The following is a 576,716-nucleotide window of genomic DNA, read 5'->3' as shown; positions in this document are numbered from 1 at the left end:
TGTACATCCTAACACACACACACACACACACACACACACACACACAGTATTAGCATCAATCCAGAAAATATTAATACCAGTGACATGTAAGAATTTATTCAATGTGAACCTAACTTGACCTGTTAGTAAAGCTGTACTAATGAACTCAGATACATATAGACACTGAAAATTATCTTAAAATTATATAGCAAATTATCTTAAAATAGGATGAAACACTTCATATGGAAACCATTCCTAATCACTTTTACATCTTTCAGGCAAAAGGGCATTTTAGTTTCTATCTTATTAAAGGAATGAGAGGAAACATTAGCAGTCCTTCAACTAAATGTAGCTGTGATTCTTTATGATTGGATCTAAGGTTTATTCCAAAATTTATAATATTAAATACCTTTTAAAAGGTATTTAATATTAAAATCATGCAAAACGTTAATAGACATTGCTCAGATTTTTTTAAAAAATAATGATTCACTCTAATATAAATCTACCATTAGAGAAAATATGCCAGGTAATCAAAGATGTTTTTAAATTTTTCTTTTATATTATCCAAAAATATGCCTCCAGGAAAATCATTATAAAATGATTTTTAAGCTTGTCAAACAGCATCTATTATTTTTTACTACTATTATCTAGAAATGGTTTAGAATATTTAAACATTTGCACTGCAGTCAGTGTTAACTAAGTATTTTGGAGGCACTTGACAAAAGACTATGTCTTAATAGAGCACATTACCTAGTGGGCAAGGGAAAGAAAAAGAACATTCAAAAATAAGTGCTATTTAGTGCTGTAATATCTTCAATAAGAGGTCATCAAATTTTACAGTCTTAATAGCCAACTCTGTAATCATTCACCTACCTTATCCTAAAATCCCATGTGTATTTTTGAATAGTGTCAGCTTGTAATTAAGATTTCTATATGGAAACTTTTTAAGAAAGATAGACATTTGTTTGTATACTGAGAAAATTTGCTCTGATAAAGAGGCAAAATTTTTATTAAAAGTTTTTATATCAAGGCCTTTGTTTTTTGTTTTTATTGTTTTCACTTATTGTCTACAGTTCTTGGCCTACACTTTTTTCCTTTTAACAAACAATTATCTTTTCTTAATATTTCTATTTGCAGTCCCTGTTATAGATTTATATTCATTAAAAAGAATAACCATATCACCTATCATATGGAGTATATATTCAAATATGATTTTTAAAAGTCTGTATTTTAAGAACAATGCTAATTTGGGATTTTTAAATAGGAGGAGGCCTTTTTATATTCAGCTGTGATCCTGTACATATTTCAGAGGCAAGATGGAACCTAGGTACCTCTGATGTATTTATTTTCTGTAATTTGTTTTGTTTTGTTACTATTTCAAGTTTCTATCTTTTGATTATCTATTAGAATAATAAAGAATTAGAATATGGAAGTCTTTTGTGAGTTGTTACCCATTTTATTAATCTTTTGTTTTTCTTGCTACTGCATCTGAAATAAATTCAATTCACACCTCTATTGAGCCACTGGGATGTGTCAGACTGGGGTCCAGCTTCAGGGGTCACAAAAATGAAGGAGATAAGCCCTGTTTTCATGGGCCTCAAGTTAACAAGAAAGACGATACATAAGAGATGCATAAGTTGTATTGAAATACAATAATTGTCAGAAAAAAAGGATCACCCTGTTAACACTTGGTAGGTGTAGAGGTAGCAAGATTCTGATTCTTGTTTGTTTATTGGTAGACTCTTTTTTATAATTATTATTTTAAAGTATAATAACTATTTTATAGACTAGCCATGATTAATTAGCTATTTAATTGTTGTTATATTTAGGGAACAAAGTAAAGTGACAAAAAATGATCCTATTAAAAAAAAAAGATGAACATCATCACCATTATGGTGCACATGCTCTAGTGGCTATCATTTACATAAGTAATCTTTGCTATGACAATGAACATTCAAAGTTCATAAAATAGTCCAAATATATGTAGATTTAAACTATATTTTTATGTAAACTACATAAGTTTTAAAACAAAATTGTTTTAGATTTTTATAAAATGTACTTTATAATATGCACTATTTGCTTCAGAGAGTTTTGAAGAAATAAAACATTTTAGATGGATTTCCAACTCCATGGGTTCTTTCCATTACAATTCTTCTTTGTTAACACACTCCAAAGATGGTAACCACTTTCTGAAATATAGTGTGGATTTCTCATGTTTTTATCTATCTACATACCCACAGGGAATAAAATATTGTTTGCCATGTTTCTTGTTAACACATTTTGTAAAAAATATAGTGCATTTTAATTTTGCTCCTATATTTTATTTTGTTCTTACTCTTTAATGTTATATCTATTCATGTAAGAACTCTATATAATCCATTATATGTGAGGTACCACTATTTATATATTGATTCTCTTTTTGAGATAATTCGGTTAAGATTTATGTGATAAACATTTTTTTTTTGATAAATGTTTCTTTATGGCAGTGGTTCACACATGGTAATAATTTTATATTGCTATAGTTCCCACATGGTCCATTAGATACCTAAAACCTCAGATAGCACCAAATCCTATATTAATTGATTTTTCCCTATACATGTTTAATTTATAAATTAGTTACAGAAATAATTGATTAAATAAAAAATTATAACAATATATTATAATAAAAGTTATTTAAACTAATGAATTGTATATTTCTGGAATTTTCTAGTTAATAGTTTTTAATCATAGTTGACTATTTATAACTGAAACAGCAGAAAGTAAAATAACAGACAAGGGGTGGGGCATTCATGATTTATTTTGAGGCTCCTACTCAGAAGGGTCTGGAACAATTGTTTTTTAATTGAACCCCCTAGATGACATATATAACCAAGGAAATATGAAACATGCAATTCTTATTCTTGTAAGTGGAAACGTTGAAACTTTGACAAAATGCTAATTTTCATCTTTATTAGCTAGATTTGTCTCCAGAGGTTGTGCTAAATACTATGTCCATGAGTAGTGTGTGTTCATATTTCTCCAAATTTTTATGACATCATACTCTGTGTGTGTGGGGGGGTGGGTGTGGGTATAAAATAAATGGCCACAAAATTGTTGGAATTTGTATGATATTTATTTCTGTCTTATTTCTATTGAGATTAGCCATCTTCATATGAACTTCTTAAGTTGAATGCTTAAATAATTTTTTAAAATTTCTTGTATTTTAAGATATTCAGACTTTTGTAAAATCTCAATTATTTTCTCCATGAAGTTTTAAGTTCTGAAATACTGTCCCACTTTCCAACATTACTTTATCATAAATTTTTGTTATTTCAATATCACATAAATGATTTTTCCCATGTCCATGCTTTTTTTTAACCTCTCTTCAACTGATATTCCCTACTTACCATCTCAACTAACCTGTATTACCGCTGTTTACCAATGATGAGTCCTTGCTTCCCTGAATGCTGAAGTATAACACCAGAGAAGCACTCCAAGGCGAGTGTAGAGTGGAAAGTAGAAGCTTTATTAAAGGATGGCAGAAAAGACTTCTCCCCGGAGGAAGAAGGGAACCCAAAAGGCGGAATCCATGGAAGGGGGAGGTCTTCCCTCTTTTATAGCTAAGGTCTTCTTTCAGCTTTCCCACACACATGTCTTTTGTTTTCCCTTTATCTTTCAGTGATAGAATGCAGGTGGGAAGGCCCAAAAAGTTTGTGATAGGTGGGCTGGAGGAGTAATCTGGGCAGGAAGGGCCTAGGGCAGCTTTTGATTAGCACTTCCCTGTTTGCTGGGAGCTGTTTCATTAATGTTCCTTAGGATGGGTTCCAGACCTTGGAAACATTAACATTTCCTTTTTTTTATTATTATTAGTTGCTCAAGACAATACAATGATCTTGACATATCATACATTTGATTCATATAGGGTATGAACATTAACATTTCAATTTCCCCAAGTGCTACTCTGCTTTCCTGGACTTCATTCCATACCTTATTTATCTTACTCCATACCTAACTACACTAACTACCTATCTGTAAATCTGGCTTCACCTGCAGTTATTTCTCAAAACTTCACATTTCCAAAAACTGTTCTATGTACATTACCATGTCAAGTATTTTATTCTTTGTTTTGGGGGGTGAGGGCATCAAGGATTGAACTCAGGAGCACTCGGCCACTAAGTCACATCCTCAGACCTATTTTGTATTTTATTTAGAGGTAAGTTCTCATTGAGTTGCTTAGCACCTCGTTTCTTGCTTAATCTGACTTTGAACTCTCAGTCCTCCTGTTTTAGCCTCCTGAGCTGGAATTACAGGCATGTGCCACCACACCCAGTAAGCATTTCATTCTTAAACTCTGCTTTCCAAACTTTCCAGAATATTTCTTCAATGCAACAAGGTTCTAGTATCCATATTCCTCTCTATTAACATATCCGAATTTCATATTTTACCCATGTCCAGTGAGGATAATCTTTCTTAAATCCCTCAATTCCTTTGATCTTCTCTTCTCCCACCCTACTCAAAAAAAATATAAACTACTGTTAAATTTATTTCTACAGCAACTACAAGTTTGTACTTATTGAGCTCCCAACATTATTGGTAATCTACAGTTATGTTTACTAGTCTTTCCTTGAATCCATGATCACTAAAATTGAGTGAGTTCTTAGCATTCTATTCTTATTCCATTTGCTTGTCTTCTTTCCTAGATTTTCATAAGTATTCTACTGTCTTTCCAAGTGTCTATCATGTGTGCCTCATGTACCACTCTCATCTACCATCTGCATCTGTATCTATTTTGCCATGTTAGTATGAAACATAATTGTTCTTAGATAAAATGAATTAATCTACTTGTGAACCATGTCCTAATATCTTATACCTACTCAAGGAATTAACTCCAGTAAATACTTATAATTTACCTGAAGCATTGGTTTTCCCTCAGTTCTGGATTTTTCCCAAGAATTTACATACATAGACTAATATAAATCTTTTTTTTAAATAAACATAGATAGTTACTTAAAATTTCCAAAAACAAACTCCGATTTTTTCTTCCAACTCTGCTACCTTGCAGCATCTCCTCTTTCTGAATACAAACTCCTCTCTTCAGTTGCTGTGGGCAAATGTTCTGGCTTAACACTTGACCCATTCTTAATCTTGTAGTTCACATTTAACCCATTTGCACATCTTTTCAAAAGAACATTCAAAATAGATCTCAGGGATAAACATCCTCCATGATCTCACTTTCACTATCTCATTCCAAACTCCCATCATCCTCTACCTGGAGTTTTGTACTATTTTTCTAAATGAATGGTTGCTTCCATTCCCACTTCTCCCCATTTTAAGTCCATGTTTTACCAAGAAATCAGAGTGGTCTTTTAAAACAAATCAGAACATTTCATGCCTATGCTATCATATGCATAATACTCCACTCACTGTACATGAACTATAATTTATTTACTCATTTTATTAACACTGTGTATTTAGGTTATTTTCTTTGTTTTTGTTTGTTTGTTTGTTTTCACAAGTGCCAAAACAGAGAATGTTATCATGTGACTGATTTTATTCTAATAAAATTTATTTTATTGGGAAATATCTCTAGAATCTATAACACTGAGGTCAATCACTATGTTTTATTACCTGCAAATAAGTAAAACCTCTTTAAAATAAACAAGCATTTTTACAAACAACAGTTTTAATATTTTTTTGTTAATTCAGAGCCTTGTAATTTCTGTTTTGGCTCAACTAAGGTCAAAATGTAATAAAGGCCAATGCGGTGGCACATGCCTGTAATCCCAGCAGTTTAGGAGGCTGAGACAGGATGATCACAAGTTCAAAGTTAACCTCAGCAAAATCAAGGTGCTAAGCAATTCAATGAGACCCTGAGTCTAAATAAAATACAAAATAGGGCTGGGGATGTGGCTCAATGGTTGAGTGCCCAATTTCAATTCACGGTACCCCCCCCAAAAAAAATGTATTCAAACTTTTTCATGATATTTTTGTATTTATCATTGAGATTTTGCTTCATTTTTGTACACTGAAATAATTTCTCTTTTATGAATACTGTGATGTAAATCTATGACAGATAAATCTGATGATGATAATGATAATGAATGTCTCATACTGACATTTTAAGAGAAAAAAATTTTATCAAATTGAATTCCCATTCTACTTTATAAATAAATGTCTTATTGCAGAACACTTTTAGATACATAAAGGAAACTAAAGTTAGTACAGAATCCCCATAATTCCCTTCCACAATGTCCCTATTTTTAAATCTTGCAGCAATATTTTACATTTGTTACAAACAATAAGTCAATATTGGTACATTATTATTAACTGAAGTCCAATATTTATTCAGATTTTCTTGGTTTTTACCTAATGTCCTTTTTTTCTTTCAGGCTCATCCGAGACATCACACTACATTTAATTATCACTTCCCTAGACTCCTCCTGTGACATTTCCTCAGGCTTTCTTTGTTTTGATGAACTTAAAAGTTTTGAGGAATATTGAGGAGTATTAGGTAGAAGGTTCCATTGTTGGGATTAAACTCATATTTTCATTTTACTAAGCACACTGGACATACATATTTCAGGGAGGTATTTCAAAGACATAAAGTGCCATTTTCATCATATCAAAGGTGCTTGGAAGCAACTGGCCTTTTCACTATTGATGTTGCCCTTACTCCCCCTGCTACTGTCCTGTGGTTCTGTTTACCAGATTTCTCCACAATAAAGTTACTCTAACCCACCCACCTCCATACTACATTCTGGAAGAAAGTAATTTGAAGTAGTCTACATTTAAATAGCATGAGGATTTATGAGAGTATCTACATTAATGGTTTGGAATTATTCTGCAAAAAAAAATTTTTTTTTCCTATTTCTCCCCACTTATTTATATGTACTTTAAAAAATATACTTGTTGATTTTTAATTATAATCCTATACTGTTTATTTGTTATGTCTTTGAATATTGAAAGCTCTTTCATTGTATTCCCTTGTTCCCTTCATATACATTCATCATTGCATGCATGTTTATTTTTTTTAACCAATTTTTTTTTTGTTATTGGTTGGTTGGTTGGTAACAGGGATTGAATCCAAGCGCTCTTAAGCACTGAGGTTACACCCCCAGCCTCTTTTATTTATTTATTTATTTATTTAGAGATAGGGTCTCACTAAGTTGCTTAGGCTTAGGTCTTGCTAATTTGCTGAGGCTGGTTTTGAACTTGTGATTCTCCTGTCTCAGCCTCTCTGGCCCCTGGAATTATAAGTGTGCAACACCACTCTCAACATTTCCTTTTTCTTTCTTTTTTTTTCTTAAAGAGTGTATACTTACAGTATCTTACCTTGCCTGAAAATCACTGCATCATGATTTGTGAGTTTATTTCTTCCAACCAATACATATAATGAAGAAAAGAAAAAGACAGAAGCCAAGAGCTATAGATCCATCGATGGATGAGAGTGCTGTTACTCTGCATCCTCACCAGCAATCAGGATTTCAGGTATAATAGGTGAGATATTCTAATAGGTATATGGTAGCCTCTGTGATGCTTTCTCAAAGGAAAAATGATGTAGCATAGCATTCCCTATGCTTACGTCATCTGTAATCTTGTTTGGTGAAGTATTTATTAAGGACATTTCCCCATTCGTTTTTTTTTTTTTTTAATTCAGTCATTTGTTTTCTTTTTTTTAATATTTTTAGTTTTTTATTGTGGGTTGTTCAAAACATTACAAATTTCTTGACATATCATATTCCACACTTTGATTCAAGTGGGTTATGAACTCCCACCTTCACCCCATACACAGATTGCAGAATCACATCAGTTACACATCCATTGATTTACATATTGCCATACTAGTGTCTGTTGTGCTCCGCTGCCTTTCCCATCCTCCACCCTCCCCCCTCCCCACCCCTCCCCTCCTCTCTCTCTCTACCCCCTCCACTGTATAACCCTGAGGGTCTCCTTCCATTACCATGCAATTTCCCTTCTCTCTCCCTTTCCCTCCCACCTCTCATCCCTTTTAAATGTTAATCTTCTTCTCCTGCTCCTCCTCCCTACTCTGATCTTAGTTACTCTCCTTATATCAAAGAAGACATTTGGCATTTGTTTTTTAGGGATTGGCTAGCTTCACTTAGCATAATCTGCTCTAATGCCATCCATTTCCCTGTAAATTCTATGATTTTGTCATTTTTTAATGCAGAGTAATACTCCATTGTGTATAAATGCCACATTTTTTTTATCCATTCGTCTATTGAAGGGCATCTAGGTTGGTTCCACAGTCTTGCTATTGTGAACTGTGCTGCTATGAACATCGATGTAGCAGTGTCCCTGTAGCATGCTCTTTTTAGGTCTTTAGGGAATAGACCAAGAAGGGGAATAGCTGGGTCAAATGGTGGCTCCATTCCCAGCTTTCCAAGAAATCTCCATACTGCTTTCCAAATTGGCTGCACCAATTTGCAGTCCCACCAGCAATGAACAAGTGTACCCTTTTCCCCACATGCTCGCCAGCACTTGTTGTTGTTTGACTTCATAATGGCTGCCAATCTTACTGGAGTGAGATGGTATCTTAGGGTGGTTTTGATTTGCATTTCTCTGACAGCTAGAGATGGTGAGCATTTTTTCATGTACTTGTTGATTGACTGTATGTCCTCCTCTGAGAAGTGTCTGTTCAGGTCCTTGGCCCATTTGTTGATTGGGTTGTTTGTTCTCTTATTGTCTAATTTTTTGAGTTCTTTGTATACTCTGGATATTAGGGCTCTATCTGAAGTGTGAGGAGTAAAGATTTGTTCCCAGGGTGTAGGCTCCCTATTTACCTCTCTTATTGTTTCTTTTGCTGAGAAAAAACTTTTTAGTTTGAGTAAGTCCCATTTGTTGATTCTAGTTATTAACTTTTGTGCTATGGGTGTCCTATTGAGGAATTTGGAGCCCGACCCCACCGACTGTAGATCGTAGCCAACTTTTTCTTCTATCAGTCGGCGCGTCTCTGATTTGATATCAAGCTCCTTGATCCATTTTGAATTCACTTTTGTGCATGGCGAGAGAAAGGGATTCAGTTTCATTTTGTTGCATATGGATTTCCAGTTTTCCCAGCACCATTTGTTGAAGATGCTATCCTTCCTCCATTGCATGCTTTTAGCCCCTTTATCAAATATAAGATAGTTGTAGTTTTGTGGATTGGTTTCTGTGTCCTCTATTCTGTACCATTGGTCCACCCGCCTGTTTTGGTACCAGTACCATGCTGTTTTTGTTACTATTGTTCTGTAGTATAGTTTGAAGTCTGGTATCGCTATACCGCCTGATTCACACTTCCTGCTTAGCATTGTTTTTGCTATTCTGGGTCTTTTATTTTTCCATATGAATTTCATGATTGCTTTCTCTATTTCTACAAGAAATGCCGTTGGGATTTTGATTGGCATTGCATTAAACCTATAGAGAACTTTGGGTACTATCGCCATTTTGATGATGTTAGTTCTGCCTATCCATGAACAGGGTATATTTTTCCATCTTCTAAGATCTTCTTCTATTTCTCTCTTTAGGGTTCTGTAGTTTTCATTGTATAAGTCTTTCACCTCTTTTGTTAGGTTGATTCCCAAGTATTTTATTTTTTTTGAAGATATTTTGAATGGAGTGGTTGTCCTCACTTCCATTTCAGAGGATTTGTCGCTAATATACAGGAATGCCTTTGATTTATGCGTGTTGATTTTATATCCTGCCACTTTGCTGAATTCATTTATTAGCTCTAATAGTTTCTTTGTAGAGCCTTTTGGGTCTGCTAGGTATAGAATCATATCATCTGCAAATAGTGATAATTTAAGTTCTTCTTTTCCTATTTTTATGCCTTTAATTTCTTTCGTCTGTCTAATTGCTCTGGCCAGTGTTTCGAGAACTATGTTGAACAGAAGTGGAGAGAGAGGGCATCCCTGTCTTGTTCCAGATTTTAGAGGGAATGCCTTCAGTTTTTCTCCATTCAGAATGATGCTAGCCTGAGGCTTAGCATAGATTGCTTTTACAATATTGAGGTATGTTCCTGTTATCCCTAGTTTTTCTAGAGTTTTGAATATAAAGGGATGCTGTACTTTGTCGAATGCTTTTTCCGCATCTATCGAGATGATCATATGGTTCTTATTTTTAACTCTATTGATGTGGTGAATAACATTTATTGATTTCCGTATATTGAACCAGCCTTGCATCTCAGGGATGAATCCTACTTGATCATGGTGTACAATTTTTTTGATATGTTTTTGTATCCGATTCACCAGAATTTTATTGAGGATTTTTGCATCTAGGTTCATTAGAGATATTGGTCTGTAGTTTTCTTTCTTTGAAGTGTCTTTGTCTGGTTTAGGTATCAGGGTGATGTTGGCCTCATAGAATGAATTTGGAAGTTCTCCCTCCTTTTCTATTTCCTGTAGTAGCTTGAAAAGTATTGGTATTAGTTCTTTAAATTGGGGTCACGTGACCACCACACCGGCAGTGCCTGATCCGGGCGTGGGAGAAGGATCTGCTCTGCCCCTACTCAAGTTGGGGTGACTTGTGTACCACACTGGCAGGCCACTGGGCCTGACCCGCCAGTCTGTCACAGGTCTGTTTACCTTGCAAGCGCGAAAGGCGGCTCTGCCCTGCCCCTCCTACCACGCCCATGTACCACTGGGTCGCGGGTCTGCCCACCTTGTGGGTGCGGGTGGCGGCTCCGTTCCACCCCCTCTCCAATTGGGGTCAAGCGGTCACCACGCTGGCGAGCCGCTGGGCCTGCTCCGGGTGCTGGCGGTGGCCCGTCTCCTCCCCTCTGGCTCAACGACAAATTGAGGAGACTCGGGTGTCTCTGCCTCACCCCCCCTACCAGGAGACCAACTGTTTCTGTCGCCGCTGGTATTGATGAAGTTCTCTCCTCCGCCGCTTTCTGATGACATCAGATCTCTGCCATGTTGGTATCCTATGCGAATGGCAGCATTTCGTTCCCCTTGCCGGGCAACCAAAGCAACGGGTGAGTCCTGACCGGCCCTCAGCAGGACCCGGACCGAGAAGCAGTTTCCGTGGGCTCCTAGCCCCGGACCACGGAAGTTCCAGGAGCCGGCCGCTCAGTGCTCGGTGTAAGCTCCTATAAGTGTAGGCTCCAAGAAGCAGTCCCCGCGGGCTCAGTTCCGGGAGCCGGAATTCAGCCGCTTAGTGCTTGGTGTATGCTCTGATAGTAGCAGGGTCCAAGAAGCAGCCTCCGCAGGCTCCGCAGCCCTGAGCCAGGGCAGTTCCAGGATGGTTCCGGGAGCCAGAACTCGGCTGCCCTGCGCTCAGTGTTCGCTCCGATAAGATCAGGTTCTAAGAAGCACCCAGGCACTGAACCCTAGCAATCTGTCTGCAAGCCGCAGGCGAATTGCAGCCTGAAATTACCTGTTCTATGGCTGAATGAGCTGCGGTCAGTCGAAAACAGGTATGGTGACGTCAGCTTTCCAACATGGTGGCTGCTGGCCTCCTCTGTGGTCTGACCGGTGTGGAGAACCGAGATGGACCGCTTCCTTCCCCCGTCTCGAACCCAGAATTCAGCCCTGAGTACGGTGCTTGCACGACTGGCAGAAACTGCAGCGCTGTATCCCTGCGTCGCTATCTCCTCGTTTCCCAGAGCGTGCTGCAGACTCTAGCCGTGGGGCGATTTGCTGATTAAGCAGTGTTACCCTCCGTGCGACAAACCTCTCGCGTTTGAGTCCCCGTAGCGGATCCTCGTGCTATGGAAATCCTTCCTCCAGGTTCCGGAGCACCCGACTATTGCTAGAAATTCCTAACAAGATATCCTTTAGCCGTCCTGACTTGTCATACTCCCACACAGTGAAGCAGCACACGGGGGCAATGCACTCCCCTCGCCGCCATCTTCCTTCTCCCAGTCATTTGTTTTCTTGTGGTTGAGTCTTAAGGGGTTTTGAACATTTGGGATAACAGTTTCTAATCATGTATGTGCTTCACAAATATTTTCTCCCAGTCTAAAGATTTTATCTTCTTTCTCTTGATAAAGACTTTCATAATGCAAACTTTTTTGTTATTAAAAAAGTCAAACTTACCAGCTTTATTTTCGCAAATCATGCTTCTTGGTGGTTCATCTAAAAACCCATGACTCAACTTTTCCATAGTTTCTATTTTTTCACTAATATTCAGCTGCCTTGATTATTGCAGCTTAATAGTAAGTCTTAAAAATGCCCTTTGTCTATTAAAATCATTCCCCCTGGAGAATGGGCCTTTTTAAAACAATGTAGAATGCATTGGGTATATTGCCCTAAAATTATTCTCCCTTCCCACACACAAGAACCCTGAGATCTTTCTTGGATCTTTGGGAGCATTTTGGTAGTCCTGGGATTAAGAGCTATGACTAGGGCTCCCCAGTAATCTTGATGTTCCCAGGAGTTTTGCACCCTTCTTCTGTATAACTCATCCACCAGAATTTTACCAAAATTATTGTCTAAGTGTTGTAGTTTTGGCTCCAGTGCTTCTGCTGCATATAAGATCTCAGCCATGACTGGGGTTCCACTTCTTTTCCACATGCTGGCTGATGTCTGGTCCTGAAACCTTGCTTCTGTGACAGGTCTAAGCAATGACTGTTTTCATTTTGTTAATCATTTCCTTTTCATAAGAACAAAGGGTTTTCAAGCTCTTTACATGTCAGACCAAACACCAGAATATTTCTACAATATCTGGATGGATGATACAGATAATCTAACTTCACATCCCGACTTCTTTTTGTACCTTAAGTAAATCTCACTCTCTTTGTCTCTCTGCCTCTGTATCTTTCTTCCACATACATACCAAGTCTCTCTTTTATCATCTGAAAAGGAGAGATCAAAATCACAGGTAGGATTACATTTTTCAAGGAACCAAATATAATAAATATGTTAGTTAATCACAGCACTTTGTAAAACAACTACTAAAGATATTGTAGCCATTTTTATTTATTAAGCACCTCGTATACTCAAGCAATGTAATCACTGGTTTAAAATCATTATTTCCTTTAATTCTCATAAAATCCTTTTATATTGGTAAGTTTTGAAGACTCAGTTTCCATATATACTTATCCTACACTAAAACTTTATGCTTGACATCCTAAAACCCTGGTTGCTGTAAAACTTTGTATACATGCATTGGTATTTGACTCTGCTAAACAGTTTTAATTATTTATCTAAGGATATATTGAGAAAAATTTTTAGCAAAAATGACACACAAAAAGATATTCTAGGGCTGGGATTGAGACTGAGTGGTAGAGCGCTAGCCTAGCACGTGTGGGGCCCTGGGTTTGATTCTCAGCACCATATAAAAATAGATAAATGGAATAAAGGTATTGTGTCCAACTACAACTAAAAAAAAATAAATACTAAAAAATGATATTCTATATCCCTGTAATTTCTAGACTGAACACTGAATTTACACTAAATATATGATTCATTATCTTCTTTATTTTTTTTCCTTCATTATTTTGACAATATTGTAATTTGGGACTAACCTTTCAAAATTAAAACAGTTCACTTTAGTATTTGGATTAGGATCCAAATGTTCCATTTTCTTAAAAAACTAAATCTGTCAAATCTTTAGCCACATTCTTTTTTAGTGTCGATTCATGAAAAGTATTTGTACTTGTTCACTCAGACTTTATGCTTTCCAGTTCATCACAACCCTTACCATTTCTCCATTTAATACCAAAACATGCTTCAGTTATGGGTTTAGTTTCCTGTTCCAGGTAAATACAGGAGTTTTTGTACCAACTTTCTACTCTTTTAAATTGAAATTTTAATCTAAATCTATTTGAGTTGTCAATCATTATAACAATGGAAACTGTACACTGATGCATGAAATAGGGCCACTAGCTGACTTCTTTGCCCTTTCCTTGCTTAGTAGCAATTGAAGCATCAATCATATAATATATTTAACCTGACAAATGAGCAATTGGTCATTTTGACTGGCAGCTTTCCAATTCTTTGGGAACTGGCAGAAACAGAAACCAACTAAAATTCAAGGAGTCATTCAGATTAGGGACTATAGATGCATCTTCTGTCATTTCATCTTCAGCCTCTTAACTCCTGGTTTCTATTGTTCCGGACACAAAAAGTCACATCATCAAGGAGTAGATAATGTTTACAGAGGAATGTGAATGACAAGAACCCTGTGTTCTACCATAAAATGGTGGTCTCCCTACTTGGTGTCTGTTGCATGACTTTAGCTTTATGAGAATACCCTTAGCTAAATATAATAATAAATACTTAACTTTTTAAGTGACACATGTTGAGATTTTTACTTTTTTAATGTCCCAAACATACAAAAATAAGGATAATAGGAAATTGCTTAAGATTGGGACATAATTTCTTATTAGGTTGTCAATAGTTATGGGACAAAGTTACATCTGAACAAAGAATTCTAATGCCCAAACCTTATCCAAGAATAGATAAGAATAATATGAATGATGCATAGTATCAATGCATATCCTTAAAGCTAAACACTTCTTCCAGGATATTCTGGCTCTATCATTTATTACTTTTATTAATATATAAAGTTACCTAAATTCTTTTAGATTCATTTACATCACCTATGAAATAAGAAGAATTATACCCACTTATGATTGTTCCCATGGTCAAATGAAATAAAGTTTGTAACATTTAACCTTTAGTTCCTAACAATTTTTTTTAAATCAAATAGAAAACTAGTAGTAATTTGGTTTAATATATTTCACTTATTTTGATTAAATAATTTTATGGGTGCATCTGTAGTGTGAGTGTTAGGGAAGCATACGTACAGTACCACATTTCACTATATCACTGGCAAAAATTAGTCAGTGGGAAACAGACCAATTTTAAATTAGCCATATCAATACTTGAAAAAAATGCAGTGTAGAAAAGATAAATACATGTAAAACTGTCCTGAGGGGACATCAGATGGAGAACATAGTTTTGCAAGGTTCTAATTCAATTAAAGCCTGAATCAATAATCAGGGAGTTTTTAGAGTGATGTGTTATGGATTATTAAAATGATATATAACTCCTGCCTTTATAAAATAAATGTCAAAAAAGAAAGAAAACCTATATAAAATGCAAAGAAAGCATGACTGCTAAGTCTTTTTTTCTATCATGTATCATTTATTTATCTAGATATTCATTGATCTATTTCTTCAATATTAAGTTTTGTGAATCTATTATTTGCCTCTTTTATGCTCTCTGGACAAATTAGTGAAAGCAGAGTATCTGCTCAAATGGATCCTACACACTGTTAGAATCCTTCAGAAAATGACTAATTACTTAAATATATAAAATTCTTCAGAGAGATTAGATAAAGATTGAAAGGCAGGTTTATTTTGATGGGGTAGTAGTGAAAGAGATGGTATCCAAGTACAGGTAAATAATGTGAGGAGAAAACAATGTAAATATCCGGGGGGTGGGGGGGAATATCCCAGGTAGTGAGAAAGAAGTTGAAGGAGATTGGTGCACTTGAGCCCCATCTAGCTGCCTTAGCCATGAGAGCTGAGAGGGCCATGGAGAGAATACAATGGCTCTAGGGCAGGATAGCATGCAATATCTAGATAAAGGTGAGTTTATATTTCCTGCTAACATATTAGGAAGTAATGGAAGTATTTAAGCATGGAAGTAGTAAGAAATAATTTACTTTTAAAATATATTCAACAATTTTATGGCAAATATAGAAGGCAGCACTGGAAACCAGAATACTGATCAAGAAGCATATGTCATCAATGATGACTGGAGGCAGTGTAATTCTAGTGCTGTTCTTCATGATGTGATCTAGCTTGCACTGTTAATGATCACTATGCTTTGGTAGAGTGCATTTCATTTTTTAGTATTTCATCTCATTTGAAGTTAGTAAGAGTGGCATTGCTGTTTAATTTTATAAATTAAGAACTCATAATATGACTATAAGTGCCCTATTTAAAACTAATTATAATGTGAAGTCTGTAGCACAGAATATCTCCTTGCTTGCTAATACTAAATATACACATACATATGTCAAGTTCTGCAATAATGAGCTTAATCCTCCCTTAAACGAAAACCCTATTGTATTGGAATATTTAACACATTTGTTTAATTCTGTTTAAATCGAACTAGTTAACACTACCTAATCCTGTACCTTTACAGTTTTTGCAGAAATTATGTGTGAAAAAAATTCAAAAATATAATAACAAGACCAAACTAGAAAGCCAACAGATTACAAAAAATGAATCAATATATTCTTTTTTTATTGGTTGCTCAAGAAAATACAATGATCTTGACATATCATACATTTGATTCAGATGGGGTATGAATTCTTATTTATCTACAAAAGAACTAAGAATTACAACTGGTAACTGATGCTTCTCTGTCATTCTTATTCCTGTTCTCCTTGGGTCCCTTAACTTTTACCAACTTCCTCCTCACCACATAACACTTAGATTACCAGCATGGCAATAACCCAAAGAAAAATTGAACAGCAGTGTTTTAATACAAGTACTACCATCTTAATTTTCCTTTATTTTATTCTTCTTCATATTGTCAAGTGCAGTTCACAACTTAAAAGTATTAAAATCTTATTATTAAATAAATACACACATTTAAACAGTACTAAGATATGGAAAATGAAAAGTACAATTACTCTTTCCCAGCCTACCAAATAATGCTGTGCAGGTTTATATTTTCTTACATCTTTTTTCCAGGAATTGCTCTGTGTGTATGTACTCTTCTTGTTCAAGAAAGTAAAATACCAACATATATACAGTCAGGACTTCATTATTCATCTAGAGCTTAAGTTTATATTACATTCGTTTTAAGAATTTCATTGTATTTTAAAATTTAAGAATGTATTATAATCTCACCAATATTGATGTACGCGAGGTTACACTAGAATTTTAGTTTTTTAAATGGTGCAATGAATATCACAGTGCATATGTACTCGTGTTTTATTAAGTGGATGTGAAGAAAACACATTTTACAAGTTAATTAATATGACAAAATGGTTTTTCATTTTATATTTTATTAGGTACTTGAATGTTGTTATATTTTTAAAAATTTTAGCACTTCCCAAAAAGAGAATATGATCATTTCTATTAAGATTGATGACTTGATTGAGATTGATGAATGAAACGCATTAAGAAAAATAAATGGACGATAAAACCTAGGGGATCAATCTGTGACCTGAATAGTCAGACCTTTACATTGTTGCTATGACAAGTTTAAATAGTGGCAAGTTTATTGCTTTCATTTTCATATCTTTGTCCTTCCATGTTTAGTAGTCATTTTTTTATGAAATAGTTTTTCCGAAACTTTAAGTTTTCTATTAAGCATGTTTACCTTTTGCTCTTTGATTCGTGAGTGATTTTTTTTATATTCATAGAATAAAGTGTTTTTTTTTCTATGATGCACAATGAGTTGTATCACCTGAGACAGCAGACAAAGAACTGTCTCCTTTTTCCACTTGTCTTATTGACCCATTCAGACTTTGAAATATCTAGTAAAATTAGGAAAAAAAAAAAAAAAGCTTGAAGTGACACTTCATTTTATTTATTTTATTTTTATTTATTTTTTAATTTTTTTTATTGGTTGTTCAAAACATTATAAAGCTCTTGACATATCATATTTCATACATTAGATTCAAGTTGGTTATGAACTCCCAATTTCACCCCAAATACAGATTGCAGAATCACATCGGTTACACATCCACATTTTTACATAATGCCCTATTAGTAACTGTTGTATTCTGCTACCTTTCCTATCCTCTACCATCCCCCCTCCCTCCCCTCCCATCTTCTCTCTCTACCCCATCCACTGTAATTCATATCTCTCCTTGTTTATTTTCCCATTCCCCTCACAACCTCTTATATGTAATTTTGTATAACAATGAGGGTCTCCCTCCATTACCATGCAATTTCCCTTTTCTCTCCCTTTCCATCCCACCTCATGTATCTGTTTAATGTTAATCTTTTCTTCCTGCTCTTCCTCCCTGCTCTGTTCTTAGTTGCTCTCATTATATCAAAGAAGACATTTGGTATTTGTTTTTTAGGGATTGGCTAGCTTCACTAAGCATAATCTGCTCTAGTGCCATCCATTTCCCTGCAAATTCTATGATTTTGTCATTTTTTAGTGCTGCGTAATACTCCATGGTGTATAAATGCCACATTTTTTTTTATCCATTCATCTATTGGAGGGCATCTGGGTTGGTTCCACAGTCTAGCAATTGTGAATTGTGCTGCTATGAACATCGATGTAGCAGTATCCCTGTAGTACGCTCTTTTAAGGTCTTCAGGGAAAAGTCCAAGAAGGGCAATAGCTGGGTCAAATGGTGGTTCCATTCCCAGCTTTCCCAGGAATCTCCATACTGCTTTCCAGATTGGCCGCACCAGTTTGCAGTCCCACCAGCAATGTACAAGAGTACCCTTTTCCCCACATCCTCTCCAGCACTTGTTGTTGTTTGACTTCATAATGGCTGCCAATCTTACTGGAGTGAGATGGTATCTTAGGGTGGTTTTGATTTGCATTTCTCTGACTGCTAGAGATGGTGAGCATTTTTTCATGTACTTGTTGATTGATTGTATGTCCTCCTCTGAGAAGTGTCTGTTCAGGTCTTTGGCCCATTTGTTGATTGGGTTATTTGTTTTCTTATTGTTTAATTTTTTGAGTTCTTTGTATACTCTGGATATTAGGGCTCTATCTGAAGTGTGAGGAGTAAAAATTTGTTCCCATGATGTAGGCTCCCTATTTACCTCTTTTATTGTTTCTCTTGCTGAGAGAAAACTTTTCAGTTTAAGTAAGTCCCATTTGTTGATTTTGTTATCAACTTTTGTGCTATGGGTGTCCTATTAAGGAATTTGGAGCCCGACCCTACAATATGTAGATCGGAGCCAACTTTTTCTTCTATCAGACGCAGAGTCTCTGATTTGATATCTAGCTCCTTGATCCACTTTGAGTTAACTTTTGTGCATGGCGAGAGGAGGGGATTCAGTTTCATTTTGTTGCATATGAATTTCCAGTTTTCCCAGCACCATTTGTTGAAGATGCTATCCTCCCTCCATTGCATGCTTTTAGCTCCTTTATCAAATATAAGATAGTTGTAGCTTTGTGGATTAGTTTCTGTGTCCTCTATTCTGTACCATTGGTCCACCCTCCTGTTTTGGTACCAGTACCATGCTGTTTTTGTTACTATTGCTCTGTAATATAGTTTTAAGTCTGGTATCGCTATACCGCCTGATTTGCACTTCCTGCTTAGAATTGCTTTTGCTATTCTGGGTCTTTTATTTTTCCATATGAATTTCATGATTGCTTTATCCATTTCTACAAGAAATGCCGTTGGGATTTTGATTGGCATTGCATTAAACCTATAGAGAACTTTTGGTAATATCGCCATTTTGATGATGTTAGTTCTGCCTATCCATGAACAGGGTATATTTTTCCATCTTCTAAGATCTTCTTCTACTTCTCTTTTTAGGGTTTTGTAGTTTTCATTATATAAATCTTTCACCTCTTTTGTTAGGTTGATTCCCAAGTATTTTATTTTTTTTGAGGATATTGTGAATGGAGTGTTTTTCCTCATTTCCGTTTCAGAAGTTTTGTCGCTGATATACAGAAATGCCTTTGATTTATGCGTGTTGATTTTATATCCTGCCACTTTGCTGAATTCATTTATTAGTTCTAGTAGTTTTTTTCATCTCAATAGACGCAGAAAAAGCATTCGACAAAGTACAGCATCCCTTTATGTTCAAAACATTAGAAAAACTAGGGATAACAGGAACTTACCTCGACATTGTAAAAGCTATCTATGCTAAGCCTCAGGCTAGCATCATTCTCAATGGAGAAAAATTGAAGGCATTCCCCCTAAAATCTGGAACAAGACAGGGATGCCCTCTATCACCACTTCTATTCAATATAGTTCTCGAAACACTGGCCAGAGCAATTAGACAGACGAAAGAAATTAAAGGCATAAAAATAGGAAAGGAAGAACTTAAATTATCACTATTTGCAGACACTTCATTTTAGATTGACAGATTTGCAAAAATAAAATTCTCTTGAAAAGAGAAACATCAGGAAAAACCTTTGTAGCATTCTGGACAATGTAGAATTTTTTAATTTGAACAGAGCTTTAGAAAGAGATATCAGTGTGATAGATATTTCTGTATCAGGCATTTACTTGATAAATATCCTCTGGACATGGAAATTAGACTATGAATTTTTTGTCTCACTGGAAGACTCCAAAATAATCAAGAAGAAGAACACAGGACACACAAATGAGACTGCAAACAAATTCTGTATGTGTAGGTATCTTTCTGCATTAAGCAAAGAAAACGTAACTAAAGACATCTATTATTTTGTTCACAAATTTTTTTAATGAATATATACTAAATATACAAGACTATTTTTCTTGATGGACATCTAACTACAAAGTGAACTAAATCCTGCATTCATGGAATTTATTTAAGAGTAACAATGACCAAATTGTCACAAAAATAAAAACTAAATTAGAACACTAATTAGCAAGTGCTACATAACTATATGTGTATAAAAGATTAAATATTTCCCTGAGAAAGCATCAATTGAGGTAGGAAAACACCTAACATAAGATGAAGATTAACTAGGTAAAAATTAAGAAGAGAAATGGCATGTATGAGACACTATTATAAGATTTGCATGACCCATTTAAGAAACTAAAGTAAGGTTGGTGAGATAAATACAGAGAACTGTGGTACAATGAGAGGGTCCTCTGTGAGATGGATGTGAAGAAGTAGTTAAGGCTCCATTTCCAGATATTAAAATAATAATAATAATATAATTTTTCCATGAGTGATAGGAAGTACAGGGATGATATACTGAGACATATTTTTTGAAAATGATCACTTCCTAGTAAGAACAGATGAGGAAGGATGGAGGGGTGAGGAACTACAGTGAATGCAGGGCTACCAGAAAGGAAGTCATTTCAAGAAATGAAATTTGGCAGGGAAGCTGGGAAGAAACAGAAGAATAAGGCCTGATCAGAAGGTCCAGTCAACCAGAATTCATGTTGTTAACAGCAGAGGGATAGAGTGCCTTGTAGGGGATCCTGGAGAAGAAGACACTAAATGGCTACATGTGGAGAAGTACTGATAATTTGTGTTTGTTTGCTAATGGATAAAAACTGTGATAAGACACAGAGTTACTGTGTCTCATAGAAGGGGACAGCATTGGTCCTAATGCCAGAGAGGCCTTCTTCCTTGGCAGGGATGATAGAGCTATAGATTTTGGGAGAGCTACAGCAGACTTTTCACAAAATAGGATATAAGGAAGGCCAAAGACTTTAGATTTTTTTTCAAATTTTAGTGTATAGAATATGTCAAAATTACAGCAAACACAATGTCTTCAATTAGTTATACATTTTTACAATATTGAAAAATGATTCCAAGTTCAAAAGCACATAAGAATGACTCTACCTTACTATTTGTAACAGTAATCCTAAAATACAGCAGAAGACCCAGTGCTATTTAAACACAGCACAGAAAATTACAAAATCAAAATGATTCTAATTTTTCTTAAACTGTTAAGAACTGTATGGATTACATACACACAAGAAGAGAATATGTGTAAAACAAAAATATCTCAATCAAGGGAAATGATGATATTTGCATATATTATTTACATTTTTCTGTTTTGCCTTGAGATCTTTTAGTCTAATGAAAAGAGTTCAAATTTTTAAAAATGTGTAATTGTAAGTGTAGATGTATATGTAAGGGTAAAGAGAGAAATTTTATCGAATTTTGTCATATATATAAATTCCCCAAATACTCATTTTAATGAGCTGTTATGACCAGGGGAAAACTAATCCATTTAAGAAGATATAACAGGTTGCAAGTGGCTGTCAGAATATTTCCTGAACAATATATTTCCCTGAGAAAATTTATCAATACATATATTCATTTATGTGTTTTTTCCATGCAGAATATAGTGACACCAAACCTACTCATCAGTGTCATTAACACAACTTCCAGAATCTACATCCCCATCCCAGATTTTGGTAATTCCTAGTTAGCCAGGTCACTCAAGGCTTGCACAAGTAACAGATGGTGTCTCAAATGTTTGCTCCATTAATGTGTTGAAAAAAGAAACTAAGAAAAGAAAATGAAAATAATTATAACAGGTGTTATGCCACTCTAAATTAATTAACAATCTTGGAAAAGGGTCTACAAATTCTGTTTCAAGTATGTTGAAAGTCTATATATGTAAATGTATATGTATACACACACACACACACACACACACACATATATATATATATCTCAGATATGAATATGTATATATACATATACAAATGCACATGTGTATAAATATTATATGTATATACAAACATGCACACATATACAGAGACACTAATGTGTGCATGAATGTGTGTGAATGTATATAGGTTATATATACCTAAAAAAAGTCTTAAAAGTATGTACACATCTATTAACAGGTTTTATCTCTGTATAGGGCATTTGGCACTGGAAATTAACTTTCAGTTTATTTCTTATGTTTAATTTATTCTTTAATTGGAATTTTCCACTATAGAACCCTGACACAGTTGATATGAAATTCCAAAGCCGGGTGTCAGAATGCCACAATTCAAAGCAATTGTCAGGCTGAGGGTCATTTTTCAAAGGTGCAGTGGCGAGATTCTATATGGATTGAACTGCTGAAAACCAGCAGCAGCCTCTGGAAGGTGACAATTGAGGGATTCCAGCAGGGAGCCTATAAAGAACCCAGAAAAATACCCACAGAATTCTCTGCCTCAAATACCTACCAGGTTCAGGGTACAAAGCAAGTTCTGCACAAAGAAACACACTATTCAAGGAAGAGTTTTATTAAGACTCTTCTCCCTCTTGGTTTTGGAAAACTAAGTCAAAAGTATAAGAGATGATTAAATTGAGAGAAGCAAACACAGCCTTATCACCAATGCAAAGGCATAGCTAGAAACCAGTGTGCCTTAAAGTTCAGGAGAAGAGAAAAGTTTCCTTGGAATTAAAATATATTGAGAAAGATACTCAGAAGTCTAAATAGAGACTATGCTGTAGCACTTTAAGAGTTGATTTAACTTTCTGTTACCTAAGAGTAACCAGAGAAAGCATATTTTTCTGAGTTTTCTTATCAAAAGAAAGTGGGAAAATTTATCCTACTAAGCATTTGAAATGAAAAGTGGTAAACAAAAACTAAGTTGTGTTGTAATTACATTTAAATTAAAACACATATACGTTTGTTCAACATTCTGGATTCATTTTTTTTCTGTGTTTCTCAAAAATATTTTACCCTAAGTTCAAAGCTTAATTATTCTAATTCTAAAACAATCACTTTAAAATGAGATCCATACAAATAAATTAAACATATGCATCTATAACATATACAATATGTGTTTCTTCCCATAAGAAAGTAGAAAGAATGGAATTGTTAAGTTTAAAAAATCTTGCCTGGGAAAGTGGAAAGCATCAGAGAAGATCTTTTTGAACTGGGCATTCACAAATGAGCCGCTGATGCCAAGAGGTGGATAAAAGCATTTTTGGCTGTATTACGATATACACCAAGATGAAGAGATATGGTATGTTCAAGAAAGAAAAACTAGAATAGCCATATTAATGTATGAGGCATATGAAGAGGGAACAAATGAAGGAACTCATGCGCTATGATGCTTACCCTGCCTGATTGAGGAAAGACTGGGGAGTCATTGAAAGTCAAGCTAAAGATTACAGACATTCTTGAATAACTAGTATAGAAATCAAGTACCCTTTTAATATGGAATCACAGGATTCAGTTAATATGAATTTCGAGTTTTTCCTCAGTACATTTATTGTAGATTTTAAATTTATCTTTATCTTCACTTCTTATAGCATATATATAAAATTATACAGTAATTATCATGTTTCTATCTTTCCCAATGAGCTGAGAAGTTCCCAGTATCAGAGACTCTGTCCTCTGAAATAAGAACAGCAAGTTTTGGAGAATGGAGGAAAATAAAAAAAAAAATAGGATTGGGATATTATTTGGAAATAGAAGTGGGGCTATAAAGGAGAAAGTTTTGAAATTTAGAGACTTTGGGGGCAGTAATCATCATAGAATTGATCTTGATACAGAATTTGAAGATTTTAAAGAAGATTTCTAAAAAGCAAACAAATAAATAATGGGACTATGGGACACATTCTTTAACTATGTTAATAAAAATATTATTTCATTTTTAAAGGATCTAGTCATCCATATTTATTCCTAGATTTTTGAGAAAGTTAGGTAAACAGGGGATCTCATAAAACTTAAATTTGCCAGTTCATTTAACATATCTATGTCATTTCATGTCAGACCAGAATTATTACATAGTGACTAAGTCTACATGGATTAAATGTCTGAGTATGAAGATAGATAAGAATTCACTTGAGCAAAGAATTGTTTTGCTCTCTTGGTTCAACATGTATGAATCACATATTTACAAATAACAAGCTTCAATCTCAAATGTGTTCTACATTTGGAAACATGTGGCACACCCATTTAGAGAGGGATAGTTTTCTGACTTGAAATTCACATCTTGTCTCTGTAGCTGAAGCTAGAAGACACCAGTCTGTATAACAAAGGGAATAAAAGTGTGGAACAATTATTTTTGTACAGGTTGCAATGTTTATCTTCTCTAAAGATAAAGGATGGAATTTACTGAGCTAAGACAGAATTTTTTGGAGCCATCTATAGTGTTTGCAAGGTGAGACAGAGGGTGGGCTACCTCAGCAAGACAGTACTAGCTGCCCAGGAAGGTGTTAATAGAACTAGTTTAGAATTCCCAAAGGAGACTGTACTGTTCTCCTTGGCAATTCCAAATTTAGTATAGAATCTAGTTTTGTTGCAACACATAAACAAGTTCTCAAACTATTAAGCACTCTTATTTATTTTCATATTCTTCTCATTGGTTTTCCCTTATTTGTTTTCTCTTTCCAGACTTTATTTGTCCCTTTGATTTATGCATATAGTAGCAACAGTGTTTATTTGCATCTAAGACAGAGAAAAAGTGCCTATTTTCAAACTAATCTGTTTTGTAAATGGCACATTAACATGACTTTGTAATTATGCACAAAGAAGGCAGTGATATTTTTTCACATCAAAATAAAAGTTATATTAATTTCTAGGAAAATTTAATTCTATTTCTCTTTCAGAAATTCTTTAATCTTATCCTAAAAATGATTTATTCTACCTTTACTCACAACATAATAAAGATAGACCATTGCACCCTACAGAGTAAAGGTACTATTAAAAATAAAGTAGATAAAATAAATAGCATTTTTGCTTTTATCATCAAATATTTGGATCAAAAGCTTTTAAAGATTATTTAAAACTGCTACATAAAAAATGCATTTTGTAACCTAATGTGAAATTTAATGTATTTTATTAAATAGCCTTAGAAGTGATTTTACATTCAAATTTAAGACTTAGACTAACTTTCACTCATTTAAGTAAGATTTCCCAAATTCCTATCAAATGTAAAGAAAAAGTTCAAATTAAAAAAAATGTGTCTGATTATTAACCTAAAAATAAATTAAGACCAAAAAGTTATTCATAATTTGGAAGTGAAATGTCATATCTGCAGCCAAAGTGGAACATATTGTATTCAAATACTGATTTATAGGTGTTGAAAATGTAAGTCATAATAAGCCTTTGCAAAGGAAGAAGGAAAATTTACTGCATAAAACAGATTTAACTTAAGGATTTTATCTCTACTCAATTTTTTTTAAATTAGTAATAAATTAGAAGAAAATAATGTGAATATGAAAAAAAAATGTTCACTTAATTTTTCTGGTTTTCAGCATTGCTTAATTAGCCACTCTTTAGAAAATATATGTTTTTGGGATTGTGTTTTTGTGCAGTGACAGGTAACTGATTGAAAATTCTGCTAAGTATTGGTTTATGTGACCCCACCTTTCCCACTTGTTTGTCCACTGCTCCTAGTGAAGAAAACATCGAGATTAGGGGCCAATGGTGATGGAACTGTTGACATATGAACACTTTTACACATGTTGATTGAAGCTGTGGCAGTGACAGGCCCATGTTAGAGAAGAGAATGGAGATGGCTCAAAGCCACCTCTTCCTTTCATCTCCTCTTCTTTTGTGGGTCTTTTCTAGATGTCAGAAATAAAGTGGGGTGGGGTGGAATTAAAAACAGACATGACATTTTCTCTTGTACTGTTGACATTTTAAAAAAAAATATCCAAATGTTTCCTTAGTCAAAAAGATCTCTAAAATTAAAGCAAAAATGCCATTTCTGAGTGACTATACAAAAAATATTGGGTCTGTTTTTCTACATATGCAAAATATCATTGAATGTTTGATATAATTTGCTGCAGTATAAGATTTTCACATTTTTTTCCTAAAGCCACCTCCTCAGAAAAGGTTAAATTTTCCATAGTGAGATGCCTGGGTAAGTGCTTTGACTATTCTGAAATTTTGGTATGAAGTATGATTTCCTTTAGTTCATATTGAGTACTTTCATCTGCCAGGCATTGTGCTAATTGGGTATACTTAATACATAACATATAATTCATTTGCTAAAAAAAAAAAAGCTCATTATTAATGTTGGAGAGAGAAAAGAAAATGAAAAAAAACAATTTCAGTAAAATAAGATAAGAATTAATAGATTAGTTGGTGATTCCATAGAGAAAGATGAAAAGTTGAAGATTATTGCACTTTGCTTACTAAACTGGTGCTATTTCAGTGAGCATGGAAGGCAGAGTCTAAGATGTCCCTTCGAAAATTCTCAGCTTCTCATTGTTGGGCACACACTTTCTCAGTTTTTCAATCAAATGCTAAGGATTTAGGTCCTGTCTAAGGGATTTTGCAGCAATACCCCCAAACAGCAGACCATAAAATAAAGAAATTGAGTTGATACATCAAGAGTTGCAGGAACTGTTCAAAATCAGGGATTTCTCTCCATATGGTCACAGAACTGTGGTCTGGCTGGCCTGGGAGAAAACAGACATCCATGTTGTAAACTACCTATACCAGGGAATTGAAGGTGACTGGTAGCTTCTGAGAGTGTTCCCTGGTTAACAATAGCAGAAAACTCCAGGCCTACAACCACAAGAAATTATTATTCTATCAATGAGAACAAGAATTACTTATAATCCTCAAGTCCTTGGATGATAACTACAGTGTAGTTCAGGAGTTTGATTTCAGCATGATGATACCCCAAGCAGAGAAACTAGCCACACTGTACCTAGCTTTGAAACCCACAACAACTATGAGGCAATATATTGATACTGTTTTAAGAAGCCATTTCCTGCACTTTCTTACTCAACAATAGAAAACGAATGCAATTAATTGTAAAGGGATAATACTTGTAGCTGACAGTAATTCTAATTTTCTTGAGGTAAAACAGTGAATCATCCTTCAAATGAAACTAATTGGAATTTTGCATTTTTCAGTGTAAGCAATAGAAATTTGTATTACCTATAAAGTGTCAGTAACCAAAAAATACCTTCATATAATGTCATTGTAATATAATAGACAGCATTTTAAAATGACAAGAACCAGCTACAATGAATCTAGTTTTAACACTGTCCAATTTGATCCTGTTTTCAAAACTATGCAATTTATTATAAATTTAAGTGATCATGCAAATTCAATTCCTTTTCTTCCTACCATATACCTCTGTCATCAGTTTTCTAATACTCTTTGAATAGAAAAATTATGTGGATTAATTGAGCACCAAATAGATAAGACAAGCTTTTAGGCAATGGAGTTTCAGAGGAGAGCTCATGAGTTTTGTTGCTGGAGTGATTTAAATTGTATATTTAATGTATATGAGATCCAGATAACGTGTTTAAAAGAAATCTGCAAAAATTATTTATCAGTTAATTAAATAAGTTAAATGATTTCTAAACTATTTCTAAGTTAATTAAATAAGTTGTGATTCTTAAAATTTTGAATCCAGCACATTATTAAATTTAACTGACATTTTATTTAGATATACCCTATTATTATATAGTATCAGTAATTTCCTCTAAATTTTTAGAGCACGTATACGTATATGTATATATTCAGATCATATATACATTTATATATGTATATGTATATATACACACACATACATATATATATATATGTTTATACACACACATTTATGTATATGTATCTGTCTTACATAATAATGCATAAACTTGCAGGGTGTGGTGGCACATGCCTGTAATCCCAGCAGCTCAGGAGGCTGAAGCAGGAGGATTTCCAGTTCAAAGCCAGCCTTCGTAAAAGCGAGGCTCTAAGCATCTCAGTGAGACCCTGTCTCTAAATAAAATACAAAATAGGGCTGGGATGTGGCTCAGTGATTGAGTGCCTCTGAGTTAAATCCTCAATATTGGAAAAGAAGGAAAGAAACAAAGAAAAAACAAATAACACATAAACTAAGTTGAAGTTGGATCCTGTGTAATCAGCACAGTTTTCTACACATAAGAGGTACCTGGTATTTGTAGAAATAAAAAAAAAAATGGATATCCTTCCTGTTTAATCATTGCATTTGTTCAGACATGGTTTTTTATCATAAAATAAATCTTCAAGGCACACTGCTCATCATTTCTTCTACTCTTTCAGTGCTCAGATATCATTAAAGTCTCTTTCTCCTATTTCTGCACATTAAAATAATCAGTGGGGAACCTGTCTGGCTAAACTTAATGATAAGTTCCCATTCCTGTAGAGACATGAATTATAAAGGCATCTTTTGAGAAGTGGTTATCTGCGCAAGCTTTGGAAGGTATAGACAGACAGACTGACATTGAATTCTGTCTCTTCTGGTTTGTAGTTTGGTGAGCTCAAGCATGTTTTTTTTAACAAGCACATGATTTAGTTCGCTTATCCATGGACTTAGGGGAAAAAAATCCCACTGTATGATTTAAAGATAATGTTTGTGATGTAGACTTTATAAGCAGTAACTATTCCCCGTTATTATTCATCACACTACATATGGATATGGAATGTTTTGAGGGAGCTCAGTTTTGTTTGTTTGTGAAGAGCCTCCTCTCAAACAACACTTGTATATCAAAGTACATTTTCTTCAACAGAAATAGCTTTTCTGATTGCTTTCCAAATCCAGGGAGCTGAGAATTCTGACAGATAACTTTCATTATTACAGCATGAAGTGTTCTCATTTTAGTTATTACCACATTTGAAAGATATTGTTTGATACCTCATAATCCATCTGCATTTATCAGTTCTGTTTATTAGTTTTGGAATATATTCAAGATTGTAGTCAGCTTGGCTTAAGTTTAAAGAAGATCTTGCAAACCAAATAGAGCATAGCTATTTTGCTTTAATGAAATCTCTCTGACAGATTGTACTTCCACTAGCCTTACAGACACTTTTTTTTACTCTGTTTTCACATAAATGTGTAAAAATCTATTCTTGTAAAGAAAAAAATATAAGAGCCACCTGAAATGACACTGAAATTTATTTTATAAAATACTTATCTCTACATTAACATGAACACACTTATTATTAAATATTTAATAAACTATAAGAATAAAGCACTATTTAGAAAAGTGATGCTGTTGGAATAGATCACCATGTAATAATTTTTTTTCATGTTTTGATTATTCCCAGCATGAGAAATAACTAAAAGCAAGTTAGTATGATAATTACCAAATTTGATCATACCATGTTCTATACATATATTGAAATACCACAATATATCTATAAATATGTATAATATGCATTATTAAAAACTTTAAAAGAATTTATTTTAGATTAAGTTTTGCTTCTAAATAAATATTAATATCATTTTAATTTTTGTTATTTAGAAATATTGAATAATTTTAAACTGTCGGTCACAGGATTCAGTTGTGTCACTATATTAGATAATACCTTGCACTAAGCAGGCAGAATTTGAGTAAAAAGGGATTAAATGGGCCAGGGGCAGTGGTGCATACATGTAATCACAATGACTTTGGAGTCTGGAGCAGGAAGATCACAAGTTCAAGGACAACCTCAACAATTTAGCAACTTGTCATACCCTGTCTCAATTTTAAAAAATAGATTAAATATTAACTAAATTTTTACAGTTTTTTTTAATCCTATAACATGTTACTTTCTTTAATATTCTAATGGTGTGAAGAAATATTGATATTATTTTACATAGTTTCCAAAATTTAAGGAGCCTAAACCACATGGTCAAAGCAACATATAATGCATGTGGTACAACATATAATGAAATCTGAAGTCAGAATATTTAACTTAATGTCCTTCCGTTAGACCGTATTGAACATTAGATAGATTTCTCTCTGGCTGGGAATTGCTTTAATTTCTATTTTATTACATTGAATCAATGATGACCTAAAATACACTATTCAGGCAAAGCCTTAAAAACATGCTATACATGCAATATATAGGCAAATGCATTATATTTAGAGTTGGAATTTAAGCTCATTATAGCACTAAATCAGACATTTGTCCAAATAACTCCACAGAGACCAAAGTGATCTTATATTTTATCACCATCACATTGTAAAATATGAACATATATATGTTCAGAGTTTTGAAAACAAATTTAAGGAGTCAAATGAAGCTTTATTTATCTTAGGATTCAAATTGAAGGCCCTCAGAACAACACTGATCAACTAGTTCTTCCTGAGTACCATTGTGATCTGTTCACTTCTTATTCTGTGTGTTTTCATTCATTCATAATCTTTAACATGAGTCTTTGAAAGAATAATTCAAAGTGATGAAATTATATCTAATTTAGATGCATTTCCCCTTTTCAAACCTCAACTAGATGATCTTTTTCTGGCCTATACTTCTGCAAGTGCTCAACCTTTGCCAGCATTTGAAGTTGCCTTAATTGAAACCCAGAAGATACTTGGTTATAAATGCTTAATATCTTTTGCATTGTGGTTGGTTAGTCTCCTATGTGTATCTTCTGATTCTCACAGGAGAGTTTGGGGTGCAGAAAAAGTTGAAAAAACTATTTGATACCCATGAAACTTCATGGACTTTCAATCCTTTAAAATTCAGTGCTTAAGAAACAAATAAAATCAATGGCTTCTGACATACTTTTCAAAGTGTACATTTCCCTGAAAAGAATGTTTTTAAAAAAATCTACCAATGCTTATGGAAATAAATTTAAAACTCTAAAACACAGCTTGATGTCATCTTCCAAGATTTGATGTCAGTAAAAAGCTTTTTGCCTACTGATTCATCAAAAGAAATAAAATACATGCTACTGTTGTTGTGTGATTGTTAAAAGAGAAAATGCAATATCACTATCATTAGACATGGAGAGAAACAAAAACATTAGAGATTTGGTGTTAATTACTGATGATATTATTCCTATTACATTCTAGCAATATTATGTAATATAAAAGAAGTTGATTTTTGATGGTTTAATTGTGTCATTGAGTGATGGCTCGACATTTTTATCTAAAATAAAAGAGAAAGGAAAAAAACTTATTTAGCTTCCAAAAAGAGGTAGAGGTCATTTAATGTTCTTCAATGGAATTATACTAAGTGACAAGCATGTGTGCTAACAGACTGAAAGACAAATAAAATATTAAAGCTTATTTTATCCCTTTTTTATTATTAGAGCTTTATAGTTATACATAGTAGTTGGGTTCATCCTGATAAACATGTATGGAATTCAAGTTCAATTCATGATCATTCTTTTCCTCCCTATCCTCCCCTCTCTCATTATTCTTCCTCTACTCTACTTGATTCTTTGGTAGACATATAAGAAGACAAATTGGATTATGTGCCAATACAATATCCATCAGAGTTTATACATGTTTCAATGTAGCTTTAAGTAGCTTTCCACTAACTTAAAGGGAGTGCTGGCATCTTAAATAACTGTGAGAAACTAGTAGAAGAAAATGTTCTATTATGACTTCTAGAATGAAGTTGGGAGGGAGGTAGTGGATACTCTTGAGACAGACAAGCTTCTTAGACCTCCTTTGTAATGAGATTTACTATGCATCTTCATAATGAGGGAGATGACTGAAATAAACTGAAAGTTCAAACACTTCTCTATTCACGTTCCTCTTTTTTTGTTCCCCAGAGAACTTGTTTGCAATGCAAAATTTTTCCCCCATAGTATACAGAAGCATTGGTTTTGGATTAGAAAAACTTATAAAATCACGGACCCAAAACAGAAGGCACTTTGCATGCTCGTATTGGAAGGGCTGTGAAGTCAAACTGGAGACTTAACAGTCTTAGCACCAGCAGAAGTCACTGCAAATTCTAAGTGTATAAGGTAAGGCATCTAGAGAATCTTGAGTCATAGGCCACTGGGACTACTTGGGCCTATTTAGTCAGTGTTGGAGCAAAGGGGGGATAATGTGAGCTGCCACAGAAAGGAAGAATGCTGTGCTATACTCTGAGTTTCACCCTCTTATTTCCCAGTACTTCTTCCTATTGGTTCAGCCCTGTTACTAAATCTGTTGCCACAGAAGGTGAAAATATATCTTACAGACTCATCCCTCTTCTACAGAGCCCAGCACTAGAGAGACATCAAATGGACCCAAGAAAAACACACAGAAGACTGACTCATTGTTCACATAATATGTGCTTGTTATGTAATGCATCTCTGTTATCCATTATATAATATAACCTCAATCACCTTTGAAATATGATATAGTTCTATATTTTCCAAATGTTAATTCCATTGGTAATTAATTGCATAAAATGTAAATATATTTTTATTATAAAAATCATATATGTTAACAGAGACAAATGGACTTAACAAAGTTAAACAGGATCCTTTATATTTTACATATTAGAAAAACTAATTCTGAATGGTGATTTTTTAAAAATATTTTATTTTAGTTGTAGATGGACACAACATCTTTATTTTATTTATTTATTTTTATGTGGTGTTGAGGATCAAACCCAGTGCCTCAAGCACGCAAGGCAAGTGCTCTACCACTGAGTTACAACCCAGCCCTGAATAGTGATTCTTAATATAGGAAATTCATACTTAGTCTTACAAACTTATTTGATCTTGGAATACTGTCATTGGCCAAACATTTTGGGACTAGGATCTCTATCTGTTCTCCTATAAACCCTATTAAATTTAAGTGATTTTGGTCTTTATTATACTGATATCCCTCTTGGGAAAGATCACAACTACTAATGTAGAGAGGAAATATAAGAATCAAAAACTCATTTAAACTATATTCTGTTTCTAAATTCTCAACGAATTCATTGATACTCAATTACAGTTGTTTCAAAACAATGAACCAAAACACATAAATTGTTTCTGGAATCATCATGGATCTCAGGTTGTCAGAAACTTATATGAGTATTTCTGAGTAGGCATATTTTAAGTAGAAACTGATTTGGACATCATCTTTTCCTAGCCCCAGTTATTGACATTTCCCAGCACTCACCAGTCTTTCTTCTTTATCTTCATCTCCCTCTTTACCAAAGTATTATCCCCAACATAGTGGTTTTGCCTACTGTGATCCCTCTGTCAGAATGTTCTAATATCCTTTGCACTAGCAACAAGCCAACTAGAGCTTCCATTTTCAGTTCAAATGCCGCATGCTTCATAAAATCTGTCCAGATGTCCCTCTATGCAAAATTAATTACTACTTCCATTTAGTTATGATTGTACTTGTTTATGGGCCTGCTTTTATGCCAGTAATCACATTGTATCATAGTTTGCTAGATACTTGTCTGTTTAATCTGATATGATATAAATCCTAAAGTTGGTGTTTACATTGTATGCTTGCTGTATCCCCAGTTTTTTGCATAGTAACTGAAGCTTTTTTGTCATTCAATGGATATTTATTAAAATTTAGTTAAAGTTTGGTTTCTATATGTGTACAAAAAAAAACAAAGAAAAACATTTTGGAAATTACTATTTTTCTCTTTTATCTGGAAAAGTACCTGGATTATTTAAATTATATGGTATGTAAAGGCATAACCTTGATGTGTACAACCTATTAAAATATTAGTCCATAGCCGAATTCATCTAGCCCTCAATCTCCACTAAGCAAATTTGTTATGCACCCCAATACTTCTATTTTGGTATTCATCTAAGTACTTTCCTTCCTGTGTACAAATGGATAACCCTCTATTTTACCCCTAAGGCATATTCAAGCTTGAAAAGGACTGTAGTCATCCAAAAAGAGAAGTGTACACTGTTCATTCCAGCAAACCATGACTATCAAAGAGAATGCCAAAGGGCGTTATTCATTAAAAAATGAATTAACAAGGCTTTCTACAATTTTGCTGAAGATTTTTCTTTTACAAAAGACTAAAAGAATGCATGATGCAGTGGATTCAAAAGCAAAAAATACATTCTGGCATCTATTCAAATGCAAATTTGCCTATGCTGAGTGTTCAGGTGACAGCCCCGTGTTTATATATTGTCTATCATTGTAACAGTAAAGCACTCAGACAATCTAATTAGGTTATTAAAATTACCTGTTTGAGAGAGACTAGATTTCCCTGAAAAGATTCTATATAAAGCTCTTTTTGAATGGCAGAGAAAGGTGTATCAGGATCTTTTATGTAAAGGCAGTGCTCATGAAAACAAACACAGAAACAAACCAAAACAAATTGAAATAGAAAAAAAATAAAATACAAGGAGTCATTTGATGAAGAATTACTCATATTTTGAATATAATTATTTAATCTTGAGTTCAGATTATTTTACCTTAGCCCATGCACAGTAACACATTTCAAATTTCTGAGTCCCTCACAACACAATAACAATTTGAACTACTCTTGCATTGCCAATCTGCTTGGTCTATCATGTGTATCTTTTCTGTGTCTGTGTCATTACCCTTTGGTGATTCATGCCTTTGCCATTACCTGTAATCCTCTGTGGAAAACATCTCTAGAAATTTTAACAGAGTCAACAGAAGAAAAAGCACTTCTATGGGTTCTGACAGAAGTATTTCTATGGACCCTAAAATGCTCATCAGTGAACCTTAAGTATTTCTGTTTTTAGTAGAGTGGGCCACTAATTTAACCATTCTTAAAGATGCTTATCTCTCATCTATGAAAATTGCACAAACCATACAAATGACAACATTGATCCGCTGATATTTCCTATATAAATATTACAGCTAAAACAGCCCAGACTAAGCAATATGAAAATAAGTACTTGTTCCAGCCATTCAGGTTTAAGAAGTTGGCAATAGGTGGGAAATAATGGTACATTTTGAGTTTAATGGATTTTTGAACAACAAAAACAATGACATTCCATGTTTCTTTTTTGTCCTTTGTGGGAATGGAAATGTTGTGACATCATTTGAGTGAAAAAATTCAAGCTTCAGGCTGTTGTTTTTCAACAGGAATTTGGTGGCATTACCTTGGTTTAATTCTATTTAGAATGATAGGAACATTTGAAATTTAACATGAAAACAAGTGGAGAAAAATCTTGTGGGTATAATGCACATATTATAGTAAAATAATTTTGAGCATTCTTTCTTTATTTTTTGGAATATAAAAATGTTTATTGACCATTGTTCATTTTTCATAAAAAATTCATAATTTCACAAATGCACACTGGTAAGGCTGACATCTACTTCTTCATTATTTGCACAGAAATAGTATCTATCAATTTATAAAGTGAATGAAGCTTACATAATATTGAGTGATAGACATGTTTAACCTCCTGATGTGGTTTAGTTATGGGATGTCACCCAAAAGTTCATGTGTGAGACAATGTAAGAACATTTAGAGGTGAAATGGTTGGGTTTGAGAGCTTTAACCTAATCAGTGCTTTAATCCACTTTAATGGATTAGCTATAGGCAGGTATGGTACTGCTGGGAGGCATAGGTCACTGGTGTGCCTTTGCTTCCCTGTGGCCCTGTCCTAAGCTGATTTCCTACTCCATACGCTTCCTCCATGGTGTTCTGCCTGTCTGTGGACTGTCTATGAGACCTCTGAAACTGTGATTCAAATAAACTTTTCCTTCTCTACATTGTTCTCATCAGGTCTTTTGGTCACAGTCATGAAAAAAACAAACTAAAACACCTATTTAAAAGGAAGAATGACCTTAACCATTAGACAGTCTCCAGACTGATCATCCACACTACACTCTACAAATGAGCCAATATGTCCAGGCTTATCCCTAGTAGAACCCTGCACACATGTCCTATACTTCATCCAACCTGGGGCACTTAGATTACATCACAGGCATCTAAGCACTTTAGCCATTTTGACTTTGACAATTTTTTAACCTAAAGGTCCTTTTTGCTCTACCCTGGACATCACTGGAAAGTTTTATGTTTTAAAGCATTTAAAAACTGAATGCTTTCACTTTAAAGAAAAAATAAAGCTTCAATACTTCTTAAAATATAAAAATGTTTTATTTTATACTTACTATTGAAGGTGTCAAGGAAAAACATATGGATTTGCAGGGCTCAGAATCCTAAGAGGAGTTGAAACTACTAATTTAAATTTAGGATTTATCCAGGTATGGAGGGATTTTTGTATTTTTGACTGAAATATGCTTTAACATACTCAAAGTCTGCAATCCCCCAATATTCATAGGTTGAAATCCTACCCCAGTGTGACAGTATTTGGAGGTGAGTTTTGACACGCAATTAGGTCCTGAGAATGGAGCTGTTGCGAACAGGATTAGTGCCCTTATAACAGGGACTGCAGAAATATCTATTGCTCTTGCTGTCATTGAGGATACAATAAAAAGTAGCAGTCTCCAACCTACCAGAGAGCTTTCACCACTACTGAACATGCTTATACCCTGAACTTAGACTTCTAGCCTCCAGAACTATGAGCGATTATTTTTAAGTCACCCGCTCTGTAGTAACTTGTTATACCAGACTAATATAACAGACATATCTTGAGTTCCCAAGATTACTGCACCAAATACGATTGGTTCTCAAATAGTTATGAAATGAAAAAAAAATTTTATTGAATGATCATGTGAGTGTGTGCATATGTGTATACATGTGTGTTTGGGTGCATGTATATACATATATTTTGTTTTATATCTCAGGAGACTTTTTTATTCTTTTTTTAATTTGTTCAGATTAGCTATACATGACAGTAGAATGCATTAAGATACATCATACATAAATGAAGCATGACTTCTTATTCTTCTGGTTATATATGATGTAGAATCACACTGGTTATGCAATCATACATGGACATAGGGTTATAATGTCCAATTCATTCTACTATCCTTCCTACCTCCATATTCCCTACCCTCCACTCACTCCCTTCTAAGTCAAAATACCTCTATTCCTCCCAAGCCTCACCACATACTATGGATCAGCATCCACTTATCACAGAAAACATTTGGTTCTTTGGAATTGACTTATTTTGATGAGATGATATTCTTCAGTTCCATCCATTTACCAGCAAATTCCATAATTTCTTTGTTCTTTAAAGCTGAGGAATATTCTTTTGTGTATATATACCACATTTTCTTTATCAATTCATCTGTTGAACCTAAGTTGGTTCCAGATTTTAACTATTGTGAATTGAGCTGCTATAAACACTGATGTGGCTGCATGTCACTATAGTATGCTGATTTTATGTCCTTTAGGTATAAACGAGGAGTGGGATAACTTGGTCAAATGGTGGTTCCTTTCCAAGTTTTCTTAAGAATCTTCATACTGCTTTCCATAATGGTTGTACCATTTTGCAGTCCCACCAGCAATGTATGAGTGTAACTATTTCCCCATATCTTCACCAACATTTGTTGTTGCTTATATTTTTGATAATTGCCATTCTGACTAAAGTGAGATGAAATCTCAGTGTAGTTTTGATTCATGTTTCTCTAATTGGTAGAGATAATTAACATTTTTTTATATATTTGTTGATCAATTGTATTTCTTCTTCCGTTGTCTATTCAGTTCCTTCGCCCATTTATTGATTAGGTTGTTTTTTAAATTATTGTGTTAAATTTGTTGAGTTCTTTCTATATTCTTGAGATTAATACTCTATCTGAGGTGCAAGTGGTAAAGATTTTCTCCAATTCTATACACTCTGTCTTCATGATCTTGAATGTTTCCTTAGCTATGAAGAAGCTTTTTAGTTTGTTTCCATCCCATTTTTTAATTCTTGATTTTTACTTCTTGTGCTTTAGGAGTCTTGTTAAGTAAGTCGATTTTTAAACTTACAAGGTTGGGATTTGGGTCTACGTTTTCTTCTATCAGGCACTGGGTCTCTGTTGTAGTGCCCAAGTCCTTGATCCACATTGAGATGAGTTTTGTGCAGGGTGGGAGATCAATTTAATTTCATTTTTCTACATATGGATTTCCAGTTTTCCCAGCACCATTTGTTGAAGAGGCTATCTTTTTTGCTTGTATGTTTTTGGTACATTTGTTTAGTATAAGATAACTGTATTTATGTGGGTTTGTCTCTGTGTCTTCTATTCTATATCATTGGTCTATGTGTCTGTTTGGGTGCTAATACAATGCCATTTTTGTTACTATGGCTCTGTAATATAGTTTAAGTTCTGATATTGTGATGCCTCCTCTTCATTCTTCTTGCTAAGGATTGCTTTGGCTATTCTGGGTCTCTTATTTTTCCAAATGAATTTCATGATTGCTTTTTTTGAGTTCTATGAAGAATGCAATTGGGATTCTAATAGGAATTGCATTGAATCTCTATAATGTTTTTGGTAGTATGGCCATTTTTACAATGTTAATTCTGCCTATCCAAGAGCATGAGAGATCTTTCCATCTTCTAAGTCTTCTTGAGTTTCTTTCTTTATTGTTTATTATAGATGTATTTCACCTCTTTTGTTAGATTGATTCATATATATATATATATATATATCCTCAAAAAATGATATATATATATATATATATTATTTTTTGAGACTATTATGAATTATTATGAAAGTTTTCCTAGTTTCTCTTTCAGTACACTTGTCACTGATGTGTAGAAATACATATGATGGTGTTAATTTTATATTCTGCTATTTTGCTGAATTCACTTACTACTTCTAGAAGTTTTCTGGTAGGAATTTTTTTTGGGGGGGTCTTCTAAATGTATAATCATGTACTCAGCAAATAGTGATAATTTGAGTTCTTCTTTTCCTATTCATATCCCTTTAATTTCTGCCTTCTAATTGCTCTGATTAGAGTTTCAGGACTATGTTGAATAAAAGTAGTGAAAAAAGGCATCTTTGTTTTGTCCCAGTTTTAGAGGGAACACTTCCAATTTTAATCCATTGGGAATGGTATTGGCCTTCGGTTTGGTATATATAGATTTTACAATATTGAAGTATTTTTCTACTATCCCTAGTTTTTCTAGTGTTTTGAACATGAAGGGATGCTGTATTTTGTCAAAGCTTTTTTTTTTTTGCATCTATTTAGATGATCATATGATTATTGTCTTTAAGTCTATTGATGTGATGAATTATGTTTATTATTTCCATATGTTGAACCACCTTGCATCACTGGGATGAACCCACTTGATCAGGGTGCACTAATTTATTAATATATTTTTGCATGTGATTTGACAGAATTTTACTAAGAATTTTTGCATCTATTTTTATGAAGGATAATTGTTCTGAAGTTTGCTTTCTTTGATATGTCTTTGTCTGGTTTTTGTATCACAGTACTACTAGCCTCATATAATGAGTTTTGAAGGGTTCCTTACTTTTCTATTTCATGGAGTGGTTTGAGAAATATTGATGTTAATTCTTTTTGAAGTTCTTGTAGAACTTGGCTATGAATCCCTCTGGTCATGAGCCTTTCTTTTCATGGGTAGGGTTTTGATAGTTTCTTCTATTTAATTACTTGAGATTGATAAAATTATGTATGTCCTCCTGATTTAGTTTGGGTATGTCATATGTCTCTAGACATTTGTCAGTGTCTTCAAGATTTTCTGTTTTATTGGTGTATAAATATTCAAAATAGTTTCTGATTATCTTGTGCATTTCAGTGGTGTCCATTGTGATATTTCCTTTTTCATCATAGATTTTAGTAATTTGAATTTAGTAATTTGAATTTAGTAATTTAAATTGAATTTTCTCTCTTTTTCTCTTCATTAGCATGGCTGAGGGTTTATCAATTTTATTTATTTTTTCAAAAAAATAACTTTTGTTAATTTTTGAATTGTTTCTTTTGTTTCAATTTCATTGGTTTCAGCTCTGATCTTAATTATTGCCTGTCTTCTGATTTTGGTATTGCTTTGTTTGTCATTTCCTAGGACTTGGAGATGTAATATTAAGTTATTTATTTGTTGACTTTTTATTTTTTTAATAATAAAGCTTAATGCAATGAACTTTCCTCTTATCACTACCCTCATAGTGTCCTAGAGATTTTGATATGCTGTATCACTATTCTCATTTACCTCTAAGTATTTTTTATTTCATCCCTAATGTCTTCTGCTATCCATTAATCATTCAATAGCATATTATTTAGTCTCCAAGTGTTATAGTAGCTTCTAGTTTTTATTCTATCATTGATTTCTAATCTCATTCAACTCTGATCTGATAGAATGTGCATGGTATTCTTTATATTTGTTTGTATTCACTAAAAGTAGTTATGTGGCATAAGATATAGTCTATTTTAGAGAAAAATTCATGTGCTGCTGAGAAGAAAATGTATTCACTCATTTATGGATGAAATATTCTAAATATATTGGTAAGTCTAAATTATTGATTATATTATTTAGTTCTATAGTTCCTTTGTTTAGCTTTTGTATGGAGGATCTATCTAGCAGTGAGAGAGGTGTGCTAAAGTCACCCAATATTATTGTGTGTGGTCTATTTTATTCTTGAAATAGAGAAGGGTTTGTTTGATATACTTAGATGTTACATTGCTTAGAGCATAAATATTTATGATTATTATGTCTTGTTGATGTATAAATCCCTTTAAGAAGTATGAAATATTCTTCTTTTTCCTTTTTTTATTAATTTTGGCTTGAAGTCCACTTTTTCTGATATGAGGATAGAAACCACTGCTTGTTTATACAATCCACATGACTGATAAATTTTTCCTCACCCTTTCATCTTCAGTCTGTGGATGTCTTTTCCTATGAGATGAGTGTCTTGAAGACAGCATATTGTTGGATCTTGGTTTTTTGATGCAATATGCCAGTCTATGTCTTTTGATTGATGAGCTTAGGCCATTAGTGTTCAAGGTTATTATTGACATCTTATTAGTATTCCTCATCATTTTGGTGAATTTCTGGTTATTAATTTGAATTAGTTTCTCTTTTGATTTACTGTTTTTTAGTGTAGTTCCTCTCTTCACTTGCTTTCACTTTCTTTTTTATTTCATCCTCATGAGATATTTTGTTAAGAATGTTCTTTAGTGCAGGCTTTCTAGTTGTGAATTTTTTTAACATATTTTTATCATGGAAAGTTTTTATTTCATCTTCAAATCTGAAGCTTAATTTTGCTGGATATAGAATTCCTGGTTGGCATCCATTTTCTTTCAGAGCTTAGTATATGTTATTCCAGGAGTTTTCAGCTTTGAGGGTCTTGGTTGACAAATCATCTAAGATGTGAATTGGTTTTCTTCTACACATATTTTGATATTTTTCTCTCATTGCCTTTAAAATTTTATTCTTATTCTGTATGCTAGGCATTTTCATTATAATATACCTTGGTGTAGGTCTTTTGTAATTTTGTACATCTGGGGTTCTGTAAACCTCTATTATTTTATTTTCCATTTCATTCTTTTGGTTTGGAAAACTTTCCAATATTATTTTATTGAAAAGAATGTACATTTCTTTGGTTTGTATCTCTGTACCTTCATCTATCCCAATAAATCTTAAATTTGGTCTTTTCATGTTATCCCATAATTCTTGGAAGTTCTGTTCATTGTTTTTTAATGTCTTCTCCCTTTGGTCAACTCTATTTTCAAGATTATATTTTTTATTTTCATTTCCTGAGGTTCTGTCTTCCAAGTAGTATAGTCTGTTTGTGATGCTGTCCATTAATTTTTAATTTGGTTTATTGCTTCCTTAATTTCAACAATTTCTGCTTGATTTCTTTTCAGAAGCTCTATGTCTTTATTGAAGTGACCTTTCATCTCCTGAATTTTATCTCTGATTTCACTTGTTACTTCATTCTTTACATTGTAAATCAGTTTAACTATATATATTCTAAACTTCTTTCCTGACAAATCTTCTGTGGTGTCAATGGATTCTAATACTGGAGCATCTTGGTTTGTTTGTGGCATTTTCCCTTATTTTTTTCACATTTTTTGTTTCTACCAATCTATCATTGTGGATCTGAGGTAGTACAACTGTTGCTCTCTAGATGTCCTATAAACTTATAGTGTCCCTGAAGGTTTTTTCAGTACCTTGCCTTTAAGGGAGAGAAAAATAATAATAGCACCAATGCAAACAATATACAGCCTTAGATCAGATACTTCTATTAAGATATCTAGGGGCTGAGGTTGTGGCTCAGTGGTAGAGTGCTCATGTAGCATGTGTAAGACACTGGGATTCAATCCTCAGCATCCCATAAAAATAAATAAATAAAAATAAAGGCATTGTGTCCACCTACAAATGTCTATATATATATATATATAAAGACATCCTTAGTTTTGTCACAATAAACACAAATGATGTATTCAATTCTTGTCTACAATATAAATAGTACGTTTGCAAAAGGGTCGAAATTTCAAATGGTGGACAAAGAGAGAACAGAAGTGGTATAGGATGTTATGTTTATGGAGGAAGGAGGAGAGAGGATAGAAGTAAAAAAAATATAGGAAAGAGTGAAAAAAGGAATTAATAGAGGTTGGCTGTTAGCAGGAGAAAAGAGAGGAAAAAGAACCCAGGGAAACAGATAAGTGAGAGGAAAATATATATATGTAAAGTAAAAATTTTAAAAAAGGAAAAATAGAAAAAAAAGTAAAATAAAATAATATACAATAAAACTGTAATATACTATTCATAGATCACAGTCCTCAATAAACTAATGTATGAAAAATACTTGCTTTCAAAAATGGTAGAAAAATGGGGGGGGGGGAAGGCATCTCAATGAAAAATTGAACAATTATTTCCATTGGGGTACAAACATTTCTCACTTTCCTTCTCAGCAGTTAGGTGGGGTTCTCTGGAGTTTTATGCTAGCTCCACCCTCAGGATGGTTTATATTGCTAAGGTAAGAAGATTAGTCCTGGAGGCAGAGCTCTTGGAAACAGGGTGTAGGCTTAAGTATGCTCTGGTCTTTTCACTGGGTGCCAATTGGTCTGGATATTTTAAGTCAGCAAACATCCAAGGCCCAGCAATTGCAGGTCCATTTTGGAAGACTGCACACCAGGAATCACCTTTCAGTTCTACTCATGTGGTATAGGAGCCTGTTCTTAGTCAACTTCTTTGCCTGCAGGCCCCATAGTCTCTGGTAGCTGACTCAGTCTCTGAGCTCAATTTCTCCTGCCCCCACCCTTTCCAATTCTGGAGTGGTGCTTCTCTCCCAGCCAGGCCTGCAAGCAGCCAGATTATAGGGGGAGTAGGAAACCACATGGGTTTCCTCAAGCAATATTCCCCTGTGTAAACCTCTCTCCACACTTAATTTTTTCCTGGTCAGTTAGGCACTTTCTCTGTCACACAGTATGAATTTGCTTGGCTTATTTTTTGGGCCTGACTCAGTTCTTCCAGTAATCAGTTGCTGGTCCTCACACCACAGCTGCAGAATGGTTCCTTCCACTGTCTTCTGTGCATATTGCTGAGAAAGATGGTGGCTTTCCTCCTATACATAGCTACTGTGTAGCACAGCTCACTGATTTTTTTGAGCAATGATTCTGATCTCCAAGCTCTCCATACCCTGACATACCTCAGTCTTCCTAAGAATGGGGTTTCCTTTAATTTCTTTACTGCTTTCCTGTGTTAAAGTAGGGACTATTCTGGTTTATGCCTCTAGCTGCTGTTGTGGCTATGGGGCTGGTGATCTTTCCCTCTTATTTTAGCATACAAGATCTCCTGAGTCCCCCAAACTGTTTTGAGTCTCCAGTATTAAATTCCAGTAAAGTGCCCCCTAATTTGTGATCATTCACCAAACTTGTTGAAAATCTGCCTGTCTGCTTTTCTTGGTTCACACCACAGACCATCATGGAAGTGACCTCTCTATTCTTCCATCTTCAGATTTGTTATTCTTATTGGCATTTTGTCACACATCTATTCCTTTGTGTTCTAAGACATGATCCTATATCCCCCACTTACAATGTAAACTGCTAAGAAAAAAATATTAAAATTGTTAATTTCAGTAAAATCTGTAGTTTTCTGAAAAGGGGAAAAATTGATGATTTTCAGAATAGAAAATGATAAAATATGACTTAATCATAAAATGGAATTTTACATATACAGAATTATATTGAATAGACAAGATTATCAGAACCAGTGTTGCTAAATCTAAAATTTATGTTTAGCAACTATGAAAGTTATTAATTTATGCACCATATAATACCATATATCTAAATTTCAAAAAAAAACTATGTATAACAATATAATATTTAATTTTATTTATTTATTTGTTTGTTTGTTTATTTGGATACATAAGACAGAAGCCTGAAGAATTCATTTAAATTCAGGATAATAGTTACTTTGAGTATGAAGGCTCTTGGAATTGACAGAATCTGGGACATTAATTGTATTTTATGTCATGAAACACATATACACATGGAGCATAAAATCATGGAAAATTGTTAATAATTTAATCGATGTAAGGGTTTATTCTGTTATTTCGTTTTCTACTACTCTTTTGAGGTTTAACCAAAATGACAAAATGAATAATATCAGTCTCATAAATAATATCAGTCTCTTTATATCTTTCTATTATGAGAAGATAATAACTGTGTCATTTTCCAGGTGCTAAGACTTCTGATAGTCAAGAATTGAGTAAGACAATAGAAAGAGTCTAATCTCAGATAAAATCCATTCCTATGCTCCTAAAATATCCAGGGAAAGATAATGTCCCACCAAATCTGATATTCGAGTCACCTAAATTTTTCAGGTTCCTGTTTCAATGAATAACAAATCATCAAGGATGGTATGTTTGATGCAAGTTTTATATCCCTTTCAAATTATGATGAGTAAAGAATAAAACTTCTTTTTTGTTTTTAGGGTTATTTTAATATATAAATTCTGAATTTACTTGCCTACAGAATCCATTCAAAGAAAATAGTTGTCAACTATGAATTTGACCTACATATGATGTTTAGCTTCATTTCTTCTTTTTCTCATTTATGTAATTGGCTTAATAATGTTAACTTCCTCCAAGATTTTTTCTTGTTTATTTATATATATATATATATATATATATATATATATATATATATATATATATATATATATATATTTATTTGTAAAGAGATGGGGAAAACACTTGGCATATAGTCCAGTCTAAATTAGAATTTGTCCAATTTAAAAGTGGGAGGAATGGTAGGTATGTTATCTACTGTGCCTGCAAATGGTGTTTGCCATCTGAACATTTTAAGTAATTCATGAGAAAACTTAAGCACAGCAGCACTTTCAAGGTTACACTTAATAATCACTTTGGGCAGTTTGTGGATTGTGTTAGTCCATTTTCTGCTGCTATGACTTAATACCTCAGACTGCAATATGTATTTAAATATAACAAATATATTTCTCATGGTTCAGAGGCTGGAAAACCCAAGTTCAAAAGCCTGTTGTTTTAGTTAGCTTTTTTCACTGCTGTGACTAAAAGACCAGACTAGAACAATTGTAGAGGAAGAAAAATTTATTTGGGTGCTCCCTGTTTCAGAGATCTCAGTCCAAGGACAGAAGGCCATTCCTAAGGGCTCAATGTGGGGCTGAATATCATGGTGGAATAGTATGGCAAAGGGAAGTAGCTCACATTATGATCAGCAAGCAGAGAGAGAAAGAGGAACTATACTCTCTAGAATTAAAATATATAATCCATAGCCATGCCCACAATGAACCACTTCCTCTAGCCACACCCCACCTGTCAGCTCCCACTAGTTAATCCCATCAGGGATAAGTTCTCTGATTAGTTTAAGGATGTGGTTCAATCATTTATCCTCCAAACTTTCTTGCATTGTCTTACAACTGAGATTTTGGGGGATACCATATCTAATCCATAAAACCTATACCTGCTAAGGACCTTCTTGTTGTGCCATACCATAGCAAAAGAACATGCAAGAAAAGATTTTGAAAGGGAAGAAGAAAGAGAGAGGGGATAATAGAAGGCTGAGTTTGTAACCAACACTTCCTAATTAGAAACTCATAAAGGCAGAGCCCTCAGCACCCAATACCTCATATGAGACCCTACCACCCTTCACTTTAACTTTAGGGACTAAATTTCCAACACAAGAACTTTGAAAGACATATTCCAACCATCAAAATGATTATCTAGTAGCAAGGAGAAGCAAAAATGCAACCCTCAGCCTCATGACTCTAGATTATATAAATAGCCTAACCAGCAACCTGCAGAATTAACAGCTAAAGTTTTGCCATATAGATAAAAGTTTCTCCATCTAAATTTCCTTCTAAATACAAATATGCATAAGACTACTGTTATTACTTATTAGTTTTTAATGTAAAAAATTGTATTCTTCTATAAAATAGAGAAACCCATTATCTGTAAAATATGGATGACAGAGAAAATTATTTCAATCAAAAAGCTTCAAGTTACGTGCACACACACACACACACCACAAAGATTTCATATTCATAATTTTTTCTTTCAAAGACCCATGTGGACAAGGTCATAAGAGCGAGAGACAGTATTCCAAAGTTAGTATTCCATTGTTTATTTTCCCTGGAAAAGTTCCATGACAAACACTGTGAGAGCAATGGTTGAGTAGGAGTCAATGTGGGGACAAGAGTGCCAGACTCAGCTTCATCCCCAACACAGACCAAATTGAACTAGTGGCAGCCACAAGTTGGATAGCCTGTTTTTCTAACACTATTTTAAAACAATCTTTCAATTATAATTTTTTTGGTAATGAACAATGCACACAAAACTGATTTATGCTGAGAAAAAAGAATATCAACAAAAGTGATGTATTCATTAATTCATTGGAAAGTGAAGAATAAAAATTCTGGAAATAAATTGTGTGTGTGCCTTTAAGCCAATTAAAATTTCTTATAGACTTGGTTTCTTTATATGTAAAATAATTAGATTGGAATAAAATCTCAGGATACATGTCTGCTGTGAAATTCCTTGATTGTATGAGTCATCTCCTTATTTGCTTTCGAAGCAGGGCCCATAGTGGCCTTAGAATGGTCTAAAGGGTCAAGCCTCTCTTTCAAGAACAAGAGGTCACTACCATTGACATCAATGGAAATTGCCTGTGTCCTTTAAGCCTGCATTGCTTAAAGATCATGTCTTCTGAATAATTCCAAGAACAGAAGGAACAGTTTGATGTGAACAAGAGGGTAAATGCTAGTGCCATAATTCTCCAATGCTTGTCACAAAAATTGGAGAAAGAGCTCATTGCAATCAGGGATGATTTCTGAAAAGGAATAATAAAGAGAAAAGCTGTCACCAAAAGTGGTTTTGAATAAAGGAGAAATCCAGAATAAAGAAAGAATTATTATTTTGAAATCTGACATCTTTTCTTCCCACTTGAAATTCCAGTTTATATCGACTGGCTTTGTAGTTTGCTTTGTTACATGTAGGCAGAATAATGAAAGCTATAATGTCAAGGACTAAAGAGAAGTACACATAAGACTGTCACATCATCATCACCATCAATTATATTGTTGAAAGCCTACAGAGTGTATGACATGTTGCTATGAAAAATGACTTCTCTTCTCCCAGTGTAGCTTAAAATGTATTTCCCTGACTGTCTCAGAAGGAAGAAAACTCTCAGTCTACCTCCATTCTTCAGACTTTATCTCCTCATATAATGAGGAGTATTGTAAGAAACCTATCTCCCTTCTTGAGAAATGTAAATACAGAGAAACAGATTTTTTTCCTCCTCCTAGATGGCTCTTAATTTTTGCAGTATGTAATTTTCACCCTATGATGTGTTGTGAATACAAAATTACGACCAAAATACAGAACAAAGTTAAATATCTTCCTTTTACTTATATGTGTATAGCCCTAAAACTAACTGGTAATATAAAAAATTACAGTCACAAATCACAACTAAAGTAATAGTCAAAAATATAGTATATTGATTTGCAGAATTGGTGAAAGGAATTTTTTAAAATATATTCAGAACTTAATACAAAGTTGGATAAATACAAAGGGATATATATTTAGATATATAGTAGTTAATATGCAAGGAAAAGCAAGGAAACTACTTAAAGAGTCAAAATAAATAAATTATCTAAAAATAAAATCATTTATACTAACATCCAACTTCTTATAATACAATAAGGGAAGTCAGAAATAAGTGAAGTAATTCCTTAAAAGTATTCATGGAAAATAACTGTAAACCTTCAATTGTGTATTACTGAAACTCTATTTCAAAAATGATGGTTGTTAAATTTTAAACAAACACAATCCGAATTTACCACCTACAAACTCATGGAAAATACTGTGGTCCCTAAAGGTGCCTTAATGAAATTAAAAGGATGGTTAGATATGTTAAAAAGAAAAAAAAAAGAGTAGAAAAAAAGTGATGAATGTTTCTTTTCAAGAGTCTAAACACATGTTATATAAAAATAAATAAATAAGACATTTAACTCTGAACTCCAGAAAAACTAGACATAACAAACTGGAAAATAACAGCACATAAACTAGGAAGAAGGCAAAGCATTCAGAGGTTACAAAAACAAAAACAAAACAAAACAAAAACCTCTAAGATCTTTGTATTGTTCATGAGTAATAAGATATTGATTGAGAGAGATGCCTTCTGCCTAGGATATAGACTACTGGAAATAACATCACTCCAAATCTAGCAGGAAGAAAAAACTCTGTAGCCATCTGAAGGTGGCTATTATGGGAGAATCAAGTAGATTGAAACTATGTTCCTCCAAGAAGAGATAGCCAGAGCCCTGGCTGACCTATATCAACCCACAGGGGAAAAAATGTGCCAGAAACAATACAAGCATAAGAAGAATCCAACTTTTTCTTTTCTTTTTGCATAATTACTAGAAGGTAATTATGAGATAGAACGAGACTAGAGAAAGTATGGGAGCCATTATGTGCATTTCAAGCCAGCATAAATGGAGCAGATGTTCATTTGTAAGACCTTCACCACAGATCTCCACATTGGCCATAAGAGATTCTGGATACAGAGAAGGAGGTTGGAGAAAGCTTCCTTGGAGATAAAAGCCAGCAGGGTGAACATAGAAAATAAAAATCTGAATCAAGAATGGAACAAACTCCTACCCAAATTATCACTTGAGCAGAAAAAACAAAATGTCTTCTGCTGTTGCAGCAGGGCAGCAAACCATATTGTCCCCAAGGGAACGTGAAGACAGAAGATAACAGTACTGTGAAAAAATTAGAAACTGTGAGAAAAAAATCTTTCCAAAATTAAAATGAAATAAATATGTTTTTTTAAAGAAAGCTCAACCAATCCATTTCTGGTAGACATGCACTGCAATAAATGTTAATGTTCTTCCAGCAAAAGAAACATAATACTAAACAGAAACCTGATATTTCCTACTAAAAGAAATTTTAAAAATCTGGAAATGATAAAAACAAGTAAATCTTTTTTAATTGCCCCAAAATTAGTGTATAAAGCAAAAGTCATAAAAATTTATTGCACTATTTATAGTATATATAACAGAAAATGGATGATAATAATTACACAAAACATAGAAGGGAAGAACTAAGAGTATTAAGTGGTAAGTTTCTATATTATGCTCTATGAGGTATATATTTGAAGGTGTATTGTGTGTAATTAAAGTTCACCATTTAGCTGGGCTCAGTGCATACCTGTAATCTGAGCTACTAGAGGGGCTAAGACAATAGGATCATAATAACTTCAGGCCAACCTGGGCAAAAGACTCAGAAAGACCCTGTCTCAAAATAAAATTAAAAAGGGCTGGGAAATGTAGCTCAGCTGGGGACCTCTGTTGAGTTTAATCTCCAGTATTGAAAAATGATAAATAAATAAGTAAAATTAAATTAAATAAATTAAATTAAACATAAATTAAACACTAGATAACATAAGCTAACATATACTTTAAAAACAAGTTTAATAATAAGGCAAAAACAGGGGTAAAATGAAATAATACATGGTTAAAAGTAATGTAGATTATTCTGAATTTTTATATCTGGAATGGAAGTCATTCAGATTTGTTCTTCTCCCAAGATTTCCTTAGCTAGTCATTATCTCTGTATTTTCAAATGAATTTAAGAATAACCTTTTTATTTTTGCACACTTAAAATTTATTAGGATTATGAGTTGCAGTACATATTTGGATAATTTGAACAAAATGACAAGTTATAATGTTAAGCCTTTCAATTCAAAAACATGACATTATCTCCAAATATTTGGATTGATTATAAAATTTTCTCCATATTGATCTATATTTGTATATACAAAAATACAAAGCTTTTTATTATTCTCATTTTTAGGTAGTTCTGGTTTTAATAATATTTTGTTACATATTTTTGTGACTTTTATTTTCTCTTCGTTTATATGTGTTAGTCAGTTTTTCATCAATTTCACAAAATACCTGAACAAATCAAACTGCAGTAGAAAGGCTCATTTTGGTTCATGATTCCATAGGTTATATCTTGTGTTATTCCTATATTTGGCAATCTCAAAAGTGAGTTGAGAATTATTCTTCCAATAAGGAATATGTCCAGGACAAGCAGAAAAGGGGAAAAAAATAAGGAAAATATGTTTATATTAAACTTAGGAGTTTCATTGTCCTAAACAACCAAGTTGTGTTGATATCATTAAAATTTAAGATATTTTAAGCTCATTTTACATATTTTATATTACAAGAACTACATAATATAAACTGCCAGAAGATGCATATTGTAACATCTGGAAAATATAGCTAAAACCATGAATAATTTGAGATGTGAATTGGAGCACTGTGCACAATTTTGGCCCAATGTTTAATGCGTCCTTGGTGCATACTTAATTTTAGTAATGTTCTGATAAATTTCAGATGTCTTCAGGGCCACATCTAAAAGACAATGAGATACATTCTTGAAATCCTGAGGTACCCATCCTATTAATCCTATGTGTAACATAGGAACAGTGCCAATGATAAGAAATGTGCTATTTTGAAGGTGTGGGCCTAGTATTTCTCAAGATGCAATCTCCTCTACCAAAGGGAAACCTATGCTTCCATCCTCATTCAGCCATTGGAGTGCAGCAGGAAAAATTCCATATAGAAGAAGAGTTTGAGTGAAATACTCTACCCATGAAGAAGGGTTCAAGTCATTCTCTCCTTTCTCACCACCATCCCCAGAATTCATTCTAACTTCCACCAAGATCTGAATATGCTCTGAATATGCTTCTTCAGAATTAGGCTTGGAAGTCATATTTACTGAGAGAAGTATGTTTCTGGCTTGGGTGGTTGGCTTTGGGAATGGGATGATACTTTGGAATGCTTTTTGTAGATTTTCTTTCAGATTCTTTCTCCATTGAAGCTGTGCAGTTAGATAATCAGGGACACCCTTTGCTCCTTTCTTTAATATTAGCTGAATAATGGAAAATGAAATTGTGAATTACAGAAAAGATAAGTCAAAGAAAATTCTCTTTATGTTCCGTTTTAAACTAGTCTCTGACTTTTAGGGACAAGAATGTTTGTCACAGCTTAATAGCAATTTATCCAAGTTCATTCCAGAATGGAATTAAATATGTGGGGCTCAAAATTCAGAAAATAACAAACAACTCATTTAACCGAAACATTTTCAATGCCAGTTATATACTAAGATGGCTGATAGTATCTTAGATTCCCAAGTCCAAGATATGTTATGCAGATCTTTCTATTAAGCCCATAGCTGATAATTTATATTTAATTATAAAGTACTGTCATGTATTTAATATCATAAGAGAGTCAGAAAAAAAATATCCAAGGAACTCAAGGAAGAACACAACAAATAACAAAAATGTTAAAAGAAAAGTCTACTTAAAAAGATTGCTTATCAATATTGTATTAACTGCATTGAAAATTCACTAATGGATCCCTCATAGAATCCAGCTTCACATGAAAGATAACTATGTTAAAATACATTATTTATTTGTCACGATATATACACTATCACTCATTTATACTTTTGGAGCAAGTTAGAATATGCCCAACTCCTCTCCACGCCAAGAAAATAGGAGGAATGAGAGACTTGGAGGCAAGGTCAATGTCAGTACTAAAGTTATAATTTGTATCAAGTGCCTCTAGATCTCTATATTGATTAGAACTGAACTTTTCATACTGAGAACATGCATTTATAGCTCCCAATTAATTGGTACACTTTTATCCTTGTATCTGAGAAGATATTGGAAAGAAAGGATTTAGAAAAATGGTAGAAAAGGATCCTATTCGAAATGTTCAATGAAAAAAAAATCTTTCCTTTGTTTATAAGACAGAACTCTATTACCATTTATATTTCTCCAAAGTGGAACTTCTTCTAAATAGCATTGTATCATTTATTAGTAATTGTACATCTCATAGTATGAAAAAAGTACTTACAAGCACTAGGCACTCATGAAATATTTTTGAATTATGCATTGGCAAAAAGAAATAAAATGAATTAATATCATAAGAAATTATGCATTATCTGTGAAGACAATGCAATTTTTGTAGATTTTCCAGTAATTGGAATAGCTTTGCTATCCTTTTTGTTCATTTGCAGCCTTTCTCTGGTGCTTTAATTGACGAATTCAATATTCTTTTTACAGTCTGATAATGTTTACTGCTAGTTAAAACAGATAAAAATAATACATTGAAATCTGTTACTGCTCAGAAAGGTAAAGGTATTGCTTTCTCCTAATAATTACATTGTCTTATAATTCACATTCACAGAATTGTGGCCACAAAATTTTTATTGATTTATTCTGTTTAACAAAAGGCAGATGGTCACTGGAACTTTTAGTCAAATCAGTTGCCTTCCTAAATAAATGAGTCATTTCCACTAAAATGGCCATTCCATTACACAGTTAGGTATTCATAGATCTATATTTCTAACTGTACCATATCTTACAGGCAAAAAATTATAAATTTCAGGAATGAGTGGCAAACAAATACAAAAATGATGAGTAAACACATAATTTTGATATAAGGTCCATTTTCTGGGTTTTGTTTGTTGGTGTTTTTTTTTTTTTTTGGAGGGGGGATACCAATATTGAACTCAGGGTCACTTGGCCACTGAGCCACACATCCCCATTCCTATTAGAGACAGGGTCTCATTGAGTTACTTAGTTCCTCATTTTTGCTGAGGCTGGCTTTGACCTCTCAATTCTCCTTCCTCAGCCTCCCGAGCCACTGGGAGGCCTGCACCACCAGGCCATTTTATTAAAATAAAATGCTATACAGAAGAAAGCTTAGTTAAGTACCTCAAAAAATAAAAGGAATTCAGTAATTATTTAATGCATAATGTACACATAAATCATAAGAATTTAATGAAATTTTAAAAAATTAAGTAAAATCCCCTTTCAGAAGACTGGAAGCACCCAAGAGAAAATTAATTATAAGGACAAATGATAGATGATACATAGGTAATCAAGGTAATCAGGCAGATAGAAGATAAATAGGTAGTCAGGTAGATAGAAGATAGATATATAGGTGATAGATAGATAGATAGATAGATAAATGTTGTAAAAATATAAGATGTGTATTTCCAAGGGTATATAGTCAGGAGTTCACTGGTTGGTTACTCATGGAGTGATTTTTATTTACTCAAAATCTATGTACTTTTTTCTGAGACTTTGATTCCTGTTTTTAAATGTCTTCTTGATGGAGATATAATAGAAAAAGAAGGCATAATATTGGACAAAAAGGGCTCATATCAGGTAAATAATTTGTACTTTTAAAATTAGAAGCTATTAGTTACATTTATGTAATACAATTACAATTTTTTTTTGGATTACTGTAAACGTGTAGGATAATGGAAAAGGAATCAAAACTAGTGAGAATGATGATGATGACAACCAGAGCTTAAGAACTGTTGCCCTTACAGAAAGCATATCATAAATTTTAGTGACTTTTCAGAGTTCCAGTTGAAAAGATTTAGATATCTGTTGAATGTGGTATGATCAGGCAACAAAAAACAACAGTCCCTTGTATTTACATACTCTCTTTTATTTTCTTAGAAGCCCTTAACATCCAAGTTGTAGCTCTTCTGTAAAAATATTGATGATCACTTAGTCCAAACAACAAATAATTTGGCATTTCTACCTCAAAGAAATATTTTTCCTCTCCAGCATTTTCCCCACTACTGTTTTGACTACTTAAGGGAAGTTACCTTTGTGTTTTTCTATTCCAGTCTCATACATAAAACTTTCAATGATTTCATTTTAAAATGAATGTATATTACATAAGATTAGGAGGAGAAACAGTTTATGAGAGATAAAAGTATTTAATTCATAAGTGATGAATTTTTTGGAAAACTAAAATAAAGATTTCAAATAATCAGTTTGAAATAACACTGTGGATATTTGAAGAGTTTTTAGAATAAAGCTATGGATGTAGAAACTTCCAATCCAAAGATAATGACTAAATCATGAGAATTAAATGGGATAACCAAAGAAGAACACAAAAATCAACATAATAAGAGATCTTTGGTCAGAAAAACCAATACAATAAGAAGAATACATAGTAAGTTCTAGGTTCTTTTTTTTTCTTTTCTTTTTTTTTCCCTTCCTATCCTCCCTTCCTAAGTTCTTAATATGATAAATAACAATATATAAAGACTCCCCCAAAAAGAGTTGGGGGCAGGAAATCAGAACACATTAGAAGGAATAATTATCACAGATTAAGTTTTTAAAGCAATTTAAAATTGTACATTTTCGTGTACTAAATCTTAGGGACAAAGAATAAACACATTTCCTGTTTTCAAAAAGCAGTAGATTGGTGGAAGACATAAAAAAGAATGAAACAGAGTAAAATGTCACAAGTTTTACTATAGTATTGTTAAATAATTAGAGTAAAAAATTAATCTGAGTATATGGATCATGGAAATCATAACCAAAAATATGTGATCAAAATGTTTGTGTTCTATGACAAATAGCAGTCCAGGTCAAGATTCAAGTGCAAGCAGCAGAGAACTCCATGTGGGAACCACAGGAGTAAGAGAAAGAATATTTGATTAGGGACCCACAAGTGGGTCAGATTGAATGGAACATATAGTCTAAGAGTGGGAGCTGGGTAGAGGTGAGAAAGAAAAAAAATACGTGAAGCCATACTATAAACAACTCTCTATTCCCTACTAAGGAGTTTGGGCTTTGACATAACAGTATGAAGTATGAAGAAACTTTGGTAGATGTTATGCAGACAATTTACATAGTATGATCCTGACTACTATGTCATCATGAGAGTTGAAAATATTGGAGACAGAAAGCATCTTTAGGAGGCTAGACATTCCCTCAAGGTATGAAATTCCAAGATGCTGAATTACAATTGTCAGCAAGTGGAAATGGTGCTTGACTGTGTAGTTGCGGAAGAGAGGGCAAATTGAAAGATTTTTGAGGATTTGTATAGCATCTCTGGCAAGTGTTAATATATCAGAACTCTAGAGCTTTGAGCAAAGATGTGATTCTTCTGCAAATAACTATTATACTTTTTTTTCAATTATTTTATTTTAATTTTTTAAATTTTTTATTGTTGGTTGTTCAAAACATTACATAGTTCTTGATATATCATATTTCACACTTTGATTCAGTGGGTTATGAACTCCAATTTTTACCCCGTATACAGATTGCAGAATCACATCAGTTACACATCCATTGATTTACATATTGCCATACTAGTGTCTGTTGTGCTCCGCTGCCTTTCCTATCCTCTACTATCATTCATTTCTCCCCCTTGTATTATTTTTCCCTTTCCCCTCACTTCCTCTTGTATGTAATTTTGTATAACCCTGAGGGTCTCCTTCCATTTCCATGCAATTTCCCTTCTCTCTCCCTTTCCCTCCCACCTCTCATCCCAGTTTAATGTTAATCTTCTTCTCATGCTCTTCGTCCCTACTCTGTTCTTAGTTACTCTCCTTATATCAAAGAAGACATTTGGCATTTGTTTTTTAGGGATTGGCTAGCTTCACTTAGCATAATCTGCTCTAATGCCATCCATTTCCCTGCAAATTCTATGATTTTGTCATTTTTTAATGCAGAGTAATACACCATTGTGTATAAATGCCACATTTTTTTTATCCATTCCTCTATTGAAGGGCATCTAGGTTGGTTCCACAGTCTTGCTATTGTGAATTGTGCTGCTATGAACATCGATGTAGCAGTGTCCCTGTAGCATGCTCTTTTTAGGTCTTTAGGGAATAGACCGAGAAGGGGAATAGCTGGGTCAAATGGTGGCTCCATTCCCAGCTTTCCAAGAAATCTCCATACTGCTTTCCAAATTGGCTGCACCAATTTGCAGTCCCACCAGCAATGTACAAGTGTACCCTTTTCCCCACATCCTCGCCAGCACTTGTTGTTTGACTTCCTAATGACTGCCAATCTTACTGGAATGAGATGGTATCTTAGGGTGGTTTTGATTTGCATTTCTCTGACTGCTAGAGATGGTAAGCATTTTTTCATGTACTTGTTGATTGATTGTATGTCCTCCTCTGAGAAGTGTCTGTTCAGGTCCTTGGCCCATTTGTTGATTGGGTTATTTGTTATCTTATTGTCTCATTTTTTGAGTTCTTTGTATACTCTGGATATTAGGGCTCTATCTGAAGTGTGAGGAGTAAAGATTTGTTCCCAGGATGTAGCTTCCCTGTTTACCTCTCTTATTGTTTCTTTTGCTGAGAAAAAACTTTTTAGTTTGAGTAAGTCCCATTTGTTGATTCTAGTTATTAACTCTTGTGCTATGGGTGTCCTATTGAGGAATTTGGGGCCCGACCCCACAGTATGTAGGTCGTAGCCAAGTTTTTCTTCTATCAGATGCCGTGTCTCTGGTTTGATATCAAGCTCCTTGATTCATTTTGAGTTAATGTTTGTGCATGGCGAGAGAAAGGGATTCATTTTCATTTTGTTGCATATGGATTTCCAGTTTTCCCAGCACCATTTATTGAAGATGCTATCCTTCCTCCATTGCATGCTTTTAGCCCCTTTATCAAATATAAGATAGTTGTAGTATTGAGGACTGGTTTCTGTGTCCTCTATTCTGTACCATTGGTCCACCCGCCTGTTTTGGTACCAGTACCATGCTGTTTTTGTTACTATTGCTCTGTAGTATAGTTTGAAGTCTGGTACCGCCTGATTCACACTTCCTGCTTAGCATTGTTTTTGCTATTCTGGGTCTTTTATTTTTCCATATGAATTTCATGATTGTTTCTCTATTTCTACAAGAAATGCCGTTGGGATTTTGATTGGCATTGCATTAAACCTATAGAGAACTTTTGGTAATATCGCCATTTTGATGATGTTAGTTCTGCCTATCCATGAACAGGGTATATTTTTCCATCTTCTAAGATCTTCTATTTCTCTCTTTAGGGTTCTGTAGTTTTCATTGTATAAGTCTTTCACCTCTTTTGTTAGGTTAATTCCCAAGTATTTTATTTTTTTGAGGATATTGTGAATGGAGTGGTTGTCCTCATTTCCATTTCAGAGGATTTGTCGCTGATATACAGGAATGCCTTTGATTTATGCGTGTTGATTTTATATCCTGCCACTTTGCTGAATTCATTTATTAGCTCCAATAGTTTCTTTGTTCTCTAATAGTTTCCCCTTTTGGGTCTACTAGGTATAGAATCATGTCACCTGCAAATAGTGATAATTTAAGTTATTCTTTTCCTATTTTTATGCCTTTAATTTCTTTCGTCTCTCTAATTGCTCTGGCCAGTGTTTCGAGAAGTATGTTGAACAGAAGTGGTGAGAGAGGGAATCCCTGTCTTGTTCCAGATTTTAGAGGGAATGCCTTCAATTTTTCTCCATTCAGAATGATGCTAGCCTGAGGCTTAACATAGATTGCTTTTACAATATTGAGGTATGTTCCTGTTATCCCTAGTTTTTCTAGAGTTTTGAACATAAAGGGATGCTGTACTTTGTTGAATGCTTTTTCTGCATCTATCGAGATGATCATATGGTTTTTATTTTTAAGTCTATTGATGTGGTGAATAACATTTATTGATTTCCGTATATTGAACCAGCCTTGCATCCCAGGGATGAATCCTACTTGATCATGGTGCACAATTTTTTTGATATGTTTTTGTATCCGATTCGCCAGAATTTTATTGAGGATTTTTGCATCTAGGTTCATTAGAGATATTGGTCTGTAGTTTTCTTTCTTTGAAGTGTCTTTTTCTGGTTTAGGAATCAGGATGATGTTGGCCTCGTAGAATGAATTTGGAAGTTCTCCCTATTTTTCTATTTTCTGAAGTAGCTTGAAAAGTATTGGTATTAGTTCCTCTTTAAAGGTTTTGTAAAACTCTGCTGTATACCCATCCGGTTCTGGGCTTTTCTTAGTTGGTAGTCTTTTGATGGTTTTTTTCTATTTCCTCAATTGATATTGCTTTGTTTAGGTTGTCTATATCCTCCTGACTCAATCTGGGCAGTTCATATGACTTAAGAAATTTATCGATGCCTTCACTATCTTCTAATTTATTGGAGTATAAGGATTCAAAATAATTTCTGATTATCTTCTGTATTTCTGAAGTGTCTGTTGTGATATTGCGTTTTTCATCCCGTATGCTAGTAATTTGAGTTCTCTCTCTTCTTCTCTTCGTTAGCATGGCTAAGGGTCTGTCGATTTTATTTATTTTTTCAAAGAACCAACTTTTAGTTTTGTCAATTTTTCCAATTGTTTCTTTTGTTTCGATTTCATTAATTTCAGCTCTGATTTTAATTATTTCTTGACTTCTACCATTTTTGCTGTTGTTTTGCTCTTCTTTTTCTAGGATTTTGAGATGAAGTATGAGATCATTTATTTGTTGGTTTTTTCTTTTTTTAAGGAATGAACTCCAAGCAATGAATTTTTCTCTTAGAACTGCTTTCAATGTGTGCCATAGATTCCGATATGTTGTGTCTGTGTTTTCATTTATCTCTAAGAATTTTTTAATTTCCTCATTGATATCTTCTATAACCCATTGATCATTCAGTAACCTATTGTTCATTCTCCAAGTGATGCATGATTTTTCCTTCCTTCTTTGATCATTGGTTTTCAGTTTCATTCCATTATGATCAGATAAGATGCATGGTATTATCTCTACTCCTTTATATTGTCTAAGAGTTGCCCTGTGACATAATATATGATCTATTTTTGAGAAGGATCCATGTGCTGCTGAGAAAAAAGTGTAACTGCTTGATTTTGGGTGGTATATTCTATATATGTCAATTAAGTCTAGGTTATTAATTGTGTTATTGAGTTTTATAGTTTCCTTATTCAACTTTTGTTTGGAAGATCTGTCCAGTGGTGAGAGAGGTGTGTTGAAGTCTCCCATGATTATTGTATGGTGATCTATTAGACTCTTGAACTTGAGAAGAGTTTGTTTGATGAACATAGTTGTATCATTGTTTGGGGCATATATATTTATGATTATTATGTCTTGTTGGTGTATGGTTCCCTTGAGCAGTATGTAGTGTCCCTCTTTATCCCTTTTGATTAACTTTGGCTTGAAACCTATTTTATTTGATATGAGTATGGACACTCCTGCTTGTTTCCGAAGTCCATAGGAGTGATATGATTTTTCCCAACCTTTCACCTTCAGCCTATGTATATCTTTTCCTATCAAATGGGTCTCCTGTAGGTAGCATATTGTTGGGTCTTGTTTTGTGATCCATTCTACTAGCCTGTGTCTCTTAATTGATGAGTTTAAGCCATTAACATTTAGAGTTTTTATTGAGATATGGGATGTTCTTCCAGACATATTTGTTTATTTATGTTACTAAACATGGTTTGTTTTCCTCTTTGATTATTTTCCCCCCTTTACTGTCCTACCTCCCACTGTTGGTTTTCAGTGTTATTTTCCATTTCCTCTTCCTGTAATGTTTTGCTGAGGATGTTTTGAAGAGATGGTTTTCTAGCTGCAAATTCTTTAAACATTTGTTTATCGTGGAAGGTTTTAATTTCATCTTCCATCCTGAAGCTTAATTTCGCTGGATACACAATTCTTGGTTGGAACCCATTTTCTTTCAGTGTTTGAAATACGTTATTCCAGGATCTTCTAGCTTTCAGAGTCTGTGTTGAAAGATCAGCTGTTATCCTGATTGGCTTACCCCTAAATGTAACCTGCTTTCTTTCTCTTGTAGCTTTTAAAATTCTCTCCTTATTCTGTATGTTGGGCATCTTCATTATAATGTGTCTAGGTGTGGATCTCTTATGATTTTGCACATTCGGCGTCCTGTAGGCTTCTAGGATTTGGGATTCTGTCTCATTCTTCAAGTCTGGGAAGTTTTCTCGTATTATTTCATTGAATAGATTGCTCATTCCTTTGGTTTGGAGTTCTGTACCTTCCTGTATCCCAATGACTCTTAAGTTTGGTCTCTTTATGTTATCCCATATTTCTTGGATGTTCTGCTCATGGTTTCTTAACAGTCTTGCTGAGCTGTCTATGTTCTTTTCAAGTTGAAATACTTTGTCTTCATTGTCTGATGTTCTATCTTCTAAGTGTTCTACTCTGCTGGTAGTATTCTCAATTGATTTTTTAAGTTGGTTTATTGCTTCCTGCATTTCTAGGATTTCCATTTGTTTGTTTTTTATAACCTCTATCTCCCTGTATAGTTTATCTTCTGCTTCCTGGATTTGTTTGTGTAATTCATTGTCGAAGTGATCTTTCATTGTCTGATTTTGCTGTCTAATGTCTTCCTTGAGACTCCAGATCATCTGAAGCATGTATATCCTGAATTCTTTATCTGACATTCCATCTGCTGCAGCTGTTACCTCTTCTAAAGTTGCGTTGACCTGCATTGCTTGTGGTCCTTTCTTTCCTTGTCTTTTCATACTGCTTGCGTTTCTTTCTGCTTGGTGAAACTATTGTGTTTTTGAAAATTTTTCCCCCTATATATTTATATTGCTCTTGTATAGTTGAAAAGTCTCTCTTGCAGGGTCGGGCAGCGGTCTGCCTACCTTGCAGAAGTGGGCGGCTGCTCTGCTCTGCCCTTACTCCTTTGGGGTGATGTGTCTACCACGCCGGCAGGTCACTGGGTTATTCCATGCGCGCGAGGTGGCTCTGCTCTGCCCCTACTCCAATTGGGGTGACGTGACTACCGCGCCGGCCGGCTGCTGGGCCTGTTCCGCTGGTCGGTCGCAGGTCTGCCTACCTTTCGGGCGCTGGCGGCGGCTCTGCTCTGCCCCTGCTCCAATTGGGGTGATGTGTGTACCATGCCGGCAGGCCGCTGGGCCTGATCTGCCAGTCTGTCGCAGGTCTGCCTACCTTGCAGGTGCGGGCGGCAGCTCTGCCCTGCCCCTCCTACCAAGCCTGTGGACCTCTGGGCCTGATCTGCAGGTCGGTCGCAGGTCTGCCTACCTTGCGGGTGCGGGTGGCGGCTCTGCTCTGCCCCTACTCCAAATGGGGTTACGTGACTACCACGCTGGCGGGCCGCTGGGCCTGATCCGGGCGCGGGCGAAGGCTCTGCTCTGCCCCTATTGGAGTAGGGGCAGAACTATTATACTTTTAAGAAACAGTTTTTGACTTGCCATTGGACCCTGACAAGAATCTAAAATTCTGCAAACTGGACTATTAATGAGCTGGGTATTATCTGTTGTAGAAAGCCATAAATATGTGATATGTAAGCAGCATACCATCATTAAAAGCAACGATGTGTACAGACAGTCCCTACTTTGCATCACTCCAATGTACACCAAGTAACAGTTAAGTTAAACACCAGTTGGTCTCCCCAGAGCACAGTTTAAGTCTAAAGTACCACAGTATATTGAATTTGAGTAATTGTGTAAAGTACAAACTTTACTGCTAACTCTTCAATCTACAAATAATTATGTAAATAATAGATGTGCATCATGATCAGTAACCAATTATGCCACTTTATTCAAAGTCTGTGGATGATTAGTTACTGTGAATATGTTATTCAGTTCATGTTTGACAGGAAATTAAAAACATAAGTTGCCTCCTCGTCTGCAGTGATAAACCTATGCAAACTATTGACAATAACTGATAATTAAAAGGAAACTAGCCTTCAAAGAAGAAAATTTAACAAAATAATTAAATTATATTTATTGATATGAAATTTGAATCAAACAGAATTTCAGAAAAAATAGCTGAATGTCAGACTGCTCTCATTGGATAGTCCCTGACATGTGGTCAGTGAAATTTTGCAGATTGAAGTCATAGAAAGAGGAAAGTGGGGGAAACAATGATGATATCTGTGGGGAAATTCCACATTAAACAATCTCTTGGAGATGCTCCACTGCATTGAACATGAAACATAGAGTTTTGATAGCTGAGACAAACTCAGAAGTAAAGTATGACAATTTACCAAGAAAAGATGCTTATTCCATATTGTGAGTTATATGGCATATGGCATGGTGAAGAATATTTAAGGTACTGCTCAGACTTTTTAGGTGACTTTTAACAATAAATAAATATTTTCAATATTTTAATCTATTAGAGTAAAAAATATTCTAATACTCTTTAAATACTACTGCAGTGAAAGGAGTAGTATTATTAATCTAATACTCTTCAAGTACTATTTACAGTGTAACAAATACATATAATTTTCACTATCTTCTTTAGTTTCCAGCACATTTATAACCAACAATAAGAGTTTTTAATATTCTGACACAAATTTAAAGACTAAAATATAATCGATATTTTTCAAACTGAAAGAATCAGGTTTTAGAGACTTTTCAGTTCTGTATTGCTGTGAAAATATCACCAAGGACCCAAAGCCTTCAGGAATGAAAATTTTATTTTCTACCTGCTCAATTACCCAAACAGCTGAAGTGTCAGCTAAGGGCAGAGGCAACATGTTAAAAGCCATCGAAAAACAAAGAGCAACCACGGCCGATGTCAGTTCACAGAAAACACATGTATACCTTAAAAAATCACTTTTTGTACCTCCTTCCTTAATTTTATTTTCATGAATTAAATATTGCTGTTGACTGTCTTTTCCAATTTGAGTTTCAAGTTACTAAGTTTGGATTCTGACTAAACTTAAGAAGGACTTCACATCAGGGCTAAATAAGTAGCCTGGAGAGTCTTTCTTTTCTCTTTGGAAGAGAGGAAGAGTTGTGTCATTTTGAATGGGAACATAGTATGATATAGTTGTTGCGTGCAATCTAAAATATGAAGAAAACAAATGTTACAATTAGAAATGAAATGAATAGATTTTGAATTATTGTGGTATTTTGTGCATCATAAACCCCTTTGCTCTCAGGTCTGTGACCTTGGGCATTCTATAGAACTATCTTCCTCCCTTCTTCCAGATGTTCATTCTCATCTTGGACCCAGAGTAAGGGAGTTGGCCTACCATGTCTCTGAAATCATGAGCCAAAATAAACATTTCCCCCTCTAAAAAAAAAAAAAAGAAAGAAAGAAAGAAAAGAAAGAAAAAACTATCTTCCTGGAGTTGGAAGTAGGGTGGAGAGTAGTATTTTGCTACAAATGACTTCATTGTCCTTTATTTTTCTCCCCACACATTTTCAATCTGGGATCTACTTCCCCAACTTCTCTCAACCACTTGGATTCTTTTCTTCATGGGAAGTAGTGGGGATCACACAAACTGCATTTTTCAAGGCACAATTAGACATCTGAAGATGTAAAACTCAAAAGACAAGTGTGTAATTTTTCTGTTTTCTGTATTTTAGAGCAGGCTATGACATCTTCCAAATTTCTATTAAGGCAGCATAGCCCTGGTGCATCATTAGAACAAACTTAGAGCAAAAGCTCAACTGGGTTCCTTGGTTCAGTAAAACTATTTCTCTTTGTGCTCTTACATTATCAATCCAACTGACATTTCTTTCTCTTTTTTTTACTTCCCCAAACTTTTGAATAATTATTATTTTAAATTTTCAATAGCAAAAATGGCAATGGCTTGTTTCCTGATCAAACAGAACTGCTGATTGCTTGAATACTGGGCCTTGAGAATAACGAGAAATCAATGATTGTGATAATCTCAGTTTAACAATTGTCTAGATGGTGAATAATAGGTTTATAAGTGGTGCTGATATGTAATCAATAATCTCAATTTGTGCCAATATTTCAAGCAGAGTGAATACTTTAGTGAAAACATGGAATTTATATTTAGGTGCTCACTTTCTCAGCTTTTATTTAAACCACACTTACAGTTATTTCAGATTCTCATTATATTAAGAGAAAACTGAAAATGAATTTGAATGCTCATTATTGTAAAACAAATCTCAGTAATATATTTTTTAAAAACATGAACAAATGGTAATAGAAACATACGATATGGGCCACTGTTTCAAAATCATATGATGAAGATAAGAGATTTATAGAATTATATCAAAATGTGATATCATTTTTGATGATGGAAGATATAGGCAAATGTCATGATTAGAAACAGAGGAAAGAGAATATACAAGAGGATGAGAATTAAAATGTCAACAAAAGGGAAAAGGAAATTAATAGTAGGTTCCTAAAGGAAAAATGGATCATATGCAAAATGGATCTACCAATGGGGACAAATAAGTGTATTTAACTCAAGGAGAATTCATGAACAAAGGGACACAGAGGGAGGATGCTCTTGGAAAATAGAGATAAACTAAACAATTTACACTTAATGAATCTAATGTCCTCACAACCAACAGTTTCTACACAAAACATACTTCAATCCAATAATTATTGAAAAGCAAGGACAGAATAAATTGAGATCACAAAAACAAGAAATTATAATATTAGAGCCTATAATCCCAGCACTGAGGAGGATGATGCAGGAGAATCACAATCTCAAACCCAGCCTGGGCAATTCATTGAGGTACTACCTTAAAATAAAATAAAAAATAATGGGAAAGTAAATTTTTTAAAAGCTTGGGATATAGCTCAGTACTAAAGCACTTGTCTAATATGCACAAGACACAAAACAGATTGGTTCCAAACCCCGACACCACTAGCATACCCACACAACATAGCAACTGGGATTAAAATCAAATTCAACAATGATGAGGGAATAGGTTTCTATGCCCATTCAGTCAATCAGATTATATAACCAGTCATATGTTGATAAAGAACAGGACTTATATTAACTGGAGTGTGTGTACTTATGTGGACCTATACGCAGTATTATGTGATTATATGTAATCTCTAATATCATTTAATTATTTTTCCTTAGGTTATTAATGTTTTCAAATAGATAAGATATAAACAATTAAGCTTAACTATTGCATATATAATTTTTCAGAAGATATTTTTAACTGATTTTTTCATATTATAAATGCACAATATTTAAAGCTATTGCATTGTGGTATGAGAGCATTAGCTTGGTAATCCACAGATCTGAAGTGTTGAGCAGGCTTATACTTATAAAGCTTTAGGTAAATCATTTTCTGTTTTAAGTTCGTATTGCTTCTACAACAACTTATTACAAACTTAATTCTTTAAACCAACACAAACTTATCACTAAACATTTCTAGAGATAAGAAGTCTGAAATGGATTTACCTGGACTAAAATCAAGATATAAACAGTCTGAATCTCTTATATGCTCCAGTGGTAAAGCTGTTCCCTCCTATTCTCAGCTTCTCTAGCTGGCATGCATTTCTTGGCTCATAACCCCTTTCTCCATCTTCCAAGCCAGCAAAGGCCAGCAGAGCCTTTCCCACATTCTAATATTCTAATGCCTACTCTTCTGTTTCTTGTTTTCACTTCATATGTTTGGCTCAATTTACTAATCAAAAATAATCTTCCCGTCTCAAGTCTTTAACTTAATCACTTCAGCAAAATTGTTTTGCCATGTGAAATAACATTTTTAGAGGTTTCAGGGGTTAGCTTTTGAACTGTGTGTGTGTGTGTGTGTACACACACGCAGCCTTGGTGGTGAGAACTTTTCTATCACAATCTTTTTTACTCAGATGTAAAATAGTGTATGCCCATAAAAAGCCATTGAGAGTAAAATAATACCAAAAATAAGTATAAGAATACTTGCCTAACTCTAAATCACTTTAAATTCCTAAGTTCTTACCATTGAACCTGTGTGTGTTTGTGCACACATGCATATGTGAGTGTGAAACAGAAAGGTAGCGGAGAGAGAGAGACTGGGAAATGGGATTGAATCCAGGGGTGCTCTACCATTGATCTACATCCCCAAGCCATTTTATTTATTTGGATGCAGGGTCTTTCCGAGTTGCCCAGACTGGCCTTGAACTTGTGGTCATCATGTCTCGGCCTCATGAGTGTGATTACAAGTGTGTACCACCATACCTGACTCATTTAACTTTTCTTGCCTTTAATTTTTGGTGAACCAAATTATTACTTCTATCAATAACAAAATGAATCTGGGTGATGGTTTTCAAGATGACATAGATCATAGGCAATAGAAGCAAAAATTAAAAAGTTGAATCAATCTAAAAAGCATCTCAACAGTAATGAAACAATTAACAATTGTGAAGAGACAATCCACAAAGCAGGAAAAATATTCAAAAATTACAAATCTGATAAGGAGCTGCTATCCAAAATTTATAAAAAACACAATTCAATAGCAAGAAAACAGCCCAAGTTAAAATTAGAGAAAGGAAATAAATAGACATTTCTCAAAACACAACATAAAAATGGCCAAAAACTACATGAAAAAAATACTCAATATCACTAATCACTAGGAAAATTGAAACCATAGCAAGATATCATCTCACATCTGGTTAAGATTTCTCATAAGATGAATCTACTGATGGCCTGACTCCCTTAGTTTTTGTTTTTTTGAGAAAGTCTTTATCTCCTCTTTATTTTTTATAGGACAGGTTTCCTAGGGATAGTATTCTTTGTTTGGCACCTTTCTTTTTTCTTTCTTTCTTTCTTTCTTTCTTTCTTTCTTTCTTTTTTCTTTCTTTCTTTCAGTACTTTGAATATAGTCCACTCCCTTCTGGCCTACAATATATCAGCTGAAAAATCTCCTGGCAGTTTCACAGTGCCTTCTTTGTATGTAATAAATCACTTTTCCTATGCTTCTTTGTAAATACTCATTTATAATTTTGAAAATTTTATTATAACATGTTTTAGTATGAGTTTTTTTTAGATTTTTCCTATTTGGTATCCTTTGGACATTGTAGAGATGAATTTTCGTTTTCTTTCCAAGGCTTGGTAACTTTTCAACTATTATTTCTTTCAACAAGTTTGTGTGCCTTTTTCTCATTCTTCTACTTTTGTTGTTTTGATAATTCCTTCTTCCTTGGATGGTATAGTATAAATATCTTATACTGTTTCAGTAGTTTTCATTTGTTTTATCCTAAATTGGATTATTTTGCAGTGTCTTGGCTTGAGTTCACTGATTCTTCCTAATGTTTGATCTACTTTGTTTTTGAACCACTCTATTGACTTTTTCAGTTCAATTATTATATTCTTTGGCTCTGTGATTTCTGTTTGGTTCATATTTTTAAATATTTCTCTTTGTTGAAATTTTCAGAGTATTCACTCATTGCTTCTAATAGCGAGTACCTTCCTGACTGTTGTTTTCAATTTCTTCCTTGGTAAATCTCATTTCTCCTTTTCATTAGAGCCAGTTTCTAGAGACTTATTTATCTGTTCTTTCATTGTAACTTATTTCTGTTTCTTTGATTCCCTTGATTCTCTGTGTTTGTTTTTGCAAATTAGATGAGAAAACCACCTCTCCCAGTGTTGTCAGACTGGCCTCATTAAGGACATATAACTCTTATGTGTGCTAGTCCAAATAGCTGCCCTTGTTCTTAGTAGCCTCAGGAGATTAGAATATGCCAAGTTCTCAAGGCAGGAAAGATGGAAACCAACTCCTGGAGATATAGCTGGAAAAGTAATGTCTATATTATATATAATAAACATATATATGTGTATTATGTATATCTGTACATATATGTTATATACCTAATACATATATAATATAAATATATATTATATATGTATTTCAGTTGCTTCTATCCTTAGAGAAAAGCTAAGAGACACAGTTTATCTCCCATTCATTTTCTACTAAATCAGGAAGAGGATTTGTGGAAAATTTTACAAGCTTATTCAGGTTGCACACTCTGAGCTTGGGTGTGGAAGGGAAAAATAGGTGCTGAAAGTACACCCATTTAAGAACAATGCCTTTGTCTCTGTGGTCTAGAGACACTCAGTAATATAGAGCCTAATCAAATCTCAGAGCTAAATGATGTAGGAGCAATGCCCTTAAATGGGAGCTTCAAAAGTTGAGGTGCTCAATGTATGTACAATTTCTGGGGAAAATCAACAGACCTGGATTTATTGCTTGAACAAACTTGGGAATGTCTGAGAAGTAACCACACTACCATTCATGTTCATGGAGGTCAGTTGTTTCTCTGCCTACTCAGCTAGCTCTCAGATGCAGATAATCCATAAGTCCAAACCTCAGGTAACAGTTGAAAAGTGTACAAACATAAATGTTCCTAGAAGGAACTTTGTAGGTGCAAAGTCAGAATTAGACTGGCTTCATAGGTTTCATGGCCTTATTCTTAAGAGCCTTCTTATTGTTACATGAATAGTAGGGTTAAAGAAGACCACACAATATCCAATCTTAATTTTGATTTATGATTCTTATAAGAGAGCTCTATTACTTTGTCTTGACAGCTAAGTGAAGAGGGAATAGAATTTAAGCATTGCTTTTTTGCACACTATTAGTAGACCAAAGAATAGAATTTGACTGTGAAACCTCTGATCTTCCTCAATTGTCTAAATGACTTCAGAATAAACTAAGCATTTATTGACTCACTGGAAGAGATCGATAGCAACTGTACAGTGGAGATTAAACCATTCAACAACCCATGCTACATCAATATCTACAGAAAGAGTTAGACAATGCTGTACACTGTCTCAGAACTGTTTTGTCCTGATCCCAGGACTGTTCTTTAACCAGATCAGTTGGGAATATACAGTCAGAAGACGTACACCATCTCTATCAGCAGAGAACCTCATGCCATTTGTATGATTAGAAAAATAAGTAGCAGTGCTAAAATATAAATCTCATAAAATTGGATCAAAAATATAATTCAAATAGATGTTTTTACTGGGTAGATTTATATAATTGAACATGTGTGCTTAACATATTGTAGAAATATAATTAAGAAAAAAATTATTTAAATCCACAGGTTTAAGAAAAATACAAAATGAGATGTCAATGGATGAATACTACCAATAACATTTTTAAAAGTAAAGCAGCAAATCATCAGTGAAAGACTCAGTAAAGCAGAAAGTTTTATCCAATGTGTGAGTTTGGGAGTGGTGGGAATCTTGAAAAGGTTCAAGCTACTGAATCCCAGGTGCTCAAAGCAATTACAGTCACCATCTTCTTAAAATGGGATGGAGAGATTGGGCCTAGGAAGACATTAGGTTAAATGTCTTAACAATAAGAGGTTGGACACTACCATCGTCTTTCCTCCATACATCAAGAGGTAATCACTTCATCTTTACCCTAACTTAAAACAGACAAATTAGAAGGTTTGTCAGATAAATCAGTAAACATAAGTTAAGCACTAAAATAACAATAGAGAAAAATGAAAATGTGTATAGTTAAAATAAGACCTTTTAATTTTTTTGTTCACCAGGCTCCATGAGTATTATTAATATGCTGATATACCTACAGGCAGAAAGTAGAAAAATTATTTTATTAGGGAAACCAATTAGCTTAGAAAAAATATCTACAAACAAGTTAAAAGGAGAAGAGACCTCAATGAAATGGTAAGAGTCCTAGCCATTAGGTGTTGAGAGCCACAGCCGAAGGGGCCCCAGCAAACTTCCAGCTGCCAGCTGATGATTGGCTCACAGCGGCCCCAGCAAACTTCTAGCTGCCAACTGATTGGCTCCTCTGCTGTGATGCTCATTGGGCTGTTTCCCTGCCCTTTCAGACCACAGAGCTGCTCATTGGGGGACTTTTTTGGCTCCGCCCATGCGACCCAGCCAATCGGCCTCAAGAGCAGGAGGAGTGGGGGAGGTTGAGAGGCTTGTGGGAAGCCAGTGGTGGCAGTTGGGCTCTGAGGGAATTCCTGAAGAGCTCATGTGGTCTGGCGTGTGTGCTGTAAAAATAAAATTCGTTTCTGCTTGGCAAGTGGCGCGTGAATTGTGCCCAGCCAGACTGCGGCAATTAGGTATGGTGTAAATATTGGAAATTTATTGTGTCTATATTGTATGCAAAACTTATAAAGAAAATTCCCCAATAAGAAAGTGAAAGAACAGAATTTATTTTTTAAGTAAAAACAAGACTACACAGGTAACAAAAATATAGTTTAATATTTGTGTGTACATTCAAACATATTCTTAAGCAGATCACCAGTATATATTTGTATATAATCACATTAATATGTCATATTTACAATATAAACTCTATATCAGAGCATGTACAGTTCTATGCATATAGGTGGCCTTCCAGATTCTAAGGAATGAATCAGCATTTGTCAAAACATTTTGTAACTATATTATTCTAGATTTTACTTTTCAAACCTTTGTAGGTATCTTGTTCCAGATTTTACTTTTCATCTTTTAGTTTTGACTATTGTCTGTGCCAAGTATTAGAAACAACCTTAGGCACTTGAAGTAAACAGCCTTTTTTTTTTTTTTTTTTGTCATATATTCCTGGGTAAAACATGTTTGTTCTGGAGGAGTTCGAAATCAAGGCAGATAAGGACATCTTTGTGAATGGGGTTTTCCAGTGAACCACCAGACACATTCTCTATGAATGTGTTTTTAAAGGACCTCTGACTTCATTCTGCTTCGCTGGTTACCAGGCTGTTGATTTCACCTTGATTGTGGGATGTTGGTTTTCAAGGCTTTCAAGGAAGAAAAAGAAGTAGGACAAGTCACAATGCTGTAAAAGTCACTGTTCTTACTGAGATTCAACTGTTTTTGTTTAATGTTTGCATTAATGTTTCCCAGATTGCTGGAAAAAAAGATAATTTAGGTTCCTGAAAATTTTGATTGTATTGATTTTTTAATGGGATTTTGTTGCTTTAATGAAGGGTAAAGTTTTGGAGGCCCTTATTATTACACTATATGTTCACAACATTGATGACCTCTCTCTCTCTCTCATTCTCTCGCTCTCTCTATATATATAAAGTTATATATGAAAGTTAATTATTATATATGTTATATATGAAAGTTAATGATTATATATGAAAGTTAATGATTATATCAATCATCACTATGTGTTTTAATATTAATGATTTTCAAAAGCACCAAGATAAGACTGGCATATATTATATCATCTCAACATAGAAAACATATACTTCGAAATCTAAAGATCTTTGGAAGAGACAGTACAGATCTAGAGTTGTGCTATTTCACAATGATATAGCATACAAATGAAAAAAAAGATGAAATATTAAATTGTTTAAATGTTAAAACTCTTTAGCAACTGAAAAGTTGTGTAACTGAAAGAATTAAATACAGTTGAATTTCAAATAATCAAAACAAATTTGTTCACTTTTATGAGTGTGAAGAGTCAATGTTTGAAAGACAATGGAATAAAACAAAGCTGTTATATAACTGTGGTCTTGGCAAGTAAGTTAGTTTGTGGGCAGTAATTGATTATCACATAAATTAAGAAGATAAACCAAAGGACAAGGATATATATATATATATATATATATATATATATATATATATATATCTCAACTATTAATGAGGAGAACAGTTTCTTGATTAGAATTGAATATTTTCCAGAGGGAAGATGGACTGAATGAATAGATTCTACAGATTATTTTAGTCAGTTTTAATAAATCACATATAACAAAAGTACTTGTTGAGAATTGACTATGCATTAATACTATAGTGTGATTTTATAAATATGGCCCATGTGATCCTGGGAAAAAACACAAGTATTTATGTACGCATGTATTTGTGATATATATGTTATATGCATTTATCTTACCTTTTTCCCTGTATTTATTATGATTAGTACAAATTAGTTACACAAAATAATGGATTTCATTGTAACAATATCATATATACACATCATATACATTGCTAGTACCCATACTCCATTTTATGGTGCTTCAGTTTCTTTGGACTTTTTATAAATGTGCCCTCCATATACAAACCAACTAATCCAGAGCCTTTCCTCTGTTCTCCCACCTCCTGGAATATTGTTCCCTTACCCTAATCCTTCTAGGGTCATGTATTAGACAAATATTAAGAGAAACTGTGTGTCAGAGACTATTAAACTTATTCTGACTAGCCAGTCCTGACCTGTTGATGGCTAATTCCTCCCTACAGAAACCCTGATAAAGATTCTTGCAGCCTCTTCTTCATTCTGCCAAATGACTGGCCACCAGGTTTCCCTATAAGGTACCGTGTAGGGTGAAATGTCTACTGTCTCTAGAGAACTGTCCATATCTTTCTGAATTCACAACTGTAATTTCTGTGTCTGCATATTTTGCCATACTGATTTTAAAAAATTCTGGATATTCTTAAAATAAATTATATACATTTATATGTATGTATGTTTCTTACACATAATTATTAATATATACATTAGATTATATGATATTATATACATAATTAGTCATGTGAATGATCTGTATATAATACTACAGGTCAATAAATAAGAAATCAAAGTTGATTTCTTTAGCTTAAGGTACATCATCTGTTCATTTGGAATATCCAGATTGCTTTGCAGCTGTCCTAGTGTTTGCATCAGGTATGTTTGTCCAATGAAAAACTCATGAATGTGCTTTCTCAAAAATATTGTTTAAATTTAATGCTACTGATCTGCTCTTCCTTATGCAAAAGCTTAAAGTAGGATGGTGGATAATACACAACTTTTCTTATATAATTCACTTATTTATATTTTAAAAGAAAGTATGTGAAATCACCTTGCTATAAGATCCGAGAAATGAAAGAGATGACTGTGACATAATCCCTGCCCCTGAGGATGTCATCAGAATTCGAGGCAAGAATGTAACTTATCAAGTACAACATGGTAATTACTACAAGGGAGATATGATATGCTGGGAAGAATCAGATCATTTGTAACTGGGAGGAATCAGGAGAGGTGACAAGTAGAAAACAAGATTTGAACTCAACATTGAGTAGAGAGTTAAACCTTGACAGACAGACCAATAGAAATAAGAGCATTCTAACAGAGGCAGTAATATGGCCAAAAATAAGGAGAAAATGTGGACACAGGTTAGTTATGGTACTGGCTGACAAGTACATGAGTCAATTTTAAAAGAGTTTTATTTTGAAGATAATTTTTTAAGCATTTGTGAGGGGCAAATGAAAGAAGTATTTGAATGCCACAGCAAGCAGTTTAAAAATTTTTAAATTATTTTGATGTTACTACTGTTTAAAAGATGATCAAATTCACCCTACTTAATTGTTGGGCTAGAAATTTGTCACAGCTTGACAGCAGTTCTTCAGTTCTTTACCTTGTCCTTGAACCCTCATGACCTTTGCTGTGTCATTTTACAGTGTGTTACATGTTGGATTCCTTGGGAAAGAATCTTTGAGGTAGAGGTTAGGGCAGGAAGTGAATTAGGGAATGTTCAACCTTTGTGGAATGTAATGAAAGGAAGGAGAATTAGCAAAATTAGCCGAGTAACAATGTGATAGGTAACTTATCCTTCACTCCTAAAGAGGAATTTAAATAGTACTTAACAGCATGAACCACACAGTGCTCTCTATTCTGATTCTGGACACAGCCATGTGATATGATTTGAACAAATAATGTTATCTGCATGTACAAATATGGCATAATGGATCCTACTATTATGCATAATTATGCACCCCAAAAATCTATAAAACAATAAATAAATACATGTGACAAAAAATAGAATTTTGAAAACTTCTTGAGTGATTATTCTTGTCCTCTTCTTTCTCCTTTTCTGTGATTAATGTGAGAACACCCCTGGGGTTGCTTGTTAAAGACAAGTGCAGCAGATTTAAGTGTCTCAAGCCATCCAGATGACAGCATCTAATATCAGAATGAGGAAAATGCAGAAGGGCTTAGGCAGCCAGGATAAGATGTTGAGTGGGGTGGTCCGGGACAAGGCAAGCCCAAAGGAAAGAGTCTTCTAATGAGGTCAGCCTCCTGCTTGAGGAAAGTTCTTGTGGACACAAGAGGGGGACCCAATCCGACAGATACTTCTGTACTCGTGCTCCTATGTGGGGTATCCAATAGAAAAAACAAATAAAAGAGACGAATGGAGAGAAGGGGCACCAATTATTAACAGTGAGAAGAACGTAGACAGGGCAGGAGATAGGGAAATGAGAAAATACCAGAGATTATAAAAAGAACACACTAAAACTCCTCCACTGGATTTCCAGCTCTGGGCCCTCTTCTTTTTGGAAAAGACTGTCTCTGTAGCTTTTGCAATGAATCTGCTTCTTGCTTGCTATGTCTGTGTTCTGTCCTTCAATTCTTTGCTGAACTGAGACAAATAACCCAGCACCCCTAGACAGTAACATTGAGAGAATCCTATACCCAATGTCCAGCCCTCAGGCATGGATGAGCCAAGATTTTCACAGTACCTGCATGACCCTGTAGATAACTGCATGTGTATTATTGTGTGTCCTTGAGACTTTATGGTTTGTTCTTATTGTATTATGTGATAAGTAAAGTAGAAAATATTATGGCAAAAATTTCACACTTCAAAACATATTTTGTTAAGATTTCTCTACAGGATAATTTTCTGCATTGCATGCCATTTCAAAGGGTCTCCTTAAGAAATAATATAACTCAATAATGGTTCTGTGTATTTTGGCAATTGTAGATGGAGACAAAAAGTATTATACTTATTCAACCAGGAGGGGTGCACCACTGCATGGCTGTTCTTTATTTCTAATGCTCTAGGAATATGTAAAATCATCAGGCAGCCAAATATAAAGGATAGCATGTAGGTAAAGTGAAAGAAAATAATACCATAAAGAAAAATCTAAAATTGTACAAAAGTTATTCCCCCTTTTTAGTATATCCTCAGCCCTACTGATTGATTTCTGAGACAGTATCTCATAAATTTGCTTAGGGTCTCTCTAAGTTGTTGAAACTGGCCTAGATCTTGTGCTCCTCCTGCCCCGGGCTCCTGAGTTGCTGGGATTACAGGCATGCACCATTGTGCCTGGCTTAAATATTATTTCTTATGACTCTTACATCTTGTCTTGATGAGGAAATAGTAAGTTTATTCCATTAGTTCTGAGGTCGACAGTTTATACTTCACTTTAGATATCCCTGAATTTTCTTAAACAACTAGATTTAGAATTGCTTGTTAACTATTAAGTAGAAAAAGTAGTATTATTTCAGTGTTTACTCTTTTAATTATGTTTATTTATTCTAGTTTGGTAAACTACATAAGACAACTTGGAAAAGTATCATAATTTGTAAAGAAATCAGTATCAGTAAGTTGGTTTCAAGCACCATGTTTCACCATTAAATATATACTAAATTAAAGAAAACTAAATCAAGACTAAAGTGTTTATTATCCTTTTTCTTTGTATAGTGAATAATTTTTTATTATAGCTATATTACCTGTTTTCTTTTTAATGTTCATTAAAAGAAGGATGATTTAAATTTTCTTATTAATTTCAATGCAGCAGTCGAGGGGATACAGTGATCATGTGACTTGTTTACCTATGAGTTCTTTTACAGAAATTGAAATTACATAACAATAATCTTGTTAATGCTTCATTTTAATGATTTTGACAATCTAAAGTTAAATCAGCCTACAGGTGCATAAATAAGATATTATTATTTAATATTTCAAGATATTATTTCTAAAATAGAAAGCAACTTATTATAGAAATATCATTCCCAAATAGAATGATGAAGACTCCTTTACAGAGTTCTCCTAGAGCTATCTTATTTAGAACTAGCTCCTTCAACTTTACATTAGTGGATACAATTTCCTAAAAATAACCATATGCATGTAAACCTCAGGCATCAGTATTAAGATACAGCAGAAAGCCAAATTTTTTTTAACCAAAAGATTCCATCTAACTTAAATTCTTTTAAGTTTAAAACGGTCTAAAATTTAAACTATTTTTTTGGAAACTTTTGATGCTAATGATGTTGGTAATGATGATGACAGTCATGATCTTTTAGCATACTTCTTAATATAATTGACAATTAGACCAAATGAGAAGCTCTCATTGCCCCATGCAAGAAAAAGAAATAGGCTGGTGCTGTAATTTCTTTAAAAAAAAAAAAGGACAATTGATCAGTCACATAATAGTGTCAAAGGTACTACTTTTTAAAATCCATTTATTTAAAAAAGCTGAATACTCTAGTATTTCCTAAAAAGTAGTGTTTGTAGTGTTTATAAATTGTTTATAGTGTAAAACCAGCTAAAATATTGGTTTTGTGGCCTGATTTTGACATTTACTAAGCACATTTATATTTGATAAGCAATTTTTCTCTCTTTGCAAAATAAAAAAGCCTATTCTCAATAATTACAGTCAAAATTAATGACTTGTAAAGTATTTTTGAAATAGAAAAATATAATAAATACATATGAACATACAGGACTGTGTGTGTGTGTGTGTGTGTGTGTATAACTTTTCCTTTGGTAATATTAAGGATATTATGAAAATAACCATGCTTTTGTGATCTGAAAACCTTCATCTCATGGTTAAGTATTGATTATATACAGCTCTATGTTTAGGTAATTCCTAAAATAAGTAGGCAATTAAAGAGATTCACACTTTGTGACATAATGTTCCATGTTATCAGCACCTTCTTTCCTCTCTAGCCTTGTGTTTAAGCCAATCTAAGCTCCAGTCAGGTCCTTGAGCCCATTATGCCAATTGCAATCCCTAGCCTTTCACATGCTATGCATATAAGGGTATTTTCAACCCTTGGGTCCTAGTTTGAGATATTATTTTGCAGACACTCCTTCTTATACCTTGTTCTAAATAATATCTTCTACTGCTGCATATTGTTCTAATTCACAGAATCATTGTTCTTCCCTGATTGCACTTTTCATAATTCACATTTCTTTACTATATTTTTTTATGACTTGTCTCTTACATTGGATTCATAAATTTATTGCTGTAAAACCAGTCACAAATATATTACAAAGTGCATAATAGATGCTCATTAAATATTTGAACAAAGAATGAAAACAGGAAGAGTATAGAGAATGAATAAATGAAGGGAATGAACAAAGATAAAAATTAGACAGAAATTTTTCCAAATTCAACATTAAATCAAACAACTGCTGTATTTTCAAATCTTTTCTTTTCCAGAAAGTAATTCATTGAAATTTGAAGAAAATGATGCATGCCAATATAAGGCATTTTTTTTCCGCAAGGAAGACGCAACTCAAGAATCTTCTTTCAGCAGTTTATTCAGGCCCTTGATATTTCTTCTTCTCTCTCTCGGATGCCCCTCCCAGCCTTAATAAAGCATCTCAAGCCCCAATGCGAAGCTGCCACGTGGAGCTTTCTCATAGGGTGGTGAAAAACCATGTGCCAACTCTCCCAAATAAGGAGTTGTTTGTCACAGACCACAGCGGAGCCAGCGCCATCTTGTAATGGCGACCATAGTCTGCAGAAATGGCAGAAGCGGCTCACCACAGTTCCCCCTTTCTGTTTTCTTAAAACAATACAGGCGAGAGTAGAGGTCCTATCCCACTGTGCAGAAATGGCTGCATAGTATGGCTCAGTCCTAAGGAGGGCCCTTCCCCAGATCTGAGGCCATATCAGCCGACGCCTTTTTTCGTGGGGCGGGGCGTGGACGCGTCTAACCCGCATGCAATAGGACATGCTCTCCTTGAGGTCCACGTCAAGGATCACTCAAGTGCAGTGCCTTGCCTCGCATCCTGTATCGTGACGATGGTGGACGAAGGGGGATAGCTGAGGCTGAACTGTGGCTGTTTATAACGACAAACAAGTTGACAGCACCCTGAAAGAAAGGCACGGACCCCAAGGTGATAGAAAAGCACTAGTGTGGAAACCCATCTGCGTGCAATGGCAGTAAGACCGGCAGAGTGCAAGGGCTTTCCAACACTAAGAGAATAACAAGGAAAGTCATGTCGATCCCAGTGCAATGTTATAATAACTTGGGGTGTAACGACCATGTCAAAGGTTTACTGTTTAAGATGCGCAAGCCAGACTTGAGGTGAGTTGCCATTTTCTAAAGCTGCAAGAGCTTGTATGATCATAGCCTTATCGTGAGCACTGCGGGCCTTAAGGCGACAGAGAAACCACAAACAGAGGAACATACCGAAGCAACACATTGCACCAAAAATGCCCACTCCCACCCATTCCTTAAAGAAGGAAAAGGCAGAGGATAGCCAACTGGTGAATTGACCCAAAGTCACTGGTTCGACACGGCTACTATTCAAAACAGCAATCTGAGTTAGTTGAGACTGGATCAAGTTTTCTGCTTCCATGGACCAGGTTCCGGATAGATACTCTCTGATGATGCGGGAGGCATTTCTGGAATCATAAAATCTGACAGAGGTTATGCATAAATGTGCACGTTGATCAATACAACCCAAATGTACTAGGTCAGACAATTCCTCAACTTGAGCTTGAAGCAGATCTATCCTTTGATTAGCAGCCAAAATCCCAGATAGAATGTGTTGATTAATTCTACTTTGAGATTCAAGTATGGTGGATGTTTGTTGAATAACCTGATTAATAGTGGCAGCAGTTTGTACCTGGCTGGCCATGGCTACTCCAGCTGTAACTGCTGCAGCAGCAGATACCGCCACAGCTGTCACTATAGCTACCGTAATTCCAAAATCTCTACGGGCTCTAATCAGTTCAACAATAGGAAAAGATTCTGGATCCGCAGTAACCGGGATCGGGACAAAAGTTGGAATTTTCATAACCACTGCCATAGGCCAGGAGCCATTCCAACACTCAGACAAATAACAGGTAATATTAGAACAATTAAGCATCCCCTGTAATGTAACATTAGCCAAAAGAAACAGGAACGGAGATTGGAGACAGACTGCTGCGGAGGGTAATGTAGCATTAGATAATTGTGAATTATTTGCAGAAATTTTAAGCCTCCTACCTCGCTCCGAGTCTTGGGTACTGCCAGAAACATTAAACAGCCAACTTTGGACTCCTAATATTTCCCTGGGGAAACACAAGCGCGGACTAGACTAGCCCAATCTGAGGGAGTCATGCAAAATCTAGTAAGTCCCTCCACCTGAGTGAGAGTGAAAGCGGCATCTATGCCATAAGTGCGGACAGATTCTGCCAAGGTTTTAATTATCTTAAAGTCTAAAGGCTCATGATATCTTCCCCTGTTATTGTCCTGAAATACAGGGTATGCAAGTCCCATATCTGTATTAACTGTCCTCCAAACTTGTGCATGAAAAGATCTCCCGGAACCTTGGCTCCCCCCCACATACGGAGGTGGGGCAATCGGCACCATATCTTCTTCTAGATATTCTACCTCCTCCTCCTCAGAGTTTTGTTGACCGATGTTAACTCCCTTCCCCTTCTTACAGTAGGCCTGTGTGCCCTGTGTCTCCTTTTTCTTCTTTTTCATTTTTATCTTATGTAGTTGTTGTAACAATATATCAAGGTCCTCAGAACTCTCTGAGTCGCTTGTGTTTTCAGGCGTTTTTAATTCGGTCAAGTCTGGGTAGAGCCTTCTCCTATTTTTATCTTCAGGCTCTTTTGCCTTCTCACTACTGTTACTTTTAATACTCTCTGCCACTTCACTACATGATCCTTCAGATTTTTCCTCATGCAGTTGCTCAAGAATAGCTTGACCCTCACTCACAGCTTCCTGGCATTTACCATCTGTTATACATCCTCTAACTAACTTCCAAAGTGGTATAACGCCACCCTGCAAGGTACCTTGCTCATGAGCAAAATCTAGATCTTTCCCTAATTTGTCCCAGCTGGGAACCGTAAGACTCCCTGAAAAAGCAAACCAAGGAGCCGCTATATCAGCTTCTCTTAAAAACATCTGCAAAGTACCTGCTTTATCTTAAGTCCTTTTGAATGTAACAACCCATCTAGGGCCAACAAAATTGGGCTTGAAGAAGCAACGCCCATAATGTTTTTAGAGCTATAAAGAAAGTGAAAGTACAAAAGTCCCCGCTCTCTTCCTTTTACAGGGGAGCGTTCCTTTTTATGAATTTCCCGCTCTCTTCCTTTTACAGGGGAGCGTCCCTGTCATCACAACAACAAAAGAAGCACAAAAAACAAAAGCGAAATGACACAACAAAAGAAACACAGAAAACAAAAGCGAAAGTAGAAGCGAAAGTACACAGTGCAGCTGCAATAAAATGTAATGCTCTCTCTTTCTTTACAGAGGAGCTGCCCCGCTTTGGTCGCGGAACCCACTTACCTGGGACTAACCGGTGCACCACCCCTGACTGCTGAAAGTTCTGGTTCCCGGGTTTCGGCACCACTTGTCGCGACCCCTTGCCCGCAAGGAAGACGCAACTCAGGAATCTTCTTTCAGCAGTTTATTCAGGCCCTTGATATTTCTTCTTCTCTCTCTCGGATGCCCCTCCCAGCCTTAATAAAGCATCTCAAGCCCCAATGCGAAGCTGCCACGTGGAGCTTTCTCATAGGGTGGTGAAAAACCATGCGCCAACTCTCCCAAATAAGGAGTTGTTTGTCACAGACCACAGCGGAGCCAGCGCCATCTTGTAATGGCGACCATAGTCTGCAGAAACAGCAGAAGCGGCTCACCACAAAGAGATATAAATAACAAACTGATCTCAGAACCATGGTGCTTTGACAATCATCCTTTTGGAAAGCCTGTTATAAAATCCCCTAATAGTGTAGTTTTCACCTAGTCAAGCTCATCTATTTGAATATATCTACTCAATTATTTAACTACATGGAAATCACCAATTTACTCCCAACTCATTAATGCTGACATTTTGTGATGGTAAGTCATTCTACTCATGTCCTTCTATATCTGTTTGATCAGTTTGAATTCATTGATCCATAATTATAAACACTTTTTTCACTGCATACAACTCTATTTACTTGGTGCTTATCCTCTGTAGCTGAATGCTGTTGGTGAAGGACCCACAACTCTATTGATAATTCTCTTTCTAACGGATGCATGGAATTTGTAGCCATGCATCTTCAAATAGTGCTCAGTAATACTCCAATACTTTCCCAGTCTGATTGCTTTCCCTTAAGACAAAACTCATAAGCATGAGGTATAAATGCACAAAGACACACTGGAGTCAATGTGGTTTCTTATTTTCTCTGTCTTTGGTGACAAAGATAAACTGCAGAACCTGGAATTTCTTGTCACAGATCTAAGTATATACATCTGGCCAGATACACAGAAGAAGAATCTGGAGAAAAGTAGAGCAGTTGCAGGCCCAGCTGCTGTTTCACACCAAGCAGGTGAGCAAGCAGAAACTAACATGTGTGAACTACAAAATGACAGCTGAGTCTCTTCTGCCTTTCAAATCTTTCAAGAATCTCTCTTGATGTTAACTCTAATAGAAACATCCAATAAAGAAAATCCTGGGGGAAAAAAATCATTTCCCAGAAATTCTGGAAAGTTAGGTTGACAAACTGTAAAGTCATCACAATTCCAATCCAAATTCCACACTCAACAATAATATGCCAACTAAGCTATTTGCCAGCACTACTGTGAAGCCAGTTTCTGTTCTGATTTCACAAGATCTCTTGTAAGGTTTTTTATATGGTTATTGATTTAAGTAATTAATTACAATTGGAAAGTGGGAAGAAGTCTGGTAGTTATATTTCTGCACAATACAAACAAAATCCCTTCTTACGGAAGGAGAAATGACTTCCAGAAAGAACTTTTTACCAAACAGATCCAGAAATCATAATTATAAGAGAAGATGAATCAAGAAGCAATAAAGACCTTATATCATCTTCCCAGAAATACCCCAGGATGATGCATAAGCAGATTCTAGAAACCCAAGACAATTAATATATCATACTTCTTTGCTGAAATTTAAATACTTGTATAGTCCTGAGAACAATTCCTCATACACATGCTTGTTTCTAAAGCCAGAGTCACATGACTTTCTTAAAGTCAGTACTGAAAGAAATTGAGACTGAAATTGCTATTCAGATGTTGCTGGACGTTGGCATAAAGTTATTTGTCAAAAGTCTCTTAGATAATATTTCAAAATGATCAAAAAAACAAAGAGAGGAAGAAAGTTAATTTGTTCAAAAGGTCTAGGCAATGAAATTATTATTCCAAAGAGTTAGGTTTTAAATGAAGGCAATGAAAAGCTAACAACTTGTCAATCAAATAATTCTTAATTAAGAGTATACCACCCTCATTATTTTTTGTATCTCTTTACTCCATATTCTTGTATATTATTTAAATTGTAGAAGCACATATTATTTGGACATTTAAAAATGCTAATTCATTTTATTCCTAGAACCACAAGGAAGTAACAAAAATAAAAGTGTGTGTGTGTGTGTGTGTGTGTGTGTGTGTGTGTGTGAAGGCTTCTCTAGCTTGTATCTCCAAACTTTTCCAAATTCTTCCTACAAGTTTCAAAGACTTTTGAAGCACATGATCAGGTTTTATCAGAACAAAGACTACACTCTCAGTGCCAATTTCTATGTTAGCTTTTCACTGCTAAGACCCAAATACCTGACAGGAAAAACTTTAAGGAGAAAGTATTTATGTTACATCATGGTTTCAGAATTCTCCTTTTTCTTGGCTGAGTCCATTGCTCTGAGCCTGAGGTGAGGCAGAAAATTATAATAAAAGTGTGTGCTGGCTCATAGCATTGAGGAATCAAAAAAAAAAAAAAAGAACAGAATCAAGGACATGATATAATCCTGAAAGGCCCCTCCCTTCTCAGTGACCTTCTTCCTCCAGTTATGTATTTGCCTGTAGCTACCAGTAAGTAGTCCATTTAAGTCATTATTCTATTAAATGTATTGATTAGATGGAGTAAGCCCCTTATGTAGTTATAGCTGCAACCGCTACCTAAAATCCCCACCACGAAAACTGGATGCATTAGAGACCATATTTTCAAAACAAGAGATTTGTGGGGACATTTCTATGTTGAAACCTAACACACAATTCTTTGAGAAAGATCTTGATCTGTGTTTTCCAGTTTGGTAAGATTTCTTTGGTATTTACCGAATAATATTCTAACTAACCAAAAGTGCATCCATCTGTGACTCTGAGAAAAAAAAAATCAGCCCCCTTAAATGTGTTTGTTGGGACTGAACTCCCAGAGCCAAATTAACTCCAAGTCTAATAGGTAGCCAACTGGAACTTTCTCTCAGTTACTCCCAACTTTCTCACTATCACATGTAAGCCCCTTCATGAAAAAGACAGGAAAAATACCACTATGACGTGGAGTGCATATCTGAATGAGCTGGTGCTGAAAAATAATTGTGTCTATATATCTAGAGGGCACCTGTAGTCAGCAGTTTGAGGTCATCCTTAGAATTCACACCACAGCAGCTTTCAGTAACACACATTTATTATCTCACAGTTTTCTTGGGCTGGATTCCAGGTGCAGCTTAGATGAGTCCTTTGCTTAGGATCTCTGAGGGCTGCAATCAATCAAGATACTGGCCAGGCGCCATTCCTTTCTGAATTTCAAGTTCTTCTTTCCAGTTTATGTGTTTATTTGCAAAATTCAGCTTCTTTTGACTTTTGGCCCAAAGTCTCTGTTTTCTGCTGGATGTTAGGCATAGGTCACTTCAGCTTCTGAAAGGCTCCTAACCCTCTGACAGACCTGTGCACAGCGTTGTAACTTAATCTCTCACTGTAATAAGCACTTACATAACTTGTATAATCTTCACAAAACTTAATAATGTATTATCACAGTGTTTCATAAAATATCCTGCATTACTGAGCCCACATTCAAATATAGACCTTTCTTACTTTTGGGTCCAATTCTAAAAATTTTCTCTGATTTGCTGTGACATAATAGAAAACACATACTTGGTTTCTGAACCCAGTTCCTGACATATAGTTCTGAAACCCTTGTAATTTTCCAGGAAGTTGGAGCATTTGTTGTTGTTTTTGTTGTTCCAGTCAAGCAATGGCTTGATAACTTCAGAATGGGAATTTGCCACCAGAAAGATCAAGATATGATAAAAAGTTTGGGTCTTTCAGCCCATTCCTCAATTCTCTGGAAAAGAGATTGAGTTAAAAATTAATCATGCCTACATTATAAAACCTCCATAAACATCTTTTTTTTAAAGAGAGAGAGAGAGAATTTTAATATTTATTTTTCAGTTTTCGGCGGACACAACAACTTTGTATGTGGTGCTGAGGATCGAACCAGGACCGCACACATTCAAGGCGGACGCGTTACTGCTTGAGCCACATCCTCAGCCCCATAAACATCTCTTAACATGGGTTTCAGAGAGTTTCTAAGTTGTTGAACACTTCCATGTGCCAGAAGGGTCAAGTAACTCAACTCCACAGGGACAGAGTTTCTGCATTAGGGACCCCTCTGGAACTTGCCTACGTATAATTTCATCTGGCTATTTATCTATATCTTTATAATATCCTATGTAATATACTAATAAATATAAATATTCTCCTGAGTTCTGTGAGCTATCATTGCTCACAAATTACCAAACCTGTGAAGGGGATCATAGGAAACATCAATTTGTAACCAAGTCAGACAAAAATGTGGGTAACTCCATGACCTACTATTTGCTATTGACATCTAAGGGAAAGGTCAGTTTTGTAGAGCTGGATCCTTTACCTGTGGTGTCTGTAAACTCCACAGTATCATAACTAAATGGTAGGACACCCAGTTGATGTTCCAAGAGTTGGAGAATTAGTTGGTTTTGGAAAAATTACACACATTTGTCATCAGAAGTGAGGTTTCATGTGGGAATAAATAAAAAGCAGTGTGTTTCTCCTTTTGATTCACATAAATATGCATGAGAAAATATAGAGACATTTCTTTAGCTAAGAACTCATAAATACTGTTTGATCCATGAATCCCTTATATCCTCTGATATCATATGACAACTACAGAAAGTCAATATAATTAAAGAACAGGCTTCAGTGAGATTTAGACTTCATAATATCTATGTTATTTCATTAATAAGAAGGTATGCTCATAGCATATGTGATAAATAATCACATAAAAGCAGGTAAAACTCACAAAGAACACATTACCCAGATTGCAATATGTACATTTCCACTGAAATAAAGGTATTACTCATTTAAATTTTCCTCCCTGAATATCTCCTTAGAAATCCAAGTCATACCAAGAACTAATTATTGTTTTTGTGTTCCCTTAATATGTTGTATATTTTACCTTCAATTATGTAGCCATTTTACTATGCTGTAATGCCAAATAAATAATTGGAGCCCATTACAATCAGTCTCAGAATGGAATGAATTGTAGGAATCATCTCATCTAAGTCTTTCATCTAATAAAAGAGAGGGAGAGTGTGAATGATAGAGTAACTTGATAAATATTGCTAATAGTGAAAAGGAAATAGGTAGTACACTGTGTGAGGGAGCAGTAGTCCTTGGTTAAATGCAATGACTTTGGGATTGGAAAGATATAAGTTCAAATTGCAGGTCCAACCTTGTTCATTTGTGCAACTTTGAACAGATAACTTCTCATTTCCCTCAGATTCCTGTCTCACTGGGTGAGTGTTTTTTTTTTTTTTTTTTTCACTAGCTTCCTCTCTACTAAACTCCAAGAACCCACATTCAGGCCACTTCTCCCTTTGGGTATTCTTGCACTCTTGTGCACGGTGACAGAACTCACTGTGCTTTTCCATCCATATTGATTTCCTTTAAACATGCTCACCCATTTGATTTGGTCACTTACCTAACCTATCTGAGGGTTCCATCTGTTTTTCCACTTAAACTCTGTTGTACACACTTCAAATCTGAAAGGTATTATCTTAGATACCATGAGATCATTTTTTATCAGGATACTCTAGGATCCTACATTTTAGTGGGTCAGATAAAATGAAACTATAACTAGGAACAGCTATTTTTATTACTTCTCCACAGTTAACAACATATATGGAGCACCAGGTGACTAAATGGGAAATACTGGGAACAAGAATATGGGTTATTTACCTTTATCTCTACACAATGCTTTGTACTTCTAAAAAAAGTTCTGAAGAAACATTAATTGTGTTGACATACACCACTACAAACTAGGCATGCCACGTCTATCCCTTCTCAGGACCTGCCATTATATGTCTTCAATGCCATTAAATCCTCATGCCAAGAGGATATGTTGTAGCCGCCTTTAATAATATTCTCTTTTTTATTACAATAATCATTTACTAGTTTTAAAATGATTAATAAACAATTCCTATGTGCTAGGAAACACTCTTTTGTTGGATATAAGTAAAGACAAAACATAGGAGCAATATCATCATAGAAAAGGAAGCAACATGAGCAAGAAGATTTTTTATTGCTATATTTCTAAAAAGGGAAAAATAGTGATGAAAAAGAGAAAATTGTAATGATTACCATAAAGGACTTTTTCTAACATTGCTTTGATAGAGAACAAGGTGGTGATGCTGTGAAACTAATGTTTGTGCCCTGCCAAATATCATATGTTAAAATCTTAACACCTAATACAATGACACTAGGAGGTGGGGGCTTGTGGAGTTAATTACATTTAGATGAGCTTAGGAGGGTGAAGCCAATGCCTTTACTAAGAAGAGGAAGAGAGAGAACTTTCTGTCTCTACTAGGTGCACACAATGAGGAAAGGCCACTCGAGCATGCAGCAAGAATGTAGCTGTCGGGGTGGGCTGTAGCTCAGTGCACTGGGTTTGATCCTTAGCACAACATAAAAATAAAAAATATAAAATAAAGGCATGCTTTCCATCTACAACTACAAAAAAAAATGGCTATCTGCAAGCCAGCAAGCAGGCCCTCTTCAAGAACCACTTCTGTGGGCACCTTGATCTTGGAGTAAAAACCCAGCAGCATACAGCATAAGAAATAAGTATGTATTGTTTAAGCTGCCCAGTCTAGATTCTGGTTTGCTTTTGTTTTCATTTTTGTTTTGTATCATAGCAGGCCACACTGACCAAGGTACTTAAGTAAAATCATCAGGGAAGACGACTCTAAAGAGGTTAACATTTGAACTAAAAACTAAAGGTTGAGCTGGAGCCTACCATGCAACAAAGCAACAAATGACTGCATTTATCCAAAGAGAGGGGCAAATGGGAAATCAGAGAAGTAGGAAAAAGATTTTGGAATTTCCAGAACAGAAAAAAAAATGGCAGTATGGCCAGAACACAATGAGAGAGTGCATAGAAGGAATTAAAAAATTATGTGAATTAGATCATGTTGGGCTTTGTATCACATTGTAAGAAAGATAATTTAATTGTTAATATAATGGCAAGTCACCGTTATATTTTCCCTGGAAAATTATATGATTTCAGTTAAGTTTTTAAAACTAGTAAGGATGAAGAGTGAAATCAGAGAAAAGAACTAAAAAGCTTTTATGTCCGGGTGAGATGTGCAAGTGGTACTGTCAAAGATGGAAAGCAGTAGAGAGTCCATGGGTCTATTTCATGGATTCAGAATATGGGATATAAAGGAACAGGTACTATATAAAATGATTCACCTTCAAAAATTTTGAGAGGGTTGGAGGCATTGACTGAGATAGGGAAAATGCAGTGGCTTTGTCTTGTTCTATACATTCTATTTCTAAAATATTTCTGACATGTGACCACACCACAATTCATTTCTTCAGCAGTACCCCTAAGTGTGTTCTTTAAGGGCATTAGCAGTGATTTCTCAACATTTTTATGCAAAATGTTCGACACAGTTAAAGTAGTAATTTTTTTTTTTTTTTTTTTTTTTTTGCTGAAATAGAGATCCAGAAGCTTCCCCAGCCCCCAGCTAACACTAAAACAAACTTTAAAGAAATATTCTTTGCCAGAGACTGAGCTTCTAGGACTGACAATCATGATTTCTGAAACTGGATCATTCCTCATCTTATACTCTATTCGCTTATTTCTCTTCTTCAGGCAGTACAATATATAAGAACTCAATGTTCTACATACTTATATTTTCTTATATGCCTTCTCTCTTTTTTTAATCTTTGTTTATTTATTTTTATGTGATGCTGAGGATCAAACTCAGTACCTCACATGTATGAGACAAGTGCTGAGCCACAATCCCAGCCCCTATGCCTGCTCTTTTACCTCCTTACTCTGTATAAAATGAATTTCCTGTAATCCCTATATTCCCTTGTGCTCAAATTCTTCCTATTATCTGAGATCTAACACAAATCAGTATCTCCTGGAAATCATTTCCCTCTCCTCTAAATATCAACAACATTTTATTTGTCCCTTTTGAGCTCCATCTATTTATGTTTGTGATCTGATTGTGGAACAGTCTCACCATAATGTATCTTCATTGTCTGAAAAGTTTTGATCAAATTACCCATTCTCCATAGCATTTATCCTTAGTATCCTTTCAAAAAATGTTGAATGCCTAAAAAGACCAAAGATTCAAAGATATTTTAAAAATCAGAATATCTGTTAAGGGCTGGGGCTGTAGCTCAGTGGCAGAGCGCTTGCCTACCTAGTATGTATGAGGCACTGGGTTCGATCCTCAGCACCATATAAAAATAAACAAATAAAGTAAAGGCATTCTGTCCACCTACAACTAGAATTTTTTTAAATCCATTAAATTGAAAGAAATGAACAAATTAATTCATTAGTCAAATTAATTCATGGTATCTATTACATCAGTCCATGAATAATGACCCAGATGTTAGTCAAAATTGCTATGTTCTCTGAAATTTAAACAAAATTGAATGTATCCCCTATCTACCTTCCATGGAAAGTTTAATGACATCAGCATTTCTGTGAATTTCTAAAGGCCGTTTGTTCATAGGGAAATTTTGACTCTGTGTTCCTCCTGCTGCCAAAGACTCAATTCCTTCTTCTCATGCTCTTTCTACAGCTAACTTTCTTCTGTTTCCCAAGTTAAGATGTGGAACTTGAGTTCTATTTCCGTGACTAAAATTAAACACATGAACAAACACAGGAATAAAAGGAAGAAAAAAAAAACAGTAACTTCAGGCATCTGTCCGACTCCCTATTTATTTGAGGGAGAATTTCTTTATCCAGGTTCCTGATCCCTGCATTCAGACCCATACTTCTTTCCAGCTTCCAATCCCTTTTTGTTCAGGACCCAGCACCCTCCATCCTTGGACTTCTTGCTTCCTGCATTCCCCACCTAGAGCAAAGAAAACAAAAACTCAGTTTCACTCTTCCACTTTGCACAGCTCTTCATCTTCAGCTCAGCCCTAGGCCTCATTCTTCCCAGTCAATGACTATTTAATGCTGCTCGTTAAACAAAATTGACACTCTTTACGAATTGGCAGGATTTTAGGGGGACTGTAAGGAGATTATTTGGGATTGAATTCAGGGGCACTTGACCACTGAGCCACATCCCCAGCCCTATTTTGTATTTTATTTAGAGACAGGGTCTCACTGAATTGCTTAGTATCTCACTTTTGCTGAAGCTGACTTTGAACTCATGATTCTCCTGCCTCAGCCTCCTGAGCTGCTGGGATTACAGGTGTTCATACTTTCTATTAATTTCTCTCTCATCAGTCTCTGTAAATGGACAATAAAAACAAAAAGGATTATTTTATCCAGTATGTTAGGTAAAAGAAGTAAACATGCAGTTGTGTATCTAATGAACATTTTATAAAAGCATAACTGGTAGTTCAAATTTTGAATTTAATAATATATTTTTTTTAATTTTATTTTATTTTTTAAGAGAGAGAGAGAGAATTTTTTAATATTTATTTTTTAGTTTTCGGTGGACACAACGTATTTGTATGTGATGCTGAGGATCGAACCCGGGTCGCACACATGCCAGGCGAGTGCACTACCGCTTGAGCCACATCCCCAGCCCTATAATATACACATTTTTAAATTTTGAAGTTTAGTTCTTCCAAAAATAGGAGGCTATATTATTGCTGACTCTAATACAATAAAACATTTATGAGTTAATGTAGATTAAACCTACAACAGTCCTATAATAAATTAATTTGGGAAGCATTTCATGAACATATTCATAATTTAATCATTTATTCCAACTAATGTGTAAGTGTTTACTATATAGTGGCCTTGTTGCAAAGGAGACCTACCAAAAGAGCAAAAGTGGCCAATAGGGTCCATAACCTCTGGTTCTTATAATTCATCAGAAAGAATGTCAAGAGAGTTACACAGAGTAACAAGCAGGATTTTGTTATAAAAAGCAAAATTAGGATAAAATAAAACATAGGAATTGCACAGACTTTCTCTGTAGAGAACAGCATGGTTCTTAATGAGTTTGGGATTTTTATGGTTTTGGGTTCCTTTGTTCTTGCCTTAGTTTCCCATTTCCCCCACCCCTCTTATGTGGTTTATCACCCTTTGCATAGCCCTCAGCAAATTTCCCTTGTGAGGGTGCTGAAGACCTAGTCAGGGTGGGTGTGACAGGATCTTGAAAAAATAGTTCCCTTCAGGGGTAGAAAATAAGGGTAGTTGGAGAGGTTTGGCACACCAGTTCCCATTTTCCAGATGTTGGCATGTTTTGAGAAGTTTCCCTGTGGTTGTCCTGTGACTCATGGACTATCTTTGATGTAAAAGTCCCGTGTCCTCCATATAATTTACTGCTCCAACTCACAAGTTCATAGCTGACCAGATACATAACAGCCTCAGAGACTGTGTACTGGGAAAGGACAGTGACACAAAGACATGATACTACTTTCTGAAACTTGTAGTCTAGATGACAAACAGGAATAAATTTCCTTTGCTACAAAGGTTCTGGATGATAAAATGGTAGAATGATATTGAAACATAAAAAAAAAAGATGTTCACCTGGAGAACTATAAAATGATTAACAATTAATGAGACTAGTATTAACCCAAATATGTTACATGCATGGGTCACTAGAAAACTTCAGGGGTTCTAAACAAGTTAATTTTATTTTCTGAATTTTATTTTGCCCATTTTACAGGCATGCTTTACACATATGTGGGTTCAGTTCCAAACCACCATAAGAAACCAAATATTCCTATAAAATTAATCACACAAAACTTTTGGTTTACCAGTGCATATAAAATCTATGTTTATACTATCCTTACCCTATGAGCTAAACTACTAAGGGTACAATAGCATTATGTCTAAAACATATACATGGCTTAGTTAAAAGATTCTTTATTGCCAAATAATGCTAAAAATGATCTGAACTTTCCAGGAGTCTTCTTATTTCTGCTGGTGTAGAGTTTTGCCTCAATATTGATAGCTGGTAATGAATGACCTAAGCAACATCATTCTACTTGGGACCTCATTTTGCTCTAAAACTTAACCTCTGACCTACTGCAGTCCTAAAATTAGGAAAATACCACAGGAAAGCTCTGTGGAAACAGTTCTCAGAAAAGCCGCAGATGGTGATCACCTAATATAGGCCAAGATATTGAAATATCTGAAATTCCAGATGGCCCCCACCTAGGTGTGGTGACCAGTAGCTAAACTAGAAGCCCTGCAGCTTGGCACTACCCCCCTTGCAACACCCTCACGGTTTAAACCAATCAATTTTAAGTGCAGTCAACCACTTGAACTAACCAATAATCCTTTCCAGATTCTTTCCCGCCACTTGATATGCTAATCATGTTTTAGAGTTGTTATTTGATTTTCCCCCAGTGTGTGATGATTTGCTAAGAGATGCTATGATGTATGTGGGGGTCCCTGCCTTCTCCAAAGAATGTATAAAACTGCTGCAAACCCTGGGCTCGGGGCCTCTCAGTGTCACCAGTTGCTGTGTGCGCGCGGAGGACCAAGCTAGCTCACAATAAACACCTCTTTGCTGCTTATATCGATCTTGGTCTCCGGTGGTCTTTTGGGGGTCTTGAATTCGAGCATACCAGTAACTCGACAGGATGTTGTTTGCTAAAGTTTAGGGTGGTTGTGAGCAATATAATTAAAATAAGACAATTAAGTTTGCAGTGTCAATCAACTCCTCCTTTTATGAAAAAAGTATCTATACCATGTAATGCAACTTTAACTAACATAACATCTTCTTTAAAATTGAAGTTAATTCTTTCAATCTCTGATTCTGCTTTATCAATTAAGTTTATGTCATACTCAAAATCCTTCATTGTCATTTCATCAATGTTTGCAGCATTTTGACCAGGATTAATTTCCATCTCAAGAGACCATTTCCTTTGCCCACTCATAAGGAACCAACAACTCTTCACCCACTGAATTTTGATTGTGAGATTGCAGGCTCCAATTTTAATTCTACTTCTTTTAATTCCACTGTGTCTGGAGTTACTTCCTCTTCTGAAGTCTTGAACTCTTCAAAGTCATCCATGAGGACTGGAATCAACATCTTCCAAACTCCCTATTAATTTTGGCATGAATCAAAAATATTCTTAATGGCCTCCAGAATGTTTAATACATTTTAGAAAATTTGCAATGTACTTTGCCAAGATACATCAGAGGAATCAGTAGCTATGGCAGCCATAGCCCTATAAAACGAATTTCTTGAATAATAAAACTTGAAAGACAAAATTAATCCTTGATTCATAGGCTGCTGAATGGATATTTTGTTAGTAGGCATGAAAACAACATTAATCTTGTACATCTCCTTCAAAGCTCTTGGAGAACTAGGTAAATTGTCAGTGAGCAGTAATATTTTGAAAGAAACTTTTTTTTTTTTCCTGAGCAGTAGGTTCAACAGTGGGTTTAAAACATTCAAGTAAGCCATGTGGTAAACAGATATGCTGTCACTGAGGCTTTGTTGTTCCATTCCTAGGCAGAATAGAGACAGTGTCATTCCTAAGGTCCCTAGTCTATCTCCCAAATTAACAAGTGAATCACAGCCCCCCACAGGGAAAACCTGGATTGAATCACTTCTTTAAAAACCCTCTGTTTTCCTGGATGAAGAGAATCACACTCTGTCTTGCCATAAACTTCTTTTCCTTTACATTCACAAGTCCTATAAGTGTTTGGGGCAAGAACCTAGCTTCCCGCCTATCTTAGGTTTCAACATGCCTTCTTTAATCAATTCTAGATTTTTATTTAAAATAGAGATTTGAGACTTTTCCTTTAACTAATATGCTTGGAGGTCATTGTACTAAATGACCTAATTTCAATATTGTCCTGTCTCTGGGAGGCCTGAGGAGAAATAGAGAGAGAAGGAAATGTCAGATTGGTAGAGCAGTCAGAACACATGCATAATTTATTGTTTTTTTTTTTTTTTTTTTGGTGTGTGTGTGTGTGTGTTGGAGATTGAACCCAGGGCCTTGTGTATGCGAGGCAAGCACTCTACCACCTGAGCTATATCCCCAGCCCCTTAGTTCTTTATTTTATATAAGAATAGTTCATACATCGCCAAATAAGCACAATAGCACAATCAAATATGACTGATCACAAATTCACAATAACAGATATAATAATAATAATAATAATAATAATAATAATATTTGAAATATTTTGAGATTTACCAAAATGTGAAATATAGACTTCTAGTGAACACATGCCAACAAAAAATAGTGCTAATTGACTTTACTTGATGCAATGTTGTCACAACACTTCAATTTGTAAAAAATGAGATAACTGTAAAGACCAATAAAGAGAAGCACAAGAAAATGGGATATGTCTGTACTTTTTAATGATTTTTAGTTATGGTCTTTTTAATTCTTATTTTTTAGTCATAGGTAATACCAACTTAATGTGTATTTTAATGATGTAAAATATACTTTAAAATACAATCAAGTGCATTCTTTAATTCAAGTAAAGTCCAATGCAATTTGAAAGTAAACACAGTTATGGGTAGTATGTAGTTATCATAAAAATATAAATCTAAATATGTAGTTTGGAATACACTGATGAGAAACATTCTAAGAATATATACATGTGGATGGACAAAATTCAGAACTTCGGCATTAACAGAAGATTTAAAACTGAGAGCATATATATCAATATTTTAATGATATATAATTCAGAATATTGTATAACTGGGTGTAGTAGTACACACCAGTAATCCCTGAAGCTTGAGAGGCTTATCACATGTTCAAAATCAGCCTCGGCAATTTTGTAAAAATTTGTCTCAAATTAAAAAGTGTTGAAATTTATTCATTCCTTTCCAATAGCCCCAATGACTGAAAAGTGGTCTAATCACCCACCAGTACCAAAGAAGGAGGGGGGAGTATAGTAGAATAGTGGGATTATTAGTTTAATTTGCGTGTTTTAAAAAAGTTTTATCTGTATTTTCAGTGGAGTTGTTTCTATTTCCCTTGAGTGATAAAAATAGCTTTAGGAAATACAAAGTTAATTGACTCAGGTTGCTATGACTAAATACCATAAAATGGGTGCCTTGAACAGTACAAATTTACTTTTTTTAAGTGCTGGGAGCTGGGAAGTCCAAGTGCCACCTCTTCCTGGTGAAGACTCTCTTTCTAGCTTGCAGACAGTCACTGTCTTCCTTGTAAGATGGGAGGAGAAAAAGAAATATAAGCTCTGGATTCTTGTCCTCTTCATATAAGGGCACTAATTCATCAGGGCCACCCTACCTTCGTGACCTTATTCTTATTCCATTCATGCTGTTATAACCAATTCCAAGTGCTGCAAACATCATTCATTTTCTCTTCCCCTCCCCACAGACATTTCTGAGTGCTGGGAAATTCAAGGTCAAGATCTCTCAAGCCACTGGGATTACAGGCATGCTCCCAGCTGGCTCCTTCAGCTCTTTTATAAGGCACAATTCATTCAAACTCTCTTGAATTTCCAAAAGTCTCACCTCTTAATACCACCACAATGAAGACTAAATTTCAACACCTGATTTTGGAGGCCCTTCAAACCACAGTATTTCACCCTTGGCCCTCCAAATTTATGTCCTTCTACATGTAAAATTTATTCATTCCTTTCCAGTAGACCCAGAGTCCAATACCAACTCAAAAGTCTAAAGTCCAGAATCTCCTCTAAATCAAATACAGGGAGATTCAAAGGCTGATTCATCCCAGGCAAATTACTCTCTAGCTGCGAACCTGTGAAATTAAGGATGTCATGAACTTCTGAAATACAGTCATACCATAGGCACAATGTAAATATTCCCTTTTTCAAAAGGAGAGATAGACTAGAAGTGCTAATGGATCCCAAGTAAGTAAAAAAACCAACAAGCCAAGTGATAGCAGATCTTTGGAACTGAGAATAATCTTTGTTTGCATGTCTCACCTTCTGGGCCTACACTGGAGAGAATTGTGTACCCAAAGCTCTGGGTGACCCTACCCTGGGAGCTTGCTGTGCACAGCCCAGGCCTCAGCTCTCACACAGTGTGAAGTCAGCTCTCCAAGGCTGCTTGTTGCATGCTGGTGTCTACAATTTTAAGATCCCAGGGGCATGTCCATTCCCATGGCTCCACTAAGCAATGCTGTAGTTGGGGGCTTTCTGCAATAACCCTTCTCCCATGACTCTGCTTGGACCTAGGAACTCTGTGAGGCATTTTTCACTACCTAGGTGGAAGTAGTCCTGCCTCCATTACCCTAGCACCCTGCTTCTGCAGAGGTAACACCATTAGGGTGCTGCCCACTTTTACCACTTGTGCTTTCCAGAATAGTTTTTTAGTTACTCTCTTTACTTCACTTGTGTTCAGTGGTTGCTCCAATGATTACAATATTCATATTTTATTATTCACAGTGTACATTGACTGATATTATCAATCCACATAAAATGTGAGAAATTGCAACAATATGCTTCCCTTTATCTTTTTTCAGTTCTTTGTGTTAAGGTACATTTAACTTTATAAACTATAAAAGTCTATAGTGCAATGTTACTGTATTCAATCCAATCAATAAATTGTATCTCAAACAAACAGGGGAAATCACTGTTGCATTCACCAATGTATTTACTTCACCAAGATCTCACCATTCAAACACATCCAGAGTCCCTTATGATAACATTTCCCTTTATAGTGATTAACTTTTCTGAAAAATATTTGATTTCACCTTCTTTTTTAGGGAAATACATTTATTGGACACAAGATTATAGACCAGTTGTTGGTAGTGATTTTGGGGTTTTGTGTGTCTGTGTGTGTATATATATGCATGTTTTAACATTTTTAAATTCATTAATTTTTCTTGTTTACCTTTCTCTGAAATCAACAATCTTTAATTTTGTTATCCATCAGTATACAATCTTTTTCCAGTCCCCCATTTTGTAAAAACTTTTATTTAGAGATGGGTCTCACTAAATTGCTTAGGGCCTTGCTAAATTGTTGAGGATGGCTTTGAACTCACAGTCCTCTTGCCTCAGCCTCCTGAGGCACTGGGATTACAGGCATATACCACTGTATCTAGGTCCTTTAGCTGCTTTTAAATTTTGTCTTTATTTTTGTTTTGAAAATCATTTTGTGATAACATTAACCTGTGGTTATCTGTATGTATTTTGTGCTTATTGTTTTATAAAATTTTATTGTTTTTATAAATTTCTTAAAATATGGCCATTATTTATTCAAATTGTTTCAGCTCCCATTTCTCTTGTCTCCCTTGAATCTCAAATTACATTTATTGCATTTTTCTAAGTTGTCTGTTCATAAGACAGCAAGGCACTATTCATGATTTTTAAGGTGATTTTTAGTTTGTAGTTTGTATAATTTTCTGTTTTCTATTGCAAGTATTGAATTCATTTCTGGACAGCAGTTAACATGGTGTTTCACCTGCATTTTTTTTTTTTTTTTGGAACTGGGGTTTGAATTCAGGGGTACTCGACCACTGAGCCACATCCCCAGCCCTATTTTGTATTTTATTAGAGACGGGGTCTCACTGAGTTGCTCAGCACCTAGCCCGTTGCTGAGGCTAGCTTTGAACTTGCGATTCTCCTGCCTCAGCCTCCAGAGCTGCTGGGATTACAGACATGCACCATCCTCATCTACATTTTTCACAGAGCACTTTTTAAAGTTTGACTAAAAGGGTCTACAGTAGTTTCTTCTCTCGGAACAAAACAGCTCTATTCCTTAGGAATACATTTCCTAAGGTTTTGAATGAATTCAGAGTTTTCATTCCATTGCACAGGAAGAAAGATTTCTTTCCTCACTTATAACAGGTTCATAGCAGAGACACTTGAAAAGAGAGACATTAATAAGAGGAAAGCATACCACTAAATTGATTTAATCAAACTTCTATGTGACACAGGACTGTTCAGAAGTGAAGACCCAATGAAACAGAGCAACCTGTGTATCTTTTTGTCAACATTGATGAAGAGTGGACAGGTGTGGTGAAGAATGATTGGGAAGGGTTATGATCTAATGATAATAAATTAGGGAAATTTAGCAAGACCTATTGGTACAGACTCTCCTCATGCACATTCCCCCCAGGAACAGGGAAGAGTTATATAACATAATAGAGAAATGGCAGGAGAAAGGTGACAATAATCATTTTGTTTCTTCTGTTTTCTCAAATGTGAGGCACTATGTTTTGGAATCTCTTCAGTTTATAGTTTGCAAATAACCTGCTTTTGGTCAAGATTAGCATAATATGGTGCTGGGAACATAAAGCTTGATAATTTAGCCAAAGATTCAAAGGAAACTCAAAAAAAAAAAAAAAAAAAAAACTTTATGTAGTCCATTCTTGTGCATCTTTCTCCTGTCCACTACGCTTTTTGGCAAATTCTGTCAATTTCATGAGCCATGAACTTTGTTTCTTTTGGCCAGCCAGACTGCTACTCTTTGAGCTCAACTACCATGTGCTGAAGTTTCAAATGTGCCTCCTGCAAAAAGGCACAATAAAGATGGAGTTTACTTAATATGGGCTCCTTTTCTTAAGGACCATAGTCCTATGTTGTCATCTAATGCCATAATATAAATATGTGTGTTTATGTGTGTGTGTGTGTATTTACATATATATAATCACACACACACATGCACATATACATATACAATGTTCAAATATTGTTCAGAGCAGGGAGTTAAGTTTGATGTCCATGATGATCAGAACCAAAAACCAAATGCTTGATAGTTTTGAAATATCTGGGATAAAATTATAAAAGGTTTATGTTATAAAGGACAGAATTTTGAATGTGAAAACATTTTTGCTCATTAGGATAAACATTTTTACATTCAAAATTTTGTCTTTATATAAAACGCTTTCATAAATTGTTAATTTTGTGTAATGTAAAAAATCCGTGAAATATATATATATATATATATATATATATACATATATATATATCTTTATATTCTAATGCAAATGTATTATGATTATTTAGTGATATCTTTGTTACTTTAACTTGCAGTAATTTTGTGCAAATAGGTATTACAATATAAATGTCATATTGATCAACACTGTCACTGCTCCCAATACACTTATAATTATGTTTTACATATTCTTATTGATTCTTGGAAAGCCACAGGGAGAATTTTAGTCAATTATAATCTCTCTTACTATTTGGGCACAATCAAGATTTTTTTTTCTGTTGAATAATATTGACCTCAGTTTTATAGAGCATATCTCCTTACTTTGATTCCCCGCTCCCATTTTATGTTCACTTTACATAAAATCTATATAGCTGAAAAACAAAGGAAAAGAAGCTAGTCTAGAAAAAGTCAAACATTTGATAAACATGATATGCAAGGTTAATTCTAACATTTGTTCTAATATAGTTAAGAATTTATATATCACTGTTTTTAAATCTAAGCTAAAAATCTGAGCACACTTGCAAACAATTTTCCTTTATTTTTAAAATGTAATTTCCCATTCATTCACTTTCATTCCTTTTTATATGATAAAAATGGATTTTTAATTATAGAATTAATCAAACAAAGCAATTATATGACTTTAGGTAATAAATGGGTTTTTATTAGTACATAGCTAGCATAAGATTTTTTTTTTATTTTAAATTAATTCTCTAGAACAAGCCTTGAGTTAATTGAGATGTACTTTTAAGGAGAATTAAATACTTTTTATAGTGCCCAAGTACTTATGAATGTATAGTAAGCACATGAAGCTAAAATATCTGTTATTGGTTTGCTTCCATGTATATTAGCATTGTTTTTCTGAGTAAATTATCTATTAATTCTGCAAACATTTATTGAATACTCAATTTATAACAAGCATGCTAGGCAAAAGATATTTCCCTTAACTTTATGGAACTCAGTGCAGTAAAGAAGTCAGACATAAGTAGTCTTCCATAATAGTGCTACAGTTACAGAAATAGATCAGTACACAGAACATTTTGGAGAACAATAAGAGACATACATAGATATATCTTACTTTTTAACTCAGCAGTTTTAATAAAACTCACTAAATTTTAGGCATTTCTCTAGGGATCACATCATAATAAAGAGAATGTTGAAATTAGACTTTAGCACTAAATTTGATGCCTGGCATGACTCTTTTCTGAGTAATAGAGAAATAATTTTCCCTTTCTGAAAGTATTTTTCATCACATATGCAATGGAAACTATAACAGCTAATTTCAAGTTAATTGTGAAGATAAACTTTGATTAGTAGATTAAAATCTGTGAAAGCTATCAAACCTTAGGCAAGCATATGATTACTGTATTCTGTGGCTGGTGATATAGCTCTTGGTCAAGAGCTTGCCTAACATGGGCAAGGACCTAAATTTAATCCCCAGTACAACAAAACAGAAAAAAAAAAAGATTACTATGTTTCTAAGGTAACCATTCTGCAGTCATATCATCTTTATTGTTCATACCAAATATAACATACATAAAAAGAGTATATGAAACAAAAATTGCACAGCTCAATAACTTACCAGAATACATACATGTGTCTTATACCCTTTGGAATTGGATTTATTGGCAATTGGATATTTCCTTTATCCCAATCATTTTCCCATCCTGCTGAAGTTAGCTACTATTCTGACCTTTATATTTTTATTTTTAGTATTTTTTAATAATTAGTAGAATAGCATCTTTTAATATTTAGTTGAGTATGTTGTTTAAATAGTTAATTTCAAATAGTTAATTTGAGATATACAATGTGATTGTGTAATATACACATATATTGAGTAATGATTACTACAATATCAACTCATTCATTACCTTATACCACCAGAAGATCTTCATACACCACCAGAATTTGTCCATGTTATAATTGAAAGTTTGTGCCCTTTGACAAACTTTTGCTTTAATCTTTACTATGTTTTTAAAATATTTTTATTAATGGAACATGCATCCCTAAACATTATTTTGCCTAACTTAATTTCAAAGAAATGGAATCCTCCTCTGTATTCTTTGTGTTTAGCATATTTTTTAAAAAGATGTAGTCAAGAGATTCATTTATATTGTCACAAGTAGCAACAATTAGTTGTTCTATTGAAAGTATGTATTTCATTTTATGAGTGTAACATAATTTATTTACTCACTGGACATTTGAAGGGGGTTTGAGTTCTTTCCAGACAGGAAAACCAGGAGTTCACATGGATATATCCACTTCTAATCTGGTACCATGAGGTTTAGACTAGTCTCCCTTTCTGTATTTTTAACCCTCTTCTTGGACAGTAAGAAATCTTGCTCCCATAATATTTAATAACTTAGATTTTATAATCAAAGCCTTTTTATATAACTAACCTATTGCCACTGGTAACACTCTCTACTCCTATCTGGAGTTCCTTCCTACCCTACGTGGATTCCAGCACTCCATACTGGTTCATGCCCTGAGATGAAAGCCTTTTCTTTACAGTGCTTAGGCTTTAACACCTCATGACTATGCACCCTGAGTCGCAGGTGATCTCCTTCACCTGGCATGGGCTCTCAGGCCCCTTTTTAATCATAGTATAACAATGGTCCACTCTATGTTTTCAATATTGCTGCTCTGCCTCTGAGACTTATTTTTATAAGGATATGTTGATTCTTTCTCTTCTTCTTTCTCACTCTTCCTTAATCTCCTCTCAATCTTCTCTGGGACAAGAGTCCCCTGGGCTTCTTCTTTGTTAGCAAAGCAATAAAAACTTCCTTTTCCCTTTTCCCAAAACTGTCCCTATAATTGGATTGGCTTTTTGACAAGGACCAAGCTTTCAGTAACAAAAAGACTCCTCTTATTAGCAGCCACCCACCTTAGTTGGCCTCATTTAATAACAAAATTTCAAGAAGAAAAGGTAAAGGAAGTGGAAAAAAAGGAACAAAAAGAGTAAGCATTAATGGATAATGTAACTATTTAAAAGTGACTGTACCAATGTTTACATCACAATGTTTTTCAGCCTTTCAGCACTATGACCAAAATGCCTGATCAGAACAACTTAAAGCAGAAGTTTATTTTAGCTCAGGATTTGGAAGATTCATTCTACAGTGGGTCAACTCCATTGTTTCGGATTTAATGTGGGGCAAAATGCCAGGGTGGCTGGGCTGTGACAGAGGGGGGGCTGCTACATTCAGCCATGAAACAGAGGAGAGGGAGAAGCCTCAGGGAAGGTGAACTCTCCCAGGACACATTCCCAGTGGCCTCTAGTCATGTCCCACCTGCCTACATTTACCACCCAATTATAACTCTCATAATCTACTTATGATAAGGTTATAGTTCACATAATATAATTATTTTACCTCTGAATATTCTTGCATTAACATGGTAACTTTGGGAGGATATCTTATACTTAAACCATAACATTTTACTCATGGCCCTCAAAAGCCGATGCCCATCTAACAATGAAAAATGCATATAGCTCATTGCCTAGTCTCCCTAAGCTCTTGACTATGAGCCCCTATAAAAAATTAAAAGCAAGATACATTTATCCAATATAAGGTCTGTATAACTTATAGTAAATCAGGACACTTTTGAAACTGAAAAGGGGGATCTTTAAAAAATTATTCTGGGAGACTGGGACGATGGCCTATGCCTGTAATCCTAGCCACTCAGGAGGCTGAGGCAGAAGGATCACAAGTGTCTCCTGGCAACTTGGTGAACTCTGTATCAAAAAACAAAGGTTTTGTTGGGGATATAACTGGAATATAGTTCACTGGTAGACCATCCCAGAAAATCAAAAAGAAAAAAGTATTCTGTGATAATTGGATCTAGCCAGGATTTGGCAGGGGGCGGGGGGGGGGGGGGTAAATCAGGATATTTTTGACAACCTATGCTTTAAACTTTGAATTTCTATACATCTTCAGCAAAATCTGAAAATGAGATTGATTTTAGTGATAATCTTTAATGTCGGTGTAGTAGTTATTCCTCATTATAATTTTTACTTTGCATTCTGCAACTTACCAATGAATATGTTTATGGGGTCACTTGGATATTTTCTTTGCAAATATCATATACAAAATCCAAATTATATACAAATTATACAACTATATGCAAATTCCAAAGCATATACAAATTTACTTTTGTAGTTGTCTTTTAATCATGATTTTAAAGAATTATTTGATATTCTGAATCATAAATATTCTATCTTTTTTTTTCAAGTAAAAATAAACTAACTTTCTGTAAATGTATGAAAGATAAGTCTCTTAATCACCTTTGGGTTTCTCATTCATCCATAATTGTTAAACATGCCAGGGCTGTGGTGCCAAACATTCATTCAACCATCATACACAAGCAGAGAGAACACACTTCATGGCTCATCAATCCACTACTGATATATCATGATACCATTGAGAGCTGCCATTCTGCTTTCATAAAAATACTACATCCATTATGCAGTAATTTCTCATTGTTTTGATTCCATACATGGGCCAGAAAGGTTTTTCCTTTTATTCCCATTCTGAGGTATCAAGTGGATACAGAACAGCTTTCAGAATTAATAAAGATACACTGAAGCATTTCTTGTTTTGAGCTAGGTCATTACCCTGTGCTGCATCATCCCATATTACATGCACATAATTTAATCAAAGAAGATTTAATTGTCTATCCTTTCCATTGTCATTTGTTTACAGTATCTATAGATCATCCCAGTTGGTAGCCCTAAAGTAATGAAAGCTGGAATATACCTACTTCATATGTTTATTTCCATTTTAGACACATTTTTGTGTCTGAGGACATTTGTTTCACAGGAGAAGGAGAGAAGATCTATCTGCCATCATAGCACACAAGAAGTACTGGAGAATTAAAATACTCTTTTCCTTGAGGTAGCTCTCAAGACTTGACCACTAGAAGCAAGTCTATGAATAAATATCACAGAAATCATATCCCTTGAGATGAAAAGAGAAAAATAAAACTCGATTCAATCAAGTGACAGTATGATTTTATATGATAAAGAGGTTTATAATGTCAAAATGTCTGATGTGGATTAATAATGTCAACATAAATTAGTTATACATGTAAGGTATATGTAGCTCACTTTGTCATTTGAATATTAAAACTGAAAAATTATTCCCATGACTGGTGCCAGGCTTATTATAATATAATCCACAATTATCCTTCAGCTGTCACTCATTATGGGATTTTAATTTAATTTTAATATTATGTTTTATAGACTTTTATTGTCCTCTGTTTACTTAGTGAATCCAGCAATCATTTTTAACAATAAAACTGTAGGTTTAAAAAATAGCTCATTGAATAACATTTAGTTAATGAATGCGAGAGTGTTGGCCATACATTATTCTTGGGTCTAGGATAGAGGATCTGGATTAGGAGAAGAATATGCCCTACATTAGAAATAATGTTAAAATTAATGAAGCATGCTGAGATTATGATTAACTTGCCAACACCTGGCTGGAATGATGTACAACATAAGTTATAAATGATGAGGAAACATAAATTATAATTTGGTGGGCATTTTTCTTTTTGAGAAAAATGAAAATATAACCTAATGAATATCTGAAATAGGATTTAGCAAGCAATATATCTCATATTTTGATTCTGCATGCACTGATTGGTGTGGGTTTGTGCATATACACACATACCTGCATGCATGCAAACATAACAAGATTAAATTCTGGACCTAGAGCAGGTGAGACAAAATAAAACAGAATTATAGACGCTTTTTTTCCCCAATACTCAATGAAATAAATATATTAAAATAAAAATTCCCTATATGTGCCAACATTAAATAAACAAGAAGAATAAAATATCAGTGGAAAAAATAACATAGCTATCAATGAAAGACACAAAAGATTTTGAGTCAGGACCCCTGTATCTTCTCCAGCCAAAGAGCAGAGAGAAGGCAAATGAATGGAATCAATTCTGAAATTCTTACCAGTGCATTCCCAATCTCACAGCTGATTGGGAAGTAGGTGAGTTAGAGTCTGAGCTGCTGTGGGAACTGTGGGGCAAAAACAATGAGCAGAGATGGTACTACATTCTCATGGTACCAGAGAAGATAGCAGAGTGAGTGGCTTCTGATCATGGCATTTTTCAGAAGTGAATGGATACTCACAACACTGACCTGAGCCTGAAATAAATGAAATAACCTCCCCCCCTGCCACACACACACACACACACACACACACACGCACGATAAAAAACCCTGTGCGCTCTCTCTCTCTCTCTGTGTATATATATGAAAAAGCACATTACCTAGCTTCAGAAATTAGACAGTTCCATAGAATACAATGGGCATAATCCCCTGGAATTTTCAGGAACTACATTCAGCCCAAACCAACCAAGCTCTTCCTTTCTGCAACACATGTGCCTTGAGGACATACTTAAGTTGAAGACAATTTACTAGAGAGCAGCCCTAAGCATATTTATCCTACTAAGAAAGATGAATTGTTTTCATTTCAATATTTCTCAATATTTTATTTTAAAATCTACCTGCCTGTATTCATTCATTCATTCATCCATTTATTCATCCTTACATTTATCTGTGATTGCATGCATGAATGTAAACCATCCTTCTCTATGTTTAAGTACATTAAAAATGCCTGTAATGCTGTAATAATAAGTTTATTCCAGCAATATATTTTAGTTGCTATTCCTTTATTCTGGATTTTTTTTGTAATTTTACAATTTGTTCATTACCATAGAACATAAATAGAAAGACAGCTGTATTTCTTAAGTTTTACCAAAAAATAAAATTCCTGAAAAGAATTTCATAAAGTTTGTATTTCTGAACTTTCTGAAAGAGAGGAACGGAGATATGGGTTTTAATTCTTACAAATAAACATAGTAACAGCAATAAAAATAGAAGTTTAAAAGAGGGATGAATAAAAAAATGGATGTCCTTTGTTAAATTAATTCCAATATTTATATTAGCACTTTTATTCATCTTTTTGGCTCTTCTTTTAAAATGAAATCTATCTCCTGCTATTAGTTATGCTTAATTTCTGATACAAATGCAGAAATAAAATATTTATGTTAAAAAGAATATGTTGGTTGCACCCCTACTGGTGTGTGTGTGTGTGTGTGTGTGTAGCTATGTTTCTATGTGAAAGAGAGAAAGGAAGGGTGAAGGAAAAGGGTAATATAAATCAAGATACTGTTTCCAGGCATTTTGAAAACAATGGAGATTTGCAAGTACAAATCATTATTTGTCAATAAAATTATAGGTCTCAAAAAATGAGTCATGTAGGATACATGAATTAACACTTGTTTTAAAAAATTATTAGCTGTCATTCTGTACCACTACCCAGAAATTCTGATAACTACCAAAAATATTAATTTTATTTTTTTCTTTTTCTGTGAAAAGCTATGTAGAAATTTACTTGTAGTATCATTTCCAAATTCCCTTCTGCCTTTAGAATTAGCCTCTAAACCAAAGTAGGGTGCTACTCATTTTCTATATAGCAGATATTTCAGCTGTAATGCATATATGGCTCTGTAAAATGCCTGTGGTCCATCCACAAAACCCATATCCCTGATCTCCAGTTCTTTCAACAATAGCCTATACTCAGAGGATACTCGTGTCAGCATGTTACATCAGTCTGTACAAAGTTATATTCAAAATTACCTGTCAAATGTGGAAGTAAAGTTAATAATACATAATAGGCTTAAGTGTTTTTTTTTTGTACTATAAAATCCTGTAAAAAAGCCCCATTTACAATATTGTTGAAGACATCAATTGTGCAACATTTAGCTGTTCATTATTGTGTGGTTGACTCTGGACCTTCACAAGGTCCTTCAAGTTTGTGTATCAAAATATTAACCTATGCTGCTTTGGTACATCCAAATTATTCCATGTCTGCTTAAGAGAAACAATGGCATTTCCTAGGGTATTAAATGCTGGTTGTAGTCAGCATTTTTCTTTGAATCTGTAGTGAAGAAAAATACAATTAATTGTTAGCTGTCCCTTTTTATAAACTTAACTATCAAGAAATTTCCAATAAGCAGTAAAATGCGTCAAAAATGGTTTTGTGAAAATGATGATTTGCATTTCTTGAAAGAATGGAACTGCTGAAAAATTGTAAAAGATTCAGTGTGATTGTGTCAACAGACCAAACTTCAGTACTGGAAGGGAATCAAAGCTCATCTCCACTCACATTGTAGGTGTTAGAACTGATTGTAAATGATCTCTTAAAACTTTACAGTGACCCAGTGTAAAAGAGCATCATTCTCTCATAATCTCCATTCACACTGCTGCCTCTCAGTTTTAAATTTTCTGAATCTGAAAACCTAACAATAGAATAAACTAAACTTCAAGAAATTCACTCTGTTTTAAAGCTCAAATTATATATGAGTCACTTATAAGAAAGAAAGAAAGAAAGAAAGAAAGAAAGAAAGAAAGAAAGAAAGAAAGAAAGAAAGAAAGAAAGAAAGAGAAAGAAAAGGAAGGAAGGAAAAGAAAAGAAAAAAAGAATGGGGGGACAATATTCGAACTTTGAGCTGATGGTGTTGTTTTGTTTTGTTTTGTTTTGGAAATCTGATTTCAAATCAAAGGACAGATTAAGGGAGAAAATAAATTGAGTATGTTAAATATATAATAAAATATTTACAAATTAAAAAGCACACCATTTAAGGACATGTTTATATAGCCCATATGAATAAATCATATATTTTAATGGTGTACTTACAAACGCAATTACTAGATAAAAAACAAGACTAGAGGGCACATGAAGTATATTCTATGAGTAAAAAGGTTTCTTTTCTACTTCACAAAATGATTTTAGGTAAATTCATTTATACTCCTTACCAATTGCTTTGTTTTAACACTCTGCATTTCACATGATTGCAAAATGACCAATGGAATATTGTTTTGCACTATGTTGTGTACAGTTTGTATTTATTTCTACTATTATATGTGAGTTATTCATCCTTGGTTGTACAGAGGATTGGTTCCATGATCCTCCTCAGAAACTAAACTCCAAGGATGCTAAGGCCGCTCACACAAAGAGCTGTAGTCTTTGCATATAACCTATATACATCCTTCTATATATTCTAAAGTGTAGCTAGCTTACTTATAATACCTAATACAATGTAAATTCTATATAAGTAGTTACTATACTGAATTGGTCAGGATAATTAGGGCAAGAAAAGGAAGTAAGTAATAAGTACAAACCCATTTTTTCTAATATTTGCCATTCAAACAGGTTAATGAAATCTGTATTCATGATTTATGGAAGGGTGACTGTAGTTATAATTAATATCTATTCTGAAAATGAAAAAACCATGTAATCTAAAATAATTCATTGATTTTGTTGTTGTTGTGAGTACAGTCCAGAAGTTTGAATATATTTTATCATTACTGTTTTTAACCCATACTTTGGGTAGTTATGCAAATAAAAATTATGTGGGCAAATAAAAATTACATAAAATTAATGTGAACACAAAAGCAATAATTGACAGTTCAGAGACTTTCTGAATGAAACTTCACGTCTTTCTAGAAAATTGAGAATAAATGTGATTTTTTATTATTGTGATTTCAGACAAACATGTTTGTTGTTTATATTTCATATTTAATCACTGTGTTAAAACTGGGATCTTCAAACTAATATAAATATCTTTCAGAGGAAAGTTTACTGATGATGTAGAAGGGCACCTATTGTAAGAATAAATACAGTGCCTCTTTCTGAAGTGTCAATTTTCGCTAGTGTTTATTTTAAATACTTTTATATTAAGACTATATTATTATGGTATCTGTAAATATTTTGTGTGCATTATAAGATAAAACTTCTAACTTAAAAGCAAATATTTTTCTTCAAAAATGCTGCTAGCATATTCCTCCAGACAACTATAAGGCAGTGTTCATTAAGTCTCAGCACAAGAAATACTTTAATGAAAACATTTGAGAAACACTGTAATAAAATGATCCCAGTAGCCTTAGAATAAAATCGTCTCCCAGCATTTATGAGCAAAAAAAAAAAAAAAGACAACGTCTTACATAAACATGAAAATTAGAAGTCCAGTACCAAATTTTGTGTTGTAAATTAAGAAAAAACTGAAAGATACACCATAACAATGATATTGGAAGAAATATAAAAGTTGGCTTTATAACCTCTCATCTCATGAGTGGAGCATAAGTAGGAGACAAGTTTGAAAAGTACTGATACCCAGTAACTCCAGAGGAAAGGGGTTGAGAGAGCCTAGTCCCAGAAAAATGAGGCTGCCCTGGGGAGGGAAACCTACCATGAGGAGTCAGAGGGGTCAGAGGGCCCTGGAACCTTTGTGAGTGGCCAGGACAACAGTGGGAACATTCTTTTTGGATAGAGGTAAAACTTTTTATTTCAATCACCTGAAAAACCTGCCATCCTCCATACTCCATTTTAGCTACTCTAGAGTAGAAAATATGGTTTACCTGAAAAGCCAAGAATAATTTTGGAAAAGATACCCAGGCTACATTTTAATTTAGGTAAAGTATGCTATGACTGATGACCAATGTTTGCTCTTGGAACAAGGTCAGGCAATGACACCAAGTGATCTGTATATTCTATGACTGTGACATAAAATATTGAACTTCTGAACTAATTATCTAAATTTAAAATATATTTTTCTTTTTCATTTTATTTCATTGACATATTTTGTGGGGCACTTGTTTTTCCTTATGGGAACTTTTAGGATTTTTCGCTTCACTGTAGCAATTTTAGGTTCAGTAAATTGTACAGTAAATGTCCTCATTTTACTATTTCACTTGGTGTTCATTACAGATAGTTAATTTGAGAACTGGCTCATCTATTTTGAAAATATTATCAGCCATTTTCAACTTTAGTCTTGCTGCTGCTTCTTTCCATGTGTTCTTTTCTCTGTAAAATTTACTCAATTTTTTGAGCTTCTTAGTCTTTTCTTTAGGCTGTTAAACTATCCTTCACATTCCTTTTTGTCTCTCTGTGGTATTCCAGCAGGTTGCCTCTATGTCGTCTTCCCTTACTCCAATTCTTCACTCACCACACACTTAGAAGAATCCTAAGTACTACAGAGCTTTTTGAAATCTCAGTGACAATTTCTTTCCATTTCTATCATTTTTTACAATTAAAGATGCTATACAATGTACACATTAGCCTTGGTAATGTGGTTCCACTTCTTCAGTCTCTTTTGACTGGCACAAAGAATACACTGAGATGACTGCATATTTATGAGGGAGAAGCTGCACATGCGTGCACACATGTAATACAAATGCATCAAATGCTTAAAGGCAGATACATTACAACCTCATATAGTAATTCCAGAATTTGGGTTTTCACATCTTTAATGTTGGAAAATTGCCACTGACCTTGGGTTGTCCTCTTTGTCTTCCTGACTAATCCATGTAAAAGAGCATCAGATTCTTAAGAAAATCAGTTCTTTCTGACCCCTTGTTTATAAATAATGCTTCTTTGATTTTCTCTCTTTCTTCCTGTTTCCTTTATTCTTTCTACTTTCTCTTTTTGTACTACCTTATACCAAAGAATGTAATTGACTTAAGAGAAAAAAATATGTAATTTGTGGATATGAGTGTGCAATAGTATGTTGGGGTAAAATCCTTTTTTTATACTTTTTTGGAGAGAGAGAGAGAGAGAGAGAGAGAGAGAGAGAGAGAACCCTAATATCTATTTTCTAGTTTTCAGCAGACACAACATCTCCGCCTGCACGTGGTGCTGAGGATGGAACCCAGGCCGCACGCAAGCCAGGCGAGCGAGCCACCGCTTGAGCCATATCCCCAGCCCTTAAAATCTTGAATATATTTAGATGATGAGATGATATAAACCCGTGATTAAGACACCAAGTTTATTTCACACAATATATTGATTTTTTTTTTTGTTTTCTTGAATTTTTAATAAGATGAATTGTCAATTTTTAAAAATTAAGTATACAAATTGTAACATAATGATTTAAAATGTCCTTCTAAAGATCAGAATATCTGACAATCTTGGCACATTATTTAATCAGGTAAAAATGAACATATCGAATAAGTCACAAATTTAGATGAGACTCTCTTGGTTTCCAGTTCTTATCATTTATTCACATCACCTATATTTCCCCACTAGTGTTTGTGTACAAACCCTCACAAGAATTTACTGAAGTGATTTCCAGGATTTTATTTTTTGTTGTTGTTCTCCTAAGATTTCTTCCTTGCTTGTCTATCTACTTCCATGATTTTCTGCTTCCATCTCACTTGAAACTACCAACTTCTCTCACATTATGCAATAGCTATTTAAATTATCAAACTACATTAAACATTCAGAATCTTCATCCAGCAATGTCTTGTTTCTTGTTCTCACAAAACTGACTCTAGATTCCAGCAACTCTGCCCTATGCTGCAAATTACTGTTCCTGTATGCTTAAATGTGCGGCTCCAGTATCTTAATACACAGCTTTGATACTCAATCACTATGATAATAAAAATCTCTGGAGGGATTCAAGCCAAAAATTAAATATATCAGCCTAGACGGGATATATCTGTTGCTGAAACAACACATGGAGTGATAGGGGTTGAGAACATGGGCCCAGGAGAGACAAAACAAATTAGTGAACAAAAATGATGTGTTCACATCTAGAAAACTGCAGTGTATTCTAACTGGTCTCCTTTTAGCTTCTCTTCCCCCTCTCCAATCTATTCTTCCCACAGGAACCAGAATGATACTTGAAATAAAAGCATGTTTTATTTCCTAATCCCCTGCTTAAAAATTCTTCAGTGACTTCTCATTGTTCTTTGCATAAATTCCAGTACTTGAAACATGGATTATAATTCCCGCATGGTTGGTTTCATTTTATAACACTCTTACCATTGAATGCTATTTCCCATCTATCCTGGTTTTTGTTTGGTTTCTGAGACATATTAAGTTCATTCCCACCTGAGAACTGCTGTTCTTTCTGATTGATAAATATTCTTCTAACTCATATCATCCTTCACTGAGTATTGTAGACATTAGATCTTAATAATTTTCTGTCTTGCTTTTTAAAATGATTCAATGAAATTTATTGTGTATGCAGATATTTCTACATTTCCACAATTTTCTTTATGTTTAAATTCCAAATTACAACTTTAAAAATTCCTGATATGTATATTTTAATTACTTTTAATAAGGAAGGTATAGTGGTACAGGTCAAGGGAGGCAACTTACCAGAACATTGTTTAAATAGGATGAATAGTAAGAATCAAGAGTCCATGCAGATACTTTACTTTCCTAAATCTGAATATCACAAAAGACACAAAGACTGGACTAATAGCAAGGCAATTTTTGGAGCATAAATGTTGTGTGGCAGTAGCTTGAAGTCCATCATAAAAGTAATGGATTGAAAATTGAGTCCAGACAGGCACAATGGCACATGCCTATAATCCCAGCAACTCAGGAAGCTGAGGCAAGAGGAACACAAATTGGAAGCCAGCTTCAACAATTTAGTAAGGCTCTAAGTAACTTGGTGAGAGCCTCATAAACAAACAAACAAATAAATAAATAAATAAATAAATAAATAAATTTTTAAAAAGGGGTAGGGATGTGACTCAAGGGTAAATCACGCCTGGGTTCAATCCCTACTACCAAACATAAAAATAAAAGGAAAGAAAAAAATTGAGTCCAAATAAAATTGAACCCTATATGTTTGTAGAGATGTAAATTACTTATTAAAATAGACAAGAAAAGATCACAACTTATTTAGTTGCATGGTGTTAGCCTCATTATTAAAATAATAAGGAATGATGTGCCATTGGAAAAGAGAAAATGTGCACCACACTTTTAAAATAGGAAATATTTCCATTGAAATAGAGACTAATCCAAGTGCAATGTCCATATCAAGAATAATTTTTTAAATTAAAGTGGCACAGAGGTGAATATGACATGGTTAGCACCTTCCAGGATTTTATAATCTAGAGAATAAAATCACCTAACAATTCGAGGACTCACAGAAATCTTATAAATTGAAATTTAGCAGACAGAAATATAGCTATACACTATAAATTTAAATATTCTATATAGCATGGATCAATAGAGTATAGCTCAGGAGTTATATTTTGTAAGAAAGAGAGAAGGAGAGAGAGGGAGTGGAAGGGAGACAAAGGGAGGGAGGGAAGGAAGTTTCATTGAAACATCATTAGGCTCCATTATCTGTGTCCTGTTGTAAGTATTCTTGTACCTCAATGACAAAGTTGGGGAATTAAAACAGAGACCACAGAGTGTAAGAATCCTTAAATATTCATTATTTGACTCTTTTCAGGAAAAGTTTGCCTACCTACAGTGTAGATTATAACTATAAAATGTGAAACAAAAATATTTAATGTTTTTTTCCTCCATTTTTAAAAAAGAGCCTATTTTCCTGTTAGAACTAGGCAAACTGATCTGACAATTTTAGAAGGGGCCATAATGATTAAATTATACTTAGTTTTATTCCCTCATTTTTAAATTTTTCATTTTTCTTGAGATATAAGTGATACATAAAATTATATATAATACTAGATACATACAATTATATGTAATATTTTGATATACAAATACATTTTAAATTATTATCATAATCGGCTAAATAACATATCTGCTTTGATGTGTGTATGTTTGTTATGACAATATTTAAGATATATTTTCTATTGATCACACTATATTATGTGCATGTGTAAACATGCCACAATGAAGCACAACATTTTGTACAATAATGCATAAATAAAATAATTTTAAAAACATGAAAATATTAGGAGAATGAAGTATCATTCTCCTAATCTTTCTATGTAATATGACTTTTATCATTAAATGCTTTGAGAATTATAAAAAATTAATTCCTTAGCAATTTTCAAGTATACCACACAGTGTAATTAACTATAGTCATTGTGCTGGGTATTAGATCTCCAGAACTTACTTGTTCTGCTTAACTGCAACTTTGTACACTTTGTACAACATCTCCCATCTCTCTACTGCTACCTGCTATCCATCACCACTCTGCTCTTCCCTTCTATTAATTGGACTCTTTCACATCCTGATTGTAAGTTAAGTCATGTATAATTAGTGTTTCTGTGCCTGGCTTCTCTTACTTAGCATAATCTTACTACGTTCATTCATGATATCACAAATGACAGGATTTCCTTCATTTTTAAGGCTGAATAATATTCCATTGTGTATATGTGTAGGACTTTTTTTGTCCATTCATTCATTGTTAGATATAGATTCATTCCATATCTTGACTACAATGGTTTATTTGGTTTTGAATCAACATAAGCCCTCAGAAGGTATTTGAAATATAATATAGAAAACCTAGTTTTCTACAAGTAAAATGGAAAAAACTGGTTAGTTCTATATATTGTTTTTCTGTTAAAGGTATCTCCTCTTAGGAAACAATTTTTCTAGTTAATTTCAGCATGCTTCTACAAACACTCTTTTAAATATATCACAGTTAAAATGGAATATATATAAAAAATAAATAAATATATCACAGTTAACTATAAAAATTAAAAGCAAAGTCAACAAACAGAAATTACTGTTTATCTGAATTTGCAATTTTCAACAAGATAATGATCCTTAAGATAACATGATTTCTTTTCATGTATGCATGTGTATTAAAGGGAATTTTCTAAAATTAATTTTCAAACTAGAAAAGAAAATAAGTAAAAGGAAATTGAGATTGTCACTCACAAATGTCACCCCTGAGGAGTTAAAAGGGATCATAGTGGTCCATTCTATAATGAGTAACAAACTGAACAAAGATTATCAGTGGCATAACAAGGTAACCATCGCCGGTGAGGTAGTAAATAGTTGGTAGGAAGTTAGGAATTGGCTATGGATATAGCTCAGTTGGTAGAGTGCTTTGCTTCACATGCACAAGGCCCTGGGTTCAATCCCTAGCATCACACACACACACACACACACACACACACACACACACACTCACACACACACAAGGAAGTTAGGAACAAAGAATTAGAAATGTTGGATCTGTGCTCTTTGCATCAATTTTCCCAGATTATAACATTGAAAGCATTTCACTCCATATTTTCTATTTGTTTTTTCTTCATATGTTTATAAGTTTACCCATTTTGCAAGTATTTACTGAGTGCTTAGTACAAAGCCAGACACTCTTGTAGTCACTGTGAATGCAAGATACACAAAACACAATAGGAGTAAAAAAGTAGAGAGTTTGATGAAATGTAATATTTATCTGTTAATCCTATTTTGTTTGCATTTAGTTACACTCTCTACTTGTATTAGCATATCTAAGATTTATCCTTAATGGCTGCACAAAGTTCTTGAGACCTGTTCCTTAATTAATGTTGCTTGTCTGACTAAATATTTTCAAGGATTTCTTTTTCCTGGTACATGGAACTACTCTCTTGGTTTTCCTCTAGCTATACCTGACTTGGCCAAGCCCTCTCCTTGGGTTTTCCTTGGGTTGAAAAGAGACCAAAGTACCAAGACAAGGTATGAGCAACTGAGCCTACGTTTTATCTGCAGCCAGGTAACAATCTGTGTGGCCTTTTCTCTCCCTCCCTACTCTAATGACAAAGGCACAAATTTCTTTCTAATCAAATGCTCTGTTCTGAGTTTTCAAGTCTTTCTACATCTGCTTCCATCTGTGTTCACACTAAGCTTCCTTAACTTTAATGCCTTACATAGTCAACCCCTCTTCTTGTTTTTCTTGGAATTTTAAGATTACATTTTAAAAATACTCACTTATTTCATTTACCATAATAGGTAACAATACTTAGAAATATCATTTTCACCTAATTTCAAACTTGATTACAATTATCATGTATATGTTGCTTTTATCATCATAGCCTGAAGACTCATTTTTTAAATGGCTTTCATTTAATATGCTTAATAGCTTCAATATGGTTGATTTTACTAGAAGAGGGAGAGTTATTTATTTGTTTTCCCATGTGAGCTAATTAGCATAATGGAGATAGCACATTTATTTCAGAGGTGGTTCTTTATGGACCACATTTTATTCATATGAGCAGGCACTCTTCAATTGTGTGTCCATACTCAAGGGTCAACATGAAATACTTTATGTAAAATTATAAAGCATTTTTAGCATCTTGTGATTGATTGAATCATACATGTATAAGGATTCTCAGTTCATACAATATCAGTGGACTGTAAGTTGAATCTACAAAGACTTGGCAAATGTTCAAACTAACCATATTTGGACTAACTAGCTCTATTTGTGATGACCAAAGGCAATTCTAGCTGAGTTTTAGAACTCAGGAGTATTCAACACTATACAGGAAACAACCAAAAACATATAATTCAAATGTTTCCCTAATAAAACAATAATATTATAAATAGTCTATTTTTTATTTCTGTAGTTCTGTAAAAAATATATATTCTATTTTTTACAAAAATCCTGTAAAGCAGACAAGGCAGGTGTTTAGAGATGTTAACACATTTTCTCAAGAAAATGAAATTACCATCAGAGCCTGATTACTCTTAGTATAAAACTCCCTTTAATATATCAAACTTCTATTGAAATTTGATGTGTTGCAATGGCAATTTTTAGATCATATTATATCACAAAAATGCATTATAATGCAGTCCAGTATGATTATAGTATATAATAAAAATATTTGAAAAATTATTTTCTTGTCGCTTGTGAAAGAAGAGTCTTCTATCACTCATAAAGATGGAATGACAGCTGTGTGACTAAGTTCACTGTGAATACTCTGCTTACAAGGCAGTGGAGCAGGTTCTTAGTACACCCAGAAAAATGTAACTCAGTACTACTAATTTTATTGTCAATGCTAGAGATCCATTACCAATATATTCCTCAGAAATTAGCATTTGTCTGAATAATTTGAAGTCTGTCTTTTACTAATTTTAATGTAAATACCAGTGACTGTGAAAAAAGAATAGTTTTAGTAATGCTTGCTTATATTAAAAGAGGTTGAGTGAAATTCATTCAATAGAATAATCAAATGTATTTGCGAAATTCCCACAGCCATAGGTTTATGAATAAAAAAGAGGATATTAGTTCAATATATCAAAACATATGACATATAGAGGCATCCGAATATATTGAAGAAATATTTCCCATACCGTATCATATTATAGATGGTATAAATGATAAGAGTTTACAATACAGGTGGGATAAAGTATGAAGGTCTGCAACACTTCTCTCAAAATGAAGATAAATGAAAGAAGATTATTCTTGAAGTCTGTCTATACCATTCAAACATGAATATCATCTTCTTTATTGACACATTGAATTTTCTACAGTGAATAATAAGTGATGCTTACAAATTTATTATTCCACTGTGCTACAGTTAGATCTGAAATGTTCTGCCAAAAGCTCATGTGTTGACCATTTGGTCTCCAGTTGGTGGTGTTATTGTAAGGTGGTGGAAACTTTAGGACAAAGAGCCTAAAATTCTACCTAGAGGGAGTATGTCACTGGAGGCATGCCCTTCTCTCTCTCTCTCTCTTTTTCTTTCTCTCTGTTTCCTGGCTACCATGAAGTTACCATTTATTTCATTATACTCTCCTCATCGTGTTCTGCTTCATCACAGGCCTAAAATCAATGGAGTCAGCTAAACATGAGCTGAAATCTCTGAAACCATGAACCTTTCTATATTCTATGCTGTTTATGTCAGGTATTCTTTCACAGCAGCAGAAAAAATAACCAACATGCCTTAGGAGTCTGTTTGTATGTTTGATTGTCAAAAAAGTAAAACACATACATACAAACATACACAAACACACACACACACATTTAGAGAGGGAGAGAGAGGTGGCAGGACTATATTCTCACATAGTAAAAATCAAAATAGTAACAGTATTCTACAAAATATGAATATTCTACAAAATATGAATATTTTCATATAGCTATACAGAGATATTGTGAAATCTATAATGCTTATATCCAATATGTCAACTTGAGAATGAAGCATTTTTAAGTTCCCAAGCTGAAACATACAAATGTTGAAATTTATATTTTAGTGTTTTCTTCACCAACTAAATACTTTTATCAACTGTGTGTGTACATGATTTGAAGTGAAAATAATAAAGTGTGTGCAAGTCTTGAATCAAATGTTTAAGTTACCAAAAATCCAATGTTTTCAAAATCTAGTCATAGCAAGATGCCCATGGGTCAATAATTCCGAAGCTGCTAAATTTCTAGGTCCAATATCCACAATTGGTGATTCACCAGACTGTAATGGAGTTCAGCAACCAGAATATTAAGTTATTCTGGTATAATTTGTCATAAGATTAAACTTTTAGGGGAAAAAACTATCATTGTCAGTATATTATCATAGAATAATGTTTACTTAATTAAGTACAAGTCTATAAGAAATACTATTCAAGTTATTTTTTTCCTGCCATTGTTTAAAAGAATCAGGAGTAGTACCTTCATTAGGTATCATTAAGCTTGTAACTTACGATAAACCCAGTGAGGTCCTAAAGATCTATTTGCTATGTTCTCTCAAAGAAAAAAGAGCAGGGTTACTAAAGTAACACAAGAAAATGACATTTGTGCCTCCTTTCCACAAATAAATGAATCAGAAAATACTTAAATAGAGAAAGAGGAATATTCAAACAAAATAATATAAAGCAAACAAGGAAAAACAAGGCACTTATCAACAAAACCAGAAGCCAACCAGTGTCAAGCAGGGAGAGTTTTATGCAACTGTCTGGTGTAGCACTGGTTCATAATCAAAGCCAGAAAATAGATAATATACTTTCCTTGAAGCAAGCTCAAAAGACACCAAATTGGCAAGTTACAATTCCTCAGAAACAATTTCAAAGATCAGTTTTCAAAAGGTATAAGAAAGTTAGGATTCACTTTTCCTTGTCTACCTTAACTTGATCAAATAGAATGTAAACTTGAACTTTGGTTCTGCTGACCGTCAACATGGGGAGGCAAGAGTGGAGGGCCGGTGAGTCAGATCCCCAGCTGGGTTATGTGATGTTTTCCAGGGAAAGAACTCTTCCAAAGATGGGGTGGTCAACGCACAGAAGCTTTAGTCAAGGTGACAGGTCCATGCTGGAGGAGGCATGTAAGTACTTTGAGCACACTGAGTTTATAGAGTCAGATAATATTCCAGGGAACAACATGGAATTCATTCAGTTAGGCTCATTTGTTTAGGAAATTTTTACTGCATATGCTGCACATGTCAGGCATGGCTCTTGCTTACTAATTTAAATTCACTGACTTATAGTCTAAAATTATTTATAATACTACTACTACTACTACTAAAATATTACTAAAAATAGATTTACCAAGTATTTTACCCATTTTTATACTAATCCCTTCTTCTGTTTTTAATTTATTTCTGCTGATAGACATCCTTTAGTTCTTTATTCAGTAAAGATCTGTGATATTACTCTTTGTAAATCTGAATATTCAGCTTTTATTTTAATCAAAACTTGGTTCATTATATTATATGAGTTGACTCATCATAACCTCAGACATTTCTGTTTCTGTTGCTCATGGAAAGCCTGAGAACTATAAATGCATGAGAGGATACTTTACAGGGAGTCAGTGTTCCCATCCTTGATATGTGTATGTGTTGTGTGTGCATGTGTGTGTGCATACACAGGCATATGTTAAACTTTGATGTTTTGAGACTTATAACAATGTGTTCAGTTAGGAGTTTGATTTTTATTTCCCTTGGTTTGGATCAGAGATGATTTTTGAATCTGAGAGTTCATATCTTTTCTGTACTAATAAATACTTTCAGTCATTATATTACTTTTGTTCTTTCCCATTTTGTCTCTTTTTCTGGAACTTCAATTAAACATCGGCTAGTGTCTCTCCTTATGATTGTGTTATATCTGGTGATTTCTCCAGACCTTTATGGTTAATAATTCTTTATTCTGCAAAGATATTTCATTATTTCACCTGTCCAATTTTTTTTTTATGATTATGGTCTTCATTTCTAGAATTTGGATGATTTTTTCATACAAATATTTTTTTCTCAGATCATTTTATATTTTTAAATTTTAACAAAATATTTTAAGGTGTATTCTCCATTTTCATGTATCTATGTAAATTCTTCCTGTTTGATGAGTATTTCTTGTTTGCAATTTTTTATCATGAGCTTATCCTCAGCAGCTACTTATTTTCTGGGAGTATCACAGATCTTGAGTTCTGCAGGCATTTTCAGGAGCAGCTTTATATTTTATTTTATCAGAGTAGTGTCACTTTGGAAACATTCCAAATGTCCAGCAGAGACTTAAGTTCTGATTGCTTAGAGGTTGTATTTGTCAGAGTTCTCCAGAGGGAGAACCAAGAGTAAATGATACCTAAGTAGATAGGTGGGTAGGTAGGTAAAGATAAGAGGGAATTGATAAGGGCAATTGGTTCCTGTGATTATACAGACTAAGCTCCATAGAAAGCCATCTGCTGGAGATCCTGGGATGCCAATAGTTAGTTCAATCTGTCTGCAAACTTTAGAATCAGGGAAGCCCATGATCTAACTGTCTGAGGCTTACAGTGTGAGCAACAAGGAAGACACAGGTACAAGTACCAGTTCAAAGGGCTTACCTCTGTCCTTCTGTTGTAACCAGGCCACAGCTGACTGAATGGTTCCTGTTCACATTGAGGGTAGATCTTCTTCCCATGGTACATTGATGTACAAGTCAATCTCTTTTAGAAATAACTTCATAGACATCCTCAAAAATAATAGAGGAATCTTTATATTCCTTAATCCAGCCAAGATGACAATTAAAATTAACCACCACAGAGGGAAACTCACCTAGGCTCGCTTTATAATATTGACTAAGATCTCCTGTCAACATGTCTTTCCTTCACTAGCATGAACTCCTGTTATAAGAGAATTCTCTTTTCCAATTTCTTTCTGTTTCTTACATGTCATAGACATCAAAGAAGTATGATTATTCAACCAAATTCATTAGTCAGTAATTAAATTTCATCCAAAATGCATACAAAAGAAAATTTTACTTCAAAACTAAAAGTTATGAGAAACCATGGTTTATGTTGTAAATTGTTATCAATTAAGTAAAATTTAAAGATATTTTTTAAAAAGAAATCCAATCTTTCCAATGTTCAAATTTGTTCTTATGAAAGAAAATAATGCAAAATACACTGGCACAAATTCTCAATGTTAAGCTATTTGTCAGGCATTAGGTTCTGTTCTTCCAAGCCCTCATGCAAATATTTGTTTCCGAAGAAAGTCATTATATCATAATACTACTTTCTAGTCACAAATGATGAGCTTATATTGAGGGTAAAATGAAATTCCTAAAGGAGCAGGTGCATTCTAAGTATATTAATTATGAAAACAGTTTTAACTGTTAATCTATGAACAAAATAATTTTTAAAAATGAACCTCTTGTTACATTTTCGCTGCAGTGGAATAATACAAGATGTTAGGAGGAAATCAAGATATTGTCATTTATACCCTAAGTAAAGAATCAAATTCTATAACTCAGATCATCTTAGAACACCTACCATAAAATAAAGACACAGATATATTGTTGAAATATTTTATGTTCACTTATAGAAAATGAATAACTATTTTAGCAGGTTTCAATCACATAGTCAAATCTTTGCTAAAATTTCTTTCAAAAAACTTGTCGATCCAGAGAAAGAATGACCCTTTTTTAAAAATGTTAAAAAAAATTAACACAAAAGCATTTTTACCATCAAAATAATTTCAGAGCAATTGGAAAATAAAATTTTATTTTATTGGCTACCTGGAAGTTTGAAATAAGTAGGTTCCATTTTAGACTCAATCTACAGAAGTAAGTTGAATTACAAAATTACTAGAGGTGATCTACATGTGGAATGGCTATTGCCTAAAATTATACTCTTTGGATTAATAAGCAGTTTTTCATTCGATTTAGAGTGAAACTCTCTCAAATTCCCCCCTGCAATTTTCTCTCTTAAAACCAGAAAATTATAGTCCTCATAAGAGATAAGCAAAAGGTATTTGCATGAAACCTGGAACCATCTCAATTCTAGGCAAAGTAAAGAAATGCTTGGCACAGTGCCAGGGTTAGGTTCTTGGGTCTGTTTGTCATATTTCAACTGCACATGCAATGTAGGATATTTCTCCCAGAAGCCTTGGACTGACACAGTTCTCTTCTTTCTCAAGAAAAACCATAGAATGTACTGAGAATGGAATAAACCTGAGGTAGTTCGGCCAAACAACCTACACGTGTTCCAAGAAACACGATGTACTGCAGTACTTGAGACTAACATATCATGTTGCCTCTGAGGTGTAAAGAGGCAGCGATGCTGCTTTCTGGGATCCCTCAGCTGTGATCTAAGTGCAGCATATACAGACAAGACCAGGACAGGTTTCCTGAACCTTGGGAGATCAGTTCATCATGAATTTTAGACTTCTGTTGTCCCTTCCTGCCTGTCTGTAAGTAATAAATCTGCTTCATGTAACTGGTGTGTGGGTGTTCTGTATCACTAGATTTAGGAAAGTAGTAACCAGAGCATGGATGAACCTGTTTTGCTAAATTGGAATGGAGAGCAGGGTCCAGTCTGACATAGCCATGGCTTGTTGGCAAAGCAGGTCCTGCCCAGTACCCAGTCCACGGTGAAGATATCAACTTGGAAGTGCAGGAATTGGCCATGGCCTATGCATGATCTCTAAATATTGGGAATTTACTTAATTGCTCATTCCTCCACTGAACAGCTTAGGAAGAGAGCACTCACATCAATCTTGAAGAATCTGAGAGGGAAGAAACACACCTAATGCAGACCTTCACAGAAAGGAAGACTCACTGTCCACAGGACAGATGAAGGAATAAACCAGGGAAATCTTATACAACTTGATTGCTGGGCTTGTTTAATAAAGCAGTATTGTGGATTCAAACATCTCAGACCTAATTGTGCAGTTAGGAATGGGACCCCACTGGAGGCCAGTGGCCCTATACTCCTTCCAAGATTAAAGGATAAAGATAATTCAGACTTTTTTTTTTCAAGATTTTGGATACTAGAGCCCACATGACAATATTTCCAGTTCTTTTTGGAAGAACAATTAATCTGATGACATGAGGAGGTTTGGAAACAAATGGGGTGACCCATAGTGCTTCTCTTAGTGGTGCTTGTCTGCTCAAGGTAGGACCCTTTGTGCATTTCAGGTATTGATGACCATGGTTCCCATTGATGAACTTCATTTTAAGCACTAACATTTTAGATGCTGGTGTCACAGAGCATCACTGCCATCTGAAGGGGCAGTTGCACTGGCAACTAACAGTTCAAACTATAAGAGTGGGATATATTTGCTCTACAGGTCGCTAAGCTACCCAAGCCCCAAGGGATTATTCAACAAGAGCCACAAAACATAGTAAGTGGAGAAAAGAATGTTACTTTGTTGATGCAGAACTTGCTATAGAGAAAAATGTTCCTACCCATTTTTTTTTTCCACAATGTAACCACCTAATTTGGTTGGTCAAAAAAGGCTTCAGGGAATTGGAATAACAATGGACTCCAAATGGCTGAATGCCAAGACCACTTAGGCAGGAAGCCAAAGTATTACAAATACTATCAAGAAAAAATTTTTGGCTCTAGCAGTAACTTACTGATAAAAAGAAGGCCCAACAACTGTTTAACCATTTGCCCCCCGGCAGGTTTCCTCAACCTTATGAGATCAGTTCTAAGAAGGTATGTACTCCACTTGGGTGTACTCTTGATTTCCTTTATCAAAGTGACTGACAAAGCTGCCAACTTTAAAGAGGATCTTTGTAGCACATGCTCTTGGAAGCCATTCAAAAGGCCATGGCCCAGAGGCTGCATTTGGAACTTGTAGAATCTGTTAACCCAATAAAGGTTCAGATGATCTTGGTCTTCACATATGTTCCTTGAAATTTGTAGAAGCCCCAAACTGCCACTTAGGTGCACAAGCCTCTCAGATTTTAGACACCTAAATTGCCCACCATAGTCTCCAAAAATAACTATTTTGAACGGTACCTCCTTGTCTGTTATTGGGCATTGATGGAAACTGTTTTACAGGTCACACTCCACACTGCACAGTTAATTTTCACTTAGGCACTCAAAATCCTCACTAATAAAATTGGACAGGCTCAACAAGACTTAATTGAGCAAAGAGAAAAGATACATTTAAGAACTTGCCCAAATAGTACCCCAAGGGACCAATAAGTTCGATGAAAATTGACTAACTTACCAGAAAGAACAAACAACCCTTAGGAAATGGTTTGCTTTTAGCTGTGGCTAGCCTAGAGCCTAAGACTTAAAGACATGTGTATCAATGGTGTGGCATGATTTACTGATAGCTCTACAAACAACAAGCAGACAGAATCTATTTGGCTATGGCTGCCACATGGTCAGAGGATGCTTATTGCTAACCATTTATGCAGTGTTGCTAACCATTTATGCTACCCCTACTATCATATTTAACTACATTGTCACTGACTCATGATCATTTTCAACAGTCTAGCCAACTGCTCAGGAGAATGGCAACTGAGAGATGGGACTATTCACCCATTCTGTCCCATCATCACAGATGTGGAACACCTATAAAAACTTAAATAAATATATAATTATATAATATATAATGTAGTAATATAATAATGTAATTAATTTATGGTATGATTGTAGTATGATAATGTCAATTTAATAATAACACATGTAGGCTCTAGAGTATGATTTTCAACTTATTTTAATGCACCTGTCTCAATTTTATTGAAATACTAACAGAATTGAAAATTTTGAACAAAATGGGTTAAAGGACTCTCTGTGTGGGCACAAAGACTCTGGTATCAGCTTGCTACAAGGGACAAATATATCACTTATGTGGAATCAGGGACTATCATAGCTTCCCTTAATGAGAACTTAGGTCAAATTTTTGGAGAACTCATAAGAATTCACTCTGATCAAAAAACATCCTTTACTTCCCATGCAAAACCCCAATGGGAACATTCTCAAGAAATACAAAGGACTTCCATCATACCCCATCTGATTAAGGGCAATATGGACCCTAAACACTACACTCCAACACAAGGGGAAAATGACACAGCAGTGCATGTTCAGAAATGCTGTGCTTGCTGGGGCTCAGTGGCAATAAACTTGGGAAATTTAACTTTGTGCTCAGTTCTATGATTTATGTAATGGTGGTCATAACATTTAGATACATTAATTTGAAAGAAATTTAAGAGAAAAAAAGAGAAAGAAACCATTTTAACTAGTGTTTGATACGAATTACTTAAATATTTTATATCTTTGCTAATTTTTGTCTAATTCTTATCATTTTGTTACTACTTGTACCATTATGTGAAAAAAATTAAGGCACTTGCAGATCCAGCATTGTGAAGTAACTATTGTACGTTGAAGGTCCAATTTAAATTTTTTTTTCATAAGGAAAATAACACATTAACAAACAATAGTAATTGTCCTGTAACTTTGGCTAACTAACTCCTTTTATCAATAGGGGATTAGTCATACCTTTAGTCATTCAACAAATACTTGTTGAAATTTTCTATATGTTAGGTCCTGGTGTTGATGCTATCGACACACTGGAGACCAGAAGAGAACAAACACTTGCCATCATAGAGCTTATTTCATTGGAAGAAAGAGTAAGCAAACCAGCAAAAATATATATGATTACATATGTGTGCAATACTTAAAATATAGATATAATATGTATTAATAATGTCAGATAGCGAGAGTGTTATAATGGGTAGAAAATATAGCTGAACAAGAATATAGAGAATATTGGGAATTGAGATCAGGAATTAATTTAAGAAGTGTTCAGAAGAATTCTCTTTGTGGAGGTGATGACCTATAATGAAATGAGAAAGAAGACTGCAGCAATATATATATATATATATATATATATATATATATATATATATATATATATAGAGAGAGAGAGAGAGAGAGAGAGAGAGAGAGAGAGGAATGAAAATGAGAATATTTTATGCAATGTAATAATTTGGTGCTATGATTTTAATTTGTCCCTAAAATTCATATGTTAGAAGTATCCCAGGTCTGTACGACTGAAAGGTGGGGCCTCTTGGGAGATGCCTAGGTGGTGCCTTTCTTCCAATTTTTCTCTCTCTTTCTCTACTGCCATGTGAGGAACAGCATTTCTCAAGAGGATACAATGTCTTGGAAAGGGAGATGGAACCCAAATCAGACATCTAAATTTCTGGCACCTTGATCCTGAATGTTCCCAGTTTCTACACCTGTAACAAATAAATGTCTGTTCTCTATGAATTATCCATACAATAGTCTTCTGTTATCACAGCACAAATATGACTAAGTTACCAGGGTAGAAGCCCTAAGCATGATGTACTTGGCATCTTTGTTCATGCCAACCATGCCACCTGGTTCAAATTATTCAACATGGTTATTATAAAATTTTCTTATAACACCAGACATATATTAAGCGCTCAGCATGTGATAGTTGCTATATGAATTAATGGGTAAAATATGGGCCACATTGTTGTAGACTAGAAATATCTGGAGAGAGAAATTATCTAATAGAGACATTGTTGAGACCCTGGAAATATAAAGAAGATATAAGAGGAAAGAATAGGCTATAAAAGAAGACAAGGAAAGTCTAGATACAAATATTAATTATTTTGCCATCTTGCCAAGTGAAAGGAACAGAAATATGCAGATATCTTAGGCTTTTAAGATTCTATCATGTTTTCCTTAAATAGGGTAATACTACTCTTAGGCCAGCCTCCCAATAAAATCTTGAATATATTTATTAAAAAAAATAAAGTAGATTTAGTAATTTGTAAGGCTTAAACAGATACACATTTTACTTTTACTTTTCTAATTCTTTTTTGTCATATTTTTGAACACTTAGAAATTAATTTAGAGTAAATTATTTCAGCAGCTATTTGTTAAGAAGTAACAGTGGAAAAAATCTGAAAATATGAATTTTATTTGATTGAAAGAGCTCTAGTTCCTGAAAAATGGACAATGGATATGCTTAGCAGTGTTAGCGATATGCAGTGGCGCACACCTATAACCTCAGTAACTCACAAGGCTGAGTCAGGAGGATCACAAGTTCAAGGCCAGTGCCAGAAATTTAGTGAAATCCTGTCTCAAGATTAAATTAATTAATTACTTTTAAAAACCTGGGGATATATAGGGATGTGGCCCTAAAGAACCCATGGGTTTAATACCCTGTACCAAGAATTTAAAAAAAGACATTTGTTGAATACTTATTCACACAAAATACTCTCTGACAACAGGAGAGAAAGGGGGCAAAAAAGAAATAATTTTTTTCCTGAATGACAAAACTACCATAAATTGGGTAATTGTAGAGTCAAAGAAAAGGAGTAGAAGTACCCAAGGTTTACATACATTTTGATTAAAATAATTATTCTAACTAAACAAAGAACATGTCTTTCAGGAAAAAAATGTCAAAGAAAAAGAAGAGTAATCAAAAAGGCAAATTCCTTTAAACTGGTACTTTGTTAACCATTGTCTAAGGACTTCAGGACTTTATTTATGCTGGTAAAAATTCATAACACCTTGAGCCTGCTAACAGCTATAAATTATGAAAGTGCCTCCTAACTCCTGTATATTCATGCTAGTTAAGCAACTTTCTGACTATAAATTGGCTTATAACAGATGTTTGCTGGTATATTTTTCTTCTAATATGAGTGCATGATTCATGTTATTTTTATATTTCACATTAATATATTGTCATTTGGGATTTTATCCATTTCTGAGCTTGAATCATCTGAATATATCCTGAAAAATATGTGTATTCTCACATATATTAGGATATCCAGATGTTCAATATTGAGATTCATGTCAAGAACTCAGATAAAATAGTCCTTTATGAGGCTTTATAGACAGTCACTCCCAGAAGAGCTTCCACTTTGTTGGAATTATTTCTTTAACTATTCTTCAGACTTATTTTCCCCCTTTTACCTATCTATGCCAAAACATATACTATCTGGATTGAAATTTTATTGGTTGTTCCAGTCCTTTAAAATCATGTTACAACTACTTTCCCTGAAACCTCTGGCAGGAATAGCATTTTGTTGTTTTATCTCCCATGATACTTGCAACACTTTTATATTTATTATTATTATTATTATTATTATTATTATTATTATCTCAGTGATTGAACCCACAGGCATTTAACCACTGAGCCATATCCTCAGCCATTTTTTATATTTTTATTTAAATACACAGTCTTGCTAGTTTGCTTTATGGCCATGCTAAATTGCTGAGGCGAATTTTCAAATCTGGATCCTCCTGCCTCAGTCTCCCAAATCACTGGGATTATAGGTGTGTGCCACCACACCTGGCTTCCCATGATACTTGGTATCTCTGTGTAACATACATATATATGTGTGTGTATAAACATTTATAATCATTTTCTCTTTATGTTGTGTATTTCTTGTCTTTTCCAAATGATTATAAGCTACTTGAAAAGAACCATGAGATATTATTATGACATGCAGTTTGAGAAATTTCATGAACTCATTTTAAAAGGATAGATATTCCTTTTTAGAGGGTGGGGGTTCTGGAAATCAAATCCAGGTCTTCACACATTCTAACTAAGCAAGTGTTTTACCACTGAGCTACATCTCTATTTCCAAAACTTGAAAAATATTGAATTAAATGCATTTAATGTATCAAAGATTCTTTAAATATTGCATATAGACACATGTACTTCATTTTTGATAGCTATACAACTACATCCTAGTAATGTTTCTCACAGAAAAAAAATCAATATTCTCTCTTTGTATTTTATCATTTCAAATAATAGTTATTTACAATAATAGTTTATTGTTCTGAAGAGACAAACTATCCAGTTAGCAGGAGTAGTCTACCTGGAAAGGAGGATAATCTCTTCAAAGCATACAGAAGGCCTGGATCATTCTCCTCTTAGTGCTGCCTGTCTGATTGTTACCCAACTATATCATTTGTTTAGCACAGAAGTATCAGAGGTACTAGAAGCAAATAGATACGGAGGTTTCTTCTGGTCATGCTTGTTCTTATTTATTTTAATCCAGAAAACTACCACTTCTGAGTACAAAATGATGACATCATTGAGCATTTCTAATGTTCTGTGCTGCTGCTAAACCCTGGGTAGAAAGTAAATAAGTAATCCTTAGGAAACTCTAGTGAGGAGTGTTAACCCAGCTTTATAGGAGGAGTCCAGCACAGAGGAGGAACTGAATGGTCGAAGGCCACATTAAGAGTCTGCACCAGAACTGTCAGCAGAACTAATGAACATCTGCCAACAAGCTTGTGCCCAAAACAAAGAGTGGGAGTCAGTCTTAATTGCTGCAGAGTGACACTACCAACTACAAAAGGCACTTTTAACTAAAGGGATTTCTAGTCTACTATCAGCATCCAAGTTAGAGTAAAAGTATGTCCCTGGTGAAAAAGAGAGCATAGATTGTGCACAAAGCTAACACTTTAAAATTCCATCAGAATTACTATTGAGAAAATTATATCCAGTTAGAATTTAAGCCATGAGAAAAGATAAACATATTTTTGTATTAGCAAGTCAAATAACATTGTATATTTTCTGTTATAATTATAATAAATGAGAGTTCCAGTCTAAGTCTACATAGCAAAGGTTTTCTAGGAATGGATGGGACAGGCTTAAGAGAAGTGAGAAAGATTCTGGTACATTCCATTCTAACTGAAAAAGGAGCCAGCCTCAAGGAGCTAACCTCATCTATACACCCAGCATTTACTCAAAGAGCTGGTGATTTTAGAATATTAAACCCTCTGATGTGCCCTCCATCCCAGTGCTGATGAGTTCTCTAAAGGTACAGATAATAAGTTAAAAAAGACAAAAAGTGAATTCCTGGAAAGATTTATAGCCTGGCTTCCTCTTTGCTCTGACATGATGTGAATCTGAGAATAGCAAAGTGTTCTCTCCCATGTCCCTCTAAATCACCTTCATTTGGCTCTAAGACTCTTGTACAAAAACAAGGACAGAGTGACAGCAGCCCAACTTAGAAGTGAGCAGTACCTAGGAGAACCCAGTAAAGCAGCAATACAGGCCTGGAGCCTCAAGTGAAGAAGGTAAAGATGACAGGGTGGGGCCAGCACCCAGAGGGAGACAGCTGCAGTGGCAGCAGCTGGTGAGAGCAGTCTTGTTTGCAAGAAAATGTGAGGCACTCTGAAATACCAGGCAGAGACTGTTGAGTAGGAACGTTTTTCCATCTGCTCGAGAGGTACGCTGCCAGGGTGATTCCTTATCTACGTATGGGCTGGTGAAACTTTGGGAAATAAGTGAAAGGTAAATTTAGTGTAATGCTTCTGGATTCTGTACATCTATGGTGTAATATTTGGGAGTTAACTGATTTTTATGTATGTGATAGTCACAGTTTCTGACTTCAACCTTATTAAATATACATAGAGATATAAGGACTTCGATGAAATTATATTAAGAGTTCTATAGAAGCAGGTGGGAAAATCTTTTTGTTTTGTTTTGTTTTGCTTGGGATTGAACCCAAGGTCTATAGCATGGTAGGTAAGCACTCTACCACCAAACTGTGTTCTCAGCCCTCTTTCTTTCTTTCTTTTATACCAGCTTTTTCTTTTCTTCTCTTTTTGTTTCAGTGACATTTATTTATTGTTTTGGTCAATGTGGTGAATAAGCTTACTTGAAAGTATAGTTGGCCAGGCACAGTGGTGCACATCTGGAATCCTAGTGGCTCTACAGACTGAGGCAGAAGGATCACAAGTTCAAAGCCAGCCACAGCAGTGGCAAGGCACTAAGCAACTCAGTGAGATCCTGTCTCTAAATAAAATACAAAATAGGGCTGGAGATGTGGCTCAGTGGGCAAATGCCCCTAAGTTCAATCCCGGTACCAAAAAAAAAAAAAAGTACAGTTGAAGGTTAAGTTAGAATAATTAAAAGATTGGACAGATTTAATAATCACCTTAATTTTTATAAAGGAAGTGAGTTTTCTATGGGAGTATCAATTTTTTGTTGGGTAGGGGGACTGAAGGCACCTGTTTTGAATTTATTGCTTTCTATGACTATTTTTCATTCTTCATCATTAATAAAATGTTAGCTACAAAAAAAAAATAAGACTATAGCAGATATTCAATGTGTTTGAGGGGAAATTTGAAAATTAGGACAGCAGTTTCCTCTGTGACTATTTCAGATGTGGTATAACCTGGTCTGCAACTTGAAATGCTATCAGGGGAGAGGCAAGAAATGCAAATGAAAGAAGCATCCCAATGCTTTCCTATTTCTTGGTGAGCCAGGGTTTTCTTAAACTCCAAGAATGACCTTGAATTAGCCAATCCTCCAGCCTCAGCTTCCCGAGTTGCTGGGATTACAACTGCACTTGTGTGCCACTGCACCTGGGTGGGAAAACATTTTAAATATCTCAAGAATCCAAAAACAAACAAACAAACAAAAAAAACCCTGCAAAACCCACTGGACAGTGGTGACAATTACCTACAAGTTATAAATACTTAAAGAATGATGACTTATGTAAATAATGTCAGATGGACTGGCTGATGATATGACTTATACTTAGGAATGTGGGCTGAAAAAAAAAACACAATACCTATTTCTGAAATGTAGGAAGGCCCTTTTGTTGTTCCTAACATAGGACCTAAAATGTTTCATACATATGAAGACCAAAAGTCGCAGATTGTGCCCACATCAGGGAACTCTTTAATCAATAGAAACCCCAGGATACCAACTTACTCTAAAAGAGATAATCACCTGAAACCTATCTATATTCATATCTTTGCATGATAAGAAGTTTATCCATTTTATATGCCCAGAACATTATTACATACTCTGGAACAGAATGGTAAACAACAAAGTTATATCTTCACAGGGTTCATAATCTGGAGGGGAAGATAGACAGTAATCAATTAATCACATGCAAATTATGATACTGTACTTCATCAACTATATAATATCATCAATTTCATGATGTGATGAGATTTTTTTGTATCATTAAGAAAAAAACCCGGGGCTGGAGTGGTAGCTCAGTTGTAGAGCACTTGCCTTGCACAAGTGAGGCCCTGGGTTCAATTATCAGCACCACATTAAAAATAAATAAAAAATAAAGATATTGTGTCCATCTACAACTAAAAAAGAAAGAAATAAAAAAGCCCATTTTGTGATGCAATGCTTTCCAATAACTTAGGCTTCTTTAAAAATAATTTTTTAAGGTTTACTTAGTCATGGTCTCATCAAATATTACACTTGATCAAACAGTTCAGTACCCCTAAGTGAAACCAACTGAATAATGTTTACTTAAAACTTTTTTTTCTATCACAATCAAGTTTCTCTCAATAGTGTTGATGTCACCCCCTCCCATAAATACACACACTATCATTCACTGTGTTACTGGGAATTTTAGCACTATAGGATTTCTTTACAATGCAGTCCATTTTTGCTTCCAAATTTCTTTCAAGTCACTGAATTCCATTTTCCGCAATTTTGCAGCCGGTAATTTTCAGCTTAGCATGTGAAAGGCAATCCTTCTGCACATAGCTCAGTAACAAAATCTCACCTATCCTCATCTATTCTTATCTTTCTTTTTCAAGTACCACAAAGAAATGTATTGTTCCTTTGCACATAAATATGGAGATGCAGTCATCCCTCCATTGATTTGTAGTCACTGCATTACCAAATACATGCCATACTATTCCATGCATTTCAGCTTCCACAATGCACATTTTATTTTATTGCCAAACCATTATGATTTTGAAATATTTTTAAAAAATTAACAGATGTAATGGAAAAATGCACATAGTTCCATTCCATAATTTGTCAGCTTGTTTTATCATAAGTCCCCTCTTCATAAAAGTAGTTAAATACAACAGAATACCAGTTTACCCAAGAAAACAAAAGACTACTGTATTAAAAATTACTAAGATGACAAGTTCAAAAGGATTTTATAAATCTCATCCTAATCAATGATAAAAGGGTAATAATGAACTTGAAAGTAAAATCTCTGGAAAGAGTTGTGGATATACTGTAAGTTTGGGGTATAAATTTTAGTAAGTTTGGGGGATAAATAACTCTAACCCAAGAGTGTTGATGAATATAGGTAACTTTCTTAATGAGTTTGATTCTAACGAAAATTTAAGGGACATGGAAAGCTCAGCTCTAGGGGTAAGAGGGATGGAGGGATTATATTTTTTTAAATGTGGGAGGGAGCCTTGGACACAGCTAAATGCCAATCAGAAACATCAATATTTATAGCTGCTCAATTCACAATAGCTAGACTATGGAATCAACTTAGATGTCCTTCAATAGATGAATGAATAAAGAAAATATGGTATATATACTCAATGAAATATTACTCAGCTTTAAAGAATAGTAAAATTATGGCATTTGCCAGTAAATGGTTAGAGTTGGAGAATATCATGATAAGTGAAATAGCCAATCCCACAAAACCAAAGGCTGAATGTTTTTTCTAATATGCTGAAGCTAATTCAGAATAAGGTGAGGTGGGCGGGTGCGGGGGGTTGGGAAAAATAGCTTTACCTTAGATTAGGTAGAGGGAAGTGATGAGAGGAGAAGAGACGGGATGTAGGGATAGGAAAGATAGTAGAATGAAACAGACATTATTACTGTATGTATATATGTGACTACATGACCAAAATGATTCTGCAACATGTACACTCAGAAAAATGGTAAATTATATCCCATCTATGTATGATATATCAAAGTGCATAAATGCATTCTACTGTCATGTATAACTAATTAAAACAAATTTTAAAATGTTTTTAAAAATTAACATTTAAAAATATGGGGAAAGTATCAGGCAAAAAAAAAAAAGAAAAAGAAAGAAGAAGCAAAAGTGATAGTATCATAAAGTACCTGAGAAAGCTGTAGGTGATAGGCTAACTAGTTGTTGTGAGATCAATTTTTATACTTGAGATGAGGCCCAGGATATAGTATGAGATCACAGATTCTAGAATCAGGAAATCTTTGTGAAAATACCACTGCTTACTTCTGGGTGGTCTTGATCAAGTTAGTTAACCACTCTGTGAATGTTTTCTCATCTAAAATGTGAAAACAGTTAATGGTACAAATTTCACAGGATTGTTTTAAGGATCCTATGAATAGATGTTTTTAAGTTTCTTAGAATTGTGCATAACAAATGTATAGCATTTTAAGTCTTTGTTGTTACTATTATTTTTATTAAGCAATCCAATTACTCATGCTGACAGAATTGGCTACTTCAGGTTAAAGATTGCTATTGATTTGTCACTCATGATGTCAGTGATCTGATACTTGTGGCACATAAGATTATTGGTATTTTAAACTGAATTTTGTCTTTTTTCACCCTTACAAATTCATTATAGAGCAAAAAAGCAGAAATGCTGTTTAATAATCCAGCAAGCAAATCCAGCCCTCATTTTGGACTTTATCTTTGACAAAATGTAGATCTCCAAATATTATATTATTTGTGGTTCATGAAGATGATTTTCTCATACTAATATGAAAATTTGGAAATATATAATATATTCACATTAATTTTTCTTTGAAGGAGATTGCAGTAGCAGTATAAACATTTATTTGGCATGCAACAGATCTAGGTTTGAATAAAGATCTATTTACTTGCTACCTATGTAACACTAAACAAGTTTCTATTTATTCATTTAAAAAGATAATGTAAAAAGTATTATCTCAGAAAACTCTGATGAGCTTTACTTAAGAAAATAGATGTCAAATCCTTAATAGAGAACCTAGTATTTAAAAAGTATTCAATTATACTAATGAGATTATTGTGTTTTTTTTTAGTTTTATTGATTTTTCATATATTTGTATATAGAGTAATATGTTCACACCAATTCATGACTTTATACATGTACTTTCTTTGCATTACAATTCTTATTACACATATATACCACAATTTTTTTATATCTGTTTATATATAAAGTATGTTGACACCCAATTTGAGTCTTTATACATGTACTTTGGATAATGATGTCCATCACATTCCACCATCCTTGCTAATCCCCTGCCCTCTGTCTTTCCTTCCCACCCCTCTTCCCTATCTAGAATTCATCTAATCCTCCCATGCTCCCCTTCCCTACCCCACTATGAGTCAGCCTCCTTATATCAGAGAAAACATTTGGCATTTGATTTTTTGGGATTGGCTAACTTCACTTAGCATTATCTTCTCCAACGCCATCCATTTACCTGCAAATGTCATGATTTTTATTCTTTTTTATTGCTGAGTAAAATTCGATATGTATATATGCCACATTTTTAATCCATTTATCCACTGAAGGGCATCTAGGTTGGCTCCACAGTTTAGTTACTGTGAATTGTGCTGCTATAAACATTGATGTGGCTGTGTTCCTGTAGTATGCCGTTTTTAAGTCCTTTGGGAATAGTCCAAGGAGAGAGATAGCTGAGTCAAATGGTGGTTCCAATCCTAGATTTCCAAGTGTTTTTTTAAAAAAATTATTTGCATTTTCAATGTAAAAAAATATGTGACTGTGAAATATAACAAGTTGAAACTCCCATTTTCTGTATAGAACAAAATCTCCATTTTCTATATAGAAAGAAGTCAAATAATATACTATTGGCAAATAAAAGGTATATAAGACTTGTAGAATAAATGAAACCAGAAATGATATAATAAAATAGAAATGTCCCAGTAGTCTTCTGCAACCTAATAGACACACTGAAAAGAAAAAAATAATAATTTAGAAATAATAATATTACTGAATAACTTCAAAGAAGTTTATGTATGTTGTTCTAAGTATAATTTAAATTAATTATGCAAAAAACAACATTCAAAATTGTGAAATATAATATACTTGTTTATCATTTCTCATCTTGAAAGAGAATGTGAAATTTGCCCTTGCAGTATCTCCCCCAATTCAAACATTTTTATATGTATGTAAATATGGCAAAAATCTAAATAGTAAGAGTTTGTATTTTTATTATCTTAATAATGTTATTTAAAATTTTTACTATATTGTATCTCAAAGTAAAAGCAATCTTAAAATTTTGCTAAATAAAATATAGATTAAACCATGACATTTAAAAATGAAGGTGAAATTTCAAAATACATGATATCAAATATCCTACCCAAATTAAAACTTTATTTTAATTTATTTATAAATAATGTACAATAGATATTGTAATTAATTATATCATATAATATATTGAAAACACAATAATATTTCTTATTCATCAATTGTTTTTAAATATTTAGTACTAGGTAACCTCAAAATCCAGGTAAAAAATTAATATTTGATACCTGTAGCACTAGCCTAAGACATAAGCTAATATCTCTCTTATTATCTCTTTCTGCTCTAAAAATTAGGTATATTTTCATATTATCAGCAGCTTTAATTTTGTCAATTCCACTCTGAAATATTTCTCAAGTGAATCTACTTATTCTAGTTTGGGTCTTACTATCACCATCCTGGTTCTTTGCATATAACTTCTCAAAATAAGAATAGCATCAATAGCAAACAAACCAATAAACAAGATAAAACAAAAAAACACAATAAATTTATTGTAAGGACAGAAGTATAAAACATTGCATCCAAAAGAATGCATATGGTTCCTGGGAAAGGTGGAAGTGAAGAGGTAGGAGAACTAAGGCAGAAAGTGTCTTTTCTTTTGCATATTTGTTTGTCATATTCATATTCATATTCCCTACACCCACCACTTTCTCTTTGTCCCTGTCAATTTTCTTTGCTCTTCAGACTAAAAGTGGCATATATTCATCATCAGTTCCCAAGTTTTCATGTATAATTCTATCTGTGCAAATAAGGATTCTCAGACCCAAAACATTTACAAGAAGAAAATTTATTTGTTATATGTTCAGTTATTCTCGGTCAGGGCACAGAATTAATTGTATCATTTGCCAATGCACTCTCTAGGGCCTACACAACAAGTAACCATGAATTCCGGCAGATGAAAATTTCTTTACAAATAAAATAACACCAAAGTATCTTTCCTTGAGTCTGTATCCCAAAAAATTCATATTAATGTGGAAACACAATTTTCTAACCTGATTTTCTTTTAAGGCTTAAAAACTCTAGGAATATTTTTTTAAACTATTCTAGCAGTCCTCATTTTGAAGTCAATATGGAGTCGTGAAGCTGGAAGACACTGCTTAAAAAAAAAAAAAAAAAAAAACACAAAAATATTTTTCCCCAAGTTATCCTGATTCTGCAGTGGATGTATAATTTTATTTAACTTTTTGCATTCTCACTGTTAAGATTGGGGTAAATGGCCTCCCCAAAAGACTCATATGTGAGAAAATTCAAGAAGGTTCAGGGACAAAATGATTAGCTTATGAGAGGTGTAAACTCATCAATGGCTTAATTCACTGGTATGGAGTGGTAACTATAGGCAAGTAGGGTGTGACTGAAGAAGGTAAGTCACTGACAGCAACCCATTGGGATATATACTGTGTACCTGGTGAGAGAAACTTTCTTTCTCCTTCCTCAGTAACCAAGTTCTGAGCTTCTTTTCTCTTCCACACCCTTTCACCATACATGATTCTCTGCCTCATTTTGGGCCCAGAGCCATAGAGGCAGCCATCTATGGACCGAGACCTCTGAAAGTGTGAGTGACAAATAAACTATTCCTCCTCTAAAATTGTTCTTATCAGGTCTTTTGGTTGCAACAATGAAAAAGTAAACTAAAACACTCATTTTGTTATTTCATAATATAACTCAGCTACATCATCCTATCAGATGATATAGCATATTTGAAAACATCTCTGTTGTAACAACTATTCTAAACCTATAATTTTTATTCTATCACAATAGAAATTACTGTATCATTGTTTTCAAAGATTTTACATTACTTCAGTGATGAGTAAATTTAGAATTAGAATTACGAGGTATAATATTGGGTGGGATTTACAAAAAGCACAAGTTAATTAGTTTCTCAGCTCTGAGAAAAAATAAAAAAAGGTTCTGCATGGTACTCATGGTGCTTATTACTACAGTCACTATCCATTCTTACTCTCTTTGTGAAAATATTTATTTTCCTTATTAATTTTATGTTGAGAGATTATCAATAAAAATAGGGAAACAACAACAAAATCTTCACATTCTTCCCCCACCCAAGGTTTGAATACTACTAGTAAAGAATTATTCTATATAAAAATAATTGTGATTTTGTATTTTAAAGGATTTGGGAAAATAAAATATCTGTACACTTAATTTTGCATTTCTTGATTTTTAAATATAGTTTTATACCTTTCTTTTTAATAGCTTACAGATATTACATTGATAACATAATAAATACATATTTAGATACAGAAAATATGTATAACGAATGATGGTGAAATTTATACTATATTTTAAAGGTAACTTTATCAGAATATATATTTATTTTTACTTAAAGAGATATTTAATATAGGATATAAAATGAAAGTTATTTCTGAAAACTTTTGCTTTCTGAAAACAAATTTAATTTGTAATTTGAATGGATTGGCTTATAGCTTTATTGTCAGTAAGAAAGGCAAGTCATTTTGAATAGAAAATATAGAAAACCTTAATTGCTGAAGCCATTGCCAAGTAGGTATGACGCATGGCATGACCCAGGTCATTTGCAGCTACATTGCATGTAAGGTGACCTTGCTCAAGGACCAGGGCGGATCCGGGTTTAGGGCGGATTGGGTTTAGGGCGTTCCAGGTTTAAGGTGTACCCTGCTGGGAATAGGGTGTATCCTGCTGCCTCAGGCATGCCCACTCCTTGAGTTCCCATTGAGTTCTCGCGGGATTCAGAGAGTATTTGGGATTTTGCCCAGAATGTGAATTGGGCCCAGAACGTGAATTCCCCCAGAACTTGTATAGAGTGCCCGTGTGAGTTCGGGAATAAAGAGTTGCTGTTTGAATCTACAAGGTTTGTGGTGGCTTGTGATTTTGTGCCCAGCCAGACTGCGGCACTTAATGAGTCTAGTAATAATAAACTTTTAATCTGAACAAGACCAAGAAAATTTGAACTTCTGTTTTCCCAATCCTACATGAAATTAAAAGCTTCTGCATTTTTAATCAGCTCATGACACAAAATAAAAATTTTGAAATTTTTTTCTATGTTTTTTAAACTGTACAGGAGATTCAAATAGAGGAGAAATAGGAAATTTTATTCTTTGTCCTTAGCATTTTAAGAGATTTGTTAGGGGAAAATCCATTTATTATAAATGTGAGTGGATTATTAGAATTCAATGATTATTAGACTCTTCATACAGTGTGAGAAAGAAGTAATGTGAGCAGGCAACTTACCTTTTTCCCCATCTAAAACAGAAGATAGTTGTTTATCAACTATGAAATTAGCTGCAGCTTTTCGTAGATATCCTTTATGAAGTTGATTAAATTCCCTTATGTTTTATTTCGCTGAGGAATCATAAACTGGCATTAGATTTTTTTGTCAAATAATCTTTGAGAGTCTTCTCAAAAGATAACATGGTATATTACAATTACTGATTTTCAAAAATTAAACCAACATTGCATTCTTAGAGTACATCTCACTTGGTCACTGTGGTCTCCCTCTTATCACTAGATTTGATTTCCTATTATTTTCTTGCTTTCCACATCTCTATTCAGGGAGGATATTGATGTGGTTTTCTTTTTTGTTATTTTTTAAATATCTGTGTCTGGCTTTTGTGTTAATCTAAAGCTGGTTTCATCTAATGAGTTGGAAAATATTCCCTCTTTCTCAATATCTTGTGAAGAAATGGTCTTATTCCTCCCTTAAATGCTTGATAGAACTTACCAGTGAAGTCAACTGGGCCTTGTGTTTTTCTCTTGGTGATATATTATTTTTCCTCTTGGTGATATTTTTTGATTAGCTGTTACCAATTGTGAGCATTTTGAGATTACAGGCAATATCTTTTTATGTTTAAATTCCTTTAAATAACATGTCTTTAATAGCTGAAACATTAACAAATAGTCAAACGTTTGAAAACAGTTTGACATGTTAGAATGGTGAGTAAACCAGTTGTTTGAAAGCCAAGTAAAAATAACAAGTGAGCATTTTAAAATGCATTAGAGACAATTAAATGAATATCATGTCACCCTTTCTTCCAGATCTAATTGTGATAAAGTGCAACATAGATATGAAATTGCATTTTGTTTTGTTAGTTTCATTTTATTTGTTTTTGCTCATATGTGTTGTGTGTGGAATGTATGTGTGCTTTAAATATGAGTTACATTGCCTTTAATATCTACAAAGATACAGAAAACCTAGAAATCCTCTTCCATCTTACAAGGTACTTCATGTTCTGCATCTCAACTATAGCATTCCTGTATTTTCTAATTAATTGATTATTCATTCATTACAGGGTCCCATTTTCATTAGAGCAATGTACTAAATATCAATGACCCCCCAAATTTGTCTGGTGAAATCCTAACACCCTAGGCAATGATATTAGTAGACCAAAGCCCTCACAAACAATATTGGTGTACTTATGACTCCAGGGAGTTTCTTGCCCCTTCACCACATGAAGAAACAATGAAAAAAATTGATGTTAATGAAGAAGGAGACCCTCACCAGATTATGATTCTGCCAACTTCCCCATGTCCAGAACTATGAGAAATAAACGTGTGTTGTTTATAAGCCATCTAGTTCACGCTATTATATTATAGTAACCTGAACAAACTTAAGAACTAGATATATGTATTGTGAAGAACTTTAAGAATACATCATGTAAATCATTATAAATTTATATTATGAAACTTTTACATGTTGTGAAAAGCAATAAAAATATATTTTTAGAGATTGATCAGCCACCCATATTTTACATGTTAAAGTTTCTCTTCTGTTCTAAAAAGGTATGGCTAAATAAGGAATCCAGTACTGCTATGTGTTTATTGCAAAATATAAAACAAAGATTATTATTTGAGATGTTACAAGGGATAGAACATACATGTGCTACAATATTATCATTCTCACAAATTTAAGGCATCTACCCAACTTAATCCTAAATGATAGCTCAGAAACCATTGTCCTTATGTGCTGCTTTGATAACATTACTTAACTTCAGAATTGCAGCCTTCAGAAGCATCAGGAAAAATTCACTATTGGATTCCAGTTTTGTTAAATACGCTCGATCACATAAATCTCCGTAAATTACAGATAACTTTACTGCTTCTGCTCTAGCTAATCTATGTGAGACACTGTGCTTGCAAAATTATTTTCTGTCGTTCCTCAGATTTATTGCTCTAAGAACTGATATAAAGTATATTCCGCCTTACCTGTTAGTGAAAGAAAGCTTCATTCATCTCTTCAAAATTACAAATGCATAATTACAAATATACAATCCTTGGTTCTCATAAAGTTATAGGAATCAGTTTCTCAATCAAAACCTATTTAAATGGTCCAATCTTTGGAATTTCTTTTCCAGTCCAGATTGCAACTAGATCACAAAATAACAAAGCAGCAAAATCAGCCTTTTTGTAGCACTTATATTGGGCTTAGTAATAAATATAACTAAAATTTGTTTAGTACTAAATAATACAAAGCAATATAATTTAAGGACTTTTATCGAGAATATTTTCTTTAGTCTTGTAATCTAGTTATTTTGTTTTGCAGCAGAGGAAAATTTTGACCAAAATCTGCACAGCTAAAAAGTATTTCTACAATGAAGAGAGAACCCCAGTTGGAGGGTTAATCAATTTTTTTTCTTTCCACTATATTAATCTTATTTATCTCTAAACTTTATTTTCCAAGATTAGAAACATATACAGTCTAATTCACATAATTTAATTGTCCTAATTTTTTTATAACTTAAGAAATCAGGGCATGGGTCTAATGGGTTAGGAAAATAAGAAAACAAACTTTCCTTTAATATGTGCTCAATTTCATGCAATGCACAATCTGGATACAAGAAGTTAAAATTGCCAAATTTTCCATGTCACCTTCTGAGGTAGAGATAATTAATCTCATTTTAGAGTTGAATCAACTGAAGCTCAGAAAGGTTAATTGCTTTGCACAAAGTAACAAAGCTAATAAAGAAGAACAAAAATGCAAACATGGGTCTCTCTAATATATAAATCTGCCTCCTTACTCACACATTGATGTTTCTCCTGATTAACATCATGTATTAATAATAATAGCTAATCACTGTGTACAGTCTTTTTCCCCCAGAGTTTCCAGTTTTATTCTTCATAAAGGTACCTTTTCTTATCCTTGATTTTCTGCAATAATTATCACTGGTACACATGCTCTCAATTATGGCATTGGTGTGCTTTAATGTTTTTAAGCATTTTAACCTTGAAAATTTCAAGACACATACAAAATTAAAGAGAATAACGAAAATTCATGCCTACATTAATCAGCTCCTAAAAGAATCAACATTCATGATCAAAATTCCTGTTTAGTTTTTACTTCCACACACACCTGTCTCACTCAATTTTTCAGATAAAGTTTGCTTAAATTAAAATGCACAGATATTAAATGAATAATTTTGGTAAAAACTCATGTATAGTCCACATTTCCTAACAAAATATAGACCATTTCCACCACCCCAGAGGCTTCATCCTGTGCCTGTTTTGGCAAGGGCTGTCCATCCCTTAAATAACCACAGTTCTGATATTTTTTCACCACCTTTTTTGTTCTAGAACTACATATACATGTAAATCATAAAGTAATTTTTGTGCCCAGATTCTTTGTCTTACCTTAAAATCTGAGTTTCATCCTTGTTGTTGTGTGTAATTTGTTGTGTTCCAGTTTGTGATGTGGGTTTCTGCAGCCTATCAATTCATTACCTAAATCTACCATGTAGCATTTTTCCCATTCTTCCCGTGATTGACATTCAGATTATTTATAGATTGGGGTTGTTATTCATAACGTTTCTGAGAAAATTTAGATACAAGTCTTTCTGTGGACAAATGTATTTGTTTTTCTTGAAAACAATTTAGACTTCTAGTTCAAATATTTATCTTTGCAAGATTTTTCAGGTGGAAGGTCAAGCCCAGCAGCCCAGAACAACTCACACAGGCCTGTGCAGGACCAGGCTCACAGCAGGCCCAGTCCACGCTTCCTCAGTTTGGGCAGACACTCACTAGAGCCTAGCCTCTGGTGCAGGACTGCCCCTTCTGACCAACAAATTACCTAGGGAGGTCAAGCTCAGTGGCCCAGATTCACCCACTCCAACTTGCGCAAGACCCAGATCCAAAATACAGTAGCATTCATTGAGGGACACCAGCAGGGTATAGAAGCCCAACATCAAGGTGAGGTATAGACAATCTGCACAGGTGCTACAAGAATATAGGGAAGAAATTGTAATATCTCAGATACAAACTGCAAGAAGGAAAGATACATCGAAAACATGAAAAACCAAAGGAGGAAATTACCCCAAACAAACCAGGGACATTATAATAACAGAACCCATGGACAGTGAAGCTGATGAAATATCAGAGAAGGAGTTCAGAAGGTTTATAATTAAAATGATCTGTGAATTAAAGAATGACCTAAATGAGCAAATACAGGCAAAAATTGATCACTCCAACAATGAGATAAGAGAGCAAATACAGGTAGCAAAAGATTACTTCAAGGGAGAGAGATTCTGAAAAAAAAACAAAATCAGAAATCCTTGAAGTTAAGGATACAGTAAATTAAATAAAAAACTCAATAGAAAGCATAGCCAACAGACTAGATCACTTGGAAGAAAGAATGTCAGATAATGAAGACAAAGTATACAATCTGGGAAATAAAGTTGATCACATAGTGAATATAGTTAGAAACCATGAACAGAACATCCAAGAATCATGGGAAAAGACCAAATGAGGAGTTATTGAAATAGAGGAAGGCACAGAGTTTCAAATCAAAGGAATTCACAATATCTTCAATGAGATAATATCAGAAAATTTCCCAAGCATGAAGAACAAATTGGAAAACCAAATACAAGAGGCTTATAGGACACCAAATGTACAAAGTTAACAACAGATCTACACCAAGACACATTATAATGAAAATGCCTAGCATACAGAATAAGGATAGAATCTTAAAAGCCACAAGAGAGAGGAATCATATCACATATAGTGGGAGATCAATTACTATCTCAGCAAATTTTTCCACCCAGACCCTCAAAGCCAGGAGATCGTGAACAACATATACAAAGCTCCAAAAGAAAATGGATGCCAACCAAGAATCTTATATCCAGCAAAACTAAGCTTTAGATTTGATGATGCAATAAAAACCTTCCATGATAAACAAAAGTTAAAAGAATTTAAAACTAGAAAGCCTGCACTAGAGAACATCCCCAGCAAAATATTCCAAGTAGAAGAAATGAAAAACAATGATGAAAATCAGCAAAGGGAGGGGTTACACTAAAGGAAAATCTAATCCAAGGAGAAACCAAGTCATGTTAAATACCAGAAATAAACAAAAATGCCTGGGAATACAAATAATGTCTCAATAATAACCCTGAATGTTAGTGGCCTAAACTCACCAATCAAAAGACATAGACTAGGAATTAGATTGGGAAAAAGAAAAAAAAAAAGATCCAACAATATGCTGCCTCCAAGAGACGCATCTCATAGAAAAAGACATCCACAGACTAAAGGTGTAGGGTTGGGAAAAATCATACCACTCACATGGACTGCAGAAGCAAGCAGGGGTTTCCATCCTCATATCAAATAAAGCAGACTTCAAACTAAAGTCAATAAAAAAGGATAAAGAAAGACTAAAGTCAATCAAAAAGGATAAAGAAGGACACTACATACTGCTCAAGGGAACCATAAACCAACAAGACTTAACAATTATAAATATATTTGCCCCAAACCAATGAAGCATCTATATTCATCAAACAAACTCTTCTCAATTTCAAGAGTCAAAGAGACCACAACACAATAATTTTGGGTGACTTTAACACATCTCTTTCATTACTATATAGATCTTCCAAACACAAGCTGAACAAAGAAACTATAGAACGCAATAATGCAATCAATAACTTAGACTTAACTGACATATATAGAATATTTCATCCTTCAATGAGAGAATACGTTTTCTTCTAAACAGCACATGGATCCCTCTCTAAAATAGACTATATAGTATGCCACAAAGCAACTCTTAGCAAATATAAAAAAATAATATGCTACTGAATAAACAATGAGTTACAGAAGACATCAAGGAGGAGATTAAAAAATTTTAGAGGTGAATGAGAACACGATACAACATATCGAAATCTCTGGGACACTATGAAAGCAGTTCTAAGAGGAAAGTTCACTGCACAGAGTTCATTCCTTAAAAGAAGAAAAAGTCAACAAATAAATGACTTAACATTACATTTCAAAGCCATAGAAAAAGAAAAAAAATCAACACCAAAAGCAGCAGAAGACAGGAAATAATTAAAATCAGAGCTGAAATCAATAAAATTGAAAAAAATTGACAGAACAAAAAGTTGGTTCTTTGAAAAAATAAAATTAATAGACCCTTAGCTATGCTAATAGAGAGAAGAAGAAAGAAAACTCAAATCACTAACATATGTGATGAAAAAGGAAATATCACAACAGACACTACAGAAATACAGAATATAACAAGAAATTATTTTGAAGATTTGTACTCCAATAAAATAGAAAATATCGAAGGCATTGACAAATTTCTGGAGTCATATAATTTGTCCAAATTGAATCAGGATGATATACACAATTTAAACAGATCAATTTCAAGTGACAAAATAGCAGATGCCATTAAAAGTCTACCAACCAAGAAAAGCCCAGGACCGGATAGATACAAAGCCAAGTTCTACAAGAACTTTAAAGGTGATAGTGGAATGTAATGATCATTATTATCCAAAGTACGTGTATGAAGACATAAATTGATGTGAATATACTTTGTATACAACCAGAGATGTGAAAAAATGTGCTCTATATGTGTAATAAGAATTATAATCAACCAAAGAATTGAAATGTTGCGCTCCATTTGTGTACAATGAATTGAAATGCATTCTGCTGTCATGTGCAAATAAGTAGAACAAATAAAAATAATATAAGAAATTTAATTTGCTTATTATTCATTCTCTAATTGATTTCATATTTTGATCTTATTCTATAGCTTTAATAAACTTATCTATTCTAGAAATTTTTTGGAGGTTCCAGAGATTATGTCTGTAAATAACCATATCATCAGTAAATATGATCTCCCTTCTTCCTTTCTAACATGAATACTTTTTATTTTATTCTTCTTGGGTTATTAGATACAAAATTAGCTCTGAGTATTGGTATATACTTTTCATCCAGTTGAGGAAATTTTCTTCTAATCCACTGAGAGTTTTTTGTTGTTGTTGTTTTCAGGGATATATATTAAATTTTACCAAATGACCTTGTTTGTTCTGAACATTTTTTGTGTTCCTATTAGTATTGTTTAGATTTTTTCTAGGATACAATTGATTTACTTGGAAATCATTCAACCTGGTGAATATTATCTTATATTGTATTAGAAGGGAGTGGGTTATTGCCTAGTACTAAGTTGAGAAACTGCTAGGGAATGCCATTCTTTGTACTCCAGGTGTTTCCCAATATTTCACTTTGACTTCTGAGAATACACATATTCCTCACTCTGAGCTTTGTGTATTATTATTTCTAATAATTTTTTGTATATCTTTTTCTGGCCTCCGCTATTTCTACACATGCACTTATCAGTATTCCTCAAATACTTCTATGTATGTGCCAGGCATGAGGAGTACTCTTCTCTGGAACTCTGCACTGTGAAATTCATCTGCCTTAGCCTCTCTGGAATCTCAGATCCCTCTCATTCACTCAGAAAAATAACCTAGTTCTATATGAGTTACAGTCTCCAGATTGTAAGCTCAGGAAATTCTGTAATTAGTCTCCTTTCTTTACCAGCTCTCAAGGATCACTTTTTCATTTGGTGATATGATTCATTGTGTCATTTTTTTTTTTAGATTTTTATTTTTAGTTATTCCAGGTTGGAGAATAAGTCTGTTCCCTTTTGCTCTATCTTGGCTAGAAGAAAATTTGGTCTTTTTATGTTTATGCACATTTTACATCTGTATCCCTTCCTGTGTATTCAGGTTATAGTTTCTTATTTGCAATCATTCTGAATGGTTTCCTTTAGAATTTTTTATGAAAGTCTGAATACAAAATAATTTTCTTGATTTTGTTAGACTTAAAATATCCTTTACTTCCATCACTTTAAAAACATACATTTCTCTAGACACAGTTTATAGTTTGATAATTTTTTTCCCAGCACATCCAGATATTGTTGCATAGGGGTTGAAAAAATATTTTTAAATTTTTATTTTAATCTGATGAGAAGTTAGTTATTATTTTAATTCCTGTTCCTGTGTTTGTCATGTGTCATTTACCTCTGGGCTTGTAGGCACTTACCTTTTGAAATCTACAGTTTCACAAGTGATGTGGGCTGTTGAGTTCTTGGATCTGTGTTATTGGTGCTCCTGTTTTGTTTTTGCTTTTTTGTTTTCAAGTTTGTGAAGTGGTTGCAGTAATGGATAGTCACAATTTTCTGTATAGATTTTTTTTTCTATTTTTTCCTATTTAATTCCAATTATGTAAATGCTATAGTGATTAATATTTCTATTATTCAATTTCAATAATTTTTTGGTCTGTTAAAATTTACTGACTTTTATTTTTCTGCCTCCTAACTCTTATCAATTTAATAAAATTTTCATTTTGATTAATTGTACTTCTTAACCTCGGTGCTTTGATTTGGATTTTATTTTAAAATAAGTTTATCTGTTGATATTCCACATCTATTTAATCATTATAAATATATTTTCCTTTTAAGTCATTGAATATATCATTATAGCTACTATAAGGTATTTGATTGCTACTTACAATGTAAGGATAATTTTAGGAAAGTTTTTGTTGACTGCATTTTTCTTCTCTGTATATATGTGATCTTATATTGTTTGAGTTTTGTTTTTGTTTTTGCTTTCTGATGATTGTGGATTGAACATTACAATATAACATTCTCAAGATTCTAGAGAATCATAGGGTTGATTTTTATTTAAGGAGGATTTTTATTTGACTAAATTTCAACTTTTTTTCTTCTCTGTGTGCAACAACTTAAATTTCCATGTGGATATTCCAAGTTTTTTTCCTCCAGTGCTGAGGACTGATCCTCTGGTCTTGAGCATGCTAGATAAATACAATACAGAGCACTATATCCCCAGCTATTCCATGCAGACATCTCAGGTTTGAGCTGCTGCATTTTAGTTGGAACAATGTAACTTCCTTTCATGCATTAAAAATATTTCACTGCTATAAACATTGATGTGACACATCACTGTAGTATGCTGTTTTTAAGTCCAGTGGGTATAAACCAAAGATGGGACAGCTTGGTTAAATGGTGGTTTCATTCTAAGTTTTCCAAGGAATATCCATACTGCTTTCCAAATTGGTTGCACCAACTTTCAATCCTACCATAAATGTATGTGTGCCCTTTCCCCCATATCCTTGCCAGCACATATTGTTTTTTGTATTCTTAAAAGCTTCCATTCTGACTGGAGTAAGATGAAATCTTAGAGTAGTTTTGATTTGCATTTCTCTAATTGCTAGAGATGTTGAACATTTTTCACATATTTGTCGATTGATTGTATGTCATCTTATGAGAAGTGTCTGTTCAGTTCCTTAGCTCATTTATTGATTGGGTTTATTTGTTGTTGTTGTTGTTTTTTTGATGTTAAGTTTTTTGAGTTCTTTATATATACTACAGATTAATGCTCTATCTGATGTACTTTTTGATAGGGCAAAGGGGAAGGAGGGTAAGGGAGGGAGTATGGGAGTAGGAAAGATGGTGGAATGAGATAGATATCATTACCACAAATACATGTATGAGGACATGAATGGTGTGACTCTACTTTGTGTACAACCAGAGAAATGAAAAATTGTGCTCTATATGTGTTCTATGAATTGAAATGCATTCTGCTGTCATGTATAACAAATTAGAATAAATAAATAAATTTAAAATAAAAAATTCACTGTTTTGTCAAGATTTGTGCATTTTGACTTTTTTTGCTGTTATTATTGTTGATTTAGTTTTTGTTTACCATCTAATTTCCTCTTTTCCAGAATTTCTTCTATAAATTTCACAAAGTTCCTCCAGCACCTAGCTCTGAACTCTGCTATCTTAAACAAAGAAAGTCATGGTTTCTACTGCAGGAACAATTTCCAATTCAAAGGTAACTTCAGACAAAAAGAAAAAAAAAGTTTGCAATCTCACAATCTTCACATTTTCCAGTTTCTATTTAAGAGCATACCTCTCTCCAGTTTCTTTCTTTCATCACTTTACATTGCGAAAACTTTATTCTAGCTAAACTGCAAAACTTGAATTCCATTAATCTCTTAAAATGTTAATTTCCATAAAAACCACCCTATATAATTTTATGAAGTAAGTATGGCAAAATTTAAAAATAAGTAACTATCTAAATTTGTCACTAATTTCGCATAATGATTACCTCCTAAATCTCTTGACTGTCCTCACTTTTTTTTTTATTTGAGAAAAAGGAAAAGGAAGATTTATTGCTTTGTTAGCAAAGGAGAAACACAGGGGACTCCTATCCCAAAGGCTGTAATTCTCTGTCATTTTATGAAGGTCAAAATCAATACTATTTAAAATAAAACTTTCTCCAAAATTAAGGAAAAGAAGACCTACCTTCCAACCTTTACTATGAAATATGTTTACATATTTAATAAATTATTTTGTAGATCTATGTAAGCATAGCTGCATTTAATTGAAAAACATTTTTTTCCATATTGAATGGAATTTTTTGTCCTGTTTGACCAAATGAGTGTGATTTACTCTTTATACTTTTATATTGTTGATTTCTTTAGGAAATTTTCCCCCAAACTGTCTTACTCCTATCGTATGCTAAGTTTGGAGAACTTCTTCCATGGACCTTTAACTTATTCCTCATTTCCTCTAGGAAATTTATCACACTGTCCTGATATACCTGGTTCAACTTGTCTATTTTATCCCAATAGACTGTGGATTCCTGAAGGACAGGCATGTAGTCATCTACTTCTATATACCCAACAATAGGCACAATAATCTTTCAAAGTAAGTATGTAAATAAATGTATTTATCTAAAATGAACTCCTAGTAGGTAGGATTGTGTGATTTGTTCTGTGTTTTCTTCTTATATTCGTAACTCAGTTTGCTGTAACTCGATAATGAATATTTGGACACTTTCAGGATTGCCCTGGCAAATACCTTTCTTTTGTCTATTCTTTATCTCAAGAATACATGGTAATGTTTCATACTTTTAGCTCATTTAAGTCCTTACCTCATTCTAGTGGAATTGGTATGAATAATAAAACCTACCCACACAGTTTTATTTTTAAAGTTGTAAGTGAATAACATCCTACTCAGCACAATCTGTCAACAAATTTATTTCCTTGAAGATAAATGGATCTTCATAAATGTTTAGTTCTTATAAAATACTTGACCATCATCTTCATTTATTCCCCTTCTACTATAGAGAGCAATTCAAAATGTTATCATAGTTTGCATTTTGTTTCAAAGGTTTCCTTTTGTTCTCTCATAATCAGAAATTTTACCTTCTTTTGCAGTATGGAATATGAAATACACAGGTCAATAATTTAGAAAAAAATGAACATATTTTCCTATCAACAAGATATTCTAAATGTACTGTTTAAATTGTCACTCAGTTCCTCTAAATTTGTTTTAACAGAATCATTATTAAGTATTTGTTGTTTTTACTCCTTGAAAAATTTTTACATAACACTAATATTTCTTACAACTGTTTCAAGATTTCACTAGGAGAAAAAATTATGATTAATATTGAGAAGGACTCTCTACCAGGAAAGTAAGAACATTTGTTCACTGGAGGAAAAAATAATTAGAAAGCAAGCACCATAAAATAATGTCAAAATAGGATAGTTAATTTCTGCATGGCAGATAACTGCTGCTACAAATATATATCATTAAAGATTAACTGGAAAAAAAAGTACTTAGATGTGTTACATTCAGCTTTTTAAAAAAATCTAGCCTCTTCTATCTACACATATATACCTCAGATAGGATATTCAATAATTTTTCAGCCCAACGTTTAATATTAAAGAAGAAAAGAAGAATTATAAAGAAGAAGTAAAAAACAAGTATCATGGTCTTAAAGGTTGTGCTTTATTGTAAGCCACCTGAGTTTCCAACATTGTGGAGGAGGCTGTGCTGTCTGCAGAGAACACTGCTGCTCTGTTGCCTGAAACATTGTTAGCAGGTGGTGAAGATGAGGAAAAGACAGAATATGAACATGTGCCCTGTAAGAAAGAATAGCTTGCACTTAGCTAGTTATAAAAAATATCCCAAGGCAATTCTCCAATATGTTGTGTTAGAAAAATGGGTAGCCAACTCTACAATATTCTAAGTTAAAGTACATTAAACAACAGCCTATAAATATTGACATTTTATATTCTCTAAGTCATGAAGCTAGTAGCATGTAATATTAATTAATGTTATTACTCAAGCCTTTCACTTTCAAAAGATGTACAATCTGACAAGTTGGATGAGTGACATTTTATTTTTGTTATGTTGATAATCTGTAAAATGACATTCAATTCTTGCCTGAGTTGACTCAGCTCTTGTTATTTTCTATTTCTTTCTTTCTTTTTTATTATATATAAACTTGCTTATTCTAATACTTACTGACAGTTCTCCTTAGAATGATTCTTTACATATTCAATTGCTGTATAATGTCACAGGATGTTTTTTTTTCCCCTGCTCAGGAATTCCTTCAACAGTTCTGAATGATTTTCACCCTAAATAGAGGCCTTTTTAAAGTAGAAGATAATCAATCTGCTGTTTCATGGAGGATGATCCTAAAATGTCTGCAAAACAAGTAATAGGAAGAGATCAAAAATTAAATTTCATTAATACCTTATGTACACATAGGACTGCATGGCCAATGTGATTCTATAACAGAAAAATGAGAAATTATACTCCACTTATGTATGATATATCAAAGTGCATAAATGTATTCAGTCATGTATACATAATTAGTAATTATTTTAAATTTTAAAAATCAAATTTCATTGTTTACCATTCTTCATAATATCAATCCATGGCTAACTTGTCAAAATCCTTCCTCATCTAGAATAACTTCTACAACTGTAATTCTTACTTCTTTTAGATTTAAAATTTAAATGTAAAAATATGAAGTCAAATATGAATTAAAGTAACAAAGGATGCTACAGTAACTATAAGACTTGCATCAGCAATATCTTAGATACAAGAATAAATGCTAGGAAAACTATAATATTAATTTATTAACCTCTACAAGAATCATTGTTAATAGTTGTCACGTGCTAGATACTCAAGGAATAATCATTAAGTGTCAATTGTGTTCCAGGAACAGTTATATGTATTCTGAGGATACAACAGCAAAACAATGATGGGCTTTCAACTTTAAAAATATTGCAAAGGCTCAACACTGGTCCAGTTCTTTAAGTAGTTTCTGAGAAAGCATATTTGATTAAAGCATGGTGCTAGCCCCAGGTAGGATTTGAAATAAACCCTCATTCCCCACATGAACAGTTGAACTCAGTGTGTTCTAATGAGTTTAGAGTCTGTTTTAAGCATTTCTGACATGGACTTTCTATTATTTGAAGTATTTTGTCCCCACTGAGAGTGAAATGTGACCACAAATCCCAACCTACTCCTTTCATCCAGGAATATGATGTCTGGATCTGCCTGATTGTGTCAACACTGCCTAGGCAATTTTTGACCACCTTACTACAGTTGTTCACTCACCTTTTGGGCTCTCACTGTATTTCTAATACAGCTCATACCCATCTGAATTACTGAAAGCAAACAGGTCTGAAGCCCAAGTCTGACACTTCCCCTGCTTTTGTAAATACAGTTTCTGGAACACAGCCATACCCATTCATTCACATGCAGTCTATTGATGTTTCCATGCCATGATGGCAGAGTAGTTGCAGTGCACAGCATACAGACCATGAAGGCAGAGCTATTTATTGTCTGGCTCTTTACAGAAAAGTTTCTGATCCTTGCTTTAAGTGTCAGTTGGAAGGGTGGTTGACTACAGACAGGAGACCAATGGATTGGAATATTTACCATCCATCTAAACAAGTTCATTGTTTTTCTTGCCCAGATTAAATTGCGTCTTTATTATTCACAGTGCGGTGTTTCCTGATAGGTGCTTTTAGGCACAATGGTAATAACCACAGTGAGACCCACAGAGTGGAGGCTCTTTCTGATAGGCACTAATCTTACCTCTTGCATTGCTCTGTGAAACATAGAGACAAGCAAAGCTGATTAATGCCTCATGTTAGATTGATAAATTCTCTAACAGAAATAACCTTGAGTCTTTTATTAGCCTCTCTACTTGAGTTTCTGTTTTGTTCTTCTTTTCCTGAACAAAGTTGATTTAAAATAAAGATTGTATAACTTTCAGCTGAGAAATAACAAGTCAAGAACTCAGGTTTGCACACCAATGGGACTGAATTTAGGCCCTGTACTCTGTAATATCTGTAAATATATTTTCATATTACACTCTGAAATTGTAAATTACTAAATTAAGTTCAAAATAAATAGATTAGTTTTGTGTGTTTGACCAATAACACTGACAACAATAATATTGTTCAACTACTGAGTTTACATTTTCCAAAGCTTGTTTGGATCATGTGGCTTTATACTTTGAATACAAACATATAGATTTCATGTAGGCATGAGTGTACATGACATTTCAAAGTCTGTACATCATTAGTATGAATTTGCCATGATCAGTATCATCATTAATACTGAGCACCCCGACAGGGACTGACATATAATAAAGACCTATGTGAATGAATCAGGTAACTGGAGTGTTTTTTCTGTGCGTGAAACCATGCCAGCTTTACCGTCAGTACTGCTTAGGTAGAATTTGTATAAGAGACCTTTGGGAATGTTGATCACATTCTGTCTTGGCTTTTACTATTAAAATTGGGACTCTTTACATCAACTACCCTCAGAGTGACCAAGTGTAGTCCATTAAGTGTTTTTGAAGCTTCATACACTTTATAAACCTCTACATTTAATAAGTATTTTAGAAATAATTACACAGAAAAGCAATTCTATTTGCAAGCATAATGACCCTGTAATTAGATATTCAATAGGATGTTAAAATTTAAAAATGTAACAGTGCAGATTTTCAAAATGAAAATTTCAAAAGCAAATGTCCTTAAAACAACAAAGGAAAGAAAAAATATAAACAAAGAGAAACAAGCAAAGTAAATAAAAATTTTCAGTACCATTTCAAATATGTATCATACTCTTCGGTAAAATAAGATAGTAGTAATGACGAGGAACTGCAGATCCTTACAGTACATATATCTTCTACCTCCCAAATTATACGTAAATTTGTAAAGTAAATAAAATATTTATTATGTAAATATGTAACATCATGCATATTGCATATTTATTTACTTTGATATGTACAATATAACACATATGAGTATGATATAATATTTTTCTATGGCTTAAATATGGTTTGCCCTCCAAAGGTGCATGTGCTGGGAACTTAGTCCCAAGTGTGGTGATATTGACAACAGGAATACCCTCTGAGATGTGGAACTTACATGTGGAACCTTCTTGAAGAAATTAACCCTGGGGTGGGTTGGTTCTTCAAGGAGTAGATTAGCTTCCACTGTCAGAAGTTGTTATAAAATAATGAGTTTGGCCCTTTCCCCTCCCTTGCTTCTCCCCTCATCATGTGATTTCTTCTGCACACACTTGCTTGCTTCTCTTGCTTCTGCTTCCACAACATCTGCCATGTTGTGACCCAGCCTCTAGTCAGAGGCTGATACCATGCTGCTTGGACATTCTAGCCACCATGAGCATAAATCCAATAAACATCTTTTCATTTTAAAGCACCCAGCCTCATGTATTTTCTATAGCAACACAAAACAAATAAGGCACATTTACCCTTGTGTATTAAGAGGGAAGCTCTGCAAGATTAAATAGATAAGGAGCTTTTATGTATACATATGTATCTATGTTGCTTGCACAGTGAAAGGTTGGGAAGCATAGTTCTTGAGTTAGTAACAGTAATTTTACCTAGTTTTAATTTTTTTCTTTATAATTTTATATATCATTTAAATATTCTATTGAGAAAGTGTTAATTTATTGAAAGTACATTATTTTTATAACCACAAAGTTATATTTAATGTATTTAATCTGTCTGATTCTTGTCCTATCAATAATCACATATTGCTTAAAAATATAAAGTTCAATTCCTTGGTATATGTACAACTTTTTCCTGATATAATGCTGCTTACCCACCACCACTTTCAGACTCATCCACTGTTGTACTATGTGCGTCAATAAAACCAAAATACTTACTTTTCCAGAGAGGGCATTTCTTTCATGCTTCCATGCATTTGTTGAGGCTTTTCATTATTTGCTTCTCCTCTCCCTTATCCATCACGCCAGTGCTCAAGAAATATTGTCTTCCCCACTCAACCTAGGTGAGAACCGATCCAGAGCCCAGATAATCTAACCAGGCCAAATATAGAAAGTCATATTGACTCTTCACCTTCCACATGTGCCCTGTCCTTTATTGCTGCATCTCTCTGATTCCCCAGAGTAAACTTTTTACTCTGTCTTTGATCTCATATCTCTGTGAAGGGATAGCTAAGAAGACAAAACATAGAAGCAAACAAACAAAAGCAAGCTCTTCTGGTCATGGATTGATAACAGCCAGTCCCATTAGAAAAACTGAACAATCTTCTTTCCTGTTAAACCTCACTGATTTTCTCATTTCAACTAATTAGAACTCTCCACTTTGTCAAACAGAACTACAAAATACACAGAACCACCACATTCCATTAATATCAGAAAGCCTTAATTCTCTTGATATGGTATCTCTGGAATTGGGGATATTTCTTAAAATGGAATGGCATTTTAATGTCATGGCATAGTTTGATTACTAAATGTAGCCTCCTTCTTGATACTATCTATAATGAAATACCTTGGCAGGTAACATTATTTAAAAAAAAAAGAGGAAGTTTGGGAGTTTAACAGCATAGTGCTGGTAAGAGCTCAGTTCTCATGAGAGCCTTGTGGGTCATGTTAAAGCACATCATATGTCAATGACCACAGCATGTGTTGGAGTAGATGATTACATACTGGAAGTCAGAGATAGAGAGAGACTGGGTGGAGCCCAGCTTAAGTTTTTGTATCAGTCCTCTCAGGAAGCTAACAAGGGCCCCATGAGAAATATATTAATCGTGTACTCAGTTGACCTAGAACTTGTACCTAATTGACCTAGAACATCTCACGAAACGTTGCCTCTTAGAGATCCCTCCTCTGAAAGGCCACTATACTGCACATCAAGTTTTCAACACATGGGCTCCTATGTAACAAGTCACATCCAAAACATAGTAATAATGCCTAATTTTATAGAAATTATTTAAAAAAAATTATGGCCAGGCATGGTGTTACATGCCTGTAATCCTAGCAGGTCAGGAGGCTGAGGCAGGAGGATCTCGAGTTCAAAGCCAGCCTTAGCAATTTAGTGAAACGCTAAGCAACTCAGTGAGCCCCTGTCTCTAAATAAAATACAAAATAGGGCTGGGGATGTGGCTCAGTGGTGGAACGCCCTTAAGTTTAATTCCCAGCATCCCCTCCCAAATTATGTTGTAGCGCACAATTAATACCTTAGAGTGTGTATGCGTGTGTGTGTGTGTGTGTTATTTGTTCCACAGTTTTTGGTCAAGTCCTTATATTAAGAATACAAACTTATTAATGAGAGTGAATACAGTGTTCCTGGCATACTTGGCACTTAGTAGCCACTCAATAATCATTAGTAAATGATTAGATAATGTAACATATGTGGACACATGTGGTTTCATTGGAATGTCCATGCTGATACTTGAGTAGTCTAGTACAACCTGGAACAGATTCCAAGATCTTTACCTCAGAAGTGCAGGCAAGTCTCCAAAGCGGAAAGAGATTGCCATCAGCCTGTAAATTCTAAGAAATGCTAGTGAAAATAAGAAAACATGGGGCAATCTAAGTCCATGTCTGCCAAAAATTTTGCAAAGAAGCATGAACAGTATTATCAGGAAGCATATTGTACGAAGTCATAATTAAAGTGCTGTGGAAAGTGCTCTGTTGGGAAGTTACCACTCTTGGTTAAACTGGCAACAGCATCTTGTTTTCTTTTTCTCTATTTTACTTGCTCCTTTTCATCAAGTTTCACAAAAAATGTTCTTCTCCAAGGAGTTCAAGTGTTGATATGTATGTAGGTTGAATGATGCCCTGCCAATGATGCCCATGTTGAATCCCCATAATCTGCAAATACATTACATTACACAGCAAAATGGAATTTGCAAATGCAATGAAGATTAAGTAATTTGAGATGAAGAGATTATCCTGAATTACCTGGGACAGTCCATTGTAATCACATAGGTCCTTATTAGGAGACAAAGTGGCATCTGAGGACAGAAGAGGACAATCAGATAGAGTAGGGGCAAGACAATGAGGCAGGCAGAGATTGGAGGAATTTAGGGAGTCTTGTTGGAACCTCCAGAAAGAATCAGCCCCCAGACAATGAACTTCAGCCCTGTAATACTTGCCTCAGACATCAGACTTTCAAAACTCTGAGGAAATAAAATTGTTCTGTTTCAAAACACAAAATTTATCATAATTTGATATAGCAGTAATACAAAAACTAATAAGATAAAGTATGCAGTTATGGCTTTGGCCCTCTTGTGTTCTTCTCAAGGAGATTTCATTTGTCTGGAACTAGAGTTACCATCTGTTGATGTTAAATTCTGTCTCGGAGGTGAGTTGTCTCTATGTTGATGTAACACAGGCTATTTTAATACAGTCTTAAACTGAAACTATCTTTTACTCTAACCATGACACATTCTACATTTTCTATTCTGGGAACTGGCACAATTCAAGACAGATTTTGGTGTGTTTGATTCATGGTTTGCATCACAAATCACATTAATTAATTACCAAGTCTAAGATCCCACACCTTAACATTCTTAATTTACACTTAAGACCTCCACTTCAGTTAAAGTACTACTGCAGTGAAATTTGTCATTATTCTAAGAATGATATTTCTGAAAAAGCCTATTTATATCAATGCTCTGTTCCAAATTACTAAAGAATTCTATTGTTAATAATACAAAATCTTACTTAATAGGAGACTTATAATTCTTTATTTCTTTTTGCTTTGTCATGACATAGAATAGTCTTCCCATTATTTTTTAAATGATATTAACTGTTTTAGGTTAGTTATCTTGTAAAATGTTCTACATTCTGGATATTTGTGATTGTTACCTCATGGTGATGTTATACTTGTTATTTTGTTCCTTATATTTTCTATAAGTAAACATTAGGCCTTGAGGCTATAGGAAATTTAGATTAAACATTACATTGCTATATACAAGTAGAACTGGTGTAAGCCCATGGGTTACCCTTGGTTCAAGCACTCTTTTAAGGTGTTGGTTTGTTTCTAAATTTTAATGTTTGGAGTGTGACAGGAGCACTGTGTTCGTACCTTATTCTCCAATGTCTTATCATGTAAGGGTTTCAGAATCTACTGATTATATAAGCTTTATTACAAGAAATAAAGGGAAAAGGGCAGTTTTTAAGTGCCACTATTTGTCTTCAGTAAAGAGATTGCTTTCATTATTTTTAATTTTACTTTTACTGTTGACTGTGGGCATTTATTTATTCAATTACTACAATCCAGGTGATATATTCCTTTACTTACTAAATCAATTTCTTCACTGAAATCATAGACTGTTTTCATTTAAGAGCACTTTAATAATTCTAAGATGATCTTATTTCATAAAATATAATAAAATCAGTGATTTTATCAAAAAATGATGGGTGATTCTTCCATACCATAGAGGAAAGACCTCTCTTTCCTTTGCACTTTCTGTCTGAAGTCACTGTTCAAGGAATTCTCATAAATGTATGGATTTTCTCCAGTTTATTCTCACAACCTATTATGGCTCATAACATTTATTCCCATTCTTTTCTACGTTCTTGTTTTATAGATGATGCCACTAATATTATGTTGAGACTAAAATACTGACATTAAACTGTTAAAACACATAATTAGTCAAAGATGAACAGAATTTAAACTCAGATCTGTTGCTCTTTCCCTTCTCTATGATACCTTTCTGAATTTTTTTTTAACATCATGATACATAATGGTGATAATATTAGTCAGGATTCTCCAGAGAAAAATAACCAGTGGAAGGTATAATATAAATGAGAGAGAGAGAGAGAGAGATGAAGAGCTTTCACAATTATGGTGATTGTCCAGTCAGAAATCCATAGATCAGTAGCCTAAAGACCCAGGGAGGAGTTGATGCAGTTAATGTCTGAAGGTACTTTACAAACAGAATTCATTCTTTGAGGTTCCTCAGTCTTTTTCTTTTAGCTTTTCAATTGATTAAATGAAGCTTATTCACATTATCAGGAATAATCTGCTTTAATCAAAATCTAATGACTTAAATGTTCATCACAATAAAAATTACCTTTATAGAAACTTTAAGACAACATTTGACCAAACATATGTCTATCACAGTTTAGTCAAGCAGACACCTAACCTTCACAATGACGTGTAGTAAATGTGGTAATTCCCTTTGTGTGTGTGTGTGTGTGTGTATTTTAAAATGCCAAACTTCACATATTCAATGACCTCAAAGTGTGTATTTTTCTCATTGCAGTAGATGTCTATATTTAGGTTCATTAAAGTTTTTTTCTTTCTTAAATGTTGGTGTTGTCTATACATTTATTAAACTGTTTTTATCTGTCCATTTCTCAGTGACATGTTTTAGGCTAATTAAGAATTATGAGAGGTCATATTTTAAAACAGAAGTGAAAGACACTATAATGGCATAGGTTACAGCTTCATAACCTATCAAAAAAAATGGTCTTTGCTTCTCTTGGGAAGACTCTCTACAGCTTAGAAATAATTTTACAGTAAAAAAAAATATAAGCAGAGGCTGTGTTCTTCCATGAGAATAATGATGATATTGTACATCAGAAAAATACTTCATTGATACCATCCTCTAAGGAGGAACACTGGGCCCCGAGTGCAAATATCAGAATGGCACAAAATCCCATGTAGTCTTCATTTCCAGGCACGATTTTTAAGAGATATGAACAGGAAGGCCAATGTAGGTTTTTAGAAAAGCCTTAAAGGCATGATTTTCCAATGATAGAGAGTCCCTGCCTTGAGACATTTTTTTGGTATCAATTCATTCATTGAATTTATAAATGGCAAGTGCTATAAAATTCCTAAAATCTCCACATATTTTTTTTGTATGTGTGTGTATTTGTGACTTTTGGAATCTCCCAAATTTTCTACCCTTCATTCTCCTGTAACTTTAAATTAAGATGATGAATCAGCATAAAGTTACTGGGAAAAGCAGGCAATAGAACCTGTCTTTTTTTTTTTTTTTTTTTTTTTGGCTAAGGTTCAGGTATCACTTCAATTTAGTCCTGCTCTATTCTAATTATTTACTAATTTTTCTCTTGTTTTTTAGATTTGCTACTTCCTGGAGGAATTTATATTAGTCCTTAAATTCTCTAACTTTGACCCTAGGACTATGACTCAAACTCAGCTCTTTAACTGCTACTTACTTCACATAGAAAATCTAGCTCTTGGAGGTTAATTGCTACTCCCAATTACTTGGCTGGTATTATACTCAGATCTTTTCCAATTTCTTGCTTTTTCTAAATATAGTATAACACTCTATGGGGAAAAGGGCTCTTCTGGAAATACATACCATATTTACAGCAGGGACTCATATCTCTGATATGTTTTTGGGTACTACCAATAATTCTTCAAAAATTCTATAAACATTGATCAATTGATTAGAAGCATTGGTATTTTCTTTAGAAAAACAATTTTATCCTATTGATTGTCAGCATAGAAAGGGGCTGGTTACTTTTTACAGGTATTGTTTTTATTAAAAGAAAGAAAGAAGATATGAAGAAAGTCTTACAGCTCACAGGAAATTTGTATCCACTATTGGAAAGAAGCCAGTGGCATTACCTGTTTACCTTTGCCTCTGACCTTCAATATATCCTAGAGTTTCAGAAAATAGACTTAGTACAAATGAATGAAACTGAAGCAGAGAATTTCAAGGAAGAGCTTGAGGTCTCAAGGGATTGGCTGTACATAGATTAGCATGACTGGAAGTTTAACAAAGGGGAGCCACATGCTTTCTCCTGACCTTTTCCCTTTGCTCAGTGGCATTTATATGAGCTTAGACTGCAAGTATTCCAGAGATGGCAGGAAGCAGATCTGGATGCAGCTCAAGCTATACAGATTGGGTTTTGCTTCAAAGAAATGTAGCAAGTTATTTTTTTTCTTCTCTCTGACCTCTGACATAATTAAAAAAGAGAGGAGAGAGAGAGAGAGAGAAGAAGAAGAAGAAGAAGAAGAAGAAGAAGAAGAAGAAGAAGAAGAAGAAGAAGAAGAAGAGAAAAGAAAGGAAGAGTAAAACAAGAGAACAAACACCTAGGAATATATACTAAATTTTATATTAGTTGATAAAAAATTGATATTAAACAATAACTTACTTAATAGGACTGTTTTCATGTTCATCCTTATTGAGAAGAAATTCTTCATGGTAATTTCTAAAGATTTAGGTAGCACTAAGGCAGAAACTATAATAATCACCTTTATATTCATTCAGTAATGATATTTCCAATAACTTTGTTTTCAAAAGCCCTTCCTATACAAGTATTATACCTCTATAATAAAAAATATTTTTAGATGCAAAATTATTATGTCAAAAACTATTCTCATATGTTACCATTTGGTTGAACTCATTAATTTCCGAAAACTATACAAAAAACAATGATATGTAAGTTTTCAAGAAATGTTTGAAAGCAAAATTATAGTACATACATACACACTCAGAATATACACCACACACACATAATATCTGACACTTGCAGTCATAAAAAGACAAAAAAAATTTGTCATGAAAAGACAAAAATCAAAGGTAGCACATTCTGTTAATGCCTAAGCCTGTGCCTTTTACATCAACTGAATCCATCAGCAGTTTCAGTTGACAATTTCTAGCACACCTTCAACTTTTCATCTCTACCCATGATTCCCCCTTGTTTGTCTGAAAACTTAATTGGGACATGAAAACTTGCATAAAATCAATTAAGAACAATTAATATGTTTTAGAGAGTTAATATCCCTTGGTCACCCTCTAACAACGAGGAATGATATCACCAATAAAATAATATAATATTGCAATAAATAAATGCCATCCCTTCTTGTATTAGTCAGATTTTCTGACTATGGAGGTTTCCTTCCTCGCTATGACCAAAACAACTGGCAATAACAACTTGAAGAAGGAGGGTTTATTTTGGTTCATAATTTCAAAGACTTTGGTCCATGGTTGACTGACTTCACTGCTTTGGGCCTGAGGTGAGGCAAAGCATCATGGCAGAAGGGTGTGGAGAAAAAAAAGTTTCTTAACTCATGGCAGCAGGGAAGCAGAGATGAACCTGGAACAAGATACACCCCTCAAGATCAAACTCTCAGTCATTTACTTTCTCCAGTTATGCCCCATTGGCCTACAGTCTCCACCAAGGTAGTCCATTGCATCTATCAACAGATTTATCCATTTGATGAAATCAGAGCTCACATGATCCAGTTCTTTTCCAAAAGCCCCACCAGTGCACATTACTACAATGGTGACTGCTGAGAGCCACAGCTGAGTTGGAATGGCCCCTGGCATTTTGCCAATAGTATTGGTTGACAGGCAAGGCATTACTATCCGCCTCGGCCACTACTTTGGAGTTCTCACACTACTTTGGAGTTCTCATGGGGATTCCCGGGGATTCCCAGAGAATTCCCATTGGTTGGGGAAGTGCAGAAGGAGGGATTTCCGGAGGAGATATTTCCGGTGGCTGGTTCCTGGATGAGCCACGTGGGGTTCGGGATAGTTCCCGGGGAGCAGTGTGTGGAGTGTGCTGGTGGAGTTCAGAAATAAAGTTTGTTCCTGCTTCAGTGGCTCGTGATTTGTGCCCAGCCAGACTGTGGCAGGTGACCAAGTCTTCAACATACAAACCTTTGGAAAACATTCTAGATCCCAAAATACAACACTTCTTTTGGAGAAATTAGTCAAAATCCTATTCTACATATATTCCAAGTGGGTCCATAGAGGACTGAGCCCCACTAGTCTATAGCAATAATTCCATTAACAAACTTCTTCCCTTTCTCACTTTCCCTGCTTTCTTGTATTTCCAGAGTTCACTTCTCACATACATTAACTGAAGAAAGTTTTCATCTCATCTATATTAAAGACCATGCACTTTTGGCATAATAGTAAAAAGCAAATAGAATTTGTTCATTTGAATTATTTCTATAATCAAAACAAACAACAGAGATAGAAAATTGGCCAAACTGAATCCTGACAAACTGATACTACTTAATATGTTTATTTCAGGTATAACAAGGTACAGTTGAAAAATAAAAATTGTATGTATTTACAAAGCATAACATGTTTGGGAGTATGTAGACATTGTAAGATGACTAAATCAAACTAATTAACATATTTGTCACTGCACATATTCCTCAGTTTTTTGTGATGAGAATATTTAAGATCTATGCTATTAGAAATTTTCATATATTAAATATCTTATATAGCCAGAATAACTAAATATGGTTATAGTTAACAATATTGTATTGATTAATTTCCAACTGAAATATTTACAAAATACATTTTAAAACCTTTTTATAATAAATAACACTATATTAAAACTAAATAAAATAATATTTTATGTAAAATAACTAATTTTTAGTGATGTAGAACATACTATAATTTAATAATAACAAAATAACTGGAAGTTGTCTTTCATTTATTGTAATAGATATTAAACTGTGCATCTTCATTGTTCAAAAAAACCAGGAAACAGTTTTAGTAAATATGCTTATCACTCACTATCAAAACTATCATCTTCTTTGAAAATTTTGTTCTTGGTTTCAAAGTTTCTAGCCCATCTTCAATGAATTTTGTTCACAGTAAATTTTATTTGTCTTCAGATTGTCTCTCATTTTTCTTAGAGGTTCAAGTACTTTCCTAAGATAAAACCCAAGAAGGGGTGATTCATTCTAACTGCCTTAAAGTAAATTTGCCTTTATTTCATTTTAAATTCACTTGTGATGTTTATTATATTCATAATGCAAGATCACGTAAGAATGAGATTGTGCACTTGAGGTTGCCCACAGCCCAGTTCATTTCTAGTAATTGTAAATAGTAATACCCATACTTTTTTTTCTTTTTGGCTAATGCTAGAAGGTGGCATCTGTCATCAGCATCCTCATATAAACTCACTCTTGCTACAGCATCTGTTCCATCACACAATGTTCTATTTTTGTGTCTCGCACATTTAACTAGGAAGGAACAAATAGACTATTTTAAGATAAGTTGCCAGTGTTTCTATAAGGGAATTCAAAATATCTTTGCCAGAAATGTATAAGATAGAATAAGAATAAGCCATGACTTTTGATTTTAAATAAAATAACACAAGTTGTTTCATTTATATTTAAATATTAATATTGTGCTATAAAATAATTTGAAGATAATTATGGGATTAAAAATGCTCTGCCTTTAAATATCACATTTTCTAATATGTGTAGTATAGTTTTGTTTTGGATTTGAAATCTATTCACAAAAATAGCAAAAAAAAGTGTCATAAATATTTTTAATTTAGCATAGCTAATTTCTATGCCAAATACTTCTGAGAAAGAAAGAATTGAAATGTGAGTTTGGCTATCTATTTAGTCATCTATTCATTCATAAAATAAATATTGATTGATCACACCATGTGCCAGGAAATAAGAATAAAATAATTAAAAAGCAGTGAGAAAAGTGGTTTCATGTAGTTCAGCATCCTAAAAGAGGAAAATAGAAAGTATAAAAATAAAACATTTAAAATTTGTAGGTAGTACAAAATGTTGTGAAGAAGAATAAAAGGAAGATATGGGAGAGAATAATAGAAAAACGTGTTACTCCAGAAAAAGCAATCTGGGAATAAGTTTCTGATTAAGTGAAAAATGCCTTAAGTGAAATTAATTTGAAAAAAAAAAAGAGTCAAGGAAATATATAAGTAGTCATTTTTCTTTTTTAAAAAAAGTTGATTAAAAAAATCTCGAATGGTTAAAATATATGAATGTACTTATGACAAAAGCTGATTAGGAGAGTCATTCCAAAGCTCTAAATGATGAAGAACATTGATTCCACACACACATTTTTCCAGCTACGACTGCAATCCAAAAACAAAGTGTAAAACTATGTAAGAAAATCTTAAACACGCCAGTCCCTTAGAGGACTCATGCTTTTGCTTCAATGCAAGCATTATATTTTGATGCAAACCCTACATAGCTTACATAGTGGAGTAAAGACTGGTGTTTCTTTGTTTAAGAAGAAATGCAGCATAAATTACTACAATGATAGTAAATTATTCTTTTTACTGCTTTACAACTTTTTGAAAGCATTTTGCATAAGGAAAAAATATGTCCAAATTAAATGAAGGCCACCCAATGTGTGACAGGTAGCAGCATTTTGTGGCACATGGTGTGTTGCTCAAGGAAAAAAAAAAAGACATGACAAAAATAATTTTAGTCATTTATTTATTCTATTAATTTATTCAAATGGCTTTCACTTTAGACTAAGTAGTTATGTCACAAAAGAACCAAGAGCTGTACATTGAGCATAAAACATTGCTAGTATGTCACTGTATGTGTCAAACAAAAACTAGAAAATAGTGTTTAATACATACAAGCATGTAAGCATGAAAACAGTCAAATTTAAAGTAAAATTTTAAGTAATACTGCAACAAACTAAGTAAAATTTGTTTTCTGAACAAATAAAGTCTACTATTGTGTGTCTATTGCTATGAAAATCATACAGGCTCAGGAACGAAAAGATATGGATTATAACTCTGCTTTTGCAATTTCATAAGAGGATAACTTTGAGCAACAATGCCTATATCTCTGAAATGTCAAATATATGGGGCTGTTTAGCTAAGTGGTAGATCTCTTGACTAGGAGGGAGACAGGCATAGGAGAGAGACAGAGATTCAAATGAGGTAATATATGTAAAGATACATGAAACTTTTTTGGCTTTTGTTTTGGTTACCATGAACATAAGATTTCAGATTGGGTAGACTTACTGGTTCATTGATATCTTATTGAATGAAATTTATTTCTTGCCAATTATAAGGAATGAGTAGCATATATGTGGCACAGAACATATGAATCTCCTGCTCTAGATAAGCTTACTTACTGAAAAAAGGAACATAAACTTAACAAGTAAACAGACTTACCAAATATGAGATAGAAAGAACCATTAGGAATAAAAAATAATGCAAAATAAGGAGATGCAGAATAACAGACTGTGGAGACCTATTTTAAACAGAGCAAACAAAGAGATTTCTTTAGAAGAAATGATATCAAATAAGAGAACTGAATCATATGAGGGCACAATCTAAGAGGGTTATTAAGGTAGGCATGTTTTAGGAAAATAAATAAATATGAACATCCTAGGAGAAATTAGCATAGTATGTTGCACAAAGAGCAGCGGAATGATGTGAATGAGAAGCTGATGGAACTTGGGGCACATGGAAGAGTGCCCTGTATGTAAAGAGGATGGGGATAGTGTGAGAAGGCTTTGAAAGAATGCAGGATGTCACCAGGATCTGAAAGAAAATTGAGATCTCTAAGCAAGGGAAACATGAAGAAGGAAATGAGAAAAACTTACTAAAACTTCAAAAGAATCAAGGTCATAAAAGAAGTATAATAGATATACTGAACCAAAGGAAATTTAGAAATTAAGAGCCATTAAATGCTGTTTGGTGTGAGAATTGTCTGGGCAATGACAAAAAAGACCCTTTGAAAAGATGAGCACCTTAGGTAATGTCCTGTTCATCAAGTTATGGGTCAAAAGCATCCACATTATAATGCATTAGTCAAAGTAGGCTGATTTAATGTATTGACTACTAATCTCCCTGGGTTAACACAATCACTTTATTGTTTATGTCATAGAAGGAGCTTAGAAAATGTAGTCCATTTGTATGACCAGAAAGAACAACAAAACATAGAAAACGTAAGAGATAAGTACACATATCAGATATAAATAGGTCAAATAAGCATTGATCTATTTATATTTGATATATACACATACATATGTGTATACACATATGTATATAGGTCAATATATAGAGAGGGAAAAAATAGTACAAAGAAAAAAAGGATACAATATTATAGATACTCTCTAACTTTGATATCTCTATTATAATAAAATGAAACATTGTCATCATAAGAAAGCTTTGGGGTAAACATCATTGGAACAAAGTATGACAAAATATTCTAGGTTACATTAAAATTTTATCTTTTGGCCTGAATTTAATTTTTTCTGATTTTTTACCAACTCACAGGACATCAATGCAGATCATGGCATTTGAATAATTGTATATTCTAGTCCTTTATTTCCTCAGTGTTCTCTAAATGAATAATGCTGATTCATTATGTCCTCATTCTAAAATGCAATATGTGTATGCATCTGTGTGATTGTTGTTTATTGGAAAATATTTTTTCTCACCAATTTGTAGTTAAGAGAGTTTCAAGTGAGATCTTCCTCTTAATTTAAGGCAAATATATTATGCAAACAATAATTTATTATATAGAAATAGTGAAAATATCAAAGAAAGCAAGATTTTTAAATATAAATCATTATTTCAAACAATACAATAGTTATATATGGAATAGTTAATGCAATAGTTATCAGTCTAGAAGAGCCATTAAAATCACATATGATCTTCCAAACCTGACCAATAGATTTAGCCTATGATTCATGAAAAATTGGTTAAGTTCCCTAAGCCCTAAACATAATTCATTTATGTAGTTCATTACTAGTGGTAATGACACTTTACCAAAAAAAAAAATACTTTGATGCAGAAGACTATTCTTAAACACAGAACCTGTTAGATAGCAATTCTTCTAATCTAGAAGACACTTCACAAATTGCTGATGCACCAGGAATACCAGTAATTAGAACTGTATATGTAAAATAATTATTGTTTTTACATTAGATCTAAAAACCTCCTGTCTGTCTAATATTCTCTCTTGCTCATTTTTTCCTCTCTCTCTTTTCCTCCTTCCTTTCCTCCCTCCCTTCTACAAGACACATGGACAACTTTATCAGGTGGTAAAAATATCCCTGGATCTCATAATTAATAACTTCAATGTAGACTTATATTTTAATTATTCTCATGTAAAGTAGTATTTTTAAAAAGTGTTTACATACCCCCATAAAAATTTAGAATAAAACAAGTGTTTTCAAAGGCGTTTTCAGGTTAGTGAATAAATTATAGCAGTTTAAAAATGACTAAATGTAGAAATTTTACTTTTTTTAAATACTAGAATTTAAAAATGGACAGGTTATATCAGTCTTTTAATTATATGCCATGGAGTCTAAATATCACGATGATTTGAAACTCAGCACACCGAGTTTAAAGAAATACATGGAAGAGTAGAATATAGCAGAGGTCCTGCTTCCTTATATCACACAATTCCACTTCTTTCATCGGATTTTATTTAAATGTATACAATCCACTGAAGGCTTTTATTGAAAGTTTTGTATTGTTTCTGTACAATGATAAATGTCTATTTATTACTTTTTAAGTGTTTGACTAAAAATATATTAATTGTATATGGTTTTTTTAGTGTAATATTTCTACACGTGTTTGTTACTTGCACTGATCAAATCCAACCTCTCTTCATCCATCTTTGAATTCAAACTCATTTTTGAAATTTCCTGTGAGTATAAGACAGTGAATGTTTTTTAAAAAATATTATACTAACTTGACATTTTTTTATTATTTTGTGTAAAACTAATGAACAATCAAGGAACATGTGCTAGGTATCCATGGATGAATATTATTTATTATGAGAACAATGGAGATTTTGACATCATTCTATTATTATATTTTTTAAAAATAGGTCTAAAACTGGGAGCAGATGTACATGCCTGTTGAACTAGCTACTTGGGAGGCCGAGGCAGGAGGATCACAAGATCAAAGCCAGCCTGGGTGATTTAGAGACACCCTGTCTCAAAATAAACAATAAAATGAGCTGGAATGTAGCTCAAAGGCAGAGTATTCCTGATATGAAAAAAAAAAATAGTTCTGAGCATAAAGAAATTATTCTTTTATATAAATAGTTACAGATACAGTTGTTAGGTGTTCAATTTTTTGAACATCGGATTTCTGTGTTAAGAAATCACAGATTTCTCATTTAAAATATGTTTAATAATCTCTCTTCTAACAACTTTGTTTTTTCAATTTTGTTAAAAAATTAGATTGGAAACCTTCTAAAAAGTATTTGTTTTTTAGTCATTGTAGTTACTCATTTCCTCAACTCTAACATCAATATCTAGTTTATCCTCTGTGTGTGTGTAAAACCCTGGAGAATTTTATATCCTGGCACATTATAATTAGTCTCAAGATGGGTGAGAAATATTCCTGTTTAGCAGAAAGTGCAAATACATGTAATTTAGAAAGGAGAGGTAGGAAAGGAGCTGTTTGACTCAGGACTTTATCAGTGTTATAAAAGAAAACATAAAGATTTGAGGATCAAGAAACTAATTTCCTTAAAAGCATAGTGCTTGTGTCTTATAAATAAATATAGGGTGCTTATACCCATTTGGGAGACAGCTGGTCTAAAGAGACTAACTGCAAAGTTGGGACAATCTTTTGTAAGGTTTGATTGTCTGAGCAGTTCCTTGCTCAGCCCTTTATAAGTGGTCACATGTAACAGATGTAATGTGTCCTGTGTAAAAGTAAAAGTTACACATCCTGGAGCTATCTACAGTGTCACATTTAATCTTTTCTTTGCCTGAGCATTTTTTGACTTCCTGAAGTTTGTAAGTACAAAGTTAAGTGGACTTACATTCTATGTTTTAGTTAACAATACTCACAAAATGAACAAGTGACTTACAAAGATCTGTACCTGTTATGGTTGGCTATGAGGTGTCCGCAAAAGTTCCTGTTAATGAAGGAATATTCTAAGGTGAAATGATTAGATTATAAGAGCTATAAACTGTTTAGTCCATCCTAGTTTGAATGGACCAGATGAGTGGTAACTCTAGGCAGGCAGGGTATGGCTGAAAGAGGTGGTTCCCTGGAGGCATGTCCTGGAAAGATGCTTCTTCCTGCAGTCCTTTCCCTCTCAATCCCATTCTGTCTCTGTTTCCTTTGCTGTGCCTTTCTGCCATGCTGTTCTGCCTCACCCTGGGCCCAGGGCAACAACTCAGCCATGTATGGATGAAGAGCTCCAAATACACTTTTTCTCTTCTAAGTTGTTCTTGTTGGGTGTTTTGGTCACAGTGACAAGAAAGTTACAAAAATAAATGCCAAAAAAACAATGGCAATGTATTAAATGTAACATAGGATTAATTATGCAAACATGAGCAAATACCAAAAAATGGCAGCTCTGCTATTTATTTACCAAGTTCAGTTTTTTTCTGGTAGACACAACAACAAATACAAAACATCAATGAGCTGAATTAAAATGATAAGAGGTCAGCAAAAGTTTTCTAAATCATCAAAAATTAATGTGAATTGCAAATATATGTAATAATGAAAGAATTAATCAAATATTTTGTTTTAATTATCTTAAACTACCCTGTTCTTTGAGATAGTTTATAATGTAAACAGTGTATTAGTAAAGAAGGGGTACATAACTTATAAATAACATGTTTGAGGAAATTTATTCAAAAATGTTTTAATGATGGAAGGTGGTATGAAAAATCTTTGGGGCCATTGGTCTTGAGAAGGAGGTAATATTCATGTTTCCAGATGATAGATAGAACAATAGCTCACTAACTGCTATCTAGAAATTTTAACAGCTTTCTTTTTTCTATATTTAGCACTAGATGGGAAAAGAGAAGGGTAAGAAAGATACAGATATAGTCTATTACCAATAATATTAATGAAAACATAATTATGCTATCCTATGCTATTCAACATGTATAAATAGAATGAGTGATATTATGATTTGCATAATAATTTATATGCACATAATTTAAAATATGATTTATTAATTAACAGAATATAAAGAATGGTAAAATATATATACTTATATATTAAATATATATGCAAATATATATTTACATATATATTAAATATACATATGTAAACACAATTTGCATATATATATTTAAGGATGGATGGTTTCCCAGAAACATTCTTAGTAAATATATAATCCATTGGAAATTCCAAAATTTTGGTCACGGGCTAATACATCTTTGTGTCAAGGTAGCATGCCTGCCATAGGGAAGCAGAGAACTCTGTGAAAACAAATGCACAAATCTTCCCCAGTTCAAAAGCTATCCATGGCTTTCTTCATCAATCCCTTCAATTGAAGGTACAGATTTTTTATTTAAGATGGTATATGTGTCCAATGGAGCCAGGCATGCAGTCTATTTAGCAATAACCTTGCCAGTAATTTATATGCTTCAGTGAGTGAGCAGTGAGCAATTAATATTTTCTTTCACTGCTGGCCAAATTATAGACACTCAGTTCCTGGAAGATGCATGTCTTGAAATACCACTGTGTTCTAATACAATGAATAGGAACCAAATATGGCTTTCAATGAATTCTTCATTACAAATCTGAGAACTACAATCCAGACAGAAAAAGTACGAAGAAAGTGCTATCCATCTCAAAGCAAAATCCATACATTTAGATCACCTAAACGCCTGAAAAAGAAACAGAGTGAACAAATGAATTTGTCTGTACTAATTAGTAATTCCACACTAGGAAAGATTTGAGGAGAATGGGTTTTGAGGTTGAGGCTGCGATTAACTTGAAAACAATTTAAAAACTCCATTTCTACAAATGGCTATAGAAAGAATTGTGAAAATTGTTCTTCATCAGGCTTGAAAATTATCAGCTACCCTTGCAAACACAATTTCAGCAGTTTTACCAGTTCTTGTGTATAAATTTCAATAGCAATTGCACACATGAATACAATTTCCCTAGAAATTTGATGCATACCTTTCTAAGATATGATATTAACTGAAAGCTAATTTTTTAACTTAAATGGTGAAATTGACTTCAGTGACTCATAAATAAAACAGGTTTTATTTTATTATTATTTTTTTTTGCTAGTTGAGACTTCTACTTAAAATTGATCTTGGGTGACTGTATGACCAATGTGATTCTGTAACCTGTACAATCAGAGAAATGAGAAATTATACCCCATTTGATTCAAATATAAGAATTGTCAAGATCATTGTACTGTCATGTGTAGCTAATAAAAAAATTGATCTTGAAGATATAATTTAACATTTCCATTAAAACAGAAGGGAAAACTTAATTCAGTTAAAAACTACAAAAAAAAAAAAAGAAAAAAGAAAAGCCCAACAGAAAATCAGGTTCAAATTTAATTCTCCTTATTATACTAACTAATGTTATTTCCTTAAGGTGATGCTAAAAATTTTAAGGGGGTTCATTTCAAATTATGTCTTTGTTTCCAGTTATTATACTATTGCAAAGTACAACTCATAAAAAATTGCTTAGTAAGAAGGTAGGAAAGAGCAGAGAATGAGGGAAATGCATTTGTGTATGTATTTATATAAACATACAAATTATTTTAATGTTTTCCTGTTGCGACACTGAAAAGCTGTGTGTTTCTTAAGCACAAATACTCAAAAATCAGCATTTTATTTGGAGTAGTTTTCAAATTAATATACAATGATCTTAGAGCTTGAAAATATTCTTAACACCTTCAGGGATGTATGAATTAGCTATAATTCAGATATGTAATAGAAAATGTATGAAAAATTCTGACCCTTGGAGGATGAGGCAGAGAACGTTGAGAAAATCAATTTAACTCATAGTATGGTTTAAATACATAGCTTCCCAGATTATTCAAACATTGTCAATGAAAATGATTAGCTCATTTCTGCCTCCAAAGACTATATATATATATATATATATATATATATATATATATATATATATATATATATATATATATATATAAAAGGAATAAAAAGGGGGAACTTCATGAAAATAGAACAACAACAGAGTAGAGAAAGTTGATCAAAATTGGGCAAAACGTGCTATGAGCACATATGACTATAGGATAATGAATCTCACATTTATTGTTAATTATAAAGTACCAATTAAAAAATAAATAGAATGGAGACAAATAAAGTAGAGGAAGAGGGTAAAGGGGAAAGAGGAGAGAAGGGAAAAGAGAACTTCTGGGGAATGCAATGGAGCAGATTATGTTATTTGCATGTATGGATATGGGACAACAACCCCACCCACCATTGCATAATTATAATGCACAAAAAAACATAAAAGATTCCATGTAATGAAGTCATCATTGGTACTAGAAAGTGTAAATGCTATCTCAGAAAAAGTACAGAACTACCAGGGCAAAATGTCAGTCACTCAGTTTTTATTTATTAAGGTGTATTTGATAAATAAAATGGTGTATAGCATGATGTTTTGATGAATGTATACATTGTAAAATGATTAAGTAAAGCTCTTTAACAATTCTGTCACCTCATATAGTTAATATTTCTATTCTCTTAACTATATTCAAATATACATTATTAGTATTATTAACAATAGTCACCATGCTGTACAATAGATCTCCTGAACTTATTTATCCTATAACTGAAACTTGATACTCTGAGCAACATCTTCTCAGCCCCTGGCAATTCATTGTTAAAGGCCATGGCCTATTGATAATACTGGAACATGTGATATTTAAGTAGATCATTATTTGAATGAGAAGGAGTTTCACAGAGAAGTGAAAAGAAAACCGAACTCCCTCTCATTGCTAACACCTTTTTGTATTTTCTCTCCATCAATTCAAATATTTTCTAAATCATTCTTAGATTTTCTTATCCATTAAGTTTTGTCTGAAATGGCATCTTCTAGGGGACATCATCTATGAACCAACAATACTAAATAGATATTTCTTGTCATTCAGCTTGAGTACTTAACTTTTAATTAAGAAGTTTAAGCTGTTCATATTTATTTCCATTACATTAAATTAGGTCCAATGCATAGTTTTATTTATTTTTTTACCTTTTCTTGGTGCATTTTTGTTCCATATTTTACTTTACTCATGCATTTCCTTCTGTAGTGATTTTAAAAGATAAAGTGCTTATTTCAACTAAAAGATTTTGAAAAGTTTATTTGAAAACATCTAGAGTTATATTAATGTTAAAATTAAACTGCCTATTTTTAGACTCATACTTCTTTTCCTTATATTAATTCTCTAATGGTTATCCAAATTAATATTTAATCCATCTTTAGGTCATAAATTCTATATTTAAAGAAATAAATACATCTTTCAAGATTGCTTGGACATTATATTTTGGGGTTATAATTACAAGTTATTTACACTCATAAGTATCCCACACCTCCCCATTTTATAGCTTTCATATTTTTATATGATTTTCTAGCTGTTAAGAATGTATAGTCATTCTTTAGCTCAAGTTTTGTTGATGTCTTGGTAATATGGAAAGAAAATTTCCAGAAAAATTTTCAAGGAAAACATTTGGGTTTTGTTGTTTTGAAGTCACACCAGGCTTTGACTATTTCCTCAAACATGAACATTTTTGAGCATAACATTTTAATTGCAATTATTTTCTTTTACTAAATCTCTGTTGACTTTGCTTCACTACTTTCATGCATTTATTTTTGCCCTGCCTCATGAAGTTCTGCATATTCCTTATAGAAAACACACTGTGGAAATTTAACAATAATATAAATATACAGTTACTAAGAAACATTTTGTCAATCATGTCATGCTTTGGGCAAGAGAAGGGCAAAACTATTCAGCCTTTCCAAAACTTAAAGTTTCAATTGAAAGAACATTTTTTGGCAAACAATTTGTCAACATCTAGTTAAGGTTAAAATGTCCACACTTAAATTCATTCCATTTCAAAATGTATAAGCCTAAAGTAACACTAAGGAAACATGTTTAAGAGTCTTCATTGCATTTTCAAAAGTAGTAGAAAAAAGGGGAATTAAGTTGTGCATTAATCTATATATCAGAATACTGAAAAATACATGATTAATTTAAAGATATGCATACTTATTGCCATGTATAGAAAAGTTGCAAATATATTGCTGATGTTAAAAAAACATATTGAAGACTGGGGATATAGCTCAGTGGTAGAGCACTGCTCTAGCATGTGTGAGGCCCTAGTTTAATCTTGAGAACTACAAAATAAATAAATAAATAAATAAATAAAACAAATTGATAACTGTATTATATATGTTAAATACTTTTGAAATATTTAAAAATACACAACCTATATCTTTTTTATTTTATTTTTATTTTGACCAATGTTAAACATACATAAAATATTTAACAATTCCTGTAGTCCTAAAAGACCTCTGTTATAGTGGTTCATTGTCCTTTCCCTTGAATCAGCTACCTCCCAAATCAACCATTTCAACTCTTCAGCTGATTGTCTTTGTATGTAACAATATACCTCTAGATAACAAATCCTTTAGCATCTTGATTTTTAAATAAAGTTCATGCACTATTGATTTTGTAATAATAAAGACAAAGATTTGATTCACTTTCATCATTTACCTTTTTATCCAGTCCTTCCCATCCTCCCATCACTCATATTTACCAAACTTTAAAATTAGATCTACATTATTCACATTTCTTATTTTTATGTGAATGTTACTGACAGGTAAGTCAAGATGTATCTTAAGATCGCTTGTCCCTTCCTTCCTTAAAACTGTGTTTTCCCTGAATAACTGTCTTGTTTCTCTGTCAATTTCATTAAACTCTTCCTTGCATTAAGTTGCATCAGATTTTCTGTCAATTTTATCTACTTAAAGAAAATTTTCTGACAGACTCTGATCTCTCCAATCAGGAATGGTTAGTCTTCTTACCTGTGTTCTTGAACATATTTTCAGAATGAAATTTTTTACTTATCTCAGTGATAAAGGCATATTTTCTCAATACAATGTGTTCTTGATTTTCTTGGTTATAACATAGTTTGATAGTAAATGCCATCTATTACCTTCCTACGAAAGGTTGAATTGGCAGTGACAAAAATATTAATTTACACAATCCACATTGATATGCATCTAGATGTAGAACTCAAGGTTGAAAACACTTTTCTTCTAAATTTTGAAAACATCATTGCATTATATTGTATTATCCAGTATTTCTGTCATACAATTAAAAAAGTGTGGATGAGTACATTTTTTTTCCATTTTACTGATCCTATGGTGTGGAGAATAAGCTTTCAATATGCAGACACATGCCCCCATTTTTAAATGCTTTAGTTATTTCTTACTTTTGTTCTTTTTAAAATTATTTTTCTGCTTCTGAAATTATTAGTTTAGAATATTTGATCTTCTGATAAGTTCTTTGAATCTCTTACATTTACTGTTTCCCAGGTTTTTGTCTCTTTGATCATTTTCTTCAAGCATAATCAATAATTTTATTGAGTTTTTTATATCAATGATATGTTTTAATTCTCATAGGCTCATTTTTTATACTCTTTCATTTTTATGTCCTATTTCATGGATTCAAAACAGAGTGGGCAAGGAATGCTGGCCCATCAGGAGTTCGGTGCACAAAGATCATGTGTGTCAGGCACACTTTATAAAATGTCCTCTGTGATCTCACCTCTTGATATCAGTATCCATGTAGAGTCCCCTCCTTTGAGAGTGGCTTGACTCAGTACCTTGCTTCCAATGAATTGAAGGCATTTAATTAATAAAATATCACTTCTGAAGTTAAACTATAAAATATTAAAACTCTCTTTTTGCTTCCACACTCTTTCATCTTTGATACTTGACCACTTTAATGAACCAAGAAGCAATACTGAAAAGACCCATATGACAGGGACTTGAGAACAGTTTCTTTCTAAGGGCCTACAAGGAACTGAATCTAGCCAATAACAAAGCAAGTGATCTTGGAAGTGGATCTTTCACCATTTGGGTCTTAAATGATTATAATCCCACTCAACACCTTGATATTAACCTAGAAGAGATCAGAGCACATATTTATCCATAGCATTATGAAATGATAGAGTGGAATGTTAGCATAATTTGTTTCACACTAATAGACAACTAATATAACATAACATCCAGAATGCTAATCTTTATTCTTCCTGATATAAACTAGATTAGAGGCCACGTTTTGTACTTTTCCCAGAGAATAAAATCAAATTTTGTGTGTGTGGGGGGAGGGTACCAGGGATTGAACTCAGGGACACTCAATCATTGAGCCACTTCCCTAGCCCTTTTTTGTATTTTATTTGAGACCAGATCTCATTGAATTGCTTAGTGTGTCACTTTGGCTGAGGCTGGCTTTCAACTCATAAGTCTCCTGCTTCAGTCTCCTGAATCCTGGGATTACAGGTGTGTGCCACGGTGCCCAGCTAAAACTGCATTTTTAAGAGGGCATTTTACCTAGGATGAGGACCAGAATATGGGAATTCTTTTTAGAACACATTCTCAATCCAAACTCATCTTTTTATTCCATCATTCCACTATCACAGTTATCTTATGCCATAAAATTCAGAGCCTTCTTGGGGCTTGTGCTGGAAGTCATGTTGCTGTTTAGTTTTTCTGCCTGTTTCTTTGGAATTCAAATTTTCAGATTTCTTGGGCATATTATTTACCACTCATCTGTTCAGCTTCCATAATTGTTTTTTCTTGTTCTCTTGCTCTTCATGGTTTTGTTTGTTAAACAACAACAACAACAACAAAAAATCTATCAGTAATTTTAGTAAATATTCAGTGACCATCTAAAATGAAGTCAATCTAATATTTTATAGCACATACAAGTTCATCAGTATTTTTGATGATTTTAAACATATATGGAAGTTATGACTTATCCATATGAAGTAAAGTGTATGTAAATATTTTTATTTGGCTCTTTTCAATGTTTCATTTTAATAGTTTTATATCAAACTTAGTGTTCATAAATCCTATTAAAATATTTTATCTTGACCATAAAGTTTGGGATTTTTGTAGTACAACATTACTGCATAATAATCAATTAAATGTTTTAACTCATTTAATACCATGGGGAAATCCAAAATTGAAATGTATAAAAAGGAGACTTGAAGTAAAGTTCATGATACAAAATAATTAAAATAGTTGATGTTTGCTTATCAAGTGCTTTTTTTTTCTTTTTTAGGAAGAAAACAAATTGCACATGAATAAACAAACTTTTCTCACTGTGTGGTTGGAGAAACCAAGTCATAATCCTCTGCCAACATGCATGATGATGTTTAAAAAGGGATCTGTTTCCATTTTCATCAGACTGGCTGCTTGACATTTCAAAAGATAAGAAGTACTGCTCAACTTGAATGAACTCAAAAATATCTCTGCAAATGTATTTGAACTCATCTTTTGAAATGTCAGTTTGGTACCAAGTGATATAAGTTACTCATTGAAATACTAGAATATAAGTGTTAAGAGTCTGAAACCTTTTCTTTAGAAATGAAATGAGGTTGATGAATACATTTTGGGTAAATCAAGGAACTGAGAATTTATGTGGCTATTCCTTAAGATAATTAGTTCTTTACAATTAAGTTACTTACAGTTTAAATATATAAATATGTTGTTGAATTTACATGACAAGATATTTATTTCATTTTTTGTAACTTTTTTCTCATTTAAATTTTCTTCTTTATTTATTCAATATCTAGCAGCTATTTTACTTTCCTGTTTTGTCTACATGTTGTGTACTTTTTGTGTGTTCAAATATATGTGCTTTTAAAAGAATATTATATACTTGAGTCTGTTTCATCTATTTCTACTGGACAAGTTAGAGGTGTCATGGTTGTGGCTATAACCACATGTTATTAATAACCAATGATGAAAACTGACTTACCACACAGCCTAGCAATTGTTCTCTTGAGGAGTTAGTTACCACACACCTATGAAGAGTTATTTTCACACAGGAAAAGTACGTGAATGTGCATAGCAACTTTATTTGGAAACTACCCAGATATCCTTCAATGAGAGAATGCTTAAAGAAACTATTTCACATCCATACAAGGAACACTAGTTAACAATAAAAGAAGGAACTATTGATATACAAATAATTTGGACGAAACAAACAATGATGGATGCAAAAAGTTAATTTCAAAAGGATAGATATTGCATCATTTCATTTATGTAACATTTGTGAAATATAATAACAATTTAATTAGAAATTGATTAGTGCTTTTTAGGAGAGAAAGGGAGGGTAGTAGTTGTGTGGGTATAAATTGGTAACTTGAAGGAATATTGTGGCAATGGTACAACTAAAAGAACTGATATTCATGGTGGCTATACAAGGCCAAAAGTGTGATACAAATGCATAGACTCATGTACACAACCTCACAAATGAGTCCATGTATAACCGTTAAAACAGTAAACTTTATAAAATGTGCCAATGCCAACTTCTTGGTTTTGCTTTTGTATTATGAATGTGTATTATGTTAATGCTGGGAGAGATTTGGGGAAGGGCATATGGGACTTCTTTATATCTATCTATCTATATATATTGCAACATCCTGTGAATCTGTAATTATATAAAAAACAAAATGTTTACAAAAAACTCACTTGAGGTAAAATTATTTTGACAGGCAAAACCTTCAGAGAAAATGTGATGTCACACAAGTTTACATGGTGGAGTGCTAGCACATTTTTTGGACACTGATGCTCACTTCTGATTACCTCTGTTGGGTGTCCTGCAAAACCTGCTGTGGACATATACAGGAGTGCTTCATTTAGATGCCATGAGCAACAGCTTGGAAATAGATTTTTAAAGACAGAGAGCATTTCTATTCTACCTTTTTAAACATATTCATTATTTTTCATAAACATGGGATGAAAGTTAGTTCCAGGGCATAAACATAAAAGAATTATATTTTGTAAAGGTGAATAAGAGGAGTAATTCTTTCTCAAGTTTTTTGTTCTCTGGAAAAATACTTGTATTATATTTTAAACACATATTTTATGAAATAATGTACATCCATTTTCACATATTACTGTTTCATTTAATAACCAAATTGAGATTTAACACTAAGAACTATAAGTGAATTCCAAATGTAGACTCAATTTGTGCTTTATGATTCATGTTCAGGCTCTTTTTTGAGTGAAGTTTTTCCTCAGAAAGCATCAGTAGTGATGGGAAAGTACTTTATAAAATTATCAAACAAAAAGGCCTGACAGTATCTTTAATGAAATTGACTTGTTTTACTATAACCATTACAAACATTTTCTTGTTAATCTTATATCCTTTATCACTCAAAAATAATGATACATATTTGTCCTTTCCATAAGACTTTCCATGGTTTTATAAAAGTTGATAAATTTAACAAAGAGGAAGCATGAGGCTGAGAGGTTATTTCAGAAGCTGGCTCCATGCTGACCTAGTAGAACTAGAAAAAGTTCTTCATGAATTTTTTTGAATTTTGTTTGTCAACCATCTGTGGGCAGAGCACCCATAAAAGATATTAGGTAAAAATAGTTCACTAAAAAATTGATTTTTAAATCTTCTATCTTGTTGAGAAGTAAAAGTTTAAGTGCTTGAAGAATAAACGTATGAAGAATGGTTTTCATAGAGGAAGACAGACACCAGGAAAGAGTTTTGAATAAAACATCAATTCTCTGTGATATTTAAACCATAAATCCTTAGACTTAAAATTTTAGGAAGCCAGGTATTGACATTTACTAATTCTGTGATGGAGTATTTCTTTCTGTTCACATACTTTAATAAAATTAGCTATTCACAATCTGCATGTTAGCAAAGGAGAAAGGGTGTTGTCACTTATGAAATAAGCCAGTATAGAAAGAAAACAGAATCAGAAACGTAATGAATAAAATGGATGTGCTAGAGGATTTGTCAGGGAAATGAATTGAAACATAAAGTACAAATAGAACTTACACCTTTCAGAATTTCTGGAATAGTTAGAGATGTGAATATGCCACAGAAAATGATCAAGTCAAACAAATAGATTAGGATCAGAGGTTAAATGAAAGAATTATTTTACTAATTTATGACAACAAAAAGTATTCATCATTTTCTTTCTACTGTATTCTGTCCCTCTCTCCCTCCTTTCTTCTTTTAATTCATTATTACTATTTTTGGCTCTGTGGGTGCGTGTGTGTATCCGTGTGAATGCAGGCATGCATGCAAACATGTATACATAAATGCATAAAAATTTTCCTCTAGGATATGTTTATTTCTATTTTTATATTATTATAATGCAATAAATAAATGCTAAATTGTAGAAAGTGTAACAATTAAAAGTAAAAGAAATCCAAATTATCTCACTAGTCACATGCAGATGTTATTAATAGCACATAGCATTATAAACTTAAAGTCTGCATCTTATTAAGCTTTTATAATTTGTTATTTTAGAGCTATCTTTTGTGTAGATATGCATCTGAGTATTTAAATGGCTCTCTAATATTGTATCATATTTACCATTTCTGTATTTACTACTTCTAATTGAACATTTGAGTATATTTTTTTCTTTTATCTATTAAATATATCAATATGTTTTAAATGTTAGCCCATATTAATTAATTTATTTGGTTAAATTGAAAAAAATAATTGCTAAATATAAAACTAGTTACATTTTAAAATCACTTGATGATACTAAGAAAGCCACCCTGCAAAAGGCATTCTAGATTAACAGCCTACCAGCAGAGTACATGAGCTCATCATTGCTAACTTTTAAGTAAAATTTTCTTCAACAAGACAGTGAACAGTGATAACAAAAGGCTGGTCACTTATGTACCCCTTTTGTTCTGTGTCATTGAGCAAATTGATCAGTTTTTCCCTTGACAAACTGTATCTAGTTATGTTATAAAGCCTGTTCTTATATGAGTGGATTTGTTATTATTAATGTTTTGAGCATAGTACTGAATTTTAAAAAAATCCTCTAAATATAAAAATATTACAGCTTATTTCACACATAATAGCAAATATTTCTGGGTTTTGGAATATGGGTTAGAATTAAGTGGAATTTTAATGCTCATAGTTAAGTCACATCAATCTTATGACACTTCTGTGCACACTTTTCTTCTTCAGCCTTAAGAGACCTTATTATTTCAGTGTCCACATCCTTATATGATGCAGTTGTCCAAGATGCTGGAGGCAAGCAACCGTCAAAGAATTTCCTGGTAAGTCAATTTGCCTGACCATAAACTATATCAGCCTTGGTTTCACACTATTCTATGATATCTTCAATCCTGGTACAGTGCTATAGGGACGATTAAAGACTAGATCACCAACAAGGACCAGTGTGGTTCTTTGTCTCACTGTAATTTATTTGAATATTATGTCTTTCTTTTTTTGTTACAGAACTCCTATTAATAACCATAGATAGCGTAAGGACTTTACTCGTTTCTTAATAGTCTTAGGAGAAAACTGAGTGCTTATTCTGATATAAATATATTTAATTATAAAGTACATGTATAATAGCATAAAATGGTGTGAACATACTTTATATAGAGAGATACAAAAAAATTGTGCTCTATATGTGTAATAAGAATTGTAATGCATTCCACTGTTGCTGTGTATTATAAAAATAATAAAATCAATTAAAAAATAAATAAGTGAGGATTCTGATGAGTAATACTTCAATTTGTTTTTAAGTAATAAAATAATTGACATATTCCAACCCTTATTAATTGGTTAAAATATTATTATTCATTGTTTTTAAAGTTAAAAATATCCAACTGATACAATTAACTTGAAATAAAATTTAATCTCACATAAATAGGTAGAAATATGATTCATTGATGGAGATAAAAAATTCTTAAAGGTCAGAATAACGCTGAATAAAAATGAAATATTTTCTTTTATGTTCATTAAATTAAAATTCAATATATAAATATGATTTCTAAAATATTATCTTGATTGTGAACTTCAAGCCCTATTGATTTCTTAAATATAATGTGAACATTTACCTTTGGTTTAAAATAATTAACATCAACATACATCTAACCTCTTCAGCAAGTCGTGGGTCTGAAAAATTAACTTCATTAGGATAGTAAAGATTCATTGGATATCTAATGATATCTTTTGCTTTGCTATTGTTTTTCATCAATTCTCCCTACAAGAAAATGCAGCTAAGAGACAAAAACATTTTAAATAAAAGACTATAAAGACTCTTGCTTAGGTTTTCTTCCAAGGTGTATATACACAGGCTTTGGGCCACCTGTTTGTGCTAATATTATATGACTACAATCCTTAACCTTGTTATTTTCTTGATTTGGTCAATGATCTCTACTGTACATGTTTCTTCTACGGGCATGCTTCTGTGTACCTTAAACTATCTTTTTTCTCTAAATAATGTTTTTTATGATATTAGTTTCTCATTTTCTTCTATTAATTTATCTGATCTGTACTATATACTTGCTTATTTGCTTTTGGATTTAAATAAACATGAATTTGAATATTTTTATCTATTATTTTTTGTCATTAATGTAAAAATTTTTAGTAGTCTTCTTTATCTAATCAACTGGTTATTAATTCTATCGTTTACTTCCATTACATTAGCATTTCTTGGATAGAGTCAGCACCAAGGGATAAAGTTCTTATGGCTTACCAGCTGAATTAGCACTCAGATCACCAAACCTCATTTCCTCAGTTTTCTCATCATTAACATGGGAGTGATAATTACACTCACATCATGATTGAAGTGTCAGCATTATGTAAAAAATGATTATTGTAAAAACATCACATAATGCTTCAAACATGGCAAACCTTTACTAAATAGTAATAAGTCTTTCTTCAAGATTGTTGCTCTATTTTGAGTGCAAAGAAGATATATTCAGGGTTATTAATACATTGAACTCAATCATATAGCAACAGTTTTATAAGGGTAGTAAACATTCTAGGTGCCTTATTAAGGTTACTCTAGATTATCCCTCATTCTTGAAACTTAGTACTGAAGTCATGTACAAGCAGAGACCCAGCAAGAAACCAGTGACTTTTACCTTTTGAGGCCATAGCAGTCAATTGCAAACATAAGAAATGCAAACAATAGGACATCCAAACCAATACTGATGTCATAGCCTTTTACTGTGAAAAGCAATAAGCATGAAAGAAAAAAAAAAGATCTAGTTTTCATGCAATGCCATGTTCCTATGTGAGTGTGCTAGGAGTACTGGCATGCCAACAGATCAACACATGGATAACTCTTTGAAATTGAGACCCAAGCCAAAGTACTAACATTGCCTTCTATGATTAACCCTCTCTAGATAAAAAAAAATAACTGATTATTGCCTTTGGGCTTCATTCTACAGATGTTCCTGCTTCCTCATATTAAACAACTTAAGCTACTTAAGGTGGAGAATTAAAAAGATTTTGCATTCTGTATTCTCAATCATTGAATTAGCCCATCTTGGGTAGCAGATCACACAATTATGAGTGTAATGACCAGGGTTCCAGGTTTTCTTTGATACCTCTATTTTAAATTCTCTTTGTCCCTTTATATTCAACCTCCAGATGGATAATTACTTCCAACTTCACATTCAGAAAATATTGGTAATTTTTTGATTGACATAAATCACAAGCTACATATACTTCCATGAAAAGAACCAAGTCATTTCTTGTCTGGAAAAGAATCAGGCTTCAGTGTCTGACTCTTCTTGAATAATGCGCAGGATTTAGATGAAAGTACTATGTGTCTTGGGTGGTTTAAATAATTGTTAGGGAGTGGAATTTCTGTAGAATGGAGGGGCAGATATAAAATTCAGACACATGAGGTAATTTAGAGGAACACTGAGATTAAAATTTTAGTGAAAAATAAAATAGAAAATTTCCCTAAGCCTTTTTTGTCTTTAAGTTCTAAGCTGAAGAAACTTTTATTTTTTTGTAGTCAATAGTAAATAGCCGAAGCTTGATGAACTAGGGAATAAGATAGAAATTCGAAGAATATGGAAGAGAGCTTGAAGATCATCTTCTCTATATCCCTGATCTTATTGATGAGGATATTGAGGCCTATAGAAGTAAAACAGCTAGCTCAAAACCACATTAAACAGCTTATGTCTTATATTAGCTTTATTATGTATTCTTAGGCTTTAGATATCTTATTATTCTCTTTAGAAATTCTTAAGTAATTCAACTATAAATGGGGTAGGGAAAGATGGTCTTTTTGAATGGTCTTCAAATAGAAACATGCATTTTAACTTTTCATCTCACTGTGAAGCTTTTAGCCAAACTGAAAGACTGATTTCTTGCCATTCCTCTAAATTTGCTACATGCATTTGAAGCACATTATAATAGAATGAAGCTGATTTCAGACTTCTGGTGCCAAAATATTTCAGGGAAAAAAATCAAAGATGAGTTTCCACCTCTTTACAAAATTGCATAACTGCAGCTTTATTCTTCCATCTTCATTGCAAATATTTAATCAAAAAACAAATGTCATCAGCTAAAGAGTGCGATAGATTTATTGTGAAGGCAAACAGGAGTCTAGATAAGTCAAAGCTGGTGAACAGGTTCATCTTTATTAGGTGTGAATACAAGCCCAATCTTGACAGTTGTTACTTGACCCCAAGTTAAATGAGATATCTTTATTCTAAAATCACATTTTTGTGAATGCGTTTTTATTCGCAGTTTTTTCTTAAAAATGCCAGTTTACTAAAATTGCCCTTCAGATGTATCTCTTTCGACGAATGTATGAGTAAATTGATGGAAAATATTAAAGCAAAGGAAGACATAACGGAGGTGAAGCACAGAACGTTGTCTTAAACTGTTTTTCTCCTGGTTATTTGTAAACCTCTCAATGTAAAAGAACACAAGCAATTAAAATAATTAACCCCTGAGATTATTTGACCCATGCTAATATCACTAGAAGTAATTGCATATATCTGCACATTATATACTTTCTAAAATACTTAAACATTCTATTAATTAAATAAATGAATTAAATCATGACATCTTAAAGTATTTGACAGTACAAATCTCAGTTCCCAAATTCTTTAACTCCCTGAAATCTGAGACCTACAGCCTGAATAGAATTTAGATATTCTACAATTTACTTCTGATGAAAACGTTCGGTAATTCTCTCCTTCAAGCCGCCAAACTATGGGAAGGACAGGAAGGGTCAATAGCAGTGAGCGATATGGTTGTTTAAGAAACTAGCCACGGACCAGCAGAGCCTGTGAAAGCGCGGCTGTGTGACGACAAGGTTGTTGATGCCACAAGCCTGTGAGTGGCAGCAGCCAATATGCCAAACCAAGGGACCCGCTTCTCCAAGGGCTGATGCTGAGCTAAGGCTGATTTCCCTTCTGCCTCCCGGGAACTCTGGTCCTCGCTGGCGTCGTCAGGAGGATTCTTTGCCCTAATTATCTGGGGAGGAAGACGCGCCTTTCCGGGAGACCGCTAGGCAACACTCACCACGGCAGCCTGCAGATTACTTCCCTCCGTGGGTGTGTGACTTCGTCTAAGCAACTCACACTTACAGTAGATTCTCACAGGCGAGGCTGCGAGCACAGAGGGGAGGGGGAGCTGGGAAGAGGAGGAGGGAAGGAGGGTGGGAGGCGCAGAGCAGGGAGGCAGAGGAGACGCCGGAGCTCCAGACACAGCAGGAGCGCGCTGTGGCGGTGCAGTTTCAAGCTCGCCTTCGCAGCCGCGCACTCACCGCCTCCTCGCTGAGCAGCGGGAACCGCAGCAGCTCCGTGCCGCCGCAGCCCAGCTCCGCGCTCCAGCCCGCTCACTGCCGTCAGTACCGCCCCTCGTCAGCACTCAGCCCGCAGCTATTTCCTTCTGCCAGCCTCTTTGAACTCTTTGGATCTTTGCCTTTGCTCGCCTCTCTCTTTTTTTTTCCTCACCCCATATTTTCTCAACTCCTCTCTCTTTATCCTTTACCACCCTGCTTTTCTTTATATTGGAAATTTCATCTTCAGATGACTTGCCTTCCTTACCCTCGTCCATTTCAGCCCTGAAGACTGAAAAGGAACATTTCCATCCCCCCCCCCCCCCGTGGCATTTAAAAATCGCAATTCTTCAAAAGTCTTAAGAGGCAAAGGAACAGGACGCAAGACCCTCCCGGCACCCTTGGTTGAGCCCAGTCAAGAACAGTTCTAGCAAGCAGAGCTGGTGTTTCATTGAATCCTACTGAGGGGGAAGGCGAAAGAAGCCAGAAGCAAACTTCAGCTGTCTCCGCGGGTCTGTGGTTCCCGCATTTAGAAGAGCCGCGTGCCAGAAGGCGTAGGAACCCACGGGGGACGAGGAGGAGCCCCGACTCTCCCTCGCCCATTCCTTGAGGACAGAGGTGTGGATTGAGGCGCGCGGGACAACAGCGGCAGAAGAGGGTAGGAGAAGATGCGGGGCTCCCGGCCCCGGGGTGCGGGACGCCGAAGGCCCCCGGGCGGCTGCGGCGGCGACACCCTCCGTACCCCTGCGTCTCTGGCCGGCTGCTACTCCGCACCTCGCAGGGCCCCACTCTGGACGTGCCTTCTCCTGTGCGCCGCGCTTCGGACCCTCCTGGCCAGCCCCAGCAACGAAGGTAAGGAAATGGAGGTGGGGGCAGCAGCCACCTGGGGTGGAGGGGTGAGGCGGGGCCTGGGGGAGCGGGTCACGGAGCTTTAGAAGCGGCTGCCGCGGACTAAATCCTTCTCCTCATGTCGATTTTGTATTTGTCGTCCGGTTTCGTTGGCCTTTCATTCCCTCTCCGCTGTCTTTGGTTACATCGTTTGACATTAGCTGAGGAGTGCCGGGGAGGAACCTGATTGTGGACCCAGGCTGATTGGGGGCGGGGAAGTTGAAAGCCAGGAGGAAAGAGGGGTCTGAGACCCGCGCTGGGAGGTTGGGTGCGGCTAGATCTCCGAGCGCCTGGAGAAGTGTCATTTCGTTTAGCGAGAAAAGCAGTGACAAGAATTTCAGGACAGGTGGAGCTTTTTAGAAACCGTTATTTGATGTTGACGATGGGAAACGTTGTGGGGGTGGCTTTTGCTTTTTTATTTGGGGGAAAGTGCCTGCTGGGAGCTGTTATTTAGGGCATCATCAGCTGCTATTCTGGGGTGGGTGGCAAGAGCTTTTATTTCGTGAGGGAGGATGGCAAAGGACAAAAGGCACCCCTACTTTAGGGCGCCCTTCTTTGGGGGGTGGCCTCACTGTCACACTCAAGCGAAGATAGAAGAAGGCGGGAAGGTGGGATGCCGCGGCAGAAAGGGGAGAGGAGTATAGCTGCTAGAAGTTGCGTCTGGAACCCACCGCGGCTTATCTCATAGAGGGAAAAAGATTTGCTTCAGCAGGATGAGATCCTGGTGCCCAGGTCTCCTTACCTACCCTCATTTCTGCGCTCCGGACCAGAAGATTGTCCCCGCCTTCTTCTGAGAGAGTAAGGCCGGGCGCGGAAGCAACACCTGTGTCGCCCTGGATGCCCCTGGAGCAGTGCTCAGCCCACCCAGTGCCATCCTCTTCACACTCAGCCCTCCGCCCTCCTGTCGCCTCCAGCTGGGGTAGCTCCTCTTTCACACCAGTACTATCCTCGGGTCTCGGCTCAAGGGCGCATTCTGCGCGATGGGGGATGTGAGGGTGTCCAGAGCAGTGAGCATCTCTGATCAGATCAGGGATACCAGGATCGGTCATCACGCAAATTTAAAATATAAATAAAATAAATTTTAAAATAAAATAGAAAACTCTGACCCTTATTTGGAATGCTGGGGTTTTGGTTTGGAGCTGTGGATGTGAAGCATGACACGCAGAACCTTAAAGAAATTCCTTCCACTCCTGGGGCAGAAGAAGCTGGACCGGAAAGATGAAGCAGCAGCCGAGAGTCGTGTGTATCCTCGTGACTTGCACGGGTTCAGTCTTGGCTGTAGGAGAACGCGCTGAGCTGGTATCCTATTGCTGCCAGCTTCCAAGGAACCTAGCGAGAGCCTGGCAGATCGAGACCCCCCACCACCTCCCACCCCAGGAAGTTTGTCTCCTTAACCCTATGCTTAGTTTTTTTTTTTTTTTTTAAATATGATCAAAGGAGAATATATATCCATCGGTAGATATGGATACATATAAATGTACTCTCCCATGATTAAGCCAAGCAATATGTATTTTCCCTTCCTCATGAAGTTGAAAAAGTGTTTTATGAAGTCTTGTAGACCTTTCACTAACGTCTTATGCTAGATTTATTCGGCAAAAAGTGTTAAAGATTCTAACAGGGTTATGGGTCCTTTTAACTGTCTTATTCCACGAAAAGGAGCATCCTGGTTAGACCTAAAAGAGTCACCCTTTCGTTTTTTCCATTTTAATTTCAAGTCTTTTTCTGCATGTATGTTGAGGGAGCAGAATTGAGGTAGAGTACAGGTAGTCACTGTTAGAGAACAGAAAGAAGTGAATTCTCAGAGTGAGGGGATCAAGTGGGATAAAGGACTAAGATTATGGGAAGAGGAAAAACAGGGAGAAGGAAATAAATGAAAAGGAAGCAAGAAAGTAGCACCAGTTTCCTAATCTGGTGTAATGTTCTAGAATGGAGACTGACTCACTTTAGATTTCATGTCCACAGGTTGTATGGTCTTACCCAACTACTAGAACACACAGCGAACTTGAGCTACAGTGAGATAGGGTTGTTGGAGAGGGAATCCAAAAGAACTAAGCAGTATTTTACCCTCCAGTCCTCTGAGGACACAAGAATAAAAGTGTGCCTGTTGTTTGGGACACATTTTGTGACATATACATAATTTTTACGTTATACATACTTAGAAATAAAATTTTATTGCCATCAGTCTTAACTAATTTATCCCATCTTTGCCAGTTTTCCATCATTCCTTTAGTATCATCTCAGACCTTTATTTTGCTTCTATGAAATCCAGTCTTCCCTTTTGGTTTTCCATGTTAGTGTTATTATAAATGTATTAAAATATTTGTAGCAGCAGACTGTTTGTTTTACTTAATTAGTGAGTCAGATTAGAGTTTTTCAGTTTGGTTTTGTTTCAGGATGAACTTTGAAAGGACAAGGACAGAAAGAATTGATGTACACCCTAAATTCATTAATAACTTGCTCTCATATAATTTGCTCTTCAACCTAATGCAGATGTTTAGTAATTTCAAGAACTGTTGTATATGAGTGTGTGTGTGTGTGTGTGTGTGTGTATATATATATATATATATATATATATATATGTATATTTTTAAAGATTTCATTTTGTGAAAAACATTGATTCATCAGGTGGAAAGAAATAAATGTGACTTTACATTCAAAATCGGTATTTCTGTCATTTTTAGAATTTAACTTTAATAGATTTAAATAAGCAGGCTTGAACAGAAAAAGCCAAACTTGTATCTAGAATCTTGGATTGATGTTAAATTTATTTATTTAGAATGTGTTGATTAGCAGACAATAGAAGGAAAATCTATTCTTTAGCACAAATTCTAAGCAATTTACAAGGTAATTATGTCTTCAGTTATCTTTTTACAGATATAAACTGCAAGTGGAAGAAACCTTCAATCTATAGTACAATATAAAAATTTTTATCATAGAATAGTTCAGAGACATATTTACCAAGAGACTTGCCTCAGATTGATCAAGCAGGACACTATTACCAAGTGTATCAATGATAAAATTTTAACAAATTAAAGTAAGGGGGGAAGTCCATGTTTATGAATTTTTGGAGGTGGCCCTGAACTTATTCAGTAACTGCCATTTTTTTGCTGTCTGGAGATATATTTGTAAACAAGCATTATTTGACAAGTGCTTTTCTCAGCAGGGATTCTTGGCCAATTACTGCTGAACAGCTCTGCATTGAAAATGATTCACCCACAGTGAATCAAGCTTAATTCATTGAAGCTGCAGTCAGTAATGTCCCAGTAAAGTGCTTCTGACAGTTGTCAGCAGTTTGTATTTGAAAAGTCCAGTTTCTTGTCTCCAAATGTTTTGTATGTTGGAGAAAGTGGGATGGAGGTGTTCTGGGAAAAGAAACACATAAGGAAAGGGGAGGCTGAACTGCTTGAGAGACAATCAGAAAATTGTAAATGCTTTCACTGAAAAGAGACAGGAGGAAAAGTTTGTTTTAGACTGTTTCTCGATTTATAATAGGACCAGGCCCATAAAACAGATTGGAGGACATAATAGATTTGTAAAACTAAATGGCTTTATTTTGTGGCCTTGTCCTTCTGTTGTAATTCATTTCCTTTTAGATAAACCGGCAGGACCCCACAGAAAAAGGACAGTAAAATCACTCCCTCACCAGGACACTACTGAACAAGAAAAGAGAGTCATTACCCCTATTTGAATCATAGATTGTTGGAACCAGAAGGGACCATGAAAAGTTTGGGCTTTTCACTTAATAAACCATGAAAAGGAGGGCAGGAGGAGGCTGGGTCTTGACATTTTAAGCTCTTTCTTGGAGGCCAGGGTGACAGGTAAGAGGATTTCATTTCTTCATGTGAAAAAGAAGAGGGCACACAATTCCTGATTTTATAATGGAAATTTCTTCTTGATTTGACATTTCCTTGTAATTTTATCACTGGTAAAGATTATTAAGTCTTTATTCTAATTAACATAGGATCTAGTTGTTCTGGGAAAAGAGTTCACTTTCTAATATTTAGAAATGCACTATTTACCATTTTTATATTATTACTACACTCTACAAAACGTAACCATTTACAATGTGTGTATCTGTACATAAAATATCAAAATAAACCATGTAGGTAATTATAGATAAGCATTCCCGAATTATTTAATTAAATATTTTATTCAGTATTACCCACTGATGAGAAAATGAATGTGCTTTTGTTTTTCCACTATACTTTTGCTGTTTGACACCACCACTTGAATCTCCTTTGTTTGGAGTGCATTTTATGTATTTGAAGCTTGAATAGCAAATAATTTCTCTCATTCGGAAAAAAACCCTCTACCTTTGACTGTAAAAATACACAATAATATCATGAGTATATAAGTTAAATATAGCTATTTTTTCCTTCTCTGAGTCAAATTTAATGTTCTTATTAAGAAGAAAAATATGCTGTTTATTTTTGAAGAAATAACTACTTTAAAAAGTATTTATACTTCTTATGCAATATTTTTTCAGTTTAAATTAGCAGGTATTATTATACTTTAAGTGGATAGCTTGAATTTAATTTAGTGAAGGTACTTAATAATTTGGAAATTGTTACAGTATTTTTGAGAATCCTAAAATAGTTTTACAATGATTTTCATAAAGCATCAGAATTAACTGAATATCAAGCTGCACATCAGAGTATGAATATCAGACTTTACTTATTAATTGTTAACATTTGATTGCAGTATTTACCTTTACTTTTTCTTTTCAGAAAGACTAGATTATGGTTACAAAACTAGCATGAAAGTTAAAGCTGTAAATTGTTACCTTTAGACTCAGAATGATTTTTACTGATGTAAGTATGTCTAGTGAGTATATCTATCTCAGTAGGGGTGAAATGGCTCCTATCGATATGTCTACTAGGTCTATACATATTTAGTTATTTCTTTCAAAATTTATATAATCAATAGGATAGGTAGAATTTCTCAGAAGGAGTTATTCTAGTCTGTTTTATACATATACACACTTAATTATAGTTAATTTATATTAAAGAATTTATCATATGTTTTATCCCAGTCTAATGTAATTAACTATAGTACATATTTATACAAATTATGGGTAGATTATGAAAAGGAAGATGAATTCTAAAGGCTTTGTAAACAGATTGAAGTGGTTCATATATTTTTCAAAATAGATTAATAGTATAACCAACAAAATGTGTTTATTCACTGAGGTGAATTAAACATAGAAAATAAATAATGGGAGAGTATCATAGAAAATAAATAATGGGAGAGTTTCTTTTTTTTTTCATTGTCTAAATTGGATTTATTTAGACTAATAATCTATAAACATTCTAGGAAATCTAACTATAATTTTAAGGATGTGATACATTCTATAATTCTAAAGGTCTTCAGGTTAGATGTTGGTTTCCTGAGCCACAGTATGCCATTTCATCACCATTACTTCTCAAATTATTTACAAAAGAGATCATCATTGGATTTAATGCTGCACACAAATCACAGACCTACAAAAGAAGTACTTCACATTTTAAAATTATCATTTACTGTTTCAAATTTTCCACAATATTGTTGATCTTATTTTGTTAAGAAACTCCTTTAGTCAGGACTTAATTTAACTTTTTTAAGACTCTACACATTCCAGTCCAAGAATAATAAAAGTTTTATCAATCTATAAAATTTATTTTTTTTAAATTTTTTATTGTTGGTTGTTCAAAACATTACATAGTTCTTGATATATCATATTTCACACTTTGATTCAAGTGGGTTATGAACTCCCATTTTTACCCCGTATACAGATTGCAGAATCATATCAGTTCTAATGTATTCATAATAATTTTTAAAGTACTATATAACTCTAGTGCTATAAGAATATTCTTTAAAGCACTATATATCTTTAGTGCTTTTAGAAAACTGGAAAGTTTGACATTTATTTGCTGTGAGCACCTTTTATGAATTATTGTTTTCATTGAAAATACTTATTTCAAAACACAAATTTTCCTAATTTATCTATTTTTAAGTTTTTTTACATTTTAAATTTCCAAAACATCACAAAATATCAATACTTAGGAGAATCTCCTTTTATTTTGCATTTACTTTTCTCTTTATATATTTGATTTTCCAGACATTACTTTACTCTGAGTTAATAAAGTACATTTAGAATTGTTAAACAAGGAAAAAATGAATTGCAGGGATAGGGGTAGAGCTAAGTGACAGAGTATTTGCCCATTATGTATGCATATAAGTGTGTATGTATCTGAATATGTATGGGTTCAATCCCCAGTATCCCCAGTACAGACCCCTGCCAGAGAGAGAGGGAAAGAAAGACAGACAGAGAGGGAGGGAGGGAGGGAGGAAGGGAAGGAGGGAGGGAGGGAGAGAGAGAGAGAGAGAGAGAGGTTGCAGTGTAAGCATTTTAAATATAAATTTTGAATAAGAGCTCACTTTAAATAATTCATTTATTAACATAAACAAAGTTCATTTTAATGAAGGTTTTTTTTTTTCCTCAAAAAATATAGTAGGATTTACTGATTCTATAAGTAATACTATAAAATAGCTATGGTGTGAATTAAGCTACAAATGGTACATGTATTCTTGAATATTAACATTTGATTGGAATTTGCATCCTTCTTTTGACACCAGAGATTTCACATATAAAGAATTTATTCATCTCATTCATAAATGAACCAGTAATTTAATAGGTTGGAGTAAAAAACTGTGCTTTAGTATGATGACATTTATTAACTGCTATTTAATGTTAGTTTGACTTTTTGAAATGATTTTTTTATCTTTAGCAACTTAAAGAAACCATAAAGAATAATGTCTGCTGTTTAAAAATTGTATGCAAATCCTCTAAAAATTGTGTGAATTTGGCCTTTGGAGTACAATTTGTTCTATTACATTTAAAGAAAACCTGCTAAGTTCTGTTTATAATTGAACTTTTTTTTTTTAGCTCTTCTTTTCCTATAGGATCCACAGCCTTTAGTCTCTTATCATTCTATGAGTTACTTTATTGATATTATTTAAATGATTCCTTAAACAATGAGAAAGCATATAAAAATTTTTGAATGAAAATACAGGTCATGCCTCCTTTCCTCTGTATCTCCAAGTGACTCAGTGTCCATGCCTTTTACTAATAGGCACTTCTTAAGCATAGTTTGATAACCTGTCTAGGCTATGGGTGTGTGCCCATGGATATGTTTGGGGTGTTTGGAAGGGTTATCATAAGATTGGAGAAAGGATTGGGAGGGATGTCAATGTAGTATTATCCCAAATTGAATATAAATCAATGTTTGGCTTTTATTTTTTTTTAATCTAATATAAAGAGAATACTACACACACATACACACACACACATTCTAATTTTGTTTTAGTTTCACCATGACTCTGAAGATACAAACCACAACCTAATTAAAAACAAAACAGAGCAACAAACAAATAAAAAAGCTTCTTTAGTTCAAATTGATTCAGATATTTGGTGTTTTTCGTCTATTTTTTTTAAATTATTGCTTTATAGTTATATGTAAAGATAGAATTCATTGTGGTATATTCCATAGAAGTACGTGGCATAATTTTGTCAAATTTATTTCCTATTTCCTCCCTTTTCCCATCCCTTGTCCCCCCCTCCTCAATCTCCTTCCTCTACTGATCTGTCTTCTGAGATCTGCCTCCCTTCTTTTTTTTTCTTCTTGCTTTGCTCTAGCTTTCAATAAATGGTTAAAGACCCAAATAGACATTTCTTCTATTTTTTTTAATCTGTTTTGTTGAGACATGCCAAATACTTGTGGCATTAGACACCCCATGAATTAAATAATTGGGATTAAAGTGTTTGTAATAATTCTAATTATGTTTTAGTTGCTGGACTATTGCCCAGGTCATCTTCTCTATCCATCAAGTTTGTCTTCAATTCTAAATAATCTGGACCCACAGCTCTGAGTAAATAACTGTGATAAAAAAAAACCAAACCCAAAACAAACAAACAAACAACCACCACCACCACAACAACAACAAAAGAAGAGCCAAAACCTGAGGGTTGAAAAATTTTGCATATGCTTTGTGAGAAAATGTTCTTACTTAGAAACATGTTTCAGGCTAACTATTGGAAGGTTTAGGGAAAATACAGTCTGTTCTTTTACTCAAAGATGGATAATGTCTTTTTTCTCTTATGATTTCACACACTTATTTTCATCTATCACATCTCTTTCTCTCCTTCTTTCCTTCCCCCACAAAGGCAGCGTAAGAGGGTAGAGAGCCCATACTTGATATGTTCCAGCACCCCCAGGAAACCATGATTTCAAACAGGCATTAAAAAGATAATATTCTTTTGTTTTTTTTAAAGTAAATTGGGGACTTTTCTCTAAAGGCAAAGAATAGACAGTATCCAACTCAGTCATACTTTTTGTGCTTAATCAGAAATACAGGAGTTTAAGATGTCTCTGTCAGCTTTGCCTCTCTTAAAAGATTCACTAATTTACTTTGGACTGGCTGAACCTTCCTGTTCCAGGATGTCTGTTAATGTCTTTTCTATGGAAAGACATACTCTGCAGGTAGATCTGGCTGGCACCAGAAAAGCCCAGCAGTCCCCAGCAGGAGCTGCTCTGTGAGCCAAGTTTAGCTTTCACTCAAAGCCCTCCCCTCCAGTATTAGCTGGAAAGGTGAGACAAATTGCCTGGTCCTGAGGAAGATGACTGTGAGCTCTCATTTCACTCAAGGGTTTCACTCTAAGCAGTGTAGTGATGCATAATGAGCCTCCTAGAAAAGTCTACAGCCAGCCTTTTGGGGTAGGGAATACTTGAAAACTGCTGTGTCCAAAGCATCTTAACCATGAGTCTCTAACCACCATATTTGATTTCTCTTTAAGGGAAGGAGGGACACAACAGCAGCAATAAAACTAAAGAGCCACTTTGAATATGCAGATTTGGAAGCACTGGTTTTGAGTTAAGACTCTGAAACACAGTAGGAAAAAAATTAGGTGCTGTGGAATCATAGAAAAATCAGAAGAACAAATAAAACTTTGGCTTTGTAATTCCAAAACAAACACTTTTTTTTAATGCTAGTCTCTATCACTTAAAACTTTAAATTCTGCATTTATTTTTTAATCCAGTTCATTTATCTGTAATATACTTAGAATAACACTACTTATGACTATTGTGGAGAACAAATGGAATAAAACAATTTTTCAATTGGTAGGACTCTACATGGATATAATTTGTACAAAGAAAGAGGAAGTCTAAAAATAAAACTGATTAAGTGTTCTGAATAGCTCATGTATCTTAATTCTTCGTTTTCTGCATAAAGTTAAAGGTAAGAGCTTATATTATTTGAGGTAATTTTCTTAAAAATAAAGTAATATCTTACTTTTACAAATACAACAGAAACCCAGGTCCATGAACACTTAGTAGCATGGAAGTGGCCCATGTCATTAGAGCCTTGTAGCTTCATTTTATTTTATTTAAATTTTTATTATTGGTTGTTCAAATCATTATATAGTTCTTGACATATCATCTTTCACACATTTGATTCAAGTGGGTTATGAACTCCCATTTTTACCCTGTATACAGATTGCAGAATCACGTCAGTTACACATCCACTTTTTTACATATTGCCATACTAGTGTCTGATGTGTTCTGCTGCCTTTCCTATCCTAGTAGAGGATAGGAATGTAGCTTCATTTTAATTAACCTCAGTGTAGACTGCCTCTTGTGGAAGTACCTCAGAATTAGCAGATGTACAGACAAGGAAATCAGCTCTGCAGTGTCTTAGGTGTATGGTCTTGACCTATCCACCTCAGATTGCACATAGTTCAAGTGAGATGTTAAGGTACACTTGTGAAGTTGCTATGAAAAATTAAATAATAATTTTACATAGGTCACCCTGTAAAATTCCTAGAACTACATGGATACCCCAAAAAATGTGAGCCTCTGTTTTTTCTTCACTACTATGTATGGGGTATTTGAGTCATGATTTTACAGTCACAGGTCATCATCTTCCTTTCATTGGATATTTAATAGGAATATAGGGTGGGAAAACAATCTCACAAAGGGAATTGCACAGAACAGGACAAGATAAAAACCAAGCCCATGGCGTTGTCCTAATTTTCTGTTGATTTTCCTCATTATTTAATGTTGAATATTGGGATGTGACTGGGAAACAAAGGAGAAATCATAAGTATAAAGATCATGGATTATAAATGTGACATTTAACCTCATTTTTCCCCCAGGAAGATGGTGGTACATATTTTTGATTAGTCATAGAACATATCAAGAAATATAATCAAGTATTTAGTCTTAGCATAGTATGTTATTAGTTTTACCTTCAAAAATATATGTATTGTATATGTGTATGTGTATATAATATATGTGTATGACATATATAACATACATATGTATATGTCATATGTGTATAATATATATGTATGTGTTATATATGTGTATATATCAGATGTTTATAATATAATTTATTATACATATACACATGCATTTATAATATGATCCATATATAGAGAGAAAGTCATTAAAATGACCTGAAAGATAATGCTAAAAATTGGAAAGTTGGGAGCACTGTATTCTTAGAAGTTTCTTGAAACAAATGTCTGATACTGTAACTTGACACCTCTGTTTTTTTATTTGAAACATACAATTTACTAACCTGTTTAGTGATATTCTGAATTTAAAATATTACTTATCAACATAATTGGGTTTTTATATTTTCAGAAATGTTTTAACTTAATTCTCTGGGGACTTATCTTTTTCATATGGGTGGACATAAACAGGTATAAGGAAGTTTGAAATGTGTTTAGATTTGCTTGTAAAATGTTTAGGTTTGTGTGCTCATGAAGGTGCATACTCTATGTAATAGTCATAGCTAATATTCATTACTGACTTACTGTGTGCCAAAAATTGCTCTGTTTGATATACGTATTATCTACCTATAAAGGAGTCTAGGAAATAAGCATTATTACTATTATTATCATCATCATCACCCTTATGTTTTATACATGAGGAAGGAAAGACAGGGAATACTTTAATAATTTGCCCAGTTGAAAGATGGTGCCTTCATTTAAACCCAGGCAGTCTGATTACAGTAATGCTTTTACCAACTTTTCTTCAAGGGGAGATTGTTGTCCTCCAGACTTCCATAGCTACTCTGACCTTTGTCCTCTGAAATAAAGGTTTATTCCTCAAACAGTGAGAAGTATAGTAAAAGTATGTTCAAAAATTCATGTGGTGTTCAGGAGGCAATTCCTCTTATGCTCACTCATAACTCCATTAAATAGTTGGATCAACTGCTGATTATCTTACTCTTGGACACTGATTTGGCCCATCCACTCTTAGTTGTCTAGACCTCCATTAGCACAGACCATATCTCTTCTCATGCATTTCCTTCTTTCCATTTCAAGGCATTTATTTTTTTTTTCTTTTTGCTTGTTTATTTAATTATTATTATTTCTTTTTTTTTCTGTTTGTATACAAAGTATATTCACACCAATTCGTGTCTTCATACATGTAATTTGGATAGTGATGTCCATCACATTCCATCATCATTTCTAACCCCAAGCCTCCTCCCTTCCCCTCCAACACCTATGTCAAGGCATGTATTCTTTACTACTTCACTTATCCTCTGTAATTTTAGTATATAAACAATTCAATTCCCAATTTCTAACCCAGACTAGATTCTAGGTCTAGATTTTGGTACACAAAATCCCATTTAAGAAACTCTCTCCTCCAAACAATGCTATCTATTGCTGATCACTAGAAAAGGGAGTTCTGAAAGTATAATTTTAATCTAATGTATAACAAAATATATTTTTTTTCAGTCAGTTCTCACAATCAGAGAAGGCACTACAGAAAATGTATTTAACTTTCCTTAAAGCAAAACCCTGCATGTTTTTTCATTATATACAGAGTTATGGTAAACATTTTATAATTACTTTTACATAGTTTATATTATGAAATTATATCATTGCATTTGAATCTGATAAAAATGTCTGTAGGATAGATTAGAACAATTCATTGTTCTAAATGAAGGAACTGAAATAAGAAAGTTTGAGTTATTAAAATGTCAGGGGCTGGAGATGTAACCAGTCGTTATAGCGCTTGCCTTGCATGTGAAAAGTCCTGGGTTTAATCCCCAGCACCACTATCAAAAAAATAAAAAAATAAATAAAAAAGTCAGAAATTATATAAAAACCAACATCTTATTACTGTAGAATCACTGCCACACTTGTGGAGGTGAACCTTATGTTATCTAGAAAACCTCTCAGTCTCTGTTTTTCTCATCTGTAAAATGGGAATATTATTAAAATATAGTTTAGGATTGTAAAAATTAAGTGACTTCACATCATTCAAGTACTATATAAAAGTCTGGCATATAGCTAACAATATATAAATGTTAAATATTACATGTGCTAAAAAATGGTGTGGGTTGGCACTCTGACATTTAGCAAGGTCTAATTTTCTGCATTAGTCAGTAAGTACTGTCTAATATTTATTGTAAGTGGAAATACCAGAAGAAAAGCACTTGACTTCAGTTCAATAGCTGTAGCAGCTCTTATTTACTCCCTGGGTAAAACCTTTCAATGGTCCTCTAGTGCCCTTAGGATAAAATCTAAACTCCTTGAGCCTAAGTACAAAGTTCTCAGTGATTTGCTTCTGCTAACCTCTCCTGTGGTTGCACACTCTGTGGGAAGGCTCCTATGGTGGGGAACTTCTCTCAGCGTGGATGGATTCTCTGAGTTCAGTTAGAAACATGATTTTTTTTTTCCTTTACCTGGATGGTTTGATCTTGCTGCCTAGGTCTATAAAAGATGATTTCTCCAAGTTTGTGTGCTTGTTTTTATTCCAGGTCTAGCTTATTACACTGAAATGGAATTGTATTTATATTTATCTTTACATTTCTGATCATTGATTTGTATATAAATCCCTGTAAAAATTAAACCTTAACCAGAAAAACTGCCGCAGTCTGGCTGGGCACAAATCACGAGCCACTGAAGCAGGAACAAACTTTATTTCTGACCTCCACCAGCACGCTCCACTGCTCCACACACGTTCCCGGGAATTCCTCCCGAACGCATGGCTCCTCCAAGAACCAGCAGCCAGAAAAATCCTCTGGAAATCCCTCCTCCTGCATTTCCCCAACCAATGGGAACTCTCCGGGAATCCCCGGGAATCCCCAGGAGAACTCCAAAGTATCCTGAGAACTGCAAAGTAGCAGCCAAGTTGGATAGTAATGCCTTGCCTGTCAATCAACACTATTGGCAAAATGCCAGGGGCCATTCCGACTCAGCTGTGGCTCTCAGCAAAAAACAGTTCTTGTTTTAAACAAAAATTCACCACTAAAAGATAGTATGATTTGCCAACCAAGGCAAGTTAATTCCAATGAAACTGGCAGTATAATATCTTTTTTCCATTTATTGAATGCATCAATTTGAAGAAAGCATTGCCTGTCTGCAAACTCTCTAAAAGCCAGCTTCAAAATTCAGTTCTCCATATGGAACATCAGTGAAGTATGTTATACTTAATAAATTTATGCTTAATGAATGAATGGCATTAAGTAAATTCTTCAAGTGACTTTAAAGTCCTTACTTTTAACCACACTGCCTCACCTTATTACTATATTGCTGGTGGACCCAATATAGCTTCTTTCCTAAATCCATACTAATAGAGTCAGAATTTCTGGTTTTATAAAATCTCTTATAAATTGAGAAGTTGCCAGGTCAGAAATGTATGATTTGTCAATAAGAGAAAGTTAATACCAAGAAATCTGTCAGTAGAATACTATATTTTAGATTTACCAAAATCATTTAGATTTATCAAAGGTAAATAAAATTCTACTGGGATTAGCATGTCCCCAGAAAACAATTAGTGATATCTTCTGCCCATTATCTTTAAAAAAATTAATCAATTACTGATTTCCCCCTCTAATTTCTTAAACTCTCACAGAATATATTAAACTTGAACCTTTATCAGTTAACATAAAAAACATTTTTTTTCTACTTTAAGCATGACTTCATTTTACCTACAGGGAAAAAAAATAAAACATCTGTTTCTTAATGCTTTAAATTTCTTGGGAGTGGATGGATTTACTCTTTCACTTGTTCTAGATTTCCTGGATTATTTTCACTGTCACATACTTTATGAAGCACTTTATATTTACAATGTGGTGGGAATTATTAATATTGCAGGTGAAAAAACACAGAATATGTATACCATCCACTATGTGAACAGAATGGCATTAAAACAGATTTATATGGAAAAAAGTTCTTTTTAAAACTATAGTTTGTTTTATTTCTGGTCAGTGTGTTTAATTAATTCCTCTCTCTAGGGAAAAATATTTTCATTTTATGTAAAAAAAATAGCAAATACATAAACAGTACCAGTGGTTAGTTAATGTTGGACTACTCAGCTATAAAAATTCTTCAATTTGAACCTTTCTCTAGATAGGAGGGGTGAAAATGATAACTACCACATAATCTTTATCACATAGGCTTTAATTCTCACAATAACTCTAAGATTGATACTGTTTTCCCAGTACATTAAAGGAAATTGTTTGTAAAAAGTTCAGCAAGTTGTACTGTGTCATATGATACATAATGTGATAAACTGGGAATCATGGGTATATGATGCTGGAGATCATGGCTGTACCCATTCTGCAAGAGATTGCATTGATCTAAATGTGCTTAACATTATCATTTGAATTTTATTTATGCATATTATCTTTCAAGGAAATAATCGTGTTTTATAAAGCTCATCTTCTTCAAAAGAAAATCAATTAATATAAGAATAGATGTGTAAAGAAACCTTATATTAAGAAAATATCTATCATGAATGCTAACACAATTTAATAGAAAACTTTAGCATAAACTTTCAGTTACATAGTTCTCATTCCCTGCTAAATACCTGTCAATTCATCAGGAAACTGACAATTTTTCTGAATCTGACATTTGAGTGAAGATAACTTCAATAGTATTTTGTTTGAAATATTAAATGAATGATGTCATAAAAAATTCTTGATTTTCAAAATATGTGAAACTGATTTTTACCTGATAGGTTCTTATATATTGTGCAGAGCTTAGGCTATAACATTATCAGTGGTTTCCAAAAACATTTTTTCCCACATAGCAGAAATTTCATTGAAAAGAAGTAACAGTAGAAGGCCAATACCTAAAGCAGGCAAGGAGAGAGCTATTGGGTTTTTTCTGGCTGTGTCTGTGCCTCCTGCTTCCTTCCTTTTATTAGCTTGTGATTCTGAGACTTCTCTTTTGAAACTTGAGAGGCCATTGTGAGCTCAGTTTGAAAACCACTCTGTGTTAAGATGCAAAAACAATGCTATGTGGAAGATCAGTGTGATATCATATTGACTTCTAGCTTTCTAAATATCTAGCTAAAAGCAAATGATGATGTGCACTATAGTTTACTTTGAACCAGTTTCCTAACCCAGAGGTGTTCATAAGAATTAAAGTAAAAACATTGTTAAAGATATCCTGTCTGGACCCTTCTAAACTCATTAAATCAAAATTTATTAAAACAATTTCTATAAAAATCTATAATTTCAGAACCTGAGAATATGTAGTTTTAGAACATAGATAATTCTGTTTGTCTTTACTGAATAACCCTTGTTTAGATCAGAGGTACTAAAGATAGAAAATGTATACAGAACTGGGGCCTGTCTACAGTGATATCAATAAAAAGATTAGAGGCTTCTACCACTATTTGATATCACCAAAACAAATCAACTGTATCATAGGTGGATTCACCCTATTGAACTAAGCCTTATCCTAGTTCTAATGTTGTCTAATTCTAATTGAGTATAAGAATCACTTGGGTGAGTGATGGGGAGAAATTGTCTCAAATGCAGTCTCTTAGGCTCCACCTAATAGCCTGAGATTGCAAGTTTTAAAAGGAGCCAATGTATTTAAAATTTTAAAAAGTACTGCAGATCATTCAAATGTGGATGATAGAAGCACACTTAAAACAACAACAATAACATTACCACCACCAACAAAATGAGATTCTGTGTTAGTCAGCTTTGCATCACTGTAACAAATACCTGAATAGTCAACATACAAAAAGAAAGGTACATTTTGGCTCACAGCTTTGGAGACCTCAATACATGATTAATTGGCCCTATTGCTTTGGGCCTGTGGTGAGGCAGTGCGTGATGGCAGTAGTACTTTGGTGGAGCAAGCCAGTCACTTCTTGGCAGTGAAATGAAAGAAAGTAAAAGGGGTTGGTTGGAGTCCCACTGTTACTTTCAAGGTCATGCCCCCTATGAGCTTAGGACTCCCACTTGGCCCCACCACAGGTGTTTCTAACACCTTCCCATAATGTCATGCTGGGGACTTGGACTTATTACACAAACTTTTGGGAGACAAGTGTGTGTGCGTAAAATAAATAGCTAATACTCAGAAAATGCTGTCTAAATGTTTTCTATCATTAATTTATAAAAGGAGAATATGAAAATATTCTAAGGCTAAAGGTGATATAGATGATTCTCAGATTACCCTATGTACAATAGAGAAATACAGGATGTTAGAGGTCAGAAAAGCAAGTATCCAAGTACAAAAGAAAAAAACATTCTAAGTATAATTAGAGATATAATCAATCATATAGCCATTGATTTCAAAACTGATCCTCAAGGCATATGCTTTGATTAATATTTCCTTAGATAATTATACCCTAAGACAGTCTGACTCAGGAGAGGGACATTGATGGATTATTTCATAGGTAATATAAATTCAAACAAGTAGTCACAGGGACAAACTTTCAGAAGGAAGGTGAGTAACCAGAAAAATACTCCTGTTTTATTTACTGATGTGTCCTGGGGCTTAGAAATATTTTTGACACTTAAATAGATACTCAATAAATATTTATTGAATGAATGAAACTTCATTGTTGGTGGTATTGTGTTCCATAGCACTTGGACAAAAGTTCCTCAGTTGTTTATATATTGTCTGTATTATATAGGATTATAGTAAATTACATATAATAGAAAAACTACCCAAAAGTGACTTAAACTATTTTAAAACATGTTTGAGAAAGACATTTGTGGGTAGATGTTTAGTGCCTTGTTCAGGAGCTTAATGATGTTAGGAATCCTTGTGATTTTATTGTTCTTTCTCTATTCTCATTGCCTATGGTTGCAAGAAAGCTGATAGATCTTTAAGAATCACATCTAATTCAGAGTAAAAATGAAGGGAAAGAGAAGAGCCAAGACCCAGGTCAGGTGTGTTATTTCTTTAGTTAATACAACAAAATTTTCCCAGCAACTGGTGAGCAGATTTTTGCTTCTTTCTCATTAGAAAGAACTATGTATAGATTCATTAGATTGGATGGAGGGTAAAATAATAGAAACATGGTTATTATCATTTGCAAAGGCCAGTCATGATTCATTTTGCATTGCCACTCTAAACACAAGTGAGATTCTGGTACCAAGGAAGGAGATAATTTGTGGATATTTCACAGATACAAAACAGTATATGACACACTATTATATAAATGAGAGTATTTTTATTTTACTTTATTGCTTTTTTTTTCTTTTGTAACTTTTGTTAAAGGAAAGATGACCAATTATTGAGGTATATTCTGGACAAAAATAGGTTATAGGCATGAGACTAAGTAACCAAAAATGATTACTCCTACCTTGTTCTTACATGAGTCATTGTATTTTAATAGACTTATAATATTTTTAGTAAAAATATTCTCGCTACTTTGAATTTTGGTAGCTTTTTTGAGATGAATTATTAGAACTGTTAATAAAATGCTTGTAAGAGCCTCTAAAATTATCTGACTCAATATTTATTGTACATTATTAGTACTTCTCTCTGTATTGCTTTATATTTTGAATGATGACAAAATATTATCCAAAGATCCCTTGTACTATATTTTTCTATTTTAGGTAACAAAAGAATCATTATGTAGGGTTTACATCATAATTAAATTGTAACTAAGTTGGAAGATTAACATAAAAGTGACTAACATGAAAATAATAACTCAGAAAAAATTAGGGTTATTTCTTATTTTATAAAAAGGGCCACTGGACCATCCCATTGTTTTCTCATGTTCAGTAAATGCTGTTACTTTAAAATAAAGACTATGAGTTTGTGGAAGCTTCTGTCTGTTTTAGTTCATATTCCGATCCAATCATCATTTATCCTACCCTCAAGGCTGGAATGCTAATGATTACACAGATTGTCTTAAGGTTCAATATATTTCTATCAAGCATTAGGGGTAATTAGGGACTGGGGTAAAGATTCATTGAAAACAAAGAATCAATTTTACACACATTTTCCATTATATTTTAATAGTTTTTTGTTGATATTTGACTTTCTAGGAGACAGTATATTTAGACAAATAGATGCCCTACTTTGCCTCAATTCGTATCCCTAGAGCATAATGAATAGCAAAATCAAACAGTTAAGAAAAGAGAATTCATCATTACTTTCTTATATACCTTTCTACTTTCTGAAACTTGTACTTGCTATTGAAAATGTGATAATAAATTGTGATTCCCCTAGGAAAAACTAGTGTCTGCTCCGCTAAGATTAATATATCTGAGGATTTCCATCTTATATACAATATGATTAGATCATTATGGTAGATGTTGGCTTCTGTAACATGCTATCCATAATTCACTAATTTAATAAAACTAACTAATAGAAGAGTTAAGAATTTCAAAGGAGTGATTCTTTGTATTCAGCAAGCTAGACATAAAAGTGTGATATAGAAGCAAGTGTGATATAGAAGCAAGAGAAAGAGCTTTGGAGTCAGATCGACTTGGATTTAGATTCCAGCTAAGTGCTTATTAGTTCTGGGACCTTGGGCCATTGGCCTATTTAACTTTTCTCAACTTCAATTTCCTTATCTGTAAAATGAGAAACATCACATACTAAAGGATCATTGTTAGGATTAAGGGACATAATATAAATGTATAGGTTCATATAATTTTATTACTCTCAATCACTGATGTTACAGATATGAGAATTGAGGGCTTCAAAGTAAAATCATTTCCTCAAGGTCACAAGTTAGCAAAGCCAATGTCACAGGACTAATGAGTATTATTTGTACCATAAATTACATTCAAAGTTATTTGTGAATGAGCACATTTACTTCAAGTGTTGAGGAGTTACAATATTTTGTTTTCAAAAGAAATAGCATCATCTAATGACTATACAAGTGGTGGTATAGAACTAAGCAAGTATGAAGTCAGAGTCTTCTGTGATTCGAACATATTTTTATTCCTCTTATGTCATCTAATGCTGATTTTTCTCTTTAGAATAAAAACAATTCATAAGATTTGACAAATTAAATTATTATACCTGACAAGGTAGGCCCTGAAAACCATATGCTAGTGCTCTTTTCATGCGATGTGTCTTAGAGTATAGCAGACTGCTCATTAGTTATAATTTAGCTTAGTGTATTTCTGAGTTACCTTTCCCTAAACACTTTGTACAGACTAACAAGTAGATAATAACTCTGAACTCCTTTTTGCCATCTCTCTGGTTATACTTTTAGAGTGTATTAACAATTCAAAAACTTTAGTATACATTTTTGGTTGATTTTTCTGATTTTTTTTTTTTTTAATTTTAGAGACAGGATCTTGCTGAGTAGTTGCTTTGGGCCTCATTAAGTTGCTGAGGCTGACTTTGAATGCATGGTCCTTCTGCCTCAACCTCCTATGCCACAGGGATTACCGGTGTGCACCACTTCACCAGGCTTGGTTTATTTATTTATTTATTTTCATTATAGATATATGATTCTTGTTATGACCATTCTACTGACTAATTTTTGAAGAGTGATAATTAAAACTTCTATATGATGGTATAAATATTTTGGAACAAAATAAAAAGAAAGAAAAAAGAACACAGATGAAATTATTTTGAAACAAACAATTGAAGGCACTGGGTGTTCTTAGTAGTAAACAATTAAGTGCAACATTACAATCCAAAGAGTCAGCAAAATCATCTGTTTTAGAAATCACTTGAAGACAAATAATCAGTTCAAGTAGCTCATTTGTGAATGTCATTGGAATTCTGTGAATAGAATTTTGGAGTTATCCAGACAGGATGGAAGAAAACAGACTCTGGAATTAGAAAGATGAGTTTGCCTTCAAACTCTTGCCAATTTTGAAGTTATTTCCATTAGATTGTGTGTCTGCCCAGAACAGCAAGTCAATTCTCCACTGGATTAAGCAACAAAATTGATTTTTCCCACATGATAGCAAGTCCTAGGAGAGGGAGGTTCAAGTTTAGAAGGATTAGCAGCTCTGTGATATAATTTGGCATAAGATACTTCCCATACCTTCACTCTGCCAATCTTCATCAGCAGGCTTTGCTTTCCCACTAATTCTCCTTGTTTTCTCTTGACGATTGTATCAGTTCCAGGAAGTACATCCATATTTAGAAACTTTCAAAGCAATCAGGAGTTATTCTTTAATAATGTTTTCCACCAAAAATTTTCTTCCATGGAAGAACCCCTTCAAAGCTCATTGGACAGGGCTGAATTAACAGTGGGACCACATAACTGGAACTAAAAGAAATTCATTGCTGTTCAGATGTGGAAATAGAAAAGAAAATGATTGAATTAAATGAGAAGAAAATAGGAACTCACCTTGGAAGGACTTACATTAAAACAAAAAGACACAATTGTAAGGTTCGAAAAATGGGATTGGTGGCTTAGAAAGGACTTTCTGAATGTACGATTTTGAATAAGTTTTCAGAGATCAGGCCTCTCCACTAACAAACCACTTAGGAGACTTTTAAAGTGAAAATTAATGACAAAAAGTTGGCTGGACTGGTGATACTGTAGAATGAAACAGAAGAGTCAGTTTAGAGAGTTATGATTGGATATACCTAGAATCAGTGGAATTTTGTCAGTGATTCAATATGGGGATAAAGGTGATGGAAGACAAGGGTGACTGATTTCTGGTTTGCCCAACTAGTTTACGGCATTGTATTCACCAAAGAAAGGAATACAGGAGAAGAGATTTTTTTTCTTTTATGGGGAAGAGATAGGCTGAATTTGGGATCATTTAATGCCATAAATTTGGTCATAAATACTAGGAAGTTTTATAAATTGATAGGAATTTTAGAAGTGAGAAATAGTGTATGGATTTTGGGAGGTTCATTAACATTTAGATTATAATAACTGAGACTTGGGAGTTCATGGGTGCCTTCATAGAGGTCCTTCCTTATGGTTATATGCTTATATCATCTTTAAAGCCATTCACTTACCCAACCAACAAAAAATAAATAGACTAGCCATTTTTTAATAGAAAAATAATGAGATTTATTGATAGGTTATTATTTTTTATTTGTTCTAATTATATATGACAGCAGAATGCATTTTAACTCATTGTATACAAATGGAGCACAACTTCTCATTTCTCTGGCTGTACACAATGCAGAGTCACACAGTTCATGCAATTGTACGTATGTAGGGTAATAATGTCTGTCACATTCCACCATCCTTCTCATCCTCATACCCCTTCTCCTCCCCTCACTTTCTTCTGCCCAAAGTTCCTCCTTTCTTTCCTAGCACCCCTCCCCCATCATTATTTGGAATTATCATCCACATATCAGAGAAAACATTTGGCCTTTGGTTTTTGGGACTGGCTTATTTCACTTAGCAGGATATACTCCAAACCACCCACTTACTTGCAAATACCATAATTTCATTATTATTTAAGACTGAGTAATATTCTATTGTGTATATGTAACACATTTTATTTATCCATTCATCTGTTAAAGGGCATCTAAATTGGTTCCATAATTTAGGTATTGTGAACTGAACTGATATAGACTAGCCATTCTTCATCTTTAATTGTATGTATGGACTGACACTAAAAATTTTGTTCTTTCCAAAAGCACCTTTTTTATTCTTTCAAGTCCTAATCAAGAATTATTGTCATAGTGTAAGAAATGGAGACAGTATACAAAAATATTGATTAATACCAAGGTTTGAAGGGTTGGTACAGGAAGAGTAACTTCTTTTTTTTTAGTACTGGGGATTAAACCCAGTAAGCTTAACCACTGAGCAACATCCCTAGCAATTTTTATATTTTATTTAGAAGCAAGATCACACTAAGTTGCTTAGAGCCTCTCTAAATTGCTGAGGCTAGCATTGAACACATAATCCTCTTGCCTTAGCCTCTCAAGCCATTTGTTTTATAGGCCTGAACCACTATGCATGGAAGGAAAGGTAACTTCTAGAGGGAAGAGAGACAGAAGAATATCACAGAAATATGTTGCATTGGAGATGAAACGTATGTTTTGGTATGTTTATCCATACCAAATCCCACAGATTAGTCAAATGTGTATTGTAATGGCCAAATGCTACCAAAAGATAAGGCAAATTGGAGCTTAAAATTACCAGATTATTGCTCATGAACTTGGTAACAAAAGTTTGGGTAAAATGGTGGGGATTGTATAGGCAGATTGAAATGACTTAGATAAGAAAAGAGAGGGATGTGAAGGAATAGATAGGAATGTTGACAGCTCATTTAATAATTTGATTTGTAAAGAAAGCAGAGAGGACCTTTGCTGAAAGAAAATATGAGGCTTAATTTATATGTACTTTAACTAAAATCTTTACAAATTATTTTATGGTTAATCCGCAAGAGAACGAATTACTCAAATATAGGTTTGTTGGGTAATGTTAATGGCCACTTTGAGGTTACTGTTAAGTTAGAATGGAACCATTTTTTTTATTATGTAGTGCTTTTCAAGCAGTGTTTAGCAGCCAGAGTTTTTGTACATTGTTTATGCATAATTAGGACTTAGTTTCTGGCCTTTGTATGTCTAGGGAGAGAGGAAGCTATAATAAATTGGTTTATGTCCAAGTCCTAAGTGGGAAACTAGGCTACAGGAATAACACACAGGGCTCAATAACTGAACAAGGTCTCAGTTATTGCTTCTACTTTCTTTCTCCTTCATTCCTCTACTGGGTCTCTGAACAGGACTGTAACCTGTCAGTGTTCTTCCTGAACCTACTGTAGATTTGCTGATATGATTAGATAAAAGAATATATACAAATTGCTCAGTAGATTTCCTGACATATAATAAGCACACAATAAGTTCTTTTCCCATATTCTTTCTTCTTTTTTTTCTAAAAAAGGCTATGTACATTAGTTGCACAAAATGTGAAGAAATGAATATGCACCTATTCATTGTCCATGGAAATACAGTGGGCTATGGATTTTTACCTTAAAGCCAAGATATGCCGGAAGTCTACATAACACCCTTAAACCTGTAGCAGAATTTTCACCAAATGTATAAACTTAGTTTTCCAATGAAAAACACATGTCCTCTTTCTTGACATTCATTTGGTCAACTGTTCTTTGTTCCCTGAAGCCCTTGTCAAATTATAAAATTTAGCCTGGGAGCAACAAATCACATCTATGCTAAATGGGACCATGGAAAGAGGAAAGCTGGGGTTTGTTCCCACAGATTAGTCAAATGTGTATTGTAATTGAATCCAGTAGCTTTTCTGCTATTGTTAAATAAAAATCAAAATCCATAAGCCAGTTTCCATCAAAAGTTCACTGTATGCAATGAGACTTTGATTCCGTGTCCGTAGTGAAAGAGAACGCTATCCTATCTGCTCCTAATCCAGATTGTGTTTTCTCGTTTTCTGGTTGAGACCTAACCACCATTATAATTGTTTGTTAAATGGGAAGATCTTAGGAAAAAAAGAAATAAGAAAAAACAATGTAAGAATAAGAATGTACCTTTTGGCACCCTGTTGTCCCTTCATTTCCTCAAGGATCACACATTCTCTCCAGATGTAGAGCTCATCTATGCTGGTGGACAATGATGTCATCAGATACTTGAAATGTCTTCTGACTCTAGAAGTGTGAAAACATTCATTCTGGTGTCTCTCTGTCCTGGGGAATCCAATATGTTTTCCCGTTCTTAGTGACTAATGTTAGCAAGATGTTAAGAGAAAAGCACTGTGATCACAGTGTTATGCAGTAAGTTATGAATGTTTGAGTTATAATCATGAAGAGCATATTTGTACCATTAACTGGAATTATCCAGAAAAGAGAAATCATTGGAATGAGTGAAGTTGAGTCCATTGTGCTCATTTGCTTCTTGTTTCCCTTGATTCCCATCAAAGACTGATAACAATTCTTTGCCTATTCTGAAAGCAAATTCTTTCAAAGCTTTTCTTGTCTGAGAAAGAATTAAAATTAATAGTGTATAGTAACAAAATTAAAACGTACTTATGATTAGCTAGAATTAGTTTCCATTACAATTTATTATTTGTTTGCATCCATAGTTAAATGACTTTTACTTATTAACACAGTTCCTATGTGAATTTTTCACTCCTATATATAAACTTTAGGAATTTGCAATATAGCCCATACTCACTGACCCCTGTAGAGTTATTTTTTCTGGAAAATGAATCTTCTTAGTTACTGATTAGAATACCAACAATTACACCCATTTCCATCATGATTATAAGATAGATAGCTGAGGGAAAATGACATTGAAGGCTGCCTCTCAGTTTAATCATGTGGCTCCATTTTAAAATATAAATAATAGAATAAAACTTTTTCCATAAAATTTCTGGTATCTAATTAATGTCTTCCAGAGTAACTGTGGTATCAAACATTTCCTCTAATTATATTCATTAGCTGCTTTGCCCTGACAAGTTTTAATTAAGTTGTACAATGAAGATCAATACTCATTTTGTATTCATTGCAATTTACAACAAGCATATATACTGTTCAGAACAATTTAATTACTGTAATTGTAGCACAGAAGACACTTAGTGGTTGTACTCTATTACTGCCAATTCCCTTTTTTTGAATAAATTTGGTAGTACAATTTGGAAATAAAGTTTTGAAAATTCACATTTAAATATACCTTGTAAATTATTTTTTGTAACTGTATTTTCATATTTTTAATTTTATATTTATTTTTATTTTCTATTTTTATTATGTAATTAGTAGGGGAAATGGAGGCATTAATGACATCAGTGACAGACTGTTTTTCCCATACACCATCATGAATGTTGAGAAGCATAAATGTTGATGAATAAATAAGAACACCTGTAATAACTGCACTGCTTTTGTGAAAAATTAATATATAATTATGTGGTTAAAATACTGTTTTTCTATTTCCCTAAATAAAACTAAGATTGTTTTATTACTTTTTTTTTACTAAATGAAAATGGGTTTATTACTTTTATTTTCTTAAAAATTTGGGGTCTTATATTTCCAATATGGTACCTTCTGTTAATGAAGATCCTGCTAATGTTGTACTGTAAAAAAAAAAGGTGAAAGAATAGACCTTTTTTTAGTAGCATCAATAGGTATATACCAGGGCTTCTCAATTTTTGACTAGTGAAATTTGGGTCAGAAAATTGTTTCCTGGTAAATTTGTGGTGTATTGCAGAGTGTTTAGGTTTATGCCTTGCTTCTTCCCCTTAAATGCTAGTAGGGAAATACCTTTTCCCCTCCCCTAGATTGTAGTCCTCTCCAGATGTTATCAAATATCAATGTCAAGAAACACAGGTGCATGCTGAATCAGCCACACCCCCTTGATCTGCCCATTGAACAGATGATTCATTCATAAGGCAAATATAGCCATTCAGCTCTTGGAGCTCAAAGTAAGATCATGGACATGTGTCAAACCTGGAGTTCCAATAGAGTATTCAGTAGTAATAGCTAGCTTATAGTAGGAAACTGAGGATCAGTGATGGCTTCCTGAAAATGGTAATTCCTGAAATTCATCTTGAAGGAAAAAAGTTAGCAATTCAAGAAGGGAGAGGTCATTTGAGAAAGCTTAAGAGTCTTGTTCAAAGCCCAGAGGTAAAATAAGTAAGTAATAAATAGATAAATAAACATATTTATTTAAATATAGTTAAGTGATATATAGCAAGTTATGAATATATATTTAAATTTATATATAAATTTTAATTATTTTTCTCTGAGACATATGATGAACTATTCCAGGTCTAAAGCATTTATTCTGCACTTTATGAACAAAAATTTAATGTATTTATCTCAAGAAAGCATTTTGATAAAATCATGAGATTGAATATAATTCTATTTTAGTTTTTTTCATGTATTTTGTAGTGTATTTCAGTATCGATTTACTTCCTGTCTGTGTTGAGCCAAAAAAATAAAATAAAATAAAAATAACATGTAGATTATAAGCTAATTCAAGTGATGGCAATAAAAGAATTTTGAAAAGACATTTGGAAGAATTTAAAAAAGACATTTGTTTGTAATAGGGAATATTTCAAATTCACATATTATTAAGAGACTTATAAGACTTGTAGTTTCACCAGGCTGGCCAGTTACAAATTCCTGGAATTCCTATGCACATTAATTTGCCACCACAGGATTAAATTTGATTTGACTTCTGTCACAGTAACACCCTTAGTTTGCTGATTTGCTCTACTTTATCTAATCTACACTGATACACTGCTGCTCAATATCAAAGATGAATCAAATGAATCATTAAAATGAATAAACATAACAATTTAGGTTCTGCACTCCCCTGGTACTTAGTCATGTCTAGACACAGCCCTAGTGTCCCAGAAAACTAAAATGAGGACAAGGACATTTATGTTTAATGTAGCCTATTCCCATAGAGAGCTGAAAAACCAACAATAGAACAAAAAGAAAAAATATGGATCTCACTGAAAAATTATATGAAGTGGCCTGACTCATAGAATGTGCAATTTCAGAGAGTAGTAGAATAATTCTGGTTGATTTGCTTTTGTTTTTGTGGTAATAAACAGTGGTTTTTCATTTGGGACATCTTTCTTTTAAGGAATTAGTAATTCCACAAATGATTTTATTGTTCCATGAAGGCAATATGTTTTGAGTACACCAAAGTGATACAAACATTATTTAGTATATATTTTTTGTAGTTGAAGAACTCAAAAGTAGTGATAGAGATAAACAAATATATTGAACAACAATAACAACCTCCGCCACACTAGCATATTTTATGTGTTCTAGAATTCTAAATTACTGATTAATTTTAATGTTACTAGTATTATTATGGAATTTTAACTTAGTTTTTAAGATTTACATTCACGAACATACTGCTTTGCCCACTAATTTGGGCTACTGTAATAAAATGATGCATAATAAAGACTAAATATTTGTGTATACATTTTATAGCATGTACAAAATTTCAGTTTTAATTTTGATCATGATATTCTCAGTCATGATTTTATCTTATATTCTTTTATAAAGTGTGACAACAAATTTTCCAGTCCATCAACTATAATTTCTTTTGTTCCCCAGGTTTATATTGGCAGATAGAATTTTTGTTGTTGTTGTTGTTTAGAATCAATATTTTGAAGATTCTGGCTCTTGAATGTGGTTTATGAAACTGCAGTACTTCTTACCAGGAATAACCCATGTGGTTCCCTTTTGGATTCATATGCCATGTTCATGCAAAGTTAGTCAGTTGTACAGTGGGCCAAATGCATTCATATGAGATAAATATAATAACTTAGACAATGAACTATGACCCAATTCTAAAGCTTTTGATTAGATAATTCTCTTTAAACTAGTAAGATTTCCCAGGGACAGCGTACAAGGACTATGTGTATATGTGGATATGTATGTATGTACGTGTGTGTGTATCTCTGTGTGTAAGTTTGTGTTCATGTCTGCATATATACTCACCCATGGCTTCCTTTATAATGATGATATTAGATTGCTACTCTGGAATTCCTAAGTATCTTAGGCTTTCCAGATATAACAGATTAGAGAATTTTATATGAAGCACATTTTAGACTCTAGTCACATCTAAGTAGAAGACATCTTTAGGGATGTAGTGGACTCTTAACTATAGCAACAACCCCAAGAACTCCTATCATTTTCTTGTCTTGTTTAAGGATGTGTAGATTTATTTCTTAATTAAACTTGCAATTTGGATTACAGATTTCAGATAATATCACACTGTTATAAGCTTGGGAATAGTTCATTGCTGTATAATGTAAATTATTTGTTAATTGCTTCATAAGCACTTTCCATAAGAAGATAAAGTGTATTTAGCTGCAATTTTATGGTAGTGGCTTAATCCCCAAACATTGTGCCTTTAGCCAAGCTACATGGTCCTATAGTTTTTGTGGGCATTTATTTATTTATTTTTTCTTTTTCTTATTATTTGATCTTCTACTTTTCATTTATTTGGCAAAAAATATCTAAGGTAATGGTGTCTTTTTATATTTTGTTGTAAATGTTCTCTGTTTATTGAAAATAAGTTGTTCTCGTATATTCCAATGACATTTTCTACAAACTATACCTCTTGTGGTCATCACAATGGAAGCTTAATCTAATTTCAGTTACACAATAAATGTGTATGTTTTTCTGTTCTTTTCTTTTTTACATGTTTTTAATGTAATGATGGGATTTTTTTACATATTCATATATGTACACACTATAACAATATACTTTGGCCCATATCACTCCCCAGCATGTCCTCCGCTCCTTCCCCAGTTTTCTCCCCTTGGTTCCTTTCCTCTACTTATCTCCCTTTGAATTATTTTCTTTTTCCTCTCTAGCTTCTACATATGAGAGAAAATATATGACCCTTGACGTTCTGAATTTGACCTATTCCTTAACATAATGGTCTCTAGTTCCATCCATTTTTCTGCAAAAGACATCATTTCATTTTTTCTTTATGGTTGAATAAAACTCTATTGTGTGTATGTACCACATTATCTTTATCCATTCATGTGTTAATGGACACCTATGCTGGTGCCATTCTTTGGCTATTATGAATTGTGCTGCTGTAATCTTGGGTATGCATGCATCACCATACTAACACTATCAAAATAGAGATACAGATATGTTGTTGTTGTTGTTGTTATATATTTCACTCATCTTTTTGTTATTTCTCTTTCAGTGAATTTATTGGATTCACGCACTGTTATGGGGGACCTGGGATGGATTGCTTTTCCAAAAAATGGGGTAAGATCTTATTAAATTTTCCCCTAAACTTAAACTAAATGCATATGTATCATTGCTAAAAGTCTCAGGAGGTTGAAAATTCACCGGATATGCTCCTTAAGACAGAAGGGAATTGTGATAGGGAAAGAAGTTTCAAATCAATGAATATCAGTTATATTATATTCCTCTCTTAGTATTTTTCTCCATAAAAAGATACAAAGGTTGTTCAAGCATCAGGAAATTTTAACACTGAAGTAAGTAACAAATTTTTAAAATTAATTTATATATAAAATGGACTTAATTTTCTGCTGAATTGCCTTATAATGGTTATAATGTACAGGAAATAAAATTTAATATGTATAAAATCATTGTTAAATCAAACCTGGAACCATTTTTTTTTTCATTTGCAGAATTATGGAATGAAAATGCTATAGGAAATTCATCTAAATTCCATTAATTAAAATGTTTTTCAGATTATCAGCTAGGTCCGCATTCAGAGGTTGTTTTCCAATTTTGAATTTTTCTTTACTGAAAATTGCTTAGTAAAGATGGTTTTATTGGAAGATTATTATAATTAACAATGCTTTCTATTTCATTGGTGCATATTACAAATTAATATTTTGTGTAAAAGAAATTAGAAAAGTCTTTTTAAATCTCAAAGTATTTTTTCTTGGTATGTAAATTCTTTGTAATTCTTAATGTAAGCAGACAGAGTATGTTAGATCTGACAGATTTACTCTGTAAAACTTGGAATAATACAAAATTTTAATTGGAAAATGAAATTTTCTTCTTCCTTTTTTGGGTATATAAAAATCATATAGAATAGCATATATTAGTATATAATATTTGTATATGCATATAACATTTTTAATACTAACAATCTTTCTTCATAGATTATATTAAGTACTTTATTTTTTTCTGCTTAATTAAATACATATCCTTACTATTAGGTACAATATGAAAACATAAGAAAAATAATATCAGATGAAATCATATTATACTAAAAATATTAAATCTATTTCATGAATATTACATTAAAAACAATATAGACAGACCTTTGTATTAACTAATAACTAAATATTTTAACATTTGCTATCTGTAGTTACAATCTAACAAACTGTTATCACAAAGACAAATAACATTTTTTAATCCTCATTTAAAGAAAAACATTTAAACAATTTGAACATTTAAAACTTTTACTATAATATATATGCAATCAGCTTTAAAAATTATATACACTAAAATTATTTTACATGATGTGGAAGGTTAATTTTAATTTAAGTAAGGGAATGTAACCAACCTTCAAATATCAATACCAAGAGCCCAAACTGTTTACTTTTGTTTTTCAAATCACTGAGAAAATCAGGTATACTAATCAGTCCTAAGGTATACTTATCAGTACTAAGAAAATTTTTATGGAACTAAAACAAGTAGTATTGTTTTAACTCATAATTATATGTTAACATCTATTCAATATGTGTTCTTTTTATTTCATTAATCTGGAATTTCTTTTCTCTTGTTAAAAATTATAGTTATGTTCTGGGGATGTTAATTCAGTGGTATAAAGCTTGCCTGACATGTACAGGGTCCTGTGTTCAATCCCTACTTTTGCAACAAAGTTATGGTTGCATTTAGAATTTTGATGGAAAAAGTTAATACTAGTAGAGTGTTAAGGTATAAGAACTTTTTATGCAACTAAAGAAAAAAATGTGTGATCCAGATATAGTCAGTGTCAACTTAATGGTATATATTACATTAAGGATCTTCCTTTTTTAAAACTTTCTTGTAAACTTTCCTTTTTTTCTTATTGCCTGTTCTTGAGTTCTTTCCGTTTTTTTTTTTTTTTTGTTTGTTTGTTTTCATTTTCATCACCCCTATAGAAAGAGATGCTGGCTAACAATGATCAATAAGTACTTAACGATGTATTTTTGTACTCCATACTTTTATATGTCAAAAATATTTTACTGAATATGTATTTTAAATGCTTTTTCTAATAAGATGGCTGACATGTTAAAAATTATTTTTTTTAGAATTTTTTAGAAATATGACATATTCTCTTTGAATTTAGTTTTCTGTTTTTCTCATGTTTCCACTCAGAAGTTACTCAAAAAAAGCTTTTACAGACTGTACCTATGAGAGTTAAAGTACGTTGGTATGGTTGCACTTGCAACTAGGAATTTGCGGGGACATTATGCAATTTTGTAAATGATTTGTTTATAAAAATAAAATTCTTCTGTATAAGTGCTCAGTTTTTTCCAAACATTGCAACTACTGTGTGTTTTGTTTTTCTTTCTTTTTTTTCCTAATTGTTGGATTGGTGCTGTTTTTGTTTTACAGTCTTTTAAACAATATGTATCTTTTTAAAGATTGTTGTAACCTTTTATGCATGATGTTTCCTTGGACATATCTGATGTTAATAGTGAAGAAAGACTAGTTAATTTAGAAGAGTTGAATGGTATATAGTTTTCAAACTGAGAGGAAGATGTGTGGTATCTACACATTATATTTGTTTTTAAATGTTATTTAAATGTGAGATAATGGAAATTTAAAGAAAATGAGTGTTTGCAGTGAATACAATTATAATGATATATATGTATATCTCTGTGTGTGTGTGTGTGTGTATATATATATATATATATATATATATATATTTTTTTTTTAACATATTTTGAGTAGCTTGTGTCAAGTATGATTAGATAAGCAACATAATCCTAGGTGAATGATAATAACAAAAATTGTGGAGTAAGAGCTTCCCAGCTCTTTTCCTCAGTAAAAGTCATGAGAAAATTGAAAAACATACTCTGGCAAAGATGAGGACACTTATTGGTCTGAGGTTTTTTGTTTTGTTTTCAATATCTGTCCAACAATTAACTGCTAATAAAATTGCACAACAACTTTGATGGCTACACATGATAAAGAATACAGGTTTTACAGAATTAGTTTAGTGATGTTGTTAAATAAGCAAACAAAAATGAGCCCTGCAATAAGGGGAGAATATAACTTGCAGAATTGACACATTGTATTATTTGATGTGCTTGGATTTCAGTACAAAATCATGAGACATGTAAATAAATAAGTAAATTTTATCAATACACAAGATGAAATCCACCAATATAATTATATTGAGGATTCCCAGATATTTGACATATTAGATAAGGGCTTTAATTAGCAATTTAAAATATGTTCAAAGAACTAAAATAAAATGTGCCCAAAGAACTGAAAAAAAGTATAAGATTGATGTTTCTTCTAATTCAACATGTCAGTAAAGACATAGAAAATACTTAAAAAAGAAATTAGAGTTGAAATATATCAAAACTGAAATAAAAATATATTACAGGGGCTTATCAGCAGATTATGGTGAAAGAAAAATCAATAAACTGAAAGATGGAACCATTGAGATCCAATTAGAGAAAGTGAAAGGAAAAATAATGAGGAAAAGTAAAAAAATAAGATACTTGGAGGAACAGCACAGGTATAATGGGAGTAGCAGGAAATAGAGGCCAGAAGGATCTGAATAAAATTCGAAAAAATTAATGCATATAAATTTTCCAAATTTGATGAGACATTAAAACACATATTTAGGAAGTTCAACAAACATAAGTAGAAGAAACTCAAACAAATCCATCAGTAAACCATGGTTAAATGGTCCAAAGCCAAAGAAAAAGAATTTTAAAAGCACTGAGAGGGAAACCTATCATCATATAAAATAAATACTCAATATTATTAATGGCTATTTTTTATTACAAACAGTGGGGTGCAGAGGGCTGTGGAATGACATATTCAAAATATGATAAGCTGTCAAAGCAAAAATTCTATATCCAGAAAAGTTGTCTTTCAAAAATGAGGAGAGAATCAAGACCTTCTCAAATAAATTAAATCTGCAAGAGTATAATTATCAAAAATAAATATTTTTTTCCTTTTGGAAATAGAATCGTAGATTATTCTCATATGGAACTCAACCATTTTTTCCAAAAGAACTATATCTTTATTTATCTTTAATTTTTTTTCTTTCTCTTTACTTCACTTTCAGAGTGAAGCATAATCTTACAAATTATATATATTCCCTTAAATTTGATGTATGCATTTTATTAACAGTTGGTTTTAGAATAGTTTATTTATAATATAGTTTTATGATTTGATGTAGTTTGATCATGCATCATTTAATGATGGAGATACAGAGAGATGTGTCATTTTATGATTTTATCATTGTGCTAACATCATGTGTGTACTTGTACAAACTAAACTGGCTATGATGTCACTGGGCAATATAATGTTATGGGACCACCATCATATATGTGATTCATCTTTCACGGAAACCTGGTTATGGGACACATTAACTGTATTTCAGTAAAAAGAACACAGTGCTCCTATTTATCTTTTCATAGACAAGAAATTATTTTGCAATCATTTCATCTCAAATTAAAATTGTATCAATTTCATGTTAACATAGTTTTTAAAAAAGTATACTTTTTTATTTAATAGATATCCTTTAGTGTTACTTTTGTATAAGATATTATGCCTATTCTATAATTCATATCAAATTGAGCAAGGCAAGGGTCATATCCTTGAGAAAGGCTGATATAACTTAATTTTACTGCTTTATTATTCCAAGAAATATTTGCTCTCTACTAAGTGATGAAGTCTATTCTAGAGACACTGTTATTATTGTTTTATGTTTTAATGAAAAGCTTATTAAGGTTTGTAATATTCGATTAATTTTCTTCCTCTAAATAGTATTCCTGGTCTAAGATGAACCAGTCTTTTGTTGTTGTTTTGTTTTGTTTTTCTAATTAGTTATACATGACAGTAGAATGCATTTGACACATTATATATAAATGGAATATAAGTTCTCATTCTTCTAGTTGTACACGATGTAGAGTTATACTGGTCATGCAATCATATATGGACACAGGGTAATAATGTCCAATTCATTCTAGTATCCTGTTTACCCCTTAACCCCTCCCCTCCTTTCATTCCCCTCTATCTAATCCTAAGTACCTCTATTCTTCCTTAGTACTCCCCTTATTGGGAATTGGCTTTTGCGTATCAGAGAAGACATTCTGTTCCCAATAGTGAGGATACGGTCTGGCATATTGTCAGGTGTGTGTGTGTGTGTGTGTGTGTGTTGTGTACACACACACACAAGTTGAATTAGTGTTGTGGGAATTTAAAAACCACATAAAGTAAAGAAGTGAATATGTGAATATTTGATTGAAGGTAATATATTTTTTTCACTTTTTCAGATTAGTCTCCTGAATGTCAGTTCTTAGGGATTGTGTTAGTGAGCTTTCCCTTACTGTGACCAAAATACATGACTTTAAAATTTTGAAAGAAGAAAGTTTATTTTGAGCTCATAGTTTCAGAGGATCGGGCCAATAGTATGCAAACTCCATTGCTGTGGGGCAGAACATCATGGCATAGAGGTATGGGGAGGAAACAAAAATGGCTCAGCTTATGGTGTTCAGAAAGCAGAGAGGGGATAGGGGATGCAGAAAATTTGAACCTTTTCAGGAACACCCCAAATGACCTACCTCTTCCAACCATACCTTACCTGCCTATAGTTTCTACCTAGTCAGTTTGAACTGATTATGCTACAGCTCTCGATATCTAATAATTTCACCTCTGAATATTCTTTAATTAACATAGGAATTTTATGGGGACACCTCATATTCAAATCATAACATTCATCCTCTGGACCCCAAAAGCTTATGTCCATTTCACAATGTAAAATGCATTTAGTCCATTCCTAAGAGTCCCCAGTCTTAACAGTTTCAGCATTGTCCAAAAGTCCAAATTCAAAGTCTCCTTGGAGACTGAAGGCAACCTCTTGCTTGTGAGCACCTTTAAAAATCAAAAGCAACTTGCCTAAATCCATATACAGTCCCATTCCAAAAGGGAGGCCTAGGGGTATCGAAAGAATGGATAGGACCAAGGCTAGCCTGAAAATCAGCTGGGCAAACATTTTCTGCATCTCCACATCTGCCATCTGTAGCATATAGTGGCAAGATGTGATCTCCAAAGGACTTTGGCAGCCTCATATCTTTGATCTTGCTGGTGATAGTGCATGTGCCCTCCTTTAGATTGGCTTTGTTCTCACACAGCACCTTTGTTAGTGGATGATCATATTGCTGACATCTCTTTGTCACAGGGGTTTCTCTTACAACGTTGGATTCATGTTCACAGCTTCTCACAAGAATTCCCTGTTAATATCTTTTTAGAACATTCTATGGCTTCTCCAGCCTGTATCTCCAAACTCCTCTTGCAAACCAGTTTCAAAATTGACTGAACCACATTTTCAGGTTTTTCACCACAAGGACCCCCACACTTCTTGGTACCAATTTAGTCAGCTTATGGTTACTGTGATCAAAATACCTGACCAGAACAACTTGGAGGAAGAAAAGTTTATTTTGGCTCACAGTTTCAGAGATTAAATCCATGGTTTGCCAGCTCCCTTGCTCTGAGCCTGAGGTGAGGCAGAACATTATGATGGAAGAGCATGACAGAGGGAAGCTGCTCAGTTCATGGGAGCCAGGAAGTACGAGAGAGGGGAAAAGGGGCTACAGGGAAAATGCACCATTCCAGGGCACACCCCTAGTGATCCACCTCCAGCCATTCCTTACCGGTATACAGTTATCTCCATGTCAGTTGATTCACTGATTGCGTTATAACTCTCATAACCTAATAATTTGATCTATAAGTATTCCTGCATTAAAACAAGGGCTTTGGGGGTACACCTTATATCCAAACCATAACAGGGATGAATTCTTTATTTCTCAGACTGATTAAAGAAATGAACACTTCTTCAAGTCTAGGTCTAAGAATTAGGCAAGGATATAAAGGAAACACTGTTATTGTATCCTCATAGTCATGATTGTTTCTAACATGCCATACACATGTTAGAAACAATCATTTCACTATAATGCTTTTTGTGTGTGTTTTGTGTGTGTTTATCCTCTTCATTATATTATAAGCTTCTCGGCTATTCATAGCTATTTCATATTTACCATTCTACTGTATTTCAAAACTTGGCTCAGTTCCTGACTTGTAATATAACTTGAATAAATATTTATTGAAAGGATAACTTTTTTCATATATATATGTATATTTTATAAAATATGTATATATATAATATATAAAATATATATATTTTATAAAATGGAGCATAAATTACTTAGGTGTAGTTTTACAATAAAGACTAAACAAGTGTGATCCAGGAAACAGATTGGCACATTTGGCAGCCAATAAATGTTTTTTTTTTTTCTTTTATTGACTTTTGTTCTGTGTTTCTATTCTCTTCATACCAAGAGTTCCATCAGTCCATAAGGTATTTAGTTTGTTAATTTGTTTTTGCACATAAGTGTGCATTTATGAATTTATTGTTAGTGCTTAAAAATTGGAGGATTCCATATAGAATTTGAATTTGTACTTTCTCTGTTTATTCAGATGTTTTAGAAAGCCACATCAAAAAGATTTCCATGACCTCAATAGTCCTAATTGTAGTGAAAACTACAGTTTAAAGAAATTAAGCAAATTCTCTTATATGACTCTCTTTTCACCTAACACTCTCATTTATTTAAATTAACCTTATGTTTCCTTTGTAACTGTTGAAGTGTTATTATTTTGGTTTTGCACAGACATCCAGATTTCCTTTGTTTTAGAAAGAACTTTAATTTTTTTCTCTGCTGAGTACATGCTGAAATTTTTTCCTTCTAGTCTGTGTTTTAGAATTTACCTTAGCTAAGACACATCATTTGAATCTGGGCTTTAGCATGTCCTTTCTAGTCATTGTATATGGGATCCACAGTTTGTGAGTGTGTGTGTGTGTGTGTGTGTGTGTGTGTGTATGCACGCCTGTGGGCACTTTATGGTAGTAAATTTAACTCTTCTTCCCTTTTTCATTCCAGACATACCTAGAAGTACTAGATCACAATAGATTTTATGTAAATTTTCTGCATTTATTCATTCAACAGACTTTTATTGAGCTCTGAATATATAACCATCACTCCTGTACAAAATTCTTGACTTCCTGGAGCCTGAGTGAGCTCATGGTTCTGTGAATGAGTAATCAGAGAACAGGTGATAAATAAAATGTTTACTATTCTTATCTTTTCTCTCCATGTAAGTGCAAAAGTGTTAAAGAGGTGACAATATTTGTTCAAGGTCACTAAAGCAGTTCGTAATATATTTAGGAAAAGCATGTGTTCTGGAGTCACACATGAGTTGTTATATGGTTCTTTTTAATTCTGTCCTGCCATAATACACACACACACACTTCAAGGTCATGAATACATGCGATTAACATATATTCCCAATTCCATATATATGTAGTTAACATTTAAATATGTATATATGTAGTTAACATTTAAATATGTATATATGTAGTTAACATTTAATCCTAACAAGGGCAATGCACAAAGAGGTAATTAGAATTCTTTTTGTAGATGAGGAAAATGAGGCTACTAAAGGTGAGTAATGTACCCAAGATTATACACTTAGTAAGAGACTGAGTCTGACTCAATCCCAGGTCTTCTAGGAGTAGTTATCTGAAACTGGAAGTGAGCTTTGGTAAAATTTAATGTCTTCAGAGACAGGAGAAGGTTTTGTAGAGTAGTTAGCACAATGGAAGAATTGATGCTGGAGAAGAAATTCACCTCAGAGAAGGTTTTAAATGGGACAGAGCAGATTGTATTCATTCTTTTCTAATTTATTATAACTTAATGGGCTTTTCTGAATCTTAGTTTTCCTATCTGTTAAGCAGGGAGGGTAGCTACAATGTCATATATCTCATAGTGTTTTTTTTTTTTTTTTGGACAAAATAAGATAATGTATTTAATGTATACTGTGATCCCTAAACCATTCAAGAAATAGAAAGTCTGATGTCTTATTGTAAAAACAAAAACAAGCAAAACACAGATTGACTTCAGGCTCAGTTGATATAAATTATGATAGTTCAAATTTCATTTCTAAATTTCATTGCTTATTTGAGTAAACACATTTTTATCTTCCAGGTTGGGCTTTAAAAAAAATCATGTTGGAATTCACAAAATTTTTCCAGCCTTTACCAATTAGAACACAGTTCTAACAATAGATTCTAGTGATGGGGCTACAAGATAAGGAGAACTTGAGATTCATCCCTTCATTCCTTACATTTTCACCACATTTTATTTTAAGATATTTGTAAATTTCAGAGTCATTTTAATTTTTTTTAAGTTAATAGGCTATATTTTTTAAATGTGCAGAAAAGTCAACAGAAGACATAAGGAGTTCCTGAATATGACCTCACCTTCCTCCCAGCTCTGTTTTTACTATTAATATACAGCTTTTATGGAGAACATTTGTTATAAATGATGAGCCAACATTGATACTCAGCTATTACGTAACTTACATAGTTCACATTAACATTCACTCCTGTTGTACATTCTGTGGATTTTGACATATATCTTATGACATTTATTTACTAATGTAGAATCACCCAGAAAAGTTTTATTGCCTTCAAAGCATTCTATGCTCCAGCCATTCATCCCTTCTCCCCACTCAGTCCTGAAAAATACTATTATTTTTATTGTCTCCATAGCTTTGCATTTTCTAGAATGTTATACAGATATAAGCACATGGTATGTAGCCTTTTTATTTTGGCATCCTTTACCTTACAATATGTATTAAAGACTGCCCTGTCTTTTCTGGATTGATGATGCATTCATTTTCATAATGGAATATTTTACTATTTTGTTGTATGCCATTTTTAAAAAAAAAATTTGGATTAACTCTATGTATAAACTTAAGAACTCCATTTCTACAAACCCCACTTTCTCAAATATATCATAGCAAATTCTAAGTCCAGACTTTAGGAAAAAAATTTAAAAATTAAATATATAAATATTAATATATTTATTAAATATATAAAATTAAATATATTAAATATTTTATTTAAAGGCAAAAGTTATATTTCAAATAATCTCATTTCAGTTACAATGATCAAAGTATTTAGAATAGATTAACAAACCTCATAGCAATACACTGGTCTCAATTTTCTGTTATAATCATTTTGCTGAATAACAGGTAACCCAAAGACTGTTTCTGAAATAAATATTTTATCACTTAAGACTTTTCTCTCATTTTTTTTCTACCCTTAAACTGCCAATCTCATATTCACAGCTTTACCAACTGACATGTATACACCCTGCAGATATATTTTGCATCCTACAAATTACTCTAAAGTTATTTCAGTCACCCTCTGGAACATTTAATCTTGATCAATCTATGTAATCTAAGCATGGATATAAACATCATTGTTTTGGAAATTCTCAGCAAGTGCTTCAAAACTTATTCATAGGAGAATAAAATTGATGTGTAAATTTTTTGTTTAGAACAGGTTATGCACTTAGTCTTTGAAATTCCACCGTTGCTTTTTCTTTCCATATGTTGCTGTTACAGAAGGCACAAAGTACACCTGCCTCCTTTGATTTGGTGGAAACAGCCTTTTCCCACTGGGCTTTCTATACTTCCTGGAGCACACAGTGGGGAAGCCTCTACACTCCCCTGAGCATCTCCTCTGAGTTGTATTGCAAGCTCTACTTTTGTTATTGCTATATTTTCATCTCCCAGTCAAATAAAAAGAATAAACATTATTTTAATCTTTTCTTACGGTGATCTGAAGAGTATTAGAATCATTCAGAGTAATTTATTCATTTGAGGAAGACTTTAGAATATTGACTGAAGGCATATTTGTTTTAAAGTGAAACAGAATAGCTTCATCTTTGCCCCCAAAATAAAAAAATAAAAAAATAGCCCAACATAGTTATTATGTCAAAGCAGGTGTTTAGGGATTTTCTTGTTTCATTGTTACTTTGCTCTATATTCTAAATTCTTTGAGAAAAAAAATCTGTGCACATATTTTTAAGTTAGAGACAGCCCAGATTTTAGATTACTCAAAATGGACAGTGAACACATCATTAATATCTTTTGTGGTTTCTTCTGAATCAAGAAAAATTAAACTGAATTTTCCATCCTGATGCTCAGATTTCGTGTGTGTGTGTGTGTGTCTGAGAGAGAGAGAGAGAGAGAGAGAGAGAGAGAGAGAGAGAGAGAGAGAGAGAGATTTCATGACTTCAAAATTAAAGACAAAGAATTAGGAGAAATATTTGAACACTTCTCCCCTCTTAAATTTTGCTTAGGATCAGAGTGACTTGCCAGACCTGCATTTTGGCTTTGCTACCTACTGAAGGAGAATAAAGATAATGACAAGCACTGAGGCCTACACCAAGCATGGAGAGGCTAATAAAGATTAAAGTAATGCTGAAGTGGGTAAAAAAGAACACATTAGTGGATATAGAAAAGCTCTTTTCTTGGACACTGATAGGAAGTAATCCTAAAGGGAATGGATATTATAATTTATAATGCAACTGCTACTGTAATGAAAAACATGCCTGATCCAAAGTAGCTTTATATTCATTTAAAAAAACAACAACAACAACAAAAAAGCACATCCAATCTGTATGGTAATTAATATAAATAATTTAAGGAATTCAACATAGTCATTAAGCCTACACTGATGTTTAGAAGACACAAAATTTTGCATTTAGATTTCCCACATGTAAACTTAGCAATTATGAAGGAAGTTCTTTAAAATGTCCAGCTTTGGTTCCGCATATGAGGCAAATGTTGTATTTGGTTTTTGATATCTGACAGTATGTGGAATGAATTAACAGTGGTCACAGTATATTTTTGCAAAACAGGATTGACATGTATTTGTTCACTAGGTTCAATCTAATTATGTATTTAAAGTCATTATGAAATAATGTGAGTATTTCTCTAGCAGCTCCCAAAACACTTTTTCCACATTATAGGGCAACTTATATGCATAAGATGGAAAATGAACCCTTCTCTTTATCCCAGCTGCAACTGGATACCTAAATGTTCCATTTTGATTCTAAATTGCATTCTACTTCTTGTAGGAAAATATAGCTCAGAGATGAGTTCTCTTTCTCCCTGTTAGTAGATCATTTTGTGAAATCTTCTTCCCTCTGTCCAAACCTCATCAATTGTTTCCCCCTGGGGGTTGCAGTGTGTACAGATTCCATACTCATTACTTTGCCTAAGTTTACATCCAGCTCTTGTGATTTGTTTCTTCTTTGAATTGCTTTTTCCAATTTTGTATTCATAGATCCAAACAGATTCCAGTTCATTTCTGAAGAATAATGTACACATTACTGTTACTTCACCTCTGATGTGAGGTATCTGTGCATATGCATTTACCAAATGACCATTTCCCATTATAATTCCCACTTCTTTCATATTGGATACTAATATTTTTTTTCTTTTCCCTATTATGTAGTATAAGGGGATTTGTAGGTCTTTGTCTAGATAATTCTTGGCCAAATGATGTAGTTCATGCAAAATCTGGGCCTAAAGTTCTTTTTCAGCTGAAAAAAAATTTCTCCGATTTCATTGATATTTGTATCACTTTCCATATATGAATATAATGATTTTATTTTGCTCTCATCTTCCAATTCATTAATGAAGATGTTAAATAAATCTAGGCCTTGAAGAGGTCCCTGGGGCCCAAGCACCAGGTATTTTTCCAAGTGGTTTGATTGCTGTTTATCAGTATCTTTTTTTTTTTTTAAACCATCCTTCAGCTATTTTCAATTCATATGACAGTGCTCCCATGCAAGTCAATTTGAATTAATTTTGCAAGCAAATGCTTTATGGTTCTGAGTACATAATCTCCTTCTCCCACAGAGAAAAAGTATACTGTAATCATCCAGCATTCCTGTTGATTATTTCCATTAAAGGCAGCAGGGGGAGAGAGAATGCTCAAGACTCCTCTCGTGTTTGAAGTTTTCCGAGGCTTTTACTATTCATTGCCTTGTTCTCCGTATTTTTTCCCCTTTATGCTATTCAGTGTTTGCACTAATGTAGAAAATGATGGTCCAAACTGCTCACCCTGGAATTTTGGTCCTTTGGAGCCAAGCCACTGCTGTCTTTGTGATCTTATATCTCATCACACTTTCTCCCAAATGAACTGATTTCTGTCTTCCAAACTCCTCAAAAGACTTATATAAATTCTTACCTCTAGCATTTTGTACAAATTGCTTTAAATACTCTTTCTCACTCTTCATGCAGCCCATCTTAATGCTAATTGTTTTCAAAGCCCAGCTCAAAGTATACAACATGAAACCTTTCATTATTACCTACAAGAGTGACCACTTTCTAGGCTGAATCAGTGTAGCACTTGTTATGTATGGAACACACTGAAAATTAGATATTTGTAGTGCTACTCATTGTTTGTGTGAATACCATGAGCTGCTCTAAAGATATTTTTTATTTACCTTTAGTTTTAAGTATGCAACTTTCACAAACATACATACAAATTTTTCATTAAGTTTATTCCAAATTACTATGCCTCAAATATAAATTGACATTAAACATATCTGTTGCTGGTTGATACACAATAGTTGTCTAACTCTTTAGACAGTTGTTGATAATTTATGTGTATGCATATATGTATGTATATTTGTATTTATTTTTCTACTGGAGATTGACCCCAGGAGTGCTTAAACACTGAAGAACAGACTCAGCCTATATTTTATTTTTTTAATTTTGAGACAGGGTCTTGCAAAATTGCTTGAGGCCTTGCTAAGTTACTAAAGTTGGCTTTGAACTTTCAATTCTCTTGCCTCAGCTTCCAAAGCTGCTGGGATTACAGGTGTGCTAGTTATTGATTATTTTTTTCCAAAAGGATGCATGATTATTTTAGCTAAAAATGAAATAATATAATAATGTCAAAATTTAGCCAGGCAAAGTGGTACACAACTGTAATCTTAGCAATTTGGGAGACTTAATGAGGAGGCTTATAAATTCAAGACCAGTCTCAGCAATTTAGTGGGAATCTGTCCAAAATTTTTAAAAATGAAACATATTAGGAATGTAGTTCTGTAAAGCAAGCCTGGAATTAGTACTCAGTATCAAAACAAAATATCAAAATTTGGATTTAGAGATTTCTGTTTATTTTGTGTCATATAAGGCTGTGCCAAGATAACTTTATTGAATTATACAAATTATTTTATCCAAAGTTTGCATTTTTTAAGCACTGAGATTACAGTTGTAAACTGGATTCAGTTCCTCTCCTCAACTATTAAAATAGATAAATTTTGATTCTTGTTTCCTAGATTTTTAAATAGATGGCTTGTATAAACATACATACAGATTTTCCATTGTTTAATCCAAATTACTAACATAAAAATATTTGTCTCCTAAGAGGCAGTATAATTAACATAGAGACAATGAAATAAACTAATCCAGACCCAAATTCTTGTTTCAAGTCTCACTATATGACATATAACAATCTAGTTAATCTGTTTCTCCATTTTTTGTATCTATAAATTATATAAAATACTACTTACTAAACAAGTTATTGTAAGGATTAAAATGAGATAATCATGCAGGGTTTAGCACAATGCCTGGACATGGTAAGCACTGAATGTGTGATGTTACTATTCTTCCGCTTGATTTCTGTTGTTTTGATTTTGGTATTTACTCAATGCAGCAGGTACTTACCATTTGAAAACCATTCTGTACCCTGATCTGGAGCAGGGGTACAATGATCGACATATACTCAATAAGCTTGACCTTTGAAATAATTTTTGTTCCTATTTTAATCCTAAAGTGTCTTGGTATGGGGGAATATTTAATTAAAAAGTTATTGAAATAGTTTGCAAGAAGTATGTAAGTTGTTCACTTAAATATAGCTTATTATTTATTATTCTGTCAAATTTCAATTGGTTGCAAGTAACATAAACTGAGTAACTTAAGGCAAAGAAAGGAACTCACTGTTAGCTCAGAAAAATTAAGTCAAGTTAACTCAGGTCAATTGAATTTTTAGAATAATGGTACCAATGGATTGAGCAAATTCCTGTGGTAAACCCCACAGTGGTTTTCTTCACTCTCAGGTACCTGTTTCTGTCCAGTTATTGCTTTATTTTTCTCTCTGCAGAAAAAAGATTTCTTTGCCTCACTTTGCCCATGACTTCTGTACAGTTCAAACTTTGACATCTTATATTAATATTAATATTAAATAGACCAGTTTATGCTGACTGGGAATACTTTAGATTGCACATAGAAAGATTATGATGATTCTACATGGTTAAGCTGTCGATCACTGATGCACCAACTCCAGATGGGTGTGGGGAGAGGACAGAATCATGCACAGAAAGTGTTCCTGAGGCTGTGATAGACAGCTCTGCAGTAAGATCAATATTTTTAAAAAAAGGAAAAAGAAAAAGAAAATTACCTAGGCTTCATTCCAATTAGTGTCTTTTAGAAATTCTGATGAGTCAGCATTTCCACAAGTATAAAGTTGTTTTCCCATGTCAATTTTATTTAGTTATAAAAATGGTTACCAATGTGAATTATTTTATCATCTAAATTTGCAATGAAATGGTTGTTACAGTATATAATTTTCACCATTCTCTAAATTCTGATCTATACAATACGTATGAATTTTACACAGCACTCAATTTTATTTGAGTGACCTATTTGATTTAGTTAAAATCATAATAATACTTGTCCCACTATTTGTACATTTTGCCTTTTGTGACAGTCACTGATTCTCTCTTACTTATCATTGTTCTTTTCTATAACACAAATACCTCTGTTTCTCTGTGCTATTTTGTCAGCAAAATGATCTTATACTCCTTTCTATAACCAGTTATTACAAATAGGAATAATACTAATAATATCTTATTAGCTCACTGTTTCCTTAGAGCCTCAGAAAATCACCCTTGTGATTGCTGACCTTGTTCTGCAAGTCCCTATGCTGCATCTAAAGTTGTCTACTGCTTAGAAGCAAGCTAGATACAAAAATACAGAGACAAAAGAGGACAGCAACCTTTACTCACTGTTTATGTTGCTTTTCTTTTGTGGAATTACTTTACATGATGTTAACATTCCCAAGACATTATTATGAATATTTAACAATGTAGTTTATGAATCTACACTCATTGAAAAAATATATTCCAATTCAGCCTTATTTCTTAAAATTTGCTCTAGGACACAGATAATTTAAATGGTGTGTATATTCTTTATGTTTGATTTAATCCTTTGCGTTATTCTACACTGTGTACATCAGGACAGGGCAGCCAACAAAGCCGTAGGGAAAAGTTTTATTGTAAGCAAAGTTTTATAGTACAGTTAGATGTGCATGGACTCCAGTTGATTATAAAATGCAAATGTGTGATTAGCTGATGAATCACAAGGTGTGATGTGATCACAAATTATTCAAATAATGCAAGATAATTCAGTTTGTGTTACAAATTGTTCTAATCTGCACAATTAAAAGCATAACCATGAGCATAATCCTAAAAGATTCACTTCATTAATCAGGCATCTCTGGCTAACTGTTTGCCTTATTTTAATACCAGACTGAAAAATGAAAAACTTAAAGGCAATTTGCAGTAGTGACAGTATACTGCATTTATGTCCTCTTATAATTTTTGAGCTCATTGATATTTTTAAAATATACAGATTGAAGTTATTATGATCAAAATACCATATATAATTTTAACCCTAGTATCAGAAAATTTAATGTGGCTCCAAAATTAGGTATTGCAGTGTCATTAACCTGGAAGGTTAAAAGCAGCTATCATGTCATCAGATGTTGACAGTGCCTTCTACCAGTCATCAGTAATTTTTATGGTAGCATTATTCATTAGCGTACTGAAGTTCATTCCTGACATGTACATTTATTGTGTTGTCTTTTGAAAGTAGAATGAGAATGAAGATACAATATCATGTATGCAATCAGTAAAATATTGAAGTGAAGCTTTTCATATGCAGCCTCCCCACATCCTCCATATTAGACAGGCCAGATATCAGGTAATGTGTAACTATGAAAATCATATAACAAAAACAGCAGCATCAACAAAAGGAAACAATACAAACAACTTGAGTCCATGCTGAGTTAAATTTGTGAGTTATCAAAAACTATAGTTATCTCAGTTTGCTTATCTATTAAAAGTGTTGTTAATAATTTTTAAGATTCTTAAGAATGCCTAAAGTTTATGCTTATACTGCTGTGACTTTGATTTATAATCTGACATGATAACCAATTATAATATTTACAAAATTGTTAACACTAGAAATAATTCATAGTTGAAAGAAGAAATCATATTTGCAGTTCTATGTGGACTGGTAAGGTTGTAGCATTGAAGTGTGGATTTGGTGAAGTTTACCAAACTAGGTGCTAAATTGCTGATTTCTGTTTTTTTCAAAAGGGTATATGTGGTCAGACACAGAAAAGGCAATGCTAACATAAGAGATCTTTCTGTTGCTCAAATGACACATTCCATCAAGTAGTTATGCATTTATAAACAAGACCAATTTAGAGATATAAATAATTAAAGAGTGACAACATTTCTGAATTGATGGCAGTATTTCCCAATGACGTTTTACCAAAAATTGTCTAAAAACAGGAATTAAGCATTCCAGTGGGGTTTGAAATTAAGTAAGCTTGGAAAATATTAAATTAAATAGAATTAAATAGTTTTCTGTACCTGCTGTATTTTACCGATTATTTAATGATTATTTAATATATTAAAGAGAATGCAGGTTCTCTCAAATTATTCGATCAGCAATCATCTTTAGCATTTACAAATGTGATCATGCAAAAGTACTCAGCAGAATGCAGGTTCAGAAATATTTTAATTAAAAAAAGAACTTGTTTTATCTGAATGCTGTGATATAGAGAAATAGGAATACAGAAGTATCTTTTAAAATTTAATTTTAATGGCACATAGAGCAATAACTGAGAATCACGTTCCTACACATGCCTGAAAAATTTGTCTAAGGTACCATAATAACAGCTAGCTAGCCTGTCCCTGAGAATTACATCCTAGAGTTTCTAATATATTAGATGGGCCAGATCAGGCTTGTTCTGTATTTTCATTACAGAGATGTAGTGACCTAGACTAAGTTATGGTTGGAGAGGAGTTCAGATCTACTTCTTATAAGGGGGCCAATAAAATTCACTTTTAATTTACCTAAGGGAAAAACAAAATAATTTATAAAGCTTATATTATATTCTAAATAGAAATTTATATAATCTCATATATTGCTCCATGTATAAGAGAAGGCAACTTTGTAAAATCCAGTTCTTTTCCCTAAATCTACTGCATCACACATGAGCAAGTAGGTTTTCTAAGTATAATTTGGATTTAATTCATGTAAGTTTGCATATAACAGCAGAAATCATGCTTTTGAACTTCATTTCTTGATATAGTTGTATATTCATTTGTTCATACATTCATCCAACATGTAATTGTCTGGTCAACCAAATGCTAGACTTTTGCTAAAGAATCAGGATGAAAACATGAAACAAGCATTCACTGACTTGTTTAAATGAATTATAGAACTGGTGATCATATAATTATACAATTAAATACATAAAGCAATACAAGTACTTTGAAGATTTATAACAAAAGGAACTTAAAACTTTCAATTCTAAATATTTAAATAATTGATTTAAATAAGGAGTTAGCTAATAGTCATATTTTCTATGGACTCTTTAAAATAATGAAAAGGGCTTATATTCTAGGATATCACTGCATTTATTACAATGGTTATAACTCCAACGTTCAAAAGCATATTTTGATATTGTATTAAATTAATATATTTTGTTTTTCCATTGCCAGTGGCAGATTTAAATATTAAGCCATGTTTTACAGTCTCTTTTCTAAATGCAAAGTTGTTTCTCAAAGTGTTACTTAGACATATATTAACATTTATTGAAATATATTCTTTGAATACATATGAAAATAACTCTCAAAAACTATATCCTGGGACCCAGAAGTTGGTTGTATTGATTGAATAATACTGAAATTAGTTTTATCTATTTAAACTATGAATTGAATCAATTAATCTTATATTGTGGGCAATTTCACCAGAGTGACAAGGAAATTTTTAAGGTTAGCTCATTTTTGCAATGGCCTCCTTTTATGAATTATGTCAACTAGGTCAATTACTAAATCTTTCTACAGATGAGAATGTTGTCTTATCTCATAGGAGAATAGGAAAGAAATATTAAACACTGCTTAAATTTTGACATCTTAATATTCTTGAACATGACATCTTACTAACCTCTTGTATTACATGAGTAGTAGGATTGCATTTACACATAAAAGAGGTACATATGTAGTGTGAAAAAAAAATTGATAGATGAGGTTTCATTATACTCATGTGAAAATCTGCAAGTTCCATGGTATATATTTTATTTGATAAATCAGTAATGTAAGAAAAAAGCAAAACAAAAGCAGATCCCTGAGGCACAACAAGTCTCTTCACATGGCCTTCTCTTCTATTATCTTAATTTACTAATACATTTAGAAGACTTTTCTAAACAAAGTTCCATATGTTTTATATTCAATGTTTGTGTACTATTAAAATTTAGTATGTTCTATCATAAGAGATAAAATTTATTTCTTTTAATCTTAAATTTTGTTGGTGTTATTATTAATGTAAATAATCATATAATAAACACTGAGATATCAGGTGGTCATTCCTTCTGTGTCAATGATGATATTTATTCAATAGCAATAGTTTTAAATGACAATTTAGTCATTGAATTTGTAGTTCCTCTATTTATGGAATTATTTTAAATTGATGGTTCCCTTAAGGACATCCACTTTAAATTTATTAAAGATATTTAAAATATTATGAGGGATACAACAAATGGCACTCATTTTGTTATGATTTCAAAAGAAAATACACTGTTTAGGGGTTGGGGTTGAGGCTCAGAGGTAGAGTGCTCACCTACCATGAGTGAGGCACTAGGTTTGATCCTCAGCACCACATAAAAATAAAGATATTGTGTCCACCTATAACTAAAAAATAAAAAAAGAAAATACACTGTTTAACTGCTGTAAGGGGGAGTTCTTGTCCCTGTCTGTAGGCAGCATGTTGCATATCTATCAATATATGGCAATCAGTCTGAAGTGTTTGTGAAACACTAATATGAAAGACCTTGAAAGATGATAAGGAAAATAAAAATATTGAAATTTTGTTCTGAATCTACCATTTTTGTTATGTAATTAACATTTTTTGTATTTGAAATAACTAAAAATTTTATTCAAGATAATTCAATAAAATTTAGTTATATTTTATCTAATAACTTTCTAAAGTATAGTAGTCTTTCTACTTTACTCTTATATTGTCATAAATCTCTGAAACATAAAACTTATTCCCTTTTCCATTCAAAATTTTTAAAAATTATTTGACATACAGCATAATTGATGGAATATAAGGGTATCAATTAGATTATGGATTCTACCTTAATTTCTTACTAATTAGTTACTAATAGTACAGCTATATGAATTATGGCATTTTTAAAGTTTTGCATGAGCCTTAGTAATTTTGTCAAACAAAACCATACATTTCCATTGTTAATTATAATATTTTCCATAGTATTGTCAGAGCATATAAGTCATTGTTAAACTGCTTTGTTCATTTATTTGTTAAGAATAAGGTAAATACTCTGTGTCACCACTTTTTTACTGCTGTAACCAAACAAGCTAACAAAAACAATTTGAAGAGAAAAAGGTTATTTTGGGGCTCACAGTTTCAGATGGCACAGTCCATAGATAGCCATCTTCATTCCTCTGCGCCTAAAAAGAGGCAGAATGTCATGGCAGAGTGATGTGGTAGAGGAAAAGCAGCTGGGTACATGGCACCAGGAAGCAGATATATAGAGAGAATTATCTGTTAGGGATAAAACATATAATCCAAAGGCAAGCTCCCAATGACCTACCTGCTTCAGCCATACCCTACCTGTCTATAGTTACCACTCACTTAATCCCTACCAGGGTGTTAACACAGTGATTGGATTAAGGCTTGGTTAAGGATCTCATAACCCAATCGTTTTATCTCTAAATCTTCTTTCATTGTCTCTTGTATGACTTTTTTTGGGGAACTTCACTTCTGAACTACAATAATGTGATTTCATCATGAAATTTTATTATATTGTATTATACTCATAAAAAATAGGTGATCTGCTACAATTATATCAGGAGGCAGAAATATTTCCATTCAGGCAGTCATTATTAAGTCACAAATGCCAAACATTTTATGCTATGGTCTCCATTAAGTAGTCATTCTGATATACCCAGAATTTTAATTCCCTGGATTTCCTACCTCATATAACCATTTTTTAAAGCTGTAAAGGAGACTTTATAGTACTTATTGCAAATCAACATAATATTTTATATTGTATTATCACTAACATATGCTTCCCATTGTTAAAACAATCTGAAATCAGTTAAATATAACAAACTTTACTTGAATAAGAAAAAAAATTCCACAACTGGACAACATTCCAGATTGATGATAATTCTGAATGCCCAATCCCACCAGGCATAGGTTGTAGTTATTCAGGGAAAAAGAAGTGAAGTGTAGAATAGCTTGATTGGTTATGGTAAGCATTTGCTTATGTTGTCTTCTTTTGGTAGCCTCCAGCTTCTAACTGGGTAGATAATCAGCTACTATGAGTGCCTGAGACTCAGTTGCTTGATTACAAGGGTATGGTCTTAGTTAGGTTACTATTTGCTTATATGTGTTGCTAGTGCACTATGTAAAGAGTCCTCTGGGGCCAAACTTGCCAGTCAAGTCCAGAGGCTCTTTTAGGATAAATGCCATTCCATTCAACATTATGATAGCATGTTAAGTACATGATAAGTACAGTACAAGAAAAGTGAAGTTTTCTTTCTTCTTCTCTGTGTGTCTCAATGGCATAATAGATAATAACCATAGTTGTTGAATAAAAGAATAAGTAAGTGAATGTAAAGTTAAAGTTGAAGGAATATTTTCACATTGATAAGATTATGAGGTTTAGGTTCCTAGGATTTATGAGCACTAAACATTCTCAGTTATAGCGCTGAATGTGATTTTCATAGGAAAGGGTTAATTTATATATGTACATATGTATGTGTACATATGTATTTGTACACATACATATGTACAAAATTTGTGGGCTAAAAACTGTCTTCTGTTAAAAAAACTGTTCTATTTTTTTGGATATGATTTCCAAATTCCAAATAGGTTATTTAAAATTATATGGAATTCTGCCTTTTTATAAACTAATGGCCTAAACCCATGTTCTTCAAATTATTTGGTAAAAATTTTTAAATTTAATAATTAATATATGCTTTTAAATATTAACACACATTTTGACAGTTCTCAATCTTGCAGAACTTCTACATGATGTGCCAGCCACTCTGCTCTTATTAATAATTAAAGTTACATGGACTTGAAGTTTAAATACTCTGCAATTTACCTCAACAGCAAAATCAAGCTCATTTATTCCCTTTCTCCCATAAGTAAAAAAGAATCAGGCAACAAGAATTTCCTAGAATTAAGAATTATAGAGGAGATGATAGTATACTCTTCATAAGCCCATGACTCAAAAATTAAACCCAAAGCACTCCATGAATTAAAAGTATAAACAACATGATAATTATTATTTCATTAAAAGAGAGAATTCTAATACCAAAATAAGCATCTAATCTCAAGATAAGGAAAACATTCTTTAAATTGAGAAGTCTTGTTTTATGAAATACCTACTATATTTTTCTCATTTCCTTAAGAATTTGTGAAGACTTTGTCATGATCTATGTGCAAACATTTGGAGATGGTGCAAAATCTTATCTTCATTTACAAATGAGAACACTTAATTTTTTCAAGATTTTATTGAATTTTTCATATTGCCTTCACCTTGAACATACACTGTTGAACCTACTACCTAGGTCCATATGTGAACAATTAAAATAAATTAAAGAAGAAGTGTTTTTTTCCTTCAAAACAACTTTCATAGTTCTATGATATATAACATTATTACTAGTTCAGTAATTTTACCCAGACACTAGTTGGTAGAGTTAATCAAAAACTGTAATAAGTCTGAAGTTCATCTTTGAGGAGTAAACCAAATCAAATACTGTTGAGAGCTGATTCTAAACAAAAGAAAGTTACTTTCCTGTAAACTAAAGCAAGCAGAACAGAATATAATTACACAGGACTAATATAATGATGCCTATAGCAAGTTGGGCCTGACTGAATCATTTTAACCTTAAGACACTCATCTAAGGTTTTAATCATACTCCTTAGGCTTCAGGAAAATAGATTCTAAGTGAAACTTTAATCTGAGAACTTAATGTACTGTAGCCTCTTCTTCAAACTAAGATACTGATGTTAATGACCTTCCATTTTCCCCTACCCTTTAAATCTTGAATATACTCTGGAACACATTCATGTACAAACACATCTAGGCATGCATACACACACGACCTGGTGTTATGTAAAAGCACTAGAAGATGCTCAGAATTAAATTTGTAAAATGCCAAGAGTCTTTATAAAAAGAGGACATGATAGAACATTGTAACAGAGTTTTCTGGGAATAATCCCACATTTGATCTCATATCCTAGAATCTGGGCACCTAACTGCATTTCTGGTTCTGGGTATTAATTTTTCTCCTGGATTATTTATTTATAAACACATTTTAATTTATTTTTATTCATTTTGTTCATTTGTTCCATAGCATAACACTAAATGTAAAATATTGTTTTGTACTAATTATTATACACATTGTAAATGGAAAGTTGGATGCAAACTTCCTGCTTGTCAAGGTCTAATTCAAAGGTCTAAATTCAAAACCTTATCATTCACTAACTATATGTGCCAATGACTCTACTTGACTCTGGAGTATATGAATATGTTATTGTTTCCACCTTAAAAAGCCCTTATATTCTAGTTAAAGTCACTTTGTCAGTACATGTGTTGCTTTTTCCCATTGTCTGGCCATTGTGACATTTGCTACTTCTGGGTTTAGGTATCTTTTAGGTTGGTGTATATTTTTATACCAGCCATATGCAAAGAACTAAATAATTTGTGTGAAGAAGTGATGTTTCATCATGTTGCCCTTTTGTTATCTTCTTGTTTAACCTTACAAACATCACAGCAGTATTTTTTTAGTGAAACCAAACTATACCCTGATTGAGAGGAGAGTTGTTTCTCCAAGACTATTATCTGAGGTTGGCAAGCAGTCCATTATTTCCTAATAAGCTTCAGTGTGTCATTGGAAAAAAAATGATGACTTGGTTCTTGCAGAAACATGTGAATGCCTGATAATGCATGTGGAAGTTTGAAGCATGCTCCTTCCTCCTGAGTCCTTATTTCCTTCTCTTTCTCCTAACTTGATTTGAGCAGCAAAAAGCACACTACCCTGTGTTTTTCCACTTTCCTCTTATATAAAGGGAAAGCATATGGGAGTATATAGAAGTTCATGCAAATCTAATATCTGACCCTGCAAATTACTTGGATCTATATTCTGAATACAATTATTTGATTTTTCTTTGTTCCAGGAAATTTTAATTTCTTTTCAGTTCAAGCAGACCATTAACTAAAGAAAACTTCACTAGAGAGCCCAATATGCTTTTATTTCACAGCAAAAAATGTAAAACCTTTTCAAGAACTGAAATAACTTTGAACATTGTGACATATGCCTATAATACCAACAATTTGAGAGGCTGAGACAGGAGGATTGTAAGTTCAAAAAATCAGCCTCAGTAATTTAGCTAGACCCTAACCAACTTAGTAAGATTCTGTCTCAGAATAAAAAAAATTTAAAAAAAGGGTTGGCGATATGGTTTAGTGGTTAAGTGATCCTGGGTTCGATCCCCAGTTATAAAAATTAATGCTGAAATATCATTTTGAACTTGATTCTTTTAAGAGAAAAGGGTTAAATCCACTTAAAGATGAATGATTTTTGAATGAATATCCAGGATGTGCAACTGTCTTAAGTAATATATAAAGACTAAAGAGGAGGCAGATATAAAAGCTAAAAAATAACAATAATTAAAAAGTAATCTTCATTTCTGTGAGTAGCTAAAAGAATGACAGTTATTTGATTACAAAAAACAATGTGATTCACTGAAGGAACATTATACTAATTAACTTTGTTTTTAATATAAGCATTTTAATTTGAAGAAAGGGATGCATTCTTCACATAGTTTTGTTTTGATTTTGGTACAAGTGTTTGAACACAGGGGTGCTTAACCACTGAGCTACATCCCTACTCCCAGCCCCCTCACCTTTTTAAAATTATTTTTTATTTTGAGACAAGGTCTCATTTAGTTGCTGAGGCTGATCTTGAACTTGCAATCCTCTTGCCTCAGCTTCCTGAGCCACTAGGTTTACAGGTGTGGGCCACTGTGCCAGCAACAATAGGGTACATTTAACTCAACTCTGTCTTTGTTTATATTTCCAGTTCTGAAACCTGAGCCTCATCTGGGCTTCATGCCAAGAAAAGGTATAGTTTTGCCCTTTTTTACCGGCAGGCTTAGTTATCCACAGGCTATCTCAAATAGTGAGCATAAGAACTTAAATATATTCAAATCACTATAATAGAGAAAAGAGTATATAACTAATCATGATAACAGTTGTTCCTCAGAAAAACTGAGTTAAGACTCTTTAAGTAATATGCTTGGGATGTAGGAGAAAGTATTAAGACAGAGAACAGAAGAATAGGCTGTATCATGTATCAAAAAAATTTTTGCTATATGTTCCTTTTGTATGAATGGTTTTGATGAATTTCTATTTGTAGGAGTGAATGGAAGAATCAATTTAGTTTGATGAATGATTAAATATATGAATATATATGTACATGTATATGCACATATGTTTATATATATGCATTTATATCCCATGTACATGCAAAATCTTCCCCCTTTCTCTCAAGAAACTCTTCATTTAGTTTAAGAGACTGTCACACTATAAATACCTGTGATTCAGTGTACTGTACCTTTCACATTTATTGGTTTAGTGTTGTAAGATAATTTTATAGAAATCTGGCTGGATATGATGTTAGGTCAAGAGCCAGAATTCTTTAGTGATATCACCAGAATCAGAGATCTGCAAGTCATTAACTCTACTACTGTGTTTTCATCTTCGTAAAAAGAGCTTCCTAATTGGACTGAGATGATGATAACTTGTATTAAAATATATAAAATATTTAGGAAGGTTCCAGGTTATATCACATTCTCCATAAAATTTAGATAATTATTATTATCACTTACATTTACTTGGCACCAGGATTTTGTAGTTTTGGTATAGGCTGGTGTGAATTTCTAATAATATGCATTTTAATAATCACCAGAGTCAGTTTTGATACAGGTGATGAGGCGAGGTGCTAAGCAACTCAGTGAGACCCTGTCTCTAAATAAAATACAAAACAGGGCTGGGGATGTGGCTCAGTGGTTGAATGCTCCTTAGTTCAATCCCTATTACCTCCCAGGCCAAAAAAAAATGAATATTAGAAACTTTTTTTCTGGATCATATAGATTGAGTACTGACATAAAAGAAAATAGGAAGTTTACAACATTATTATTAATTAAAATGGAAATGTTGAAGAGATACTACTATGAACAAATATTTTAGAAGGAAATAAAAAAGAGAAAAATGTAATTGGTTTTGTATATAGTAGAAGTCAGCTATTGTTTTCTGGACATGTATATATTTGTATGCAATCTTGACCCCATTTAAATATATGGAAATTCTGTGCACATAGATATTTATGAATATCTGGCCAATATATATTAATGAGACTCAGTGTATCTCTTGCTGAATGTTTAATTCTGAATATAATTTTTAGTTGATAGAAAAAATGAGTTAAGGTGGTTAAAAGAGAAAAATATTACCTCAGTCATGACTCATTTTTCATTGAGATACATTTTAAAACCTGTTCTGCATACATCAAATTGAAATATTTAATATCAATATACAGTTTTGTATGTATATGTTTTCTATGTTACTGATTCTAAATTAAATTTTATGTTCTATTATCAAATAGCAGGGCTCCTCAATTAGTGTCTTTCATTTAATAAAAATAGTTTTTATATTGAAATACTTAAATATATGAATGTGTGTGCGCATGTATCTTTTTTCTTCAATAATGAGAACTGAACCCAAGGTGCTTTGCCACTGAACAAAACTCCCAGTCCCTTTTTTTTTTTTTTTTGGTACCAGGGATTGAGAGGCACTCGATCACTGAGCCACATTCCCCAGCCCTATTTTGTATTTAATTTAGAGACAGGGTCTCTAAATCTAAGTTGCTTAGAGCCTCATTTGCTGAAGCTGGCTTTGAACTTGGGATTCTCCTGCCTCAGCTTCCTGAGCTGCTGGGATTACAGCGTGTGCCACCATGCCCCGCTTCCCAGTCCTTTTTATTTTGAGACAGAATCTTGCTAACTTATGAGGGCTGCCCAGAGCTTTTGATTCTCCTTACTCAGCCTCCCAATCACTGAGATTACAAATGTCCAGCAAGACACCTGGATTATATATGGAATATCTAGTAATTGGATTGTGAAAGTTTGAAGACCCTTAATTTCTCAAATATAACTCACAGCCTCTGTTGAAAAGAAAGTATTTCAAGTATATAGGACACATTAAAATATTTATTATGGATTGGTGTGAATGCCTATGAAATAGTGTGAATGCTTCAAATGGAATGCTTTAAATGGAATCTCAGACTAGGCACAGTGGCATAGGCCTGTAATCCCAGCAATTTAGGAAGTTGAGGAAGGAGGATCACCAAGTTTGAAGACACAATTCAGTGAGACTCTGTCTTAAAATTAAAAAAAAAATAAAATCAAAACGCATTGAGGATGGAGTACAGTGATAAAGCAACCCTGAATGAATTTAATCCCCAGTACCACAAAAGAAAAAAATGACTTTTAACAGAAACAATTATAAATAGAATCATTTTCTAATTAATTTAGCTGTATGCTTTGTCACCAAACATGAGAAAAACATGAAACTAGAACATTTGGGGTATATTCATTGTTCCTATAAAAAATCATTGCAGAAGTGAACTCTATCAGCAATAAAGCTATGTGAAGCCATAAAATAACTACTTAAAGAAAGATTGTTAGGAAAGTGTTTATGCTCTGAGGTTGTCAGTTCAAAGAAACAGCTCTGAATTCTTGCAAAAAATAATGAATAAAATTAATTATGACTCTTGGTATATATAAAACATATTTCCTAGCTTTTAAAATTTTCTAATAATCATTTAGTTACTTCTTGTAATAATATTTTTTTTCTTTTGATACAATTTATTTTTTAAAGCAGTTTAAATTGAAAGTTTTTAATTTTGTTTTTTTATTTAATATAATCAAGGAATTAATGACTTTTTGCTGCTTATCAGCTATATATCAATTTTATTTTACTATTTATTCTTATGATTTTTCTTCTTCATTGAAATCAAGTGAACTTGCAAGTCACTTAAACTAAAGTCATTGGGACTCATGTTCTTCTACTGGGGAGTAAGTGGAAGAGAGCCTGTCCCAATGTTTGAACCCAACTACTCAGATCTTGTTCCCTGGCATGATAGGAATTCCAAATATCATTATATAACTTTAAATACTTTATATGAGAAGAAGGAAATAAAATCTGGTTAGAACAAGCCTTAACACTGTAGGATATAAACTCTGCTTTTATTTACGTAAATCACTGAAGCTTTTAAATGTTGTATTTTGAAAATTTAATATAATTGTAGAGCTTCTGATTTCTCCATAGCTTGTCTACTGTCACTTTGCACTGATAATTAGAAACCAGATATACAAAGATAAATGAAATTCACAGAGACTTAAGTAGTACCTTTTCCACAAGATTAAATTCTCTCCACTACAAAAACTTTCTTGGAACTGCCAACTCTTAGCAACATGTGACAGAATTGAGTTTAACCTTGTTTTGTCTTTTCTTGCTATTCTTTTGGTGGGGATTATTGCAGAGAGGAAAAAAAAATAGTGGCTGGAGCAAAAGACTGTCAACATTTCAGAGTTGACATGCCAAGTATTCTTTGACTAAATTGTTTGTAGCAAAAGGAGGGAGAAATAACTGCCACTCAAAAGTTTCATTCTGCTTCCCTGATGCAGATCCAGTGCATCACTGAGTAAAACATATTGCTCTTATATTTTCATTCATTCATTCATTCTTATTACATTCAATGTATATTGAATTTTTATGCTTCTCCTAGTATGATTCTTAACACAGGGGGTGGGTGAACTGTTCACAAACAATTGATAGGTTGCTTTGTCATCGAGTAAAGGAAATTAGTCCCTTATGGGATATAGATATGTAAACTAACAATGGGCTATAGATTAGGCACTATGAAAAATGTGTGCAGGGGGAGTTATCACAATGTAGGCCATTATGATATGATAGTCCACTAAGTGGCTACAACCTATGCAATTATCAGCCAATACCAAAATTTAGCATTTCCCAAATATGGGACCATTCAACAGAGTGCTTATGTTTGTTTTGAATAAAATAGTTATCCAATAAAAGTGTGGGAAATCGCACATAAATCTAAACATATAAAAGTACTGTGAAGCTTTACTATACATATGTGGATACTACTCAGTTTTACTTTACAGATGTGTGTGGAATTCTCAAAACTTTAAATTTATTAACTTCCATACAGAGAAAATAGAAAAAGCTCCCTGATTATCTTTCTAAAGAACACTTTTATTTTCCATGAAATACTTAGTGGGATTCTAGTTACATGGAAATTGAACAATGTTACTTTACTAACTACTTAAGCTGTACTTCAAATTAAAGAGAAAAATGAAGCAGAATAGATTTTTTTTTTTTATCTTTGGAGGAATGCCAGAGAGACTTTATTGATTCCATATACTTTCTTTGCCTAGGAATGATTGTTTTCCTATATTTTTCTCTTATTTTGCTAAGCATCATGGTGTAATACTATAAAATGGAATCTTTGAAATCACATAAATATGAATTCTAACTTTTGTTTATGTTGATCATTACTTGTGCAACTATCTCTCGTGGCCTTTCCTCCACTTTATTCTCACTTCTATCCTCTCCTTTCCTCTCTTCTGTGTTTGCCTGTGTTGTGTGTGTGTGTGTATGCATTAAGTCCTACACAAATTCCCTACCTCTAGGATGCCAGAGAGAACACCACAAAATCTAACACCATGAGATTCTTCACGCCTCTCTTATGATAGTAATCACACCTTTCTTTGTTTCCTTAATCTCTAACCTACAACAATCACTCAGCTCTTCACTTTACAATTTTGTTATTTCAAAAATATTATATAAATTCAGTCAAACAGTATTCAATATTTTAGGGATTTTTTTTACTCATAATAATTCTCTAGAGAATCATTAAGTTGTTTCTTATAACAACATTTTCTTTCTTTTTAATGCTGAGTAATATATTGTACCACACCTTGTTTAAGTATTCATCTGTTGAAGGTCATTTGGGCTGATTCTAGTTTTGGACTACTAGAAATAAAACTGCTATGAACATCCATGTACATATATTTGTGTAAACATATGTATTTGTTTACTTGAGATAAATGTTAAAGTATGAAATTTATGTGATAATTGATAATTGCATACTTAATTTTGTAAGAAACTGCCTCTTTTCCAGATTGGTTCTACCATTTTCCCTTCCTACTAGCAATGAACAATCCAGCTTCTCCACAACCTGATCAGCATTTGATATTGTCACTATTTAAAAAGATTTTCTTCAGGGTAGAGGTATAGTTTAGGGCTAGAGCTTGTCTCTCATGAATGTATCACAACCTTATTCCAATGCTGAGCACTGCAAAAATACCTAGATGTCCTTCAGTTGATGAATGGATAATGAAAATGTGGCACATGTTTGTGTGTGTATATATATGTACATATATATATATATATATATATATATATATATATATATATATATATGTATGTGTGTATATACATACATATATACAGTGGAATACTATTCAGCATTAAAAGAGAGAAAAATCATGGCATTTGCAGGTAAATGAATGGAGTTGGAGAATATAGTGCTAAGTGAAGTTAGTGAGTCCCAAAATACCAAATGCCAAATGCTTTCTTCTATATAAGGATGCTGATTCATAATGGGGTTGGTGGGGAGTATCATTTCCTTGATGGCTAATGACGTTTTGAATAATTTTTCTTGTGCTTATTTGCTGTCTATATATTTCCCTCTGTTCAGTAAGTTGTCTGGTTTTTTGCTCACATTTAATTGGTTGGTTTATTTTTTATTGGTAGGATTTGAATTACCTTTATTTCTGCACATTAAATTTTGTAAGGTATACTAGTATTAGTATTAGCTGACAATTTTTTGTTATTTCAGCTCTTTGAATTTGCCATGTATTCTCTTCTCACCTCCATTGTTTCTGCTGAGGAACTGCATTATCATACTCTTGTTTGTCTATATGCAATGAGTTATTTTTCTCTAGCCACCTTCAGAATTTTCTAACGTCGTAACTTTCAGCAGTATGTCTAGGTAGGGAGTCTCTGTGTGTACACTAATTGGGTTCAGTGGGCCTTTTGGATTTGTGGAACAATGATTTTATCAAATTTGGGAAATTTTTAGATTTATTCAACTGTTTATCTGTCATTTTTTTTCTCTTAATCCTGTGTGTACTCTCATTACAAATATGCTGATATACTTTTTTTTTTGTCCTAGAATTCTCTGAGGATCTCTTCATTAATCTATTGTACTTCTCCTCTTCATTTAGATATTTATAATTATATAATTATTTGAATATAATAAAACATAATAATAATGAATATAATAAAACTATTTTGCATAATAGTTTTATCTTTTGGAATTTTGCATTTTCCTCAAAATTTTACATTTGCAGGCTTCATGTAAGTGAATTATTTGTTACCTTGTTGATTTATAATTCCTACTGAAGGTAGGACTTTGGAACATTTGAGATATCATCTTGGCGCATGTATCCTTGGTCATGCAAAAATTCTGAGTTTAAAAGATTTAAAATTTACCATGCATTGCTCCTCAGTGTTGACAACTAATATATTTACCCAGCAGCAGCATGGGAGAGTTTCTGTTTTCTATAGCCTCTATATCCCTTGATTCCATAGCTGCCTGTTTTTCTCCTAACAAACACACTTTTAAAAGTGTGGAGCTTTATAGTGCGTCCAGTGTAACCAGCCAAAATAAAATGGAGAATTTATGAAGAATATAGGACTAATACTAAGGAGTTTGAGAGGTCCACCAGCCCTGTGAGTTACCGTTACTAAGGATGAGTTCCACAGCAGACAAAGTATCAGTTACACAGGAGAGGGCAGTAAAGGAAAGTCAGAGACACTTAAGTGTTGTGATTGTAGATATCTCCTTCACCATCTCAAGGGTCCTGTTTGCTCATCTACTAATGGATGTGGAAATAGCAAATAATAACTGAGATAAATTAAACTAAAAAATTCTGAATTTGTGGTCCTCTTTTGATTTATTTGTTATCTATGTTCCTATATTTTTGATTCCTATTATCAGAATATATTGATGGAAGAAATTGTCCTGGTAAGCAATGAAAAAGGAAGTTAAGAGGTTGTTTTAATAATAAGATTGAAATTTCTGTTGCCACTACTAACCCAAGCAAAGGGTCTCAAAATTATTAAGGGACAATATAGGGAGGAAAGCAATAAATATAGGCAGAAGACCCTAGTGGGAAATATAAATGTAAAGACTTCTGCTTAACTTGTCATAATTCTACTTTTCCTGTAAATATTTTGTCTTTGCCAAGAATTCTTAGCATTCTTGAAAACATAAGTTTTGCTGGGTGTGATGGCACAAAACTGTAATCCCTGTGGCTCAGGAAGCTGAGGCAGGAGAACCACAAGTTCAAAGCCAGTCTCAGCAACTTAGTGAGGTGCTAAGCAACTCAGTGAGACCCTTCTCTAAATAAAATACAAAATAGGGGATGTAGATCAGTAGTTGAGTGCCCCTGAGTTTAATCCCTGATACCAAACAAACAAACCAAACAAAACAGTAACAAAAACACATCAATTTTTATAGTAATTTCAAAATTAAATAATGATTAAGAAGAACAATAAAATATATAGTTGAATGGTTAGACAAAAAACATCTTGCTGGTTGCTGTGGTGTTCACCTGCATTCCCAGCATCTTGGGAGGCTAAAACAGGAGGATCACAAGTTCGAGACCAGCCTTAGAAAATTAATGAGATACTAAGCAATTTAATGAGAAAATCTAACTCAAAAAAAAAAAATAGAAAAAAAGTTTTAAAAGGCTGGGAATATAATTCAGATATAAAGGCCCCCTGTGTTCAATCCTTCAGAACACACACACACACAAAAAAAAGGGGGGGAAAGAGAAAGAAAAAAGTCCCTAAATATCAATTGACCAGTGTCTTTAAATAGTATGGTCTGTTATGAAATTATTCAATCTAATCTTGGTCAAAATTAATTTGTTTTAAACTAATGATCAAAAAATACATAAATAAATACCATGAAGCCAGAAAATTTAGCATTATCATTACAGAACTATCATTAAACATGAAAAACTTTGATATTTACCTCTTAGTAAGAAAGGTGTACATTTTTTCAAAGAGAATATTTTTGTTGATATTATTAATTTGGTCAGAAACAAGCTTAATGAAGAATTACAGGAGGGGAAATTTGAAATATACCTATGACTCTTCCTTCCTTTACTTCCATCTCAATGAAAGAAACTGAAAAATAAAGCTGTTCCCTATGGGAGTTCATCTGCCAGTGGACAACACACTGACAGTAGACAGCCTCCATTCCTGTAGATTTCATCAGGACTGCTATGGTAAGAAGATGGAATGGACCATACTCTATGTTACTGTCACTATAATCACTTAAACTTGAACAAGCTCACAGCCCAATGTGGCTGTTTCCCCAACAAAAGAATGAGATGGAAATTTGAGTTGAATAGCCACTGATTACAAGAACATGATTAATGAGATATGGAAATGATTTATGGATGCTTGTTGTCAAGGCCTACTCTACATAGTATAGAATTATCCACTAAAGGATGAGGGCAGAATAAAGAACAGACAGCAGAGGCAGCATTATATTTTTTAAAGTATATTTTATAGACTGGATATATCATCTATCCCAAGTTGCAAATGGTTTAGTTAAACTGTATTTTTTTGGGGGATGGGGGCAGGATAGCAAGGGTATAATTGTATTTATTTTGCCTGGAACATTAAATACACAAGAGGTTAATCTATTTTCATTAAATTGAGCCCCAAGTGAAATAGTTATTTTTTTTCCTTTCTTATTTACTGAAATTTTCATGTAGCTTTGGAAAGAAAGCTTCGTGAAGAATATGTAGCTATCTACAAAAGGATAGTATCTATTAAAGAATATAATAGTATTACTTTAAAATTTTACATGTTATTGAGAATATATATGTTGAAATAATACCAAGAACAATCTTCAATATTTTACAATGAATGTGAAGAAGGAATTCTTTATAATTTGTGCGTGAGTATGTGTTATGTGTGTGTTCATGTGAAATTGTGAAACATGAAAAAAATATTAGACTCTTCTTAAAATCTCCATGATACATATATATTAAGTAAGTATATAAAATTGAGATCATAATCATTTTATAGAAAGATATAGTTAGAGGCTGGGTTTGTGGCTCAGTGGCAGAGCACTTGCCTAGCATGTGTGAGGCCCTGGGTTCCATCCCCAGCACCACTTTGAAAAACAAAATAAATTCAAATACAATAAAGGCATTGTGTCCATCTACAACTAAAAAGAAAAAAAAATTAAAAAAGAAAGTATGTAAGCTGTTGTTATAGTATAAAAATGATTGCTTATATTATCTGAGTCCTGCATGATATCAAATGTTGAACTGACCATCTTTGGTTTAACTTGATGTAAATCCCTGGGGAGGAAGCTGCTATAGCTTATGCAAGGAGATGTATGGATATACAGTGGTGCTATCACGAACTAATCTAAATCAGAATTCTACAAACCTATTTGATTTTAGTGCTTCTTATAAAATTACAACTCATGGCACAAAATCATTGAGAAATTAGATCATACGTACTGTAGGTAATTTGGCTGGTTTTTGATCAAACACTAATGAGATCGTTTAAAATTTTATTAAGTTTATTAATTTGTTAATTTCAGGCATGCCTGCCCACTTAGCTCATTCTGTCTTTTAGAATTATTATTGACTTGGTGATAAGTTTGAATTTGTTTTCATTAGTCAAATCTCAAGGAAGAATGCCAGATTTTAAACCTTGAAATATTCGTGACAAACTCTTTCATTTTATCTATTTGAAACTATTAATATCTCCATTTTTAATGAAAAGTAGAATAAAGTAAATATAAGCATACTTTTGATGTGTATATTTTCTCTTTTGGCTTTTAGATTACCTTCATCACACTATTTAAGTAAGATATAGTAAGATATACTTTTTTTTTTCTGTAATTCCAGCAGCTTTGGAAGCTGAGAAAAGAGGATCACAAATTCAAAGCCAGCCTCAGCAAAGTTGAGGTGCTAAGCAACTCAGTGAGACCCTGTCTCTAAATAAGATACAAAATAGGGCTGGGAATATGGTTCAGTAGTTGAGTGCCCCTGAGTTCAATCCCTGATACCCCTCCGCACCAAAAAAAAAAAAAAAAAAGGATATACTTTTTGATTATATAATAAAGTTCTCTAGTTGTACATGTTTTATCTGATGTGCTGCTTTTTGAGGTTTCCAACCTCCAATTCATTTCTTGTGACCTTGGATTAATTTGTTAAAGAGTAAATCAAGCAAGAAGTGATTCATTTTATTGAAAACATATCAGTAACTGCAACATTGGAGAATAGTCTGATTTTTTTTTCTCCCAGGAAGAAACTCTCCTCTTAGCCATTCAGACTTAGTATTGTATATAGATGCTCAATTGTTCATGAATTTCCCTTTGAAAATATTCATAGGAACTTGTAAGTCTAAATCTGCCTTTTTCAAGTAATTTTATTTGTATCATGAATTGAATTTGAGCTCATAAATATCTGTACTATTCCATGGGCAATAAAGTAATCAACTTCAGTTTTATTTCATACACAGAAAATTAATTGAGTCATTTCTAGCTGTATTGCCACATCATACTCATGAATTTTAAAGATGTTTTAAACAACTCAAATTCCTACTTGATGCAAGTCTTTTCTTTTCCCCCACTAATGTATTATTGAGGAAATGTAACCAGATTTCAATTCAAATGATTTCTGCTGGAAGTTGATACATTTTGTCATGTTTATTTTACTAAAGAACCATAGCTACTAAAGAGATTGAATTTGTAAAACAGAAACTCTGTTACACATTTTATATTTTTATATATTTTTTTCCTTAGGTTTATACATAAAATCAGAGATTCTTCTGTTGCCCAATGGGCTGTTTCTGGTCTTGATCCAGAAATCTGGAAACTAAACAAGGAAGAAATGACATTAAAATTCTACAATAAATGTCAGCATATTTATCTTTGTAACAAATTTATCTTTTGAAATACCTACACCATTAGGTAATGAAATATTTCCTCTTTTTGTTGGTCAGAATGATCTCATGTGCCCCTATATATTATGCATTATAGTTTTAGCCTTTATAATAGACAAAACATTAATTATCATCAATGTTCTAATTGTAGACATTAATTGGTATATCAGTTGCTCTGGGTCTCAGTTTATTCATCTGCAAAATGAAGTGGTTATGTTTTATATGATTATGTTATTCACACAATGTCATGGGAAAATTGATTTAAACATGGCTGTATCTCCAAACTATTATTCCAGTATTCTCTTAAGTTTGAGCTTTGCACATATTATAGGATCACCTTTGAATGACAACAAAAAGCATGCTGACACAAGAACACAAACTTGTTCTCTTTTATTGGCTCCTCATTGTTTGAGCATTTGGGCAGTCACTGAAAAGAAAGTTGCACTGAAAATTTTACCCAGCATACACTGTTTTTAGTAATATGTTGTTTCTTCCTAATGAGAAATGGGTTTTTAGTTGATTGTAACACCTTAAAAATAATAATAGCCAATATACATACATTCACACATGAACCCACACAAAAAATACCTTTCCACCAGTAGTTGGATACCTCACCTTATTCTGCCACTAAGCATGTTTCCAAGTCACTTATCCTTTGAATTTTTCTGATCTAGTTTCTCTCAGAGAAAATATCCTACATTGAATGTACTAGGTAGGAACAGAATTCTGTAGAACAAGCAGACAAATGAAATCATTAGAATATCCAACAAGAAGGAAAAATTTGATTTTAGGTAAAATGTGAATTTTTTGTCAGAGATAAATATTATGAAATGTTAAAAGTTTTATAAAATATAAGATTTATAAAATATTATAGGTAAGGATATTAGGTATTATTTATCATGTGTATGGGAAAGAATGAAAATAAGAAATGTGTTCAGGTCTAAATAAACACATTTTTATCAATTTTAAGGAATTTAGCAAAATAAAAAATAGGAAAAAATAAAGCTGAAAATCTGTATTGAAATTTAAAGTAGTACAGTTAACTATACAAGAATAAAAAGAAAATACTCTCACTCTTTGAAGTTTTAATTGTATATATAAAATTTCATTTTATTTATGCAGTAGCAGAAAACTTCCATAAAGTCTACATTTAGGTAAATATATTTTGAGATAGGAATTAGAGTGTTTTGTTCTTGGTTAAAATGGGTGAAATGCCAGACTTCAAAATTTTAATGCATATCAAACTGTTCTTGGGAATTTTCTAAGATCATGAAAGCAGTATTGCTCTTTTTCAAACATCAGTGTTCTAGTAGCTTAAGATAGGGATATCTTCTATGAAGTTAGTGAAACATACTGTAATACAACATGGATACATACACTGAATATAATAAATTATATCTAAAACATTTTGAATAAAATTTGAGGCATATCACTTATTTTGTTTTAGAGTGTTTTAAAAGACATTATATAAAATATTGTGATATTAAAGGATAATGAAAAAAGAAGCCTTTAAGCAATAAACAAGGTCTTCCTAGAAAGTTGTGTTTTTGTCATGTCAGAGAAATGCTGAAGACAATGATTCTTTGCCCAATTTTCACATCACTCTGCCAAAAACAAAACAAAACAAAACAAAAAAACCCTCAAAACCCACTAAGATTGTCTTAATATCATTTGAGGATTTGACTCAAACAAGAGTTTAGGTACAGTGCTACTCTATGATGTACTATCTTCTGAGATTTTAATTTGTACAGAATAGTGTAGAAGGCTAATCAGTGACAAAATAAAAATGTGTACTCTGAAAACATTTTCAAGAATACAATATCTAAATTAAGCTATAAATTATAATTGGTAAGATGTAATGATAATGAAAATAGTTATACAGGCTAATATGCCAAACTAAACTCATAATAATTATATGAATAATTGGTTTGAGAAAATATATTTAAATAAATGCTTAGAGACTTTTAATAAAAAAATTTGCTGAAAAAGAACTTCCAAAAAATCTGAATTCATAAACTTTCTAATTTGAATTGATAAAGTTTAGAAAAGGTACAGAGAGAACGTCTGTTCTTTTTAATAGAATGTCAGTCATATAATTGTTTATTTGGCATGTTTGAATTATTTGAAATTTAAAATGAACTGGATTTCTGGACTAAGGGGAATGCATGCATGTTTGTCATGAGTTCATTCAATACAAAATATCTCTTGAGCACCCTCCTCTGTGTTCTGTAGTGTCAGATCCTGAACTGCAGTTTATAATAAGACCATCATGCATGTCCACTTGCATATAGGTTTCTGAGTGTTAAGATATATAAAGAAAGGCAGAAAGATTTTTATGGTTACATGATGACTGAAAAAATGGATATTTAGTTTTAACAGTGTGTGGTAACAATTAATGAAGTGAATCAAGAAATTGAGGTTTCTTTTTAGGCAAGAAATCTAAAAGGTCAGTGATAGGGAGCAATTACTTCTTAATGGTTTGGGTAGGAAGATGGTAATTCCATGATACACATATGAAAATAAGTCCCTTCCCCACTTTCCTGATGAATGAGGTAGCCTGATCAGGCATGTGTTTGGAATGCAACTGGCTTGAAGAAAAGTCAAGCCAACCCAAGCTGACTATGTAGTCAGTTTTCCAAATTTTAAGGTAGAATACAGGAAATAAGGAGAAAAAAATGCAGAATATAGGAAATAAGGAGGAAAAATATGAGAAGCATGGGCTCAAAGGATGAGAGCTGCCACAGCTATAGAGCAGAGCTATTGCTCCTTATTGTATTCAGTGATTTGTGCTTCCCTAGTACCCACATTCATCAGTAACCAAGGGATTAGCAAATATTTTATTACACCATGGAATATTTGTAAAGGCAACAAAATTGAACAGAAAAACATTGTTTTCTATCTGTGCCCTTCATTAAATTCTGTAACCTCCTTGTCACGACATTTTAAAGTATCTAGAAATTGGCCTACTATATTCATATTACTTAGTGAGTGTTATTTTCTCTCCACTGCCCCACCCCCCAAACCTTTCTTTCTCATGGCTGATTTTTTGCTGAGGAGAGTAAGATGACCTCTTAATATAAAAAGGGAAGAAACTACAGAGGAATTCCAAATTTTTATTCAGATAATCTGTAATAACTGAAATAATTTTGTCCATTTCTTAATGTATTTGTTTAAAGGAGGGCATATTTAGAAAATGTATTTTTTACCTGTTTGATTTTTTGAATAGCTTATTGCCACAATTATTTAAATTAAAGTCTTCCTGTTTGTCAAGGAGAAATATAAAGTGTGAGCCTTCATTTGTATTTTGGATGCTTGAGAAGAAAAAATAAATAAAATATTACCACAACAGATTTTAAATTTGAAGAAAATTACAGTTTTTCTCTCCTTAATTGAGAATATTCAGAGGAACAAAATGCTTATGCACATACTTTGAAATTATCACCTGAAGCAGTAACTATTAAGCTGTCTTGTCAAGTGCTGCTTGGCTTGCATGTTTAATAATATTTGTGCTACCATGGACTTCCTACACACAAAGACTGAATTGCTTGGCTTGTAGTCTTGGAATCTGCTGCTTTTTTGCTTGCTTTTATTTGCTACAATGATCTTACTGGAATATATGATGCTGAAATAGGTCTTCTGAAGTGATTTAAGGTGAACAATTTAAAATCCATTTGTATTTTGTTTTGGACGACTATCATAACATAAAATAAATATTTAAAAAGTAATAGTGTAACATTTTGTTTTTATTTCTTAAAGAGAAGAGCTTTAATGCTATTTTCCTTTTGTTAAACTAAAGACCATGTATATAATTTGTCATGGTAGATGGATAATTTTCAGTTTTCATTTGGTTAGTTGAGGTGCTGATTTGCATGAAATATTAATTGTTACATACAGGAACGATTTCTAATGTAGAGATGTATACTTCAATCATTTGTGAATAGTTTAATGATATAGTGGTAAGACAGAAGGTTGGTTTAGAAAACCAGAGGCTAAGTAGAGTTTATATACATTTTGAGAGAAGACAAAAATAAGATTAAATGAAAGAACCAATGCTTCTCATAACAGCAGAATGTGAAACTTGTTAGGCAAGATAAAATCTTGATGTCTCTCATGTGAATTTAAGGAACTCAGCAGTTTTATCTCGTTAGCACCTTTTACTTATGTCTGCCTGATGACAGCTAGAATTTTAAGAAGGGCCATCTGAGGTATGAAATTTATTTGCACCGTTTGTGCTTTCACATTTTGCCCATCTTTGCCAGTTGGACAGAATGAAGAAATAATGCTACACTTAATATGAAGTCTAAAAAATGTCTCATAAAATTTATCTAAAATAGTCACACATTCTTAACTTATTGGAAGTTAGTGTGGGTTCTTTTCTCTCTGTTTCAGTGACTTTTTAATGATTTAAAATAAAACCAAATATAGTTTTGTGAATATACATTCTATAAGGCTTAAAGAAAAGTTTTGGGCTATCATGATATCTTTATCAGGAATAAAACTTTGGTGCTAATACTGTTCTGGAAGTGCTCATTGTACATTGAGATTCTCAAAACTGGGGTACTTTATCAGGAAAAAAAGGTGTATACCTATTCTTTGAACTGATCATATTTTGAAAGCTATATAAATCATACTCAATTATTTTTACATCCTGTACGTTTTTAGAATCTTAAAGTAACTATTCATAAAGTAATGCATTGATCAGAGGGAATTAATCCATTCACAGGATATAACAAGTCAGTTAATTTTCAAAATTACAAGGCTGTGCATATTATAATCCTGTAATTTCTATTTTTTATCTGTGTCTATATTTGTAGATAAATTCATGAATACATATTTAGCTATCCAATTAGTGAAAAAGTTCTGAGTTGCTAGGTTCAATGAAATAAAGATCTAGTATTAATTTTAAACTGATGTATTTTTTTCAAATTATATTACATCAATGTACTATTTGTCATGTGACAGAATTAAATAAGTGACTTTTCACGTTACATTTTTCACGTTCTTTTTCACATTTGCTGTTCTTTTCTCATTTTATTTTACAAATTTAGACATTTTCCCCCTCTCATACTTTATCTTATGTGTTACCTTTCTGCTACTATGACAAACGTTTATTTAATCAAATTATAAAGATAAAGGGTATATTTTGGCTCATAGTTTTCAAGGTTCCAGTCTATGATCAGTTGACCCATTGTTTTTTGACCTATGATGAGGCAGCTGATTATAGCAGGAGTTTGTAACAGAGCAATACTGCTTACCTCATGGACAGATAACAAACTGGAGGAGCAGGAAGGGAATAAGGACCTAACATCCCTTTGCGGACATGTCCCCAATGACTTACAGACTTCCTACTATGGCACACCTTTTAAAGATTCTACCACCTCTCAATAGCTTCATGGGAGGAGGACAAAACCTTTAGCATGTGGATCTTTTGGAAATATTATCCAAACCATAGCATCGATCCTATTTGTTTATATACTACCGTTCTTCCAAAAATACATACTTTCTCCGCTTTGCTTCTTATTTATCTTAACTACATTCATTTTATTTTACTTTTACTCTGAAGTACATGCCTCCTCCCCAAAAGATATTAGAACATATCATTCATATTTGTTCATCTTTGAGTAAATCCAAAGAGCTTGTAATTTCTTTAATTTAAAAAAGGAGGGGCTAAGGGTGTTGCTCAGTGGTGGAGTGCAAAGTTGCATGGTGACACTCTTAAGTTCAATCCCCAGCACCAAAAAAAAAAAAGAATAAAATTTCTTGTTAATTTCTTCTCCCAAATTTGTAGGGCTCTTTCTCTCAATACTGTATATGGAGTTTATGGAGATTTCTATACATGAATGGATTTTCTTTCATGATTTTTTTTTCTATTTTTCCTGTTTGTTTTCTATTTCAAAAATTTCTTTATCTCTTTTTTATATTGTACAGTGGGAAGAGATTGGTGAAGTTGATGAAAATTATGCCCCTATCCACACATACCAAGTATGCAAAGTTATGGAACAGAATCAGAATAACTGGCTTTTGACCAGTTGGATATCCAATGAAGGTGCTTCCAGAATCTTCATAGAACTCAAGTTCACTCTGCGAGACTGTAACAGCCTTCCTGGAGGACTGGGAACCTGTAAGGAAACTTTTAACATGTATTATTTTGAGTCAGATGATGAGAATGGAAGAAACATCAAGGAAAACCAGTACATCAAAATCGATACCATTGCTGCTGATGAGAGCTTTACGGAACTTGATCTTGGTGACCGTGTCATGAAACTGAATACAGAGGTCAGAGATGTAGGACCTCTAAGCAAAAAGGGATTTTATCTTGCTTTCCAAGATGTTGGTGCTTGCATTGCTCTGGTTTCTGTGCGTGTATACTATAAAAAATGCCCCTCTGTGATAAGGCACTTGGCTGTCTTCCCTGACACTATCACTGGAGCAGATTCTTCACAGTTGCTTGAGGTGTCAGGCTCCTGCGTCAACCATTCTGTGACAGATGAACCTCCCAAAATGCACTGCAGTGCTGAAGGGGAGTGGCTGGTGCCCATTGGGAAGTGCATGTGCAAGGAAGGATATGAAGAGAAAAATGGCACCTGTCAAGGTAAGAGTTGCCTGTGGATCTACAGGGGCTTTCTGCTTCAGTTGGATCATGTATATGTATTTCCTCCAAAGATTATGAGCAAGTGACCTTTTACTTTGCTAATTTATGGAGATTCTTACTCTTCAAGTTTGATTTCTCTCTTCTCTGAATTTTAAAATTCCTGGCAACGATGAAAGATTTAATGTAATATTTTATTGGATATACATAATTAATACTCAGAGAGTGTCTGACTGGCTGTGCAATATTTCATATTCGCTTTGCTTTCAGAAGTTTTACTTTTGAACAACACAAGCCAAGAGATTAGTAACTTTCATTGTATGATTATGGTCCAATGTTGCTGTTTTCTTTCTATACTTGCTGTATGAAAGTCTAACGCAAAATCTTACAGGAGGCTTGTTTTGGTATGCTTTAAACTGCCTTTTAAAATGTCTTCAAAAATAAGTTCAGGCATATGAATTTCACAGTGAAACATTTGTAAACGGACAGGACTTGGGTTAGTATGTTGTTTACATATGGTTGCTATTACATGCTTGCTTTTTAAAATTTACAGATCAATTTTAAATGCATAATAAGCAATGCCCCATGAAAATAACTGTTTGGAGATAAAGCCAATACATATAAAAGGTCATATCGAAGCAATTTGCACTTGGAGATTTTTTTCTGTCTTAATTTTTCTTTTAAATTGAAACTTGATCATGCATGCTTCCCTGTTCATTTGAAAATGCTTTCATTTTGCCTGCAGTGTGGTAAGTTGCCCTTTCAAACTTGGATAAGTATCAATGGCTTTTTGGAACAGGATAGTACTTTATGTCAAAGTGAAGACATTGGGGGAATCTTAGAGGGAAAAACAAACATTTTTTTCCTTTAAATATTATTTGTCCTAATGAACTTGAACTTGTTTTCACCATGATGTGTGTAATGGGAGTTCATGTTTATTAACTAAGAAGAAAACCAAATGCTGAGCAGTCCCTCAGTTCCATCTGGTAGCTTCAGGTGCATTTTTATTTCCTAAGTTCGCTGTATGTATTATGTGTATCAAACTTGTAAGTTTGCTCAGGCCAGCCTGTAGATGGGTAGACATCCAGGAAATAAACTAGGGACATTATCTGGAAGTCATAATGACTTTGGTTAATTCATTCCATTTAGAAACACATTGCATATACTTTAATTTCTTATTTTGTATTCTTTACAATATTATCTACAATTAATTCTATGGTTGTTTTTCTGTGTAAGTTGTAACTCGCCACACTTAATTTGTACCTACATACCATGGACACCTAAAAGTTTTGTTAATTCAAAATTATGTTTTTGAAATATTTATATGTTGGTTAGGGAAATGAATCATAGTTTGTTCAGAACTGGATTTCAAACAAAGTTCTGATTAACATTCTCTTAACTTTTTGTTTTGAGCAGTTTTACTGGTTCACAATGAGGTCATATGTAATTGTAGAATCAGAAGCAGGAGTTAAATTTAATCTCTTGACTATATTGTAGTCTAACATATTATAAATATGTCTTACTGGTTAAGTGTAAAATTTTGTTTCTTAGTCTTTTAAAGCAGCATGGGATACTTGATTGATTACATTATTTTAGAGAATATATGGTGCCTTAAGATCAAACCACACTGAGCTTTATCTTCATATCTGCTTGGCAGAGGCTATAAGAGGCCTCTGCATTTTTAGAGGATAAATTTTGATTATTGATGGATTAAGCATTCTGCTGGTACTTATGAAATATCTTGAGGGACTAGTATTTCTGACAGTATGTTTCTTAGTGGAAGCATTTAACACATTTCTTCTTTCTCCCCTCATAGTACTAATAATTGAATCAGGCCAGAGAGACAGAGGAGATAGGGAGGTGAGCTGCAGAGGTTGCACTATAGAAATCTTCATGAAGCAGACTCTCTTATAATTCCTGCATTTAGCTCCCCACCCTACTAGCCTAGTAGGAACAAAGGCTTCAGGGGCCAAGTGCAAGTGATCTATGTACTACAACAGCCAGAGACTGTTCTATACTATGTGGTGTATATGAATAATGCTTTATGGTGTTTTACAATGTACAAATGATGTACAATTCCATTCTAGGAAGATTTTTTTTTTTAAAAAAATTGTTCTTTTCAGTTATACATGAGAGTAGTGTCTATTTTGACATGATTAGACAAACATGGAATATATCTTATTCTCATTAGGATCCCAGTCTTGTGGATATACACAATGTTGAGATACCCTGTTGTATATTAATATAGGTACCTAAGAGAAGTTATGTCAGATTCATTTCACTGTCTTTCCAATTCCCATCCCCTCTCTTTCCTTCATCCCTTTTGTCTAATTCACTGAACTTCTGTTCTCCCCTCCTTCTTCTGGGTTAGCTTCCACATATCAGAGAGAACATTCTACCTTTGGTTTTGGGGATTAGTTTATTTCACTTAGTATGATAGTCTTCAGATCCATCCATTTACTGGAAAATGTTATAAATTAATTCTTTCTTATGGCTGAGTAATATTCCATTGTCTATAAACCATGTTTTCTTTATCTACCAATTTGTTGAAGGATTCCTAAGTTGGTTCCATAGCTTAGCTATTGTGAATTATGCTGCTATAAATATTTATGTGGCTACATCACTGTGTATTGATTTTAACTCCATATACTGCAGAGTGGCATGACTTGGTGTTTTCCTTTCTAGTTATTTGAGGAATCTCCACACCACTTTCCACAGTAGTTGTACCAATTTGCAGTACCACAAGCAATGAATGAGTGTACCTTTTTCACCACATTCTTGCCAATATTTATTGTTACTTGTATTCTTGATAACTGTCATTCTGAGTGGAGTGAGGTGAAAACTCAGTGTTATTTTAATTTGCATTTCTCTAATTGCTAGGAATGTTGAACATTCTTTAAAAATTTGTTGACCATTTGTATTTCTTCTTTTGAAAAGTGTCAATTTAGTTCCTTTGACCTTTTATTGATTATCTATGGTGTTAAGCTTTTTTAGTTCTTTGTATATCCTGGAAATTAATGCTTTATCTGAAGTGCAGTTGGCAAAGATTTTTCTCTCATTCTGTAGGCTCTCTGTTCACACTCTTGATTATTTCCTTTGCTGTGAAGAAGCTTTTTAGTTTGATTTCACTCTATTTATTGATTTTTTTTATTTTACTTCTTATGCTTTAGAAGTCTTATTGAGGAATTTGGTTCCTAAACCAACATAGTAGGAAGTTGGGCCTACATTTTCTTTTATTTAGTGCAGGTTTCTAGTCTAATACCTAGGTCTTTGATCCATTTTGAGTTGAGTTCTGTGCAGTATAATAGGGATTCAGTTTCATTATAGTACATATGGATTTCCAGTTTTTCCAGCACCATTTGTCAAATAGGCTATCTTTTCTGTAATGTATGTTTTTGGTGCCTTTGTCTAGTATGAGATAACTATATTTTTGTGGTTATGACTCTGTGTGTTCTAATCTGTTCCATTGTTTAGGAAGAATTTTGAATGTTCTATAAATAATTTCTCTTTTTGGATGACTAAATAAATAAACAAAATTTTCAAGTTTGTTTTGGTGATTTCAGAAATCACAGATATTCTTGAGGCATTTTATATCTATACATAATGTGTGTATGTAAATGTAAATATGTGTGTTGATGGATGTGATATAAAATGCCATTATTATTGTCAGTCATTCTATGATCTTAATATCCTATCCTCAAATTTTAAAATGTGAAATTGATGTTTGGAAATTATCCTTGATTAGAAAAAACTAGAGAGCTTTCTGACACCTCTTTCCTAATCATTAACCGTTACAAAGTGTTTACAGAATTTAGCAACCCATTATCTCTTGAAATCATCCACTTCTATTTCCTTTTTCCTCAAATCCCTAAGTATACCTAATAGGAAGGAACTTCATTTTTGAGTATACTGAATGATATTATGTGTAGTTTTGATTTTGAACAATGTGAATATATCACTTATGTAAAAATGCAAATCTTGTGGTTTTGCACACTCATTACATCCCATCTCTTTACAAACTTCTTTGGAGTCCTTCAAGATCAAACTTTTGTAACAGCCTAAAACTCTGCATGGGTTTTGCCCTTCTTATCTCTGCAGACTCTCCTCCCCTCCCCAACTACATCAGCTCCTCTTAGTTCTCCAAGAGAGTTTACTTACCTTCATTATTTGTTTTGAAAGAATCCCGTTCTCATCCCCTGAAATATTCTTCAACCTCATTTATGCCAGTTAAGTAATTCATGCTAATCCTTCAGATCTGTAGTCTAGTATGCCTTCTTCAGGGAAGTAGTCCCTGACTCCTCAAACTAGGTCAGATCTCATTGTTATTTACTCATATATTTTCCCTTCAAATAATGACTTTCCCTACTTTGATTACACTATATACCTCCTAATGGCAGGGTTCGTGTAGGTTGAGTTGACAAGTGAGAAATCAAAAGGCAAGAAGAAGGGAAAGGGTATTCCAAAGAGAGGAAAGAAAAATGTGTAAGGGCATAAAAGAAGACTGCATTTTATAAATATTGAGTTTTTTTTTCTACCAGGTATTAAATCCAGGCATACTTAACTACTGAGCCACATCCCCAGCACATTTTTATTTTTTACTTTGAGATGGGGCCTTGCTAAGTTGCTGAAGCTGGCCTGGAACTTGTGATCCTCCTTCCTCAGGCATGCAGATGTGCACCACTGTGTCCAGCTAAACATTGTGTTCTATTGATTTATTTTACCTTTGTATTTATCCACAGAACATATCTTTGCTTGGACTGAAAATTTACAAATATGTCTTTTTAAATGATCGTTTCTTAATCTTAAAACTCTCAGGCCAAAAATCTCAATTTTTATGTATTAAACCATATGTTTTTGACACTTTATATACTAATTATTATAGATGTAATCTTAGTAAATTTTGCAGAGCCTCTTATATCACATATTAAAATATATTTATAGGATGGCCTTATTGCATAATGACATTTAATTATTCAGTTTCTTTGATATTAAATTATGTTAGAATATAATTAAGGATGTAATTATATTAAAAGCTGAAGTTTGAATATATCTATTATAATGATTATCATATATTAACATTTACTGAATCTGTACCTGGTAGTCACTGTCAGATCATGCCCATGTGACCTGATATACTTACACTCATGGGGGAGTTGACCAAAGGACTTTTAGAGACTAATTCTTCAAGGTACAGAGTATTGGGCAATATTGAACCATATGGCTTAAACCCAGATGACAACCAAGCAGTGATTCAGTCATCCTGGCCAGTTTAGCAATTCATAATCTGTCATCATTATCCAACTCCCTTTCATTTAACTTCCTTTAAGAAAAATCAACTTCCTTACTCATAATAATCTGGTTTAGGTGAGATAATAAAATACTCTGGTTTAACTTAAAATATACTGTATATTAATTTTTGTGAGGCAACTAATATATAGCCTAAATTTCCAATAATAATTTTAAGTATACAAATTCATTTCTCTGAAATGCTCTCTACTTTCAGAAATAAGTAATGTTTCCAAATCCATTTACCCAAGTGTGTTTCCCTACTTGTTATTTATTATTATTTCTGGTGAAATTCATGCAATGTTTTTCCTTTAAGAGTCATGTAAGAAATTTTTTTTTTGAGTATAAAATGGTTAGCAAAAACCCATTTTGGAAGTTTCTGCTTTTTATTGAAATGAATGTGTTTGACAGAAGTAATTGAGTTCACATGAATCAAATGTTGCCTGCTGAGTTCTCTTGTGATTATGTTGCTGACTTACTCAGATGCAAGGCAAGACCACTAATCTTCATCAGTTGCTGGTGGAATGAAGTAGTAATTTGAAATTAGCCCTGGATAATTATAGTTTCACTTTTATCAAATGGAGGAAAGAGATTTAGATTGTGGGTCACTGCCAAAACCAGTCAGAGCGAAGAAGGTATATAGTGCATGCTAAAATACAGGGTAAGGGAGGTTACACGTCAAGGGCTGTGGAGAAAAAGCACTTATTAATTGTCCAACTGGGAGATGATTGCACAGCAAGGAAAATGTAGTGAAAATACCCAACTCAAAAAAGAGCCTTGATTCAGAAACAGTACAGATACAGCAGGGAGCAGTATGTCGATCATTCATACTTCTGGTGCATATTTATGATTGAAGCAAAATTGGCTGGAAATATAGTTTATTAGATGTTCCTGTAATTATACATTGGAGAGCCTAGTTATTTTTAATTAGGCATATTACCAAAAACATCAAAGAGGTTGAACTTTTGGTTCTATTTGGTATGTTATTTTATGCAACAAAGGAAAACTAATTTTAATTTCAAAATTCGAAAAAAAGGGTGGTGATTATGGAAGTTCAATGTATCATTGGGTGTGTGTGTGTGTGTGTGTGTGTGTGTGTGTCCTGCTGCTGAGATAAACCACCGAGACAATTAAACAACTAAGTCCTTTCATCCATTTGTGGCTATTATGCATAAGGATAATAAAATAGATGATCCTTTTTTCTTTTTTCAATTTAAACAGGTTTCTGACATACTTTTTGGATTAGTTCTATTAAAGTTTTAGTGATATTCTGCATTTGATTTTGGTTTTCTTCCTAAATAAAGGTTTCTATTTAAGTCAGATATTCTTTTTAGTGGGTTGGAGGTGCAGGGTGGTGGCCTATTTCTTGTAGGATATTTAACAGCTTCTTTGATGTCTACCCAGTAAACGCACTAGGAATCCCAGATACTTCCAGATAAGGCCAAATACTCTCTGAGGATAGTATTGCTCTTAGCTGAGAGAACTACTAATCCAACTATTCTCTCACCCCAAATGAACATTTGTGCCAATAAAATGTTTATGAACTGTTGCTTTTGTAAAAGTTTACATTTTTTTATAATTTCCAAAACGTTTTTTTTGAGATGTGACTGATTTAACTTCAATATGGCAAGAATTATACTTCTTTTGAGAGATAACATACTCATTAAGCCCATTCATTATGAGTCAGAACACCTGGGATCATATTCTACCTTTAAAATTTACCAGCTACCTATCCCTGTGCAAGTTTCCGAATCTCCCCAAACTTTGCTTTCCTCATCTCTACCTACCTCTTAGCAATCTCATGAGATAGTTAATGAAAAGTGCTTAACACAGTATCTAGCACATTATACTTATTCAGTAAAAATGAACTATTTCCTATATCTTCTATTAAAAATAAAATATATTTACATGAATATATGTCTTCTATTATAAAATGGTTTTATCTAATTCTTGAGAAATTTATTTATTATAGGATATTTTTACAGTTTTATTCATTGAGTGAAAAAAAGCCATGTAAATATCAAAAAACTTCCTTTATAAATATTTTTCTAGAGACTCAGCATTGAAAGATTGGCTATTTCTTTAAATATTACTATTTATTCTTTATTATTGTACTGTATCCTGCCTGTACAATTCCTGTATCCTAGGAATGCAGGCCTATATGCATACAAACAAGCATATGGAGTCTTATCCAGTTACAAATCATGAGAATTTCTAAGAGTGGTGCTAACACTTGGGGTGGAATTTGCTAATTTCAGGTAGGGTCACAAGAAAAAGTTTTTTCTAAGGAGCTGATTTTTAACACAGATGGGGAAACAACAATGCAAAAATTACAGGGATCAGTGTAGTAAGCTGAGGGAATTTCCATTGTAGAGATCTATTTTAATATATTAATTTTGTGTTTCTCTTTTCTTTATAAAGTTCTTATATTAAAATCAGAGAAATGATATTCCTGAATTTGTAGGCTAAGTGATGCTGTTCTAATGCATGTTACATTATCTTAAAGATAGAATATATCTAATAAATTATCTGTGGTCAAATACATTCATATCAAACTTGAAACAAACCAATTTATTCATGAGTGGTATTGTTGGCTAGTTATTTGTAAGTGAAACCCATTGAAGGTATGAAAGGCTTTTAAAATGAAAGAGGGGGGGGAGGGAGAGAGAGAGAGAGAGAGAGAGAGAGAGAGAGAGAGAGAGAGAGAGAGAGAGAGAGAGAGAGGGTTAATTGGTCCAACAGTGGTTTAACTATTGAATCTCTTGGTGTGTGGAGGAAAAATAGGGAGACAGCAATCAAATAAATGTAATAGAAGGACAAACATGCCATAATGTGTTCTGGTCAAACTTTTAACTTTGATGTGTGCATGGTTTTGAGTGTGTATGCATTTTTAGTTTAGAATGAATCTAACAGATAAATGCTATGCCTCACCTTTGCAATAATAATAATAACTCCTTATAAAGGAAGATTTTTAACATTAATGGATTTGAATTCCATCATGATCATGTGGCTGAAGAATTACTGATCATATTTTACATTCAAATGTCTCATAGTTTTGCAAAATACCACTTAAAATAAATGTTTACAATGAGATTCACTAGATAATCTCCTTTTATTTTAATAAGTTTATATAGAAAAATTATCAGAAAAAAATACTTTAATGGCTAAGATCTCCCAAAGATCTTTCGATATCCTACATATGAAGAATCTAATACTTGAATAAAATTATTAATAGATTTCAGAACTTAAAATGGATTTGTGAGAAGTATCAGGAAGTTTTTGGATAGGTGGTAAATTAAGGCATTGTCCTTACAGTGATGCAAAAGACAGTTCAAATCTCATTTTTCTCTTTGTTAGATGCGTGAACAAGGCCAAATTGCAAAACTGGTCAGCTTATTTTTCTTCTCTGCAAAATGTTAAGTGCTATGAGATGAAAGGTATACATGTAAAATGCATGCATTGTTGGCCTCCCTGGGAATAGTATATGGACCAGCTGCAGTGGCCTCACTGGGATTTTTTTTAGAAATGAAGAATTTTAGTTCTCACCAAAAAACAAAAACAAAACAAAACCATTGAAAGTAAATTTACATTTTACTGAGATCCTTTGATAATTTCCTTATACATTCAGATTTAAGAAGCACTGATATAAAACATTCTTGGACTGAGCACTGTTTTCTTCTTTACAGATTAGGAAACTGACATACAGATAAATTAGGACCAGATAGCTACAGAAGTAAAGAACAGGAAACATTTGTCCTATCCCTTTGAATATTTGTCAAATTTTTTTACTATTCTTTTTTTTTCAAAACTGTTATGCTTTAAATATATAGTTTTTCCTCAAAATATTCCTTAATGAAGTTTCATTTTGTAGATCAATTATATAGCTTAATAGTATTACATCCTGTTGATATCTTTTCAAATGTCTTCTAGTTTCTTCTTAAGAATCATATTTTTACTATCAGTTCTATCATAAATATTAACAACAAATATTCAGTAAATTAGGGGGAAATCAGACCACAGGAAAACAGAGGAAAGTAGAGAATTAAAGGCAAATAGCCCCTATGCCTAATCACTTGGTTCATGAATTACTGATGATATATTTTGCCTCTTGAGGAATGCACATGTTTTTCTTATTGGCTCATAGAAGTTCCTCACATGATTTAGCATTTCCTCATACTGATGTGTAGGATTGGAACCAAATTTTATCTAATTCTTTCGTTTTCAACATTTGCAGAATAACACATTCATTTTAAATGATAGTTTTTTTCCGGACACACAGAAGAGATTCTGATTCCATTTTCTAGTGCAAGCTAGGTTGTCAGTACCTTTTTTTTTTTCCCCTCCAAATCTTCCCAGGTGATTGTAACATGCAGCTAGAATTGTGATATTTGAGATTAGTGCTCTCTGGCTTTGGGTGATTGTGTAAATGTATACCACAAAACCTCACCTAGGAAAGACCACTGATTTTAATTCCTGAAGAATACAATTTCTTTTCCCGATCAAAATGTCACCAGGACATAAGCCTCTTTGTGCTCTTTCAGTGCACGTGGACAGATTGTTTTATTCAGTATCCTCTAGAGGATGTGTGCAGCTCCTCAAGGTTTCATGCTGTCTGAAGGGTCCCCACCTGGTACAAGGCTATGGCCCTTCCTCCTGGATCCTAGGACATTAAAATTTAAGCCTCCCTGTTTCTCCGGGACCATCTCACCCACCCAGCCTGCAGGTCAGCCAAGGATATGTTCTGCATGCAGCACACCAGGCTTCAGCTCTTTGTTTCTCTACTCTTTCTAGACACTTCTAGGGTTGTCCTTCTTAGACATATTACAGTTATCTTTCGGTGATTTCCTTGCATTTTAAAAAATTATAAATATAACAAAAAGAATCCCAAATTCATTCTATATAATTTCTATGTGATTGTAACTGGAACATTATCAGTTTTCTTAGATTTTCCATTATTAGAACTAGAAACCTTCGATTAACTAATTCTTAATTTTACTCTCTAGTTCCTTAGGTAAATAAAGTGAAAGTAAAAAAAAACTTTTAATTTTGAAAAATTACTGTGAACATGTAGGAATATAAAGTTAGTAAAGGATATATAATTTCCTCATTTGAAACTCTCTCATTACTAAATGAAAGGTATTTATTATTTCAAAAGTTTAGAATGGTTTATTTTCTCAAAGATATATTTTATTTATGTTTTATTCAACACTCACTTAATTTTATTATATAATTTAATACCCCAAAATATTAGTTAAACTATTTAAAAATTTTGGCAAATAAATTAATTTTTTAAACATTGTAATGGACAGAAAAAAAGTATTAAGTTTTCTTTTTCTTCTTCTGCAAATAACATCAGAATTAAAATGGTTTATAAGAATTAGGAGGCAAATCCTCTATTTCATTTAGCTTTTCTGATCATAATCTCTCAGGTTTTTTTAAACAAAAAACAATATTTCTAAAAATTAACATAGGGAAAAAAATACCAGTTTTGAGTAAGCAGTACAAAAGAAATATATTCATGAAATGTGAGAACAAAAACCTAGTAGGAAGACTATTTTGTTTAAACTAATTTTAGCATAAAGAATTCCAAATGATACCACATTTATTTCACAAAGCAACTCAGAAATTATGATTAAGTCATGTAGTCCATATAAAAGAAAGTAGAAGACATGAATTTGGAGGCATTATGGTAATACTGTTTATTGCAATAAGATTAATAATATTTCTTCATGGTACTAAAATGTTGATATAATACAGATAAAAATCTTGCTATGTTTCATACACCATGTATTACAATAAAATGAACAAAACATAATAATTCTTCCATGTAGAATAAAGCAAATTTAATTTGGGGTGGGAATATATATTTAATTTGTTGGAATACCATGTTTCATTGCCTTTATAATAATTTGAGTTGGAAATTACGATGGTCAATAAGTTAATAGGGAAAACCAAGTCTATGGTGAGGAGTGAGGGACAGAATTAAGCTGCTCAATATAACACAGTGACCATAATTTATACTTAGCATTAGAACAATTTATTTAGCTTTCCTCTTTTATTTCTATATTTGTATAATATACAAACACACTTAATTATAATAATATTGTCATTTGTAATTATATGTAGCTTCAGTGATAAACCAGATTAAAAAGTACTGCCTTATTTTAGGCTTATGTCAGGATTAAGATGTTAAATGTTTTGGGCTTCATCTGTATGTATTTATTTAGTACACCTCCTGTATGGATTGGTCTTGAAAAATCTATTTTACTAGTTTTGACGACTGCACAAAAACATCCAACAATTAATTAGAATCTATTTTCAAGTGTAGCTTGCTTTCTTTCTTTCTTTCTTTCTTTCTTTCTTTCTTTCTTTCTTTCTTTCTTTCTTTCTTCCTTTCTTTCTCTCTCTCTCTCTTTCGTTCTTTCTTCTACCTACATAGCTTAAGTTACTCAGAGAAAATTAACTGTACCTTATATATTGAAAGTATACAACTTATTGCTTTGAAATTTTATTTGTATATTAGCCCAGAAAGACATGCCAATTATTAGACAGCAGGAAGCCATAGGCATAGGTCTTTCTAGAAATCACGTCAAGTTATAGCTACAACAACAATGACAAAGTTGCTTCTCAGCCATCTGTATTCTCTTAACTGGTTTTCTTATACAGAAATGCTTTCTGTCCTTTCTTGCTTCCAGTGGTGGGTGTGGCTCACATTTTCTTCCAGCATTTGATTCTCTTAGTGTTTAAATTCTTTGTCTGCATTTTAGGCTGACCTGTAGGGTTTTATGTAAGAACCAAATCAACTATTTGTTGATATGTTTTGATTGTTTCAGATCTTGACTGAAGCTTGTTCATTTGAGTGCCATTAAGGTGTAGTTTAAGAAAGAAAAGAAAGAAGAACCCCAGTTTGGAGGAAGTAACAATTAGAGCAAATGATAATTTGACTGATGGATAACTCCATTTCTTTGATGGAATTATTAGCAGGAATCAGATTTGGAGAATGAATGCTCCCAAGTTCCTGCTGTGTGATTGTAAAGGAGAATAATAATACACTACTCCATATGCATAAGGGCTTTTCCTCAGATGAATTCAAAGCACTTTGAAATGATTCCAATAGGACATTTTGAGAATAAAGAATCAAATTTTTATTTTCTATATCATGAATGGAAAATTCATGTGATCTGATTTCACCAGTTTCATAGTGTTAACTCTCATCCTTCTTTTTCGCAGTCTAACCAGTTTTATGCCTCACAATCTGAAAGTGACATAATCACTTGGTCCTGTGAACTGTTCCCCTGATTTAATTTCACCTATTCTCAATATTTTCTAATGCTAAAAGCTTCTTTTCTTAGAACCAGACTGACCTGTATTGTTTATTTATTTAAAGTTCTCTTTAGAAGGTTTTGTGTGTCATCTGTTTTTGCTCTCTTGGTTCAAGCATGATTTAATATGTCAACATTGGTTTGCTTAACTGCGTCTGATTGTCTTCCATACTTTACTTACAAGTAGGCAGTCGCCTTTCAAGCATGCTGCTGCCCAGATAAATGAAATGTCACAACAATGAGGACCTTTGTTTTGTGACAGCAGTAGCTTTCTTTGACACAGTCAGTGGTTAGAAAAGGGGGTGGGAAGAGAATTTAAACAGTAATAATTGAGTAGACTGAAGTCAGGTTAGTGTTCTTCAGACCCATATACATAAAAGACAATAAAATTATATACATAAACTTGGGGGAACTTCATTGTTCATGAAGGTGAAAAGGAATTTAAATCCGGAATAAGAAAAAAATTTCCACTATAGATGAGAGAAAAAAAATCTGTTGACAGTTTCACCAAAAATAATGGTCATAGATAACACCTTATATATTTAGTTTGATTTCTTCCATACCTTACTTCCAGGTCCTTAGTTGTTATTTCTGTCAGTATATAAAATTAGAAACCAATCCATAAAAAAAATTATTCTACTGTCTCCTGATTTAAAAACCTGGCTTAAATTTTAAACACTGGAGGCTCATGAAACTTAATACTTGCACAAAGAAAATCCTTAGTATATGAGTCAACCTAAACGGCAAGTTGAGGCACAATGAATAAGAGAACAAGAGTTTATTCGAGCCAAAATGAGAATGGCCACCTGGAATAAATACACAGCAAATTTATTTAGCTTCACAGAATAAATGTTCCCAAAATTATATCAGAGGATTCTGGTTTAATAGAAGAAGAATACCACAGGTGAATGACTGGGCATCAGTTATTTATGTTCTACATTCCAGGTTAGAATTGCATTAATTAGGAAGAAGGTGCTCTCCAATTATTTATCACTAATGGCATCCCTATGTCTACAGGGAACTAAGTTGAAGCAGTTAGAGGTTCAATTAACCAGATCATAAGGCTTCAGAATCAAAGAGAACGTGACTAGTGTCCTACAAGCCATGTCCACCAGGCCTGATGAGAGTTTGCAGATTTCCCTCTATTTTATTGATATATTCACATTCTTTAAAATCTTAAAGCAAACTGGACATGCTTTGTCGACCCAGTTTGTACCAGGCTCTTTTCAAAGCCTTTATGTTGTTTGTATCAGTGGAATCATCAAGGCTTGATTTCAATTTAAGGAATAAATAAAGTAGACCAACCAGGCATGTTGCAGATGATTAAATGTGTATTACAGTACTGGTGAGATGATTAATAAGAAGTATTAATCAGGAACTGAAGGAAGAAGAAATTAAGCATTCAGGAAACACAAGAGTTGGGTGAAATCTCTGAATTTTAAAAATTATGATGAAGGTGAAAGTCTTAGCCAAGGGCAGCCTGTCATCATCAAGGGAAAGAATGGCCAGAGCATTCCCGTGATCAGACCTCAGGAGGGCATAAGCTATTTTCATCTGAAGTTAGAAAGGAATGGAATTAAAGCTGAGGAGAAAAGGACCTTGTTCCTAGAAAATACATTAGTGGGCCAAAGGGAATAGTTTGACTTTCAAGTGGAGTGTAAAATGCAATAGTATACTAGAAATAATAGGAATTTCAAGATGTAAGACCTAAGATTTTTGAATACCAGAATTGTCAGGATATTTCAACTGTGGTGGTAAGGCAGGAAGAAAGGTTGACACATATGCAAAGAACTGCTAGTGCCTGTATTGTTAAATGTTTTATTCATATTGTCTTTTAAGCTTGACAACATCCTGTGAGCCAGTTTCTGGGGCAACTAAAGCTTAGAACGTTAATTTTACTAAGATCATACAAACTAAAACCATAAAGTAGCAAAATGATGATCTGGGATTGTGGCTCATTGGCAGAGCACTTGCCTAGCATGTGTGAGGCACTGGGTTTGATTCTCAGCACCATATATAAGTAAATAAAATAAAGGTCCATTGACAGTTATCTATCTATCTATCTATCTATCTATCTATGCAAAATGACATTTGAATCCAGGTGTGTTTGTTTCAAATTCTGTGCCTTACTATTATATTATACATTCTTCCTTAAAATGCAGTTCAGAGTCAATTATGTCACCTGAACTCAGTCAGCTGTGAGCTTAATCTGTTGTCTGTGTGAGCTGCACTGCAGAGCAAATGAGGGAGAGATGCACCCCTAAAACACCTGGGAACAAGAGCATTGCTTTTATGGGAGGTTCTGCCCATGTGTGCTCATACTGAGTGAAAAGGCTGCTGAAGGTGGCTCAAAAGGAAGAATAAAGCAGTGGCTGGGAATGGAACAAATTAGCAAAGTAAGGCCAAGTGAGCAAAGCAAAGCGCCAGGATAAAGGACATACAGGGTGCTGAGGCCCCTACACTGAGCCATTGAGGCACCACAATTAGGCAATAGAAATAGGAACAAGATGTCCAACATGATTTTTCTGAGAACTTCCGAACCTGGGGAGGAGGAACTTTTGGCATATGCCCGATATACATGTTGTATTGAAGAGAGAAGTTGTGTCAATGTGTTAAGAATTCTCTATCCGGTTCCCATCTCTCTGTTTTTCACATTTCGTGGGCATGTAAGTTGCGTCGACTTACTTGCCTGTTGCTATAAATGGCACAGGAAAAATTAAACAATATATATTTCGGCTTCTGAATATTGAAGTACCATTTTTATTCAAGTACTGTGTTGTTCATTTTGTTTTGTTTCACATGGAGGGCCTGGTATGGAAGCAATTAAACAAAACCTTCTTGTAATATGAGTGGGGAGTCTCTGTCAGGATTCTGACTTGGGAGCTTCTGCTGCACCTCGTGGCCCAGACCCAACCTTGAGATTGATCCTCTCCACCATGAAGAAGCTAAAGGATTTTCCTCTCCCCACCAATTCTAAAGATTCTGAAATCACCCAGTAGGTCCAAAGTTTCCAACTGGAGGATACTTTTATTTTGACAGGTGTTCATGACATTGTTAATGGTGGGAAGTGAAAAATGAATAAGAACCCAAAACAAAGGCAATAGGAAAGCCAAAAATTCAGCAACATAAATTTATAAGCAAGATAGTTCAGTTAAAATAATTGTTATTTTTCTGTTGACTATACTAAGTTAAAAAATCATCCTAATAAGAAAGGCAAATGTTCTTATGTTCTAATGAGGAAAACAGATCCAATACAGGATTAAAAAAAAGTTATTCATGCATTATTAGACTAGATATGTATGCTACATATGTAGAAAAATGTATAATATTGATAATAACACAGCCAGACCAATACTGTTGTTTCTGTATTAGATATGAGGGAATTGAGGCTTATGTAGATTCAATATGGTTCTGAAAAATACGCAGTTAGTAGTTAGCTTCAAATACAGTTCAGTTAGGCTTTAATGGATATTAACCTTACTTTTCTAAATTCTCAGAATTTTAATTTAAAAATAAAGTTTAATTATTAGAGTTATGTGTTGGGATAAATGTATACACAAAGGACAAGTATGGAAAAGATTGTAGCATTGTGAAAAATAAATAACTGCCACTTGCTTTAAAAAATGAAATTCAAAGATCAACATTTGCAATTGCAGAATAAGGCAAAAAATAACAAATTCTACATATGTGTATAGTCAGTAATGTTAAAGAATCACAACTGAACTCAACATTGTACAGTTATTATATAACTTGAATACACAACTTATATTGAAAAAAATTGCATAAAATGTGATACAATTATAAGGAATTGGTAATCTATAACCACTTTCAAAGTACAAAAGATTGTAGTTTCATATGATGCAAATTAACATATCTGCAATCAAACATTAATAATATTGAGTGATATTTCCTCTTCGTATATATCATGAAAATTGTGTAGGAATTGAGAAAAATATGACTGCAAATTTAATTTTGCTAAGGTCTGGCTGTCTATATCTGTCTGTCTGTCTGTCTCTCACACATGCTTTCTATCTGCTTCATTCCTTCCTTCTTTTCCTTCTTCCTTTATACTTCTTTCCTTTTCTTGTTTTCCTTTTAGGAGACATTATTTTCCTCATTCCGAAGATTTTTTTTTTTTTTTTTTGTATTTTTCAGTGTATTGAAGTAAGAAAAAAAAAGGTTGGTGATCTTTCTCAGTTTTAGAATGACAAATATTACTAGTTTTTACATTATAAAACCCTGTTAACGGAAAATGTTTCTTCCTTCTATTTTATTCAACCAGTTTTCAATTTGTAACAAAATTTTAAATGCTTCTCAGAGCTTATAGGTTTATAACCACTGATTATATCAACATTTCAGGAGAGTTACACAGTTCAGTGTGACTGTTTCTAATAATCTTCAGATTTCATTTCTCCCTCCTAAGAACTCCTTCTTCGTATAGTCCTGGAGACAAAAATATTTCCTTTTAAATCTATTCTGCCATTTCAGCTTCTCTACTACCAAAATGAATATATCCTGTTTAAAACTCAGAAAAGCACTGACTACTTTAGCTCTTAGGTTAATTAAAAGACAGTTGGGAAATATTTTTCCTCTCCAAAGTAGTATTTGACCTTGAAAAATGCTGAGGCCTAGCTCCTAGAAAAGATTTAAAAAGCAGGTTGTTATTTCATTTTTTTTCTCTTCTGCAGTTCTTTTCTAAACCTACTTCATTATTTGATTGATTTGATTACTTAAACTTATATTCTCTTAATTTTCTTTTGTTTTCCTTTCATTCTAAACTTTCTCTGCTATGTATTAATTCCCTTAATTTAAGTACCTTGTTTGATTCTTTGAGAGAATCTTAAATTGATTCCCAAAGAGAAACTGTCTTGGCAGTTTTTGCCTCTTTCTGCCAAAAGAAGACACTCAATTGTGTTAATTCAGAATCAGGAAAGAAGGTGGAACTTTTGCAACATATGAAAACACAGCCTAGCTTATAACTATTTATTAAATGTACTTGGGAATTTTTCTTTACAATAAATCAATCTCTTTTGTTTAAATAAGAAACAAGGATAAAGAAGTTGATGATATTAATAATAATAATAATTCCTGCACAATACTTTCATATCAAAGTCTATGTGCCATACACTATTCTAAGCAGGTGCTATATTTTAAATTTGATTTAAAAAAAAAGAAACAGAGAACAATAACAAGAATAACAGTTAAGATGAGTTGGACAAAACCATGGGCCATTCATTTCAGAGTCTCTGATGTTAACTACTACACTGCTCCAGAAATACGGAGACCAGTATGATGTGTTTTATAAGAATTGATTTTACCCTCTCTCCAAGTTTTTCTTTGATTTTCCCAACAAAGCTTTTGGAAAACAGTTAAAAAGAAAGGAAGGAAAAAGGGAAGAAAGAGAGAAAAGAAAAAAATCCAAATCCCACATGACTGATATGTAAAAATTATATTAGTGATAAATATTTAAATAGAAAGCCTTTGTAACATCATTCTCCTAAGATGTTCTTTTGGGTAAAATCTCACAAATACTTAGGTACTTGATACGATTTTACTCCTAAACAGGAAATAATTCACATACCAATAATTTCCATTAATATGCCATTGATGTACATGCAAACTATCTAAAATAAACACACATTATTATAAACCAGGTGCCAATGTTTTTATTTAAAATATTAATATTAAAGTAGTAGATACCCATTTCTTTTAGGTATTTAGTTTTTGTTTTTATCAGTTTCATTCACTCTGCTACTTTGCAATGCACAGTTGAGAAAAGATTGATGTATATATGTGTGCTTTGTCCCATTGAACACTTTTTGTGGAGCAAGGTATCTGTGCTGTTCTACCCCCAAATATCTTTATCATTGAACTCCTGCAAGGAATTTTATAAAATAGAAATTTGTGAAATATTTTGATTTTAAAAATACGTCTAAATTATAGTTTAAATTCTATAATTGAAACATTAAAGACTGGCACTTTCATTTGAAGATAATTCTCTCCTCTGGCATTGCTGTTATTATCTAGATAAAAGTCAAGGGGAAGTTCTGGATTTGAACACAATGATGAGTTCGTGATTGAAGAAAATTTTCTCATCTGCAAGTTTTTGTTATATCTTGTCCATTTAGTTCATTTTATTATTTTAAGAAGAAGGAAAATCCTGACAGAATGGAAATACTGGATATAAACTGTAGGGATTTTTTTGTATTAGTTGGATTGTTTATGTATTGATTATTTTAGTGGATAATATTTACCAAACTAAGTATCTTAATATGTATGAAGAGATGACATTATTTATACACGTGTGTGTATGTGTGTGTGTGTGTGTGTGTATATATATATATATATATATATATATATATATATACATGTATATATATGTGTATACACACATAAATACATATATATGTATATATATGCATAAATACAGCCAGATATATACATACATATATGTATATACATATATGTATGTATTTTAACCTACCTTTTGGAAAGATGCTAATGTAAAAAACTCAGTGTATTTTATGTGAAAACCAATAACACACCTGTCTTTCTCATTTAAAAAAAAATCAAGTTTTATGTGTTCTGAAGGGTGATAACCACAAGCCATAGGGAAAAGTGCTGGACCACATTCAAATTAGCCTTATTGTTCTATGATATCATCCTGGAGTACAAGGTTAATTAGTACCATAGGCAATATGCATTATTCATCTCTGCAATCAAGCTTTTATTCTGCTGGTTCTTTATCAACTGCAAATTGTTGTTCTTCTCATAACAAAACCTTGATAAACTATTGTCGTTTTTAATTTTACTGAATTATATTGGTAATATGTACATTAGTTCATACACTGTAAGTATTCTGAAGGTTCCATTCCAATCCTGAGAAACAGATAATATAAGATTAAAGATGAATGTCCTAGTCTGTAGGAGGACATAAATGTTCAAACAATAAATTTTTGTTGCTTATGGTAGGTTCTTTTTCTTTCTTTTTTTAACTTTTAAAATTTTTTATCTCTCTATCCTATAGAAAAATATTTGGTAATATTGTGCTTACTGGTAACAGTTTCTCCTTAAATAACTGTTTTTCAAATTTTTAATTATTTATTTTCTCTCTTTAGAATATAGACTCCCTGATAGCAGGACTTTCATAAATTTTGTTCATTGTTTATCAGTAGCAGACAAAAATGGCCTATAGTTTAAACATAATTTTAAATGAATTTAATAAATATCCATTTACATTTACAAATAAGAGTGTATGTCTATTGACCAACAGTTTATTTCAGGACTAAAAACCAGGAAAAAGTTGTATTAAGAATAGATTTTTATATTTTACATCCTCTTGTATAGAAAAGACAAAGAGAAGAAAGATGTAAATAATGTCAAAAGTAACACAGAAATGAGTATTTATTAAGTACATAATTCAAAGTTGTACACTTGAAGGCTGACGAGCCAGCAGCAATCCCAATGGTGATTTTTCTTGATTCTCCATCACTGTGGACTTTTCAGTAAATACACGCAAATTGATAAATTTCTCTTACCTATTTTTTCTCCCAGAAACCAGATTATGATTACACACAAACAACACAGCTATGAGCCAATTAGAAGAGATTTTGAGATTTAGTTTTAGCTTTTCCTTTGTTCCTAGGACTATAGAGTTTATTTTCCATATCTATAGATATTTCTGTAGCTTTCATTTATCTGGCACAAGTTATCAGAAAATTTCAACTTCCACAAAGCATTTCAGCTTAACATTTTTTCATGATTTTCCTATATGTATATTTTTTTCTCCAGTAGGCTAAGATTAGAAAAACTTTGGGATTGTTTTTCTTTTTCCTTTTTTCCCAGTCACTACTCCCTTCTGATATTTACTAAGATGGAGTCTTTGCCTTCCTGAGGAAAAGAAAATAAGAGAAATATTTTATGAGCAAGAAATACCTGCTCTTGCTTCTCTGATGCATAGTTTTTCATATACTTTAGTTTAAATCTAAAATCTGAAATGTTATTCAAGGTGTAGTTAAAAATATACACCACACTGCCTTAGCCTAAGAATAGAATTGTGGCATCCATAAAATCAGTCATAAATTATCTTATGGAAAATTTTAAGCATATCTAAGGAATCAAAAAATCAATGTTGGTATCAGTCTTTTAAATTATTATTTTTCCCTCAGAGTGCATTATAAAAGTTTCTTTTATGACTTATTTCATTTTATAATTAATTCAGAAATGTAATCAAGCAGAAGAACATTTCTATATGCTTCATAGTGTCTGCATAAAAAGAAAGAAATTTGGAGATGTGTTTACATAAACATTCCCGCATTATCAAAACATGAACATTTCTACATTTCCAGTTAATGTTTATTAACTCAAATGATTTTTTTCAGAATTTCAAGTGTGTATTTGTAAGAATTACAAACAATTGTTGAAACTCTTGTGCGTTTATCTCATAATTTTAGCTTTCTAAAAAATGATATGATTCCTCACACTGACTTGATTTTAACTATCAGGCAGTATTGTTCTGAATCTAACAAACTTGAAGACTGTATTGAATATGAGGAAAACAAATACAACAAGCAACAATTAGGAATTTTCTTCTTAATTATTCCTAACTTTCTTTCTAATTTTGTAAGTAGGAAATATTTTGAAACTATTATGAAGCACCAATTATCATGGCAAAATATTCTGAATGTAGGGACTTTTTTTTTATGTTCATGTGCCTCACATTGAAATGTTAGTAACTAAACTAACACAGTCCTAAATCCTGAGATGGTATATGGCTATTTAAGAAACTAAGCAAAACTGCCCACCCAATTATTTTTAGTCCTACACAAAACAACTCCTTCTGCCTTTTATTATTCATTTATACCTAGGAATAACAACACTGACAACATAATGAACAGGATAGAACAGTAGAAATCATGTATTCTCATGCCAAATTGCTTATTTAGTTAGTTTGTAATTAAAAACAATTACAATTAAAAACAATGTAATTCCCTTAAGAGTTTTTTTTTTGAGTAATCTTTAAATTTTTAAAAAATATCAAAGGAAAGTACTGCACCTGTAAGCTATAGAAATAAGCCTTTATAGCAATTTCTATCATAAATTAACATATTGAGACACAAAGTAAAATAATTGTTTCCTACTTTAAGCTACCTTTTCTATTTTAAAGTCTAATTGAGTCCAGATTACTATAGTATTTGATTATTTCCAAAAATGCAGTCTTACTGCTTTTAATAGCAAGTTTTAACATTTATACCAATGGTATTCTTTATATAAGAAAGTTAGGCTTGAATAGGTTGTAGGCAGCATTAAGGGTGCATTTATCTGATTTGTCTACATTTTCTTAAGTTTGTTGCCAAATTATTTCTAAATTTTGGTGCTAAACATTGTGTACATATTGGTTGATGAATCTTAAAGACTTATTTTCTAATGTGTCCTTCCTGACCTTCCATTAAAAAAAATAAACAATATATACACTTTTACTTGCATAAATTGAAATATTTTACTTTATAAAACTTTAATTTACATTTATTCTTTACGTAGTAGAAGTCTGTACCATTGTTCAGTAGTTCAGTAGTTACTATCAACATTTTGCACTGCTCATGTATCAAGGGCTCAGATGATTCAGAGCATGTGCAAGTGGGTTAGTGTCTGACCTGTGTATTTGTGTCCCTCTGATTACAAGGACTGTCCATGCCCAATACTCCCTAGTTCCTGTCCCAGGCTGAGTTCCAGCGCTAGCTGTACCTGTCTAGCATTCTGGTCCTCCACCTGTGCTGTTACTGACTTTTTCATGGGAGAGAAGAAGAAAGGAGGAAAAACTACTGCTATCATTTTTCTAAGTAAACCTATGGGAAGAATTTTAGAAGTAGCAAAAGTTACCTGGACTGTGAGTTGCTTTTTTGGGGGGTCAGGGGGAGGGTATGATACTAGGGATTGAACTCAGGGGCACTCAGAGCACTAAGCCACATCCCCAGCCTTCTTTTGTATTTTATTTAGAGACTGGGTCTCACTGAGTTGCTTAGCCTTTGCCATTGCTGAGGCTGGCTTTGAACTCGAGATCCCCCTGCCTCAGCTTCTGGAGCTGCTGGGATTACAGACTTGCACCAAGGTGCGCAGTGTGAGTTTTTATTGTTTGTTTGTATGTTTTCAATATCCTGCCCTCCAAAACAAAACAGCTAGGGGAGGAGATGGAGAAGGTTTTATATCAGAAACTCAGTATATAATCTGAAAGAACTTGAATCATATACTAAAGGAGGGTGAGGAAATTAGAGCTGAGTAAGAGATTAGATGTGGATATTCATATATTATGACTACACAGGTAGATATATCATCACAAGAAGTAACTCATCTTTGTTTATTAAAGTTTTTTATAATTGAAATTATTTAATTATTCAGCAAATATTAATTAATTATATTAGGTGCTACATGGTCTTCTAAGTTTTGGTGATACAAATGTGATAAAAGAACAAAAGATTTACTCCTAACTCTGGATTGGTGGAACACACCTGTAATCCCATTGACTCGGAAAACTATGGCTGGAGGATTCCACATTTGAGGCCAGTCTCAACACCTAGCAAGGCTGTTATTGAGAACCTGTCTAAATACAAAAAATAAAATGGGTTGGGGATGATAAAGCACTCTTGGGTTTTAATACCCAGTACCAAAAAAATAAATTAAAAAAAGATGAATTCTCCATTTGGTTACATTCCAGTCTTGTGTAAGAGAAACATGATAGGACTTGTAAAAGGGATTTCAGGTTTGATGCTTAGTACATACAATCTATATTATACTTTTTTCTTAAAGTGATATCTAGAAACTGTGGTTGTATATCTACTGATATTTTAGAATCTAGGGTGTTAGTTGCATTTTTTCATCTATTTATATTTTTGTATTGTTGTGTTGTGTGTAATCTAGTCTATTTCAAATTAAAGCCTGAATAATAACATATGTACCAAATTTGGTTAAAATTTTATTATAGGCAAGGGAATAATAAGTAAATGGAGCCTAAATTATAATTGTCTAAATTAACAGATTGAGAATGTATTTCCTGTGTTAGTCTCTAATAGCCATATCAATCACTTCTGAGCCTCCATAAATGCATAGCAACTTGTTTCACATGCTGTTGTTATTACACAGCAGATTTTTTTTAATCACATAAAAATGAAAATACTGTCAATGATTTATAAATGTCTTTGAAGTGAACCACCTAATTATCACAGGAATGAATACAGCTTAAAGTATTAATTTAAAAAGATAACCTTACAAATACTGAGGTCCAACAAATAAAACTTATCTTTTTAAATTAGATATTTTTCATATAAATTTTGGAAATCAATATATATATATATATATACACACATATATATATATGTGTATATATATATGTATATATATATATAAACTATTAACTATATATATATAGTTAATATATGTTCACTCTTAGGAGGTTAAAATTATAGCAACAACAAATTAAACCTAATTCTATGTTCAGATATGATAATAATAATAATAATAATAATAATAATATGAACAAACAGAAACCTCACCTTAAGAAATGATTCTTAACAAATCTTTCTTTCTTTGGTTGGAAAAAAACTGCCCATGAAAACATTTCATCGGCAACAGTGATAAGAGCTTTTATAACTGGTCAAGTGCAGAGTTTTGTTTTTCCATTTCTATGGAGTATAAGATTCATCTATTTGTAAGTGGAGAGAGGTTGTCATTTCCAGCTGATGGACATGGTGCAGGTGGCAAGGGACCAGGCATTTGCATAGAGTATCAAGTCACAGCCGGAACTCCCAGTGGTGCTACTCCAAATGCCTGCCTGTCCTAACTTCTTGAACTTTTCATGTGTCCAGGGTGAGAGATTTCCCAAGTGAGTAGAGTTATAAAATAAATGACAACCCATAGTGGGATATAAGAAAAATATGGCAAAGTCTGTAGTGACTTTTAGTTCTTCATCTTTATGTTTCACCATGAAATAAAGCATAATACAGGGATGGCACTTAAATGCTATAGGACAAATTTGCCTTAGTTGCATAATTCAGTCTTGGTCTGAATATAGGTGCTACCCATTCTAAATTTCTATATTTAAGCACTAGCCTTTTTGAGCTTGACAGATGGTTTTATTGTGTTTGAATACTTTGTTGTGCTACATTCTGCAGAGCATATCATCCTTTTACCTATCACTTGCTTTCTGAAGGCCTGATACGTTGGATGAATTAAAGTTGAGAGAAATCCTTGTGACAATGCCATAAATGATAATTTCACATTCCATATACTTTGTACTTGTTAAATTATTTTGCCTTGCTAATTTTCTCTCCTAGATGGAGAGTTCTGCACTGGGAATGTTTCTAGAAGTCAAAGGTTTTGGTCAAATTTGGCAAATGTCATGTCCTTGATTAATTTTCTGTAATTATTTCTAATAGAGTTCTCACTGTCTCAGGGTGGTGGAGGTGAGATTAATCGGCTTTTAAAACTGTTTTTTTAGGACTAAATCTAATTATAACTTGACTCTTTCATAAGGTGAGGGGAAGGAGTGACACAGTTTATATATGGAAACAAACCAGCATAATAATTCCATCTTTTTTCAGTGTTGGGAGGAAAATGTTGAAACCTGAATGGGGAGTCCTACTAGGTAGTATTCAGGCAAACTAACATCTCCTTGTTGAGGTAGGGCAGTAAGAAGGAGAAAAAATGGACAAGTTCTATTGTAACATTGCTTAGGGGTGCGGTTTGGTTAAGGAGAAAGTACCTAAGGGGCTGCTCAAGTTATTAGAGGCTCAGCTATCTGGATAACTAGCCATCCAAGTTTTGGGGCAGTAGAGATGCTGCAAAATGGGTCAAGTTTCAGAAGGGTAGGGAAGGATTATTGTAATAACGTATTTTTATCTTTACTCACTTCATCCCATTCCTCTATACTTCCTATCACTTGTTCCCACTGAAGATTGCATAGTTCTTTATATTGTTTTCCTGGGTTTATTCTTTTTTATGCCTTGCACACCTTTGCCCATAATTTAAGACTTACTTCCTCTTTGTGGGATAGTATTTATTCAAATTCCATCCTGTATTAACCTCTCCACCTTTTGTCTACAGAAAGCCCTGCCCAGTAAATCCAGATTTTTGAAGTATTACAATTCCTCTAACTCTGATTGTCAACTGTAGGTGATATGTCATAGACCCCATTTGAATTTTCAGGGATTTTTTTTATAGGAAAAGTCAGTTAGTAATAGGACTTTGCAGAAACACTCAATATTTCTAGAGCAACACTGGATCATTTTTTCATGGCATTCAGTAATTTGAAAAAAATGAAAATATTACACTATATTTGTATTACTAGCAATTTATTTAATAATTTTCTCTTTATTGGACATTTAGATTATTTTCTTTTCCTTGTGGAGTGACATTTAAATGAATTTTGACCATATTCATAATTTTTTTCTTACAGAAACTTAAGCATATAATGTATGTATTGGGGAATCTTTTATAAGTTTTGAAAGATATTTAAGTATAATAAAATTGTTTTGATAACAATTAAAATTATCATGAAAAATATGCTTTCTTCATTTAATTTTTAAATTTTTAGGTCTGTTCTAACACATTTGTCAGATGGCATCTACATAACCTGAAATCCATTGCCAGAGACATAGATTTTCAACCACAATTGCTATGCAAACTTTTCAGCTAACATATGGCTCATTATACTATTAAAGGTGATAGAAATTGATGAGTGTCTTTTGCACTATCTGAATTCTTTCCCTTCATTTCACATATTACTGGGATGAATCATGCTTGGAAGCTTTTAGATGTTATTGGGGTTTAAGTTTAAATATCAAGCCTCAATCCTTTTCCTAGGCCATATGTTTAATTCCATAATGCCTGCATTAAAGCACAGGGATATATTAAACTGAATAAAATAATAAAATAATTGGGATGTTATTAACATAAATAATAAAATTTTTATATATGAAAGTAGTATATATTTGAAAACTAATTACAATTTGTTTTTGAAAGATAAAAGCAATCCTGTGTATTCTTGGCTTGAGCCTGGAAAATAGCTTCATTATGTAGGGGCAAAACATTAAGAGGCATATAAGAAATCCATGATCTGTTTCTAAAATGGTTCTCAATCAGTAACAAACAAACAAACAAACAAACAAACAAAAAACACAATGCAAGGTGCAGAACTAAGCTTCATAGTTACACTTATGGCATAATTAAGTTATTTTTTCCTTTTTCCTTAAGACCTTATTTTTATTTTCTTCAGAGCTCTTGAGGAGACATTCGACTCATGAGAAAATGATTCTTATTTTATAATGCCATTGCTTTAGGAACAAAATGTTCATTATAGTTGGAAATTATTTCTAAAATTATTTTCAGCTATACCATCAGAAAAAGAATGGAGACAAAAGAAGCTCCTAACCCTTTCACCTTAGAATTTACTTCAATTACAATATTTTTTATTAATTCAGAAATTACTTTAAATGAGCTAGCAAGGAAATTGATGTAAAATTTAAAAGTATAGGATTTATTTTGGAGAGTTATATTTCTAATATAGAATACATAACATGATTTTGAGAAGTTTGCTCTGATTTATTAATTTTACAATATAGATATAATATTTTAAAATGTAATTAACTTTGAACAAAAATATCGAAGCGCTATTAAATAATTGTAAGTAAGAGCCAGAATTTTGGCCTTATAGGAAAACAAAAATAAAAGAGAACAAAACAAAATCCTAAAAACATACTTTAAAAACTATGTTCCTTTTTTACCAAAATATACATTTGTATAAAAAGGTATTTAATACATCAGAAACCAAATTAAGTTAAAAAATAAATTTTGTGGGTGCCACAGTAAACAATCTCAAAAACGAAGATTGGAAAACATGAATACGAATGATAAATTATATCATTGAGAAGTAAATTTGCCTTCTCTCAATTCCTTGAACTTACTCATTTTTTCATCTTGCTTAAGTGTTGCCGTTTATTAAGAAAACACTGAAAAATTGATGTATTGACATTTTCACTTACTATCAAAAGCACTTTGATGTTTTTTCAAAAACAATACCATAATAGTCCTGTTGTAAATTTTATGATATTCTGTTGTCTATTTTAACACTTATTGACTTAGAACATTTATGGAATATAAATTTTTAGAACTTTTTTAATGACCCATACTATGCATTTCACTCATAAGTGGATCATATTTTTTGTATGTGGGTTACATTGTGAAGGAGGAGGACAAAGAGGATGTGGAGGAGGAGGAGGAGGAACTGGCTGGAAGAGGACAGAGAAAATGAAACCAATGATCTTTATACTCTTCCTGTTTCTTCTGGTTCTACATGTAGTCTTGCTGGAGAAAACATGTCAATCTATCACTGATTGTTTTACCTCTACTGACTTATCCTAATATATATCATCATGTAAATTTATTATTAAAATATGATAAATTCCTTGTATATTAGGGTTTTAAAAATTGATTTTGATTGATAAAAGGTTTGTACTGTCAGAGATTAAAAATAAAAATCATGCTAATGGCTTAAAATATACAGAGACAAAGCAATCTTGCCTAGGAATACTATGATTTTTTTTTTGAATTATAATAGTATAGAATATCCATACTAATCTGTGTTTTCACCTGAGAATGTGATGACTCCTCTTTCATTGGTCTTCATCATAAAAACTGTATCTTTTCTTTGTCCTACATCAGTGAAACGTAAATGGTAAATAAGGGTTGCTCTGGAAAGGAGAGCTGACTAGGGTATTAAGTTTACTTCAAGACTCAGATCATTTGGGTGTGACATGTATGAAACTAGAATAAAGGAGAGATGGTTAAAAAAAAAAAAAGGCCAAGACCACTACCTCAGGGAACTACAGCCAACTGGCCAACATTGAGACTGTCTGGACTCAAAAAGCAGATGCTGCTCTCCAAAATGACTTTCTTTATCTTGAGGGGGGCTGTGGTGGTACTAGGGATTGAGCTGAGGGGCACTCAGGGGTCTCACTGAGCTTCTTAGCTCCTCACTTTTGCTCAGGCTGGCTTTGAACTTGTGGTCCTCCTGCCTCAGCCTCCTGAACTGCTGGAATTACAGGTGTGTGCTGGAAATGACTTTCTTAATTCTGCACTGAGATTGAATCAAACAGATTTTAACACTTTATGAATTGACTAAGGCACCAACTCTGGTATAGTTTGGAATTAAGAGGGTACTTAGAGGCTCCAGTTTTTTCTTTCTTTATTAGGGAAAAAAACAAAAAACAAAAAACACATGTCTTCAGAGTGAGGAAAAATGTCTCTGAACTCATAGAGCATTTAAGCTACCTAGTTGCTCAATGCTCAAGATTCCATTATGGTCTGTGTCCTTCGATGCTAAATTGAGATAACACACACCTACACACAAAGACACACATACTCACATACTCACATAGATTCATGTAGTAGATATTTTGTTGCTTACTTGAAAATTTCGGGCTGTAGATATTTTTGTTATTTAGAGAAATCATCTCTATAGCAAGGATATTTTGAACTTTTACTAAGTGTTTGATTAAACCTAGTAACTTTTATATCCATCCATGGAAGATGTTAATATGCTAAACCCTGGACTGGGGAACATTGTTTCAAGCACAACATGCCTTGCTAAGTTCAAAATACTAAATTTTGAGATGAAATGGCAAAATTTCTACTCATATTATAGATATATTTTTTAAAAATTACTAATATATGTCTATAACAAATGAAGGCTATCTAGTCTCATTTTGTCTTTTTCATTCATATTTGAATTCTCAATTTTTCATATATATGATGAGTAAAAGAAAATAGTGTGTATCTTTAATCAACAAAATCAGTATTTTAATAGCTTATAATTTATCTGGTTTCAATTCAGGTTAGTTCAAAAATACTTGTCTTCTCAAAGGAAATGAATTTTAACACTTAAAACATTTTCTTAGTAACTTTAGTGAAGGAATGAATCTGTTATTCTATTATCATGAGGGGATTTTTCTCTTATAATAGTTGATTTTGCTACATCTGAAATGCGCCTTTTTACCCCCTTTTAAGTTTAAATTCATCTTTAAGAGGAACACTTAGAAAATCATAGGGCTAATGAATATAAAATAAAAATCACTACTTAAATTGGTAATACACCACTTGACTTCACTTTCCTTTGTTATTTATTTGAATTTGTAAATATATTAGTTAACATTGAAAACAAAAGTATTTATTTGAATATGGTGATTCTAACCTAAATATTTTTGCTTTATGTCATTTAATATTATGATAATGCTGTTATAACTTCACTGGCTATTAATCTGTCTTCAAAGTAGAGGCTCATGATATAAATTTATGACACCTGTATGCTAAATTCATTATTGTCTATGAAATAATATTGGTGTGTTGAATGTAGCATTCAAATGTGTTTTTTCTCATGTTTAGGAAAAAAATCAAGCAATTTTTTGAAATCACTATCATTATTAAAAAAAAGTCAGATTTAGTGTTCGAATGTAGACTGATGCTTAATGATTAAAAAAAGATTAAAACTGAAAATCACTAGATACTACTTGTTATGACATTAAAAGTAATCTAATACTTGTAACATTGAAGAATTCATTGAAGGCGATTTGTTTTATTTTTTATTAGAAAGTATTTTCTCTAAATTACTTAAACAGTAATGTTTTAAAAAGTATAAATACATTGTTTAGGTTATTATTCATTTTGTTAGACTATTCCTGTTTTTCAAAAATAATTATTTTCTAAAAATAATTTTTTCTTTGTAAATTGAATGTAGTGATTTCACTATAATTGCCCATTTTTTATTAATATGGTAAAATAAAACAAAAAAATCAGTGAAATAAAGTTGTATATTACAAAGAAATAGATTTAGGGTTGTTCATTGATAAATTTTTAAATTTCCTCTCCACGTTTGTTTATAATTGACATATTTTATAAATATATTATTTGGCATTAAAATTTGTAAAGTATTTATTTGCATATAATGAGATTAACTTGAATATATTTTGTATTATCCTTTAATATTGTGATAATATTCTTATAGCTTCAATGGCTATTAGTGTATCTTCAGGGTAACTGTTTGGGATATAAACTGTACTGGGGACTGAGCCCATGGCCTTGTATATGCTCAGCAAGTATTCTACCACAGCTGTGCATCCCTGTTCTTGTTTATGGATGATATTCAAAATAGAATTGTGGTCAAAATATATTACATAACTCTTTGGTATTTTGTGAAAAAAAAATGTGAGTATATCTGATTATTACATGGCAGGACAGAATTTTCCATGATTAAGGATATTAAAATCAAATGCAACAATAGTTTGGAAGATAGAATTGTATTAGTTGTCCAAAAAAACTCTATATATTTAATTCTCAAATTCGTTATTCAAGCAAAATAAGTGTATTTTCATAGTTTTTGTTCAGTAATTATGTTGGTATCACATGTCAGTGTGATATATACTACTCAAAAAATTAGACAATAAGAGAACAAACAACCCAATCAACAAATGGGCCAAGGACCTGAACAGACACTTCTCAGAGGAGGACATACAATCAATCAACAAGTACATGAAAAAATGCTCACCATCTCTAGCAGTCAGAGAAATGCAAATCAAAACCACCCTAAGATACCATCTCACTCCAGTAAGATTGGCAGCCATTATGAAGTCAAACAACAACAAGTGCTGGCGAGGATGTGGGGAAAAGGGTACACTTGTACATTGCTGGTGGGACTGCAAATTGGTGCAGCCAATTTGGAAAGCAGTATGGAGATTTCTTGGAAAGCTGGGAATGGAGCCACCATTTGACCCAGCTATTCCCCTTCTTGGTCTATTCCCTAAAGACCTAAAAAGAGCATGCTACAGGGACACTGCTACATCGATGTTCATAGCAGCTCAATTCACAATAGCAAGACTGTGGAACCAACCTAGATGCCCTTCAATAGATGAATGGATTAAAAAAATGTGGCATTTATACACAATGGAGTATTACTCTGCATTAAAAAATGACAAAATCATAGAATTTACAGGGAAATGGATGGCATTAGAGCAGATTATGCTAAGTGAAGCTAGCCAATCCCTAAAAAACAAATTCCAAATGTCTTCTTTGATATAAGGAGAGTAACTAAGAACAGAGTAGGGTTGACGAGCATGAGAAGAAGATTAACATTAAACAGGGATGAGAGGTGGGAGGGAAAGGGAGAGAGAAGGGAAATTGCATGGAAATGGAAGGAGACCCTCAGAGTTATACAAAAGTACATACAAGAGGAAGTGAGGGGAAATGGAAAATAATACAAGGGGGACAAATGAATGTCAGTAGAGGGGGCAGAGAGAGAAGAGAGGAGGGGAGGGGAGGGGAGGGTCGGGTCGATAGTAGAGGATAGGAAAGGCAGCAGAACACAACAGACACTAGTATGGCAATATGTAAATCAATGGATGTGTAACTGATGTGATTCTGCAATCTGTATATGGGGTAAAAATGGGAGCTCATAACCCACTTGAATCAAAGTGTGAAATATGATATATCAAGAACTATGTAATGTTTTGACCAGCCAACAATAAAAAATTTAAAAAAAAAAGAAAAATTCAAAGTTGTTTGAAGAAAGATGTGAAGATGTTTCTCTAGAGCATAGAAAACTTGGAGTCATGGCTATAAATTTTACCCATGACAATACAGAGCTTTTTAATGAAGTAAAACATGTTTTTTATTTTTTATTTTTACTAAAAATAGACACCTTTTTTCCGCATCAGTTATTCATGACTGTAACTATTACACCGTTCCTGCACAAAGATTTTGCATATGAGAATCAGCTAATAATATATTATATCTGTGAAAAACAGTCAAAGAAGGGGATTCATATTTCAGTAGGCACAGAAGGTCAGAATAAAGGATGAATAGTGTGGGACAATGTCAGTTAAAACAGGACACAAATTATACAAGAGTTCCCTATTCTTCCTAAATTAGAAGAATTAATCCATACTTTAAATTTCACTGAGTCAGTAGAACAAACAACTCAAGCCCTTTGGTTGAAAAGTGCAGTCATTTTCTTTGTTTTTAGTGTTTTTTGGAAAATATACTTTCAGATATACACATTTAGATGTTTCATAAAATAATTATTTTTATGAATTGCTTGAAAGAATGTTTTGATTGTTATTCTATTCAATTCTCAATCATATAATAGTATGTCACCCATTGGCAGAATTTGGCTATCACTAATTTGTACTTAAATCTTATTTTTTTTTTTTTTACTAGTGAGAGACTTTTTTTTAGTCTATTTTCTTTAATAGGTAGGATACTAAGAAAGCTCAAATTCTAACATTAACTTACATGCGGCAGTATGTCACCAGCTCAAAATACATGACTTTGGACTTTTCAAGACCAAGTATTAAGATTTCAAAAAAAAAAAAATAGTGTTCTGATGCAATCTGTTCAAGAGAGGGATGTACTATAAAGTACTTTTCTAATGGTAAATCCTCCACTAAGTTTTTCCATTAATGCTTCTTTTAATGAAATACTTTAAGAATGAAATGCTTTGAAGAAATTTCTTTTACAAAAATTCATAAAAGGTGATCGTCTTTTTTTAAATTTTACATTCACAGCATGGGAATAAATATTTTCAATATCTTTTAATTGTCAACGTTTGATAATTACACACATAGAGAAAAGTGAAATATTTATAGATGAGTGTGTATGATCATTGTGTGGTTCCTTCAAATGTGTTTGTGAGACCTATAAGAGTCTGACCATGTGAAGCCAGAATTAGGCAGTCAGTGTAGATAGGTAAATCAGGTCAGGTCAAGGAGGCCAATTTTGAGTCTGGGAAGTTGGAGACTGTCCCCTGAGGGATCTTATCAAGAATCTGCCCCTGCTCCAACCTGTTGCCAAAGTCACCTGTCCCAGGAATTTCCCCTCCCTACAGGGAGCTATAAGGTTGTTAAGGTGTCCTTGGCTATTCCACCCAGCTCTTCCCCCTTCAGCCCACCTGTTTCCTACCTTTGGGCCTCCCATCAAGCATTCCTGGGCCTAGTCACATGTGCAGGAAGGGGAAAGATAAGAGGGGAAAGGCAGAAGAACAAAGGAAGCCTAGGACATATAAAAGGGCATAACACCTTGCTTCTAGGGATATCAGGATACCAGCTATGGCCCCCTTCTCTCTTGCAGGAGAAGTCAATGTTGCCCCTTTTTAAATAAACCCTGGTTCATATGCTTGCCTCAGTGTGCTTTTCTAATGTTCAAACTTCAACATGTGGGGAAGCAGGACTCATCACCAATAACCGGTGGTATCACATGTATGAATACCTATTCTTGAAACTTCCATGAGAAAAAAAAAAAAAAGAACTACATTATGAAACAAAAGGAACTATCTAAAAAATAAAAAGAAGTATAAAAATTCATTTTCTGAAAAAATTCATACATTTTATGTGCTCTTTAAATGTATAACATTAAATGCTCTTAAAATGAAAAGCAGTTTATAATAATTAGCATGCTGTCAGTTGCATTTCACTCCTGTTTAGAATATGGGTAGTGCAATATAGACAAGCCCTGAAACTAAAAAGAACAGGCAGGCATTGCTAACCAGCAGATGTTTCTATCCACCTCAGTGCTTTAGGACCCATACTCTCAGTGCCTGTACTGTGAATTAAATTGGAATTGCACTTTTCTGCCTCTCTGGATTTCCATCAAAAATATAAAGAATGAAAGAAAGAATTAATGAAAGAAAAAAGAAAGTAGGTAGATTTGTAGAAAGGGCATGAAATTGATTTAGCAAATGATTCACCATTGACATTGCAGTTTATTTCCTGAAAAAGTTTGTTAGGAAAAGGTGTCTCAGAAAAGTACTAGTTTATGAGAGTGGATTTTTAAGGGACCCTGCAAGGTGTCACTTTGTACATTGCAATTGGATATGAAGAGTGTTAAGTGGTGCCCTGCAAAATATCTGTATACATCTGCCAGAGAGAATTGTGTGTTTAATACACACTGCAATTTAATCCATTTAGACTGTTATTATATTGTAACATGTAAACTGAACATCTTTGTTGCATGAATGGAATTGCTAAACAGAAAGAGGAGACCCCATTGTTTTTCACCTTACAGACATGAGAAAATAGGGACAAAAAGCTCTTAATTACCATATTTTCACTTTGTCAAAGTAGGGCCCCCACAGAAGTCTCTTTGTAATGCAAAGGATAGTGGAATTGTAAAAGACAAGTTTGAAAAAGATTTTGAAGAAATTGGGGAATTCAAGGTTATAACCCAAGAATTGGCTAAATGAAATATTGTAGTATTTCTAAAATACTGTATTTGAAGAAAAGATCATCAAGAAGAAAAAAAAATAGAAATAGTCTCTCCATTATGTTTACAAAGTAGAATGCAAATTTAAAAAGTGTTTGTACTTTAATTGAAATTATAAGTTTTCACGCAATTTTGAATTTAGATTAAAAGTTTATTGGTTTTATTCCATTTTTTTCTTATACAAATCAGTCATTTTAGAATGTTCTGGGTTGTTTTTTCATTGCCATTTGTGTATTTACTATTAGTTATAGAGCATGATAGATAGTGTAATAAATATATAGTTCAGAATTCCCTTAGTGTTAAAGACTGTCTTGCTCTTTGAAAGCAATTGCTGTCTGCTAATGTATTTATTTTGCCTTTCACATATACAAGTTTTATAATGTACTGAAAGCATAATAATATTTGAATTATTGGTTATAAAAATACAGTAATATATAGAGTCTTACATTTTTAGAAATAGAGATTGAAAAAAATATTGAATTAGAATAAAATGAATTGGAGTATGAACAAAGTTAAAATGACTAAAGGCCATATTAGAAGTCTCTTTGAATTTCCCTGGAAAACTTTGAAAACATCTTTTCTAATTCTAATTTCCTCAATCTCTTTCTTATAGAAGAGTAGGAGTGTAGAAATTAAATACTGTGTGAAGGCTAAAAAGAGACTTTTTGAAGTGCAATTGGGTTGAACATATTAGGCACCAAAGTTGAAGTGCCTTTTCCACAAGATTACATAATGATAAAATTTAGTTAGAGTTCTATTAACTCTGATCCTTTCAGCAAATGAGTCACCATTGACATTGAAACTTATTTCCAAAATAAGTTGGTTATGGAAAGGTAGGGATTTTAGAAGAGTCGTAACTAATTGGAGTTAATTTTTAAGGAACCCTATGAGGTATCAGTATATAACAATTAGATATGAAGAGTATTAAGAGGCTTTCTGCAAAATCTCTACTTCTGCCAGGCCTCCACCTCATAATTTTAATTAGCTATATAACTTTTGATGATGGACTGTGTAATGAATAGAGGAAAATTATAGGCTACTATATGATTTGTTTCTGGATATAACTGTGCAAAATAGCATCATAAATAAACAATGAGTGTATGTTAAAGTCAGTTTCAATAGAGAACATTGTGTGTTAGAATACTGGTAATAAGAAATAGAGACAACTGATAAGTAATGTTGTGTCCTTGTATTGTTAATTGTTTCTGTAAGTGTATATGTCCATCAACCTAAATGTAAAAATAGTGCTCTATTCTCAAATTACTTAATCCCCCCATCAAAGTAGATATTTTTCTATTCTTGGAAGATTAGAAATTTCTTAGATACAACTTTGGAGAAGAAGACATTACTCCACTGATTGATTTTCTTAATGACTTAGTGCATGTATCTAGAAAGTGTTTAAAATTTTTAGTCATGGGATTGGTGTTAATAGGAGCTAAGATCAACTATCATTTGTACATGTGTCTAAAAAGATATGATAAAAACAAGCTCATGTATACATGCCCAGGCTAGACGTCAAAATATATGGAAGTCTGTTCTGGATTCACAAAGTCAAAAATCATATGGAAATGAAGGAGAATGGAATTAGTAATCTTGACCATGTTCTGGTGTGATATGCAAATTTCTAGTAGTTGGAACTCCAGCAATCACCCACAATTTAACAGGCAATATATTTTAAGAGAGTTAGTTGCAGTGGTTGTAGAATTTTAGTTTCTATGAACAGCTTCAATTAATAATGAGGAAAGCAATTATTTTGAGATATTTGTGGTAGTGAAATCACAAAGTAAAATATGAATGCCAAGGTAAAAAGGCAGAAATATTTTTGCTTGTTTATTTAAATATTTACAAAGTACAACCAAGAGTCAAGTAGGGTAATAGGTGATAAATTGGTTCAACACTTAGCATTGGGGTCTTTAATAAAGGATCTGTAACAACAACAACAAAAAAGTTTGAGAGGAAATTTTCTGATAATTGTGGAGCATGTACTGTAGTTATTTTGGGTTATTATCCTTGGAGTTTTCTAACCGGATGGAAGAGTTCTGAATACATTCTATTGATATTATTTAGTTCTTACAACTCTGTATATAAAAATCTCTATCATTACTCACATAAGATTTTTCAATAGGACCGAAAAGGGAAAATTGCTTTATTTTCCTCCAATTAAAAACTAACCATGGACTGACCGCAGCTCATTCAGCCATAGAACAGGTAATTTCAGGCTGCAATTCGCCTGCGGCTTGCAGACAGATTGCTAGGGTTCAGCGCCTGGGTGCTTCTTAAAATCTGATCTTATCGGAGTGAACACCGTGCGCGGGGCGGCCGAGTTCCGGCTCCCGGAACCGTCCCGGAACCGCCCTGGCTCAGGGCTGCGGAGCCTGCGGAGGCTGCTTCTTGGACCCTGCTACTATCAGAGCAAACACCACGCACTAAGAAGCCGAATTCCGGCTCCTGGAACTGAGCCCGCGGGGACTGCTTCTTGGAGCTTACACTTACAGGAGCTTACACCGAGCACGGAACGGCCGAGTTCCGGCTCCCGGAACTTCCCTGGACCGGGGCTAGGAGCCCGCGGAAACTGCGTCTCGGTCCGGGTCCTGCTGAGGGCCGGTCAGGACTCACCCATTGCTTGGGTTGCCCGGCAAGGGGAACGAAATGCTGCCATTCGCATAGGATACCAACATGGCAGAGATCTGATGTCAGCAGAAAGCGGTGGAGGAGAGATCTTCATCAATACCAGCGGTGACATAAGCAGTTGGTCTCCTGGTAAGGGGGGTGAGGCTCAGTCACCCGAGTCTCCCCAATTTGTCCTCGAGCCAGAGGGAAGGAGCCGGGCCGCCGCCAGCGCCCGGAGCAGGCCCAGCGGCTCGCCAGCGTGGTGACCACGTGACCCCAATTGGAGAGGGGGCGGAGCGGAGCCGCCACCCACACCGCCAGGTGGGCAGACCCACGACCCAGTAGTACATGGGCGTGGTAGGAGGGGCAGGGCAGAGCCGCCCTTCGCGCTTGCAAGGTAAACAGACCAGTGACAGCCTGGCGGGTCAGGCCCAGTGGCCTGTCAGTGTGGTACACACGTCACCCCAACTCGAGTAGGGGCAGAGCAGATCCTTCTCCCACGCCTGGATCAGGCCCTGCCAGTGTGGTGGTCACGTGACCCCAATTGGAGTGGGGGCGGAGCGGAACCGCCACCCGTGCCCGCAGGGTGAGCAGACCAGTGATCAACCTGCAGATCAGGCCCAGGGGTCCGCAGGCGTGGTAGGAGGGGCAGGGCAGATCCTCCGCCCGCGCCTTCAAGGTAGGCAGACCTACAACAGACCAGCGGATCAGGCCCGGTGGCCTGCCGGCGTGGTACACTCGTCACCCCAATTGGAGTAGGGGCAGAACAGAGCCGCCACCAGCTCCCAGAACAGGCCCAGTGACCTGCTGGCGTGGTAGCCACGACATCCCAATTGGAATAAGGAGAGAGCAGAGCCGCCGCCCGCACCTGCAGGAAAGATACACAAGCAGTATGAAAAGACAAGGAAAGAAAGGACCACAAGCAATGCAGGTCAACACAACTTTAGAAGAGGTAACAGCTGCAGCAGATGGAATGTCAGATAAAGAATTCAGGATATACATGCTTCAGATGATCTGGAGTATCAAGGAAGACATTAAACAGCAAAATCAGACAATGAAAGATCACTTCGACAACGAATTATGCAAACAAATCCAGGAAGCAAAGGATCAACTATACAGGGAGATAGAGCTTATAAAAAACAAGCAATCAGAAATCCTAGAAATGCAGGAAGCAATAAACCAACTTAAAAACTCAATGGAGAATACTAGCAGCAGAGTAGAACACTTAGAAGATAGAACATCAGACAATGAAGACAAAGTATTTCAACTGGAAAAGAACATAGACAGCTCAGCAAGACTGTTAAGAAACCATGAGCAGAACATCCAAGAACTATGGGATAACATTAAGAGACCAAACTTAAGAGTCATTGGGATACAGGGAGGTACAGAGCTCCAAACCAAAGGAATGAGCAGTCTATTCAATGAAATAATACAAGAAAACTTCCCAGACTTGAAGAATGAGACAGAATCCCAAATCCTAGAAGCCTACAGGATGCCGAATGTGCAAAATCATAAGAGATCCACACCTAGACACATTATAATGAAGATGCCCAACATACAGAATAAGGAGAGAATTTTAAAAGCTACAAGAGAAAGGAAGCAGATTACATTTAGGGGTAAGCCAATCAGGATAACAGCTGATCTTTCAACACAGACTCTGAAAGCTAGAAGATCCTGGAATAACATATTTCAAACACTGAAAGAAAATGGGTTCCAACCAAGAATTGTGTATCCAGCGAAATTAGCTTCAGGATGGAGAATGAAATTAAAACCTTCCACGATAAACAAAAGTTAAAAGAATTTGCAGCTAGAAAACCGTCTCTTCAAAACATCCTCGCCAAAGCATTACAGGAAGAGGAAATGGAAAATAACAATGAAAACCAACAGTGGGAGGTAGGACAGTAAAGGGGGGGTGGGGAAATAATCAAAGAGGAAAACAAACAATGTTTAGTAACAGAAATAAACAAATATGGCTGGAAGAACAACCCATATCTCAATAATAACCCTAAATGTTAATGGCTTAAACTCACCAATTAAGAGACACAGGCTAGTAGAATGGATCACAAAACAAGACCCAACAATATGCTGCCTACAGGAGACGCATTTGATAGGAAAAGACATACATAGGCTGAAGGTGAAAGGTTGGGAAAAATCATATCACTCCTATGGACTTCGGAAACAAGCAGGAGTGTCCATACTCATATCAAATAAAATAGATTTCAAGCCAAAGTTAATCAAAAGAGATAAAGAGGGACACCACATACTGCTTAAGGGAACCATACACCAACAAGACATAACAATCATAAATATTTATGCCCCAAACAATGGTGCAGCTATGTTCGTCAAACAAACTCTTCTCAAGTTCAAGAGTCTAATAGACCACCACACCATAATCATGGGAGACTTCAACACACCTCTCTCGCCAATGGACAGATCTTCCAAACAAAAGTTGAATAAGGAAACTATAGAACTCAATAACACTATTAATAACCTAGACCTAATTGACATATATAGAGTATACCACCCAACATCAAGCAGTTACAGTTTTTTCTCAGCAGCACATGGATCCTTCTCAAAAATAGATCATATATTATGTCACAGGGCAACTCTTAGACAATATAAAGGAGTAGAGATAATACCATGCATCTTATCTGATCATAATGGAATGAAACTGAAAATCAACGATAAAAGAAGGAAGGAAAAAGCATACATCAATTGGAGAATGAACAATAGGTTACTGAATGATCAATGGGTTATAGAAGACATCAAGGAGGAAATTAAAAAATTCTTAGAGATAAATGAAAACACAGACACAACATATCGGAATCTATGGGACACATTGAAAGCAGTTCTAAGAGGAAAATTCATTGCTTGGAGTTCATTCCTTAAAAAAAGAAAAAACCAACAAATAAATGATCTCATACTTCATCTCAAAATCCTTGAAAAAGAAGAGCAAAACAACAGCAAAAGAAGTAGAAGGCAAGAAATAATGAAAATCAGAGCTGAAATTAATGAAATCGAAACAAAAGAAACAATTGAAAAAATTGACAAAACTAAAAGTTGGTTCTTTGAAAAAATAAACAAAATCGACAGACCCTTAGCCATGCTAGCGAAGAGAAGAAGAGAGAGAACTCAAATTACTAGCATACGGGATGAAAAAGGCAATATCACAACAGACACTTCAGAAATACAGAAGATAATCAAAAACTATTTTGAATCCTTATACTCCAATAAATTAGAAGATAGTGAAGGCATCGATAAATTTCTTAAATCATATGATCTGCCCAGATTGAGTCAGGAGGATATAGACAACCTAAACAGACCAATATCAATTGAGGAAATAGAAGAAACCATCAAAAGACTACCAACTAAGTAAAGCCCAGGTCCGGATGGGTATACAGCAGAATTTTACAAAACCTTTAAAGAAGAACTAATACCAATACTTTTCAAGCTACTTCAGGAAATAGAAAAGGAGGGAGAACTTCCAAATTCATTCTATGAGGCCAACATCACCCTGATACCTAAACCAGACAAAGACACTTCAAAGAAAGAAAACTACAGACCAATATCTCTAATGAACCTAGATGCAAAAATCCTCAATAAAATTCTGGCGAATCGGATACAAAAACATATCAAAAAAATTGTACACCATGATCAAGTAGGATTCATCCCTGGGATGCAAGGCTGGTTCAATATACGGAAATCAATAAATGTTATTCACCACATCAATAGACTTAAAAATAAGAACCATATGATCATCTCAATAGATGCGGAAAAAGCATTCGACAAAGTACAGCATCCCTTTATGTTCAAAACTCTAGAAAAACTAGGGATAACAGGAACATACCTCAATATTGTAAAAGCAATCTATGCTAAGCCTCAGGCTAGCATCATTCTGAATGGAGAAAAACTGAAGGCATTCCCTCTAAAATCTGGAACAAGACAGGGATGCCCTCTCTCTCTACTTCTGTTCAACATAGTTCTCGAAACACTGGCCAGAGCAATTAGACAGATGAAAGAAATTAAAGGCATAAAAGTAGGAAAAGAAGAACTTAAATTATCACTATTTGCAGATGATATGATTCTATACCTAGCAGACCCAAAAGGCTCTACAAAGAAACTATTAGAGCTAATAAATGAATTCAGCAAAGTGGCAGGATTTAAAATCAACACGCATAAATCAAAGGCATTCCTGTATATCAGCGACAAATCCTCTGAAATGGAAATGAGGACAACCACTCCATTCACAATATCTTCAAAAAAAATAAAATACTTGGGAATCAACCTAACAAAAGAGGTGAAAGACTTATACAATGAAAACTACAGAACCCTAAAGAGAGAAATAGAAGAAGATCTTAGAAGATGGAAAAATATACCCTGTTCATGGATAGGCAGAACTAACATCATCAAAATGGCGATATTACCAAAAGTTCTCTATAGGTTTAATGCAATACCAATCAAAATCCCAACGGCATTTCTTGTAGAAATAGAGATAGCAATCATGAAATTCATATGGAAAAATAAAAACCCAGAATAGCAAAAACAATGCTAAGCAGGAAGTGTGAATCAGGCGGTATAGCGATACCAGACTTCAAACTATACTACAGAGCAATAGTAACAAAAACAGCATGGTACTGGTACCAAAACAGGCGGGTGGACCAATGGTACAGAATAGAGGACACAGAAACCAATCCACAAAACTACAACTATCTTATATTTGATAAAGGGGCTAAAAGCATGCAATGGAGGAAGGATAGCATCTTCAACAAATGGTGCTTGGAAAACTGGAAATCCATATGCAACAAAATGAAACTGAATCCCTTTCTCTCGCCATGCACAAAAGTGAATTCAAAATGGATCAAGGAGCTTGATATCAAATCAGAGACGCGCCGTCTGATAGAAGAAAAAGTTGGCTACGCTCTACAGTCGGTGGGGTCGGGCTCCAAATTCCTCAATAGGACACCCATAGCACAAAAATTAATAACTAGAATCAACAAATGGGACTTACTCAAACTAAAAAGTTTTTTCTCAGCAAAAGAAACAATAAGAGAGGTAAATAGGGAGCCTACATCCTGGGAACAAATCTTTACTCCTCACACTTCAGATAGAGCCCTAATATCCAGAGTATACAAAGAACTCAAAAAATTAGACAATAAGAGAACAAACAACCCAATCAACAAATGGGCCAAGGACCTGAACAGACACTTCTCAGAGGAGGACATACAGTCAATCAACAAGTACATGAAAAAATGCTCACCATCTCTAGCTGTCAGAGAAATGCAAATCAAAACCACCCTAAGATACCATCTCACTCCAGTAAGATTGGCAGCCATTATGAAGTCAAACAACAACAAGTGCTGGCGAGGATGTGGGGAAAAGGGTACACTTTTACATTGCTGGTGGGACTGCAGATTGGTGCAGCCAATTTGGAAAGCAGTATGGAGATTTCTTGGAAAGCTGGGAATGGAGCCACCATTTGACCCAGCTATTCCCCTTCTTGGTCTATTCCCTAAAGACCTAAAAAGAGCATGCTACAGGGACACTGCTTCATCGATGTTCATAGCAGCACAGTTCACAATAGCAAGACTGTGGAACCAACCTAGATGCCCTTCAATAGACGAATGGATAAAAAAAATGTGGCATTTATACACAATGGAGTATTACTCTGCATTAAAAAATGACAGAATCATAGAATTTACAGGGAAATGGATGGCATTAGAGCCGATTATGCTAAGTGAAGCTAGCCAATCCCTAAAAAACAAATGCCAAATGTCTTCTTTCATATAAGGAAAGTAACTAAGAACAGAGTAGGGATGAAGAACAGGAGAAGAAGATTAACATTTAACAGGGATGAGAGGTGGGAGGGAAAGGGAGAGAGAAGGGAAATTGCACGGTAATGGAAGGAGACCCTCAGGGTTATACAGTGCAGGGGGTAGAGAGAGAGGAGGGGAGGGGAGGGGAGAGGTGGGGAGGGGGCAGGGTGGATGATGGGAAAGGCAGCGGAGCACAACAGACACTAGTATGGCAATTTGTAAATCAATGGATGTGTAACTGATGTGAATCTGCAATCTGTGTATGGGGTGAAGGTGGGAGTTCATAACCCACTTGAATCAAAGTGTGGAATACGATATGTCAAGAAATTTGTAATGTTTTGAACAACCCACAATAAAAAAAAAATTAGCTAAAAAAAAAAAAACTAACCATGTTTTCATGTGCTAATTTCTAAATATTTTTATCAAAATTTCTTGCCTCAAATCTTTAGTTTTCACACTAATTAAGAACAAGATATGTGGTTTTGGTATTTTCTGCAGCACATGGTTTTCTGCTGATTCTTGTGTTCCCATAAGAGAGATATCTTTGCCAATAAATCTTTCTCTGACTCCCTTGCATAACAAACAGTATATCTGTCCCATGCATGGATATACAGTTGCAAAATTCCCTTATGAATTTTTTATATGAACTTTCTATGAAAATCAGCTCCAGGGACTTGAGGGTATATCTCAGTTGTAGAGCACTTGCCTGTCATGCACAAGGCCCTGTTTTTGATTCCAAATGTGCATGTGGTGCGCATGCACACATACATACCCCCCCACACACCCCCCCCCACACACACAGGCACACACATATAGAAAACAAATTAAAGTCTGTAAAGTATTTCTTCTTGTGTTAATAGAAAATCTAGTTCCAAGAAAGGCCAACTGCATTTTTTCCTTTAAATTTAAGGGAATTTAAGTATATCCAGAAAGTTGACCATTATTCATAAGCATTCAAGAGAATCTTAAAGCTCTCCATTGTGTTCAAGAAAAGCAACTGAAGTATGACCTTAGGAGTTAAAATCTAAACTCTGGTCAGTTAATATCAGTAAAATCCTATATAGTGGTGCAAATGTGGGTACTCTTCAGTAGGAAGGAAACATACAACTGAGACATATGAATTTCCTTAAATTGTTTTGAATAAAGTCTCAAAGTAAAAAAAAATCGAAATTGAAATTTTGGATCTACAAGTGTATGTGGATCACTGTTTAGAAATCACTCCCGACTAATGTGTCACATAAATGCAATGCCTAGCAAGCCTAATTGTTTTAGGAAATGACAGCCAATGACCTTCAAATTACTCAAAAATTCAAACAATTGGAAAAAAACAAGAACTCTCTGGTTTTCAGTTGAAAGTGGTTGAGTTTCTGATAACCAGAATTAATTCAATTTCAGATATTGATTAGGTTATTTCTAAATATTTTTATACCAGATGGCCACCAAGAATGTCTTGTGATATTACACCCCCCCTGGGAAGTCTGAAGAAATTCTGCTGTATTCAGAGCAGGAAAGCAATTCTTTCTAGGCACTTATGTTATTTTCAATTTTCTAGTATATCAATCTTGCTTAAAAATTATTTCCTAGAATGCCCCCCCCCCCAAGCAACCTTTTTCGGTTCATTCTACCCTATGGTTTCCAAGAAATATACCACAGATCAATATATATATATATATATATATATATATATATATATATATATATATATATATATATATATATATTTGGCTTTTAGTGTAATGGAGGTACATGGACTTGGTGATGAGTTGAAGCAGTGAAAGAGTTTAAATCAATACAATATGTCTTAATTTCAATGGTCTAATGCTCTTGTTGCTCTCACTTTCTGCTTTTACTCAATCCATGCATTTATACAGTTTTGAGAAATTAGAAAGTGACACTATGATCAATGAACCACTGTGAACAACCTAGAGTCAAAAACAGACTTTCGAGCAAAGTCATGCTATATTCTAGCAAGTTATGTTCAGTCTACCCCTTGCCTGACTGTGCTTACAAACTATGGATTCAATCAAAGGGACAGTGGTACTCTAACCTAGATACTGCATATACCTGTGACTTTGGATAACATCAGAATTTTGTACTTGCTACTGGAAGATTGTGTAACAAAATGTTTGGCATTCCAACAGTGCTCCTATAGGAGTGTAGACATTTGAGAGGTTTTCCTCATTTTAGGTAAGGAAAAATTTAAAAGTTCATTTGTTTTTAGAAATAGAAGAATTAAACTGTTAATTTTTTACTGTGTTTTTTTTTTGTCTTTTAACAATGCCATTATTGATATAGAAAAAATTCTTTGCCAATAATCCCAAATCTTCAAAAATGTCGAGAATAGAAAAAGTTTGAATTTCCAATATTTAATCATTACAAATAAGTGTCTTTTGCTTATTAATGAAACTGCTTTAAAGTCACATTTTCTTCAGTAGGAGATTTTTCTTCCTGTCAAGAGTTTACACATTAGTGATTTAAACACTATGGATGGACAAAGGATTCTCTAGGGGTTACTTGACCATTCAACATTGAGCCATTTAACCAAATTCAAAGCAATACTTTTTATCCTATATTAGTTCACTTATCCTCATTTATCCTCAGAATACCCTTTGAGCCACTTAACAAACAGGAAGTTTGTTAGGATACTTTTGTGAATATAAAGATTGAGGGTTTACCTAGGGTCTTTATATTACTTTTGTAATTTCTCAACTCCAGTAACTTAAAACACTACTTTGCAATTGGACGAGGGCAAATTGACATGGATTGAAGTAAAAAGAAATACCATTGCCTTCCCCTATCACTCCCAAAATGGGCCAGGCAACTGGGGTGTAAGGTTGTTTACAGCAACAGTGATAAACACTTCTGTGCAATGATTTCCCTATTCATGTCATCAGGGAGAGATAGTAAAATTACAGAATAAAATTATTTGGGAAGGACTTCAGAATAATACACAGAAGGGAAAAATCATTTTCTTCATGGAATGAAAATTAAGTGGTGATACAAACAATAGCAACTTATTCTTTCATAAGGGAAACCACCTTTCAGAAAATAGCATTACTAAACTGTGCACAGAAGATTGTAAAAATGCAAAACAGGTATCTGGATAACTGTGTCAATTTTCCTTAATATATTCCTTATTTGAAAAAGCTTATGTGATATGGCAATAGCCAAATGATCATTTTATATTCCAGCTAGGATTGGGAAGACCTGTTAAGAACGATCAATTAATGGGCTGTAGATTCCAAGGTTTAATAAATTACAATTCTTCACACTTGCCCAGCATGTCACAGCTATAGAAATCAACCTTTCTCACTAACCTGCCAATCCTTTTCTGTGAATGAGAGGTTATATTTGGACATTATTTCATTAGTTGTTTATGGAATTGGGCGATATGCTTATGTACCAGCACTGGAACTGAGAGGACTTTTGCTCCTGTGAATATACATAGGAAATTTTAAAACCAGTGCCTTCACATTAAATGATCAAGACATTTCATCCTGTCAGAAATTAACCATGTAAAAGAAACTGCCAGCAACTGCAAAATCAGTTCAAAATTCTTTCGCAGCTATAGGAAATGAATAAATTTAGTCCAGAAGTCATTGAAATTGTTGACACTATTTCTTTTTTTTTTCTGGAAAACATTCTAAAGTATTCTAATACCCACAGCACTTCCAATACCCATAGAGGTTTGCACATAAACTCAGAGGTCTTAAACATGCTCACCACACTGAGGAACCTGCTCAAGGAGCCTGCTAGTTAATAACTTCTAAAACCAAAGAGCTGGTAAAATCTCTGTGAAAACACTGCTTTGTGGAGAGACTCCAGAGAACCCTCAAAATTGCTGTTGAGAGAAGGAATGGCAGGAACCCTTAAAACAAATGATTTCCTGTCCAAGAGGAGCTGACTCACTAGCAGAGTGCGCTCTCAGATGGGGATGGGGAGACTCCACTGCCCACTGCTGCTGTAACAGCTGTTGGAATTGAGAATTTCAGTGCTTTTGTTCAAATCCTTCCTGGTTTACTTTTGAAATCGTTGTTGAATTTTTCAAAATGTTCTCTGTGTTGTGTGCATGCTTTAGATTCCTTTATGATGAGCATCTGTGAAAACTCAGCATTCTAAATTTAAAAATTTTTTTTATTAATAAATAAATGAATAAGCAAGACAATAGAAGAAAAACAAATGGGCAAAATATACCATTCAGAAATCCTGACCTCAGATAGTTATTACTAAGTATTTTAAAAATAATCTTTATCTTTTATTTGTTTATTTTTTTAAAAAAATAATTTTTTTTAATTTTTTTTATTGGTTGTTCAAAACATTATAAAGCTCTTGACATATCATATTTCATACATTAGATTCAAGTTGGTTATGAACTCCCAATTTTACCCCAAATACAGATTGCAGAATCACATCGGTTACACATCCACATTTTTACATAATGCCCTATTAGTAACTGTTGTATTCTGCTACCTTTCCTATCCTCTACCATCGCCCGGGTTCGATCCACAGCACCACATACAAAAAACAAAGATGATGTGTCCGCCGAGAACTAAAAAATAAAAAAATAAATTTTAAATAAATATTTTTTTTTTTTTTTTGCCTAAAGGGAAACTTGCTTTGGACAAGTTTTGGCAACCTGAATAAGATATTAGTTCTCCAGACAAAAACAAAACAAAACAAAACAAGCCTGGGTTTAAATTCTAGTAACAAATATTCTATAATTATTTTTCTTTTCTTGCTCAATAGAAATAAAATAGATTTCTGAAATTATCAATGCATTTGCATTATATTCTATTATGCCATGATTAGTGTGTTAAAGTGCTCAAAAACTAATGCACATGCATACATAATTCAAACACACATACACATCTAAAATGAAAACCAATAAGTAATCAAGTGACAGACAAGATATACATAAAATATCCTAATGAAACTCCATTTCACTTTTGCTAAACAATTCCACTGTGCATTTTAAGCTTAACTTTTATCTATCAACTGTGGGAACTTTAAATATACATTAAGTGATCTGTTATCATTATCAACAATGATAAATATACTTTTCATTCTGCTTACACATAGCTAGTGGAGATAAAGGGAAATAAATTTTCTGAATACTACAAATCAAGACTTTTGACTTGGAATTCTTAGAGCAAGCAATAAATGATGGGGAGATACTGCTATCATTTTATTTTTAAACTCACTTTACCCTAGCCCTGTACAGGTCCTTCCCTTCCCTGTTCATCCCCTCCTGAGGTCCTAGACAGCTGTTGGAATGTTGCTGCATCTGTTTCTTCTTTTTCAAACTGCTCAACTGGCTCTGCCTTTCACTCCCTCACCAAATTTTCTTATTTATTTTGTATTCTCTGGTTTTGGACCCACATCTGCATGCACATTGCTCAATATCTGCTTGAATTAATTTAGTGAGATGATCTTCATGAATTTAGTTTGTGATTTTATTTTTATTTTATTTTATTTTTTCTGTTCTCTTTATTGGTGTGGCCTCAATACCTAGATAAAAGGCTTTCATATCATAAATACTTGATAAGTATTTGCTGAATGAGTGCTGATAGTAGTAACAGCAAAATTAATATGTATCACATTATTATAGGAGAGAGCGGGAAAGAGCAAATTTAGCTAACTTTAATTTTTGAATGACAATTACATAGGTTATCATTTCTGCATCATAATGATTTCCAATCTGTCTGTAAGCATGCATTGTTAAACTAATGAGATAGAATGTGAATGATAAAATAAGAGAAAGCCACATACATACCCCAAATATACACATGTAGGAGATATATTCAATCATAACCACTATTACCATGTTCTTTCCCCAATCTGTTTTCATTTTTTAGTATTAGTAGTTAAGCCCAGAATATCTTATGTAGAATTTAATGAATTTGTACATCAGTTCTATTTTTAAAAATATGTTACTAACCATTAATACCCCTCATCTAAAAGGAAACTGGAGAAAATGAGACAGGTCGTGATCCACATAAAGGACAACAGAATTTATCAGAACTTTTTGATAGAGGAGTAAAGGAATACTCTATATGGAATTGGAACACGGCATTGAAAGATGTTTTAGACTATAGAATGCTCAATTGTTACTTAGTATCTGTAATACCTCTCAGTAAATCTGTATTTGGCTCTAAGCCAATGCAAAGGAGCAAAGATGAATCTAGTTCTTTTAATTAATTGTATGTGGCTAAAATAAAATCAAGCTAAGTGGTAAAGCTAATGGCCTATTTGCTCAATTTTACTCATACCTTGAAAACAACATTAGAGATAAAATGTACAATTGATATCATTATACTAATCCTTAAAATCCTTAGAATCCCCCCAATTCTATGAAATTATCCCCCATGTGACTTGAATCACCTTACATATGATAAGGCTGGATAATTTTTTTAAACAAATACAAATTTTTTGTTAGCTGTAGAAACATTGCTTAGTTCTCCTAATTCTACACATCTCTTTGTCCACAGTTGTTTTCATGGAGAAGAAAAATTATATTGGTCATGCTGAGGCTATTTCTAATCCTGCAGCGTGCTCCTCTCAGTGTTCTCAGCATGGGCTGAACTTCTACCAGTGAGAGGGTGAATTGTCCCTGGCTGAGCCCTGCCACTCACAGAACAACATTTTATTGACATCATAATAGTACTTGCAGGACCTCTTGAGGCTGTTTCATTTAATCCGACTTGTGGTGAAATAACATATCCATACTTGCCATCAAATTGGTGTTATGCTTTTTCAAAGCTGTTACGTTTGCAGAAGAATGTGATGTCTGTATGAGAACTGGCTATTGATATTTTATCCAGAGTATAAGTCTTCCTAACATCCCACAGTATTAGTAGGATTTGGTGAAGTCTACATATATTCATCTTTATCCGAGTATTCTCTTAGTTCTATGTTTGAAAATGGAGTTGGGATTGGATTTAAAAAGACTATTAGTAGGAGAATAAATTTTGGAAAACTGTTTCATATTTTCCATAGTTTCTTTTTCCCCCATTTAGGTTAATTAAGAACTACTTATAAAAAGAAGTTTCTAAATAGATACAGGATGAAAAATGCCAAATTAAATATATTATCTCTGGTAGTTTTTCTGAATATAGCCTTAGCTATATTGACAGTCTGAATATAGACTTAGCTTGACCTCTTGATTTGGGGTATAAAAAATCACACTAATCAACTAATCACTTGTTAGAATATTCCAGTGATCTTGGAAGAACTTGACAAAGTAGCCAAGTTTTGAAAAATGTGTTCAAATATGTAACATGTAAAATTAAAAATAATAGTATCTTAATACTGGTGAGGAAACAGTTGATATAGTTTTATTGAATATTTTGCTTTGTGCTGATAGCCATATGCAGATAGATGGACATTTTTCTTTTTAGATTAAATTCAATGTCTGGAATAGGCAGTATATATTTAAACCACTATTTTCAAATCAATGTTTGATTCAGGTAGTGTGTTCAAATAAGTCCTCAGATATTTTTCCCCCAGTAAATTCATTTTTTGTCCCCAATCCTTGTCTACTATGTAAAAACACATATCCAATGCTGTTGGATATACACCTGGGAGTAAAAATTTTGGGGCACAGAGCATGTTCAGCATTTTGGAAGACAACTTAGAAAGAAATACTTTAGGGTTAATGGGAGTGAATTCATGTTAAAATATCAATAGAGAAAGTATAAAAACAACTGTATAGAAAATATAAGTTTCCTGAAGCAGACAAAAGCAGTGTAAAACAAACAAAAATCTATATATCTCTATAGGGAATAATTGTAATATTTTCTATCCAGAGGTGAGCTTTTCCTATTGCTGAAGCATGACCACTGAGTGGTAGAACAAAGAAATTTTATAGGTTATTAATCCAGGAAATCCAGTGTCTAAGTGTGTTTGCCTCTCAATTATGTACCCTGGACTTTAAACAGTTGTTGGTAGTAAATTCTCAGTAAGCATTGTCTATATGAAAATTAATCAGCTAATTCATAACATTATCTTTAGAAAAACTAAAATTATATAGAATAAAAAGAAAATTTAACACAGAAACACAATGGTGGAGACATCTATTAGCCACACATAGAGGAATAGTGTATTAATAAAATACATATTAATTATTGCTATTATCTGAAAAACTAGAAGAACAGAGATTTAGGAAAAAAATGAATCTAGAGTGTATTTTATTATTGTTTTTGTTTCTCTGATCAATTATCAGATTTTAGTCAGGTCCGACTTCTTTCTCATTTGTATTTCCTATACTATATTATTCACTTTTAATAAAAATCAATTTTGTAAAAAATAAGTAAAATTATTTGGTAAATAAAATAATGTTGAATTTTATTATTATCATAAGGAGTGTAACCACAGGTATATCCATCTGAGTAATAAAGTCCTAGGAATTTAATGAAAGCAATAAATAAAAAGGAAATAATGAGGAAAGTATATTTTTATTATATAAATGAAAATTATATGAGTTTTCAAGTGATTTGTGTATATCCTAGATTTGCAGAAGTACATATTTCTTTGTGTGTGTGTGTGTGTGTGTGTGTGTTTGTTTTCTTGACTGGCATCTTCAAAGGTATATGGAATTAAAAGCACAGGATAAAAGAGGTACCTTTTGAAGTGAGCATTGAATAATAATTTTTTTCTTTTGTACCAGAGACAGCATCTTTTACTAAAAGACATTTTTTCTTGAAAGTATAATGAAATTCACCGTTTTTTAAAAAATATGCTTGCTTTGCATAGCTGCCCAAGAATATACCTAATATATAAAATGAAGTAAAACTTCACTAGACTTTCCTATTAGGATGATGAAAATTGCCCTGTTGCTGAAAGATTTTCCATTTTGAGGTAAAAAAAAAGTTATTTAAATTTTTAGGCAGCTGTGAATCTGCTCATATATAATTCATTTCAAAATATTTGAGGTTCTACATCTGAACACTTGATATATGCACTGTAATATTTATACAGTCAGTGAGATTAAGGAGATAGCTCAGTCTTTCACAAATATTTGTTTAGCACTTTTTGAAAACTACTGTGATTCATTTTTCTTCACATATAAGATTTTAGGAATGAACTTGAACATATTCTTTTACCAAGTGTTTGGCTTGAGTTCTGAATTATCTGTTAAAAAATAAGAAGCAAAATATATCAAAAGAGTATTTGAGGACAAGTAAATATTCATTTTGATTTATCAAGAATCTCAATGATATAAAATGTTATGCAATAATAATTAGTGTGGATGTAACTATTAAGAATAAGAAATTTATATAGAATCAAGACGGTAGATGGAGAAACTAACATGAAGTAACAATCACTCTAAGCCAGTTTATCCTTAAGGATATAGTTCTTCCCTCAGATTTCCATACTCAAATCAATGTTCAAATCAGCCTTCCAGTGTTGGACAGGTCCCTGAAGGCAATAAGGTAGATTGGATTATTCTTTGATCCATTTAGTTGCTTAAATTTTCATGATAATATATGTTCAGTTGTATTTCTTCTTACAATGAGCTTATTGTAAATATGTGTAGGATATGAACTTCAAAATGCTGATTTATTCCTAAACTCCTCATTGAGATTTTAAACCTACCCTACTCAGAGAATAAAATCCAGGAGACAATATTAATTGTGAAGCATTGGTCAGCTGTTTTTACTTTTTTGAATCACCCATTTGTCATCCTATCTAAAATAGATAAATTACCCCAAAGCAAAAAACATGTGGAAACTGCCCAACCCACTAGCTAAGCATTCTACCCCGAAATAATAAAACAGATTTACCCTAAATTGATTTTTAGCTATTATAGAATATATATAATCAGATAAAAATAAATCTGGTTTGTGTTTTACAGTTTAGCACACCTAGAAATATAATTTGAAAGGGAAACAAAACACACAGAGAAAAACCCTTGAACATGATTGGTATTTTTAAAGAATCTTAAATAATGTTGTGACCTGACACTAAGGGACTCTTTATACTTTTACAAGTATTTCTGTCTCACAGTGTGAATTAATCACTAATTGCCTTTGTGTGATAAGTTGAAATTGGTGCTTTCTTCCTCATTGCTGGCTAAGACATCTCACCTCCCACTTCTTAAAGAGGTCGGGGCTCAGGCCTCTCCTTGAATCCTAAATGAGGTTTGTCAGTCAAGCGTAGCAAAATCTAATCTCATCCAAAGAAAAAGAAGAAAACAGACCAGAAAATGATCTGATTTTCCGATTTCATGGCCAAGGTTACCCTGGGAAGTGATGAAAGTGGCATTTAAAGCCCGTAACTAAGGTGGTGTGCCAAACTTAGCAGTAATAACGGATAAACCGTGTGGAAAGATATCGCTTTAACAATTTTACAGTTGCTAAGTGTGAAAATTGTAATGTGGTCAAGCTCCAGGAATCCATGGCAGTCAGTTCAAAGAACTGGAACAATGCTCAACTAGAAAACATTCTCAGCTCCTGTAACTACTAAATACTGATGAACTCAGCTTTGGCTTTGGCTGTTCCGACATCAGGCCACTGGGTGAAGAACAGCTTCATTAGTGGTCGTGTCTTTTCTCCCTCTGCTGTGAATGAACATGTAGCATCACTGAGGAGACAGGTAGAAATGTACCGAGGCCTAAATCATCACTCAGCACGATTAACATCATTTATGGAGTTTTGTGTTGTAATTCTACCACTTCTTAGGAAGGAAAGAAAATTATCTATATATACTTGCCAATGCAGATGTGATAAATATATTATGAAAAATTATAGCACAAAATTCATTAACCATTAGCTTCTGGTGGTGTGAAAATTTTACTATTTATATAGGAGTATCTATAATGCAAGCAAAAACAAGTTTAATCAACTTTAACTGTTCATAATGCTTAGTGGTGTAACCAATGTAAATAAAAATGAGAAAGACCATTTTAATTATTTGCTTTGATAATTGATGCTATTTATTCAGTTAAAAAAATCATGAAAATTTTAAGCATATTAAAATTCTAATTAGGAAATATCCCATAATATGTACTTGGCATGCTATAATAAAAATGTAAATTCTGCATATGATAGACACCCATTTAGTAGTTAAGAAAAGTAGGGATACTTCACTACATTTAGACTCCCACCAATAGCAAATTATGAAGAAAGGGAATATGTTGCTTATGTTCTTCTCTTTTCTCCTATATTTTCTTTAGGTTAAAGAAAGTCAATTTATATAGTATAAATATGTATTCTTGTTTCACTAGAACTGTTATGTTTTATACTCTTGCCTGGGGTAATTATGAGAATTACTTTCTTTAAAGTCAGTTTGCTTGGATAACAAATTATATGCTCCCTTTCTCTTCCTGTATATATGTGTGTGTGTAAAACATATGTATAAAACATCCAGGTATGCATAGCAGTTACCTTTTCTGAAAGTCAACATGTGTATATAACTTAATGAGAATCTCTAAATCTTGATTGTTTTAATTCCTTTTGCTTTTGGCATTGATGAGTCAAGAGAGATTTTCTTTGTTGTTTTTTTTTTAATAGGAACTTAAAAGCTATTGTGAGCAAGTGTCAAAAAACTAATATTTATTTTGATCACTATACCTCATAGAATGTCCACTAAGGGCATCACAGTATTTTGTGATATTATTAAACACTTATCAAATGAAATACTCATTTTCACATGTCAAAAATGGAGGGATCTCAGCAATTCAGATTCAATCTGTTTTCACATTGATTTAATGACTAGAACAACATAAGCACTTATTTCCCATCTCCCATCACTGATGAAACAAAAGGTAGGGCTAAGGCCTTATCCATACTGAGCTACTACTCTAGCATTGATCTATACCACTACCCTGAAGCAAAAATATTAAACAATTAATAGTCTGCACCTAAAAATAATCTTTACTTAATTATTTTTGATTCATTTCAGAAAAGAAACAGTGATTTAATGATAATAATTGTAGTTAATATTATTTATAAAAGGCTTACAAAATTTATTACACTATGTAAGAAAGTTCTAAGGATTTTTGTGGATGTGTTTCTTTCAAATGTCAAATGTTTTTAAGTTATGAAATATACAAAATAATAATGTTAATATATAGTAATATGGAGGATTCTAAAATGTTATAATATATTTAGTTTTGTTAACAAATATTAAGTGGTTTTGTGGGGTTTCTAAGCAGCACAGTTCAAAGATACTGAAGAGGATTATATTCAAGCCTACTATGATAGGAACTTAGTTTAATTTTAACAAATACCTCTGTGTATCAAAGTCTTGTTATATGTAGTATGTTTTTAGAACTTTCATAAATAATTTTTCAATGTTAAAATTAAAAAGAAATTACAGCTCTTAATCTAGTTTAAGACTCTTTTATATTAAGATGTAATACTCTTCTATATAAAGATGTAATTGAAATAGGAATTTAAATTCATTTTTGTCTTTTATCTTTTAAGCAAATAATCAATTTAAGTATCACTCCACAGATTCAGTTATATACTTTTAATATTAAAAATTGCTTTAATAACCTTCTTTCCAGAATAAAAGATCACCTTATAATATTTTAATACCACTCATTCCTAAACACCATGAAATTGCATTCTTGTATTTTAGTTGACTCTATATTTCAAACAGTACACATTGCCATTGTTGTATAAATATTAATATATTTTTCATGTATTTATATTTGCGATTTTTTATTATTTTTGTGTCTAGATTCTTCTATGTATATCATTTATTTGAATATCTTTTCAAATTCATTACTTCTGTTCCTGCTTGTAATAAATTTTCTCAGATTTGTTTGTCTGAAAGCTATATTGAATCTTAAGAATGTTTGTACTGACTACAGAATTCTAGGTAGCCAGTTATTTCCTTGCAGTATTTGATGAAAATTTTCTGGCTTCCATTTTTTTCTACTGGAAAGTTGTTAGTCAACCTTTTTGTTTTTATTAGTATTTATAGTTATAAATAATGTTGTGGTTCATCTTGACATAATCATTCAAGCTTGGAATATAATTTGTTCGTCTGCCTTCAGTCCCCAGTACTTCAGTACTTCTCTTTTCCTTCCCCTGTTTTCCTTCCTCCACAATACTTCTCTACTTTTTCTCATTTAAATGTAATCTGACAATATTCTTTCATTGATTTTTGGTAGTTTTCTTTTTTTTTTTGCTTTTTGCCTTCTGAGTGTTTGAAAGATCTGCTGTTTTTCCTACATTTGTGCACTAATACAGTTCACTTGCCACAATTTCATGGACATTGGCAGAACACAGAATATTCCTTGATTAGAGACATCTTTGTTTTTCAAGCATTTGTACTAGTCAGGTAGTTAGTACCTGTGCAAGTTCCCCTAACCTGAATTCCCACTTTGTGATGAAAGGGGGACCAGGTGATACTTGCACAGTAGGTAGGTGGCATTTCATCTGAGAGATTTTGAGTGCAAAAAACTTAAGTTTATTGTTTTATTGGAATGTATAAATGCCTGTACTTTACTCCAGAGCGATGGACTATCCCTGTCATCCTGTTCTATACAAATATCCATGCAAGCCTTGTCCAGATCAAAACTAGTCAATGTCTCTGCTTATAAAATATGCAAACATGAAACATCTCACAAACATCCTTTACTTTAATTGCATTTAGAGGCATATTAGTTTTGTCAGTGCATTTTCTTTGTCTCATGCCTTGTTTTATACACTTTTAATTTCTCTATTTTTCTATATTCCAATCTGGATTTTTTTCCCTCTTATATTCTATTGTACTAATTCTTGCTTTGACTTTATCTAATCTGGAGTAATCCTATTCATTGTAATCAATTTTATTGTACTATTAAATTTTTAAAATAAATTTTGAAAAGTACATAAAATTTGTAAAAATTGCATTTTATTTTGTAAAATGTATTATTTTTCACAATGAGCAATGTGTTTATATTGGAATTTTAAAATAGTTGTAACTCATAGTTATTTAATATTCATGTAAATACTACAGTCCCCACGGGTCAGTTGATATTGCTTGTTATTTTCTGCTGGACAGTCTTGTGATCTTGGTAATTTTTGTTTATGCATTTTGTATTTTATTTGCAAAACTGAGTTATTATTTGACTTAAAATAATATTTTTCTTTGTGAAGAATGCTTTTGGCTTCAGGCCTGGGTACTAGTAATATGGGATCATCTCAATCCAGTTTCAGGAATCAAGATAATCTGATGCTAAGTAGAATTCCATGCATGATGGCTTTCTGTTTCATCTGGACTCCAGTATTTCAGGGGTTCTTTCTATAGCAAATAGTATATAACTGGAATCCCTCAGCATGACTTTGGATTGTCTTATAATCCAATCTCTGTCTCTAATGCTATGAGGCTGTGTCCCAAAATAGCAAATAGCTATTTTAAAATTTTCATTTTATTTTTTAAATTTCCCTCAGAGGTTGAATTAGTCTGAATTATCTATTGCATAAATATTAAAGGAGGAAGTTCAAGGGTGTTTTTACGTCTTTTTCTTTTATAAAAGATAACTGAAATGGCTTAATCAGAATACTTCCTTTAGTAAACCAACAGGGAAAAAAAATAAAATTAATGGGCTTTACAAATCATTTTAACCATGAAATATGTAAAAGTCTAGACAATGTATATTGAGTAACCTTTTAAAAAACTGCTTCCCTGCCTCATTTGCTCATTTTTATTACCTATTTTTATTTTCTTCTCATCACCAAAGTGATAGCAATAAAGTCATTTTCCTTTCTTTTCCTTTTTACTTGCTCTTGAATCTTCACTATCTTGTCCATTTGATCCATAGGCAACTATAGGCAGCAGAGAGACCACAGGGTGTAAAAAGCCAGGCTCATGCCAGAATGCCTCTGTCATTGCCATCCATTTATTTCTGTGTTTGCAAAATACTGTTCTTTTCCCACTCCACACAAGCACCTACACAGATCTCTTTCTCTCCTTTCTCTGCATTGATTCATCACACCAGGAATTTGTGAGCATCTGTTATTACAGTTTTCACAGTGGTGAACGCTATATTTAAGGTTGCATTGACACTTCCATTACAGAATTGTTGCTTCCAGTCACATGAGGACTTATGAATAATTATTATTGTAGGAAAGAGGTTGAAATTTTCAATGAATGTATAATGCATTTAGTTTACTTTGCAAGTTGATTAAAAGATGGATTATGTTGTCTTGAGTTAGTAAAAATTAAAAAAGGGAGTGTTAGCTCTTTGAAAACATTTAGTGATTGATAAAGATGCAATGTTTCTTAAAATATTAATGTTCCAAGTTATGACTTTTTGTATAAGTAGACTTTAGAGATCTTGATGTTCACAGACATTGTATTCTTATTATCTTGGTGAGATTTAGAAAGTTAAGAGTTAACTGAGAGAGTTGAAAGTTAGGAGTTTCAGTTGCTCAATTTGAACAAATGGAGTAATGGCATTATTAAATCACTTTTAAAGAATCAGTGACAAGTTGCTAAAATATCTGTGTTTCTTGCTCAGAAGTATTGAATTGCAGAGAAAATTAAGTAATTGAAAACAATCAATAATCATTAGAAAAACAGACTAACAGACATTTAGAACAAAAAGTATTTACAAAATGAAAAGAGCAATATTGCATTGGAAAGATGTGTTGAATACACCTTCTTTTTTTATACCAGGGATTGAGCCTAGGGATGCTTAACCATGGAGCCACATCTCCAGCCCTGTTTTGTATTTTATCTAGAGACAGGGTCTCACTGAGTTACTTATCACCTCCTGTTGCTGAGGATGACTTTGAACTCATGATCATCCTGCATCAGCCTCCTGAACTGCTGAGATTACAGGAATGAGCTGCCATATGTGACCTGAGTCTACCTTCTTTTTAAATACAACTCTCAAATATCAGCATAGCTTGTCCTGATGCTTGATATCATTTCCAAAAGAGAATAAACTATTGATGATAGGACATATAAACATTTATTTAAATTAGTATACAATATAGCTACAACTTTTATCATTACATTTTCTAAATTCTCATCAACTTGGTGTATGAAATGCAACACTCAGAGGTGACGATCTCAGTGCTACCATTCTTGCTGATTTATCAGGTATTCATAAAATAAAAATTTTAAAAAATCACAAAAAACTAAAATGTTCATCAATGTGTGGTTCTTGGGATTGGGGTCTTTAAATACAGACACCTGTGTCAAATCTGGCCCAGAGTCTGTTTATTTACATTACTGTTCATTGCTACTTTAAAGTTACCTCTCAGAGTTGTATAGTTGTGACAGAGATCACATGGCCTGGGAAGTAAAATATTTGTTATATGGTCCTTACAGATTCCTGCTTTAAGATATTGTTGGTTATGATAAATAGTGCATGGTATCTTTCCAGTGTTTCTCTAAAAAGTGACTTATGCTGATGTGTCAAATTGGCACCAATGGCCAACTGTCACTGGAACACTCATCTATTGCTGCCAAATGGGTATGCTTCCAGAATATGGCAGTTGGTCTGAGTGAAGGAAACACTGGCCCTATATACAAGCTCTTTTTGAATCTAAAAGGAATAGCAACATTTGTGCTTCTTGTGTACATCTTTTGCCCCTTAGAAAATCACCCACTGTTCAAAATAAGCTGCCTTTTTTCTGCATTATCAGATTAGTCTTTACTGATATTCCCTTAGTTTCAGCTCTAGAACTCCAAATTTTATGTTTTCTATATCATTCATATGAAAGTCATCAATTTATTTTTGTGTTATATTTGTTTTCCCATCTAGACTTCTTGGTATAAGAAAATGACTGATAATAATTAATTTCATATACATACACACACATACCATTCAAACCTTGGCAGCATATTTTGCCTTCATCTTTCAGCTTTGAGATGTGGTCTACATAGCAATGTACTGTCTTCCTAGTTCTCTGATCTGGTGTGATATTACCTTAGAAAATGGAGATCCCATCTGCTTAGGGGTTTCCAAACCCAACATGACTACCTTCAGCAAGTGATTTCTTTGGGAATCCCATCCACACTTTGTATAATCAGGGAGAAGAGAAATGAAACAAATTAACTGACAAGAACATAGCAGAAATTTTACTTATTAGGTGAAAATACAACCTGATTCTTTGACATCATATTACTTTGTATTAGCAGTAGCAAACTTACTATGGTAGAAAAAAATTGAGCCTGGGTAAAATGATGCTCCTTTCAATCAAATATATTAACAAAAACAATAGCATCTGCAGTAATTTTATAACCACAAAATAGTTTTTCAACATGATTGAACTTTCTGCCTTTTTTATATGTAGTTTAGAGAAGGAAAATATTTGAGACTTAGAAGGAAATAAAAACTGAATAGCATATTTCCTTAAAAGTAGAAAAATATAGAGATGGATGAAAATAAAGAGGGAGGGAGGGTCAGTGAGAAAAGATAAGAGAGATACAGTTGTATTTTCATGGTTGTTAACTGCCCTCTCATTAACATAAGGCAGCTGCTAGACCTGACTAACACTAGAAAAATTATTTTTCATTAAAAAGTGAAGAATCCTAGGGTGAGGGTACTTGAAACTCACACCATTGAAGGGAGTGGTAGGTGGAGGAGAAAAAGAAGCAGGCTGGTGCAGTGGTGCACTCAGGTAATCCCAGCAACTGGGGATGCTGAAACAGGAGGATTGCAAGTTTGAGGGCAGCCTCAGCAATTTAGTGAAGCCCTCAGCAACTTAGTGAGGCCCTATTTCAAAATAAAAAATAAAAAAGTGGTAAAACAACCCATGGTTCAATCCCTAGTTCTAAAAAAAAAAGTTAACAACAACAACAAAAACAGGTTAAATACTTACAACTTTCATCCTGTGTCTTGGTAAAATCTTAGAATTTAGAAATTAGGTGAAGCCAGCCAGGTGTTAAATAAATTCCACAGTATTTTAATCATTGTATTATTACTAGTGTAATGAGAATCTGCCATCTTAGATAGATGTTTGTGGGACTCTTTTGAAATGTTTCTCCTCCTATACCATGCACACAAAAAATTAGCCTTCTGTATTGCTTTTTGTTTTCCTATAATTTTTCAGATCATCAACACATAAAATATTTTTCAAACATTTACTGAAAAGACATCCTCTGGGCACCAAACTTAGGGGAGAATAAACAGTTCAGAGAGCTGAAAACGCTGATTGCTTATTGAACTATAACATTGCTAGTGAGAAAGTTAGGCTAGTGTCAGATCCCATTGTTCATTTAAAGCATGCGGTTCAAGAGACAACTTGATTCTTTTGAAAAGAAATATCTCTATGCTCATATTTCTTCCACATGGAAAACATTACTTTTCAAAAATACTCTTTAGGCTTTAAGAATATATCTTTTGGTGTGTATGAAGAAATTTATTGTTGACAACTTTCTTGTTGCTACTAGTTCATTTATGACATTCATGATAAGCTTTTGTATATTTCTGGCATTGTTTCAGTGTGATGAGTTTCATGCATGATACTGTCAGTGTCTTCTTCCTAACAGTAGAAGATCCTTGTAAAGGATCATAGTACATAATTGCCTATTTCTTCAGAAGTTTTAAATTTAAAATAAGCCTCATCATAGAATAGCCTTTCCAAATCATTCATTGAAAAAAGAATCTAGTAGGCACGTGCAAATTAGGGAATAAGGTTAAAAGATATTTATGATTATTTAATATATTTTATGTAATGTACTATATGACTAAAAAACAAAAAAGTTGATACCATCACTAATATGATTCATAATAAATAAAATAACCATGATAAAAAATGAAGCATTAGCTTCATGATTCAAGTTTTTAAAGATAATTTAATTTTAAATTTGTTCTTCAGCTGAGACAAAAAAAAGAAAAAAATGAACAAATTTACGGGTGTCAAGTAATACTTTGAAATATATATACATACATATGTGTAATGTTTAAATCAGGTTAAACATATGTATCTACTCAAACATTTATCATTTCTTTAAAGTGAGAGCATTCAAATTCTCTCTTCGAACTTTTGAAATACATTGTACATTGTCATGTCTACAGTGCTCCTGCTGTGCAAAAGCACACCAGAACTGCCTGTTTCCATCTAACTCTAATAGTAACCACTGATCAGCCTCTTTCCAGCCTTTTCTCTCCTCTATTCTCCCCAGCTCCTGGTAACTGACATTCTACTCTCAACTTCTATGAAATTACCTGTTTTTATACTCTGCATCTGAGTGAGATCAGATAGTACTTTTCTTTTTGTGCCTGGCTTATTTCTCTTAACATAATGATCAACATTTTCATCCATATTGTCATCTCACTCCAGTAAGAAAGGCTCTTCACAGAAAGACAAAAAATAAAAAATGTTGGCAAGGAGATGAAAAAAATGGAACCCATAAGCTATTATGGAAATAACTGTGGTGGTTCCTCAATTTTTTTTTTTAAACTACCATATTATCTAGCAGTCCCACTACTTATTATATATCCAGAGGAAATCAAACCATTATTTCAAAGAGACACCTTCACTCCTAAGGTAATCACAATTCTTGGTTCACAATAGCCAAGAAAAGGAAACAAACTAAGTGTTCATCAACTCATGAATGGATCAATAAATGTGGTATTATTTACTGTGTATTCCACAACACACTGTGGAATACTTATCAGTGGTACTCATGTTTTAAAAACATTATGCCTTTAAGAATTTTTCTTTTTACCTAATTTAAAATCTTATTTCTTAAAAAATTCTTCTTCCCTGATATCGTTCATTTATTTCTGCCCTAGTAACTTTGTTATTGCTAATTGAAAGAAATATAATGTTAAAGAATCAGACATGTATTTTTCTCTAATAAGTAAATATTTCCACTATATATTTTTTCAGTTACTTTGTTTCACTTTTCTTCTTCCTGCTTATACAAAGTCTGGATGGGATTTTAAATGAAATCCTCCTGGGTCTGGCAATCCCTGAGCAGATGAGATCTCCATTTTCCAAAGCAACAAAGCATGTGGTCAAATGACTAGGAAAATCATACAATGATGCCTTGAATAACACAGTTCAAAGCTGAAAGAGGGGGGCTAATATGATGCCGAGGTGTGAATAGTACTTAGAGAAAATGAAGCAAATTGTAATCAAGAAATTTATGGTTTCTCTTAATAGATCTATCATTAATATACTTATCTAAATTTCTTTGACATTATTACTTATGTAGTCATCCTATAACATCTCTTGAGATAAAGATCTCTATGAGATTTCAATTTGTTTAAAAGTAAGTTTTCCAGAAGCAGGGTTGTCTCTCAGGTTTCCTGTCTTGTGTTTCCATGTAATAGAATTCTTTCATCCTTGCTGAAGTGAAAGATAATTTAGTATGTGGATTTGAACTGTCAGAATCCAAGCAAAAAAAATGTAGGATCCTGACTTTAGGGAGAGTGAGAGCAGGGAACTTCAAGAGCAGGTTTTGGGAAATCATTTTCCTCTCTTCATCATAGCAAGTGCTAATATGTTTTGGGCATCTGTTTCTTGGTGGTAAACAACATTTTGCATGCATTAATTTTTAAATATCAGATCTTCTGGGAAGAACACATCATTTTCATTTTAGAACTACAGAATATGTGGCAAGGAGAGATCAATTTATCAGTGTCCTCAGCAAGTGAATGGGATAGTTGGGTTCCAATCCAGTCAGTTTATATTCAAAACCTCTTCCCCCCGGCACTATGTTATAAGGGTCATGTATCCCCAGTTGGTTTATTTTTAATCCTAACATTGAGCTAATATTACTTAGCTTTTATATTTCATAAGGTGCAGGGTACCTTCTGTATCACAAAAATATAAAACACAGCAGCCCACCTATGAAAACAATGTGGTTCCCTCTTAGGGAGCAATGTAGAGTAGTTAAGCTGGCTAGTCTCCATGAGATTGTCAAGGGATCATGGTTGAAAGAATGGCTCTTCAGTCACCAACATGAGATGTCTTTCTTTGGCTCTAAAGAAGTTCTTACATTTCTCAAGTACTTTTAGTCAGAGACAAGACTATAGGAGAAATCCAGAGTAGTGGCTTCAGCTTTATGGAGATACTTGAGAAAGTATGTATGACATTTGTTTTCATATCCAGTCTGTCTGAATTTAGTCACATGATCAATATACACACAAGTCATACTGAGCAATCTCTGGAAACATTCTGGGTATTTTTGTGTTTTACTAGCTGTATGCCTGGTTAAAACTTAGAACAAAGACTCAATCTGGAGGTGAATTGTCTGTCTCTGTTCTTGACCTCATCTGCCAATCTTTTTTTTTCTTTTACAAATTCTATAAATTGACTATACACCAACTACTGTATCAGTTTCCCCATATTGGGGAATTTCTAGATGCTATTTTAATAGGGAAAGGGACAGGATGCAACAAGATTGTTGAAAACAGTCAAAAGTAACTTTTCTCTGTCTAGGTCTCTGGTTTGAATTAAGGCAAGAGAGGGTGAGGAATTGCCTCATAAATGTGCATCTGTAATCAAAATTATCTGTTAGATAATTTCTAATGGATTTCTCAGGAAGCAGAGTGCTATACTAAATTAGAACTCGGAACTTCACGGGCTGAATTTGTTGCTGCCTGATCTACTTTTATTTATATTTAAATTTCTAATATTTCTTAACATTAGTGAGTTGGACAAAAGTGTTGATACTTTTGGAACATGAGTTTAAGTTACTCAACTATATATATATATATATATATATGTGTGTGTGTGTGTGTATGTCTGTATATATATTCACAATATATATGTGTGTATATATACATACTTAGTGTATATGTGCATGTGTGTGTATTCATATACTAAATCTCCTTTATGATTCACTGTTCCACATGTTTCCCTGAAAATTTTTTTGCTGTTCTTCAGAAACAAGGAAATTAGAGGGCTTATTGAACAACAGTACATCAAACTAAGGACTTCTCAGCAAACAAAACTCTACTTTGTTTCTGTTGTTTATCTGGCAAATCTGTGAAAAATATAGGCTGAGAGCAATATTTTAATAAGCCATAGGTGAATGTGTGTATTTGTGAAAAAAGACTTCTTGTGTGTGACTTTTTTATTCTTAAAGTGCTTCTTGGGAAAGAAAAATCTTTGGGGATTATTATTTTTAAAATGTGTGTTATTTTAGTTATAAAAGGGCAAAAGAAAAATGCTTCTAAAACTGAGTCTTTCATGTCCAACATGCTCATATGGTAGCAGAAACTTTGTTAGAATAGTCATTGTTAGTATGTCAGTCTGCTTTTCAACAGGGTGACTAAAATAGCTGATACAAAAAACTTAAAGGAGGTAAGATTTATTTTGGCTCATGGTTTCCGAAGTTTCAGTCTATGTTTGTCAGCTCCATTACTCTGGGGCTGAGGTGAAACAGCATCATGTTGGAAGGACATAGCAGAGGAAAGCTGCTCAGCTCATGGCAGTTGGGAAGCAGAAAGAGAGACAGAGAAAGAGAAAAGAGGGAGGGAGGAAGGGTGAGAGACAATATCCAGTATCAACCCAAAGGCATATTCCAGTGACCTCTTATGCCAGCCACACCTCACCTGTCTGTAGTTACCATCCATTCAATTATTTATCCATCAAATGGATCAATCCACTGAATAAGTCAGACACCTCATTATCTAATCAATTTCTGGAAACCCCAGCTTTGTACTTTGCTGCATTGCCTTCAATATATGAGCTTTTTTGGCAAAGTTACAGATCCAAACCATAAAGTTTCTTTTGGATACTTCTCTTTAATTTTTTCTTTCTGATTCTTAAAAACTGAAGTTTTTGTGTATATTCTCAGAAATTTTGCTACTTAATAAAAAGTTAGAAATTAGTTATTAGTAATACTAAGATTCTCATTAGCCTCAGAACTAACAAAGAAGTTCTCAGTACTATTATGTAAGATAAATTCAGAATTATCTTTCTGGTTTGGGTTAAAATCACTTGGGAGCTTTGAAGTATTCCAAATATGTAGAAAAGTCTATGTTTATGATGCTACAATTAGAAAACAGTTTTAAACTTAAGAATTGAACCCATATGAAAACTCTGGACATGAGCCTATTTTGCAGATATTTATTTTTAGGCATTTTATTTATTTGGGGATATATCTTGTAATGTAGGCAAGTATTTTGTTGCAAGATTGCTACAGTTGCAGGGGACAAATGTCACAATAGAAAGAGGCAATTTAACTTTTCTCTCTGAGAAATTTGGTTTTTTCTATGTCCTATATTTTTACACAACATCTCTCACTCATCACACAGTTATGTAGTAACCACACACTTAATGATGCACATTAGTTTTATTCCTTGACTTTAAAGTGATAATGTTCCAATTTAGATTTGAAGATATGCTCAGTTAAGTTACAAAGAACCCATTGGAAAATAAGTGGCCCATATCCCATTTTCTTATAACAGAAAATGAATTTTGGCTCAGTACCTTCCTTTATTTCCACCACAGGGAAAATACAGATATTCACTATCTCTCCTGTGAGAAATATGTTCTAATTTTTGGATCCCAAGAGTTTTATGGAAAATTTGTCCCTTTAAGTCATAGTCTGACCCAATTAAAATATGAAAATGATTAACTCACCTACCATTTAAAGGATATGAAACTGGGTTGTCATTATGGTAACACCATTCTAAGATATGCAAAACTTCTATGTATCATGATAAATCAAGTACTAAATACTTATAACCAAACTTGGTTTTTAATTCTATTTAGCTCCTTGTATCTCCTTTAAATGGAGATCTAAATGTGTAGATTTTTTATAGATTTATATTTTCAAAACTACTACATGAACAAGGAATTACACTGTTTTTTTTTGTATTTTACATTTCTTTTATTCAAATTGAAAGAGCATAATTATCACATTCTAAATTGATGAAATTGTTAAATTTGTAAGCTTATACACTTTAGTAGATTTGTTATTCTATTCAGAACTTGAATTCATTCATTTCAGTAATACCTTTAAAAACATATTCAACTACCATGCAAAGTTTGAAGAAAAAATTATCAGTGCAGTAAAATCAACAGCTTAAATATTTGTTGAATTAACATTTGAGAGGGTGTAGTCAAATTGTATTTTGTCTAACACAATTAATAAAATGTATGAAATATCACTTAAATTATATCACCTCCATTATAAAAATGGAAAGGTATTTTCTCATAATATATTGTTAAATGTAGTGACTTCCTTTTCATTCAGTAAGGAGCCAATTATAAGAGATTTTGATGTCTATTGTACTTCAAGAAAGTTAAGTGAGCTGAAAGATGTCAGATAACAGTGATAAATGGCTTATCTATTTGCTTTAAAAGAGATCAGGATGGTGCAGTAGTCTGCTCAATACTTTGCAGGGCAGATATAGATGTACTCTTTAGAAGTCATAGAAGTATACTATGTCACTAAAAAGAAGTATCAAATGCAAGTAACAATTCATATACTAATATATTGATCAAAATGTAAGTATGCTGAAACTATGAAAGTGTAATATTTTATTTCTATAGCAAATATTATTTCTTATTAGTATTTTTATTGTTTTACCAGTGCATTATAGCTGTACATAATAGTGCAGTTTATTGAAATAATCATGCATGCATGGAATAAAATTTACTTCATTTAAGTCCCTTATACCTTTCTTTCCCTCCCATTTTCCTGGCCCCCAATCTCCCTTATCTATTCTACTGATCTTCCTTCATCTTTTTACAGTTATTGTAAACTGGTATTTCATAGGTATATGAGAGATAGAATTCACTAACGTACATGCACACTTATTAGTATTTTGAAGTTCTTATAAAGCAATGTATCTATTAACTTTGAGTGTTCTTTAAAAAATTAAAAAAGCAAAATAGATTTTCCTTTAAAAATGTTATACTGTAAAACCATAATTCCTAAATGAGTAACTTTAATCTCCAGATAAATAATAATTTTAATTAGGATTATTCCCAATTAGATTGTATCCCTGTGAGATCATCTGCAAATGTTAAGTCTCCATTTCCAAATCAATTTTCATAAGTCAGTTCTACTGTTTTCCTTTCATTGGACCCTTTTTGTCCAATCTTGTGTACAACATACATTTTAATACCATGACATTATTTAACATTCTCTCCTCAGTATTAAACAGTGAAATGTTAGCACACTTCTTTGACATTGTATTGAATTTGCCTACAAATGTAAAGAAGAGAAATTTAATAATTTGAAAAAAACTATTAAATTTCTAAGAGCAGTAGATTGTATAGTTTAAGAAAAGTTGTAATATCAGCTTTTATTGGCTAAGAAATAGGCAAATATATGTGTTCTAAATTGATAAGATCCACAGATAAGTTTATTTTCTTCTTTGTTATTCAAAATTGAGTTTACTTGGAGATCCTGATTCTGGGACATAAAAGTTTCTGAGATTGTCCAGCAGTGGGAAACCAGGCAGCCTTCTGTTCGCTGCTCTCCTTTCACCTTGACGCTTCATCCATCTGTGTCCTTTGACTCAGCATTTTTTCTCATGTCCCCACATTGCCACAGACATGGGGGATCTTTAATCATAACAATTGGAGCAGAGCAAGTTATCCAAGATTATCATGGTCTCATTAGCAATTAAGTGATCTTAATAAGGTATAAGACAGTCCCACAATGAATAATAAGGAAGAAGGATAAAATAACTCATAATTTGGTTTTAGTTCAACTATAGACATTTATGCTTAATAGTATGATTCATCCTGAGACTGTTTGGAGCATATGGACAGAGTCCAGCACCTAGGAAAAACTACTCTTTTGGCACTACACAAAGGAAAACAAATGGATAAATTGAGGATTTAAGAAATTTTCAAAAAATACATCCTAAGAAATGTGACCATAGATTTTTGTCTGGATGTCCATTTCCATTGAAAGATAAACCAGAACTAAGGACAAGCATTCTTTCACAATAGAATTAATACTAACACTACTTATAAAGATCAGTATTCCAAGGTGGGTGGGGTGGTGCACACCTATAATCCAAAGGCTCAAGAGGAAGAGGGAGGAGGATCACAAGTTCAAAACCAGCCTTAGCAACTTACTGAGGCCCTAAGCAACTCAGTGAGACCTTATCTCTAAATAAAATACAAAATAGGGCTGGGATGTGGTTCAGTAGTTAAGCAACCCTGGGCTTAATCCCTGGCACAAAAAAAAAAAACAAAACAAAACAAAGCAAAACTAAAAACTTAGCATTCCAGGGAAACTATATACATTTAAGTAGGCTACGTTTTATTTAATCCATTGTCTCGTTCATCTAAAATGATCCCAACTCAAGATATGAACATTTCTACTGTCATGTATAACTAATTAGAACAAAAATTTTTAAAAAAGATATGAACATTGATCTGGATTATTAAAATGCTGATCTCCATAACTCTCAGTGCCTGAGTCAACATATGTGATTTCTCTGAGTACATGTTTGAGAATTTGGCAGAAATTCATCTGCAGGATAAGTACTAAGCATGTATGTAGGTATCAATAATGTGTTACTTCAATGATGTCTTTATCTGCTTGATTATCTTATGATGTCTGAACAATATGAAAATATTAAAAAGAAGATCAAATCTTAGGCATGTGGGCAATATAGATGTGAGTATTGAGGTTTCACTTTGTTTTTTTAAAAATATAAATAAATACTTAAATTTTTTTAAAAAATGTAAACAAAATATAACTTTCAATTTCACCCCAAATACACAACCACTTCTACTGAGTATCTCATAAATTTATGGGAAAGTATGATATCCAATTGGTTATTTGAGACATTTATGATTATTGAGTAAATTAGACATGTTTGGGCATAGATACAAAAAAATATTAATGGAAAACTTGACTACCATGACTACAGGTATGAAGCCAGGCAAGGAGAGTCAAAATGCACTTTTCTATCTTCTTTTCTTTTCTCTTATCCTCTCCCCTCTCCTCTCCTTCTCTTTCCCTTCTGCCTGCCTTCCTTTCTATCCCCCTCCCTCCCTCCCTTCCTCCCTTCCTCCCTCTTTTCCTCCCTCCCTCCCCTTTCCTTCCTTCCTTCTTTTCCTCCCTCCTTCCCTCTTTCTTTCTTCTTTCCCTCCCTCCTTTGCTCCCTCCCTCCCTTCCTTCTTTCTTTCCTTCCTTCCTTCCCTCCCTACCTCCACCTTTCTTTCTTCCTTTCTCTCTTTCTTTGAGCTCACAGAGATGGTAATGTGGTAGTGCTATTGGTCAATGAGATTTACAGAAGGAAAAGAATATTTGGTCTTAAGAGTGAATTGTGTTTGACAAGTGGATATTTACATGGTGGCAATAAAACATGACTTGTTAGAGTCCATTAAGAAGGCATATTCATGGCTGGAGAAGAACTCAGATTTAAAAGTGTAAATCTAGAAATCATATGTGTGGAGATTGTTTTATGAAGTAGGTGGGATTACTAGGTAGTAAGTGTAAGAAAGAGAAGGACATATAATCAAAGGAAATAAAGGAGTTTAGAGGAAAAAGAGATATTTACAAGAACCCCTAAATGATCTAAAACAGGATGAGGCTAAATGCAGAAGACAAGGAAGAGAATGATGTTTCAAATGGTGGAGTTAATGGGAAGGCTAAAATTTAAAAGTTGTGTGAAGCTACTCAGAATTGGTAAGCTAGAAACTGAAACTTTCATACTTATGAAATCCTGGTAAAATAATTTTATCTCACTGAATTGGTAATGATACATTATAAAGATATCATTACTTGAATAAGATATTCAAATAAACACCTTTAAAACAGAGAATGACAATAGTTTAAATGTTCTTGAGGAGCATTCATCACTTTATGGGTGATTAAACAGAAAACCTTAAGTTCCACCACTAATTGATAATAAACTGAGAACAAGTGAAAACTTTCCTGCTTTATAAAGTGTATTCAACTGTGGGAAATATGATTTAACTTATGCAGAGTTTTTAAGAAAAAAATCAATAGCTTTCTTCTATCAATTTATCTATTTGCTTATATAACAAATTCGTTAATCACTACTGTCAATGTTTGGATTCATTGGTTGTGTTCATCTCTTATAAAGTACAATGAATAGAAACAGAAAAGTAAAACTGTGTGTGTGTGTGTGTGTGTGTGTGTGTTTATATATATGCTTCTGAATTGTGATGTATGCTGTAAAGGAAAAGGAAAAATTATTTCGTGTTGAGCCATCAAGTCAAACCTTGTTGAGGGAACAAAATATAGCAGATTTATTTGAAGAGGTAGAAGAACTTTAAGCCCCACATATGTATGACTTCATTGAAAAAATTATCCTGTGAAATAGGGTTCATGTACCCGTTTAGGATTACCTTTTGATGAATCTAAGTGAAAGGCCAAAGACCTAACTGAGTTTTATTGCCTAAATAAGTGAAATTGTTTTTTCCCATGTAAAAGAAGCCCAGAGGTAATCAGAAAAAGATTTAAATGCTATCTCTTTATCATCACATTTCTGGATCCTTGTCACAGTGTAAAGTCATCCTGGGTATATCCTTTCCATCCTTGAAGAACCTCCTGGTATACATTGAGATGACCTTTGGATTACCAACAGTAAATTTTACTTTCTACAAGAAAAAGGCAAAAATCAAAGCATGCTTTGCAGTTAAATCAGTGTACTTGAGAGCATTTCCTGGACTCCATGCAACTTCCATTTACCTTTTATTGAATTCTTCTTACTTTGCCTCCACAGAGAGAGCTGATAAATGTAGTTTATAATCAGGCACACTGACACACTCAATGTATAGGTTCTGTTTCCAAAGAGGGAAAAACAAGAGAATGCATAGTTGACAGGCAACTGGCTGTCTTTACGATAGTATTATTCTTCATTGAAATTAATAATATAAATTAAATTCTCTAATAGCCACATTATTCACACTCAAATTCATACTCACCACAAACAAACACACTTAGACACACAGAAGTGTACAATGGTTTTGTGTTTTCCACCAATTGAATTTTGAGTTTTTGTGTTTATTTTTAAATGCCAATAATAGCAAGCATTACATATGTACTCTATTAGTCTGTTTCTTCACCCTGAGCTAAAATTATGCTTTTTTCTATACTGGTAAAACCTTTAATCCCAACAAATACAGTTTTTTCTACAGAAGTGATTCTTAAGTTCTGGCCCCAGATTGGTTTGTACTAATTATATTACTTTTCTTCTTGAAAAGAATCATATATATATTTTGTATAAGTTGTATAAAATTTGAAACTAGAATTAATTATGCACATCTATATTTACCTGGCACAGGCCACAATAAATAATACATATTATTAAGTTTTAAAATTATTGGTAGGTATTTTAATTGCTTTCTGAGATATCTTATTTATGCATATAAATGTAAAGCTTGGGTATCAACATTTCTAATTTGTACAATTTTATGTCATATTGAATTAGGTGTCACTAATGAATTAAAGTCTATTGGTGCTTTATACCAATTCATTAGTGACACCTAACAGAACTCCATAAGAATGGGTATTTTATTTTCTTTGAAGATACTTATTGTAATTGGCATCACTATATCAATTTAATTTATTGAATTTCAAATAGATATGTGCAGTAAGGTAAATATTATGTGTTTCAATATATACTTCTGGTTTCATATATGGTTGCACATTGCATAATTCAAAAGTTGGAAACTTATTATGCCATCAAAGATTTGTTAAACCATGACATCTATTAATAAAAATATTTATTCATTATGTGCATACTATACGCTCAATAAAAATTCTATAAATTATATATCCATGGTGAAAAGACCAGGTGTAGGTGTCCTTACAATGATTCTCTCTTTATTATTCATTCTTCCTCTCTCTAAAGATTATTTACAATTTGATATATTTTATATGCATTTCTATGCATTATTTATATATATATATATATATATATATATATATCCATTTTTATGAACTGCTAAAGTAAACAATACATTTATTAATGCTGATATGAGTAAATCAGTACAGTTATTATTTCATATAAATGTGATCTTGTAAAAATATGCTTTGAAAAACCATCCTTACATTGGATAATTTTTAGGTATTAGAAAATTTGTATTTTCAGCTGGGTGTGGTGGCACACATCTATAATCCCAGTAGCCCAAGAGGATCACATCTTCAAAGCCAGTCTAAACAATTTAACAAGACCCTAATGAATTTAGTGAGACCCTGTCTTAAAATTAAAAAGTTCTTTGGATGTGGCTCAGTGGTTAAGCACCCCTGAGTTCAATCCCTAATTCCAAAAAATAAAAAAAGAAGAAAATTTGTATTTTCATAAACATTTCCTGAACACCTATTATGTGTTTCATTTTTCTGTTTCCTTTAATTATATCATATACTATAGCTGTTTGTAATAGAAAAAAAAAACTTACATTTAATCTCAAACCAGGTTTTGAAGTTTGAAATAATTTAGTTGAAAATAGTTTTTGAAGACTCTAAAACCTCAGAAATCACTTTTGTTTTTCCCTGAGTGCTTTGCTAGACCCATCACTTGCATAACTGTTTATCACTGACACTATGGGCAGCAGGTTAATTGTAATTGCACAGTCACCTGGGCTATGCTGTAATTTGAAGCAGAGTCCCTCTGCTGTGCTGGGATCGACAGTATATTATTTCCAAGCATTAATGCCAGGGTGCTCTTTAAATTGGCTATGGAAGTGGGGAAGGAGTGATTTACGTGCTCGATTTAGTGCTCTCCCTTTGCTGCCTGCTTCAAGCCAGGTTCCTAGGAAGCAGGATGTGAGCAGAATTAAAATTTAGATGTAACCAAAGATGGAAAAAATAACAAGTATTAAAAGGAAATGAAATAAATCCCTGCCCTGCATATTTGTTGACAAGTATGTTGTATGCAAATCACTGAGTACTCCGAATTACTTATTTCCCACTTGGGAATTACTGAATTAAACATTAAAAGGTGGATTTTAATGAATAAGTGCCTGTGCAGATTGAGATTTCTACAGATTTTTTTAAGCAATAATGTAAACCAAAAAGTGTAATTCCCCATAAGGATAAGAGGAGGATAGAGGAAGAAGTGACTTACCCACATTTCTTAAGATGATGTACAATGCACTTCAGCAGAAATATTAGATTCTTCAAAAGACAAAAAAGTATTTCATCTTTGTAAAAATTAATGGTAAATTTAAAGGAAATTATGTTGGTCGTCATCAGATTTTGGATTAGGCTAACTTTGGAAGCTGATCAGTTCTTCTCTGGTGTTTTGGCATATAACACCTAATATTTTTTCAGTGTGTGATGCTTAGCTGCATCTCCTTTTTATAATTACATTTGCGAACATCCACATCAGGCTTATTATCTCTCATTATGTAAGAAATAACTTAGGAAACATTCTGAGGCCTGCCATCTTCTGATCAAATGATTTTTTTGAAGCTGATCATACCTTAAAATTCCACCTTAAAATAAAATGAATCGGTTGACAATAGTAAGCCCTTGAACATTTGCTTAGTTAACTAAAATGTATAAAATTAAAAATGCCCAAATTTAAAATTCTCAGAACTTTCCCCTTTTTCTAGCAGAGTTATTATGCTCAGATTTTTTTAATTGTAGGAGTTATCAGTTTAAAACAATTGCTTAAAATTTGTTGTTGTTATTATTATTCTTTCTTTTAATAAATCAAGTTGAGTTACTAATCCTTATCCTGATTTTTAAACTCTATGAAGTTGAAGTTTATCTCTACAAAGGTAGGCATTATCCTGAAGTATTCCTATGCATGTGTGCATCCCTAGTCCAATAGATAATAGAGCTTTGCTTATTTCACACAGTGTATGCAGTAAGTATTTCATGTATAGATTCACATTTTTCCATGAATGTTATTTTTCATGATTCATCCCTTTGATGGATATAGATTTAATTAATTTATTTGCAGTGTAATATTCTGTAAGTGGCTTCTAATTTTTGTCACTCTTGCTTATAATAACGCAATAAGCATTTTAATACATGGCTAATAACCCAACCTGAGTTTCACTTTAGGAAATGTACAGAAAGTAATTTAGATAGTTACTGCCAAATTATTCTGGAAAGTGTGCTTCTAATTAGTACCATATCCAAATTCTTTTGGCCACTTCATCAACTCTCAGTAATAGGAGTATTTTGAACAGGATGGTCTGAAATCTATGAAATGGTACTAAATTGTTTACTTCCCCACAAGAGTTAAGAATGTTCATCTTTTTTATGTTTAATAACAATAGGGCTCTTCCTTCTTGGCAATTTCTGTTAATATAATTTGGAAGTTTGTCATTTGGATCAACAGCTTTTTTTCTTATTAAAGATAAAGAATCAAATATGAAAAAAATGAGGGAAATATTGTAGTTTTCTAAGAAAGCAGAAGGACATCAGTAGGAAGCTTGCATGTGGCTGAATATGGGTGGCATGATCTGCCCATGTTCAAAGTGTACCATCATGGCATTTTGGTGACCTTAAATTGTTATCATAGATGAACTCAATCTTATTTGCCTAAATGATGTTGAGCTGTTTTTAATAGTTATCTGAAAAACTGAAAATACACGAAAGAGAGAATGGCTTTGTTATTAACTTGTCTTATTTTAGACTTTAATATTCTAACCTCTATCTAAGACAACACAGGAAACAAATTGTCTTAAGACCATTATAATTTTATGAAATTTAATTATAATTACAATAGTTAAATAGTTACATCACTTCAATGTTTTTGCGCCTCTTTTAATTTAGTTACAGTCAGCACAAAAAGGCACTAAACCCCTGAAAGAATCAGGATTTTCACTTGTCTTGCAGCTCTTGGTGTTCTTGGCACTGAGCACAATCATGGGGTGTTAGCCAGGTGCCCTGGTTTGGCTGACAGGTATAGTCCTTCGCTCTATATGCATGTGATATTCACAGTGCCCCCTGTCTGTCTCAAGATTGTACCACTTATGACAAAAGTATCTGATGACAAATGACTTTTGATAAATGAAAATAAAATACTATGACCAGATGAATACTTATCATACACCAGATATTGAACTAAATACTGACCTGATTCATTTCATCCATATGATTAAACAGTATCATTATACCTTTTTCTATAAGGAAAAATATTCAGATAGGATAATTTGCCCAAGTAACTGGCAGTCAATTAACAGGAACTCTTGACCACTTTTTTTATCATTAGTGCCTACAAGTGTGGCCAGCTATCATTAAAACAAGTATCTTTGTTCAGTAACTAATAGAAAGTCATAGAAAAACAGATTCTGAACAATCCCATTGTACTTTTTTGGAAAGAGATGGAGAAATTTCAAAAGCTTTAACTTTGATTATTCTTATATCATTCCTAGATCAACATATTCATGGTTTATTTATACCAGGGGACATCTCTTTGAGAAAATGATGAGTCTGTGTTTTTAGTAAAGTCCTTGTGTTTTTATTTCTTTATGTTTTCATTTTGAGAAAGTCTGTATGTTTAAACGTGAACACTCTAAGGCAGAAATCACTGCTCTTTAGAGTATAGTAAATAGCTTTTCCAATGGTTCCAACGGGTGCAGTAGGTTACTTAAATGGGCCACAGATGTGTGTCGGTACAGTTTAAGAGCAGGAGGAGACTTGTAGCAAACAGATTGCTATAACCACTATAGACAGAAAAAAATAGAATGCATGAAAATGTTCTAGTCTAATATGTCAAAAACTATACATTAGGTTCATGGTAAAATTTAAAACTATCCTTTTTAATCATATTATTATCATTTCATAGTCCTGGGACAAAATAATCATATGCTTATGAATGAGTGAATGAATTGTATTAAATTGTTTCTCTGTTACAGCCATAGTCCTAAAGGGGACATTTAAAATAAATCATAACATTTCCTGCCAAATGCCACTTTATTAATATAGCAACTTCAAGAGATATCTATTTAATATCCTTTTAGTAGATGAGAAATTGCAGAATTATAAGCTTGAAACTATTTTCTACTATGTTCAAATATAAGCTTTCTTTATGGCACAGGATCAAGCAAATAGAAATTTTTTATGAAATTTATGAGATGTTGAAGTGTGTCTGACCGGGTCAATAAAAAAATGTGATTTCTTTTGCAGATATGTACCAATATGGAGTATACCAGATATCTATTTAAATTAATAGATTTTAAAAATTGGGAGTGTCTCCTTTGGTTTGTTGGAAGAGCTAGTGGAAGAGATAGTTTGTTGGAAGAGCTTAGTGTTTGAGATCCTATAAAATCTGTGCCTCTCCTTGGGAAAATATTGGTGTGATTCTAAAAACCTCTACATTTTTATGGATAATTGCCAGGATTTTATTCAACATTTAAGCATATTGATATCACACAGCTTTTAAAAATCAGAAATCAGAAAGCTTTTGTAAATCAGCTATGTAAGCACCTGCAATACCTAGCTGCAAATATTAACCTTCCTTTATCTATAGTTCAAACAACCCATTTGGATAATTCAGGTGACATTTCACTGTTTCCACACAGATATTTTGGAAAACATATAACCCAGCTCTGCTGTTTTAGGAATTCATAATTAGGAGAGAAATAATATGGACACAGATAATTAGTACAATAATATAATAAGTGGTATGTAAATGTACTGATTACAAATAGCATAAGAATGCATTTGAATATAAAAAATATTCAGTAGAATATAAATTTTTTTTAAAACCTGTAAAGGACAATTTGAGAGAAGCACATTTTTGCCTCCCCAGTCATCTCTGGCTAGGGGGACAAAATATCACATCCTTTTTACTTTTTTTTTTTTTGAGAGAAAGCGAGAGAGAGAGAGAGAGAGAGAATATCTTTTTTGTAGATTGACACAACACAACACCTTTATTTATTTATTTTTTTATGTCGTGCTGAGAATCGAACCTGGGTCCCACCTGTGCTAGGGGAGCACTCTACAATGAGCCACAATCCCAGCCCCTCATTTTTACTTTCTAGACTTTGTCCTATTGAGCCTTTCTACTTTATTGGGTCACTTCAGAGTATTTTATCTTAAGAAATTTAACCACATATATTTTTCATTATCCTAAATTCTCTGTAAAAAATTCCTTTTCCATGGCTTTCATCATGTAATCATTTGTTTACTCGGCCAGTTCAAAGTGGAGCAAAAGAAAAAAATATAGTAATAACAACATGGACATTGGTAAGATCTTTACATGCACTTAACAATTTGGAAGAAGAATGCACTGTGCTTCTAGTCAATTGTTTCGAATTATTTCTGGACATTTCATTGTTTCATGGACCTAGGCTAATAACCTTCACCCTTGTGATGTAAGAATGGAACACCTACCCTTTTAGATTGGGAAAAGGAATTCTTAGGATGCCTTTTGGCATCCTAATGTTTTTCAAATATCCTAATGAGTAATTTTCTTTTATTCAGGGGGAACAAAAAACAAAAACAAACAAACAAAAATAAAATAAAATAAAAAAACATGTAAGAGGAATCTACAATTTCAACAAAGCTTTTTGGAATGTACTTTTTTAAAAAAAATTAGTGCATTTCAGTTATACTTAATAGTGGAGATCATCTTGCTATATTCATATATGTATGCAACAGAGTTTAATCCCAGGAGGAAGAATTGGGGACTGATATGAACTGTACATTTAAAAAAAAATTGGCACATAATAATTGCATAGTCAATAGAATGTACCATTTATTATCTATGTAAAACCTGCATTGAACATTGTTAGCACGTGGTTTCTTACATCTGAACAATTTCATAAAGAAGCATATGTGTAGAGTAGCAGATTTGTGAACTCAATTTAAAACTGTTTTTTCCTATTTGCACTTTTGGTTATAAAGTGTTTTTCATCCCATGGTAAAATGACTTTGTTTCTCTCAGAACCTTTTATTGCAGCTCTTTGGAAATCTTGTCACATGCAGTTTACAAAGGCTGACAGCAAAAGAACTTTAGGAAAACTAACTAGTTTCTCTCCATTACAATAGCAAAGAGAGATAAAATATCAGACTAAGTGAAAAAGTACTAGTGATCTTTGCTGCTTCAAAGCTCAAGCACTGTGTCACTTTTAGTGATTATTTTACATGAAGAACCAAGGAACAAAGAAAAAATACTCAAAGTTGTTGCCTGCAATAGTTGCTATTAGCATGGGCTTCTGAAAGTATGCAATATATGACCATATATTGCATTAAATGTTACACTATATAAAACATGATACATTATATTAAATTTTTGTATTTTTTCATTAGTTTAACCACCAGAGATATGAGACTGAGCATAAAGAACTGGGAAGACAGAGGATGAGAAAAATTAGACTCACAGAGTCATTCTAAATTATCAGATACTTAATGATAATTTTCCTTTATACCCTTTTCCTCTTTTTTGATCATACTGTTTAGACTCCCTTGATATACTCTCTGTTCCCATGGTATCACTTATGGTGAGTGATTTAAAATAAAATGTGGAATGTTCAGACTGTTGTATAAATGATATTAAATCTTTTTAACTGCAGTGAGTTGGATGGATAGGAAATAGAATTGAAGAGTTAATGAAAGACAGGTCACATGGAAGCCCAGCCTCATGGGTAAATGATGCTGGTGTGATGTCGCAGCTATAAATCAATCACAGAATTAAAGTCCCTCTGCTCTTTCTGTTATATTCAACCCCTGTGTGATTTGTCCATTTACATGATGAATCCATAGAGGTGTCTGTCATCTAAGTACTGGATCAGGCTTTCAACCTATTCTTCACTACTAAACATACAGCTCAGATCATATGTTATTAAAAATTGACTTGCGAGTGCAAGTGATATTAATTGTGATGGCTGTCTAGGTTTAGAGAAGTGTCATGATTGCTTTTTAATTATATTTAATGAGATAAGTCATTTGCTTGCCTATAGAAAGATAGATGAAAATGATGATAAAAGCAAAACAGGTGTTGTCTTTGGGTAAGTCCTGTGCAACTTTTTTTTTTTTTTCCTGGTACTGGGAATTGAACTCAGGTGACACTCAACCACTGACCCATACACCCAGCACTTTTTTATTTTTTATTTTGAGACTGAATCTCACTAAGTTGCTTGGGGTCTTGAAGTTGCTGAGGCCAGCCTTAAACTTATGATCCTCTTGCCTCAGCTTTCCAGGTTGCAGGGATTACAGGCATGCACCACCACTTCTGGCTTTGCAATCCTTGATATTTAAATAATTATTTTACATGGATTATTTGCTTAGAAGAATCACACAGAAAAGGGAGAAAGCAGAAAATCTCTATCCTATAATATTCAAAGAATTGCGACACAACAGACCAGGGCCTCCTTGGAAGACATAGAACACACATAGGCAGTGTGAGGGCCTAGACCTCAAGGTTTCCCATGGTTTAATCAGTTATTGTGATCTTAGAGATTTTTCCATTGGTTTGCATTTAGAAGTTGTGTTTTTGAGAGTCATAAATATTTGTTAACTAAACAAATTTAAAGTGAAATTTAAAGTGAAGAGAAATGTTAGGTTGCATAATGATTTTCAGAATGAGACCTTCACAAATCTAGCTCTGACAGCATCTAAATCTGAGAAGCTCTGACAGTGGGCTGAACAGCTGCTGTGGAGCTTGCTGCAGGCTAATACTTTATAACATGTCTACGTCAGGCAATGGGAAATAGATTTGTCAGAGTGGGAATGGTAGCAGGATTACACAAAGAAGAGGAATGGAAATGTTTGTTTTTGCTTCTTTATTGGGTAAATTTCAGCAACACGTACTCCCAAATGATAAAGACAAAATAGTTTAGGTTAGGGGTTTCTATAAAGCTTACTTCATACATTGTCTTTCTTAAAATCTGATAGAAATTTAAACACAAAGAAGTAAAATTAAATATAAATGTTGGAAGAAAATGTGGTAAGGGCTAAAACATGAAATAGAACTTCAATTACACATTCGATTTAATCCTTTGCTTTTATTCTCAAAAATATTTGAAGCATACTTCCTGTCCCATTACACATCTAACATGAGAACACAATGATAGAGCTCATTCACATGGTGCAAACTAATCTGCTTTAAGCTACATGTGGGAGAGTGCCATCAACTTTCCAGCTTCCTGGGAAAAAGAAGGTGAGATGCTCATGAAAATGTGTTATATTCCTAACCACCAATGAAGTCCATTTAAATTTAATTAAATTAAAAATTGTGTCAGTTAACATAAATTGTATTGTTTTTACAGCTATATTCAGCTTTACAAGTTTGGGGTCAAATGAACAGATAGATTGGTTGTTTTTGGTTTGGACATTAACATATAAAGTGACAAAGGTGAAAATCAGTAAAATATGTTTAATAAAGCCCAGTAGCATGGGAAAAGACAGTGACAAGAGACAGGATCAGGGCATCTGTGTAGCTTGAAGACTGATGGAGTAAGGGCACCAAAAAAAAGTAATGTGGGATTATGTGAAGGTGGATGTTGAAGAATGGTGTGTTTTAAATTGATATTGAGTTTTTATCTATTATCACAGGGTTCATTTATAGTATTAGAATTAATGTTTGATTATGAGAAATATTGGGTGAGGTAGATAAAAGAATATTATTATTGAATAATGAAGATGAAGTTAAGGAATTAGGGGTTTCAGATGTCTAGTATATGTGAAATTTGTATTTTTGTGTGTGGTAATGGAAAGTCAATCCAGGGGTGTTCTACACTGAGCTAAATCACAGCTTGCTTATTAATTAATTAATTAATTTCTTTATTGTTGCAACAAGATCTTGTTAATTTTCCCAGGTGCTAACCTCCAGCTAGTGATCCTTCTCCTTTAGGCTTCCAAATAGCTGACATTACAGGTGACAAGATATTGGATATTTTAATTATCAAGAATTACTATAGGAATAATTTTGAAAATAATGATAATATACAAAATTCTAAAATCTTCAGAGAGCAAAAAGGAGTCTCAAGGAATTGAATTGGTCATAGAGTTGGTGACATGTGATTTGAAGATGAGTTTGGGGAAAGAAAAATGGAAGAGTCCTGTAATTGAAGTATAACAAATCTTCTAAAACTAAATTGACCAAAACCATGTTAACCAATTGCTTTGCTAGATCTGCATCTTTGATAGGGAGCGATATGGAGAGGGCACATGGTACAGATGCTGACTGGATTTAAAGAACAATTGTTACAATAAACTTAGGGAGAAACTACATTATTTTTTTATCTTTGGTGTGGAAGTTATATACCGTTATTTCTGCACTAATCACAGGTCTACCCAGATTCAGTGGGTAGGGACATAGATCCCACTGTCAATGGGAAGGATGTCAACATCACATTGTAAAAAGAGAATGTGGAATGGAAGATTGGCAGCAGCCATTGTGGAAAATAAATTCTGCCACAGAGAGAATAGTCTCTGGAAAGTGCAATGAAGAGCAAAGGGAAGCTACCTTCTATAGAAGCCCACCAATGGGTAGGCATGTGAGAGAAAACAGTTAACACTGGATAATTTGTGTCCTCAGGAGAAAAAAGCATATATTTTTAGGAAAAAAAGACAAAATAAACATGAAAATAAAAAAGAAAAAAAATGATGAGGATACAAGAATGTTTACTTATAATTTGAAATATTCCAATATACCAACAATAGATTTTTAGGATTTATGTGAGTGAGGAAGATGTTACTTAAAAAAAAAAAAGAACAGCAATACATAGAGTTACATAGACAGAGCAGTAAAAGGTGAAGGATGTTATGGGAGGTAAAGTCTAATGATATATATATATAAACCCTTATAACAAAGCTGGTATGCAGTAGGCACTCAATAGATATGAAGTATTGACTTTATTATATGGATAAATGGAAATGGTAGAACTTCAGATATTTTTAAATATTACAAAAATATTAGAAATTTGAAAGTGCATAGAAAACTTTTTAAATTGCCCACTATAAAATATGATTCATTAGGATTAGTAAATCATGTCACTTTCATATTTAGATAATATACTTGAGGAATAATATATAAAATATAAGAATTGCCCCTATTATTTATGTACTTACATAAATGAAAATTGATCAAAAATATTTGGTTGCTTCTTAAGAACCTTACTTGTAGTTTCTTGCTACTTTTGACTAGGGCCCTAAAATGTGGGTAGAGAAAACACACATGACATAAATCATCAAAGTAAATTTCCCTAAATGTCATATTTTCTAACTACAAAGTACTCCAATTGTTCAAACCAAGTGATAATTTTATATTCTCTCTTTTTCAACAGGCTTGGAGCCAAATCTGCATGGCACACTTAATCATAGGACTAAAATCTTTCCATTTTAGTAAACCATGATTCACATGTGCATGCACGTGTGCATGGGTATACACACACCTAGCTTTTGAAACCCAATTATTTTTTCCATATTTTTTCACCAAATTAATTCGTATTGCTTGCGTACAGGGTAGATTTAGAAAAAGATACTTGTATTTACTTATGTTTCATGTTTATGATGTTTTGTCAATGTTTAATGATTCATTGTAAGATCAGTATACAACACTGTAGCCAAGCACAGTGGTTCACACCTGTAATTCCAGCGGCTCTGGAGGCTGAGACAGGAAGGTCTCAAGTTTGAGCCCAGCTTCACCAACCTAGGGAGCCCTGAACAACTTAGTGAGAACTTGCCTCAAAATAAAAAATACAAAGAGCTGGGAATTTTGTTCAGTTGTTTAGCAACCCTAGATTCAATTCCCCTGAAACAAAACAAAACAAAACACGACAAAACACTATAAGCTTTGTGGTGGAACTGTCTTTTAAATTAATATTATTCTTGACAAATTTATTTATTTTTTGTAACGTACTATTAAGCCATATCATGTTTAATAGTATGTCAGATATTCTCAGTAGTAACAATTATTAATGATGGATTTAGTATACTTTTACCCAACCTGTCCATTCTTCATCTCTATGTGATCATTTTTGGCTCACATTTGAGAAGAAATCAGGCAGATTTTATAAACCCTCACCCTCTAACACTACTTGGTATTCTTATATTTTGTTCCCATAAATACCTCTGATAGCATCTTTCTCCCCTTTACAAATACCTCTAACTAGCACAGGCCTGCACCTAGCACTCAATAAACTGCAAATTTTCCATTTAATGCTCACACATTTTCAATTCTCTACCATTTATTTTCTTGTGCACATCTCTTCCCTAAAGTGTTTCAGCCAAGTATCCATATGTGCATGGAACTCTATTTGTGTGTTTCATCAAGGAGAGAGAAATCATCTTTTATAGATAATTTCTTACATAACAGACATTACTTAAAATCCAAAATATTAGTCCAAGGTACCAAGTAATGTTCTATATCATTGGAATAACTGATTACCCGAAAATGTTATGCTAATTATATGCAGTGTCAGATAAGATTTCTACAACTTTTCTGATTGAATTTATAATTAACTCTTTCACTGTGTTGTAAGACTGTAAGTTTCTGAAGAATTGGATGGAGTGGTACATAATAAATGATTTTAAGTGTTATATTGAGATATATATATATATATATATATATATATATATATATATATATATATATGTGTCTATATAGTACAGAGTATGTTTATATAGATATGTTTATATGTTTATATATAATATATATGTATATAATACAGAGTATGTTTGTTTATATATATATGTCTATATAATACAGAGTATGTTTGTTTATATATATAAACATATATTTTGTTTATATATATAAACAAACATACTCTGTATTAAGAACTAAATGTTTTTAAAAACTCATTGATGAGTAGTCTCATTGATGAAGTATTTTCATTACCACATAAATACCTCTAAGAGATAAAAAATGATAACAATGGGGTTGTGGCCTGGTGGTAGAGCACTTGCTTAGCATGTGTGAGGAACTGGGTTCGATTCTCAGAAATACATAAAAATAAATAAATAAATAAACAATAAAACAAAGTTAAAAAAGCATTATTTTTTTTAATAAAAAGACCATCACAACTACATCACAAAAGCACCTTTAATTTATTTTTTAACACTGACAATGTGTTAACCCATGCCTAAGAGAAGTTCTTGACATATTGAATTAATAGCTCAAAGATCTTTTAATAAGATAACTCTTGAAAATGTGTAATTTAATCAATGCCAGTCCAGGCAGATAAATCTCACCCTTACCTTTCCTGCCTACCCCTTGTTTCTTTATATAATGCTTCTTTAGTCAACTTTATCTTCAGTAAGTTGAATAACTTAGAATTTTAAATTCTAATGGGCTCAATATTTTGAATTTGCTTATACCAGTTCTAGACTAATTTTCAGAAATGCCCATCCTGTAGTGAACTGAGTCCACAATAGATGACATTATGGAAGTCTCTGGTGAGCCTGAAATAACAGTGGAGAAGTAAAGGCTGCCAGGAAAATGCTTTCAATGTCATGTGCTTCTGTGAGGTCTATTTTAGTCTTAAAAATAAGTCATTATCCTTCTGAGAATAATTTAATGCTGTATTTGATTGAGCATAGTATTGGAGTCAGGGATCAGAATTCTAGTCTTGAATGTCTGTATGACTTTAGGCAGGCTATTTCGTGTGTTTGTGTCTCCATTAAATAGTTAAAAGTCCTGCAACTTGTTTTCTTATTTAAATTTTAGGCTACCTTTATAAAGCTTTTTCATATACTCTCACTTAAGTGTTAGTATGGTTCTTTGAATGGCAACAAGAGTCGGGGGGCAGGGTGGAGGAATGGGAGAAATCACTGCTGAGCATTATATCCAACCCCTGTATGTGTGTTGATTATGTCAGGCACGTGATAGTCACCTTCAAGATCATATTCAGTTCTGTGGTCCTGTGGCTTTGAAATATAATCTGTTTGAAATGAAAGCGGACAAGTACCATAAAGGCTAAAACTCAATTACTACTGGCATATTATTCAAAGTAATCATTAATCAAAGTAATCAATTTTAAAGAGCTATCATTTATTAAGCTCTTAATCTCTGCCAGGCATTTCATTCCAAATATTTATAAGGAGTATGTATTTCTATTTGCAAATAATACATAAGAAAGGTATAATTTATGGATACACGATTTTTTTCTCCACATGAAATGTAAAGCTATTAAGATTTGAATTCAAGTTTATGTGGCCTAAAGTCTATGACCCTATAGCCAATGAGAAGATAGTGTTCAGCTACATGAACTGTGAAAGATTGGAATAGGCATGGTAGAGAACACAGCGATGAGAAAAAAAGTTAACAAATTGAGATCTGACTAAAAGGAGACTGGTCAGAATCCTTTGAACACTTGCAAGTTTTCTCCATAGCATTATATACTCAAGAATGGTCAGTGGCAGCAGAACACTGCAGAGAAAGCCTATTGTGTTATCAGATATACCTATCCAGAAATTCTAAATTCTCCATTTAATTGGTTTCCAGAATATAGACATGTTGCTTAGCCTTGTACCTAAAAAATGGAATATCAATGCTAATGACTTCAGATTATTCTTTTGCTAATGAAGTCATTGGAATCTATGCAGAGCTTTACTCACTGATTAGCTATAGTGAACATGCCAAATAAGTGTCAGTTTGTTTTATTAGTGTGCCTACCATTATTATTATACCTTTGTCATTTGGTCACAAAAGAGGAGGGAATGTTTTGAGAAATGGTGGCAGAATGTTAATCATAAAATAGCAATGCAAAAGGAGCATGCTTTAAGACCTCATCTTATTTGGGTTAAGACTATAACATTAAAATCTAAATTTCCATATTAAAAAATCAGGAATTTGCTTTCTAATCATCTGCTTTTTCCAAGTTATTTTTTTCCCTAAGTTCCACTTTTTCAAGTTATTACTTTTTGGCTTTTGTTTTTCTTCCTGTTCTGGTTTCTGGAGGAAAGAAAGGTTTAAAAACAATTCTGGTTTTTAAATTGAGATTGCCATGTACCTAGTTTGTAAGAATAAATTCTAGGAATTATTGAATAATTCTATATCACTTGATCATATCAAATAAATAAAAAAATAAGTTAACAAAGCATTATTAAATACAAATAACATACAGTGTAGTGCTATGAAATACATTCTAGAGTGTGCTTGCATGAAACTTTTGGAAAGAAGGTATATTATTAAAAAACAGTGTTCATCAAGTTATGTTGGGCATGAATTTCCCATTCTGTGAATAAAAGAATTAAGCTCCTAAATATTGACATCTGAATTTGTTTGAGGCCAAGTAGGACAATTGCATGCTGAAAATTAATAGCAAATATATGACTTCTTCTACCAAATGAACTACATTAGCCCTTTGCTTTACATTTTCAAATAAAAAGAGTAGCACTTCATAGGTATGGATTGAATATTTTAAAAATGTCTTGATTCATTTAAATCTCATTATATAACTTGGAGAAAACTCATTTAGAACAACTGCAAGTCCTATGTGTACTGTATACTTCTTTAATTGTACCTATATTCATGTCTACAAATATGCTACATTCTTTAAAGCAAGTAGACTTTCTAACAATCAAGGAGCAAGTTTTTAAATTTGTTTTTAAGAAAAATTATAGTGTTATACTTTATTTATATTTATTTATGCTTTTTAATAACTTCCTTTATGGTGTTTTAATTAAACTCAAAATTTATAATAGTCTGCACTCTAATTCTCTGCCTTGACTGAAGAATAAGTTTTCTTATTGTTCTAGTCATTGTTGGATTTTTTTGAAGGAGCAGACATAGTCACAAATGCATTTATAATACCTCCTAAGGTGTTTTATTCTTCATTTTAAAACAATACATATTCTACCCATAATTTTTCATCTGCATTAAGGAAATATAATTTTGTTACATGAGCAGAACTGCTTTTTGGGGCAGTGGACTAATATGTATTGTCCAATAGTACAAGGAGAAATTTTTATAACAAAATGAACTTTCTAACTTAACTCTCCATGCCAAAACACTTGAGTTAGACTGTGTATATCTTCAATAGCAATTGTTATTCTGGAAGCTTTTCTCCCACATGAGAATTTATAAGAACATATTCACTTCATGATTCAAAACTGGACTTATTTCATGGTAACATGAATTAAACAAACCAGTTTTCATTACCTCATTCTAGAAATACTGGATAGTTCAAATCCAATACACAGTCAATTAAGCTTTTGTTTCAATTATGGGACAAATCATCTAGCTTAATATTTCCATTCTACCTATCATGGCAGCAAGCATTCATGTTAACATGAAAGTTACATCATGTCCCCTCAATTCTCTGTAAAATCTTCTATCATACACATATAAAAACCTATGTAATTTTATAAGCTACCTATATAATTGCTCAATTTTATATTTTTTCATGAATGTCGCATATATAGGACAGTGGACATAATGCATTAAATCATCCAATAATGTGGACAAAGAAAAAAACTCTGAAGGCAGAAAAACATATTATGATTTTATATGAATATCTAGTTTTAATTCTTCCTCATAGTCAATATGAAACAGTAAAGAAACCTAGATGTCATCAAATTTAATCAATTTATGCACAAAAATTATCTTTGTCTATGATAAAAGAAAATTAAAAGTGGGATACTTGAGTGTCTTTTAATTTAGAAAAATAAATACATTTATTTACAATAAATATAATTATTTCATGGTTTCAAATGAGATAACATTCATTCACAGATTTCTTCTTTCATGCAATTTTCCATAGTAAATTCATTCTAAAATGGCTTTGCTCTAAGTTTTATGGCTTTGCTCTAAGGTTATTAAATTAGTATAAGCATCAATTGTGCTTGTGAAGGTATAAAAGAAGTATGAGTTTAGATGGCCAATTACCCATGACAATATGTTGAAAGAATTTGCAAGGCATAATGCTAAAGTTTAGGTGCTCTAAAATAATTATGTAACAGATAGTTTTCTCCATGTTTTGTGATGTGCCCATTTCCTTAAATTTTAAAAATTGCTTTCATGAATTGAAAGCATAATAAAAAGAAGGTAACAGAGCTTTATCATTTAAAATTAAAAGGTCATTCAATTTGGGTTAATTTGTATTTTCTCTTTTCTAAAGTGCAAATTTTCAGAGAATTGGATTGATAAGACACATTTGATAGCTGATGCTTCTTTACTTATGAAGAATTTAAATTGTGAAAAACTTCAAAAACAATTTGTTCAGAAGACCAATGATGTAATAAAATAGCTGCACATAGTATCTTTTGATACTGAGGTGGACTTTTCTTCAGATAGTCAACTTTTATTGAAATGTTTGAAATAGGATAAAATGTTGAGAATAGATAGCTAAACGTGGAATCAACCTAGATGCCCATCAACAGATGAATGGATGAAGAAATTATGGTATAGATACACAATGGAATACTACTCATCCATAAATAAGAATGACTTTATGACCTTTGCCATTAAGTGGAAGGACCTAGAGACTATATCATGCTAAATGAAATAAGACAATCCCCAAAAAAACAAAGGTAGAATGTTTTTGCTGATATGTGGAAGGAAAACCACAATGAAGGGGGAAGAGAACTTTAGTAGATTAGAAAAAGGGGAACAAAGGGAAGAAAGTTAGGATAGGAATAGGAAAGACATAAACTAAATCTAACATAATATTCCTGTGTACACATATGAAAATACCTAAGTAAATCCCACCATCATGTCCACCTACAAGAATGTCCACCCACAATAATGTCGATCCACCATCATGTCCTCATTAGAATAAGATATATCCTGTGCTTGTATAACTTTATCAAAGTGGAATCTACTGTCATGTACAACTAAGAAGAAAAATTTAAAAAAAGAGAGAAAGAAAATTAAACAGGCTGAAATTTAAAAAAAGTTCCAATGCTTAATTCAAGCATAGTTTATACTAATTTTACTAATAGACTCCTTAGCATCTCCCAAATATTTATCTACTTAAAAATTTTCATAAAGTAGGAAATATATAATCAGGTATGAAAAGTGTTTTTCACATACATACTTTCATACATACCCTACACATGCTAATATTAAAGTATAATATCTGAATTGGTTCTCTTTTATGTTTGGAAGACTAAAACTGGTAAACATCTTGAGTTCGTATTGAAAGTGCAATTATGAAAAAAATCCAATTAAACTAATAATTAAAAATAACAATTCAGTGGTGTCAGTTGTAATGCCACTATTTTCATCTTCTGTTTTATTTGTGTCTTTTGTCTCTCTTTCTTCCTCTAGCTAAGAGTATGTGAGTCTTGTTTATCTTTTTTTAAAATTTTTATTTATTTGTTTATTTATTTTAGTCATACATGACAGCAGAATGAATTTTCCAACTTTTCACTTTGTTGATCATTTGCATTTCATTTTACTCTCTGTTTTACTTATTTATGAAAATATCATTTCTTTCCTTCTACTAATTTTGGGTTTACTATGTTGTTGTTGTTTTCCTTTTCCTTGAGACTTGAGATATAGTGATCAGTTGTTTATTTGAAAACTTTCTGCTTTTTGTGGGGTCAGGGAAGACTGGGGATTGAACCCAGGGTGCTCTACCACTGAACCACATCCCCAGCCCTATTTTGGATTTTATTTAGAGACAGAGTCTCACTGAATTGCTTAGGGCCTTGCTAAGTTGCTGAGATACTGGGATTACAGGCATGTGCCACCATGCCCAGCTAAAACTTTCTGTTTTTTTTTTTTTTAATATTTATTTTTTAGTTATGGGTGTACACGATATCTTTTTTTTTTATTTTATTCTTTTTTTTAATATTTAATATTTATTTTTTAGTTATTGGCGGACACAACATCTTTGTTTGTATGTGGTGCTGAGGATCGAACCCGGGCCGCACGCATGGCAGACGAGCGCGCTACCACTTGAGCCACATCCCCAGCCCCACTTTCTGGTTTTTTTGACACAGATATTGATTGCTATAAACTTCACACTTATGACTTCTTTTGTTGTATTCTATAGATTGGGGCATGTTTTGTCTTTACTTTCATTTCTTCTACATACATCACTTTCAAAAGTCTATTAAGAAAGAAAACTTTCCTTAGTTTATATCCTTTGATAATTCACACAAAATAAAGCTATAGTAAAAATCTTATTTGTAGTGATTTTTTTTCTCAATAAAATGTAATTGGATAAATGCAATAATGTTTTGAAGGTTAATTATTTCCTAATTATTACAGACAGAAGTCTGTACATTTTTGTTTCCACATCCCTTGATTATATATGAGTGTGTGTATGTATGTGTGTTTACATATATACAATGTAATGTGAGATATACATTGTATACATTAAAATAGTCTGTGTGTTTTTATTCTAATAGTGTGGATTATAATATTTTAAATTAATGAATGAGTAATTATCTTTTATATTATTTATAATTTTTTTCAGTGCCTATACCCCTGGAGTGTTGGCTTTGAATCACAAAGTGAGTACACTTAGGTACCTCAAGGGTGATAACTCTTTAAGTTTAGAATGTATTGGAGATATTAAAAATAATTTGTTTGAGAATAAGTAGTGTGAAAAATCAGTTTCGATTGTCAGTTTCAGAATTAGTACTAACTTTGAAGATCTTTAAAAAATTCTAATCCAATTATGCAGCACTTTTTCCCAATTGTAACAATTTTAATCCTGTATTCATTTAAATTTTAATGGCTAGGTTTTTGTTTAGTTTAAGAACATTTATTTTAATAAATATGGATAGTCTCATTTTTGAATTGATAAATACAAAACATGGAGTTTGATGGTTTGTATAAAACTTCTAAAATACATATTATTTTCTATTTCCAGGACTTAATATTTAAATAAATCAGATTATCCAGATTGTATTAAGTTCTTACTCGTCATTTGGGCTTGAGAAGGACACGAAAATACTATTTACACCAATAGATATTGATGGATATTTAAGAAAATGTGCTACATGTGATAAAAATCAAATGAATGGTTTTGTTCTCCAGAAGTTTTATACAAGTTTGTGGGGGATAAGAATGCATACAAATAAAGGCATGGAAAATATTTGCTCTTGTCATAAGAGAGATGCTAAGTAAATTGTACAAAATTATGAGGCATGAAGAGGCAAAGAACATGCAATCATGGGAATTGATTGTCTCATAGATCATGAAAAAGATAGGTTTAAAATGAGCTTGGATGGATAGAACTAGTTATTAAAATATTTTCTTTCCTTTCTGCAAATTGATAAAAGAGTCTCTCATAAAACACCAACATAGAGTGAAGATGTTGTCTCCCATTTCTTGATCATCTTAAACAGAATCTGAATACTGTTTTCTAAATAATATCTAGGTAAGGTACAGACATCATTGTGTAAAACAACTGTGTTCCAGTATCTTCCTATATTTTTGAAAAAAAAAATTGAATTAGAATTTGGAGAAATTTTACTACTTATTTGTTAAACATTTTCTTCATTAAAATGTAAAAGGTGAGTTTTGCTTTTATTGATTATTATTTATCTTTCCCAATACTTTGTAGCTTCACAGGTGTGAAAAATAATTTTTATTTTCTCATCATAGTCCAAACACACCTGGCCACAGTACTGACAAGAAGTGTTCCCTCTAAAAATAAATAATTCCAAATGTCTACAGATTAAATCCAAATTCTTTATCATGGGCTTCAAGCCTTTTAAAAATAATTAGTTTATGTATATTTCTTGCTTTGGGCCTAGAATATTTTCCCCTAGTTGAGAGGCAGAGAAGTTCCTCAGGTGCAGGTTAGAGTGGATGGAGACAGTGAATGTGAATGGAGATAACATTTGAAGGATTTTTAAATATTGCATGGAAAGTTGTGGATTATATTGGAATTTTGTCATGAAAATAACTGAAGGTTCCCAAAAGAAAGCATTTTCAAATGCTGATGAGGAGTGAATGTGGTAATTTCAGTCTTTAAACAGTAATTTCAGTGGAGAGCATCAATCTGTTATTTAGAATAATATATATATATATAATATATTATGCATATATATAATATATATTCATTTATGTGTGTATGTATACACATATATATATATTTATGTGTGTGTATGTATATATATGTACACATACACACATAAATGCACACACACACACATAATTGTGAAAAATGATTTTAAGGATTTGTGTTTGAAAGTAGATCAAAACCATTGAATAGGTACTGGGAGATAGGAATCAAGTGATAATAATTGTTTATTATGTTTTCATTTCAGTGAAAATATTTGTAGACATTTGAGATGTTATGTCAGCATAGAGGGAATTCTAAGTCAAGATTTTCCTTGATATGAACTAAGGCAGAATTTCTGACCCACCACACTTGCTTGAAAAGATTTGTTAGACTGCAGGGAAGAATGGTACATTTATCTAGATTTCACTTACATTTATATTATTTCTTGTTTCCAAAGCTCCCATGCAGGGTTAAACAATAATGTTGTATATAATCTTGCATGAAGTTTTCAGTTTGAATAACATTTTTATTATAATAGGAAGAAAGGTAGAGTGGATGGGCACAACTGCATATAAGTTTGGATATTTGATGGTAGGAAAATTAGACATTTTCTTTCTTCTTTTCTAATGACTTCCATTTAGAGAAAATATAGTTATTAAGCTGTAATGAAGGAAAATAACTTTTAAAGTGTTTGAAGATAAGATGCTCAATATAATTACATTAATACTAGGAAATAAAGTAAACTAAGAAAATAGCAATAATGATTGTCTAACACAGTTGCTTATACCATTGGGTTTTGGAGTTATGAATCTAAAGGCAATGAAAAATTAGTTGCCAATATTTTTCTGATAATATTCAATCATGTAGTCTTCCTTTTTTACATATACTTAGCTTTCATTAGCTCCTTCAAATTAAATAATGCATTAAGCATTATTCATTGTGTTCCCTAAAACATTTTTTATATCTCATGTTCTCTAATCTGAGAAAATAGCACCAGCATTTTCCTGTACAGTTTAATCCAAACACTTTACAGTAATTATTATAATTTCTTATTAATTCTGCCATTAAATATGCTGTGAAATCTAATTGATTTTGTCTTGTTTCTTTAAAAAATAATAATCACCTACTCATCTGTTGAGACTCCTCTGGTTTAAACAGTATTGTCTTTCGACCAATATAAAAACAAAAGTGTCAGTTGCCTCTGTTCTTGCTTTCTCCAATCTATTTTCTTGCAGCTCTGAAATGATCTCCTAAGTGCTACTTTGATCTTATTAATCCCCTACTTCAAAATATGCAGTTACTTTAAATATATGAAATTTTAGTTTGTCAAGCTTTTATAATGACTTATTTTCATTGTAAAACAAAGTCTATAATACATATGTTTCTTCCATGGGATTATATCCTGATATATCCATTGTAACTGAAAAATATCATAAATCAAAAATATATTTAAAACATCTAACCTGACAAACATCAGAGCATAACCTAATGCTCTTAAAATGTGCTCAGAACACTTACTTTAGCATACAGTTGGGCAAAGTTATCTAGTACAAAGCTTATTTTGTATATGGTTTTAAGGTGATGTGACTAATTGAACTGCCCACACTGTGAAGAATATCTATTACTTATTATTAGCCCAGAAAAAGATCAAAATTAAAATTCTGAAATACAGATTCTGCTGAATGCATATCTTTTTACACTGTTGTGAAGTTGAAAATTGTTAATTTGAACCATTGCAATCTTTATTTTGTGAACTGGTTGCCCACTTTGATGTATAAATTTGTGACTTCCACTTTGTTCCAACTGTCTCCTTTATCATTTTTACTATCTTCTGCTCTCTGTGTTCTCTATCTCATATGGTCCTTTGCTAACCTCAGACTTAAATGGATGATTTCTTAATCTCAAATTTCATTGGAGACTCTGTTTCCTAAGGGAAGTTTCTTTAATATTTCTGTTTAAATGGGGTAGTCTATATTCACTTCCACTGTTCTTTCTCTTTCCTAGGATAATCATATTTGTAATTATTAATGCAATAATTTTAAGACTCACAAAGATGAGGCTTTACCTATCTTGTTTACCATTGCAGTCTATTACCAAGCAAAGTTTCTGGCCCATCACACTTGCTTGAAAAGATTTGTTAGACTGCAGGGCATAATGGTACATTTATCTACATTTTACTTACATTTAAATTATTTCTTGTTTCCAAAGCTCCCATGCAGGGTTGAACAATAGTGTTGTATATGATCTTACATGAAGTTTTTAGTTTGAATGGCATTCATTATAAACCAAAGAATGTCTCATTAGTGATAAATGAATTTCAAATATGCAGAATGTGCAGATTGACATTTCATACCTTTGAAAGCAAATAGAGTTTAGTGTGAGAATGGTTGTACTAAAAGGATAAAAGAAGAAAAATTGGATAACTTTAGCTAAGTATGGAATTGGCTGCTATAGCAATCCTATTATAAGAAAAAATAATATTTTAAATCTTCGCTTAATCATTTTACTACAAGAATGTCCTTAATACTATCAAAAAGCTCTTCTTATCTTTCAAATAACTTCACATTTTCTCTGAATTTATAAGAGCATTAAGGCTTTACTATCACCATAATTAGATCTACTGGAAAAAGTACCTTCTTATTTTTGCAAATTCCTGATTATTCATGGAGATGGAAAAAAGCCTTAGCATGGATTACTAAAACCCCAGATCATTTATAGCACATGAAAATTAGCTCCAATTCATTATGTCTACCAGAATTTTCTATTGAAATACACGTTCACCTTTGAGTTTCAGCAAATGTGCCTTGATGCTTGAATTAATAAATACTCTTAAGTATATGTAGTGAATTCTGAAAATGGAAAAAAATGCAGTTTATTAGCTTTATGTAAAATAAGCGCTAAAATGTATTCTAACCATCAGTTTGGCAGTTTTTAATTGGCCCAGACTAACTAATAGGAACATTGAAGTTTGACTCTATTACCTTTTGAGAAGAAAGGAGGATATGAAAATGTTTGGAATTCACACAGTAAAAAGATTGGCTTCATGACCACCAGCTACTTACCTGTCTACCAACTGAGAAAAGTTAACAAAAGTATCAGCAAACATCTCCTTCCTATGATTCTAAACTGCTCAATAATACTCTTCACTGATTCAGTCATGCATTTATTTCATGTCATTTTCTAAAACCGTGTTGCAGTCAAACACTGGAATAAGTACTGTAAATGCAAAACTGAATAAGACATAGCTTTTTATTATTTATAATCATTACAGTGTTTATGGAATATAAATATTACTGATCTCAGAATATATAAATGTTGAATTAGTAAGAAACTTAAAGAAAACGTTTAAAATGGAGAAAATCTAAAACAAATGCTTAAACTATGACTTCTGAAGTTAATATCATATGGATGATAGAAAAACTGATTTCTGCAGCATCTCCAATATAACAGAACTTGTGAAAATTTTAGCATCTGATGATTAATTTGTCTATTTAATATAAAATTTTTTAGTATATCCTCTACCATTCCTTTGTAGGATTATATAGTATAACTTGAAGCTCTCCAATGTAGTTTCAGTATATTAAGTAAAATTGTACTCAGCACTGCTTCAGTTTTAAATACATATAAGCATTTGTCTACATAAATATAATTTCTTATAAGCTCCTGTGGCATAAAATTATTGATATATGTACATACCATACATTTTTAATTTTAATACTTTAGATAAATATTTGATTATTTGAATGAAGAGTCTGATATTTATGATCCAGAAGCTTATGAAAAATTCTTGAAATTCATGCCAAGATTGTATTACCTGTAATCTGTGTATACTATTCCAAATGATACATTATTCACAAAACAAACACTGCATCTCTTCCTGGGAAAAGCTTAGTCTCTTATTTCTTTTGACAGTGTGCAGACCTGGGTTCTTCAAAGCCTCACCTCACAGCCAGAGCTGCAGCAAATGTCCACCTCACAGTTACACCCATGAGGAAGCTTCAACCTCTTGTGTCTGTGAAAAGGATTATTTCAGGAGGGACTCTGATCCACCCACAATGGCATGCACAAGTAAGGAAACCCATGGATATTTGGTGATGCTAACTTTCACCAGTTGAAGAAACATCATGATGCAGCCTGTTATGTTCTATTAACATTTCCCCTGAAAACAGGCATAGTGTTAAATCTTCTCAACATATTTTTTTTATAGAATTTCAATCTCTTTGAGTAAGCATTGAAAAACTTGAGTCTGTTTTTTTTTTTTTTAATCACTCACTTCCCCTAATTTCAAATTCAACATCGGAGGCACAACATACAGTTTTTTCTTTGATTTTGTTTGTTTTAATGTTCTCCATTGCTAAACCTGACTTCTGGTGAATCCACTGTCCTTTTTCACATTGAATCTTTTTTATCCTCTTCTTTCTAAACCAGTGTTTTGATTATATAAAAAATATAGTAAACCTTCATCTGTCCTAACCTGCCTCACTAAGCTGCAATGCCATAGAGAAGGTCACTTACAAAAGAAGACCAGAAACATAAAGAACCTGGAGCACCTGGGGAGGATAATAAGATTTGACTCATATACAACATGTTAGGGCTTTCCTGTAGATGTTGTATTTCTTGTTAGTGAGTGTTCTTAACTATTATTAATAACATATTTTCTGATCACATAATCAGTGGAGATAGATACGAAGCACTTTATTTCATATTTGTAGTGGATTCATCCACATTTATCAATGCATTTGGGTGCTTTGGTTGGTCTAAGTTTTCCCAAGATTTTTGTGAATACAGTACCTTTATGCATTTGTGTGCTTGGTGGTGATATATCCACAGTTTTTCCACAAGCAAAGTCTCTATACCAAATGAAACAAAAATAGAAAATAAAAATGAAGAAATGCTATTCCGTCCCTCTTCACAATGTACAGGTTCCATAACCTGACTTGTTTACTTTGTTGTCTTAATAAGTTGGAGCTGCTCTCCAAAATGTTCTCAGACTTTTGAATTTTGAATATACATCTGCAAACATAAATAGTACAGATTTCTTCTTATCAAACATCATAAATTAAGGTTTTTATCTGAATTTCATAATGTCTGAATTTTATAGTCATTCAGATATTTCAGAATTTCTTAAATCATTGATATTAGTTTCCTGTTTCTAAACATCATTCTTTTTAATCCCAAGATTGATGATTTTATGTGTTAGATAATTACTAGTGATGAAGAATTTCTCTTCAACCGAATGAATGACATTATGATGTACACTTTTGGGTGGATATATTTTATTGGATGTGTCTGGGATTTGGTTGTTGAAGAGATTTAAAAAATTATTTAGATTAGTAAGAGCAAAAGTAAGTCCAAATAATAGGAAAATACTGACTGGTCAATAGAGTGGTCAATTAAGGAAAGAAAACCATGTTTAATCATCTTTTCAATTTCATTAATTTTCTAGTTAGTATTTTCTGTGGCCCAGCCTGGACTATCTCCTTTGTGGCATAAATGTGCGCCTCCCTTTCTGTATATTTGTTTTGTTTGGGAATCAGGGAGAGTCTGTGCTTTGGTGGCAAGGACTGCTTAGCACTCTTAGGACCAAAGCCCATGGGTAGGCTTTACATTTTCTCTATCTCCATTGTGATTTTCTAATATTGTGTTTCAAAAGAGCATGACTTTGCATGCACTTCTCAAAAAAGATTATTGTGAGTGTGTGTGTGTGTCTGTTTTTTGTTGCACTCAGAGTACCCTAGATAATACATGTGATCCCTTCATGGCTTGGTTGATGTTCAGACCAGGATCTTGAACTTCACTTTGCCTTTGGCTTTTGGAGTTGAATTTATGATTATGACTCATTTTAATATTTTTTTGAAAAAAAAAAAAATATATATATATATATATATATATATATAAAATCTGGAAATGAAAAATTTACTTTAATCTGCAGAGCAAAATTTCAAAAATAAGAACTAAAATTCTGACAAATTGACTTAAACCAAGGGTTCTTCTCACAGCTTCACTTTAGGTTACACATCATATCTATTTTGGGACACTGGAATTCTTAAGATTATGTAAGATAGAGCCTCTAATTTTTACCTCTATGTCACTTAATTTTTTTAACATCACTTGATTTTTTAATTTTTAACTTTGGAGGCATACGTGTCCCATCTAAGTTCTGAGTGTGGTGGTAGCAATCAAAAGCAAAAGAGTCAGACTAATATGTTTTTATAGATTTAAAAAAACAATGGTTTTAATGTGAGTATATTTCATTTGGCAAGAAAAAAATAAAAAAGTTTATAAACTAGATATATTTTGGCTACATTTTATCCCTTTCTTAGAAATTTAGCATGTAACATTTTTATTGCAAATTTTAAAAATTTCCATTTTTTTTAAACTACTAAATAACCTAAATTTTGTAATAACCAATAATACTTACATTTCTATCTTAACTAATTGGTGCAATTTAAAAGTGAATTTTACATTGAAGTGTGTAATTTGAACATGTGGAAAAAGTCATAGGGTTCAACTATAAATACCATCATAGTGGGATTGTTTTTTCAAAAAATGAAATAAAGTCAACTCTTTAGTTATGGTTTTCTTTAATTTAGATGACAATTTTTTTACAGCTAACTCCCTGAATACTAGGATGCTTTTTTAATCATTTTAAAATTTTCTCCTCAATAATCATGGCTTGAAATGTTAGGTAGAAATTATTGCTAATTTTTATATTTAGAACAAATAGCACATATAGTATAATTTCACTAAATCCTTGTAAGTAGCTTAATGCATGCTTTTGAACCATTTAAATATTACCATACTCCATTCTCTGAGGAAAAGAAGCATAAATTTGTTCTCAGAAACTGATATAAATATATTTGCTTTTTGAAGATATCTGATTATAAACTCTTATAACTGACTGATGTTTTAACTGTACCTAAAAATTGAGTTTTAGACATCATGAAATCAATTTGAATTGTCTTTAGTATGCCAATTATTGGATTCATAAATAATTAAAATAATATTCAAATAAGATATGTTACCCTTCACTTGAGAAATTCTATAAGTTATTCAATGTGTGAACTTTATTACTATATTTTAGTGAAATATTCTGTCTTGATGAGATAGATGATTATGAATATAATATGTTTTTAAAATTACAACCAATTTTTATTAACATAGATAAAGATAAAACATCTAAGAAGTAACTGCATGAAGTTAAAAAAGTTATATTAGTCCCAGTCTAAGACATTATGATTCTATGAATATATTCTAATTAAATGTATTTTTTTTCTTATTGTAGTAGGTTGTAGATTGAACTTTTTTCTGCTGATTCTTCAAAATCTGAATCCTTTTAACTTTTTCTATTGTAAGGCCTTTGAGGATAAGCCTTAAAATGAATTTTAGACTTTCAATTAAGTAAAATTCACAACTTACATGACTACAATATGAAAAGAATAGTAAGTAAAAAGAGATTTTACCACACATGGTGATGTTGTTCCACCACTCAAGAGGGTTTTTAATTTCATTGGTGATTATAAGAGAGATCTATAATGTTTCTTGAGTTACCTTTTTACTTACTTTATAACTTGTTGTCAAGAGTGACACTGAAAAATCTTATTTTAACCTTTGCCAATGACATGGTAGATTCTTCATGTTTACCTACCTCTTGGTATGAGTGAGGAAATAATCAGTTTAATCCCCACAGAGACCCATTTACCACATTTTAAATATAACATTTTACTTAATATTTTTGAGGATACATAGTTTTAATCCATAATTATTTGCATATATACTAAGCAAAACGTCTGCTTTTACTAAACTAGTGTTACAACAAAGCAAAGCTAAATCATTTCTCCAGGTCATAAACCCTACTGCACTGCCTTTCCTATAAAAAAGCAATAAGACTTTCAAAAATAATAACAAATTGTAACCCTCAAAAATGAATTTTAAACCTATTTTTTCCTTCAGGTAAGGGATTAGTGTAGTAAATGATGCCTCATTAATATCATCTTAAAATATGTTTTTCTCACTTTACTTTGCAAACCAGGACCCCCCTCAGCTCCTCGGAATGCCATCTCAAATGTTAATGAAACTAGTGTCTTTCTGGAATGGATTCCTCCTGCTGACACTGGTGGAAGGAAAGATGTGTCATATTATATTGCATGCAAGAAGTGCAACTCCCATGCAGGGGTTTGTGAGGAGTGTGGCGGTCATGTCAGGTACCTCCCCCAGCAAATCGGCCTGAAAAACACCTCTGTCATGATGGTGGATCTGCTCGCTCACACAAACTATACCTTTGAGATTGAGGCAGTGAATGGAGTATCCGACTTGAGCCCAGGAGCGCGGCAGTATGTGTCTGTAAATGTAACCACAAATCAAGCAGGTAAGTGCCATGCCCAACCAAACTGTATATTTTAGGCCTCACTCTGTCCATTATCTTCACAGCTAAGGGCAAAGTCGACTGATAACTCTGAGAAAACTTCCCCATAAACTAGAAGGTCAGGATATAAAGTATAACACAGCTCAAAACACTTTTCTAGCTTTAAACTGAAAGTGAAGGTTTTCTTAACAGACACATCTATAGTCCAAAAATAAATGTTTTAAATTGAATTTCTTTCACTAAAAATATATTTCTGGAGCAATTCATTTATAACAAAATATTGTATAATCTTATATACTGTATCATTGTAGCACAGATCTTTACTTTGGTTGTTTTGTTTCCATCCTGTGTGCGTGTGTGTGTGTGTGTGTGTATGTGAGTGTGTGTTTAATTCATTTATTTAACGTGATAAGGCAGGTTTTATTTGCTTGCTTATTTGCTTGTTTGGTATCACAGCTGCATTTTTTTGCATATTATTTCCATTATTTCCACTATTATTATTAAAAATGCATGGGATGACTTTTTCTTCACTAAATTCATTTATTAAAATTAAGATAACTACTAATAACTACTACAGCACTACTACACAATGACATGTAAACATATCTGTTTTCCATGTGGAGAACTTGGAATTGTTTTGGAGTAGTTATTGAAGAGTATGAAATACCCTCATCTTTGAACTTTAATTTTCTCTTAAATTAATTTTCTCTTCACTTTTAAACAAGTCAACATGGAAGTCTTTCTTCCCATAGCTGATATAATAATTCAACCCAGTAGGCGGCAACAAACTTCCCAAGACTAAAAGCTACTTAGAACTCGTTTTGTCTGACAACAGGTATCTGGCATTGAAGGCCACACAATTGTAACTTTCCCTGTTACCAGAATTCTGTCCCAGTGTACAGTAAGCTCCCTGTTACTACAACTCTTAGTGCCAGAGTAGGGTGAGTTTTGATTTACCTCAGCTCTCCATCCCAGTGTACTGTAAGTTTGTCTCCTCATTCCTACCTCATGTGGGCTTTGGTCAATGAGCATGTCCTTGTCACCAGTACTCACAAAGAAATAGATTATGTTTGAATGAATCAAATGGGACTTAATTCATATAATAAGTTTGGAGATTGTGGAATGCAGGGGTTAATGAGGGAATACTGCTGATTATCAAACCTTGACCAAAATAATTAATTTGAATTGTTGGATACATCAGTTAAATCAAGAGGGTATCTCTGAAGAATAAGAAAATGGAGCTTGGGAGATAGATCGATGTTAGAGCACTTACTTTGTAGAAGTGAGGCCCTGTATTCAATCCCTAGTACTGGAAACAAAAAATCAAAAATAACAAAATGTGTGCGGTTAGGTCCCAAGTTGGTTCTGATTGATAAAACTGAAATAAACATTCAAGAGGTACTGAAATGATTTGTTATCTGAGCAAAGCAGTGCATCACTCTGAATACCCTATATGCTTTTATCCACATTAAATGCATGTCCATAGCAATTTTTTCATTAGAAAACAATGCACACACATAAACACACACACACATATATGTATATATGAAATTTCCCTTATTTAATACATTATATATTTCTTCATTCACTCCGTAACCTGAGAGGAAAGTAAAAGAAATGCTAAAGAGTAGGATAGGAATAAGAAAAAAATATTTGTTCCCTTAGTATACATTCAGATGAAAGAAATGATAACACATGTAAACTGACAGAGTAGACATCACAAGAATTCAGTAAATGTGAATCAGAAAAAAAAAATCAGAAAAATATTGGCTTTAATCCTCTGGCTTCAGGCTTCCTATGCAACATCTTTCAACCTGACTTGATTCTACTATGAATTTTCCATTGTCCTGTTGAAAGCATATTGAGCAATCACTAAGCCTTGTGTTCCTTTGGGAGAAAACTCTGGGAGGTAGCTTTCATAACCTATCTTGCATAATGTCTTTGAAAGATATTTCTTTGATGAACTAAATATAGGAATTGACTGTTTATTGTTTTAGCCATGTGCTCAATAAATAAACATATGCTCTATATGTCTTTGACTAGCTGGCTTGTTCAGACTCCAAAGTGTATTACTTAGACCTTGGATACCTTATATACCAAGGAAGATTCATTTTCATTCATCTAGTCATGGCAGAAATACAGCGAAAAACAAACATTTGTAGTCAGAGCAGACACTGTGTTGACTTTTGGTTAATGCTTTTATCCACATTTTAATGGTGCACGCTGTAAAATCCTTGCAAACCTATTTAAAAGATCAAAATAAGATGTTTTTTTTCCTCAGAATCAGCATTCCAGATCAAATAAAACTGAATTTCCACAAAAAAACTGTTAAAGTTAAGTAAATCTTCAAAGTCTTAAATTTAATGCCATCATGGCTGAATTCTTATTAAATAATATCATTACAGAAAGTGGGTTGTAGTTTTTAATGTTTGCATTTTTAAAGCATTAATTTGAGAAAGGTTGTCTGCAATAAATGTGGTTTTTATATAAAGCTTCTTTCAGGAAATTTTAACATTTCTTTCAAGTTCCTTTAAGATTGTTTTCTAAATATATATTTCTTTCTTGAGTAATTTATTTCATATTTGTAATTGGCCTCAGCAGATGTTCTGAGCATTTGATAGATATGATTTTTTTGTGTGTATGACATCAAACCATGAATGAACTGTTTGAATTTTAAAAATTAAAGAAAAAAGTAGAATTTTTTTTGTTCAAGATGTAAATTTTGCTTTTATCTAGGATAGTCTTTGACCCTGGCTGATAGTTTTTGAAAAGCTAATGATTAAATGATTAAGTATGGTTATTTATATCATATTTAAAATCTTTTCCCAAGCGTTGCATCAATATAGAATCTAGCATCTCATTCTTGAGAGAATATATATAATTTAAAATGATAATTCTTTTCCATGTAATTAACAGGCAAGTAAAAAATACAAAGTTTTAGGGAAAAACCAAATACTAGTATTAATTGGAATTTGTGGTTCTTATAAAAAGCAGTTATAATTCTCAGGTTGAAAGGAAAGAATTCTCAATTTTTTGTGAGAATTTTCTTTCCACATAAAGGAAGGAAAAAATCAAACAAAAGAGAAAAATGTACATGTGACAAAAATGTTAAAAAAATGCTAGCAGTGGGAAAGGGGAAATGCTAGGAAAATAGAATGTATAATAAATGCATAATAACTATAATAAACTCTAAACAATAATAAAATTATGAAGGTGATATAATAGTGAATATGCACACGGTATTTTACTAGACTCAAACTCAGAAAAGGAATACAATTCATTGATTTCCTTACAAGTTCTGATAAATCGATGTTTTTATTATGTGATATATTCATTTAAAAATATGACTTACATATAACAATCTTTCTTTGCCAAAATTATGCTCATAAAATATTTACTTATTTTACAACACCTATTCTGTTATTTTATTCTTTTAAAGAATATAATATATGTATTATATATTCATAATATACATGTATGAATATATTTGTGTGTGTATATATATACATATATATATATCAATAGACATGAAATTATTAAAAAAATTCTATTGAAAGCACTTACTTTGAAAATTTCATTATCTGTTATACTACTCACAAATAGTATGCATTTAACATATTCTTCTATGATTTTTTTAAAAAAAATGTTTTAACATAATTTTGAAGTAGGTATAGTTACGCTCAGTTAAATTTCTTCCAAAGGAAAAATAATCTCATTCTTACCATAAAACTAAAATTACTAAAAATTAGTATGTAGAAGTGAACTACTAATTATGGACTGAAACTGACTACATTTAATTGTTTTGATTTAGTTTTAGACTTTTGGACTCTTTCCCCTAGAGGGCTATGTTGACATGACATAAGCAGCAAAAGTGACAAACTTGCTTTTAACTTTGGCGGAGATGTTCCAAAGGTTCATAGACTACTAGAAATGCCACTAAATATTTGGTTCTTATATTTTGATGAGTTTTATTTCTTGGTTCTTACTTAAGTGCCTGAAGCACATAGTCCAAGTTTATTTGGTACTTTCAGTTTAATGTCATTCTTTTAGTTGACCAGCATGGTGTTTCATAGGATGCTTAGATTATCAGGGTTTTGGAAAATTAAATTAGCTTTAAAGCTAGAAATTTCAGAGAATAGTAAAAGTCGAAAGTAAAAGTACATTGTTGTTTCCTATAAAATACAGCAGTCATCTGGTGGTCTCTGTTTATTCAGATATTAATAAAAGAAAAAGTCATTGTCACTTGTTAGACAATTATTATAATACAGAGACCCAGGGTCTTTGTTGATTCAGTGTGAAGCCACATTGACTGTATTTCTAATAACTGCCTGGTTAAACCTATTTTTGTTTGCCATTTTCAATTTGTTTTTTATACAGACCAACAGAAACTTTAAATTTGCTAATATGTTCATTACTGTTACTCTTTTTTTCTTCTATGTTCTTTGTGCTGTATGGCACTAATCACAATATTCCCAAGGAATTGTATTTATTCTTTTAGTAAGAAGGAGATGCTCAAATGGCTTTAGTTTGGCCCTTACTTTTTTTCTTCATAATTTATTGAGACAAAGCAAATTTCTTTCAGTTACAGAGTAAGTCTTCCATACATGCATACCAAAAATTGGGAAAAACAATCAAATAATCAGCTGTAATATGGACTAAAACAAAATCCCATTCATCAAATAACCCTCACAATCTACTTAAGACAATGATTTTCAGTGATATTTGGAATCCAAAATGATCAATGTTATAATGTCTGAAAGGTCTTTATATTTATCACCCTTTGTCCTATATAAGAAATCATCAGAAAATCATCACATATGCCTTTAAGGAAATCTGAATGTATCTTATTGAAATATGATGCTATTTCAGATCCTTCTTCAAAACTATCTTTTTTTCTACTACTTTTTTCTTCATTTAAGAAGGTATGGAGTAGGTTAACTAACTCAAGTATGGAAGTTATTGAGAAGTCATTACTAACTAGATGACTAAATATAGATTCCTCTTTCCAAGACCTTGATGTTATTCATGGTGCAGATCATATTGCCCATTATTTTAGTCTGTACATACAAGATGAGTGTATTCTTTTACCATTCAAATACTACTGCCTATTATAACATTCATACTTACATTCTTTCCAGTGATAAAGCACTACTACTTCTCTTGCTGCTTCTGAACCCTAAAGTAATCAAGAAGTTTTTTCCCTGTAGATTCATATTCTGTGTTTTCCAATATATAGAACAGAAATTATGGAGATTTAAAATGCCACATTACCCTTTTTATTGATATAACGAAGAAAGTTTCTTCTACTCACTTTCTAAAGTTGTAATCAGTAGGTGATTTATAGGTCTTGAACAGTAACTTCACTTTAACATCATTGTTTCATTGAATGCCTTCTTCTACACTAAAAGAAGGAAGTCCCAATAACTGAACTTTATATAATGTAGGCCATCTTTCATTCCAGATTTTGTTCAATTAATTGAAGGAACATGTAGCACCTGTGCTAGCTATAAGGAGTAGTACATAATTTCCAACATGCTTTTATGTAGGAATCATAAAATTTATTTCTAACCCTACTTCCCCCATGATTTTTCAGATTTAACCTAGAATCTTTTGAGTCTCATGTTCAAGAAACTTCCTCTCCCCCAGTATTTACTAGATAATTGTTTTTAAAGAGAATATAGGCTCCTGAATTTATGTGGAATAAGAAGTTTGGGCAGAAAGAAAATTGCCATCTGCAATTAGTTAACTACCAGAGACAATGTATGAACTTGGTGTAAAAGAAATGAAGGGACATTTTCCTCTGTCAGATGTAGAATAGCTGGATCTGCAAGCAAGAGTGACATAGTAAATTTTAGAAGTGGAGAATATGTTTAGAAGTGGAGAATATGTTGAGTCACTTAAATTCTCCTATTTATCCAAACATTCAAATGCTCAGGTTTTCACATTTCTTTGCCCACAATGGTCTTATTTTCTCAAAAAGCAAGATAACCTCTTTTATAATTCAAGAATTCCATGGGAAGATACTTGGATTTTGATGTATAGACATGTAACCCTCATCACTACAAGAGCTGTTGTCATAGCCTTATCTCTCATCATAGTCATTAATTTAGACAACCAGATGAGGGGTGATATCAGTGTCCATCTGGCCCCACACACAAAGAAAGCTGGGGCCAGATGGACACTGAACTCTGATGCAGGAGCAGGGACTCAGAGCTAGTGCAGCATGTTTATTATATAGGTTTTATCATCAAAAGTTTATTTGTGGGAAAATTTCTACAAAGCAGGCTATCTGAAGGATGCAGAATTGGCAAAACATTAAGGTTAGCCTGTTATGTTACAATTATCTATCTCCAGGAGTTGGTGCCTGAGCTCAAGTTCCAGACTGATATAGCTCTGCACATTTGCATGGAGCCTCCTTAGGCCAGGTGTCACCATAGCAACTGAGCCATCATGACCTGCATCTTTACACAGGAAGTTCCCAGTGAAAACACAGCCACAAGGCAGATCATGATTTAAATCATTGCTGTCCACAGTTGTAGGTCCATAAAATATCCTGGAGACTCCCTGGTCATCTTATATAACTTGAGCTAGGAACTTAAACTTTGAATTGTTTTTCATCTTTTATTTCTTGAAACTCTATATTGCATTTAGCATAGCCGGTCCTTCCCATATTTATTATATTTCTAATGTATTTATACTATTAAAAAAAGGTGAAATTTGATCATCAAAAATTCTGTCTTCAACAAGTACTTTACTGGAAGTGAGCACAAGTGCTGAAAAACATGGTCCTATGTATAGAAATTGTCAAATTGCCAACCTCTAATATTAAATAGATACTTGCTACACTGAAATACTGCCTGGGAAAGGTCCTATGTCCTCCCTCCCTTAAAACACTATAATGTGCAATATTCCTCTTCTGGAAACAATTTGTTGTTTTGAATGTCCATTTTCTTAGTTGCAAACATATATCTTATTGAAATAGAAAACAGCAATAATAAAGGAAATGAACTTGTCTCTTAGAATCATTGAAAACACTCTATTCAAACAATAAAATCTAAGTTTCCAGGAGCAATGACCCAAACAGCACCACGTGGCCTGATGACACTTAACATTACCACTGTAGCTTTTGAGCAATTAATGGCAGGCACTTGCTTTAATTTTAATTGGTCTTGCCACTATTAGCATTTCTATTTATGGATCTCATACTTGAACTGCAGAAAAATCCTAAGTATGTCCACCAGAAAACTTTTCATGTTTTACCTCCATCTTCACTAACAGAAAGCAGAAATGAGACCATTATGAAGAACCTGGCTGTGTTTGATGTTTCCTAAAGCCATATGCCTTTATTTTAGCAGAAACAGAAACAGAAACATATTTCTTTTGAGATTTGATATCTGTTGGTAAGACAAGGTTCACAATTAGTGCTATACATAAAATATATATGTATATGTACATATATCTTATCATTCAAAAGAATAATATATTCATATGAATTTGACAAATATTCCTGCATAATTATTTAAATTTCAATGAAACATTTATAGGCAATTTTTAAAACAAGGTATCCTTACTATTTTTGGAAAAGGTAGATTTTTGAATAAGGAAATTTTTTGGTCTCTCTTCCATTATTTTATTTTCTCTCTTCTCTCCCCTCCTTTCCTAGATACTTCCCTCACTTTCTCCATTCTTTCTTTCCTTCTTTCTGTATTTTTTAAGCTTAATATATTGAGGATGAATTAATTATAGATCTTAGTTCATGACAATTTTTCATCTTTGAATCACACAAAGTCCTCTTCTAGTACATATATTTTCTTATTTAACCCAATTTCATTTCTATAACAAATCCATTTACAATTTCCCTACATAAAAGAGCATTTTTTGTATCTTATTCTTTTTTCTAATTATTATGTTAAATGTGTTAAATATTAATGCATGCATTTTAAATGTAATTTAATGGTTATATTATGTATCTTATTTTAGAATAATTTTTTTTACCAAATTTGATATATTATAGATTCATCTATGTGGATTTTACAATCTAATCTCTTGCTTTAAACTGTCAGATTCACTCTGCTTTTCATAAATTCTTACCTACTAATGGAGACACAAATTCTCTTACTACTCTATTTGTGTATGTTATATATTCAGATGAAAGCTTTAATATGATTATTTTAAACCAGAATACATGGAGAAATTTAATTTCTAAAAAACCAAGAAAATTTAAAACAATGAAATAAGTGGATCAAATTTTCAGTTCTTTTCCATTTCCCTACACAATGTACTAAAATGATTTTATTGTCTTCAAAATGAAATCTACAAAGAATAAATTATATATTCTTGCATCTGTTTTATAGAAGAGCAGATACTTTATTGGTTACGATCTGAACTGTGGATTTAGACTTCCCAGTTTTATTCCTGTTTCTCCAAATTTTAGCTTTTTAGATTGGATGTTAGTTGAATATCCCAGGAAATCAGGTTTTGTATTATTAAGCCAAAAAATATGATAGTATCTATGACACATAATGGTTATGAGGAGTGAGTGATTCAATATCCAAAGAATAATTAGTGAAAGTCATGCATGTAAAAGATATTTAAAATATTATTGAAGTATTTAAGAAACTTTATGGCATTCTAAATAGTGTGAATCTATGAAATCAACTATAGAAAAAATAGATTTTATTCTTTATGAGTACTATATTGGCAGATTCTTTGATCAAGTAATATGTAAGAGAAAAAAAGCAAAAGGTAATGGATAGAGTGACTAATTCCACAAATAAAGAAAATAACTGCTTCAAGCTGGGAGGAATAAATCCAAAAACTTCTTTTCCAATGGGTCTATATCTTCAATGATATTTTAAAGCATTCAGTTTTATATTGACATTGAAGTTCTTCTAATTTTGATGATGTATCCAGAGCAATAACACAAAAGAACAAGAGCATAACAGTGCCAAAGTTAAAACAAAAAAAAAGGGCAAAATACATTACGTATATAAAACAGGCTCATTTTCATCAAAATATTATTGGAAAAGGTACAAATTCTGTTAACTACATTATTATTTTATGTGGATGGGTATTAATGTGATCAGTTATTGAAGTGCCTAAGAAGAAATATCTGGAGACAATTTTTCTGTTCAATTACTTCTTATGAATATGTTCACATTGGCCTCACGTGGATGCTTTTGTAACAAGATTAGTATTCTGATGATGGCTGCCAACAAAAATGTTATAATTTTGCCAACTTCAATTGCCTCTCTATGAAATTTGGCTTAAATGAGGCTCAAGTTCTGTGCTAGCTACCATGCCTGTTTGCTGTTATGAAAACAACTCAAAGGTGTGATTCCAGTCCAGAGAATATGACCATATTTCATCTCTGATTTATTTATTAAGGTTTCCAGGATGGAGTAGAATAATTTTAGAAGAATTAAATGTTCATGTTTTATTTATTGACTTCAGAATCTTACTAGAGACTTATCTCATTTCTAAGAAGGCAATTTCACATCTTATCATTCCTCTCTTTTTCTTTCTACTATTGTTACAATAGTGGTAGACACAATGATATCATGGATGTTTCAGCACTTACCAAGTGTATATCCCACACAAAGAACTTTATGTGAACTTCCTTATTAGATCCTGGCAATATCTTCATCATATAATATTACTATTCCCCATTTTTAAGATGAAGAAACTGAAGTTTAAATATGTGAACTGATTTCTAAGGTCACAGATCTAGTAGGAGAGGGAATAGGAATCTAAATCAAGGAATTCTTATCCTACAGCCAAACTCCACATCATACAAAATATTGCACATATTATTTCCTTTTTTGGAATCCTGTGTTCTTATATCTGTCATAGACAGCTTAGATCTGCTTAAATTCCTGCTTCCTTAAGAAACGTTTCTTTGCTCTTCAGTTTGATTATGTCTTTTTAACATGACTGAGCAAAAGTCACTACAAACATTTGTTCCCTTGTTTATATGTTTGGATTATTTGGAGGATAGACAAGAGGATAGGCCCTGGTGTTTGTGTTTAGTTAACTTGTAAATGAATTGTTTCCATATTATTAAAGTCATTATTATAATTCCAGTATTATAATAGGTAGTGATGTTAAAATATAATGTGTGTGTTTGTGTGTGTGTGTGTGTGTGTGTGTGTGTGTGTTTTGAGGTGCCAGGGATCAAAGGTAGGACCTTACACATGCTAGGCAAAGGCTCTCTATCCTGGTGATCTAGAATATCTTTTAAACACTTTGGGAATTCTACAGATAATTCTGTACCAATTTTTTTGTTCATGTTTGTCGTTTCCTTTTTATCTTAATTTTCTTTCTTTTCTGGAATTTTATTTTTTGAAGTCTACTTTTGCATCTTTGAAAGCTGTTATTTAAAATATCAAAAATTTAAAAATATATTGGCAAACTAGCCATAATTATAACTATTAAATTTTATGTGCTTGTGAATAAGATAAGTTGTCAAATTGACTTGATGGATAACAGGATTGTAGTTAATTTTTCATTGATATACTATAATTTATACATAATAATGGAATTCATTATGCCATATCATACATGTACATAATATAATTTGATCAATATCATTTCCAATTATCTCCCTTTCCTTCCCCTCTTGATTCTCTTGCTCTATTCACTAGTCTCCCTTCTATTATTAGTATTGTCATTATTATTTAATGAGTGCATTATAGATATACAAGTGAGATTCATTTTGGTATATACATAACTCCTATCTTTGTTCCCTAGTACTTTCTCCTGTCCTACCCTTTTCCCACACTTTTGATTTCCTTGCTCTACTCTATCATTCTACCTTTTGTTTTCATGATATTCCTTTTTTATTATTAATTGTTTTCTCTAGCTTTCATATATGAGAGAAAATATTCAACCATTGATTTTCTGAGTCTACCTTACTTAGCACAATGTTCTCCAGTTCCAAATATTTCCCAGCAAATGACACAATTTCATTCTTCTTTATGGCAAAAGAAAAATCTATCATTTATATATATATATATATATATATATATATATATATATATGTATATATATATATATATATACACACACACACACATACATACATATAAGCGTATATGTATGTATGTATATATATATATATATATATATATATATATATATATATTAGGTTATGATGTTAAAATATGTGTGTATGTGTGCTTGTTTTGAGGTGTTTCAAAGACCTAGTAATTGTTCCCCAAACACTGCAACTTCTAGAAAAGGATCAACACACCATCATATTGGTGCAGGCACCAACTTCCTTAATAAGAATATGAATTTATATATGTAACATATAAAATATATATATATATATAAATTTATATATAGTCTCCATTTGATTTACTCATTCATCTATTGATGGGCACCTAGGATGGATTCATAACTTGACTATTGTTAATTGTGCTGCTGTAAACATTGTATGTATGTGTCATTAGTATGCTGATTTTAGTTATTTTTGTATAAATATCAAAGAATATGAAAGCTAGGTCTTATGGTGGTTCCATCCCGTTTGAAGAATCTTCATACTGTTTTCCAAAGTTGTTGTACTTATTTTCAGTCTCACCAAAAATATATGAGTGTACCTTTCCCTCCACATCCTTACCAGTAACTATTATTATTTGTATACGTGATGATTCTAACCTGAGAACCTCTCAGACTAGTTTTGATTTCCATTTTCCTGATTGCTAAGGATATTGAACATATTTTTAATTTCCATGTTTGTTGGTCATTTGTATTTCTTCTTTTGAGAAATGTCTGTTTAGTTCATTTGCCCATTGTTGATTGGATTACTTTGAAAGTATGTGTGTGGGGGGGAGTAAGTTTTCTGAGGTCTGTATATATTCTGGGTATTAATACCCTAGTGGATGAGGAGCTGGAAAATGCTTTTTTCCCCATTCTGTAGGTTTTCTCTTCATGTTCTTAATTATTTACTTTTACATGTAAAAGCTTTTCAATTCAATACCACCCCACTTATTGATTCTTGGTTTCATTTCTTCAGATTTAGGAGTCTTATTAAGGAAATTGGTGCCTGCACCAATATGATGGTGTGTTGATCTTTATTTTCTTCTAGAAGTGGCATTGTTTGGGGAATAATTCCCAGGTCTTTGAATCACTTTGAAATTACTTTTTGCATGGTGAGAAATAGGAACTTAGTTTCTTCTATATATGGATATCCAGATTGCCCAGTACCATTTTTTGAAAAGTATATCTTCTCCCCAGTATATAACTTTAGGATTCTTTTGGAGAATAAGATGACTCTTTGTGAATTTCTCTCTTTGTCTACTATTCTATTCCATCTGTCTGCATGTCTGTTTATATATCAATACCATGCAGTTTTTGCTACTGTATCTTTATAGTATAATTTGAGACAGGAATTTTTATATTTCCATCATTGCTCTTATTGTTCAGGATTGATTTGTCTAATCTGATTCTTTTATTCTTCCATATGGATTTTAGGATTTTTTTTCTAGTTCTGTGAAGAATGTCATTGTTATTTTGATCAGAGTTTCATTGAATCCATAAATCACTTTTGTAGGATGGCCATTTTGACAATATTAATTCTACCTCTCCAAGAACACAGGCAGTTTTTTCCATTTTTTAATGTTGTTTATTTTTGAAATTTCCTTCTTTGGTGTTCTATAGTTTTCATTGTAGAGGTCTGTCACATTATCAGTTAAGTTTATTCCCAGGTATTTTATTCACTTTTTGATACTATTGTGAATAAATAGTTTTCCTGATTTCTTTCTTTCCAGCAGGTTTACAATTGAAGTAATGGAAATCTATTGATTTTTGTATGTTGATTTTGTATTTTTCTATTTGCTGAATTCATTTATCAGTTCTGGAAGTTTTCTGGTGGATTTTTTGGGAATTCTAAATGTAGGATGATATCATCAATAAACAGAAATAATTTGACTTTATTTCCTAATCATATCACTAATTTCCTTTCTTGCCTAATTGTACGGACTACAGTTTCAAGCTGTAAATTGAGTAAGAGTGGTAAAAGTGGATCTCCTTGTCTTGCTATTGATTTTAAAGGAAATGCTTTCAGGTTTTCTTTATTACATATAATTTTGGCTTTTGGTTTCTCATAAAACCTTTATTATGTGGAGGTAATTTGCTTCTATCCTTGGTTTCTTCAGTGTTTTTAACATGAATGAGTGATGGATTTTACCAAAGGATTTTTTTTTGCTTCAATAGAGATAATCATGTAACCTTTGTCCCAAATTCTATTTATGTGATTGGTAGTATTTATTTATTTGCATGTATTGAAACAATCTTGCATCCCTGGGATGAAACCTACTTGATCATGGTGCACTCTCCTCTTGATGTGTTCTCAATGTAGTTAGCTAGTATTTATCATGGATTTTTGTACCTATTTTCATCATGGATTTAGTCTGTAGGTTTTTGTTATTGTTGTTTTCTTTGAAATATCTTTACCTGGTTTTGGTATCAGAAACATACTGGCTTCATAGAATGAATTTGGGAGTTGTCCTTCCCTTTCAACTTCATAAACAATTTGAGGAGGATTAGCATTGTTTATTTTTTAAAGGTTTAGTGGAACTCAGCTGAGAAGCCATCGGGTTCTTGACTTTTCTTTGTTTGAATGAGTTTTATTGCTGCTTCAATCTGGTTTATTTTTTAAACATACCATTGGTTCAATATGGGTAGGTCATATATGTCTAGAAATTTGTCAATATCTTCTATATTTTCTAATTTATTGGAATATAAAATTTTGAAATATTCCCTAAGGATCATTTGTATTTCTGAAATGTCTATGATGATATAGTCGTTTTTATCTATAATTTCCTTGATTTGAGTCTTTCCTGTCTTCTTAATGGTTGGTTTGGCTAAGGGTTTATCAATCTTGTCTATCACTTCAAAGAATCAACTCCTTATTACATGTTTTTTTTTATTTCTTATTTTCTTAATTTTGACTCTGATCTTAGTTATGCCCTGTCTTCTGCAGGTTTTGACATTAGCTGTTTTTTTTTTTTTTATTTTTTTAACACCTGCTTTTCTAGGGCCATGCAATCTAATATTAAATTCTTTATTTTTCATTTTTATAAATGTAGGAAATATTTGAAAATGGGCTTTTTGTCCTAAATTATGTTCTATTTCAGAGAAATCTCTCATTTTTATTTTCTGAATTAATGATCCAGAGAAAGTACCCACATTTTAAGTTTTCCAGAAGCCACTGAAACCTGAACCTATTCTAGAAAAAAAATTTGACTGAACCCATTCTAGAAAGAAATTTTGTAATGATTACTTTGCTATTCAGTGACAACTCAGAGTGTGGTACTTTCTGTCACTATAACAAAATTCTTAAAAAAAAAATCTTAGAAAAGTTTTATTTGAGTCACACTTTTAGTAGTTCAAGTCCATGATTACATGAACCCTTTTCTTTTAGGCATCTGGTGGAGGTATCAGGTGGCAATGGCAGGGATCACATGGTAGATGAAGCAAACTCTTATCATTTGCCAGGAACAAAGAGAAAATGAAGAGACATTGTCCCACAGCCCTTTTGGGGGCACATACCAGATTCCTGTAGGATCTCCCATGGGGCTTTTTAAAGGTTATAGTATTTCCAATAGCACCACCTTGGGGACAAAGCCAACATATTCCTTTCGGTGACATTTATTCAATATCCAAACTGCAGAACACAGACTATTAGTCATTTTTGAGTTTAAGAATTACTTGTGTTGTTTGTTAAAATGTATTTTCATGGAATGCACAACCCGAAACTTTTATGGATAATATCCAAGAGATGGGCAAAGTGGTAAAAACATGCATACTTTAAACACAAACACACACATATACATACACACACAGTTATTCTGATGCATGGAATATTTGACCCTTATTCTCATTTTGAGAAACATTATACTTGTGGAAGTCCTGATATTTATATTCTATCTCCTTTTTTTTTTTTTTTTTTTTTTTTTTTTTTTAGGAAATGACAATAGTCCTCAATCTGCTATTCTTGATGTTACTTTGCCTGGAGCTGTCTATGAAATACCTATTTTTACACCAACAATGATTTTGCTTAATATTGTTATCTCAGGGTATCCTATTCTACCCTTGGATCACCTGGAAGCTAGTTGTAAACTCTACTCCTTTGTGCCAGTTCTGGCTGGAAACTTATTTGTTATTCAACATAAACATGGTCAATGATGCATTTCCCTGTGAACCACCAAACATTCCTGTGGCTCAGTTCAGAATCAGAGAAGCTCAGTTATTTAACTATTCATTCATTCATCTCATTGTCATGGATACCATCAACTTATTTGTGCGAAGATGCATATGTAAATTGGTATGCATAGAATATCAATTTGTTTAAAACTTCACTCTAAAATGCCATTGCCCTTTACTTCTAGTTCTTGGGAACATAGTTCCTAGAGCATTCGCAATGGCCTGGCATCATGTAAATCTATATCATCTTAGTGTGCTATGTAGATGTATAGTATAATAGTGAACACAAAGATGCAAAACCACGGTTAAATCAAGCACAAGCATGAATCATTTAATAGAGTCTAAAGAAACTTTACTTGAACTACAGATACATTTTTTTGCACTGCATTTTAAAATAACTTGCTCATATACTTTCCCCAAAATTGATTGCCATGAATTTCAAATACCAAGTATTTATTCAGCACCTATGCATTCATTATATTCTACTGAGCTTTTTGAAAGATACTGAAGTAGTCAAAACATGCTCTGTCTTTAGAACATTTTATTTTTCTACTGAAGAATTAAAGAACTGAAGAGTAAACACTAATGAAATTAAAACAATTAGAAAGGAACTAATAATAGTAATTTGGCATTAAATTCAACAGCAATAACATCCAACTCATTATTTTTCAGTGATAGGATGGATTGATTTGATTTCACATTGTAGGTTTTTTTTCCCTGTCTATTGTTCCTCTTTTATTACATGTATGTCCATATCTGAGGAAGAATTAATTTGAGTCCACTTAGTTATGTTATACTGTTGCATTTATTAAAAATAGATGATATACCATGTTGCAATTGCTCTTATTAAGTCTACTTAAATGGTCATGCCTTATTTTGGAAACGTCAGTGCCAGCATCATCAATCTTTACTGATGATGTACTACTCTGAATTAAATATTAACACAAAATGAAATGATTAAAGAAATTTCTTCATATTGTTTGACTATTGGGAGCATTTTCATTTACTCTGTTATACTTAATTTTATTAGTAATTTACAGTGTATTTGATACATTATTGAAATACATTCTCAAATTTTTACCTATTTTAAATATCTGCACACAACATAACCATCTTCTGTGTGAGGAAAGCATGTAGCTGAAGAGCGTTATTTGAAGATGTGAAAATTTTCCCATTAAATAAAATAGACATCGAGTGCCAACTTTTTGATCTAATTTTTACAAATTTTTCTCCATTAGTAAGAAATGAAAGAATAAACTTATTTAATTGTCAAGCCTAGCAGGCCTGAGGGTATGACCCTATTCTTTCTCCAGCAATGATTTCCTCTAGATTTCTAGTATGGAATAACTATAAAGAAAATGGCATTGTAAAAATGAAGTTTTTCTGCTTTAGTTTTGTCTAAAGTGTATTTACTTACAGGTTTTATGTCTACTTTTCATATTGTCTTTATTTTTTTCTCTAACAAATCAAGGAATGATGTTTAAAGATGAAAATACTTATTATTGTATGAACTATTAATCTTTCAGGTATTTTTTCTGTCATCAGTAATGTATTAAAATTAAAAAGATTTCCAAGGTGTGGTGGTGCATGCCTGTAATCCCAGCAGCTCAGGAGGATGAGACAGGAGGATTTCAAGTTCAAAGCAAGCCTCAGCAATGGCAAGGTGCTAAGCAACTCAGTGAGACCCTGTCTCTAAGTAAAATAACAAAATAGGACTAGCTCACTAGTTGAGTGCCCCTGAGTTCAATCTCTGGTATCTAAATAAATAAATAAATAAGATTTTATTTGTTTTTACCTGTAGTGAGTTAAATCTTCAATTTTTTAAATATATATTTTTAGTTGTTGATGGACCTTTATTTTATTCATTTATTTATGTGCAGAGCTAAGAATTGAACCCAGTGCCTCACACATGCCAGGCAAATACTCTATCACTGAGCCACAACCCCAGCCTCTGAATTAAGTCTTGATATGCTATATATTTAAAAAGAAGTATTTCTATTTCAGAAAAAAAAAATCTGTGGTTTGGAAGAGTAAGTAGATAAGATTTTTAAGTGATTATTAGTATTGATAGGTGTTTATGACAGGTTTTTTATGTTTAGTTTTCAACATTTTAGACAATACTTTTGAAAATAAAAGGACTTAAAGATTGTATAAAGAACTAGCATTTGCAATATCCTGTTGACATCAGTGTCCTTTACAAGGAAATTTGACGTTCAATAGATCTTGGGATTTATATCTGTTTTTCTAAGGATGAGGCCTGGAAACATCAGTGACTTATCCCTCAAAACTATAAAATATATACTTCATGTAATAGATAGGGACATTATATGTCATATATCCTTGCTTTCTGCTTGCTTTTACAGTACTATTACAATTTCTAGCCCTACTATTTCTTTAACTCTTTTAAAGAAGAAATTTAAAACTTTATTGCCACTTTTAAATCAATCTTGATGGACTTGCTCAAGGTAAATCAAAAGAGAAAATAAATGTCTTACTATTGTGTATAGGAAATTCTTCAAAGCCTTTTGTTGTTGTTGTTGTTGTTGTTGTTTTCACATTAGGTAATGATCTTGGCTCAAAATTGAGACTGGCGATTGTACTGGTACTGAGAATCAGGATCTGGGTCCCCATTCCCCTGGTGTTGAATATTGAACACAGAACAAATAGCAAGGCAAGAGCAAAAGTTTCATTTAAAGGCTAGAACAGCGGGGCTGGGGTTGTGGCTCAGAGGTAGAGTGTTTGCCTAGCATGCATGAGGTGCTGGGTTTGATCCCCAGCACCGCAGAAAAATAAAATAAAGATATTTTAAAAATAAAGGCTATAACAGATAGAGAAGGAGACTCCTCTGTAGAAGAGGGGATCCAAAGCTAGTGCCTGGGGGAATAGGGCTCTGCTGCCACTTTTATCCTTTCTTCTCATGCCCCCTCCTCCTCTTATCTTCCTTATGTGACCAAAAGGTGGAATGATCCAAGAGCAGAATTAAACTGCCTGGGGATACAGGCAGGAAGAGAGTCACTCAAGGGGCACAGGCAGGTAGATACTCATTAACAGCTCCTGTTGGGAGGAACAATTCCTGAGGCAGGAAATCTTGACAACTGGTTGGAGGAGAGGAAAGTGCTATGGAGGTATTGGCATTTTATTTATTTTTGAATCACCCCCTCCATCCTCACCTAATCATTCATTATATATGTGGACTATCTTTCCTTTTGACCCCTGATGTCAACTGCGCCTCTGATTAAGGGAACCCTTACTGCTATAAGGGAAAATGGGTGATGACTGCTCTGGCCGCTTTGGGCTGAAAGAGGATGATGTGGGTAAAACAGTTTGGGTTTCCCTTCTTAGGAATGTTTTGGGTCAGAGCATTCTGTGTTAGAAACAACTAATTGTAAAGTTATCTGGGAGGTGGGAACTTCTATAAGAGTAACAAAAGACATGTGTACTGGAAGAAGATTAATACAAAATAAATGTCATAGCATCTGGAACATGTCAATGAATATCATAATGATGAGAGAAAACAGTAATCTCTCACCAGAAGGTACAAGAGCTAAGAAGTTGTTCCCATAACAATACCAGTGAGGACATGGTCTCTATTTGGGAATATAAATCTTAAGGATATTAGTTATATTGTCAGAGTTATCAGGAGTATAAACACAGCATTTAGTTTTTAAAATGTCACAGATGCCTCCATAAGATGTAGTTAAGAATGTCATCTGATGTTTATGAAATATCTTTTTATTGCCATAACCTTTGTGTTTAGTAGAAATCCCTTTATTTCTGTCACTTAGGGCTGGGAAACCAAGTTAGCAAACAGACCAAGCCTGTGTATTTCAGAGGTTAGGAAGATTTGTAGGTATTAAATTGATTATTGATTAAAAAATCCTTATAATTCTGACAGTCTCTTGATGGTTATCAGGCACTCCTGTCTAAGAATCCCTCTTTTATAGTCTCCAGTCTTATTTACTCTTGGTGGTGTTAACACAAGTCTACATCTTATGTTACATTAAAATAACTATTCTCTTATCTTTTAAATGCCAAGTTATGGTTGCACTTTGGTTGTAATTTGTTTTGCTAGGTGTTTAAGACCAAGCTGGTCAAATTGACCTTGTTTCTATCTTTTGTTAACAGTCAGTTGAGTTTCCTCAGGGGGTCACTTTTTGGAACTTGAGAGAAGCCCTTTGACCTCTTAGCTCTTCTAGTGCCATCTGCCAGGATGGGTCAGAGTCTTATTCCCCATCTGGCTTTCCTTAGAAGCGCCAGGGATGTCTTCTCAGTGACCCTCCTCTTTGCAGCATGTGCACTGGTCATTGTTCTGTTCTCCAGGGTCTCTATCATTCCCCGTATCTGGAGGTCCTGTGGCACAGAGTTGCAAAGCCCTTATAGACCTTGCCTTGTACCCTAAGTTCAAGCTGACTCAGAGGGAAAGAGCCAAATATTGGCTATTTTTCATTGTACCTTTTTATTTTCTTAAATTTAGTCTCTAAGTTTTTCTTTTAAACATTCAGCAAGCCAGTTTTCACTAGACTTAAAGTAAGAGTACTGAGTTTTAACTTTAATGTCTGTAACTATTCAGTGATTTACCTCTTCCATTTAATTGGGGTCAGTATTAGTACTGCAAGTTAGCTTTACATCATGTGTGTCCTTTGTAGATGATGTCTTATTATCTCAAATTAACTTAGGTTGCAAATTTATCAGATGTCTCCTCTAACAAACACATTTATGACTAATTTCATTTATGTTAAATCAGTTTACTTATTTTTAACTGTAAAAACCAAGATATCAGACAAGTAGAGTTAATAGTATTAGCTATCACTTTCCTATTGAATAAAAATCCTAGAAGCATTGGATATTACATTCTAGACATTTTAAAGGAACCAATACTCTGTTAATTGTCTGACCACCTATAAAAACTTGTGAGTTAAGAATTTTAAAGACATCTTTATTCTGATCTGTTTACCTAATTTAATTGAACTTTCCTAAGTCACATGAACTAAAAGGTATTTGGGTCCATTTTTCTTTTAAATGTTGATTTATGACCACTCATGTATCTATATGCCAATTTAGATACCATGTACATGATATAAGGACACAAGCACATATGTAAACACGATACAATACACACACATGTGCACACAGACATAAAACAGACAGGAATTAGAGCTATTTGTAGGTAAATATCAACAAGTAGGAGACAACACTACAGATTTTTTTAAAGCCTTTATTAGATTTAACTTGTTAGAAATTAAAATAGGGCCTATCTGACTCTTAAATTGCGACTTAAACATTCTGACAGCCATGGTGGACACTAAAATTGAAGTTTCAGGTAGCCACTGGCCCTCAATGGCTATCAGATTCATTCCCAACATCACCATGGCTGTTTTTCTTAGGATTTTTTAAAGGAGACTTTCCAATGCATTTGAGAGGTAACCCTTGAAAAACTGCCCTCTGAACAAACACAAAGTGTAAAGACTGATCAGAAAAATATTTTAATTCAAGTTCACAGGATCTAATGTGAATTCACCACAAAACTATGAGCTCAAAAATAGATTAAAGAAAGAAACAAAGAAACAAACCAACAAAAAGGAATCCTAAATCCTAAAAAAAAAATGAGTTGGCCATAATTACTCTAGTAAAGGAGGATGCAGAACATCTTTATCAGATCACAGTTCACTTCTGGGCTCAGATTTTAGTCAGTTCAGATATTCAAAGAATGCAAGAACCCTGAATTCCTTAGGTAAAGATTCTCAAGGAAAAGAAGACATACATATGAGATCATTTCATTTTTCCTCCCTGTGCTGTAGTGTTTATGGAGGAACTTGTTAAGAATGCAGTGCGGTAGAGTGCAAGAGCAGATAAGATAGCCAGCCTTTTAGGTCCCACAGTGACTTACATTTAAAAGTGACACTTTTTTTACTTTGGTATCAAACCAGTTATCTGCAAGCCTATAAGTCTTGAAAGCTCTGCAGCCTCTGAAATTTACATTTCAAATGCAGTCCTTGGAGAAATAGAGATCTGGTAGAAGCTAAGTAAGGGAAGCTGCTGTTTGGAGCAAAACATCATACATAGGGCATTTTAACCATTTTTTAATTATAGCAGTTGGCAATTTGGCTAGGTTTAGATGCAGAAAATTTTGAGACATCTTCTCCTATCAATACTTTTGAGGATGAGGCTCCCCTCTAAACAATAACATGAAAACAAACAGCATGAAGGGAAGAGAAGCATTGAGGAACTCTCTTTTTTCCCAGATATTGGAGCTCCTGAAGCATCTAGCTGTCAGAAGTTTCTGCCTTTCCTTCAATGCATGGCCTCTGGATTGAATTGCTGCCTTACTAGTCTGGTCATAACCCATGTGCTTTTTCATGGCTGGCCATGAAAAAGATACAAGCCTCCACCCTTACTTGGTGACTTGTAATTCCTTAGGAGAACATGGGACCTCTTTTTGTAATGGATCTTTATCTTTGTTGAGCCTCCCATTAGTCAATGAACTTTCATGTGGTGGTGGGGGGGGTGTTTGGGCCTCACTTAGAAAGGAGGATCATAGTTGAATCTAATTTACATTTTTGGCACAATTTGTGTTTTTTAAATAAGGTCTAAGAAGTCCTTAGAGTTGCACATAGGAACCTCAGAGTATTTCGTTTCTTTTTTACAGAATAGGCTAAGCTGTAGAATGGTATTAAAATGTATATTTTTCCTCTGATGGCCATGCTTCTCTATCAGGTAGAAACTTGGTATTGAAATCATGTTTGGCAGCAAAAGAACACTAGGAGTAAAGGCTGGAATAAAGAGCTTGCACTTACTGGGGGTCAAAGGAATCTTCAGAGGAATGTCAGTGTAAATCTCCCCTTTTGTAGCCAAAAAACCTCATGGAGTCCCCAGGAGCACAGAAACAACAGTGGGAATCCCTACAGGCTTATAAAGGCTTAATATGTGAACAAAAGGATCACAGGCATCTCCTTAGGAACCATTCCATGTAAAATGTCCTTCTCTCAATGGCTGGAGTGTGATCTGTGAGGGGAGGGGAGTGCTTGTGAGGACCCAGCATCTGAGAGTGCAATATGGCTCATTCAGTGGTGCATGTGTTACTGGGGCTTTTACTCAGTGCCATTTGATTTACCAGTTGTCACAGGATAACTCATAGGGTTGGTTGGGAGAGGAGTCAGGGGAGAAGCCTTTGAGATTTTCCAGGAAGTGGGCCTGGCCAGAATCTCACAGTTGTTGCAACCCTTTGTCCATTTCCATTCATCCAAAGGCAGACAGGAATTAGAGACACTGTGTACTTATGCCAGAAGGGCTCCAAGCCGGGATAGGATAGTGAGAAACATCTTTGGCAGCCCAGCATGCCTGATCTGCAGGATATGTGATTATGAGCCACCTCGCCTGTAAATCCTGTCATCCAAGTCTTGTAGAATGGCAGCTTGCACTAACTGCATTTAATTAGCCAATGGATACCCATTATTGTCCTCCAGAAAGAAAGAGAAGATGGACCTGAGAAAGATGTGGGTTGTGTGTTAAGGTGCTTATCTCAGTGATAGTCCTGTTTGACAGAACAATTCCCTGAAAGCAGATAGCTTTGGAAACAGGTCAGAGGAGTGGGAAGTGCTATGGAGGTATTCACGTTTTATGTCCTTTTGAATCAGACCCCATCTTCCAGATGCAATCATTCACTATGTATGCAGACCATCTGTCCTTTGCCCCCCTCCTCAAAATTATATGAACTTCTATAAATACTACCTAATACTATTTTAAACTACTAGTGTTTATTGTTAAAAATCACATCAATGGTGTAAGTAGACACTAGCAGCATTCTAGATTAGCAATCTAATCTCCCTTTATTATTTTTTGTTCGTTTGTTTTATTAAGCAAATAGTATTTTTCACATTAATTGGGGCTTTTCTTAAAATTTTTGACTCTGTGTATGGTTTAAAGTTGTTTTAAGTATGCTGACATCAATTATGTTTATAACCAAAATGAATCACTATGTGCCAAGTCCTAAATTTTGTAGATATATCTTAACTAAATTTCTTAACAAAGTATTTTAATTTTTTTTGGTAAAATTAGAAATAAGGCCAAAATCTGCTTGTTGCCTTGGAATGTGGTCCTCTTACTAAGGAGCTATTTAATAGCTCTTATACTCCTCAGTAGCACCAGCAGACCTTTTGCCGTTAAGAAATAAAGGTGTCAGATTATTTCTAATTCAAATTTGGCTTTGTTCTTAATCCATTTACAAAAGGGTCATTTTTATCATATAATGTTTTCGAAAATGCAAACAATGAAAACTGTCATCCATTGAATTCTTGCTCCTCACACCAATTTTTTTAATATATGTAGACTAGATTCCTATGTTATGCACAGTTAATAGATAAGATTTGTAGTCATAGTTCTCTGACTTTATAGCAGCCAAGAGGCTGCAAGTACCAAGTACCATAAATTAAACTGGAATATTCTTAAACAATGGAGGGAGGAAGGGAGGGAGGGAGGGAAGGAGGGACGGAGAAAGAGAGAGAGAGAGAGAGAAAGAGAAAGAGAGAGAGAGAGAGAGAGAGAGAGAATGAATTATATATTCTGGGAATATATTATTCCATTATTTTTAGATTTATACAATTTGATCTTAGTCTACTTTATGTCAAACTGAAATTCTACTATCATAGCAAAATGACTTTAGCAATTCCAGACCTCATATATTCATACTACATCATCCAGAATGAAAGAAAACTTTTCTTCCTCTCTTTCTCAACTAAAAGTTCTAGACTTCATTTTCACAGGCCAGTGTAAGAGAGTACGTGCCAACCCATCATCATGATCAGAGATTAGAGAAAAGCCAGCTGTCTCATTTCCCACAGACTATCACATGGAACTTGACATGGACCCAGATGTAGAGTCAATGTTAGAAAAACTCTGTCATTGTGGCACAATACAGGGTAGATAGAATGGATTTGGGAATTATAAGTTAACATGTTTTGTTGCCTATGTGCATGCAGCATCACATTATTCTTTGTTGTAATATACAAATAGTTTGTGAAAGTTCCAGGATTCTTTGTGAGTAAACTACTTGGCTCCCTGGAATGACCAATCCTTCTTGATTATCTAGCTAGCTAGCTAGCCGTCTCCACATATATGAAATGAAAACGTATAAATATTATTGCACAAAATACTTATTATATAAAATATATATATATATATTATGTATACATATATGTTTATATATATTATATTTGCATATATATGGGGAGATATTTGTGTATCTGTATGTGTATCTATCTCCATAAATATATTCTTTGGTTATTTTTTGAATTTTCTTTTGTAAATTACTTTATACTTCCCCTGAGTTTGTATATTTTATACCTCTAAGCTGTGCCCAAGAATTATTACTTTTCTCACTTTAAAAAAAATTATGGTATATTATTCCAAAAAGCATGCTTTCACTGTGTGCTATATAACGAACCACCCTAAAGCTCAAGTAGTCATTCACTTTAAATCATGAGTCTACACGTCTGCCTGGTGTTCCATCTTCCCTCAGCTTGCTTTATTATCCATACACAGTGAGTTGCAGGCTGGATAGGTGGGTATATTATGTGCATGTGCATAATATATTCATTTCCTATGGATGCAATAACAAATTACTACAAATGTAGTGACTTAAATTTATTGCCATAAATTATGTAATTTAGAAATCCAGTAAAGGTCTTGGGGTGCCCTAAAATTAAGGTTTCTACAGAGCTATGTTCTCTTTTGACAGTGCTATAAAGCAATTCATTTCCAGCTTCTAGGTGATATCTGCATTATTTGGTCTATGGAGCCCTCCATGTAACTACCAAGTAAGAAATTGTTGCCTGTGGCTTGTATTGCCTTATACTACTCATCTGTTTTTCTACCTTTCACTTTCAGGCATCTTTGTGATTATACTGGATCCACTTAGATAATTCAAGATACTTTGTTTATCTGCTGATCAGCAACATTTATGCCATCTGCAACATTTATTCCATTTGCCATGTTAAATCATGTATTCAGAGGTTCTGTGGATTAGGTCATGGATGTATTTGGGGGGCCATTGCTCTACATACTACAGTGATTCTCTTGAGCATATCTGTAATTTTTTATGCATCTGAAGAGCAGCAGTCTGGATGATTTTGGATGACTTTGGTGGAATAACAAGGTTTTTACTTTTATGATTTCTCAACCACAAAACATCAGCAGGTTGACCTAGGTTTTCCTCTGAAGCAGGCTTCTAAGAGAAATAGCATATCATCCCATTCCTTACTTTCCACTGGCTCAAGCAAATTTGAAGCTTAAAATATACTCAAGCAGTTAAGAATCAAGGCGTTCTACCCTTTCTGAGAGGAGCTTCAAAGTCATGAAAAATTGCTTAGAGATTGGGAGGGTGGAGCCATTTTTGCAATGTGTCAGCCATTGTAGGAATTCACAAGGATTCTCTTCTCACTTTGAAATCACTGTAATGACTCTAGTTTGTCAAATGAACATTCAGCCTCTCTTTTGCTTTCTGACCTTCACATGTGTCCTGACTGAATGATACCCTTCCTTCTTTCTCTTGCTTATTCTACTGAGTAGAATCCAAATTAATCTCTTTTTGCTTTGGTTTGTTGAATTATAATCTCCTTATTTTCTCTCCTGGACAGCTATAGCCTATTTTCAACATACTTGTCACAGGGATCTCTAAAATAAGTGACATTATGTTACTTCCTGGCTCAAAATTCTCCATTATCTCAGCATCTTATTCAGAGTCAATGACATCTACAGGAGCTGAACTTTTATCACTTCTTTGACTGACCGTATCTCCCAATACCTTTTCACTAAATCCTATTTCCAGGTACACTTGTCCTTTTGCTCTTCATTGAATTATATGCTATGGATGGTCTAGTTTTCAAAACTTTAATAATTACTTTTACTTTTTTTAGAACCATCTTCCCTAATTTATCCATATTTCTCCTGACTTGATTATCGTAGGTACTTTTTGCTCAAATTTGTTCTCAAAAATGTTGCTTGACCATCCTATCTATGTGCCTGTTTGTATTGAATTAGTCAGTTTTTTGTCACTGTGTCAAAAATACCTGATACAAATTAATTAGAGGGGAAGATTTTATTTGGGGCTCACAATTTCATAGGTTCAGTCCCTGGTTGGTTAATTTCATTTCTCTGGGTCTAAGGTGAGGCAGAACACCATGGAAGAAGGGTAGGTAGGAGGAAAACTGCTTACATTATGATAGTCAGGAAGCAGAGAAAAAGAGGAGAAGGTGTAGCAGGTAAGATGAACTCTTTTTGAGCATGTTTCCAGTGACCTACATCCTTTAACCATGCCCACCTGCCTATGGTCCATTCAAACCAGGATGGACTGATTAGGTCACAGCTCTTATAATGTAATCATTTCATCCTGAATGTTCCTGTGCTAACACAGAAGTTTTGGGGGAACCTTCATATCCAAACCATAACATACATACACATGTGTGCACACACAATATACACACACACTCACACACACAAATATAACTAATCTGTCTCCCCCTAGCTTTTCTTATCCCATTATCAGTGCTGTTTTTTCCCCACAGCACATATAACCTTTCCATATTTTTTTTAGTCAATCCCTGAGAATTTTAATTCACTTAGAACAGAATTTTAGCACAATGTGCTTGCTAAAGTACCTTCAAATACCAAGAAACATGGCAGCAAATAGACAGTACTTGCTAATTATTTAAAATAAAAACAGAATGAATGCATAGCTTTACAGAAAAGTATCTTATTAAAAATAAATATTTTTCTTAGGAATTTCCAAGTTATACTGTTTTATCAAGGAAAATATGCACCTTTTTTCTAATTCTCAAATAATTAGTCATATTGAAAGATGCTATTGTACATACTCTGATAGCATGGGGCCTTACATAGGTATCATCCATGAAAAAATACAGCATCTAGTCGAATCTAAATACGTTCTTTTTAAAATGACATGATTTAATTAATGAAAAATTGATCTCCTGTAAATATCAGTAACTCCTATCATTCTCATCTTTTGTTTGGTTACCTCATATTCATCCTTTACTGCCACCAGATTAATATGACTTCTTAGACACTGCCTGGTAGCATCAATCCTGAAATAGGTGCTTCACTTTACTTTTCTGAAAATTTTACCATGCATATATAAGTATGTTATAATAATTTCCTTTCTTATCTATTTCTCTCACTATGCTATAAGGTCTTTGAGAAAAAGATTATGCATTTTTAGTAGTAACTGAATCCTCAGTAGCTAATATCATTTTAAAATATAAGAGATACTCAAAAATATTTTAAATAAGTAAATAAATACATGTAATTCATTGAAATTTTATTAATCTAAAATTCAGGAAAAAACAGTATCTAATCATTAAATTATTTTTTAAATGATGTTATTTCATTAATAGAAAACTAATTTACATTAAATAATGGTACCAATTCTTACTGACTATTCAGTAATCCAGAAGAACTTGGTTTTTCATATGCAATTTTTCAAATTTTGTCAATATTCCCCCTTCCTCTTGTTTACAATTTCTTCATTTTAAAATGATCTTGGTTAATTTCCTCTTAAAATGCTTAAAATATATTTTATCACGTGTAATTTTTTAACCTTGCCATTAAACTATTTCCTAACTTGTTACATCAAAGTCAATTATAGGTAAAACTATCACAGATCTTGGCTTTTTAATTTTTTGTATGATAGTGTAAATTATTATCTATTTAGGTTAGGTTAGGTTAATTGAGTGCCTTAAAATAAAAGTGCCTGTTTTTCCTTTTTGTTACTTTATCGGTTTCTTAAGGCAGGTTTCACGTATCTTCTTTCTCTTTTTTTAATTTCTAGGCATGTCCATCATTTTAAATTGGTTCTGAAAAGAACAACAATATTGTGTGAAAATCATCTATATATGAGAAAGCCCATGAGTTTTTAAAATTATTTGTGATGAATAAAACTGATTCTCAATTAATGCACATTTGCAGATCTCCTAGTGCACATTTATTAGAAGTTATATTTTGGTATGTGCTTAGAGTTTTTTAACATATATTTTATAATACGCTGTTACTACATGTTTTTGTTTGTAGAACAGGTGAAAGACAAAGCTCTACCAGGTCTCGACCTAAAACAGCATTTTGTATTGTAGTCATAGTGTGTGTGTGTGTATGTGTGTTTTAATACAGTAAAACAACATAGAATAACAATTTATTTGTTCAAATTTAATTGTTGAAACAGAAATGTATAGATGGATTTTAAATTTAAGAGTCAGGAGTCATTTCCATCAATTTGCTAAATTGCTTTGGTGTAAATTAAGAATACTTGATTAGTATTTTTATTAATTTTCTATCTCAAGATCACATTTTTTGGCTGGTGAGACATTATATCCCAAGTAATCCAACTCTTAAGAAAAATATTGTTAAGCAAAACAAATAAATGTCAAGAAAAGTTTTCATATATATTCATGTATGATTTACCTTGTAGACAGAAGCTTTTAAAAATATCTGAAAGGATTTTTCTTTAAATGAGGATGGGGAAAAATGAAGTACTTGGCAAAGGCTACATAATTATTGGAAGGGCAAATGTTGCAATACAGTTGTCTGCAATTCCTACTCAGTGCTGTTTGCATTTTACCTCATGTATTTCTTCTGGATTCTTCTACAATACTGTGATATGGATTTAAAGGATTTCCCATTACTCTGAAGAGACTTTATAAATAGTAGTGATATTTTTCAAAACTTTTATAGCATCATTTTAAAGCATCATATGACTGTGACATTTTAAGCAACTAAAATCCAGTTTAGGCAGAATGATTTACATCACTGATTTCTTCTTGTGAATGTCAGTATTAAACACCCAAGATTCATCTGTGCTGCATGGCTTTCAAGATAGAAAGCTGCTTGGGTATAGAGTGGACACACTTTCATCAAATAAAAATACATTCATTGTAGGTGCAGAGATACCCCCATACTCATTTAAAAAGAAGATGTCATCAATATCATTTTCATTTAGGCTGATACACCTTTGTACTACATACTGACCATTTGGGAAAACATTACAAAACCATCTTCTTATAGATATGTTATTAAGCATGATCTTTATATTCCACAGATTGTGTTTGTCAATCATGAATTTCTTTAGAGACCTGGGTAAAGTTTTATTCTTTGTTTATTCACATATAGGAATTTCTATTTAAGCATCTAGTTTGAAAATTAGAAATATGCCCACAATTTTTAATAACTCTTTTCATCAAGGGATAGAGTCCGTTTCTTGAAATTTTGAATCTGGATGGACTCCTGACTGTCTTTGATAAATAGAATGCTATGAAAGTGATGTATAAATTCTGTTGAGAAAACCTATGAAGGTCTGCAGCTTCCTCTTCCATCCTTTTGGATTCTGAGACCACCAGATCCTGAAGAAGCTGGTCTAGACTCCTAGAAAATAGGAGAGTATCTGCACAGAGGGAGAGCTCCATCCTTCCTAACAGAAGCCCCAGTGAGTCAGTTTTCTGGGAAAGTCTAGCATTCAACTGTTCTGCTTCATGCATACATTTCTGTGAGTGAATGTAGTCAACACCAGCAGAAATGTCACCCAGCCAGTGCTTTGAATTGATGAAATAGTAATCATTGATTTTCTAAATCACCAAATTTGTGGGCAATTTCTTAACAGGAGTTAGTCATTGATAAATAGCCAAAATTATGTTGCAATTGGAAAGTACCTAGCCCTGCTTTGAGCATACAATGAAAATTATTTCATCAATTTTATAATTCTTGTCTACTAAGGGAAAACTGACATAGAAGGAATCTGAGTCATTCACACAAAACTAGTAAGTAGAAAAATCAGGATTTGAGCCTGGCGTAGTGGCACATGCCTGTAATCCCAGCAGCTCTGAAGCTGAGGCAGGAGGATCATGAGTTCAAAGCCATCATCAATTTAATAAGACCCTAAGCAACTTAGCCAGCATGTGGCTCAGTGGTTGAGTGCCCCAAGTTCAATCCCAGATTTAAAAAAAAAAAAATCAGTATTTGAACACAGGGGATTTTACCATAGATGGGCACATTAATTACTATTACTATATTAGTTCTCAACAGAGAATTCAGAAATCAACACAGTCTTTTATTCTTAATAGGTAATAGATTAAATTTCCCTAATAGCCCTCTTGTATGATGAATATGTATACATGGGCTTTTATATCTATCAACCTATTTATCTCTCTCTCATATTTTGTGTGCTTCTTCCTTCAGTAGAAGATATGTTCTGTTTGGCTAACTGCATAATTATCCTGTATCAATTATGGTCTGTCATTGTATCTCTGTAGACTTGACCTGAGTTTCTTTACTGATTATATTTTTTCATTAGCCTTTGTTCTCATTTTGTTTCCATTATATTTCACAATATTTTTATGTCCATATTTTAAAGCTTAATAGAATAGTTTGCTGGACACATTATGTGTTAAATGTGACCCATTTTTGTAGCTGTCAATGAAGTTTTGGTGAATTTAGTATCATTTTGTATCTGAGGTTAGAAAGATTGTGTACTTTATATGACATAACTATATAGGCTTGATAGTTTGATAGTCTTCCTTTTTTATTTCCTTTCCTATTTTGCTCTTTAAAAAATGTTAAAATTCAGTCATATAGTAAAGATTGTGAAAATATTTGTAAATTATATGAAAGTGTAGTGACCATGTAGAAATTCATTTGTAAATTTGTATGTTTATTTCCAGTGTCTGTGGGTATTTAATCACATTTATCATCTATGACACTGATAGAAAAATGGTGATTTTTGCATACTATAATTTTTGTGAAGTAGTTAAATCTGCAATCTAAGAGACAAGAAAAAAACATAAAGAACAGTATCTCAATCTCTCTTATTTCACCTCAAACACACATAAGCACCCACATACATATATGCACACACACACATACACTTTTCCATATTTAAGATCCCAGGTAACTACAACAAGAAGCAACAAGAAAAAAATTTAGTTTAATTAAATACCAAATATCAAATAATTACAACTATTTGAAAAAGTTACTGTAAATATGTAGAAGTTCTCATTTTTACTCTTTATGAATATGGGTAATATTATATTATATTTAATTGCCTGCATATTGTATAAAATATTTAAATATACTTATGTCATGTATCTTCACTTTGGCTGTTAGGCTTGAAAAATCATTACTTATAACTGATTGTTTCTAAATGTTCAATTATATTCCAGGCACAAGGCTAAGGAATTTACATTTGGTTCTCATTTAATTCTTTAGTAAGAAAATTAAATACTTTGCAATAGCATAGTTATTAGTGAGGCTGAGATTCAAATCATGCTTTACTGTCTTTGTTCAGACAGTTAAATTCATATTTGGAAATGTGAATATAATATAAATGTGCATTTGTAATTTGAGACTACATAGTTTAAATTTCTACTATAGATTAACAAAATTCTGTATTTCTTCTTTTTAAGTATATTTAATCTTCTTAAATATATTTCCATCATCAAAAAAATTATATGTACATATATATGCATATATTATTTTAAAATGAAGAGTGATTATGTCTTTTCAAAATATTACAACAGAAATAAAACTTGGAAGAAAGGTTAAGATCCAATTATTTTCCAATGCCTTATATGTTGAGATTCAAGTAATTTCAGGTATAGGATAGATTACTTCAAAATACAATTTGAGTAGCTGTTCCATTTCAAGGTTTTAGCTGTACTTCCAAATCTCTCTGACTCCTAGATTTTTAGTGTACCAAACAAGTACTCTACATCGAATTAACTGAATATTTTAGCATCAACAAATTTATTATTTCTTCATGGATTTTTCTTTCACTTTTCCAATTATAAAATACACTCTTTCTTAGATTTTTGTTATACAAAATTTTAAGTCTACAATTTTTACATTTTTTGGTTTTAATATTTCTTTCATTTCCATTCTAATGAAAGATAAATTTTAAATACACAGGCAGATAAATTAGGTGCTGTTTTTATTTTTCCTATATGAAAAATTGTGTAATGGTAAATAGCCCCCAATAAACACTATATGTACTTTTATGCTATATATGTTCTTAATGTAATCTTTTAAATTTTTTATTCTGATTTTTTATATATTACAGCAGAATGCATTACAATTCATATTACACATGTCAAACACATTTTTTTCTTATCTCTGGTTCTAAACAAAGTATATTCACAACATTTGTGTCTTTATACATGTACTTAAGATGTAAGAACTTGCCGGAAGATTTTTAACACAATCCAGCCTGAGAATTAAGACTTCTATATGTGATAAGTCACAAGTAAGGTCACTGACCTGATCACACTGGGAGAGCAACACGTCCAGCTTCTCGTTTATAGTTTAATTTCGAAACTAGTAAAGTGAAAATAATTGTAAATAACATAACTTATATGAAAATCCTCAGAGAACAATTTTGTCTACATTATGTAGCACAATAATTGAGGAAAATTTAAAAAGTCATTTTCAAAAACTCTGGCTTAATTTTCAAGGTGTTGTTTTGCTTTCTTATAATTTTCATTAAGGAGACAAGATGATTTGTGAGTGTGAGATCAGAAAATTTAATTGCAGCCCATTGGCAAGATATATTATATATCTTATAATCTTTCTAGATCAAATTTGAATTAGGAATTAAGTATTGAACATTTTCATAACAGTCCACAGATCTATGTAGTCCATAATTGGGCTCTGTTTAATGTCTAGAGGGAAAAAACATAATTCAGATTTTTCCTATGCTTTTTCTTGCTTATCTATTTTGTAGGTATTGACAGTGAAAGATAATTGATTCATGTCTCTTGTAAAAAGAAGAGATGTGATAATTCCTATATACTATGAGCACATGCCATAGGCACATAAAATTAATAAAATAAAGACTTTGACATAGCAAGTTGTAGCTACATCTTTGAAATTTATTCATATTCACATTCACAAATGTTTCTTAATGGTTATATTCATTTCTATCTTAAATGAAGCAAAAGAATGCATAAATATATCTCATAAGTAAAGGGCTAACTAAATACATAATTAAACAAGTTAATGTGTAGATTATATTTACATTAGACTTTTTCCTTTTACACATATACTGTATCAATTTTGAATACCTACCATGAGAAAGGCATCATATGGAAGCAATATTTGAATTAAAGAAATGAAAGAAAACGCCTGCCTTCAATGAACATACAGTTTCATGGGTAAATTATATATGTATATGAGTAACTACAAGAGACAGTTGAAAATAAGTCTGCTGAGAGATTAAAAAATTAGTGTAAATGACCAGAAGCAATAGTCATTACCTCCAGATGTGAGAAATCAAAAGAGTTCATGTAAGAGATGGCATTGGAATAATCATTTGGACATTCTGAGTCTGACAAAAACGTTAAGTTATGGAAATACATTGAATAATAGCAGGAAAACATCATTGTCAAAGATACATAGGAGGACATAGAATGATCTAGTTTCTGGCATATGTGAGATGGCAGGAAAACATATTTAGAATTGGTTGGTACAAAATTTGGGAGTGTTTAATGCTACAAGAAAAATATTATTTAATTCTCTACTTTTAATGAGCCATGAAAAATATTTTTAGTATAACAGAAACTTTTTTATTTTATACTTTTTTAAAGATAGAATAATCAAAAGAAATTTGAAATGTGAAAATATGCCTTACAATGGATATTTATGTTGTCTTTTATAATAGTATAAAGAATACCTGAGAGAAGGTTACTCTGGAGCATAGCCTTAAAAATAAATTTCAGGGCTGGGATTGTGGCTCAGTGGTAGAACGCTTGCTTAGCACGGGCGGGACCCGGGTTTGATTCTCAGCACCACAAAAATAAATAAAGGCATCTCTCTCTCTCTCTCTCTCTCTCTCTCTCTCTCTCTCTCTCTCTCTCTCTCTCCCTTTCTCTCTCTCCTTTAAAAAAATAAATAAATTTCAGTCTCATAGATTTATTTTATATTGGTGTTTAGCAATACCTGATATAGAAGATATAGTGTAAATTAAAATATGTACATTTAAAACAGTTTTACCTGTTTTATTTGATTAGTAGATGCTGAGCTATAATTAGAAAACCACTATGTAAGGCTATGGCACTCTTCATTGGCAAAACAATAATTCATGTAAAAGGGAGGAAAATGTCACTGATTTCTAATCTTGAGTTCTTGAATCTTCAGCCTACATAAACATTTTAAAATGATTCTTAGCAAATAATTGATTCACAAAAAAGAATATCTTCTCAAGTCAGAGAACTGTTTCCATAGTGAAGTAGAGTAAAGGGAATTATTTATTTAATAAAAATCTTGTACAGTGCTTACTATACTGTTTTTTATCAATTAAATCATTCTGTTTTTATAATGACCCTGTGGTATTGACATAGTGTTCCATCATTTAACAGGTGAGGTCATTGAGTTTAGGTAACCTGCCTAAATCACACAAGATGCAGTTCACAATACAGGCAGTCTTCTCCTGGACCCCATTCCACTAACCAAAACAGTATGAGATTCCATGTGAATCCCAAAGTTCCCCTTTCTCTGTTCATGGTATATTTACTTTTGTTCACAAATGAAAGCACATGTAGTTTGTTAAAATGCCTATTTTTTCTACCTCTAAGTACAACATTTTGGAATTTGGTTCTTTGGTTATAATTTTCTTTCTGTGCTTTTGTTGGTTTTACCAATTTACATTATACCATAAGGAAGCAGTAATATTTATAATCTATATGATATTTGTTGCTGCAGTAAGATAGCAAATGGATTCATAGGGTTATGAATTTTCAGTTACTGAGCAGTTTAATCATATTAAAGGGAAAATAGTAATGGTTTCTTATCTATCAGTTTGCTTCCATTACTTGGCATGGAGAGAAAATTTTTGTGTATTACTATTCAACTTTTGCAAAGAGGACAGGTGATATATTACAAATCACCTAATAGCAGTGTGTGTATGTGTGTGATTATTTTGTATGATTTTTTTCTCTCATAGCTGATAGAATAATATTTGCGTAAAATAACTATGTTTTTATGCACCTTTTATCTTGATTAGAATTTTAATCAAACATTGCCAGGATCCATTAATTGGCTTCCTTCAATCTCTCCTATCATAAATTACACAGCATAAGAGATTAGTTAAAATACGAAGATCTTGTTGTAATACACTAGTCAGCATTAATATTTCATCAATGATTCCAAAACGAAGTGTGCAGTGTTCCTTTTTTATTGGTCTTTTGAAAACTAGAGAAAATAGAGCAGCCTCCATATCACACTGAGAAATATATGGTATTTTTATGCTATTTCCTTTTCTTCCCCTCTCTTGAAGTAAAAGCAAATTGAAGAACAGAGTAAAGAAATGTTCAGAAATAGAACCACAGAAATTGATGCTGTGAAACTGCAGAGAAGGACAAGGCAGTAAAGATCTCCTCTGGTATAGAATTTCTTTTGCTGCCTTCTTAGAGGTCTCCATTCTTTCCCTGCCAGATCAGCAGATCATTGTTATGGCATTCATTCTGATGCCTCTATTTTCAAGCAAATTTGCATATTAGCTATTCATAGTGATTCATGGTTCTCCTTTTAACAAATTTCTCCCTCCCCCAACCCCCAACCTTTCTTTTGGCAGCCTCTGCTATCCAGTTAAGTGGGTAAAGTAATGACCTTATGAATGGCTCTGAAATCTGATCTTCACTTGAAAAGAAGGGAAAAAAATCTTTGCCAATTTAGTTAGTAAAATTAAAGATGTGAACCTAATAGATCATGTGTGAGAAATGAATTTGTGACTCAGCTTTTGGTTCTTGTAATGAGTATAATATTTGTAGTAACCTCAAATCTACTCAGAATATTGAAAACCTATCCTATATATGTTGAAGGCATTTGTATTTAAATTCAGATGGAAATGAGATTTAGAAGATTGTGAGTGTTTTTCTTGGATGCATCATGCTTTTATTCTTAATGTAATGACATGGGTTTCTCACAGTGATGATATAAATCTACTTAAATTTCTTAAGTTTTGAGCAGATCCCTGTTTTTATGACAAGCTACCTCTAGTAGGCACTCAGGGATTGTCAATATTTATGATAAGTATTCTCAAGATCTAGAGAGAAAAAACTAGTAAGAAATCGGAATTGGGAGGAATGGCATGCAGCTGTTTGCTTGTGTGAACACTAGTAAATTAATTTATGAACTGAAATTTAGGTGATGTTTCACTGACAAGAAGACTTTAATTCTAACAAAATGCAAGTTTGTTTGAAAGAGAGGAAGTGTTTCTAGGTCAGATGTGAGACAATAAGGAGGTCTCCTATAGAAATCATTGGACTTAAAAATTTCTGAAAAAGTTTTCAATCTTCAGGCTGAATAAATATGTTTAAAGCTTGCAATTTTGAATTATAAAATTCTGCCATAACGTACTTGTAGTCTGTATTTAAGGTTTTAAAACCAAATTTTCACTGTTCTGTTTTTTTTTCTATTATTATTTTCTATTATTATTATAGTGGGCATCATTTCCCAAAACATGCAGGTTTCATCCATTTTAACATATCTTGAGACCGGCTGGCTCTTCCCTTGATAAACTCCGAGGATCATCAAGCAATTTTGAGCATTTACATTACCTGGTAAACTCACTTTAATCATGTGATCGTTCTAAAGGCTATTGAAACTGCGGAAATGTCTGTGGTGCCAGATCAAAGTTATCTTACATTGCTTTCCCCATTCTTGGCCTTTACATAATGGAAGTCCTAATCTGTTTCTTGCATTTTACATTGGAATAATTACTTTTCTTCCAAATTTGCTGAGGGCCAGTTGAATTCAGCATATGACACTTTTCAGAGGAACCAGGATTTGTTCTTTATGCTTTAGAATTTTCTTAAATTATAGTGCCCAATTATTTAAACATAGAAACATACAATATTTTCCCTTTGGGTCATCATTAGTTTTTTAATCTCTTTTATATTAGTATAGCAACAACTTTTTTCCCCCTTTCATTGCTGCCATTTTTTTTTCTGAAACAAATACATGAAATTTTAAAAATTCTTAAAACATTTCATAACTAAGGAATGTTCAGCAAATGTGAAGAGATTAGCAACCAGGTGACTGTTATTTTTATGATGGCCCACAACTACTATCATCATTAAACATCACTTTTTTCATATTAAGTCACAATTATATGATGAACATTAGTATGATAGAGAAAACAGTGATTTGATTGCTTAATAGAGGATCAAAATCAAAGTAATCTGAATTTTGACCAAAGTAATCTGAATTTTGATATTTTTAATTCAATAAATTGAGTAAGATTTTTTCTACTATTCTTGGTCATTTTTAAAGAAATCGTTTTTATTTCAAGGCAGTTTTATTGATCTAAAGTGGTGGTAGAGAATTTAAAATCTTATTTTTAAAATATTTATTTTTTTAGTTATAGGTAGACACAATATCTTTGTTTTTCTTTATGTGATGCTGAGGATCAAACCCAGTGCCTCATGCATGCTAGGAATGTGTTCTATCTCTGAGCAATAACACCAGCCCTAAAATCTTAACATTAATTCATCTTCACAAAATTTGGAGATAAAAGCATATGAGAAATTATAAGTAAGTTTAAAAACATCTCATCATATCACAGGATATTTAGTGATTTCTGTGGATTTTATATCTGTATATAAACATTTAATATCCACATATAAGCAAGTTAAGAGTATATTACCTTTCTTTAATATTTTAATAAGCATAATTTTTGTTATTTATTATTGTTATTTTGACTTAGTAAAAATAGAGAGAAAAATACCTTATTTTATCAATTCCCAAAAATGATTATCCATGGAAAACAATACTGTAACACTGATGCATTTAATTTATAATAATTTCATGGAAAACAAAGGAATTTCAAGGGAAAACATTTATTGTATTCATTATAAGGAGAAAGGGTCATGATCATTTATTATCACAAACTTTTGGCTTTAAAATTTTAAATTTTTCTGGTGTCCTCAAACCATTGTTTGTATAACAAAGATTGGAGGAAGAATTTCCTAGAAACTTTAACTGAATGAAAATGAAAAACCTGGGAATGAAAAATAATGCTGATCAGATCAGCACAACTTCCTTATTTTTTGAAGGGAATATTTTTCTTCTTTAAAATATATCAATCATTGTACCTGAAATATACAGATGCTAATTAGAATATGGAATTAATAAACTGCCCAAATATTTTTAGCTGTGACTCTCTTATACACACTAATTTTTGTGCAAGTTTAAAGACCAAGATTACTTTTTTCAATTTCTTGCTTTATTGAAGGAAAATGGAACTTCGTTTTCAGTTAGTGTATAGACATTCCTGATTTTCACTTTATAGAATTAAAAGAGCCTTGGAAATCTTATTCATGTTGTTTTATTTTGTATTTTAATGGAGCTAGTTAATATATTCTGTTTAAAATAATAATCAGTACCTATCACAAGTTTATTTAAAACAGCAACCCCTTTCCTGCCCTTTGACAGAGAATATATGACTAACTTGATGAAGAACACTATAGAATAAGAATATGTACATACTTCATAATTTAAAAGAAAAAATTATAAAAACTAACTTCACACTTAATAATAGACAACAATCTATTTTTTAAAAATTTTAATTTGTTTTAATTATTTAGACATGGTATTAGAATGCATTTATACATTTTGATATATCATACATAGATGAGATATAATTTCACATTTTTCTGAGTGTACATGTTGCAGAATCATATTAGTCATGTAGTCACATATATACATACAGTAATAATGTCTGTTTCATTCTACTATCTCTCCTATCCCCACATTCCCTCTCCTTCCCTCCCATCACTTCCCTCTACCTAATCTAAGGTAATGTTGTTCTTCCCTAGTGCCCCCCACTTTATTGTGTATTAGCATCTGCATATTAGAGAAAACATTCAGCCTTTGGTTTTATGGGATTGGCTTATTTTGCTTAGCATGATATTCTCCAACTCCAACCATATACTGGCAAATGCCATAATGTTACTCTTTTTTTAAAGCTGAGTAATATGCCATTGAGTATACCACATTTTCTTTATCCATTTATCTATTGAGGGGACACTTAGGTTGGTTCCATAGTCCAGCTATTGCAAATTGAGTTGCTATAAACATTTATGTGGCTGCTTCACTATAATATGCTGATTTTAAGTCCTTTGGGTATAAACCAAGGAGTGGCATAGCTGGGTCAAATGGTGGTCATTAACCTGTTTTTATTATGAAAGTTAATGTCCCATGAGGAAAAATATATATCAACCTCTATTCATTTAAAAATTGTAACAAAAATTGGCTTTAAAGTTTAACTCTTGCTACATTAAGTAGCAATCACTGAGCTGGTTAAAAATGTCTTATCAGTAAAATATACAGGCACAATCAAAGCATCTTGAATGAATCCTGAAAGTACATGAACATCAATGGGATTGATTTTTTTCCTCAGCAGTTCATTCACTTAATTATTGTATAATGTTTTGCTCATTTTGAATTTCCCCCCTTTTCAAACTATGCTGTCATTTATAAAGTAATTTTGAAGAGATGAAACATAAACTTTTAACTTAATCATTTGATTTGTTGAAAATTTAAAGGAAGAAGTGGTAATAGTTAAATTAGAACAAGAAGGGATCCTCCTGGCAGCAGGCTATTGCTTGAAGAGCAGGTGTCTGATTTCTGTAGAAGTTTGCACAGACTTCTCCCAGTTTTGGTTCTACTCATCCTTTTTCTTAATTGGCTACACACATAATCATTCATAAGCACCTGACATAGCTTATTTATATGTATATGAATACTTAAGCACTATGTTATTGTTACTTGGGTTATTCCAGGAATCTTGTCACATCTCTGCTATTATATATTTTTAAAAATAGTGTTAATGACTCCTGGTTGTAATTATGAAAAATTACCAGAAATTTAATAATTTTGATAAAGTAGTTTTGCCCATACTCAGGAATACATTCAATTCTTACTTTGTTTGTTTGTTTCTTACTCATAAATTAAGTTGTAAAAAAGTGTAAACCTATCCTTAGGATGTCATATTTAGATACCATAACCATGTTTCTTCATCAAAATTTTAAATAATTTTTAATCTGTATATCTAGAACCTGCTATATGGCTAAGAAAAAGGAATGTACCTATTGGGAATATATTTGGGGGTGTAAAATGTACTTATAATATGCTAGAATTTTATCACAAATATATTTAAGATTTCTAGAAAAAAAATTTTGATGATTTGAAGATACATTGAAAAATATTGTTGGACTCAATATGGCTTTCCTTTTATCTTGTTTATTTATTTTCTTACTTAAAAAATAAAATTTATTATTGACTTTTGGGCAGTCAATGTATGTGATGCAAAATATCTCAGAAAGTAGCCATTTCTCCTACAAGAGTCATGGAAGTTACCTGTTCTCTTAGCTAGGCTTTGTCATGTAACAATGGGCATTTCTGAACAGCCTCCAGGGTTCTTTGTAAATCTTTGAAGTACCATTAGAAGGTCTGTGGTGAAGAATAAGGTTTCTCTGTTCCTGCTCAGGCATTAATCAAAAAGGGAAAGACATTTACTCTCATGCATGAATACCCTTCAGAGATTGTACAAAGTTGTACTGAATAAGGGAACAGACCACTCATGGTACAATTTTAAGACACAAGACAGCAAAAGAAAAAGCAATTTAGGATTTGTATTGATGAATTAGTTGCCCCAATTATTTTGAGTTTCTTTAGGAGTATTATATTTTGTTCTAAAATTAGCATGTGAATAAATTAATCATTTGAAAAGTTAAATGGGAAAATCCACATGTAGGTGACTTCATTCTGTCAAGAAAAAAGGACTAATTTGCTAAAATGTCACTTTCATTTTTAGTTCAAAATTGTACCATTATTTTAATTATCTCTAAATGTAATGATTTGGCATGAATAATATTCAGAGGAGAAAATATGTTTATAAATAATTTTACCTGAGCATATATTCATTGGCATTCTCCTTAGAAAATTCAAGTGAAGCAAGTGACTACAGGATTTTACCTTGAACTGGCATTGATTTCATTACGTAATGGTCATGAGTGGTTTGGCATGTGCAAAACTGACTTATGGATTGTGGCCCATTAAGTATTAAAATGGGAAATAATATAGGTTCTCTAAATTTCACTATCCATTTTAATATTTTTAATGGTGAAATGATTCAAAAAGGCAATTTAATGATATAGTAGACTTACCAGTAGTCTGAAATGGAAGCATTTCTTCTCAGCTTAAATTTGCCTACTCTTTTGGAAAGACATTGAAATTTCTGTAGTTGAATTAGGACTCCAATTCAATCTGCCTCACACTCTCCCCAAAGATTCCATCATCTTCATGTGAGTGTTAGCCTGTGTGTTTTTGTAGTTTGACTACAGATGTAGGCATTTAATAAAAAAAATTTTAAAAAGTAAATAAAAATTTGATACACCATGACTCTTTCGCATCTTATTTTGTTGTTGTTTTTTGTTTGTTTTTAAGACTTATATATGTTAACATGTGGATTAGTTTACTAGAGCTGCCTTAACAAAGTATCACAAATTAAGTGGCGTAAACAGCAGTAATTTATTGTCTTATGGTTCTGAAAGCAAGAAATCCAAAATGAAGATATTAACAGGGCCATGCTCCCCCCACTCTTCTCTCCTAGCTTCCTCTAATTCTTTGTCTTGTGGCAGTATATCCCCAATCTTAACAGGTATTTCTCCCTACTTGATTATCTTTGTATCTACTTTTTTTTTTTTAATAGAAAGAGTTTTATCAGATTATTTCTCACACTATAAACTCTTATATTTTTCTTCAAAAACCTTATTTCTAAGTGAGGTCACATTCATGAGAATTAAGAATAAGAACTTTGAAGTCTTCTGAGTGGATACAGTTCCCCCAGACCTAATTTATCCACATTATAATTGCTGTATTATTCTTCAACTTAATAATTTAATATTGTCAGCATTTTTTTTTCTGTTGCAAACAATCTTTCTATATAGTTCCTTTTGCACATGTTCTGGAGTTTCGTTAGGTGAGACATATAGAAATAAATATCTTCTCTGACAGCAATTTTCAAATTTTCTACCAAAGTCTACAAATGTATACTCTCAAACTGTGAACAAGAGTTTATTCTGTAACTTATTGATATTTGGTTGTATCAGATTTTCAAATTAGGGGTGTTAAATGTAAAATGTATACCATTTTGTTTGCATTTCCATTTTCCTGATTCTTCAAAAGAGTTTTAAAAATTTAGATATAATTCTGTGCATTTTAATTTTGTGCATTTAGTAATTTTTAAACAATGTTTTATATGAAAACAATCTATTCTTTATTTACATTCACTATACAATAACTTGTATTTTTAAACAATGCAAGATTTTTATTAATGTCTGGTTTAAAAAATTTAAACATTATTTTTTATTTTAACATGTTCAAAATTCCCATGATATTCTCTATAATTTTTGTATGGTGTCATTTTTTAAAAAATCTTTCCTTGCAGAGTGCTAAAAATATTCTTTTATTCTGAACTAAAATTTGTATTTTGATTTTCACATAAAAATCTTCAATTTATACCTAATTTATTTTGATATGATTTAGGGGTCATGTTAACATAAATGAGTTGTTTTCTCAATATCACATGTTAAAATCATTGATCATTACCTTATGAAATGTAATGATACCTCTGTAATGCATACCACATTCATACATACTGGCCTCTTTTTCTGGGTTCTCTATTGTTTACTTATTTAAAATAACTATAATGTAGTAACTATTATATGTCATATTATATAACTATTATATGTTGCTGATTTTATAGCTCTTTTTTTATTTCTCTGGTGAAGGGGTTATGGCTGTTCTTTTCTTTGGACATAGATTGATGATAAAGATTTTTTCATCCTTAGTAATGTATTTTTGGTTTTCCTCTAGATCAGCTTATGAATTATGGTTTATTTGTAGATTGTCTTACTTTCTTTTTCTAGAATTTCTTAATTTTTTCTTGCTTTGTGTTTTTTTTAAATTTTTTAGTTTTATTTTGTAGTTGTTGATAGACCCTTATTTACATGTGGTGCTGAGAATCGAACCCAGTGCCTCACACATGCCAGGAAAGTGCACTATTGCTGAGCCCCATTGTTTTATGTTTTATATGGAAGTGAATAATTGGATTATTTTTTATTTATAGTCCTTGAAACACATTATGTTTCTTGAATATGAGGGTATATCATTTTCACTTATTTTAAATGGACACTATCTTGTCCTTTTCTGGTTCTTCCACTCTCTTGTTTTGGAAACTTTATTAAATAAATTTTATTTTATCTCATTGTATATTTCTTTCTTATTTTATGGTAGTTTCTTCAGTTCTATCTTCTAGATCTTTTTTGTTGTTTTTTTCTTTATCAAGAAAAAATTGTTTAACAGATACAGAAATTCTCAATTATTTTTAGTTCACTTTTTGTCTAAAAATAATAATTCATTTTTTATAAATAAATAGGATTATCTGATGCAAAGAAATCAACATTTTCTGTGTTGGCAAGGAATGAATTTTGAATGTATAATGTTTATTTATGGCTTATTCCTAAAGGTAGGGGTAAATTCATTTATTAGATCTAACAGATAATTTGACTTCTTCTTTTCCAATTTGGTTGTCATTTATTTCTTAGTTTTTATTTATCCCTAAGGGTTGGTGGTTGAATTGAATCTGTGAATACTTTGGTAGTATAGATATTTAAATAATATTGTTTCTTCCAATCCATGAACTCAAGTTTTTTTTTTTTCCATTTTCTTTTTGTATCACCTTTAATTTCTTCATCAATGACTTATAATTTGCATTATAGCCATCTTTCAGCTCTTTAGTTAATTTTATTCCTAGTTATTTTATATTTTTATTTATTTGCAACTATTGTAAATGAAAATTGCTTTCCTGATTGCTATTTCAGGTAATTCACAATTGGCATATCTCAGTGCTGCTGATTTTGTATATTAATTTTGTTCTTGCAACTTTGGTACATTCGTTTATTAGTTCTAACAATGATTTAATAGAATCTTTGGAATTTTATTCATGTAAAATCATGACACAAATTGGGATAATTTAACGTCTTCTTTTCCAAATTTGTTATCCTTTATTTCTTTTTCTTGCATGATTACTCTGGCTAGAACTTGCGATAATATGTTAAGTGAAAGTGACCAAAGTCAGTATCCTTATCTTTTTTTAGATCTAAAAAAGGAAGCCTGCAGTTTTTTCCCATTTTCCACAAATGTGCTTGTTGTTTTATTATATGTGACCCGTATCATGTTAGATATATTCTTCTTTTATCTAATTTGTTCAGCATTTTATTGTGAGAGATGTTGGATTTTATCAAGTGACCTTTGTGCAGCTATTGAGATGATCATGTGGCTTTTGTCTTTTATTTTATCAATGTGGTATATGATATTTATTGCCTTGTGTATGTTGAAGTATGTTTGCATTTTTGAGAAAAAATACTAGTTGTCACTGTGAATCAACTTTTTAGTGTGTTGGTGGATTCAGTTTGCTCTTATTTTGTTGAGAATTCTTGGATCAATGTTCTTCAAGGATGTTGGCCTATAGTTTTCTTGTACTTGTTTGGTTTTGGTATAAAGGTAATGCTGACCTCATAGAATGTGCTTGAAAGAATTCTATCCTATTCAATATAATGGAATAATTTTTAAAAAATTGAAATTTTTTTTACTTCTTAAATATTTAGTAGAACTCAGAATTCTTCTGGTCCTGAACTTTTCTTCTATGGGAGAGTTTTACTACTTATGCACTTTTACTATTTGTATGGATGCATTAAGCTTTTCTTTTTCTTTGTGATTCAAACTTAGAGAAGTGTATGTGTCCAGGAATTGCTCACTTCTATTAGAGTGTCAGAATTGGTGGTATATAGTTGTTTGTAATGATCTCTAATGATCTTTTGTAGTAATGGTGTCAGTGGTGATATCTGCCTTTTTGTCTTTAATTTTATTTGGAGATTCTCTGTTTTTAGTGTAGATAAGGCTTTTCCAGTTACGTTTATCTTTTCAAAAATATCACTTTGATTCATTGTTCTCAGCAAAAATAATACTTAGTAAGATTAAGAGGTCTTCTGGTAGTTTCCATTCCAACTTAAAGAGAAATCAATGAAATTTTATCACTCTCAAGTCTAAGCTTCAGAGGCTTTTAGAACATCAACTGAGTAATAAAAGAGCCTTAATTTCATTTGACATAAATTATAATGGTGTTTGTAGTACGTTGAATGCAGTAGCATTAGGCTGCAGAAATATTGGGACATTTTAGTGAATGTAGTGTTCTCTACACAATAGCAAATAGTTTCATGTAAACTGTTGTCATATCCTAACTGGTTCATTTAAAACCCCCAGCACTGTTTCTAATATAAGCAACATAAGCTTTTGAAAAATGAAGATTTTTTTATATTACTCCTTAATTCCAACTATTAAGTATACCCACTTGTTCTTAGAATAATTTCAAACTCTTTAATATAGTTTACTGGATGGATATCATTGACCCTTCCAAACCTCATTAACCTTGTGTATCAGTCTCCAACTTTATAATCTGTATTCTAGCCATACCAAAACATGGTTATGTACTTCAAATATTATATGTTAGCTTTCTAAACACACACACACACACACACACACACAAATGTTATTTCTGCCTATAAATGTTTCTTTACATTTTTAAGTGGATGTTTTAAGGCTTTTATTTTCTTGACTTACAAATCATTGACTTAGTTAAAACTTACTTGATTCTCCAAGTCCAGAATAGGCATTCAGGTATTCTCAAGGGACGTCTCTTTTCTAGTATACTCTCCTCTCACAGAGCCGTATTGTTACCAACCTCTTTTACTTACCTATATTGCTCCCTCATATAGAAGGTAAATTCTATGACATACGAGATTGTGTTCTTCTCATTTATCCTGTATTTTGTAGTTCTAATCAATGTTCCTGGTAAAACAGGGAAAACATATTTAATAAATAAGTAAATGAATGATTGAACAAATAAACAGTTATGTGACCAAGTTGGAAAGAGGATACTATAGGACTTAATTACAGGATCCAAGAGAGACAGTATTGACCTAGAGAGAAATGCTAGCAAAGCAGGTAGTATATTTTGAATGTTAAAATTTCAGAATGAATTCAGTATTTTGGTAGTAATTATAGACACCAAAGACTATGGTATCCTTAATTGGTAGTATTTATATACCTTGAACTACCATAGAAGATAAAGAAGAAAATTGTCAGCCTCAATCCTAAGGCTGTATTATTAGTAAATTTGAAGTAGTTGATTGAAGCACAGCTATTTCAACAGCAATAATATTTTTGCACAAGGAAAATATTAACTAGAGTTTCAAGAAATTTCAAAGAAAAGGCCTTCCTGATCTGGAATGAGAAAGTAAATCTATATGCTGTGCACTATTTAGCTATATGTGTAAGAACCAAATAGGCATAATTTAGGATAGTTATTAAAACAACAGGAAAACAAACAAAAACTCAACGACAACAAAAGCTCACTGATTTGTAATGCTAACTGTGCAGAGTTGTGCCAATAAGTTCACCTGTCTAAATTTAATTTAAAGAAAATATGTATATAAAAGACAGCGTCTATATAAATCCTTCAGTCAGTGTGTTGTGATATTAAGCATTCAATAAATAGAGCTTTGATTTCCTCTTTTATACTGAGTTTTTATGACAAATAAGATTGTATCAATGAAAGTGCTGGTATCTATAGTATTACATGGGGCAGTACTAAAGATAGATATTGTCATCATTTCATAGAAATTACTTAGTGGCAAAACCAGAATTTAACCTCAAGTTTGCACTATCCTAAAGCAGAAACTTTTCATTGTAATAAATAACATCATTACTTGATGGAAACATTAGAAAAAATAAATTTAAGTATGCAGGATAACCATGTAAGCCTTTCAAGTACTAACCAACAAACTCTTCTTAATATATGTTTACTGTTACATCACAAATAAGCTCCAGAAACCCTGCAGCTGTACATGGGTATTTTTCTCCTCCCCAAACACATTTACCAAAAAGGCTGGAAATATAAATTTCTTTTGAAAGGAAACAGGTTATCATAATATATAACCTTGCAAGTGGAAATTCACCGTAATATAGTTTGCCTTGTACTAACGCTAGATCCAGCAAACATAGTTCTGTTTTGCTCTATAGCTTCCTGTCAGGCCAACAGGCTACAAAAAGAGAGTGGAGGACAGATGGAGGGAAGAAGGAAAATCATTCTTCCTATTTGCTTTCTATTATGGGCAATTTTGCTGGAGTAATTATCTTTTTCTACCCAGTATCAGGCAGTTCCAGGCTTCCGTTTTTTAGGCATTCCCAGAACCAGCCTCATTGCATGTCTTTAGGAGCCTTCCTCCAGACTCTTGAAGTACTGGCTTCAGGTAGTCTTCTTTATTGCAATATCAAACAAGTCTTTTTTTTTAACCCATGAATGATAGTTGCCTGTTTAATTATTGCTAGTGGATATGTCATTTGTATGTAACTCAATATTTATACCACCATGTAAATAACTCCCTATATTAAATACCTTTGGTTGAAATATCTAGTATGATTACTGGTTTTCTAATTGAACCCTATCTAATACAGTTATAGATTTTGTGTAGATAAAATTTGTCTGTATTTTAGAGCAACTTGGACATGTTTATGTAGTTCAGATTCCAAAGATTTATATGTGGATACACTTTTTAAAAGTAATGAAAAGCAGACACGTTTCTGAAGTACAATGTCTCAGTCTAGACAAGTGGTAAATAACTAGGGCAAACCCCAGGATATTACAGCCAGATCTTCTCATCCACTAAACCTTACATTTCAGATTTGCTCTTCTAAAAGACAAGTCTCTGACATGTTTGAGATTTCTAGCATTGTTCTTTCAAAAGAACTGTTGGAGAATATAGTTTGTTCAAAGAGGGACTTTAAAAGGTTTTTAACTTGTGAAGTTCACTGTGTAAATGATCATGATCTGGTGAACTTAGTAGAGATCTGAGACTTGACAGTTTTCATTCTAAGTCGTAGGCAGTGACTGTGTGAGTACCAGCAAGTCACTTACCCTTCTCTTTATTCAGTTCTCACCTCACAGGGCATGGCAATTCATGATGACTTTTCTATACCAGTTCAGGCAACACAAACTGCCTACATTTCTTGTTGCTATCTTAAAACAAATATATAACAAATATATTTATTATATATAATAAAATAACACTATATATAGTAACATTTATACAGATTATGTTAAAACAGTTTATTGTATATGAATACTTAAATATTCATATGTCCAATTTCTATGAACACACAACACACACACACACACAGGTGCATAAAGATTTATGGAATCAGTAAAGCATAAAGGTAGTGAGTACATTTTTGTAGTCAGATAGTAGCTTAGTCACCTCAGGCTGCCACAATAAAATACTCTAGACTGGCAGCATAAATGACAGCAATTTATTTTCTCACAATTTTGTCGATTGACAAGTCCAAAATGAAGATGCTGGTTGACTAGATTCTTGGTGAAGGAATCTCTTCACCTATCCTTGGTGCATGCATATGGAGAGAGAAAAAGGAATCTCTTTTCTTTTTTTTTTTTGTTATAATAAGTACACTAATCCCATCATGGTGATGCCACCCTTATGACCTCATCTAACTTGTATTACCTCCCTAAGATCCCCATCTCTGAATACATTATATACAGTAAACTTTTCAATAGGCTTTTAGTCTTACAAATGAATATGGGAATATTGGTTTCCTGAAACCCTTAATAAAATATTAATTTTTATGTTATTTTTAATTTTTTTCAATGGGAGAGGGAATTCTTTATTTTTTACTAAATGAGTACTTTTATATATTTATGAGTCAATTTCATTTTCTTGAATCAATTACTCTATACCATTAATTTTTAATTTAGGGTATTAAAATGTCCTTTGATAGAAATAATATGGTAACTTGATGTTATCAATATGCCAGTATATTGACAAGTATTGACCCATTTAAAAATTTGGAGCTTTGTTCCTATCATTTATAATTTATTTAGAAATTAGAATTTATTTCTGAGAGTTTATTTCTGGAAAAAAATAAATATGAACAATGAGTTTCTCAAAGCAAGATGACATTTCAACAGTTAGTACAGGACCAGGCAGAGAACTACAGAGAGAAATAACACTCCCTATTTCTGCCATGTTTGGTATGTGTGTCACTTCAAGGCAGACCACAGATTTCTCTTATCATCCTTCTATCACACCCAAACTCATCCACAGAATGATGGGCTAAAAAAATGGTTTCTGAGACCAAGTATTCCCTTTTGCTATTGATTCAACCCTTTCCTTCCTCCCAGACCTCAGAGAGCCTCCTCAAGGCAATACACTTTGATCAAAGATCACCAAAGACCACCTGGCTCTTCATATGCCTGACCCATGGGATCTGTTTTGACATCCAATGTCTTTAAGAGGCAAAGCAACAGACCTAACAGTGGACAGGACTTAGCATGAACATGTCTAAAAAAAATTTCAAAGATATATATTAAACTCTGACAGAAAGAGCTTGGTTAATTGAAGCGTATTGTTCAAAATTTTAAACCACTGGAAAAATTACTTTTTATCTCTTCTAACAAGAATATAGAATTACTTCTTGTGTTCTGTTTTCTTTGTGAAGAATTATTAAAACTACAACAAATTGTATAAAGCTAACATTTATACTTTCTCATATTTTTCTCTTTGTATGTAATATTTACAAAAAAAAAATGTGTAGACAGAATTCTAAAGCTCAATATTTATCCAGAGCTCTCATTCTGCTCTAAAATCATCTCGTTCATTGCAATTTTCCCTTCTTGGTGTATTATTCATATATTTCTAAATAAACTTTTTAATTAATCAATAAGATCCAGAGAGTATGTTTATTTTGTTTTAAAATGACTATATCAATTTTTATTAAATTCAGATTGAATTATTTTTAAATTTACAATTTGCTTTCAAATAATTTCTCAAAGAATTATTAGGAGGAGAATTATTAGGAGGTAGAGAATTCTATTTTGTTTTACATACTCATATAAATAAATATTTACAGTGGCATTCACATTCACCAGAGAGTATCAGAACATCTCCTGATTTAAGTGGCATATTGTATGTGCTTTAAAAACTTCAAGAGCATTTATTTTACCTGAATCAATTAAATGTAATTAATCCTAACCTTTTGAGTTTTCTTTTGGTGAATGTAAATGTGAAAGAAAATAGACTAAATATAAAAGCATATTTTATAAAGAATTATTAAAAGAAGTCAGAGTAGTTTTTGAAAGTCATCATGAATCAACAGTTTAAGCTGATAAGAAAACAAATTAAAATTAATAATTGACTCATATTTTCTTATTAGCTCAAATGCTTTTAATGTCACAATTTTGTAATTTCATTCAGATTTAGGAAGGAATTTTCAACCAGCACTTGAAAGAAATGATCTTTTGAAATACTAAGAGATTTAAAGAATGATAATTTTGGTGTTTGGTATCCCATGGTGTAGGGAACTAGGGGTGTCTCAGTTGAATGAAGATCATGTACTCTTTATCTAAGAAAATAGGCAGAAATAGAACATGCATAATAACCAAGTTATAAAATAATCTAAGCAATACTACAGTGCAAAATATCTGAATTTCCTTACAAAATAGCTTGTAGTTTTTACATATAAAAATATTTTATAACATTTCTAATTTTCCTAGGACATAACTCCTAGTATAGTAATATCAGTGTTGCAGCACATGGACTCAGAACCCAGATTCACTGGTTCCCTGGCACTAGTTGTTCTCTCTCTCTGTCTCAATATTTCCATCTGTAATATGAGGGTGATGACATCTTTTTCATAGGATTATTTTCAGTTTTATGTGAATTGACATATGTAAGCATTTAGTATATTTTAGTTTAGTGTACAGAGTTGTATAATCTGAATATGAGTTAAAGTTATTATATCTATTTTTAAACATAAACTACCTCAGTCTCTTTTATTTGCCTACTCCTCAACTGGAGTTCTTAAATATCACTCCTTTTTTATTATTGCAGATTACAATCTCTGGTAAGATTTTACCTTTACTTTCTTACTATGTTCTTTTTTCTTTTGAACTCAAATTTTTGATGTTATTTTTTTCTTTTCCAAATAAAATTAATTAGTCGCTAACTTCATAAAGTTAATTTTCATTTCCCAGGCTTCCTGATATTCCTGAGGAATTTGTCTCTACTGTTGCTCTTCAGACTTTTTAGATGTTGTCCCAGCAGTTTTGAGTAGGCCAGTCTTGATGACTGGCATGGAATGCCACTGGTGGTATAATGAAAGGGTTTGAGACAAAAAGAGGGGCCAACAAAAGGCCAAGGTTTGTGAGTGCCATACTTAGGGGCTTGAACTTCATATGTGATGGTGATAATTTACTATTTAGAGGCCACTGATATTTTTGAGTAAGGTTGATTACACAACTCTGATCTACAGTGGCCTCTAAGAGGGAAGGAAAGACTGGGAAAAAAAAAAAGAACTTATTAGAAATGAATCCCTGGGCACTGTTGATCAATTTAACTTATAATCAATTCAGTGTTAGTAGAGGGAGCATGATGTTCTTGATTTTTTCAACTGATAAAATGTTCATGTTTATAATAAAAATGAGGGAAACATGGGATGTTTGTAGGGTTTTAGTTTGAATAGTTATTGCTCAACTTTCTTGAACAAAGTACACAGGGTTTTTTTTTGTTTGTTTGTTTAAATGGCAGAAAAACCTGATAGGGCCTCTTTTGCTTTGCTTTTTTCTTTTAAAAATCCAGTTCCATGATTGCATATCATTTACTGTTTGGTCTACAACCCTGTGCTATGCTAGACATCCTACACACACACTGTTAGAGATGTCTTCTTACTATGCCATTTTAGTTCTATGGGTTCCTTTGTGTTTGTGTTTTTCTTTTTGCCTTCAGTACAATTGAATCTATGATTTACAGAGCCCTTAGAACTTGATTCTATCATAACCATTTAGATTTATTATCAGAGTACTTGCTACTAAAAGTCCTTTAATTCAAAAAAGACGGTCTTTGTATATCCTTGAGTCTCTTATTTCTTGGCATTTTGCACATCTGAGCCTTTGAACATTTTCTTGTGATTTTTTTCTCTCATTTTCATTTTATTCATATGGTATCAAACAAGTCCTTACAATATCTTATATTCACCAGGCCATTGTGATCTATTTTTTTCTTTCTATAGAATTCCTTATTATCATTAAACAATTTTATTTTACCCTCATTAGCACCAGCGATAGCAGTGTCAGCAATAGGAATCACAAATATTAGTTGGGCACAGTAGCACCGGCTTTAATCCCAGTTACTCAATGCTGAAAAAGGAGATTTGAAAGTTCATGTAAAGACTTTGCAATTTAGCTAGACCCTATCTCAAAATAAAATAAGAAGCAATGGGAATGAATCTCTGTGGTAGATTCCTGGGTTCAATCCCAGTACTGCCATCATTCAATCAATAGAAATCACAATGTTTATCAAGTAATCCCCATGTACCACTGGTTACTGCTTGCATTAGGATTTGGGGGCATAAAGTTATAGAAGGAGTAGTCAATCTTTAAGAGTTTATCACTGATTTGGAAACACAGTAGTTACATAAAAATAAAGAATAAAAAATAAAATATTAATAATAACAGCAATAATACTAGTTATCCTAGTTATAAAATCAGTGATATGACAATTAATCTGGTTTTCAATTTTTATCAAGCCTCTTTTCCTGTTTCTTCACCACATAATACCCTTATAACCCAAACATTGAAGAATATAACTTAAAAAACACTCTTGTTCTTTATACTTATCCCCCTGTCCCTGCCCGCTTTTTCCAGTGGAAATTTTCTATTTGAAGTTTCAGCCCAAATATTTTCTTACTTAAATTCTTTCTTGTCTGTCCTCTTATTTGCTATGTTTTTTTGCATTTCCAAACTTTCAGCTCATACTTTGTAAGACAATGTGGAAGGGCATTCCAAGCAAGATGAAACACAAGAAAATATATCATATATGTATATGCATGTATACATGTACACCTGTATGCATTATATATTTATATTAACATATACAGCTACATTAATATCCATATTTATATGTATAATTTCAAGAAGCAAACAGGATTGATTAATTGATTAATTAAATAATTGATACAGGGGATTCACACAGGGAAGAACAGATTGAAAAGATATATATGAAACTTTCATAATAATTCTAAATCCACAATGGAAAATTTTCCAGTATAGGTATGATTATTGTTAGTAGCTTTTTTTTTTTTTTTTTTTTTTTTTTTTTTTTTAAATATTTATTTTTAGTTATTGGTGGACACAACATTTTTGTTTGTATGTGGTGCTGAGGATCGAACTCGGGCCGCACGCATGCCAGACGAGTGCGCTACCGCTTGAGCCACATCCCCAGCCCTGTTAGTAGCTTCTTGATCACTAAAAAAATGGGTTTACAGATTGACCACCTTGAATACAAACTTAAAGAAAGCATGGGCCCTGCTTAATGAGTATTTTCTCAGGAATCAAAATAGTACCTGCCAGTTGGTAGACTCTCTATAAGTAATTAAATTTAAAAAATGATCCTACTATGATGTTATATAAACAAGTTCTGTTTTCAGTTTTGAAACTGGAAAATTTGAATTCTGACACATTTTTTAAAAGATACTGTATTATGCCTGTGAGATTTGATCTGATACCACATGACAGAAAAAGGAAATAATGCTTACATTTGAACTTAGTAAATTCATGATGTCTGCTTTTATTTTGTTTTTTGGGTTTTTTTTTTGGCTTTAAAATTTTAACATTACATTAATTTATATCAAATCCCAGTGACATTGTGAGTTAGGTTAAACACTATAATCTCAGTTTCACAAATGACTATACTAAGGCATTTGTTGAATTTTTTATTTTACTATATTTTGGCAGAACTTAATTAGAATTCCAGATTCACTCTGAAATCTAGTAGGCAATACAATTTCATAACTGAAAATATATTTTAGAAACCCTATGAATATCTATAGTAAGTGGGATTGGTAATTTTGCTTCTTTATCAGAAATTTTGTCTACTCCCTAAAGATTACAATTTTTAAAAAAATTATACTCCAACTTGGTGTTTTTAATTAGATATATCCAATTGTATCTTAAAATCCAATGAAAAGTATTATATTACTATTTATGAATTGTTCTGAATTTGATGTATCTTACTTAATGAACTGAAGAAACACATGCCTAACCTTGATGCTTGGTGATGACACCATAGACTTGATTGAAAAGACTTCCCAGCCCTGGTAAGAAGGATGGTCACGGTGTACAAGAAGAAATGGGTACTCATTGACAGGTGGACAGAGGTGTTTGTGAAAACTTGTAAACTCAATATGATGACTCTGTTTGCTCTCTTTGCAAGAATACTGTAAGCTGAGGTTCTAGAATAAGTTTGAGAAAAATGACTCTGAAATACATGCATAAAATGGAAAAATGAAAATAAAATAAAGCAATGGTAGCACTCTGTTGTCCCAATAAGAAATTTTTATTTTATATTTTTATTTTGTTTACGTATTTGATAGTTTCCTTTCACTATCTTTAGGCACATTTACAAAAATTAGCACATCATTCATAAATTTCTGGCAGTGAATTCTGCAAAAAGACAATCTTTTTCTCCCCTACCATGTCATTGTAATGGAAGTAAACAGACCAAAACCCTGGTCCTATTTATCCAGGAGGAGATAAAAAGAAAAGAAATAAGTACTAAATTATGGGAAAAAACAACCATTGGCATTTTGTTTCTAATAAGAGAATTATTAAGTTTTCAATGTCCCAGTGAGTTAGTTATGGATAAATAATCTCATGTCAAAACAGTCAGTTAATAATGGTTGTGATAATTCTTATATTCACATGATCATATGATAACTTACTATTTTAAAATACAGGCATTCAAAAATTGTGTTCTCTACTGCTAAATCTAAGAATAGTTTAATTAATGTTTTGATTATTCAGAAATGTAAAAAAATAGTCAATTAAATACATGTACACTACAAATTATCTTAGATTTATTAATATCTTTAGATTGGTCCACCAATATTTCTGTCTACTTATTTGGGGATGATTTAATCATAAGGAGATCAAATCATTGGGTTCTCAAAGCAAATAGAAGTTTTATAGTATAAGGGAAGGAATACAGATTTAACAGATTTAAATGTCCCAAGAGATTGTATATCACTAGAAATTAATTATATTTTTGCCTGCTTATTTGGAGCATTAGTGGAATTTGAGAATTGTAGGTCAGAAAGCATTCAAATATTTCTTCACATGTCTAAAAAATATAATTTATTCAGTTACAATTATTTACACAGTGACTCCTGATTGTTCAAAGTTTATTTAATCAGAGCAACTCTGTCTTAAAGATGAGTCTGCCCTAACTAGCCTGCTTTGTACAAATGTTGGTCAAATTAAGCAATTCTCTCATTAGCATTTTTCTGTTTTACCTAAAAGAACTTGATTGTGTATACACTTGTCTCATTATTAAGGGTTGCTATCATTTTTAATTGAGAATACTATAGTATCTTCTATCCCTGAGGAAGTTTTTAATTCAATTCTACCATTACAATAAATGTTTAATACCTAAGAGTAGAAAACGTGTGTTTAAAATTTTATAGAATATGTAATTTTCATTAATGCAGGTATTTAATTGGACCTATAATCAATACACAGTACCACCACCTGTCAGGCAATTGCATCCATCTATTCAGGATGGATTTTCTTTTTTTTTTCTTTCCAGTGCTTCATTTCCATGTTTACAAAATGTTTTTAAGTTTCAGAGACGATAGTGGAGATAGTCTGCTCTAACACCCTAATTTGATAGTGGCAGAAATAGAATACAAATTGTTCCTAATTTAAGATTTTGACTTCTCAGTTGGCAAAAAGACATTTTAAGAACACTGAATGGGAAGTAGAAAAACACTGGTGCATCGGAAAAGTTTTGTTTATAAACCTTAATTTCTTTGAGGATATTTCTAGAATTTGTCAATCTAATTAGATACCCCAGCTCTCTCCTTGCAGCCATGTACATCATCAATATCAAGGCCTGTAATATTTTGATTTCTTACTATCTTTCAACACTTAAAAAGTCCTTTGAAGATGAAAAGTCCATATAAATGCTATTACTACTATTTATTATGCTTCAAGCACACTTCTTCATTTAAATGCTGCAAATATTTTCCTTAGCCAATATGTATGCTTGATCAACAAAACGGTTTCTACTCTGCACCAAGAAACCTGTATCAGTGTATACAAATCATGAACTGATTCCAGACATCCATAATACAAATTTAAATTTCTCAGTGACAGTAAGTTGGGATTTAATGTGTGGTAATAAAACATTCATGAACTTTCCCTATATATATATGGTTATGAGCAAGTGATAGGATTTGGATAATATAGGTAATTTGCTCATCCTTTTATGAGGTTATTATATGTTGTATTGATAATTAATTATAAATTCCTATATCTACATATACCATAATTTGCTTATAGGAAAAGAAATAGGGAAAGTTATAGGAACTTGTATTTTATGTTGTTTCCCTTGTGGACTTTATTTTAATCACTATACCTTAATAAAACAATGTGATTGGCTGTGTTTTTCTTGTTTCAGAGCAGCCAATGTAGTCTTTCTGAATAGAGCATGGCTTTGGTTGGGGACATTATGGTCTTATAAAAGTAGTCAGCATTTTGGTTTTGACACAATAATTTATTAGATGAGTTGCAACATTATGAGACAGTAATCTTGATTAAATGGGGACTTTTCTGCTTCCTTCATTGGAATTACAAAACAGTTGATGGCAAGTTGCATTAATTTCTGTAGAACACAAGTGATGAATGGAGAAGGATTCGGAGATAGATCAAAGGAAAGGAATGCATAAAAATATGTAGTGATGTTTCAGAGAAGATTAGATCAATGTCCAATTACTCACAGGAAAATAGGGAAAGTATGAGTTTCAAGGGGGGGAAACTGTATGAATGCATACAAATACGATATTAACATGAAAACTAGGGTTGATAACCCCACATTATGTGTTTAGATATGCTTACCTAAATATAATTTGATAGATGCAGGCAGCAATTTTATTGCACAGATGTTACCATAAATGCAATGTCAACATAGTATCATGGGACAAGGCAAAGTTTATAAAGTGATAGAAGTTAAACACAATAGAGAAGGTGAAAATTAGAACATGTATAATGTGGTATGCTGAAAATCACCGCCCCCACACACACACTCCAAAAAAAAAGTTCACATCCTAATCCCTAATTCCAATCTCTCTGAATATTTACCTTTCATGGCAAAATGGACTTTGTTGATGTGGGGTTAGTTAATGATATTGAAATTGAGACTCTTCACTATTGTGAGACTGATGTAATCATTAGGATTCTTATGAAAGGAAGGCAGTTGAGTTAGAACTGGATGAAAAGGAGATGTGACTACAGAAAGAGAGATTTGAGCAAAGGTTGAAGGCACGGAATGCCAGCAGTATCTAGAAGCTGGAAAAGACGTGTGTGGATTTCCTCCTGAAGCCTCCTGTGTGAAGCAACAAAGCCTTGCTAACACTGTGACTATAGACTTTAAATTCTAGAGCAATAAAATCATGTTGTTTTAATCCATGAAGTTTATAATAATTTGTCCAAGCATCAGTAGTAAACTAATAAATTATGATATTGTATAAATGCTCTGTTGAAATGTATCTGAATGTCCAGATGAATTAAATCAAGAGTTACATGCTTATATCCTGACTCACAAAAGTCTATCGTCATATATTACAAGGGGAATAAAAAATATCAGTAGGATTTTTAGGACTTTCACCAAATAAGAGATGAATAATTATACTGATTCTTAAAATATTTTGTCGTATATTTATATATACTTTTAATATTGAGCCTTTCCCAAATTTTACTTAGATTATCATTAGATTCTATTTTATTAAGTAGTGAACATGTTTTTATTATTTAAGTCCTTTTAAGGTTACCAAAATATATGGAGGACTATATTAAAAATAAAAAAATATATAGTATTTTAATAAACTGAAAAAGTCTGAATCCTCAATTTTACCTATTTACTTTAGATACTAAATAATCTTATTTATTCTTTGTTTTATTACTGTTTTGATATTTAATAATCTGCATACCATGCTTTGAATTAATAGATGAAAATTGCATCTCTCTGAATTAATTTACTCAATACTTCATTACATCATTTATAGAAGCAAAAGGTGAAGTGTTTTAGAATCAGACATAGGTGGACTTTAAACTCCTATTCCACTATTTATGAGTAATCAGTACTTAAAACAGAGGTGTTAAATAAGTTTGCCTAGCCTATGTGCATGGAATGCTAGCTCTCCTGCTATATGTAATTTATGAACTTATGTGGCAAGTTTTACTTACCTTCTTTATAAAAAAGAGGATATAACAGCAGTAGTTGGAAGTAATGTTTGAGGTATTAATTGCAAATTAAAAAGGAAAAATTTTATATAGACTAGCTGAAATAAAAAGATAACACAGCAGTTTTGGGATAGTTAGGTGATTCCTAGTTAAGCTTTCAGAAATGTTTTGACTTTTGTCTCAGGTTTTTTGGTATAGACATTGTCTTTAAAGAGGTATTAATAAACTGTATTTCCATTAATTTCAAATGATTTTACTAAATCAAAAGTTGTTTGAGCTTTATATCTTGTTTCAGCTTTATATCCTTGATAATTTTTTAAAGAGAGAGAGAATTTTTTTTTAATATTTATCTTTTAGTTTTTGGCAGACACAACATCTTTGTTTGTATGTGGTGCTGATGATCGAACCCGGGCCGCATGCATGCCAGGCGAGCATGCTACCGCTTGAGCCACATCACCAGCCCCAAATATCTTTGATAATTTTTTACATTTACAAACATGTTTACAAAGACATGTAGTTAATTATACATTACCATGACTTTGAAAATTTCGTTAACATTATTATACTTATTGCTTGGCCCAGGTGTTATAGTTCAGTGATAGTGTGCTTATATAGCATATGCAACAGCCTGCGTCAATTACAAGCACCTAAAAAAAAGATATGTTTATCAAATATTATGCAATTTTTATTTGACCAAATTCCTTCTTGTATTCACATAATTGCTTATTCTCTATCATTTTTTGTCATCACATGTGTAGTTAAACAGTCAACTTAAGACAGAATAAAACGTATAATGTCATGAAGTCTTTTTCTCAAGTGTATTCATGTTTGATTTTTAAAAGTTTAAATAAAAGCCCATCTGTAAGAAAAAGCACATTTGTCTGTTTTATCCAAAGATATTAAAAGTCAAGATTTTATTATGTTTTTAATGATAATATTACATTTTCACCACTTGTCAAGAATATCTTGTACCACTTTTCTGTTTCATTGGCTTCTTGATTGATTCGATCATTTTTTTTTTTTAAATTGGGCACACACCATATGCTGGTTCGGTTTCTACAAACAGAGAATACAAAGATAAATGAGACCATTTACTATATTCAAGTGTTGTGTAGTTGGGGAGGCACGTAGGTAGTTTCTCAGAGGAATGGTCTAACTTTCTGTATTTGTGGTATCTAATACTATTCCTGAACAATTTATTTTTAACTTTTTTGGTTTTATGGTCACTGGGTAGGACATGCAGGGCTGTTGATGGTAGCAGTTCAACTCACTGGTCTGGGCCATATTCATTTTTTCAGTAGAAGTAGGAAAGAAAAAAGGGAAGGAGGGAGAGTCACTGATAACTCTGTTTTTCCTTCTGGGATTCTCTTAAATGTCTACAAAATAGAGAGATGAGTTTTGGAAAAGGCATATCCGAGGACACACAGGAAAGAGATTTAAATATGAGCCCTCCAGATCGTTTCTGGGCTGCTGCACATGCAAATCCTGTTCCTACTTACAAGTTTCTCTGTTATTAACCACAAAGTATTAAGGTTTTTGAGACATATATTTTAAAATATGTATAACTTAGAGGATGTTTATAGCTATCTGTATGATAATATTTGCCTTCAAGTGATTTGCACTTCTGAGTAGTATAGAAGACTGAATTTGCATTTAGCATGCAGGGAATTACTAAAAATCTGTAGTCCACCTTATCTATGTTACAGCACATGGAGAGTAGTCTTAATGTGTGTACTGTTCATGGTTGTGAGGATTAAGATTTATCTTTGGGCATTTCCAGAAGGAAATTTTCAAGTTTCATCAGTAAAGAATATATAAAAATCTCTCATACGTTTAAATGTTATCATATAGGTGTGCTATGATAAATAAAATAGTTGTGAACCATTGCTATAGGTGGTACAACTCAAATTAGACCCAAACCCACGTCAAATGATGTATACATTACACAAGACAATGAAGAGATACCTAACTTTTATCACAGACTGTTGGTTCTATTCTGTTTTTGGCAATAGCTTTCTAAAATATTAAGAAAATTAGTATATTAAAATATTTAAAAGACAAATTAGATAATATGATTAATCTGTCACAATCTGATTTGTAATTACATATTAAGCATAATATCTCTAAATAAGCAATTATTTTATTATCCTATGAACTAAGACTTAAGAATCAAACTGTTAAGCAAGACTGCTTAGTTGGGTCAGTTCATGGTTGGCTGAATTTGGAGACATACTTAACATTTTTCTGTTCCAAAGGTGAAGATAACAGTTCCTATTTCCTTTGGATATAGGAAAGAATGAATGAGTTAATGTATATGAAGTGATTATACTATAAAGTGTCTGATATGTAATGTTAATTTAAATGTAGTGTTCTCTCATGAAAGATCATTACGGTAGATCCTTTAACCATCTGTTTATCCAGGCATGTATTTGTTCATTTATTCAGAAAATATTTGCTAAACAATTCTCTAAGTAAAATTTGGACTGTGTTTATTCTAACTAAACACTGACATTTTACAAAATGCATCATCTTGAACATTTTATATCCAGGATTATACATATATATTTTTTAAATTTACATTTTTTTGGAAAATATGAACACAAATCACTGTTCCAGTGCAAGAAAATTATAGACCATATGCTGTTTGAACTTTTGATGACAAATACACAATGCTATATTTGGTTGCCTTTGAAAATTTCTCTACGATCCCTCTAACTAGAAAATAGCCTAATATGCAATTTAAGCACTAACTGAGACTGCCACAGTTTAGAAAATGTGTGCTATGATTTACTGAAAGCAGTCTATGGTAAGAACTAAAGAATTAGATGTCTGAAAACATTACTAATTTGGAACAGAATGTTGTGATTTGACTTTATTCTAGACTTTAAAATGTTGACTAGCTGTAATCATTAATCTTGTATTTTTTCTAGCTCAAGGCTGTCATGTTGCTGCTAGGAATTACATTAATTAATTTATTATTATTACTACTATTATTGATATTACTAAGGATTGACCCAAGGGGATCTTGACTGTTGAACTATATTGAGCTATATGCTTAGTCCTTTTCTTTGAGACAAGGTCTCAAGGCTGGCCTTGAGCTTGCAATCCTCCTGCCTCAGCAACCCAAGTGGCTGAGATCACACCTATCTGCAAGAGGGACAGTATTTAGAGGTCTGTGAATGGGGTGTTTCTGAGAGCAGCAGGTCTCCTGGTTGTTCTGAAGTCATAAAGTTTAATTTTTTGTGTCTTCTGGCACAACTTCAGATTTTAAAGAAGCCTTGGCAGATGGCTTCTAAGTGAATATATTTAGGAAAAGAAGATGATATGGTCTTGAATTTGATATGTCAAGAGCTTTGTAATGTTTTGAACAACCAATAAAAAAAATCTACTCTGGTTCTTTAAGTAATCAATAGATAAATGGTAATTTATCATCATGAATTATGGTGAATTAAACAATTCTTCTTGCTTATTTACTCATACAAGATTAAAATAACGGGAAGTTGGAAGGGAAATGAAATAGGTTGTCTAGGATTATGATGTGTTTGTTTTGTTTTTTAAAATGCTAGATCAGACTGGTTTAGATTGTGAAAATCTTGACGCAATTAAGAATTGAATTAGAATTTGTACTTTAAGGCTTTATTACTCTTATTGGCCTATTCTGTGGTTAACAAGACATTATATAGTATGGATTTATAATGGAGATTAATTTTTTCCTTTTAAAAAAGAACATGGGCTATGGGAGTTTGTTTTTTGACTTAATTAGTACTTATGCACCTATAAAATGAATTGCCATATCCCTTAATAGAGGTTTAATACTAAGAAAACAACATCAAATATTATATATGTAACTATGTTCCCTTGTAACTGAATAATACTCTGTTGATTAACATTTTCCAACTGTGCACATTATTTGCTGGATATAGCCTCATTTTACTTTAAAAGATTACTGCAAACATTATTTAAATTCTGTTTCTCATAAAATGGGCATTGTGGTTATTAAGATTAAACAAATGTTGGCACCAAGGCCACTTTGTATATTAGAAATTCTGTTGAAGTATAATAACATGTAATAAATGTAGAACAAACTATATGACAATTTTTTTAATGCAGAATTAATGTTTACTTCCCAGAAAGAGGCAGGTCGTCATTCATTTTTTAAATATTTTTTTTAGTTGTTGATGGACCTTTATTTTATTCATTTATTTATAAGTGGTGCTGAGAATCGAACCCAGTGCCTCACACATGTTAGGAAAGTGCTCTAACACTGAGCCACAACCTCAACCCCCAGGTCATCATTTTATATGGTGTTACATTTGGTATCTACTTTTGTAATTTTCAGGATTGTTTTAGAGAAAGTTGACTACAAATGCCAGTGAGATTGTTGTAGATTTTTGTTGTTTGGCCCTTTAATTAACATAATTGTGAATGTGACTTCAAAATCATATTTGAAGCATATGTTTTAAGTATGACCACATCAAAAATAATTTTCTTTGAAATCAAGGTACTTTTATTTTTTCCTGAAAATATTTAATTTTCCATATTTCATGATTTTTAAGTCTTTGAGAAAAACAAATGATACCTATTGGGATGATTCAGCTCTTAGGTTCTTTTTATTAAAAAGGATATCATCTCTCCAGAACTATTGACATTTTTGAAGCCAGGTTTTTGTGAAATGGTTGTTTTGAAATATCACTGAGATCATATATTTGATTGCAGGCTTTTAAGATGGAATGATTGTAGGTTTTTGTCTGAATGAGCAGATTAAATTTTTGTTTGAAGAAGAAACCTTTAAAACACTCTGTTTCTTTATAGAGACCATGGGTACCAGGTGTGTTGAGAATGTGCTGTAGCTTCCTTAAGCCACTAATATTAAATGACAATATAGTAAGGATGATATATTAAGTATATAATAAATATATATGATTTATAATATGTGCAATTGGAAGTATAAATATTTCACATATATCACATATATATGCAGCTGTGCAAATACACATTTTTCCATGCTAACAATTTAAGATATATTGATAATTCAGCAACTGCATTTCTCATTTACTCTAAGAAATCTACTTTCTTACCTTCCAATGACAGAGTGTAAAATAAATATGACAAAGTAATCATTATATGTGGCTTCATTAAGTCAGCTATAAATGGTGCACACATCTGTGTGTATGAGTGCATGTGAGTGTATGTTTGTAGATTAATTCTTAGTGCCCCAATTTATGACCATTTGACTTTTGATTTTTTGACTTGATGATGGTGCAAAGGCAACATGCACTCAGTAAATGCTAGAGTTCTATTTCTGAATTTTGCTGTGTTCATGGGCTGTACTTTCTCAGGAAGCTGGGCAATGGCTGCAAGCTGCTGTTCCTAGTCAGCCACATGATCATGAGGGAAACAGGTGATGCTTTATAGTGCACTGTGTTACTAAGTTGAAAGTTCAGTGAGTGAGGTATATTGTTTGTGTTTGTGTCTTATTTTCAATTTATGAGGGTTTAATCAATATGTAAGCCATTGTAAACTGAGGAGAATCTCTCTGTGTTTGTGTGTGTGTGTGTGTGTGTGTGTGTGAGTGTGTTAATTCTCAAAAGGCATTTAATTTGTTGTATGAGAAAGTAATTAGACACACTTAGGAAAATAGAGGAGACAAAGATGAAGCTAATGTCAGTACTATTTCAACTTTAAAAACATAATCTAAAGATAAATGGATTACATTTGTGTCTTGCTTTTCCTGTAATTCAACATCTCTGGGATTTCTAAAGCTATACCTCAGTTTAATAGATTATCCAGAGCTTACCTGCCAATTTTTGCCATCTCCTTCTCCACTTTTCTTTGTGAAGAAGTGAAAGAATGGAAACATTGTGATGAGGATCATCAGAAACAATAGAACTAAAACCCATGCTTTCTCTGTTTTCATTTCAAAAGTACATTCTTGTCCTAGAGAATATATTTGAATTTCAAAATACACTAAAGTTTTCATTATTATGTAATTGACATATGTATATGTGCTTCAATAATATATAAATATACATTTTTCCATGTGTACATAAATACATTTATATATTTTTCAGCAATTTTTATTAGCTTTGATTTAATAAAATAGGAGTAGTAGAGTATTAACTAAAGTTAAGCTTAATTTTCAGTTCCTTATTTATTCTTTGACCCTAAAATTCCTTAATTTCTTTGAAATATTTCAATAACACATATTTTTTGTTTTAATATCCACTGTCATACTCTTATTTATGTCATCTATGTATTCAATATATACCTTAAATACTTATATTTACACCTATGCTTTGCTGTGCCCCAAACAAGAAGGACATGTGTCACTTTGATGATGTATGCACTGAATCTGAACTTTCATATAACTAGCTGGCAGATGATGGGAACCTCTCTTGGGGTGGGAGGTTACAAATAAGTAAGATAAGAAAATTAAAATGAGTCATTTGCTAATTGACTTGAGTTGATAACTATAAAATAGGATCAAGTGTAATATATTCTTTATTAACTTTAAATACCAGAGAAGTAATTTATGCATTTAAGAAAAATGAGATACTAGTCCCTTCTATGCATTTTCAAGGCATGTTAGTGAATATGCAGAGAAAGTGGTTCCTGTACAGAGGTTATAATCTTGTAGAAAATATGGACAGGAGACAAATGACGAAATAAACATCTAATTTCAGGTAGTGCTATTATAAAGACAAATGGAGATTTATCAAATGGTAATTTGGACAGAAAGACTATTCTGAAAATACAACTTGATTCTCAAACTCTTTAATAAAATGAAGAGCAATTGACAAACAAGTAGAAATGCAAGTGTAAAATTTCCTAAGGCAGGAAATTTTACACTTTAGTGTGTTCAGGAACAAAAAATATATCATGTGTCTAAAAGGGAACAAATAGTAGTAGAGAGAATGAGGCTGGAAATTTAGACAGAGGATAGAGCATACACAGCTTAGTTTTCCCTTATTCATGGACTGTCACATAACAGAAATTATTGTGTGAATAACACACTGAGTGTCCTTAGGAAAAAAATCCACTAAAGGCATGAAAGATTTGACAGAAGTTGTTCAATCTGGAGAAGAATCAGGTGGTTTCAGGGAGAGTGCAAGCAGGTGTATGTTTTAGGATGCTGTCATAAAGTCTTCTGAGGAATAAGGCAATAGTGTTAAAGACCTGAGAGCTTTCTAATTTTATGGACATGATATTCTCATCAGAATAAACCAGATTATGTATGAGTGAACAAACAATAATTTTTCAAAAAAGATGCCAAAAAGTCAGGAAAATAGCAAATATATGTAGAAGTTATTCCCAACAGGAGAAAGGAAAATACAGTAACAAAGATATTGAGAATAGACAGAAACAATGTACCAAAGGTTCAAGACACAAGCAGTTGACAAAACCTCAATACTGATCCAGCTTCCAGGCTCAGGTTGTAAATCTATGCAATTTCCTTTAAAGAAGGGTTAACTTTATTATGGTTTAGCATTAATATTTCCTGAATTTTACTGATAAAGTGATTGATTCCTTCATAATATTAAAAATACACAATCCTAACTCACACTCTGAGCTACTGAGTCTGAATTTTCTGGAAGGAAGCTTAGTTATGTGCAATTTTTTTTAAGCACTGGCCTCAGGGCTGCCTAGATAACATAAAGCACCCAAGTGTAATAAATTGTGTGTGGCAGAGAGAAATGGAGGCTTTCATCTTGCTGATATTGACAGTCCACTTGGCCAAACTTTAACCTATGCAATCATATATGAAATACATGTATTTTGAAACATGTCTAAGTGAACTAATAAATTACTCATAAGCAGAGGCTTTTGTAGAAAAGTTAAAGAAGTTCTATCTGATGAAATTTTAACACATTCATGGACAGTGACAAAATTTTTGAATTATTTTTTTAGTTTTATACTCATTGTTTTCTTAATGCTAGTCACTGATATTTAATTCAACTTATAATTTATCTTGGTCTACACAGACAGCATTGGCTACAGATACTGAAGGATGATATATTCTTATTTCCATTTGACACAGTCAAGAGTTTAGATGTTTACTATGTTCACTCTTCTTTAAAATATGATGACGAACATTATTCTTTTTTAAGTGAACTACTGTTCCTTTCACTCTTAAAAGTGTAGCATGTTTAGTTCATTATATAAATTAAGGAGGTTTATTCATAACTATTTACTCATATAAAATTATAAAATCTGGATGTGAAAAATGAAAAATCTTATCTATATGAATACTTTTTTTAAATCTCATCCAGCACTTGGAACAATTCCAAGTTCAGAGAATAGGCTGCAGATAATTTTAATAATGAATAATGAAATATTTAAGAAATTATGGAGAATCCATTATTCGTCTTATAAACATTTATTTAATATTTTTCAATGCATATTTTTACAAACAGTATTCATTTTGTTCCCACCCTGTATTTGACATTGTACATACACAATCTGATGTCAACTTTGCATTATTGTTCTATTTTAAAAATTAAAAAGTACCATCATAGAAGTTAAGCAACTTAACATTAAGTTAAGCAGCTTGACTTTCAGAAGTGGCTAGATGCCAAGATTTTTAGGCCAATTTGGACTCTAATATTACCTGTTTTGGATTTGGAAGCACTATACCTTGATCTGAAAAAATGGGAGGACATTTCTTTTTATGTAATTTTGATGGCAGGATTTTATATATCATTTTTTTTCAACTGATATTTCTGGATTATATTATTATAAATAAATCAAAGAGACATGGATTGACTATAACTAAACAACTAGACATACATACTGGAATTGAACAATTAAGTTTCTGAATGGCAAATGGGGGTGTCACTGTTGGAGTGGAAGGTTACAGATAAGGAAGGTAATGAGACTAGAATGAACCATGTAATATTTGGTCATAGTTAACAAATCGGTATATATTCATATTTAGATTAACAGAGATATTGTTGGAGTCACATAGAAATATTTATAGGTACCCAGAAGTTGACATCCACATATTCATATTTCTCTGTCAACCTAGATGCAATGACATCTCAGTGGGAAAGAATCTACCTGTCACCCAGATCTTAACTTCCAATACGTTTCTCTAAGACAAGATACCAATACTGCTAGGAGAAATGGCTAATTCTTGAACTGAAGCATATATAAATAAGGTGAGCCTGGAGCATCTCTCCTTTCAGTGTCAGTAAGAAAGAAAGGGATGTAGAAAACAGACATGCCCACAATGATGAGGGAAAGACTGGATAATGTATTAACAATTAGAGTAACAAAATACAGAATCAAATTATAAAGCAGCACAAACATGCCCATATTGATAACCATAAATACAAGATTAAATTGTAAATATAACAAAGAATAGACAAATTTTCTATGAAGAAGGACTCATAATAATTTATGCATATATTCTATTCTCAAGGAAATATGTCATAAATACCCACTTTTTAAGTGTTCATCATATGTAGTATCTTCCGTGAAAGGAATATAACACAGATAGCTAGAAAAAAGATAAATACAGTGGAGAAATCTCATAAATGCTATTTAAGTTATATGGTTAAAGTTAACATACCAGTGATGTTATGATGATGGTATGTCATCTTTTTATAAAGCAAGGGGAATAGCAATTTGCCTCCTTGGTCTTTCCCCCAAGTACTCACAACACCAGTTCTAATATTAAGGAAATATTAAATTAATCTCACTTCAGAGATGGTATGCAAAATTCCTCATCAGTCTTCCCAAAAAGTATCAAGATCATCAAATCCAGGAAAATCTCAAAAATTCTCAGAGCCAAGAGAACCTAAGTAAAACTGAGGACTAATGTGGTATGTTGGATAGGATCTTGGGACAGAAAAAAAGGATGTTTTGTAACAGCTAAGAAAATGTGAATAATGTATTGACTTTAGTTACTATTAATATATCAATGTTGGTTTAGTAATGATGAGAGATATATAGTATGAATATAAAATGTTATTGATAGGGAACATTAGGCATGAAATATATAGTAATTCTTTACCATTTTTTTTTATTTTTCTACGAATATTCTAAATTTAAATGTTTATTTAAAAATTGGACCAAAATTATTCCACAGCAGAGACTGGTACTCTCCTAAAGTTTCAGTATCTCCTGTATTATTCCAGCATGAATATTTTCACATATGGAAAAGCTGCAACTCAGTTGTATAAACTATTTTGTTATTTCCACAACTTCATTTCTTTAGTAATTTTCCCATCTTCTTGCATAGGGACAGTAATAGTTTTATGATTTGACATCATTCTACAACATTTTACAAGCAGAAATGTTCTAAGTCATCATTCTCATTTGATACCAGTCTTCCTTAATAAAAGGTTGAGTGGGCAGAGAATGAGCTAAAGGTATCAGTGAGGGAGGCAAATAAGATAAATTGAACATGCCCCTTGATGCTGACAAATCTGGTTACAGTTATTGTAATGTGCATGATACCTATAAAACACCTTGCAGTGGTAGAGGATTGCTGCCACTCACAATTTGTGCATCATCATTATGTCCCCAGGGGCTGTCAGTGTCCCCACTTTCATAAGCTTTACCCGTGTAATGCAAAGATGCTCTTGTCACAGAGGAAATTATTCTGAACTATTCTGAGCTCAGAAGTGATGTTATTCTCCCATTCTGAACCATTATTTTAAAGGACATTTTTAGCCTCTGAGAAAACTGAATTTGAAAAACAATGGCATTTGTTAAATCAAACAGTTTTTGAAAGCTATATAATTTATTTAACATTGATGGATGCAAGTAAATATCAAAATATTTCACCTTAGGCTAGTGATGTCTATGTTGATATTTATTTGATAGCTTCATTTTGGAATGGTTGATTGTTTGATGAAAGCATTGATTCAATTTTTTAAATATGTGAATCTATAGATGAAATAAACTGAGTTTTGTGTAATACTATGTATATATATATATATATATATATATATATATATATATATATATATATGCCATTTATTCATTCATCTATCCATTCCTTTATTATTTATTAAATATCTGTATGTTAAGCAGTTTTCTACCCCAGGACACATAACAGTGAACTAAACTAAATAAGCCCCTGCCTTTGTGGATCATAATGTTAAATATAATTTTCTATTTCTAATGTTTTTCTTATGAATAGAAAATAGGCCATACCTTCAATTCATTAGTTGAAAACTGCTATCTTTAGGAAATGTGCTAATCTAAAATGATATTTGTATTTTAGTAAAGTGAGCAAAGAACTTTGAAGACTTAGGTTTGCTTTGTATTTACACTACTATATAATGCAATAAATATACAGTGGTAATAGGAAAATAAGATAATTCATTCCTGAACAAATCCATTAAAAAATCCATTGTTCTCCTTAATCCTCTCTTACTACTTTGGTAAATTTATTGTTTTGTTACAAATGCTACAATGGACCAGGGGTCCAAAGCTTATTCTTAACCTTTTGCCATATTTTTTTTTTGGATGCTTTATCCTCAATGCTAACTAGGGCATGACTATCCTCACTGGGAATCAATAGGAACTTCAAACTTATACTAGAATGTTACTGTGAGAACTGCCAGTCAATTATTGTTTCCATGGAAGTAAACAAACTGCATTTCAATACTGCATATGGACTATTTGGGCTTTTTTTATGCACACATTGTGTCCTATAATATTAAAAAAAAACTTTGTGAAACTGACATTTTAAGAAAAGAAGACAAAGCTGAGAATGTGCATTCTCTGCACCAAAATGTCACCATTCTCTGAAATTAAAAGAATAAAAATTGGTATATAAAACATTAACTAGTATACTTAAATATTGCTCTATTACATATTATACATAGATATGTATTTTCATTGAAAGAAATATATTTTACTCAAAATTTATTTTTGAGTTTGTTGTCATTGATCAAAAATGACAAAAATTATTCATTCTGTACATATTCTTTGGCATCTTCTCTGTCCTAGACATTGTTCTAGATGCTAGAGATTCAAGAGTGGACAAAATAATCAACATTTCTGCCCTTATCAAATATATTATAGTTGGAAGGATTGAAACAAACAAAAATATACTTAAGTTATATAGTATGTCAGGTGGTGATGTATAACAGCTATGGAGAAAAAGAAGACTAAAGGAGCAAAAGGAATGTAGATGTGATGGAAGATGAGAGACACTTACTAGAGTAAGTTGAGTGGACATGAATGACCTCTCAGAAACTCAGTGGAGGTGAAGGATGGAGCCATGAGAAGCTGGTGGAGAGCACTTCTAAAAGCCGGAAAGCCCTGTATACATATCCCTCAGCAGGAGTGTGGCAGGACTGCAAGTCACAGAGCATGGAGCAGAGCTGGTGAAGAACAGCAAGAGGTCAAAGCCAAGAAGATGCTGGGACCAGGCAGCCATGATCCTTGTACACACTATACAGCTGGGTTTCCTCTTTAGTTGGTGCAGAATCACTGGAGGGTTTTAAGTAGAGGGTGAAATGATCTTTCTTTTGCTTTAAAATAATCAGCCTCTTCCCCATCCCACGTTAACTGTGTTGTTTTTTGTGCCTAACATACATTACTTCTAAACATTATTCTTGCAGTCTGTTGTTCTAAGTTGTACCTCTAGTCTCCTAGAGTGGTACCTCTAGATTGTTTTCTGGAAATGTCCAAAAAAATTGCATATGACAAATCACAGTGTGTTATTTTGTCTGGACAAAGCTAATAAAAAGCAAAATAGTTAGAAGTGTGTTTGTGTGTGTGTGTGTATTTACATAATTTAAACTCACCAGGTGTTCCTTACTACTTAGATGGGGCTGTTCCTCTGATTATATAATACTCACTGTGGCTGACATCTTTTACATTATAAAAAATACTGTCTTTCTATCCACACATGAACACATAAAGTCAACCCACCATATCAATAAATTCCTCTTCTTTGGATTCAATCATTTTCAACTTATGACTTGAAAATATTTTGAAAAAAAATGCATCTACATTGAACAGGTACAGATGATTTTTGTCATTATTCCCTAAGCAATAGAATGTTTCAATAGAATTTTTACTATTTATATAGTATTTACATGTTATTACTTGTTGTAAGAAATATAGATAAGACAAGTATATGGGATATATGTATGTTATATGTAAATGTCTTGTGCTGCTTAATGAGAACTGAGAAATTCATCATTTAGTGACTTTGTAATATGTGAACATCAAAGAGTGTATTTAACATAAACTAAGATATCTATGGATTCACTAGTCAACACAAGCATATGGGACCAGTCTTATATGTGTATCATCATTGACCAAAATATTGTTGTGTGACAAATAACTATACTATATGCCATTTTTATAAGGGATTTGCTCATCAGTGCATGTTGTTGATTTCAGTCCTGAAACCAATTTTCTGTGCATGCTGAGGGATGACTTCATATAAACATACACATCTGATAGTTTATGATAGTTTTTCCTGTGTCTTTTATGAAAGGTAAACCCTACAAAAATAAAGGTAAACCTACATCAGAAAAGATATTAGTCAATTCTTTACTGCATCAAACCCAAAGTCTATACAAGTCTCAGCAGATTGAAAAAATGGACATTGACTCATAGATCCAGATGTTTTGTGAACTCTCATATCTTAAATGTATGTGAAATCCCATACACATTTTCTATTTTTATTAGAAAAGTAGTTATCTCAGACTCTAAGCAGATAATAATTAACATTGCAAGTGAGTGTGATATAATGTAATTTGGGGGGGGAGTGGAAATCAAAGAAATCATTTATTCTCTTTGCTATTAATTTCAAGATATTTGGCATATTTAGTAACATTTTAAGGAAAACTTTGACTAGATTTAATATATGAATTTATTTACAACTACAGGACCCAATGTTATAATAATAAATGTTCAAGAGCTTTAACGTTGTGAAAATGTGGTAATACAGGTAGTCATACATCTGTATTATGCAGAGTCCATACATTAAAAAGAGTCCATAAATTTTAGAAACAGAAGATACATAAGGTCTTTTTTGTATATAAAGGTAAATTATTTTATACGTATTTCTGAAATGTATTGAGATAATTAAGAACTAAAATTCTATGTTCCTACAGTTTTATTATGAGACACTTCACAAGGTGGTTAGCTAGTTTATATTTGTAAAACAGTTAATAATCTTATTTTGTTTTTTGGTACCAGGGATTGAACTCAGGGGCGCTTAACTACTGAGTCATATCCCCAACCCTTTTTATTTTTCAGTTTGAGAAGGGTATCAATAAGATGCTTAGGGCCTTGCTAAATTGCTAAGGCTGGCTTTGAACTTGCAATCCTCCTACCTCAGTTTTCCAAACCTCAGGGATTACAAGTGTGTACTACACCTGGAAATCTTTAACACCTTATATAGAGAAAGTCAAATTGTTGCCAGATTAAAAGAAAAAATTAATCATTTGTGATTTTTATGATATGATATCCTAAAATGCTAATACATATAATACACAGAAGAGGTTATATTTCAGGGCTGTATTAATCATGATATTCTTTATTTATATTCTTTTGCAGCCCCCTCTCCAGTCACCAATGTGAAAAAGGGGAAAATTGCAAAAAACAGCATTTCTTTGTCTTGGCAAGAGCCGGATCGCCCCAATGGAATCATCCTGGAGTATGAAATTAAATATTTTGAGAAGGTGGGAATAACAGAATTAAAAATGCCCTTTCCGTTGTTTTTCCATTTTAGCAACCATAATTATCCAATTTGTAGAAGAGTATGTTGCACTTTTACGTGTAAATCAATGACAATTGATTCTGCAGTCGTGATGATTGAGGCTAGATGTGTACAGGGAGCACTCTATTCATGTTCTGCAGCAAGTAATTTATGCTCCTGGATACCCCTATATAGTCTAGCATTAGCTTAACTAGTTTCACAGCCCATGAAAGATGAAATCATAGGACATTTTGAAAGTGTTGAATGCTCTTAAGCTATTGCTTTTCAGTAGCAAATGCAGCATGCTATGAGAAATACTGTGTGTACTGACAGCCAGTAAATTGCCACAATACTATATGGTTAAGGATGGCTGGGTAGGTGAGGCATGGGTGACATAGAATTTTTTCAATCTCCTAACATGTATCTAACACTGTCATGTAAACCTTACATTAAAATTTGAGGCTACTAAATTCTTAGAAATGCATTTCTTACATTCCTTATATTTTCTTGATTTCCTCTCTTTCCCTAAATTCTCTCCTAGGTTCACTGTTTTGTATTTCATAGTTAATTGTTGAGATCTAAGGATGGTAATCATGTTCTTCTTTTTGGAATCCACAAGCAAGTAAGCTATAGATAGTGGAATCATATGGATGAGAGCTAAAGATAAACTTTAAACTTCTAAAGTTGGACAAGAGTATGTGACCAAGACATGTAGTCACCATTAGTCTTCCACCACACCTTATTATAGTGTGAGTTTTGCACAGCCTGGAACTGAATGACATATATTCCTTAGAACAACCTGAATTTTAACAAAGGGGAAAGAGCTAGATATATGTACCCAAGCCAGCTTCTAAGAGATGAACTGGAGACCTTGAACAGAGAGTGCTGTTTCAATTGAAATACGAGTAGAAAATAACGCAGACATAGTGTGAACAAATAGATCCCCAAATAGAAGCTCATTTTCCCCCCAAAAGCACAAAGACATCGCTCCTTACCTTTTAGGAAAGAACAAAGAAAATAGGAGATAGTACAAAAAGTTACTCAACAATACTCAAGGAAATTGCTCAACTTAGGATAATGGAAAAAAAGTGGGGAGAGGACAGTAGTTCTTTTCATCATCATATAGAACACTAGTGAAAACAACTTAAAAGTCTAAGATTTTAGGCATATGCATAGAAAAAGGGTTCAGGTAAATATGTCAAATTTTAATTTCTCAGAGTACTATAAAGATTTTAAAAACTGCTTCCTTTGTTCATAAATTCAGCAATTAACTAGGAAAAGACACAACAAAGTATAAAACAGTAGTAGGGGGCAGGGAGCAGGAGAGCTATCTACATGTAGTTTCTATAATTTGAATGCCTCAGCAATGTTCATATATTAATTTCATTAGTTGTTTTGTTTTGTTTTTGTACAACTGGGAATTGAAACCAGCTTGACGCATGCTGGGCAACTGCTTTGCCACTGAGCTACATCCTCAGCCCCCATATATTTATTTTGTTAATAAATGAATTGTCAATTGCTACTTTTGAAATAATCATCTTTTTACAAATGACTTAATAATAGCATTACCTACATTAGATCATTGGGGAATATAAATGATGATACTTAAATTTCACAAAAATATGTTTCCCAGATGTATTATTCACTAAGAGTGCTCTAAGAGAACACTTATATAGCAACCTATATTGAGATATGGTTTACAAAGCTTCTTATTGACAAAAATGGAATTAATGTAGTAGAATGTAGTAACATTAATATTCCTGACTGATTCCTTTTTCTCTGAGATTGTACTCAAAATCAGCATACAGTTTTCAGAGACTTACAATGTAAATACTACTCTATTAAAAAATAATTTGTAAAATTAATGTTACATTTATATTCCCTAGTTAAGTTTTTGTAAGCCTTATTTCTCTATAAGAATGAAAAGGTATGTATAATTTTACACACACACACATATACATATATTTGTAAACACATGTTAAATTCAGCTGTATGTTCTCTAAAGTTAAAATTTTAATTATTATTAAAGTGAATTTTCAAGAAAGCTGAAATGTATCATAAAAATTTAAAACAATTAAATGGCAAAAACTCTGTGTTTGAATATATTCATATGTCTTAGATGAAAGAAAATTTAACAATAGGAAGACAAAGGTTTTGTTTGCCTCCATTTTTTTTTTCTAGTAAATCAACCAACTGGACTAATGAATGGCTTATTTTATGCCAAAAATAAGAAATCATCCTTTTTCCTCTTATTAGTAAACTTGTATTATTTTTGTTACCAATTCCCACCATATATATAAAATGTTCCATTGGATATTCAGAAGGAACAAGGATTTAGCCCTCTTTTTTTCCTTCAAGTTGCTGCTTCTATAAGAATGAAGAGTTAATCAACAAGTGATAGGCAGGATTCCTTTTCTATTAATATTTCTTGTAGTGTATTTAATCCATGTGGAGGAATGATTGTCTTTAGAGATCAAATTTATTTTTGTATTATATTTATTTTAAAATGATTTTGTTCTTTGATCAAGCCAAATTACTGAGCACACCCATGTAACACACAAAAAGATGAAAAAAAAAAAAACACTTTTAGGAAAAAGAAGAAAAAAATACAAGGATAATGAGCTTTTATAACATGTATTGAGGTGGGGGTCTTGGTAGATTTCCAGAGCTCATTTAGAACCTTCAAAATGACACCACCATTTTATTGAATGGCTTTTGGCCAGACACAGGTGGCAGAGCTTTCCAGGGCACATGCATTTGCCAGCTGGCATTTCTGCCTGTGATTGCCTTGCTCTAATAGAGGTCACTGGGCTTCTCTGCTCTGGTGTGGTAATGGGCCTATTGCCATCCTTTAATTAAAGGCAGAGGAGAAGGGAAACTGCCCCTTAGCAGGGTGTTTGCCAGCTGGCTCCTTGTGCTGAGTCCCTCCCCTCGCTACATGCGAACAGTGTTTGCTAAGCAGCTGGAGAATGTAGCTCATTTGCTCAGCTGGGGCAGGAAGGCAGCAAAAGCCAATGCCCTAACCAGGGATTTGGAAGCCTGGTACTTGTTGGTGTTGAAGAGGTATATACAGAATTTGTGAGATGAAGAAAAGCATAACATAAGAGTATTTTAAAGGAGTGAAACAGAAAGAAATTTTCAAGATATTTAGATCATTAATAACGTGTATTCATTGGTCTTGATCTCTTAGATATATGTTTTGCTCAATTCTCTTTAATAGTTGCATTCAGTTAACTCAGCAAGACAATGTACAATTATACTCTAGATAAGGAACAATTGAGATATAATGTTAATAATTAAATAACACCAGAATGTTGTCTTTTTGTGAAATTTGAATTGCATCTCACATTATTTCACAGAGTAGCATTTCAGTTTTCTTGTAATTCTGTTTCCCTTTTTCCAAAACTAATAATTCCAAAATTTTTTAGAAAATGTACTCACTATACCTTTAATAGTAAGGATTTACAACCATGCAAGCTTTTAAAATTTGTTTTGATTTTTTTCCTTTGCAGCAGAAGAATTTACCATCATTTTATGCATTAAGAATACCCAAATTAAGTTAAAAATTCTATGATATTGTGGAGATTATACTTGGTGCTATGTGTTTTATTTCTATCATATCTCCTCCCAGTTATCTTGATAAATAGTTTCATCACCACTGTAAAGAAGAAAAAATGGCTCCAGAGTTGGTACCCACATTTGCAAATATACTTGTTATGACTGAAATTCTAACACTGTTATTTCTGCACTTTTAAAAATTCTTCCCATTATATGGGCTAACATTGTGTGTAAAATCCATAATTATATCAAATATAATCCCACATTACTTTTGACTAGATTTTTTTTTTACCAAGTTAAATTCCCTTTTATCAATTGGAAATGATATCAATAACCAGATATTTAATCATTTCTTATTGAGAGCTACTATTTTAATCATAACCAAGCTGAGACGTATATTAGACTGAATAATATTGAGAAATAGTACACAATATTATCAGGTTTAGTGAGTCAAGAATATGAGTATTCTCAGAACAATCAATAACTAAAATAGGTCATAAAAGCTATTTACAATATTTAAAAGGAACACATCAAGAAATCATCTGCTTTTTACTACTGTCATCCTAGCATGTAGAAGGGACAATAGAGCTGATAGGAGAAAGAAAATCAATAAATGTTTGTTGATGAAAAAATGAAATTTTGAGGTACAGTTTTGCAGGATTCTGTAGTACTTACCTATTTGAAATTCCTTGCAAAATTGAAATAAAATTTCCAAAGCTTTTAAAAGACTAGGCACTTAAATTAATCTACGCATTAAAAAAGTAAAATCAGCCATGTGTCTAGTATGAACTCAAAAACCTATTTCAATTTGAAATTAGACCATTCTTATTTAGAGAGTAATTTGGGTGTACTTAATTCTGAGATATTTAATATGCTTAAACATATTAAATAAGGAACAGTAAATTGCTTAAAAAAAAAAAGGTCATAAGTGGTTTACTTTAGGTAGTATTGGTGGTGGTATAGAAAGTGGCTAGAAATTAACTTTGGCATACTGAATTATGAAAAAAAGAGAAAACATTTAAAACAATAATTATGAAAATTAAAACATGTATTTTAGTTTATTATGTGTTTTCACACATATTATGTGTTTCATTCTTACAACATTTATGTGAGAAAACACAAGCAACAATTCCTACCCCAAGTTGTACAGATAAATAAACTTGATGATAAAAGTAAAAATTAACCTGCTGTATTTTAGCCAGTGATTTCAACATCTACTCTAAAGCCAATGAGTAACTCAGAGAGCTTTGGATGGTTAGCGTAGACTTCTGTGAGTAGCCCAAATAGGGAGTTTCTCTTTTGTTTAAGCTTCCAAACTTGTTTTTCCAGTCATTTCTTTCCTACTCTATCTCCATTCAGTATTTTCCATACCCCTTGCATACAATAAGAATTTTTAAAAGGAAAATAAAAAGTAATTTTTTTATTTGAGTGCTCTCCTTAATGCTAATTATTTAGGCAGAGTGAATTGAAATAAAAATTCTCCGTTACAGTACTAATTTCTCCCCTAAGCTCTAAATATAATTAAAAATTTAATTCACTGAAGTTTTAAATCTTAAGACTAAACATATACGAAATACTGTCAGTTATCCTCTATGAAGAGGCAACATGTTAGATACATTCCAATAATACATTTTGAGAAAAAACAGCATACATTAATAATAATAAAATAAAGTCTGGAAATAATCTCCTGCAAAATTGCCTTTTAAGATTTTTAAAAATTTGTTTTTGTCAAGGGCATGAGCATGTATTATGGATGAGTAGAAAGCATGTTACTTTCAAAACCTCAAGTTCCAACAACATTGTAAGATCATATTTATATATATAACACAGTGAGGGTGTATGAGATTTTTCCAAAATAGGTTTGAGCTAATAGAAAGTTCATTGGTTTCTTGTTCATTTCTAATATACATTTCTAAGTTTTGTCATTAGTAATTCATATGTTGAATTTTTTATTGTATGTACATGTGCAATCCAAGGACCAAGAGACCAGCTACACTATTATCAAATCGAAAGAGACCACTATTACTGCAGAGGGCTTGAAACCAGCTTCAGTGTATGTCTTCCAAATTCGAGCACGTACAGCAGCAGGCTATGGTGTCTTCAGTCGAAGATTTGAGTTTGAAACCATCCCAGTGTGTAAGTCATTTTAATTACTGTCAACTCATGTCTCTGTAATGGTTAACAGAAAAGAGTCAGTGGATCAATACCCTCCCTGGGCACTCTGTCAGTTTCACTCTCCTTCCCTCTCTCCCAGGCATGACCCCTTCAGGTAGGAAGCATCTGTCATGCTGTTATGGTAGGTCAGCAGGTTAACACTTGGGGTCCCGCTCCTCATTGCATTTAGTCCTTTGGGACATGGTATATCAGGAGATCCTTAAGAAATGTTTAAAGCTTGCATCTAAAGACTTTGTTTCCACTGATGCCATACTTTATTGAATTATTGCCATTTACTTTTTACATGTTTTGTTGAACTATGCTACTTTAGTTTAAGAAAAGAAAATTCCTGGAAAAGCTTTCTTGACATTGAATTTGGCAAGAAAATGGTGTTCTCAGTAACCTATCTGCTTTCTTAAAAATATATTTATTAAATATTTTGCAGTATCTTAGAGTGGAGAATCTGGAAATGTTTCCAAAATTCTCTTTTGGTATTCTTTTATTTTCCCACAAAATTGCATATTTTTTCCTTTTAACTTCAACAAAAAATAGAGATTACTAATTTATCCTAAAGATAAAAGCAAGATTGGAAAAATGAATAACTTTACCTTTTTATAGATGAAAGAACGAATTCTATTAAAATTTCATTTTAAAGAAAATAACATACAGGAATGCTGCAAAATGTCAAGAGTGTGTATATATACTTTTTAAAGCCAAATTATGTAAAAATTAGTGATTTTTAAATGAAGAAGACAAAAATGAGAATTTAGTTTGGTTTGTTTTTTTAATTATTAAATGATTATTAAAGTAAATATTCATAACATTTAGAAAATCAAGATATATTTCTAATTAATATATTTAACTAAATTATGTAGAAAGAATTTTTTCAATAGTGTAAATGGAAGAGAATAGTGTCATGAAAAAATTATCAACGAGGCAGGTATATTGGTGCATGTCTGTAATCCTAGTGGCTGGGGAGGCTGAGGCAGGAGGATTGCAAGTTCAAAGCCAGCCTCAGCAACTTAGCAAAGCCCTAAGAGACTTAGCAAGACCCCATATCAAAATAAAATGAAGTAAATAAAAGAGCTGGGGTTATGGCTCAGTGGTTAAGTATCCCTGGGTTCACTCCCCAGTTCCAATAAATAAATGAACAAATAAATAAAATAAAAATGATAAACTATTTTTTTCTATGCAAAAGAATATTCCATGACTGATATCTAGTTAACATCACTGAAATTTGAGTCTCCAGTGCTTAACTTCCAGAAAAGTTTCTCAATAGACTTGGTAATAATATTACCTTCAATGTAAAATAGATTTTTGATGAAAAAAAGACATGTTATATAAGATGACCATCCTAATAAGCCTTCATTTTTTTAAGGTATCAATACTAATGCACACTTGCTTATGTAGTCTCCCAATTCTAGGTACAAAACTATATATAATATCAAAATATGCTTGAATGCTTTGATAACTATACAAATGAAAAATTCATTTTATATTAAATTCTACTCAGTTGTAGATGTTGTCATGTTCATGAAGTAGTTTTTCTTCTGACTTTTCAATTTTCTACCCTGTACTTTTTTTTATTAAATACTCATTTCCAGGCATGTCAACATTGATCAATCAGAGCACTAAGAGAACTAATATATATTCAGGTCAGTTATACTTTTACAAAGTCTCACCTGAGATCATATGCTTTTCAAATTTTTTCTAAATCCTCTCTAGAGAAAAAGAAATATCATGCAAATATTTTTCCCACAAAAGTAGAATTTAATGTTATTGTTAATAAATAATGACAATGTTTTAGGGCTGAAGGCCTCACAGCTATTAGTATAAATTCTTACTTTTACTTGAGTTTGTGTTCATATATGTAAGCATTTGAAGGCATTTCTATTTTGTGGAAAGTATGTATTATATATCATTCTCGTTTGATCTTTTTTTTTAATTTTTTATTGTTGGTTGTTCAAAACATTACATAGTTCTTGATATATCATATTTCACACTTTGATTCAAGTGGGTTATGAACTCCCATTTTTACCCCGTATACAGATTGCAGAATCATATCAGTTACACATCCATTGATTTACATGTTGCCATACTAGTGTCTGTTGTATTCTGCTGCCTTTCCTATCCTCTACTATCCCCCCTCCCCTCCCCTCCCCTCTTCTCTCTCTACCCCCTCTACTGTCATTCATTTCTCCCCCTTGTATTATTTTTCCCTTTCCCCTCACTTCCTCTTGTATGTAATTTTGTATAACCCTGAGGGTCTCCTTCCATTTCCATGCAATTTCCCTTCTTTCTCCCTTTCCCTCCCACCTCTCATCCCTGTTTAATGTTAATCTTCTCATGCTCTTCGTCCCTACTCTGTTCCCAGTTACTCTCCTTATATCAAAGAAGACATTTGGCATTTGTTTTTTAGGGATTGGCTAGCTTCACTTAGCATAATCTGCTCTAATGCCATGCATTTCCCTGCAAATTCTATGATTTTGTCATTTTTTAATGCAGAGTAATACTCCATTGTGTATAAATGCCACATTTTTTTATCCATTTGTCTATTGAAGGGCATCTAGGTTGGTTCCACAGTCTTGCTATTGTGAATTGAGCTGCTATGAACATCAATGTAGCAGTGTCCCTGTAGCATGCTCTTTTTAGGTCTTTAGGGAATAGACCGAGAAGGGGAATAGCTGGGTCAAATGGTGGTTCCATTCCCAGCTTTCCAAGAAATCTCCATACTGCTTTCCAAATTGGCTGCACCAATTTGCAGTCCCACCAGCAATGTACAAGTGTACCCTTTTCCCCACATCCTTGCCAGCACTTGTTGCTGTTTGACTTCATAACGGCTGCCAATCTTACTGGAGTGAGATGGTATCTTAGGGTGGTTTTGATTTGCATTTCTCTGACTGCTAGAGATGGTGAGCATTTTTTCATGTACTTGTTGATTGATTGTATGTCCTCCTCTGAGAAGTGTCTGTTCAGGTCCTTGGCCCATTTGTTGATTGGGTTGTTTGTTCTCTTATTGTCTAATTTTTGGAGTTCTTTGTATACTCTGGATATTAGGGCTCTATCTGAAGTGTGAGGAGTAAAAATGTGATCTTTACATGAGAATTCTTTCTATATAATTCAACATAACTGTATAAGCGTCTATTACATAATAGGATCTGTTGGGTTCCGGAGAAATCAACATGAGTAATACACAGGAACTACCCTTGAAAGTACAAAAATATAGTCTGTCTAAGAGAAAAAAATATTTGCTTCAAACCCCATTTTAGAATAATTTTGTTTATTGGTTAAGAATTATTTTCACAACTTCCTATATATCAAAATTCTTTTTGCTCAAAGTATTGAGAGTGATTCAAATACTTGTATGGTAGTGGCCCCTTCTTTCTCACAGTTTGTAGTTTTTTGGTAATCAGAGAAAATGCATGATAATTCCATTTAGAATTTCTGTAACATTTGTGTAATATGCCTTTCACTTCACAATAATTATTGTAGTCTTTTGTGAAATTGTGATAATTATTTTATTGTGCATCATTTACTTAATATCATAACTTCATTTTAACATATTACTTCCCCTCCCCCAAAAGTTCTCCAAATCTCCAAAACAAGAATTATAGTTTCTTAAATGCTCTTGTATTTTTCCCCTTAAGTTTATCAGTGATTTTCATTTGGTGTTGAAATTTAAGAATACTGGCTTTAAAGAGTTATTATTGGTAAAGAAAATCTATTTCATCTTTCAAATAAGGACAGAATATTATTTCAAAATTACCTTTAAAAATAATATTTAATTAACTAATTCATAATAAAACGCTGACATGTTATTCATTTGGTTATATTTAAAAATTTATTACAGGTCTTTATAAAACTTGACTTCTTTTTTTTTTTAAAGAAAGAGTGAGAGAGAGTGAGAAAGAGGGAGAGAGAGAGAATTTTTTAATATTTATTTTTTAGTATTTGGCGGACACAACATCTTTGTCTGTATGTGGTGCTGAGGATTGAACCCGGGCAGCACGCATGCCAGGCGAGCGCGCTACCACTTGAGCCACATCCCCAGCCCCAAAACCTGACTTCTTTATTTACTAGAGGTGAAACTGTTATGAAGACTTGTCTCTTTTATCCATTTATCTTATAAGTAAAAAATATGGGTCTAAACCCAAGTGTAAATAGTGGTAAAAACAGGACTGCAAATATATTTATTTTGGAAATATTGTTTTATATGAGAATTTGGGATAGGAAATCTCCACTCATTTTTTTTTCTTTCCCAAACTTTAGTTATTATCCATATGCTTAACAGTAGTGACCAAGAGAATACACACCTATCCCCACTTACACACCAAAAAATAAACCTTCCATGAATGATACCAGTCAGCTAAAATAGTTAATTCATTTTTTCAGTTTCTTTTAACTTGTCTTAAAACTTTGAAATTCTCACCGAATCTTAATCTCTACTTGCCCAAGATTTGCTAATCTCATTTTTGTTTGTTTTGTAGTTTTAATGTATCACTTTCTTCTATCTGTTTTTTTAATCTATGGAACTCAAATCTGTTTAATCCAAATGCTGATACAATGCTATTATGATTTTATTTGAAATTTTCTTGAGGTAAGTGTAGATTCAAATTCAATTGCATGCAATCATACTAAGAACTTATTAAGCACATTGTTATTTTCTCCTTATGGTAACTTCTTGCAGACTATAATGTAGAATCAAAACCAAGAGATTCACACTGATACTATCCACAGATATAAATCACATTATTTTGTTTTGTTTTGTTTTTTCAATCACATTATTTTGGACTTCTTTGTATAGAAGTGTTTGTGGACATGTGTATTTTCAGTTATATACAATTTGGTCCTTTGTGTGAGTTCATGTATCTATCAAAATACCGAACCAATGCACACATGATGGAAATCCTTCTTGTTGACCTTTTAAAACCATATCTACTTCTTTCAGGAACAACTCTATTCCATTAAAACAAACAAACAAACAAACATGGAATCCATTAATCTGTCCTCCATTTCTAACATTTTTGCTATTTTAAAAACTTTTTATGAATGGAATGTGACTTTTAGTTTGGAATCTTTTTTCCCCCCACTCAGCAAAATTCTCTAGCAATAAATACATGTTGTTATATGCTTCCAATTTGTTAATTTTGATTGCATAGTGATATTCTGTGGTATATATGCACCACATTTTAGTTTCACCATTCATCTCTTGAAGAACATCTGTCTGATTCCTGTATTTGCTTTTGCAATCAACATTTGTGAACAACTATGAGCATTTGTGTACATATTTTGGTGTAGAAATAAATTTTCATTCTCCTGGGCTAAATCCCAAAAATATAATCACTGGTTCTATTATGATAATTATATGTTTAGTTTTATAAGAAATTGCTGAACTCTTTTCCAGAGTAGCTGTATTATTGTGTATTCCTATGAGCTACAGAAGTCATTCAGTTTCTTCACATCTTCATCAGCATTTGATGTATTCATTTTTTTATATATTTATTTTTTAGTTGTGGTTGGATAAAATACTTCTATTTTATTTGTTTACTTTTATGTGGTGTTGAGGATTGAACCCAGGGCCTCTTACATGGTAGGCAAGTGCTCTACCACGGAGCCCCAGCCCCAGCCCCAGCCCCAGCCCCAGCCCCAGCCCCCATGTATTTATTCCTTTGCTAGTCATTTTGAATAGGTAGATGGTGTATCTTATTGTGATTTTCATTTGAATTTTTCTGATAGCTAATGCTATTCAACATCTTTTCATGTGCTTATTTACCTGTCATACTGTTTTAAAGTTTTCCCCTGATTCCAGAACTCATATTATTTGTCAAAATTGTAATTTTGTTCATTTTTTTCTGATGAAGAAAGTGAGTAGATAATAATGCTGTGAGAAAAAATACTCAAATTCTCATCTCAGTCTTCAAAAGCATTTATAATCTGGTTCTCAAAAGTTTGTTCAATTTTAATGATTAAGTGTTCCAATATGTAACTTAGGCATTATAAAAGTTTACAACCAGGAACTAGGAAGCAATGCAAAGTAAAAAATGTGATTTCTCAACATACAACACCTGAAAGTTCCCAGGAATAATGAGAGTGAATAATGATTTAAAAAGTGACATTTAGTGCTGGGGATGTGGCTCAAGCAGTAGCGCGCTCGCCTGGCATGTGTGCGGCCCAGGTTCGATCCTCAGCACCACATACAAACAAAGATGTTGTGTCTGCCGAAAACTAAAAATAAATAAATAAATAAATATTTTAAAAAAATACTCTCTCTTTAAAACAAAATAAAAATAAAAAGTGACAATTTCTAAAATATATTAGTTTTTATAACTGATAGACATTTTGGTATAGTATGTTGCATTACTTCAAACTTTGCTTCTCGGTGTTTTCGAAATACTCCTCAGCTCTTTTTTCAATATTACATCAGCAATTGACTAATTTTTAACAAATATACCTAAGTAAATGGGAAACAGGAATGCCTAAGTATTCATATTTTTAAAGAATATAAATTTAACAATATGTTACAATGGAAATCATGGCTCATATAGGACCTAATTTTTTCCCACCACCAAATAAGTGTAAAGGAATTGACAGCCCTGTAAATTCTATCATTTCATCTTAGTTAAAATAAGAATGATAGTATTAATGCCCCCAGGGAAAACAAAATCCTGATGAATTTTTTCTATTAGAAATATCTCACAAATTAATCATTACAAGTGAAATTTTCAATAATTAAGAATCACCAAAGTACTCAGAAAATTGTTAATTAAAAAGTTAACAAATTAAAATGTATTTTAAAAATTATTCATCTTTTTAATTGCATATTATACAAAAAATCTGATTTCAGTGTAAATTAGATAAAAACATAGAAATACTTATAAAATTAAGCATTAATAAGAATTACTCAATACTTTCACAAAATATATTGATTTAAACATTTGAAAATTTTGGCATAATGTTAGTTATTATAATGTAAGACATTTTCACATACATAAGTGTATTTTAACCCATTGTTAAATTAGCTCTTATTTAATAATTAGCTCTTGAATAATGGCAATTATTAAAAATAAATCATTTGACACTACCAGGAACCTTGTTTGCAAATTTAATACTTTTCTTAGTTTCAGGTTTCCCATTTTTATCTCTACTTCTGATTAATCATGCCTTCTTCTTTTAGAACCATATCTGTGAGGGTTACCAAATTGTCACATTGAGGCCAGAAATATTTCTTGTCATCAGGTTAGAAGGGCTTTCGAATGCTAGACTGGAAATTTTGGAATGTGCTTCCATAGGTACTAGGAATCGTATAAGATCTTGGTCAGGGAAACATAATCGAAGTTTTGATATTTAATATACATACAGAGGAGAGAAAAAAATACTACAAACACTCTTACAAGTTTTTAAACATATAGATTTGAATCAAAGAAATTAATAATTAGATAAAATAAAGTGATACATGAGGTACATCAAAAGGAATGTAAAAAAGTTTGGTTATCAATGGACAAGTACAGGTTAAGAAAGAAGTAATATAGTTAAACTAGAAAGAGATCAAATCAGTTGGTTTATTGGTTTGATTCATGTCTTATTTTTTGATGTGTTTTTGTTAATGCCCATGGGGCTGGACTTAGTATAGGCCTTAATATTAAACATTATTCTTATGTGGCAATAAATACAAATGAGGGGGGAAGGTGAAAAGTAGAGCAATGTTTTAGAGAGAAATAAGCATTGGAGTTACAAATTTTTCATGTCACCTGATGCCTTGAGCAAAGAAGTATCTATGAAAGGGAGTGAGAAAGAGAAGCAGGGAGAGAAAAAGATAGAGGTGAGAAGGATCAGGAATGAGTCTTCAGCAAGTTCACTCACTTGGAAGATGGAAGTGAGAATGTAGAATCAACAGAAATTACAAAGCAGTGCTTCAAAGGGGCAAAACCAAACCATCTTGTCAAATGCCATAGGCAGCAAGAAGAATACTGATTCCACAATGAAATATATATTTTATATAGAGTAAAATTTCTTATTACAATACTGTGTAAGGTAAAATGAGCACTAATTGAGTTTAGCAAATATCATGTAAAAAACAATAAATGAACCTCAAAGGCAGAAGAACAGTTGCACAGAGAATTTAATAACTTGACTTTTCACAAGATCAGGCTTATTCCATATAACCCAGTTAAGATGCTGACAAATAGGAAATAATAAGAATGGTAAATAAAGCAGGAGATAATAAATGGAAATCACATTCACTGTGTATTTAAGGCTGTCAGTAAAGCATTATGCTAAGTGTTTTCTATTATTATTTCTAATCTTATCGGAAAGATAATGATCCAGAAAAAATATTTTTATTTGAAGATTAAGGAATGAGGCTTTAAAAGATAAAATAACTTCCTTGGCCTATATGTCCATTAAATGTTGGACATTTTTTTTTCAAATTCAGGTTGAGCACCAAAATATTTAAATAAAATAATTTACTTTTTCCTTTTAAAAGGAGATAATTCTCAGGCTAGTAAGTTGCAAAGAAATAGTCTATAATGGAAAAAATAGCCTCACTTGAAGGAAAGTCTTTAAAGAACCAAGATCTTTGGAGAGAAAGAAGTAGTTAGGTAAAGCAAAACAAAATGACAGACACAGCTATAGTTAATGCTAGATGACCGGAACACTCTATTATATAAAGTGTGGCCTTTAAAAATGCACAAAGTGGGAATAGATTAACACACTGAGAAAATAAGAAATACTATCTTTGTGGAGGTGATTTTATTTGGAAATTAAAGAGTGAATAAAGGGCATTCAAGTAGCAGTTTCAACCCATTCAAATTAATATTGAACTTATATAACATTGAACCAAGTCTGCATGGTTTTCTTTAGATTGGTGTCCTCTATGGGGGTGGAGGGAGAAGGTGGTGAGTGAAGAGATAGGTAACTGAGAATAGCAATTGTACAAATAATCCAATGTTAGAAATCCTGGGTGATGATATAATTTTTCCCTACCCTGTTTATACTACACCACAATAACCAAATTATTTATTAGTGATCTCAGCATTAGAGAACAGGAGAAATCCAGGTAAAGAGATATAGAATTGAAACTATTATCACCAGAAGAAAAGACAAAGTAAAAACATAGACTTATTTTCTAAATAGCAGTTATACTAATTAGCAGTTGATAACATTTGGCTCTGAAGATTGGTCCAAAATGGTGTCTGTATAGATCAGGCCAAAAAAAAAGGGATAAGAATGTGAATGCCAAATGAAAATTATTTTTTCTATATCCATTCTTTTTCAAAAAGTGATGTAAATGAATATAATGAATAGTATAGGCTTCCTAAAGTTTAAAATTTCTGCCTTCATAATTTTCAAAAAGTAACCCTATTCATAATATATACTTCATGATTATATTCTGCTTGACATAATGTTGTTAATATTATATTTTTAATATTGCTATTTTATTTAACTTTGATGAGGTTATAGTCACATTACTTTGGATTTTCAGAGAAAAAAGAATAATCTAATCAGAATTTTTTTCTAGAGAACAGTGGCATCAAACTCTAGAAATGTCAAATTACATATACTTAATACCGTCCTATTTAGATTAAGATGTTAAAAGTTATTGAAGATGTTCCATTTTATCTTGTAAATCTTAGGTCCCTCAATGAATACTATGCAAACAATATACATTCATTTTTTATGATGACAAGGAAATAGTCAGTGACTTAGTAATGCTTTTGAATTTCTATTTGGAGAGTAAATATTTTCTCCTGAAGATGCCTTTTCAATTACAGATTTTTGAGAAGAGACATTATGGGGAAATCTTGGCCAAGGGTGTGTGAATTGCTTAAGCCATGAATTGATCACTGACTATTAAGTAGGTCTTACTTTGAATACATATGATCACTTTAACCACAAGCTTCCTTTTCTGTGTCTCCTATCAGCAGTTGCAGCCTCCAGTGATCAAAGCCAGATTCCTATAATTGCTGTGTCTGTGACAGTGGGAGTCATTTTGTTGGCAGTGGTCATTGGCTTCCTTCTCAGTGGAAGGTAAGATAGGAAGCTGTGATTCTGAACTTTTGCAGCTGATCTCTTCCTTACCTTGATCTGACCATTTGGCTGTTAGGCACATCCCAACACAAATCAGGCAGCAGTACATAGGTAAATAACTTCAATGTATGATGTATTTCTTAGGCCTTGTCTTGTCCATATTAGTGCTAATTTTTAAGCACAAGATTTCTCTTTTTTAGGTGTGTTGTCTTCGTAGGAGTAGTATTATCTTGTTATTGTTTCTTCTAGTATTAATAAAACTCTATCTGTTCTTCAAATATAGATTTTTTTTTAATTCTGAATTTTTTTTTTCCTTTCAAACATATATGTCTTTGCCTGTTTCAATTAGGGTTTCGGAAGATCTATGACTGTTCCTCAGAGATTTTTGAGGAATAGGGTTACTAATTCTATAAAGCAGATATTCTGGCAAATAAGCATTTGGCAAAATTTCTGAACATTTTCAGCGACTACTTTTCTTTTCAGCTTCTGCAGGATTTCAACTTGTGTACATCAATCGTGTTATATACTGACTTGGAGTGAATTGCATTGAGTGTTGTATTAAGAGATACATGAAATACATGAATAAATGTATTTCATGTCTACATTTTTCATTTTGAAATAAAAGAGGTAGATCCCAACAGGAAGTTTTCTAGAGGTGCTTCCTGATTTTGGACTAAGTATAATCAACCTTCCTTAAAAATAAAATATAAATAAGTAAATAAATAATAAGTAGGCTCTATTCCTATAATAAACATTTTTATATTTCCATCTTTTTCATGCAGGCTATTTTTTAGGAAAAGATATTCAGTAGTGAGAGCTGTCCATTTGAAAATTTATTTTGGTATTATGTTTGATCATTTTAGAAAAGTTGTTGAAAGTCTTTATGGAAATATTTAAACCTTACAAAAATGTGCAAACCTAGTGATACTAGAAGGTCAACAAAAAAAGTCAGAAAATCAACTTTTCATATTGACTTTGTTACTGTTCTACTCATATACCGTTTATTCTCTATAAGCTGTTCAACTCACAAAAATACAGAATTAAGCATTTTTCAATATACTGTAACCTGTGTCCTGAAAAGATTTATGACTGTATTCTTAAAACCAGGGAAAACACTTTGTCTTCATAATATTGCTAGTCCCCTTGAACTTGCTTTTTCTTTGTATCTGAAAATTCTATTTTTTTTCCTAGTTCTTGTTCATTTAAGTGTTCAAAGTTTTCTAAAGACTATATGTTGTAATCCATTGCTTACTTTTAATGTTAGAAAAGTAATTTATGCATTTTCAGAACTTCTAAGAGAGAGTCAACTTGTGTTCTGGTAAGAACAGATAAGCCCAGCCAAGCCCAACCCTGGGCTCTCTTTTGTCCCTCTTATCCTCCCTCTGAAGATACCTGAGGAGAATTCCTAACTAGTGTCCTTTATTTCTGGAAAATAAGCAAAGTTACCCATTTTTGTTTTTTTTTAAACTATTTTTTTGAAAAGATAACAAGTTTCACCAAAACAAAAACAAAAACATAATCAAATAAATCAAATGCACTTGTTTTACATAGAATTTTTTTTTGCATGAAATTTCCAGTACTTAATCTTAGATGCATAGGAGACTAAGGCAAGAGGATCACAAGCTGAAGTTCAATCTGGGCAACTTGGCTGGATCATCTCAAAATAAAAATAAAAAGTGCTGGGAATACAGCTCAGTGACAGAGTATTTCCCTAGCATGAATGAGGCTCTGGGTTTGATCCTCAATAACAAAGAAACTTTTAAAAAATTACTGTGTTGTATTGAATGTACATTTTTGGATTTTAAGGAGAAGTTGTGGTATGATAGACATGTCTGTGCTATTGTAGTTACTTTTCATGGAAAACTTATTTTATTCTTGTATTATATACTTACACTTATTCCAAACGTCAATGATATGGTTCTTTGAGGACTTTCCCAGTTTCACTTAAGGTAATGAACTGGAATTTTTGTCTGGACATACTCTTAGCCACCTTGTACTACCTAGATTTTTCTGAATTAACCCAGTTAACATTTATCAAATAAAAGGAAAACTAAATGAAGATATGGCCAGAACCTAATACAAATTTGGGAAACCTGAGTTCTAGTAAATTATTGACAACTTCCTTCCCTATTAAAGGTGTAAGGTTGTGGAATTATTTATGTTTCTTCCTCTCTCTGCTAAATCATGACTGATAAACATACGTATAAAAATAATGACATGAAGACTATCTTCTTTCTTTGAAAAATCCACTTTTAGTCTCTTGAATAAGATAACATAATCAGGTATTTGCTTCTAAGTAATATATTTTTAATTAAAAATAATCTGATTTTTCATTTGTAATATAAATAACTTATTTTCATTGTAATGTATAGAAAAAAACTGATATCACTTTTATGTTACATTCATTGACAATTTATAGCACCATTTGAGCCCACAGAAGATATTTCTTGAAAATACATATTCACTGACAACTTGTATCTTTATTCAGACCAAAGAAATAATAATTGTAGGCTATTATAGCTTGAATAATGTAGAACTAATCTATTTCAAAGAAAAAAAATCAATTTTATAAAATTCTAAAATATACTCAAGGATGAAAAATAAATAAAATTTAGAGATTTTTTCTAATCTTTTTAGGCTTAAGATGATTGTGTTTAAGTGCTTAGGGAATCTTCCTACCTAGATGCAGTTCAATACAACATAGACAAGTATTAATCTTGATGAAGAATGTCTAATTTTGAAAAATGGCAAAGTGATCATCTATTTTAAAGTTTTAAGTCTTGCTTAAAAGCATTTTTGGTAGAGTTCAAAATTTTCTTTTCACAACTTTCTTTCCCATTAATTTTTAATTTTTTTTCATGAGATTGCAAAACATTTGACATGGCCTCAACAAACTATGTCTAATAACCCTAGGATGATTACAAATTAAACCTCTTGATATTTTCAGCATGTTGTAATTGTTCTTTGATCTTTCTCTTTTATTGGTATTGACCTTGAACATTGGTAAGTTTCTTATATCCTAATTTGGTGGGTTTTTGTCCTTTTAGATACACTATTATATATATACATATGTATATCTGTATATATGTATATAATTTGTTTAGTCAACCTCAACCAGTTTTTCTTAGATTTTCATCTCCTCAGTCTTCAAATTAAATTTTTCAAAGAGGATTTTGCTGTATCTTCCCCTTTCTTTTTATTTCCTTCAATTAGATTTACTTTTTTTCTTTGTGTTTGTATATCAAGCTGAAGGTTGAATTCTGAATATTTATTACTAGATGTTCCTTATTCTAACATAAAACTCATATTAAAAAATTAAAACACCTTCTAGTGTAGGGAAAAGCTTTCTTCCTTGAAACTTGTTTGATATAGACTTTATGGGATTAAACATTTTCTAATATTGTGTTTCTGATCCCTTATTTATCCTGTTTGTGAATTTCATTATATCCTAGGAAATTTTCAAAACTTGATCTTTGTTTTCAATTAATTTCACAGATATACTCAGAGGCAAAATACATACATATTACACCCATGTACTCCCACCTATGTTTGCCCGTGCTCTTGCACATAAACAACAAACACTTCAAGATTTTTCCAATCTTCAAATTGGAAACAACAACAACAAAACAAAAAACAAACAAACAAACAGGAAACAACTTATGAAGTGGAGGAAGAAGGATTTCTTTTTATTGCTTGTCCTTGGACATGATTTTCAGACTTCTCTCATGTGATTTTTATGCTATGATATTTCCAACACAATAACTTTAGCCTGGGAGGTGTCTTAATGCCTATAAAAATATTATTTTGTAGGCAAATAATTTTCCCTTGTTTGTCCTAGTCATGTTCAGATCTTGTACTTGGACTTAAACTGCTAACTCCTATCTCCTTCCTATTTCCCATTCAACAATAGAAAATCATTCCATTGAAATATCACAGTTTCCTGGGGCAAAAATTCATCTGAAGCCCACAGACACTGTATTTGGAGATTATGTCAACCATGTCAGAAACTGTTTTAAACAAGTAGTTTTATATAAAACTTTGATTCTTTTTTTTAATACTTGAATATAACATTAACATTTTGTCTTTTAAAATTATTTCAAGTCTGTTGAATTAAAACATCTTGTTATTGCAAGTTCTTTCAATTAAAAGAGATGTAAGTGACATGGTCTTCACAATCATCCATTACCCAGATTTACTGAGCACCTATTATATAGGAACACCTAAATAAAACTTGTGCACTAAGATTAAAAAAGTAATGTCCTTTCCTCAAAATGTTTTCATTTTATTGTAGTAGTTTTATGTGTTGAAAGAATTTCAAAGAACACAATTAAATGGGGCTAATGAAAAGATTTTTTCAATAAAATTGGAGTAATTCTCTTTATGGTAACATTTTTTTCAATTTTGTCCAAAATTATGGTCTGCTCTACTTTGAGAAATATTTGACTTCTGATTATATACCTTGAACAGCTTGCATTTTAAAGAAAAAAAAACAATTGTTTGAGAGTAAAATTTCTTGGCCAAGGAAACATTTTTCAAGTTCATTTGAACCTGAATAAAATAATTATGCAGGTGTTTTGAATGCTTAATTAGGCAAGTGCCAGAGCTCTGCCTCCATCTGATAGTAAAGTATCACACTTTCTTAAGCAAGTGCTTTTTAAAGGGAATAAATTATTCCTAAACCTTCAGAGAATCCCCTTTAATGCAAGTGGCGGGGTAATAATGTTAACAATAATAAGTATAGTCTAACATCAATTATGCATGACCTATTACAAGGTACTGGTCTAAGGGTTTTACATATATTTCACAACAATGCCATGTCTCAGTACTCTATTTCTGTCTCCAATTTATAGCTGACAAAATTATCTTCTTGCTCTTCCTTGATTATTTTAAGTAAGGTCCTAATTTACCATCCCTGCCTTAGCTCTTCCTGCTGCCTAACTCCTTTGCCCAAAAGAACCACAGGACTCCCTCCTTGTTTTGTTCCTCTGCTCAGTCTCATCCTGTCGGTTGCACTCACTAAAATTATTATTCATGATTCCCTCCTTTGCACACCACAATTTTTTTTCATATCTTTTGCTAGTTTTTGGTCTGACTCCTCAACTAGAATATAAGATACAATGTGCCAAGGCAGAAGCTTGTATCTCTGCTTCTGCCCCCATCTCTCCCACCTTGAGAAGTTATTGGGGGTCTGGGACTTGGATCAAGCTCTGACTTTAGGGACTTTGCTCTTTACTATTATATTTCCACTGACTTGTAATAAACTTGTGAATTCAAACTTTCCATGTAAAATATCTGATTCTGTACTGCTACATAAAAGAGTATTCACCTTTAAAAAGCTTTTAGACTGGTAAGTAATGAATAATTTATAACTTAAAATTAATTTCAATTAGTATTTTGACACTATAAGAAATGAAAGCTACATTTGGTCTTGGTGAATCTCCCTTCACATTTTATGAGAAGAGGATACATGGTAAATTGTATTCTAAGTCACACATATTAGATGTCACCAACTCCATAACACTTGTGATTGTATAGAGGCTGGTTAATTTCACTTCTGCATACCCCTGAAACTCCACCCCCTGCACCCCCCACCCCATCCACCTACTCCCTCCTGCCACCACCACACACACACACTCAGCCCTACCATAGGTGTGGGTTCCAGTAAGTGTCCAGTGGCAGCATGGCTGGAGGAGTGAAGCTGGGTACAAGCCTCTGGATGATGTGCTTCTCACTGCTTCTCCAGCATTATCACTGTGTTTTTAACTTATTTTTATTTTTTTGCAAATGACAGAAAACAAATTCAAAATGGCTCAATCCGAAAGAGAATGATAGAACAAGTAGCTGAATAGTTCGAGAGATTAAAAAAAAAATTAAAAGTACAGTCACTGATAGATCTAGGTGCCAATCACTGATAGATCTAGGTGCCTGCTGTGCAATTGGAACTAGCTTCCTGGCATTTCACAGTAATTAAACCTTGCCCACATGTCAAGACCCATAAAACTATTACTTCTAACATAAAGCCTTCCTCAATACCTTTAGTCAAAGCATTTTCTCCTTCCACTAAAGTCTTAGAACAATATTAGTATTCCTCATAGAATTTTTAACATTTTCAAGCATAAATTACTGGGCTTTTCATAAATATCTTCTTCCTTCTGTCCACCAGTGATTACTTAGAGGATAAAAACTTCTGTGGCTCTCCTACAAAACCTAATTGAATGAATATTTCATATTACCGAATTAAAGATGAATTGTGCATCAATCTCCATTTGACATGATTTGTTCATTTTTTCCTATTAATTTTTTCCTATTAATGTAAAATTGAAAAACTTTGGAATTCTTAGCATAAGCATACTAGGTTTTCCCACCCCAAAATATGTATTCTTCCTAAATAGTAAAACATCATGTCATCACAAAATAAATGTTTTGATTTCAATAAGTATAGGAGTTTAGAAATCTTCCTTAGCTTATGATGTTCTTTGTTTGACATGTAGACATTCTAAAACATGTTTCACCTGGTGTTACCAAACAGTGGTGGCTTTTATAAATACTGATGTAAGTAGAAATATTTGTATTTTTTTACTGATTCTCTTCATTTGACAAGTACCATAAATACACTGATGTATTTAACTTCACTAACTCAGCAAGAATTATGTAGTTTCCGAACTTGATAAGTTTTAGTAAGAAAATGTATTCTATGAAAAGATTTTATGGTACTATTTTATTTTACAATAATAATAAACAAATATTGGTAATCACACAGCAAATCACTGGGTTTAGAAAAGAGCTCATTAAAAGTAAATCTCAGTGGTTTATGAATTAGCAATAGATGTGACTTTAGAAAACTGTAATAAATCCAGACGTGTGTATTGATTTGAAATTTGAGAGTTGTTATCCCGTCTATTTTCTCATGATTACATGCTTTTTTCTTCAAAGGCTCGGAATCAAAAATAATTAGAGAGCAGATCATAATTTATTAATGACTGGCAAGTGGGGATCAGGGAAAAGTAATGCCAGGAAGGCTAGGAGCATAGCAACAACTAATTGCCCACTGTGGGAAGCAAACCATCCTAGGAAACAGAACCTAAGAGGGTTACTGGCTCAATTGCTCAAGACTATTGGATATCCCACCTGCAATTTCTCACAGATCAAACATATATCATCTCTGTAACTCTCAGGAATTATATTGAGGCCAACATTTCACAGGAAAAATTTTATGGTACAGGAGACAATAGGCAATCAATATCATTGATGTGCAAAGATGCAAATTATTTTAGTAAAAATAGCTAAAGACTTATAGATTTCAACTAGTACAAAACAAACTGCAAGTGAAAAGCCTAAACCACAAGAACAAAATACACTTTTTATCTAAAGCTCTATTTGCCCAAAGCTCCTTTTCTAAAAGAATGTGATCCCTATCTGAAATAGAGAGCAGGCAAGCATGCCAGAAGATGCTGGGCTCTGGCGAAAGACCTGCCAGGTTTCTGGGAATTTCATTACATCTCTTGGAGGCCACAATTTCACAGTCTCTCACAGGAACCTGATACCCAGCTCCACAGTGAAAATCAATATCACTGCCCTATGCCAAAAGGTAGTACATCTATTCAACAAAAGAGAGTAGTTGATTTCCTGAGCCATGTCTTGTATACTCATTACTGAGAAATAGAGAGAAGTGTTCCAAATGATTTTGAACACCAGCTAAAAGCCACAAGTGTTCAAAATCTGTTCTCAAAAGACTTTACATGAACCAGAAAGCAAATGAATGTTTCTAATAGATTAGCAACTCAGTTTCCAGTAGCTGAATTATTTATTAAGTCATGCAGGAGGACTGACTTCAGATGCAACTGGTAACTGTGATAGTTACAATGCTACTAAACCTGTTAGATCCCAATGGTGTTGCTTAGCAAAATCCATTACTGTCTCTCATTACTGTTTCTTACTCTTCAGACATATTACTCTCTCAGAAAAGAATGGTACATTTTCACTCTGATCTTTAATATGTATTTGCTCTCAATATTAGTTGGTTTTTGTCAGATCAGTCGGGGCATATCATTTAGGGCCTCCTTCACTGCTATGTTTTCTTAATGATCTGTTATATATATATATTTTTTCCTGTTTGCAAGGTCTAGCATTGGAATCCACATATCCATAATAGTGATTGTTGAGTTTTTGTTCTGGGGTCTTTCATGTGATGTCAATCAAATATGGTCAGAAGAGGAAACACAAATGAAGCTCAAGAAAACAGAGTAAATGAAGGCTCACATATCCTTGAAACAGAAGGCACAGCATGGCTTGGAGGACCACAAGAAACACTAGAATGTGACCATAAGGCAGAACGTAGAAGTGAGGGGAAAGTGTTGGCCAGAGTCTTTACTAGAGTTTCAGTAGGAAAGTCAAGGCAAAAGCAGGGTACATAGTTTATGACTGGCTAGTTTGAATAATTTTGGCAGACTTTGGCTCATAATGATGTCTCTAATTGCCTCTAATTGCCTTGAACCTGAACCCAGAATGCTTAAGGGGGAGGAATATAGGCTCCTGAGGTATCCCAGACAGACAAAGGGAGGTGTGGGTCCAGACTGATAGATTTACATATCAAAAGTATGCTCCTGTATGGGGTGAAGGTGGGAGTTCATAACCCACTTGAATCAAAGTGTGGAATATGATATGTCAAGAAAATGTTTTGAACAACCAACAATAAAAAATTAAAAAAAAAAAAAGTATGCTCCTGACTAAGCTTTTTGCTACCTCTGCGAATTGGCTACCCTGGGAGGGGTAGTCTTTCCCTGGTGAGGAAAGTTTTAAAGATTTTTAAATATCACAATGTACAGAAAGTTAAAAAAACAAAAAACAAACAATAAACAATGCAGTTCTCTTGGGCCAGTATAAATTGAAAGGCAAGAAATTTAAGAAATACAGTTGGGAGGATATTGTAGTTTTGGCTGTTGATGTTTGTTTATCTTAATTACTTCCTGTACCCTGTTTCCATTCTGGAAGGCAAGATATTATCAGGTTGACAAGTTGGGATTGCTCAAAGTCAACTACTCTCTTTTGTTGAATAGTATGCCATGTACCCCAAGTGAAAATCACTGTCAGTTCTGCTTCTGTGCAACCACTCATTGCATTGTATCTCCTATAACCCCCAATATGGTATCAGATTGTATCTTGATTGCTTCCTCTGAGTTCCAATGTATCTTTAAAGGTATGATAAATGGCCACCTCCTTAAATGAATCTCCAGATTTTCTGAAATTATGAAGTCATTGCTTCTCCCATTTTCTCTAAGATTTTTACTTTCTATAACTTTCAATGTTTTTAGCATTGCATTTATTTTTATTTTTTTTAATTTGTTTATTTTTTAATTTTTATTGTTGGTTGTTCAAAACATTACATAGTTCTTGATATATCATATTTCACACTTTGATTCAAGTGGGTTATGAACTCCCATTTTTACCCCGTATACAGATTGCAGAATCACATCAGTTACACATCCATTGATTTACATATTGCCATACTGGTGTCTGTTGTATTCTGCTGCCTTTCCTATCCTCTACTATCCCCCCTCCCCTCCTCTCCCCTCCCCTCCCCTCTTCTCTCTCTACTCCCTCTACTGTCATTCATTTCTGCCCTTCAATAGACAAATGGATAAAAAAATGTGGCATTTATACACAATGGAGTATTACTCTGCATTAAAAAATGACAAAATCATAGAATTTGCAGGGAAATGGATGGCATTAGAGCAGATTATGCTAAGTGAAGCTAGCCAATCCCTAAAAAACAAATGCCAAATGTCTTCTTTGATATAAGGAGAATAACTAAGATCAGAGTAGGGACGAAGAGCAGGAGAAGAAGATTAACATTTAACAGGGATGAGAGGTGGGAGGGAAAGGGAGAGAGAAGGGAAATTGCATGGAAATGGAAGGAGGCCATCAGGGTTATGCAAAATTACATACAAGAGGAAGTAAGGGGAAAGGGAAAAGCATTGCATTTTATAAAGTTAACATGATTAAGCTGATTATCTAATTTCTTTCTGGTTCTTACTTTATTTTAGATATTTTATCATTAAAAATCATAAAATAATACAAGAGAAAATATAGAAAGAAAATCAATCATACACAGACCTCCAGAAGCAATCAACATAAATATTTTCTCACATATAATTAAGATATTATGCATAGTTTTGTTTTCTAGTTTTAACTTAACATTGTGAAAAAATTCCCTGAGTAACTGAAAATGTTTTAAAAGCAAAAATTTAATGGCTCCTTGATAACTAGCATTTCTCATGTTCTCACATCTTTGTTATTTTAGAGGGCTCATTTGTATTTTATTACTTCTTTCTTTAATATCCTCAGAACAGATTCATATAATTCAAAGAACGGGTCAGTATACATGTATATTTTTAAAATCATTGACATATACTGACAAATGACCTTTCTAAGTCATTATTTCAATTAGCATTCAACAGGGCATGACATTAACTGGTAGTTCACAACCTAGTCAGTCTTCACTAATTTAATAAGTGAAAAATGGTTCTGCATTTTTAATTGTTTGGCTTTTTATTTTTGAGATTTAATAGGATCATTAATACATAAGCAAAAAAGTGTTGTCCTTTGTTATTTTATTGCCTGTTTTGTCAATTGCATGTATTGATCTTTCCCCAGTAAAGCTGATGGGATCTTAGCACTTCATGTAGTAAAGATATATCATTAGAAGGGTCCAAGTTTATTTGCATTTTAGTAATACTTTTTTGCATGCCATTAAAAAATTAGCATTTACATTGAGATTTACACTAATATTTTACATAGACTTATATCACTGTTCGGGAGCTTTTACTGGATCTGACCAGTAGCATAAACTAAAATAGTATGTATAGAGATATTGATCAATGTATGGGCTCTGGGGTATCAAAGTTACTTTACTAATTTATCTGATTGTTCTAGTTTCATATGAGCCTAAATATGATGTATAAATATTCTTCAATTTATGATCAGATGAATTCCTATTGGGGATTTTATAGTTAAAACTATAAATATTTTATATAGGTACATTTTTATGACTACTTACACATACATCATTTATGCACAATTACATGTATAAAGCAATTGTATTCATAATTAATCACTGTTAGGTTATATATATTAATATCATACTAAAATTGTTTAAATTTAATACCATCATAATATTTAATTTTAAACACCTATGGTCATTACCAGAATTTGTTATTTTAATATTTCTGTCCAGTAATAGTAAACAAAATATACTTATATGAAATTTAATAGATTAGTATGAAATGTAACATTTAGCTTTCTTTTAAATCATTCTCCTAATATATTCAATTTTCTTATGATTATCAAAAGTACAACATTTTGTATTTTTATCATTTTATTGTACATCCACAATTATTTTTTATTATTTTGGAGTTAAATAGTTAAATTAAAACCTTAGTCCATGCAGTTTCTCCACCTTAAAAGTTTACTGCTGATAAACACAATTCAAATATAGGAAAATATTGCATGATCATAATGAAAGAAGAGAGAAACATTAAAAATTACACAATTGGCTTATTTCTTTGATGTATTTTCTTCTCTTTTAGGATCAACTTATACTTTTAATTGACAAGTGAATATTTAAAAAAAACATTTTATCATTGCTGTGTTTATAAATAGTCTCTTTTTTTAAGATACAAAAAAAAAAAAAACAAGCATCACATTTTTGCACCTTTGCCTTCACTTTTTCTTTCTACTTTTCTTAAAATAAATTAAAAACTAAAATAGCTGAGCCCAAACAGGTTCATCATGCTAGTCACATGCTTTCCTCCAAGAGGCATCAGTGACAGTCTGATAGACTACATTCAGCTATAACATGCTTGGGAGAGAAAAAGTTTCATGGAAGAAGCTTATAGTAATTTTAGGCTCCTAGAAATGGAGATACTTGGTGTTTGCTCATTGTGGGCATTAACCTATTGAGAAAACAGAACAAAATACCTGAATCAGTATGCGCTTTTTTAGTACTATTATTTGACTAGAAAAAAACTAAGATGTTTGGTTGTAAAGGTGAATCCATGCATTTTTTCTTTTATGTAGCTAGTGAAGATTATCTCTTCTGCAACTACTCAAATGAAAAGAAACACAAGCAATTTTTTCAGAGCTTGCTGTAGAAGGATCTCAGCCAGCATCATTTATATTTGGCAGACACTCAGAACAGCCAGAATAGTGGAAAGGCTTTAAAATTGAAAAAAAGGAAGGCTTCAAGCATGCCCTGATTGGAGGTTTTTAGAATGGGAAAGGTGAAAGTGGGCTGGCTAGAGCGAGGACTTCCTGAGTGATTTGGCTTTTTTTGGTTAGTCCTAAATTTGGATGTGAGAGACAAAAAGTAAGGAAACTGCAGTTATTAATTAAGTTTCCACCATTTTATTTTATTGCTACATAGGTTGGGCTTCCTGATCTAGGTTCTACTAAGTACTCTGAGTATTTAGAACAAATTAAAAAACAGATTAAGAATATAAGATGTGAGTATCTCTGCCTGAACAAATACAAAAGTATTGTGACAGAAAAAATAAATATGAGCTGTACCTTGAGGATGAAGAGAAAATTTAAGAGTTGGTTGAGAGGATCTGATGGTGAAGGCATATAGACAAGGATGCATATGGTATATGTGGTTTTCTGAGTCCTTAGTCCAGCCTGCAAGACCTTCCACAGCATCTCCTGTGACACTCCCCAACCTCATAACCCATTCCTTCCTACTTCATTAATGGCATGAACTTTCTCATATATGAACTGATTTTTTTAAAAATAAGGAAGTTAATTGGCATACACTATAGAGTATAAAAGAGCATTCTAAAATAGTGTAGGTATTCTACCATCTCTCAAAACTTCAGAGGGAGCTCTCCAGTCATCACTAAGTTCCATACTATAAATTTTTTCTCTATACTACTCCTGCCTAATATAAAAAGGTAAGATTTTAAAAATATGTTTCAGATTTTAAAATTTGCTTTGGTTACTGTGGAAGTGGTAGTAGTATTTGTGGTGGTGATTTTGTTTTTCTAGAGCTAATGGTAAAGATTCTTATGAGTAGATGTATCTCTTTTTCAACCTATTGTTGAATAGCCAATTATATAATTTCCAGGAATTCTATAATTTTGGAAGTTATTTATGGGGAGATCAGAGAAGAAAATACACCTTTCTAATTAGAATTGGCTCTTGTAGGGCTGGGAATGTAACTTAATGGTAGGGTGTCTCCTACCATGAATGAGACCATGGGTTTCAAATAGGTCTTGGTTTATGTTATGTGTAAAGATGTGTAATTACATACATATATGATATAAAATAAATTTAAAAAATTAAAAACTGAAACATCTCAGCACAAACAGGTTTATCATGATATTCATGAGGCATGCATGTAATATATATATATATATATATATACATATATATATATATATATATATATATATATATATATGAAATATCTTTCATACAAAATATTCACCACTTCTTGAAGGTTCCTTCCTGATAACTCTGTGGAGAAAATTGAGTATGCCTTCAAATAATTTTGTTGAAGTCAGTGGTCAAATAGGTAAGAAAGGCAAAATGATAATGTTGAATATAAATAATTTTGCACATTTTTCTTATTTTGTGAGTTATTATGATTCCTAGAAAATCCAAGTAGATAATATTGAAATACTGAAGTAAAACAAAACAAAAAAAGGTCTTGAAACACACAAAGCCAACAATTAAGACACACCTGTAAAGATAAATATTAGGGGAAATTTGTTTAAATTGCCAGAAGTCAGGGCACAATTTTCATTTACTTAGAAAAACCAGTCTTCATTTGTAGATAATGTAAATTAACCTTGCAAACAAATTGCAAGATAATTATTTAAAATGTTTACCTGAAAACAAATTGTTTGTAAGCACATCCAGTTACTTTATAATTTCTTTTACTAAATAGACCATTAATAGGTTAATTATAAATCTTTCCCTTTTTATTCATTAAATAAATTCTCCCAAGATGATTATAAGACATCATTCAATAAAAGTATTCATTGAGTATCTATTGAGATATGAAATATGAGAAAAATTTAGAATCAACTAAAAGCCATTAAACAATGATGTTTTAGTCCCATGATCAAGATGTTCTGATTTAATTGTTCTAACATAATGCTTGGATATTATTTTGCTTTGTTTGGTTTTGGTTTTTTGTTTGATCTTTAAACATGTCTCCTTTTGTTTCTAATCTGTAGCCAGGTCTAGAAACAGCATATTATGTGTGGGTAGAACATTTTTGTTGTATAATTTCTCTATTCTTAAAAAGTATTACAAATATTCTCAGTACATATTTGCTAATAATGAAAATTATTATGTCTGTTACTCCTGCAAAAATTTACAAAAGGCAGTTAATATTGAATGAATCTATTTTGAGGTAAAATATAAATTTGATTTAGCAAATTTTACCTAGCATGTTCAGTAACATGTTCTAGTTGTATCAATATCTTTACCTGGTGGAATGATTAAATGAAATAAATGCAGAGAGTCATCATTTAAGTATTGCTTGGAAAAAAGCAATTAAAGTGTGATATAAATATATCTCACCTAAAATGGATTTGTGTTTTTGGCTTTCATTTAGTTTGATATTTTAGAATAAGAAATAAGGAGAGTTTCTGATCCCAGAGTTAAAACACATTAGTTTCTTCTTTATGATTGCCAATTTGTCTTTATGACAGAGGTATGGTTGCCCATCGAACACATAGGTTTGTAGTTTTTTTTTCCTTGAAACATATGTAATTTATTTCAATTTTATCTCAATCATTTATATGATTTAGTCTCTATTTTACACATATATTTGAATAATAACATACTTTTGGTCATTGAATAATTTTAAGGCTCCCTTTTAATGATTTAAAACAAAATTAGATATGTTTTGCTATATTAAAGGCTGGACTGGTGTGAAGGTGTTTGAGTCTTCTGTGCAATTAATTGTAAAATAATTAATCAGAATTTTTTAAACAGTACAGACCAGTGAGTGAAGAAAGATAGGTCTATTATAGGGTTGTGCCTGAAAACTTGTCACATTTTCAGTGGGGGAGGGATCAGGAGGAGGCAAGAATAAGAGAAAAGATGAAATGAAAGGTACTTAGGATGAGAAAGGACAAAACAAAACAAATGTGTACCCAATGCTGTAAGGCAGTGATTGGTTCCCACATCTTACTTAGGCAACTTGTTCTCTGAAGCTTCCTGGAAAAGGTGTTTTGTTTCCTCTCTTTGAACCCCAGAATTCTCAGCTCTGTCACAAATCATGTCATAGAACATTTCAGGACTGAAACAAGAAACACAACTAGAAAGCAAGACATATGATTGCCAGACTTCCAACATCATAAGGTAAAACTAAGAAATCTATTAACCTCTTAAATCCCATATAAGAGGACTGGTACTCAGTTTTCGGTAGAAGGTTCTTGCAATTAATGTAGGGTTTCTCATAACCATGGGTTAGAAGTAATATGCAATATAGTAAGATGAAGGTGGACAACTGAGAAAGAAGGAAAAAACTGTTATTTACTATCACAATTTGCCTAGACTGGGGCTTGGATATTGCATATATAAATGGATATAATCTTTTGGATTTTAGGAGTAAATCCTTGCTCATGTTGTAGAAGTGACATTATCTTGAGGTACTCAAAAACACATTCATAAACAAAAAAAAAACAGAGAAGAGGAAAGGAAAGAGAAGAAACAAATTTCTCTTCCTTTTTTTCTTTTACTTTTCCTTTTTTTTTTTTTAACCAGTTAGCATTACTTTCTCTCATAAGGTAGAACAGTTTCACTCTTTGGAGTGAAAGTTTGGTGAAAGAGTTGAGTTTGTGCCCCACATATATTATCATTACATCTTTTATTCATTTCTCAGTCTTAACAAAATATCTGTGGAGTATTACCCTGGCATCATTAGGAAAGTTGTTCTATTTCTTAGGACTGAGAGTCAAGGAATTAATTTAAATATTAATAAAGTGTTAGTCTATTCAGGATACTATAACAAAACACCAGAAACTGGATGACTTATAACCAACAGAAATTTATTTTTTTCATAGTTCTGGAGGCTGGGAAATCTAACAAAGATTTTGGTTTATCTGGTTCATAGTAGGGGCTCTTTCAAGTTTGCTGATGCTTGCCTCCTTGCTATATGTTCTTAAGGAAGAACAGGAAAGAGGCCTCTCTCAATGGGCCCTGGTCCAATTTAAGAGAACACTGGCCTCATAATCTAATCATCTCCCAAAGTTTATAACTCCTAATTGTACCAGGAAGTGATATCAACCTATGAATGGACATCAACATATGAATAAAATTATTTTATTGAAAAAATATTTTGTTGATCATTCAGTTCCTTTCAAATCTATGCCTAGCCTCATGTATGTAATTTGCACCCTATAATAATTTCCTAGTGTGATATTATTATAATAATATCAGTGAAAAACTTACACAGTGCTGACTGTGAACCCTGGACAGAACAGAGAGATTTATGTGTATTATGAAGTCATTCTTCAAAACAACCCTATCTGGTACAGTTTATAATATTATATTATCTTTTGTCAATAATTAGTTTACTCAAAGGTGTACATTAATAAATGGAGATATCCAGGACTGCACTGTTTGACTACAAACACCATGGTCTTTATTTTGCAACATAATAATGTCAAAGTATGAGAACATTTTTATTACTCTTTGATAGATTTTGAAGTACAGATGTTCCTCTGCTTGCAGTGAGGTGACTTCTCTACAAGCCTATTATAAGTAGAAAATATCATAAGTTCAAAATGCATTTAACACAACTAACCTACTGAGCATCATCATAGGTAGTAGCACCAAAGTGCACTATAGAGTACTGGTGTTTACCCTCAAGGTCACTGAGCTGACTGGAAACTGGCTTGTGTTCTTGCCCAGTGTTTTGAGAGAGTATCATATAGTATACCACTACCAGGGAAAAAAAATAAATAAAACTTTAAACTACAATTTCTATTGAGCATGTATTGCTTTTGAACCACCTTATAGTTGAAAAATTGAAGGTGGAACTATTGTTAGGTTGAGGACCCTCCATATGATTTTCTAAAAGTTTCATGATATGTTTTAGTATCTTTGGTCACTTACAAGTGTGGCACTATCTACATTGATTTCTTCAGTACTGAGTACTATCATTTATTGTTGCTTTATTTTAAAATGAGTAAATGATACGGTCTTAGTTTTATTCATTTTAACAATTATAGTGAAAATATTTTCTGCCTAATCAAAGTATTTTTGTGAACTTACTCTTCCTGTCTTTCTGTCATTTATCTAGTGGCATCTTACTGCTTTACTTATCCACTATATGATCGCTTGTTTAAGAAATTAAATCATCATTTATCCACAGCTTGCAGTCTTGCTTTTCTGATGTAGTATGTTTGAGAATCTCTTCCCTAGAGATATAATCACCTTGCTTCCACGGGAGGGAGGTTATCTTGCTAACATTAGCACATTTCATACATATATTGATCAAGGTTTGGCTAAACAATTTCATTCGAATCTTCCTGGGTCCAGAAAACTTCTGTTATCATGTTTTAATCTTCTGAAGGATAAATCGAAGTATCTTGTTAATAACAAAGACCAACAGTTTTTTTTATGATAATCTTGAGGGCTAAACTATTTTAAACTTGGATAATAATGATCTTGTTATAACTGCATCCAGTTACTTACAGAGTTCCAGGTGCTAAAAACTAATGGGAATGCAGATGTACCTGTGTTGAACCATAGCTCACAGAAATTAGATTGGCTGCTATTTCTAGCACATTTTGGTTTCTATTTCTGTTATCTCTGATGCTTGTAAGCATTTTCAAGTGCATATATGAATATTTATTGATAAAGGAAAGCATATTTTTATACCATCTGGTGCTAAGGTGTTATAGTAATAGCATCCTCAAAATTTATCCCAAAATGCTTATTTGGGCAGTTATTATTCAACTTTACATTTTCAGAGAAAAGGAATGTAAGTTTTAATTCTCTTAAAAAATTTTAATGCTTTGACCACTGAATCCTTAGAAAATGTAAAGAAATGATTTATTTTTAAGATACTTTGGTCATTTTGTATTTATATGAATTGATCTATATATAATGGCTGAGTTATATTCTAAATGGGAATATTAAACATGGTAATATCATATGGATCATGAAAAAATCATTTCCTCTAAGATCTATTCTACTACATTGATTATATTATTAAGAGTATCATAACCCACTTGAATCAAAGTGTGAAATATGATATGTCAAGAACTATGTAATGTTTTGAACAACCAACAATAAAAAATTAAAAAAATAATAAATTAAAAAAAAGAGTATATTATTGGGCTGGGGATGTGGCTCAAGAGTTAGCATGCTTGCCTGGCATGCGCAGGGCGCTGGGTTCGATCCTAAACACCACATAAAAATAAAGATGTTGTGTGGACTGAAAACTAAAAAATAAATATTAAAAAATTCTCTCTTTCTCTTTTTTCTCTCTCTCTCTCTAAAAAAAGAGTATATTATTAAGAGCAATAACTAATATTTTTATTCCAAAATATATGATAAGTTGAAAACTGATCGAAGTACAATATAAGTAATTTCTCATTCTTTTTTTCACAAAACTGATAAGATCCATTTTTATCACTATTTTATAGATTCAACCTAAACATAGTCTAGTTACATTCTAGTTACTTAAGTTACTCCCAGTGATTTATCCAGAGCCTCTTAAAGCAATCCAAAGAAAGCATCATTGGAAAACCTAAATCAATGTTTGGTAAAAATAAAAGTGATTTTGCATGGCTTCAAGTCTTTTGATTAAATTTTATCAAAATGATAAAGTAAAATTCTATTTATAGGTAAGATGATTTAAATTCTTTAGGACTAAAATATGTGAATTTGTTGTTCTAGTGAATTGCATGGCAATGAATGTGTGTGATGTGTGTATGTACCAATTTGAAGACAGAATGCTTATAATTTTTTCAAGTTAAGAGAATTTAATAGAATGTTCTTATTATTTTTAAAATCATTGAAGTTTTTCTTGAATATTGGAATGATGAGCAATATGAAACCAATTCTATTAGATAATGTCCAATCACAATGCAGTTATTTTTCTAAGCACAGATCTGTATGAGTTTATAAACTGCAAATTCTCAGGCAGAGGAAAGTTTGTCCTTTATGAGGAATTTCTTACTAAAAACTGATCAATACACTTGTCAATAATTAGTAATAATTTATTGAGTTGGAATTCATGGATATAATTAACAGATGTGTGCAAACTTGTATGTGTTAGTAGATATGAGTAAATTGAGATGATTGTGTTGTTATTAACAATTATGGTAAAACGTGGTTATTCATTACATTTCAACTATGAAGAAAACCTAAAAGATCAAGGAATCATCTTCATTCCAAGAAACTAACACTCTAAGAAATAGGGTCAAACTTTTTTTAAAAGGCCAAGTGGTAAATGTTTTAGCTTTGCAAGCCATGTGCCTTTGTCACACCTATTTTACTCTGCTGTGGCAGCACTGAAGAATCCATAACCATCTTCTAATGAGACTGGCAAACTTCCAGTAAAACTATATTTACCAAAACACATGGTTTCCTGGATTAGGCCCATGGGCCATAGCTTGTCTGCCTCTAATCTGAGTGCTAAGACAAGGTAGAAGCTATATAAAGTTAACTTAAATACAATTTTAGTAATTGTTTAATACATCAATGAAATAGGTGTAAATATAAAAAAAAAATTGTCATCTATTTTATAAAAGTTTTACCTATTCATATAGTATCTTAATATTTTAATATGGTATGACTCTGGTTTTTAACATATCTGCAATGCAAATTATTATTTGAAATATTCTTTAAATTATCATAAGTATTAAAATTGAAAATAGTGTCATAGTATCCCTATTGCTTATAAGGATTCCATTTTAGTGACAGCCAAACCCACAGATACTTAGTCAGACTTAAAATTAGAACGTCACAAATGCTGGGGGAATAAGGTATAAAGCATTGTCTACTTTTCCTCTGAAAATTATCCATTGGAATTTGATTTGGAAATAGTAGTCTGGCTTTATTAACATTTGCAAATTCATTGGGTATTTATATTTTATTTTCTTCCCTTTATATAAAATAAAGTCAATATATTTCAAGTAAAGTTAAAAAACAAATTTTTATAAAAGCCTAGACCTGCTGGTATATCATTACTGAGATTATCATTACTGAGTTCTCATTACAGTTCTCTTGAAATCAGTTTAAATGCTATTCATAAAAGTAAACCAAACTGAATGCATTGAAGCACTAAATAACTTCTGCCATAAGTTTTCATGGTTTCTATCAATAAAGTTCACTTTATTGGAGAACTTTGTATTTACTGGAGTTTTTAACATGAATATATGGAAAATTAAAAATAACCTTGTACTTTGCAATATGCAGAAGAGTGAATGGATTATATACAACTTGCATTTTTAATACAGCTATTGCTCTACAAATATATAAATATACATATTTAGAGTTGCATTTTTAAAATCTGAAATGTAAATTTAAATTGGAAGCCTTCTATAAGTGATTGAAGAAGTCACATAAGCATTAAATTTTCAATATGCTGTGATAACTAATACCACTGGCAATATGAAATCAGTGGGTCAAATTAATAAGACCTATTACTGGAAACTTGCATGCTGTATGAAACACATGTATTTAAAAGGTTATTTAGAATGACTTCCAAATGTAAATTTTGGGGAAATTTCTTAAGGAAAGAGATGTTTAAATGGGCTTACATATTTATTTATATATCTATATATTTAATTGCATACAATTGATTAAAGTATGTTGGCTCATTATATTTCCTATTGAATAATCATTTTAAGTAAGATAAAAATAACTAATGTAACTCTGTATTTCTTAAATCCATAAGTGCTTCTTAAACTGAAAGCCATGGTGGAAAAACTTACTATATGCATTTAGAGATTTTTTATTTTGATGAGCAGACACTTGAGTAAATCCAGTGTCTTTTTCTATATTTGAGGGAGTGGGATCTCTTCCTTATCCTGGGCTCTCTTGTTTGCTTTTCAGTTGCTGCGAATGTGGCTGTGGGAGGGCTTCTTCCCTGTGCGCTGTTGCCCATCCAAGCCTAATATGGTTAGTGTTCCCTCCCGCTTTCACTCCCAGGTGATGTCCACCTCTATGTATTACTGTCAGCATTCCTTTTCTTTCTCCATTTGTGTACATTTTGACACTTGGTGCACCAGTTACACTTTAACAGTGAAAAAAGTAGATGAAACTGGTTCCCAAAGGTAAATCCTAATAAGTGATTTCACAATAAATTATTTTTAACTAAAGTATTATACATATAGCACATCATCTCTATGTCAAGCATTCATAGTTCTCTTCTGCAGCTTTTACTGAGATTCTGATTTGAAATAGGAACTTGTAAGATTATAGCATCTGTTCCACATTTAACATGTCACTGTTTTTGTTGTTCCATTCAGTATAATCCATATCACATGTGGAAGTACAGTACTACTTCTGTCAAGGTTAAATCACCTTTTCTGTCTCCCAGAAACATGGAATGACCATAATGTAATTGGGATCTTCAATTGTCATACTCATTGTGGATACATGTGGCATTGATATACAAAACCACATATAACTTTAAATGGTTTACCTAATTTTATTAAGCTTGAATTATTTCAGATATTTGAAGTGATATTCCTATTTTGATACCACTGAACAAAAATATGTAAATTTGTGGAATCAGTGTCTAAATGGTATAGTCTCAATTATTTATGAGTTAAAATTATTAAGAAATACCTGGGTTATAACAATAACACAATAGACTGGAAAAATAAGACCTGAGAACTCTCATCCTAGGTTTTGGGAAATTCCTACATATTACTGAGCCACTTTATAAAAATTGAAGTACTCCAGGTAATTCCTTTATAAAGAGTCTAAAGCATTGAATTATTTTATTGAGTTCTCATTTGTTATCAAAATTTACCAAGAAACAATTTTTAAAATGCCTTTAAAAGAATTATAGAGTTTCTTTCATAACATCATTTAAATTGGTTTCTTATATTCCCTAAGTTTTATTACTTTTTGTTGAAGTAAAAAAGCTTTGTAAATGAGTGTGCACACATGTGCACAGATGAGAAATGGTGGAATGGATACCAGAAATATTTGGATCAAAGAAGAGTAAAAAAACACAGCCTGATGTAAATCAAAGATCTTTCTCTCATTCTCTTGAAAGCTTTGTATTTGAAAAAAAAAAGTTTTGAAGTTAATATGAAAGCACAGATTTTTGTGTATCATTTACTTCACACAGGAATATCTTCTGGACATGAGGCTTCAGTGACAAAACAGATAAATACTGCAATCTGACAATAGCAAAACTATAAAATGTAAATGACTTTACATTGTGATTTTTCTACTGTGCTATGAAAAAATACAACATAGTTGTTAAATTGCCTATTCTACCTCAGTCTCAAGTACAGTGTTTTAAGAGATAACTTATCACTAAATTAGAATAGATAGAATTTACATTTTAGAAAGAAAGAAGACTGATATCCATGCCTATGTTGAAGTAAATGTCAAAGAAACTTAACTGGGAACATGAACATTAATGAGCCCATGACTTAGTAAGTATTGGCAAAGATGAACTTCAACTAGATTGAATTAATGAATTTTTAAAAAGTTTTACATTGTGATTTTACATTGTTTTTACATTGTGATTTTTCTACTGTGTCTTTGAAAGAAGGAAAGTGGGAAGACACCTTCTTTGCAAGGAATACACCAGAAAAAAACAACATAAAAACTTTTGCTTAATGTCTTTTGTGAAACAGTGTTAGGAATTGTGGAGGCAAATAATGGTTTGTCTGTGTAAATGTGAACTTGTCTGTGTGTATATGGAAAAAACTTATTTAGTCACAGATACTCTTAGTTACTTTTCAGGGGAAGCTGGAAAATCTGAAATCTGTCACTGAATTTTGTGTGTATAGTCATACCAGCCTCTGTTAATTATCATATAAATAATTTTCAAGAAACTCTATCATCATCATCATTTATGAACAGGCACATTTTCAAATACTTTTAGACATTTTGGATCTTGAAATCTCTTTTTTTCATTTCTTGAAATAAATACATGTGTGGTTGGTTTTGACCTTATTATAACATAATGCTTTTATTACAATTGTATAGTCGTTGACCTTTAGAAATACCTTGAGATACTATATGGAAATATATTGAGCTACCTTGAGACACTTTGAAATACTTGTGGAATAAACTTTGTGGAAATAAAACTTTCAGCACCAGCAATCTACATCCTTGTTTCTGTAGTTCAGCCTTAACAAAGCTTCTACAAGGTGCTGATGTTGAGTTTTGATTTCTGTCCTAGTTCCCTCCAGAAAGGCACAATCTACTATTTTTCCCATGGCATGTTTTACTATTTAAAATGTGAGATCTGTTTTTACATGTTTCCATCTTTCATCCTTGGTCTTAAATTATTTTTATGACTTGTAACTGTTTGCTTTGTTATGACATCCATAAACATCATGTTAATATTCCAGATATTCTCCCTGCTTCGACTGAAATCTACTGTGATTCTGTAGATATTTCTATAGTTATTTCTGTAATATTTCTGATTGCTAGTCATATGCCTAAAATTAAAATGTCCTTTCCCTACAACTGCCAACATTTTTAGCAAAGGTACTCTTTTCAATGGCCTGTGCCTTTAAGCCCTCATATCTGGCTCAGAGTCTAGTCATTGTCTCACATCTCAAAATAATTTTTTTTCACAAACAAGGAATGTTGAATTGATTGTAATCAATTTAATCATATATGACATAAAATAGATATTTAATTTCTAAAATAATGTTACCATTTATTCCTGAAGTCTCTCGTGTTTGGGCTGATGGAAACCAATATCAATCCATAGTATATTATTTTTATGTCAATCTGAAATATCCTAGAGTCTCCAAAATAGCCATTTCTAGATTTCTTAAATTCAAATACACCAGTGTATTACCCTTGTTCATTATTTTTCATACTTTAAAGTGTTTATGTGTCCTTTAGTATTTCTTCAGAAGGGTTTAAGTGTCAAAGGAAAAAAACTTTTAAGTATTTTGAAATTAGAGATGTTGAATTGTTATTTTTTGCACTTGCCTATTCTGTTTGGAAAATCATTCATTTTTTTAAATAAACCAACTTTCTTATTTAAAAATATTTTTAACCAGTAATGAGATAAATTCTACTTCCTCTTAAGATGCAGATATTAAAATATTTTATAATGCAATTGTTAAAAACAAACATCTCTGGCCAAAGGTGAATTTTTTGAAGCATTATTATCTAAATTTTTCAACAAACTATTTTCTTTTTATATTAAGTACATAAGTTTATAATAATTTGAAGTAGGAAGATTTTTACCTTCACATATACATTTCAGAGACTATTTATTCATTCTTACAAGATGTCAGTCACGGAAATGTACATAAGTATTCTTCCCTTTTAGAAAGCATAAAAGTAGCATAAAAAATAAAAAAAATCTTTTGTTATAATTCTAGACCTCCATTTAGAGTTTTTTGTACTTGAAATATGTGCTGAACATATTAAATTCCAATTGAAGGCTTGATGTGTAAAATGTAACTAAGAATTTCTCCAAGGTCCCCTTTAAAAAAAAAATACTGTAGAACTTCAGATTGTAAGAGATAATAAATGAGTCTACTCTAAGATTTTCAGAGAACATCTATGAAATAGTTAAAAGTTAATAGGAAATTACCCATTCTAACATTAGAACAATACTTGTTGGAAAAAGGGAAATTAAATCTCATATGTCATATTTTGTGAAATGTTATATAACAATTCTAAGTGAATTAAAATTTAATTTAATTTTGAAAATAGTCTAAGTATTTGAAAAATTACAGGTCTTCCTACTAGGTAATTCTAAAAGGATTTTGAGAATTCAAAAATGGAAGATTTACAAATTTATGTGTACTGTATATTTTTGAAGGTGTTACTTGACTTTCTTATCTTTTTTTAGAATGTACAGATAACAATAACATCTAAGTCATAAAATAAGATAAATTAGCTTCTCATATGCTACTAATCACAGGATGGTTTGTGACCTTGATCAAATGGGAGATGGTGACTCAATTGCATCATTCCTGGGTTCAAGGAGTCTATGTTTTCAGGATGAGTATATTTCTATTGAAAAGTATACTTAAGAATTTTCAATAAGTAGTGACAGATTAGTTGCACGCTTTGTTTTTGTAGATCTATCTATAGAGAATTCAAACTCTAGTGTCCAGGTATTACAAATGAAGGAAATATGGATGAGAGTCATGAGGTTGTGCTGGCAAGCTATCCTAAATGTCTGTCCCATTCTTGTGGAAGAATGCTCGAACATAAATAAAATTTCACCTATTTTCAATGTGAATTAAATATATTAAAAGCAATGTTCATGTGCTTCTTTATCTTATGAGACTGAGTTAGCTGAATTTTTATTAAAACTACCTTTGTTTAATTGGAGAGAATTCTGAAATGAAAACGTCAAAGTCTTTTCCCAAAAGCTATAACCTATTATCTTCAAGATTCCAAAAATAAAAATCTTTAAATACAACATTATACAGTGGTTGAAATCATTATTATGGCAGATTAAGAAATGTAGTTTTAAAAGAGACTAAATTAAGTGCTTTTATTTTTCCATGAGAAAAACACATAGAGGTGAATATTATAATTTGGAGTTTTCTTTTTGGAACATTTTTACTTTAAAGTGTAGAAAGATTATTTCTTAAATATTCTGGAAATTAGAGAAGCAATACAGGAGTATCTGATTCATAGTCAAGCACTGCATGTTCTTATTCTTTTAAAGAAATCAAAATTCAAAACCATTCTCCCTTCTACCACTGTAGCCCACCTATTCTTATTTAGATTAATTTGAAAATAATTATTCAGTATTTGTTTCTTTTGGCTAAAACGTTAAAAACAAAATACGATTGTATGGAGGCTGTTGTTGAGTAAGGATTCATACTCTTTTGGCTATTCTATTCACTTGTCTTATCTCATTGGCCACAAGGGTGCCATTTAGTAAATTAGTGATCCTGTGCACTGCTTGGTACTCTGGAGTGTTTGACATTAATATTTTAAATTTATTATCATATCCTAAATTTATACCGAGAACTAAATTATTAATTGGCACCTCCATTTATACACAAAACTATTGTTTTCTATTTCATGTATTATGGAAATTTCAAATATACAAGTTAAATATGGTGGCTTTGAATGGGTTTTTAAGATCCACATGAATATTATCAGGCATGTGTTGCCAAACTCCTTAGGATAGGTATGGGAGAAAATGGAACAATGTATACATTTACCCTTAAAGTCATTGCTATATTTTTTATATCAAGCACCTCTCTCTAGGACTGTAATAAATATTAATGAATAAATATTAGTTGAATATTATATCTCTTTTATAAAACCCATCTATAAAAGTATCTTGTTTTCTAGAACATGAATTAAAATTGGTATATAAAGCAGGATGAAGAAACTGTTTCTTTTTCATTCAGAAAAAAAGTAACTCAGAAAATAGGAGGCTTATTTTATGTTCAGAATGACATGTTTATTGACTTTGTTTGATTGGTTAAAATTATGCATCTGGAGCAAGAACAGAAGATGACTTAGAATGAGCTGGCTTCCTTGCCATGCTTTGTTAATGAGGCTGAACCACTGCTTGAGTGCCAATCTTCACCAGCTGTACTTTTACTTTCTGTACCTTGTTGAGGCTTGTTTTAATGATGCTTTGGAGGGTTCCAGAACTTAATTTTATATGTTAATGTGACTTGCAGCCGTATATGTTACAGAGCTCTAGAGATGCCCATAGTCGAAAATAACTCCTTTCTATTGCCCTCCTGACTCTTACCCTAGGTAATAAAATTTTAACTGCTTCACACCAAGGTATTTCCAAATCATTTTTTAGAGGAGATACAATGTTTTATTTCCATTTCCATATGAGAAATTTGCATACAATTTAAATACCTGGAGGCTATTTAATGGTAAAGGCTATTGGAAATTACCATTTTGAAAGCTTATTATTTATTTATTCTTTGGACATGAGAGTTTAAGGTAGAATGGATGTTTGTAAACTGAAAGAATATGTGTTCTTTTTGGTTTCCTTAGAATTTTTCTAACAAAGTCTTTTGTCAGTATTTAAATAACATGAATCTCAGGGTGATTTCACACAATTGTATTTAAAGCATTGTAAAAAGAAATATCAATAAATGTTCTCTCTAGAGGTGCATGCATTAAAACCCAAAAGAAAAATGAAATAACTAAAAATTATGAAAAATGTACTAAAGTAACATAAATCTTAGCTTGAACAGACCAAATATAATTTCATGTATTTGTTTTTTCTCTCCATTTCACTGTGATGAGGTGACTCAAAATGAATTAAGGGCTCTTGAAGGACAAATGCATCTATCTGAAAAGTCACCAGATCTCTGTAGTATATTTTCCTCACCCAAGAATACTATATGTATTAAGTATATTATTTCAAGTTTATTCAAAAATTTTCTAGGTGTATTTTTCTAATAAGGTACCAGTTTCTTAATATAATAAAGACAACTGTATTTTTTCAAAATGTGGCTTAAGGATTGGAGGTTTTGACCAATTCCTAATATATATGTAAATTATGGAAATGACAGAACAAAATGTGTCATATTTTTAGATCAAAATATAGAATTTTTTTAAATACCCCAGAATATGGAACATTCTGTTGGTAAATGTCTATTGTACACTTCATTTCTGTCACATAGTAGTTTTCAGCCAATCTTATAATGATAATAATTCATCAATCTACCATTTTGACTGTATTTTCTTAAATGAACTAATAAATGAAAAATTTATTTGCAATGAACTCAGTTTTGTGGTGGAATCTTATGAATAGTAAAATCACTTCCTTTGAGTTTCACCAAAAATAATTTAAATATTCTCATTTTAGTTAGTTGTTTAATGTTATATGGTCAATCATGTACCACATTGACTCAGTATTCATCAGCATAGTTCTTTCTAAACACCTGTCATTGTGTAGACACAAAGTATCATTCACTCATTCCATCTATTCATTCATCAACATGATAAAACTGTTTAATGCCCACTCAGAATCAGGAGTTTATAGATGAATACCAGTTGCTGCCATTCAAGAAGCAGAAAAATACTAGGAAAGCTAAAAATCTTACTCCAATGCCTCTATTGTGCTATAGAGTGTAAATTGTATCAGAAGAGGAGTAGATAAAGCTGTTTGTTCAGAGGGAAATTACATTAAATTGGTGTTTCAAGGGAAATATGAAGGGAAAAACCAAACAAGACTATGATAGTTGAACATTGTTAGAATTAAAATCCTTGGTGAAGAAACCAATACGAACAAATGTTTGAAAGCAATGGAGGAAGATAATGCAGAAAATGTGAGTTGAAGTTATACTTAGGAATATTTACATTCTTATTTTTTTGAAAAAATTTTAGTAAGAATCTTATTTAATAGAAAAAAATATTCAGTACTTTGGTTGTAGCCATGTCTACCATAGTCAAAGAAAAGCATTATAGAGTATAGAGTGGAGGAACATTATTTTGAAGGCATTTATAATAACCCAAATGAAAAATAACAGAGCCTTAATTGAGGAAGTGGTAGAGTTAATTGAGGAAAAAGAAGAGTTGGATTGTAAACTATTTACATTGCATAATATTTTTTGGTAACTAATTTGTTGTGAAGGGTAGAATCAGGATCTAGCTCACTCCAGGAGTTTGTCCCTTAAGATTAATGTAGCCTTAAGGGACAAAGGCTATATTACTGTTAATAACAGAAAAATAAAATGGATCATAACTGAAGGAGGGTAAAGAGATATAATGTTTTCCTTTTCAGGACTATTGAGTTTGAATGACAGTGGAATACAGATAAGTAAATAAAATAAATCTAGCAGAAATAAGAATAAATCCTCAAAATAAATTATATAAGAGAGATATTGGTTTAAATACATTGATGAAATGAATGGATTAAAAGGAGAGCAATAGGGAAGTTCATGCAGAGGACCTTTGGATATGTCCATATATAAATATAGAGAGGAACAAGAGTGTTGGAGAATATTTTTGGATTTTAGTGCATCAAGAATGATTAAAAACTAAGAGAAAGGCTTTGGGTTGGAGTTTAAGTTGTTTTTAGTGAACCTCTGAACAGATTTTTATTAGAAAGGAGAGCAGATTGCAAGGAGTTCACAATTAGGGAATAGTTGATAAAATCAGGAGAGATTAAGATTTAGGGAATAGAGCTGATAGGTATAGGTTGTGTAAATTTTCATGGTGATCTGAGTAGATAAGAATGGAAAGCAGCTGTTGGAGCAACTTAAGTCTCTATAACAAGAAGGGAAAACCAAAATTACCAAAAACATTCAAGACAGGTGCTGAAGGTTGGAGACAGTTAGCTCAGAGGCACATGTTGGGCAACTCATCCTCAAAGAGATAATGGCCTGGGAGCTGGTTAAAAAAGTAAGAGGAACAGAACAGAAAAAAATGTCTGGAGTATGGTATGTGGTAAAGTGAACTTAAAACATAGGTTTGTATGGCTTCAGACCTCTTAACGAAATCTAGACAAGATTATTTGCTGAGAGTGAGGAATACTGGCTGGAAAAAAAAAAAAGAGGTTTCATTCAAAAGGAATTTGAATGGCATTTCTTATAGGAGTCTGAACATCAGTTCAGGGGTGTGGTAATTTCAGTTGTGTTTCATGCTTTGGGCTTGATGTGGTTGACTCACCACTTCAGATGTGGTTAATTGCAGCTTACTTTGTTCCAGGCGATGTGGCTACAGCAAAGCAAAGCAAGATCCAGAAGAGGAAAAGATGCATTTTCATAATGGGCACAGTAAGCAGATTGTGAAAAAAAAAAAAGGGTGGGGGAGGAATTTTATTGTTATTTAGAATTCTTTTTAGGTTAGAGGATTTATAATCCCTGGTCAAAAATATTGTTATAAAAGCAAGTCTCTCACATTCTTACAAAGAATATGGGCTTGAGCTTTGCTGACTGGCTATAGGCATTAACTGGAGGATTTCTTCAATTCTTTAAAGAATGTTCTCATTATAATTATTAAAATAAAAATTTTGGCCTAATATAAAAAAGTTATTACATTTCAAATCAAATTCCCAGGCTACTTCTAATTCCTTGCAACACACTGTATAGAAATCTATCATTACATAACCACCAGGTTAAATGAATAAAATTTCTCAATTCCTTCTAGCATTATATAGTATGAATTTCTGTGAATAGATCCGATGGCAGCAGCCTTAGTTCAAATTGAAAAGCATTAACTACATTTTTAAAAGAGCATAAAATCAAGTTTTTATAATGAGCTTATAAAATTAATCTAAATGAATTTTAATTATAGTATTTTAATATGTTCATTTTCCTCTAAATAGTGCAGCATAAGGTGATTTGCCAGATAAATGGAAAATTTTTTTTTCTTTGTTTTTGCCACTCTACCATGACTATTACCTATGGAAAGCATGAGTCCATTTCATAGTCCTATCTCGTTTAATATTGTTTAACTTCAAAATGCACTGTTTGGGTAGTATCAGTAGCCTTTAAAGAAGATAAACTGAAACTCGAAGAACATAAAGGTTGGGGTAAAGTCATGCAGTGACAGAGGCAGAAGGAGAAGTAGAGCTCTTTTTCTTTTGACTTCTCTACTAAGCTCTTTGTACCATACCACCAGAAGGTTCTTTTAAAATGTGTTTTGAGGGGCTGAGGTTGTAGCTCAGTGGTAGAGCATTTGCCCGGCATGTGCAAGGCACTGGGTTTGAGCCTCAGCACCACATAAAAATAAATAAATAAATGAAGGTATTGTGTCCATCTACAACTAAAATGTCTTTTGGGGGCTGGGGTTGTAGCTCAGTGGTAGAGCATTTGCCTAGCATGTGTGAGGGTTAGATTCTCAGCACTGCATATGAATAAAAAAAGAAAATAAAGATCCATAGAACTAAAAAAAATATTTTTTTAAAGTGTATTTTGAAAAACACAAATTAATAATCTCTGGTGATGTTTTTAAGTGAAACATAGAATAAGCAACCAACAAATAAACTACTAATATTTTGCTGTCCAGATTAATAAACAAATGTTTTTGATATGCCTCCAACCCAACTGTCTGAATATTATCATTGAAAGCTGTATTTATCATCATGTATGCATTTCTTGTGTATGTCAACAATCCAGATGTTAAAAATATTTTACGAAGTAACATTGCTATACAAAGGACTCTCATAACTCAGGAGAGGGCTTATCCTTGCAGCTCAGTTACTTCAAATTTAAGCCATGTTAGGGTGTTAATAAAATATATACTTTTGCTCATCCATCACAGCTTGTATTTTAATACACATTTTTTTTAAAGTTAAACTGCCAGGTGTAAGAACCTATATTGATCCACATACCTATGAGGATCCCAATCAAGCTGTCCATGAGTTTGCCAAGGAAATTGAAGCTTCATGTATCACCATTGAAAGAGTTATTGGAGCAGGTATGACAGTGTATAACTCTTACATTTTGCTTGTATTATGGAATGTAATACATCACTGTCCTGCTCTAACACATAATGTTTTTAATCTTACATAATTGACTTGCTTTCAAAGTGGTATGTAATTTATCTCATGGTAATGTCACTTTCTGTGTTCTTCATGCTTAACAATCACATCTGGTTTATTAAAGAAAAAAAATGCAAAAATATGTTTTCAAGTAGATAATGTTTTTCAATCTATTTTTTGTATACATATAGTAAATTTGTATAGAAAAGTATTCACATAGTTCAGTTTATCTTTTTCCAGCAATTGTTTTCTTTTTATCCAGCTATAAACTTTTTTTATTTTTTTCTCTTCTCATTAATAGTAAGTTTCATTAGAGTAGACAGGAGAGGAAATAGTAAGTGCTTTTTATGCTGTTGCTTTTAATTTCTTTTTTAACATTTCCATTAAGATTTTTATAGGTGAGACAGATAAAGCTAATAAATCTTAACATGTTTTATGATCATCTGTGGATGATTTTTCCTAATATACCAATGATTCTTTCTGTTAATATTCACAATGAAATTTGAACTCCCCTTTTAAAATTTTTTTTCTGGTCTATGTCTTAAAACTCTGAGTTATTAGAGTGTTAATAGAATAAGAATTTCAAATAAGCTTTCAAAATTTCTTTGCCATCTTTATCACCAGGTGAATTTGGTGAAGTTTGTAGTGGACGTTTGAAACTACCAGGAAAAAGAGAGCTACCTGTGGCTATCAAAACCCTTAAAGTTGGCTACACAGAAAAACAACGTAGAGATTTCCTGGGTGAAGCAAGTATCATGGGGCAGTTTGACCATCCTAACATCATCCATTTAGAAGGTGTTGTGACCAAAAGTAAGTACAACACAAGCAAATATACAAGTGCAGGTGTATACCACAGATATGTCCAGATGATGATTAAGTTTAGGTTAGAAAGAAACTGACCACAGTAATGCATTAATTTCTGTAATATTTATATTATTGGTCCCATATTTTGTTATGTTTTTATCAGTTATTCACCAATGAAATTAATATTCATTTATTTTTTTCAAATGTATGCTTTAACCCACTCAATGTCAGAGAAAATATATTCAGATAAAAGAAGCAGTTAAAAAAAGTGTATTTTTTCTACTGGCTTTTTCACTTTTTATACTAATTAAACATTGAAAATTGAAGTTTAATGTTTAACAGGAATCCTCTAACCATAGGTATACTGCCACTCATAAGCAGTTTTGTATAGCCAGATGCATTCTTTCATTCGATTTTTAAAAATTAAGATATTATTAAAGTTCTAAAGAAAGCAATGGCCTCAGAAGATTGGAAAAGTTTCTTGAGACTTAATTTTCTCTTTTTCTTAAAAAAAATAGAATTTCACGTTTATTTTATATGTGTGTTAGTGTATTGCAAATGAATGTGTTTGTGTAGAATGTCTCCCAGCAAAAGATTTCAAATAATTTTTAGTCACTCAATAAAGCATTTATGTGGCCTTATTTTCTTTTAGTCTATTCATTGTTTACCATTCCTACATATTGTGGTTCCTTCCTTCACCCCTATCAGTCTAAGGACTACTTACTAAAATCATCAAAAAATTGTGGCAGGGATCATTCTCTAGATTTTTCTTTCAAGAATTTGTTCAACCTCCAGCTTCTATTAATCTATAGTTTCAGATTATATTTGTCAAATACATGTACAAATAATGTGCATTTAATAATGTTCTTAACCAACAAAGTAATTTCAGTTGGGTTAATATTCATTTACATTTTTATTTCAATATGAAAAATTCTTCAAAGCTTAGATTTATTTCTTTCTCCAGTTGAATACCTGCCCAAACATTATTCTTCCCTTAATGGAAACCCAGAGAGTATACTGATAGTACAAAAAGAGCATTCTAAGATATTACTCAAAAAAACATTAGCTGCTAAGCAAAGGTAGGAGTCTGGGACAAGAAAGAAACAGGCAGAAGACAGGAAGAAAACACTATTTTTGAAATTAATAAAAAAGATATTTGATAATGATTATATCCTGCAATGAATGTGTGGGATTATTCAAAGTAAGAATATAGTGTGAAAACTATGGTCATAAGTACAATAAAATAAAATCAGACATTGAGTATGATTATATTCTATTTGAGAGGAAATATCTCAAAAGGATAATAGTGTATCAGTGACAGCATGTGGAGCTAGATACTATAAAAACAAGAGACATACTAAAATAGCCAGTACCCTGGTATACACCTGTATTCCTACATACTAAGGAAACTGAGGCAGGCGGATTGCCTGAGTCCAGGAGATTGAGGGTAGCCCGGAAAACATAGCAAAGCCCTGTCAAAGGGAGAGATAGAAAGAAAATACTGAGAGAGAATCATATTAAGAAGTCTCAGTAAATTTCTTTCTTATGCAAGAATCATATTATTTAATATAAAATAGTTTTTAATGATACTAGTAATAATAATGGTAAGCAAGTATTTGGCAAATTGTTCATGTTCATCTCATCCTTCATGGTCATCAAATTTAACTTCCTAAAATTAATTCTCATTAGGATTTCATAGCACCCAGAATAAACATAAAGCTCTGTGGGCAGTTGATCCACCTTCTATAATAAATTAAGATGGAATGCCAGATGATTGTTACTATCATGTGCTTTAGTTACCTTAGTGTTGCTGTGATCAAAATACCTGTCAAGAACAACTTAAAGAAGGAAATTTTTATTTTGGCTCATTGTTTCAGAGGTTCAGTTCATGGTCCAACAAATCTGTGGCTCTGGGCCTGAGGTGACGCAGAACATCATGGAGGAAGGGTATAGTGAAGGAAAGTAGCTCAGAACATAGCAACAAGAAGAAGAGAGAGAGCTCATCTTAATGACAGACAAAATATAAACTCCAAAAGCTCACCCCCAGGAACCTATTTCTTCCATCCAAACCCTACCTGCCTATAGTTACCACCCAGTTAAACCATATCAGTGGTTTAATCCACTGATTATGTTAAAGCTCTCATAACATTATTGTGAAGATGACATGAATTAATACAGATAAAGTTTGTAGTGGACATGTCACAGAGTAAGTACTCAATAAGTATGAAGTTTTTACATATCCATTTATCGATTTTCCTATGCTGAACTCCTCTATATCCATATTTCTCATTGCCTGCTTCTCTGAGACTTGTACCATCAAGTTTACTGTCATTTTAATTTCTTGAAAATTCTATTCAAACTCTATTAGCTCCATAAGAAAATCACTTATCATGTAGTCCTGAAGGAATCTTTTATTTTTTTTGAATATTGTGCTCATATAAGATTTTTTTCAGCAGTCTATAATGTTCTCTAATTTGCTACAGAAGTCTTATCAAAGTTTTCATTTAATTTCATCTCTTTTGCAAATATTTTTTAGTCTCCTTTTAACAATGTATGCTCTGTGAAGAGGCAGATAATGACCTAAATATTCATATAAGCCTATTTTTCTGAATTTATGCCAATCCTTGATGTTACTTAAACATTTTGGACATCAATGTCACATAAAATGGAGAAAATAATATTTATCTTAAAGGATTATTATAGAGATTAAATTAAAATGTGTGTTTATATATGTGTGTATACAAAAGCATATGTGTGTGTGAACAAAATTATATTTAATTATATAGTCTAAAATTATATATTTTAATATATATGTTAATGAATATTTTTATATTAGTGGATGATGTCAAAAAGCTATTAGAAGTAATATTTATCAGGTACAGTGGCGCAGGCCTGCAATCCCAGTGGCTCTGGAGGCTGAGGTAGGAGAATCTCAAGTTCAAAGCCAGCCTCAGCAATGGCAAGACACTAAGCAACTTAGTGAGACCCTGTTGGAAAATAAAATACAAAATAGGACTGGGGATGTGGCTCAGTGGTTGAGTGCCCCTGAGTTCAATCCTTGGTACCAAAAATAATAAATACATTAATACATAAATAGTAAATATTATCCATCTACCTTTTTAACCCCTAATATATTACAAGGTCTTCGTTTTTTGTAAGCAAGTACTCACTGAGCTAAACTCTGAAAACCTCTTATAGTAATATAGCCAAAATTTTAATATATGCTGTAAAAACCTTTATCTTTAGAAACAAATATCAATATCAAGAAAAGATTACCTCCAAATTCTGTGAATTATATCATAAAAAAAATTTGTACTGTGGTTAGGTTTCAATTTTCAACCTTCTGGTCAAATATTCTGTTTGATGTTGCAACCCAACATAAATCTACACATATAAGGAAAGCAAAATATAAATACTTAAAATATGTCTTTGTTTTTAATTTTCTGACCTACAGGAATTGAAACTGTAATTCCTCTTTTTAAATGTAGTTCTAAATGTTCAACTTAGGAAGTCTTCAACTTGTTTCTAATTTACTATGTTGCAACTCACTTTATTTGTGTCCTTAATTTCATGCTCTCTGATCTGATGCTAATTTATTCAGCAATTATTCTCAACCTGCAGCAAACAGATAATGAGACATAAGTGCAACTAAATCTTGTGATTTTTCTGATTGAAGCTGAGGTGGGGAGTCTAAAGTAACATTCCTTTGGGTGATGTCATTGAGAGACTCCAGCTTTCTTCTGTTATTGCCTTACCTGCTGAATCAGGGAGACCCCATTCAGATTCTTCCTGTGATTTATTGGTACACAGCATACATTATACATTACACACACACACACACACACACACACACACAAATGCTTATTATATACATTTATTTATTTATTTATTCATTCATTCATTCTGAGGGGTTTCGTGACAAATGACATTAAGAACCCAAAGGTCCTGGCTTAATTGACTCATCTGTAATGTAAGACACTGTAGTGTAATATACACAGTGCCAGTTTTTACTATTTAATGAGATTCAAGAAAAAAATAAAAAGGAGAAAAATTTATAATTTTCCCATTGCAGCATGTTTAGCTGCTTAAGATTTCTTTTCCCACCAGTGGAAAGTTATCCACTGACTAAAGGAATATTTATATTAAGTCTTGGAATTATTCATAGTTTTATTTCTTAATTCAGAAGCATGTACCATTCCCTTATAAAAATAAATTTAAACAAAATATTAGAGGGACCATAAAGTAATCTCTCTTTCTATGACCTAAGGAAATAATACAGCCAATGACAACTGGTTACTTATATTTCCAAAAAGTTCACTTATTACACACATCGATAATTATGTTTCAAATATATTAATTTATCATGTCTTACAAGGTCATATTCTTTTTAAACTCCCTTTTTATATTAACTGGTGCTATTCCAACAATCTTCAAGCTAATCTTTCATTTTGGCATTGCCCTACTTTAGTACACTCCCCACATATTGTCTTTAGATAAATTTAACTAAATCCCTGATCTTCTGTTCTGTTCATTACCAAAAACTGACCAAAATGTGTATACTTTGATACTTAATCTGATATAATTTGTTCACATTTGCATATTCCATTATTTCCTTTTTAAGCATGCTCTACTGAGTTCTTGTTATGCTTCTTTGAGATACCCTCACTCAGCTTTAGAATGTCCTCTCCTCTTTCTTACTTGACCTTTAGGTTTAATTCCAATATGACCTTCTCCATGAGATCAAGGTCCTCTGTCTCCAGTTTTCTTTCAAGCCCGAGTGTCTGCATGGTAAAGAGTAGACACTCCCCAATGTTGAAGAGCTAAGTGAAGGAAAGCATCTTAATTCTACACAAAGCACAGGCTTCGTAAGGAAAGCTACAGAGGCCAGAGGTTCCTAGGTCCTGAAACCAGTGCCCAACATGTGCAGAGGCTTCATGTACTTGTTGAATAAATGCATTCTTAGCCAGAGGCAATCTTATCAGTGCCAGCAGCATTTCTCTGCACTTTGTCACACTGTACATTATATTGGAGTTCTATCTGCACATTTTATCACCTTTAATATACAATGAGTTCCTTGAAACTGACAGGTTTATAGTCCACTTTGTATCTGTCACAGGGATAAACACAATAGGTAATTTTAAAAAAAGACATAAATGAGGGAGTTTCACCTTTATGTATAAGTAAAAAGAACCAATAAAATATAAATACACAAGTGAACAGAAATGTAGCAGAATAGAAAAAGGAGAATGAGGGAAAGGAGGGAGAATGGGAGGGAAAAGAGATAATTGTGAAAGGAAATCAAATTCCACTGATGTATCATTTTGTAGGGATGAACACGATTACTATGTATAACTATAAAGCTCTAGTTTTTAAAATTTTAAAAAAGACCAATGAAATAAATCGAGTGAACATATAAATTACAGTTAAACATTTAAAACTACATAAGATGTTATGATTTATATTCTAGTTTTAAAGCCTTTATTCTATAAAGCCTGGGGCTTTAAGAAATAAATAAAAATTCATAGGAAGAAAATTCTCTGGGAATCTTTTCACAGGATCTTGTATATATCAGTTGTTAATACAATTAGTCATTAACATTGCTTTAAGAATTGTCTAAGCTTTCTGATCTTGATATGTTATCTCTTTTAATTTGTACCACAATGCTATGTGATAAACACTATTTATTCTCATTTTATTCATTATAAAAATAGTTTAATACTTAATCCAATATTACAACACTAGCAAGGGATAATGCCAGATTTTAAAATAGCTCTACATAGCTCCAAAACACAAGCTCTTAAACAGTGTATAAAACCAAGGTAATATTTCATCATTCTGTGTATACTAGATAAGAAACATGCATTTATTCAAAAATACTAATTAATCACTTAATGTATGTCTATCTCTACTAAACAGCAGGGATCCACCAGAGATTATACATCTGTATCCCTGCCTTTATAGAGCTTAATTGGGGTAACTGAAACAGAAACTGTGTAAACAAATGCACTTAAAAATATATCATGTGGAGAAAGTCCAGCTGGGTAAGAGTTAAAGTTCTCATAACACAATCATTTTACCTTAAGCCTCTTGTACTGTCTCACACATGAGCTTTTGTGAGATACTTAATATCTAAACCATAGCAGAACTTCCAAGAAAGAAGTTGTCACTTAGGGGGATGTTTAAGGGAAGCAAGGTTGTAACTGATAATGAGTAGTTCAGTTTATGGACACACTAATTCTGAGGCACCTATTTTCATGTAACTACAGATATTGTATAGGAAGTTGGATTTCCTTTTAGTTCTGATAATATAAATGAAAATGTTTAAAATACAAGTATGATTGAATTTTACATTGCACAAAATCAGATTTTATGAATCTGTGATACATTGATGATGGAAATAAGTTTAAAATCAAGTGCAAACAGAAGCCAGCTCTTTAATTGGTATTGGGTTTTCTTTGTTATGGCATATACAAGGGCTTAATAAGTACACATAAAATAATATGAGAGATTTGTGAGATTTCTTTCTGATAGAATCTAAATCTATAGGAATAAAAATTTGATGACTCATAGGTCATCTATAAATCATAAATAATTAGTAAATGAAATCTTATATTTCAAAGACATTTTTATTATTAATAAGATAAAATCTTCAGATTTGATAGTCTCTAGATTCTCTACTTCATTGGAAAAAATAATTTAAAATAATGATGAAACTCATATTTACTCTACAATTATTATCTATCTCCACAAATGTCAGGAAAATTATAATTCCCATTTAATGTGAAAAAAAACATCCATTGAGAAAGTTTGTGTCAATGTAAATAATCTGAAATGAAAGGAAGTTTTCAAAAGCTTGGAATTTATACTTAAAGAGACATTTTGCATTTTTCTGCTCCTTCCTCAGATAGGGTTTGATTTTACTGTATTTCCCCAAATTAAAATTATATAAATGTATAAATGATTTTTTTTAACATATTAACCACCAAAATCAGGACAACAGTATATTAACATATCTAAGTACATTTCTAAGTTCCAGACCCCTTGGGTTTTCATTGTTGCTTATTATTTTGTTTGTTTCTTGTTTACTAAGTATGATCATATACTTTCACAAGTACATGACCCTATTTATGGCTGTCTATTAATAACTGATTCATCCTATATGTGTTATTCCAAGGACTTTCACTTAAGAAAAAAAAAGAAAATAATTCCAAAAAGTAGCAAGTGTTAGTATACCAAATGGAATACAGCCCGCATAGGATGGTAGAAGGAAATAAAACTATAGGCATACAATTATAGTCACTGGCTTACATTTAATCCTTTACAAGTCTTATAAAGTATTTCTAAGAGAAACCCAGTGACTGTTGTTTTCTAGGAATTAGGATGGTCCTACATGAAATGTTCTCTGGTAGCCTAAGTGATGTCATGTGTTTAATGATGAACTAATGGTTTCAGAAAAGCAGATAGTATAAATGCAAATAAAATAAGTCATGATTTAACTCTAACTCTTATGATGTAGTCTTGGTTAGTGTTTCTAAAAACTGAATATGCCTCTGGGGATATTGTTAAATTGCAGAATCTATTTCAATTGATCCCATCGGTGAGGGAGATTTTACATTTCTAACAAGCTCCCAGGCCTTGCCTCTGCTGTTTGTCAGGAGCAAGAGTTAGATCAATGTTTCCCAAAGTTTACTTGGCATAATCTTTAGATATCAGATGAAAAAGAGTTACTTCACCAGGAGTGGCATATTCTCACCTTTCTTAGAAATTTGTAATAGATGTTAGCACCAAAATAGTAAACAGTAAGGAAACAAATTCATTTTTTTATAGTGGGAAAAAACACACAGCATGAGATCTATCCTCTTAAGAAAAAATTAAGTTTAGAATACAGTATTGATAATTTTAAGCACAGTGTTATAGAGCATACCTCTATAACTTTTATCTTGCAGATCTGTAACTTTATAGTCATTGATAGCAACTCCCTACTTCCCTGACCCCCCCCCCCCCGCCCCAAACCTTTCTACTCTCTGCTTCTATGGATTTAACTACTTTAGATAGATAAAAATGAAATCCAAAAAATCATTTCACAATAACCTGCTTGCAGCATATGTATGTAAAGATCATATGTAAGAATAGAACACTGAGAGAAGCTGCTGGCAGTGGTTAAATAGCTTGGTATGGCATAGTTATAATTACCAAGTTTGAATTAACACAACAAGTATTGGTGAGATTTTAAAATAAAATTTAAAACTTGAAGAAAATATTTCAAAAGGACATCATAGCACGGAAGACAGGAGAATAGCCATATATTCCCAGTTTGCTTTTTATATGACTTGCTCTAGTCAAGTAATATATTGAACCTTTCTGAGACTCACTCACTTTCTCTGAAAAATGTCTGTTGTAATATCATGGTTTTAGAATTTTAATAACAATTAATAATATCATAGTGCCTTGCAGATAGGCACTCAATAAATTGATAAATAGGAGTTCTTTTATGATTACCAACATAAAAGGTGAATTCCACAAATAATGTGTTTCTGCTTCATAGACTCCACCTGGGTTGGGTCCTCAGTAAATAATATAAAGTAATATAAAACCTCTACTCTGTGATTAAAATCATGTTTTGACATGCTTTATGAGCTCTTTTCATATGGATTTTTGATAATATGCTTTCAAAATTATTGGCAGATCTACTCTTTGTCTGTACTTCAAGCTGGATAATGGAAAATGATTTATACAGTTTTATTGAATTTACAAGGGTTAGAGTAGCCACGTTAATTATTGCTATGTCATTCTCCAAGGCTAGCAGGAACTGAAACAAAACATAAGCCAAACTAAATGTAATTAGCATTAAAATGACTCAAGCATGAAAAATAATCGAATGGGTCCTGGAGTGTTATTCTCGACAACAAAAAAGATCCTACTTGTTTGCAAACATTCATTTTAATTCCCTTTACCTCATCATTTGAAATTAGAGAGGTATTTTAGGTCCCTCTCATATTTCTCAATAACATTTTCTTAACATTGTGATGTATGGTGTCATATATAATTAATCTAACTTTTAAAACTAGATGATAGCAGCTGAAAATTTTCACAGGATGAGTACAAGGAATCCACCTCACTAAAGCATAATCATTTGTTCTTTCTAACTGTATGTTATTCAGTGTTACTGTTTTCTGATTAGAACATTCTCTTTTTAGAGTACAAATTCTATCTTCCAAATTCAGTGAATTCTATGTTGAATTTAAAATACAATGCTACCCGAGAAAAATACTTTTACATAGAATTTCTACCCAAATCCTTCTTCCTAGACCTTGGGTTAGCAGCAGTAAATATAGTCAGCCTTCTGAATGTTGCACATCCACAGATTCAACCAATTACAGATAAAATATATTCAAGAAAGAAACCATTTCTGCAGTGAACATGTACAGACTTTTCTTTCTTACCTTTATTCCCTAAACAATACAATAATGGTTTACTTATTATTTGCATTGCATTAGGTACTATAAGTAATCCAGAGAAGATTTAAAGCATAAAGGGGATGTTCATAGACTATATGTAAATACTATGTAATTTTATATAAGGAGTATTTGCAGATTTGGGGATCCATGGGAGTCCTGAGGGATAGTTTTCTTTACTATGGACCGATAACAGTCAGAAGATAGCCTAAATATGAGAAGATAGAAAGAAAGAAGAAATTCTAAGAGAGATAAAAGAAAGTATTGTAAGGAGATATATAGGGAAAGCAAGGCATGGGGTAAAGCAGATAACAATAGACACAGATTAGTGTTTTGACTTTATAGTCAAGAAAGTTGCTAGGAGGTGACAAGGAGGGAAAGCTAGGACTGTGTTCTCAGGAAACAAGGGTCTCCTCAATGGATTTCTGTAATTAGGAGAGAGATCTAGCAGTTTGAGAGTGAAGGAGCCATGCAGGGCTTCCTGGAAACACAAGCTGATTCCACAAAATATATGCCTCCTTCTAGTTAGATCAGAGCTGATGTGTAGCAGAACCACACTTTTTTTTAGCTCTGTTAGCTCTGAATTTTTTTGGAATATTTCCACACTGTTGGTAAGAAGCTCTTGTCAGAGGCAGTATGTGTTCCTTTTCTGTGAATACTCAGACACATTGTGGGTATATCTGAATTTCTGAATTAAAGAAGGACTCTCAGGAATAGCAATAGCAGGGTGTTCCAGGACACTCCAGCTTATATGGCTGGTGTAAATTTTGATAGGCACCTGTGTCAAAACTGTGTGTCTATTACCTTTAAGAGGAGCATATTAACTGGGGACACTTAAAAAGGCTTGAGGTTAAGTCTCAAATGGGCTCTGAGATACAATGATAGGACCAAAAGGACCCAAGGTATAATTTTGACTTTATTAGATATGCCTGAGATCCTATTAAATGAGTGTAGCAATATCATTAAAAACAAACATTAATGGGAAACATTTTTCTCTTCATGATCATCGATTAGAATTATACAATTATAATTATATTTGTCATCCGAGTGATTTGCAAATACAGTATAAATCATTCATTTCTTTTTTTTTCCTACTGTAGTATTGCATTTCAATCTAGTTTTAAAATCAATATACTTTACCTTCTTTCCTGTCACTTCCTGCCTTAAGAAAAGAAAAAGCCCAGGGCTCTGACCATGTTTGAACTTGATGAGCTCTCTTATAATGAGATGCCTGGGCACATGATGCCTCTATAACTGGATTTCAACAGTTATTAATAGCTGCCTTCTTCCCTCTTCAGGGTCAGATCCAGTGGCAGATCCCATGAACATACGCAATGTGCTACCTAACATAGGCATCTACAGACTTGTCCAATGGACTATTTTAGACAGAACTTTTATATAAGTTTTATAAACTTTAAAGGGTATGAAGGAAATAAGTCTACCTTTGAAATAAACTGTAAAAATCCATTAAAAGAACATTGCCTTTAAAGTATTTGAAAAGCAGATAATTATCTAAGTGAGAAATTAGAGTGTCCTATCTTATTATTCTAAACCATGGGTTTTAAGTGATCTTGAAATGAAAAAAAAAAATTATTTCTAGATATTGCTTTTTCATATGTAATTCTCAAACTTTTTATATCTTTATTTGCATTTTTTAATAACTTCAGTATGTATAAATATGCAAGCTCTAATTCTATATCTTGAATAGTCAGTTTTCAAGTAAAATACAGATACCTATCTGGAGATTATCATTAAGTTAATTATAATGCATTTCATAATTGTATAGAATGTGTTTCCTTTCATAATATAAAAAGTAAAATCATGACCTTCCAAATTAGTAATTTTGTTGTCAAGTAATTTCTTTTCCTTAACTCTGAATTGTTTAAGTTAATGCTTAAATTTTATGTAGTGTGTTTTTATTATAGAACAAAGGGGTCTATATTAAAATATACTGAGATTAATGTGAAATGTTAAAACTTACAACCTTTTTAAAGATATTACCTCATATAGTAAGTATTTTTTGTTTTGTATTTTTCATCTTGTCTTTCAGACATATTATGCACAAAGTGTCACAATTTTATAGAGGATAAAATATGATTTCTTCTCCCTTTTTTATATCTAACAAGGACATTAACTCACAGATATGAAGTTGATAAAATTTATAACATGACAATATTACCACTTATCTAGCAAATTTTTAGAGATAGGAACTATTCTAATGTCCTAGATAACCATAAGACTCAGTAAATACTTACTACAACCCTTTGAGGTAGATGCCATTTTGTTCTCATTTTGTAGATGAGAAAACTGAAGCATGAAGATAATTGGTTTTCCCAATATCACACGATAATGAGTGTATTAGTTAGATTTGTTCAGAGAGAAAAGAATCAATAGCATATGTGTATAGTTATATGAGGGGGGATCTATGAGCAAAATTGGTTCTTGCAATTCCAGTTACTGAGGAGGCTCATGACAGGGTGTCTACAAGGTAAGACCCTAAGAAACTGGTAGCTTGACTCAGTTTAAGTCAGAAGGCCTTAGAACCAGGAAAGCAGGTGACATACCTCCCACTCTGATGCTGAATGCCTGAGAAACCCAAGGGAAGGAGGAGCTGTTAGCAATAAGTCCTGGAGTCCAGTGGCTGTTGAGCCTCAAGTTCTGATTTCCAAGGCAGAAGAAAAAAGGTCCAGCCCCATTATTTGAGAAAAGACCAATTTACCTTTTGCATGTGTTCTCTTTGGGATTGTTGACCAGTGGATATACCACACAGAGGGCAGATCCTTTTCACAGATTAGATTCATGCACTAATTTTCTCTGGGAACCCCCTAATAGACACTCCAAAAATAATGTTTTATCTAGGTTGCTAGGTATTCCTTAATTGAGTCAAGTTGAGACCTAAAATCAACCATCATTGTGAGTGATTGTTCTTAAAGGAAAAACCAAGTAGTATGGCTCTGGAGTGTATAGCTAACCTCTAGGCTACTTTTCTATATCAGACTCCAAAGAAGGAAAACCAGTTCCATCAGAAATGATGATTTCTAAGGAAATTTTCACTTAGCAAGACTAGCACTGTGAAGAATGAAAACACTGGGGTTGATAGAAATAGTAAGTGTGGTGGAGAGGGGAAAGGGAAGTAGCTATAAAAAAGGAGTTGCAAGAACATAGAATTCGGAAAAGTACAACATATATTCAAGGCATCATAAAGAGGGCAGTTTGACAAGATAAGAGGGTTCTTTTTTTGATAATTCTTAGAAAGATGAATATGTTCAAGGTGCTTGCTGGATATTATTTGATATATCATTACCAACATTAAAATAAACTCATTTTCTACACAAATAGGTTTGATATTCGCAATTGTGTGTTTATCTTAAATGTCAATCTGTTACTAACATTATGACCCTTTATTTCATTCACCCAACTGACTGAGTAAGCTATTATCCTGTCAAGCATTCACTTGTGACTCAAAGTGGAACATTTTTAAAATGAATGTGTGTTTATATATATAAAATTTGGACACTAAGGAAAACTTCAGATAGACTTTCCTACTTAAAAATGCAAAATCAAAGTGAAGTATTCCTGATCACAGTACATATCACTGTCTTTTTTCAGGTAAACCAGTGATGATAGTGACAGAGTATATGGAGAATGGTTCTTTAGATACATTTTTAAAGGTAAGATTTGGAACTAAGTTAGTTAGTTATTCACAGTGTTATTTATATATCAATCATGTCATTGAAGTTGAAACTGAGAAAACTTAAAGTTAAAAGGTTTTAAATGGATAGAAATATGTGGAGCCAGAATAACTATACTCCAGAATTAACTGTGGTTTGAAAAAATGTGCTTTTGAGAAAATAAATCCAAATTACGTCTTTGTAGTTTTTTTTAGGCATATGTTGATTTGAACAAAAAAAAATAAGGAAACTGGGATTGAAAAAAAAAAAGAAAAGAAGGGATATAGGAAATGAAGGGAAGGGAAGAAAAGAAACAAAGGAAAAAATAAACTTTACAAATACTCAACTTTTGAAAGTGCATAATGTCAAGGCGAGCAAGGAGAAATATCTGAAGTGTCCCTTCAGTCTTAAGGAAGGCATCTGTGGGAATCTATAAGTGTTCATAACCCACATGAGGACCAGTCACTGAGTCATTGTTTACACTAGCAGAAAAGTCATGTGGTAGGAAAGAATAGTCGATATTGTCAGATCTTCAGATCCGGTTTCAGGAAAAATATTTTTATGTGTACTTCCCCAAATTTTAAATATTGACAATTCATTTTTATCAGTAAATAAAATATGCTTGTGTCTGACAATGAAACACACTTAGGTCTGATTAAACCTATAGTCTAGCAGTAAGTCACACTATTTCTTATTTCAAAATCACCATCAGTTAGGCCTTATGAATCTGTGCAACTTCATTAAATTCAGTACCTTTAACAAAAACAACAAATTTCCAAAATTGTTAACATTTTCTGTTAGCAGTCATCCTTCTCCCTATCTGCTAAGATACTCCCTTATCTACTCTGACCACTTTATCTTTACCTCAGTATCTCTATACAGTTAGTTACTTTTAAATTGCCTAAAATATATTCGTTGTTACCTCAGGCAAGTACTAGAATGGAGTAATGAACAAACTCCTTGAATAACTGCTAATAAAGGAATTACAATTAAGAAAAGGTCAACAAAATTAGATTTTAACAAGTGCTTTCAAAGCCTTTATCTTTTTTGACCAGATCAACATTAAAAGTTAACCAAATATTTTCTAGTATTTTCTATTCTCCTTCAGATAGATATTGCATATACATTTTGATGGATGGTAATATTAATTGGAAGATTGAAGGAAGATCCTTTCATTTTTCCTCCTTCGAAGGGTATTGCTTCACTAATATTTCTACACTGTCTTTATAGAAAAACGACGGGCAGTTCACTGTGATTCAGCTAGTTGGCATGCTGAGAGGCATCGCTGCAGGAATGAAGTACCTTTCTGACATGGGCTACGTGCACAGAGACCTTGCTGCTAGAAACATCTTAATCAACAGTAACCTTGTGTGCAAAGTGTCTGACTTTGGACTTTCCAGGGTACTGGAAGATGATCCTGAGGCAGCCTATACCACAAGGGTAAGATCTAACAGAATGCATTTCTGACACACTAGACTAGAGATATTTAATTTTTAAAGATCTTAAAGGAAATAGCAAAAAGGGCATTCCTCTAACAAAGTCAGAGCTATCATGAGAGAAAGAGAAAAAGAGAGAGAGGGCGAGAGAGAATCGAAAGCTCATTTCTCTTTTTCTATATCACCAAATTCAAATATTAAATACTGGTAAGGAAAACATTCACCTTCTGAATCTTAATTATTTACTTTTTTCTGACTATACTAAAATAGAACATCTGAATTAAGAATGGGTGTAACAACATAAAATCATATAAATGTTTAAATCCAAGGCAGTTAAAGGTAGAATCTCCTATATTAAAAGAAACGGTAAAAGAAAGTATATATGTATACACACATAATGATGATGTAAACATGTATAGCATCACAGAGTGTCCTCAATTGCAAAATAAATACAGAAATATCTGGACCTTACCTTTTCAGAATTTATGTCATTGGGGAAAAAAGTTATTCTTCCGAGAAGTTTTGAGTTACTGGAGTTATTGCAGTGCCTCACTACTTTTCTTACATACTCATGGCAAGCTTTCATCTATAGGAAATTGGGCACCAACACATATTTTCATACTTAGCAAAATTCACCACTCTTTTCAGGAGCAAAAGTAGTTGCTTTGTGAACTGATACAGCATATGGTTGACAATTTTTCCTATGTAAAACTGTTGACATTGCTGCAAAGAAATTTTTTGGGTCATCTATGATATTGGATTTATTAAGTCTGAAACACTTACAATAAATAATTTTTGTGTAATTTGAAATCTTTTCAGTGTTATTGAGTTAGATATTCTGGATGTCTAAACTCCTTATGAAGACAGGGGTTTATTGTACATCTTTTCACCGTCCAATTTGGTTAGCTTTTGTTTGAATGTAGAGTAACAATTTTGCCATCTCTCATTCTAAAATCCATTTAAAGGTGCTACATATGTTCTTAAACATCATAAATTTATAACTATAGTCTAAATATAAGTTCTTTAATACATTATAGGGTTGTTTTGTTTTGTTTTTATATTGTTGTATTGTGACTTATGGTTATTCGGGGATTTGTACTGTGCTGAAGGGCAAGAGTAATTTATCTAAGCAAATGAAGGTTTCCAAAGTTAAGCTTAATAAATCAATAAATTAATTGATGAGTTATCCCTACTCTTCTAGACCTAAGTAGCATTGTCACTATTTGCATTAAATGAAGCTTCAATTAAGAATCCTCCTGGGATTATAGTTACACTTAATAAAATTGACCTGAGCAAGATTGAGGTTATAGAAAAGTCTACTGCCAGTGTGATTGTTGTGTTAGTTAAGTGCAAAAAGTAGATTTTTCAAGGTCTGTGTCAGTATGTTATGCTGCAGAGTTGGGAGTGAGAGACAGAAATCGTGAAATTCTTAAGACTTACTCTTCTGAAATGGAGTGTGGTAGCATTTTATGGAAAATATATATACTGAGAGATGATTAGATAAGGGACTGTTGGAAAATATGCTGACTTCTATCATGGTAAGAGGATCAGAAGAAAAATTATGGGCTGAAATACAACATAATAACATATTTCAATTCTAAGAGTCACTTTAATCACATAGTGTAGAATATCACATCTCTATGAGTAGACAGGTTTCATGATATGAGCTTGCCTTTATTCTTAATTAACAAGAAGTTTAAAGTAAGTTTTTTTTAAAATGGATAGGTAAAGAAAGAGCAAGATTATTACATATTATATAGAGTTTGCATATAAATATCTAGAGTTTATATATAATGGTTAGATAAATTATATGTATGTGTATATATATATATATATATATATATATATAAATATATACTCTATAAATATATACACATTTAATTATATATTAACTATATAATCTATGGTTATATAGGTTTGCCTGCTTTTGAGGAGAAAAAAAAATCACGATGAAGGAGGCAGGATATAAAATTATTTTTTTCTACTATCTAAAAACCCAAATTCTTATTGTGGTGAGATTTTCCCCAATATTCTAAGTTTAACAATTTTTTTTAATTTGGTAATTAAACAAGATACCCATTTCTGTGGTTAGATAGTTAACCAATAAAATATACAAATGTGTCATCAAAAAAAGAAGGGAAATATATCAAGTCTAAAAAACATAAAATGATGTTGAAGTAAAGTATAACCTAAGTTTTTAACACATGGAATTTTCCACCTTCTCTTATTAAACTTCTCAGGGTTGCATTTGGCAGCCTAGACATTATACTCTAAATTTCTGTATTTAAAAAAAAAAAAAAAGCATGCAGAGAATTTGAGTCCACTGCTCTACATTAGAAGTCCTGAGAGTGTACCTTATTGATTTGCTTGACTGCCTGCTTTTCCCTACTTAGAGCTGCCATCCTGAGGACTGTAATTGAGATGTGGGTCCTGTGTGTGTTCCAGGAGTCAAACAGAATTTAAACTAGAAACCTTCCGGACAGCCAATTAATAGTTAGTCTACAAATGCTTATGGACTGGGAGATGGAAAAAGAGACTGCGTGCTGTCAAACAGATTCACTTAAAAATGCTACATCTCTTTCTAGATCTTTTCAGTGAGGCAGCAATATCCCTAGACACATTTGAGGTATGTGAGGATTTTAAAAATTCTTTTTTTAAACTTAGGGAGGCAAAATTCCAATCAGATGGACTGCCCCAGAAGCAATAGCTTTCCGAAAGTTCACCTCCGCCAGTGATGTCTGGAGTTATGGAATCGTAATGTGGGAAGTTGTCTCTTATGGAGAGAGACCCTACTGGGAGATGACCAATCAGGATGTGAGTATGGAACTAGTCTTTCTCACTCAAGTTGAGAATGAAATGCTTTGTTCTCTGAGTCCGGACACTTACATTGTTTTTCATTTCTGGATATGACAGTTGCTTGAAATATATGAAATTTTTTGCTTACCCTGTGATCTGTTTTGTTGTTGTTGAAATAGTCTTTATGCAGAAGCTGAAAATATGTTATTACAAAGGAACATAAGTTACAGTTATATAAAACTCACTGTGTTGCCAGATTGTCTTAGCTGTGTTATAGTGATGTGTCTTTCAGATTATGTCAAAATCATTCTCAAAGATGAAGAAAGAGCCATCAACAAATGAATACTGACAAGCACATTTTTATGATTTGCATTTGATAAAGGAGGCTAATAATCTAAATCAAAAGTATGAATGATATAGATTTAATAGTGAATGTTCTTAGAGGATAAAAAGAAATGGTCTACATTTCTTTACATTACAAAATGTAAAAAGACTTGTATTATGTATTTAATTTGATGAAAAAAAAACAGATTCTTTCCCTACAATGGAATAACTATCCATGCATATAATAACAGAATCCTAATAGTAAAGAAACCATGAAAGAATCTTCTATTCATTTCAGAATGTTTATGATGTGATGCCAGGAACATAACTCCTTGCTCTTTGCTTTTAAATTTTTCTATTGTTACTGTTCAAAATATTCATTTTCATTTTGGATCATATTGAAAATTGATATTTTTCCCTGATAATTGACATGTTTCTCTATAACAATAGTTTTACAGGCAGTTAGCTAGAATAGATCAAGCCCTTACTATGTGTCATACATTGTCTTATGTGCTTTATCAACAAATCGTTGATTGTGTCTTTCTAAAACCTGGATATTGAACTATCTCAACCCAATATTTGAAACATTCATATTTTTCTTCCAAATATTTCTTTCATTCATACTCTGTAACATCTCCCTTTCCCATGTATGCCCTCAGGAACTGAGAGAAGATAATGTAGCTCTCCTACTGAATTTTATTGAAATAAAAGTGTCTTGCCAGTAATTATTTTTCACTTTTCAAAATAAAAATTCAACTACTGTCTAAATTAAAGTCAATCTCATATTCATTTCAAAGTGTTTCCCACAGTTCCAGGGCCAGCCTGACCAAGTTATGTAAAGTGGGGATGAATGATCAAATCTTTGTTCCTTTGTTTCTTTGTTTCCAAAGACTATAGCTGGATTCTTCAGGATTGGTCTGAGTGGAGAGGTAGGAAAGAAGGGACAAAATTATATCATACATTGGGGCTGTTGAGGCTTCTTGTGGAGAAAACATTAAGTCATGAGATCTCAAGTGAGCTACTTGTCTGAGCTTTTCCAGGACTCTTGATTGGAGGCCCCTGCTAGCCCCTAGAAGAGGAGTGTGTGCTCCAACCCACTTCCTAGATCTCTTTGTACTTGCTCCCAGTTCCACACCTCATATTGTCTTATTGCACCAATCACATATTAGCTACTAGCAAGGGACATACTTTCACATATATACATATTCAGTTGGATGCTCTCCTTATGGTCCTTCTTTGGGTATTGGTATCACAGACTATTCCAACCATTTTGCCTTCTCCAAAATTCCCCAGGTGAGATGTCTAGGTCATACACCCATTTTCCCAAAAATTATTTCATAGCATTCTTCTCTTGTAGCAGCAATAAATCAGGTTGATATATTTCTGACTCTCAGCAAACATATAGCAAGAGAGCTAATCTCCACTTCAACTAGGATGGTATAGCTATTTTCCTTTGTGACCCATTCACTTGGCTTGGGAAGGGCAGTGCTTAGTTGTGTTTCTCTACATCTGAGAGGACATATCAGTGTTATGATTTAAGGGACAGGACTGTGGTCAAAATTATTATTTTGTTATCATTATATTTATTTATATTTATACTTATAATGCCCCTTAAAGTTTAGAGAAGTAAAACAACTTTCGAAAGGTCACAAAAAATAATAAAAGTTATACTAGAAATTTCAACCTAGAACTGTATTAAAAACAAAAATCTAACCACCAAGTCTCATTTCAATACTATTATTGCCTTTAATTTTTATGGAAGTTTTTCATTTTTGTTCAGCCAGCAAGCCTTCATATGGTGGTCCCACCCATGTGTCTATTTCACTCAAAGGAAACATTTATCCCTTATTTCCCTAGTTAATTCCTACTCACACTTGAAATGATTTGAGTTCTGATTCTGCCACTCAGAATCAACCATGCAGTAGATCATCCCCATTTTTGGCAATTATGTCTAATATAGTTATGTCAGTCACAGATAAAATTATAGATAAAAGTAGATTATGTTGTTTGGTGAATATTCTTTCATGCTTTTGCTGGTATTGTCCAAGTTTCCTTATGCTTTTTTACTGCTAGTTGATAGGTAGTCATATACTTTCACTATCCTCCAGCTCTCTCATCTTCCTTGTGAGACCAGCACATAGACCCTCATTTGCAAATGGCCAAAGTACAAGAAGGAGTTCAATTGCACTTCAGCTAGTAATGTGTCTTTTAAAATCCCCTTGGCCATTCCCATGAACAGAGTGCTGGGTCAATGACACTGCTCATTGTGGAGCATTATAGCTGCATGGAGAAGGACATAGGAACAGGGAGATTGTGTAGGGTGATGAGGAATTTGTCTTAAATCCTTCACACCTCCCTTCATTTCATAGGTTACCTGTTGGAATCTATATCTTGTGTAATAATTCTCAGTTTTTCTATCCTATGTCCATTTTTCAAAGTTCATTTATTTAATGCTCAATAGCATTGTTGACATGTAGTTATCATCGAATCCACTCTCTTAAATACTTTTCTTTGGCTTTTATTGTTCCTTTTTAATTTTTTCCCCTGATTCAACCATTTGAGTGCCTTGATACTTTTTAATATAACATAATTTCAATGTATTCAGAAAAATGAGAGGGAATGGTGTTGTAAGATTTTTAGGAAATTATAAGAATAAAAACTAATATTTTAGTTTTGACCAAGTTTTCCAAGAATTTGATGAAATTTTCAAAAGATGATCCTATAAATATAGGCCATTCTAAAATAGTTTTGTTTAATATAAAATGTAGTAAATGGCTTGCTATTTTCTCAGAAAACTCATAGTCATCTGTAGCACTTGATTTCTAGATACAATACTAAGTGTGACATGCCCCAAGTTCTATCCAAATTTATATCCAAGAAACATGAGGGATCAACTGTATTTGAAAATCATGATTACTGACTATTTTTCTTGGGAAAAATTCTCAAAGAGCAAAGTTGAAGTACTGATCTAACAGTTTCAAATGATATATCCCATGATGTATGCATTGTAAATACTATCTGATCTAAAAAGTGCTTTGCCACCATGAAAATTTACATTACCAAGTCATACAGTATAATCTAAATCTCACAGGGGAGACCTTCCTCTGTGCCAGGGGAACAAAACACAGCAGTAGGTTGCTTTTGATTTAGGATTGCTGCTACCATTGCAAAGAAAAACTGTAACCCCCCCCCCCCCAAAAAAAAAAAAAAAAAAAAAAAAAAAAACTTTAATGACTAGGATGATTTTAGGTAAATACCAGACCATGAACTCTGATTCAATCTCAGGAAGCTAAGTTAACTTCCCATAGGCAGTATAAGCCTATTTATTAATATCAAACAACCTAAAGGTCAGTTTTTTTTCAGATTCAGAAATAAAAACCAAGTTAAATATTTTATTGCATTGCATTTTTGCATTTAGAGACAGTGTCTTTCATTTGTATTTATTGAGGAATGTATCAATCCATAAATTCAACTGAAAATAAATTCCAAATATTCTCTAACTTATTTAAGTAATCATTATTCAGTCTTCCTGTTTAAATTATTTTTTTCATTTTTAAAGGAAATTAGTTTTCTGTACTTTCATTTTCCTACAAATTTTAATCCAGCATTTTTCTTACAACTTTGGTTGGTATAGATTTTACTTATAAGGTATTGAGAATATTTGACTCCAAAAGTTATAAATAGACTTAAATACTTTGCATGATGTATGATTTTCTATGTGTGTATATATATGTCAAATCAGAAAACATACATGTATACATATGAAAGATCTAAATATGTTCCTACAGTGCCATATATGTGTGTATACATATACATATGGTATAGAAATTTAAGAAATATGTTGTTTATTACAGATATATCACATATACTTATTAAATTACTGGAATAGTTTGTGGTAAAATAGACAGCATATTATAATTAAATTAGAAATATGTGAATTTATTTTCTATCCACATTATGTAATTTACTAAAGATTTGACAGCAAGCAAATTTTTCTACTTCTTAGCCTCAGTATCGTTTTTTTCTATGAGAATGATGGACCAAATAATATTGATTTTCCTTGATAATATTGGTCTTCTAAGTATAGTACTGTCTTTAGCTGTAAATATTTTGGAAACTGGTATCCTCCTGATAGTTCTAACCCCTTTTCAAAAAATGATACATAAAAAATACCAATGCTTTATCTGAAAGATCTTGTCAAACAAACAAACAAAAATCTTCAATTTAACTCCTTTCATCTTGGATTCTACAACTATTGGTCAGTTTCATTGATTAAAAGGTAAAAGGACTTGAACAGAAGATGTTTAAGATCTCTTTAATTTCTGGAATTCTACTGATTTAAAATTGATATACTAAGAAAAAGTATATTTTTGTTAACTTTTGTTAAAAAGAGTCAAGATATCCTAAAACAAAACTGATATACTTGAAACTGTTTCTGAATTATCGAAAGTTATTTCCAGAAATATACTCTAGTCATTTCTGAGGAGCTTTGTGTCTCAAATAACAGCTCTTTTATATGTAAGATTTTTAGCAAATACCCAGCAGTATTGATGCTGAAGCCCTAGATAGAACTTAGTTCTGAAATGCACATTTGACACTCAAATCTCCCTACAATCTTTCTGCCATTCAGGGATCAAACCTACATTTTCATGTCTCCTGTAATCTAGAATACATTTTCTCCCAAAATGACTCATTTTGATTGTGGATGGATGGATGGATAGATAGATAGATAGATAGATAGATAGATAGATAGATAATATATGTATACACATACACACAAACATATATAATTTCTTTGTATTATATGTTATGAAAAAACAGATATGAAATTATGGTGTAATGTTTATACTGTTCTCAGATTACTTTCTTGGAAGTGGTTAACTATTTCTAATAACTACATGAACAATGGGAAATATTTAAATTAAACTTCTGGAACCTTTGATGTTTCATGTAATGTGTGTAAAACAATTCTTATCTTGAAGATCTATAGTTGAGATGAATATGGATAGTACATGTACAGTCTAAATCATTGTGCCTATGATATAATTTACAAGATATTTTTAATTCCTTTAAGCAGCCTATCCCAGGAGGGAATTAGATGTACATGAGGATATTAAGAGGAAATCTTTGAAAGAAAACTCATGAAAGGATAAAGGGAAGGATGGAACACACAGTTCTTTCCCCATGTACATTACAGGTTGAAGGAAGGATGATTGGCTATAACCATCTGAGACAGAATTGTACTGAGAGGAGAGAAATTCCAGAGATCCTCAAGCCAACATTGTCTTTCATAGGAATTTCCATACTTCATAGGACTGAGCCTTTCTTACTATCTTTGCCATGCTCAATAATTGACTCTGGGTAACTTGTGGAAAGCATGGCTTTGTTGCCCCCATGATGAAAGGATTTGGCAACATAGCAGCTGCTGGTTTTGGTTAATTATCATCCCTGCAGGTGAAGATCTGCGAGACAGTTTTTATGGTTGCTATAATTCTTGACCTTTTTTAGTATAGACCTACTTCTGTGCACAGGAACAGATTCTATTATCATGTTGGCTTCTCTCCCTGAGAATTCAGCAGATGCAGGTTACTGGATGAAGAAAAGTAGCTTCTTTTGATCTCAACACCTCATGTGGTCCTTGTCCTCTCTTCTCCACTATCCATTCCAAATTTTTCTCACCCATAAAACTGGGAGATGATGGTTTTGTCCTGCTTGGTGATTTGAATAAATACCTTAATTCTTGGTGGTTTCACACATATCTACCTATCTCATTGCCTTCTGCTGCTCAGTAGCAATTACCCTTACCATCATGGTGACTCTTCCTCTCTAGTAATCCACAAAAGTAATCCATAACTATTAGCTCAGTGGAATTTTTCTTAAAAAGGGGAATAGAGTACAACATAGATTTAACACATTATTGCAAAGTAAAGAATGACTACACACATTTTAGAGCTTGGCTCCAACTTTAGCTGTGCCTTAAAAGATCATTCCAGCCCTCTGCAGTTCTCATTATTTCTGGATGATGACCTTTATGTAGTGGTATACTGGAATCAACCTGTACAAGATAATAACATTTTAGAACATTTCTAACTGGATAAGATTGTATTGGTAGCTTTTGTTGGCATGGAAAAGATGTGTATACCACATAAATGTGTAAATATTACAAATGTATCTCCGATGAGAGTCAGCTGTTAAATATTTACCAGCACATCATGAAGTGTGTGATACTCTCACACATCCAAGACTGTGAACAGAATAGTCTGGTTGAGTGATAAGCTGTATTGAATATCATGTTTGTGGATCAAGACTTCCAGAGCTCCCAGTGATGGCTGAAGCTCTATTGGTGTAATAAGCAAGCAAACATCATATTCTGGGAAAAATATAACTGAGAAGATGAACCCATTAATGTTAACATGATTGAAGGAATCCAACATAGTCAACTTGCCACCAAAATAATATTGCCATGTTGGTGGCTCAGTGTTAGGATTTGAGGTTTGAAAGAAGACACAGCCTTCTTTAAACTGTATTCAGACAATTTCTTTACATTTTAGTGTCAAGAAAATTTGCAGTTGCTATTAGTATTGCAGATATAGTACATCTGAACTTGATTAAAAATTATAGTTGCCTTTTTCTTTTTCCCTTCTTTTCTTTGTTGATCTCAACAACATATATTAGCAAAGATGATAGTAATCACTGAGGTTATGATTCATTTGGCTACATACTATAAATTGTATGTTAAAATAAATAGCCTAAAAATTATACATTAGTAGATTTTCAACATTTCACAAACTACCAGAATACTGATGTCTTTCATTTCTCTCCAAAACAATAAAACAAAAATAAAATGAAAAAAAAAATATTAAGAAATTTTTAATATAAGATTTTAAGTTATAGTTCTAAATTTATTTTAAAAATCAGTTCTGAAGGTTAATTTAAATTTAAATTTATATTTATATATATACTGAGGTCAAGTTCTAAGTTAACTTGGAGACAGGATATTTATATTTCTAAACCTAAATTTACCTGAAAACAGAATTGATTAAGTAATAGATTTTGGAAATAACTTCACAAATCATATAATTTATGTCCATTTTATACCTAAAATGTCCAGAATACCTAAGTGGTTAGCATGTAAAGGAAAGATATTTATATAGCCCAAGATTCTAGAGGCTAAAATATCCAAACAATATGGTGCCAAGTCCTCTGGTGATGGGCCCCAGGTGCAACACAGTAGAGGAAAGAGAAATGCTTACAAGCAGAGGAAGCCAAGCACAAGGAAGGGCTTTGCTTTTTAACAATCTTCTCTAGAGAAAACTAACCCAGTCGTGTTGGGACTGTGTTAATCACTTTTAAAGGTCAAGCCATCATGAAATAATCATCTTCCACTAGGTCCAACCTCTTAAGGATTCACCACCTTTTAATATTTTCTATTCGGCAGATGATCTTTATTTAAACCATAGAACTTACTAAGTTATTTTAAAACTAATGAATTTAATTTGATTAATTCATTTTGAGTCACATATAAAGACTAGTTGCTCCAGAGAGGAAAGACAATTTTCTTTTTTATTTTAATAGGGGAATTTGGTAATTTGCCAAGGCGTTCTTAAATTTGCAATCCTCCTGCGTATAGTTTCCCAGTAGTTGGGATTATAGGTATGTGCTACTGTGCCCTAGTAGAGCTAAAGAAAAACATAGAAGTAATTAATAGTAGCATTGGGAAAATACCATAATCTGAAAAATTTATATTTTAAATAAATTTTCAGTGAAGAAAAAATATTTTATAATCAAAACTGTAATAAGACTTATTATATTGGTACATATATGCTATTAAAGAGAATAACTATTCTATCTGCAATGGGGAGTCTTATAATAAGCAAACTAATGAATAAGTGAACTTCCATTAATATGTGAGGGCAAATGGCCATTTTATTCTTTTAATATTTATTTTATCACAATTGAGAATAAATGTTTTCTCAAAATTCATTTAGCATTTTGTATATATATATGCTAATATATTTACAATATATATATATATATATATATATATATATATATATATAGTAAGTGTTTAATCAGTATCTCACTTTTCTTTATTATTTGATCTCCCAATATGTATCAGCTTTAGTGTACTACATATATTATAGTAGTAGTTGAAATAATTTTTTCTGTGGTTTGCTTTTTAATTGATTATATTGTTTTTGAGTTAAGTAAGTTAACTAAGGTGGTAAGTAGTTTTTTTTGGTCATTTGTCTGTATTTATCCATCTATTTCTGTGAATATTTATTTTCAAAGTACTTTTTATTTCTCAGTTTGCACTTAACTATTGGTACTTCTTAGGAAGCTTTTCCTAGGGAGATGTAAACTACACCAAATTCAAGCTGTGACCAAGTGCTGATGACCCTCACATTTATATTATCGGCCCAAATGTCTCCTGTGCTCTAGCCAGATTCCTGTAAATTGCCATCTGGGTGTTCCCCATTCACCTCCGATCAAAGAAATCTCAAATTATACTTGACAACATTTTCTCTCTCCATAAATTTGCTCACCTCAAGTTAACAGAAATAACTGTTCAATGTGATGGGCTTGAACTTGTGTGATCTCTGCTATCCTCTCCCCTCTACTCTTGGGTCATTAGTGTCTCTTAAATCTACCATTTCATCTTTTTTCCATCTGCCACTGTCTTTGTTCAAATGTCAATTTCTCTCATAGAGAAACTTATTTCTTTCCAATCCTTGAAAATGATCTTTCTAAAGTTCCTGTGCTAATTTTAACTTCTATTTTCATTTATCAAATCTAATCTAAATATTTTGTGTGTGGAAAAATATAATTAAATTTGTTAATGATATATTCTTAATAGGATTTTGAGAATTATATCCATTAATATTGATTTTTGGTATCATTCAAATATTATCATTTTCATAATTGAATAAAAATTGTGTTGTTAATGTGCAGCAGCACGAACAAAACTCTTCTGGAGTTAAGATATGTTGATGGCAGCAGGAACATTACAAATGTTTTTGGTAAAAACAGTCTCACAATTAGACTGCTAATCATACCTCTGGTTGCATTGAAAACCAGTGATGTTTATAATGCCTGTGCTACTAGACAGCTTTCCAAACTCCTGACAGAAACAAGTAGATGAAAAAAAAAAAGTCAGACCTTGACATTATTAAATGATACATGAAACAGTTATGCTAATTTAACCTTTGACTTATCCATCATTTACTACCCCAAATCTCTTTTGAAGTAAAATTTTCATTCAATTACTTGAAAAATGTGAGTCTGCACATATTTTTTCATTAAAAAGACATTAATTTTTCTGAGAAATCACTAGAAAATTGAATCTCTATTAGATTTCAGAAGGCAAGAGTAAATAAAACATGCATATATTTTTATGTCAATTAATTTTACAAAACAACCTTCACCAAGATTTTAGGTTAAAATGATAACTGCTTGTTTTATTTATAATAAGTGAAGAAAGACTATCTTTTTTTATACTATGATGTTGTTTTATTTTGCAGCAAATGAAAATAATTGTGGGTTTATAAAATAAAATAGTGATGGTTTGTTATTACTGAAGCTGAAAGAATGAATGAGAATGAAAGTAGGAATTTTCTCAATTTATTCTGTTATATTATGCTGTTGAGGACTGGTTCTGTTTTGCTTTATACAGGTGATTAAAGCAGTAGAGGAAGGCTACCGTCTGCCAAGCCCCATGGATTGTCCTGCTGCTCTCTATCAATTAATGCTGGATTGCTGGCAGAAAGACCGGAATAGCAGGCCCAAGTTTGATGAAATAGTCAACATGTTGGACAAGCTGATTCGCAACCCAAGTAGTCTGAAAACTCTGGTTAATGCTTCAAGCAGGTAAAAACCAGACCTGAGCAATTTCGCTGAATGTATCTCATTCAGAAAGATGCCACAAATATTTCACCAATTAAATCATACTTACATACATGTTAATCTATGAATTTGTAAGACACTGATATATTTGAATATAGCTTTTTGTCTTATAATGAAGGAAATATGTGATAATACTTAAAAGCATTGTTACCCAATATAATAGTTAATGTTCCTGTTTCAGGAAAAAAAAAAAAGCAAACTGCATAATATTATGAAGATAACTGAATTCAGGTAGCATTAAAAAGATAACACTCAAGTGGTGTGTTTTTATATGTTTTTGGAGGATAGGTGTAGATTGAGGAATGAAGAAAGGTCATTTAAACCCTTATATATTTTATATGTTAAACCATAAATGTCTAACCAAAATTACACTTTGATTTCTTTAGAATACATTTTAGCATCTGTCATTAAATATAAGTAGGTTTAGTGTTCTTATTTTATGCATACTGAAAACTTGTATGCCATTTTGCTCAGATTTTGTTATATAGGATTATTTGGTTAATCATTTAGTGGGCAGTTTGAGCAAGATTTAAAGCTGACAAATAAGTAATCTTGTGAAGAAAATTTGTGTGAGCAAATATTTATACTTCTACTTTTCTGAATGGCAGCATAAATGCATTTAATAGTCTTGCACACTTGTAAATTGTTTCTCTTTATCTAAAAAACTGTCATTTTATTCTAATATATATCAGTTTGATTCTAAACTGGAAAATTTTCCAGGTTGTTGTTTTCACTATGATTGAAGCAGTTGTCTGTTTTGACAAGAAATAATATTATGCAAATAACTGAATTGTTTGCCTGTTAGTGTGAACTAAATGAGAAACAATTTGTGGATCAAGTTACATAAGTTCTATGATTCTAACATAGCATTTGCTTACTAGACTAAAGGTCATTTTAAATATAAATGAGGAAGAATTGTCAAAATCTGTTAAGGCATCATTGACTTCCTGAGGTAACAAATGCAGAATGAATCTTCATAGAAATTTTTTTTCTGTATGTTGTTCTCTAATGTCTAATCTTAAATCTCCAATTGTCATGTAAAATATTAAGCCTTTTCCTATTCTGCTTATTTGAATTATGTTGTCACACATATGGACATAGGAGACGAAATAATAAAATAAATTCTTAATGTTCTAAATTATATTAAATCGCTTGGCCATCATCATTGAGCTTGAGAATAGTTTAAAATTTTTAAGAATTTACACATTTTCTTCTTAATACATGGAATTTGGCTTTCTAGGTTTTGTTTGAGCAGGTTTAGCTTTCACACTATACTGTCCTTTGTGCAGTCATCTGCAAATCCTAAGTCTTAAAGTCATTAGTTCCTGGTTCACTATGGCTTTTTCCTTCCCTACTCATGTCACAAGATTTGGTGGTTTCAATAAGATGATTTTCCAACATCTTTTAGTTTCTTGGAATTATTTCTTTCCGTTATTTTGTGTTCTAACTTACTAAGACTCTCTTTTCTATTATCATATTGTAGGTCTTATTTTTACCAGAAATTGAAACTCTTGCATTTCATCTTCAAAGTCATACTTTCCAACTATTTTCTCCTAAATTTCTATCTCAGACAATATTTGGAACCATTGCATAATATTTAAGAATTACTGAAACTTATTCATTTAATCATTCAACAAATACACACCATTCTGTCCGTGTCATACTGTTGGCTAAGTGCTGATTATACAGCATTAGGTAAATAGACCTAGATATGTGCTTTTATGCTACCAACACACAGTTGGAGGAGAGAGATATTGAACAAAATAAAAGTTGCAAAAATAGTTGTGTTCAGTTTTGGAGTAGAAAGTGAGAATAGAAGTCAAAAAGATAACTTGGAGGCATTAGTGATTGTGCAAGTGAGATATATGTGTTGTGTTTGTCAGTTTCTCATGATTGTGAAACAAATACATGACAAGAACAACTTATAGGAGAGATTTATTTTGGCTCATAGTTTCAGAAGTTTCAATCCAAAAGAAGAAACATCCTGGTGGAAGGGAATGGCAGAGGGAAATAGCTCAGCTCATTGTCACTAGGAAGAAAAGAAAAGGAAGAGGATAGGGGACAAGATGGTTCTCTTGGGCATGCTCCCCACCACAGTGATCTATTACTTCCAACTAGAAGCCACCTTTTCTACAGTTTCCACCTCCTACCAGTAGTCCACCAAATCATTAATCTATCAAATGCATTAATCCACTGAAGACATTAGAGCCCTCATCATTGAATCCCTTTCTGAAAGTCCCACCTCTGGACATTGCTGCATTGGAGAGTAAGTCTTCAACACTTGGGGGACAAAACTATAATAGGTATCGTAAGGTAGTGAGGAAAGAGAAGTAGTCAGATATCAGTGTATTCAAGGTAGAATGGAGAGTATGTGCATATTCTGTGGATTTATTGCAAGGAGAGTGAAGACAAGGTACACTATTGTATGATTATATTGAGGATCTTGAGTGTAGGAGATGTGTGTGGAACGCGATGAGGACTGCAGTATCAGACATGCTGGCATGATGTTCCTATGAGAAATGTGAAACCTAGTCTGGAGATAAAAACAAACAAACAAACAGAAAAACAGATGACATTTGAAGCCATGACAGTGAGTAAAATTGACTAGAGTACAGTGAAGTTATAACTCAATTAGTGAAGATATAGGGATAAGTTCTGACTCTCCAAATTTTAAAGTCAGCCAAAGAGAAAGTCAAAGTCAAAGGAGATTGATGAGTAGGTAGGAACACAAAATCGTCCCCCCCTCAAAAAAAGGAGAGAATATTAATTCAAAACAATGTTGAGATAGAGTGGATTTCAGGAGAATGATAGTAATGGTGATGGTTGTTTATTTCATACAGGTCAGTCATTTTATAGATTAAAAGTGTTCATTCATTTTGACAAAATAAAGATTATTGCTCACCTTAACCCAATCAAGAATTGGGTTTTGTAGAAACCATGCTCAAGTGGATTGAAATGTAAATTGAATGTGAGATAAGTGCAAATACTATAAGCACAAAGACAGATATTTGTGTTCTGTATCCTATGGTTGCAGTATAATTAGGTCATCTCTAATTTATGAGCATTTAAATTATTTTTTACTTTCAGGTACCTTTTGGATGCATTTCTAGAAATCATCATTGATATCTCATTTTTATTATTACCAAAGTTTGCAGATTTGTTTAGCTAAAAGCAAATAATGGTTGGATTGGTTATTTTCAATTTTTATATGTTTTTGAATTAATTTATTTTCTAAGTTCTGATACTTACTCTAGGTGAAATAACAAGCACACTAATATATGAACAGAAAATAAAAAATAAATGGCTTCAGAACTTCCTGAAATATTAACTTAAATAAGCATGGGTTTTTTTAAGTACTCAGTGGACTGAGTTTATATTGTCATGTACTTTGAACCATTTGCTTTCATGTTAGCATTTGTATATTTTCCCTGTAAATATATTTATAACCTCAGTAAATTTTGTTAAAAAAAGCATTAAAGTGTTCTTTTAATATTTATGTTTTATGTGTTTTAGAGTATCTAATTTGTTGGCAGAACATGGCCCTCTAGGATCTGGGGCCTATAGATCAGTAGGTGAATGGCTAGAAGCAATCAAGATGGGCCGGTATACAGAGATTTTCATGGAAAATGGATACAGTTCAATGGACGCTGTGGCTCAGGTGACCTTGGAGTGAGTAATTTTTTTTCTGATAATTTTTATGTAATTTCTGGGGCAAGAAAATTTGTTCAGAAACCAATCTGGATGAGAACAAGGGAAATCAGTTAACCCCTGTCCATGTGTGGCAGTTTTCAAAGAAGCCTCATCTTTTTTAGCCTGTATTGTTAACAACTGCATGGTTAATGCTTTTTGTGACCAGTATCTTTGTGTTTTTTTTTTTTTTTTTTTTTGCTTCAAACAAATAGCATTTGAATATTTGAATAATTGGAATAAGAGCTCCATTGCAAAGTACTGGTATTTTGTGTTGTGGAAAAAGATGTTTTCTTGACAAGTTTTTATACTGGTACCTATGTTATATGAATGTAAATACAAAACAAAACAAACTGTAAGCACAATTGGTGTGGCTAATCCTACATAACAACAAAACATATTCCTAAATTTCAGTTCTCTACGATGAATATCCAGGTAACAACAGCTTAATCAAAGCCTCCTTGGCAGGAATCTCATTTAAAGTCTAAGTGGTGCATCTTATATTCTTACAATCCAAGAATATCCTAGATCCTGCCTTCAATTTGTTATTTGGTACAATCTCAGTGGAACCAATTGTGCCCTTTTCTGTTTGCACGTTTAAGATAAAGCTTATCAAATCTTATTAAATAAAAATCACTAGAGTTAAATATAAAGTTATTTAAGGTTGTAAGTTGTTTGTATTTTATTATATATTCTGTATGTGTAATTATTTTAGCCTACTTGTTATTTGTGAAAATTAACTGTTATTATGGTGGTTCCATCTAGACTACATTACCATTAATGATAACTTACATCAAATTACCTGCAAACTCAAAAGTTAAAATATTGTTGTAAGGATTAGAAAATGTTAAAATACTCTAAACCACTAAATCACTGTCTTGATATCATTACTTCCCAAAATAGGACCATTGAAGATTTCTCTTCCCATCTCTGCTGTTCTGCCACTCTTTAATTCATTAAATTCACTGCTCATCCCCACAAAAGGTAACAGGGTACCATCATTTATCACTAATTAATGTCACATTCTCAGCATTCCCTAACTTCATACCGAGAATTAAACTGACCTAAATTGCAACCACTCAGCACTCAGCTTGCTTTCCTGACTCATTTAGTACCATCTTCACTGTCACCGCCAGACCATGCCTACTTGATGACATGTATGCTTTGCCCATTATTCCTTTGGACATGTGTGCTATATTTAAAATAGTATACAGAAAAAATTATTGATTATTTAAAACTATTTTTACATGATTGCTATTTAATTTTTCAGTAAAAATGGTCATTTTAATTTATTAAAGTCATTTGTCATTTTATATTAAAATGATACTGTAGGTATTTCTTCTACCCAATGTCGGATTACTTATAAATATATAATAAAATTATTTGCATTAAACAATGTCTCTTTTTTATTGAGATAGCATATATTATATGTATACACACACATATATATATTTATGTATATATAATTTAATCTACCTAGTTTTTATTTCTTTATTGACTGAACTGTTGTAATCAGAATGATTTTGCACTAATTACTTGTGTTGTATTTCTTTGGGGCCTCCAAATACTATAAATATGCTGAGTATGTATGCATTATAGTTTCACTTTTCTTACTCTTTGCTATTTATTTTCCTGTGTACTCTTCATATCACCAAAACTCTCTTCATTGTGTATGTCTTCTTTCTCAAGTCTTAACAACCTCTTCTATCTTCTTATAATGGTTCTTCTCTAGCTTGTAGTTTCTTGCTATACAGCCTCATTCAGATATTTTTGCCTTTTAATTTATTTTCTCTGACCAAAAGGGGAAGGTAAAACTAGGAGATTTAGTATATTTCCAGTCCAGCCAATGTTGGTCTTCTGATGTCCACTGCTTTAAATTCCCGGGGCCCATAATCATTAACATATTCCTTACTAGGAATTAGGCATACAAATCCTAATGCCAGTAAAATTGACTTCTTAGAGAATCCAGCAACAATAAATATATATTCTCTTCTTTACTGTGCTTTTGAATCCACAGTTTTCCAAATAAGTAAGAAGATATTTATCAAGACACTATGTTAAATAACATACAAAATGAGGAGTAATCAGTTATTTGTTCAGTTAAGAATTTATTAAAAAAAAAGATAATCTGTGTAATTTCTCTTGCTCAACAAAAAAATAAAAATAAAAATACCTAGTAAAAAAACTAATTATTAACAGCAGAGGAAAAAAGGATTATCAACAAAAATGCAGGACAACCTGATAATGATTTTTCATACCAAAATATGTAAATATTAATTTATGAAGTCCATATAATGCTATAATAAAATAATAAAATGTTATATCTAGAGTTATTGTCATGGCCTGATAGATGAAAGAATACATCCATAGCTCTTGTCAATGTTTAGAAAAATATTTAAATCAACTTTAAATAAAGCAAATGCTCAAACTGCCATGTATAACACATTTGTTGCAATTGTTGACAACAAATTTGTTTTCATAGTTGATTTAGAACAAGAAGAGTTAAAACACAGTTTTTCAGAACCACATGCTTTGGTAAAAGTGTACTTCATGAAGTTTTAGTTTTATTTCTTTATGGACTGTTTGCCAGTACATGCATATATGTATGAATGAAGAAAAATGAAGAATTTGGGGATTTGGGAGTCATTGCATGTTCCATGAAATAACTTTCAACCTTAGACGTTTCTGTGTGTTAGTCTCTCTGACTATACCATGTTAATCAGTGTACAGTTTTCATATTTGAATAACTGTTGTGCGGTAATGACAAAAGCTGTACTATCATATATAAGTGCACTGAGTTGTTGTTGACAGGGAATTGTAAGCCTGAGGCAAGTTTCAAATTGAATCCAAAGATCTGAATTAAAGACAAAGTCACAGCTGCTTTTTTGACTTCTTGTCAGGCCAGTACTGTCAACTTTTTGTTATTCAGAAAATGAGCAAAACCCAATGAATTCAAATATTATACCAATTGTATACAAGCTAAAGGCATTCAATGTTAGTACCAGTTCATAAAATTGAGTTTTAAAATATTAAAATAGACATTTTCCAAATTTAGAGCCAAAATGTGTGCAGGTTAATTCAATTAGATTTATTAAATTATCAGTAAAGTCAAAATGCATAAGTTAGTATGTAAAATATATATGTATAGGAGGATTCCATATCTTTGGTGTTCTATGTAGTTAAGGCAAAAATCCAAGTCTAGCCCTTACCATGTATTACCTAATGAAAATGTTAATAGGCCATGATTAAATCTCCTTTTGCCAAATATAAATATACCAACCTTGTACAGTAGCTACACAAATGATTATAAGGATTATTTTTTAAAAATATACCAAAAAATGGAACTGTATGACAAAACCACAAAAGAAGCTAAAAACATTGAATTTTAGTGAATGTTCATTAATCTCTCTTCTCCCTTCTCCTATCAAGCCAATGTTGATGAGTTTAAATTCTAGTAATATAGCTACCAGGTATGTATGTATAGCAGAAAGGAGAAAAATGAGCAAAGAAAGGAAACATCCACAAATGGATTAATTTTACCCTGAATAATCAAGAGTTGGCTTAAATATTAGCTAGACACCTCTTATAATAATTTATTTTTTCTTCTACTAGTTTGTAATCATGATATCATAAAACAGTGTTTTTGCATTGTTTAAAGTCATGAAAAAAATGTTTAAAAAGATGATGAATTGTAATCCTAACAGTGTAATTTTATTTTACTTGCAGCTCTTCTAAAACTAATCATGTGTTGGCAATAAAATACAAACTATTTTATATAAAAACACTATTCTTAACATATGTAAATAGGATTATCATCATTGGAATTGGCATTGGATATTACTTAAGATTATGTATGGTCATTATGAAATTAATAGAATATATTTATATCTTTATTAATTTTTATGTTGTGCTGAGGATCAAACCTGTTTAAAAGGGAGACACACTAAAAATTACCTAACTATAAAACTATCTTACATAGAAAAACAAAATGAGAAAAATGGTGTATCATGCACCATTTCCAAATATTTCTTTCAAAAGCCATTGTATATATGGCAGGAACATAATCACTATATATAAATATTTTTTCTCAAATTTCTGTCATTATTACTGATAATCTGATCATTTAATACATGTATTAGATATAAAATGGAAATTGTTGGAAGTAATAAAGAGTGTGAGACAAACCACTTACAATACTTCAATAATGCATTTATCAGTATTAGAATAAGGACATTTAACTTGTGCTGTAGACAGTTTCTAATGTCATTTCAATTCTCAAAGGAAGTATCATTAAAAACATGATTGAAGGGGTTTCTAAAGAAACTACTTAGAATACTTATTGAGAATAAGTAAACTTGAATAAAAAAAATCTTATATTTACATTTCACTGAAAATCATATTATATGGAGATATATATATATATATATATATATATATATATATATGCACATTACCTCAAAATCATGCTATTTTTGTCCTTTAATTTGATATTTTCAATGACAAAGTCTACTGGGCAACGTGACGCATGCCTGTAATCCTGGCAGCTAGAGCAACTGAGGCAGGAGGATCACCAGTTCAAAGCCAGCTCAGCAAAAGTGAGGTGGTAAGCAACTCAGTGAGACCCTGTCTCTAGATAAAATACAAAATACGGCTGGGGATGTGGCTCAGTGGTCAAATATCCCTGAGATCAATACCAGGTACCCCCTCCAAATGACAAGCCTGTTAAGAAAAACAATAACATCCCATTAAAGACACACATTATTTAAGGCAATATGCAAAATGCAGTTTGATATTTTCATAACTCCACTTCTCCTTTGAGGAGAGGGGAATGAAAGGAACTGCAAAGGAGGGAGAAAGAGGCAAAGGGAAGAGAGAGAATGAATTTTAGTGGTCTGACCATCCATATGCAACTGAGAGAAGCATCAAACAATAAATTGATCTGAAAATAAACTTTTATGCTTGGTTCACTGGAAAGATTGAAATGATTTTAACTTAAACCCTAATATCTAAAATAAGCAAATTTTACTTTCCCTTAAACACAAATTCTATACCATATTTATTAATCAAATTCCATTCCTCAAAACATTTACTCTTTAGCATTATTTCTTGGAAAAATTTATAGTCTTTGTGTGGTCAAGTCATTTCCAGAGAAAGAAGTCATATTTACAAGTTAAAGCAGTGAATACAAAAATAAGTCAAACTACAGATTTGATGTCATTCTGACCAAACAACCAGGAGTTGGAATATGGAACATATACATACAAACTCCTTTCAAATTAAAGTTTTGTTATTGTATATGAAATGTCCATGATGTTTGAGTTGGAAAAATCTATGAATTACTTTTTCAAGTCACTAAGAACTGTAATTGTTATTCTCAAAATATTATTTCTAATAATTAGTATAATAATTATGAATTATATAATTTAATGATATGCATATGTGTATTTAAATATATATTTATACTTCCCAGATTGGATTCAGAAATATAAATTAGTATGGGATAGAACATATATTTTAAAACATCAATTCTAGTCCTAATTAAATTTTTTTGCAGAACTTGATGGTTTTTAGGTTATGAAATTTAAATTTTGTTCTTTTTCTCCTGACTTTGATCTGCACTGTACTAGTGAACACCTATGAATAGCTACATGTATACAATTTTTCATGATTCATGCAACATGTGGAGATATAATATTAATTAGCCCATAATGGAAACTGTCATGAAACACAGATCCACTTACTATAGTCTCATCAAAGAAGTTTGTGCTTGGTTTCCTTCTTTAGATATCTTCTTTCTTATGGAATTTTCAATATTTGATGATATATGTACAAATTTCTGGTTTTACAAATGAATAAATTGGTGCATTGTAGTTTGACATGGCTTTGCTCAAAATCATATTTAAGAACAATGAAAAATTAAGAGTATGGATTTTGTGATCAGGTAACTGGTTTTGGTTCTATTCTTGCTACTTACAGACTGTGCCATGTAGCCAAATGACTTAAATTCTCTAAGAATGTGTTAGCTAATCCATAAATGGAAATTTTAAAAATAATCTATATCTTAGGTTTTAATATTTTACTAGCAAAGAAGGAGATGTGTATTAAGTGCTATTATATTTATGTTTAGTGATACAATTCTCAACCAGGGGAGATTTTGCCACTCAGAACAGTTGTCAATGTCTGAAGGCATTTTCTTTCTTTTAACAACAAGGAAGGATTGGTGGTGGTACAGTGCTGCTTTTATCTAATGGGTTGAGCTGGGTTGCTGCTGAATATCCCATGTCATACAGAACAGCCCCCAATAACACAGAAGTGTCCAGCTCATGATGTTAATAGGAGCAAACATGACAAATTTTGTTAAGTTGAAAAGAGACAAGATTAAATTCAAGTTTTTTTTTTTTAATTCTTAGTTTATCATTACCTATTATAGTCAATTTCATCACTATACTAACAATAGTTATTTTGCTTCAAAGTAATATTTATTGACTTCTAAGTTTTGCTGATGATTCTCTTCCATGACACATCTATCATTATTATTTAATATTGTGATTTGGCATCTTATAACTGTAATAATATCTAAATTTAATATCCATATTTTAATAATAAATATATCTTCATCATAAGTATCAATAGCATTTAAAATTATTTTTTGGTTACTTGTCATTTCCTAAAACCTTCACAGGAAATCAAGAAACTATAAAGGGAAAAAAGAAAAGATATTATTTCAGTAAGCAATTCTTTGCAATATCAATATAAATGGAGTAAATTTAATTTTTATTCTCTGATAATTAAGAAAATCTTTTCAGTTCATTTGAAACAATTTAATTGTACCTATAATAATCCTGATTGTCTTCTACCTATTACATTCTAAAAAAATCTGGAATGAATACATTTACTGAATGCAAAGATACTTCATTTTTAGCCTAATCTTTTCCAAAAAGCAATTTTATAACATGCCAAACAACTTTTTTCATTTAGCATTTTAAATTATTGATGCTCATTTTTTCTATACTTAATGCATATTATTTTCCAACTAAACCTGAATCATAACATTTGTCAAATACACACTTTATGAGAAGAGCATTCTTGAGTTTCTATGAAATAACATTGAAAAATCATAGGTGCATGGGTGCAGGAAGCTCCATAATATGCCTGACTAGTTTAGAAATCTAAACATTTGTAATCTTCTTTGAATAATGTGCTTGTTTAAAAAAAAACACATGAAAAGTATCTTGTTTGAAGGACTTTTTGAAAGTGTGTAATCTTCAGCTCTAAATTCCAGTAAAGTTTAAGTGTTATTTGATAAAGGCGAAAAGCTCTGGTATTTTGAGTTCAAAGCAAAAATTAACATAAAATATTGTTATAAGAGCAATGTATTGATGATTATTCCCTAAGGATACCTGTTATACATAATTATGTTATAGAATTATTCATTTAAACCATTCAGTCTTCAACCACTTGACTGTAAAATTTTAAATAAATATTTTGTGCTCCATGAAAATAAATGCACGTTACAGGTTCACAATTTTAAAACTGTTCAATGAAATAGAACCTTTCAAGTTCAATACTTATTGGTAAGATGTGAAAATGTGTTTGTTCACCACTCTGTGTCATTAAAATCATTCTGTTTACCAAGAGGGGCGAATATGTTTTGTATAATTGCCTGTTATAAATACTTCATTGTCTGCAAAAAGATTTTTTAGAGGTACAATTTCAGAGACTACCTTTGATATTTGGATCCTGAATGTCTAAATTGGGACTGAAATTAACTAGTTTCTGCAAGAAGTTTGCCCCAGCGTGAAATTTTGAGGTGTGCTACAAATTGAACCAATACATACATCCAATGTGTGCTTTCTTCATGCAGGGATTTGAGACGGCTTGGAGTGACTCTTGTCGGTCACCAGAAGAAGATCATGAACAGCCTTCAAGAAATGAAGGTGCAGCTGGTGAACGGAATGGTGCCATTGTAACTTCTGCTAATGTCACTTCTTCCAGTGAATGATTCTGCACTTTGTAAACAGCCCTGAGATTTATTTTAACAAAAAAAGGGGAAAAAGGGAAAACAGTGATTTCTAAACTTTAGGAGAGCTATGTCTCATCCACAGAATTTGTAATCAGTGTTTTACTAAAATCTCCATATCTTCCTCTCAGTTTCTTCATTTTTCATGAAGCAACAATGAACTTCAGAAAATAAGAACAAAAATACTCTCTTATGTTACCTAAAAATCCTCACCACTACTTCTACAAAATTTTTACATGAAAATACAAATATATAGCACCTTCACAGACTAAATTAAGGCAGCCCCTTTCAAAACTTCCAGGGATCTACTTGAAAGGAAAAGTCTTATAGCCATTTGTGGGCTAAGAAAAGCTGCAGTTTACTGAAGTTTACTTCAAGTCTTAATTGTCTACATAAGTGTATTGAAGAGCAATATGATTAGATTATTTCTTAATACATATCTTCTTTTGTAATTTTAAAATGCTATTTACATGGTATTAAGTTATAGAAACTAGTTTATAAACACATTGCTTGATCAAGGAAAAGTACAATACAGGGTGTGTATTTATTTTTCTGTGTTATAAAATTTACTTTTAGTTGCTCTTCTAGAGACTATTAGGTAATAAATGTGTATATATTGTATATTTTGCAATTATCTGAAAACTGATTTAAGTTGGAATTGTGTGGGTATGCTTGCATATGTGTGCATTATCATTCTGCTTGCATTTTAATAGTGTCTCAATTTTAGCAACATATAAGGACAAGTGTTCCAGAGTGTATTACAAATAAGAAAAATAGGGAAGCAGTAAAACAAAATTTAACACAAGCTGGTGTCTCTTTTTCCCTCATGTGTCCAAAAGCTACTAATCTCTTTATTCACTAACAGGAAATGTCTATAAGATTAAATCCCCTTTGGCTTTTTAAAAACACTTTGTGATATCTGTGACAATGCTGTTCTTCTCGCCATTAATCTTGCACCCCTGTAAGAAATTTCACCTTTCTGATTCCCAGAAAATATCTTGTCAAGCAAAGTTGACACCAAAGGGCAAATTTTCAGCAGGATGTAGAAGGATTTAACTGTGCTGGCTTCTGTTAATGTTGTTAAATCCAGGCACATAGCACTAAGCATCACCCTTAAGTGTTAATCCTTTGCAACCATTTCCATTGTGCTTCATTTCTAGACATTTTGATACTAACAAAGCAATGAAATGATGAAAAATACACATTTTTCCTTCAGAATTTTCTTTATTTCAAGTTTTTTTGTTGATGAATGTTTATTAATTTGGTAATTTCACTTTGCATTCAGTTACTGGACATTGAAATTATTTTGAGGAACCAACCTGAAGTATTATTTAATTGTACTTATTAGGGAATATAAGTCATATCTTCTGAAGGTTTCATAAATATACTTGGTGAAGAAGGATAAATAAACCATGGTAAAAATTACATAATTTATTAGAAAGCATACAAAACTGAGCTCCTTATATGAACAAAAGTTCTGTATTATTGCACATTATTAAAATCATGTAATGGCACGTGATCATTCAAGGAGCAGAGTACTTGAATTAGATATCACTTACTCATGATTCTCAATTGTAATAGTAAGTATGTCAGAGTATCCTTGGAGTGGTGGAATCCATAGGACATGTACTTGTGTTAGATTAATTGTACTCTCTTTTTCCTAAGCACCTGTTTTACTTGAATGATGATTTATATAAGAATAAACTTGTGGGGAATAACTTCTTTCTATCCTGCCCACCCTTTACTTAAGCTGTAATGTAACATTTTGTCAAAGCACAAGAAAAAGCCAAAAGAGCAACAAAAAAGAAGGGAGAGAGAAATGGTCTAAATACTTTTCAAATTACGCATTGAGTTCCATCTCTGTAGAGTACCATGGCTCCATATAAACTATGCTGTAATTTTGCTCTATTAGGTTAGTGAAATTTCCAGAGAAAGTTGAGAAAATTAATATTGTTTTGATAGAGTCACAAGTAAACAGACATTACTGTTACTAAAGATGCATTTGTTCAATACAGGGAAATGTTGAATCTAAATCCTTTTATACAAAATAATTGAAGATTGTGTTTCAGTACACTGAATTTTCTAAAGTATGGAAATCTAAGTGATAAAGTATCAATTGAGAAACTTCAAAGTAGGAAAAGACTTAGGAATTGAAAAAGAAAGCTGTTATACGTTTGTAGAACAGGTGGACAAGTCAATATTGTTTGGACATAAAATTGTTTCCAAAATTGTTTTCCAACTTTGTATTTTCAGAGCCAATTGGGATTTTTTGGGTGGTGTATATTTAAGTGACTAGAAGTTACAATGTAAATTTACACATTTTCACAAAGAAAGAATATATATTAATTTGGATTGAGTTGATTTTCCTCCTTTGCAATATTGGTGTTCATTTCAGAAGACGATTCTAATTGAAAATTATATAGCCCCATATAGCTTTCATCCATATCTCAAGTTGGTTGAGAATTTTTTTAATGTTGATAAGATTTTTAGAACAGATAGAGATTTTCAAATAAGATGTACTCTGCCCTCCAAAATAGGAAAGAATACTTTTCTAAAATATGTGTTCATCACTGGATATGTCACCAATTGGAAAGAGCCAATCTCATCTATACCTGTGAGAAATAGAATGAGGAGAACATGCCAATTTTCTGAAATACAGTGAGGCTGTAACCCAGGGCAAGATTTGAAAATCTCAATTGTATAATTTTTATTCTATTGAGTATTCATTTTGTCACCCATCAGTTTACCAAAAATAAAGCATAGATTAGATAATTTTAGCATATACAATAGATTTGCCAAATAATATGCAATTTTACTGTAGCAATATCTTTAGGGCATCGTCTTTCTCAGTGTTAGACTTTGAAAAACAGGTATGTCCAGAAAGTTATTTTCACTTTACTGATACCTGTTGAAGTCACTCAATTACTACTTTTATCAATCATAATTTGTTGCTAATCTTGCCATTTGCTCACATGTAATATGACACATAATTAGTTCCTCTTTTTGAAATGTATTAATTGTAAGTAAAAATGTAAAGATATTCATTGTCCCATTTTTAAAAATGTTAATGTGCATGACCTTTTATTTCATATATTTTATTCACCAACTCAGTGTTCTGAAATTTTAGGATCACTGTAAAATTATATCCCAGGTTAGGAGTGTAGCTCAGTAGTAGAGTGCTTTGCCTAGCATGTGCAAGGTCCTGGGTTTTATTCCCAATACTGAAAAAAATTTGTATCCCAATATTTCATATAAACCTATGTGTAATCAGCATCATTTTAGAGTTGCCTAAACAACACAAAACATTTGTAATTCTGTTTTAGAAAGAGTTTTAACCAGTGTGCAATGATGAAGGCACTATTTCATATCTCACGTTTAAAATACAACATTATTAACGCCAGTTGAGCACTAATGCATTTGCATGACCTGCATTTAATTTCTATGTGAAAGTAAAATATTTTGAAACATGGTACTTTCTCCCATTTGAAGTTGGTTCTCAGAAGCACAAGTATAGATATTTACCTTTGGAAGCTTTTGTGGCTGTAATGGATAGCAAACACTATTGAGTCAGGTGTTAGAAATTTACCAGATGTGTAATGTTGCATAGTAAAATAAGGTTCTTTTCTCATTTTGTTTGTTCTAAAAATAAGAAAAAAGAAGAAAGCTAATTGTGATAGTAAACTGTCTTTGTTTATGTCCTTCCAGATGTTTAACTCAAAGTAAATACAAAGTAGGTACAATATGGTGGTGATGACAGCAGCGACGATGATGATGAATAAACAGAATCAAATGCTAGCTTTATTTGAAACTGAATAACTAGAATAAGTCATCATTATTTTCAACTGTAACACAGCTGGTTACATTGAATATTTTCTCTCTATTATGCTGTTAATTATATAGTAATGTATCAAAAAAGAAATAGATAAGAATTTTTTTCATTTCTTGTTCATTTATGAAAAAGTCTTTTCACATATAAATGACTGAACGTTCTTGTTTAGAATGACCATGTAATTATTGCTTTGAAGACACCAATTCATTTTTTAAAAAATCTGTTTATAATAATCAGAAACAAATGTTGCTTTTTCTTCAAAATGTTAATAGAAATAATTGAAGGTGGCCAAAATATATCATGTTATTCCTGCTGGGGGCTTTATTATCTGAAGTTTGAGTGGTCAACATATTTGTGAATCTTTAGACTGCTGTAGTTTTGCGATTAATTATGTAAAAGTGTATAAATTCCACTTATAATAGTCTGAGAATAAACTTAGACTCAGTCATTTGTTGATATGTTATCTTAGTTTCAGGCAGGTGAGAGCAGCTGCATAGCATATTTTATCCTCTGATAGGCATCAAGATATCTGAAGTCCCTGTCTCAGAGTTAATTCAAAGAAGGATTAGCATTTCTGTATTTCTTTTCCCATTTGAAGCTCTATGTGCTTTTGGTTTGTGTACATGTTTTTGTAGTGTAAGATATGAAATTTTATATTTTTTCAGAAAATAAAAAAACCCTTTGAATACAGTTAAATCAGACTGTCATGCTTGACCCTCTCCCAATACTTTAAATTTACAATCTTTGTATAATGATTTCAGTTAGTTCTAATAAAAATGTTTGAATATCTTATGCTATATATTTAAAAGGCCACCAGGATTCGTTTTTTACAAAGAGATTTTCACGAATGTTTGCATTTGAATTATTTTTTGAAAGTAGAAATTGATTGAGATTATGGAACATGAACTTTCTATGTCAACTCCCAATTAAAAGTTATTTGTGACAGTACAGTACAATATTAACTTGGAAAAAAAAAACAGCTGTGTGCAGTATCTACAAAGAAGAGCTTTTATTGACCAGTGTCAGCCTCTGTCCTTCTCATCACTATGCAGCTGCTATGTTATAGAAAGAGGAGTTGCTTACCCAAGGAAGAGGTATTATTAAGTACAAACCCTCCTTGCTTCTTGTAAGTATTATATCATACAAGTCTCTTTTTATAAAAAGCATAGCAAAAAATCTGCTGCACTCAAGGAAATGAATCACACTTTCAGTCTTTGCATCTGCATCTTAATAAAGTGATATCACTGTGCCCATGAAAATAATCCATAATTCCTTTGCCTGTGCATAAAACTCAGTGTAGTAAGAATAGCATTTAATCTTTTAGTGAATAGTCTGATACAAATATTTCAGAGTACTTTGTTACCAAGTAGAATATTCTTGCTTCTGTTTTGCTACAGAAGTAAAGATTGTATAAAAAAAGAAAATTTTCCCCAATCCTGTATTTACTCTTGACCAGATAGGAGGATAGGGTGGCAAAGAAAAATTAAAATTTAATGAAAATGCACCGTTCTGTATTCAAATTTTTCATTCTTACCTTTGAAAATATGAATATTATTGCTTCCTTTTACTGATGTTGAAACAGGAGCTCAAAGATGGTAAGAAGTTGCCCAAGACCTGACTACTCTTCAAAGGTAGAATGAAACCCATGTTATTTCATACCAAACACATGAAAATTATACCACATTACTCAGACTCCGCATTGTTAATCATGCTATTGAAACAACAGAATAATTTATAGCACCTTTTAAATTAAATGACACAAAAACTGAAAAGCATTGAGAAAAAATAGCTACACGTTTTCATGAAGCAAAGTGAAAATCTTGCATTAAAAACCAGAATCTGACTGATCACAGTCTAACATGTTTAGTTTTGAGGATAAGTCAGACTTTGGTAATCAAAAACAATTTATCTGATTTGTTATTGTACCACTGAGTAGCATCCCAAAGTAATTCATTTTTTCTTGGATAGGTCATGGTTTTTTGCAACAACTACAAAATGATTGCATAGATTTGCAATTTTCTACAAGCTCAGGAAGTCGGAAAAAAAAAAAAGGTTACTTATTTCTAGCTATAGTATCAGAATGTCAAGTGTCTGGGCAATTTGCTACCTAGTTGTTGTTAAACCCAAAGTAAAATAAATAAGTTATTAGCGGATTAAAAATAATAAACTATATAAAGCTGTCAGAAATGCTGAATTATAAATTTATTTCAGAGCAAGAGTTATTTGTTCTTTAATCTTCCCTATTTTTTAAAAAAAAACTGTTTAGGAAAAAAATCAAATTTACTATGATGATACTCAATTTGAAGTTTCTATCTATTTTCAAGTTACAGACAGTAAGAATTAATTGAGAATTGAACGTAATTTTATGATATTGGATTTCTAAACAAAACTATTTTTTTATTTATTAGCTTTTTGTTACTATTTTATTGTAATAAAATTTTACACCAAATCCCAAGTAAAAGATGTCACTCTATAATAAGTGATGAAGATATTTTTAATTAATTATTTTTATATATGTGACAAATTTCTTTCATGAAATAAAATTCATTCATTGTCAATAAATTATTTTAATTATCAATCATTACTAAGTCAAAGATGTTTTAACAAGAGTTTCAAGTTTAGCCTAGTCCTAATGCTTTTCTCAGTTATCTATCTGACAATTAGAAATATAGCTGTGTTTTTTAAGCATCATGGTGTCTTTTACTCTAACTTCAGAATTATTCAATCTTTTATATTGCTTTATATTTTAATTTTTTAAAAAATATGTTATAGCCGGGTGTGGTGGTACATACCTGTAATCCCAGTGACTCCAGAAGCTGAGGCAGGAGAATAGCAATTTCAAAGCCAGACTCAGCTACTTAGGTGAGACCCTCATCAATGTAGGGAGACCTAGTCTCAAAATAAAAATTAAAAGAACTGGGGATGTGGCTCAGAGGTTGCAACTCAGAAAAATATGTTAGAGTCAATTTTTGTGTCTTTGCTTAAAATGTCCTGTCAGATCCCTCACATTGGACTGATGGCTTTCCTGGCTACAAAATTCTAAGTTATTTTTTTTTCTTTCACAACTTTGAGGGCATTGCTGGGTTTTTGTTGTTGTTGTTGGTTTTGTTTTTTGGAGGGGTTATGTTGTTGTTGTTATCCATTGTCTCTTGACAATTTTTTTTCCCTTTCTACCTCAGTGAACTTTTTCCTCTTACTGGAAACTTACAGGAACTTCACTTCTAACACCTACCCCCATCTTGTTTTACCTGCTACTTACTTGGTATACCCCCAATTTAAAGACAAAATCCACTGTCCAGGGAAATTTTATATTTTTTTTTCTTTTATTATCTTCTTTTATAGCTCTTTTCTTTCTCTTGGGAGCTTCTAATGTCTAGATGACGGATCTTCTAAATTAATATCTTCCATATCTTTATCTCTGAACTTTTTCCTGTAACCTTAACCTTAACTGAAGGTCAGGCTCCATCTATCCACTTACAGATAGTAATATTTTACCTTCTTCAGGGACATTTGCTTTACTGGAAGAGCCACATGATTTCTACCTCTTGCTATGTTTGCTGAAATACTTATAATTTCTTCTGGGCTTTACTCATATTTCTTCCAGATTATAAGCTTGCACTTTGTCATTCTTTTTGCCACTCTTTCTTGTAATAAACAAAAAGAAAATACTTTGTTAAATTAATGCAGAAAGTTAAAGCAGAAGGAAAGTATGCTATTGCCTATTCTTCCTCTGACATTGAGCCCATTGTGGAGACTCCAGTTTCCAAATGTATTTTCTCTAAATAAAAATCTCATAAATGCAAATTACAATTTTTATATGCAGCAAAAAGAGGATAAGAAATTACCAATAACAGTTCTGTTTGTGAATGCACTTTTCTGTATAGAGTGAGCACTGTCTATGCAAAACAAAACAAAAAACTTATGTTGTTTGTCCATTGTTTTTTTAACTACAGATCCAAAACCATTTTTTACTTCATTTTAAGTGGCATGAACTTAGAAATAATTCCTTTTTTTTTTGCCTAGAAGTTATAGTTTCTCTCTTCTACCATCATCTCCATTAGTTTTCTCTTATGCTCCAGAGAAAAATAAATGAAAAATCTGATTCCAATTAAAATGAAATTCGAGATAAAACTGTCATCACTGTTTCTAAGCAAATTCGCACATTAAGATTCCCCCCCCCCAAATATTCTAAATTGCCGCTGTAGGACCAAGATTGGTGGATATTGCAGAATACACATGAGAAAAAAATATATTCATACTTTAAAATTTGTTCTTGTATTATTTGTCAGGAATAAATTAGGATAAAGTTTTGACGGTTCTTGATATTCTAGGCCACTGGCCATTCTTATTACCATGAAGCAAATGATACCCAAACTCTATTACATAGTAGATAACCTATAGAACATTATGTTGTGAACTTGCCAAGAGTTTCCATGTTATAACATACACAGAAATCTTTTATCATGTCTTTGATGCTAGAGATGAAATGACTTTTTGACAAGAAGGTCTAATGTGCTTGGAAAAGACAAAAATTTTATATAAAAATAAATTTATCAAGAATTACATGAAACAAGCTTATTCTCTTTTAAATAATAATAATAATAATAATAATAATAATAATAATAATAATAAAAGACTTTAGACTGCTAGAGACCTACTGTCCATCTCATTTCTTATTATTTCTATATATAATACTTGAAAGAATTCTACAATGCTTCCCTATATTTCTTCAAAGATTTTCTGGTTTGATTCTCAAAGGGATTCTGTTAATCAGAACGGGAGCTCTTCTCTTCTTTTTGTGGATCAGGAAACTAAATTTCAGTGGTATGGACAATGAAAATCATGGATCTGTTCAGCTGACAGTCTAAAAAAAGTTTCAAGTCTCATAAAAGTCTTCCTTTAATCTAGTGACTAAGGCTAATGGTAAATAGCAATAATACAAGCATTTGTTAAATGCCCACATCTTCTTAATTCAGCAGTGCTTTCACTCATCTACATTTTCATCCCATCCTCACAACATTACTTTTACTGATATATTAATTCTGGTTTTCTTTTCAACAAAGGCAGAAAGAAATACACTTCAGAGACAAATCGACTTTCTTCGGATCACATAGCTCATGAATATATCTCATCTTTCCAAATTAACCCTTCTTCCCCTGAGTTCCAAATAATGTTCTCCTTCCTGATTTAGAAATTGTTCCATCAGTTGTCCCTGTTTGAGAATGTCCTCAGCCATCAGATTCCATGGTTCCCTTTTCTTTGTCTTGTGCATCTACCTAAGGAAATAAAGCTTCATGGTTCTTGGTTCTTTTGATCCAGTTTGTCATATGCTACTCTGTCTCTTACTAGTGGGTGTGTGAACTCAAGCAACACATTTAACCACTCTGCATTCAGGTACCTTGTCTCTAAAAGGCTGAAAAAACTGACTGTTTTAAGAACATATACATAGGAAATGTGAATATAGTACTGGGGCATAATAATTCTCTAGTAAATATTATTTATTTTGACACCATACTCTACATTTCTTTAGTGTTAAAATATATTAAAGAGTTACCTTCACTTTTTATCTTTTTTTTTCTCACTTATTTTACTGCACCTTTTCTCTCCTTACATTATTTTAACCTAACACCATCAACAATTTCAAACATAAGATTTAATAAATTTAGCAAATTCCTTAGTATATGCAATCTAGCTGTCAGTTCATTAGTGTTAATATAACAAAATACTGAATGTTGGGTGATTGATAAGCATTGGATAATTTGTAAAAGAAAAAAAATAGACCTTTATTTGGCTCAGAGTTGTGGAGGCCCAAGTATCTGAGATCAAGAGGCCATGTGTGCTGAGGGCTTTCCTGCTGTGTCTTAACATGATGCAAGCAAAAGGGCAAAGAACAAGTGTAAAATAAAGGGAAACAAAACCAGAGTGAACCCTTTTATTAGGAGATCATATCTGTAATAACTAATCTTTTCCCAGGAAAATTAATCAATTTGTGATGGTAGAGCCCTGGTGACCAAATCACCTCTTAAAGGCCCACCTCACATTACTATTGCATTAAGGATAAAGTTTCTGGGCTGGGAATGTAGCTCAGTGGGTACAGTTCTTGCCTCACATACAAAAGACTCTGGGTTCAATCATTAGCACCACATACACACACAAAAAAAAAAAAAGAAAAAAAAAGATTAAATTCCTAACACAGGGACCTTGGCCAATTTTTTTTGTACACCACTCTGTCTCACTCTCTGCTCTTTGTTAAAAGCAACAACACAAATACCTTTGCTTTAAATAAATAATTTCTATCTCTAAAATAGAGGGGTTATTTTAAAACTATAATTATAGTTTTGTTAGACTATTTGAAAATTCACAATCTTTATAAGTATCTTCAATTAGTATTCACCTGCTTTTCCACATATTTTTTCTTGTGAATTAGTATCCAAATAAAGACTATTAATTTAGTCTCTCTTCCTTCTCACTGTTTTTTCTTTCTCTTTCTCTTCCTCTTTTCTCTCCCTGTGTAACTTGTTTTTTGAAAATATCAATATTTTGTTGAGTAATTAGTTATGTTGTTCTTGAGCACATTTCTATATTCAGATTATTTCTGGTAAATTAGATAATAGATTCAGGGATTGAATTGAATCTAGGTTTGATTTTTTTTTAAAGAATACTTCATAGATCCTTTTTGTATACTTCCATCAGGGTACATAGCCTGGCTTAATCCCTCTACTATTGATTATCACTGACAAATCATCATTCATTAAAAATTTCAAAAGGATGATTTTTCATCATTCTTTCCTCATCTAATTGTTACACTATTTTTATAAAAATCTAATTTGCTTATCAACTGTTTAGTTACATGATATTAGAGTTTACTTAAAAGAGCTCAAGTTTATAGGCAGTCTACTTTCTATCATTATTAAGAGTAGCCAAATTCTCAAATTCCTTTATCTGTAGCCCCTTGGCTTACTCCCATATTATATTGAACTTCTTCCCTCAATTCCTCTACTCTCATTTTGACTAATTCCTTAACATATTTAATTAGATCCTTTAGACATTATACCCACCATAAGTAGCCCCCTACCCCCATTTTCTGATTTTCCTACTTTTCTGGCCATTTATTATCATTCTTTCCATGATGTTTTACTTTTCTGCCTTTCTCTTAAATGCTTATATTGTGAGGATATATGTTCCCATATTCAATTTTCAATGCTGGTCTGTTTTTTTTTTTTTTAATATTATTCCATTTGTATAACTTTTTACTGAAAATCTCTGTTTGGCTGTACTCTAAGCATTTTTTGAATCAGCATACACAAAACGTTTTTATCTTGGATACAATGTATGTCTCCTCCCCTATTTTTTTGTAAAATTAATATTAATGTTTAATTAAACAAAATAAGTATCCAAAATTATATCTTAAATTATCTTTGCCTTCACCTCTGTTAAATATCATCATAAAATCTCACTAATTTCAAATTGAATGTGTTTCTCAGATTACTGACAAATGTTCAAAAGAAAGAAAAAGTCAAAAGTAGCACTGGATAGGAAAGATGGCCTAAAAAAATAAATTTATTGTCTGAAACCAAGTAAAGCAACTTGTATGATAATACTTTACTTCATGCATTTCTAGAGTCGAAATTTAATAAAAATATGAGAATGTTGGGAGTTCAATTATACACAGTAAGCAACATATTTTATTCAAATATTTTTTAAGAAGTCTTTATCATGAAAGCAGAAATTAGAAAGCATGTGGTTGACTGATCCTTTGTTCAAATAAATACATATACCCCATAGAGAAGTTTCTCTGAGCCATGTCTGCAAATAAATTGCATTAGATTATGCTGAAAATCTTTTTCTACAAAGATAGAATTTTAGTCACAGTCATTTTATAGTTTAAGACCTGAAGAGTTTCCACTCTGATATAAGGATAGAAGAAAGCGATTCATTACATGCTTGGCAGAGTGGTAACAGCTCTAACCATATCAGGTAAGGAAAGTAGATCACATAACAACAAATAAGTTGGCTTTAATCATACTTTTATCTTCTATACATAAATTAAATGCAATTATGATGAATATTAATCTCAAGGAAAATGTATCCAAAATGCAGTGTTTGTGTTTTCTTTAGGACAAGTGGGTTGCAAACTCCTCAGTCCTTTGCTCAGCTAGTGCTAAGAAAAAGATGAGGGATTATGTTCTAATTTTGCAATGAAACCATGGTCTTTATCAGGATTTGCTGAATATCCCTCATGATTAATCATGAACTTCGCCTTCATGGCCTGTCAGAACACGTTGTACGGATTTTCCATAATGTAAAGTAAGTTTCAAAAAAAGTACAGTATCTTGCTCTTTAGAAAAGATTTTTTAAAAATGTTTCTTGTTCTTTAAAAGAGTAATCCCAAAGTCAAAGTCAAATAGGTTTTGAAATCCTTTCTATTTAATGCATACTTACAATTTCACAAAACTACCTAAAAATATGAAGTCTTAACTAAATTTAGTGCAATGATTCCTCAAATGTTTGACTATAGGACCCTATTAGCTTGTAGGAATTATTACTATTGCCACAAGGTTGATTCTGAGTGGAGTGCCATCCATGTGAGCATTTCTCTAGTTAACTCTAAGGATGGTTTGTTTTCCCAACCAGTGTCACTCAGGGAAATATTGGTAAAAAGAAGCTTATTCTTAGTTTTATCAGTGTCAGTGAAATACACTTGCATAATGATTCATTCCTTCTTATGCCTAATTTTAATGAAGACCTGTGCAACAACACAAATATGAGGATATGGATAAGATGGGTGGGCCCTAAAACCATAAATATTAATTACTCAAATTTATATTCTTTGTAACATGTATTTCATGAATTTCTTTTTTTATTGGTTGTTCAAAACATTACAAAGCTCATGACATATCATCTTTCATACATTTGATTCAAGTGGGTTATGAACTCCCATTTTTACCCCAAATACAAATTGCAGAATCACATCGGTTATACATCCACATTTTTACATAATGCCATATTAGTGACTGTTGTATTCTGCTGCCTTTCCTATCCCCTACTATCCCCCCCTCCCCTCCCCTCCCCTCCCATCTTCTCTCTCTACCCCATCTGCTGTTGTTCAATTGTCTCCCTTGTTTCCTCCCCCTTTCCCCTCACAACCTCTTATATGTAATTTTGTGTAATAATGAGGGTCTCCTCCCATTTCCATACAATTTCCCTTCTCTCTCCCTTTCCCTCCCACCACTCGTCTCTGTTTAATGTTAATCTTTTCCTCATGCTCTTCCTCCCTGCTCTGTTCTTAGTTGCTCTCCTTATATCAAAGAAGACATTTGGCATTTGTGTTTTAAGGATTGGCTAGCTTCACTTAGCATAATCTGCTCTAATGCCATCCATTTCCCTGCAAGTTCCATGATTTTGTCATTTTTAGTGCTGCATAATACTCCATTGTGTATAAATGCCACATTTTTTTATCCATTCATCTATTGAAGGGCATCTAGGTTGGTTCCACAGTCTAGCTATTGTGAATTGTGCTGCTATGATCATTGATGTGGCAGTATCCCTATAGTATGCTCTTTTAAGATCCTCAGGGAATAGTCCAAGAAGGGCGATAGCTGGGTCAAATGGTGGTTCCATTCTCAGCTTTCCCAGGAATCTCCATACTGCTTTCCAAATTGGCTTTACCAATTTGCAGTCCCACCAGCAATGTACAAGTGTACCCTTTTCCCCACATCCTCTCCAGCACTTATTGTTGTTTGACTTCATAATGGCTGCCAATCTTACTGGAGTGAGATGGTATCTTAGGGTGGTTTTGATTTGCATTTCTCTGACTGCTAGATTTTTCATGTACTTGTTGATTGATTGTATGTCCTCCTCTGAGAAGTGTCTGTTCAGGTCCTTGGCCCATTTGTTGATTGGGTTATTTGTTATCATATTGTTTAATTTTTTGAGTTCTTTGTATATTCTGGATATTAGGGTTCTATCTGAAGTGTGAGGAGTAAAAATTTGTTCCCAGGATGTAAGCTCCCTATTTACCTCTCTTATTGTTTCTCTTGCTGAGAAAAAACTTTTTAGTTTAAGTAAGTCCCATTTGTTGATTCTTGTTATTAACTCTTGGGCTATGCGCATCCTATTAAGGAATTTGGAGCCCGACCCCACAATATGTAGATTGGAGCCAACTTTTTCTTCTATCAGATGCAGAGTCTCTGATTTGATATCAAGCTCTTTGATCCATTTTGAGTTAACTTTTGTGCACAGCGAGAGAAAGGAGTTCAGCTTCATTTTGTTGCATATGGATTTCCAGTTTTCCCAGCTCCATTTGTTGAAGATGCTATCCTTCCTCCATTGCATGCTTTTAGCCCCTTTAGCAAATATAAGAAAGTTGTAATTTTGTGGATTGGTCTCTGTGTCCTCTATTCTGTACCATTGGTCCACCCACCTGTTTTGGTACCAGTACCATGCTGTTTTTGTTACTATTGCTCTGTAGTACAGTTTGAAATCTGGTATCGCTATACCTCCAGATTCACACTTCCTGCTTAGAATTGCTTTTGCTATTCTGGGTCTTTTGTTTTTCCATATGAATTTCATGATTGCTTTATCTATTTCTACAAGAAATGCCATTGGGATTTTGATTGGCATCGCATTAAACCTGTAGAGAACTTTGGGTAATATCGCCATTTTGATGATGTTAGTTCTGCCTATCCATGAACAGGGTACATTTTTCCATCTTCTAAGATCTTCTTCTATCTCTCTCTTTAGGGTTCTGTAGTTTTCATTGTATAAATCTTTCACCTCTTTTGTTATGTTGATTCCCAAGTATTTTATTTTTTTTGAGAATATTGTGACTGGAGTGTTTTTCCTCATTTCTATTTCATAAGTTTTGTTACTGATATGCAGGAATGCCTTTGATTTATGCATGTTGATTTTATATCCTGCCACTTTGCTGAATTCATTTATTAGTTCTAGTAGTTTCTTTGTAGACCCTTTTGGGTCTTCTAGGTATAGAATCATATAATCCGCAAATAGTGATAGTTTAAGTTCTTCTTTTCCTATTTTTATGCCTTTAATTTCTTTTGTCTGTCTAATTGCTCTGGCTAGTATTTCAAGAACTAAATTGAATAGAAGTGGTGAGAGAGGGCATCCCTGTCTTGTTCCTTATGAATTTCTAATATCTAGAATTTGGCCTTAAATGAATAAGGCCAAATACTGAATACATTCTTACTGAATAAAATGTTAAAAGAACAATGGAACCATGAACTTGGACTTATTAATCTCAGAAATAATATATATAAAATTTGATGTGAATTTCATAAACACACACTAATATGTTAAGTCAATAGTCTTTAGAAAAGGAAGAAGAGGATAAGAAAATTTGAGGGAAAACAAATGTATAACAAGCAGCTGTGGATAGAATAAGTATCTCAGTTGAAATGTACACAGACATATGCAGTTATATACACATATACACATACATTTTCTTAGATTTTAAGGATATTGTGTGTTATGTGGGAAAAAAAGAAGCATTAAAAATAGGACCACAAGTATATAGGACTCAGAGAAATGGAAAATAAATGAAGTTTTTAAAGGAAACTGTGGCAATTTTAAATAGATATTCTCTAATGTTCCAGAACCCAAAGTCTTAAAGTAGGCATTATTAAGATATTCAGCATTATTTAACATCAGAGATGATAGCCTGAGAGAACTGGGAATCTCCTGCAGTACTTCAAAAGTTGTTTACATATATTTTGAAATAAAAGAAATCATTAAATTCCCACAAGACCATCTGAAAACAAAACGTTAGAAATCATTGACTTAAAGTATTCTTATGGAAAGCCAGTGACTTCTTGTACCCCTAAGCAAACAGTTTGCAATAGGACTGTTCTACTATTTCAACTGTTTTCCCCACAGTTTCATCTGAGTCTTAGGGAATCATCCTAAGATACTATTCTTAAGAGATAAACTCCATTGCAGCTCTTGTCTAGTAGATTGTGATGATAATAATTAGTAATAATAAATTGGCATCTACACATAATCTGATTTCTACTTTTTATCAACTCAACAGAAAAGTTTTAAACACTAAACAAAATCTTCTATGTAGCTAAGACAATAATATCATAGTAAACAACTTTAAAAAATATTAAGAAGTCACTTAACTCTTAGACAATATGCATATAAAAATTTAATGATGTAAAATTTATAGGGCCTCAAGCTTATCCCCTTTATTAACTTGAGTGGCTGTAATTAATAAAGGTTTTATCTTAAATAAAATTCCTATTACTAATGTTGATGCTTTCACTCATCAGACCAGTGTTAATGGTTTATATAGATTTCCAACACCCATCTATCTATTCATCTTCTCATTCCTTTAAGTGCACATTGTGTGAGGTATTCAAAAACGTAGATCATGTGCTCTGGAGTCCTTTGGATATGGTTCAAATTCCAGCTCGGGCACTTACTAGCTTTGTGACTCATGTCAGGTCAGTATACATCTTTATGCCTCAGCTTCATCATCTGCAATCATCTGCAATGTGGACAATATTAAATTTAAGAATGTTACTTATGACATAATCTCTGTTATTGTCTGTGGACCTTTAAGCTGCTTTATAACCTAGTACCGTTGCATTGCTGTTCCCTATATTGAGGAATATTATTTCCCAGATTACTGTGTGGCTTGTATTTCCTGTCTGTAAAGCCTCTGACTGAAGATGGATGTCTTGGTTATCAACCTTTGAGGCAAAGTAACTCCACATAATAGTACATACAACGTGGCACAATGAATATTAAGCTTTCTGCAATCAGATTTCATAATATTCCTTTTATAAAGAAGCACAAATACATGGCAGAATAATGAAAATTTTTCTTCTTCCAATTCATTTTCCAAAAAGGCAGAATTGTTGGATACGTTTCCAAGATTATGACAGAAATGTAGGGATAAGAGTCAAATACAGTTCTTTGCACATACTGTTGTTGAGGTTATTATTGCCTGATTTTCTAGGATGAGAATCTCTGTCCTCTATAAAGCTACAGTCTAGCTGGGTCAGGTATACAGTGAAGAAATTAAGCACAGTAAAGCAGGATGATTTAGGAGCAAGTAAAATGGAATTAGCAATCTCTGGCGGCTAAGAAACGGCTTCGTTCTATGTGGTAATCCTTATGCTGCATGTTTCTATTTAAGTTTAAACAATTAGAATCAAATAATTTTAAAGTTCAATTCTTCCCTCTCACCAGCCACATTCCAAGTGCTAAGTAGTCACTTGTATCTGTAGCTATTCTATTGTGTATCACCAATATAGAATATGTCAGAATGGCAGACAGTTCTACCAGTAGCACTCATCTAGAAGACAGATTGTCTTACATTGTACTCTGTGTAAGGGATCTCTTAGCGCAAGAATAGGGACAAGAAAACCAACTAGGATAGAGGTATAGTAAGTAAGGTAGATGACAATTGCTTAAACCAAGAAAATAGTGGGGTTAATATGGGGTGGTAAGTAACAGAGTTCTATTTTAAAAACTAAAGAAGCCTAATGTTAATATCCATGGGATGTGAATGAGTTCATGACACTTGGTCAGGAGAAAAGAAAGATGAGTTCAAAATTTCTGGCTTGAGTGACTTAAGAAGCCATTTACAGTGGTCAGAAAATAAAGAGGTTGTCTTGTTGAAGGTGAGCTTCAGCAAAACTAGGCTGGTTCTTTTCATGTTTAGTTTTCTGCGCGAAGGCAAAGACCAAGCCTCATATCTTGTCTGGAACTGCTGGATTTCAGCTGTTTCCAGTGACTATTCAAATAAGATACATCTGCCCACCCTAAGAAAGCTGAGTATGTAGCTCAGTGTAGTTGCAGTCTATATCTGGAAAATAAACGCTTCTTTCAAAAAGCGCAATACAACTTGTATTGGCAAAACTCTGACTCAAAAGGCATGGACATCAATCTGCATTATAAACAAACAAACAAACAAAAAAAAACCCCCACTGAGCTTAGAAGTATAAAACTCTAGGGCTGGTGCTGGGACTCAGCGGTAGAGCGCTCACCTAGCATGTGCAGGGCCCTGGGTTCGATCCTCAGCACCAAATAAAAGTAAATAAATAAAATAAAAGGATTGTGTCCAACTACAACTAAAAAATAATAAAAAGAAGTATAAAACTCTACTACTACTTCAAAGATTTCATTTCAAATATTTCTTTTTTATTTGCTGAATAAATCTGAAATTAAAGGGACAATTCTTCAGACTTTTCCCATGTACTAGAATAAAACAGAAAAAAAAATCTCAAAAATAAAGGAGAAAGGAAATTTAAGATCTCTACATCTTAGAAGACAGGGAATGGTTTACAGCACTGAAATGATCCCCCACACCCCCCATTTCTAGAACTCTTATTATTAAAGTTGTGGGAGTTTCATTCATAACACTACAATTAACATAACCAAATCACTAAGAATTCTTGTTAAAGCACCGGAGAATGAGTGAAGGATACAGAACAAAATAACAAGTACCACTGGCACTAACCAATCACTTTCCCCCACCCACGTCTTAATTGGTATTCCCTGAAATCAGTATATGAAGCAAGAGGTTTATTTGGGAGGTAACCTCAGAAAGAAAGAGCCGGGAAAGAGAAAGGAAAAAAAAATAAAGCATGGTAATTCTCTGAAAACCAAGGATTCCATTTTACCAGGATCTCTCAGAGGCTTTGAGGGTGCCATTCAGAAATGAGAATCATTAGGTGAAAAAACTGTTTATTTGTCCACTAGTTTCCAGACCACATTGATTGAAAATTAACCTCAGGGACTTTTCAACAAACTTTCATGCTGTCCTTAAACAGGGTTTCCATGTCCTGAAGGAGAAAAGTAAAGATACATGGCAGTGAAGGTGTGTTTTGAAGTTAGACCTATCCACCAAGGCTATACATAAAACCAGAGTCAGGTCAAAGGAGTGTGACCCAGGACTCCACAAATGCTTGTTGCAGTCCAATTCTTGTACTATTCAAATCCTCTCAGGCTTTATATTAAGTCCATCCTTCAAGGCATAGGCAGCCTCACTAACCTATAACCTGTGAAGTATTTTAGAAGCCATACTCAGGAAGGCTTGATGCTTGGGTTTTAATGCTCAGAAGTTGCCATCTTGAAATTTTAAAACATTTTATGTCTGAATTTGTATTTTGTAAGTGGAATCTTAAATAATAATGAAGCATATGTCAGTTAGGGTACCAGAGGGGAGGAGGGTGCTACTAGTCTTGGCTCTTACACAATTCCACCTTCCCACCTCCTCCCTGGGAAGGGTTCTAGACTGTTCCCTGTGCACTAGCACTGAAGGTGGCTGGTTCCCCCTAACCATATGGCCCATCGAACAGTGCTGCTAACTTGCACTTCCCAGAAGTAAACAGGTTGCCTTAATGTGGGGAGGCCTGTGTACTATCATCTGGTTTGCCACCAGCAATAGCTTGAAGACAGGTGCAGGGAGGGTTGTCATTGGGTCACATGGTCTGCAGAGTCTTGCAGTGGGGCATGACAGTGGTAGTCCTGGTCTTGGTTTGAAGTATTATGGCAAGTAACTTGTCAGGAACTAGCCTCTTTCCAAACCCTAACCAGGTACCAAGTACTTTCTAGAGTGGGAGTTGAAATCCCTTGGGGATCACCCATTAATTACAATCTGGGGCTGCCAATTTTTGAAAAAGGAATATTGACTCCCTCCAAACTCCTCCTGTCCTACATGGTGTGTTGGTTCTGCAGTTGGCAGAAAGGCAAACTTGATATCCTGTAGGCCACTCACAAATATTATGAGTCAAGGGGGAAATCTTGGGCACTAATAAAGGTCTGCACTTGTCCTGTAATATCCCTTTACCAGGACAATACCTTGAATAATCAAGAGAAAGACCAGAAGGAAAATGGAAAAATATTTTATATGGAATTTTAGTATCTATACTGGCATTTGATTTCTGCCTTTTAAGCAGAGAGCCTCACATTTTCATTTTTCTTTGGGGTCCACACATCACATAGCCATCTCTGTTACAAGGAACTAGCCAGCTATAGGCTCTCATAATCTCAAAGGTAAAAGCAATCTTAATTCTACATAATAATAATTAATCCTGTACATGCAATAATTCATTTGCTGTTGGATCAGTAGTCAAAATACAGATTCAGTAGAGAAAGCATTTTCCTCTAATTCAAAACCAATACATTCAATACAGCATTGCCCAAAATGCGAACCTAAAAAAATAACAAAATTTGCATATTGGTTGCTGTATTAGTTTCCTAGGACTGTCAAAACACAGAATCACAATTAGGTGGTTTAAACATGTGAAACATTTTTTTCTTATTATTCTAAAGTCTGGATGTCAAGATCAGGTTCTGCATATTTCTTTTCAGACTCTCTCTTAGATTTGCAGGTGGCCATCATACCTTTGTGTCTACAGGTATTCCTTCTGTGGATCATATATCCTAATATCTTTCTGTAATGATGCCAGATTATATTGGATTAGAGCACATATTAATGATTTTATTTTAGCTTTACCTCTTTAAAACTCTATCTTCAAATATACTTATATAGACATTGAGGCCTCAGCATATGAATTAGAGGAGAAAACAATTTAGTTCATAACAGTCACCAAGTCTGACATGGCCAATTATTATTTTCAACCTTTGTTTTTTGGACCCAAGTATTCTGACTCTCAAGGACAGAGCAGTATAAATTAGTGCTTGTGTTGTGAGAAATATTATATAATAGAGTATACCACCATAATTTTTGGTGAGTTGTTTCCTATCTGATGCCTTAGATAAGCCTTTAATAGACCATTCTAGTGTTCTATTTGTTTGAGGACTTCAGTGTGATGTGTGTCTGGCAGAATCAGTAGATTTTGTAGTCACACCCTCATAGTCAGTCACAAATTTTCCACCATCAAATGACCTTTTATCTAAGTTTCTGTTATTTGGTAACCCATATCAGAAAACCAGGTATACTATAAGCTCTCCCATGATGGTGTTGGCAGAGACACTGTCATCAGGGAATGCAAATCCACATGGGGCACAGGCCTATAAGGGTAGAAGATATGTGATGCAATTAAACTATCATCCAAATTAATTTTTCTGATATCAAGTTCTCACTGCCAATAATGCAATGGCTCAATTAGCCTTATGAGGGTAAAATGCTTTTGGATGCTGCATAACTTTCATCCCTGCCATTATGACTATTCTACTCATAAACACTGAGAAGCCTAAGACTCGCTGACACCCACCAGGTAAATCATAATGTACACCTGGTCTGTGTACCTTCTCTTCATTGTGTGGTTTTTAGTCAGCATCATTGTAAAACAAAAATTGTTTCACTTGTGCTCATTCCTGCACATCCCCTTAGCATTTTCACTTCTTCAGAAACCATCCTTTCTAATTATCTATTTTATCTTTCCAGGTCCTTCAGCCAACATGTAAAGGTATTTGCGAGATCCCAGGCTCTATGTGTATTATCACTTCAGGCCACTTACCCCTCCTTCGAAATATACATCCAAGTGTATGACTTACAAGTCTGCTCAACGCAGAAGCACTCAATTTTTAACTAACATCAACATAACAAGCTAAACAATTTGTGAAATAGAACTCCAATTTTCCTTAATTATCGGATATTCATGGGGATGCTGCCATCTTGAATCATTTAGGAGTACATTGAAGAGATATCAAAGCAATAAAAATGCGTCACATGGGGTATTGGGCCATGACTTCATAAAACTGAATTAGGTCCACTGAATATGCTGGCGTTTATTCCAAAATGGGCTTTTTTGTATGATGGATTGCTACAGCACCCACTGGACCCTAAAAATCAGAACTGGAAATAGCAAAAGCTTCATTGTATCATGAAATCACTTATCATCAGTTCCAAATACTGTTCTCTAATATATTGTATCCATTCCACAATTGAATGCTAAAACTACAGCATTATATGCTGTTTCCATTTCATCTGTTTCTTATTCCAAAACAGCTCAGATGAGAATCTCATTAACAATGATGTTACATATACTACTTACCATCTATAATGGAATATATTTTATGTTCCAAGGATGAAATTATGTTCTGCAATGATTATACAGGTCAGATAACTGAAAGTACTCACTAATCTCAGCAGAAGATACTTATATAAGGTTTCAGTGAAGCTAAAATATTTTGTATAGAGCAGTAGAAAATAAACACAGAGAAGTATATGGGGCCCAAGAAGCTTCTAGGCACACTTTTCTAAAACAGATGTAAGATATCCTGATTTCAGGTGAGTTAGGGCACAAATTTCCAGATGGCCCTTTTATGCTCCATTGGACAGGTATCCAAGTCAGTTGTTAATAGGTTTCACCAGGTGTAAGATGCCAATCTACACAACTTTAAGTAACATAAAAAGGTAGATCAGGGTACTGCCAGTAATTATAAATTACTAGCTAGCCTATCTCATAGCTATCTTGGTTAAGAATCAGTAACAGACTTCTACAAATCCTCATAGATAGCAGATAAGCAGGTCAGCTTTAAGATAACTTTATCTTACACAGTGACCTAGTTTCACAATCTCATCCTGAATCATTGCTTACCTGTGCTTTTAACTTCTTAAGACTTTTAGGTGTTCCCCAAAGGAGAACCTGAGTCAAGGACATAGTTGGAAGTGACTTCTTTAAAACACTCCTAGCACACAGGTCTTGGGAGATTGCTAGGGAAAAGTAAGAAGGAAAAAAAATAGAATGCATGGAAATCTTATCTGAAATAAATAAGAGGTGTAAACAATTGCTTTCCATAAATGGCCATTTGAGGCTTGGAATTCTAGGGCACTTGTTTTGTAGTTTTTGTCCCTTTGGTTAGAGTGCTGTTCTTGAGGTGTTAACTCCTCCATTCTTGCAAGCCTCATTGAGATGTAGATTGAGCTGTCTGTTATGGTTTTAGAGAAGGTCATTTCTGTGAAGATGGTCCTATGATAGAAAACTTTCAGGTATTTCAAAAACTATCTGTAAAACACAGCATCAAAAAATTAAGTTACACAAATTTATAATTAAACAAATTGTATGCAAAATAAAGGTAATGAGTATTTAAAACCTATCAGGTTGACCATCACTAATTTCAATATCCAAAATTACATGCTCCAAATTTGGAAAATTTAGGCTCTAGCATGATACTACAAAGAAAAAGTATCCACACCTGACCTCTTAAGATGGTTTATGGTCCAAATGCATCTGCAGAAAATGTATTGCTTAAAACTACCTTCAGCCTACATGTATAAGTTGTACTATATAAAATGTAAATGAATTTCATATTTAGTCTTGGGTTCCATCCATCAGATAACTCTTGGTACATATACAAATGTTACAAAATCCCCAAAATCCAACTTCGAAACACTTCTACTTGCAAGCATTTCAAATAAGGATACTCAAAATGTACTTTTTATTATCTATCCTCTTTATGCTATTTAAATCTATTGTGTCTGTATGACTGCATATGCATTTATTCTATCAGAACTGCATTCAAATACATCATGCTATAGCTTGAACTTGGCCACAGTAGGAATACTTAAACCATGAAATTCAACTAACAGTATAAATCAGAACTTGATTCTGGTCGCTTGCTCCAGCTCCATCAACTTGCTCCTTACTAGTACATTATTGCAAAAAAAAAAAAAAAAAAGTAAAGAGAAACCTGTTAGATCTTTGAGATGGAATACTAACAGAGTAATTGGGAACTGCCAACCCATGTGAGAGATGAACCAAGGAGATATGACATTGGTAATTAATATATCTAATATAATCCACAGTCCCTGATTTTATTCCAAAGCAGTAGTAAAGAAGGAAAGTTTGCTTTTCTTCTAGTTCCCATCTGTCCTTCAACCTGCTCTTTAGACACATTATTATAAATGAACATACTTTTGTCTTAATGATTTTGAAGGGTGAAAGCTACAGGAATGAAAGGTCAAGGAATTGAGAGTGAGGTATTGACAGGGATACCATCCTACACCATTTAATTTAGGAATAATAAACACATAGGTTGACATAAAATAAGACAAGGGTAAAAGTCTTCAAAAACTAAGAGGTCTTTTTAAAATGTAAAAAATCTGAATAAGCAGTGAATAATGTATTTGAATAATACATTCATAAAAAGGGAGGTGTGTTATATGTGAAGGGTATAAGAATGATGAGCAATCTATAAATGGCACATCTCAGTTTAGAGTTCTCATAGTAAGACTATCCCTACCCACCCTGTGATGCACAATAGTCTTCTCTTTTTCACAGATACCCATTTCACCTCCAGCAACATACTAAGGACCACTTAACAAAGAATGATAACAACTCATATGTGAGTGTTTACTGTGTGCTAGGACATGCTTATTTCTGACATATATATGTGTTATCCTTTAGCTCCTCATGGTAATCTATCAGTATAGACAGTATTGTCCTTCCCACACTAAAGATGAAAAAAATGGGGAACAAAGAATGTAAGTAACTAGAAAACAGTGTGCATTAAACAGTAAAGCCAGAGGCATGGTGGTACAAGCCTAAAACCCCAGCAGCTTGGGAGGCTGAAGCAGGAGGATAAGAAGTTCAAAGCTAGACTCAGCAATTTAGCAAAACTCTGTCTCAAGAAAAAAAGAAAAGACAAAAGAAAAAGAAAGGGTTGGGAGTGTGGCTCAAGGGTTTAACACTCCTGCATTCAATCCCTGATTTAAAAAAAAAAAAAAAAAAAAAAAAAATATATATATATATATATATATATATATATATATATACACACACATATATAGTAAAATCAGGATACAAGCTCTTATATTTGATCTAATTCAAATCTGCCTTTACCTCCAGGCACTGCTTGCCTGACAGTTCTCTCAAATAGTGGAAGATTTTATAGCCACAGGACCTGTAAACAGAGGGTCTTTGCTTCTTATAAAGTTTCCAGGTAAAGTTTTTCCCTCATATTTCTAAAATCTCAGAACCTTTGAAAAAGAGATCAGCAGAGCACACTAATTTTCTGTTGTGATCAGGTACAAACTTTTCTTTCACTGCTCATTCACTGAACATTTTTACACCTTCTTTAATACAGGTTTTGTGATTAAGAAAGACACTAAAAAATAGAACTAAAAAAATACAATAAATGATTTAGACTTAAAGGACATATATAGAGTATTTTATCCATCAATGACTGAATACACTTTCTTCTCAGCAGCACGTGGATCATTTTCTAAACCCAACTGTATCTTACATCACAAAGCTATATACATGGTAATATGTGCATATGTATTTACATGTAATATATCTCCTTCTAATCACATCAACCTGATCCTACTGTTGTACCTCAAGCACATTAAGCTCCTTTTACTTCTCTTCTCTCTTCTTGAAGTACTCTTCCCCTAGGTACTTCTATAATTTTTCTAATTTAATTAAATTTCAGTTGAAATATCATTTTATCTCCCTCTGCATGACTCTGTTTTTTTTAAATTAGGCTTTGCTTATCAGAATAGAAACTATTACTATTTGAATTCACTTTATGTATTTGTTTTTGAGCTTATTGTCTCTTTCTACTACGAGAATATAATTCTATCCAAGAAAGAAGATTGTATCTGCCTTCCTTATTGCTGTTATTTCAATGTCAAGATCAATAACTGACACACAGGTGTTTGCTCAATGAGAGAACAACTTGATTAATAAGTAAGTCATTTGAGAAGATGGAGAATGATTTAGGTGGTTCTGAATTACACATAAAAATGAAACAGATTGAATCTTTATTAAATAATGAGATGGTAATTTGGAAAAAGGAATTATAGTATTGCCAACATTTGTCACACTTTACTGTAATCACATAGTTTATTATCTATCTTTCTTGCTGGATTTTTAAAGTCCAGAAGGTATCAAATGATATTTGTAAGTGACATGGTATCTCAATTGCATGACAACTATATCTGAAGGAAAAATCAGCTGCTGTGTAAAGACTTGTTGAAAGAAGATAATAAAAATGGCCCTGGGATGCACCTGGTTTGGGAGACAAGTTTAGTCATCAAGATACATGCCAGGGAACAATTCAATATAGTCTAACTATATAGTAGTCATATTTAGACCATTTGTTTTGTATGAGGAAAATAAATGCTTCTGGGGAAAAAATCCTTTTTGTTTGGGAAATGTTCTGTAATTTTCCACAAATTATTACTATAATGATGAAAATATTTGTGAGACTATCACAGAACTAAGGAAAAATTGCATGAGGTGGTTGGTGTAGGAATTTTGAGTTAATTTGATAAACATCACCAACATACTTCTAAATACTTTTATTGCAACATCATTGATAGTGACAAAAGTCTAAAATCTGTTTCAGAATCTCTATATATATTTATAAAGTAAGATAAATGATTTGTAAATTACTTAATATTTCATGTACACAAGTAGCACAGCAGTAAACCCTGGTAAGTTTGCTTTAGATGTACATCTATAAGCAACTTAAACATATTTATTAGAAACAACATTTTGTAGAAATTGTCAGAATTTTGACATTAAGAATGCAGTTGCATGTCCACCATTGAAAGGAAAATGGACCAGAAAAGAAATCAAACAAGAAATTTACCAATTACAAAATTCTTCATCAGCTTTGTTCGCCTTACACCCATCTACACAAATGATCCTGTCTCCAACTCTAGTGCTCCAGTGCCCAACTCAAATCCAGCAAAATCTGTCATTTTGTCAGTCAGTGAATATTTAAATGAAACTGAAAATTTTAATCATTTATTACTTATATCTCTGCATTTGCAAAAGAATATTCAACATTCATATCATCTCTTTATTGTACTGTGCTCTCCACAATTGGCTATTTGTATCTTCCCTAGTCCTTTTCCTTTAGGTTCCATTGCATTGTATGTATCTAATTTTTTCCCGTTCTCTTATCTCCTCTATTTTTCTTTGGTGTAAAAGAGCTATCAGATACCATACAATTATTAATAGGTAATACAGACTGAAGAAAGATTTGTATCATGAAATGATGATTGTCGTTTTATTGGCATTTTTAAAAACAAGAAAATCCGCTATGTTATACTCCACATAGAAAACAGATATTAATTTTTAAAATGTTCTCTGGCTTTCAGAGTATAAGTCAGTGCAAAAGCAGTTACTTACATTAAGTTTATTAAGGCTGGCTTTATTATACTAGAACTACTTGATTATCAATAGACTGCTTGACTTAAGTAACGTCACTAGACAAATATAATGTTTTGCACTATTCTGTACTTCTATAAAGAGAGTGGTGGTTTTGGGCTAGGATTGTTTCTCAGTGGTAGAGTGCTCACCTTGCATATGTGTAGCTATGGGTTTGATCCTCAGCACCTCAAACAAATAAAATAAAATAATATAAAATAAAGAAAGGTATCATGTCCATCTACAACTAAAAAAAATATTAAAAAAGAGAGTGATGGTTTTGTAGAAAAGTACTATTTATCATATAAGATAAATGGCCTTTAAAATATCTTCTGTTTATTTAAAAAAATAAAAGAAAAATCTAAAATTGTACCTTTTAAAATAATATTTTCTAACCAATTTTATACTCTCATAATTTCCAGGGTCCTAAACTGAAAAGAAAAATGGAGAATTTTGCTAATTCCTTTTCTACATCTTCATATACAGAATGACAATATTGAAATAAATGTTGTAACATAAATATGGAATGGAAATGTTGCTATCATAAAGAACTTCCTTATAATTATGTTTTCAAAGTAGACAGTTCTGGATTCTTCCTGTAATACAGAGAAGAAACATATGTTTTGAAGTCAGAGAAATGTAAACCTGAGTGAGCAAAAAAGAACAGAAAAAAGGCAAAAAACAGCATAAGAAATTCATCTGCATAGGTCAGTCTGGCTGGGCACAAAATAACTGAGCCACCACAAAAGTCTTGTAGATTCAAACAGCAACTCTTTATTCTCGAACTCTCACCAGCACTCTACACGCACATTCTGGGAAAATACACTGCCTCTACCCAGCTCCGCGCACCAATTCTCTCAGAACCCCGCAAGAACTCAAGGGGAACTCAAGGAGCGGGTGCCTGAGGCAGCAGGATAAGCACTATTCCCAGCAGGATCCACCCTAAACCTGGAGCCACCCTAATCCAGCAGGATCCACCCTAAACCTGGAGCCACCCTGATCCCTGAGCAGGGTCACCTTAACCAAAAATGCCATGTCATTCCTACTTGGCTATGGCTCTCAGCATCTCCCCTCTTCTGATTAATTAAACAACAAGCAATGTGGCTTAGGGACCATGCCTGTTAGGTTGTCCAATTCAACATATGGTCCTTACCCATCATCAGATGATCTGAACTCTAGGCGTCAGCCTCCTGTCTTAGGTTGGTACCACTACAATTGGATCATACCCATCACTGACTACCGGTCCAGCATACAGCCATACTTGTGGATAGGCCTATGCACCAGTGGGGGGGGTTAGGTTCTTTGCCTCACCTCTGTTGGCCCCCAAATTTTAGACCATCACTAGCAGAAGGGAGGAGGATACAGAAATGCCACGACACCAAGCCAATTGACGGCTCCTTTGGAAAAATTGTATCACCGGTGACACCATCAGCAAAGATATGCCAGCACTACCACAATTCCCTGCACCAACAGATAGTTCACAATGCATACAAGTGATACATAGTCCAGGCAAGTTCTTCAAGCAGTTCAAAGTGGAGGAATCTATCAATATGTCCATTTCCTCCCAAAGTAAATCGACTCCGTGATTGAGCATTACTTGTTGAGTTATTATTCATTGATGCAGCAGTTTATGCAGTTTACTGTGATAGCTATCAAAGAAGCTGTAGTTTGGTTTTATCTTTGTCTTCACCGGCACTGGGTTGAAGATAGGAATTCTGGCATGAATGCTAAAAAGAAATTATGTAACATTACATTATCCTGAACAGAATTATTAAATATAATGAAAAGGAAAGGAGAAAGTAAACAAACAGATCTGTTAACCTCCTTTAAAAACAATCCTTAACAGCTGTTCACCTAATTTAAATTAAACCATTAAAATCACGTGAATAAAAAAAAAATTCGGATCCATTTATTCATGAGAGCTCCTCATATATGATATATGGACATACGCACATACAGACATACAACACAAAACAGAAGTGTGCACACATAACATACAACACATAAGACAATAGTAAAGGACTTGTAGCTTACACAGGTGAAATCTCCATTGCAGTGTTTAAAAACTCCACAGTCAAAAAATAAAACTGATCAGAAAAACATTAACCTAGGTCTGTATGAGCTCAAAAATAAAATAGAACTTTATGATGTGGGAAAAGGCAATAATAAAATAGATATTGAAAAAAGCACCCTGGTTAATCACTGTCGCAGATGTAAGAATAGCCAAGCTGGAGCTCTGGATATCAGCTGTTATGGATTTGAGTCAAATCATCTTCTTTTTGGTCTGTAGAAATCACTTTGGTTAGTCTCTCTGGAATCCAAATCAGCTGCTGTTCTCCCTGTGGAAACACACAAACAGAACCCCGACTCCAGACAATCACTGGGTCAGGACCTTTCCATTGTCCTGTTAGAATATCTTTCCAAAGTACCTTAGGCTTATGTACATTTTTTGGACACATATGCCTTTCTGCAGCACTGAACCCTGATGAATCCAAATTTAAAAAGTTTAGAGTAAAAAGCGTTATTTTAAATTTATCTTTGGGGGATATATACCCCTTTCCAATTCCCTCTTTTTGCTTTAATAAGTACATTTTAATAGTTTGATGAGCTCTTTCAACTATACCTTGTCCCTGTGGATTGTATGGGATTCCTGTTATGTAAAACATTAACTGATTTTTCTTCAGGGATGATGTTCCAAAATATCCTATGTGCATCCTTTGGAAATTTAAAGATCCTTTTAAATTCAAGTCTTCCAAAAGCATTTTGCCTTAGTTTTTAGAATTACTTTAGTCCTTTTAATTTTTTGATGTGGTTTTAAACCAATTTCCTTCTAGTTTAATGTTTTCTAAATTGGCTCTTGTCTATAAATTTTAACACCCTCATCTGAGACTTCTAATTTCTGCACCACCAGAAATTAAAGTTGATGGGTTTTTTGAAAAAAAAAAATTACTAATAATCTCCTTGTTCTTCTATTTTATCCAATATTTGACTTTAAACTTCTCTCTTCTACCTTTTTCTATCTTGAATGTCTGTATCTAATAGTTGTCTTAGCCTTTTGCATTTTCTATCTGAAATACCTTTACTTGACATTTTCAACAATTTTCTATCTTATTTCTATCTTCTATTTTTTTCCCCCCTAAGGTGTACATTCACTCTTAGTTGCTTTTTTTTTCTCCTAGTTTTCCTTTGTTTCCTATTTTGTGGGTTTAAAATTATTGTCTTCCTACATCTTATCTAGATCCCTACATCGTTTTATTTTTCACCTTCCTGTACTTCTGTCTTCAAAGTTTTTCACTTCAAATTTCTAATATTCTTTCTCCAAATTGCTTTTATCCTATTATCTTCCCACTTTCATGTTTTGTTTTTTTTTTAAATAATGCTTTTAAGATTAACTAGGCTTCGAATGACGCAATCTTTCCTCCGTCATGAAGGCATCTTAACCACCTTCAATTTAACCTTTTAAAGCCTTCCAATTATCATCTATACTGTACTTTTAAATGTACTTTTTCACCACCTACAGCTTCACTCTTTTAAATGAGGCTTAGATTCTGTTTAAATCGCTTAATGTTAGTTTACATGGCTGCCCTTCAACTAAAGGCTTTTTTTTTCTTTTTTTACTGCATTAAGAAGCTTTGTCTCAATCTGCCATGTACAAATACCTTTTACTTCTTTCTTCCTTTCTCAAGCTTTTAAAGTAAGTCTAGTTTCCTCAGAATCTTTTTAAATGGCATTTTAGAACTTTTTACTTTACCACAGAGATCTCATCTAGAAACATTCTCTCTCTTTTTTTAACCTTTAAATTAAAATATATTTCCACATCTTGAACCTTTTTATATCTCTTTTGTAGCCGTTAACCTTTTTTATAAATTCACATTTTGAAACAACCCTTATAAAATTTCTGATTTAGACAAATTACTCCACTTTAATAAGATGAAATACTTTCATGTTTTTTATGGTACTATAATAATATAATTGAAACCCAACTGAAACTTCTTCTACTCTTTGTATATAAATTACACCTGATAAAATCTTAACTCTTAGTAACCTTGTTTTAGCAAAGACACAGACACAAAGCAATATTACCAATATTACCAGTTTCCATTTACCAGTTTATGAAAACACACATAATGTTTAAATATATTACATTATGTAACTTAATAAGTAAAGAGTACTTGATTTTATATTTAGTGGTTGATATTTTAACACTTTAGCTTTGTAAATTAATCAGATGTTTGTAAAAACCAAGATCTTAGACAAGTAGAGTAAACAGAACTAGCCATCTCTTTCTTGTTGAAGAAAAATCTTTCTACAGGATACCCATTGTGATATATTTAACAACTTCTCTTTAAAAAGCCATGGGCTACATTTTGGTATTGTTTCAACATATGCCCTAACTGTTCTTGGTCTTACTGGGGTACCTCCTTCCTCTAACAATTTCTCTTCCTCGGAGGCGAACAACTTCAAACCTTGAGTCAACCATTTCCCCCAGTTTGCCTGAGAAAGTTCTACGGACAGGCAACTTGAAATAAAAACAAAATAAATCAAAACAAGAACACATTGTTTTTTGAAATGGTCACCCATTATTTTGCTCTTCCTCAGGGGCGAGCAATTTCACTTACCTCCAATCTTCAGGTGTTCCCCATACGGGCCGCCAAATGCCACAGTCTGGCTGGGCACAAAATAACCGAGCCACCACAAAAGTCTTGTAGATTCCAACAGCAACTCTTTATTCTCGAACTCTCACCAGCACTCTACACGCACGTTCTGGGAAAATACACTGCCTCTACTCGGCTCCGTGCACCAATTCTCTCAGAACCCCTGAGAACTCAACAGGAACTCAAGGAGCAGGCGCCTGAGGCAGCAGGATAAGCACTATTCCCACCAGGATCCACCCTAAACCTGGGGCCACCCTAATCCAGCAGGATCCACCCTAAACCTGGAGTCACCCTAATCCCTGAGCAGGGTCACCTTAACCAAAAATGCCATGTCATTCCTACTTGGCTATGGCTCTCAGCAGGTCAGGTACTGAGGACCACACTTGGAGTCCCAGGGACTGAGGCAAGAGGTGCTCAAGTTTTAGTTCATCCTTAACAACCTTAGCAAGATCCTGTCTCAAAAGCAAAATAAAGAAGACTGAGATGAAGCTTAATGGTTGGTATAATGCTATGTGTTCAATATCCAACAACAAAAAAAATTCTAATTTCTCTGTGACTTAGTGACAGTTATCTTTTTGGTGTACCATGTAAAGCTCATAATTTGTGCATAAAATTGAGCACGTTATATAGGACTTTGAACACTAAAACTACAATTTGTTGCTAAAAGTTACAATTACAGATTTTTATAATTTTATTTTACTTGGAGACATTAATTAGTTTAATATAGGAACATTCAGAGGGTGTTCTGCAAAGCACTTAAAATTAATATTGTTTTAATTGTAAAACTTTCTAAGAAATGCTATTTGGCTTTATTGCGGATTGAATCTAGGAATGCTTTTACACTGAATTATATATCCCATCCTTTTTACTTTTTATTTTGAGATAGTGTCTTGCAAAGTTGCTGAAGGTAGTCTTGAACTTGAATCCTCCTTCCTCAGTTGCCAGAGTACCTGGAATTACAGGCATATGCCACGGTTGTGGAAATGACATGTTAATTGTAATTTTTCTAATTGTTGATAAAAATTATGAGATACTTAAGCAGGATGTATAGTAGACAATAATTATTTTTTACAATTAGTTCTGTCTTTTAAAGTACGAAAGTAAGAATAATAATAATAAAATTTGTTGTGGTCATTATTAAGTACCAGGTTTTCTCTTAGCAATTATATTTGATTTTATAACATCTGTGAATCAGTTATTTTTGTATGTATGATCAAAGGCACAGACAAGTGATTTGTTCACAGTCACAAAGGTGTGGAATATTTGAATCTAGTCAAATTGCTCTTACTCCTCTTATGAATTCAAATATGCTTTCTTACTTCATGCCCCCTCCCCCAACTTATTCTACTTCCTTGATTGAACCTTTTTCTTCCTGTCACATCTTCCTTTTCTTCACCCACATTCTATGGAAGAAATGAATGACCATGCAAATGAATTGGAGTAAGAATGAGAGTCACACTAAAGGCTGCTACTTTTTTATCCTCCTATTTATTTTTATCTGTGGTCTTGAGTTTCTTAGTTTGATTGTTTCCCTTATATTTTGAAAAAATTATTCTGGGCATTTTAATTAAATCACATAGAACCCAATATATATTCAAAACCTTTCTAGATACTATGTGGTGAATATGAAATAATTGCTGAGATTTGTTTCATTAATCATAAAAATGGCATTAAATTAAATTTTCAAGAGGAAAGTATAGTTTATTACTAATAGACCATAACTATATTCTTGTTTTTAATTTTGTATTTTAAGCAAATTCTTTATTTATTTCTATGTAGTGCTCAGGATCAAACCCAGAGTGCCTCAGACATGCTAGGTAAGCACTCTGCCACTAACCTACAACCACAGCCCCTATATTCAATTTTAAAAAATAAATATTTCTTTCAATTTAAGAGCTCTAAAGTTAATGAGCTTGAAGAAGAGAAACCTATTAAAAATATAAAATTTAGTCTGGTCCTACCTGTGGGGAGCCACTCTGAATGATTCCTGTCTTCCATCTCTATCTTAGAGCTGAGAGGCTTTGACTGTCACTACATCTCATAGTGACTTGGACATTGCCCTAGTCCTGGAAGTTTGAGGATTCAGACATAGGCGTGGACCTACAGCCCTTGGGTGGAATTACCCTCACATGTACCTTGTAACTCTGCCCCTTCTTACCTTTTGTGGATGGAACTTCCAAACATGCTTGCTCTCTCTCTCACCAGCCTCTCGTGACTATCCCTCACTCTCCCATTTGGGGAGTTTGAGGCCTAGAGCAGAGGAGCCACCCTGAAGCTTGTTTAAAGGTAAAGTGCGTATCTGTGTTTGATTTGGTGTCCCTGGAAATTCACACAAGTGACCTTAAATTCAGCTGACCCTGCTGGCCGGGGATGGCACCTACCTTTAATGACTTGGAGCCTAAGATTTTTTAAAAGGCAACTGAATAAGCAGCAATTCCAGTAGATTCCAGTCATAACCTTACAGAGATAATAATTCTGATATATACATGTACTCAGAGAAAAATCATAATAACCAAAAATATACATATTCTTTGGTGAAATTTCATCTTCTACTTCAATGTCAGATCATTGAAGGAACTTGCATGCTCACCTGCCTCTTGTCCCACACTTAAGGAAAACCTCTAAGCAGAAAGTTAAGACATATTGTAAGATGCTCATCTGGATGTGACTTCTAATGCATGCATTTGGGAGATATATTTCTGATCATTATTTAGAGAATATTGTCACTTTGAGGAAATGCAGAAAAGGGCAAATATTGGTAAAGATTCAATAAAACTGTGACTGAATGCTACTTTTCATTAAAAACTACAATATATTCAAATGTATGAAGAATGAACCATTTGTTTTTATTGATGAGTACTCAATTTATTTTAGATGGCTAAAGAATCAAAGCAACAAAGTTATAAAAACAGAAAACTTTTTCTTCTGGATACTTGGAAATGGTTTGCTTTGTTTATTTTGTATTTTTCTTAATTCAAAAGCATCATTAGGAAAATGGCAGCACTCTGGTAAAGCATTTCTTGGGAGTAATTTACTTACGTGGCTCTCAGACATATCACCAGATTTATTTAGGGTTAAACATAGATAATTATTCATTCATTTATTTGTTTTCAAAGATAATTAAAATATCACATAGAAAAAGAAAACATTAAATGTTTAATTTTCAACTCAACATTAGTTATATTTAGTTGGGTCCAATTTTAGAAAGTTTTCACTATTTATTACTTATTTTTAGTACCAGGGATTGAACCCCAGGGCACTAAACCACTAAGTCACATCCCCAGCCCTTTTGAGACAATTCTCACTAGGTTGCTTAATAACCTAAGTTGCTGAGGCTGGTTTTGAACCTGTGATCCTCCTGCTTCAGTCTCCTGAGCTCCTGGAATTACAGGTTTGTGCCTCCACGCCCAACAGTTTTCACTGTTCATTATAACAATTCTAATATCTATTAGATGTTCTTTCACACCTTCCAGTATCACATACATATTTTTATGTAATGCAAAATATATGTAAGTTTACCTTGTGACATAATTATAATTTAGTGCACAACATTTATTAATTTCAACTTTCTTGCATTCAAACTTCCAACAATACAATGTAGACAAGTTGTAGTCTCATGATATGTCAAAAGTACATAAGAAACAGTTCTTACTAGAAAAATAAAATAAAATTTTTCTATCTATAAATCAAAAGCTATTTTTAGTTAACATTTTATTGATCGTCCAGCATTTGGACAATTCATATATTCCCTCTCTCTTGAAATAGCTCCTATTATTCTGTGTTAGTTTTTCTCTTTCATATATTTTTCTTGCTCCTTTGTTTATTGATTCTCTATATTTCAGCTAAGAAATGTTGAAATTTCCTAAACTTGATCTGAAGACATGAGACAGAGATAGAGATAGAGATAGAAATGGGAAGAGTGAAGAGAGATTCTGTTCTATTTCTCTTGAGAATGTTGAATAATATACTACTTCAATGTGGCCTAAAGTATAGCAGCATCAATATCATTGAAGAGCTTCATAAAAATGTAGAGTTGGGGCCACATTCTGAATCCACTAACATAGAATGTATATTTTAATGAGTTTTGTGGTAATTTATTTACACATCACAATTTCAGAAAGAGTACACTTTCCTTAATTTAAAAGTACACATTTCTTAGTGTGATTTTTTTTTTATGTTAATAGCCATCTCTTACTGGGCTATAATTTCTTTGACATAGAATTCTGTCTTAGATGACTACTGTAGGTACTAATCCAAATTAATTGAACTCTCCAGCCATTAAATCATTAAATGGCACTATGAAGACAATCACAAGTAATGTATAACACCAAGTATTGAACTATTCAAATTCCTATTATTTACATTTCACCACAGTTGTGTAATACTTACCATCCTTACTTATGCTTCTTATAAGAAGTTAAATTTCTTTTTATGAGAAGTTAAATTTTACTGACCTGGAAACTAAATTTTGATCATTAAAATAATAAAAAATGTGATGAAGACAAAGCATAATGAAACGACCATTTGAAGGAATTTTATATGCTTGACCATCTCTATTTACACATAATATTGAAAATAGCCATTTGTGTTTGCTATTTCTAAGATAAAAATATAACCCCAAGAAAGCACATTGCTTTGTCTCTCAATTCCAATCTGTCCAAAATATTCTATATAAGTTTATATTATTCCTATAATTTTGCTATAACTTATTTTTGTTTTGGAATGAACAGCATATTTACCAGATTTTCTTTGATGTATTAACCATGATGCTTTTATAATTTGTTAAATGGAGTATGTTCTTTTTTAATGGAATAGTTAATCTTGGTTTCATGGGCCCCAAGAAGACTGTGAATGCATTCGGACCAGTGATTAATCTTCTTTCTGTGGTCCTGTTCTATTCTCATATTTCTTTTTTGAATTGATATAGCAAGACAAACACATGTTCTTTTTCCTTAACATTTTATAACCTCCTGCAACTACATAATAAGAGATCCAGAAACAGATTATATGATTTCTGGATAATATGGCATCATGTATATTTTAATAATTGGGCTTTTCAGACAAGCATGAATCTACAACTCAGGAATGATACAATCAAATTGCTTTAGTGCTTTCACTATTATGCTAAAATTTTCTATTATAGACAAAAGCAAAACATAAAGAACTGATATAATTAAATTTTTTTGGTTAGATCTCTCCATATTCCTCTGTCATATTTTTGTCTAACAATACTAAAAAGAAAACTCAATCAAAAAGAGCACTCTCTGCAGGGTGATCCATAATAAAATCTAAGTCTCTATCTGTACAATAAAAATAGAGGAAAAAAAAAAGGCAGACACAGAAGAAGAGATGATCCTTGGTCTCCTCACTTACTGGAACGCAGTAATAGAATAAGCATGAAAACCAGATTTAAAAAGCTTTTAAAACTCTACTCATTTTTCTCCATCATTTTTAATGTAATACTAAGAAATATATTTCATTTTCACATGGTGAATGATTGAAACCAAAGAAGTTAAAGTTTTCGTCTTCATAATGGAATGGATGTCTTATCTTTTCAAAAAGCAAAGTGAGTCAGTCTGTGTTGCAATTTGTTTGGCTAACACAGCAGTCTGGAGAAAGAGAATGGTTGGCTTAGGGATTGCCACTACTCTGCTTCCCCCCCACCTCTGTTAGGCATCTCCTGTTTTATTTAATGTTTGTTTTTGGTCTCTGTGGCATAGTCAGGGATTTTTATGGAAAAAAAAAAGATGCTATAAAAAAAAGATGTACTTTCAAACAATTACTCTAAAATGTGATGATGATTTTTAAGTAAGTAATGAAAAGGGTTTCAAATAAACATAAGAGATGTTAAGACTAAAAGCTATTAAGGACTAAGGACATTAAGCAATCAAGGAAGTAGATATCCAACAAAACACATGCTTAATGGAAATTCAACTGGTGGCATCATACAAATTATTCTCTAAGTTTACATAAAAATAAAGAATAAAAGGGCCCCAAAACCTTGCTCCATTTACCAACTAGAGAAAAACATGTAATTAGCAAAAGAAAAATTACTGCACACCCAGATAATGGAGGACAGGAGCCAGTAGATAGGTTCCCAAGCATTCAAGGCACTATATTCTCTCCCTCGCCTTCACCCTTGCACTCCTCCAGAATCTTGCAGCAATTATTTGAGAAATTGCTGGCATGCTGTCTTCAAATTTGTTTATGGTACTATTCTTGTTGATGGATAAAATTAACCTGTTGGCTCTGTTTTCATTGACTAGATGTGACTTCCTTACAACATAATTACTTTTAAATTTTTGCAAAAGTATACAACTCCATTCTTTTTCTTATTTATATCCAACATGGCTTTTTTTCTTGACTTTTAATGCAAGATTAAAAAAACAAATCCTGGAAAAACATTTTTTAATAAGAAGACAATAATGTGAAATTTTAAGATAGTTATAAATCCAATTTTCAAACAAACCTGAATTAACCTTAGATAATTGCAGTTCAGAAGTCTATTTTAAATATCTGTGAGTAAAAGTGTCAGTAACATATATGTCTCCCTCATCCTCACAATGGTGGACTCCTGCAGGGCTGTCACATGGCCAATAAAAGAGTGACCTCAGGGAAATGAAAGTGAAGACACTTCAAGGTTTCTTCAAAGAATTGGTTTCAGAACAATTGAATTGGCTCATGTAAGCAGACACATCACAGCACTTTGGAAAAATAACTCCAGGGAGGGCTATATACTGATAGAGTCAAGTTTTTCGTTATACATCAATGCAGCAAAGCAGCCCTTGAGAACAAACCATAAACCCTGATGTGGGTGATTTCCTTTTTTTAAATTATGAATCTCAGAAGCTTCCAAGTGAAAAATAAAAATGACTGTTAAAACAAGAATAACAACTTTGTTACTCTGAATAAACTTGAACAAGTTTCTATACATTTCCTTTAGTTTTTAATTTCTTTTTTTTCGCATTTCTTATGTATAATATAGAGATGAGGAGGCTAAGGTATTTACCAGCTAAAGTGTATGATTCTGTGATTTGTAAATGTTAAATTCAGCATAGTAGAGTTTGGCTATGTATTATTTATGTTTACTTTATCATTTTTTTAAACTCATGCTTGCAGAAAGTATAATGTCTTTCTAGAAATACCTTCATTAAGCATATGCTTATTGAATGTATTGGAAACACTGTAATAAAATATGGGGATCAAGTAGCATTAATGAAATTATATCCTAGCAATAAACCTACAGTAAGAAAGAACTGAATCTCTTTTCATTTACTATACTGTAGGTGATAACTTCATCTACAGTATGTATTTCTTTGGATAAATTATGAAACAGGTTTTATCTTTCTTTTGAGGCTCCAAAAAGCCTTCCTCAATTTCTGTGAAACTTAATTTTCTTCTTCTCATCTTTCTTTTTCTACTGATATAATGTTAATTCAGCCTTTGATGGACTGGAATATGTACTTTATAAATGCTTCTTAACCAATTTATTTAGCTTTAAACTCTTCATCTCCAATTTTATTTCATTCACTCAATGAATGAATCATTAAATATAGCTCTCACAATGTCAACCGACATCAAAAAGTTTATTTATAAATAAATTCCTTAGTTAGGAATTATTTGCCAACTGGTTTCAGATAATCAATATTTCCTCTTCCCTTATACTTTCAATGTATATATTTTAGTGTTCAGTCACAGTAGACAATTCACACATATTGAAAAATTTTGCATATATTTTCATCCATCCATATAATTCCTTTGTTTCTGGGTATCACGATCAGGTTTCTAAAGCTGTGATAAAAAAATCTCAGTTGCATCTGATGCTGTTACCTCCTACTTCAGACAAAAAGTAGATGCACTTGTTTAAGAACAACCCACTATTATTTTTTGCCAGTCTTTATTTTCTTTATTTTAATTTAGTACAGTGAATATGATATTTGTGTTCCCATACAAATCCAACATTTGTGTCTCACTGTAGAGACCAGTTCTTTTGACTTTCTCAAGTTCTTTGTATTGGAATTATGCTTTTTGTAGTTAGAATAAAAAAATTCTCATTTTGTACTGGGTCATGACATAAGCATTAAAAATGTAACCCATTTATAGCACATAGGTTGCAAAGGTCTGCATCTAGTCTGGCATATGAATCAAAGTTTCTGTATCATATCACATAATAAGCTTTCAAATCTTTCAGTTTGCATAAATGATGCATAGGATGATTCCTGTTAATTTCAAAGGAAACCAAAGAGGCATATAGCTATTTTAAAACTAGAGCTTTCCATCACACAAAACAAATGGATAATTATACATCATGGTAAGCAAAAACAAATTCTAACATATAATTAAAAGACAAATGGTGACAGAATTTTTGGAACTTAAAAATACTGGAGCCAGGCATGGTGGCGCACGTGTGTAATCCCAGCAGCTCAGGAGGCTGAGGGAAGAGGATGGAGCGTTCAAAGCCAGCCTCAGCAAAAGCGAGGCACTAAGAAACTCAGTGAGACCCTGTATCTGAATAAAATATGAAATAGGGCTGGGGTTGTGGCTCTGTGGCTGAGTGACCCTGAGTTCAATCCCCAGTCCCCCTCCCCCAATTTTTTTTAATTTAAAAAATGGAAATAGCATATGATTTGTAGTATGGATATTATGATTATTGTAATTGATCAAATTGACTTTCTCTATATAATTTAACAATGATTTGACTTAATATTCAATGATTTTATAGCAAAGCATTTTCTTCATTTGTATGAAGTTCTCATTTCAACTTGAATATACAAATTGTTGTTCTCAATACTCTATGAAGTATGGAACTTTCTCATCTAGTTACCCATATAATAAACATCTGGATTTTAAATCATGTGTAAAGTTTAGATATTTTAAATTTATATAAAAATATCAAAGGATATAATTTTTAAAAAGGTAATAAATGACATATATATGAATATATACAAAATAATCAAGTGTCAAGATTTTAGTAAGTAATAAGAAATCCAGTAAGTTGTTAAAACTGGTTCAAGAGATTCCAAAGAATAGACACATATTCTTGATGTCCAGATAACTCTATACTTCATGACAGGCAATAAGAAAAGCTGAAATAAATTTGCAAATACATGTAAAACTGATAAATATTAAAAGCATAACCATATATAATTTTTTAAATTATTGCTTCCATATTAGTTGGGTGGGATGGGAAAAATCAGTTGCCTTCCCATCGGACACAGTCAAGTTTCATTTCTGTGAACAAAAACAGTTTGTATCACCAAGAGAAATTAACTTTTCATAGGTTAATTTCTATCTATATACAGTTTCATAATAGACCAGTAAACACCAAGAAAGTCATGCTCTCTCTATAATCAGATAGTCTCAGCTGTCTGCCAAGCAATACAACATTCTGTGGGAAAGATACCTAATAATTAGTTACAGATTATTTCACAATTTTTTTCTTTTATTTTTTTGGGGGAAGTGGGTACAGTATTATCTGCACATTCTATACAGGTGATAATATATAGAAAATCACTTATGGAAGATGACAAGGAATTTTTTTTAAAGTTTTAAGTTTCCTGATTCTTAACATTCAGATTAACAATTATCAAACTACAATTACAGCAAACCTACTCCAAATTTTCTATAAATAGAAACAGACTGCAAATGTCTTTGAAGGTCTCAATTTTCATCTCTGTATACAAACTAAAAGGAAAACATATTCTTACTGATATTATAATTGAAATATAAGTTATAAATGATTTTGTTAGTAATTTTCTAAATAAAACATCAATATTTTATTTCTTAAATTAACACTGTTTAAAAGACATTGAAAAAGCCATTCTCATTCCTGTCTTTGTATATCCCCCAATTTTAAAAACAATGTCACAATTAAACAATTAGTATGTACAGAGAATAAAATAAGACTTAATATACAAATAAGATTATATTTAATTATTCTCAGTTTTGTCTGGTCAGAATCTGCCAAGGAAAATCTGAAAAGATCTGATAATGAAAATAAAACAAAACAAATCAGAAAGGGGATTTGTTTTGTTTATTTTATTTTTATTTTTCATTATATTTGAGTTCTAACATTCAGATAGGTCTCAAGTGAAAAATCTATATTGTTTTCCATTGATGTGTTTATTCTGCTTCCCTTTTTGCCTTTTCTAGTGATGTGTACCCTTTCAGTGGGCATTAGCCTTCTCAAACCATTAAGCCCTTTGTATTAATTCACAGAGCTGGAAAAGTCTACACAGTTCACTGGTGGAAAGTTCCATATCTGTGTTCTATTCTTTTCTCCATCAGGATTATTAATACTATAAGAAAATTGCTCACAAAGGTATTCTCTCCCTTATTGCATTTTAATAAGCTGCTTATGCTAAGCAGGTGTCTGCATTTGAGAGGGGTGCACACATCTATCCAAGGGATAAACAGGTGAATCTGCTTTAACTGAGTCATTTACATGACTCTATAAAATATGTATGGCAAATTTACATATCAATGCAAATAGCAATATTTAGATGTTCCTTTTGACTTGTTTTGAGAGATAAAAGTAAGAAAGATACTAGGGATTTAAAAAGATTATCCTGAAATTCTCATTAAAGATATACACTATAGGTGATAAAGTAAAAGGCATACAGATTGAAACATATTCTACATATTTTGAACTCTAAAACCACTGAGAACTTTTATTAATAGAAGGCATTCATTTTGTTTGAATTCTAGGCCATCATGTTGAAAAATTTAGGTATAAATCATCTTGATAATTTTATGAGATTTACATAAAATTGGTAATAGCAATATTAGGTGGTTTTCTGTGAGATTCAGGTTTTTTTGTTTGTTTGGTTAGTTTTTGATGTTTTCTTTTTCTCTCTCTTGTTTATTTTAATTTTTATTACCTGGGATATCTACTTTGCTTCAGTAGAAATGCCAAAAATTCTTTAAACAATTAGAGAACAATAATTGTATCCAGTGACAGAAATTTTTCTCTGGGTAATACATAAGAGCAATATATTTTTACTCAGTACTTCCAGCTGGATATTATAAAGAATGCACCAAAAGGTTATAGTTTACATTTATCAAGATGTCCAGGTGATCCTGGAAAACATTAAAGTTTGAGAAGCATTGCTGTACATGGGTTCAATCCTTCAGCCCAATTCTGAAACATTGCAATATAATCACAATATATTTTAATATGAAAAAAAGTCTCATACAAAAATAATGTAAAACATGGCTCAATACTACTTTCATATTGGTTTTAATCAAAGTTGGATGATTTTGCCATTTGTATTAGTAGAGTATTTACACTATCTCTCGAAATAAAGTCCAAATCATTAGCATGCAAAGTATGTCATGACTTGGGCAGAGCACAATCATGTCATGATTATATAAAAATTAACTAGATATATTAAACACTTGAAATTTTTAAAACTCCATTTCGCCTCTGTGCTTTAATATGCTCATTCTTCTGACTTGAATGAAATAACATTCTATGCCTCTCCTTTTCAATTTGATGAACATGCCATCAAGTATAACTATTGTGATTTCCTGTCTGATTTTTTTTTAAATGGGGCACTCAACCCCTGAGCCACATCCCCAGCCCTATTTTGTATTTTGTTTAGAGACAGGGTCTCACTAAATTGCTTAATGCCTCACTTGGGCTGAGGTTAGCTTTGAACTTTTGATCCTCCTGCCTCAACCTCCTGAACTGCTGGGATTACAGGCAGGTGCCACTGCACCATGCCTTGCCTGGTATTTAAACACTTCTTATTGTAATATTTTACTTGTATTTCTATAGGATACCCATTGGAATAATAATGGGATGAGCTAAAGAAAGTAGGTTGAATCTGGAGCACAAATTTTGTATAGGTCAAAGTGAGATCAGGTCCTGGAGAAAGAGGTTGATAGTAGATAACATTTTACAATATACAAACACATATATATTCAAACTTATTTACACTCTAGACCTTTAGAAGTTGGAGAATTCGAAGCTGTAACATTTGTCTTTATATCTCTATGGGCTAGACATATTAGATTCTGAGAACATTTGAAAGAATGGATAAAAGATTATTGGTGTATTCAAAATGATTTTCATTTTTTACATTTATATGAGATCTTAGCATGTCAGTACACTTAGATTATGTGTAATATTTATCACATTGATAGAGAATCAGAATATGTCTTTGAAAGAATAAATTATATTTCTTTCTTCACTCTTAGAATGTTACAATGTATAAGAAAGAGAGAGAAGAAGATGAATCTTGTTTATGTTATCAAATGAATTTGTAAGTATATCATGACAGAATGATGGAAAATCTAGTCCTACCTCATTTCTGGATTCTGTTATGCATAAAGAACATAATACCCTCAGAAACAATATGCAGGTATCAAAAGGGTAAACTATTTTCTGATGAATAGAAAAAAAATGGGTGGTCAAAACACTTTCAAATATTATTTTAACCTTGGCATTATATCAGTCTACACTAAAATTTAAATAAATGATTTGCTTTGCAAAAAGGTAGAACAAATACAGAATGGACAAAGATGAGAAAAATACTTAGGACGCAATGAAAACCACTACTTTCTGCAGTATTGCAGAAATAGTTGCATAATTTGGAACACTTCAGTAAGTCTAGCTTTAGTGTTTTATAAAAAATTACATAATTATAATTGGGATATATCTCTGTATAATATTATCAGTTCAATCTAGCATGCTTATGCATAATTTAGAATGTGAGATGAGCCAATGAGGTTTTTACTATTTCTTGGAATGCTTAAGTCCACATCCTCATTTCGTTCCTAAAATACCTTCTATTCCCTAAACAGGCTTACCAACTATTACAATTATTCCTTCTGTCTGATATTTATTCATGCATGTATTATTTATTGATTACTTACAGTCAGTTGAGGACTACAAAAGAATTATTATAAAGAGGATAATAATGGGGTGAGCTAAAGAAAGTAGGTTGAATCTGGAGCACAAATTTTATATAGGTCAAAGTGAGAACAGGTCCTGGAGAAAGAGGTTGATAGTGGATAATAATTTTTGAAATTAATATTCTATGAAGGGTTCCCCCCATTTGCACCCCTCCATAATAAAGGAATGATGCCTGATGGGTTGTGCTTTATCTACCTCTATAGCCTTTGCATTAAGCATGGTTCTGAATAGTGAATCTGTGCATTATTTTTCTTTATCAATCTAAAGAAGCTGTTACTTCTTCCAACATTACTTTTCTCCATTATCTATTTTTTTCCTATAAAATTTCCTTTTAGTTGCATCTTGAAATTTCTCAGTGTATTTTTCATATCTTTTATTTTTATTTATTTTTATTTTGGGAGGGCTACTGGGAATTGAACTCAGGGACAATTAACCACTGAGCCCTATTTTGTATTTTATTTAGAGACAGGGTCTCACTGAGTTGCTTAGTGGTTTGCAGTTGCTGAGGCTGGTTTCAAACTCAAAAACTTCTTATCTCAGCCTCCTAAACTGCTGGGATTACAGGGGTGTGCCACCAATTCTTGTTGATTTTTATTTTTACCTTGTCTTATGTAGAATAATTTTATTGTGGTAACTTTTTTATTAAAAGGAATAATTCTTCCATTGGTCTTCTATCATCTTCATTTGTTCTTCATGTTCCTAACTTTTAATAGAAATAACAAATTGGGGAAGATTCAAGATGGCAGATTAAAGGAAGGCTGCATTCCTAGTTGCACTATGGCTTAGGATTCAAGCAGCAGGAGTATTTCTCGGCAAGGTGGATGTATTAGTCAGGATTCTTTAGAGAAACAGAATCAACAGGAAATGTGATTATAAAAAGGGGATTTATTATATTGGCTTACACAACCAAAAGCTGGACAGTCCACAATGGACATCTGCAGACTGGAGAGCTGGAGAAACCAGTAGCTACATAGTCCAAGATGCTGACACCTCAGAACAAGAAGGATCAAGAGGACTAGGGATATAGCTTGGTTGGTAGAGTGTTTGTCTGGCATACATATGGCCCTGGAATCAATCCCCAGCATCACCATGAAAAAAAGAAAAAGAGGAATCAATAATGCTACTGCAGTCAGGGATTCAGAGATGGAAGTCTTCTAGAAACTCCCTAGAAAATTATTGGCAGAGTCTGCTTTGGAGGAGGGAAGGAGTGATATTCTGATATCTGCAGGTGATCACATTTACAATCAATAACCTATTCAAGAACTATGGAGCTTACATCTGTTGCTGCTTCCACTTTTATTCCATCCAAGCCACCACCCCATAGGATAGTGAAGTTCACACCAGGAGGGTCTCTACTTCAGTAGGCTATCCCACATACCAATCATTCCTAAACACACCCTCATTGACACACCCAGAAGCCTTTTAGTCTTCCACATCTCATAATCCCATCAAGTTGACAATTCAAATTAACCAGTACAGTGGATAAAGGGGATTTCACTAAAATTCAACATTGGACAATCAGACTGTGTTAGAAACTCATAAATTTGGGTACATTGAACAAAGAAAAAAGAATACATTGGAGCCAAGCCAGTTGTAGCAGTGGCAGCAGTGCTGGTTCACCACAGAAGGGAGGGACAACACACAGAAAACACAACAGACAAATGTGGTGAGGAAAAACTTGAGATCAGAAAAGCAGCTTGAACTTGATGATAAAAAGGCTACACTGTGAACTGGCCATACTGAAGCTCATGCTACTGAGCTGGGAGATCATACTGCTCCAGCTAGTACCTGCCATGTGGCCTAGGGTGTACCTAGCAGAATGTGAGGGAAACAGGCATAGAGAAGATTGCACCCAGGGTAATTTAAGGCAGAAAAATGAAGGGGAACTAAACTTGCCTTTCATTTGAGTCTGGGAGCTTACATGACTAGCTAAAGCCTACTGGGAATCTAAATAGGCAGGTGTGAATACACTAGGGAATAAGCCTGGGAAGCCTGGGAAGGCTGTGTTCATGAGCAGCACAGTCTGTGGTTGATTGGCTCCCTGTCAATGGGTAGAATTCTTGAGGCTCCTGAAATACACATTCCCAACAAAGTTTGGCAACTACCAGGCACTAAGGAGTGTGTTGATCTAGTCTCTCCAGAGCAGATATCACCCAACAAAACCCCTAAATCCTGATTAAATTCTAGTCACTGAAACATATAGAACTGTGCAGCAGCCCCACTGGTAGTGCATTGATATGATTTGTGCAGAAAAAAATATTCCAACTGTCAATGTTTCCATTCTACCCTACCTCATACTGGTGAGAAAGGAAGCTGAGAGCTATTTCAACCATTTTCAATCTTGGACCACTCCAAATTTCAGCTTGGTGAGCCAAAAACAATTGCCGCTGTGTACTGCACAAGGAGGGATCAGATAACTGCACAGAGGTGAGCCGGCTGACAAATGAAAAGCCTGAAGTAATTAATAAGAAATAAAAGACTAAAGACACAGGACATGAATTTCACAGAAGGGGGCCTTGTGCTAGGATTGGACCAGATGGGTCTGATCTCTAACAATGGAAAAAGGCCCATGAATACTTTATTTACTGGTAAGCACATCACAGGGATTTATTGTCAGGACAGGTTCTTCAAGGTAAACAAAGTCAGCAGGAACAAGCTAATTGGAGTTTATCTATTTCCACAATATCTTCTTCTTTCTCAGGACAGCTGGCACCTCAAAGCTGTTGAATGTGGCCATATTTCTTTCACCCTTGGGCAGCAGGCATCGAAATTTAAAGGTATCAAGCCAATAAATTCCATGCCAGGCATAGAATCTGCCCATTAACAGTAGTCACTTGCAAATAGGCATGTCTTTCAGAACTGTTGTACTGAGAGAAATCCAAAAGGGCAGTCTAGCTGTCCAAGGCTATGGAATTAAAAGCAATAATTGAGTTTGGGGATATAGCTCACTTGGCAGAGTGCTTGCTTCCCATGCACAAGGCCCTGGGTTCAATCCCCAGCACCACACAGACACACACACACACACACACACACACACACACACAAAAGCAATGATTTATTTGCCACTGTTAACACAAAACAGATTTCAAACCAAAGTTAATCAGAAGAGATAAAGAATGACACTTTATAGTGATAATATAAATATTTATGCCTCAAATGTTGGTGCAACAATTACATAAAAGATACACTACTCAAATTGAAGCTCTAGATAGATCCCTGTACAATAATTCTGGGTGATTTTAACACACATCTCTCATCATTAAATAGGTCATCCAGAAAAAAAGTTAGTAAAGGATATTTGAACATGAAAATATTATAAATCAAATGTATTTAATAGACATCAATAGAATATTTTATCCAAAACAGATGAATATACTTATTACACATTGGCTCATGGAACTTTCTCCAAATTACACCATATTGTAGGTCAAAAGCAAATTTGATTTCTTCCATCCAATTTTTATCCTTTTTATTTTCTTCTTCTGCCTGAGGGCTCTGCCTAGACAATCTAGCACTATATTAAATAATTTTTTAAATTCTCAATTTTATTAATTTCAGGTTCAATCTTAAAGCAACTCTTAGCATATACAAAGCAATTGATATAATTCTTTGCATCTTATCAAGTTATCATGAAATAAAATTAGAAATCAACGAATCAAAACCCTACAGAATATGTAAAAACACATGGAGATTGAACAACACACTTTTTTTAAAAAAATACTTGTAGCTAGACACATTTACAATCCCATCCCTGAACAGTATACTTTTCAATGATGAATGGATAATGGAAGAAATCAGAGGATAAATTTTAAAAAAATTTAGACTCAAATTATAATAATGATACAACTTACCGGGGCTGGGATGTGGCTCAAGCGGTAGCGCGCTCGCCTGGCATGCGTGCGGCCCGGGTTCGATCCTCAGCACCACATACAAACAAAGATGTTGTGTCCGCCAAATACTAAAAAATAAATATTAAAAAATTCTCTCTCTCTCTACCTCTATCTCTCTCACTCTCTCTTAAAAAAAACAAAAAAAAACAAAAAAAAACAACTTACCAAAACTTTTAGGACACAATGCAGACAGTTATAAGAGGAAAGATGATAGAAATGAATGCCTGCATAAGAAATGCAGAAAAACTGCCAAATAAACAAGCTACGCATGACTGTCAACGACCTTAAAAAAGAGGAATAAAACTTTCCAAAACCAGTAAATAGAAGGAAATAATTAAGATTGAACCTGAAATTAATAAAATTGAGAATTAAAAAAAATATTTAATATAGTGCTAGATTGTCTAGACAGAGCCCTCAGGCAGAAGAAGAAAATAAAAGGGATAAAAATTGGATGGAAGAAGTCAAATTTTCATGCTTTGCAGATGATATGAACTTATACTTAGAAGAGCCAAAAACCTATACCAAAAGACTGCCATAGTTAATAAACCAATACAACAAAATGGCAGATAATGAAATCAACAAACATAAATTAAGATCTATCTCTCCTATATATCAATAATGAATTTGCTGAGAAAGAAATCAGGAAAACAATTCCATTCACAGTGGCATAAAATAAATAAAATTTGGGGGAGTCAATTATCAAAAGAGGTGGAGGATCTCTACAATGAAAACTATAGAACTTTGAAGACATAAATCAAAGAAGGCATAAGATGATGGAAAGACCTCCCACATTCATAGGTAGACAAAATTAATATGGTTAAAATGGCCATACTACCAAAAGCCATATACAGATTAAACGCAATTCCCATCAAAATACCAAAGACATACTTTGCAGAACTATAAAAAACAGTCGTAAAATTCATTCAGAAGAATAAAAGACCCAGAATAGCTAAAATGATTCTAAGCCAAAAAAGTAATGATGGAGGCACCACAATACCCAACTTCAAATTATACTACACAGCTAAAAATAACAAAGACCGCATGATAATGGCATAAGAACAGAAACATAAACCAATGATACAGAAGATTCAGGGACAAACCCACACACATATAGTCTCATCTGGTCTGATATAGACTGCCCAAAACATACATTGGGAAAAAGACAGCCTTTTTAATAAATGGTGCTGGGAAAACAGTTTATCCATATGTAAAAGAATGAAATAAGGGTTGGGGATGTGGCTCAAGTGGTAAAGCGCTCGCCTGGCACGCGCGGGGTGCTGGGTTCGATCCTCAGCACCACATAAAATATAAAATAAAGATGTTGTGTCCACCAAAAACTGAAAAATAAATATTTAAAAATTCTCTTTTCTCTCTCTAAAAAAAAATGAAACTACACTCTTGTCTCTCACCTGCACAAAAATCAACTGAACATGGATCAAAGACCTAACAATAAGAGCAGAAGTTGTGAAATTCCTAGAACAAAATGTAGGGGCAACATTCCAGCATACAGGCACAGGCAAAGACTTTCTCAATGGGACCACTAAAGCTCATGAAATAATGACAAGAGTTAATAAATAGATGAAATCAAATTAAAAAGCTTCTGCCCCTGAAAGGAAATGATTAGGAATGTGAAGAGAGAATGCAAGGAATGAGAGGAAATCTTTGCTAACTACTTTTCTGACAGACATTTAATAGGGGATACATAAAGAACCAAAAATCTTCATTCCAAAAAAAAAAAAAAGAACTCAATTAATGAAAAGGCAAATGGCACTTCTCAAAAGAAGAAATACAAATGGCTAACAAATATATTTTTAAAAATTCTCAACATTTTTAGCAATTAGGGAAATGGTAATCAAAACTACACTGAGATTTCATGTCACACCAGTCAGAATGGCAGTCTTCAAGAATACAAACAATAAGAAAAGCTAAAGTGGATGAGGAGAAAAAGTAACACTTTTACATTGTTGGCGGGATAGTTCATTATTACAAGTACTGTAGAAATCAGTATGGAGCTGTTGCAAAACACTAGGTATGGAACCATAATAGAGTGCCACAATTTACATTAGTCAAACTATGAAAGTAGCCTACATTTCCATCAATGGATGAATGGATAAAGAAAATGTGGCATATATACACAAAGGGTTGTATTCTTCCATAAAGAAAAATGAAATTTTTATCATTTACGAGGTGGAACTTGATACCATCATGTTAAGAGAAATAGAAAGGAATGGAATACTTTAAAATTTATTCGAACTCAGAAGGTCAAGTTTCATATGTCTTCTTTCGGATGCAGAGCTAAAGAGGAAAAAGAAAAAGAAAGATGTTGGGAGCTGAATCTTATGAATATCAAAGAGTGATCAGTAAAGGAAAGGGACCAGAAGTGGGAGGAGAGGAGCATGGGGAGAAATGCTAGGGAATCATATTGGCCAAATCATATTATTGTATTGTGTGCATGGACAAATATCTAGGGACAAATCCCATCATGATGTTGAATTTTGATGCACTATTGCAAAAACAATGTGGAAAGAGAGAAACAAACAAAAAAGAACAAAATCTACAAGGTAAATTCAGAAAATTAAAAAAAAAATAAAAATGATCCCTTTTCCTTTTCTATAACAATGTATTTTTTGTTGCAAACTCTTCTTGTTTTTCCCCATAGATTGAATTCCTTTCATTACCTTTTAGACTCTCCTGTATTTTTTTCCTATAGAAAATTTATTGTTAGAGAAGTTTTAAGCTCACACAAAATTAAGATAAGGGTATAGATTTCCCAGACATTCATTGCAAACCACATGTTTTCCCTATCATCAGTTTTTGCCCACAGGATGGATTTATTTGCTTCAGTTGAAGAATCTGCACATTTTTATGCAATGGATTGATGACTCACTTCCTCCTGAACTTACATGTTAAATTCTCACCCCAATGGAGATGATTTTAGGATTTAGAGCCATTGGAAGGCGATTGGTTATAAGGGCAGTACTCTCAGGACTGGGCCTATTTGCTTTTATAAAAGAAATTACAGAGGTCTAACTCCCTCCCTTTCACCACATAAGGACACAGTGAAGAGAAGGCATCATACATAAACCAGAAAGACCATACACTGAATCTGCTAATATTTTGATTTTGAACTTCCCAGATTCCCTAATTACAAGAAATAAATTTATTTATAATCAAACACTTCATAGTATTTTATTATAGTAGCTGAAATGAACAAAGGTAATTATCAACCCAAATTCCACAGTTTACAAACAATTTTACTCTTCATGTCACACATTCTAAGGATTAATCCAATGTAGTATGATGTGACTTTACCATTATAATAAATGCATAGAAGTTTTATTGTCCTAAGTCCTTTCTACTCTACCTATTTCTGTCTCCCCCTAACCACTAATTTTTTACTCTATCTACAATTTTGCCTTTTACAGGATACTCTATAGTTGGAATCATTCAGTATGAGCATTTTAAATTGGGTCCTTCTACTTAATAAGCATTTATGTTTACTCCATGTTTTCAAGGATTAGTAGCTCACTTCTTTCTAATGGTGAAAAAGATTCAATTGTCTGGAGGTAACAATTCATTCAACCCAGAAGGTGCCTTACTGAAGAACATCATGGTTGTTTCCAAGTTTGGGCCATTATAAAAAAGATGCTATAAACATTAGTATTCATGTTTTTGTGTAAAAAAATTTCAGCTCTTTTGGTAAATATCAAGGAACAAACATGCTGGATTTCATGGTAAGAGTATAGCTGGTTTCTTAAGAATCCTCTAAACTGTCTTTCAAAGTAGCCATACTAATTTGCATTCCCACCAGCAATGGGCAAAAGTTGTTCACATCCTCAAGAGCATCTGGTGTTGTTAATGGCCTGGATTTTAACCTTTGTAATAGATGTGTAGTGGTATCTCATTGTTATTTAGTTTGAATTTCCTTAATGACATATGATGTAGAGTACTTTTATGTGCTTATTTGCCACTCTTATATCTTCTTCAGTGAGCTGTCTTTTCAATGCCTTTGTCCTATTTTTTTAAAAAGCTGTCTTTCTTCATGTTGTTGAGTTTTAAGTGTTCTTTGAGTATTTTGAATAACAATCCTTTATAAGAAATATGTTTTGTAAGTACTTTCTCCCAGTCAGGTGTTTTTCACTTAAGAAATATTTTTCTTATGTTATTGTTTAAGAGTTATTTATTTGTTTATTTTGCAATTTACATTTAAGTTTGTAATCTAGTTTGAGTTGATTTTTGCAAAACATGAAAGATCTTTAAATCTATCCCTAGATTCTTCCATTCTTCCTTTCTCTTCCTTTTATTTTTTTATGTTGATATCTAATAACTCCAACATTAATTTTTGAAAATACTCTTTTTTCCATTGTATTACATCATTTATAGAAGCAAGTCATTCAGTTGGGGCTGTTGGAGGTGATAGAGGAGGTTTTCAGAACAGGTAAGCAATATAATTTCTTCTATGCTTCTTCCTCCTGACCTGTTTTTGATTCACAGGTAATTCTCTCTTTTTTTGAGCCATGTTCTGAACTTACTTGAAAAACTGTTCTATTTTTTTCCTGGGTTTCTCTAATAAGAAATACAGTTTCAAGTACACAGTTTTGCAGCCTGAAATTTAACTTGAAACCTGAAATACATAGTTTTTTTAAGATTAACCATGAAAAATAAATTCATGTTTCATATGCTAAGATGAAGTAGAAAGAGACAAAATTTAGTTGGAGACATTCTCTTTAACAATGTATGGAAGCAAAAGAAAAATATATTGAAAGTAATGGTAATATACTGAGTGCATAATACAACTCGGGATACAAACTAGAAATGAAAAGAAGATGTAGCATTTTTTTTCATATTATGGAAAGCATTCATTACCTGCTGTAGGCATATGTTACAAATACAGAGACTGCTACGCTTTTTTAACTTTTGAGGTGACACATTAGTCAGAATTCTCTAGAGAAATAGAACCAACAAGATGTTACTTATTTGGTTTAAGGAATTGGCTCACATAATTTTTGAGGCTTGGCAACTGCAAAGCCTGATGGCATAGGCTCCAGGCTGGAAATCCTAAGAGAATTTGCAGTCTGAATCCAAAGGCAGTCTACTACGGGCAGCATTCCTTTTTGCTGGGCAGAAATCAGTCTTTGTACTATAGTAAGGCCTTCAACTGATTGGATAAAGTTCATCAATATTATGTAAGATAATATACTTGATGCAAAATCTACTGATTTAGACATTTATCCATCCAAAAACACCTTCAAGGAAACACTTAGAATAATGTTTGACAGATGCCTGGGCCCTATGACTCAGCCAAGTGAACACCTAAGATTACCAATCACAAATCTACCCCTTGTCGACTAATCACTCAATAAACAGCTTCTTAAATAATGCTGTATCTACAAATTTCAACCACATCTGACATATAAAATATACTATCACTAATGACATAATCATTGCATTTAATAAAAAAGAGAAAAAACCTGTAATGATCATCAGAACAGATTTAAAAGTCAAAGGAGAGTTAGGCATGGTAATACACACCTGTAATCTCAGCAATTTAAGAGGCTGAGGCAGGAGCATTGAAAGGATTATAATTTTGAGGCCAGCTTCAGCAGCTTAACAAAGCCCTAAGCAATTTAGTGATACTCTATTACAAAAAAAAAAAAAAAGTCTAGAGGTAACTCGGTGGTAAAACACCCCTGGGTTAAAATGCCAGTATCAATGGGGTAAAAATGGGAGTTCATAACCCACTTGAATCAAAGTGTGAAATATGATATATCAAGAACTATGTAATGTTTTGAACAACCAACTATAAAAAATTAAAAAATTAAAAATTAAAAAAATAAAATGCCAGTATCAAAAAGAGAAAAAAATAAAAGCCAGGAATGGGGTGTGGGGAGGTGGGGGGGGGATGATTCTGAAGGATGTGGCATTCTTGAAATAGTTGAATAATTGGTTAACAGGATCTAGAGTGTGGTTAGAACTCAAGATGTAAAGTAGAAAGACTGGATCCAGACGCAATTACAAAAAATGTGATAATATAATTATGTACCAAAGTAAAAATATTTATTAAATATTTGAAATTAAGAAACTCAAACAGAGGTGGACAAGATATGCAAATTGATTAACTATTCATAAAAAAATCAGAATTAAACCTTTATTTATTATTTAAAGCCTTGAATAGCACACAAATTATTTGAATGATTTATTTAATCTATTTAATTTCCAAAATATTAAAAAAACAATGTCATGATGACTGTCACAATTATTTAATATTCTAAATAAAACTCAGGAGAAACTTTGTATTTTGGTTTCTCTAACAAACTATTCCAAATGTTTCTGGATATCATCAGAAAGTTGGTGTTAAATATGATGAATGATTTAAATTTAGGTTACTATAATTGCCTTATATGTAGATTTAGAGTTCTATATTTTCTACAGTAAATACTATATAATATAGTTTAATATAAAGCAGTCTTATGGCTTTGTTTTGAATCATCAATGAAACAATCTCATTTTATAATAAAAATATTAAATTCAATAATCACAAAAGACAGTGGTTCACTTTATAGAGCACTTGAATCAACTCAACTGTCTGTGCTCAAATGATTCATAATCATAAGCCTATAAAGAATTTTAAGTGATCTTGTCTATTATTATACTTCCTTCAGCTATATTGTCTATAAGTAACCATATAAAAATATAGCTGCCCTTTAAACTTGATAAGTGAACTACATTTTTTACAATATATGCACTCTTATTTTCAGTTGTCTTTTATTTTGAATTATACATGCTAGCTTTCATTATATGTTTAGTGACTTAGAAACATTTTTAAATCTTTACAAACACAGGTTTTCTAATTTAAAAGTTTTTGTGTCTTAATTTCCACCTGACATCCACAGGACTTTATATTTTTTATATTTCTTAAAATGCATCATCATTTTGTATTTGTTTCTTTTTTAAAAGAATGCTAACAATTTGTTCAATTTGCCTATTTTTACAAAATTCCCTGTAATTTTGCCCTGAAAATTAAACTTCTAGTTTTATATTAACATGTTTAAACATAGTACAAATAGAAGATGACTTATTTTTTCTCAACAATGGAAGTAATAGATCTAAAGTCCAATTACATTGTTTTCTTTTTTTCAACACAATTCCTTGATTTATGTGGTTTTTGAGATTGTAAAGAATTGTTCTTAAATATTTTACTATAAGACTTAATATAGCAAGTGGAAAGAGCTTGACATTGATTAAGTCAGTTTAAAAAGAAAAAAAAAGAAAAGATAGTCAAAAGAGGAGGAAAAAATAATAATAGCTGACCATGCCAGGGAAAACAAGGCTGGTTTGGTAATGTGGGTGCTGAACAACATCTATTTAAAACCAGGCCATCTTTTTTCCATTATTAGTTTTTCTAGAAACTTAAAATCACATTACCTTCAAAACTGCCTTCAGTTAAAAATAATAGGAGATAAATGAACTCATAAACTGCAAGTTTGGAAGTTGAGGTTTTAAAGGCTAAGAAGAAAAATTCCAGAAAGTATTCATTTTTTTACGTACAAATAACATTTGTGTTAATTATTTAACCAGGTCTGTTGAATAGTTTCTTACAAATGCACACATTTAACATTAAAATAGTTCCAGACTAATACATTACCAATCAGTGGTACTGTTACTTAATAGTAGATACATACTTCAATATTTGAGCTGGAGCCTACTTATAATATTTTATTTATTTATGTAATGTTTGAAATTTTTTGGAACCAATTATTTTAAATTAATAATTTTATTAATTATTACATGCCTGTAATTTTTTAAAAATAAGATACTACATAAAGCTTCATAAAAGCAGTCAGGTTCTGATCTATTCCTTTGCATATTCTGCACCTCACAGGTAACAGTTTTCAGTCCCTT

General features: G+C 32.8%; 1 protein-coding gene across 10 annotated transcripts; it reads left to right on the top strand.

The window, feature by feature from the left end:
• Positions 1-185,420: 185,420 nt before the first annotated feature.
• On the top strand, positions 185,421-526,515 carry Epha5 (EPH receptor A5). 10 transcript variants are annotated; one of them, XM_058574023.1, is made up of 18 exons: positions 185,421-186,380; positions 215,266-215,330; positions 257,596-258,259; positions 355,163-355,318; positions 359,283-359,618; positions 432,829-432,953; positions 438,505-438,664; positions 448,606-448,708; positions 469,790-469,855; positions 478,550-478,617; positions 480,137-480,262; positions 480,951-481,136; positions 494,195-494,256; positions 495,487-495,696; positions 498,357-498,506; positions 508,486-508,679; positions 512,229-512,384; positions 520,267-526,515. In XM_058574023.1, the coding sequence occupies exons 1-18, from the start codon at positions 186,197-186,199 to the stop codon at positions 520,370-520,372; spliced, it is 3,117 nt and encodes a 1,038-aa protein (XP_058430006.1). In that variant the 5' UTR covers positions 185,421-186,196; the 3' UTR covers positions 520,373-526,515. The 10 variants fall into 10 exon arrangements, with proteins under 10 accessions (XP_058430006.1, XP_046284725.1, XP_058430007.1 ...); XM_046428769.2 differs by having other exon boundaries at positions 448,603-448,708; positions 520,267-526,514; XM_058574024.1 differs by lacking the exon at positions 469,790-469,855.
• Positions 526,516-576,716: the final 50,201 nt, after the last annotated feature.

The sequence above is a fragment of the Marmota monax genome, unplaced genomic scaffold, assembly GCF_021218885.2.
Source record: "Marmota monax isolate L192 unplaced genomic scaffold, Marmota_monax_Labrador192_F-V1.1 WCK01_AAM20220418_F8-fsc00132, whole genome shotgun sequence".
In the NCBI taxonomy this organism is placed as follows: Eukaryota; Metazoa; Chordata; class Mammalia; order Rodentia; family Sciuridae; genus Marmota; species Marmota monax.
Note: the sequence above shows the minus strand (reverse complement) of the source record. Positions and strands in the feature narration are given on the sequence as shown.

Excerpts from the sequence above, each read along its gene's own strand:
- Epha5 (XM_046428769.2), top strand. The coding sequence starts at position 186,197 with ATGCGGGGCTCCCGGCCCCGGGGTGCGGGACGCCGAAGGCCCCCGGGC. Across the intron at positions 438,665-448,602 it reads GTTTGAAACCATCCCAGTGT|CAGTTGCAGCCTCCAGTGAT; the intron begins GTAAGTCATTTT and ends GTCTCCTATCAG. Across the intron at positions 494,257-495,486 it reads CTTTAGATACATTTTTAAAG|AAAAACGACGGGCAGTTCAC; the intron begins GTAAGATTTGGA and ends CTGTCTTTATAG.